We start from the raw sequence: 548,829 nt of genomic DNA, 5'->3' as shown, positions 1-548,829 counted from the left end.
CACTCAATCTTTAATCTGCTGACCAAGCCGATGAGAGCATCAGTTCCTCAGGGCAGGAGGCAGAATGCAGGCACGGCTTAGTGGATTGATCACTTCTGTTTGACTCGGGCAGAGCAGGGTGAGGATCAGCTCTCCCCATCCCCATCCCCTTTCCCCCTGCCCTGTTTGTGTGGGGTTTCCAGCTGCACTGGGAGCTGCAGGGTACCAGGAGGCACCCCCAGCCCAGCTGCACTCCCAGTGGCATTCCCTGGGCGAGGATTTTGTCGTTTAAAAGCCACAGTCGGGAGAGGAAAGCCAAGGAACACTAGAAACACAAGCTGCTAAGCGGCAGCATTACTCTAATGCTCTCTCACCTTGGAGTGTCTCAGCTGTACTTGGGTGCTAAGCTCTTTAAGAGCTGAGCTGGCCAGCAGAAGCCAGAGCAGGGCTCTGGGGAGGGCTGCTCCTGTGTGGAGTTGGGATGCACAGGGTGGCATTGCTTGACACCAAACAGGCCAAAGCATTTAAATCTAAACTTCCTAAACTGGACTGGAGGATTCTGCCTGTCAGGCTGAGCACAAACCAGAACCTGCTCAGCAGGTGAGTCCTTCAGCTGCCCCAGAGCCATGACAAAGCCTCTCTTTCTTACCCTGTCCCACACCAGCTCAGGAGCTGCTGCCACCATTTCTGCAGCCTGGTTCTGGAGGAGCCACAAGGCAGTAATTTTATTTCCTGAGAACCCCAGCTGCTGTCCAGCTGCTCTTTATTGCCTCACAGCAGAGGTTTGCAGCCTTACCCAAAGCCCTGTGCACTGGATAGCCCAGGACTGGAGAGCATCATGCCCAGCTCCAGCAGCTCTGCAGCACACAGGGCTCCCAGCCCACTGAACACCACAGAAACAAGGAGCTAAATCATCCCAGAAATTACTCTGTCCTTCACAGCCACATCTCCGCTTCTTTGGCACTAAACCCCTTTGCAGAGCTGAGCAATTTGGCAGGTAACAGGCAAGTTTCCTCTAAGGTTCCCTCACCAAAATTTCGCCCTGCTGGAGCTCCCTTGGCTGCTCAGAGCATGCAAACCCTCCCCAGCCTGGTGCCACCTGCAGCACCAAAGGGAAATGAAGCCCCACTGCAGCAAACTCACTTCTGTGCATCCTTTTCCCCACTCCTAAACAGATTTCCTCTGCAATGACAAATCAGCCTCTGGTCACTTAAGTTTGTTATTATTATAGACAGAAGTAGCAGCCATTTAATATCCTCTGTTGAGAGACCATGTTTTCAGCTAGTTATGCGATGCCAAACTTTAAATATTGAGGCTGAAACTGTAGGGGTGGTTTGCTTTATGCAGTCTTTTTTCTTTTTTAACTAAAAAAAAAAAAATAGCGCAGCTATTTCTGAGCTGAAGGTCAGATTATAAAATAGGTTTTTTGACCATGTTAAAAATATCTCAGCTGTTTCATTAAGGAGCTGTAACATCTCATAATTTGGGGCAAGTAAGATTTTGTGAGGATGATGGCTTGGATCAGAGTGTGCTTTTGTCAAAGCCTTTTCAGGCTTCCTCGGCTGCGTGTGCCTTTAAGGGAAAAAGGTCCAGTGTGACAGACGAGACATGTGATGGCAATAAAGGAATAAAAGGCAGCTAGCAAGGAAAGGGACATCAAGGAGACAGATGTTCTACAAGCAAATAAAAAGCTCTATAGGAAAAAGAGCTGTTCTGGTGGTGTGTAAAGATGGTGTACCAGAGGAGGAAGCACTAAGCTGGAGAGGACAGTTTATCAATCCAGAGCCCCTCTAAACCCGGGGCACAGGCTGTGCTTTGGCATTGCGGTGGAAATCTGCTCCACAGCAAGGGGTTCTTTGTTTAGGAGTGGGGAACACGATGTACACGAGTGAGTTTGCTGCAGTGGGGCTCTGCTGCCCTTTGGTGCTGCGGCTGCAGAGCAGAGCCAGGTGTGGAGAGGTGGCCCTGAGCTGGGGTTTGCACTGCTCTGAACGGGCAAACCGAGCGTTCCCGGTGCTGGGCGAGGTCCGTGTCCCCTCGGGGGGTTCTGTATCCCCCGGGGGGGTTCTATGTCCCCGTGTCCCCCGGGGGGGTTCTGTGTCCCCGTGTCCCCAGAGCCAACTCAGCCCTGCGGGTTTTTCCTCCCGCCCGAGCGCCGGGCGCCGGGCGCGAGCCGCCGCCAACCACAGAGTCTGCGCGGGGCGGGCGCGGCGGGCGGGGCGCTGTGTGTCGGGCCCGCCGCCGCCGGCGCGGTGCGGTGAGCGGGGCCGGGCCGGGGGCGCAGCCGGGACCGGGGCGGACCGGAGCGGACCGGGAGGGGTCAGCCGGGGCCGGAGGGGTCAGCTCGGGCCGGGGAGGGGTCAGCCGGTCATACCCTGCGGCAGCGCGCACCGGCCGCCCCGCTCCGGCACCGCGTGGGCGGCGGCAATGGAGGGATGCGGGACGGATGGACGGAGGGATGCGGGAAGGATGCGGGATGGAGGGGGTGCGGGATGGACGGAGGGATGCGGGGGTGAACGGGGGATGCTCCCGGCCCCCGGCGAGGGGCAGGCACGGCCACAGGAGCTCGGGACGGCGGAGCGCGGTGCAGCCCCGGGCCCGCCGCTCCCTGCCCGCTCCCGGCCCCGCTGCCCCGCAGCCCGCGGGCTCCGCAGCCCGGCCCGGCCTTCCCGGGCACCGGCCCGGCCTTCCCGGGGCCGGGGAGCTGCAGCGTCCGGTGCGGGGGCGGCGGGCGGGCCCTGCTCGGTATCCGGGAGCTGCGACAGCCGCTGTCACACGGGGCTCATCCCTGTCACCCCTGAGCTCATCCCTGTCACACGGGGCTCAGCCCTGCCACAGGTGGGCTCATGGATGTCACAGGTGGGCTCAGCTTTATCACGGGTGGGCTCATGGATGTCACAGGTGGGCTCAGCTTTATCACGGCTGGGCTCATGGATGTCACCTGTGAGCTCAGCCCTGTCACGGGCCCATCCCTGTCACAGGTGGACTCATGGATGTCACGGGTGGGCTCAGCCCTGCCACCCCTGAGCTCATCCCTGTCACAGGTGGCCCCATCCCTGTCACCCCTGAGCTCATCCCTGTCACCCCTGAGCTCATCCCTGTCACAGGTGGCCCCATCCCTGTCACAGGTGGGCTCAGCCCTGCCACCCCTGAGTTCATCCCCGCGTTCCATGCCTGCCCACGCACCGGGCTGGGTTCCTCACCGTCCCCTGTCCTGCTTTTCCAGGGTTTTGGAAGCGGCTGCTGTCACGATGCTGGGGCTGGAGCACACGGAGTGAGGCTGAGTCAGAGCCAGAAGGGCCAAACACGAATTCCTGCACCTCTCATCCTGCTTTTAATGCGAGTCTCCTCATTAAGCCTTGGCTTCTGCAGCAGCTGATGGTGAGCTCATTGCTGCCCTGGTGTTTGCAGTACAGAACACCAGTGGGGTTTCCCAGTCCTCAGAGAATCCCAGAGCCCTTTCCTTCGTGTGCAGAGCCCTGTGGGAGCCCCAGGCCATGCTGCATTTTCCATGGAATCACAGAATATCCTCAGCTGCAAGGGACTCCCAAGGCCCATCAAAGTCCAGCTCTTTTGGCCGTGCACCTGGTGATTATTTTTCAGTGGGGATACCACAGTAACAAAAATGCCTTGTGCATTTTTTCCTGGAATGAGCTCCTGTGAACGGGAGCTGCAGTGGCTGTGCAGGGGAGGGCCCAGCCTGGCTGCTGGGCCAAGCTCCTTTGTGTTTTATGTGGATCAGGCCCAGGAGGCTTCTCCTGAAGCCTGACTGAGTAACTTTGTTCTGCCTGGCTGGGGGATTTTTGGAGTATTATTTTTTAATGGGAGCAGTGGTGCTTAGCTGATACGAAAGCAGTAAACAAGCACTGCTGGGTTTACTTTATTCTGTGCAGTGTAGCTCAATATTTTGCAATTGGGAGGGTTGTGAAACTGCCTTTGGTTTGGGAACACACGTGACGGTGGCTGAATCTGCCGGGAAGTTCCCTGGCTAATTCCCTTTTTTCTGTGGGTCTGGGGCAGCATGGCCCACCCAGACCCATCCCATTCCTCACTGTGCAGGGCTGCCAGGGTGTCAGTGCCTCTGGTTCCTGGAACAAAGGTTGCTCAGGAAGTGTAAATACCCATTTATTGCACTGAGGGACTTTGGCATCTGGGTTATAACCCCGCAGCAGGGGAGGGGGAAGCAGAGAATCATTTATTCTGCAGGCAGAGCCTCAGCAGTGCCCCTTGGCAGCTGCCAGTGCTGCAGGCTGGGTTCCTTCAGTGGGTCCGGGGAGCTCAGACAGCAGGAGAGGAGGGAGGGAGGGGACACAGCCACGGCAGAGGGCTGGGCAGGGAGGAGTTAAACTTCCAGGCTGCATTTCAGCTCCGTGTAGCTGCCTGGGAGCAGGAATAGCCACCCGTGCCTGTGTTTTACCTGCTCACAAACAGCCAAAGGCTTCGGCACAGCCAGCAGGGCAGGACTGTGAGCAGGGGTGTGCTGGGACATTGCTGGCTCAGGCACTTGTGGTTTTTTCTCTGTTGTAATTGGGTCTTTCCTCCCATTTTCCAGGAAGGGAACAGCCTGCCTTACCTGTGCTGCACACCTGAGCACTGAGCAGAGACACCCAGAGACACAGGATCTGCACTGAGAGAGGCTGGGCAGGAGGAAAATCTCCAGCTGCTTTTGGGGTCTCTAGAGCTCCTGTGTTACAGGTGAGTCTGCTGGAGAGAAACACGAGATTTCTGCAGAGCAGTTCAAGCTGCAGGCAGGGAGAGATATCCAGATGTTCCTTGTGGTTATTTAGTTATCACCATTTATTGACCAGAGCTCAAAGTTTTTAAAGAAGTAAATAGCATTGTGTGCTGTGAAGGCTCTGCTCCTAAACTAAACACAGCTTATAAATGACATTAAGGGAAGGAGATAGCCAGTGAGAGAGCTGCTGAAATAATACATGCTGTAATGAGAGCAGCACAGCGGTTTAGTCACACGTACAGGAGTGACTAAACCTCTCTTCAGTGACATTACATCTCTTGAGATGCAAAGTCATTGCTGTGTTTCTCAGGGTAAGTGCTAAATGTGTCCTTTCTCATAAAAAAACAACTTTATTTTGAATAAATGAGTGTGAACAAAGGGACTTTTTGGCCTGGCTGTGGTGGTTTGAATGGGCACTGAGTGGAGACGGCCAGAACAGGACCTGCTCTTCAACAGTGAAGGTTGCAGGAGGCAGAACACAGAGCCCAGGTTGTCACCTGGCCACAGACACAGCACCATGGGGCAGCACCTGGACTGGCTCACATCAATCTGAGGACTGAGCTTCTTCCCCAGAGCTGTTTTGTCACCCCAGTCTGCCAGCAGCCATCAGACCCAGTTCAGTGGTGGGGCACAGGAGCCACAAGTGGAAGAAGAAGAGCCTGGGGCTGCCAGTGGTCGTGTTTGTCCCTGAGCCGCTGTGACAATATTGACATGAAGCCATGCCAAGGCAGCCAGGCAGTGTTTGAGCACAGTCCCCAGCAGGACTCAGGGTGCAGGCACGTGTGCTCAGGGTGCAGCCCGTGTGCTCCTTTGAGGCCAGCCTGATTTGGGTGGAAGTGGGTTTGTTTCCCTGTGCAGAGGCACTGACACCCCCCAGCTGTGGGAGCAGTGCACATGCTGCCCAAGGACCTGCAGCACACACTGCCTTCACTTCTGGTGTGCAGAGGGAGGCTGCAGGTTTGTCAGGAGCCCAAATTACTGCCTTGATTCAGATCATGGAGGGGAGGAGAGGCTGTTGGGTGGAGGATCCAGGCAGAGGCCCCTGGCTCTCTGGGGAAAGCAGGTACCTTGTGTTGTGTTTCGCAGTGCTACACCATGGATTGATTTGTGTTTTTATTCCTGGCCTCCAGTGTTCCTGGCCCTGCCTCTTCTCCCCACGATGCTGGGAAGGGTCCTGTGCACGGTGCTGTTGGTGGGAGCCCTGCCATCCCCAGCTGGAGCCTCCCAGGGCCACATCTCCGTGATCCTGCTGGGAGCCACGGGGGATTTGGCCAAGAAGTATTTGTGGCAGGGTCTGTTCCAGCTCTACAGGGACCAAGTGAGCAGCGGCCACAGCTTCACGTTCCACGGGGGGGCCCTGGCAGCTCTGGAGCCGGGGCAGAGGCTGATGTTTGACGTGCTGAAGAAGCTGTCCTGTCCCCCCGACGAGCCTCCCGACCGCTGCGCCGTGCTCAAGGACCAGTTCCTGAAGCTCAGCCAGTACCACCAGCTGAAAACCGCCGAGAACTACACGGCTCTGAACAGGGAGATCGAGACCCTGCTCAGCCAGGAGGGGCTGGAGGAGGCTGGCAGGATCTTCTACTTCTCCGTGCCGCCCTTTGCCTACACGGAGATCGCGGGGCACATCAACGGCAGCTGCCGGCCGCGCGCCGGGGCCTGGCTGCGCGTGGTGCTGGAAAAGCCCTTTGGCCACGACCTGCCCTCGGCACAGCAGCTGGCTGCACAGCTGGCAGGCTTCTTCAGGGAGGAGGAGATGTACCGAGTGGACCATTACCTGGGCAAGCAGGTGAGCAGCCCCTGCCGGCCCCAGGGGCTCCTCATGGTCGGTTCTGCGTCTGGGGAGAGCGTTGTTGTTCCCCTCCCAAATCCATGCAGGGCCTCCGCGTGCTCCTGCAATCCTGTTTCTCTGTCCTGGGGAGCAGGGGAAGTGTGCAGAGCAAAGCAGGGTTCCTCCTGTTGGGGTAGTGAGGGTCCCTTCTGCAGAGCAGGGCTGGGCTCTGTGCCTGGAGCAGAGATGCAGAGCTCCTCTGGCCTCCTCGCCAAGGTCAGGGTTTGGTTTCGCTGAGTGAGCAGCACCTGTCCTCTCCCAGCTCCACATCTCATTCCACGCAGGCCTCTCTGCTTAGCCATGGCTTCTGGGAGCGCTCCTCCATTTGATATGATAAGGAGCTGATGGGATGTTACTTCTGGGGGATGCTTAGGGAAGGTTTCTCCCTGCCCTGCAGGGCTGTCTGCTGCAGGTACAGCTCAGGATGTGGAGCTGCACTGTCCCAGAGGGAGGGTGCTCAAGGACATGCCATCCTTGCTTCTCAGGGATGTGATGCCACACTTTAAAGCAGCCTGTTCCAGCCATGGAAAGGTGGCCAGGTTTTACTCGGAAGCTGCATGTCCAGCTGTGGAGAGCATCTCCACTGAGAGGGGGCAATTCTTCTGTTTTATTTTGGGGGCTTATTTTATTTTATTTTAAATGTTTATTTTTATTTTATTTTATTTTTTAAATTTGATTAAAAGAGCAGATGGCTTTAGTGGTGTAAGCATCTGAAGTGATGTATTTCAGCACTTTGGAACCTTACATTAGTCCCAGGATGATCTGACTCAGCCCTTTGTCCTCTGACAGATATAAACTGAGTGCTCTGCAGTTTGTAGTTCAGCCTTTTCACACGAAACCTCAAAATGCCTCAGAAGGACCTTTAATGTCTGCTCTAGACATCCACTGGTGACTCTGCTGTGCATCACTGCAGCCTCTCCTGCTGCTTTTCTCTTCTCTGACCTGCTCTGTTGCCTGTCTGCTGCGTGGGGCAGGGAGGCAGAGGCGCTCTGGGAGCCTGCTGAGTTTTTGTTGGGTCTTTGGATTTTGCCCTCACAGGCTGTGGCCCATATCCTGCCTTTTCGGGATCAGAACCGACAGTTTCTGGACCCCATTTGGAACCGGCACCATGTGGAAAGAGTGGAGGTTGTCTTGAAGGAGACTGTGGATGCTAAAGGTTGGTGAGGCGGCGTGCAGGGTGTGCAGGGTGAGTGAGTGAGAGCTGGCAGGCTCCTCAGTAGTGGGGAGGGGGCCCTTGAGGTGGTGCTGGTACAGAAATACAAAAGGAGCAGGCGAATGGTGTGGGGAAACAGAGAGGGACTGTCCCACCCTTCCTGTGCTGGAGACTGACTCACTTCCAGGTAGAGTTGCTGCCTCTGAGGAAAAAATCCATTTGTAATTCATCTGGGAGCAGGGGCAGAACCCCCCAGCTTTTTCTGCTGCAGAGCTCTGGGGGCATTGCTGACCTTTCTGTCCCAGTTCTGGGTAAACAGCCCCAGATTGGGAATTGGTGCAGTCTAAGGCCACTGCAGCTGTCCTGCTGTCCTGCCAGCCCCCAGGCTCACCCCCAGTGTGCCTTTGTGCTGCTCTTTGGGAGGTGCTCGTGCATCTCCTGCCTGGGTGTGTCTGTCCCTGGGCCGGTCTGGGTTTGTGTGCCTGTGTCTGTGCCCTCCTCTCTGTGGCAGGAGGAGCACTGCAGAGGGACGGTCCCAGACAGAGAGGCAGCTCCTGCTGAAGGGCACGGCTGCACTGCTGCAATGCTGCAGCATCCCCTCTGCAGTGCTCAGCACAAAGCTCCCGGGCTGGGCTCTGCCTGCAGCACTCCTGGCCAGGCAGGTGCCCAGGCTGCTGCACCAGCAGGGCTGCTTCCCCACTCCCTTCAGCTCTGCCTCCCTCCCTCAGCCTCCACAGGCTCAGCTAATGCAGTCCTGTCCAACCTGGGCTGGTGATCTTTGGTTTGGCAGCCCAGAGCCTGTTTGTGGGAGAGGGGTGCACTGCAGAGAGATTTAGGGAGAGCAGCATTGTCTGTGCACAGCCCCAGCTGCTCCCTGTGCCCCCCTCTCTGAACACCTTTGTCATTTGATGTCACTTGGTGTCATTTGTCACTTGATGTCTGTTTTCCCCTGTGCGGCTTCAGCTGGCAGCCTGGCTCCCAGCAAGTGTGCAGCACTGATTCCATTGCTGAATGTGCCTTTGGATTGGGGAGGAGATGAATGATCAGTCGTGGGGGAAGCCTGTGGTGGTGATGCAGCCTGCTGCTGGTGACACACAGCCTTGAGTCACTGCTGCAGTGCCCTGTCCTTCTCCCACTGTCCCCACCTGCTGGATGGGCCAGGCAGGGAAAGGCAAGCATGGCTCTGTGCACCAAATTTTGTCTCCCAAGGGTATGGCTCAGCCAGAGCCTTCTGAGGACAGGAAAACCTTCTCGTCCTGCTACAGGCAGTGACCACTTGCACTAGGACAGGTTGCCCAAAGCTCTGTCCAACCAGACCCTGCACACATCCAGTGACAGGACACCCATTCCCTGAGCTTGATTGCCTCGGATGGGGAGAGAAGAGCTCGGAGCTTTGCTGTGCCTGGCCCCACAGTGAGATGCAGAAGGGAACCAGGTCCCCTGAGCAGATTTTGCCTTCCCCACATGCCCAGGGCGCACCAGCTTCTACGAGCAGTACGGGGTGATCCGGGACGTGCTGCAGAACCACCTCACCGAGGCCCTCCTGTTCCTCATCATGGAGCTCCCTGCAAACGTCAGCAGCGCCCAGGAGGTGGTGCAGCACAAGCTGCAGGCCTTCCAGGCCCTGTGGGGGCTGCAGAGGAGCAGTGCTGTGCTGGGACAGTACCAGGCCTACGACAGCCAGGTGCAGGAGGAGCTGCCCGGGGCTCGGGGCCACGTCAGCACCACGCCGACCTTTGCAGGTGAGGCTTTGGGCCAGGGGAGCACTGAGAGCTGAGGGAGCAGGAGCTGCGAGCCCTGCAGTGCCAGCCCCGTGGCTCTGGGGCTCGCTGCTCACTCAGGGATGTGCCCAGGCATCCACTGGCATGGGAACTGGAGCTGGACAAGATAATGCTCTTGTTGTGTCAGTTCACCAGTGATCCAGGGAACGGGAAGTGTGACGGTTAAGGCCCATTATTATAAAATCTCTGCATTGTTTTTAGAAGTAGCCTATAAACTCCTTTGCCTTCCCATAAACTTGAGTTGAGGGGTAAAGCTTTGCTCTCTGTGGTGAGTGAACTACAAGGCCATCTCCAGCCATTTGTCTAAATGATGCTGATGCTCACAAACTGGTTTCCTGTGAGATGAAAGGAGGCTGAACAAGTGGGATAGCTGGGAAGGAGCACAGCAAGAAGCTTGAGGGGAGTGAGAATTATGGATGGCCTGGGTGGGAAGGGACCATAAAGATCATGGAGTTCTGGGCAGGCAGTGAGCCATGGAAGGGCTGAACGTGGAGCTAGAGACACAGTGAGTACCGAGGGAGCTGAGGGGGCAATGGTGGGCAGTGATGGAGGTGCCCAGGAGTGCCTGCTCTTGAGGTGTGCTGGGCTGTCTGTCGTTGCAGGGGTGCTGATCCACAGCCACAGCCTGCGCTGGGAAGGGGTCCCGTTCCTGCTCACCTCGGGGAAGGCTCTGGATGAGCGGGTGGGCTACGCCCGCGTGCTCTTCAGGAACAGGGCCTACTGCCCTCAGAGCGGCACGCTGAGGGACGCAGGGCACAGCCAGTGCAAACCCAAGCAGATCATCTTCTACTTCGGGCACGGCGCTCTCAACACCCCCGCGGTGCTGGTGAGCAGGAACCTCTTCCAGCCTGCCATGCCCAAGGACAGCTGGAAGGAGGCAGGAGCTCGCTCAGACCTGCACATCTTCGGGCAGCCGCTGTCTGATTTCTACATGTACAGCCCCGTCAAGGAGAGGGATGCCTATTCCGTCCTCATCTCCCACATCTACCACGGCAGGAAGGATTTCTTCATCACCACGGAGAGCCTGCTGGCTTCCTGGGCCTTCTGGACGCCTCTGCTGGACAGCACGTCCCGGCTGCCCCCGCGCCTCTACCCCGGCGGCGTGGAGAACCAGCAGCTGCTGGACTTTGAGATGGTGGCCGGGGGGGTGGAGTTCAGCCTGGCAGAGCCGGCAGAGCTGCTGCACCCCGGCGGGCAGATGCCAAGCGAGTTCAGGGCCATCCAGTCCCAGTTCCGGCAGAGTCCCCTGGTGTCGGCCTGGCCCGAGGAGCTGATTGCCCGCCTGGCCTCCGACATGGAGGCGGCGGCCGTGCAGAGCGTGGCTCGCTCGGGGCAGTTCCACCTGGCCCTGTCGGGCGGCTCCAGCCCCGTGGGGCTGTTCCAGCGCCTGGCCAGGCACCACCACGGCTTCCCCTGGCAGCACAGCCACGTGTGGCTGGTGGACGAGCGCTGCGTGCCCCTGACCGACGGCGAGTCCAACTTCCAGGGCCTGCAGCGGCACCTCCTGCAGCACGTCAGGGTGCCCTACCTCAACATCCACCCCATGCCCGTGCACCTCAACCGCCGCCTCTGCGTGGAGGAGGACGGCGGCGCCGAGCTCTACGCCCAGGACATCGCGGCCCTGGTGGCCGACGCCAGCTTCGACCTGGTGCTGCTGGGCGTGGGCACGGACGGACACACGGCCTCGCTGTTCCCCCGCTCCGAGCACGGCCTGGAAGGGGCCCCCGCGGTGGTGCTGACCGAGAGCCCCGTGAAGCCCCACCAGAGGATGAGCCTCAGCCTGCCCCTCATCAACAGGGCCCGGCAGGTGTTCGTGCTGGTGCTGGGCAGGGGCAAGCACGACATCACCACGCTGCTCAGCAGGGTGGGCCGCGAGCCCCACAAGTGGCCCATCTCGGGGGTCAGCCCCAGCTCCGGCCAGCTCGTCTGGTACGTGGATTATGAGGCTCTGCTGGGGTGATGCTGCAGTGTCCCTCCTTTGTCTGCGTGGCCTTTACAGCCTGGATTGTCACACACGATGTCCTTGTTCCTGCCGTGCCAGCAGCAGCTCCATCCCTGACACCTCCGGCCTTCAGGGGGATCCATGGCCTGCAGCACCTCTGGTGTTTGGGCCTGGGTGAGCTGGGTTCTGTGTTTGGAGCTCAGCAGGAGCCACGAGCCCAGCGTGCCCTTTCTGGCTCTGCTCTGTGTTCTCTGGCCTGCACACCTCTGGTGTTTGAGCCTAGGCTCTGTGTTTGGAGCTCAGGAGGAGCCATGAGCCCAGCGTGGCGTTTCTGGCTCTGCTCTGGCTTCTCTGGCCTGCACACCTCTGGTGTTTGAGCCTGGGCTCTGTGTTTGGAGCTCAGGAGGAGCCATGAGCCCAGCGTGGCGTTTCTGGCTCTGCTCTGGCTTCTCTGGCCTGCACACCTCTGGTGTTTGAGCCTGGGCTCTGTGTTTGGAGCTCAGGAGGAGCCATGAGCCCAGCGTGGCGTTTCTGGCTCTGCTCTGTGTTCTCTGGCCTGCACACCTCTGGTGTTTGAGCCTGGGCTCTGTGTTTGGAGCTCAGGAGGAGCCATGAGCCCAGCGTGGCGTTTCTGGCTCTGCTCTGGCTTCTCTGGCCTGCACACCTCTGGTGTTTGAGCCTGGGCTCTGTGTTTGGAGCTCAGGAGGAGCCATGAGCCCAGCGTGGCGTTTCTGGCTCTGCTCTGGCTTCTCTGGCCTGTACACCTCTGGTGTTTGAGCCTGGGCTCTGTGTTTGGAGCTCAGGAGGAGCCATGAGCCCAGCGTGGCGTTTCTGGCTCTGCTCTGGCTTCTCTGGCCTGTACACCTCTGGTGTTTGAGCCTGGGCTCTGTATTCAAAGCTCAGCAGGAGCCACGAGCCCACTGTGCCCTTTCTGGCTCTGCTCTGGCTTCTCACTGAGACTTTGGACAAATGACTTCACCTTGAAGTGCCTCAGTTTCCCCGTTTGTGCTTCCTGGCATGTAACTACCTCACAGGCACTTCGGGGCACTTGTTAAATCAACTGCCTGCCAAATTCTGACTAATTTAATGTGATTCTCAGGCTAAACGACAACAGTACCACACTGATCCCTGCCCTGCTCAGCCTGGCTGGGCCAGGCCCTGGTCTCAGGGCAGTGATGGTGGTGTGCACGTGGATGTGTGACCCTGGATGTGTTGGGGCTCTGGAAATGATGGGGCAGGCTGAGAGTATGGCACAGCTCTGCTCTCCAGGTGAATGTAAACCTGAGAGTGCAATAATTACTGAGGGAAAGCTTGGTGCTCTGAGGAATTGCTGGGTTTAGCTAGCAGAGAAATCTTTTATTTTTAAACAAAAATGCCTGCGTTAACTTCATTCCAGTTCTTTTGTATTTGGTGTGAGGGAACAAGTTTTAATGAAAAAGTGACCTATGAGAGAGTAACTGTATTGTTATTAATAACAGAGCTTATTCCTGTCTTACAGGTGACTGTGGCATTAGAGTTTTCTTATTTTTGCACACTTGCTTGGTAATATGTGGCGGGCACCTCTTGAGATGAACACTGAAAGGTTCATTTGCACTTTGAAATAAGCACATGGGCTTTTCCCCAGAGAGCTACTGTTCTTTGCAGGTGAAAATAGGGTTTGTTTGTGAAGTCTCTATCTAGTGGGTCACCCCAAAATTTATCTGAGATTTTATTAAAATCCATTAAAGTTTCCATGTTTTCCTTGGTGAATGGAGCTATCTGGGTTGTTTGGGAGATTTTTCCAAAGTGTATTTTTTTCCACACAGACAATTTCTGTTAAACTCTTTAATTCTTAGTATTTGCTAAATGAAAACCAAATATTTTTGAATATACAACATTTATGACTGGAGAGAGAGAGACTGGATGGGAAGAAGGGTTAAATGAGCAGCAAATCTGATGAGGAGGAATGGTAGCAATCCACTGGGCTGTAGGCCAAGGAAGCAGGGCTATTTTTATTTTGTGAAAGTTATTAATAGAAGGTGTGCACCTTCTTGAGAGCTTGTATTAACCTTTCTTTGCAAAGGCAGCTCCATGGAGTAACTTCTTACAGTCTGTTTCTCCCACAAGTGATTATTGATGCTGATTTTTATTCATTTTTTTAATGTCAAGTGCATTCCAACAATTCAATGGTATGATTACATGTTTTACAGAAAAATAACACTGGAAATTACTCATTTTTCACTTCAGCTTTTATAAATCAAATTGTACAATCTTTTTTTTTTCCCTTATGAGTAAAGTTTTGTGATTCTTTTCATATTGTTTAATGAATAAAGAATTATATTTATAAAAAATAAATCGTTTTTAACAAGAAGTGTCTTTTTAATTTCTTCCAGAGATGGGAAGCACTTCCTGCTGAGTGAAGTTTTAGGGTTTTAGTTGTGCAAAGTGGACACTGTCACTGCAGTATTAAATGTTCACTCTGAAAAAAAATTTTTTTTTTCTCCTTTTTTTTTGGTGTCTCATCCAGACAAGGCCAGGACTGTCCAAAACAAGGAGCAGCCAAAGCCCTTTTAAGGTGAGGAGATGGAATCACGCAGTGCTGTGCAGGGCCCTGCAATGGCCAGGCCTCAGGAAGGCCTCGCTGATCCACATTTACTGCGTGTCGCATTTCCATGGACACTGTCACCACAGCACAGGGCTCACAGAGCCGCGTGTTTGCCTCTGAGCTGTCCTCTGTGAGCTCAGGGGGTGCAGATGAAGTTCCAGCTGAGCTGAGCTGTGGCTCGGCCTGGCAAGGGAATGTGGCAGCATTTAAATCAGGCATTTGCTGCACTCCTGCTGATGCACACGTGCTGGTTTCCCTGCACGCAGCTGGAAGGGCTCTGCCACTCACAGGCCTGGCTGGCAGCAATGCAGGGCTGGCATGGGTGCTGCAGTGATGCAGAGGTGGCACAGGGTGCTGCAGCAATGCAGGGCTGGCATGGGTGATGCAGTGATGCAGAGGTGGCACAGGGTGATGCAGTGATGCAGGGCTGGCACAGGTGCTGCAGTGATGCAGAGGTGGCACAGGGTGCTGCAGCAATGCAGGGCTGGCATGGGTGCTGCAGTGATGAGCTCTGTGCCAGCTGCTGCCCCAGCTCTCGCCATGGTGAGGAGCTGGCCCTGCTCTCTCACACAGAATTCCTCTGAGCACAGGATTTCCTGCAGGAGCCGAGTGTCCGAGTGTCCAGCACACAGAACTGCCCCTGCTCAGTGTCCAGCACACAGAACTGCCCCTGCTCAGTGTCCAGCACCCAGAGCTGACCCTGCTCAGTGTCCAGCACCCAGAGCTGCCCCTGCTCAGTGTCCAGCACACAGAACTGCCCCTGCTCAGTGTCCAGCACCCAGAGCTGCCCCTGCTCAGTGCCCAGCACCCAGAGCTGCCCCGGCTCAGTGCCCAGCACACAGAGCTGCCCCTGCTCAGTGTCCAGCACACACAGAGCTGCCCCTGCTCAGTGTCCGAGCGTCCAGCACACAGGACTGCCCCTGCTCAGTGTCCAGAACACAGAACTGCCCCTGTTCAGTGTCCAGCACACACAGAGCTGCCCCTGCTCAGTGTCCGAGTGTCCAGCACACAGAACTGCCCCTGCTCAGTGCCCAGCACACACAGAGCTGCCCCTGCTCAGTGTCCGAGCGTCCAGCACACAGGACTGCCCCTGCTCAGTGTCCAGAACACAGAACTGCCCCTGTTCAGTGTCCAGCACACACAGAGCTGCCCCTGCTCAGTGTCCGAGCGTCCAGCACACGCAGCAGCCCCTGCTCAGTGTCCAGCACCCAGAGCTGACCCTGCTCAGTGCCCAGCACACAGAGCTGACCCTGCTCAGTGTCCAGCACACACAGAGCTGCCCCTGCTCAGTGCCCAGCACCCAGAGCTGCCCCTGCTCAGTGTCCAGCACCCAGAGCTGCCCCTGCTCAGTGCCCAGCACCCAGAGCTGCCCCTGCTCAGTGTCCAGCACCCAGAGCAGCCCCTGCTCAGTGTCCAGCACCCAGAGCTGACCCTGCTCAGTGTCCAGCACACCCAGAGCTGCCCCTGCTCAGTGTCCAGCACCCAGAGCAGCCCCTGCTCAGTGTCCAGCACCCAGAGCTGCCCCTGCTCAGTGTCCAGCACACGCAGCAGCCCCTGCTCAGTGTCCAGCACCCAGAGCTGCCCCTGCTCAGTGTCCAGCACACAGAACTGCCCCTGCTCAGTGCCCAGCACACAGAGCTGACCCTGCTCAGTGCCCAGCACACAGAGCTGCCCCTGCTCAGTGTCCAGCACCCAGAGCTGACCCTGCTCAGTGTCCAGCACACAGAGCTGCCCCTGCTCAGTGTCCAGCACACAGAACTGCCCCTGCTCAGTGTCCAGCACCCAGAGCTGCCCCTGCTCAGTGTCCAGCACCCAGAGCTGCCCCTGCTCAGTGTCCAGCACACAGAACTGCCCCTGCTCAGTGTCCAGCACACAGAACTGCCCCTGCTCAGTGTCCAGCACCCAGAGCTGCCCCTGCTCAGTGTCCAGCACCCAGAGCTGCCCCTGCTCAGTGCCCAGCACACAGAGCTGACCCTGCTCAGTGCCCAGCACCCAGAGCTGCCCCTGCTCAGTGTCCAGCACCCAGAGCTGACCCTGCTCAGTGTCCAGCACACAGAGCTGCCCCTGCTCAGTGTCCAGCACACACAGAGCTGCCCCTGCTCAGTGTCCAGCACACAGAACTGCCCCTGCTCAGTGTCCAGCACCCAGAGCTGCCCCTGCTCAGTGTCCAGCACACGCAGCAGCCCCTGCTCAGTGTCCAGCACACAGAACTGCCCCTGCTCAGTGTCCAGCACACACAGAGCTGCCCCTGCTCAGTGTCCAAGTGTCCAGCACACGCAGCAGCCCCTGCTCAGTGTCCAGCACCCAGAGCTGCCCCTGCTCAGTGTCCAGCACCCAGAGCTGCCCCTGCTCAGTGTCCAGCACCCAGAGCTGCCCCTGCTCAGTGTCCAGCACCCAGAGCTGACCCTGCTCAGTGCCCAGCACACACAGAGCTGCCCCTGCTCAGTGCCCAGCACACAGAGCTGCCCCTGCTCAGTGTCCAGCACCCAGAGCTGACCCTGCTCAGTGTCCAGCACATACAGAGCTGCCCCTGCTCAGTGTCCAGCACACAGAGCTGCCCCTGCTCAGTGTCCAGCACCCAGAGCTGACCCTGCTCAGTGTCCAGCACACCCAGAGCAGCCCTGGTTCGCAGAGGAATCGCTGCGGGTGCCTTTCCTCAGCCTCTCTCTGCGAGCCCAGAGCCGGCAGTGCCAGCAGCAGAGGGTGCTGCTTGCCCGTGCTGCCGGGAGCCTTTCCCAGCCCTGTCCTGCCGGAGGAGCCGTTCCAGGCCCGGACCAGCACGGCTCTGTGCGACACCAGCGCAGGGATGGCAGGAGTGGTCCCTTTCCCAGTCTGCAGGACTCGTGCTGGCCAGTAAACCACTGGGAATTCAGGGCTGCTCCCCTCAGGAGGAGACAGTCACCTGCAGGTACCTCAGGGGTAACTCAGCACTGAGCTGGGGTTGTAAGTGCTGCTCTAAGTAGGGGAGCACTCTATTTAAAGAGTAATTCTGCATCCTTGTGCTCCATTACATATATTCCATCCTTTGAGGCATCTTCACATCCAGCACCCTGTGCTGAGACAGAAAGGCAAAGGAGTCATGAGAGGAGACATCTCAGCACGACTCGGCTCTCCAGGTGAATGTAAAGCAAAATACCTGGATTCTACTCCATTATCTTTATTTTTTATGAAGGGTTTAATTTCCTTCAGCAGCTGCATTTATTTGTGTTGCAGTGCTGTGCTGGCTGTGCTGATATCTCAGTTCTCAAGAAGGCACTAAAATGAAGATAACCACTTTTTTTCCCTGCAAAGTGCCCCTGGGGACCGCCTCTTTTTCCTCCTCCATCCCACTCCCCTTTACTCCCCTTTCCACCCCATCTTCCAGCTGGGGAGGGTTTGTTGATTGTGCTCTGGGCTTGGCAGCGTTTCTCCCTGGTGAGGCTCTGTTTTCACAGCCCCTCTGTCCTGCAGCACACTGGGCTGCTGTGGCTTTGTGGCCACACTTAGAGGCACTCGTTGTTCCTCTGTGCTGCATTGTGTCCCTCCGAGCCCGCAGGCACAGCCTGCAAGCACCAGGGACGTGTTTGGGGCAGAGTGGCTGCTCCGCTGCTCTCCCTCTGCCCTGGGCACAGAGGGTGCAGCAACAGGATCCCCTCTGCAGCAAGGGCAGCGTCGCTCCAGGGTCTGTCCCAGCCTCACAGTCCATGCTGGGAGACCAAAGGATTTAAATATTCAGCTTCAGGCATTCCAAAGGGACGCGGTTGTCGGAAGGAGGATGCTCATCCCCCTCCAGACCCCAGAGCTAATCTACACTGCTGAGGGCTGACCACAAGAAAGCAGCCACGCCAAGTCATTCCTCCTCCCGCCTTCCTTTTAATAGTCTCAGCATAAATTCACAAGGATTTGAGCTGGAAAAGCCTCTGCTCCATCCCCAGTCAGTCAGAGGGATCCCACTGCAGGCCACAAACACTGGCCCCAGTCTGTCACCCCCTCTGCCTCTGTTTGTGCTGTTGTTTGAGCTGCAGGCTGTGCTCAAGGCAAGTGACTGAACATTAGCAATTCCTGCTTCTTGAGGAAGCAAGAAAGTCAAATATTAAGGAAATAAAAGCAGACAGGATTCCATAGGAGCTGTGATCTCATCTGGCGAGAAGCCACCACAAAGCTGAGAAGTTCTGCTTCAGCACTTGTCACGTCGGTTTCCTCCAGCTTCCCTGCTGCTCCTCTCACTCCTCCAGCCCGCTTCTCCCTGAAATTAGTGGGGCAAAGTAACTTAGATATGAGCAGGACCAGGTCAGAGCAAAGTAGTTTTGAAAAAGCTACCCAATATATATCTGTTTGACATAAACCCTCCTATTTTTATTTTGCAGGGTGTGAAAGAACATATTTGTGCTGTATCTACAATCTCCCCGGTGTTTCCGGTCAGCTAGAGTAATAAATTTATTCTGATGTGAATGTGGTTTTTTTGAAGGACCACAGTGGCTGGCATAGAGCAACTATTCCCTACAGATATCAAAATATGCTCAACAAATTAGTGAATTAATTGTGCTTTCTTTTTTTGCATGTGCCCCATGACCATCAGTGATGAGAAATGTCAAGAGGCATGCTCGTGTCCAATCCCCAAGAACAATAACTGCAGCAGCATGCGGGCCATTGATTCCTCAGTGACTCAGATGGCAGGCTGCCACCTCTGAATCACCCACACCACTTCCTGCAGCAGCTCCTAGGTGGTCCTTGGAGGCATCCCATGCAATATGGCTTGCTGAATTTATGACAATCCACGGCTTTACAGCTTGAGCAGTATTGCTACAAACCAGTCTTTTTGTCTGGAAACACTGAAAAATTCATCATCTCAAAGGGGCACTACCGGGTCAGGTTTGTCCACAGCGTTGTTTTTATAATGAGGACTGAAATGAACAGAATTGTATTTCCCAGGTTTATTTCTGTAAACAAATGAGTAGTTAAAAAGCAAACAGACATTCCCAGGAGTGGCTGAAACAAATCACAGAATCACAGAATGGGTTAGGTTGGCAAAGACCTCGGGATCACCGAGATCACCGAGTCCATCCTGTGACATAACACCATCAACCGGAGCATGGCACAAAGTGCATTCCCCGAACACCTCCGGGCACGGAGACTCCGCCACCTCCCTGGGCAGCCCCTTCCCGTGCCCGATCCCCGTTTTTGAGGAGAAACGCGGATCTCTGTGTGGGTGTGCGGACACCGAGGATGGAGCCGTCACCGAGTGCCCGGGGATGCCCAGCGCCACGCCCGGGGCTGCCCGCTATGCCAGCCGTGCCTGGAGCCAGGGTGGCACAACAGCGCCGAGCAGCGCAGATCTCACACAGAAACGGGATGGAGCAGCAGAACAGCCCCGATTTCACACAGAAACAGAACACCACCGAACAGCCCGATCTCACACAGAAACGGTGCCGCCTGCGGGCCGGGGACGGGCAGAGGGGCCGTCGCTGCGGGGCTGTCGCTGTGCCCCGCGATCGCCACCTCCCTCCGCCGGCGGCAGCGCCCCGGATCCGCTCCGTTCCCGGCCCCGCTCCGTTCCGGGCCCCGCCGCTCCCCCCTAGCCCCGCTCTCTGCTGGCCCCGCTCCGTTCCCGGCCCCGCTCTCTGCTGGCCCCGCTCCGTCCCCGGCCCGGCCCCGCTCCCTAGCCACGCTCTCTGCCCGGCCCCGCTCCGTTCCGGGCCCCGCCGCTCCCCCCTAGCCGCGCTCTCTGCCCGGCCCCGCTCCGTTCCCGGCCCTGCCTCTCCCTAGCCACGCTCTCTGCCCGGCCCCGCTCGGTTCCCGGCCCGGCCCCGCTCGGTTCCCGGCCCCGCCCGCCGCCGGCGCTGCCCGGGCGGAGCGGCCGCGCCCCGGGCCGGGCCGGGGGCGGAGCGGGGCCGCGCCGGGCGCTATTTGGGCCATGTGATGCCGGCCCGGCCCCGCTGGGCGCGCCGGGAGCAGCGGGCGCGGGGCTCGGCCTGCCCGGGCACGGCACGGCACGGAGCGGGGCCATGGTCCGGCGGGCAGCCCGGGCACGGTAGGAGCGGGGGGCGGGCGGTGCGGGGCGGCTGCGCGGCCTCTCCGCGGCCTCTCCGCGCTCGGTGCCCGCCGAGCCGAGCGGGGCCGGGCAGGGCCCGCGGGCGGTGCCAGCTGCGGAGCCGGGGCGAGGCCGAGCGGCGGCCGCAGCCCTGCCGGGCCCGGTGCTGGCAGCGGGGAGCGGCACCGGTGATGGGGCGAGGGGGTCCGGGGGCACCGGTGATGGGCTGGGGAACCTCGGGGCACCGGTGATGGGGCGAGGGGTCCGAGGGGCACCGGTGATAGGATGAGGGGTCCGAGGGGCACGGTGATGGGGCGAGGGGCCCCGGGGACTCTGATGATGTTGTGACGGGCCCCGGTGATGGGGCGAGGGTCTCTGATGGGGTGCTGGCCCCGGTGATGGGCTGAGGGGCCCCGGGGGCCCCGGTGATGGGGTGCTGGCCCCGGGGCTCCGCAGCCGCGCCGGGGATGCCGCGGGAGGGGCGGCTGCCGTGTGCGGGCTCGGAGAGCAAACACCGATAACCGGTGCGGATCGCTCGGTAGGGCAGCGGGGTTTTCCTTCAGGGTCGGTGAATTACCGCGCGGGCTCCGGAGCACACCGTACAAGGTCTGGTTGGTGTGTGTCTTCGCTTGCTACATAAACCTCTGCGAATTCAGCGGGGCCTTACATAATCCTCTATCCGGAGGACCTGGGCTGTTGTTATAAGGTCAGTGTTGCTGTAGCCTCCTGCTGGACTGTGCCGTGTTTTGTCCCTATTCCCTGGCTAAAGTGGGCAGCCCGGGTGCCTGGTGGCCGTGCCCGATTCAGAAACTGTCAATTGTCTCAGCCGTGGCTCGAGATAAGGAAGTTTACAACACGATTGTAAAAATGGGAGTTGCTCCTTGGAGACAGATCACCTCTTTTTTTTTTTCTTTTTTTCTTTTTTTTTTTTTTTTTTTTTTTTCCCCATGATAGCAATGCAGGATGGCTCAATGAACCTTTTGTCCCAGGAGTAATCTGTGCCTTCCCCACCCCTCTAACATCTGATTTCTACACCAGATGCAGCGTTGCGAAGCTCGGTAGCACAGCCAGCTCAGTCTTGCTGGTGTAAGCTGTGCAGAGCCTCCAGGGCCTTGCAGTGAGAGTGGGATGGTCACAGTGGCTCTCCCAGCCTGCAAGGAAGGATATTTCCGTGGTGAGTTAATAAGGGAACAGCCAGGAACGCCACAGAGCCGTGCTGCTGTTTGCAGAAGTGGAGGAGCATCTCCCCTGAGCTGCCCTGTCACCGTGTCACCCTGCTGGCCCTGCCAGGGCTCTCTGTAGTGGTGCTGATGGATGCATCGAGCAGCAGTTTGCTCCTCACCCCGCTCACAGGCAGGGGATGAGCTGCAGCAGTGTCTCGGTGCATTCCTCAGGGGGTGTTGGGCTGTTGCAGCGCAGCAGCCCTTGCAGCCTCTCTCCTCTGCTCGGGAGGTTACTGAAGTGCACTCTGATGCGCTTTGGGGCTTGTTTGTAAACTGCTGCTGGGACGTGGGCCGGTGTTCCAGGAACTGCTACGTGCTGTGTTTGTGTGCAGCCCCTCGCTGCTGCTGGGGAATGGCCTCTGCTTGTTGCTCTCCTGTCTCTGCGTTGCTTTTTTTCCCCTGGACCCTATTTCCCTTCCTGAGAAAAAGTGAAAGCAGTCTGCAAGGTCTGCCTGTCTTGTGAGGGCTAATTAAGAATTCATTAAGTTCCTGGAATTAAAGATCCGTAGCTGATGAGCCAGTGAGGACACTGTGCCAGGGCTTGGGACTGAGTGCAGACAGTGCTGACAGATAATACTCCAAGTCACAATGTGGCTTTTGAAGAACTTAAGATGTGGGATGGAGTATGTTCTGTGGCTCTCTGAGGTTTGTGTCTTGGTCACATTTTGTGGCTGATGCCTCTGCATACACTGGAATTGGCATCTGGTGGGCTCTGAGAGGCCAGGGCGAGTGGTGGCTGTAATTTTGGGCTTTAGCACACTTGTATTTACTGAGCCTGGAGTCACCCAGGGCTGAGGATTAACTGGGGCTGGCAGGGAGCACCGGTGAGATGATTCCAGCTGGGCCGAGCTTCTCTTCATGTCCTGTGGCAGGAGCCTTGCACATGCATTAACTGCAGAGCAGCTCAGCATTTCAGCAGTGAGGAACAGCTGGCAGCCCTGCCCGAGCTCTGAGCTCCCCAAACCTGCTGTGTGTGGAGCTGCTGCCCCTCCTTTGTGTCTCCAGGTGTGTGATGGAGCTCATGCCCGCAGCTGGCCCTGCCGAGTCACGAGTCAGACACCAGTTGCTCTCAGACAAAGCTCTGTGCTGCCTGCAGAGTCAAAGTGAGTAAGTGTCTGGTACCAGACTGCAGCCACTGGGTTCCTCTGCTGGTGGCCTTTGCAGAATGAGCTCATGTCAAGGTGTTGACTCACTTTCAGTTGCTGCACTGCTCTGGAAAACAAAGAAATCTTCCCTTGAGTTACTCCATGTGAGTAATTGCTGTAGCTGCCGCTGTTTCCATGAATAATTGCTGGGGGGAGAGTGCAGCTGTCCTTAACAAAGATGGGATGTGGGCTGCAGGTAATGGCCAAATGCTCTCTGCTGAGTGTGAGAAAATACAGCTAAAAAATAATAGTTTCCAAGCACATGGTGGAGAAAATGTGCCACTGTTAACTGTGTTTTCCCAGGGACTACTAAAACATCCATTCCCTTTTAACTCTGCACTGCTCTGCCCTTAATGGTAATGCTTTGGAAACTCCTGGGATCAAGTAAATTGGTCTGTGGCATTGGTCAGAAAATTCTCTTGCAGACTAAGTGCTTTTTACAGCAAAAGGAAAAATCCTCCTTCTGGGTGTTAATTTGGTGCAGGAACTGCTTTTATCTGTAGCTCTGGGGTGGCACGAGCTGCCTGAACCCTGGAGTGTTTGAGGGAAGGAGATACAAAAGAAATTTCCCTGGTGAGGTTGGTTCTGGTGTGGGCAGTGTGGAGGCGGTGGGGAAGGCACTGACAGGACCCCGAGTGCAGCATGAGCCACGTCCTGTGCCAGTGACACTGAGTCAGCTGTGCCAGCCCTGGGGCTGCAGGCTGCCCTGGCAGAGCCTTCAGGGCTGTAGGAACACTTTGGCTCTTTAGGAAGGAGGAGAGGGAAGGAGGATGTCCTGGACACAGTGAGGAGCGGTGTGAGTGCTGCTGCTGGGGACAGCTGTGCCACATCTGTCCTGCTCTGAGTGTGCAGGGCAGCCGTGCCAAGCTGGCAGGGTGTGTGTGTGCCCCAGGGAGCGTGGTTGGAGGGATGAGGGCTGCAGGCTGCTCCTTCCTCATCCCCTCCGTGTGTGGCCCTGCTGCCACCGCTCCCTGGGCACTCCCAGAGGAACCGGGGAGTGTTTCCCTGCTGGCTGGGCTGGGCTGGATGCCAATGCCAGGCTTTATTTATGGGCTCTGCCATGTGGCTTGTCCTGGCAGTGGGGTGGAAAAGGTGGGAAATGTGTTATCTGTGCACGTGGAGTGGAAAAGGTGGGAAACATGTTATCTGTGCACAGTGAGGGGCTGGGGTTGGCAAGGCATGGGCTTGCAGTGTCCACGTGGAAGATGCCTTGTCATCCTCCCTTCTGGTGTTTTGTGTGTTGTACGTAGCAGCATTGCAGGTCAGATTCAGAGTCTTGGGTTAGCATCTTTTCCTCATTTAGTACAGAAACAGCCACATGGCTTTGCTTTAGCTTTTTTCCTTAAGGCTGGAGGGCCTTGTCCACTGATATTTCCTTGTCTCGTGGCTTTGTTCTAGAACAGAAAAAACTCACATGGGAAGACAGACTTGAAGCTGAAGCAGTGCTGCTGCTGTGTAACAGTAAAACTTCCCCGGGGAGGAGAAAGTGACACATTGCTTTGTTCTCTTACAAAGCTTTCTCTGTGAGGAGAAAGCTTTTTACTTAAACAAACAAACAAAAGGACCCCAACAAGCAGCACCATCTGCCAGATAGCAGGGTGAGAGCCATTGAGAGCTTTGGGGCAGAAGGTGGTGATGTCTGAATGGAGTTACCAAACATGGGCTTTTTCTTTTTGCCTGGAAGGGGAATTTGATGAAGCTCCTAAGTCAGAGCAGCTGTGTGGATGTTAGCTTCAAACTGCTTTCTTTGGAGAGCTGGTATGTTATCAAGGCAGGAATCTGTCCTGAGGAGATCCCAGATGGGGCCTTGACACCATAAATGTACAAAGGCACTCAGTTGCACAAAAACTGCAGAAACAACTTCGTTCTGAAGAACGTGAGCCACGGATGGTGGAGTGCCAAGAAAAGCAAGCAAGGGGTAAGGCCAAGCAGTTCTCTGCATGAGAAGGCTACATTGGTCTCAGATGTTTAGAAATTCTCGGTGCAAGCTTCTCCGTGGATAAATTCTGGTTTGAATGGCCTCTTGTAACTGAAAATCTGCTTTAAGCAGAGATGTGAAAAATGCCTGCATCCTGGCTATAGTGTTTGGAGGTTAGTGGCAGGCCCAAGTGAGGTTCTTGCCCTGATGGCCTAACTCATTGCTGGTGGCACGTCAGGCTCTGTGCTGCAGGGAGAACAGCTTTGCTGCTCAGTGAGAGGAGAACGAGAATGGCTCTTGAAATGCTTCCCCACAGCAGCCTGTGCTGCTTGCTGCTGAGACTGGGATGCTGGGTGTGAGGGGTGGATGAGGGATGCTGTGCTGTGCTGGCAGCAGCTCCACGTGGAGAATCTCCCTTGATATTCAGTCACCCCTTGATTGTCAGTGCTACTTTAAGGCTGAACCATCATGTTTCCATGTGGGCAGTGAGGGAAGGGTTGCTTTGTCCCCCAGGGCAGCCCTGCATCTGGGGTTTGAAGGCTCAGGAGGTGCCCATGTACAGCAACGCTCGGGGCTGTGTGAGCAGCTGGTGAGCTGGGAGGGCTCCTGTCTGCTCCCAGTTCCTGTAAACTCCAGCAGCTGCACAGCAAACCTGCTGACCCTTGTGCTGAGAAGGGCTGTGTGCATCCAGAAAGTACCTGGCTTGGTGCCTGTGGGCAGGAAATGGAGATGCTGGGACTCTCTGTTCCGGGCTCGTGTGACAGGCATGGGCTGCTGCAGGCTGTGCTGTCCCCTCTGTCGGGGCTCCCTGGTGTCTCCACGGTGTCACTGCCAGGTTCTGGGGCTGTGCATGGGGTTCCATGCACCAAACTGTGCTTCTGGGGTTCCAGGCTGTGCGTTTGACTTGCTGGAGGTTGAGATGGGGAGAGGAAAAAGGGCAAGGGGTGTGTGTTATGGTTTTTAATGGTTCAGTGACTGAGCTCCATCGTGGGACTTGGATACTGTCATTTCTTGATAGCTGCCTTAGTTAATTGATCTTCAGGTGATCCAATAAGCTGCTAAATAGTTGGATTTTTAAAGTGTGTCAAGGAGCAGCTTTGGAGGGAATGGAGAGCTGTTTCACTGACACTTGGTGCTCCTGGCCAGCAGGGTGGCTGCAGATGCTGCCTCTGGTGAGATTTGGAAGGGGCAGGTCCTGAGTGCCCACAGTGCCCACGCAGGTCCAAACCTGCACCCGTGGCATGAGTAACAATCAGTTAAATCCCAGCCTTTATCTGGGTAATCTGAGAGAGCCTGGTGTGACACGGAACTGGATCTGCAGGAGGCACAGCAATGTGTGTCAACACCTCCAGAGGGAGGGGACGCCTGGGCAGACTGCCTGGAAGGAGCAGTGCCCACATCAGTTGCAAGTTTTGGTCAGAAATCAGAGTTGAGTGGCTCCTGGAGCTGGTAGAAGAGATTTCTTGGTGCATTTGGGCACTGGAGAGCTCTGTGCTGTGTGTTAGGGCTGAGGACAAACCCCCTGTGTGTTTAAGATGGGAAAATGGGCTTGAAGCTTACAGTCACTCAGTGGAGAGGAAGGTGCCACAACCAGCACTTGTTCAGAGGCATGTGCTCTTATGTTATTTGCATTAGGCTGTCTTCAAACTTGGCAAAAACTCCACCCAATCCTCAGTCTGGACTGGCTCTGAAGGAATCCTTGGCCTCATGGGCATCTCCATTTCAAGGTGCACAGCAGGGATTACATTGGCATAAAACCCTTCTCAACAGGAGAACATTCAATGTGCTCTCAAACCTTGCTTTGGCACACCTGAGAGGGCCAGAGAAGGAGTCTGTGCAGAAATGGGTCTGACCCAGGTGTAACCCTGGGGTCCAGGGGACAGAGCTGATGGCCCAGCGGGTGGCAGGGTGGCAGCAGGGACAGGGTGGCTTTGCAGGGCCCTCCATGGAACCTTGTTTGGCCTGGAGTCTGACAGAAGAGCTGGGCAGCCCAATCATCTGTGCTCAGATGGGTTTCTCCAGGGTGAACGGCTCCACAGCCAGCTCTCCTCTGTGCTCAGATGGGTTTCTCCAGGGTGAACAGCTCCACAGCCAGCTCTCCTCTGTGCTCAGATGGGTTTCTCCAGGGTGAACGGCTCCACAGCCAGCTCTGTCCATCCTGGCTGGTGTCCCCAAGGCATTGGTGTTACCTGGGGAGCTTCAGGTGATGCTTCCATTGAAGGTCAGCAGTAGCAGTGTGATGAGCTGACTGCAGGAATAAAACCTCAAGGTGAGTTTAGTCTGGTGGGAGGTTTCAATGGAGGAAAAGGCTGTTGGATGTGGTGGCTCTGTTTGATGTTCCAGACATTGGCTGTTGCAGACAGTTTACATCTGTGCTGTGTTGGGGAGGTTGTGGTGCACGGGCTGGTGGGTGGCAGTGGCTTTCTCACTGCTTTCAAACTGGTGTTTGCACACAGCAAATCCTGGCCAAGCCATCCAGCCTGCTCCAAAGGAGGAATCAGAGCTTCAGCAGCAGCCGGGGAACAGCTGAACACACTTTGAGAGTGAGCAGCCCAGAAAAGACAGAAGCCTGCACGCTGGAGACAGCACAACTGCCTTATCTCTGCTGCTCTTGATCTCTACACTTTGAAAAAGCAAGGCAGCCTCTCTTCTGCTTGCTCCTGAGCATGTCGAGTGCATCTTGCTTCAGGACAGAGCTCTTGCCTGTTTCTACAATGCTGCTTCATCCCTATTTCTTAACTTCTATTAATCTGTCTCAGCCCTGGTTTTCTGACTGGAAACTTTCCATTGATGTCATGGGAGCTTTCCGTGGCCCACATCAAATAGCTGGGCTCACCAGGAATGAAGTGACTCTCCAAATGTTTATGTTAAACACTTCTTTGGGAGGCATGCTGACTGATGAGGACCTGTGGTGGCTGAGGTATGTGGGGAGGATAGGTTGGCTGTGCGGCTTTTGTCTTGCCTTTGAAGCTGGAAGTGCTGGCAGCTGTGGAGTGCCCAGATAAGGGCTCAGGAGTGTTCCATCACTGTCTCCTGCCCTGCAGAGCTCTCTCTGTGGCTCTCCCCCGTGGAAAGGACGGCCAAGTCTGGATAGTCACAGCAGAAAGCTGTTGGCATAATTACAGGTATGGAATTTTGTTGTTTGAGAGGGGAAAGCCACAGTTTAGTCTGCTGAGGAGCCCCAGGGAGGGAAGGAGGGACATGTGTGTTCTTCAGACCCTGCTTGCTCAGGCTCCTGGTGGTGTCAGAGGGTTTGGAAGGTGGAAACAGAAGGGATTAAAACCACCCTGGCATTCCCTGTCACCACCACAGATGCTGAGCGTGGCTGGCTCCTTCCTCCCCTGCAGGACATGGTGCACGCTGGAGGTGGTGAGGAAACCACTTTAAATATCACTTCATTCACAGAGCTCAAGCTTGTGAAGCTGTTGCTTAGGAGTGAATTTCTGACCGTGTCCCAGTGAGGCTAAGGGGCAAATTTCCCCCCTTGCCACTTGAACCACTATTGCAGTTACTGTGAGCAATGCTGCAGTGCATGTCCTGGCCAATTTTGGCACAAACATTTGTTCTGTATTGCCACAACTGCTATTTCCAGGAAAAAGTTGCTCTGGGATATCTGGCCACCTTACAGTGCAGATGTCCTCTGCAAGCAGCACGTGCATTCCTGCAGCCACAGTTTGTATAATGTGCTTTTATCCTTCTCTTTTTGGTGCACTCTGCGCTTGCAAATCTGATTTGTCTGGTTGAGCTTTTACAGGGATAAAACTTTGAGCAGGAGAGCTAGAAAAGCTTCTCAAAATTGCTGCTTTGTGGAGCCTTTTGGTGGATGATTTAGGAAGGCAGCCAAAGCCTTTGGGTCACCCTGCCTGTCTCAGAGCACCACAGCCTTTCCAGGGACCCTTTCAGGTGATGGGGAAAGCAGAGCATTGCATCACCGAGTCTGTGCTCGCTGCCAGCCCCAGTGAGATGTGCAGTGTCCCCTCCTAATTATGGGATGTCCCAGGTCAATTACAGCTAAACACAGAGCCCAACCGTGTCATTAAACTTTTTTGGCTAATGACAAGTCAGAAATGCAGCCTGGTCCCGACATGCTGTGCTCTGGGGAGCTGCTGAGTGTGTTCCAGTAAAGCTGGCAGTGTGAGCAGCCTCTTGTGCAATCTGTCTGCCAGGAATATCCTCCTGGTTCAGCACTTGGGAGCTTCCTTCTGCTCTGGGAGCCCTCTGGGAAGCTCTGCAGGCCTGGGGAAGGGAGAAGGAGCTGGAGGCTGAAGCAGGGATGTTGTGGGCTTGAGCAAGCCGAGGTCTGGGTGACCTGACCCTGGTATTGCAAGCTTGGATTTGTCTGTGCTCCTCACCTCAGCTGGCTGCTGCAGTGATTGGAGAAGAGAAATTGCATCTTCTGGTGATGCTGATGGATTTGGAAAGGGTTTTTCCACAGCTTTTGTTATGTTTAAGGGTGGTTGTTGTTCCCAGATTAAACTTGAATAGAAAACATGAAGCTGCTGCCAGCTTTCTGTCACAGACACCTTTTATCTTGCATTCATCTCTTCCAAGCAGATGCTGCTTTCATTTCTTCTACTTATTTTTTCTTGCTACAAGACTAAAATTAACAGCCCTTTGATGCAGGGGAAGAAACTGTATTTCAAAGCAAAGTACCCAGTTAACTTTGATAACAAAGCTGCTGGTTTCATCTTGGAGGTAATTCCACGTTCCTTGGAAGCAAATCTGAGGGCCGGGAGCTGCTGAGCCCTGCTTGCTGTGACAGGTGAAGGTGCAGACCCCTCCTCACCTGGGGCACCAGTGGCTCCCTCTGGGCTGGGAGGTGCAGGGGGAGGCTGCAGGTGGGAGAGGAGGTGCCAGACACTGGTTCCATGCCCAGGATGTGTGCAGCATGTTCTCCCCACAGCTGCAGTTTCAGGGGTGCCGACCGCAGCCCGAGGCGAGGAGGGGCTGGGGGAGCACAGACAGGACAGGGCTGTGGCACTGCAGCAATCCGTGTCCAGAACTGTCCCTGCCTCCAAGGACTTGTCCTGAGCAGCAGCTCCGTGTGAGCGTCCAGCTTTTGGCTTTCATCTTTTCCAGTTAAAAAGAGCAGCCCTGTTCCTGCGGTGCTTCCTAGAGGTGCTGTGATGTGAGGGCTGTTTCCAAGGGGGAGGCTGAAAGCTGCCTGTCCTCAGAGGGAGGACAGCAAGACTGTACCAGGAATGGAGAATTTGTAAGCCCAAGCTGTGCCTGGCTTGGCCAGTGGCCATGGCAGGGCAGAGAAAATGCTGCTGTCATCATTCAGCACATTGTCTGATGCAGCTGGGGCACGTCTGCTGGGCCCAGGATCTCATTTCAGAGCAGGGCCAGGGAAATACCTGCTGGAACTCACCTTGGCAGGTGGCTTTGCCTCTGGGTAATTGCTCCTGGAGGGTCTGCCAGGCTCTGGGGCTCTTGCCTTAAAGGAGCTGTGAGGAGCCCCTGCTCCGGGTGCATCGCAGGGTGGTGACTTCTGAAAACATCCTTGTGCTAAGTGAACAGAATGATTTCTCAAACACTATGAAAAAAGTCACTTCCTCAGTGACTCAGCTGTCTCCTCTTGTGAGGTTTTGTCCTCTGTGGTGACAGCCTCAGACTCCACAGACCTCAGGACAGGAAGAGCCTGAATCTGCAGTTCAAAGGGTGAAGGATCCACTGGGGTCTTCACACACAGGGTGCAGCCTCGGTCCTGTTCTTCAGCACTTGGGAAGCCCAGGATGGAGAGATCTGGGTGAATGTTACAGAGGAATGCTGAGATTTTCCATGTGCCAAGGTAAGGCAGTAAGGCACGTGAACTGATCCATGGTTGTGTTGCTTAAGAGTCGTTTGCTGTGGGGTGTGAAGGCACTAACAGCTGGGACAAGGGGTTGAATTCACTTGTTTAGGAGTGATTTGACCTGAGGATGAGCACAAAATTCAACCTGAAACTGGCTGGAATGACTTGGACAGGGAGGAAGATGCTTAACCCCAAGAATGAGAAGTTTTGGAACAAGGTTGCCCAGACTTGGGCAGGCTCTGGTTTTGAAGGTTTACAGAAGTAAACTGATGAGAGAGAAAGCAGGATTGGAGAGCAGCAGGGATGGAGCAGAACTTCAGTTGTGCGCCACGAGGCCCTGGTTTTGCTGAATGTGCTGCTCTGGATCAGAGCAGCATCCAGCTCCTGGTGAGACTCTTGCAATGGGCCAGGATTTGTTTGTTCGCAGTGCCTGGCCCAGATTTCAGCAGTGCTGTCTCTGCAGCGAGGAGCAGTACCAGACACTTGCACAACTTCCCCTCTGGCAGGGATGCGTTTGATGTAAATACATGTGCTGCAGCTTCAGACACAATAAACGTGTTTGGGAGTAACAGGCTGAGTAATCTGGTGCTTGGCAGCTGCTCTGCTCTGGGGATTTTTGCTTTACTGTTAGCAGTGCTTGTGACATCCTTAAATGAAAAAAGGAAGAGACAGTAACTGTACAACTTAATATTAGAATAGCTCCAGCTACAACTGCTGTACCTGACAGGAGGGGTCCTGCTGGGTCTGTGGCTCCTGACACTGATGTTGTGTTGCCTTTAGGAGCAGGGGCTGACTCCTCACACTCCACTGTGAGTGTTTTCAATGCATCTTTCTGGGAAATGCTCTGCCCTGCTGTCACCTGGGAAGGGACACAGGGCTGTTCTGGTAAGTGGCTGCTGAGAACGTGGGTTTCTGTTAAAAAATGAATTCATGAGCTGTTTTAGGGGAGAGCTGTGCTTTGTTATCCGGAGTTTTGTCCTGATGGGTTGGTGGTGGTGTTGGCCACAGCCAAAAATTGCTTTTGATACAGGAGTGGAAACTCTGGGCACAGGCAGAAATATCAAACTTCATTCTTTCTGCTGCTCCCCTCATTATCTGACAAAACTCATGAACCCAGATAGTGAAACAGAGATGAGGGATGGGCAGTGGGCAGTGCAGGCTGCAAATCAAGCAGGGAAATAACAAAAAGCAGGGAGTTGTTGTGCAAGAGGGTGGCTTGTTCCGGATTATGTGGGCTTCTTTAAGGCAAATAGCTCAGAACATAAACATTTACTGTTTAAAATTCACGGTGGCTTAATTGTGCAGGAAATGCCTCTCTAAATGCAGCCTCAAATGGCTCCAGTGCTGCAGGGGAAACCAGCCAGCAAGCAGGGCAGTCTGACCAGGCCTTTCAGTGCTGCTGGGTTATAAAACTGCAGTTGTGTTTGCAATGTGCCAGGCACAGGTTTCAGCCTTGGAGGGTTGGGAGGCTTCCTCTGGAAGCAGGGCTTGTGTGCAAGGTCTCAATAGCACGTGGAAAATCAGCAGGGCTTGTGTGCAAGGTCTCAATAGCACGTGGAAAATCAGCAGGGCTTGTGTGCAAGGTCTCAATAGCACGTGGAAAATCAGCAGGGTTGTGTGCAAGGTCTCCATAACACAGGGAGAATCGGCAGGGTTGTGTGCAAGGCCTCCATTACACGTGGAAAATCAGGTGAAGGTGGACAGGTACAGAGGTGTAAGGAAGGTGAACCTGTGGGTATGAACCTCTGCCTGTGACCTTTCCTCCTGCTGCTTATGGGACTTATTGTGGTGGTTTTTAGTCTGCAGGCAGGTTGTGGACGCATCTCTTGGGCGCAGCTAAGGAAATCGGGAGTGTGGGATGTCTGTGCCTTTCCCACCGTGTTCAGGTGCTGCTCAGGCTGAGCACTTGACATTCATGAGTTACCTTGTGCAGAGCTGGAAGGAGCCTGATGACCTTTGAAACATCCACTGAACTTCCCCTGTGAGGAAAGGCAGCCCGAGTTCCCTTGTTTCATTTAAAGAAATGCATTTTCTCTGCAACCAAAACTGCTGTTTGTGACCTGCCTTCAGTGGGAGAGAAGATCTCTGGCACAAACTTCTGGAACTCCTCCTGAGTCGCTTCCATCCTTACAAATACTTTGCAGTGTGAGCTCTCTCCTGTTGCTTGGAGTTATTTTCTGCCAGATTATGCAGTGTTGCAGTTCACAGGAACTGGCTGGGTAGGTGGACAGTGGAAATTTGTTTGAGTGTCTAGCAAGTGGCTTGGTTGAGGTTGGGTGGTGGTTTTTGCTTCAGCTTTTCATTGACTCAGACGTGCTGCTGTGAGTAACCTCAGAGCTGTGTTCTGGAGAGCCAGACACGGGAGGGATGGGTGAGAGGGCATTGCCAAAACAGCAGAAATGTTCATCAGAACTGCCTGAGTGTGCCAGAACCATCACTGGAGGGATGGGTGACAGGGCATTGCCAAAACAGCAGAAATGTTCATCAGAACTGCCTGAGTGTGCCAGAACCATCACTGGAGGGATGGGTGACAGGGCATTGCCAAAACAGCAGAAATGTTCATCAGAACTGCCTGAGTGTGCCAGAACCATCACTGGAGGGATGGGTGAGAGGGCATTGCTAAAACAGCCAGAAATGTTCAGCAGAACTGCCTGAGTGTGCCAGAACCATCACGGGAGGGATGGGTGAGAGGGCATTGCCAAAACAGCAGAAATGTTCATCAGAACTGCCTGAGTGTGCCAGAACCATCACTGGAGGGATGGGTGAGAGGGCATTGAACTAGCAGCAGGTGAAATGGGGTGTCCTGGCTCTTTGGGGCCGAGTTTGGCGCTGTCAGAGGCTCCTGACCATGTGCAGTATATATATATTATCTCCTTTTCTGCTGAGGTGTGTTCCAGGCTGGAAATCTCTAGGGCAGGGCTCTGATTCATTGTCTGCAGAGCACCCAGAGCCTGTGAGGTGTGTAAAGGTTTGGCCTCTTATCTGTGCAAGTACACCTAATGAGTTTATGGGAAGGAGATAAAGCCACAGTAAACTGACTTGTAGAAATAAAGTAAAAGTGGATCGGGAGTGAAGGAGCTGAGGATCCTTTGTGTGTTCCTGTTGTGGGTGCTGCACACAGGTGTCCTGTGGGTGCAGAGCAAGGAAGGGACAGGCTCTGAGAGGAACCAGAGTTCCTGAGCTGGGCACCAGCTCTGCTCTGCCACAGGCAGTGCCTTGCTTGCAGAGCTGTGTTCTCCTATTTAACAGCAGGATTTTCCTTCCATTTCAATGTCTCTGCTGTCTGCTGCCCTGATCTATTTGTACCATCACTTGTTTTGGAGCCTGGCATTTCCTTCCAGCACGGCAAACTGACAGCCTGCTCTGAGCACCTAAATGGAAGGGAGGGCTGAGTCTCACTGAAAATAGCAGGGAATCCTTTTCTCTGAGGCACCCTTAGGATTTCAGTCCCTGGATTTTTAGCCCATGAGGTTAACAATGGAACTGACAACAGCTGGGAGCAGGAGTGGGGATGAGCTGCTGCTGGCAAAGCAGAGCAGAGTTGCAGCAGCCTGAGCTGTTGGTAAGACAGATAAAAGCACTTTCAGTGTTTACATTTGTACGTAAACCTGCCGCAGCTCATTCCCCAGCCTGTCTGCTCATTTATGGCTGGCTGTGGAGCTGCCCAGGGCATTAATCCATTAATTTCACAGGATGAGCCTTTCTGTCTCCTCCTGCTGCAGGAGAGTGCCTGCATTGTCTTGTGCATGCAGAGGCTTTTCCTTTTAGGAGATGAGGGCATCCCTGTGCTCCTGGCAGAGGGCAGGGTGCCACTCTGCAGTGCCAGGCCTGGTGCCCGGAGCAGCAGAGCCAGCTGTGGGCAGGGATTATTGCCCTGCCCTAACAAGGAGCTGTGTTTCACTTCAATCCTGGCGTGGGCTGGCTGTACCTGCCCTGCTCTCACTCTGACCCACCCTCTGCTTCAATCTTTTCCCTTTCTTCACCCCTTTCTCTTTATTCTGGCCATTGGCTTTCGCCTGCTGTGAGCAGTGCCTGGGACAGGCTCCTGAGCAGTGCAGGGGATGAGTGGTGCCTGTGTTTGGAATCTCCCTGGGGTGATTCCCTTTCCCTTCCTGCTGCAGCAGCCTCAGAGAAATATGATGGAGCTTATGCTGGCAAAAGGCAGAAAGCCGCAGTGAACAAGGCATTGTTTTGCTAATGAAGAGCACAGTTGTGTTCCCTCACTTCTGCTGGGTGTTGTGTGCTTCAAAGAGGTCTGCGCTCCTGCAGCCTGCTTTGTTTTGGTTCTTGTTTCCTATGCTGTGCTCTCACGTGTACTGCACAGGAAATCTCTGCCTCTCCTCCCTCTGCCAGTGTTTTGTTCCCTTATCCTAATCAAAATTCCAGCAGCTGGATTTGCCTGTGGACTCCCACGTGTGCCTTGCCAGTCCCTTGCTGTCAGCTTTTGTCCATGTGCCTCAGGCATGGGATGCCAGGGAGTTCACCTGGTGCTGCTGCCTGGTTTCACCCCAGCTGAGCAAGGAGCCTGCACTGAGCCTTTTCCAAAATCACTGCTTTGGGTCAGCTCTAACGTGCCTGTCCTGGGGAAGCTCAGCTGGTGTCTGCTTTGGTTTGCTCTGGGGCTGCCTTGGTTGGAGATGCTGCTGTTCCTGAGGGGCTGTGAGCCATGGAAACCCTTGGGGCACAGCAGCTCAGCCATGGCCCTGCCATCCCCTGCTGCCCTCCCTCAGCTGGTTCTGCTGTTATTCCTCTTTTCAGCTGGTGACCAGCTGGCTTACACAGGCCAGGATTTGTTTGGATGTTGTGGATGGCATTCATTTCACTTCCAGGATGTGTGGTGGTCATCTCAGCAGCTGATAACATGGTTGGAGCCTATTTAAATGGCATCTTCTGTCTCAGTGCCCAACATCTGAGGTCCCTGAATGGTTTGAAATGTCTGTACTGCAGCTTGTGCATTGGGATGTAACTTTCAAAGAATCTCAGGCATTTTCCTCTCCATTCATGATTTTTTTTAAAAAAGTGGGTAAGGAAAGAAAAAATAGTCATGTCTCTTGTAACTTAAGAATTGGGATTTAGCTCACTGTTCCAATGGCATACCTTGGTGGGGAAAACCTGTTGAATTCACCCCTAACCCAGAACACAGTGAGCCCTCCCTGTTTACCTCCTAGCTGGAGCCTTGCTGATGTCCAGTAATCTTATTTTTAAACCAGATCTGATTCATGCTCTGTTTTCTATGCCAGATGAGGTCCTTGGTTGTGAGTAAGTGTTGTGACTGTAGCTGGCAGGAGCGCTGCATGATTGCCTCACTTCAGGAAATGTTAAAATAACACTTTTTTTTCTTAGAAAGCTCGTTTGCACCCCTCCCACTCCTAATTCTCCTAATAGCTGCCCCCAGTTTGGCAGCTGTGTGACAGAGGGCTGTTTGTGTTGCTGCGTGAGAGCAGAGGCACTGGAGTGGATGCAGTGCTGGAGCAGAGGTGCACGGAGCGAGCGGGGATCTCTGGCCAAGCTGGCTCAAACCTCTCCGAGGTTCCTCTGCAGTCTGGAAGGAAAACTGCTCAACTGTGGGAAGGATCTCGCTCCTCCCCCTGGACTCTGCAACTGGGGATTTCTTTGCCTCTTGGAGAAGAGAAGCTGTTCATTGGGACGAGCCAGGCAAAGGTTTATCTGCCCTTGCTGCAGGGGTTTGGAGGGGCCAGAGCTGCTGGCATGAGGGTCCCCCCGAAGCTTTGGGCTGCTGCTCTGGGCTGGCAGCCAGGCCCCGAGGTACTCAGCACAGCTTTGGCTGCAGAGAGTTGTCTCCTGAGCCCTGCACCCGTGGCCAGCTGGTGGGAAGGGAGCACACCTTGTTGGGACAAGCAGCTGAACGCTGTGCTCTGTCAGTGTGGCACACAGCGCTGAGTGTGCTAATGTTTAACTCGTCTCTTGTTGTTCTTTCCTTGTTGGGATAAACCTTGTTGGGATAAACACCTTGTTGGGACAAGCAGCTGAACGCTGTGCTCTGCGTGTGTGGCACACAGCGCTGTGTGCGCTAATGTTTAACTCGTCTCTTGTTGTTCTTTCCTTGTTGGCATAAACCTTGTTGGGACAAACCTTGTTGGGATAAACACCTTGTTGGGACGAGCAGCTGAACGCTGTGCTCTCAGTGTGGCACGCAGCGCTGAGTGTGCTAATGTTTAACTCGTCTCTTGTTGTTCTTTCCGTCCATTAGGCAATCCTGAGCGGTGCACATCTGGACAGAGCCTCCTGGCAGCCTTTGCTGCGGGGCTGGATGACAGCAGGAGCTGCCAGGTGAATCCATGAGCCTGTGAGGAGGCCAGCCATGGGTCAGAAGGTCACGGGGGGGATCAAGACCGTGGACATGAGGGACTCTGTGTACCGGCCGCTGAAGCAGGAGCTGCAGGGGCTGGACTACAGCAAGCCCACGCGGCTGGAGCTGCTGCTGGACATGCCCCCCGTGTCCTACGAGGTGCAGCTGCTGCACTCGTGGAACAACGACGACCGCTCGCTGAACGTGTTCGTCAAGGAGGACGACAAGCTCATGTTCCACCGGCACCCGGTGGCGCAGAGCACGGACGCCATCCGCGGCAAGGTGGGCTACACGCGGGGGCTGCACGTGTGGCAGATCACCTGGGCCATGCGCCAGCGCGGCACCCACGCCGTCGTGGGGGTGGCCACGGCCGAGGCGCCGCTGCACTCCGTGGGCTACACCACCCTGGTGGGCAACAACCACGAGTCCTGGGGCTGGGACCTGGGCCGCAACAGACTCTACCACGACGGCAAGAACCAGCCCAGCAAGACCTACCCCGCCTTCCTGGAGCCCGACGAGACCTTCATCGTGCCCGACTCCTTCCTGGTGGTGCTGGACATGGACGATGGCACGCTCAGCTTCATCGTGGACGGGCAGTACATGGGGGTGGCCTTCCGGGGGCTCAAGGGCAAGAAGCTGTACCCGGTGGTGAGCGCCGTGTGGGGCCACTGCGAGATCCGCATGTGCTACTTGAACGGACTGGACCGTGAGTATGAGCCCTGTTCTGGCCCTGTTCTAGCCCTGCTGGGCTATCCTGGACCATCCCGGGCCATATCCTGGGCTATCCTGGGCCGGGTTCTCCTCTTCCTGCAGGGGAGAATGTGACCGTGTTCACAGGCTCCGAGGATGAGGGAAGAGATGAGGATCTGACTCCATGTTTCAGAAGGCTTGATTTATTATTTTATGGTATATATTATAGTAAAACTATACTAAAAAAATAGAAAAAAATTTTAAAATGTTTTTATTTTATTTTTAAGAATAAAAAAAACGAATTATGACAAAAGCTTGTGGCTCGGGCAAAGAGTCTGAGCCAGCTGACTGTGATTAGCTATTAATTAGAAACAACTCTATGAGACTAATCACAGATTCGCTTGTTACATTCCACAGCAGCAGGTAACTGTTGTTTACATTTTGTTCTTGAGGCTTCTCAGCTTCTCAAGAGGAAAAATCTTAAAGGAAAGATTTTTCATGGAAGATGTCTGCGACAGGGGAGGATTTGTGTCAGCAGCAGCACTGCTGGGTGCAGCTCTGATTCCCCCATGGACAATGCACAGAGTCTGTCTGTCTGTCTGCACACCTGTGCTGTCACCCCTGCGGGGAGCAGGCAGGGCCTGGGGACGTGGTTTGGTGGCAGGAGGTGATGCCAGTTGTCCAGCTGGAAATGGGAAACCTTGTATTGATACCAGAATTCTTCTGACAGTTGCATTACTGGCACTGCAATCCTCGTGTCTCTTTACAGAAAAAAGTCTCTGAAAAAATCCCCTTCCTTCAAGGGGATGTTTAAAATCCCTTGCAGGCAAGAACAGGGACAGATCCTCCCCTCTGAGAGAAAATGGGAATGTTTTCCATCTCTCAGAAGGTGGCTCACTCCCCTGTCCCTCTCAGGGCAGGGTGTGCTCATTTCTAGCAGGGGCTGGGTGCTGTTGTCAGCCCAGCTCACATGCCAGCCCTTTTACTAACAGGCACATCAGTCTCTAGCTGAGCTTAGTAATAAATTTGGCTGTCCAAATGTGCTAAAGTCTGTTATCTCTCATAGTCAGAAGTTCCCATGGGGCCAGACTGTGACTCAGTCTTCTGGGTAGGGTGGAGGAGAGAGGTGAAGGAAGTGGATTAAAATCTGGATTTATGTCACTAGTGAAATAAATTTGGCAATATTGGTATGGAGAGCAGTTTCCCCTGCATTCCAGAGCAGTGTCTGCTCAAGGGCTCTTGTGTTTGTGCTGGAGGTGTCCAGCACTGGCAAACCCTGAGTGCCACAGAGCTGCCAGCAGAGCACTGGGCTGTCAGAGTGACCAGGAGAGCCTTGCAAAGGGGCAGGAGCAAAACCTGCAGGTGCTTTGGGAAATGCACTTCAGCTCTGCAAGACCAAGCAGAGAGCTCTTGGCAGGGCCCTTTCTCACCCAAAGAAAGCCCAGCTCTTTCTCCACAGCAGCTCCAGGAGCCAGGTTCTGCTGCAGGGCCCTGTCACAGACACATTTTATGGAAAATCCTTTCCTTAGGATTTTTTCCTCCTGAGAAGCTTCAGGGACAAAATGTAACCAATGGTTATCTGCTGCTGTGGGATGCAACAGGTGCATCTGTGACTGGTCTCATGTAGATATTTGTAATTAATGGCCAATCACAGTCAGCTGGCTCAGACTCTCTGTCCGAGCCACAGACCTTTGTTATTCATTCCTTTCTATTCTTACCTTAGCCAGCCTTCTGAGATGAAACCTTTCCTTCTATTCTTTTAGTATAGCTTTAATGTAATGTATATAATAAAATAATAAACCAAACCTTCTGAAATACAGAGTCAGATCCTCGTCTCTTCCCTTCCTGGGACCCCTGTGAGCACCATCGCAGGGTCCAAGCCAAACCCTGCAGCTGCACTGCAGGGCAGGGAGTGGGGAGCTGCTGGCACAGAGCTGCTGGAGCTGTGGTGTGAGCCCTGGGCTGGGTTAGGGCTCCAGGCTGGAGCTGTGTCTGAGCCCTGGGCTGGGTTAGGGCTCCAGGCTGGAGCTGTGGTGTGAGCCCTGGGCTGGGTTAGGGCTCCAGGCTGGAGCTGTGGTGTGAGCCCTGGGCTGGGTTAGGGCTCCAGGCTGGAGCTGTGTGTGAGCCCTGGGCTGGGTTAGGGCTCCAGGCTGGAGCTGTGTGTGAGCCCTGGGCTGAGCATTGAATCGTGGGCAGCAGGCCAGCAGGGATGGATGCTGTTCTGGCACTGACAGAAAGAAGGTGTCTGGCTCTGAGCACTCGTGAGCACTCAATGCAGCCCTGTCCAGGGATTATTGTGGTGCTAGTGAATGGAAGGAGGTCAGCTCTGTGTGTGTGTGTGCTTTCTCTGCTGCTCTGCTCAGTGCAGACCAGGTGAGGACAGACCTGAGTCTCTGTGGAACAGCCTCTCCTTTAGAGGCCCCTGAACTGAAATGTGATTGTCCTGTGAGCACCTAAAGGCTCTGGGGGTCAGGCCCCTTGTGCTGGGGGTGGCAGTGCCTCTGTCCTGCTGTCCCTGTGCAGGGCAGGCAGAACTGGGGCAGGCTCTGAATGCAGACCTGAGTGTGTGCCCCAGTGCTCAGAATGGGCAGTGCCAGGGCGTGCTGCCAGTGCTGGGGCTCTGTGCAGTGCCCAGCCAGGCTCAGAGCAGAGCAGCAGAGTGTGTGTGCCCGGGGAGGGGCAGCAGGGACCCTGGCGTGGCCGAGCAGCACACAGGGCAGGGCTGGGCGCAGGACAGGTGACGCAGAGCAGCAGTGGGGATGCTGGGCTTGGCAAGTCAGGTCCATGTGTTGTGGAGCTGGAGGCATCTGCCAAAGCTGTGGAAGCTGCAGCTTCTGAGCCAAGCTCACCGTCTGTGGGAGCTTTCTGTGAGCAAAGGCAGCTCCCTGGTGGTGCAGCAGAGCCCTCAGGCCATAGAAGGATGGCATTTACCTGCTTTGGGATGTGTCAGCCCTGGCTGGGGCAGGAGGAGCCCCTCAGGCCTGAGCAGGGTCAGGGTGAGCTCTGGCAGGCTCAGCAGTGAATTTTTCCTCCTGTGCAGCTGGGGTGTTTCAGCCTGGCTCTGACCTCAGTCCCCTCTTGCTGTGAGTGACTCCTGAGCAGCCAAGGCCCCGTGTGCCATTCCTGAAAAACTTGTATTATCTTGTTCAGGGGGTTAAGTACAGGATGCAGAAAAAGATAGCCAAGGGCTGGTATCCTTCCTGGGCCTGTGACACGGGAGGGAACTGTCAGGGTGCAGAGCTTTGACAGATGGCTCTGCTTTCCTTGGGAGCTCTGCAGTGTAAAAGGGGGGCTGGCAGCTGTTCCCTCCTGTGTGGGCTAAATCATGCTGCTTTCAGGGTACCCAGACCCCTGGGGCTCTGGCTGCTGTGACTCTACAAAGCCCTCTGGGTACTGCAGCAAGAGGCATGAAGGTGTGTTCTGGCTGGAATTGCAGAGGAGGAACTTGCAGCTGCTGCTGTGGGGTTGTTCCATTCACACACTGTGGCTGGAGTGGCCTGGATACACCTGGTGCCCTGCTGGAGGGCTTGGTGGGCTGGAGATGTGAGTGGCTGAGGGGCTGCACACCTGCCCGGGCTTCAGTGTTCCTGCTCAGAGCTCCAGGGGTTTACAAGCAGCAGGATGAGTATGGACCTCATGCTAGGTGTTCAGTGCTCTTGCTCGGAGTTCCCTTGGAGGGTTTACAAGCAGCAGGGTGAGTGGGTGAGTGTGCACCTTGTACCGGGTGTTCGGTGTTCTCAGGGGGCTTTAGAAGCAGCAGGGTGAGTGCACCTTGTGCCAGGTGTGCAGCGCTCCTGCTCAGTGTCTAAGGGGTTCAGAAGCAGCATGGTGAGTGCCCCTTGTGCCAGGTGTTCAGAGTTCTCTGGGGGTTACAAGCAGCAGGGTGGGTGGGTGACTCTGCACCTTGTGCCAGGCATTCCGTGCTTTTGCTGACGGTTCCAGGGGTTTGCAGGCAGCAGGGTGGGCGGGTGAGGCCGCTCCCCGCGGGCCGGGCTGCTGATGTCTCTGCCCTCTGTCCCCAGCCGAGCCCCTGCCCCTGATGGACCTGTGCCGGCGGGCCGTGCGCCTGGCCCTGGGCAAGGAGCGGCTGGCCGAGATCCCCACCCTGCCCCTGCCCGCCTCCCTCAAGAGTTACCTGCTCTACCAGTGAGCGCCGGGACACCGGTGGATGGAGCTGCCCCGGGCCCTGCCCTGCTGGAGCTGCTGGCCGAGGACGGATCCCTGCATCCCTGCATCCCTGGCACTGCTGCAGCCTCCCGGGCTGAGCGCTCTGCTCCGTGGGAGCCCCTGCCCCAGCGCACTGAGCAGAGGAACATTGCCAGAGCCCTGTGCTCCCCTCTCCTCCTGGGAGAGGCTGTGCTGCCTCCCTGGGCTCAGGGGAATGGCTCTGGGCCAGCCAAAGGGAAGGATGGTGAGAAAAGAATAACGATCCAAGTAAGAATTCAAACGTGATCTGAGGAAGAGGAGGCATTAGGAATGCAACTGTCAAGACCACGTCCTGAGAAGGGAAAGGCTCAGGATGGCCAGCGGAGTTGGAAAGAGCCTGGAGTACCATAAAGAATTAATTGATGAGTTTTTAAAAGCCAAAAAATAGAAAAGTACAACCCCAAGCCCTGAAACGCCAAAACCAAGAGCCCTTCATCCACCAGGACCCTTCTGAGCTTGGAGAAGGTGGTTGTGTTGCTGATGTCTGTGCTGGGATCCTCACCCTGCTCTGTTGCTGTCTCACAGGTGGTGACTCCTGCTGCCTTGCTTAGCACCAGGGCTCATCCTGCTCCCAGGGGTTTCACAGCTGGTTTTGCAGTCAGGCTGTGTCCCCACACTCCTCCTGCCTGCTGAGAGCTGCAGCTTTGCTCTGGGGTCCCTGGCTGGGCTGGGACCGTGTGTCACACATCTGTCACACATCTGTGTGTGTCACACAGCTGTCACACATCTGTCACAGCCGCAGCTCCTGTGCCCTGGGCTCTGCCCCGTGCTCAGCCCTCAGAGACCCCTCCATGTTCTCTGCTGGCACTGCCAGGGAATTCTCTCCCTGATAAGCTGCTGAAATCCACCCAAGCCAGGCTCAGTCTGTCCCAGAGCACCCCAATCCCCCCAAACCCTGCAGCAGAGGGGCTCCCTGCCCTCTGTCCCCCAGGAGGGGCCTCAGGGGCTCCAGCAGCAGCCCCAGGGCTCAGACAGGCACAGCAGAGGACACTGAACCTCTCCAGAGCTGGGGAGCAGGAGAGCTGCAATAAACAGGACGAGCAATTCAGGCAAAATCAGCACATCCCAAATAGATCCTCAGTAGCCAAGCAAAGAGGTGGCACTCCTCTGTTAGCAGGAGCTGCTCTCTTGACCTCTCCGCAGGTTACTATGCTGCCTTTCTGGGGTTATTTTGCACATTTCTTTGTGTGGTTTTTTTTTTTCCTTGAAAAATGTTTGTGTGATTGTTTTGTTTTGTTTTTGCTTTTGAGTTATCCCTTCAGTTTTGTGTAGGTACAAATGAGTTTAGTTGTTGAAAATGTTAATATATATATGTGGGGTGTATGTATAAGAACATGTTTTAAACAGCTGCTGTAGGGTACCTTTTTGAAAATAAACTACTTGCATAGTATATTTTTTAAAGCACAGAGTTGGTGCCAAGACCGGGTGGGGTGTGACGTGCCCCTTTTTTATTCTAATATTATATGAGGTTTTTTTTTTTCAACATAGGGGTTTGTACTAGTTTCTGCTGCAGGGTGGGACACAAAATCCAGTGTGTGGAGCCCTGCTTGGTTGCCTTCAACTCGAACCAGTGTCTTCCAGAGCTGCAGGGAAGAAGCTGTGTTCTCCCTCCTCCTGCTGCCCCTTGTGCTCCCTCATTTCCATCTCTCCTCACCTCACCAGGACATGACTCTGTACAGTTTAAAATCCTTTCTATTTTATGACTGTAGATAGCACTCAGTAACCTAATAAACTTTATTAAATATTGCTTGGTGGTGGGGTTTATTTGCATGAGATGGTCAGGTTTCTTTGTGCTGTGTTTCTGCACGAGCAGTGAGTTTATTCCATAGAGCCTGCCCAGGCAGGCAGGGCAGGGGCTGCCTCTGCCTCATCCCTGCTTGGAGAAATAACAATTTACCCCTGAAATGTGTGTGCAGCTGTGGGACAGGCTGGGGTGGGCAGGCTGAGTGTGTGCAGCCCCTCAGAGATGGAGCTGGGTGTGACCTGGGATGGGACAGCCCTGGGTTCTGGTTTGCAGCTGGATTTGCAGCTGGATTTGCACCGCTTGCTGCTGCTGTGCCTTCTCTCCAGCTGTGGTGATGCTTTTGCCCGTGGTGATGAAGGCTCCAGGTCCTCCTCCTGCCCCCACAATTCTCTGTCCCCCTGCAGCCACCAAGTCGTGTGAGGAAGCCAAATCTTGCAATGAGTCCACACACACAGCCTGAACTAATGCCTAATTAATCAGCTGCCTAACAGGGTGCTGGGGAGGGAGGGCCCAAAAAAAGGCGAGTGCTTTCTTGTCTTGTCTCCAGTCAGGACAAGATTTATTTTTTTGAGTTTTGGGTGTCTCTTACATGCGGAAAACCGCATGATTAAGAGGGTTTGTAGCTCCTGAGCTCCAGCATGCAGCAGATTCAGGGATCAGAGCTGAGGACGCTCTGCCCCTGAGCCTGGTTCTGCCTTTGTGCCAGGTTCTGGTTCTGCCCCTGAGCTGGTTCTGTGCCAGGTTTTGTTCCTGTGCCTGGTTCTGCCCAGCACTCCAGGCTGGGAGTGGCTGAGGGTGCACAGAACTGAGGAATTAGTTCATGCTCAGCTCCAGACACCCAAACAGGCTCGTGTTCCAGCTGCATGGAATATTTGAAGCAAATGACCTGCCCGGGGCTGGGAGCCTGCCCTGTTTATGTACAGTGCCATGGCAACGGGGGAGGAAGTCGTGGCTTGGGGCTTGGCCCTGATGGGATCAACAAATGATATCACAGAGCAGCAGCTCCCAGTAAATCAGCGGAGCTCTGCTGTTCTTGCCTCCGTCCCAGCCCTGGCAGCGTGTGAGGGGCAGGAGAAGCTGCAGGTTCTGCTCGTGTGCCCTGAGAGCCACCCCTGCCGGCATCATCCTCCTCCTCCTCCTCCTCCTCCTCCTCCTCGTTGCTGACTCACCAGGGTCAGCCCTGGGAGCTGCTCCTGGCCCTGGGAGCTGCCAGCCTGTGCTGGAGCCTCTCTCAGAGAGCTTTGGCATCCTGGTGCTCTGCACGAGCACTGCAGGAGCTTTTGGCTCCTCCTGGGAGTTGTGGAAGAGATTTGTGTGCAGGAAAGCTTCGAGGGGAGAAGCGTTCAATGGGGGAGAGGTAAGGGAGTACGGTAAGGAAATGTGGTGAGGAAATGTGGTGAGGAAATGTGTCATCCCTGTTTGGCAGCCTTGTCCCCTTGCTGTGGGCAGGGAGCTTGTCCTGGTGCAGGTCCCACTCCTGCCCAAAGGTAAGGAAAGGTGTCATCCCTCTTTGGCAGTGTTGTCCCCTTGCTGTGGGCAGGCCCCTGTCCTGGTGCAGGCCCCTGTCCTGGTCCCACCCCTGCCCAAAGCTGAGCATCCTCCCAGCTCTGACAATGCCAGGACAGGAGCCTGGAGGGGGAGGCAGCTGCCAATTCTCTGCTTTGTCTGCAGCACTGGGTTTGTTTCTGAGCACAAACACCTCCCCTGCTGGAGCCCAGGACCTGCCAAGCCTCTGCCAGCACCAAGGCAGTTTTCCCTTTCCCCGGGATGTGGGAGCTCAAGGAACGTGCGTCACGCTTTTGGGAACTCGTTTTGGCAGCCACACCTTCTCTCCTGCAGAAGGTGAGACAATTATGGAAAGCAGCTCCCAGCACACTGCCCTCCTCGCTCCCACACGCTTCCTAGTGCTGTTCATCTTATGCCAAAGTTGCGTTTGACTGGAGAAGGAAATACAGTGATTTATTTACTAGAGCTTGTTAAAATTAAGAACCTAACCCAAAGCACAGCCTTTCTTGGCTTACAAAGCAGTGCTGAAAGCAACAAACCCATTCAATGCTTGCGCAGAACAACTGGAGCACCCTCCTGCCTTTGCACATGTTCTCATTCCAAGCTCCTGCAGGCCTGTCTGCCCCTCAGACACAGAACTATTTGAGGCAGCTGCCAGATGTTTTGTCTGCCTGGTGTTTTACAGTTTGCTCTTCCCACAGGGGCTGCCCTGTGCACTCTGTCCCCTGCTGCTGTCCCACCCTGGCACGGGCAGGGACAAACGTGGGCACTTCTGCTCAAGTAAGTTACCCAGTTCCGTGATTTACACAGCTCAGGTGAGTTGCACAGCACAGGTGAGTTACACAGCTCAGGTGAGTTACACAGCTCAGTCATTTACACAGCTCAGGTGAGTTACACAGCTCAGTGAGTTACACAGCTCAGGTGAGTTACACAGCTCAGTGAGTTACACAGCTCAGTCATTTACACAGCTCAGGTGAGTTACACAGCACAGGTGAGTTACACAGCTCAGTGAGTTACACAGCTCAGTCATTTACACAGCTCAGGTGAGTTACACAGCACAGGTGAGTTACACAGCTCAGTGAGTTACACAGCTCAGTCATTTACACAGCTCAGGTGAGTTACACAGCTCAGGTGAGTTACACAGCTCAGTGAGTTACAGCTCAGGTGAGTTACACAGCTCAGTGATTTAAAGCTCAGGTGAGTTACACAGCTCAGTCATTTACACAGCTCAGTGATTTAAAGCTCAGGTGAGGTGCAGCCTCCTGCAGTAAAAGCCCTCAGAGCCAGAGCTGGGCCCTTGGTGAGCAGCCCCATTCCAGGGCAGCCTCCTGGGCAGGAACTCAGCTGGGTTATAAATCTCATTCCTCCCCCCATCAGAGGGATGATAAATTATTAAACACAATAAATCTCATTCCTCCCCATCAGAGGGATGATGAATTCTCAAACACAATGAAATGGGGCACAGAGCTTTGTGTTTTCCCTGAGCTGTGACAAGTTTGACTGCAGCAGAAGAGGGATACCTGCTGGGCAGGGAATGCCTTGGGAATTCCTTGGTGTTTGCCTGGCCCTGGGACATTTTTGGTGTGAAATTGGTTATCTGGGGGCTGTCCCATTTGCCATCCTGTTAGAGGCACCTCCCTGGCTCTCTGTGCTCCTGCCCCACTCACTCTCCTGGAGATCCCCGTCCTGTGCCTGTGGGGCATCCCAGAGGCCTCATCCAATGGGTTAACCTGCAATTTTTCACTGTGCTCCCACTCACTTTTGTTTTCCTTTTATGAAGAAATACTGGGTTTCCCTGTAGGTTTCCCACAATGGAAATGTGTCTGAACTTTTTGTCCTCTCACTTTTCTCAGAACAGGACCTTTGAGAGCACAGAACTTTCTGGCAGCTGCAGGTAGAGTGCCATCCACCAGAGCAATAACTCGATTTCCTGCCCCAGGCTGGGTGTTTTCCTTGGGACAGACCCTCCTGATATTGATAAGATCTGTCTCTACTGAATTTGAGGTCCAGCAGAGAGACTTGAGCAGCAGCAGCTGTTCCTCCTACACATGATCTGCATTTTTCAAGCTGTCTAGACACCTGGGTGGGTTGCACACGTTACCAGCACAGGTATTAATCATGTCAAACGTTCTCTTTCTCCCCAGGTTTGTTTTGTTTCATGAGCTTTGTGGAACCCCAAGGGAACACAGGGATTCAACAGAAAAATGAGGAATTTGATCACTGAGGCTGACATTGGCCATTTTTCATCCTGGCCTGGTGCAGGGATTCCAGGATTTCAGGAATTTTTGGCTGTGGCTGTTGGTGACCCCATGGCACAGAGAGCTGAGGGGTGTCCCACTGTGCTCTTGGTGAAATGGTGCTGAATGAAAACTCACTGAAACTGCTGCACAATGGGAAGTTACAGCAGTGACAGACTTACAGAATGGCAGAAATGAAATTTACCACTGATTGTACAGGGAAACCCAGAGGGATGGGCACTCAAGGTCCTTATGTGCATCCTGCTTGGGTAAATACGAATGTTTTCAATGAATGCTGTCACAGATGCCAGCTGCCTGTTCCAAAGTGAAGTGCTGTGTGACAAATCCTTTTCATTAATTAATTAATCAGTGCTGTGTGATAAATCCTTTTTGTTAGAAAGAAGGGGATTCTCCATATTCAATCTGACTGGTTTATTTGCATTAAAACCCAGGGAAATGCAGATGAAAAGGGTGAGGGAAGGACAGGAGCCCCTGAGAAGCTGCTCCTGCAGCTCAGACCCAGATCCTGGCAGATCCCAGAGCTGGGATGGGATTTGGGGATCCCTGACATTCTCAGCAGGCCCTTGGGCACACAGGGCTGTCCTTCCTTGTGTTTGCCCACTGCGTTGTGAACCTGAGCACGGCCCTTTATCCCTCCCCTGGGATAAACTTGTTTTCCTCCCAGGTTGCCTGGCACTGGCGCTGATCACAAGAACTTTTCGGTGAGCACAAGGGGTGTATCTTTCTCCACAAACAGCAAAGGCAAATAAAACAATATTGTGGTCAAACGGGCGGGGTGTTTGCAACCTAAACAGGCGTGAGAATCCCAGGACAAGCTGTGATTCATTTCCCAGCAGGTTTGCCTTGCAGTTCAGGGGAGCTGAGCAGCAGCATCAAACACCAGCTTTGCAGGAGGGGATGGGCACTGGCAGAGCAGATCCAACCCTGGGTGCAGAAGGATTGTTGGTCAGGAGAAGCCTCTGGCACGTGAGCCCTTTAGCAGGTTTGGCAAAGGTTCAGAATCACAGCTGGCAAGGGGAGAGTGGGCCCTGGGGCTGGTGGGGGCCACAGGCTGGCAGCACCCAGGGCATTCCTGTGGGTGCAAATAGCACCCAGAGCATCCTCTGTGGGTGCATTCTGGGCACAGCAGCACCCAGGGCATTCCTGTGTGTGCAAATAGCACCCAGAGCATCCTCTGTGGGTGCATTCTGGGCACAGGCAGCACCCAGGGCATTCCTGTGTGTGCAGAATGGGCACAGCAGCACCCAGGGCATCTCTGTGTGTGCAGAATGGGCACAGGCAGCACCCAGGGCATTCCTCTGTGTGTGCAGAATGGGCACAGCAGCACCCAGGGCATCCCTGTGTGTGCAGAATGGGCACAGGCAGCACCCAGGGCGTTCCTATGGGTGCAGAATGGGCACAGCAGCACCCAGGGCATCCCTGTGTGTGCAGAATGGGCACAGGCAGCACCCAGGGCATTCCTGTGTGTGCAGAATGGGCACAGCAGCACCCAGGGCATTCCTATGGGTGCATTCTGGGCACAGCAGCACCCAGGGCATCTCTGTGTGTGCAGAATGGGCACAGCAGCACCCAGGGCATCCCTGTGTATGCAGAATGGGCACAGCAGCACCCAGGGCATTCCTGTGTGTGCAGAATGGGCACAGCAGCACCCAGGGCGTTCCTATGGGTGCAGAATGGGCACAGCAGCACCCAGGGCATTCCTGTGTGTGCAGAATGGGCACAGCAGCACCCAGGGCATCCCTGTGTGTGCAGAATGGGCACAGCAGCACCCAGGGCATCCCTGTGTGTGCAGAATGGGCACAGCAGCACCCAGGGCGTTCCTATGGGTGCAGAATGGGCACAGCAGCACCCAGGGCATCTCTGTGTGTGCAGAATGGGCACAGCAGCACCCAGGGCATTCCTATGGGTGCAGAATGGGCACAGCAGCACCCAGGGCATCCCTGTGTGTGCAGAATGGGCACAGCAGCACCCAGGGCATTCCTATGGGTGCAGAATGGGCACAGCAGCACCCAGGGCATTCCTGTGTGTGCAGAATGGGCACAGGCAGCACCCAGGGCATTCCTGTGTGTGCAGAATGGGCACAGCAGCACCCAGGGCATCCCTGTGGGCGCTTTCCCAGTGGCTCCAAAGGCCCTGGAGCTGTGTGAGGGGAGCAGCGCGCTGCAGGCCGTTCCTGAATTCCCTCAGATTTCCCTCCTGCCAAATCCTCTTGGCCAGGGCTTGGGCAATGCAGGCTGCATGTACAAACACTCTTGTGTACGTCCCGGCGTGCCAAAGCGGACAGCCTGTCCTGCCTGGGCCTGCCAGAGATTCATGCTGTGTCCAGCGGAAAGGAAAACATCCTTTTCTCTGTGCTCGCTGGAATTTGAAGCCGAGAGGCCTCAGGAACAAAATGCAAACAATGGTTTTCTGCTGCTGTGGAATGCAACAGGTGCATCTGTGATTAGCCCATGTTAGGTGTTTGTAATTAATGGTCAATCACAGCCCAGCTGGCTCAAATGTGCCCAGGAGTGAAACCGCCAGCAAGGCCCCTGTGTGGAAACCCTGCCTGGAAAAGAGTCACAAAGGTACTGTTCAACTTTCATGGTGACTGAAATCACAGAAAGGGGGCAAGGAAAGGGAAGGGGCCATTCATGTTTTTTTTTCTGCTTTGCTATTTTCGATGATTTTAAAACTTGGCTCTAATTAGGTGATGCGAATTCTTCAGATGAACTCTGGGTCTGAGGGGGAATATAAGGTTTTATAGAGCCTGGTGTGAGCTGTGTGTTTGTGCCTCGTCTCCTAGCAGCACAAACCACATGGATGTGAGAGGCTGTTTTATGATCCGCCAGGGCTGTTGCTGGACGGGCTGCACTGAGCTGAGTTATTCCAACCACGCTGGCTTGCTGCTCCCTCCCTCTTTCTCTCTTTTTTTCCCTTCTTTCCCTTTTATTTTTCCTCTTTTTTTGTCAGTTTTTCTTTCCCCTCCTCACGGGAGGTGTGGGAGGGATGGATGCTCTCACCAGCCCCGTGGCAGAGCTCCCTGCCTGGGCTTGGCACCAGGAGCCCTTCTCTTTCTCATTCTCATTTCTCATCCCTGTTCCCTTTTTTCTCCTGCTGGCTGGGATTCCACCAGGCGTTCCTAAGGAGGCAGTGAACTATGCTGGTTCCCCCTTCAGCTGCTCATCTCTTTAGTGTTTTCAAGGAAAAAAAAAAAAAAAGAAAAGAAAGAAAACCAACCCAAAAGCAGCGGCAGATGCAGTGCAGCAAACACATCAGGAAGGGGATGAGCTGAGGCTGAAGGAGGCAAAAATCCCTTAAATATTCCAGCAGGGATATTTAATACCTTCCTAACCTCACTTGTGAGCATCACAGAGCGGGGAAACTGAGGCACGGCAATGCACTGACTCCCTGAATGGCAGCAAAAGGGCAGAGCAGGGAAACTGAGGCACGGCAATGCACTGACCCCCTGAATGGCAGCAAAAGGCCAGGGCAGGGCTGGGAACGGAGCCACAGCCTCCTGGATCCCTGTCCAGAGCTCTCCCCACAGGACACAGTGCTTCTGGCTTTGGGTGTTGCCTGCTTTCTGTTGCTCTGTCTGCACAGGAAGCAGTTCACTGAGACGTGAATAAACGTGAATAGTGCTCAGAGTTGGTTGGGTTTTTTGGTTTTTTTTTCACCCTGTTTTCTTTTTAAAGGACAGTGTCCCAAAATAAATGTTCCCTTGAGTCAGTTCAATCTCCAGTAGGAAGAGTTTCCACAGAGTAAAGGCCTTTACCATTAGTAGTGGACAAATGGGTGACTCAAAAATTTTTAAAAGCATAGCCCATGATCATATAACTTGCTAAATTAGGAACTGGTGTCATTGAGCGTTCTGCTCGGTAACTTCTGAGAACAGCTCGTGTGGATACTTCAGGGAAAAACAACCCTGCCCTCCCTGTCACCTGCCCTGGGTCTCCATAAGGCACAATTGTGTAACGTTAATTTCTCTGTAATATCTCTTTGGGAACAGCATCATCACCCTTCCAGCCTCTTCGCTGCTACCTGAACATGGCCCGGCCCAATTGTGTCCCCCAGCTGGGATTGCCATGGATCCTGGCACGGGGACACGGGCACAGCACTGCCCTGTCCTGGGTGCATTCCCTGCTGCCTCTGCCAGGCCTTGTCCCCAGCCCTGGGCCCTTTGTCCTGAGCAGCTCAGAGCTGTGACTTTCCATCCCTCACTCCCTTCTCTCTGCTCTGACTCACTGCCAGGACCGGACTGTGGCGTCTTTATTGCTGAAATGACATAAATCCCTGTCACAAGGGCAGCTCTGGCCAGGCACGTCCCCACTGTGCCAGAATGCTCATCCCAAACCTGTCAGGACAGGACCCAGGGGTCAATGTCCCCCAAAGTGAGTGTCTGCACCCCCCTGTCCATGCTGCAGGCAGGGCAGGCAGTGGGAACTGCAGAGGAAAGCACTCCGGACAGAGAGGGGTTAACAGCTCAGACACCTCAGGGAAGGGAGGAGAGAGTGAGGCAGACAAAGGGTGGGAAATGCAGTTTCCTGCTGCAAGAACTTTGGCTGACACGTTTGCTGTGAGCAACGGAGCCCTGTCTGATTGTCTGCTGGTTATTTATAAATAAACTGCCCAGCAATGATCCCTTATCACAGGGCAGTGTCTGCACACCCAGCGGGCAGGAATCAACCCAGAGCTGATGGGGTTTGCAGCAGAACTCAGCACATTGCCCTGAACCCTCTTCTATGGGGAGTCCAGCAGAATTCACAGGTTAAAACCAGAGAAAGGACCCTTGTGCCACCCTTGTGCTGGGCAGGGTTGCTCAGCTTGGCTCCCTGTGCTGCCCAATTCTTTCCCTCTCTCAACCCAAGTGCCTGGGCTGGTGTAATTTTAAACATCCTCCCCAGATGGAGAGGAATTAATTCCAGCTCAGATGGGATGGGCACAGGGAGAGGCTGTGCTCATGGATCCACCAGGAGGTTTCCAGCACCTCTGGGTCCCTGGACTGTGCTGTGTGTCCCTGTCTGTGGGTCCCTGGACTGTGCTGTGTGTCCCTGTCTGTGGGTGCCTGGACTGTGCTGTGTGTCCCTGTCTGTGGGTGCCTGGACTGTGCTGTCTGTCCCCGTCTGTGGGTGCCTGGACTGTTCTGTGTGTCCCTGTCTGTGGCTCCCTGGACTGTGCTGTGTGTCCCTGTCTGTGGGTGCCTGGACTGTGCTGTGTGTCCCTGTCTGTGGCTCCCTGGACTGTGCTGTGTGTCCCTGTCTGTGGGTGCCTGGACTGTTCTGTGTGTCCCTGTCTGTGGGTGCCTGGACTGTGCTGTGTGTCCCTGTCTGTGGGTGCCTGGACTGTGCTGTGTGTCCCTGTCTGTGGCTCCCTGGACTGTGCTGTGTGTCCCTGTCTGTGGCTCCCTGGACTGTGCTGTGTGTCCCTGTCCCTGGACTGTGCTGTCTGTCCCTGTCTGTGGGTGCCTGGACTGTGCTGTGTGTCCCTGTCTGTGGGTCCCTGGACTGTGCTGTGTGTCCCTGTCCCTGGACTGTGCTGCCTGTCCCTGTCTGTGGCTCCCTGGACTGTGCTGCCTGTCCCTGTCTGTGGCTCCCTGGACTGTGCTGTGTGTCCCTGTCTGTGGCTCCCTGGACTGTGCTGCCTGTCCCTGTCCCCCAAGCCTGTTTCACCCCCAGAAAAGGCAGCAGAGCCCTGAGAGCACAGCCTGGCATCCTCACCTCCCCTGCCAGTGCCTGCACTGCAGGACTCAGCCCTCGACCTCTCTCTGACTCCCAGGATGAGCCAATGTTCGGGCAGTGCCTTCCTGCTGGGCTGATCCATCTCTGGGTGACAGCGACGCCTCCGAGGTTTGCAGGTCAGATGTGTGCGTGGGATCCCCAGGAGAAAGTGGAGCGTTTCTGCAGGCTGTCATTACAGCCAATTGTGCCTGTAAAAGCTGCTTTCCGGGTGGAAGGTTGAGGTGTTTGGTGACAAGCAGGTCACACGGGGGACACGGAGGGGCATTGATTGCCACACACGGCTCCCTGTCCCCAGCGTGACCTGCAGAACCGGTTCTCCCTGCCAGAGGCAGAACCCAAACGCTGGGAGGCAAAAGCAGGGAGCAGAGGGAGGGCAGCCTGTCCGGGCTCCGGTGGGGCTCTCCTTGCCCCGAAGGGCTGCAGGCAGAGCTGACATGGAAACTCCTCCAGCCTGGTGTCAGGGACTCCATCCTCCCCGCCAGGCTGTCCCAGGTGTCCTGTCAGAGGTTTGGGACATCAGTGGCCACAGACTGACCCAGCCATGCTGATAGCACCCCAGAGAGACAGAAATACAGGCACCTAAAGCCCCTGCCTGATTGCTGTGCCAGGGCCAAGATGGAAATAAAATCTTCTCTATGGATGGGGTTTCCACAAGGGAGCCAGAGCCAGCTCCCAGGCAAAACCAAAAGTGCTTCCATCCCATTCCAGTCCAAGAGATCAAGGAGATCAGTTTTACCCATGAAAAGGCCAATATTCTGGGACAAATCACTCTGAAATTCTTCTGTTTTCCCAGCTAGATCCCAGGACAATGTCACCCAAACCTTGTTCCATAGTGGACTGCACCTATGTTGCATGAAATTGCATTAATGGCAGGGAGCTGCAGAGATGGACTATGCAGTAATGCCTCACTCCCTCGTGCCTGGGCAGCTGCAGGCTCACTGTGCTCATGTTCCCTCGTGTGCAAGGGGCAGTAGAGCTCCTGATTTGTGTTACTGTCATGAATTAGTCAGTTCTGACCCTTGAGAGAGAGCTGCTGTCGTGTCAGGCTGTCAGCAGAGCTTCATTGTGAATTTTACCTGCTGAATATGGATGTTTCTGCTGTTGTGATAGAATGGAGATTTGCCTACATCTCAGGTAATGGCTGAGCCATTAAGCTGCTCCTCAGTCACTTTAATTCCTTGTGGCAATAGGTAAAATCAGATTTACTCTTGAATACTGAAGATTGCCAGTGAGGTGTGGCCAGTGGAGCTCAGGGGCCGGGTCAGCTCTTGTGTCCCATCCCAAACCCCATTCCCAGTGCTGGTGCAGCTCTCCCTGTGCCCATCCAGCTGTGCTGCTGCCCTGGGGCTGTGCCACCTGCCCCCAGCCCTTTGATGTATAAATAACACTGTGCTCACGGCTGCTGAATGTTGTTTATACCCCACTGGCTGCCAGGGTTATAAATACCCTGCTGTGTCTAGACTGGCTCTAAACTTGGCTTTGGGCACCCAGATTGGCGAGAGGGGTGGTTCCATCTCTCAGCACAAAGGAGCTGCCCCAGAGAGTTTGATCTGGGCTCCAGAGGGGGCTTGGCAAGAGAATCCTGTGCTGCTGCCATGCCAGAGCAGCACTGGCCCCAGAATGAAGGGGGAAATCTCCTGAGGCTTGTTTGTGAGTGTGGCACAGGGCACAGAACTGTTCTGGCTTGCTGTGAGTGTAGAACACGGCACAGAGCTGTCCTGCCTTGCTCTGAGTGTGGCACAGGGCACAGAACTGTTCTGGCTCATTTGTGAGTGTGGAACAGGGCACAGAACTGCTCTGCCTTGCTGTGAGTGTGGAACAGGGCACAGAATTGTTCTGGCTCATTTGTGAGTGTGGAACATGGCACAGAACTGTTCTGGCTCATTTGTGAGTGTGGAACATGGCACAGAACTGTTCTGGCTCGTTTGTGAGTGTGGAACAGGGCACAGAACTGTTCTGGCTCACCTGTGAGTGTGGAACATGGCACAGAACTGCTCTGCCTTGCTCTGAGTGTGGAACAGGGCACAGAATTGTTCTGGCTCATTTGTGAGTGTGGAACAGGGCACAGAACTGCTCTGCCTTGCTGTGAGTGTGGAACAGGGCACAGAATTGTTCTGGCTCATTTGTGAGTGTGGAACATGGCACAGAACTGTTCTGGCTCATTTGTGAGTGTGGAACATGGCACAGAACTGTTCTGGCTCGTTTGTGAGTGTGGAACAGGGCACAGAACTGTTCTGGCTCACCTGTGAGTGTGGAACATGGCACAGAACTGCTCTGCCTTGCTCTGAGTGTGGAACAGGGCACAGAATTGTTCTGGCTCATTTGTGAGTGTGGAACAGGGCACAGAATTGTTCTGGCTCATTTGTGAGTGTGGAACAGGGCACAGAATTGTTCTGGCTCATTTGTGAGTGTGGAACAGGGCACAGAATTGTTCTGGCTTGCTGTGAGTGTGGAACAGGGCACAGAATTGTTCTGCCTTGTTTGTGAGTGTGGAACATGGCACAGAACTGTTCTGGCTCACCTGTGAGTGTGGCACAGGGCACAGAACTGTTCTGGCTCACCTGTGAGTGTGGCACAGGGCACAGAACTGTTCTGGCTCACCTGTGAGTTTGGAACAGGGCACAGAACTGTTCTGGCTCACCTGTGAGTTTGGAACAGGGCACAGAACTGTTCTGGCTCACCTGTGAGTGTAGAACACGGCACAGAGCTGTCCTGCCTTGCTGTGCGTGTGGCACAGGGCACAGGGAGATGCTCAGGGGGCCGTGCCAGCACTCTGGGCTGGATGAGCTGCCTGCCCCGCAATCTGCAGGGCTCTGGGCTGTCCCGGGGAGGCTGCAGAGCTCGTTTCCTCAGGGCTGGCACCAGCTCTGCTCCCCAGCCCCGCGGAGCTGCAGGGAGGTGAGGCGTGTTTGAGCTGTCACCTGGGCAACGGCCAAACACTGGCTTCAGATCCGACTGCGAAACAGCTCAGCACAGGGTGGGGAGGCAGGGCAGGGGGATGGCTGCTGCTCCAGCCCCATGGGAGCCCCATAAAGCCCTCAGCGCAGAGCTGCTGCTGCAAGGCAGGCTGGCCCAGCTCAGTGAGCCAGGCTGAGCTGGTCCTGTCACCTGAGCTGGTCCTGTCACCATCACACCCCTCACCTGGCACCTCCCCTGCCCTCCTGGGCTCTGCTGAGCACACCCGGGGGGAGATTTAGCTCAGGCTGAACACCCCAGAGCCTCTGAGCAGCAGCCTGGGGGTCTGGCACCAGAGGAACTGCTGGAATTATCCGATGGCAGCTTCGTTTTGGGGTTTATCCTTGGAATTAATGCAAAGGACAGAGGGAGCACGGGGCAGGCTGCAGCTCAGGCTGGGGCTGGGGCACCTGTGAGGAACCTGGGGTACCTGTGAGGTACCTGAGGCTGTACCTGGGGTATCTGTGGGGTACCTGGGGTACCTGTGAGATACCTGAGGCTGTACCTGGGGTACCTGTGGGGTACCTGGGGTACCTGTGAGGTACCTGAGGCTGTACCTGGGGTACCTGTGGGGTACCTGGGGTACCTGTGAGATACCTGAGGCACCTGTGAAGTACCTGGGGTACCTCTGAGGTACCTGAGGCAGTGTCTGGGTACCTGTGGGGTACCTGTGAGATACCTGTGAGGTACCTCAGGCTGTACCTGGGGTACCTGTTGGGTACCTGGGGTACCTGTGAGATACCTGTGGGATATCTGAGGCTGTGGCTGGGGTACCTGTGGGGTACCTGTGAGGAACCTGGGGTACCTGTGAGGTACCTGAGGCTGTACCTGTGTGACCCAAGCCCAGCTCTCCAGGCTCAGCAGTGATTCTGAGACGAGTTAAGGGTTTTGCAGAGTTTGTAGAGCATGGCCTAAGCTTGCCGTGATGCCCCGTGTCCCTGGGACAGGGCAGGGCTGGGTTTGCTCTCCCAGATTCGCTGGGCATGGCTGGAGCGGGGCAGTGAGGCACAGAGACACTGCCAGGACAGCTCTGGCGCTGGCCCTGCTCTCTGGGGCTCACCCCAGGCAGAGGGAGCCTGCAGGATTGTCAGACACACGCACAGGGATGGGGCGGTGTCTGTCAGGCAGCATGAGGTCACCCTGTCGGTCCCTCTGGGTGAGATATATCAGCAGGCTGCCCTTTGCCTTGCATGGAGTAATTCATGTTTTAAATCTGCTTGTGCTGCTTCCCCTCCCCTCTTAACCCATTCCCAGCCTTTGCCTTTCCTCGTTGTTTCAGTCAGAGAGGACAAAGTGTGAATTATATCAAATAATGACATTTTCCACCCGTTCCTTTCAGTGGCCAACAAACCCCGAGGTCACACACTGCATCCCCTGCAGCCAGCATCCCCAGAAATCCATAAAACAGAAATAATTCTCATTTATTCTCTCTGCTCATCCCCTCAGACTGAGCCATGTAGGTTTTACAGTGGGATTAAACCTGCAGCGGGATCCCGAGGATCACATTCAAAGGTGGCATTCAGGGCACATTTCAGCACAGCTGCTGAGCCCACAGGGCTGAGGTGCCCGCAGCACAAAGACAGGCCCTGGCTCCAGGTTTTATGTCCCAAAATCCACAATAAATGGCATGCTAACAGAGAGGGTGGGCTGGGCACTGGCCACAGGAATTCCATAGGTAGATTTATTCTGTGGCTGCACAGAGCCTGGAGCTGTCCTGCATGTGGAGAAAGGAAATTAACACAACAGAGAACTTGACATAAAAGTGTTTTATATCATCTCCTATAAAACAACCCATAAATCCCTGCCCTGCTGCTCCACCCCTCCACATGGTTTTCATTTCAGGGGCTGGCTGAGAGGCAGAGTGGAGGGTACAGAGCACAGATTCTTGGTGGGAGAGGTTTCCTTCCCTCTAGGCTTCCTCCTCCCACCTTGTGCAGGCAGCACAGCATTCAGCTCTGGTGAGCAGCCACAGCTGGAGCAAGGCAGCATCTGCCACATCTGCCACATCTGCCACATCTGTCCCAGCCCCAGGACACCCATGGGAGCACTCAGGGCACTGCCTGGGCTGGGGGAGCTCTTGCAGCAGCAGGAAAAGGGGAAAGGGCTGAGCTTTGAGAGATCCTAGTGCTCAGATTCCGTCCCCAAAGAAATCCTGAGATGTTTCAGGGCATTGCAGCTCACTGTGGAGTTTTGGGGAGCTGGCTGAGGAGATTTCTGGAAGGGTCTGGTGGCTGGCAGTGTCAGATCCATGGAAAAAGAGGCAGTGCCCATAAAGCTGTGGCAATAGGGCACACAGCCCTTGAGGGGTTTGTTGCAGGAGCCCTGCTGCTGGCTCATTGCTCCTGTAGCCATTTGTGATGTTACAGAGCACGTTTAAATGAAAATCCTCCTTCGCTGAATAAAAAACAAATCCAGGGGAAAATATGTTCAAATTGTGGCAATTATGGCTTTTGTTGCTATAAAACTTAATCCTCATCTTGGGCTGTAGGAGCAGACTGTTTTAAGGCCGTGCTGGACAGAAGATTTACTGGGACAAACCTGAAGGTCAGGCAGAGCTTTAAGGTTGCAGGGGGAGCCTTGGAGGTTTCAGGGAGTGTGCACAGAGCCAGGGTGTCAGGGATGGGGGAAAGGAAGAGCTCCTGGAGTGACCCAGTGAACCCTGCACTGCAAGGCATGGAAAATGTTGGTTACAGCCTTGTTACAGCAAAGATCAAGACACAGGAAAGGTTGGGAAGGATTGTTTAAAGCTAAGCTAATGACAATAAAAAAGCAGATGTGGGAGGCAATAAAAGTGATGGGATGGGCAGCCATTTTACTGAGCACTTTATGCTGATGTTAGCTAATAAAACAGCAGAGCCTTTGGAAACCGAGCTCCTCTCCTCTGTCCATTCCATCCTCCCTCCAGTTATTTAATCCCTCTTCAAAAATGACCAATCCTTATTTTAAGGGAAAAATTGCATCAAGTGATTATCTGCAAACCCAAGGAGGTGGGAGGTATTGCTGAGATGACAGAGATTTCACCTGGCAGGCATTTTGTGAGTTAAACTGCAGAGAACCAGGGGCAGGGCAGACAGATGTTTGTCACACTGACAATGTTCCCACCACGTTTCTGCTGTGATTACAGCTGGGGGATGGCAGAGCACGGGGGTGCTGCAGCTGTCACTATCATACCAGGGCTCAGATTGGGAGCAGCTCTCACTCTGCTCCATAACAATGTTCTGTTCATCTGTATTATATATAGAAAAAAAATTATATTTATATATTATATATTATATATGCTATATTATATATGCTATATTATGTATTATATATTATATATTATATATGTTATATTATAGATATATAATTATATATAAAAATATAAATATATAAGTGTATATATAGTGTATATATATATATATATATATATACACACGATATATATACATATATATATATATATATAGTATAGCATTGTCCTTAGTCCCCAGCAGGAAGCAATGTCCCCTCTGTGTCCCCTCAGGGGCCCTGGTGACATTTAATGACAATTTAACAATTCAATGACAATTTACCAATTTAAATTTAATGACAATTTACCAATTTAAATTTAACGACAGTTTAACCCGGGCGGGCAGGAAAGACGCAGGCTGCGGTCAGTGACCCCTGGCTGTGCTGGAGCTGGAATGCTCCTCCCAGCCTGGCGTGCTGCCCTGGCAGGGTGGGAAGCTCCACACTGCACCCCCTCAGCCCCCCACCCAGCCCACTCCCCATTCACGGCGTGCCTGGTCCCTGAGCTCACTCCTGAATGGGGTCCAGGTAGCTCCTTGTGCCTCAGCTGCTCGTCCTGAGCCCTGGAGCTCTGACTCTGCTCCATCTGTTTCCCATTAATCCCAGTCCTGCCTGCAGAGGAGCTTGCTGTGGTGATGGAGGGGAGCTGCTTCACATGGGGGGATGCTGCCACTCTGCTCCATTGATCCCCTTTTAATCCTCCAAAAATCAGGATTCTTGCTGCCTATGTCTGACAATGTCCCCTATATCTGAGTATATCCCTTGCTCTGAGGGCAGGTGAGTGCTGTTATCAGGTGTGCATCACCACCAGAGAGATCCCTGTGGGGGCAGGGGTGCACTTTGGAAATAGTGAGAGCCCCACAGACACCACTGACAGCAGGCTCCTGTCACCAGGGGCTTGGGCTGCTCAGAGTTCAGTGTTTCCAGGAAGGAAACAGAATTCCTCGTGCTCCTGCTTGACTGTGTGGCTGGTTTCTATTTGATGCCAGGAAACAGCGGGGTTGCAGAGCCCTGTCTGTTATTTTGGACTATTTCACCAATATTTCACCTAGCTCAGGGCTGGAGACAGATGTGCTACAGGAATGTCAGACCCAGCTCCAGCTGCAGTCAGTGGAAAAAGAGGAACTGCCTTGAGTGGGAGCTGGACTGGGAGCTGAAACAGTGAGTGCAGTGGTGCTGCAATGCCTTTCATCTCAAAGACACTGGGTGAGATCCAGGCTGTGCTGGTAATGCTTGGGAAGCTGCCAGCAGCTAATGATGTGGAACAAGCTGGTGACTCCTTGCTCCAGTTTGTAGGAAGCCACCAGACAAAACAAGGCCCAGGAAGGAATAGCCAGCTCCAGCCTTTCCTGGTTGGGTTCCTGCTGCCCTGGCGCGGCAGTAATTCAGGAACTTCCCCTGATGTGGCTCCTGCGGTGTCTGATCTGCGGAGGCCACAGTGCTCTGTGCACTTTTATCCTGATGAAATTCCCTAGAAATGCTCAGCAGGCTGTACCAGCAGTGTCTGGAGCACGGAGTTTGCCCAGATCTGGCCCATTCTGGTCTGAAAACTCTGATAATTCTCAGCATGACGCAGAACCTGCTCTGGTTTCCCTGCTGCCCCTGCAGCCCCTGCAGCTCCCAGGGGTGAGGGGATGGAGGAGCAGACACACCCCAGGGTGCTGCAGCCCTGCAGCTCAAACCCTGCATGGCTCAGGCAAGGAAGAGATTGATTCTCCAGCAATGTCCCTCTGGCAGGGCAGCATGTGGGGGACTGCACAGTCCATACCCAGCCCAGTTTGGGATCAGGACCAGGAATGGCAATGGGGAAGGGGGCATTCCCTGCACAGCTGTACAGATGTTGAGGCTGGGCAAGCAGCTACGAGCAAGCACAGCTCCTCGTCCCATCTGGCTGAGGAGAAGGTAAATCACGACGATGATGCCCAGGAAGCTGGGAGAACTTTTACTGTCTGGGTCAAACAAAGAGAGCAATGACTTTGTGTGCCAGGGCTTCAGATAAATCTGAGCTTTTTAGAGCTGATCTCTTCATGGAGACGTGTTTGGTGAGGGGGAACAGGAGCCATAAGAGAGCACTTTTGGAGTCATTTAGGCATTTCCAGGAGGTGCAGCCAGGCTGTCCGAGATCAGTCCTGTGCTCAATCCCTGCAGCTCCCGGGCGGTTCTGCTGCCAACGCTGCTCCTGCAGTGCTCTCTGCTGGGGAAGGAGCTGCCGAGCGTCCTGCCGAGGATCCTGCCGAGCATCCTGTCCTGCAGCCCGGTGAGGAGCGCTGGGGAATGTGTGCAGCACCCGGCCCAGCCGTGCTAACCGGGCGGCAGCCGTGCTAACTGGATTGCAGCCGTGCTAGCCGGGCTGCAGCCGCGCGAACCGGGCTGGAGCCGTGCTAACTGGACTGCAGCCGTGCTAACCGGGCTGGAGCCGTGCTAACCGGGCTGGAGCCGTGCTAACTGGACTGCAGCCGTGCTAACCGGGCTGGAGCCGTGCTAACCGGGCTGGAGCCGTGCTAACTGGACTGCAGCCGTGCTAACCGGGCTGGAGCCGTGCTAACCGGGCTGGAGCCGTGCTAACTGGACTGCAGCCGTGCTAACTGGATTGAAGCCGTGCTAACCGGGCTGGAGCCGCGCGAACCGGGCTGGAGCCGTGCTAACTGGACTGCAGCCGTGCTAACCGGGCTGGAGCCGTGCTAACCAAGCAGGGCCATTCTAACCAGCCTGGAGCCACGCTGCAGGAAGGAGCCCGGCCCGTGCAGGGCAGGTGGCACCGGGCTCAGTAACTGTTGCTGCTCTCTGCGACAGCGATGCTCGGGCAGGGAGCAGCTCGGAGCGGCTCGGAGCGGCTCGGAGCACCCCCGGGCCAGCCCCGGTGCGGACCCCGCGTGTCACACTGCTCCATGGCGGGGATTGTCCCTCCTCAGCGGGACAGTCAGATCAGGGTCTGGCACTGTTCCAGCGTGCTGCCGGCCATGGGGCGGGATAGCTGACCCCATCCCAGAGCTCTGCTCTCCGTGGCTCGGGCTCGGTGCCGGAGCGGCGCTGCGGTCACCGGGACACGGCCGGGACAGCGCGGCAGAGGGCGCTGCGGCAGGACCGGGAGGGAACGGGACAGATTGGGGGGAAACGGTACAGTTTGGGTGGAAAAGGGACCGCTTGGGTGGAAAAGGGACAGTTTTGGTAATAAAGGGACCGTTTTGGTACAAATCTCGCTGTGAGTCGCGTGGAGCTGGCCTGGTGTGGCGCCTCCCTGCTGACCGGCGTTCTTTACCTACAGCGCGCCCCACACAAAGCCTGTAGCTGCTCTACCGGCGCTGTAACACCTCCCAATAACCTGCACCTCGTCCCTAAACATTCCCGGCGGGTTTGGGATTAGACGATCCCTAAAATGATTTTATTTTTGTCTTCGGCTGTCCCGTGACATCACGGAGGGGGCGGTGTCTCTCTCTGCAGTGACGTCACGCGCGTCCGCCGGCCACGCCCCCCCGGCGGCGTCACGCGCGCGCGGCCCGTTCGGCGCGCGGCCCGGCGGTGACACCGGGAGCCGGCACCGCCCTGCCCTTCATCTTCCTCATCATCCTCATCCTCATCGTCCTCATCGTCCTCATCACCGCCATGGCGGGCGGCCCGCAGGAGAACACCCTGCTGCACCTCTTCGCCGGGGGGTGAGTGCGGGGCACCGGGGCAGGGCCGGGACCCGCTGTGCCCCCGGGACCGGGGCATGACCGGGACCCGCCGTGCCCGAGGGGCGGACAGACCTCGCTGTGCCCCCGGGACAGACAGACCCCGCAGTGGCCGGGCCGGGGCCGCTGCCCTCAGCCGCAGCTCCGTTCCCCACCTGAGGCGAGCGGGGCCTTTCCTGCCCCCGTTCCCGACCGCCGGGCGCTCCCGGGCCGCGCTGTCGCCACACGCGGCGGTGCTCGGTGACAGAGCCCGGCCCGGGCGGTCAGTGACCCGGTACGTGCGGGCCGGCCCGGGGATGCCGGCCCCAGTGCCCACGGCCGGGGGATGCCGGCTCGGGGGATGCCGGCCCGGTTCCTCACGGCCGGGGGATGCCGGCCCGGTTCCTCACGGCCGGAGGATGCCGGCTCGGGGGATGCCGGCCCGGTTCCTCACGGCCGGGGGATGCCGGCCTGGTTCCCCACGGTCGGCCCGGTTCCCCACAGCCACGGGATGCTGGCCCGGGGGATGCCGGCCCCATTGCCCACAGCCGGTCCGCAGCTCCGTGCTGCAGAGCGGGGCGAGCTCTGCTCAGCCATGCCGGGGTCCCTCCGGCCTGCAGGGGCGCAGGATGGGAACAGGGGTGGGGAAGGTGCTGGCACTCGTGTCTGAACGAGACCTGGTGTGGCAGCCCACTTCTGTTCTTGCTTCAAGGACTTGTATTGGGTTTGTTGTGCTAAAAGCTAAAAGTAACAGCCCTAACCCATAAAGCACCAAACAGAAACCCTTCGAAAATTAAATTATTGCAGTTATTTTAATAGAAGTCTAGGAAGATAATTGTATGGTGTAAATTAGGTTTTAATCATGTGTTGTGCAGATTAATTGCACTTTTGGCCTTGTCAGAAATACTTTATTTCAGTTTTTTAACAGCTTAATTATCTAAGTAATAGACTATTCCTTAGTGCTTGTCAGCTGACAGTAATTAGGAAGCCGACATGAAACCTGTTGTTAATTTAAATCTGTCTGATTTAAGTAGACCATTGGTTTTTCTGTTGCTTAACAGGATACTTCTCTTTCCTCTGACATGTCCCTGGAGCAATAGGTTTATTTAATATAATATTAAACCAAACAAATGTTGAGTTTTTCAGAGACACTGCCCTTCTGCTGGCCTGAATGCTCTGTCCCCTCTGCCTCCCCCACCCGCATCAGAGCAGTACCTGGAGCCTGGGACAGAAGCTGGACCTGGGTGTCCTCGTGGAATTTGTTTGGACAGTAACAGCGCCCATCCAGAGCTCCTGCTGTCCTCATGTAACTCCTCAGACTATAAATAAATAGGAATTTTAAACTCAACAGTGTTTTAATCTAGTTCTGGGAAGCCAGCATCTTCCTTGGTGATTTATTGTACTCCTGCCTTCTGCAGGGATCCCAGTACTTTGTTCAGTTGTAAAGTGGTTTATGCAGAGAAAGTAAAAGAAGCCCATTCACTTGAAATAACTTTGATAGAGGCATTGTTGGGTTTTCTGGGAAGGTGGGGATGGGCTGTGGTGTCACATTAAAAAGTAATTCCTATCTCTGTGTTTGCACAAAGCAGGCAGGCCAGCCTGAGATAGTCTGAGGGGCCAGAATAGAACGTTTGGCACTCCAGGGGCTGGGAGTGATGAAATGCACCTGAGTGTTGCGCAGTGCTCTCCAGCTGTTGAAACAGATGGTTTCCTATTAACCAGGTCATTCAGGCAGACAGACTCCTTGCCCCTTTAGTTTTGTTAGTCCCTTTCCAGGCCTCCAGCAGCAGCAGCAAGCCAAGAGTCCCCGTGGGGCTGTGGTGGGAGCGTGGCTCTGAGGGCTGGGGGCTCCAGGGGCAGCAGGGACTGTGATGCCCCAATTGCACAACAGACACGAGGGTGTTTGCAGCTCAGGGCTCCTCTATCCCTGCTGAAGTCGGTGCAGTTGTTGCTTGTTTTTGTTTGGGAAAAGCTGTTCTCCGTGTTGTTTTCCCAGCTGGAGGAATGCTGGTTCCTCCAGAGATTTCCTAAGAAGTTTTGGTGTTAGGCAGTGTGCTGATGCTGACAAACAGGCTGGGAAATGTTTCCACCTGTGGAGAGAAGCAGCGTTCACCTGAAGATGTTGGTGTCTGCACTGGGAGCTGTGCTGGGATTGGCTGTCCCACCCTGCTCCTGGTTCAGGTTCCTGTGCATTCCCCACCTCAAGGAGCACAGGAAATGCTTACAGGAATAGCTACACCTGGTAACAACGTGATTAGGTGGAAATTGAATGAATGGTTAATAGCATTAAAGCATTAGGAACAGTCTGTATCGCTCTGGAACTCAGTTTCTTTGGCATCTGAGAATGCAGAGGCTTGTTTTGTTCACAGTCTGGGTGATGCAGTAATGAAATATCAAAGGTGGAACCTGCTTTGCTGTTTCAGGTGTGTGTGTCGTGCTAGAGCATGTGGCGTGTTTTAGAAAATCAATACAAAATCAAATCCGAGCCAAATGTGTCAGGCTGGTTCTGAGCTGTGATTGCTGTAACCAGGCAGCTCCATCATTTTGTGACCTTGCTGAAGTCAGTGGTGCTCTGCTGGAAGGACTTTGTTCTGCAGGACTTCCTTTAACATTCAGGTTGGCTTGATGTTTGTATTAAGAATATTGCTCAGTAATTAAATCTAGGACTGATGAAGTAAGCCTTAATTAAGATTCTTGGCTTCTCTGTCAGTTGTGCTAGTGGGTGCTGAGAGTTTGTTTCAAATGCAGGTCACTGATACTTTGGGAGTGGACTGTGTACAGATAGGAACCTGGCAGCAGGAGAAAAACGGGAATTGGATTCTGATGTGTGTGTCCTCCGTGTGTTTTTTAAATGTTCTTCTCTTTATGGAAGTAAATTCTTTTTCTTCAGCTGTTAACAGGGACTACATTCTGTATCTCCATGTTTGACCTGTTGAAAACACTCTGCCGTGGTGTTTTGTTTCCAGGGGGTTTCTGTGCTGTTCACCAAGGACAGATTCAGACTCTGCTTGAGGATTTTTGCAAGAGGCTCGTGCAGTGAGCACTGCATTCACATCTCTGGAGCTGTTGTGCTGCGCTGCTGCACCAAAAACCCTGACTCACAGAGTGAGGGCTTGATTGCAGCTCACGGTTTTCCCAAATCCAATTTATCCTGTTCCATATCCCTGAGTGTTTCAGGGTCTGTGGCTGTTTATGCAGCTGAGGCTGTTTGTAGGCATTTGGGACACCCTAGGAATACAAAGTGTTTCTTCTGTGCACAGTGTGTTGTTTGTCAGGCATCTTCCCAGGGGATGATGTGTGGGATTCCCATGCAAAGGAAAATCATCTCATCTGAAAAAGCTGCCCAATACATCAAAGTCCTTACTTGAACTGTCTGCAGTGTGTTTATATTTGGGACATAATGTGTGCACCCTAGTGACACTCTGAGAATTGCTGTAAGATAACATTTTTTTTTTCTGAAATGTTCCCCTGACAACATAAACTCTGAGCTGTTAAAACTGGTGTTGCAGATACTAACTTGTCATGCTGGGTATCAGGATTATATATGCGTTAGCAGAAGTACTTAAATATTAAAGGCTGCATAGATTAACTGGATTATCAGGCTGAAAGGCAAGGAGTGGGCTAGGAAGGCAAGAAGACAGCTGATGTGGGAGAGAATATGCCAGAGAAGCTAAAAAATTGTGGGGCAAAGAGTCACTAGACTGAGCAGCTGGTAGTTCAGAAATAGAAAATAAAGTTTCAGTGCTCTGAATTTATGAATTGTTACTGTCAAAGTATTGTTTAATGTGAAATAAATGGGGACTGAGGACTGAATACACAGTAGTGGAGCCTTGGTAGATAAAGGAGTTGGGAATTAAGGCAATCCAGTCACCTTGATGAAGTTCCCCAGGCTTGCAGTTGCTCTGGAGCGTGGTGATTAGTCAGGAGTTAATTGCACATATGTGTGTCTGTATTGGACAGACACAGTTGGAAAGGCAGCAGTGGGGGGACCCTGAAAACACCTTCTGTGCAGGTAATGTCTGTGGGAACAGGAAAGGTTTTCCTGGTGGGCCTCTGTCATCTCAGAGAAGAGAGAAGGATGAGCTGAAGCCGTTTCCTCCTGCGCTGTGTGGAGCCACAGAGGGCTCGGCTCCAGGCCCTGCTCCAGTACACACAATAATCACAGGCTGATAAGGTCTGGGTGTTTCAGAGCCAGATGACACAATTCCAGTTTCAGTGGCTTCAGTCAACACTCAGAAGCTTTCAGAGGGATGAAGGCAAAGCTCTTTCTCACAGGGTCTGTCACTGTGCACCTGTGGATTGTCCCTCCTTTAGGTTTCCATCCCTCTCAGCAAGGAAGAGGAACTGAACAATGCTGTTTAATCACGTTACCAGTGTCCATGAAAGCAGTTTCTTCTGGTGGGTGCATTTGCATTTGAAAAGCAGTGTTTGGGCTCCTGCTTGGAAAGAATCTTGCAGGACCTGAAAGCTGTGGGGAGGAAGTTGTGTTTCCTGGGGTGTTCTTTGGAGCCTGCTGAAGAGCCTGGAGCTCTGTGGCTGCCCACGCTGTTAATGCACCTTTGGGGCTTTGGCACAGAATGGTTTCTGTTCAGATAAAACACACTGGTTCGGCAGGCAAAATGAGCTCCATTCATGGGCTGGTGTGCATCCACAGCTGGGAGCTTTCTGCCATTCTTTCATTGCCCTTTCCCTGTGTTTAAAAAAAGATTCTCCTAGTAAGGTGGTTATGTCTGGAAGGGGCTTTAGGAAATACCCACTAATGCCTTTATTAATGGCCTTCTGTGGATCTCTGTTCCCAAATTAGTGCATGCAGTGTTCTTTAGCAAGCAATGTGGGGTTTTGTACACAAGAAAAAGGGTACAGTTATTTTTTAATTCATTTCACTTTCATGGAAAACTACCAAAATTGCAATTTCACATGAACATCAAAGAGATTTAAGTTGTTGACCCCTGGTGGTTTCTAAGGAAAATCATAAACACAGGTTTCTAGAGCAATCACATGCTTTGACACTTGTGCAAACAAAGGAAATATTTCCTACCCAGTTCAGCTGTAGTAAATACCCTTGCAAGAAGCCCAAAATATTTACTGAAGTCTTCCTAAATCCCAGTGTGTTTGAGCAATAAAATGTAGATATATTACCTTTTAGCCAACCTCAGCATTATGTTTAATCATGGAGTTTGCCAGAAGGAACATTCAATTGCCTAAGAGGAACAGCACCAGAGAGAGAAATAGTTTGACCAGTCACTTTCCAGACCATGGATAAAAATTAAAATTAGGACTCACACACTTTATATTCTTGCCCAATGTGCTTTTTTTGAGGCTCAGTCTGATTGTATTAAGATGAATATATGCCTAGTATAGGGTCATGTGTGTATAATATTTCATTTTTGTCCCTCTGTTATCAGAGTATGGGAGTATGTTCTTTAGGAGCCTTTCTGCCCTGTTATTCTGTTTGCAAACCTTCCTTCTCATCCTTGCTGCTCCTTCCCTCCTTTCCCCCTAAAAAAGTTGATATCCATTGTTTTTAGGAGTGCCTAGCTTAGTGTAGTTTTGGTGTTTGCTACTTCTGAAGGCAGTTCTTTAATCACAAGTACTGAAATGGTGAATAATTATGTTATTTTTTTCATTCTGTAGTGTCCTAATCCCCAGTGGCTTGATCTCATCTGGCAGCTTCCTGCTTCCCATAAGAAAAATCCGTGCGAGGCCGTGTGTGTTTTAGGACAGCAGCCCTGAGAGATGGATGCCGTGGAAGCTTTTACAGGCAGAGCTCCCAGGTCCTGGCAGGACATGGGAGCAGTCGCTGGTGCCCTGACCCCGTGGTCAGTCAGGGATGTTTGTTGGTGCTGGAATCACCTCTGTGTTTACCATTCCCATCCCTGCCCACATGGCATGGGCACAGCCTGCCCTGCCTGGTGCCAAACTGCCTGTTTGTCCCGCGTGGAATAACCAGAGCAGCCTTCAGACCTCATTGCTGTGCTGTGCTTCTGCACATCCTGCAACAACCTTTGTCACATTCTGCCTTCTCTTTGTGCTCTGCAGGTGTGGAGGAACAGTTGGAGCCATCTTTACCTGTCCCTTAGAGGTGATAAAGACGAGGCTTCAGTCTTCAAAGCTGGCCTTCACCAGGACTGTGTACTACCCCCAGGTGCAGCTGGGGACCATCAGTGGGGAAGGAATGGTCAGGCCAACGTCTGTGTCCCCTGGGCTCTTCAGTGTTCTCAAGTGAGTGCTGCTCCTCCTCCAGTCACCATTCCCTGTTCCACTTCACTAAAACAAAATATCCTGTGGGGGTCCTGGGGCTGTGACCTTCTCTGCTGTGGCTGCCTTACTGAGCCCTCCTCTGCTGTTAGCTTTGTCTTTGCTGATCATTGTTGTGCATCAGCCCTGGCTACACCTGTCTTGGTCTCTGGTAAAAGCCTTGAGTGGTGCAGACTGCAGTGTTGGATGCTCCAGCTGCTCCCTTTCAGATGTGTGCTCATAAAGGAGAGGAAATGCGAAATTATCAAACAGCTGCTCAGAGTTCCACCAGCATCTCTGACAACCTCAGCTCCTGTATGTTGATAGCAGAGCACCATGGATTTATGGTCAGGCCTCCTGCAGGAGGATTGAGTTTGTTTGGCTGCTTGGGCAGCCCAGGGTGATGCAGAGGTCCTGCTGAGATCAGGTGGCAGCAGTGCCAAGGAAAATACTGCCCAGCAGAGCGAGCTGAATGGTTTTATGTAAGGCCAGCACGCCTGGCAGGCTGCCTGGGGAGAAGCTGCACAGTTATATAACATTGAGTGCTAATTCAAATTCTCTGCAGAGCTCTCTGGCTGGAGTCATTCTGGGACTTGAGTTTCTGTATTGTAAACAGCCTGCTCTCCCCTGCCAAACATTTCTTTGTCTACTCAGAGGTGAGTCTAGAGCAATTCGTGACTGAATGCAGAAGGCAGTGCCAGTTGCTTTGATTTTAATGCCCTTTCCTTTGCTGTCTTTTCACCTTGCAGCACTGGACTTTAGGCAGCTGTAACTAAAGAAAGTGAAAACTTTTGAGGCAGAAAGATCTTAATTAATCCTCTGAGCCCATCGTTTTCTGGAGTTATCTTTTATTTTTAGGGAGAGAAGAAATTATTTAAAATGGGTCAGCCTTTTAATATATTTATTAAGCTCATTAAGTTTGGTGACTGGGACCTTGATTTAATTTCACTTCAGGAATTGCTTAGCTGTGTGTATTGCCAAGCTTTCAACCTGATTACTTTAGATGCTTGAGAAGTGAGAGCAAAGTGTTTCTGCTGTCATTCCCTTGCAGGCAGCATCTGTCAGGAGCAGATAATGCTATTGATAATGACCTGAGAAAATACAAATGCTTGAAGACAGAAGTGAAGTTCAGTCCCTTGCTTTTACCCTTTCATCCCTTTCTCAGTCCTGATCATTGCCAAACTGGACATGACTTGGACACGGTTTGGGAAAATTGTGTGGCTAAGGAAGGAAGGAGCCCTGGCAGTAAAATTGCTCTGTGAGAGTTAAAGGTGTTAAGTATGAAAGGCCTTGACTGCTGTAAATGGAAGGAGAACAGGTACCCAGAGGGCAGGTTCGGGCTGCTGCTGATAGAAAGCACTCCAGAAGGGCAGGCTGGTTTGTCTAATCCATTTAGGATTCTGATGAGTTAGCCCAGCTGGAAGCTGCAGTCGTGACTGTTAAGTGACAAAGAACAAGTAGTTGGTGGATCTGTCTCCTTGGAAACACTCAGCCCTGGAGTTTATACAGAAAGTTCAGCTCTGCTGCAGAAAACAAAAGTGTTCCAGAAGCTGCTGCTGTCAAATGAGGTTGGGCTGAAATCTGTGGGGAGCACTCTGAGCAGTGCCAGTGACCTGGAGAGCAGACTGTGAGAGGCTGGAGAGCAAACTGTGAGAGGCTGGCAGCTCCAGAGGGTGCAGTGCACACCCACAGAGCCACCCAGAATTGGAATTTCTTGCCTGCTTTTCCCAGGGTGAGCTGCTGTGGCAGACTGTGCACTCCCATTGTTTGTGGTGGGATTGCCACATTCAGCTTTCTTGGGGGGAAAAGCACATCCCTAGGTAATTGTGAAAGGAAAAACAGTTTCTTTTTCCATTCCTCTGTACAGGACTGTATGGGAAGCAAACTTCTGAATTGCTTAGATACAGAGAACACTAAAAATATTCTATGTTCATCAGACTCAGCTATCACTGGCTTCTCCATGAAACTTTAATTCAATTCCTAATAGCTTTCAAAGAATGGAAATTATAAACCCATGCCATTTGACACCCATTTGCCTGTAGAGCACTGAATTTTATGGTACAGTGATTTTAACTCAGTGTATAATTCCACTTATTTCGAAGTATATCATGTAGATTAAAATCTAACAGCTCCACAAGTCATAGGTCTTTGCTTTTGTGTAGTTCTTTTGGCTCTCTGCCCAAGAGAACAAGAAACTAACTTTGAACTCAAATACTGTCTTGTCCCTCCCTGTTTGTTTTGTATTTTAAGGTCAATTCTGGAAAAAGAAGGACCAAGGTCACTCTTCCGAGGGCTGGGTCCAAACTTGGTTGGAGTTGCACCATCAAGGTAAATAGTTAAACTATTGCTAAAAGCCATGTTTAAGGTGCCAACACAAATGTTGCAGTGCATTTGTGATTCAAAATAATAGGTCATGAAGTTCTCCCTTCTGTAAACTGAGATTTGTGTCTGCATTCTGCCCAGTGTACACATCAAGAAACACTGATAAAAATCTGGTTTACACTTCTATAACACTGGAAGATGCAGAGTAAATAAGGCACTTAAATGCCAATATACTTGAGTTCCAAGTCATTTCAAGAGCTACTTCTGAGCTTTAAAAAGAAGAGAAAGCAGTGCAGAAAAGTCTGTAGGTTAATAATTGCATTGTTCTAATGTCCTGTTTCCCCTGGACATTCCCAGTGCATGCCAGGGGACAGGAGTCTCATTGGTGCCACACAGCCCCAGGAGGAGTGTGTGTCCTTTCAGCAGCACCAAAGTCTGTCCTGTTCTTGGCAGGGCTGAAGATCTCTCTGTCTAGGAAATTATAAACTCATTGGCACTTTGGATATTGGCAGATGTTCTCTGCCTGAAACTGAACCGGTTAGAGGCAGTTTTCCAGTCAGAAAGGAACCTGAGGAGAGGTGAACTCCCTCTCTGGCCTCTTGCCTGGTAGGTGGGATGTCCCCCACAGAAGCAGGGAATGCTGTTTCTGTACAGGTAACCCCTGCAGCAGGGCTCTGAATCCAGGGCTCTGCTTTTCCATGCAACCCACTCGTGCTGTCTGCAGCACCATGCTGCCTCCCACAGCAAAATATTCCTGCCCTGTGGGTGTCAAGTCAAACTGTGGCTCTGTAGTGTAAGGGAAGAGAGAACAAACCCCCTGTGTCCATGCAGATGGAAGTAGTCATGTGGAGGCCTCCTCAGAGAGTTGTGGTTTTCAGGGGGCTGGGAAAAGAACAGTAATTGTCCAGTTTGACATTGTCTGTTTTACAATGCTTTTTCTTCTTTTTACCCCCACAGAGCTGTCTATTTTGCCTGCTACTCCAAAGCCAAAGAGCAGTTTAACAGCATGTTTGTGCCCAACAGCAACATTGTGCACATCTGTTCTGCAGGTTCTGCAGGTGAGTGTTTGTAATTCCTAGAACAGAGGCCAGTGTGTGGCAGGTGCTGAAAATGTGCCCTGAGTCTGGGTTGGTATATGCCAAAACCCAGGAGTTTGTTAGCTCTAGCTGGCCTTGTCTACAGAGGAAGTGTTTTTCTGTTCAGCACAGAAATATTTCTAGATTGTTGTTTACTAATTTAGGATGTTTTTTCCTACTGCAGTGCTCTGGTCATGTCTCTTAATGCAAGGAAAAAATATTCGTAAACACCATTAAACTTCTGATACTGCTTTTGCCAGATTGTTTCAGGATGTTGTATTTTTCCTACCAGGCTGGGAAAAAATAGTTTGTTCTTGTAGGAAAAATACTGCAGAAGAGCTCCCCTAGTTCAGTCATCAGTCACCAGAGTGGTCACTAAAAATAATCATTCCCTAAGCAAGCTCTTAATTAGGGGTGGGTTCTGTTAATGAGCAGCTCAATGGCACCACCTACAGCCCTGGGGAACACGAGTCCAGTTCAGGTTTGTGTCCCCACGGGTTTGCTTTGAGCTGGAATTCCAAATCCAGCCAGGAAGGCAGGGATCTTGTCTGCAACAGCCCTTAGGAGCATGACACACAAATTCAAATAGGTGCAAAAAGGAAGAATCCATGGGTTGATGCCTCCTGAATTTTAACATGAAATTGGAAGCTGTGCCCCTGTGTGGCTTTTGAAAGTGTCTCTGCACAGGGTGTAAGTTCATGGCAATACAATGGCCTGGCTTCAGCTGCACTTGTGGTCGTGTTTTTTCAGCCTTTATCACAAATTCCCTGATGAACCCTATATGGATGGTGAAAACAAGAATGCAGCTGGAACGGAAGTGAGTGACTGAGGGGGGGAATGGGAGCCTCTGGGTGGCCACAGCAGCCTCTGGAAAACTCAACCATCATGGTTTTACTCATGGCTCTTTGTATTTTGATAGGTCTTGCCCAGTTTTTCCCTGACTCTCAGTTCCACCTTTCAAGCCATGTTTCTGTGTGGTCAGACTAAAGGTTCATGTTCTGTCTTTCCTCAGTTTGGTGCCCAGAAACTATTGAGAAGGATGTGGGAGTTGCCTTGAGTGCTGGGTTAGGTTCAGCCTCTGGTTTCACTGTAAATCTTTAGTTTAGCATAGCATTATTTCTCTGTGTTGCTAACAGAATGCTCTGGGGTTGAAGATGAGGATAAATGTGTTGAGGACAGAAGGCTGTGATGCAGCAGTGGTGGAAGCTGTGGAAGGGCCATGAGAGCTAAGTGGGAGGCTGAGCATGAGGGTGAAGCCTGTGTCCCTTTTGGCAGCATCACCTGCACTGCTCCCAGGTCAGCCAGGTGTGGTCCTCAGGAGGCTGTAACAGAAAGGGTGCTGCCTTCAAATTGGGGTGAACACACAGCAGTTTATTTCATATCATTTCCTACAAGCAATAAGGATCTGCTGCAGTGGTTTAATGTTCTTTTGCATCATGTTACTGTTAACCACACGTCCAGAAGACAGAGGGAATTTGACAGCAATTTCTTTTAGTTGAATGCTTCACAGTCACTGGTAGATATCAAAGCAATAAGGAACTCTGCTAATAACCTGACTGCTTAGAATGGAAATTCCTTCCTGCAAGGACATGCTAGGTCAGATTAAAAGGATCTTATGAGGCACGACAACTTTATAAATAATTTATAAGACTTAATTCCAGCACTTTGCAGGGTGGCACCTCTGAACTGAGTGCTGCCTCTCAAAATGAAGGATCCTGTCTCATGCAGCAGGACTTCTGTCTCTTGGCCTGCTGAAGATGGCTTTAAATGTAATCACCAGTTTGACACAAAGCCATGTGTCTTCAGTGCTTATTGTCTTTTAGTCTTGGTGTGAACTGTGACAGACTAGATTGAACCTGAGCTGAAGGAAATATGACTATATATTAGTGAAGTAGCAAAGCCAAGTGTGCACTCTTAGCATTGTAGTCCTGCTCTGTGCAGCTTTCCTAGGAGAATTTTGGAGTAAAACTTCGAGAACCATTTCCATAGCTATAAAAAATATTGAAAGCCATAAGGGTTTTTTAAATACTAATTATTTTTCTTGACTCATGATATGTTCTGTTCTGTTTGTTTTCTAGAGTGAGGGGCTCCAAACCAATGAATGCTTTGCAGTGTGCTAGATATGTTTACCAGACAGAAGGTGTCCGTGGTTTCTATAGGGGCCTGACTGCCTCCTATGCAGGGATTTCTGAGACCATTATCTGCTTTGCTATTTACGAAAGTTTAAAAAAGCACCTAAAGGAAGTCCAGCTGCCCCCTTCCTCTAATGGGACCGAGAGGACCTCGACGAGCTTCTTTGGACTGATGGTTGCTGCTGCTGTTTCCAAGGGCTGTGCCTCCTGTATTGCTTATCCTCATGGTATGTTGACCCTTCCATTTGTGAGTGCACTACAACAGCTGCTGCCTGGAATCTGAGACAAATGCAGGGTCTAGGGCTGTAAAAGCCTTTGCTGTTTGCAGGGCCAAATTCATAGTACTGTGGCTTCTGCACTGGCATTTTCAGTACTGGTCCCACTGTTCCTAAGTGAGACGTGCTTGGTGATTGGGACTTGCTGGTTCAAAACAACTCAAAAGCCACCAAAAACTGCCTAATGTTTCTGTTCTCACTAGTAGCCTCAGCTGGGTAAGTACCCACAGCCTATGGATTCTGTGATCAGGCTGTGGGAAGCACTTGGGGACTGAACAGTGTTAGTCTTTTTGGATAGATAGAAATGACATGGTTGTGTAGAAGGAGCAGTATTGATTACGTGAGCACCAGTAAAGCATTTAGGTCTGAATTAGCTTCAATGAGCCAATCATTCATTTATTCCACATGAAAGAGAAATCCTCTTTAACTCTCCCTCTTGCCTGTAGGGTGGTGTGTCCCGGGTTCTGGGGTGAACTCCTATTTAACTCTCCCTCTTGCCTGAAGGGTGATGTGTCCAGGGTTCCCTGGCCAACTCCTCTTTAACTCTCCCTCTTGCCTGAAGGGCAGTGCATCCAGGGTTCCCTAGTGAACTCCTCTTTAACTCTCCCTCCTGCCTGGAGGGTGATGTGTCCAGGGTCCCTCCTGCCTGGAGGGCAGTGTGTCCAGGGTCCCTCCTGCCTGGAGGGTGATGTGTCCAGGGTCCCTCCTGCCTGGAGGGCAGTGTGTCCAGGGTCCCTCCTGCCTGAAGGGTGATGTGTCCAGGGTTCCTCCTGCCTGGAGGGCAGTGTGTCCAGGGTCCCTCCTGCCTGGAGGGTGATGTGTCCAGGGTTCCTCCTGCCTGAAGGGTGATGTGTCCAGGGTTCCTCCTGCCTCGAGGGTGATGTGTCCAGGGTCCCTCCTGCCTCGAGGGCAGTGTGTCCAGGGTTCCTCCTGCCTGGAGGGCAGTGTGTCCAGGGTTCCTCCTGCCTGGAGGGCAGTGTGTCCAGGGTCCCTCCTGCCTGGAGGGTGATGTGTCCAGGGTTCCTCCTGCCTGGAGGGCAGTGTGTCCAGGGTCCCTCCTGCCTGGAGGGCAGTGTGTCCAGGGTCCCTCCTGCCTGGAGGGTGATGTGTCCAGGGTTCCTCCTGCCTGAAGGGTGATGTGTCCAGGGTCCCTCCTGCCTGGAGGGCAGTGTGTCCAGGGTTCCTCCTGCCTCGAGGGTGATGTGTCCAGGGTCCCTCCTGCCTGGAGGGCAGTGTGTCCAGGGTCCCTCCTGCCTGGAGGGCAGTGTGTCCAGGGTCCCTCCTGCCTGGAGGGCAGTGTGTCCAGGGTTCCTCCTGCCTGGAGGGCAGTGTGTCCAGGGTCCCTCCTACCTGAAGGGTGATGTGTCCAGGGTTCCTCCTGCCTGGAGGGCAGTGTGTCCAGGGTTCCTGGCTGGCTGTGCCAGCTGGTGCAAGAGGTTTCCCTGTCCCTGGGGTTTGCCCACAGGAGCCCTGCTGGTGCTGGCAGTTTCCCTTGGTGACTGGGCTGTGTTCTGTGTGCAGAGGTGATCCGGACGCGGCTGCGGGAGGAGGGCACCAAGTACAAGGCTTTCCTGCAGACGGCACGGCTGGTGGCACGGGAGGAGGGCTACCTGGCCTTCTACAGAGGACTCTTTGCCCAGCTCATCAGGCAGATCCCAAACACAGCCATTGTCCTGTCCACCTACGAGCTGATCGTGTACCTCTTGGAAGACCACGCAAAGTAGCAGAGCCAAGGCTCCTGTTACAGACTGAAGACCAATTTCTTCACTGAACAAATAGTCCTTTAAGAGACTGTTGCAGGTGGCAGTGCTGGTGGAAACACTACAAGTCTGTGGCCATCTGTGGATATTTCCTTTTGGACTCATGCTTTCTAAAAGGTCTCAAGTCATTAATGTTAATAGTTAATTATAATTTTTTTTTAACTTGATAATTAAACTACTACTAAATTAAATTACAGTATTTAATTTAATTATATGTTTGTCCTTTTCCTTAAGCACAGCCATATGTGGTCAAGGAATGTACCTCATACTATCAAGTGATCTCTTGGACTGATGTTCATTAAAACTGTATTAAAACAGGAGAACTGGCTTGGACATTTGAAACTGTCTTCTTACAACTGGGTTATATTGCTTTTGAGCACTGTAATAGCCTAAGTGCCCAAATAACTTTGAGTAATTCTGTTTTTTTTCAGGGTGCATCATTCACTGCTGTGTGAACACCCTGGGGTGTTTCTCTGTTTGAGGGTATGAACTGTGCACACCAGCATCTCTTAGAAAAGCCACTTGCACTGGCAGTGTGATGGTGGGAGGCTTTTAGCAAGAATGCAATTTGTGCATTTGGGACACATGGTTATGGTAGTGGGGATGGACAGATCTGTCCTGCCTTTCACACCTGGCTTTGGTGCAGGCCTGGGAGCACAAGGACAGTCAGTGACTGTGGCCTGGCTGCTCTGTGGGAGTTCCATGAAAGATTTTCAACAGTTCTCATGATACAATTCTTACCTTTCACTTATAAATCAAATATCCTGCATACTTGAGAGTAGTTCTTTCAAAAACATTGGAATACGCTTTCATTTTAAATCTTCGCCCCCTTGTATTGCAGCAGCACCTTGTGACTAAAGTGTGGCACATGAATTACTGGTGATGGTGCAGGATAACATTTTAGAACTCACATGTAGGCTGCTGTTTTGCTTTGGCCTCGCTCTGCCTGCTGTTCATTAGTGCCATTTGCTTTGGCAGCTGAGACAAACCCTGCAGCATCTGAGCCCAGCTTTGGCCTTCCCTGCAGTGACAACCACGAGCTGCTCATGGTGTGAGCAGCTGCTGATCCTGGAGTGGAACCAGAGCTGTGGGCAGCCCTGAGTGCTCCCAGCAGAGAGGGGAGACAGCCTGGGAGCAGTGGGAGCCTCTGAGCAGCTGGAGTTCAGGTGGGATTTGGTGCAGGAATGGGATGGGCTGATAACCAGATTCCACCCTTCCTATTTGCTCCCAGTAGGGCCCAGCTGATGACTGGGGCTTGAGGTCAGGTTTGACATCAGCGTGATGTAGGAGCTCAGTGCAGAGAGAGTAGAGTGTGTGTGTACCTCATTATGAGGCAAAACTGCAAAAAATAACTGATTTCTATTATGTCCTCCTGGAAATAACTTATCACGTTCCGCCTAAGCTAAAATAGGAAACAGTTGAGTAAAAATTGACATGGCTTTTTTTTTTATGGAGATGATGAGCAGCAGAAGCTTCAGACTCTGTATAGGAGATAAAACTATAAAACAGTGTTTCTATTTTTGAGAACTAGGACACTTGTGCTGCTACTCTCAAACATTTTCTGAGATTTTCTTTCCTAAATTAGCATTCCTCTATACTTCCAGTGCACTAGCTCTCTTCTAAAATGTTAGTCAAATGTGTAGACTGCTTATGTCTTCTGAGAATGAGGGGAGGGAACTCCAGGCCTTTTGAGAAGTCTGGGATTTGGCAAGAGAAAAAGCAAGAGAAAGGGAGCAAATTTTTGTTTTGCCTAAATCTGATGGGAAATCGGGAATTCCGCAGGATTTTTGGTTTTGTCCTTTAAGCTTTGCTACCAATCCAGACAGAGTTAGTCTTAATTTGATCAGGGGTTAATAAGCTATATTGGGAGATAATAGAGTTTCTGAATTAGTATAATTAAATCCTTTTTCCTTCCTCTCTCTAATAGAATTTTTAAAATTCACTGGCCCTTGATTCCTTAAACCCTGTAAAGAGTTACCATTTTTAGGTGATGCTCTGTGAGCAATCCCATTGATGTCACTGAGTATGGAATAAGCCTATTACCAGAGGGAAGAATTTGAAGTAGCTTTTTCCAAAACGATACCTGAATTTAAAAATAACCAACAACCTTCCTCTGCTTGTCAAAGTCAATCTAAAGGAATTTCTCACTGTTCCTTCCTCTTCTCCAGCTTCTACAGAAAGTCATTTCCATGGAAGGTAGGTAAAGGCTTGATTACTAGACCCTTTGTAGCTAAATTATCAGCAAGGTGATGAAATCACTGCTATCTGAGGTGATCACACAGATTCCATTAACTTCACCAGGACTGTGCCTGTTTCCATTCATAAATTACCATTCAATGGAAACGACACACATACTGCAATGTGATGAGCCACTCGTGTTGGTTAATTTCCTTTCGGAAGCATTTCTGAGCCAAGTCCTTACACTGTGGGGCTTTAATACCTCCCTTTAATACCTGTGGCTGCCTCCATAGCCCTCCAAGCACCTGCATTTGCTGGGAATTGTGTTCCCAGCTCTGGGTGTGCCCCTTGCACAGGCTCCTCATTCGCTCCTTTGAGGAGGAAACTCATTTTTAAACAAAGCACCTCTGCTTGGGCGGATGGCACAGACAGAGCTGAGAGGAAGGGAGGGATTTGCGTAGGGAGAACAGCCCAGCCCTGCAGCACAGCCCTGCAGGACACCAGGAGGGCTGGCTGTGCCAAAGGACCGGGTGGGTTGTTCTTCCTGCCTGCCCTAGCATTCTCATAACACAATCCCTAAGTAATTGCACTAAACAATGGGAGAGAGATGGAAAAACTATGTGCCTTTTAAATTCGTTAAGATGAAATATTCACTGTTAATTCCGCAGAATTAATTTCCATGGTTAAATCTCTACAGATGGAAATGCAACAGTGAAGAGCCCAACCATAGTTAGGCTTAAAAGTAGAGTTCACTCCCAGCACAAATATTTGTCTATGAAGAGCTTTTCCATTTATGCCTTTTAAAAAACATGATTGCTGAATCTTAAGCAATTTTATTGTGCTGAGAATGCTAATCACAGAAACAGCTACATAATTCCAGGGATGCCCAGGGCGGGATTTTGGGGTGTCTGTGAGGGCTGGGGCTGGACTGTGTCCCTTCCAGCTCAGTATGTTCCAGGGATGCCCAGGGAGGAATTTCGCTCAGGACATTCCAGGAATGCCCAGAATGGGATTTTTGGGTGTCTGTGAGGGCCGGGGATGAGCTGTGTCCCTCCCAGCCCAGGACACTCCAGGGATGCCCAGGCAGGAATTTTGCCCAGGACACTCCAGGGGTGCCCAGAATGGGATTTTGGGGTGTCTGTGCAGGCCAGGGATGAACTGTGTCCCTTACAGGGATGCCCAGGGTGGGATTTTGGGGTGTTTATGAGGGCCGGGGATGAACTGTGTCCCTCCCAGCCCAGGACACTCCAGTAATGCCCAGGGCGGGATTTTGGGGTGTTTGTGAGGGCCGGGGATGAACTGTGTCCCTTCCAGCTCAGGATAGTCAGGGATGCCCAGGGCGGGATTTTGGGGTGTCTGAGGGCCGGGGATGAACCGTGTCCCTCGCAGCCCAGGACATTCCTCTCAGAGCCGCGCTGCGGCGGCCGCCCTTCACGGGGCCTGTCCCCGCCGTCACACCGACAGCGCCGCGCTATATTTAGGAGAAGCGCTGTCCCCGGTGTGCGCCGGGCGCCGGGCCAGGCACGCCGGGCCAGGCACGACCTCCCCGGGCCGCCCCCGGCCGGCCGGGCCCGGGCCGCCCCCGCCGCCACGATCTCGGCCTTTGCGGCGCTGAGTCACGGCGGCCCCGGCGCACGACTCCGGCCCCGCCGTGAGTCACGCGCCGCCCCCGCGGGCCCAGGGGCGGGCCGGGCGCCGGCCGCGCCCCTACAAAGCGGCTCCGCCGGCGCCGGGGCAGCGCGGCCGCGCCGGCATGGACGGAGCCGGGCTGGGCGTCACCGCCTGCGCCGCGGCCGCGGGGCTGCTGCTCTACCGCATCGCGCGGAGGTACGGCCGGCGGCGCGGGGACGGCGGCCGGGGAGGGAGGGAAGGACGGGCGGACGGAAGGGAGGAGGAGGAGGGAGGCTGGGCACGGCATGGCGGGATGCGGCCCGCGGCGGCGGGAAGGCGCCACGCGGGGCCCGGGCCCGCCCGCTGTGGGAGAGCGGCGGGGCCGCTCCCGGAGAGCCCCGGCAGGGCCCGGCCTGGGCGGCGGCGAGGGCAGGGCCGAGCGGGGAGAGCGGCTGGGAGCACAGACACCCCAAACCCGGGAATGGCTTTGTGTGCTGGGCTGAGCATCCCGGCTCTGCCCCAACCCCGCCGGGGAACGCGGCTGGGAGCGCTCTGTGCCCGGGAATGGCTTTGTGTGCCCCGACACCGCCGGGAACGCGGCTGGGATGGGAGCGCTCTGTGCCCGGGAATGGCTTTGTGTGCCGGGCTGAGCATCCCAGCGCTGCCCATCGCCTCTCCCCCGCTCCTTGTCCCGCGTCTTTGAAAGACAAGATCCTGCTCTTGTGGCTGGTGGGTGTGGGGTGAGGGATGCATTGCTGGGGAACACGCTTGTAAATATCAAAGGTGTTAGCACAGTAATACAACTAGGGGAGATTCTATGCAAGTCAAAATTATTGATTAGCGACCAAAATTCTTTGGTTATTTGTTTCTTAATTGCACAGAACGTTCCTGACCTTAGAACAAATTCAGAGCAATTGAAAGCCAGGTTTGAAAAGCATCAGGAGACATGTCATGATTCAGATCTCATGAAAGGAGAAAAACTTAATTTGACAGGTTCTAATCTGGCATAGCATGAAAGGAATGTAGGGATGTGTGGAATATAAGGATTTCAGGCTCTGTAGCAGCAATAGACCTTGCAGCCTGCTCATCTATTAAGTGCTTCTATTGGAGACAAGCCAGTCCCAAGGGCTCCCTATGCTAAGGTTCACTTCACGTTAGTGCTTTGCAATAGCAGCATATTCCCGCATCCTCAATGTGATGCCTAAGGTTTCCTCTAAAGCATTTGCTGCTTATTTATCCATATCAATGATCAATGGGACATTAGTCCATATATAAGACTTGGCCTTTGTCTGACATATTTAGGGTAGCCAAGAAATCCAGGTGGCCTAAAGGCAATTCCAGTGAAGCAGGCAGGATTTCTTTGACCCAGTTGAGGCTAGCGTGCCTTTAGAGTGAGGAGAGTGGGTTTGTTTTGCCCGAGTTCATCAAAAGGTCTCTGGAATGGAAAGCGTTTCTTCCCAAGTCCTTGAAGACTGCCGGTAAATTCTTTCAGGTGACCTTGATAATTCTTTGAAGCTGCATGTTGTCTTTCTCAGTACTGTTCTGATACGTCCAAATTTCTTATTCTGCCTTGATTTAGTGAATGTTAGTCAATGATAGTCATCAAGGAGGACAGCTTAATAAGGGGCACAGATGTGATATGAGACATAGATATGATGCTGCCTTTGCTTTTTGTTTATCAAGGAGATAACAGATTTGATGTCCAGATAGGAACAGAGCCTGGGGTGTCCCTGGGTTATCACTGGGTGTCCCTGCCTGAGCCCACTGGGCACATTTTTCCTTGCTGAGGGGACTGTTCAGATGTGCTGGCATAGCCATTTGAATAATTGCTTTGTGATCCAGTTGTGCCAGAATGAGACTGCTGCTTTAAATACTTTTAATAGAGAATTGGGTTTTTCTTCTAATCCTTGGTAACCCAGCGAAGAGCTGCACATCCACCAGTGTCACTTTCAAGGCTACAGAAAAGTAAACATTTTCATCTTCTGACTTAAAGAGGGTGGGGAATAGATGTAAATAAAAATATTTACAAATCCAGTTTATTACTGCCAGCATTTACCAAGGTAGACTGTTGTTCTGGCAATCCATTAGAAGCATGGACTTCAGCATGACCTTAAATGTGTGTATAAATGAGAAGTGAAGAGTGCTGGGAAGCAGCCTCAGTTCCTCCTTGTGTTACATGACAGACACAAACTAGTTGCTAGCCAGTGTTTGTCAATGGGACCTGCAGAGCTGCAGCCTGATTTTTGTGAGCAAAATTAAGAATCCAGCAGCTTCTCACAAAGGAACAGGGTGTCATTGTCTGAGCATTGTCAGACATTTAGCTGTTGGTGCCATAACTGAGTTTACTGCAGGTGTTTTCCCCTCAATTTTGGCTTAAGCAAACATTTTCTACCTGCAGAGCAGTTTGTGCAAGCCTTGAATGTGCTGTGAGCCTGGCTGGGTGTGCAGGTTACACAGGGAGTCAGCTGTGAGTGGAGTCTCTCTGTGCCTGGAGTAACTCACTCACTTCTTGCTGCCCAGGTTTTGGTGTGCAGGAGGTTCTCTGGCCAGTGGAGCTGGTTCAGATTAGCACAGTGCTAGATTATGAACTCCTCGGGGATGATTTGCCTTTTGATTTGTGAGGGATTGAGCACATGGTAAAGGCTCCATTTGCGTTGGCACTCTCTGACTTTGGAAGCAGTGTGTGCTTTAACTCACTGCCCTCAGCTGCTGCCTGAATTCAGGCAAGGTAAATATAGCTCCAGAGTAGTTAAACCTGTATTTGAGAGTCTTTCCAAATGCAGAACTTGTTTTTTGGTTTTTTTCAGTCCTGCCCAATTACTAGAAAATTAGTACCCTACCTACATGTTCTTGCCTCAACAACCTTTTCCTCCCCTTGTTATTTTACATTCACCAGATTGAGAATTTGGGATTTTTTGCACCTATTTCTATGGCAACAGATTATAGGTTCACAGAAGGAAGTATTATTGCCTTTTATCCTAAATAATCCAGGATTTAGCCATTTGTTTTGCATACATTGCAAATGAGGTGCTGCTGTTTAATCCTTGGTAGTACTTCCTGAGCCTCCAGAGCAAGAAATGAAATCCTGTTTGGAAAAGGCTGGAAAGGCCTCGAGTACTCTGAGGATTTGGTCTCTGATATTAGCGAGTTCTCAGGCAGGGTTTGGCACTGATGGATTTCCCTTTATGGCATGACTGCTTTATTCATTGCTTCACCTGTGCTTTCCAGTTCTGTCACCCTTGAAATTAGTGCTGCTGCCTCTGTCATGCCATGGAATGCAGAGCCTGGGGTGGGCAGGGGCTGAGGGGTTTCAGTGGTGCCACAGGAGGGGATTGGGGTGGGCACGTGCTTGGCTTTTGGACAGCAGCAGCTCGTGGATAACTCAGACACCAACCTAGATTTGTCTGCTTTAATCTCTGGGCTGGTTTGGGGGGCTTTTTTTGCCTGTTAGCTTTAGCAGTGATATTTTTAACTCAGATCAGTTGAGCCCCCTTGGCAGTGAAGAAAGTTGAGCAGGGAATATTCATTTTAAGGGGGGGTGTGGGTGTTTGCATCTATTTTGAGATGAGAATCTGCCATCCTAGTAGCTCCAGCCATTTTCTTTCAGCATCTGGCAGGGAATCCTCTGTACATTCTGACTTTACAGTGCTTCATTTCAAGCATATCCTCATTGTTAGTGCCTAAACAGGAGGCTCAGGCATTGCTTGAGGGTTTGATGTTTTATGAACCGAGTTTCGAGGCACGGTCCGTGGAAATGTGAGTGGGAAAAATGGTTGCTGTTATTTGCTCCCCTGCTCTGCTGCTGCAGTGGAGCCACACAGATTCATTATTCCCTGGTGGAGCTGGGCTGTGGCAGCTGTGTCCATCTGTCTGCACGGCTGCCATAGCCAGCCCTGGGCAGCTGCCCTGCCTTGGAAATGGGGCTGGTGCTGATGAGCCCAGACAGCTGGGCTGGGGTGCCTGGGCCAGGGAGCTCCTCTTGGGCCTTGCACTGAGCTTTGAGACAAATGCAGAGCTTCTCTAGCAGGCAGGCTCAGGGATTGGGCTGGTGAAGGTGGTCTTTGCTCACACATCTGTCACAGCCTGTTTTGGTGGGGCCTCGTCACAGCTGTTTGTCTGTATTGGCTGTTGTTTTAGCAGGATTGCTTTAGAGAACAAGGGGCTCATGGATCGAGGTCATTAGTCCTTATCCCTTCAGTTCTAGTGCATAAAAGCAGGGGATGCCCATTTCCTGGGTTTCTGGGCACCCTCACAGGCAGCTCCCATGGATCCTGACTTCCTTTCCCTGGAATCCTGTGTCTTAAGCATCAATTCTACTGCACCTTCTCATAGAATGACACTGCTGATTAGGGAGAGGACCCCCAGATATAGCCATGAAAAACAGTGAAGTGGGTAAATCACAAGGTTGTTATTGAAGTTCTGGCATGTCCATGGTACTGGAGCAGAGGGATGATTGTCAGGCAGAATTTATTTCTGCTTTTCATTGCTAAAAGCACTACTCCAAGTCATAGCATTAAGCACACGGAATGGGAAGATTGGCTGTTTTCCTGCATTTCACTGTTGGGAAGCCATTGCTCTCCTCTCCACCAGCTGAGCTGAGGGCTCCTGCCTGAGATGTTTGTTGTCCCCCCAGGAAGAAGCCCACGCACGTGACGGTGAACTGCTGGTTCTGCAACCAGGACACGGTGGTGCCCTACGGGAACCGCAACTGCTGGGACTGCCCCAACTGCGAGCAGTACAACGGCTTCCAGGAGGTACAGGGGCTGGGACAGGGGGTACAGGGGCTGGGACAGGGGCTGGGACAGGGGGTACAGGGGCTGGGACAGGGGGTACAGGGGCTGGGACAGGGGCTGGGACAGGGGGTACAGGGGCTGGGACAGGGGGTACAGGGGCTGGGACAGGAGGTACAGGGGCTGGGACAGGAGGTACAGGGGCTGGGACAGGGGCTGGGACAGGGGGTACAGGGGCTGGGACAGGGGGTACAGGGGCTGGGACAGGAGGTACAGGAGCTGGGACAGGAGGTACAGGGGCTGGGACAGGGGCTGGGACAGGGGGTACAGGGGCTGGGACAGGAGTACAGGGGCTGGGACAGGGGGTACAGGAGGTACAGGGGCTGGGACAGGGGCTGGGACAGGGGCTGGGACAGGGGGTACAGGGGCTGGGACAGGAGGTACAGGGGCTGGGACAGGGGCTGGGACAGGGGGTACAGGGGCTGGGACAGGAGGTACAGGGGCTGGGACAGGGGCTGGGACAGGGGGTACAGGGGCTGGGACAGGAGGTACAGGAGCTGGGAGTGCCTGGGGAGCCTCAGCAGCATGGGGCAGTGAATGCACAGCTGGCTGGCTGTGCCCAGCACCCATGAGCTCAGCACCTCAGCTTGGAAAGAGAATCTTCTGCGCTGGTTGTGCTGACTAAGAGAGATAGAGACAAATGTTCCTGTCTCACTTTAAAGGGTGAAAGTGGCCTTGACGTATCTCGTAAGAATACTTATTTTACTGTATGGAACAATTCTTCTCTGGTTTTGTGTTCTGTTAAATAGCAAAGCCTGTCTTGAGCTGAAATCCAGCACCACTAGCTGCCTGAGATAGGTGTGCAGGACAGTGGAGATGGGGGAAGATTTGAAGCATTTTGCCTCTTTTTTTACTAATTTATTTTGTTACATAGGTGCATGCTAATGAAATGCAGAGCTGCTGACAGAACTTAGGGAATCTTACTGTCAACCCAGCTGTGATTTTATGATTGAATGTTTGCTTTTCCCCCTGTTGTTTGTCAGAATGGAGACTACAACAAGCCCATCCCTGCCCAGTACATGGAACACCTTAACCACGTTGTGTCGGGCAGTCCAACTTTCTGTGACCCTACCAAACCACAGCAGTGGGTGAGCAGCCAGATTCTGCTCTGCAAGAAATGCAACAACCATCAAACCATGAAAATCAAACAGCTGGCTTCATTCTCACCAAGGGAGGAGGTGAGTGTTCATTCGGGACTGCCATCACTGGAGAATGTTTGTCCAAGGCATTCCCATCCATGCATCTGCCGTTCCTGCTCTGTTTATTCCATGCTGCAGCCTAGTAAGCAGGAGAGAGAGCAGTTTTTCAGTAATGATGTTCCAACAGTCTTCACTCTGTGGCACTCCAGTGCAGAGAAGTTCAGTGATTAGTGTTGTAAATTTACCTAATTGTACTTCAAAGCTGGAATGTTCCCCTGTTCTAATGAGCACTGGAAACTGAAGCTTGAGCCCAAGATGTTTCTGAGATCATCTTACACCTCCAGTACTTCCCATGGCTGAGTTTATGGGAGCTGAGAGGCACAACAGCCCAGCAGTTAACATGAAGCCTTAATAGGTTTTGTTTTCCAGAGGCCCTGGCTGTTCTGCTCTGTGTTTACAAGTGAACTGGGAGAGGAATCCTGTGCAGCCACAATTTCCCTGGTTAGGCATCTGTGCTTAGGAGGGCAGAGGGATTTTGCAGCTACAGCAACAGGATTTCCTGCTGAGCAACTTCTTGGCCTTCCCATTACTTAATATGCGTGGAGGAGGGATAATGGGGTTTCTCCTTCACGGTTTTATGGCTCCCTAAAGATCTGTGCGGAGAATTTAGTGCTGCATTCCTTGGCATGATCAAGCCTTAGGGTTAGACTGTGCTGTAGTGTGATGTGTCCATCCTCTGGCTTGCCTAATCTAGTCTGCTTTGTGTAATTATAATGAGTTTAATCAGAGTGATTCCTGGAGAACAGATTGAAATTTGATCGCGCTTAATGAAAATATCTTTGGCTGGTGCCCTTTTCTCAGCTTTATTTCTAGTCCCTGCCTCTTGCCAGACCTATCCAGTTGCTCAAGTACTGCCAGCCTTTGGCCCCTTTTTAAGCATTCAGTGAGCTGCAGTGCCTGTGCCAGCTGAGAAACCTGGGATTGTTATCCAGTGTGCTTGGATAAGGGCTTCAGTGACAGCAGGGCTGGCTGCTCCAGGGAGGGATGAGCCTGGAGCGACAGAGCCACAGGTATTTCGTGTCCCCTCATTTGAGGAGAGGAAGAGCAATTCTAGTTACTTGTCTCAGCTATGTAGTATTCAAAATATCTCAACAAAGACAGCAAAATTGGGCACGGAAATTGAACATCCTGATGTTGGGCCACAGCAGCCTTCTCCAGGGCTCTTCTTTGCCATCCCTTCTGGGACATGGAGGCTGGCTCAGCTCTGTGTGAGGCTGGCTCTATGCCTGGCTGCAGCTTGGTTCAGGGAGCTGTCCCTGTGACACTGGGGTCACGCTTTGCCCTTCTGTCAGTGGCAAACATGACAGCTGGTGAGGCACCTGCACTTCTCACCCGTTTTCCCCTGCTGTTCCCTGCCCAGGGCAAGTACGATGAGGAGATTGAGGTGTACAAGCACCACCTGGAGCAGACCTACAAGCTGTGCCGCCCGTGCCAGGCTGCAGTGGAGTATTACATCAAGCACCAGAACCGGCAGCTGCGGGCGCTGCTGCTCAGCCACCACTTCAGGCGCCGGGAGAGCGACAAGGGCTACAGCCAGGTACATGGGGACAGGGCAGGGACAGGGGCAGGACAGGGACAGCTCTGCCGCTGCACCTGCAGCTGGGAAAGGGAGGAGCAGCCTGGCCTCTCCAGCCCTGGGAGCTTGCTGCGTGCCTGCAGTTTAGGAGAGCACAGGAGAGTTGCCATAGATGCTTCTAATGCTGGTTTGAGGTTTTCCTCTTGCTGGTGTCATTCAGCACAGTTGCCAGAAGGTAAGGCTAATGTAATAATAGAGTGGAAGGAAAATAATGGGACAGGCAGAGAAGGGGAGGTAGGGAAACCAATTTGTGAGTGCAGTGCAGGAAATTACAGAGCACAAGGGGAAAAAAAAAAAAAAAGAACAATGGGAATTGAATTATGACCTTCTCCTTGTTTCACTGCCCTGCCTGACCTTGGCTTCTGTTCATGTCTCTGCCATTGCTCCTTGCTAGTCTACAATAATCCCATGTGGTGTCAGCCCAGTGCAGAGACTTAGAAGGACTTGAGCAGAGCAGTCCAGCAAACCATACAGTCTGGAAGTGTTTAATAGAGCACCATTTCAAAACCTTGCTGCAGTTCATTCAGTCCTGACAAAGCGTTTCTCCCTTGCTCTGCAGAGCCTGTGTTCATCCTCATCCACTTCCATCACCACGCCAGCTCAGGTGATCCTCCTGCGGTTCCTGGCCTTCCTCAGCTGTGCGTTCCTGGTTCTGATGGCCTTGTACGGGTCAGGCGACCCCTTCTCCCTCAGCACAGCTGTCCCTGCTCCTGGCCCCGCTGGCCCCGTGTGGAACAGGACTGGCGCCAGCCCCCGTGCAGGCGGTGGCAGTGCCAGTGGCAGTGGCAGTGACGGTGGCGGCTCGGGGCGCGGCTGGCGGGAGCTGCTCCGCCTGCTCCCGGAGCGCCTGCTGGAGAACCTGAGCGTGGCCTGGGCCTACGGCAAGAATCACCAGATGGCAGTGGCTGTGCTGGGGCTCTTCACCTGCCTGCTGGCCATGTTCCTGGCTGGGCGCATCAGGTGCGTGTGCCGGGCTCCTGTCTCGCTCAAGCTGCTTTGGTGGGAGCTCCCTAGTGCTGGGCTGCCTCGGTGATCCGGGGGTAAACACTTCCAGAATGGCACATGCAGTACTGCATGCGCTGATTCATTCCATTTAAGCTTAATTACTGTGAATGAAAAGCTGGAGCTGATCTGCTCGGCAGCAGGCAGGGCTGCACAGGATGTGCTGTGTCAGAGGCAGTACAGGGTGACCGGGGCGTTCAGCAGTGTTTAAATCCTGTCTGGTTTCTCCTCCCGTGGCAGGCTCCGGCGGATCGACGCCTTTGCCTCGCTGCTGTGGTTCCTGGTGATGAGCCTGCACCTGGCCGAGCGCTACCTGAAGGCAGACACGCCCAGCTGGCTGGACACGGCCAAGTTTGGCACCACGTCCCTGTGCTGCCTGGTGGGCTTCACCGCAGCCGTGGCCACGCGGAAGGCGACGGGCCAGCGGAGACCCCGGCCCCGAAGGTCAGAGCCAGAGCAGTGACGCTGGGGGAAGCAGGAAAAACCCTTGTGAACTCTTTGCGACTGGTGCTTCTCTCTCCTCTTGTTATTTTCCCTTCCTCTGTGTCTCTTTTTTTAAAGTTAGATAAGCAGTGAAGATCTCTTCTTCCTTTTTTTAAAAATATATATATTTATATATGCACATATACACATGTGTATATATATATATATAAATTTTTTTCCCCATCCTTGCTTACCACTGTGCTAGCATTTCCACTACTAGCCATGGAAGCTACTCGTGCTGCCTCCATTCTCCCTTCCTCCTGCATCCTACGTCAGCAGTACAAATATCCAGCTTCCCCAAAGTCAGTTCTTCCAGCAGCTGCCTCACAAACTGCTCCATAAATGCAGCCTCCTTCCCTTTCTGCTCCTCCAGCCAAAGAGATTCTGGCTTCTCCTGTCCTCCTGGTTCTCCTCACTGCCTCTCCATCCTTAGCCACTCACAGAGGAGCCCTGTGCCCTGATCCACCATGGGGCCCGAGCCACCTACACTTTCCTAATGGTGCTGGTCATTTTAATTTGGAACTGATGGGAACTTGCCTCTGGATTTGGAGTCCTTGTTCCACGTGCTGTGGTGCCCAGGCACGCGAGGAGGGACCACACAGAGCCCAAACCTGGTTCTTCTTGCCTTCCACCGTGTAGCATCACTTACCTGCACCCTCTTGCTCTGCCCTTCTCCTGGCTCCTGTTTCAAATGGAGAAGTGTCCTTAAGTGCTTTTGACTGAAACTTCAGTAATTTATTCAAAAAGGTGCTTTAAAAAATCATGTAGCTCAGGGTGTCTTAATACCTGAAAGTGTGCAGCTGAGGTTAAATTTTCAGATCTACTAGTGGTTGTTGCTTTCAATGCCAGTTTACTTTGGGTTATTTTTACCCTCCTGCTCCCCGAGCAACATCTGTGTATAAGCACAACTGGATAAAAATGCCTCTGTTCCTCCACTCCTATAGCCTTAGAAAGAGAAGTGTGGGACTGACAGGCTCACGCTGTGAGTACCATGTCAGCTTTCATTGTACGCCACTGCTCAGTCAGCATTCATTGCTGAGAACGCAGATGGGAAGGGTGGGAGCTCTGCTGTGGGACTGCATGGCAGCAGATATGGATTTGTTGGGTTACCTGCAGAGGTTCTTTTTGCAGTCGTGCTAATACTGAAATAAGGATCTGAAAATTGTGACTTGGAGCTGAGTGCCTGGCACTCCTCTGCTGAAAGCTGGGGTGGCTGGGCATTACTGTGTGGGGAGGAGGGAACTTCCAGCTGTTTGGGTTTTTTAGGATTAACTTGTTGGGACCCCTTAGGATAAGCAGTCTGATTATCCTGCATGATTGTTTGAAAGGCACTCCACTGAGTTTCTCATATGGACTTTGGTTTTTCAAGAGGGAAATAGCACTTTTACAGAACATCTGCTATTTTCTTCTGTTCAGAATAGCACAGTGGAACTCACCACCCTAATAGTCTGATATAAGTTAATTGGTGATCTTGCAGTGTATAAACTATAAAATAATCAGAGTGGAGCTCTCACTGTGAAGTATCTGCAACTCCTGCTGAAAAATGCAGACACTGCTGGGTGCTGCAGATGCTGGTGGAATTAGAGGAGCTTTTTTAAAGGAAACAAAAGCTATTTCCTAGCTGTTCATACTTACTGTTCCTCAAACAGCTGTTCGTTGTGAAAGCATAAAGGTAGCACTGCCGAAACTCTGAAATTCATTAACAATAAGCCAGGCTGCGTCATGGAAGGTGCAGCTCCTGGCTGTGTGCCTGTACCTTAGCAAGGGAGTGGCACACAGACCTGCTGCCCACCTGGGCTCTCCTTTGGAATCTTTTTCTGGTGCCTTCAGATAGCTGCAATATCCAAGCTCACGGAGCCTGGCTCCGTTGTGGTGCTTGTGAATGATGCTGAGGGTTGTTTACTTACTTACTTACCCACAAGAGGAATCCAGCCGCTGCAAAGTCTGGTTCCATCTTCCATGTTCCCATCACTATCAGTCCTGACCCAAAACATTTGTCTTCCAGCTCACAGGCATGGGAAACCTTGAGCTAGTATGGCCATTAAGTGAAATAAGGCATCTGGACTTTTTTTTAATTCTTGCCTTCTTCCTGCTTCAGGACTTCCAAATTTTTCTCATAAAGTACATGTAAGAAAAGACTTCTATCTGCGATTGTCTTCTGCACTTACCTGTACAATTTGGATTGAAAGTTCCTCTTGGTGTTCTCCTCTGAGATGTGTCCAGGGAATGGGAGGAATCTCATATGTGAAGGATTTACTGAGAAGGCTCAAAGGAGGGGTATGGGAAGCTGACAAACTCAGTGGGAATGGTCATGGTGATGTCATGCCTGATTTCTGTCAGCAATGCCCTTTTATTAATAAGAATGAAATGCGTCTGTCCAAATTCTCTTGCCCAGTAGGAAGGAAACTCTCAGTGGCAGCTTCTAAAGATGGCTGGCAGCCTCTCCAGATGTTTTATTCAGCAGCTGAAAGCCAAGGCTGTGTTAAGCGTCACTGTGTCCTGTTTCCCATTGTCTCCTATCTCCTCTAAGTATCTGTTCTCCTCCCTTTTTAGGAACACTTGGGTTTTATCTTTCTATTTAAACTTGACTCCTCCTCAAGCTCCCTGGGGTCAGGCACCTTTTGTGATGTTTTGCTGTAAATGTTATGTTGGTTTACCATGCCTGTTCTTTTCTCTGGTTATCTTTTTCCCTGTGCAGTGCTGGGATGGGATGGGGAGGATGCACACTAAATGTTGGGAACAGGCAGTTGCTAGAACTGTGGGAAGCAGAGGATTTACACTGTGAAGCCTGAATAATCCTGTTAAGGAATGTTTTAGCTCTGTTTGCACAGCAAGTGCAAATCTATACTGAGTTTAAAGTCCTTTAGTGTGGGAGATATGTTAACTGCAAGTGACATCATTTGTCCTCACTTTATGCAGATTAATACAAATGAAGTATGTTTACTAGTTGCACTGATTTATATGTCAGAACATCAGAAAGCTACTTTGTTTTATGGCCAAGCTGTACAACTGATCTCTGGTGCTTTGTTCACAACTTACGATTTGAGAACTTTTGTGCTTGTAATTGGGAAAATTTCAAAGGTGAAACAGAATAATTGAAGTGCGGTTCATTTAATGCCAAAGAAGCTTTTGTTTTTGCTCAGGTGTCAGCCTATTTTCCCCACTTCTCGGTGCCTCAGCATGTCTGTGGTGCTGCTTCTGAAAACAACAACCTCAGAGCCTCAAAACCAACCTTGCAACAGTTGAATTTTTGGTGTTTTAGAGACTCTGATGCTGACAGGCTCCTTTGTTTCTCCTTGTCTCACATGCTTTGGCTGATGTGGAGGATGATGGGTCTTTAGGGGTCAGGGAAGAAAGGAGAAGGGTGGGTTTTGTCCAGAGGTGTTCTGATTTCTAAACTGTAGCATTCAGTCCATCCCAGTTGTGTGTCAGACAAGGAGCCCTGCAGAGAAGTTGTAAGTTAGCAGCATTCTACTGTTGACTGTGGAAAAAGAAATAGTCAAAACCACTACTGCCTTTGCTGAGACTGTCCTTGCCACACCTGATTCCAAAGCCAAACAGGCTGTTCCAGACACTGCCATGCCATAGGTTCTGTATGGAAGGTGCTTTGCATTTTTTACTCAGCAGTTAGATTATGTCATGTAAATGTAGATATCTGAGCACATCATCTAACTGCATGCCTGTTGCCCCACAGAGAGTCCAGCAGGTGAAAATGTGTGTTTTGCTGCACAGTGGTGCTGTCCTGTGCAGCTGAGGTGCTATTTTGTGTCACACATTTCCTTCTGCTGGGTGGGATAAGAGCTAACAAAGGTTTGGTAACTAACGACCACAAATGACACAAAATCATGCTGAACCACTTGGTCACTGCCTTGGGCTTCTTGTTTTCCCTTAGCTGGGCTCCTACTTGAGGCCACAGAGGAACACGTGGTGGTCTCCAGGTGCAGTTTTGTTGCCTGAGCATTCTCTCAGCCATGCAGGCCAGAGCATGTGAATATCTTAACAATATTAGAGGGTTTTAGCCCAAAAGCCCCTAATTCAAGGTGCTGCTTTTTTGCACTAACCATGTGTCTGGACCAGGGGATGGTAGCAGCAGAACAGAGGTGCTGAGGGATTGTTAGTGGGTTTGTGTGTCACTTGGAATCAAATCTGCTCCATCCCCAAGTGCCTGACTGGCCCTCATTGGCCGTGGCTGATGTGCCAGCTCAAAATCTTGTACCCTGCCCAGCAGAGCCAGTTACAAAGGGGCCAGTGTGGGTTCATGAAGTGCCTTTTCCTGGACAAGATTTGGGACAACACTGTGTTGCTTTGCCTGGTGGCACAGGGCTGCAGCAGTGCCCACGTGTCTGCCAGGCCAGCGCTTCTGTCCCTCCCGTGCCACCACCGAGCGTGGCAGGGCACAGGGGGACACCTGGGCTAACATTTCTGAGCAACTCTGCAGGAGAACCCCGGGGCAGCAGCCAGGTCAGCATCTCTGCTGCTGCCTCTGTTCTTCCTGGGGCCCTCAGTGACATCAGTGCACGCAAACTGACACCTTTGTGGCCCTTCACCATTCTAAATACTCTGTGTTTATATCCAGTTCTTTCCTCTCTCTTAACTCCTCTCCTACATCCGTGCTTTGCATGCCCCAGTGAGCTTGGGTGTGTCAAAGGGTGAGGACATGTGGGAATATAAAAATGGTGTAGTGGCTTATTATTTTGGCTTTATGAATATTTTTCAAGTGTGCTGAAATTATGTGAAGCTAATAATCATGCTTAGACGCTATAGGAATTATGTATTGATGTAATGTGAACAAAGTATTTATGCTCTTATAAAAATTAATATAATTAATGGCCAGATAATTGCTCCAGACTGACTGCACTCGTGAAAAGTGAAGGGAGCTGTGCTGTATGGCTTTGCTTTGGTTTTCAGAGATGCTGTTGAAATCGTGTGCTGTCACATACAGCTGCCAGCTCCTTCCAGGTGTGCTGTCACCTGCAAGGACACTTGGCTCTTGGAGCCAGGGCAGTGCTCTCCAGGGAAAGGGACAGTACTCAGTCCTGAAGTCATCCCCTGTAAAGCCTCGTTGGGACCAAAGCTCTTGAGTGCACAGGCAGGAGGAGGTGCCCTGGGCATTTTTGGCATGCCAGCAAGTCTGGGTTTGTGTAGGCATAGGATGTGCATATACACACACATGTACTCCCCACTTTGTGCCCCAGCTGGGGGAAAAAGGCACAATTGATGCCAAGCATCTGTGCTGTAGAAGGTCTTAGTGCAGCTCTAATTCAACCCTCCCTTTTCATCCAAAGCAGGACAACAGGCAGGAGACAAGAATTCTTACTCTTGGCAGTTGAAGTTTGTAGCTCTCTAAGCCACATATCAAAATTGTAATGTGTCTGAGAGCTGTGCCCATTTTAACACTACTCTCCCCTGTCCTTGTGCCTGTTTTTTATTCCTGTACTGCTCTTCCCTCTGGTTCTGTGGGTTTGACAGGAGGCTGTGCCCTGGGTGGGGAGTGCAGCAGAGCAGTGCCAGGGCACAGTGACAGTGCCCTGTTCCTGGGGTGGCAGGGACCTGTTCTGCACCCCGGGGACAGAGATCCCTGCTGTACCTGGGTGCTCAGTTCTGAGGGGAAATGTTTCAGCCCTGGCTGACACTTGGCTCCCCAGCTGCCAGGGCTGGGCGCATCCCCAAGCTGCCTGCCTGGGACTGCATCTCCCCTTCTTCTTCATGGGCTGAATTATCTGACGGAGGAGTGGGTCCATCTGCAGCCTGGCCTGCCCCTGCTCTCCCATGTCTGTGTCTGTCCCAGGGCTGGTGCAGCATCTCTGTAAAATGTGAATTTAAGAGGCACACACCTATGGTGGCTGTGGCTGACAGGGAGCTGTTGGGACAGAGCAGGGGAGGTGTTCCTTCAGGACCGTGTACAGTCCCCTACCATGTAATACCCTTCTTTAACCTTCTATTTATTTATTTTTGAAGTATCTGTGTAGCAGAGTTGTGCCCGACTGTCTAGTAACATTGTGATCATTGTAAACACTAATTAAGATACCCAGCTTTTGATGTTCACAATATCAAGTTCTGAAATAAACGGCTTCCGGGCCTTGACTATTTCCACAAACTATCTGACTCCAGAGCCTTTTTTTCCCCTTCTTTTTTTTTTATGTTCCATTTTTTACTGTTTCCAGAGCCACTATTAGCACGAGACAAATGGCTTGGAGCAGAGGCACAGCTGCAGTGCTCCATCCCAGGGCTGTGATGGGGCTGCTTCCTGCCTCTTGATCCTCTTGATCTCCTCACCTTTTTTATATCTGCTTCTGGGAGAAGTTTTAGTTCAGCTGCCCATTCTCAGGCGTGAAGCACATTGCCATGAGAGCTTTTAGCAGCATTGAGCCCTCTTGACATGGCAGTGGCAAACACTAAAGAGTGCAGAGAACAGGAACAGGATTTTGCACACTTAGCAGGAATTTGTTCAGAACAGATTAATGTTTAGGACACATTTTGGTCAGAATTCAGTCCTAAGGCATTAATAAGCTATACTTAAAATCCTGCAGCTCCTCTTTGCTAATTCCTTTTCTGGATGGTTTAAGACAAATGATTCTTCACTGCCCTGAGGATCTGGCTGCACTGGCTGGGTGAGGTTGAGCACTGGGGCTTTGAGCAGCAGAGCCATTGGAAGCCTGATCCAAAACAGTCCCAGTCCCAGGACTGTGGTTATGAGTGATAAATTACTAGAATAGCTTCCAGCCCGTTAAATGAAAGACTTACAAAAGCCAATAAACCAGTTAAGCTGTTTTCTGCTGCACCAAGGAGCTGTGAAAAGTTGGATCCTTTGGCCCAAAGACACAGAAGGTGCAAAGTTAGGACAGAAGAGCCATGTGGCTCACAGGTGATGCTCTGGTTTGGCCCTCCACAGCCATGGCACAGTGAGGGGTAGGTATCACTCTTTCTCCTATGACTCATATCAGTCCTGAGCTGCACTTCTAATTCCCTTTCCCACTCATTTCCTTTTACAAATCCGAGCTGGGCACGCCCATCTGTGTGTGTGGTGGGGTGGATGTGTGTGGGGGTGCAGAGCAGGACCCCCTTTGAGGTCCTCTGGATCCTGGAGAGGTTGGGCATTGGGGCTGCCACACCTGCACATCCCTGGCTGCTGTTGGAGTCATTCCTGCCCCAGCACCCTGCTTGGCTCACGTGTTCAGCCTCATTAAGCTGGTCAGGATTGGCGATGGCTGCTTCCTGCTAGCAGATAAGTAGTTTATAAGATGCTTTAAATTGTAATCTTCACTCTAGAGTTAGCACGGCATAATATTGCTGCACCACCTCTTTCATCTCCAGGGCAGAATGACACGTGCATAAATCACCCCACAGTGCAAGGCTGAGATTTTCTTCACCCTTTGATTTCCTCCTGGCTTTCCTCTGACAGAAGAAAAGCCATGTAACCATGTTACTGCTCTCATCTGTCTCTGTTTCCATCAGAAGTGAGATTAAGCCTCCAAATATTGTATCTGCAAAGTCAGATATCTCCATTTAAAAATGTGCACTTCATACTCAGTTCTTCATCATGATTTATTTGACAGTTCTATTATGTGTTTCTAACTAAAAAGTCTTTCAGGGGAACAGAGATTCTGGTTCCTATTCTAAACTTCCTTTCATGTATTTTCATTCAATTGTTAAAAATAATACAAAATTTCTGTATTTTAACATCTGGACTTCTTAAAGTATTCTCTGGGTAATTTCGTCATCCAGGGTATTTTCACTGGCATTCCTAAACTGTTCCACCCTGTATTGTGGGACAGGTTGGTGCACAATAATTTAAGTAAGGTTGGGCCATTCTTCTTTTCCCGAAGTGTAGGAACATTCCCATAAACTTCAGCACTCCTGCACTGAAAAGTTAGTCCAAACCTGGCAACAAAACAAATGTTCTGCAAGCACGAGAGAGGCAGTTGCTGGTGTTTCTCATTGCTGAGTGTCTGTCATGCGTGTCCTTTGCAGGTACCTCTCTGGGGACTCCATCGCTGTCTTTCCCAGCAGCCCTGGCCCAGCCTTCCCTTCACCTGCCACGTCTCTGTTTGTGCCAACTCCGCCCAGCATCCTGCACCTGACAAACCAGCAGCTCTTCAGGTCCCCGCGCAGAACGGGCTCGTCCTCCCTGCCCGGCCGCCTCCACAGGGCGCTGTCGCTGGGCACCATCCCCTCGCTGGCACGGGCAGGTGAGGGCAGGGCTGGCACGGGGACAGGGGCTGCAGGGCCTGGGGGAGATGGGCTGGGGGGATCCAGGGAGAGGGGCTGCAATTCATGGAGGAATTGGGCTGGGGGGGATCCAGGTGAGGGCAGGGCTGGCACGGGGACAGGGGCTGCAAATCCTATGAGAGATGGGCTGGGAGGGATCCAGGGAGTGTGCAGGGGCTGTCCAACAGGGAGTGGGGCTGCAGTTCCAGGAGGAATTGGGCTGGGGGGGATCCAGGTGAGGGCAGGGGCTGTCCTAGAGGGAATGGGGCTGCAATGGTGCAGTGCTTCAGGAGGAAATGGAATCGGAGGGATCCAGGTGAGTGTGCAGGGGCTGGCCCAGAGGGAATGGCACTGGATCCACACGTTATAGTCCTGTCCTGGGTTCAAATTGTTTCATTTTTGCTTTTAGATTCTGGGTATTTGTTCAGTGGAAGCCGGCCGGCCTCGCAGTCATCTTGCTCCAAGGAGTCCCCTACATCAGGTACTGCTCCAGGCCTTCCAGAGCCACAGTCTGTGCAGGATTTGCACTGAGTGGGTTGAAACACGTGGTCTGGTTGAATTCTTTCCTCCCTGCTCGCATTCCAGTGAAAATGTCCGTTTTGCTGCTGGAAATGCTGCAGGCAGAGCCCCAGCTAGAGGTGGGATGGCGTTAAAGTCAGGTGCTGTGTGTGCTGGATGTTCTCGCTGGGAGAGCTCACGGTGGCATCAGTGAGACAAAACAAGGAGCCCTTTGCTGATTCGAGCAGCGTTGAGCCTGCTTGGAGAGGAGAATTCAGCTACTTCAGGGCAGCTCTTTTGTAGCTTTCCCAGCAGAGAGCAGCAGTTGCTGGTTTGGCTGCTCCGTGACCTCTCTGCGGCCCTTGTGGCCCAGACAGATCCCTGGGCTGTTTGTGCTGCTGTCCCACCCCGGGCCATGCAAACCTCCTGCTCCCCGTGCACCTCCTCTGCAGTTCATTCACCTGCAGAATGGATTGTGCACGCTCTCCTGGATGGACAGAGCTGAGCTAAGACAAAGCTCACCAGGCTCCTGATAACCTGAGTCACTCCTGAGTGTACCAAAGTACTGGTGGGATTTCTCTGTGCTTTGCAGTGTGGGGACTCAAATAAATAACGAATTTTAGTACAGGACATATTGGTGGACATTTGCAACTCCCATTCCTTTTCCTTGTTGTGCTGTTAAAGAGAACTGTGCCTGTTGCAGTGGGATGATAACCCGGTGGTTTTATCTGTGGGGTGTTATTACCAAAGGGGTACTGGGGGCAGCTAAAGGTGATACAGAGACTCTATCATTAGAAGGTTTTAAAAAGACACTTTATCATTAAAATTTTTATAGAAACAATGGTGGACTTAAGACTTGATTGGCTTTTAGGAACGTTTTCTCACACTGTTGGTGAACTATGAATAGCAGACTCTGGAGAACCATATCTCTAAACAATGGTTATAGAGAGATAATAATTTTGAGTTCTTTTAAGTTTCTCACAGCTTTTACATTTCTGGGAGAAGGGTGTGTCTCCGTTCAGGGTATCTCTAAGTGCTGTGGGTGTTTGTGTTTCAGACCCACTGTCCCTGCTGGGCAGCCGCGCCCCGTCCCGCCTGCCGTCCCCTGCCCCGTCCGTGGCCGGCTCGGTCACCTCGAGCTCGGGCTCGCTGCGCCTGCGCCGCCCGCTCATCAGCCCGGCCCGCCTCAACCTGCAGGGGCAGAAGCTGCTGCTGTTCCCCAGCGGCCCCGAGGAGCCCCCCCAGCCCGACAGCAACGCCTTCAGCCCCGAGCTGCACGGCTGCACCCCGAGGAGCCTCGCCGAGCGCGGCGTGCCCGGTACGGAGCGGGAGGGAGCGGCTGGCAGGCACGGCCCTGCAGAGAACAGAGCCCTGCAGAGGCACAGAGACACAGCCCTGCAGAGAACAGAGCCCTGCAGGGGCACAGAGACACAGCCCTGCAGAGGCACAGCCCTGCAGGGGCACAGAGACACAGCCCTGCAGAGGCACAGCCCTGCAGAGAACACAGCCCTGAGAGAACACAGCCCTGCAGGGGCACAGAGACACAGCCCTGAGAGAACACAGCCCTGCAGGGGCACAGGCACAGCCCTGCAGAGGCACAGAGACACAGCCCTGCAGAGGCACAGCCCTGCAGGGGCACAGAGACACAGCCCTGCAGAGAACACAGCCCTGCAGGGGCACAGAGACACAGCCCTGCAGAGGCACAGCCCTGCACAGGAACAGAGACACAGCCCTGCAGAGAACACAGCCCTGCAGGGGCACAGGCACAGCCCTGCAGAGGCACAGCCCTGCAGCATCCAGGCCACCACCTGGGGAACCTGCAGGAGAAACCCAGGTGGTGAATTCTCCTGTCTTTCTCTCCTTGCAGATATGAGATCGGCCGTGGAAGGGGGGAGTATTTGCAGTGATAATTCCATCAAAAAGGAGGATCACTCGTCACACTCATCTACCTGCGTGGTGGACACGACTACCAAAGGGGAAGATTTGGCAGGCTGGAGAGGTGAGTGCAAGTCTGGTGACTGCTTCATGCACGTGTGAGCGTTTCTGTGAGGGTAGCTGAGATCTTTCCTGGAAATCAAATTAATAAGTAGTTGCAAAGTGGACCTTCTGCCTGCCATTCTAAGATGTTAATAAAGCTGTTCCTGTTCTTTGGACTGTCTGAAGAACACTGACAAAGTGCTAAACCAAGACAGAAAAACAGGAGTGGGGATGCAGGTGTCAGGAGCATGAGATGAGATGAAAATAGAGCTAAAAGAGAGCAGTGGAGTCTTTCCTGACAGGAAAAGTGCTTCAGCAATTTCTGCTTGTGCTGAAACACTGGCCAGAGAGAAACAGTACATGGCAGCAACATGTACAACACATGTTAACTTTTACTTATCAGTTCTTTAACATCTCTTTTTACTCTTCCCTTTTTTCTCTGTGTTCTCCCCTTTGCCAGGTCGCTTTGGGACCTCTGCCCTGCGGGGCCTGCTGGCCGTGAGCCTGACCCTCAATGCTGTTTTCACATCAGCCTATGTCTACAGGAGCCTGCGCTGACTGCTGCCAGCCCTCCCTGTCCCTCTGGTTCCACCTGGTCCTGAGGAGATGAGAGCAACCCAACCACGGCTTCATGGCCAAGGCCGTGCCACCGGTGCATGCTGTTCATCAAAAAACTGCTGTACACTCAGCTGGCATGAAAAGCAACCTGGGCAGCTGCTGCCATCCCTTCCAGGTAGATCATATCCAGAGCGTCCCTGGAGATGGCAGGCAGCATTCCCAGCTCAAAGCAGGAGGCCACTCCAATGGCCCACACACTTCCTTTCAAGAGAACTGACCCGAGACACAAGCCTGACAATGCGTGAGCTGCGTTTTTAGGGACCTACCCCAGCTCTTCTTTCTGACATATTGACCTCGTGCTGATGGTGCTGGTAAAACGGGGAGAATTAGAGCAAATGAGCTGAAGAAGAGGGATGGCTTAGTAGCTGGTGCTGGGCTTTGGCTACTGCAGCAGCATCCCCAGGCTCTGCTCAGTGGTTCCTCTTCTCTCTTCTCTCTGGCATTCTCTAAATTGTCAGTGAACTTTCTTTAGTTGCCTTAAGCTTGCCTAAGCACATGGGTGACCTTGGCTGCTCTGTCATGTTCTTGCATCTTATATGTCCTTGTGCTTCCAGCTGGACCTGGCCCTGAGGCCACTTTCACCAGTTCCTTGTGGCCACGCTGGCCCTCAGCCCTGTGTGTGCCTGTGGCTGCACAGCCCAGACAGACCCTGTGCTGGCTGCAGAGCCCCAGCAGGCATCACCTGTGTTACTCTCAAGTGGCAAAAAGAAAGGATCCCTGTGTGATTTGCACCACAAAGGGCTTCAGCTCTCAGCTCTGCTGGAGCTTTCACTGGAGCCGGGAGTGGCAGAGCCTGTTCTTGCTGTAAATCACACAAATCTGTTCTGTTAGGGGTAGGTGAGAAGCTGATTGTATACATCTATCCAGAGACCTGACACCTCACTCTCATGTTGGGGTTTGCTAAGTAACTGTTTGAGATATTTCTTACTTAGTAAAATGCCCAGGTGCTCTCAGTGAGAAATGCCAAACCTGCTTCTGGACAATTCAGCCTTCTGGAGAGATTCTTCTTTTCTAGCCCAAGGAAAGTTAGTAGATTATCAAAAGCAGTTTGTAATTTGGGTATTTCTGCTTTTGGGTAAGCCTTCAGCATTGCTTAGAATTCAGGGGCCATTTAGAATATTGTGCTGAACACTCAGAATCATTTAGTGCATCTTAGGGAAAAAAAAAAGAAATCCTGATCTTGCTGTTTTGGTTCCCAAAAACCAAGTGCAGAGGGATTTACCATGGTATGAAAAACACCTGGCATTAGCTGTGTATTTCCTGAAGCAGGACTCTGATCTATAAAGACTTTTTCTGTTGTCTCTTCCTTTGGGCTCCTTTACCTCAAATTTCCCTGCCCCACCCCACTGCCCTGTGTTTGCACCCTGAATTGGTGAATTCTGTGTTTCCCTCCTTTCCAGTTCGCTGCTGTTCCTCTCTTGTGTTCCTGCATGTGCACAGAGCAAGGTGTATCTGCTGCTGACCATTCTCTGCTCTGAACCTGAGCCCCACCTGGCAGTGATGATCACCCTTCCTTTTCACTCTGCTTTTTATTTTGCTGCATGTTTTAGTTGAGTTCCTCCCCAGCCTCACTCGGTAGCCCATGGGAGCCCCAGCCAGCCTGATCAGCGTGCATGCGACAGCATAAATGGGGCTTTGCTGCTGCTGATTCAAGCCCTGAAAAACTGAGTGTCTCTGTGATTCCCAAGTCTCCCTGCATGGTCTGAGCTGCCCACTTCCAGCTGCTGCTCCTGCCCTCCCTGTGGGTCAGACTGGTCCCTGCTGTGCCTGCAGGGGAGGCCAGGCCTGCACACTCACGCTGATCCGAGGGCTGAGGATGGATCACTGCTGAGGCTGCATCTCCCTTGGCCTCTCAGAGAGCTGTGCAGCCCTGCACAGCCAGCACCTCCTGCACACAGCCCAGAGCCAGGAGAGCCTGCAGCCCAAAGCTGAGCTGCAGATGGACGATGAGTTCTGTCGTAACTTGCATGAATTGTTCCTTGTAGCCAAACCGGACACATAACCTTGTTGTAAAGAGATTTTTGTCCCTTTTATAGACTTTGCACGCTCGCCCGAGCATGTGTACAGGCAGGATGATGGCAGAGCAGCTGCCAGGCTCCTCTTTCAGCCTCTGCTCTCTGGGTTTCCTGATGTTCTGGTGCAGTGTGTGCTCCTTGTCCTACACAGAGACAAGCTGCTGTGGCTGTGCTTGTCCTTACCACCCAGCAAAGTGCACTGTGACCTTGTGTATGCAAACCTCCCCCTTCCACCTCCCAGCCTGCGCTCAGTTTCACCACCACGCTGGACCAGACTGCAATACCAACCTCCTCCTCCTCCTCCTCCTCACAGCCCAGGAGCTGCAGCATCTCCACAGCCCTCTTCTTCCCATCTGCGTTCGGAGCAGGAGCACCGAAACTGTCCCTGCCCCTCTGAGCTGCTCACTCAAACTGCTCCGGAGAGGGGGCTCGGTGACCTTGTCCACAGCAATAGAGACTTTGGGGTTCATTACTGCAGAGGGAAGTTTTTCATTCTGGTGCTACAACTCTCTCCCGTGGTGCTCTCACGGTTGTGAAGCCTTTGCTTGAGGAACATATGAGCGTGTGAGTGGTGTGAGTGTGAGTGTGTGTGTGTGTGCGTGCAGATGTACAAAAACGTTTGCAAGGTTTCTTCATTTCAGAAGATCTGAGCCCATGTTTGTCTTTATATTGTTGGCCTTAATCTAGCTCGTAGATACTGTGTCTATCTTGCTGCTCTTTTCTGTACAAAGCTGGTTTGGAGGAAGCAGAAGTTTTATCTGGTCCCCTGTAAAAATATCTGTGACTGATGATGTTGATCTTCATACAGTGTTGTTCAGGGGGGAGATTTTATTTTTCTAATACTTTTCCTACTGTAAAAACTGTTGGAGTGTATGGAGTGGGAAAGATCTTTACAAAATGGCCTGATAAAGATCTGAACGTGGCTTAATAATACCAACAATTAATGATGAAGTCAAGTAGAAATGAGATTTATTTACAGACCTTTTCCATTTCCTACTTTCCATTGAAAATGTCCAGGTACTTCTTCTTTGGCTATGGGCTTGTTAGGCATGTTCTGAGACTTTGCAGATACTTTAGATGATTTTGCTGTTCTGAATTAGAAAGAATTTGTATTTTGGAGTCTGGTTCCAGTTCCACAGTCTGGGGAGTTTGGCAGATGTGAAATTTTATGCACATATCTATTTGATGGGATAGAGGGAGTGGGTAGAACAAGTTGCTGGTTTCTGAAGTTTATCATACCTTTTAACATAAAATCTTAGACATTGAATTGGTCACTGGGGAAGGGGATAAAACCTCAAACCTCATCGCTGGCATATGTAGGCCAGATTCACTGAATTTTAGGCTATTTGTTCAAGCAACAGATGAGGCCTGTGAATGTTTGATTCCCACTCCCTGTTCCTGGGTGCTGGGAACATCTGCAGATCCCTGCTGAACTGGCTGGGCCCTTGGAGCAGGGCAGCTGGACTCAAAGGCTTCTGTTGCCTGTGGATGCTGCTATATTTTTCTTCCAAGCACCATTCCTGGAAATAACAATGGTCTTAACCTCTCTCACAGACATTTGTTAAAAGGCTAGAATGGGCCGATTTGGCCCACACTTTTTTTTTTTTTTTTTTTTTTTTTGATATATGTTGCATCCAGAAATTATCATCACTGTGTTCTGGGGCAGGAGTAAGGTACAGAGTATTTTTGGATTGAATGGGTGTCTAGAAAGGGTGAGGAGGACAATTTCAAGTCCTAAACCTTATTTCCTGTGAAAGAAAGACTGTATGTTATATGTGTGTGTTCTTTGGGGAGCTCTGTCACTGTACAGTTTAGTTAAACATGCTCCAAGGAAGGAGAAGCTGTTCCTCGGAGGTTTTTAGTTCATGCTTTGTGTTTAAAGAGGAATATTTTTCTTTAAAAAATAAAACCGGATAAGTTTTCGCCTTAGTGTGAGTGGTCCAGTTCTGTGCACACCCTAATTCTGTGTTCATTAGGCATTTAAGTGGTTTCTTTTCTCATGAAATCTTGACTGAGGGTGTTTATGTATTATTGTACGGTCTTTACATTACGGTTTTATTTTGTAATGTAAATTAGGGGGCAGGTGGCACGAGCTGATCAATCAACATTTTTTAAAGGAGGATGTATTTTAACTAAATGACTGCCAACAGCTCGCTACTAATTCTGCACACACAGGTGTATTGTGAAGGATTGCATGACTCGCAGTGCTCGCACAGGTGTCACACCGGTAGAATCCACGTTGCTGCAGCGGAGCAGCTTCTCCATCACCCTCCGGGGCCGGGGCCGGGTCCCGGCGGGGTCAGGGCTGTGTTTGCCCCTGGGCGTGGCGGGTGTGCAGCCGATCCCCCGGGGGTAGGAAACGATGGGAATTCCGCCGGCTTCGGGGGCACGGACCGGCTCCCAGCGCCGAGCTCTGACCGAGCCGTGCCCGGCCTGACCCGGCGGCGACCCCGAACTGACCAGACTGGGCTGGGCCGGGGGTGGGAGGTGGCGGGAGAGGCTTTAGAAGGGCCCGCGGGGCTGGGGCGAGCGGAGCGCGGGGCCATGGCCGAGAGCGACCCCGGCGAGCGGCGGGCGGCGGGCACCGGCCCGGGCACCAAGAGGGGCACCGAGCGCATCACCGGCCCGGGCACCAAGAGGGGCACCGAGCGCATCACCGGCCCGGGCACCAAGAAGGGCACCGAGCGCATCACAGACATCACCGAGCGGGGCACTGAGCAGGACACCAACCCCATCACCGAGCCGGGCACCGAGCGCATCACAGACATCACAGAGCCGGGCACCGAGCGCATAACCGGGCGGGGCACCGGGCCGGACACGGATCCCATCACCGAGCCGGGCACCGGGCCGGGCACCGACGCAAGCACGGCGGGGTGGCCGCGGCGCCCTCCCTACTCGTTCGTGGCGCTGATCACCATGGCCATCCGGGCCAGCCCCGGGCAGCGGCTGCCTCTGAGCGGCATCTACGCCTACATCGCGGAGCGCTTCCCCTTCTACCGCGGCCCCGGGCGCCAGTGGCGGAACAGCGTCCGCCACAACCTCAGCCTCAACCCCTGCTTCCGACGGCTGCCCTGCCGCCACGGCCGCGCCGGCGAGTGGGCGCTGGACCCCGCTTTCCAGGACATGTACCCGGGGGGCAATTACCAGCTCCGCCGCCGCCGCCGCCTCTGCCGCCGCCCGCCCGCATCGCCGCCGCCCCCGGGGATGGCCCCGGGCCCCGCCGAGCCCCCGCAGCTCCCCGAGCTCCGCCCGGGCCCCGCCGCTCTCCGGGACCCGCCGCCCTCGGGGATCGCCCCGGGTCCCGCCGCTCTCCGACCCCCGCTGCTCTCGGGGATGGCCTCGCTCCCCGCCGCTCTCTGGGTCCCGCCGCCCTCCAGGATCCCCCCGGGCCCCGCTGAGCCCCCGCAGCTCTCCGAGCTCCGCCCGGGCCCCGCCGCTCTCCGGCCGCCGCCGCCCTGCCCGGTGTCCCCGGGCTGGCCGCAGGGCCCCTGGGCAGCGCTGCTGCTGCCCCGCCGGTACCCGCAGCTGCCGGCCCGCAGCCCGGCCGTGCCCCCGGCGCTGCCGCTGCCCGCCTGGGCGCTGCGCCCCGCCGAGCCCGGCACGGCGGGCACCTGCGAGCTGGGGACGCGGCTGTCCCCCGCCCTCCGCTGAGAGCCCGGCTCCGGGCAAGGCTCCGGGCAGGATCCATCCCCGCTGGATCCCCGAGAGCCGCCGGACCCGCCCGGAGGGGAGCGCCGTGCGGTGCTCGGGATGCGCCCCTGGTCCCCGAGGGGACCGGACCCGGCTGCTCCTCTGCCCCCGCGGGTTGGGTCTGGGGGAAATTGTGATTTTGTTGTTTGAGCCTCCAGGCAGCCCGAGAGGGAGCTGCAGCGAACGGTGCCGCGCGTCCTCTGGGTCTGAAGGGAGTCCTGCACAGGCCAGACCTTGCCTCATGCACGGCGCTTATTCTTCCAAGGGTCCTTAATTTATTTTGGAGCTTTTCTTTCAAGGTCTGTGGAAAAAAAAGCAATATAGGTCTGGTTTTGGTGGAAAATACCTTAAACGAAAAACACCAAAGATACTTGGATTAATACTGGAAATCTTGTGGGTTTGTACTTCAAGTGAATTTATATGGGATTTTTCATACAGGTTATTTTATATTGATATAAATATATCAATATATAATTGATATGGTTATGTATGTTTGCATACGTTCATTGTTAATGTGTTTCTTATAAACCATGTTGTAATTACTGTGTAAGGATCTCTTCCCTTCTGATTTCAGGAGGGTAGTTTTTATGCTTTTCTCTCAAAATAAGGGTTCAGAGACAAGATATGCTTCCAATAAGAACCATGTTTTAAGTTTATGAGAGAGAAGAGCTCAAATACTGTTATGTGAGGAACAACACTTGTTGTATGTTATGTTAATAAAGAGTATTTCCTAACAGTTGTGCTTTCACAATTTAAATTATGTTGATGCTTTTCTTGAAAGAATATACAACTGAAATTCAGTTTTATAGTTTCTATTTTGTGCCTTTTATACTTAAAAAGCGATTCTAAGCATCATATTTAAATTCCACCAACACGATGAAAACAGAGCTGGAAATACCTTTATATATTCCATTGCTCAGGTCCAGTTCATGGGAACTCCTCAGGACTCCCCTGTGTGGGCCCAGTGGAGACTGAAACTGGCCCCAAGAGGGGATTTTTAAGAGGGCTTTGCTGGGGTTTTTGGTGGTGGATTTGGGATTTTATGTACATATACTTTTATTTTATTTTATTTTATTTTTTTATTTTAAAGAATAAACCCCTCTCCCGTAGATGAGTAGCAGCTGTGCCCAGTTCCGAAGGGCCGGGCAGTGATTGCGCCCAGGTGAGCCGAGGGGCGGGGCCTGTGAGGGCGGTGCCCGTCGCCCTCCTCACCCTCACACCTGCGGCTCGGTGCTGATGGGCGGGGCCTGTGAGGGCGGGGCCTGTGAGGGCGGTGCCCCTCGCCCTCCTCACCCTCACACCTGCGGCTCGGTGCTGATGGGCGGGGCCTGTGAGGGCGGGGCCTGTGAGGGCGGTGCCCCTCGCCCTCCTCACCCTCACACCTGCGTCTCGGTGCTGATGGGCGGGGCCTGTGAGGGCGGTGCCCCTCGCCCTCCTCACCCTCACACCTGCGGCTCGGTGCTGACGGGATCCGGGCGCGCCCCCCGGGGGGCTCGGGAGGGTCCCCGCAGCCCGGGGGTCCCCCCAAACTCCCGTGCCCGACCCGGGCTTGTTCCTGGAGCAGCCCAGCATCCACCTGGCCGGGAAGGACGCGGCTGAGCGGTGACCATTCCTTCCACGAGGTCAGTTCCATGGGCCGAGCTCCTTTCCTGAGGTTGGGGACCCGCTGCCCTCAGCTTTGGGGCTGTCTGGGGTGAGCTCCCAGCAAAGGCACGGGCAGAGCTGCTCTAACGTGCCTTGAGCAAAGATTGCTCCTGCCGGGATTGTTCCTCTTAAAAACGAGAGACTATAAGAGTGTGTAAAGTGAATTGCGTAGTTCGGGGTGTTTTCTGAGAGGCTGCCAGGCGCTCGGGCAGTTTTGGCTGTTGCGGGCTCAGAGTGAGGATTTTTCCCTCAGCGCTTTGTGTTGCGGTAGCGGCGATGGGCTGCAGTGCCCGGGCCAGGCAGGGGGGACACACAAATAAAGCGCTTTTTTACGGATATTTGCGGCCCTTTACAGCATCTTGCCGCTAGACGAGCGCTGTGCTGAGCGCTGTCCGGGCTCCGGAGCTCTCCCGGTGCGGCTGCCGCTAGATGGGGCGGCGGTGCCGCATGGCCGGGGATGGGCTGTGAAATACCGGGGCTCCCCGTGAGATAAATATCGGGACCCCTCTGGAAAACGGAGCCGTAAATTCGCGTTGGTGCTGTGCCAAAGAGCGGTTCTGGAAGGCAGCCCGCATCTGCGGGCTCCTCCTGCCCACACCTCCAGCAGCATCCCCATCGTGCTGGGCTGGGGAATCCTCCCTGAGGTGAGGAGGAGTTCATGGATTCCCAATCAGAACAGTAGGGATGGCCATGGCTGAATTATCTGTGGGTTTGGATTGCAGGCTGCGTGTTCTGCCTCCTCCAGCTGCACCAGCCTTGGCTTTTTGAGGAGCAGGTTTGGATAGTGAGCAGAGCAAACAGCTCAGTCTCTTACATGGGTGTTCTGAGGTACCACACAAGAGTTAATCAGCACTGCTGTCTGCCCTCTCCAGAGGCCGCTTCGCTTGTCAGCAGGGATGGTCTCTTACAAAGAATGATTCAGAGCATTCAGATAAAGGCCCTGCTCTGAATCACCACTTGTAGGAGCATCTCTCTTCATCAGTGATTTAAAAAGACAAAACAATCCAAGAGCCTGGGAAGGCTGGCGACCTCTGATAGCAAAAAGAGGTGCTGGGAATCCCCCCCCAGGCTCTCTCAAGCTCCCTGCAGCCCCTGCCTGAATTCTGTGGCTGGAACAGAGAGCTGCAGCATGGGCTGCACATAACCCAGGGCATGGCTCATGGTTTGCAGTTTCCTTGGCAGATCACAAGTGCTGGGGCCTCTCCTGAGTTCTGAAAGCTGAGGGTCCTTGCTGGTAAGATTCTCCCTGGGGTTTGTGGCTGCATTTAGAAAACCTGACCTCTGCTTATTTTCCTCCAAGTTACAGCCTTGAGTCAACATTCTTATAGGTTTTATAAATAAACTCCAGCCCAGCACATCCCCTCGTGAGCAGCAGAGAGGCTTTGGGCCGGACTAAGGAAATAGAGCAATCCCCTTTCCCACCAGTAGATATCCGACTGTCTAATTCTTTGTGTGGCCTCATGCCTGTCCTTCCTCCTTGGTTTTGGTGTTCAATAATGGTTTTATGCGTTATGTAGAAAAGCAGGACAAATTATCTGCATGGGGCTGGGTTAGTACAGATGTAAAAGACTTTTGATTGACCAAAGGTGCAGTGCTGATGTCTCAGTGTGTTAATGCCTTGATCTGATGCTGGGCTGTCACTGGCTCTGATCTGGTCATTTGTGCCTTCCTCTGTGCACTGGCCCAGGCTGTGCAGGCTCATCCCACCCGAATTCTCCTGGATTTTGGAGCACTGCCCAAGCTGTGTGTAGTGGTTGGCTTTGTCCTGTTGCTTTCAGCATCACCAGCATTCCCAAGAGATTTCCTCCTTTCCTCTTTTATCCAGACATAGCACAGCCATGGTTATGTGCTGGGCAAAGCTGGGATTATTTTCTCTGCCTTGGAAGATGAGGTGCTGGTGTGTTTTTGGTGCTGGCGTGTTCTTGGCTTGACTTTTCTGTCCCCTACCAGTGTTTGTGCCCCAACTTCTTGATTTTTCTTCATCTCCACCCTTTTAATCTCTCAGCCTTGTGTGGGAGACTGAAGAGATAAAGTTGTGAGTAATGAAGAGTCCTGCAAAACATAAAATTTGTGTCACAATTTGCCAGCGTGGGGTGAGTTGGGAGAGCTGTGAATAGAGGTTCTGGTGGCTCTCTTCAATAGAGAGATGTGACTCAGAGTCCTCATTCCTTAAACAATTACATGGGCATAGAGTGGTGCAAACACCTGTTTGGACTGCAGCGAACCACAGATGGAGCTCAGCCAGCAGAATGGTCCTCGGGGATCTTTGAAGCAGCAAATCTGAACTTTTGAGGATAAGGGAGTTATGAGCTTTTTCCTTGAAGGCTCGGATGGAGGCAGCTGCGGAGCAGAGTCTGATGTGAGCCCGTTCCTGGTACCCTGTGGCCAGCAGAGCCCGGAGCTGCGCTGCTGCTGGGTTTCCCCTCCCTCCTCTCCGGCCGCCAGCTCCGTACCCGGTTTCCCGTCAAGGGCTGAGCGTTTCTCATCGAGAATGTGGCCTGTGGTGAGGGGGTGGGAAGGGAAGAGGGGGTGGGGTGAGTGCAGGGGAAGCTGGGGCTACTGCGCTTTCATGCCTCAATCTGTATTCTCTCTCTCCTCTGCATGGCTTCCTGTTTTTTCACACCACTGCTCTTAGAAACAACAAGCTGCAAGAGAGCGGGACAGGGCTGGCGGTTGGAAGGAGCCCCTGGGAACACCTGCAGGAGGTCTGGGTGCAGGCTCTGGAAAAGGCAGGGCGTGTTTGTGGGCTCCCCAGGTGTGGTGCTGTCCCACAGAGGTGGCTCTGAGGAGGGGATGCTGTCCCTGTGCTCCCCATGAATGCCCTGCTCGGTGCTGTGCAGCAGCAGAACTGTCCATTCGTTCTCCTCTCTGAGTTGTTTTCCTCTGCTGCTCTTGAATGGACAAATCTAGAATTTGTCCTGTTCTAGGAGTCTTGTGATAATCAGTCAGGGGTACTCAGTGTCAGGGTGATGCTGAATGTTGAATCACTGGTGCTGCTTCCTGCAGAATCTGGGATCTGATGCTTGGAAAGCCACCGTGCAGTCCAGGTTTGTCAAGTGTGGGAAATGAGGAAGGATCTGGTCTGGAGAGCACCAGTGAGGAGCTGCCCTCCCTTTCCATGACCCTGGGCAGCTTGCACAGCTGGACAAGAGTGAACTCTCAGGGAAGTGGTTCCCAAACTGAGAGCCAGGGTCAGTTTTATCTGAAAATTCACAAAGAACTGAAAATTCTCAAGAGCTGTGACTTCTGTTTTTAGGGGCCTGACAGCATTCTTAAAACACCAAGAAGTTGCATTAGGAACTGTGCTGTCAGTGTGATTTCTGTATTTACTGCCATGTTTCCTCCCCACTGTTTTGAGAGGGGGGAAATGGCTTGTTTGACCATAAGTAAATGACAAAATTTGGAGAAAGGTGTCTAAAATCTGTAATTCATCTTCATAGGTGAATAACTGGGTTGAGGGAGCTGCTGTACCACCTAGGCTGTGTCTGAGCTGTGCTCTTGTTCAATGCTGCACGTTAGAGGGGCAGCAGGAGCCCTGAGCTCTAACCAGCGTGATCACTGAAGGATGAGGGATTATTTTTAATCAGAAATCACTCTGCTGCTGCCTCATCTGCCAGTGAACCAAAGATCAATCCTCCAGAAGCAGCAATTTTTGAGGGATGGAGCTCCATGGCCCCGGATGCTTTGGCTCAGGGCATGAGACAATTGGGAGTTTCTGAGATGCAATTTCTCCCGGTGACATCAGGGCTTTGCTTTGTTGCTAAGTGACCCCCAAAGCTGCTCCTCTGGCTAAAGACCACCGAGGGAAAGGTAAATAGAGGGCTGGGTTGCACAGCCTTGCTCTGGCACCCTGCTCTCAGCAGGAGGAGGGTGGGCAGCCAGGGAGCACAGCTGCTGCAGGAAGGAGATGAAAAATGGGCAAGATTGCAGCAATTATTGAGCCTTGTAAAAATAATTAGCCAGACAACAGCAGGCAAATGGGGCGGGAGGAGAAGGAAAAACAGCTGCCAAAGCAGAGAGAGAGGGAGGACACTGCTGGGGATGGGAGAGGATGGGGAATTGGGTGAGATGCCCCTTTAATCAGTGCCTGGGGAGAGATGAAAAATAATGAATGAGCTTTGCATGCACAATGTACATGACAGCAGGACAGGAGGGAGGGGACATCCCCTCACTGAAGCTGCTGCCACCAGAGGCTCCTGCGGGTTGAATGCCATTTTTGGGGCTTTTCAGCAGTTACCAGTGGTGCCAGGTATGGCCAGTGACACAGAGAGGGGAGCACAGCTTCTGCAATGTTTGCCTGACTTATCCGTGTAGGAATTGGTGCCAGGGCTGTAAGGGAACTGGACAGACTATTGGTTAGATTTCTAAATGATGGGAACAAATTTCCATTAGGATTCCTTTTTCTCCTTCATTCTCTGGTTCCTTGCAGAGCCAGCAGCAGGCTCATGAATGATTTTTGCACTGTAATGCTGTGGTCTCTGATCTGTGGGCAGAGCTGTCTGCTGTGCCACAAGGATGCATTTATAAGATTTGACAGCGAGTCTCTACCATGTGCTAAATGTCACTTGGTGGTTGGTGATTTCATGGTGACACTCATTCATGTCTTCCAGGTTAATTCCAAGCGTTCTTGTCCTCCTGGTTCTGTTTCCCATGATGAATCTTCCCAGCACCTCTGTTTAGAATTTAGCAGGAATCCCTTCCTTGCTCTCTAAGCTCTTGCAGAGAGATTTTTCTGCATTACCTGAGCAAATAAAAAGGATTTGGCTTTTGTAAACCTGTGGAGCACACAGACAGCACAGAAGCTACAACTGCCTTGTGTGTTAGAGGACACAGCCTGTCACTTGGATGTTCTTAGTCCTCCCACCAGAAATTTTTCTTCAGTCAAGGCAACCAGCCAAAGAGGGGAGGGAAATGGGAGATGCAGTGCGGGGAGAAGCCCCTGTGCAGGGAGAAATCTGCAGAGCTGCTGCTGCTGCTGTGCTCCTCTCCTGGGGAGAGCCAGCTGCACTTGGGGAGCACAGAGTGATTCACTCACCCCTAAGATCTAAAAGATAATCTTCACGAGGTAAACAAACAAGTGCCAGCCTCAATTACTACTAGAGTTCAGTTGTTGTCTCTCTGTAATGGAAGGTTTCAGGGGGATTTTGGGGGAATTTGTGCTCATGCAATCAGAGCTGCTGACTTTTCATTCAGAGCCGAGAAAAACGTTGCGTTCAGAATCAGTTATGCTGCTGACTGGGTTTTTATGGCCTCTTCCTCTATGTTTTGTGACACAAGAGAAGCAGTGTGACTGGATTTAATTTTCTGCTGTAAGACGGATCCCAAGGCAACGAGTGGGGAGCACTGCTGGACAACTCAGAGTCTCCTGCCAGTGGAAGGAGGCCACTTTTCCCTGGACCAGTTTGCTGGGCTCCCTCTGTCTTTGCTAATTCACATGAGGGCAGGACATGTGCTTACCAACAGCAGCTTGCACCTGCGAGGTCTCCAAAGCACAGCCAAGGTAACAGGCACAACCATCTGGTGATGAGCTGGAAACACCGAGCGTCAAGGAGGTGATAAAAAATTAATCAAGGTTTGATTGTGCTGAGGCTGGTCACTGCTGCCCAAAGTGGCTCAAGGGCACTGGGGGGACCTTGCTCTGTCAGCTCTCTCCTGTGCAAGTTTGTTGGGTGTTGTCATCTTGATTTTTTTTGCAGCTTTTAGCAGGATTTCATGTGCTATTTTTTGTCATTTGTAAGTTGAGTAGATGCTTGGCTGCCTTTCCTCCTGTGGTCAGCTGGAACCCCACAAAAGAGTTTCAGGAGGAGGAGAAGGGGAAAATGCTCTGGTGCTGTGGACTGAACGATTCTCAGCGCCTGTGATAAATCTGTTACCACCAAACATCCTGCCGTGCCCATTGCCAGAGATAAAGGAAGACTAAGATTGGGTAAAGATGAGAGCCCTGGGGGACAAGAGCTCAAATGAGATCAGATGCCTGTATTTGTATTTTGCCAAGAGGAGGGGGGGCACATTTCAAATCCCTGTGGGCCTCTGCTGGTTCTGGTTCAGCAGTGAAAACAAGAAGTGTGGGTTTGGAGGGGTTTGTGATTTGGTAATCCGAGGGGTCTGTGCAAATCTCCAGGTTTACTCTGTGCATCCAGACACAGAACTGAGTCTGGGGAGCAGCCAGTGCTGCTGGTGTCTGTCCTCACTGTGTGACTCCCCAGGCACAGCGTGAGCAGCAATCAATGAAGCTTTGAAGGAAGGGGAGAGTGGTAAATAAATAATGCGCAGGGAGGAGCAGGCAGGGCATGACCCGTCAGCAGGGAATGGCTGTAAGCGGGTGCTGGCAGTGAAAGCCCTTCTGGCCCATGGGAGCTCTGTGCTTTGAATTTGTCTGGCTGCAGGGTGGGAGCCAAGAGACGAGGGTGGCAGACTGGGAAATGGCACAGGGAGAGGAATCTTTCTGGTAAAGGAGAAGTCCGAGCAGGGGAAGAATGTATTTTTAGTGTCAAAGGGCTTCTGAAATGTTTCTGTTTCTGCCACCGAAGGAATCACATGTGTAGCCGGTAGTTGTGTTTTGGTTGGGGGCTGCTGAGGGTGGGAGGAATGTTTTTCAAGGCAAACTCTTCTCTGGGGGTTGAGTGGGTACCTTGGCTCCCCAGAGCACCCCAAAGCACAGGGCTGTGTGCTCATTCCATTCCCAAAGCCCCAAAGTGTGGCTTGGCAGCATTGCTGTGCTGTCCAGAGCAGCACACACCTGTGCAGCTGGTGCTCGTGGAAAGAAGGAGGATGCAAAGATTCCATTACATTTTCCCATCAAATCTCCAAGGCTAATTCAGAAAGCCAAAGCCGTGCTCAGTGCTCTCCTTTTTGGCAGGGCTGTGCACTTGGTTCTGCTCTGTTGGCATCCCAGCATCCTCCCCCTCGTGCCTGTGAGCTCTGGGCTGTCACTGTCCCCTCCTCACCCTGCCGTTCTGTCCCTTTAGCCAGCAGACTCTGCTCTGTGTCTCTGCCCATGGCCTTTAAAGAAGAGCAAGCTGAAAATCTGGCTCCTGACTGCAGCTAGTTTGCAGCAGCCGCTCAAAACACCAAACAGAAAGTGGCTTGGGAGGAAGGAAATGAGAGGTTGAGTTTTTTCCTGTAGCAGGTAGCAAGGAAATAAAATAGGAAATTTAATGCAAAGTTACCATCTTGCTGAGCCCCCAGCACCGCAGGCCGCAGGTGCTTTATGGCTGCTTTTGTCTGATGGTTTGTTCCTCTCTGTGCCAGGGTAAATTCTGGATTTCAGGTCCATGTGGTGCTGCAGAGCAGCTCCCAGCAGAGACCCTTTGGAAAAGGGACATCCAGGAGGGGGGATAATACTGAGTTAGAACACAAGGGCAGTCGCTTGGAGCTGGCCATTCTACTACAGACCCAGGCTATTGGGGCCTGGTGAAAATGGACCTGTATCAAATTCAATCCAAGATCCTGACAGTTTTCCAGTGAAGGAGTGGTTGCATGAGCAAAGGTGCCCGAGCTCTGTAATTTGTGTTACCTTGCTGCCATTCTGGGAAAATGGAAAAATCACCTGGGTGCTCAGGAGCCTCCTGCTGCTGAGGGGAGACCCACCCTCACTCAGACCTGGCTGCTGCCATGGTTTTAATGATTATTCTCCCATAACAAACAATGGAGCTTTTTTACTTTATTTTTTGAGCCACACTTGCCTTTGTAGCACATAATCCAAGTGTTTAACACGGTCAGGACTTGTCCTGCCGTTTCCCAGTCCTGGTTCTGTTTAGGCTGGCTGGACTCTTCCCTTCTGTGAAATACATCTTCTCTTCTTTGTCAATGTTTTTAAAGACTTAATGAAAACAAACATTGTCTATTTCTAGACCAAAATTTGAGGACAAAAATTTTGCGCTTTCCCGCTACTGAAAAGAATTTGTTTTTCCTTCATCACTGTTCCCATGGTAAAAGTTGTTACCTCCAGCTATGTAAATGAGTCTTCATCAATATGTCTCAGGTGGAAATTCCCCTTTTTGCAAATGGAAATTTTCCTGTGGTAACAGTAAAAATAATTTTCTTTCAGCTAGAGCCATCTCTCATTTTAGAAAAAAAGAAGAAAAATTCCATTCACATTCCTTTTCTCCTTGTTGTCACTGGTGACTCATGCAATGGCCTTTGCTACTTATTTCTGACTCTTAAGTGATTTTTCAGGTGGCTGCTAAAAAATTCTTAAAGCATTTGTCACTGGCATCTGCCTCGCTTGGTAACACAATACATATGTTCTGATTTTCATGCAGAGAGTGTATTCATTTGGGTTCTGAATGTTGCTTAGTTTGGAATACACATTTTAGATGTCAAAGCTAAACAAACAAAAACCACCGAAATGCAACAAACTCTTGAGTCTGTGCAAAATATTTAGCAGAGGCAGGCACCTGCATCTGCCTTCAGGGTGCAGCCACCCACACACAAAGCTGCAAGATCCGGTCTTACTGGAAACAATTAATAAAGACCCCCAAAATTCCCAAACGGGATGAAGGGCTTTCCTTTTAGCACTGTGACTTTGTCACTGAAGTCTGGTTTTTGTGAACTCGAGCTGTGCTTCTGAGTGTGGGAAGACTGTGTGCTGCTTTCCTTCTGGTAGCAAAGAAAAGGATCCAGAATCCCCTAACAGTAATTTCAAGAATAAATAGCGTGGTTTAGTTAAATAGGCACTTGCAATTCATAATGGAAATGTGTGGTTTTAAAGATCACTCATTTGTGTTGCAAAGAAAGAAAACAACAAGAGAAAGGAAAGTTGTTTGTCCCTCCTGCAGAACAGATAGTCAGAAAAGGGATGGAGATTCTGGCATCTGTGTTTGGCATTTTTTAGTTTTGTACCAAAACTCATTTTCAACAGAAGTCAGCTCTTGAGTGGCATTTCCTGAGAGAGGGAAATGCTGTGTTTGTGCTGCAGCCATGCTCTAAGTGATGAAATCGTGGTGTGTTGTGACACTGCTGCTCTGAGCTGTGCAGCTCCACCAGCTGAAGACCTCGGCTGGGCTGTACAAACAGCAAAGCTCCCCAGAATGCCCAGTGGAACGTGAAGGAGCATTCCCAGTGCTCTGCATGCAGGGAAACACAGCGCAGCAGAAACTGTGCCATTGGCACCGTGTGAGGAGCAGAACAAAACCCCTTACCTGCCCTCAAAGCCTTGGGTTTGCCCAGCAGCCTGTGCAGCTTTGCTGGGCATTTTTCTTTATTTGTGGGGTGTTTTGCCCAAACAACCTCCTGTATTTTTGCAGTCACTAACTCCCAGTATCCCTGACAGAGCTGTAGCCTCACGTCCCTGGCAGGGCTGGGCCAGCAGCATCTCCTGCTTCAGTTTGGTTCTACCTTCTCTCTGTTCTGGGGATGATGTGCAGCTCACAGCACCCACCATCCACAGAACCTGTCCTTTGCCTCAGCACTGACTCTGGCATGGGCAGAGGTGATAACTCAGAAATTCTGATGAGGAAACAACGAGGAGGTACCAAACAAGCCCTCATTTTGGTAACTCTGAGGCAGAGCTGCCTCCCGGGATTGCTCTCCTGTGGTGCTGCTGCTGGCCAGGAGGGAACCTCGGCTGCCACCGCAGTGACTCAGGCCGTGCCTTGTTACAGTTCTGCTCTGCCAACGTTTATGGGAGAACCCGAGAGGAACACGTTGTTCCCAAGTCTGCAGTATCCTTCATTTAAATACATAGTCACACAAATCAACCAGTATTTTTATCTGGGCAAGGACACCAAATCAGGCCACTTTGGCCTTCAGCAAGAGGGCTGAGTGTCTTTGTCGTCATTTTGGGGTCACAAGACTTGACAGCATTTCAGAAGCTTTTCAAACAAACAGACTGCTCAGGTCCTTGAATCCCACAGCCTAATACTTCACCATCAGCTCCTCACACCTTGTGAAAAGGTTTTTTTAATGACATTTTTGTTTGAATGCACGGTCATCAAAGAGAAAACCGTGCTGGTGCTTTGTTGTGGTTATAGTCTCTCAAATCTCTCTTGTGGCAACATCAACAAGTAAACTGCGGCCTTGTTCCTGAAAGAAAAACAACTCACGTTATAACCACGGTGTCCTCAGCTGTCCCAAAGGCTGAGCTGTGTCACGTTTTTCTTCAGGGCAACGTCCTCCTGAGCAGGTTGTTGCAGTGTAGATGGAGAGGAGAGGGAGCAGCGCTGTTTGGGGGTGGGTGAAGGATGTCCGTGTGCCAGGATGTGACAGACTAGGGGTGTATGGAGTGATGAGTCCAGGGAGCAGAGCTGGGGGCTCGGGGGGGATACCCTTGAGCCTGTTCCTGTGCTCTGTGAGGTGCAGCTACAATACTTAGTGCAGTTTATCCTAACTCTCCTCATGTTCCTTGACATGCATGGTGCTCGCTTGCAAGAAGACCTGGGTATCCCAAATATACATACATACATATATATATATATATGTATATGTATATATATGTCTCTGTGTATGTGTGCTTAAATAAATCTTCAAAGCGTGTGTGTACGTATATATATATGTGTGTGTGTATATGTATGTGTATTTAAAAAATCTCCAAAGCGTGTAGCAGAGCAGCTCCCAGCAGACACCCTTTAGAAAGGCAGTGGGGATAACGTGTAGCAGTGTAGTATTATCCTATAGCACTGAGAGCTTTTGTGTAACATGCAAAACCAAACAGCGGCCTTCAAATGCTGGAGCAATTTGGCTTGGCCAGAGGATTTGGTGTGGCCCGTGGCTGTGCTCAGGCAGGTGAGCCCCACGGCTCAGCACTGACAGCCAGCGTGGATCAGGGCTGCACTTTGGGTGGCTGTGATCCTATTTCAGATGTTATTGCAAAAAGAGCAAACAAAACCCCCATCCTTTGAGTTTTAAACGCGAGCGGCTCCCAGCCGTGTCTGCAGCCCGGCGCGGTTTCCCCGCCGAGCAGCGTGAACCTTGAGCAGCGCTAACCACATGGAGCAGAGCCTCTACTCTCCCCAGGCTGCTCGGGCTTCCTGTTTGCCTCCTGGTGCAATGAAATGCAGCCACCTGTGTCTGTTTGTTTGTTTGTTTGTCTGTCTGTCTGTCCCATGCTGGTGAAGGATGAGGGAGACTCTTCTGTCCCTGTCTGGAAGCAGGGAATACACCCCCAGAAGTGTCACTGTTCACCACATCTGCCAACATCCCTGTGGCTTGGGACCCAGGAGGGCAGCCAGGGTGTTTGTGTCTCTGGGTGGAAGCATTCTTGCTGGGTGATCCTGGGAACACCAAGCTGTGGAGGTTCTGTGTCTCATTGTCATCCTCCCTCCTGCTGTTTCTCTGTAAAAGCTGACCATGTCTCATCACTGGGTAAATTTCCTGAGAGTGGGACAGTGGAGACTGCTAGGCTGGGGTCTGCATCGTTCCCCAAGCAGGATAAGCACCCCCAGACTCAGCAGCAGCATGGAATTGTGTGATTCTGCAGATTGACCAGATTCAGTGGCACAGAACACATGCCCACAGGCAGAGGGAGAGCTTGAGAGCTGAGAACACAAAATTAACCTTTCAGAGTTCTATGAACAATCTGGGTGAATGCAAAGCAGGCTGGCATGGAGTGGAAATGGACATTGTGATCTGGTATGCCTTGCATGTCCCTCATGTCGGGTGCATTTGAAATAATTCCACTTGCCCTTCTTAGCAGTGTTCTCTTCCAATGCATTAGCCCTGTTTGGCTCTCGATAACGCAGAAGAAAACTGAGTAACCCTCCCTTCTGTTCTTCCTGGAGGTCTCAGATCTTAACCTTAGCAGGTTGCAGTTATTTTTTCTGACTGAGTTCCTTTTTCCCTTCCCTTCGGCTTCTGATGTCCAATTTCTCACAGGACATGTGGGCAAATGCCCTGTTGGTGTTCAGTACAGCTGTACATGTGAAACTTGGAGATGATGAATAGAAAAGCTGTTGAAAAGGAAAAAAAATACAGAACAGAAACCAGAATTCCTGTAAACAGTCTGTTAAAAATATCTTCAACACATGTCAGGGCTGATGATTTAAAATAGACAATTTCTGAGCGTTATAAGGTCACATGGAGACACGATAGTAGATTCAAACGGAGTTGAACAATGAATGTTTCAACAGTCACATCTTGTACTGTTGGCAAGATATCTGTGTTGCCAGCTAGTAATGTTCAGGGGAAAAAAATGAGTCAGATTGAAAGAATAATGAGCTTTTCTTGGACGATAATATAGAGGGGAAAAAAAAAGAATTTATACCTTAACCATATGTCTCAGCAAAAGCTTTAGGAAAATGGTGATTCTGGGAGTCATAAAACTGCAGGACCAGTCAAGGTGACGCAGTAGCACAAACCATGCAATGTACCAGGGCTTTTTGTTTCCATGTGTGGCAGTGAAATAATTAAAATCACAAATCCACATTTGCAATATTTTCTCATTTGTGACCTAAAATACGGTGGGCATTTCAGAGGAGATGTGTGAAAAGAGAGAGACTTTTCAGATGAGCACATGGTCTTGGAGTATCTAATTGCTGCTGAAAATTTAATGAGACAGGGTCTTTGAACACTGGAAACATTTCTTGTCCCCATCTGCTGCTGCTTTGGAGCCACTGATTTCCCGTGGCAGTTGGGAGAGCTGCACTGAGCAAAGGGTGGTGGCAGCCCCAGGGGTGTGAGAAGTGGGGAACTGGTGGGACGAGACCCTGCACGGGGCTTTAGTGCCTGGGTGGGCTTCCCCTGCAGTCCATGGACCTGTACAACAGGTTGGGGAGAGAAAAAACCGAGTGGATAACCCTGTGTGTCATTGGTATCCAGCATTTAAAGGAGGGCTTGGTGAAAGTGGAGTGCCAGGCGTGTCAGAACCTACCCTGCTCCTACTTTGGGCCCACGGGCACCTTGCCTGCATTGAAGGGGTTTCTTCTCATCCCCCAAATCCACTAGACTCTGCTTTGGGATTTGGGGTATCCCCCACCCTTATTGCACTGTTACCCACTGCCAGTGCTCAGCAAGTACCACCAGGGTGTCGCCCCTTCTCTTTGGGGCTCTCCCCTTGTCTCCTACACTCCATGTCTTTTCCCTCTAAATGCCCTTCTCCCTCTTTTTCTCGGTGTCAGCCAGTTTCTAGGGTTCCCACAGTTTTCCAGATGAAGAAAAGGCAGTTGTAGGACTGAGGCAGTCAAAGGAACGCTTTCCAGGAAAGGAGTGAATCCCAAGCCGTTTTACATCTCCTGTGCGGGCAGTTCCACGCACAGATGTGCTCGCAGGACCTGCCCTCGCTGCTGTGCTGCTGTGCGGCCCCGGAGCGAGCCGCGGGTGCCTCCGGTTCGCCGCCAGTGCGGTACAGGGGGGCGGCCACGTCATGCTCCGGACACTCGGTGCGCTCGGCTGCCGGTACCGACCGCAGCCATCACCGAGTGCTGCCGGTACCGTGTGGGCTGCCGGTACCGACCGCAGCCATCACCGAGCGCTGCCGGTACCGACCGCAGCCATCACCGAGCGCTGCCCGCACCGACTGCTGCCAGTACCGAGTGCTGCTGGTACCGACCGCAGCCGGTACCGAGTGCTGCCATCACCGAGCGCTGCCCGCACCGGCTGCTGCCGCGGCCGCGCCTTCCCCGCCGGCATCTCGGGTGCGTGCGGAGCGGGGCCGCGCTGCCGGCCGGGGGCACCGGGACGGCACAGAACGGCCCCGGAACAGCACCGGGGTGGGGCGGGACTCGGCGGGCGCGGCCCCTCCGCCGCCCCTCGGCAGGCGGGGCCGGGGCGGCGCCGGAGCGGGGCCGGGAGCGCGGGAGCCCCGCAGCCCCCGGGACCCCCCGGCCGCCAGCGCAGGTGAGCGCCGGGACGGGGCCGGGCCGGGGCTGGGGAGCGGGGCCGGGCGGGCCGGGGGCTCCGGGGTGCGCGGCCGGCGCTGCGGGGCCGCCTGCGGCAAACGCCGGCTCCGCTCGGGCGCCGTCAGCCAGCAGCGCTGCTGCTGCGCTCGGGAAAGGCGCTCCAGCCTCACAGAGAGCGGGCTCGGCACAGCCGCTGAGCGGCCCGGGCTGCACGGGGGCCGCCCTTGGCGCTGGTGGCAGCGCTGGGATGGATGGATGGATGGATGGATGGATGGATGGATGGCTGGATGGCTGTTTTGGCCAGTAACCACTCATCACCTGCCGGCCCATTCCGCAGGGTGCTGCTGGTGTCTGCCTGGCCTTTAGGTGGCTTTGGCACATGGCGCGTTGTCGCCACGATTGTCCCTCCCGGGTAACACCTGGTCATCAGGACCTGCCCTGGTGTAGGGCTTGTGCTGCCTGGCTCAGCTGTTCATGTGTGTCTCTGCTGTGGGTTAGCTTTGGATCGTGTTTTTGGCAGGGCACGAGAGTCTTTTAAGAGCTCCAGAAGAGAGTCTGGAGCATAGCACGCTGTATGTGCCTGAGGTGGGAACCTGGAAGGTGAATGTCATGATGGAAGTCATTAGAAACGCGTGACTTGTGATTTGTTTCCATCAACAAGATGGACTCTGGTTTCTGGTGTTGTGGAGCCGTTGGGAACAGTTGAAAAAGCCTAATTTCAGCAACTTCTTCAGCTGGAAGCTTTCGTTTATCACAACTTCCTCCAACTCCCAGGCTCTGCCTGTGTTAGCAGTAATAGCAAGGGTGCAAGGATCTCATATCCCTTTGCCAGCATTTAAGAGTTACAACACCCCTCGTGAGTTACAGGCTGTACTTGTGCATGTGAGAAGGCTGAAACACGGAGGAGTTTGTTGGTTGATGTTGTGCAGCAAACAGTTGTCAGGTTTGGGAACAGAGCTGTGCACAGTGCTGGTTTTCAAGCTTTTGCTTTAACCACTGAATATACATTTTCCCACTAGGTAGTTCCTCAGGCAATACTGTGAACTTGCCCAAAAGCTGATTGGAAGTTTCCACCAAGGTTCTCAAGTCTCCCATCAGATGCTTTTCTAGCTCTGTGATGTCTCTCTGTGGTGATAGTGTTTTACTCCCAGAATGAGGAATGGCTTTACATTTATTTTTCTCTTAAGTTTCTTTGCCTGAACTCCTCCTTCCCTCCCTCTGGCTATTGCTCCTGGTTGGATCTGAGGTTCTGCTGAGCCTGAATGATGGCACATTGCTCTGATCCTCTTCTGCAGCTGGGAGCCCCAAAAGTGCAGCCTGTTTTTATCAGCACATGTGCATTCTGCTTTCCTATCTCTTCTCTTGCTGACAACCCCTTTCATCATCAGCCCTGCACACAAACAAGGTTATCCCCGGTTCAGATCACATTAGTGTAGTTCTGCTTCCATTACTTTTCCCTGTGAGTCTGTTTTGTGGGAGTGTGTGTGTGTGAGGTGGGCATTGAACAGTTTAAAAGCTCAAAGGAGTCTTTATTTCATTAAGGGCAGGACCCAAGCCAGGGGAGTCTTCCCCAGTGGTTGTTTACAGCTTGATCCTTGTAGTTTCCACATAACCAGAACAAATCCATGGAAGGCAGGAAAATCCATGGTTCTCCAGTGACACCTGGATGCACAGAAGATGCTGATTTTTGTTAATTAAGCGCTGGTTTTTATCAGCACCTCTGGTAGGGAAGGGGATGCTCTGTAGTGTCTCAGAGGCCTGAAGAGTAAGGTGTGGGCATTTTCATCCCTTGCCAGGGACAGTTCATGGTACAGCTACATCCATCTAATGGTTTGTGTAAGTAAAAGTCAGGTTAATCAGGGGCTCAGAAATATCTAAGAAAAGGCATTGTCAAAGCAGCATAACTGTGTCTGGTATGTAGAGTTGGATGAACAATGGACTGCTGTTGAAAGAATGAGTGAATCAGTGTAGGCAACTGTGTGGCAGGATAGGAGAGATCAATGTACAAAATGGAAGCTGATATTATGAAAAAAAAACGTATTTGATTTTTATATTTGGTGGAGGTAGAAGTCATAGGATGGTAAACCAAGTAAAGGGAATTAAATATTCTAAACTAGGGTTTGAGGAAGACAAAAAGCCAGACTCTTGATTTTAAGGGTTGTTCAGTGCTTGAATGGTTTTCCACACTTTTCTAAGGAGTCCCCAGTGTTTTCCTACCTGGTTCATGACCTGAGTTTGACACTTGTGGGTGTGTGGAAGGAGGAACCAGAGACAGAGCTGTGGTGCAGCCTGGGTCTGTACTGAGGGTGCAGCCCTGTCCCAGGAGCTGAAGGAGAGCAGAGATGGCCCCGTGGCACAGCTGAGACTCAGATCCTGTGTTACAGGAGGCTGCTGGAAGCTGTGATAGAAATATCTGGGGCACAGGAGCAGATCTGACCTGCGACACCAAAGGGAAGCAGCTCCAGCCTGGGTCTGTGTGTGCACACTGGCACTGGGTGTGCGTCCCCAGCTAACCCTGCCAGGGTTTGGTTTGCTCTCCCATGTGCAGGCACAGTTTGACACACTCACCTGCTGCAGGATTCTTCCCCATCTGTCTTGAAGGAGAATTTGGGAGTTACTTTTACTGTCAGTCAGTGCTGAAATGACCTGTCTGCAGTGTGGGCTTGTTTTAACCTGTGACCCCAACCAAAAACTCAAGACCCAGCTGAAAACACTGTCAGAGCACACTGAAGTGCTGTGAGAGCTCAGAGCTGGCTCAGCTCTGCCCAGGGTACTGGCTGTGTGTTGAAGCCATGTCAGACACCTGTGTACCCCAAAATTCCGTGGTCTCCTCCCCCAGCCAAAGCCATGCCTGCAATGAAAGTGGCTTCCTGCAGTCTCCCACGCAGCACATCACCTGTGAGCTCTGCACTGCTCATTTCCTATAAGCTAAGAGGTATTTTGGTAGTCCTGGGGTTTTGTAATTTTGCAATTTGTTTGTGGGTGTTGGAGCTTCCGTGTCTGTCTGATGCTGCAGCCTCGCAGGGGAACGCTGCTCCATGTCTGATCTTTTTGCTTTCTTTTTTGTTTTTTGTTTTTTTGCCTTTTCTTCTCCAAAGCAGTTGCATGTTGTAAACACCAGAGCTGTGGTTGATAAACTTGACAAGAGGAAATTGAAATTTGTGTTAGTAGGTTTTATGTTGGCCGGTGGCTTGTTAAATAGTGGCTGGGTGGTTTCAGATGTGTGTCTCGGACCCTGACACTCTGCACAAATTTACCTTTCTTCAGATTCCTCAGCTGTGTTCTCTCCTGTAGCTGATGCTGTGCTTCTATTCCCTACATGGCATTCAGTAAAATTGAGGGTTTATTTCTCTCCTAGTGCATGGACTTATCCCATGTGGGAATCACCTCCCCTCTTTGCTGAGGATACATATTTATTACCTGCACACTAAATAAATACTACAGGGGGAGAGCAGCCTGTAGCTTTCCTGCAGAGTGAAGAATAATGAACTGAGGCAGAGGGCACAGGGGAAGTTGTGGAGTTGCCTTCATCTAAAAAGTGAAATTTTGTCTCATGGTTATTTTCCTCCACCACTTTTACTGCCCAGTGATGAAGAGGTCTGGGCTTTAAAAATTGACAATTATATTGGAGAATTATTTTTTTTTTTCGGAAGACTGCTGCAGTGAAAGACAGGGAGTATATCTCAAATTACTCCAGTAGTGTAAACCCTGCCAAAAAGGAGTGATGCTGCACTTGGTTGTTCACAAATGGCAGAACAACCCCGAGAAAAGGGAATTGTAATTTCTTGTACACACGAGGTCAAGATAGCGCAGACAAGGTTGGAGAGGTCTGTTCAGTTTCCCAAGGCAAAGGGGAAGAGGGAAGTCAGGCAGTGCAGGAGCACCCATCTAGGCAGAGCTGGCCTCATGAAAGAACTGTCTCATCAGATCTGAGCTCCAACAAGGAGAACATTCTGAATTTAGCAATGGGAAGGGGAGAGACTTGCTAAACGATGTATTAGAAACTATGGAAGTCCAGAGTTTATTCTTCCTTTGGTATATTCACACCAGGAAAAAATCCTGCATCCTCTGAATCAGGGAGTTTGGCAAGACAAGGTGCTGAGCTTGAACTGACACCGTAGTGCTCGTGGCTCAGGCAGGCACTTCATATTCTCTGGGATGTGGTGCCAGATAGAAACCCTCAGCAGGAGGAAGCAGCTCAGCCTTGGCTGTGTCTCTGTCTCTGCTGGTCAGCCGAGTTGTGCTAGTTTGCTGATTCAGGCTGAGGTAGCAGATACACCAGAAACCTGGTGTTTTTAGTGTTGATGGGCGCAGAACAAGGCCAGCTTGTTCTGCTTTATTCAAACTGGTAAGCCTTGCCTCCTCCCCCCTTGCTGCCCTCCCTGCAGGCCCGGGGTGGTTTGTGGTGATGCAGGCTCTGTGCTGAGGAAGCAGGACAGATAAAACTCAGCTCGTGTTTCTGGGAATCCTGACCTCACTGCTGACAGGGAAGTGGTGTGCTCCCAGGAGCTGGCAGATAAGCTGCTGGGCTCCTTGTGCTTGCTGGGGCTCCTGAGGAGCTGCCAGCAGGACCTTGTGGTTTGGGAATCAGCTGCACTTTGCTCAGCTCCTTTCCAAGTCCCCACAGCCACGGCTGCAGAGCTGTGCTTTAAGTTGTGAATGGGGAAATGCTGTGCTGGTTCCATGGGCTGAGGAGAAGGAACACAGGCTTGCTCAGGGCTGAGCACCTTCCAGGCTCTACCACTGGGCTGTTCCTCTGCTGACCTGGCAGGAAAACGGTGAGAGGGAATTGGGGTGAGCTGGTTTCTCTGCTGGGGTGCTTGCAGAGAATTGGTTGGAGCCACTTCCCTGCCAGTGCCAGCAGTTCCAGAGTCTCCAGCACGTGGGGACAGCACTCTGCCACTGGTCACATGTGCAGGAAACCAGAGGTTTTATTGCTGTAGCATTTTGCTTGTGGGCAAATGGATGGAGACTTTGTTACAGGCCTTTGAGAAAGGAAATGTCTGACAGGCTGCTGGTGAATGCCTTTTGTGTCATCCTGTGTTTGGAAACAGCAGCTTGTACCTGATAGCGTTCAGATTCTTGTTCTCTTTGCATTCCTTGGATGTGCTGGAAATAAATTGTAGCATCCTGCCAAGGGACAGGCTGCAGATGGAATTAACAAACTTATTCTGACTGCCTCATCCTTCAACTTCATTTTTCTATACTTGTAGAGAGGAGATGTACAGCAGAGTATTATTTGTTTGTGTGTATAAATTGCATGCATACTTGGAACCAGCAACAACCCTTTCTCCCTCTTGCAGACTGGAAGTGAGCTCTGGAAAAACAAAGTGGAGCTTGGAGCATGTGGCCTGAGGATTGCCTTACACAGCCAGGGGTAGGAAATTGCTGTTTCTCTTGGCTGCTTGGTCATAGATGAGCTATTGGGACAATGCCTTTGTTCTCCAGAGAAGATAATTCTCTTATTTCTGTGTCAAATGCAGGTGTAGATGTTAATCCTGGCCTAGAAGGGATTAAGAGAGGGTTGCATTGAAATAGAAGCAAATGCTATAGTTATATGTGGCTCAAAGGCACTGAAGTGGAATTTTTACTAATTTACTAACTTTTCATGCGCTTTAAGGCTGTGCTGACCTTCCTTTCTTTGGGTTCTTTTGCACATTAGTTTTCTACAGCGCCCAGCCCAGAACTGAGCAGATAACATGTAGTCAACAGCACCAGATTGTTTTGCCTTTTCTTGCAGGTGGTAGCTGAGCAGTGAGCAGGATGCCCCCAGGCATTTACTGCCCTACGGAATTCTGGTCCAAGGGGGAAAACCAAAGCATCCAGGTGGACTTTTTGCTGCCCACAGGAATATACCTAAACCTCTCAGTGCCCTGCAATGCCAGCCTGGGCACCATCAAGCAGGTAACAGCCTCCCACCAGCTTTGGGTGACAGTCTGTGTTACAGCCAGGGTCATCCACTGCAGAGCTCTGCCTCCAGCAGCAGGCACTTAGGATGAGTCAAAAAAGGGATGTGAAGTCATGTGAGAGTGCTATCCACAGGAAGAGAAGCATCCTTGGGAACTGGATAGTGTTGACAAGACTTGAGAAGCTCTTGGCTCCTGTCCTTGGCATCCTGACAGATTTCATGTTACTGGGGGCAAGTTACTTAACCCAGTTTTGTTTCCAGTGTGAGTAATTGCTGTGTTGCACAGGACCAGGGTCAGCAGGTGCTTACTGTGAGATGTTCAGGTGGGGGTTATTTAAATGCTCAGACTGAGGGATTGACATTGCCCGAAACAAAAGGCAGGCATGAGGAAAGGAAGTCAGTTAAAGGCACCTACAAATAAACCTGCCCAGCAGTTCAGCACCAGCTGGAGCCACCAGACCTGGCTGAGGAGCAGCCTGGCAGTGCCAGGGGGCTGTGGGGAGCTTGGGCTGTGCTCTGCCTCAGCTGTGTGCTGGGGGACAGGTGGTGGGTGATAGTGGCAGGGTGAGGGCTGGACAGGCCCTGGGGGCAGCTGGGTGACAGTATGGAGGGTGGCAGTGTGTGCTGAGGTACAGGAGCAGGGTGACAACAGCAGGGTGACAGTATGGTGACAGCATGGTGACAGCAGTGCAGTGACAGCAGCATGTCCCCGCAGGTGCTCTGGAAGCACGCGCAGTATGAGCCGCTGTTCCACATGCTCAGCGACCCCGAGGCCTACGTGTTCACCTGCATCAACCAGACGGCCGAGCAGCAGGAGCTGGAGGACGAGCAGCGCCGCCTGTGCGACATCCAGCCCTTCCTGCCCGTGCTGCGCCTCGTGGCGCGCGAGGGAGACCGGGCCAAGAAGCTCATCAACTCCCAGATCAGCCTGCTCATCGGGAAAGGTCAGCCCGCCCTCATGGGCACAAAATGGCGGCTGGCTCTGGGGGCACACAGCCCTCGTGGGCCCTACATGGCTCTGGGGGCACACTGCCCTCGTGGGCCCTACATGGCTCTGGGGGCACACAGCCTTCATGGACCCAGCACGGCTGCTGGCTCTGGGGGGCACACAGCCCTCACCCTCATGGGCCCAACATGGCTCTGGGGGCACACAGCCCTCGTGGGCCCAGCGCGGCTGCTGGCTCTGGGGGCACAGATATTTCTGTTGGACACAGTGATATTTCTCACTTTCCGTCCTGGACAGCTTGGCTGCAGGGTGGGATGCTGGGACAGCAGCAGGATCCTGCAGGGCATGCAGGGGACACTGCCTGTGCAGGGCCAGGGAAGGTGGTGGCAGAGCACTGGGCTCTGGGGACAGTGCCACTGCACATCGTCCATCAGGGGCTGCTGGCAGCTCGGCTGACTCTGCTTTTGGCCACGTGCTAAACACGTGTTCACGTGAGGAAAGGGCTCATTTCCCCCACTGGCTGCAGATGCTTATTTTGCCCTCCTCTCCTGCTCTGCACCCAGGTTTGCACGAGTTTGACTCGGTGCAGGACCCGGAGGTGAGCGAGTTCCGCGCCAAGATGTGCCAGTTCTGCGAGGAGAAGGCGGCCCAGCGGCAGCAGCTGGGCTGGGCAGCGTGGATGGAGTACAACTTCCCCCTGCAGCTGGAGCCCGCCGCCAAGGGCCTCTCCTCTCTGCAAATCCCCAACAAGAACATTTTTGTCAACATCAGGTTCCAGTCTGGCGGGGTAAAGCACAAAACTTTCCTGTCACGGTGTTTGGTGGTTTGTGCTTTTCCTTTGGAAACCTCTGTGTGAGTGTGCAGACAGAATAATGTGTGCCTGGACAGTGATTGCATGTGTTCAGTGTTCATTCTCCAGATTGCTTTGCCTGTGGAGAGGGTTGGGAGGGAGCTGCTCTCCCTCCTGAACGTGCACTGGGTGTACTGGTTAGCTGGAAGCTGAGGTTGCTGCATGTATGAGGGCTGGAAACCTTTGTGGGTTTGGGTGGGAATCCAGCACAGAATGGATTGGAAGCTCAGGAGCCTGCTCAGCAGACACTGCTTGCAGGCACTGCTCTGTGCTGCCCATGGGCCCCTGTTCCTGCTCCTGCCTGGGCTTATGTTCTGCCTGTTGTGCCTGGGCATGAAGCAAGGTCACCCTGGCAGGAGAACAGCCTTCAGAGCAGTGTATTTGAGCATGGGGACCCTTCCAGTCCCTGCCCTGCTGCTGCAATGACTGTGGGAAGGTTTTTAATGACTGGCAGCCACATAAACTGGTGATTCTGCTGAAAATTGAAGTTCCTGTTTCACAGCCTTGTGCTTACATTGCTGAAACTTGCTCCTGCCCAGTTTGGCAGGAGGAATATCTCTGCTTACCATAGGCTGATGTGTGTGATTGTACCTTCCCTGCTGCTCCTCATTGCCAGCAGCAGCAATGCTGCTCCCTGTCTGTGCCACGCCAGCCCCGTGCTGGTGTCTGACACTTTGCTGTGCTGTTGGGATTGCAGGAGAGCTTCATGTTCCAGATCTCCCCCTGGGAGTTCCCCATCACCCTCATGACCTGTGCCATTAAGAAACAGGCCACTGTGCTCCGCCCCGAGACCGTGCAGCAGCCAGAGGACTACACCCTGCAGGTGAATGGGAAATGTGAATATCTCTATGGGAACTACCCCCTGTACCAGTTCCAGGTGAGCCTCGTGTCTTGCTTTGTCAGTGGCTGTTCCCACGTGGCCTTCTCTTGCTGGGGTTGGGACATATTGAGAAGGAGACAGTGCTATTTGCAGGTGTGCAGCACATCAGTGACAGCACCTGGATGCTATTTAGGGTGAAAGGTACTTCCAGCAACCTAAGCAATCTTTATTTTTGGGGGGGCTAATAGTCTAAGCCTGTCCCTGGGTGCCAAGTGCTGTGTAAATACATTTACAGGCTGTAGTTCTGGAAATATCTGCATGCTTGTATGGTGGGATGAGGGTTCTCCCATTGAAAGTTGGGCAAGTAATCCTGAATCATGTGCTCCTCTGGCAGGGCAGACTGCTGCTGGGAGTGCTGAATCCTCCTCAGTGTTTTCCCTTAATGCAGCCATTTGAGTCCGTTGATGAAATGCCAGCTATAAAAGGCACTTCATATTCTCAGCTCTGGCAGCATGAGGCCAGCGAGCTGCAGGTTTCTAAAGCAAGAGGAGATAATTGAGAGCTGGGATTGGATTGTTGCTGTGTCCTTCCCGAGTCCCTGCAGGGCTCCTGCCCGGGCTGGTGGCTCTGGCTGACCCTGTCCCCTCTCAGTACATCCGCAGCTGCCTGCAGCGGGGCCTGACCCCCCACCTGACCATGGTGCACTCCTCTGCCATCATTGCCATGAGGGACGAGCAGACCAACTGCATCACCAGCCCCCCAAAGGCGGCCTCCAAGCCCCCTCCGCTCCCCAAGAAAAAGGTAAGAGGGGACAGGGACCCCTGGGCTCACCCTGGGCTCCTCTGTTGGGGACACACTGGGCTGGGCTGGGAACAGCAGTGCGTGCTCCCTGCCCTTCTCAGGGCAGGTTCCCAACTGGGGAATAGGGTGGCAATTTCCAGCCAGCCTTCCAGCCCCCTCCACAGCTTCTCTGGCTGTTCCAGGCTTCTTGCTCTTTTCTGGGGACCCAAAAGCATGAAATGGGAGATGAGTTCTGGTGGGGGCCTTGAGAGGCCTTTGTTGCATCTGTTTCTGATCAGAACCCTTTCTGTTTGCAGCCATACTATGGCTCTCTCTGGTCCTTGGAGCAGCCTTTCTACATCGAGCTGGTGCAAGGCAGCAAGGTCAATGCAGATGAGAGAATGAAGGTGGGGACTGGCTCACTCTGGGGTTTGTACCTGTGCTTACCCCTCTGGTCTGTGTGGGGAGGACAGGGGTGGCTGGCAGTGTGACCTCACCTGCTCCTGTGGGGCTCCATTCAGCCCTTGGGCAGTCTCTGAGCTGCAGCACAACAGGGGTGGGGAGGGAAGTGGGCAGACAGCAGCCCAGCATTGGAAAGAGCCGCTGCCCTGAGGTAATGACCTTGTACAGGGCAGGGGACACCCAGCTCTGAGAGAAGCGATGGGAGAGGCGGTAGCTGGCAAAGGGAAGGCAGGAGGCAGCAGAGGCCTGGGATGTGTGGGGTGTTTGCCATGAGAGGGGAAATGAGGAGAAGGGGAACAGCTGCCCTTGGGGAAAGGAAGGAAACTGGGCAAGAACATGTTGCATTAATCAATATGCAAGTCTGCATGAAGTGAGAAGATACCAATGCCCTCACTGAAGCTGAGCAAAGAGAGAGAGTTCAGAACTGAGTGTCTGAGTGACCTGGGAATGAGACAGGAGAGGGACACCGTGTTCAGTGACCTGGGAATGAGACAGGAGAGGGACACCCTGGTCAGGGAGAGCTGCCCTGTCTAAAGAGAGAGTTCAGAGCTGAGTGTCTGAGTGAACTGGGAAAGAGACAGGAGAGGGACACCCTGTCCAGGGGGAGCTGCCCTGTCCCCTTCCCCTGCAGCACACAGGCAGTCCCACGTGCTCACGGCGCTGTCCTTGCTGTCCCTCAGCTGGTGGTGCAGGCAGGGCTGTTCCACGGCACCGAGATGCTGTGCAAGACCGTGTCGAGCTCGGAGGTGAGCGTGTGCTCGGAGCCCGTGTGGCGGCAGCGCCTGGAGTTCGACATCAGCGTGCGCGACCTGCCGCGCATGGCCCGGCTCTGCCTTGCGCTCTACGCCGTCGTCGAGAAGGCCAGGAAGGCTCGCTCCACCAAGAAGAAGTCCAAGAAAGCTGTAAGTGAGGCCAGCCTGGGGCTGCAGATCACATCTTGTGCTCCTGAACCTTTTTGCTTTCAGAAAGCTTCGTGTTAATAAAGCAGCGTACAGAGCAATGGCCAGTAACTGCTCCAGCAGGAGCAGGAAGCTGAGAAGTGGCTGCCTGTAAGAAAGGCTGTTTATGTGCAATTTCTTCTCTAGAAAGACCATTGAGAAACATACCCAGCATCTGACTGGACCTAAAGAGGAATCACTTATCTTGGTGTCCCTGTTTCGCTCTTCTGCAACTTCCTTGTTCTGTAGTTGAGGTTAAACCATCATCTCTGTTGCATTTTCTTTCTAACAAGGTCTTTCCTGCAAATCCCCAGTGGAGCAAATTGCCAGCTAGGGAGGGAGAATGAACTGAGGAATGTAAACAGGTAAAATTAAAGTGCAGGTTCTTCAAGGTCACTGTTCAGGTGTTGCAAACTGACCAAAGTGTTAAATCACCTTGGAAGCTCTTGATCTGAGCAGCTTAATCAGAGGTAGTGATATTTCTCACTTTCCAAAACTTCTATGCCATTAATAATTTAGTAACTAAAACAGATCCAATTGCAGCCTGTGATTTAATTGCTGATTTCCCAGAGTTGTAACATAAGCCTCAAGCTCTGTTCTTTATGAGCAGCAAAGGCATTTGTGCCTCTGCAAATTATTGTTTCTGTGACCACAAAGACTGTTCCCGTGCCTTAAGGAGAGGGTTACTCATGCCATCTGTGCTAGAGTGCAGAGCAATGAGGCACTGGTGAGTGTGATGGGAAGATTTCAGTTCTGCTCACTCCTCCTCACTGCTGGGAGGTTCACTGAGCCTCCTTGTTGTGCTGACATCAGTGGGGTTCTCAGGGTTGCTGTGCAGTCATGTCTGGGAGCAGCAGCCAGCTCACAAATCCTGATTGTGGAGACCAATTTCTGGGTTGAAGACTTCAGAGTGGAAACATTTTGAGGCCAGGACAAGGATTAACAGTTTTATTGTTGGGTTTCTTTTCTATTTAAGAATAGCAGAACCCCAGCTCTTGTTGGAGGCTTTTGTTGGACAGAAGATCTGATTCATCCACAGGCTGCATGATTGTGGTCACACTGGAATAATTTTCAGTTTTGAAGCAGCCAGAAGGAAATCTTGCTGTTCTGATTGGCAAAACAGAGCCAGTCTGTTTAGCTGAGTTGTTAAGGGGATCTTATTCATGCGTGTTCTGGTGCTGGGGAAAGGTGGGTGCATTCTGATGAGCTTTTAGTATAAAATCACAACATTCACCACAGCTGAGCAGTGAAAAAAAGGAATTTTTCCCCATGGTGAGCTACAGCTCTGAGTGAAGTGCCCAGAAATAATTTCAAATGATTGTTAAGGGCGGGTTAGCTGATTTTTTTTTGTTTGTTTGCTTTGATTGTTATTTTTTTCCTTACTCAGAGGTTAATTCCATACATGTTGTTTATATGCAGCCTGTCCAGAGCAGATAGGTGGGACTAAATCATTTACTACCACAAAAGCAGGCATGTTTGCAGGCTGGCTGGATGAGTCAGAGGGTTAATGTCACCCAGAGGGTTGGCTTTCAGTGTTTCTCTAAATCATGCAGGAGATGGCTGTCTTTAGAGTGCTGGATCCTTGTTTTGCTGGACCTTATCCACCAGAAATCCTGCCTTGTGTTTTGGCAGGCTCTGAGCTGTGGTTAGATGTCATTTACTCTGTTAGAAAAGGTTATTGCTGCTGCTGGTGTTTTATTTGGCTTTTCCCTGTTGTCTGGAAGCTGATGTCTCAAATGTGATTTCACTGAAGATATTTGGAGTAATCAAATCAGCTCCAAGCTTTGTGAGAGGCCGCTTGAAGTGACTCATTTTGTCACGTTAGAGGGAAATGGGGGCTCTGTAACCTCCCCCAGTGCTGGGCTGTCCTGTGGGGTGAGGCTGCACTGCCTAGAATGTGCCCCAGTGGAGCCAGATGTGTCTCTGTTTGTGGGTGCCTCAGTGCAGGATTTCTGCCTTGTAACCCCTTTTCCAGCTGTTTTCTGTGCTGTGCTCTGAGCTCTGAGTGCTGCTGCATGAGGTCAAGTGTTCCATTGGGGAACCTGACTGCAGGAAAGCTGAGCTCACTCGTGGAATGTGTGTCTGCTCTGCGGCTGGGAGCTGGGTGAGGGCAGGGGATGGGTTCTTTGTCTTGGCCATGTCCCAGGCACTTTGCTTGCTGGAGTCTCCCTCCTCTAAAATGAGGCTGGGTTGGATTTGTGGGGTTTATTTTGGGGGTGTGGTGAGGGATTGGCAGCATAAAGTTTGATTTCTATAGATAGTGTTTATTATTGTACAATGAAGCCAAGCCTTTTTTTCCTATTATGAGCTATTTCTAGCATCCTTTGCCTCGTTTCCCAAAATCGTGCCTGCTCTGTGTTCCCTGTTTCAAAATTAAAGTTCTTCTCCCTCCCCTCCAAATGGTAAAATGTATGAAATGTGTAATAGTTTCCTCAAATATTGACTGTAGAGTAGCAAGGCCTTATTGGAAAACTAGATTCTTTAGCTTTGCCAAATCTCGAGTGGTGAAGTTTCAGACAGATTTGTGGGGAGCGTTTGGTGCCATTTGGCACCACACGAAAGACCCCAGGTTTTGGCAGGTGCCCGATGCCATCTTGCACTGTTAATTTAGGGCAATTCAGGAGGGGAGCAGGCAGGGGGTCCCTGTGCAGGGGGTGTCTCAGTGGCCTCGGGGCAGGGCAGCCCCCCACGAGCGCTGTCTCCGCAGGACTGCCCCATCGCCTGGGCCAACGTGATGCTCTTCGACTACAGGGACCAGCTGAAGACGGGGGAGTGCTGCCTGCACATGTGGTCCTCCTTCCCAGGTACGGCAGGACAGGGAGCTGCTCAGTGGCACCCTCAGTGTCCCCAGCAAGTGGAGTGGCCTCTGCTCTGAGCTGGAGCCCTGCCAAGGCAAGGCTTTGTTGAGCTTGGCTTTGCAGGTGTGACCTGACGGGTGGCTGCTCACCTGAGGGTGCCACGTGCCCCTCGCTGGGGAAGGCTCAGGAGGGTGAAGTGCTCGTGGCCAGGCAGTGCCAGGGCAGTGCCCAGGGACAGCCTCTGCTCTGCTTTCTGCACCAAAGCTTCGCAAGATTTGGGCTCATGGGTTTTGTGTACTTTGTTTTTCAGATGAGAAAGGGGAACTTCTGAACCCCATGGGCACAGTGCAGTGCAACCCCAACACTGAGAGTGCAGCAGCCTTGGTCATCTGCTTCCCCAGCGTGGCAGCACATCCTGTGTACTACCCATCCTTCGAGCAGGTGGGGCACAGGGACACTTGTAGGAATTCCTTCACTGTCCCTTCCGGTGGGGAACCTCTGGGGCAGCCATCCACAGGGACTGGGTGCAAGCAAACTTGATTAATAGATATTGTTAACTGAAAATTTCACTTTCTCATCTCACCTAATGGACCTTTGAGTGAATACTTTTCTGAGCTATGAATTACTGAGGTAAAGCTGCTCTCATAGATGAGCATTTGTTTAAAAAAATGAGTTTAACTGAGCTGCCTTCAGACTGCATTAGGCTCTGTAGGAAGGAAGAGGAATAAAGGGGAAATGAGTGAAAGTAGGCAGCTCCCTCCCTTTCAGCAGAGTGATAACATGCCATGTGTGAGGTGGAGATTTTCCATCTGTCACTGCAACTGGCCAGACAAGTGGAGGAAGAGATGTGCCTGTTTCAGGGGAGGAAGGAGCTCTGTGCTCCCCAAGAGGCAGGGTCTGGCTCAGAGCCCGTGCCAGGCACAAAGGGCAGCCCAGACAGGGGGCAAGGGACTGCCCTCCAATGCAGCACGAGGTGATGGTGCCCACAGTTACAGAGGAACTGGGAGCCTTTCTCACCCTCTTTATTTGTGTCCCAGCTGCTGGAGTTGGGGAGGAATGGAGAACAGCCCCGAGCTGCCCCAGAAGATTCTGAGGAGGTGAGTCTGCTGGCATCAGTGTTCAGCTGCTGCCAGCCTGGTTTCATGGGCTGGTTTTCCCCCTTACCCCTGTCCCAGCACTTTCACCCAGCCCTGCAGGGCCCCTGTGGGCTGGCTGAGCCCAGGGTGTGCTCCTGCCATGCAGAAGCTGCAGCTGAAGGAGATCCTGGAGCGGAGGAGCCACACGGAGCTGTACGAGCACGAGAAGGACCTGGTGTGGAAGATGCGCTACGACATCCGCGACCAGTACCCGCAGGCGCTGGCCAAGCTGCTCGTCATCACCAAGTGGAACAGGCACGAGGATGTTGCCCAGGTGAGGCTGCTGGGGCTGGCAGCCAGGGCTCCTGTTTTGGTCCCTCTTCCAGTGTCTGCATTCCTGTGCTGTTTTTGGGAGCCTGGCTGAGCAGGGGTCTCACAGTTTTCTCAGGATGTTCCCAGCTGAGGTCTGGCTCTTCTGGGCTCTGTGTGGTTCTGGGAGCTGTCCCAGATTCATTACTGGCCAACAAGGCCTTGTTTATCCCTTCAAGAAACTGGAGGCAAGAAAAAACCTGTATAATTCTTGGGAAAAAAAGATATCTGGATTGAATATTCTTAAATGGTAGTAAGAGATCTGCACAAGCCACCTCAATGGATCAGTTTTTGACCTGGTATCTGCAAACGTGCTGTGAGGCATCTATAAATAGTGGTGCCCTGTAAGGAGCTGTTCTTTCACCAATATAATTTCAGATTTATATCCATTGTCATAAAAGCCTTGTTCCTTTTTGAACTATTTTCTCTTTGGTCATTACAGATGATTTCCCTGCTTCAGACCTGGCCAGAGCTGCCTGTCCTGAATGCCTTGGAGCTGCTGGATTTCAGCTTTCCTGACCGCTATGTTGGCTCCTTTGCCATCAACTCCCTGAAGAAGCTGACGTAAGTGCTGGCCCCAGGGGAGAGGCAGAGCCCTTTCTATTTCTGCTCAGGGCTGCTGAGGGGCTGTGAACAGCAGTGACAGCCTTGCCTTTGCAGCTTTTACAAGAACATTCATGGCAGTGAAGACAAGGTTGTGTTTCATGTTTCCTTTCTGTCCACAGGGATGATGATGTGTTCCAATACCTGCTGCAGCTTGTCCAGGTGCTCAAGTATGAATCCTACCTAGACTGTGAATTGACCAAGTTCCTGCTGGAAAGAGCATTGTCCAACCGCAAGATCGGCCACTTCCTCTTCTGGCATCTGAGGTGAAGAGCAAATCTTGGAGGCTTTTTTCTCAAAACTCAAGGGAAACCAGCATTTAGTGAGTCCTTCATTGCTCTGTGAAGTGGGAACTGCCACTTTTTACCTCGGGTGCCTCAATAAGAATCATTCCAGGAGGACACAGTATTGGTTTTTTATTAATTTCTTTTTGTCTCTTGTGGCTCTGCTCTAACTGCTCTGTCTGCTCCCTGCCCAGGTCAGAGATGCACGTGCCTGCTGTTTCCCTGAGGTTTGGGCTGATCCTGGAAGCCTACTGCCGGGGCAGCACCCACCACATGAAGGTGCTGATGAAGCAGGTACTGATTGCTTTGGGCCCTCCCTCTGCCTTGGGGCTGGTTCTCAGCTCTTGGCTTGCCCAAATTATCATTATCATAGTACAGAAAAGCCTTGTGAGGGCTGCTGGCTTTGGGGTCCCCTGTGGCTCTGAGGGTCTCACCCACACAGCTGCAGTGTGTGTCTAGAGTGGTCTGAAATGTGCAGACCACTGCTGTTACAGATCAGCTGTTCAGTGGGAGCTGATCACAACCAGATCTCCCCAAAAGCAACCAAGGGCAGGCTGGGCTCTGAGTCTCATCCTCTGCACTTTTCCAGCCAGGGCACCTCACTTCTTCCTTTGGAGTGTGGCAATGTGCTTTATTCCTGCTGCAGCCATTATCCTGCAATGCATTTGTGCCCAGCAGAGTATCCACAATTAATTATGGATTTTCCTCAAGCAGATACTGCTGAATTTGTTTTGCTGCAGTGTGTGAAATTGCTACAAATTGAAGAGGAAGTAAGAGATGGAACCAAGGTTTACATTTCACAGGAGATTTTAATGTATATTAACCTTTCTCCAGGAATTTCCTATTTGTTAACCCTGTTTCATCCCTCCCATTTTCAGGGAGAAGCACTGAACAAGATGAAAGCTCTGAATGACTTTGTGAAAGTGAGTTCTCAGAAGGCCACCAAGCCTCAAACCAAGGAGATGATGCACATGTGCATGAAGCAGGAAACCTACAGGGAAGCCCTTTCCCACCTCCAGTCCCCCCTGAACCCCAACATCATCCTCGCTGAAGTTTGGTAAGGGACAGGTCTGCACCTCTGAATTTGTGTGAATTTTGTGCTTTGTTCCACACTGGAGCCAGGCTTTGGGTTATCCCAAGGTTCTTTCCTCATGGGAGTCCCAGGTCCAGCAGTGGGTGGAGTTGCTGTAGGACTGGCAGCTTGGATGGTTGATATTTTAATAGATGGAAACTGAGGGTAATATTTTTATTTCCTCTAGTGTGGATCAGTGCACCTTCATGGACTCCAAAATGAAACCTTTGTGGATTGTATTTAATAGTGAAGAGACAGGTGGAGGTGGAGTGGGTATAATTTTTAAAAATGGAGATGGTAAGTGTTTATTATGCTTGTGAAAATATGTCTTTTAGTGTCAAGTATTTACTGGGTGAGTGGGCCTAAATCTGGACCATTAAGATGTTGTGTAAATTAGGAACTTTAATGGTTTTGGGTGAGTTTTTTGGTAGTAATCTGAAAATTAATATTAATTCCCCTCTATATTTCACCTGCTTCCCCCTTTAATTAAGATTTTAGTGCAGTAATTGGATACCTTTGAACAGTAAAATGATATTTTCCTGTGCAATGCTGCCCAGATCTGCGCCAGGACATGCTGACTCTGCAGATGATCCAGCTGATGGACATCCTGTGGAAGCAGGAGGGCCTGGACCTGAGGTGAGCAGTGTGCCCACAGCTGTCCTGCACTGACAGGGTGCAGGGGCTGCTTTCTCTGCAGCTCTGTCTGCTGTTCTGGGCAGCTTCTGTGGGCTGGGGAAAGAACTGCAGAGCAGAAAGGGAGGAGACAGGGCAGGCAAGGGAAAGGTTAAACATCACCACCGTGCATTTGTGGGCAGGATTTCAGTGGAAGGGTTTCTTTCATCTCTGCAGGATGACCCCTTATGGCTGCCTCTCCACAGGAGACAAGACGGGGCTCATCGAGGTGGTCATGCACTCGGACACCATCGCCAACATCCAGCTCAACAAGAGCAACATGGTGGCCACGGCTGCCTTCAACAAGGACGCTCTGCTGAACTGGCTCAAGTCCAAGAACCCGGGGTGAGGGCTCACCTTCCCTCCCTGCTCCTTTCCTTCAGCTCTGCACAGCTCCAGGCTGTCCCACAGGGGCTGTGGCTGCTCCCCTGCCTGGCACACCTGGAGGCTTTGTGTGGGTCTCATTTCCATTGAGATTGTGGACACCCCCGTATTGAGACCCCTTCAGTTACAGACAGATCTTGGAGCTCATTTTTGTGCAGCAGGGGTGGGAGTCCTGCCTCCAGAGAGCACTGTGGGAATCCAAACGAGCTCCCCTCCCTTCTGCAGCTGAAAACAGCTCTCCCCATGGGGCAGTACTGGAGTCCAAAGTCAAATTATCTTTCACGCTTTCCTCCCTCTCCAGAGATGCCTTGGACCAAGCCATCGAGGAGTTCACCCTGTCCTGTGCTGGCTACTGCGTGGCCACCTACGTGCTGGGCATTGGGGACCGGCACAGCGACAACATCATGGTCAGGGAGACGGGGCAGGTAATGGAGAGGCACCTGGGCATGGGAGTGGTGGGCACCTGGGCATGGGGGTGGTGGGCGCCTGGGCACCGGGATGGTGGGCACCTGGGCATGGGCTCTGCCCAAAGCAGGACACCTGGGCATGGGGGTGGTGGGCACCTGGGTACGGGCCTCTGCCCAAACCAGGGCCACTCTTCCCTCTCCCAAAACCCTATGGCCAGGATCTGCTCAATGCAGTAACTGAAGAGAGCTCAGCTCTGATCAGCTAAAACTGGTAATATTCTGAAAATATATTTTTTTTATTTGCAGCTGTTCCATATTGATTTTGGTCACTTTTTGGGGAACTTCAAGACTAAATTTGGTATTAATAGAGAACGAGTCCCTTTCATCTTAACCTACGACTTTGTGCATGTCATCCAGCAAGGAAAAACTAACAACAATGAGAAGTTTGAAAGGTAAGTGCTGGGAGTTAAACTTGACTTCAGCTTTTAAAGCTCTAAATTTTTAGTATTTATTTCCCACCATTAGTATTATAAGTATTTAGTATTTATTTATTATTTCCACCAACGTGCAGCTTATAGCTGCCTGTACAGATGAAAGCAAATAAATTATTAGCTGGAGAGAGCAGGGTTCAGACTGCTTAAGTGCTTTACAGAATGGTGGAGCTGGCAGTCCTCACTCCTTTGGCTGGTCTTTGCTCAGGTTCAGGGGTTACTGTGAAAGGGCCTACATGATCCTGCGGCGCCACGGGCTCCTCTTCCTGCACCTCTTTGCACTCATGAAGGCTGCTGGGCTGCCAGAGCTCAGCTGCTCCAAAGACATCCAGTACCTAAAGGTAAGAGGCAGAGCCCACACAAGGGGCTAAAGCTGAGCACCTGATTTTGTGGCTGGGGGAGGAGGAGGAGGTCAGTGTGCAAGGCCAGATTCTTAGAAGCAGATGAGCTCCAGAACAGTGAGTGGATGCCCAATTCCCTGTGCAGGACATCAGAAATGCCAGGTCCTGGTGCTCAGAAACCTCTTCAGGTTCTGCACCTGGAGGCAGCAGGAGGAGGCAAAGCCCTTGGCTCTCATTTCCTGGTTTGCCTCCTGAGTCATAACCACCCATCCCTGGCAGCTGCAGAACACTTTGTCCAAGAGCAATACACAATGTGCTCTTTCCTGCACCAACAGAAGCAGAGGGTGCAAGTGTTTATCAGAGAAAAAGCCTCCTGCAATTGTTTGAACAATTAAAAATAATTGATGGCCACTCCATTGCTCCTTTCAATTGAGTAATTTCTTATGAATAAACGTCTTACTGGGTGAGCAGTTCAGTTGTGCACTGATTTGTGCCTCCTGCCTCCAGGACTCCCTGGCCCTTGGGAAAACCGATGAGGAGGCACTGAAGCACTTCAGAGTGAAGTTTAACGAAGCCCTGAGGGAGAGCTGGAAAACCAAAGTGAACTGGCTGGCACACAACGTCTCCAAGGACAACAGGCAGTAGAGCAGGAGCTGCCCCTGCCCAGGAGAACAGAGCAGAACAGCACTGACAGCCAGGTGCCTAAGGACTGAACAGGGGTGCAGAGTGCAAGATCCCCCACCTCGTTCCCAGAGATCAGACATTGCTGCATGACTGAAAAACTGTTGGCCTGTCCTCAGCCACCCCACCCTGGCTGCTGAACATCCCTGGGGGACAAGGGAGAGACGTGAGGCAATAAAACTACTGCCTACAGTGAAGGCAGGTGCAGGTACTGTACCCTTGAGAACTCCTTCAGCTTCAAATGCACATTTGAATGAAGTCAAGACAGTTGTAACATCCCTCCAGTGTGCTAATGTCTGTGTTTCTATTTTCTGGAAAATTTAGCTGAGCAGAGATCCCCCTATGCCTGTAGCCTATCTATGTCACCACTATTACAGCTTAGAGGCATTAACTTCAGCATGTGGTCACTCCTGCCCTGTGTCAGTGTCCACTGAGGTGGGTCAGCTCAAAGCACACCAAAGCTGACTTGGATAAATGGTTTTATTCTGCCTTGAGACACGATAAAAACATCCAGGCTGTCATAATGCTTTCTGTTTGCTCCAGAGGCCAAAGTGTTCTGAAACTGAGCTGGAACTCAGCTACTGCTGTCTAGAACTGATGGCACAAAAGCAGCTTTGAGGTGGCCACTGGATCAGGTACTTTGCTTTCCAAAGTTAGGCTTCAGTTGAGCCTCAAGTAATTCCTGCATTTCTGCATTTATTTTGGTTTCAAACCTGAAAACGCTAAGATTGCATTTTCAAATTAAAGTACTTACTGTTTTTCATAGAAGATGTTAAGCTGTGAGGTCTATTCATACAAACCCTGTTGCCTCTCAAGCACCTGTTGGTAGAAGCAGCAGTTCTGGCATAGAAGACACCTCATTTTAATTTAATCTAACCCTGGGAGAGCCCCTTTTCCTACACCTTCAGATGATACTGTGACTGAAGCACTCAGGCTCTAACAGCTACTTTGGTACTAGAGGGAAATACTGCAGGATTTAGAGCTCTGTGCAGGCTGATCAGTGAGAAACAGTCCTGTGCCTCTGCTCCATTTCAGAGAGTAAATATTGCTATTTCCTTGCTTATTAAACTGATTTACAGAGCAAAAAGTATGCAAAAAAAGTCTTGGGCCCTGTGCAAGGCGAGATGCACTGAAAGCACAGCCCCAGTCAGGTTCTTGTGGAAGGGAAGACACTACAATTCCAGAGCTGCAAAAGCAATTCTCTTGCAGTGCCAGAGCCTGGTGTTCAGGGTGCTGCAGCACTGGCCCCTGCTCTGCTTACCCCTCTCACAAAGGCCAGGCCCTCACAGATTTCAGAGCAGTGGCTCCTGTCCTGTCCCTCACTTTGAGAAGTGCAATAACACAAAGGTGTATCAGTATCAGCTGCAAGAACTGAGCACAGTTTTACAGAGCTTACTTAGTCTGGAAAACTTGACTTACCTACGAGCAGTAAAAATTCAGTGAGTCATCGTGTGGACCTTCTTTTTTTTGTACACCCTGGGAGGACATCTTGGATAAATCTCTGAGAGCTCTGTTGGGTCAGCAAAGAGCCTTTGACTCCAAATTCACAAAGCAGCAGCTCACCTGATGGTTTTCAGCAAGCTGAACTGTACTAAAGATTGAAACTTAGAGAATTTTCAAAAATGTTCCATTTCATTACAAGTGGCTTCTCATTTTTATAAATATGCTAAGAATGATAGACTTATTTCTATTTATTTAGAGATGTTTCTGTCATTATTTTTTTTTAAACTCTGTACAAACTGATTGTGCTTATTCTGTTGCCTTTTAAAAAGAAGTATTTTTTTAAGCCAAACCGTGGTTCTGCAAGAAGAGAATGTTTACATGTTTAGCTCTTCAGTTGCGGTAGGTACATGTTTTGTAAATAAGAAATAAAGGATATTGACGAATTGTACACAAATGCTGCCAAGTCCTTCTGTGTTTGAGAGCAATGACCACAAAACTCTCCTACTCCCCCAGCAGAAGCAAATTAATGCAGTTTATATAACTGGATTCTATTTTGTTTCACTCAGGAAAATAAAAAATGCAAACCACCTTTAGAACCAGAAATTTATTGTAGCTCATAGACTTTCCAAACTGACCTGTTACCAATATACACATCTGAAAAGTTATACCCACAGTGGCTACAAACTGCATCAGGACATTACAACCCCTCAGTATTACCATTAAGTGATGATCAGTTTTGGTCTAAAATACAGCAGCTACAGCAACAGTATATGGAAGGATAAGTCTTCTACACATTAACACAGGACAACTGTCAGACATAAGTTAAAAGTTTCCCAGTTTACTTAAAACTAGCAGTTAATTACCACATAAGTAGTCAAAACCAATTTCCCATTTTAGAAATCTAAAATTTTACATTAAAAAAAAAACCAAAACAACCCCCAAAAACAGTAAGCTCTGGTGTGGGTTCTTTCCCTGCTGCCAGGTCCATCTCTATTGTAAAGGCACTCCTCAGTCAGGCTCCCCCAGAGCCAACCCCATCAATCCTGGGGCTGCTCTGGGGATCCAGCTGCACAAACACGTGCTCAACCCTGATCTTCCACCCCCCTGTGCCCCTCTCTGGCCCTGCCCTGCCCTGGCTGGGGCACGCTGGGCTCTGCAGCCACGGCCAGGAGCAGTGGCTGGAGCTTGGCTTACCGTGCTCAGGAGGGAATGCAGTCCCAGGCTCCTGCTACAGGCAGAGCAAGTTACTCTGTAATCCACCTCCACACAGATCAAGCAGAAATTCATTATTCACGACTCTGCATCAGACCAAATAAAGTTAAACAACCCTGCCTGACAGAAAAAACAGTCCCCCCATGTTTGTACCTTCCAGCTACTGCCCTCTGCAATCCCAAAGTGGAACTGGGATCAGAAATAACCCAAATCACATGAATTAACATGATTCCCAAGGTTTTCTGGTTGGATAATTTATGCTACAGTTTTTCACCAGCAGGAAAACACAATTACTAAGTGTAAACAAAGGCTTAAAACACCGACAATCTGTACAAGGGGCTGCAGGGGAGGAGCAGGAGTGTTCAGTGGTATCAGCTACACCCCAAACCCTCCCACTTCCAAATTAGAAAAAAAATTAACAAAACCCCCCCAAATCCCTATCCATGTAGACTGGTAGCCCAGGTGCTCAGACTCCCCTAGACCCAAACCTGTCTGCAGTGTGCACAGCCCACACTGGGCTCCAGGCACTCCCCCAGAACTACCAGGAGCTGTGGCCACAGCAGCACACAGATCTGCCCACCATGCATGTAGTGTTATTTCCCCAATAACTTAAAAGCATTTATGGCAAGCCTCAATTGGAGAAAAAAATAAAATTAAAACCAAACTGTAGTGCACAGGGGAGCTGAACCTCTGCAGAGGCTCCTAAAGCCTTTACAACTTCTCACAAGCTTGTCTGTTCCCTCTGCAAAACAAAAAGGAGATGAAAGAAGAGGAAGGAGTTCAAGGAGAGCGGGGCATGAGCACACATCGCAGTCAAGGCCAAGACAGAGTTACTGAACATCTACACTAAGAACTGTGCCCGTGCTCCTGCTGCAGTAGGATGAGACTTGGAATAGTTCATGCTGCATGATTTTTCACTTTAGCATGTTTTAAACCCCAATCCCTGTTTTCACTACCACAAATGACATAATTACATAATTCCAATATATTTACAAAATATTAAAAAGTCTTGTTAATCTTCTACATATTAACCTCATTCTGCCACTTTACACATGCACTAATTCGGGGGAAAAAAATTAAAAGAAATCAACAGGCTGAAATGAGCAGCTTTACCCTTTGTCAACAAGCAATCTTTGCATCTTTTAGAAAGAGAAAAAGGAACAAAGCCAAGTTTGTTTCACTGAGCAAAAAAAGACAGTTCAGAAATTCATGTGCAATGGCTACAGAGCTGTAGAGTCACTTAGCTGAGATGACATGAAGAAAAAAGTGCAAGGTGGTTCCTCACAGAGCGTAAAAAAAATCCAGTCACTGAGGCATGGCTGAAGGAAGGAGGTGCTAACTACAACCCTACACATCAGGAACTAGCTGACAGAACACAAACACGGCTGTGTGGGGGTTCAATCTACTGGCCAGAATGAATTTTTTTGTTTCAAACACCATGAATCCTTGGTACCAATGGAGTGTGTTACAGTGGAGTCTTCTAGAGCGGGAACATGAAGACAAAGGGAGCAGCTAGAATCAATAACTGAGGGTAGAGTCATCCCATTCCAGCTGCTGCTGTCTGTTAACATTCTGTTGGTCCTCCTCCTGCTCTCCCTCTTCCTCCTCACTGCTTTCAGACTCTGCACTAGTGATGTCATCTTCTTCTCCATCTTCACTTTCTTCTTCCTCCTCTTCCTCCTCCTCTTCACTGCTGTGTTGATCCTCGTACGTCTGTTCAGACAAAAATTAGCTGTCATTACCATACTGGCTAAAATTATTTTTGTTCTTTATTCAAGGCATTATATTGAGGAGGAGCCATTGCAGATTCCTTGCTGGATTTAGCAGCTCAGTAGGAATTAGGCAGAAACCAGAAAAGACAAAGGAAGCAGCACATTGTAAAAGAGTTCTGTGACAATCCTGGCACATCCTGGCACTCTACACAAATTGGCTCTGAAGGGTGATCCAGTACTGCAAATTCTACTGGAAAATGATCTTACAATAGGACACAGAGCATGAAGGTCACACATCTTTCTTGCTCCCAATTTTCTAAAAATTCAGATGTCAGCCACAGGAGAAGGAAACATCACAAACACAGATGTTCTGACAATAAATTCCTGCAAACACAGGCTGTGTTTAAGGCTCTGAGCACATGATGAACACTAGTGCTGGACATTGGCCTGTAAAATCCCATCCTCCAGCATGAAACACTAACTCCTGCGAGATCCTTGGCATTTGGCACATTTGTTCTAAATTCCCAGCTAATGTCTCAGGCCTGTGCTCTCCCCCCCGTGCCCAGGGGCAGTAATGCCAGCAGGTGCCCAGGGTTACCTCCATGGGGTTGACAGTGATGGTGAGGGCAGAGTCGTCCCAGTCCATCTCGTTCTCCTTGCCCGTGTCCTGGTCCCGCATGGTTCTCTGGTGCGCGGCGCGGATCCGGAACACGCCCAGGATGATCATGAACACCAGGAAGCTCACACACACCACGATCACCACCGTGGCTGTGCTGGGCACAACTGCAGCCAGAAACACAACACTGCTAACAGCACTCTCACACTGTGCTGACAACCCCTCCCCTCCCATCACCTGCCAGGGGAAATGGCTTTACACAAGTATTTCATGTGTATTATTATTTTTCATATATTTTACACAAAGGCAGTTTGTCTACAGCCACTTAAAAGGTCAGTAGGAAAGTAAGAACGAGGCTTCATTTCCTTAAATATAATTATATCAATTTGAAAGATAAAAAACCAGCTCAACTTCAATGGCTGAGAATCCTGACCTGAGAAGGGATGAGGGTTTGCCAAGTTGTGACCAGAGAGATCAACAAAGGAATGATGCACTGGGTGAATGAACTGTGGCTGTGCAGCAATGTGATTGGCATGTTCCACTGGGCTGGCTGTGTGGATAACATTCACCTGGAGATAAACAGAAAATGTTAAACTCCAGAAACCCAATAGTATCATTCTGTAAAGATACAAATAAAGAGAAAAAAATTAAATTTTAGTGCCTTTAATGCCATTTTCTGCTGTACTTCCATCTACTTGATGTAAGCATACTAAATAATAATTAACCTGTAGCCTGCTGCAGAGAAAATGCAATTTTAGCCTCTCTGTGCTTTAACATAATCCCTTAGTATCAGAAATTTACACATCACAAGCAAAACAGTGAAGGGCCCAGCACGTCCCTCTGTGGCATCCCTGAAGTGACACATAAAGGCCACTCAGCTCTCTGGGTAGCACCACTCTCACTCCATTTGCTAAATTAATAATCTGTGTTCTCAGAGCAACCTCTCCACCTTCACACCTCCATTAGCCACACTACTTTTTCTACAAACAACAATTTTATTTCAAGCTGAACCACAGGACTAAAATCACCATATATAAAAAACACTGCCTGAAATGCTCACATTTCCCAATACCGATTTACAGGACAAAACCTAAATCAATAACTGGTGGACTGTCTCTCGGCTGAGGGACACATCTGCAGGCTGCAGGCCCCAGGCCCGGGCAGGGACCCACCTCCACCTGGAACTCGTTGCTGACGTAGCGCCCGTTGAGCTCCGAGCAGAGCAGCTTGAACTTCCTGTCGAACAGGGACGCCGTGCGCCAGTTCCTGTAGCGGAGCAGGTGCAGAACCTCCTCGTAGTTGGCCATGGTGTCCACCCCTGGGGACAGACAGACACTGCTACAGCTCTGCCACGGCACCGCCTCAGAGCCCAGACAAATAGGACTCCATGGCTTCACCTGAGGCCGCTTGGCCAACAGATGTTTAAGGATACAGAAAGGGTAACAGAAGTGACACACACGTGTGGCTCCACTGAAATCCTGTGGGTTGGTTTTGTGGTAAAAATCCTAAACCCAGAGAGTCTTGGAAGGGATTCTGGGAGCTTTTCTATGGAATATTTTAACCTAACAGAAAAGAATGATGCGTGCTCCTAGACACTGGAGTACCCATGGAAGGAACAAGCCTTTTCTGGGGCAAAATCTAACTGCAGTTCCACAGCCCAGAGGTGACAGGCTATTTGGAACAGAGTAAAGAACAGAAGGATAGTTCTAGAAGGCTGTATTTTCTAGAATCACAGCTTTCCACAGAATTGCTGTGCTTGGAACTCTAAAAGAAATGAAGTATTTGGAGTAAGGTGTTACAAACCACCTCTCTAGAACTGCTCCCTGTGTCAGTCCCCTCATTCCCTCCCAAGAGCAGCAGCAGGAACCCCCACCTGTGATTATCATGCCCAGGTTGGAACTGCTCATCTCAATGCCTTTCTGCTGCAATCGTGTCATGTCAATCTCCAGGCTCTCTTGCTCCTGATTCAGTTCCTCTCCCAGCACCGTCACCTCACACATATCCAGGTTGTGCATGATCTCTTCAGATACCAAAGACTCTTGAACTAAACATCAGAGAAAAAGTCAAAGATTTAAGCAGAAACACCGGAAAAAATATTAAAATCTAGGCCCGAGGAGAACAAGTATTCACAAAATAATGATTTAAAAAATAAAACACAAAATATAAACAAGGGATATTTACATGAGGATAATGGCCTGGACTTATTATCATTTCCAGGTAAGTTTTTGTTAGCCCAGACCAGAGGATCTACACCTTTTTCCCCTTATGGATTGTGTATTAAAGCCATAGCTCTCTGCAGGAGGAAGATCCTGCCCGAGGCGAGGGTGGGACAGTCACCTGTAGGATCCTCATCGCCGTCCCCCTCGGGCTCCACCTCCCGGGTGATGGTGCTGATGATGCGCAGCTCCGGGAACAGGGACACGCCCTCGGAGCTCTCGAACTCGGAGGCAGAGCGGGCAAAGTGGTTGATGCCACTCAGGCTGATTTTTGGCTCCTCTGGCTGCAGGACCATGACATAGCCCTCCACAGAGGGAATGGACACACAGGCCTCTTCGTTGAAACACCTGAGAGACAGAAGCAGTTCTGCAGTCAAGGTGATTGGTTCCGAGGCAAGCACAATTACACAGAGTAATTGCTTTATAAATTTTTGAAAAGCTGTCTCAGACCCAGGAGTCTTAGATAAATTCATCACTGCCCTGGAAAGTAGCCACCAAGGGAGCAATCTCACAATTAATTTTTACTTACAGTTACCATTTGGCCTCATTTCTGTGCTTTGACTAGAGCCACAGGTAACCCCTTTAATGAAGCTGTGAGACTGGAGACACTCCCAGCACTCTGGCAGTACTTTCCTCCCCACCTTACACACTCCCTACTCCATTCTCAGGCAGAGAGCAGAGCACTGTGGATAACATTTGCTGTACTGCAGTGTGGGATGGTCACACAGCCCAGGACTCCTTTGTTTCTCCCAAGAGAAGCCCATGAACAGCAGCCCCACACAGGGATGCTCCAGCTCAGCACCAGGACACACCTGACAGTGCTGGTGATCTTCAGCCTGCGGATGCCAGGGGTTGGGAACTGGCGGGAGTTCAGGTAGGAAATGTGCTGCATGGCCTTGTCCACTCTGTCAATGTCATCCCCTTCTATGGTCAGCGTTGACTGGCTCGGGTTCATGTGGATCTGAAAACAAGGAGGAAAACCATAAGAGAACACCCAGCTGAGTGACATGATCTGCAATTCAAACTGGAGCTCAGCACTGCTAAATGCAGGAGAATTGCATCCATATTCAAAACAACAGGGTCATTATTTCCCAGCCTTGTGGCACACAGTCTCAGCTCCCTACTCACTGCCTTACCCCAGTGTCATGTATTTGTGTTTCACTCTTTAAGAAAAAATCTAAGCACATATCATAGTTCTGGCTCTAGTAATACAGAAGAGAGACAGCTAAAAAATAAGATAAATTTAGCTCTGTTCACACAACCTTGCTACTGAAAAAGCCACGTAATCTTATTTTATGAAGTTGCTTGTTAAAGATCTCTTATTAGACAATCTGCACAGCTGGTAAAACAGAGGCTTACAAATATGGAGTTTCTCTTCAAGACTTAAAAGACAGCAGAGAACTTACATTTTTAAGACCAGGTTTATAAAAGAAAAATTTCCTACTTTTATGTAATATTAATGCAGAATGCTACAAGAGATGAGCTTGTTATATCTGGGGCACCCTGTTAACTCTGCCAGTAAAACTTGTAACTCTGATCAGGGAAGGAATATACATGCTCCCCTTTGTTTATATGCAAATTTACCTTCACACCTTTGCCAACACCATCAGCCATCTGCAAATCCAGCCCCTCCTTGCAGGTGTAGAGGCAATCAATCACCTTCTTGTTCTCCAGTTTACCAGAACGGATCATCAACCCTGCCAGGTTGCCTCGGAAAAACTGAGCCATGCGCAGTTCGCCACCTTCAAAACACGAGGGAGGAAAAACCTTCACTTGTCATCATTCTTTCTGCTTTTCTTTTGTAAAACAACAGGTATGCCAGCTGATACACACAGCATCATACACATGCAGGTTAGTTTCCATCCATTCTGGGGGTTAACCTTGTGATTATGTCAGGCACAAAGAAAGAATTGAACAGTTCACCATGCACGTGGCCTTCAGAGAGCTGTGGCCACCTTGAACTGCCTGCTCCATGACAAACACCTCACAAGAAGCCCCAAACAGCGAGGTGGTGCTCAGAAATCAAACACAATGGGATGAGCCATGAAACCTGAACCTTCCTGCTGGGTAACACCTCCTACTACTCGGGACACAGGAGAGCATCCCTCCAGCTTGAGGGATCTCCACCTAAGCCAGCCCTGCAGGCTCTCCCTGCACTCCAAGGCTAGAAAGGAGCTTTCTAAAGTCATTCAGCTCATTCTGAGAGGTGTCCAAGAGTCACCTGCCCCCTCTAAAGCTGCCATCTTCTCTCTGCAGATTCAAGAGAGCAGTTTAAACCCAGGTAACTCAACTAAGTCTGATAAGGCCAACCTAACAAGGCCTTTATTCCTCAGTGGTTTTGAAGATGATGTCACCATGATCAGCTAGTCCATCTTGCTAAATGCTGGGGCCACAAAACACCACCTGCAAATGTGCATTTTCAAGCCCATTACTTATTAAGCAACCTGATTTTAGAAAGATGTCTAAGCTTGATTTAGTAGTTCTAAGTGATAAAAGATCTTTGGTACAACTCTAAAATTCAGTGGTGAAATGTCCTGTTACAAATTACACCATTTTCATACAGCTTCAGCTTCTGGAGCCCCTGGATGCTGCTCCCTTCTTGCCAAATTAAAATGTGATGCACAGCTAGAAACCTCTTGCCAGTTACATCCAGACTATTCCAGCAATTCTTAAACTTTACAGGAGGGTACCCATCTTGAATTCACTTTTAAAAATACACACTAATTTTAGGTATCCCAACTCAAGACACAAAACCCACTGAACTATCACTAAAATCTGTTATGAGGAAATAACCCTGTAGGAAATCTGAAATACCTGGTAGCCAAAGCTTTTCTGCCCATTCACAATTGCAATTTTATATAAGTATCTGTGAGTATCCCCTGTAAATTACAGGTCTGTGGTTGTGAGCAGCCTGACCTAAATATGAGATCAGTCTTGTTCTGAAGAGGAGCACAGGTACCTGAGTTCCAGAGGTGCTGCCCAATGTACTGAGTAAATTCTATAATAAAGACACATTCTACATGCATAAATACATACATTTATATAGGATGATGTGTGTTTATGCTTTAACAAAACTGGATGAAAGAGATTATAGCTGATAATTTACAGCAACTTTTTTCACCACTTCACTGCAATCACAATTGTTGCAGATTTGTACATGGAAGTACATGTGGATGAAACCAAAAAAATACCCAAAACAAACAAAAAAACCCCAAAACTAAGCAGAAATCAGCTGATGATGCTCTGCAAATAGAAGCACAATGAAGACACAAGCCTAGAGAGGATTATGTGAAGGTCAATGGCCCGAATGCAATGCCTGCATTTCATGCTGTGTGCGAGATGAAGCAATGTCTTGGCTTAAAAATGAAATAAAACAGTAGGGAAAAAAACTCCAGCAACCTGCAGAGGTCTCGGGCACAGTTTCATTGTCATTTTCACTTCCTGTATATTCTGTAGAAAAGCAAGACAAAGAATGGGACAATAGGGAAAGGACCAAGTAGTTACAATTTGGCAAACTCTCAAATCCCAGAAAATACAAAGCAGCACATCCCCCAAAGCTTGCTTGTATTGAACCCAGCTCCTCAAGGATTATGAGTTCTTGGAAACAAAGAGCTGCAGTGCAGGGGAAGACATCACTGTGCTGGTACAAGAACAGTCATGGCACCACAGCCCAAAGAGCCCCACACACAAGCAGCAGCAAGAGCTGCAGAACCAGGAGAGGAAACCTCACACAAACCTTTGTCTTTAGTAAGACAACACAACTCTAACAACTGGCTCCATATGAGGGGAAATTAATGCAAGATCCAGACTAATACCGTGAATCACCAAAAGGTATTGAAAGGTAATCAAAAGAAGCCATTATCAACACAGATTTCTTAATCAATAATAGAATCACATGCATCGAGCAGTCAATTTATCAAATGGAAGCACCAAAAAATGAAAATCGGCATTTAATTTTTTAAAAGAAATGTTCCAAGAACTTCTTTAGAAGGATAAAATCTTCTGCTCCTTGGAGACAAGCTGCATACACAACTTAGTGCAGCCTAAATAGAGCAGACAATAAAGCGGATGTCTATTTTTGTAAGCAGAAATGGTAAAATACTCAAGAGACAGCACTGTTGTGTTGCTCTGCAGAGCTGTCTGCTGGACAGGCCTCCATTGATGAGAAGACTTTTCCTACAAGATGCTTTTCAACCTACTTGAAATGAAGTGATCTGCTTGGTAATCTGAAGTACATGAGGCATTGTTACAACTACTATTAAAAATAAGCTAACAGTATTCCCCACGGCCACCACAAAAATCATGTTGATGGAATACAGGCTGGTGAGCAGCCTTGTATTTCACACCTGTGGCCAACGAGAAAACAAACAAACACTCATGGAAAAAATTACTCAGAGGAAATATGTGATACCAGCTTGGAGCAAAATCCATCTGCAAGAGGCAAAACATGTTACATTTCATGCACTAAAAAGACCTGATGGGTACCTCTAGATAACCACAGAGATTTCATTAGAAAAAGTTAATTAGAAGTATTAACAATTGTCAGTATTTACCTTGCCAGCATGCTCCAACCACCAGCTGTGTTTCTATCTTGGAAGGGTGGAGTGGGTAATCCTCAGTGACTGGGAAGGGATCATAGGAAACCCCATCCACGTACAGAGACACTGCAGGAAATTCAACGTTGACCACGTAGTGGTGCCACTCTTTGTCACACACCTGAACAGAGAGTTTTAAAAATTCTGTCATTTTTTCCCCATTGCAGTTCAGTAACTGAGCTGGTCCCATGTTTTACATAAACATACATGCAGATGTACCAACGACCTACAACACAAGCCTGTACAGACACAGTTGATCTTTCACACACATGGCACACATCTGAAAAGCAAACTGACTGCCAAACATTAATAAGAAGTTTCTTTATTCTGCTGCCAATACAGGAAGCTGCATATACTTCCTTTCCTTTAATTTTTATATTAAATAACAGCCTATTCCAATCAAAAAATACATTTCTACATGCATGCACATCCTGAAACGCTGTTATAAGGCAACCTTACTTGACAAAGGACAGGTATTTGCTGAGAGGAACTGTTAAAAAGACAGGACTATTTATCACAGATCCAGGGGGCTGAGAAAATGTCACATGCTCAGAAGTGCTTGAATGCTATGATCAACCTGGAATAAATACCTCCTGTTTTCTCATGCACTCCACCTAAGAGTGCATCTAGTGAAGACAAGCTCTAAGTCACATCTAGTGTCACAGCTCTAAGACTGACACTACACATTCCACTTTATATTCAAGATGAAAAGCTGAAGCTGAGCCTGCCACTCAATCACAAGTGAAACAAGCACTGCTGGGTTCTGCAGAACAGGAGTTTGGAGGGGCAGGAAGCATTTATCACTAAGGACACTGCCAGGGCTGTTAGCGGCTGCTGGCTTTCACCCTGGCACTGTACCCACGAGCTCCCAGGCTCACCTGATTGAGCTTCCAGTGGAACTCAGCAGGCTGGTAGGACTTTCCCTGGGAGGGGTCCTGGCGGAACAGGAACACCAGGCGGCAGTTGTGCACGTACAGGGCGTAGTGGTGCCGGTTCATATCTGCAGGCAGTTCAGTCAACAGCGTTATTTCCTGCACTAAAACCTCACCAACAAAATGCACCTGCTCTGCAACCTCACACTCCAATACCAAAGGCACTGGCAGGCAGTAATCGATGCAGAAGTAAATCAGGCAGGGTAAGAGGAATGTAAAACATCTGCAGCAGTAGTGAGGGCAAACACTCTTGAAGAACCCATGAGGCTGCAGGACAGACAGAGAAGTCTCTATCCCAACCCATCCTAAAGCAAGGCACAGCACTGAAGAGCCAGAGATAAACCTGTCAGCAGCAGAAAAAGAGCTCTACTTGCAAACAGAAGAGCTTTTTTTTGATACAAATAGCAATTATGGAAGCAGGGTTATCACATTTCCTTCCTCTTAATGGCATTTTCCAAACTATTGTTTCTGTGTCATAAGCAGAGTGAAATTATGCACAGAGTAAAAAAAAAAACCTTAATCTCTGGAGAAAGAGAAATTATATCCTCCTAAGGAAAATAAAGATATAGCAGCAAATGCTGTCACTAGACCTGATATGTGTGTCTTAATGTTTTTAGGCAGCATCAAGAACAAGGCTATCTTTGGAGATGCAAACTCCAGGCTGCAGTGCCAGAATAAGTAATCTACCACAGTAAAAGAAGTGCATGATGTAAACTGAAATAGAATTAGAAAAACAAGTCTGCCCAATCTGAAGCTACATAATCGAAGGCCGAGCCTAAACATAAGCACAACAGTGATTTTTAAAGTCAACCTCATATAAATTCCAAGAAAACCTTAAGGTAGAGAAAACACTGTCACATGTGCTGCCAGAGCACATAAAAACCAACCAACCACAAAGACTGTTTATAATTGAAGTATTGACAAACCTGTCTTGTCTGCATTGCACAGAATTGTCTCTTTCTCCTTGGTTCCGGGCCCGTGCCTCATCCACACTGAAATCATGAAGGGCTCTTTGAGATTGACTGTGACAACACCATCTGGAATCTTCACAGCCTGGGTGCCATTAAACTCGAAGACCTGGTCGCTGTCATGGCCATTATCCGTGGGCAGCCCCACAGTCCAGTTAGCAGCACTGCTGGGAGGGGGCAGCAGCTCAGCTGTGCCAGAGGCAGCACCTACAACACAAATGATCAAATCAAAACAGAAATTTAAAAGACCACCACCGGTTTCAAATTCAACTGTTGATCTCAGCACTAATTTCTCAGCACCAACTGTCAGGATTATGCACTGCCATCACCCAATTCTCCTTCTAAATAGTGTGGCACTAATTAAAGGCATCTAATATCATGGTAACTTCCACAAATTTCACTTCTGGGTGGACAACTAATCTCATAATAAGCAAATTCAACCTCCACAGCTATAGAATCTGATTTTGCCTCTATCTCAGGAAGCCTTTCATTAATGCCACTTGTCCCTGAGCCCCAGGAGCACGATGCCTTTCTCTGGACACTGTGAGAGCAGAAGTGATCCAGCTGAAGAGCGTGCACAAGCACCCCCTCCCAGCCCCCAGCACAGTCAGCAGCAGGTACCCTTAACGTCACACTGACCTCAATCAGGGAACAGCTCAGCAATTGCCTGGGTCTCTGGTACATGCTACTCAGACTTTCAATTACTTTCAACTGCAGCCGAAGGCATAAATCATGAGTGATAATTTATCCTGTAATCTCAATTCTTCCATATGGCTACAAAGGACTCCACTGACTTTTTGTAAGACCTTTAACTGCAGTGTAAGTGGATGCCAAGGGCATTTATTCCTAGGGCAAGCACGGTACAAATTTAACTGATCCAAGTTAAATGTTTTTTTCTTGGTTTTCTCTAGTTTTTCATCATGTATTTCTCAGATTGCAGCCATTACATCCATCATGCTGAGAAAAGTAGAGGTTTTAACAGCTATACCCTTCCACACAAATTCCTCCAGCTCTTCAATATGAATCTCATGCAAGGGACATTATTAGTCTACGTAAGACAGCAGAGAGGCAAAAGAAAGAGATTCTTTACCACATTTGAGAATTATTGTAGAAGTCACCTTCAGGCAATTTCATGCCTTTTGCTGCCAGTGAGGAAATGAGTTGAAGGAAACTATGTGCAAATGAAGACAAGATCTACTCACTGATTTCTGGTCTAACATAAAATTCAAAGTAAAACTAGTAAGCACTTTTATTTTAACAAAAGCCTTCTTACCACAAAGCCTGTGGATGGATTTCTCAGAGTAGGTGTCTCTATCACAGCCTTTACCAATATGGTTGGTTTCTAGTTCCACCGTTGCTTCCACTGAGGTTATTGGCTCATCACATGTCTCCAAATGCATCCCAGGGAACAGAGCCAAAGAACCAGTGCCAGGCTCGTATTCTATTCTTTTGCTCCAACCTGAATATTTATTCAAAGAAACAATATTAAAGATCTCTGGTGTTTACTGAAGGTACCAGTAAATGCTACAAGCAGAGAGGAAAGACAGCAAACTAACCTTGCCAGCCAGGCTTGCACGTAGGCTTAACACTAATTTTAACCAACACATCTTCAGCAGCTCTCTTCTTCCCACAGTCATAGGCTGTTACTGTCAGTTTATACTGGTGTTCTTTACCATAGCTCAACTTTTCTGTGTTTTTTATATAACCTGACACAGAAAAAAGACAATTGTCAGACATTCAAGACAATTCTTCAGGGTCTGCATACAATGCATCCAGGTACCATCTATGTACTTCATACAGACTTGAATAAACTCATCTGTAAGTGCATTGCCCTGCACCGTTTGACTTTTCAGTGCCAGGCTCCAGGCCCAGGTGCCCCTGTTGTGTGGGTGCCCAGTGCCAGCCCACCCCAGCTCCGTGTCTCACCGTCCTTGTCGATGGCAAAGGGCACATCTGGAGTCACAATCTCGTAGCTGCAGATCTGGCTGAACTGGGGGGAGCAATCTGCATCCACGGCCTCCACCTTGAGCACGTTGTCATACCTCTTGCCCTCGATGACCGTGGCCTTGTAGGACTTCTCCTTGAACACCGGGGCGTACTCGTTCACGTCGTTCACCTGGATGTGAACTGTGGCCCTGCAATGACACACACAGGGCTCCCAGGGCCTGCACACCCTGCTCCTGGCACTGCATCCAGCAGCTCCCTCTGGATCACCTGGATGGGAACTGAGGCCCTGCAATGACACACACAGGGCTCCCAGGGCCTGCACACCCTGCTCCTGGCACTGCATCCAGCAGCTCCCTCTGGATCACCTGGATGGGAACTGTGGCCCTGCAATGGCACACACAGGGCCTGCACACCCTGCTCCTCCAGCACTGCATCCAGCAGCTCCCTCTGGATCACCTGGATGGGAACTGAGGCCCTGCAATGGCACACACAGGGACTGCACATCCTGCTCCTGTTGCAAGAATTACACAGCTAGGTCAAACCAAGGAATAAGAAAGGAAAACCTGTGTTGAAGGTCTGTTTCCTGGGTACTTTAAACAAGGAAAAATCTGCATTTTACATTTGTCTTTTTTCCCCTCCAGTCCGCTTACTTCCATGAACGTGAAGGTTTGGGTTTTGATTAATACGAATATTTGCACCTGGTTCTGAATGACTGTTACTTTTCTCCTGTTCAAAGAAATGCTTTTGGGGTATTACAGATTCTCCCAAATCAGCTTCTTTTTCACATGAAGCCATCCTTCAGCATTCCAGCTCTCAGAAACAAGCAACCACTGACTAATACACCCAGCAAACTCAACTGCCCTAACTAGGAAAGCAGTGGATGTTTCTCCAATGTATTGCTATATAATTCAGTGGAGTTCTAGGTTTTGTTTACTATCACTGGTCATTTGCAAATAAAACTCAAACCCTTGCATAGTTATAGAATAGCAAGGTTTTGTTTGTCACCAAGATGACCTCTGCTACTCTATTCCTCATCTTATTTATGCCTCTCTCTTTGCTTCACACAACTGCTCATCTCCCACATGCTCTGCAGATGCTTACACCAGAGTGTCAAACAGTTATTCTCAAGTGGGTTTTCTAGGGACTATTTTATATTGTGGTTTTTCCTTAGATAAAGATAAGCTAAAGACTGCTTTGTTCCCATCCTTTAATGCAGGCAGAGATGAGCCCCATGCTATTGATCTTGGGTTCTCTGGTGGGGCTGTCTGGAAATGATAGAAACATGAATGCTTTGGCTTCTTGTTAAGCTTAACAGACTGACTTCTTGAACCAGTTTTTTGGATTTAGAAACTGAATTCCAAAATAATGTCAAGGCCTGTTACCCCATTGCAAACTCTATCAACTCAAGACAGATTTTAAGTGTATCGGCAGTTTCCCTGCTTCTATCCCCACCTGGTTCTCTAATGTAAACCCAGAGACATCAAGGGATAAAGCAGTATCACCTAAGATACAAAAGAAGGGATGTCCAAGCAGTACATGTCCATTCTGCTGCTCTTTTTATCACTATTATTGCCCTGCTTGAGCAGGGAGCTTGGACCAGATGAGCCAGTGTGCTCCCTTCCAAGCTGGCCCTGTCTGTGGTTCCATGAGAAGCCTTCCAGGATGAACACTTGGTTCACATTTACTCTCAATACACAGACCATAAATCACCACAACAGGAGACCCCTTGGAGCCAAACTCCCCCTCAGCCCACCCCAGGCTGACTTACTTGTGGGATTTTTTGGCATTTGCTCCATCTGGTCCCTTCCCACAGTCGTAGGCCTGGATGGTGAAGGTGTAGTCCTTCTGCAGCTCACAGTCCAGCTTCTCCTTAGAGCGTATGATTCCCTCACCAGTGGATTTATCCACCACCACTGCTTCAAAGGGAACATTCTGCCCGTGGATTTTAAATCCACAAATCTCACCTACAGAGTTAAAGTAAAGATAGGTTAGAACTGGTCAACATGATGATGCATTTTTTAAAATAAATGACCAAATATTTTGCAGCCAGGGGTTTGTGAGGGTCTGTGGACAAAGCAAGAGCACTGTGCTTTAAAATGGGTGAATTCTGGGAACTTTAGTAAAAAGAAGCAAACGTCTGCCTTCCAAGCAACTTGTTTACTTTGCATCCATTCATGCAGGAGTACAAAAGAGAAAAAGAGAAATGTAGACAGGCATTTCACAGGAGTACTTGAGACAGCTCTAGGGCAAGAGTAGATCTTATGTGAGCATACAGCCAAGGCCACTGGTAATACCTTCTATGCCAAGCTACTGGCAATAGCTGGGCAGCTGGTTTACTTTGACCAGAGCAAGAGGTTAAAATGCACAGTTACAAGTCAAGGGATGAAAAGGCTTCAAGTACAGATTCAGCACCATAATTACAGAAATTCTGTCAACAGATCAAAGGACAAAGTCTTCCTGTGCAATGTACCTGGCTAAAATCAGGGAATCAAAATAAACTACTGAATGAGAAAGGTAGAAATACCAACTTCTCAGGCATCCATTTCAACAGCTATCTACTAACACAGGCCAAATGTTAGTCAAGGAAGCTCTCAGCAAATGTTTTAGAAGGCTTTCCTTCTGGTCAAACTCTTCACCCTACAAACTTGGAAGAGAAGTCCCCAGCACATCATTTTTAAACACACCACAGCTCTGTCTGGCACAGCTGGGTGAGCCCAGCACACAACAAAAGCCACTCAAACTCTTTGACCACCTACACTGTGTTTTTACCTCTGCAACTTGTTGTATTTTGCTGGGAATTTTCTTACACCAACAAACCCCACTGTTTTGCTGTTATAGTTGCAGTGGTTTCTTAGTACCAACAACACACTCCTGATGAAAACATGTCTAGAGGTATTCAAAAAATGGGGGTGATTCATATTTTAAACCACTGAAGTCAGTCCTGAAGGGTGTGTACTGCAGGAAGGTGCTGCAATGCTTCAGCACTTCACAAAGCATGTGGAACTTTGGCTGTCCCAAAGAAGCGATCTACAAGGGAAAATACCAGAAAATGCCGATTTTCCCCAAACAACTTCTTCAATGTCCCCACAACGTAGAATAACCCCAAATGGTTCAAATGGATGTCTGATTTACAGATATTTCTAACCAAGGGTTTGGTTACATAACACTTTTTATCAATATATTTTAAAATAGAAAAAAACTGGGAGAATAAATGGGACAAAAGAGCATGACAGGATCTTCTGTTTCAGTGCTGATTCCCCATTTCATAACCAAAGTTAGTAGGTTAATATTTATAAAAGGGATAGAAAGAACCCTTTATCACCTTCTTTGGTGACTGTCACCTCAAAACTCTCTAAAGGGAAAAAAGACAAACCCATGTCAGTAACAGGAAAGGTTGAATGGGAGCAAATAAGGAAAAGGCAAAGATGCACACATTACACAGAAAAGCTTTGGAAAAACTGTATTTTAAAATTCCAGCAGTGATTTGCTGTAACTGTTACAATTTTAGAGTTTTAGTTATGGTAAATATGATTTAATCTTTTAACTCCAGGTTTTCATTTGGAGAATTTTGCAACATTTCATATGATCAAGGCTTTGTTTTCTCCTTTTCTTATTTTAATAATACCAACTGCTAAATGAGATATTTTCAAAACTGCATGTTGATGAATAACTGTCCACAAAGTAGAATTCATCTGAATTTATTTACATTATTCTGTATAAAGTATTGCCATAATTAGTGACTAAAAATAGACACATTAAAATGTAATCCTGATGAACACAAGTTTTAATTTAAGGAATGTGGAGAGGGAGCTATACGTTTTCCTAGCAGCATAGCATCAAATCTGACACAAAAATGGATGAAACACTATTGCAACAAAATTTCCTCTTAGGTTTGCTACCGGTTATGCAAGTGAGCCACGGATGGGACAAGAGCAAAATCTGTTTGCTTACAGTGCCATCTCCTCTACAGGACATTTCTTTCCTAAAAATCCCCCTCCCAGCCTTGCCCACGGCAGCAGAGCTCCCTTCCCAAGCAAACTGGGGCTGGTGGCATCAGCACTGTCCCACCCCAGCATGGGAAGTGCCTCCAGGGAGAGGGACCCCAAGGCCTTGATGGATTTTGGGGTTTTTTTTTAAAGAATCTATAGAGATTCTGCAAGATCCTTTTCAAAGCTCTCCACAGAGTCATGCTTTAAATTAAAAATTCCTAACCCCCACAAAATGCTGCTTGCATCCCAGAATAGCAAGGGGGAAACAAAGGACTGTGGCTGGGAAGTGGTTTTCCCCAGGGGTGGGGAAAGAGGGGCTGAAGCCCTGGTACAGGCACATCAAAAAGCCAAGGGAAACACTTCAAACATCTGGCTCCGAGACCCTGCGCTGCACATTCAGCTGTGTGAAGGCATCCAGATACAGTAGTGCTGTTTCAAATGTAACAGAAATTCAGTTCCTTTATGCACAGTAAAGGGGAAATCCCTGCTTGACAGCTTCAGCCATCAGATTGGTTTTAGGCACAAACAATAAACATATAATAAAAAAATGTAACCGTCCTTTATTTTATTTTTATTTTATTTTTTTTCAGCAAAACCACTTAGGATCAAATTCCAACATGATTCAATTTGTAACGTAGAAAAGAGTCACTGAGGAACAAGAATGGTCACTGTCTTCTCAAGCAGATCTGTAACAGTGATGGTGCAGAAGACTGATTCCTTCCTGTCCCTATGTGCCAGGCAGCTTGACAAGGCAAGCTAGCATGACTATATTCACCCTGTTTCCAAAAGTGTATAATTTCACATTTAAAACCATACAATTAACCTGAGAAATAAAAATCTACATAATCCCACTTATTTTTGCACACCTGAATTTTAGGGTCCTACCCAGAGCACAGAGTGAGCACAGCAATAAATGTTACTTTTGCTTGCCCCACAGTTCATGTACTACAAAGCATCTAAATGAACTCGTTTCGAGATGTTTCGACACGCTCGAAATTGAAATAAAGCAAAAAGCTCTACTTAAAGTGTTTTAAATCTGCAGACAGTTCAGAAGTTTCACAGCTCAGCTAGAGGGCACAATTAATTAAAATATCCAGCCTTTTGAAGCATGAATAAATTTGATTTCTAAGCAGGAGCACAGCAGCAAGGGCTGAAGCAGGCAGTTAATCCTGAGCAGTGCTTTGTTTGCTGTGAAAGCACATCAGGCCCGTGGGCTGCTCCCACTGAAGCCCCAGAGCTGGGCACCAGCAGGGTGTGTGCAGGACAGCTGTGAGCACAGCTGGGACAGGCAGCACTCACCCACCCAGGCTGCAGGACTGCTCCATTTCATGGCCCACAAACACTTCCACAGAGCCCTTCAACATTTGTACAATTCAAACCCAACGTTCTCGTAACCAAGAATTTCTTTACAATGTTCATGTGCCATACTCTAAACTTAATTTCTTCAAATCCATTGCTCTGCTCCTGCTGTTTAAGAAATGTCCATTTCTGAAAGCCAAAATATATTGTTTATATAAATATATTCTGTTTATATGATTTCCCGTTGACAGAAATGTTCATTTAATGAAAGCGGGTTTATACAATTTAGATCAACCCAATGGGAAAAGTCTCATTTAAGAAATGCTCTGACACTGGATTTTCCTCTGCAAACACAACAAAATATTTGAAGATACTCTGACAGTACTTTCTTGAAAACATTCCTATCCAAGAGGTATAAAACTGCCATTTTCAGAATCTGTTCAATGCTGCTGAACTACCAGCACCTACATTTAAAGCATTTAAGAACTGCAAGAGGTGATTCCTGTTCTCCTCATCCCTGAGAACACAAGTCAGGCTTCCCATTCCTCTTCTTAATTAACAGATTTTGTGTATCCCAACACAATGTTCTTCCTTTGGCAATGAAAGTTTTGTCCACAGACAGCAGTTTTATTTCCAGTTAAGATAGTAGAAGACTCTCTGCCATATGTACCCAATGCATGAAGAAGTTTGGATTTCAGAGGTTTAGCATTATCTCTCAACTTCTGAATAGCAAATTTACCATTATCTTCAACTTCATTGGAGATAATCACAGCCTTATGATAATGAACAAAACTGTTACTTTAAGCAGTACCTCAAGAAAATTGTGACCAAACTGCCATAAAACTGCAGCATTCAATGCAGTCAGCTGCTGAACCTTTCAAATGGCTCTTAATTTAATTTAATCACTCTCCTATCTCTTCCTCCATGAAGTCAGGCTAAGCAATGCTCCCAAAAATGGCTCATGTCACATCTTTTAGGTACTTCACTGGGATTCATAACTCTCAAATTTTGCTTAACCAAATAAGCTTCTCCAAATATCCAATTTAAGCTTGTGTTATCCACTACAAGTAATTTAAATGCCTACAGATGCCCAATGGTATTTTTCAAACACATCTTTCTAACACTGTCAAATTCAAAAAAGGACTTTCCTTAATACTGCATCCAATTCATGAATATAGTATGCCTAAACAAAAGTTTTCAGAAAAAAATCTACTGCAGAAGTTTATAAGAAAATTGTCAGTCCTATGTTCAAAGAGAAGAATCAACCCACACTTGGCAAATATCTTGTGTATCATTCTCTATATTCTTTACTGGAGGAGAAAAAGCCTTTTCTTCAGCCAGAGGAAGTTGTTCAGTTTTCAAAATTTCAAACTTATCACAGACATGCAATCCTAATTCTACTAATTAGTATTTTCACTTTATTAAGACACAAATAAAAATCGCTAAGGAAACCAAAAACCAAAACACTCTTCAGAATGGTAAGCAAATCTTTGTTTCAGAACTCCCACGCTGAATGCTGTGAAATGTGGAATCTGGAGGATTGAGGAACAGGATAGACACTATGAAAACAAAAATAAACCACCAGAAAAATTACCATGTACACATGAAATTGAAAGAAGCAAGGTACCTTCTGGTTTGGATACTTGGATACAGCTGCAAACCTGAAATAAAACACTGGTCCATGTACACACATTTCCTAGGATCTAAAAGCTTTGAAATGTTATGCTACTGTTAGGGAAAACACACTAACACAGAGCATTTGCCCCCAGGAAAGCATTTGCACATCTTCAAACAGAAATGCAGATGAATTCCTTACCTGCAAATCGCAGAGGTGCATCTTTGTCCAGGGCTATTAGAGGGGGGTCCAGGAGCACCGTGTTATCATTTTCTGTAACTATGCCATGATAGGTTGTTTCAATCCATGGCTTATGCTTGTTCACTGAAGGGGAAACAAAGTACAAAGTCAAAACATTTGGAACTGACAATATCTTTTAAAAATGTTTTATAATACTAATTTCTGTATTTTCCTCTTTTGCAATTCTGAATCAAGGTTTCAATAAACTAAAAAATTCGAGACAAAATCCTGGCTAAGTATGTTCAGAAAATTTGAGTGTCCCTGTAGGCTTTCCAAAAGTAACTCAGAGAATTTAAATTAGTTTCTAACTATGCTGGGATTTAAGATGCCCCTGAAGTGCAGTTCAAAAACCTGCTAACAGTGATGGGGAGCTGCTGCCATCAGTGCCAAGTGTGACACCAGCAAAATCTCAGTCAGAAACGAACCAGAGAACACAAAACACCAGGGTTTGTTTACACCGTGCTTCCCCCCACCATGCAAAACCTGGGATACAGCTGCTGCAATATTCTTCAGAACATGAAGATTTGTTCTCAGGTCAGCTTTTTGTCCTGCACAGGGGGTCTCACTATCATTAAGAAAACAGGTGGAAAAGAGAACAAGCTTCATTTCTTTAGTGGTTGTTTCAAGATACTGGGAAACCACTAGGAAATCTCACACGAGAGAATCCTTCACCTCTGCACACAAGAGCCTCAGACTGATCCCCTGAGCCTGTCTCAGGATGACTGGTCTGCCTCTGCTGCAAAGAAACGCAGTCTCTTTCCCTGTCAGCCTCAAAAAGAGTTTTTTCTACTACATCACTAAAGATGCAAGATCAAATCATGTTATCTACTAGGCTGTCATCTACGGCGTGACAATCCAGCAGGAGAGTCCCTTAATTATTAAACATTTAGCTTTATTTTATGATCCCCAGCTCAGGTGCTGGAGTGTGACTGCCTGAGTTGCTCCTGGATGGTTACGTTTCCTTAGTAGCACAATTTTCCCACATGCAATTCTGGAAAATTTCATGTATACAGCTGCTTAGAGCCTACTGAAAAACATCCTAAAGGGCCTGAAAGCTGCTCCTTACCAGACAAAACCAAGTAATCTTCAGCAAATGATGCATATAAGAAATGCTTTGCTAGAGGTTACAATAAACCCACCAAAGAGCATTCCATTGGCAACATCACCCAGGTTCAGGTCTGCAGGAGGATCAAGAACTTAAAACTTATGAAATATAAGTAAAATATACACTACAGCTTGAACACTAGCACACAGCTGAGTCCTGCTATTTCACCTCTCAAGAATTATATAAGCAGATTGTCATAAGGCAGGCAGAGATGGAAGGCTAACCCAGACTCTTGAATCCTGTCTCTTCAACCAACCAAAATGGATTCATGTCTTGTGCCATATGCTTACCTAGGGGAATTAAAAACAGTGATAAAAGGACACTTCAATAAATGATTAAACCTAGAGAACTCATACAGGAAACCATAATACTCCCAGAAACCTAGAGAATACAGGAAACCATAATACTCCCAATAGGCTTCCATCTGCAATCTTTTACTAGTTAGTAGCAACAGCAGACAGGATATATCATCTTCACCCGTAACAATGCAGCAAGAAAGATCTCACAAGGAACTGCTTTAATGCAAACCCTGTTTAATTACTCCATGTGGTTTTACTTAATATGGCAACACTCTCTTTACTGCCTCAGCAGGCTCACACAGGCACACTTCCAGCATGCAGCACAGCACAGAGGCAGCAAATGCCAAGCACACTGCTCCATTTCCCCAGAGCAGCTCCCAGAACACGGCGTTTCAGAACAAACCTGCTCCTCTCAGGGGCACAACACACACTCCTCCCTGCCAGGGGAGGTGCCAGCACCTGCCAGCTCTGAGGCTCCTGTGCAACACACCCACAGCTCAAACCTGGTCTCAAGAAAACCATCTCACCAGCACAGCTGTGGCTTCAGGAGCACAAGGAGGAAACAATTGTGTATTTTTATGTTGGTTCATCCAGGACTGTTAGACCCCAATTGAAAATCTGAGTCCTTTCATCTGTTCATCTTCATTCTTGCAAGGATATGGTATAAAATACCAAAACAGATCTCTGCCAGAAAAAACCTCCATCTCCATTCTAATGCTTCTGAATGTGGATTACAAAAATACTTAGGTTTTTTTTAATGTTCTGAGAAATCTTCTCCTAATTTAGCAACCTCCTAAATCCCACTACTGCTGGGTAGGGAGTTCTATAAAACCTTGAAGTACTGTAAGCACATATGAACACAATTTTGAGTATGCTGAGCATCTGCAGAGTCTAGTGAACCTTCAAACAACAGGCCCAGTTGAAAGCAAAGTCATGTCTTTTTATTGTGCTGCAGACAATAAAATCATAAAGCTTAAACCCCTTTGTGTTTTGGAAGGCTAAAGCATCACCAGATTTTTAAACATAAAGCTTAAATCCCTTTGTGTGTATGAAGGCTAAACATCACTGGATTTTAAAACACAAACTTACTGCTGAATACCGAGGAAAGGCCTGTTATCCATATTTGTGATCTACTGACTTCAGCATAACCACACACTGGAAGGAATTCTCAAGCTAGCATTTGAAATATGAAGTACAACTTACATCACTGCTTCCCTTCAATCAAACTGAACCAAGTATTATCCTGATCTCAGCTGCTTAAATAGCATTAAATGCTGGACTGTGAAGGGGTGGTTTAATTGTCACGGAACTCCTGCAAGCTACAGAGGCTGTTCAAAGACAGACTGGTAATTTCAAACCAGAACAGCAGCCTATCCCAAGCTAGACACTAACCAAGGGCCCTGAGCTGTTAATCTCTTGCCATTTAACTGGGATAAACTACACCAGTTTCCTTGAAATACAATATTCACACTATTTGTAAGTGCCTCAGCTGGAATCTGCTGTAAATCCCAACGAGCATTAATCTAGTCAGGCGGGGGGAGCCGTGCTGGCACAGACTGGCAGACTTTGGGCACAGGAATGCCAAGGCCAGCTCAGCAGAGACATCTCCCCGTTTCCCGGGTGTCACCCTGAAGAGGGACGCTCCTGCCAGCCCTCCCTGCTGCCCAGCCTGACAGAGCACAGCCACCTCCCAGCCCTGCTCCCCGCAGGTAATTGCTGCTGCTGCTGCAGGGGAGGCACTGCACGTGTGCCTCCAAGCCCAGCTTTGAAAATACCATCTGCTCATTGTCTCCTGGAGGAGAACAGACCATTCTGACCGTGCCACAGCAAGGGGAACGCTCCTCGAAGCAAGGATGGATGGCTCATGCTGCAGAACACAATCCAGCAGATAACCAGCAGCAACCTTTTCCTGCTGCCTAAAAGAATTAATGAATGTAAACGAACAGGTAGGCAGGGCAGCTGGGTTTAGGGCTAGTATGGAAACTTTAATCACAAGCTATTAAGACAATCAGATTAATTCAGCCCTGTAATTTTAAAGCAAATACTAAAATTAAATGTACTTATCAAAGTCCTTTCTGAGGACTTTTGTTTTCTTCTTACAAGTGGTCGGAAGTTTATTTGACTCAAATGGGATCTGGCACCTACACGACCAAAGATTTAAACACACCTCACCCAGAAAGGACTGCAGCTGGAACCCTTTTTCTAGATAACTACTTCTAATATACAGTGCTGTATAGCCATGTTGCATATTGTTAGAACTGAACCAAGATGATTCATGTCAAAAAAATTCTTAAGAATTAACTGGTTAAACATACTAAACTCAGTAACAAGTACCAAAGTTTGAAAGCTATTTTGTTCAATCTAGTGACAGAAATAACAAAATCCTCATTCTGAAAATGTACCTTTGAGACCTCATGAAAAATGCATAGAAAAAATCACAAAAAGAGAACTATAGTCTCTGTTAATACAGATGAACCAGTAAAGAGTCCTTTACTTGTCCTGAAGGTCTGACAAAAACTGATTACTGTGTATCTTTTCTTTATTGTCTTGCTCTGGATGCAAGAGATCACAAGGAAGCCTTTCAGTGAGACAATAAAAACTCCAACATGTCTTACCTTGAACAACTGTAATTTAGTACTGTTCTGATGAAATTTGAAGCTGTATCATTAAAAGAACAAATCTGTGTAGTACCTATCCACAGAAAATACAGTCCAGCCAAGGAGTGAAGAGCTACACAATAAAATATGCCTTCTCCACCCTGAAAGCAAAGCTGAATAAGAGAAGGCGTAGCCTGGCCTGATTACAATGTGTGTTCTGTCCTGCCCAGCCTGCCACTCACAGCTCCTGCCCCCAGTCTCCAAGAGAAAAGACCCAGGATTAACTTTGGGTATAAGAACTTGAAATAAACCAGTGGTAATGAAAAGATGTATTGTGTTTGTTTATTTAACCGGGTCTTCTCAAACCTGCAATTTTATCACGAGTCATTGTCCTACAGCCAGGTCCAAACAATGGGGTAAAACTGAACACAAGTTCTGCTCGAATCCTGACTTCCCTGATAGTGCGGAACTCACCCACAGTACGAGGCTCCAAGACAAAGCACCATTCCCACTGCTGGGAACTGGAGGCAGCAGCAAAGCATGAGGAGTGAAGCCAGGAGACTCACCTGGAACAGCCAGGACATGGATTGAGTGAGGGCATGGATATCCACCACTGCCCTCTGTGGTCCTGGCGGAAATTCATCCCACACTTTCAGATCTCTGTCTTGGACTCTGCCACAGTCAAGGAGCACTTCTAACTCCTGCTCTGGAAGCTCACCAGCCATACACTGGAGCACAAGATAAATTATAATCTATCAGTTGCCCACACTATCAGCCTGTACAATTAACACTATCTCTTCAAACACCACATTCAAACCAATAGCTGTAGGGATTCAACAGGGTTTTATTACATTGGATTTTGCCTAGAGAAAAATCACTTGTTTATCACCACTTACAGAAAGTTTCCTGTTCTCCACTGAACCAGTCAACTCTATCTGATTTTATTTGTACAAAGGTACATGGAAGTTTTGCTATAAGCCTGATGAAACTAAGAGACATGCAAATGACTGATTAGAAACTATTTGCAATTTTTACTATCCACAACTGCAACAGAAGAAACATTCAGAGCACCAAAGATCTCAGATAGACAATATACTGACCAAATTTGAATTTGGATAAAAGCCTGTCAGAGAAAACAAAGATTCCACCACAAAACAGTTTAAATAGGATTAAGACAACAAAGCCTTAATTTCAAGTGAAATTTTAAATGTTTTACACTAAACAGAAGACTGAACTAGAAAACATAAGCTTTTAACTACAAACACTAATTTAATAAATGTTATCTTAAATGTTGCTAATTATAGTGCAAGACTGGAAACCCCTTTCCTTTTAACTGCTGTCATATATATAAACTTTGCTCCTTGAAAGGAAGCAGTATTTAGAAATACAGCAAACATCACCCCAGTATAGCTGGCACTTCTGGCTCTACTTGTTGACTCCATTTAAAACCAGGGAAACCCACTGGGAGCAGTAGCTGCAACTTGTTTTCAATCAGACACAAAGCAAGTGAGATGAGACCTAATACTATAAACAAAGGACAGACAGACACTTCTTCAAAGGCACTGAGGTTTCCAATAATCCCTTCTAAAGACTCCTAAGGAGGTTTAGTCCCTGCAGAAGCCAATGCGAGTCAATCAGTACAAAACAAATAAATTAGAGTGCAAAACAAGATTTATTTAAGACCAAGGCTTCCGCCTCACTGAACTCTCCCAGGCTGAGGTATCATTTCTGTCTTTGACAACAATGATAATGCTACAAGATATGTGGCCCTTAACACCACAAACCACGTTTCAGAGAGACTTCCCCCAATGGAACTAAAGAGAATCAGATAAGGCTCAGAAAAATGGTAGAAGAGCTTTTCTTCAGAAAACTCTAATGACTGTAGATGTTTTTTGCTCTCTGCATAACAGTTTCAGAGGCACAAGCCACTCAGCTACCACGTACCTGGGCTTCAGGCAGGAAACACTGCTTTACCCAGAATAGCAGAATTCTAACTGTGGGATGTTCACATTATGCAGAGCTGTGGCCTGACCTGGGTTTAACTTCAACCCTTCTAACTTCCGTGACACACTGAGGCCCATGAGCCCAGCTTCTTCCCTTCTCCTTAGAAAAATCTTTGCAATTGTCTGCAAGCGGTGATTTTGTGTCTGCAGAAACATTACAACCTCAAACCAAAGATACATAAATTTATTAAGTCTAGAGAAGTTTCTGTTGACAAATTTTCCAGCTACCTCAGCACAGACAGCACAACCTGCAGCCTGGTAACAAGGGAGAAGACAACCAGCACAGGAATATTCCAAACACAATGGACATCACGCTTGCCCAGACCATCTCTCCTCCATTTCAGTTTCCACAGCAGTGCATTATTTTAAGTAACACATACAGAAAAAGAGATTGAAATTGTTTACATGAACAGATGGCTGTATATAATGCCTTCCCAAGCACCATACATTGTAGAGAGGTCTAGTACTGGTTAATTCTCTCTCTTCCCAGTGGTTTCTTACTTTCATAAATACTTGAAGAGCAAAAAAGAACAGGCCACATAAATAGCCAAATTGTCTCTACATAATGCTTTAGGGTAGTGTTACATTTCCTTGCCTCTGGAAAGGAGAGAGAAACCTACCTAATCTCCAGCCCTGTATTTAAAAGGCTGTTCCCGTGTCAAAGAAACATCTGCAGCAAGACTGTGGTAGTGACAAAGTGGTTTGTGGTCTGGATTTAAGACATCCACAGCACCACAGAACTTCCTGAAATAATCACAGATCAGCAAAGTTTCTTCAAGATAGTATTACTTCCATCAGTACCCTTTCTAAATGACAGTGAGTTGGAAGGGCCCCAAGATGACAGAGGTCTACCACTCAGCCTGGTCAGGCCCATGGAAGCAGCAGCTGGGAACTGCTCCACTCCCCATCCTGCTCTGGTCAGAGACACCCAACTGCTTTAGCCACAAACACAGCCAGAATGCACTGCTAGGTACTGCTCTTCCACTGCAACAAGCCTGGAAATATTTGGGTCAACTTGATCAATTACAAAACAAATTCGATTAGATTTAAGAGTTTTGCATCAGCTGGACAGGAAAATGCCTCCTTAGAACCCAAAATCACTCTCTGCGTCCCTTAAAATAACTACAGGGAAGATGGTAGGTCAGCTAGCTCACACCTGCCTTTTGGGCAAGATCACATCCCCCAAACGCTATTTCCCTTTCTTTCCAACATCAAAAGAGAAACCACTTTTCACTCCCCTGTTCCAACAACAGGAATGGCAGAACTGGCAAGTTCAACTGTACTTGGAAAAAAAAAAAAGGAACTGGCAATACAGCACAAAATGGAAAGCTTACCATAAATGCTTCTGAACAAATGCCTTTCCTAACAACAGGGAAATAAAAACGAGCAGCCTTTGCAGCTTTCCAGGTGTCCTCCAGAGCTTACTTCTCACTAAGTGCATCTCCACATAATATTATTAACAGGCCTACCTACAGCAGCCAAAACGCTGCAAGGACTAAGGCAGCTGCACACACTAAGCCGAAGCAGCCCTCATTCTGTAACTCAGTTATGTGTGATGAAGTTAAACAGATCAGGACCTGCAGTCCAGCAGCTCTGTAGGTCTGCCTGAAAACAGGTACTGCCTCCAACAAGATGCAGAAAATCTGCCTACCAGCGCTATCCTGGGTAATGCTGCCTAAATTTGCCATTTGTTTCCAACCAGCTTTCTTGAAAATTGGTTTTTTGATCTTAATCTTATTCCTGATTTCAAACGATGGAATTCAAAGACACTATGCTTGTGTACTGGTGTAAATATTACATTTAATGATTCCAAGAACGCTGGTGAACAGATTGTACTTGAGGGATCTTACACAGGTAAATGATGGCCACTGTCAGAACAGCTGGCAGAAGACTTCCTAGACATACTACAGCATCAGCTTCTTCATCCCACATAGGGAAATTGCATCAAGATGGGTCCATAACGAGCTGGTTTTTAGATCAAGAACTTCCCTTCAACGTATTTATAAGCCATTTTACAGCCGCACTTCTAACGTACGCTGCAATTCAACGCTCTTAAATCTCATCATGCGATCAGCTGAATCTTGCAGAAGCAGCATTCCCCATGCCAGGAGTAACCTTCAGGTGAGGAAGCGTCTCCGAGCCTCTCACTGAAGCCTGCTGGGGAGCAGCCCCGCAATGCGTATGATGCTGCTGCTCCTCGGGATCAATCAATAGCCACCAGGCCCGCGCTCGCATCGCCTGCCCGCCCGCTCCGGCCCAGGCAGGCGCTGCCCCGGCTCATCCCGCACGGAGCTTTGCCTCGCCAGCCCGGCCAGGCCCGGCTGCCCAGGGGTTTTATCCCCGCTGCCGCCCCGGCTCTGCCCGGCCCCGCTCCGGCCGGGTCTGCCGCTGGAACCTCCCGGCAACAAGTGCCGCCCCTCGGCCGCCCCGGGCCCCGTTATGTAACCGGCGGGCGGACACAGAGAGCGCCGCCGCCGCCGCCGCGCATCCCCCGCCGGGCCGGGCCGGGCTGTGCCCTCCGCGGTTGGGAGGGCTCGGGGCCGCTGGGCGCAGGTGAGCCGGGAGGACGAGCCGCCATCCCCTCATCCCCTCTGCAGGTGCAATGGCCGCGGCGGAGTCATCCCGGCCCCAGCTCCATCCTCCCCCCTTCCCCTACCCCCGATGTCCGCCCGCCTCCGCGCTCCCTCCCCTGCGCAGGGCGCCAAGGACACCGTCCCCTCGCCCGCCCGCGGCGCAGCTCGCCAGGCGACCCGCACCGTCGCCCTCGCCGTCGCCAAGGCGCCGAGCAGCCTCCCCCGCCCGCCCCAGCCGCGTTACCTCGAGCGGCCGCGGCCGCTCCGCAGAGCAGCGCGGCGAGCAGCAGGCGGGCGGCGGGGGCCGGCATGGCAGCGCGGAGCGGGGACGGCAGCGCGCAGCCCCGGCTGGCGCCCCCGCTGGTCCGGGCTCCGCTGTGCGGCGGGCGGAGGGCTCGGCTCGGCCCCGCGGAGGAGGAGGAGGAAGAAGAGGAGGAGGGAGGAGAAGCGCTGCGCGGCCCCGCTCCGCTGGCCGTCCCTCCCCTCCCTCCCCCGCCCACCCCGCCGGCGGCTCCTAAAATGGCGGCCGGGCCCGCGCCGGGCACCAGGCGGGGGAGGGAGCGAACCAACGGCGCGGGGCGGGGGGCGCCGGGAGAACCCATTGCGGACCCCCGCGGGCTGCGGCGCGCCCCGCCCCCGGCGCTGAGGGCACTGCGGCACCGCCGCCATGGTGCTCCCTCAGGGGCATAGCCATGATGCCTCCATCACGGGCATCGTTGCTCCCTCACGGGCATCGCCGTGGTTGCTCCCTCACGGGCTCAGCCGTGGTGCCTCCCTCGGGGCATCGCCGCTCCCTCACGGGCACAGCCATGGTGCTCCCTCACGGGCACCTCCGGCCCGCCGGGCCCGGAGCGCCGCCGCTGCTTCGGGCGCTCTGGGCTGCGTTTGGCTTGTTTCTTCCCGCGGGCTAAACCGGGCTGCGGGCGGGGAGCAGAGGGGCCTCCCCGGCGCATCACACGGCTGAGGGAACCTGGTATCCCTCCAGAGCCTCACACAGCTGAGTTAAATTGGTGCCCCTCCAGAGCCTCACACAGCTGATTTAAATTGGTGCCCCTCCAGAGCCTCACACAGCTGATTTAAATTGGTGCCCCTCCAAAGCCTCACACAGCTGATTTAATAAATGCTGATTAAGCCCCCAAGTCGTTAGAAAGAGTTAAACCCCGTATGAAGCTCTTTAAGAAATAATTAGCCCCATATAAAGCTACTTGAATGCTTTCGCCCTAACATTCACTCGTATTTTCAGAAAAAAAGAGGAAACCGCTGGCTTTTACCCAACCATAAGCTGATGCCACATTGGGAATGGGACGCACAAACCCAGTCAGCAGCTGGGATGGAATAAACTGCCAGCACCTGGTGCTACAGCATCGGGTACGAACAATCACAGCATCATTTAGGTTGGAAAAGACCCTTAATATCATCAAATCCAACCATTAACCCAGCACCCCCGTCTTGCTGTTTTGCCAACTCTAGAAGTGCAATCCTGCAGGAATGTGCCCAAACACAAACACACCTTGGTGCTTCACCAAGTCTGCCCTGCAGAGTAACAAACCCTTTTAGTGTAGGGACTTCTGTCAAGGCAAAAGATTACTTCTGTTTAGAAAAATTTCAAGTGGTATCAAAATCAAGAATATTCATTAAGTTGCACAGAGCTTGTCCTATAATAGAAAAGTTCTTTGCTCTACTATCCGAAATTTCAATGAGAAAATATTTCAACAAAGGAAAAAATAATCAATACCATGATCTGAGTTTTGACAATTAAAATGCAACCAACGTATTTTATAATTAGATCTGACTACTCATGGTTTGTACCTATTAGCCATTTCACTCCCACAGTGAAATAAAAATAAAGCCCAGAATGTTCAGGATCCTAGAGATGTGGCATTTCCTTATTTTCTGGGCAATTTAAGTACCAAGATTGATCTGTGGTGGAAAAGCCTCCTCCTCCCTCCTGAGGCAAGCCCAGGGCTCTCTACCTGGTCACCCCACACTTGAGATGGAGGAGGAACCAAAGGTGAGGAACCAAAGGTGAGGAACCAACCTATTCCCTGCCCTGGAGCAGCCACTCGGGTCTCAGGAGGTGACAGAACCTGGTCTGTCCAAGCCAGTGCATTTGGGTGTCCAAAGGAAAATGTTCTTCCTCTTCCATACTCCAAACCAACCACTTTTACTCGCAGCTCACTCTGTCTGCAGAGCAGAGCAGGACCCTGAAGAGCCATAGAAGAGCCATACCCTGAGGGAACATCCCCAGTTCCATCCTGTGCTCTGCAGCTCTCCCTTAGCCGAGGGGCTCCACATTTATTCCATGGACTGTAGGGCAGCTGCTCTATCAAGAGCTAAGACATCTTTCTTTTTTAAATAAAGCTAAAGCCTCAGTCTAAACCTCCTTGATTTCTCAGCCTGGCTAACATATGCTGGATGGCAGATCATGTCAGAAGAAGCCTGGAGCCCATCTGTTGCCAGAGAGCTGAGTCTTTACATTCTGCCAACGCAGCTTCAGCTGACAGGGTGCTACAAGATGTGTTTTTCTTTTGTATGGAGAGTAGGACTGTCCAGCACACTGTGACTCTCCAACTGGGCTTACTAACACACTGAGTAAGAACCACCCCATTAGCAAAGATTTCCTAGGCAAGATCTCATCAGTTGAAAGATGATTGCCCATTGATGAATACACGGTGTAACACATACCCAGTACTCACCCAAATACTGGATTTTGATTAGGAATCTAACTGTGGACAGAGCTTTAATGTCAATATAAAGGTACCTGAAGAGGGCTGAATGTCTAGCCAGACAGCATTCACATACACATTCTCTATTAAAACATTTTTTTGCAAAATAAATTATCATTAGGTGTGGCAAAAACACATTTTAAAAGAGCTCTGCATTTCCCTTGGGCTGTATCATACATTTTAACAGGAGAAAGCAGAGCACCATGGAGCACAGTGAGAAGGGGACTTCAGTGTTACCATCAGGACTCATTTAAATTGTTCTGATTCTGCAGAATTAGGAAGAAGAGACACTTTTAAGAGAAGAAATGCTATGTCTGGGAAAACCTTATTTATTACACAATGACACTACCAGCTCAGATGAATTAATCAGCTGAATCAGTCATGCTGAAACTGGGAAATTTCCAAGGAAGGAGAAGGCATTGATGGCATTTCATTTTCTAAGCAAAACTCCTCCGAGTCAGTTGTGACTAAGGCACTGATTCAGTAAAGCAAACAATTCTTCAGGCTGTATTTTAGGATCAATTCGATGGCTTTGTTTCCTTGGGTGACAGAGGTTTGAACAGGCAGTTGAGAGGTTGGTACAGACAGGAAGGGCCCTGCACACGAGGTGAGGCAGCCACATGAAATCCTGATCCCTGTCACCACGGATGTGCCACTGGCACTTACTCTGGGAGTGCAGCAAATACAACATCCTCTCATTTTGTGTCACAAAACTCAATTTGATTGCAATCACCCGGTGTGGCACCTGCTGTGCACCAGTCCTGATTGCTGTTGGGCAGGAGCTGTCCTGTTCCTCCTGTCTGCCAGAGAAAACTGCATTTCCCACGCTGACAGAGATCCTCACTCTATCCCAAATGCCACATGCCATTATTTCAGAGAAATTCAGGGAACTAACTGCAGCAACTTCATTTTACCACTTATCTCCCTCCTACTCTCTGACCTGCTTCTCTGGTTCCAAAAAGCCATTGATCTTTATTTTATTGGTAAGCAACAAAACTGGAACAAATGGCTCCTGGCAGAACATGTTTTCTGTTTCAGCTGAAAACCTATCGGCCTGATGTCCTTGAAATGCACAGTGTGACTAATGCCTGGCTTGCAAGGACCCAGGAGGACACATTTATTGTGCTTGTCAGAGTGGAGCTGAGCAGCCAGAACAGGAAAGATTGGGTGATAGGGAAAAATGAATGCATTTGCCTGCTCCTGAAAGGCAGGCAGGGCACACTGAATACAGGGAGCAGCAGGACATGCTCGGGTGCATCAACATCAAATCTGGATCTGCCTGTTGGAGCTCAGCATCATAAATTATTCTGAATACATGCAGAATATTAGACTTGACTCTTGTTTAAAGGGGGATGAAAGGAAAAGGGCCCAAACTTCAAATAGTCTAGAACTGCATTGAGAAAATGGTTATCTTTAAATAAGGAGTCTGGAACCAAGTGTGGGCTTGCTTTTCATCTCAGTGCAATTAATGTCTGCATAGTAGTGTGTTTGCAGATGATGATTTCTTTTAATGGGAAGTTAAAACCCAGCTTTATCTCCTCCACCAGTTTATCACAGCTGCCCTGAAACCACTTCTGAGAAGGGATCAATTGCCACAGAGACCATGCAGTAATTAAGCTCATGAGAGAGCTGCATGCACACCCAAGCTAAATATTAGATGAGGGAACCAGAGAGCAGCCCATGAGAAGCTGTAACAGCATCACTCTAGCTGCTCCCATCCCCACTGGAAAAGGAAATAGGACAATCCTGAAATATCTGGGGAATTTGAATTTTGGTGTTTTCTGGTTCTGACATGGCTGAAGAACAAACAATTATGAGGCTAAGATAATTTGAGGTGAATAGAAAGGATTCATTCTGCACAACAAGGTCTATGAAACCCCAGAATACTCTCATAAGGCAACAGGCAGTAGTGGCATCTTTTGGGTCATTCAAAAGAAAACTCCACAACCCAATGCCAGAGCAATGCCCCTGCCAGCTGGAAGACAAAGCACACACAGGTAACCAGTTAGATAATTTCTAGTCTTGCTGTCCCCAATACACACCCTCTGAACACAGGCATAAAACTTGAGTGGTTTTAGATTCAGTAGATTAGGACTTTATTATTATTATTTTTTAATGCTTTGGAACCTGACTGTATATTTTAGAGGAGAAAAAATTCCAGGACTGGTTTTCCCCACACTTGAAAATTTCCAGAACTGCTTTGATCATGTATGAGAATTGATTTAGGGGATGCAAATGAAGGCCTTGGCAATGTGAAGAAGAAAATCTTCTCCCCTGACATTTCTGAACGTTCAGAGAATTCTCAACAAGCCATTGAAGTAGGGGTTCATCAGAGACACAAAAAGAAAATTCAATAAGCAAAGAAGTACATGAAACCAACCAGCTCCCTCACAAGAAAACCAGCAGCATTAGCAATCTTTCTACCTTGTTCAATTCTTCTTCCTGCTCAGACTTACCTTCTGTAGCAAAATATGCATCCAGAAACATGAAAGCAATGAAGGGGAGATGCAAGTCCTTCCTTACAAAGAGAGACTGAATTTTCTGCATCATCATTATAATATTTTACAACTCATTAGCACCTTCTATCCCAGGATCTCCGAGCACTTGCAAGCGTTAATTAATGCACTCTCACAATACCTCTGTGCAGCAAAAGGCAGGTGTCTGGATACTGTGGTGACAGGTGCATTACAATTGAATAAGACAGAATTTCTAGGCTTTCCATTTACATACTTAGGAAAGAAGGGAACAAAGAGGGGAGGGAAAATTAACAAGTGCTGCAATAGCTTGAAATACCTCGAATCAAGATATACTGTAAATATCCTGAAATACCTTGAAGACACTGGCCTGCAAGTCTTTACCTGAAAAGCAATACTTGTTAAGGACCTCGATAATATTTGGCTTTATTAACATGAGTATTTGCTGAATGAAGAACTCAGTTTTTTCCCCAGTTCTATCAGAGATGTCCCTCAGTGTCTTGTCCCTACCCCATTTCTCTGTCTGACAACGCAGTCCAGTAACACACCTGGTATAAAAGGGTGTGTGGATAAACCAACTCGTGTATTTGCACCAGGTACTGGTGACAGTGTTTCAGTTCTCAGCTTACAGATGTTTTGTATTCGTGAGGCTCGTGGTATTCTGCAAACATCTGGTCACACAATGAGGTTTTCCTCTCTGCCTTCCCCCTGCAAGGGAGAAGAGCCATGTGCATGAGTATTCCCCTCCCCAAGAGCCATATGGGAATGTAAAGGCATCCTCTGAATTCATTACCCAGCCCCACAATATGATTCTGCCTTTGTACGGGCAAGAAAATGGATGTTAATTTATTCCTTATTGCTAATTTGAAAAGGAGCACAAACACAACAGTTCCATTGCAGAGACTTCTACCAAGGGTGCAGTTTAAGTCCAATTATATGCTATTAGTACATTTGCTCTTTATTCCTGTGGCATATTAATTACATGTCTGGTGTTCTGATAATTAACACAATTACACTCTTTATTTTCTCCTTTTGTAGCCAATATTCTTGCATTTTATTCTGAAAAGTGATTTTCTGTAGGTAAAAGGAGCCAAATCACCACATATTAATAAAATCAAGCAACAGGTTTTCTAATGAGAGAAGTTCCAGCAGTGTTCTTCAGCAAAAAGAAAGGCAGATGCTCTCCTGTTGGGCTGCAGCCTATCTCAGATATTCCAAAATGAACCAAATTACTGTCCCCTAGTTGTGTTTCCAGCATGGCAATCAGCCTGAAGCAGCAGGGCCATAAGGACTGTACTGGCACTGCCACACAAAGCTCTTCCAATGCCACCACACGTTCAAAGCCTCCCTGGTACCAGAACCTCTGATCTCCCACTGGTATCTGTGAAACTCAAAGCCATTTAGCAAAAACAAGTTACCAAGATGATTTACAACTGCACAGGTCATCCACAAATCAACACTTGGCAGGTATTGCAAAGGAATATTAAGGAACAAAACAAAACAAGCACTCTTAGCGCTGTAAAACATCAAGGTGGGTAGATTTTACTTAGTTAAGTACATACAGACACCTCAAACATTTGGGGGTTTGCCTTCAGGACAAATGATTGTTCCTTGAAAAACAAGTTACTGTTTCTGTGAGGTTTTCTCTAAAAGCAGATCTTGAACCTCCCATCGGTCTCATATGCTATGGCTATGAGCCCCACAAAAGCCCCACAATGGAAAGAAAGATTGCAGCAGTTTTCTTCTCTGTTTTTTTGGAAAGGAGGAGAAGAAGGAGCAAAATGTTACATCATTCTGCAGTGGTAGAGAACCTGGTGGAAGGTTGCTCCTCCAAATCCCGTGCCCAGGTGTGCAGCAGGTCTGGCTGCAGTACAGCTGTGTGTGTAGAAATTGGGGTGTCACCCACAGAATCCATGTCCCTGCTCCTTCCCACAGGCAGCAGCGGGCACTTCTCACTCCCTGCCCTCTGGTACCCATTTCACCACATTTCACCACATTTCCCCAATGAGGAAACCCAAGGCTGCAGCCACAACCCCAAGAACAAGTCCCTCTGCACAAACCCCATTACGCTGCTTGGTATCAGTGAATCAGTTTCCAGGATCTGCACTGTGAATAATTTTCCCAGATTCCCCTGAGGCAATGTTTTACCTACATAACTTACCTCTTAGAAAGTTTTTTAAAGTCCCTTTTGAAATTATCTGGTCAGGAGGAAAACCCAATTTTGGTTTTCTTTTTTTTCCTCTCCTTTTCCCCCACCTATGTCTAAAGTTCCTGTGCTCCCATTTTCATCCTGGCAGTGCCCTGGCTATTTAAGTTACAGCCTCCCCAGACACGAGTGCAGCTAAATCCTTTGTCATCTCCCATATTTATTTCTGTTCTGACAGACAGCAGTGCTGACCCTTGCTGCAGTAAGCCACTGCCCTCCCGGCTCCTCTCTAATTGCAGCTTTGCTAATCACGTTCTGATCAGCAGCAGGGCACGCAGAGCCCGCGGGGCGGCTCGGCCACAGCTCAGGCTCCCGTGTCGGGCAGAACAAACCTCACAAAGCTCGGCACTCAGCAGGTCCCTCCCCAAACAATCCAACATATGCAAATGAATCGGAGGGATTTAGAGTAATTACCCCATCCCAACGTGTGCTGCTTTAATGCATCCATTGGATTTTTAACTCCACGGTTTCCTCGGCTCAGTGAGGGAAGGCAAAACATTTCCAGTGATTAAGCTTTTGGAAAATTATATGCCCACCTCTTGCATGGGATCTACGTCTGCTGGACCCCACAGGATCTCAAGGACCATCCCACTACCCACACAAACATTCAACAGCCATGAATTTCCACTTCACCTGGACCTTTTAACGTTCCAGACTTTCTCTTATTTTCAATCTGGACAAAGAGCCTCTGAACTGAGACTTTTTACTTTTTCTCCTTCTGCTTTATCCACTGCTGTCTGTCAGAAGTGGATCAGCTGAAGAAGCGCAATGACACACTGTCTTCTGCAAAAGGAAGCGGGGAGGGCTTTAAATCCCATGTAGTGTTAAATGAGTGAAGTACAGAGCTTTGGAGTGCGTGCTAACAACACACACTGCCCCTGTTTGCTGCTGCTTCAATGAGGCATTGTCCATTGAGTGGAAGTAAAAAGCTTATGAGATGAGACAGGCATATCATCCTGTCTGAAGCCCAGCTTACACAGGCAGCTTGGTGTGGGAGTGAGGAAGAGCCTCTGGCAATGACAGGCGCCTGTGGAACACTGAAATACAGCCCAGCACAGGTCAGGTATTTATTGAGCTGATCTAAAACTCAGCCTGATGCCCAGCTTTCACTGAATTGAATGAGGGGTACGTGATGACAGCTGAAACTCCAGAGGCTCTGCAGTGACTGAGGAGCCCTCAAACTGAGCAAGATGCAGAGGAGTGAGTCTGCCTGCACCAGAGTAAACAGGATAAACCTTTCCCATTTGTTAAAGCCATGATTTATGTACAAGATTATCATACACCATTCTGTGGTCCTAATCCTGGACCTTGAAGCAGCAGCAGAGATTAGAGCCTTTGACCATTTCCTAAAGCAATGTCACTGGTAACCAGTGACACATCTCAGGCAGAAAAAATGCTAAAGCAACGAAAGGGAAAAACACCCTAATTGTCTGTAGAATATCCCTTTTTTTCCTCCACTGAAAGGCACACAAAGCCACATATCACACAGTAGATATGCACAAGAGAATTCAGCACTAGAACATCTTAGCATCCTTTTCCCTCAAGCATCTCTGCTCCCTTTGCTGCCCAGCTCTCATTCTGCCTAACAGCTCCTTAATCACAGTATCTGTCACACACATAAAATATTATTTAACCTCCAGCACAGAGGAAAATGCATTTATAACCTACTGGGGTTTCCCCTTTAATCTCTCTCTTTCTTCCCTTACTGCTTCCCCTCTCTTTTTAGTAGCTCTGAGCAAGAATGGTGCTAACAACCTTCACAAAGACTTATTCAGGCCCAGACAGAAACCAGCTCTGCACTCTTGTCAAGACAGGAGACTAAAAAAACAACACACACGACCTGACCTCTTCTTTCTACCCAGGTGTCAAACACATCACAAAAGCAGTGTGGCCTCTCCTGCAAAGATGCCAGTAAGAATTACAGAACCAATTTAATTGTGACTGTGGCTCAACTCAGCCACAACCCAATCCAGCAGATAAAATGTTATGATCCCTCAGTGATATTTAATAGCACTTGTGTTTCAAAAGTATTTTTGAGTCTTTGCTCTGCAGCAGCCTGACACAGCTGAATTTAATGTTCCTTCTGTTTGGGCACAATTTGAGGTGTTGACTTTGAGCTTTAAGCATGACCAAGTCTAGGGTCTGACTATGCCAAAGATCTCGTTCTCTGGGATCCATCTCACCAGTACTTAAGTCAAGGTGCTGTTCCTGACAAATTCTCTATTGAAACCCCAAGGACCTTCTCTGCAGAAGGATATGAGCCAGCAGTCTTTGCACAGGCAGTGGTACCAGGCCAGTCTACAACTTACTAGAGCAGGTACACTCTGAGCTCTGCTGCTTTTGGTCTCTGCAAAACCCTCATTGTTACTGGGATGTAGTTATCTAAACACTTCTCAGTTATCCAAGTCTCCCCTCCTCCTTTTGACAATGGCACTGAAGTGAAAAGATTGAATTTAATTCCTTGCACTGCTCCAATCCTCTGACATCTAGAATTTGCTACATTTAGAGAGCAGAAAAAAATCAGGTAAAAATGATGATGTAGCTACAACAGCCAGGGTAAGTCCACATGTCCCATATAGTTTCAGAAGCCTGTGAGCTCAAGGTCAAGGTCAGACTAAAACAAAGGCACTGCTGGACACCCATATGGTGTGAGAGCAGCTAAGCATGCACAGAACCAGCACAAGGCACAGCTCCTTTCAGAGGGAGACTCTGAAGTGCTGCTGGCAAGGCAAGGCAAAAGCTTAAGATTCTGTCTAGCTTAATTATCATCTTTCTGCAGGCTCAAAGAAGCTTATGAGAACACAACAGCGAGGCAGAATTCTCCTCCTGTGCTTCCACCTACAGAAACTCATCCCTTCCTGCCCTGCCCCTACTTCCCTCCCAGCACACCCCAGAGATTCTGCAGAACTGAGCCATTAAAAAATAAATCCACCACAGAGGAGAGACCGTGCTGTGAGCTGTTCTCCTGGCAGGAGGCAGGGCCGTGCCTCCCTGTGCTCAGGGAGCAGCACTCACCCACTGCAGCAGGGCAGCACTGCAGGAATGGCAGCAGGGCTGCAGGAATGGCAGCAGCACTCACTGCAGGCAGGGCAGCACTGCAGGAATGGCAGCAACACTGCAGGCAGGGCAGCACTGCAGGAATGGCAGCAACACTGCAGGCAGGGCAGCAGGGCTGCAGGAATGGCAGCAGCACTGCAGGAATGGCAGCAGCACTCACTGCAGGCAGGGCAGCACTGCAGGAATGGCAGCAACACTGCAGGTAGGGCAGCAGGGCTGCAAGAATGGCAGCAGCACTGCAGGAATGGCAGCAGCACTGCAGGAATGGCAGCAGCACTGCAGGAATGGCAGCTGCAGGAATGGCAGCAGTGCTCACTCACTGCAGGAACTGCAGCCCAGGCCCCGGCTGCACACAGGAGCAGGCACACACAGGAGCAGGCACACACAGGAGCAGGCACACACGGGAGCAGGCACACACAGGAGCAGGCACACACGGTGCAGGCACACACAGGAGCAGGCACACACAGGAGCAGGCACACACGGTGCAGGCACACACGGGAGCAGGCACACACGGTGCAGGCACACACGGTGCAGGCACACACAGGAGCAGGCACACACGGTGCAGGCACACACAGGAGCAGGCACACACAGGAGCAGGCACACACAGGAGCAGGCACACACGGAGCAGGCACACACAGGAGCAGGCACACACGGAGCAGGCACACACAGGAGCAGGCACACACAGGAGCAGGCACACACGGCCCAGGCATACACACGGCCCAGGCACACACGGTGCAGGCACACACAGGAGCAGGCACACACAGGAGCAGGCACACACGGCCCAGGCACACACGGGAGCAGGCACACACAGGAGCAGGCACACACGGCCCAGGCACACACGGTGCAGGCACACACAGGAGCAGGCACACACAGGAGCAGGCACACACGGTGCAGGCACACACGGGAGCAGGCACACACGGTGCAGGCACACACAGGAGCAGGCACACACAGGAGCAGGCACACACGGTGCAGGCACACACGGGAGCAGGCACACACGGTGCAGGCACACACAGGAGCAGGCACACACGGTGCAGGCACACACAGGAGCAGGCACACACGGAGCAGGCACACACGGTGCAGGCACACACAGGAGCAGGCACACACGGTGCAGGCACACACGGTGCAGGCACACACAGGAGCAGGCACACACAGGAGCAGGCACACACGGCCCAGGCACACACAGGAGCAGGCACACACAGGAGCAGGCACACACGGAGCAGGCACACACGGCGCAGGCACACACAGGAGCAGGCACACACAGGAGCAGGCACACACGGTGCAGGCACACACAGGAGCAGGCACACACAGGAGCAGGCACACACGGCCCAGGCACACACAGGAGCAGGCACACACAGGAGCAGGCACACACGGAGCAGGCACACACAGGAGCAGGCACACACGGTGCAGGCACACACAGGAGCAGGCACACACGGTGCAGGCACACACAGGAGCAGGCACACACGGTGCAGGCACACACGGCGCAGGCACACACAGGAGCAGGCACACACAGGAGCAGGCACACACGGCCCAGGCACACACAGGAGCAGGCACACACAGGAGCAGGCACACACGGCCCAGGCACACACAGGAGCAGGCACACACAGGAGCAGGCACACACGGAGCAGGCACACACAGGAGCAGGCACACACGGCCCAGGCACACACGGCCCAGGCACACACAGGAGCAGGCACACACAGGAGCAGGCACACACGGCCCAGGCACACACGGCGCAGGCACACACAGGAGCAGGCACACACAGGAGCAGGCACACACGGCCCAGGCACACACAGGAGCAGGCACACACAGGAGCAGGCACACACGGCCCAGGCACACACAGGAGCAGGCACACACAGGAGCAGGCACACACGGCCCAGGCACACACAGGAGCAGGCACACACAGGAGCAGGCACACACGGAGCAGGCACACACAGGAGCAGGCACACACGGCCCAGGCACACACGGCCCAGGCACACACAGGAGCAGGCACACACAGGAGCAGGCACACACGGAGCAGGCACACACAGGAGCAGGCACACACAGGAGCAGGCACACACGGCCCAGGCACACACAGGAGCAGGCACACACAGGAGCAGGCACACACGGTGCAGGCACACACAGGAGCAGGCACACACAGGAGCAGGCACACACAGGAGCAGGCACACACGGAGCAGGCACACACAGGAGCAGGCACACACGGAGCAGGCACACACAGGAGCAGGCACACACAGGAGCAGGCACACACGGCCCAGGCATACACACGGCCCAGGCACACACGGTGCAGGCACACACAGGAGCAGGCACACACAGGAGCAGGCACACACGGCCCAGGCACACACGGGAGCAGGCACACACGGTGCAGGCACACACAGGAGCAGGCACACACAGGAGCAGGCACACACGGTGCAGGCACACACGGGAGCAGGCACACACGGTGCAGGCACACACAGGAGCAGGCACACACAGGAGCAGGCACACACGGTGCAGGCACACACGGGAGCAGGCACACACGGTGCAGGCACACACAGGAGCAGGCACACACGGTGCAGGCACACACAGGAGCAGGCACACACGGTGCAGGCACACACAGGAGCAGGCACACACGGAGCAGGCACACACGGTGCAGGCACACACAGGAGCAGGCACACACGGTGCAGGCACACACGGTGCAGGCACACACAGGAGCAGGCACACACGGAGCAGGCACACACGGCGCAGGCACACACAGGAGCAGGCACACACAGGAGCAGGCACACACGGTGCAGGCACACACAGGAGCAGGCACACACAGGAGCAGGCACACACGGCCCAGGCACACACAGGAGCAGGCACACACAGGAGCAGGCACACACGGAGCAGGCACACACGGCGCAGGCACACACAGGAGCAGGCACACACAGGAGCAGGCACACACGGTGCAGGCACACACAGGAGCAGGCACACACAGGAGCAGGCACACACGGCCCAGGCACACACAGGAGCAGGCACACACAGGAGCAGGCACACACGGAGCAGGCACACACAGGAGCAGGCACACACGGTGCAGGCACACACAGGAGCAGGCACACACGGTGCAGGCACACACAGGAGCAGGCACACACGGTGCAGGCACACACGGCGCAGGCACACACAGGAGCAGGCACACACAGGAGCAGGCACACACGGCCCAGGCACACACAGGAGCAGGCACACACAGGAGCAGGCACACACGGCCCAGGCACACACAGGAGCAGGCACACACAGGAGCAGGCACACACGGAGCAGGCACACACAGGAGCAGGCACACACGGCCCAGGCACACACGGCCCAGGCACACACAGGAGCAGGCACACACAGGAGCAGGCACACACGGCCCAGGCACACACGGCGCAGGCACACACAGGAGCAGGCACACACAGGAGCAGGCACACACGGCCCAGGCACACACAGGAGCAGGCACACACAGGAGCAGGCACACACAGGAGCAGGCACACACAGGAGCAGGCACACACAGGAGCAGGCACACACGGTGCAGGCACACACAGGAGCAGGCACACACAGTGCAGGCACACACAGGAGCAGGCACACACAGGAGCAGGCACACACAGGAGCAGGCACACACGGCGCAGGCACACACGGTGCAGGCACACACAGGAGCAGGCACACACAGGAGCAGGCACACACGGAGCAGGCACACACGGCCCAGGCACACACAGGAGCAGGCACACACAGGAGCAGGCACACACAGGAGCAGGCACACACAGGAGCAGGCACACACGGTGCAGGCACACACAGGAGCAGGCACACACGGAGCAGGCACACACGGCGCTGTCTGGCTGCCCCAGGTACAGCACAAAGGGCTGAAGGCAAATGCTCACTGTCCATTCCAATCAGGTCAGGGCAATCGACACTGTGCCCTCCCTGATTAGGAGGTCACAGGCAAAGCTGAACACGGATTACAGAGCTCCCGTGCCCTCCTCGATGGAGTCACTCCCTGCACTCCACTCCATGGCACACACAGGATCCTCTCCTGCCCTGTGGGGATTGCTGCACTTGTACCTGCAGCAGCAGAGAGCAGCAGGAACCGGAGATGGTGGAAAACTGAAGTAGAGAGGCACCAGTCCACATGTGGGTTGGAGTCAGTCTTACAGCTGTAAAACAAGGGCTGGAAGTGTATTTCCTGAGTTTCACATGCCTCTGGAGCACCATTTAGTACCAAGGAGAGCCAACCTGGAAAATGTCAAGGCAGCATAAAGCTCTGTGCATAGAATCATTTCATGCTGATACACGAGGCAGCTTGTGAGCAGGCCAGCTTATAAAGCTTCAGATTTTTTTTCTCTTTTCCAAAATAAACAATCCCCAAATTGAAGTTCTTCAGGCTACAAAGGAAACCAGCCAGGTTGTTTACAACATCCAGCAGGAATCCTGCTTAGGGCAAATCAGCTGCAGAGCAAATGAAAGCAGAGCTCAGGAGGCAGGAGATGATTTCTGTCCTTGCATGGGAACCTACCTCGGTGTGGCAGGGAACAGATCCAACCTCCTACCTTGGTAAGCAGCAACAGTGCTCCTCCCTGCTAACAGCACTCTGATATCTGTAAAACTCTAACTCAGAATTGCTCTGCAGCTTCAATGGAGCTTCCTAAACGCCCTTTTTTAGCCTCCAAGCTTTGGAACACTTTGTTTGTGATGGTAACAGTGAGGAAAAGATGCTACTCACTAGGGACTTCCTTTGTGCAGACTGAATAGACCTCGAGATTCCTTAAACTTCCAGAAACTGTTCTTCCTGCACTCTTGGCTTGTGCTGGTGCCAGTGCCCTGCAGCCTTTTTGCTGTCAGCTCTGCCACAGTTCTTGAGGAGGCAAGAGACTAAAAAGAAAGCTGAAGGACTGATCTTAAATGGCTCCAAATCATTTATTCCTCTCTACCAGTGCACTCAGTGTATTTCATAAATAATTTCTAACATATTTTATACATTTAATTCAAAGCTTTTAACTTCTAGCCTTTATTTTTCCCTTTTGCAGTGCAGAACACTGGTAACCTCAGGCATGGCACTGTTTTATTCTTGTAAGGGATTCTCAATAGCCACAGGAATTTATCCCACATATGATCCCCATGTCTCATTTAGACAATCTCTGCTATAGGTGATGGGTCTCTCCACTTCATGGGTCATTAAATCTTCAGCCTTTAACAGAACTAATGAGGCTGCTGGTGAATTAGAAAACAGACTTTGTGGAACTGAAACAGATGTAATGGTCAAGCATTAGAAACTCTCACACAGGCCATGGAGGATACAACTGCTAGTAATTGCTTACCTTAGGTAGGAACAAAAAATCTCAAGAGATTTTAAAATTTAATTAGTGATCCAAGCTTCTTTCAGGCAGTATCTCCTTCCAAAGTGTTGCTGTGCCTCCAGCTCCCAGGTTCTGCTACTCCAGGGTTTATTTAGGACCTGGGAGAATCAGACTCAAGGCCTGTGTGAATGGTGGAGCCCCATTTTCATTCACAACAGGCCATGCCAGACACAATGAGCTTCCAACAACTGCAGCACCTGCTGCCCACCTGGGCAGAGGAGGGGTGGGACTCAGCTCTGAATCTTCTCAAGCTCTGCAAAACACAGTGTGTTGTGAGAGGCAGATGAGCAGCCTGGCAGTGAAAGTACAACAGCACGTTTGGAATCTCTAAAGGAACATTTCTCCCCAAAAGACCACCCAAAGAGCGTGTGCTTTTCTTGGAAGATGCCTCCAAAGCTTTTACACTCCCTTTCTGAATGCCTTAAGCACTATATGGTTGATAATTGGACTACAAAGCCTTTTCTAGTTACAAACATATTTCAAATCAGATCTGTGCTCAACTCTGGCCTCTAAAACATTTGATTTCCTGGTTTTATTGGTAATGGTTTACTTGAGAAGGCAAGAGCACAACAGCAAAGCTAGAGAAATCTGTACAAACAATAAACAAGTCCCCCATGCTGATGCCCTGTCTCTTCCTCAAAGGTGAAGCCAGGTGTTTTTCATTTGGCAGCTGAGCAGTGTAATAAATCAATATGAAACAAGAGTAGATATTAAAAACTGTATTTTCCCCCCTGCCCAAGAGTTACATTTTCAGTGAGAAGATCAAACCACACAAAAGATCAAACCACTTTGCTTATTGAAAAGCCTGAGCTGCTGAGGAGTGCCCTGGATGGCCAGGGAGGGTCAGTGCCAGCCCAGAGCAGCCAGAGTCACAGGAGCCCCTCAGTTACACTGGGAGAGCTCCCCCTCTGCACCAAATTCACATCAAATGCTTCTCAGGCAACCCAGTCAAAATCTAGAGAATCCTATGGGCTCATTCCTGGTTTATTTTAATAAAGAAATTTCTTATCTGGCCCCAACAAAAAGGGGTAAAAGATTTACTTTCACATAGAATTTTACAAAGCTGCAACTGAATCAAAAGGAGCGTTTTCATAAATAGATGTACAGTTGCTCTCATTACACAGTATTTATTTGCTCAAGATAATTTCTTCCTTGTGCTCACAAGTCTGTTCTTCCTTTTGCAGACAGTCCATGGTTTCTCTCCAGCTTTTCCCCCATTTTGAGACACAACAGCATCCTGTCAGCAGAATTTCTGGCCATGAAAATGGTCATGTTGTCACAGTTAGATTCTAGAATTGTCACTGTAAATAATTAACAACCATAGGAAAAGAACCAGAAACAGGTAAATTGAGTTCAGGTTTAATAGATTCTGAAACATCTCGAAGTCAGTGCAACCCACAGCAAAATCCAGAAGTTTTGTAAGAACCACCTGCACACATGAGAGAGAATGAAGCGCTTGGTTTTAGGCAGCAGTGCTGGAGACTGTGTGCAGACTCCTGAACAGTCAGTGCACCTCAGGAATTCCACTGCAGCTTTTCCAGCCTGTCAAGGTCTGTGTGTGTTTCAAGGCCCCGCAGCTGCAGAGAGAAGCTGAGAGTGTCCCTGTACGCTCAGCGCTGGGCAGCAGCACTGCTGCCTCCTGAGCAGTGCCCCAGGAGCCTGCTGCTATCCTGGCATCCAGAGAATTCCCCTCTCACCAAACAGCTGCAAGGAGGGAAACCATGTACAACTTTTCAAGTGACTAGAAACTTCAGTCTGTTAAAGCCCAGTGCAAGCTGGATTTAAGTTAATTAACTGTTCCTAACGTGAGAGCTACTCTTGTGCAGCAGTCAAAGGGGTAAAGTGGAACTCTGCAGTACTTTAAACAAGTTCACATATTCTCTATGTGTACAAATTTGGCAAATTCATGTCACAGCCTCAGATCTCATTCTTGCAGTTCCTGCAGAACTCCTCCAGGGAAGCAGAGAGAAGCCCTGGGCAGGCAGGGGTGCCAGGGCTGGGGCACAGCCCCCGTGCCCACCAGGGCTGGGCATCTCGGCCTCCAGCCTGGCCAGGTGGACTTCCTGAGCCAAATCTGCTTTGACACACGCTCCCAAAAGAGCTCCAGGCCATGGAGCAGCTGAGTATGGAAAAACTGATTGCATCAGAAACACTGCGGCCAAAAGGAAATCAAACTATGACTTCAAAGCCAATCAAAAAACCAAAACAACCCCCCAAAAGCAAGCGTTTATATGTGTGTAGAGGTAATAAATATTGCAAAGCACATTTGTCTTTTCCCCCCAAGTCAATAAGTATAAAGAAATAACCAATGCACCAAAACATCAGCTTCCTGCAATGAAAACTTTGGAGTCAGCAAATACCTGCAAGCCAACTGAAGGGAAAGATTTTGCATTGTCACCCAATCACAAGTTGCTTCCAGTTCTATGCAGCCAAATCAAACCCTCTTCAAATTCACAAGTTTGACCTAAATAAGCACCACAGCATGAAAAGCTTCTTTAGAAGTAGGATGTCAAGAGACTTTGTTTAAAATACAAAATAAAACGTGAGATAAAAGGTTTCCATTGGTCAAGTTTGAAAAATTGCCTTCCTTTATCCAACCACAGCCTGTCCCTTTGAGCCAACCAAAAGCACACCTTTGGGTTTGTCCTTAATGAACACAGCCCGGCCGAGTTGCAAAATCTGACAGGAACAGATGGCTGTGAGATGCATTCTGAGGGTTGGGCAAAGGGAAACAACATTACAAAGGAGAAGGAATACCAAGGAACAATTAGGGTGGGCAGAGGAACTTATTAACGCTCAGCCATCCTCCTCTATCTTCAGGAATCTCACTGTCCTCTCCAGTTCTGTGTTGTTCAGGTGTCCTGTAGTTACTGTCTTCTGTCTTCTGTCTCTGACCTGGAAAATGCCATCACAACATCCTCAGCACCTGCAACAACAATGGATACAGGAAATCTGTGCCATAATTACTTCCTTTAAAGAGCAGCACCCCAAGTGTCATTCTAAACATGCACACGACCAACAGGAAAGGAAATGACAAACCAGGGAATGCCAAACCACCACCACTGCCTGTCCCAGCAGGTAACTGCTCAGCTCCACAGAATCCTCTTCCAGGGCTTTACAAAGCTCAAATTCAACTCAGATGGAGCACCAGCATGCAAAATTCCTCCAGATTTCACCTGAAGCACATCAACAAGCAAATCTCAGTTCTGTGCCCCAAGCAACTTCTGCCCATACACCTGCACACAAGGTAAAGAGGACTAATAAAAATGCCTCATCTGATCTCATTATATGAATTCCATTTCTCAGTTATCTAATCTGCTCTTCAGTTGCAATATAGCAGGAAAAGTGGTCAAATGGTAAATTTAAATTCCTCTTGCTAATGTCCTTAAAAGCTAAATCAATGCTCCTGAAATGCAACTGCATTTACTTTTATACAGTTCACAATTTATTTGTTATATGTACTTGAAGGAAGAAATATTAAGGACCAAGCAGTAGTAGTTTGTTTTTCATATGTAGGGCCCTTATCTTATATAAAACTACATCAAAAACTGCTCTGATGCACCCTCTTGCCAGCATTCAGAAGCCCTGCAGTCATCTCCCTTTTCATCTCCTGCACAAAGTGTTTCTTCCTTGATCAAAACATAAATGATATATAGCACCAGGATCCAGCTCAGAATTAACAAGCTGCCTTGTTGGTTTTAAAACACGCAGGAACTACCAGCCCCTGAAGAAAAACAAGGATTTCACTTGCAAGGATGGTGAAAAAGCCTTGGATGCTGGGGGGGCTGCAGCAGGAGGAGGCCAGGGCAGCTGCAGCAGCACCTCTGGCACGAGGGCTCCAGCAGCAATTGAAGGGGCAGGAGCAGCTGGAAACACCTGGCAAGCACAGAGCCTCACCCACACAGCATCAGCTCCACTCCTTCACAGACCTGATGTTCTCCTGGGCTCTCCCCTTCCCAGGGTCTCAATGGAACAGAATTCCTGCAGGTTTCCTTGCCGTCCCAGGCAGGAAAGGAGGCTGCATCCCAGATAACCCCAGAGCCCTGTGCTCCTGCCTGCCCCAGCAGGAACCTCCCAGAGGCCACTGAGGGCACCTGGCCACATCTGGAGGTGTCCCCCAGCAAGAGAACCTGGGTGACATTTGTCCAGAAAAAGCTCATCCACGTTTCTCAGCATAAAAGCAGGTTTTGTTCCAGCCCTGCCCTATAACCCAAACCACCCAGAGCCAAAGGAAACCAAGCTGCTCGTGAAGCAGCTCTCCATGCCTGTGCACAGACACAAACACTGCCAGAGAACAGAGCTGGCCCTTCTGTGTCTCAGGGAAAGCAGGGACCCACCAACCTGAGCTGCTCCTGCAGCCCCACTTGGCTCCCACAACGGATGTTTTCCTGCTAATCAAGTAAAGTAATGTAAAAAGCAGAGCACAGGTTATGAAGTTAAGCTGCACGTGGCCAAGAGGCTGTGACTGAGACAATGGGATGTGAACCACGTCTGCTTGGAGCACATCCTTCTCTGAGCTCTGCACTTCCAGCAATTAATGTACAGAACAATGACAAAGGCACACTTTTACCTGACCTGCATCTGTACACACAGCTGTCCCTTTTCTGGGCACACATTTCTAACCTGAAATAGAGACTCACAACATCCCCAGTGAAATATTCCTTATCTTTTATGAGCAAAGCATTAACTACCACAAACCTTTTGACATTCAGATACTTCTCTCACTGAATCTGCCTCACGCTTTCTCACCCTCGTTCTTCCTACAAATTAACAATAATTAACAGGTGGGCTTATGTCCTATCTTAGAAAGTAATAGTGATAATCTTACCCCACTAACTTCCAAAAAAATGCCACTGAGATGATGTTCCAGTTGCAGCTGGTTGAATTGCTGAATTTAGAGTTCTTTTACACCTCTTGTTCCTCAGTCTTAGCAAGCCAGGATGAGCTGAAGGTCAAATGCCTTTACTGCAGGGCACTGCAGCCCGAGCTCAGTGTGCCCAGCTGCTCCCTGCCCACCCCCATGGCAGAAAGCTTCCCCAGGGGGGCTGATGCCAGAGCCAGGACCGGGCACAGAGCATGAACCCAGCAGGGTAAGGCTGCACTGAAACCTCACCACCTCAACACCAGAGGAGATGCTGACACCTCCAACAGCTGCTGTTCCCAAGTGCTCTGTGAATGAGAAATAGATACATACACCTGATTTGCTTGTAGTCACCCGCAGAATTAATTAAACCCCAAAAGCATTTAGAGATCAGAAGGTTTAGCCTGTTGGGAATTTCTAAAGGCTGCCAAAATTAAAAAAAAGAAATTCTTCACTTCACACAAGATCTTTGCATACATACATTTCTTCAACCACCTTCCAGTAACAATCTTCTAAACATTAACCCTTCCCTGGAATTCCCAGCGTTAGCATCCTAGGCTGGCATTCTAAAAATACCCCATGCACTGCTGAGAGCAGCAGCACACTGAAACAAGCCTTGTGCTCAACAGAATAAAAGGGCACTGAGCAGAGCTCGGTCTCCATTCTCCAGCAGCACCTGCCAGGCCATGGGAGGGTCCCCTGAGCCCCACAAGCAGCCTGGGGGGTTCTGGTGCCCCACACCAGGGAACAGCCTCACCCAGGCAGGCAGAGTCTGCATCTCAGCGCTGCCCTCCCCACGGGAGCAGCACCACACTCCTGTTGCTATAGGAACAGCAGAGCTGCAGTCACCAAGGTCTCAGCACAATTCCCATCCCGCGCTTCCTCCCTGCACTGCTGCCATTGCCAGAGCTGCCACAGCAGAGCCTGCAGCCAGCCCAGCCTTGGAAATGCAGGGAACATGGGGCTGATGCAGGAGATGCTTCTGTGCACAGAACTGCCCGAGAGGCATTTTGCTTGTACTCAAAAATATGTGAGAAAGCCTGGATTTCATCAGGTGTGAGCTGTGTTAGCTCTTGCTGCAATGCAGGCAATATCAGTGTGTGAACATCCCAAAACAGCTCAGGATTACATCCCAAAACAGCTCAGGATTACATCCCCTCTCCAGCACACACACTGGTTGAACTGAGATGCCTCAGGGTTCCTCAGTTATTCTTGGAGCCGTAAAAACAAACAACAAACACTCCACAGATGTCAGCTAAAGAGCTCCCAGAGTAAAGAAAAACACCCTGGATTTTGTACTTTAGTATAGGTGAATGATTGAAAAATAAAATGACATTAATATTAGACTCAATTACCATATCTCCTCTTCCAATAAAAATAAGGATAAACTGAAGGGGAGCCTTAGCCTTCAGGCTTGATTAAAAATTACCGAGATATTCCAAGATGCTTCTTGATCCAAATTATCTTCCATTGCTGGATCCTTAGACAACAAACAGAGTCTCAAGGAGGAGCTTTAAATGTCAGAGATTTTGGCATTAGCAGTGGCTCATGGAGGGTTTATGGCACAATTCAGCAGGGAGAGCAAAAACTCCTTCCTTAGTGCTCTGCCACATCCTGACACCATGGACACACAGGGTCCCTGTGGGCAACCAAAGGGGCTCAGAGAGAGCCACAGAGCCTGCCCAGGAACCACAGCAGGGACAAGCTCAGAACTCTACCCCATCCATCCTCTGCACTCCTACCAAGGAGACCCCACAAACCAAAACAAGCTCCTGGAAGCGGAGCCAGGCTGCAGCCCTTGAAGGGACACACAGAAAGCTGCAGGTCCACGACAAAGCTCTCAGAGTGCTCAGGCCAAGGATGATGTCATTCTGGTTTTTGGGACAAAATGGGGATGTGAAGTTACCTTTGTGTCTTTTGTGCCTGCTGGAGGAAAATGGCTCTAAAGATACACCAGGGACACGTCAGGCTCAGAGCAACCTGTCCTGCTGTGGAACAAAAGGCTCTGAAATCCACTGAAGTGCTAAGTTGGTGTAAGTTACTCCCTAAATAACACCTCTTTTTGTTGTTGTGTAAGACAAGCTGCACAAAGGAAAAAAGAAATCCTCCAGAGGAGATTCAATGAAAACAGAAAAGCAGGGAAGAAAATTCCTTCAAGCAATCTTGGAGCAACAGAACTGGGAGTGTGTGGACTTGCAGGGCTGTTCCAGCGCCAGGCAATGCCATCTAGTGGAGATGGGATCTCCTCCCTTAGGGTGGCACATCCCACACCCATGCCATGGTATTCCAGCTCCCAGGAATTCCATACCCAGCCCTTCCTCTTTCTCTGACCCAGGATATGGCAGAGGACACAGGCAGCAGCAAGCAAGGAGCATTATCATTACTGACTGCGAGAAACTGGAGAGATTTCCAAGCAAATCAAAGTCCTGAGCAATAAATTATTGTTGCTTCTGTCTGTGGAGCACACTACAGCTTCAGCACCACTGTAGGAAGTATCTGTGTCCCCTGGCTGGGCTTCTGATTTTATCACCTTTTCTTTGCCAAAGTGCAGGTAATTCAGCATTGGTTTCACTGGGAAAAATGTAACTTTGAAGGACAATGCTGAAAAATGCTAACTGCAGCTAAGTCTCTCTTACCTTAATGTGTCTACCTCAGTTCTTGACAAGAAACAAGAAAATTCTCACTTCAGACTGGCAGAAAAGTTGTGCATTTTGGCTCAGAATTCCTCAAGCATATCCACCTCCACCAGCCCCCAGCTATGCAAGGCATGAGCACAGCAGCAAGTTTGTGCAGGTTGTGTTGGTAATGGATTTCTGGATGTCTCAGATCTACACTCAATTTCTGCTCAGATCTTTCTGGCACGAGTCTTACAATGCTCCTTCCATTCCAAACTGCACCTTAGGAACGTGACCTGGCACGGGGGCTGTGCAGGGGAGGGAGAGCAATCCAGTGACAAACATTCAGGTCCACAAGAGATGAGTGAACCCAGAGCAACTGTTTACCAACACTTCTGTAAGGAATTAACACAGCCAGCACATCCCAGCCTGCAGGGTGGGCTTCAGCAGGTGGCAAACGATGCTGGAAGTCCAGGAGGCTGCAGGGGGGGTTTGCTGAGGCTGCTGCCCAGGGGAAGCAGCTCCGGGGCACAGGGAGGGCACTGGGGGCACTGGGCAGCACTGGGGGGGCACTGGGGGCACCCACCCTGGTCAATGGAGTGCTGGGGCAGCTGGGGGGCACTGGGCAGTACTGGGGGCACTCACCCTGGTCAATGGAGTGCTGGGGCAGCTGGGGGGCACTGGGCAGTACTGGGGGCACTGAGGGGGCACTGGGCAGCACTGGGGGCACTGGGCAGCACTGGGGGGGCACAGGAGAGTCACTGGGCAGTACTGGGGGCACTCACCCTGGTCTGGGGGCACTCACCCTGGTCGATGGAGTGCTGGGGCAGCTGGCTCAGCTGGGGGCACTGGGGGGGCACTGAGCAGCACTGGGGGGCACAGGAGAGTCACTGGGCAGTACTGGGGGCACTCACCCTGGTCTGGGGGCACTCACCCTGGTCGATGGAGTGCTGGGGCAGCTGGGGGACACTGGGCAGCACTGGGGGGGCACAGGGCAGCACTGGGGGCACTCACCCTGGTCGATGGAGTGCTGGGGCAGCTGGCTCAGCTGGCTGTTCACCACCCCCGCGTACGTGCGCAGGAACTCCTCCTCGCTGGCCGTCAGCTGCGGGCACGGAGGGGACACAGGTGACACCTGAGCCCCCAGCACAGCACAACCCACCCCAGCAGGGACAGAGACCACAGCACCTCTGCTCTGCTCCTCACCACCTGCACCACCCCTCACCCGTGCACAGCAGCCAAATCATGAACCCATGGGCAGGCTCAGTGCCACCTTAAAACAGCTGCTTCGCTTGGCTCCTTCTCCAATAATGAAGAACTTGAAATCATTTATCTACATATGGTAATTCCAGGCATCACAAGCCTTATAATATTTAAGCAAAAATCAATTGTGTTTAAGTGATAACGGTTAAATCCAGGATAGCTCAAACAATTCAGCATTAAAGCAGACCATCACCTGCCCATCTCAACAAGCACTACCCCAGTTAGTCCAAAGTGGTCTGAAAACCCTGTGAGGAGAATCTTACGTTTGATCCCATCTTCCTGAGCATGAGCAGCACTCTCACTTTCTGCTGAATGTACATCTCCTCCGGACTCTTCCCGGGGACGCCCTCACGGTTCATTCCCCTCCTGCCAGCTCCTGGATTTCCTGCAGATACAAAATCAGAAAACTAGAATAGGTAATGGGGTATAATAGGAAATAGAGGAAAAGTTTAATTTCCAAAATACCTGTTTTCCACCAGTGGAATATCCTGTGAGAGCAAGGAATCACATCCTTCCCCAGAGAAACCCTTAAAAATGTCAGCAGCTAAACTGGGCCTTACACTTCCAACTGAAACATTCACAGAGGCTCATGCTCACATCCCCACAGCTCATTACCTGTGGTTATGTTACTGCTTGAGCAGAAAAGGAATTGCAAGAACTAGATGAAAGAACCACCCTGACAGAGCAGTCCGTGGTTTGGGGTTTTTTCCATAAATAAGCACAAGCAGAATGAAAACAGGATGCAGAATGCACAGCCATCAAGCCCACAATGGCTAAACAAAAGCTGTGTGAAATCTAAACTCTTAAGTCTTCCTCCTCTTTTTCTTTTTTCCTTTATATATCATAGAAAAAGGCCATTGTGTTACTGTAAAAATTACTAACATTTATTTGGAAATGGTTTTGGATAGAAAGCAGAACTAAGAGGAGCAGGGAAAGAGAATAATTTAAAAGCTGAGTTTTTGCTTCTTATTTTAATAAAAATAATTATGTTCTGGAATAAACAGACTGTGCTATCCAAATTCTATAGCACAAAGCATGATTATTATATGAGTATCTGGTAATTATTTAAGTTCCACAACAGGGTGTTTACTATGACAAAAAAACCCCAACTTTTCACTCCCAGAACTGGGTCTGGTCCCGCTCCAGCCTATGAATGTGATTTCCTGACCTCCATAATGAAGGGAACACACGACACAAGGCTTGCACAGGAAAGGCTGATCCCAGCAGGTTCAAACAGTTTTCCCAGTAATGTTCTCCTGCAGTCATTACCAACCTCTCCTCTCACTTCATTTCCATTATTACTTTTAAGGGAAAGTAATCTGGGCGTGGAAACCGTTTAAAATTACACAGAGGCCCTCCTGAGTGAGTCAGAAGTAATGCAAACTTGAGCAGCAGCTGCTGGGACAGGCTTTGCCACCCACACTACTGAGCATGGAGATAACAGCAGGAACAAGTGAGAAAGATCCATCACCAGCCCTCCCTGAATGTGTTTCAGTGGGAAGAGCTGCATGGAGCTGATTTGCTGTGGATGGAAACCTGCAGCCTGTACATGTGCAAGGTGGTGACTGTTGGGGCTTTTTATACAGCCAGCAAACTGCTCTCTGAAGGGGGAATTAAACAAACTTATCATTTTGCCTAGTGTCAACTCAAGTACGTAAATTGGATTATGCTACTGGGTTTATACTCCACAGTGTAACTTACTGAGTGCTAACAAGTGATGCCAATAGTAAGGCAACGAACAAAATAAGATAGTGGGCAAGAGACATTAAGTTATCCAGAGACTGATAAAACAATAAACATTGATCAAGATATCCAGCCAGTCTGAAAGTTTGGGACTGGTTCCTAACATTGTAAATACTTCTCAAAAAGCATTGTACTTGAAAAGGGAAGCTGCTGTACTAGTAACCAATCAACCTAGGAAAGAAAAATCACAAGAAAAACTGAAATGCAGGAAGACATCTATTGCTTAAAAACGAAACAGAACGGATGGGATATCAGTAGGTGGCACCATCCACAAGCACCAAGAATGTGCCACAGTTGCCCCCATGCAAACGAGGAGGACCCCACTTCAGCACTGCCCTGCGCATCAGGCATTACCAGACCTGGTTTGGTCACTGTTCATTGATTTCCACCAGAACTATCTTCCAGTTGTTTGTTAATTTTCCAGCTTTAAAAAGCAGTGATGGGAATTCCTATCCAAGCCTGGCTCTTCTGAAGTAACCTTCAGCCAAGATGGGTTTGTCACAAAGCCACCTATTTAACAGGAAGGATAAAATCCTAAAGACTGCCCATTCAGTGAATGCTTCACACAATTAGGAAGCAGCATGGGGGGCAAAAAAGCACCCAATATGGCTCAAAAATATGCACAGAGAGGAAAACTAAGCTTTCAGAGCACCAGCACTTTGCTCTCCCCACACCACACAACCCCCCTGCCAGCACAGCTCTCCCTACTCAATGACATTGAAGTGGAAAGACAAAGGTCTTAAAACAGCACTCAGACCCCAGCATGAGAAATGGGAACATATCTCTGTTTTCTTGTTACATAAAGCTTTCAGAAGACACAGTTTAGGATGACAACATTACCCAGCATATGCTACATGAGAAAATTTCCAAACCCACATAGAAAGCTGGTCCATGCCCAGATGACAGCTTGATCCACATTTGCAAATGAAGGACTGAAAAATCTTTTCAAAACACTTATCAGCTTAGTTCTCTCCAGAAAGATGCATTAATATGCTACACATTATGAAATGCTCCTTAAGCAGCATTTCCCTGCCACCACAAATCTCTCTGGCTCATGGATGAGTGGCCACTGCCCCATCCCCAACCAACAAAACACATACCTGCTTCTAAAAACCACAGGAGATCAGATAATCCACGTGTGCTGTCCTGACCAGTGACTGGAGCTGGGAAAAATGTACAAGGGAACTGCCCTGTGAAAACAAATGAGCAAAGAATTACAGAACATACTCAGCTGAAGCCCAGAAAGATCCTTCATTCAATACACCTTCACTCCCAGCCTGCTTTAGATTCAAAATTCAAAAACTGCACCATTGTCTGGAGCTGTTAAACATAAGAACCTTTTTATGTGTAAAGTTTTTTACAATCAAGCCACTCTTCAGCTGCAAGATTTCCACCCTGGCCATGCCAATGGCATTCCGAATCACTTGAGAATGAATTGCACTCAAGCTTTGCATTCTTTAGGCAGCTTTCAGCACAAAACCCAGCTGATAGAAGCAATGGGATCTCAGCTGAATCTCTGGAATTGTGTGCCTGGCACTGCAGGAAGAGGGGCCAAAGGCTGGTGAAGCCATTGAGAATGCACTTTCTCTATCAGATCTGGAACTGGTCTCTCCAGGTGAGGGTGAGGCAGATGTGCAGAGCCAACAGGGAAGTTTGGGCTCCTGTGCTCACCTCTGGCAGCAGAATGTGGATCTACTCCCCAGTGCCACTTTTCCATTCCTTTCTCACAAAGAAGAGTGACCCCTGCATTTCGAGAGCTGCGGTGTCAGTCAGGAATGACTGAATTCTTCACTAAACTCTGTTAAAAGAATAAATGCTTCAAGCCTGTCCTGCTGCATCCAACACACTGCAAATGGACATAATTGGGTCACCTAATTCTCCCCTGTTTGCCAGGCACAGACAACGAAATTTAGTTCTCATTACTTTCAAGATGATTCACATGACGGAATAATAAACAACAAAGATCTATATATTAGAGCCAACCCTGCCAGCCCAGCTTTGCCAAGGAATAATGTGAGTCTGAGAACACCCCTCCCCTTGCCCAGCAGGACAGAAATGTGTCCTGCAGGCCAGCACTTCCCTCCCCACTGCCTGCAGAGGGCTGGGTGAGGATCCCAGGCATTCCATGTGGATGGGCAGAGCCAGGAACGCCTGCCATGCCCATCTGTGTCCCTCCAGAGCCCCTCCTGGGCTGGGCACAGGCTGGGCAGCACCTTCACACTCAGCACCCTGTGGATTGGAGCTGCAGGTCTGGCAGGGCAGGAAGTCAGAGAGCAGAGGAAAGCAGACCTGGGTTTGGAACGGGCAGGTGGAGCAGGGACTTTGCACCTAAAAACACCTGGGCTGCTTCGCAAGGATGTCACCCAAGGAATGTAACAGCTAAGTGCTTCCAATTTTCCCACTTCCAATTTCCTCACCTCTCCTCATTGCTCCTTGTTCTGAAAACTCTCTAATGAAAACAAAATATATTTCTTCCCATAGTGAATTAAAAGACCACAGTGGCTTTCTCTTCAACCACTGACCCCAGACACAACAGTACATAATGGAAAAATACTGTAACTGCAGTTAGTCTTCCCTTTTATTCTTCTTTCCTAACTAGGTTTAGAACATCAGCTATTGGGGTTTCACTTCAAAAAAATGCAGACAGGAGAAATCTGTACTCAGTTTAACTTGTCTGTTTTACCAACAGATGGAAACAGCTCCTCAGGAAACTCAAGCCTCACCAGTAAGAGCTGTTTTGACTGAACGCCCTCAGAAGAAGATTCCAACAACACACAGCAACTGAAAATTACAGATTTGTAACTGCATTTCCTTCACTTCCACCTACACTGGTACGAAATCCAAACCTGGAAGGGACTTTCTGCTGGACAATGTCACAGGTAAGTTCATAATTAAGAACTCCCAAATTCTTCTGACTCCCCTCCTGTCACCTTTTTAAATAAACAAACAAAAATTTCACATCTCAACAGAAAAAGAGACATGCTAAAAAAAAAAATGCATCTTTATAAATTTTGCATAAAGGAAGTTATTTAAGCATCCCATTCAGTTTTAAAGCCGTGCTTATTTAATGACACGAGAAAGCAACATGAGCTGTAGTCCTCTGTAATGCTGAAATTCCTAATGGCCACATTTTACTGGAATGGGAAAACACAAAGTGCAACTGAGGAATCTGCACGGCCTAAATTAAGGGGGACAAAAACAAAAAGGCAGTAAGCTGTTGGAAAATGTAGTATTTTACATATTCAGTCTTAATAATTTAGGGTACTTAGAGCAGCCATCTGCAAGTTCTTTAAAGCCTAAGTCACAGCTGAGTACCTCTTTAATATCTTGCAGCATTTCCAGTTATAGCCAAAAGAAACCCAACAGGAGTTAGTTCAGCTACAATTTATTTTTTTGTTGAATCTGACTGGTTCTGTTGAAGGCAGTGAAAACCCTCAATTAATGGGAAAGGATTATAAAGCTCAGCTAAGGAGTTATGGTGAATAAACCCGAGCCCTGCAGGTTCCCTTTGCTCCACACAAGCGGAGTTCAGAGCAGCAGGAAGGGTCCCTTTGACTCTCTGATATCATTATCAAGGTTAAGCCATTCCCTCCACAGTGCCACCACCAAGCACTTCAGTGCTTCAGCACGGTCCTACTGGGAAGCTTGGAAGTGCAAGGGGATCCTGCCCCTAATTTAAGCCTTGTTAATTTTCAAATGACATTTTTCAGAGAATAGTTAAGAGCCCAAAGAACCTTCCAAGCTGGAGCCTGAAACCTGAAGTCAGGAACCAGAGCCTGCAAAAACCCTGCTACAAATTTTCCTCTAATTCACTCTGACTCGTGACCTTCAGTCACAGGCAGCTGGAGACTGGATTAATTCCCATCTCCAGAGGGATACAATGAAGAATTCATAACAGCTACCTATTTATAGGTGAACAGTATGAACTGAAATATTTAATACGGGGTTTTTTTGTCTTCCTTTCTATGCTCAGTGCTACCTTTTAGCTGACTTCAGAATCTGAACCCAGTGTCAGATTTAGGTCAATTTACTGCTGGAACTCCCAGACGTGGTAGGTTCACATCTCTTAAATGTTAGATTTAAATTTTTAACGAGACACTACAGTACTCCTTCTTGAAGGAGGACAGGAAACAGCCCCAAACACGGCCACTTATTCATGAAACATTTATGAACACAAGCAGGGGGTTTTCTCCCCAGTGCTGGAACACCTTTCAGAGCTTCAAAAGTACCAGTGAAGTGCATTCCACAGAGCTTCCCAATACACCAAAACAGTTCTTACATCAATGCTCAAGCTGACTTAGAAAATAAATTTAAAAAATCCTACCATCATGATCACCACTTTAATGAAATGAAATTTGCCTCCTGACCTTCAGGCACACACAAACCAGACAATTTCCCCCCCTTGTCTCAAGGACAAGACACTCTCACATCTCACACAGTTAAAAGAGGCAGCACAGGGTTTTAGGTAGTTCACGTCAGTCAACTTGAAGCCTCTGAAATTAAACGTAGTAACAGCAACAAAACCTGAAAGAAAGCCTTTCATTTCACAGAGGTATTCACACTTCAAAGATGAATGTGTCAAAAATTCTTTAAAAAGTGACAGCACTTTATAAAGAGCAGTTTATACACAAGTTGCACCCCAGTCCAAGAGACAATTCCAATACTTTACTCACAATGGTCCCCAACAGCTGCAAGGACAGTGCTGCTCCTGTCCCAACCATGGGCTCTTCTCCTATTTAAAACAAAGCTACAAATCTTCTAGGCAGGAAATTAGGCACTAATGATAGATAGCCAATGATTTAATTACCAGGTACCCCACTGAAGAATTACAGCTAAAAAGTGTTCAGCATCCATCATTAAAATAGAACATCAGAGCCAAGCTTTGTATGGATTTATCTGTAAATCTTTTATTTCAGAAACAGAAAATTTCTGGAGAAGATTTCAGTGCCATTTCTGGAGTGACCAACTTCTCCCACCCCACACAGACAGTGCTGGGTGCATTTAACCTGAAATGGCAGAGAGCACACGTGGTGGCACAGAAAGGCTCTCTCCCCTGTGTGTGTACATATATTTACATATTTTTTATATATGTATTTATAGGCATTTCTCTGGTACTCATCTATACAGGATCTACAGACAGCCAGGTATTAGTGAGAGCCCTCAATGTGCTGCCCTGTAATTTTTACTGACATCTGAACATCATTATTGCCAGGTCACAGCCATTCCACACTGCAAATGCCTATAAATCTGTTATTGTAAAAAGATTATGGCCAACAAGATTTTTTAAAAGCAATTAAAATGTGAGCTGTTATTAAGTTGGTGACTAGTTAGCATTTTAGTATTTTGCAATAGTGTATCAAAGTACATTGTTAGGACCAGAGACTCTCAGATTAATAGTTCTTTACTACCAAAATTGTGTAACCATTGGACAGCAAAATTAAACAGTGTTCTGGCCTCCTACATCAATAAAATCTGCTGTAAAATGTGGCAAGCACAGCCCCTTATGTCTCCTAGTTATCTTGCCTCTTTAGGAAAAAAACCCCTAAACTTCTGTGCTGCTTTCCCCATGGATGCTCTGAATAACAAAAAAGAGCAAAGAAGAGGTTTCAGTTCTGAATCAAGGTTTAATTTTCAAAACCATTTAAAGAGATCTATTATTAATAGCTCTTGCTGTGAGCTGAACTAAGAATTAATGGCTCTTTGTCTAACATGACCACATGCCTTGGTCATGTCTGCGGTACCAAGCAGAACACAAACTCTGCCTCCTCAGTGCCCCCTGAGCAGCAGCAGAGCTCCTGGAGAATACGGGACTTTTGCTCCTAAGACCTTCATCAAACAATAATAATAATAATGCACAAGGCTTTTCCTGGATAGTGTTCCATAGGCTGGTCTCAGTAGAGTCTGCCAAGTATGCCAGCTTCTCTCTTCTCTGAAGGACTTACTAGAAACAAAAAGCACAAGAGGAGGATTTTTGCTCCTTCCTTAGGTCACCAAACAAGGCTGTGCTGCCAAGATATCTGATGGACAGAGGAGGGAGGAAGGAAAAAAGTCCTTGTCAGTTTTAAGAGAGGACTTTTAACATTCACTATTGAAAACAAATTCCTGATTGCGCACCAATTTTACCACGGACATCTTCCTTTCCCTATGTTTTGGCCAAGTGGGACTGCAAGGAAGGAAATCTTGCCTTCAGGGGACTTCGTATTTCTCAGGAAAATGGATGCAATTTCCTTCCTGCCTAGCCACCATTCTGAATGTCACCTTAACTCCACGGGCTGTGGCACAAAGCTGCAGGAGGTGAGTGGTGTGAGAGCTGCAGAGTCCCCTCAGCACTGAACAGACCCAGGGACTGCAGGGCCCGGGGCTCCAGCGAGCCCCCATCGGTTCTGGCACTGAGCAACTCCTGAGCACAGGGGAAGGACACAACACACGTGCCAAAGGCAACCACATGTGAAAACACTAATTTGGATTAATCAAACTGCAGTGCATAATGATAGTAACAACAGGAGTTAGCCCAGACACCATTCACAACAAAGCTCGAGAGCGGCTGATCCTTACACAAGTTAAAAGCACTGCAAGACCCCAGGAGCAGGACTGCACCCAGCCACCACCAATTTAAGGCAGAATGGGCCAAGAGAATGACTGGAAGAGCAGGCAGATTTCTGCCAAATCATAAGCACAGTTAGGTACACCTCTGTTATGGTTAGCTGCCCAACAAAAGGCAGGAGCTGATAGCAATTACATCTGAAACTGCAGCTACCAAGAGCAATGAAATGAACCCACAGAAAACAAAGGGCCAAACTGCAGTGCCTCACATGTGCTGTTTCACACACAGTGCTTCATTTTAAGATTAAAACATAGATTATAAAAGTTACTGAGCTAAGAATCTGGACAGTGAAACAGAATGGTTGCAGCTCGATGTGAACTGTGAAAGGCTTATTTTACCAAGTTCATTGTAGCTGCTGACCAAGACTTCAGCAATAAAAGTTCTGTTTAGCAAAACCTGATGTTTCTGACCTCTGAAGTTAAGCAAAACCTTCCACGAATTCCACATAAACCTACGAGTATTATTTGGCATCTGCAGACATTCCTGAAAAAAGGCAGCTAAGAAGACATGAATGCTCCTATTTTTCTCAATTTGGCATCAACTCTTAAAGTTAATTATATTGTAAGTGTTATTGCTGATTGGTTTTGCATAAACATTCAGTTAACTGTGTTTATCTTGAAGTCTGATATTGCCTCCCCCGACCAACTGAGCAAGCTGCCAAGGCACAAAGAAATTTCCAGTTTCCCACATAAGATCCAACACACTCAAAGTTAGGAAACTCCATTAAAATTACATTAAAATGGCAACAGGCACCAGAGATCCCTGCAGCTGCACTATTCCCTCTTCAGTTTTACAAAAAGCCTTCCTTCAGTAGTTTACCTGAAGTTGTTTCAGGATTTATATTCCTCCTTTACAGCAATTCTGCTGTAAAAATTTAGGTCACATTTCCTTTAAGGATGCACGTCCAGGTGTACTTATTTAAAGCTCAAGGAAATTAATTAAAAGCTCCTCACTGACTTCACTGTGCATTGAATCAGGACCTGGATGAGTTCAGAGGCAAAACAATTACACTTTAATTAAACATCTCCACCTTCATGTGAAGTAGTCAACTAATTTTATGGAAGGATAAACTGAGTCAGAAGGTTTCTGAGCTTGGTCATGGTCATAAACAGAGTTGATTACCTAAGTTGTTTCCATATTTTTTAGCTACCCTTATAACACAGAGAAAATGGACTTGGTGAAAATCAAATAAATTCCTGTTCTGTGTATTTGCATAGAATAAAACAGAATGTCCTGAGACAAGTGGAATGGTTGTACAAATTTACTGACTCCACCTCTGTTCCCCAATCAGTAGCTCATTTAGTCAGTCACAGGAATTCCAATAATGCAAGAAGCTGAAATTATTAGAGGGATTTTTTGAGATTTTTAGGCTGCCTTGTTTGTTTTTAAATATCATGACTAATTATATCTATATTATTTTTGAAAACAGAAATAGGCTTGGCAGATTTGATACTTGTAAAACCTTGGGTGTATTTACTGAAAAGCAAGAAGTATGACTCCACTTTCTGAATTCAGACTGACATTTAAACCCTACAGAAGCTCTGCAGGGTTCTGTCAGATCACCAGCAGTGAGCAGAAACAAGAATGAGCTTTCCTCACTTTTTTGAGCATTTGTTATATAATGCTTCCTCAACACTAAGGCTGAAAATAAATCTGAGAGTCAGGAGAGTGTTCTCCTCATTCTAGTAATAACTAATGGGTTTTGGTTAATTTGCTGATCTTTGATGTCTCCTCACCTCTAGTTCTGCTCCCTGTGCTCCATCTGCACTCTCGTGGCAATGGAAGCTCATGGACAGGGCACAGCTCTTCAAAGGGAAAAAGAACTCTAAGAGTTCTCCATTCTCAGAGATATAACACTGAACAAAGTGGTTTGGGGGTTTTTCCTAAATGAAGTTACTTGGTAAAAAGTTTTCAGCACATTTCAAACCCATTTACTTATAATTTCTCCCTCATACGTAGAAGTAAGACCATTGAATTACCAACACTGGATGTGGAATAGGTGACAATGCTTTCATTCCAATAATTTATATCTTTGGTGCACATCACCATCAAAACTGGGACCAGTCACACAATAGCTTTAGCCCAGAACATAAACATTTGGCACATTTGGCAGGACTGCAATTTTCCCAATCACTTCTGCACTACACACCCCATGGTGTGGTGCAGCTGTAGCTGCTGCCTCTGTCCTTGCTGCATTTCAGCAGGAAACCCAATCTGATCACAGCCTGCACAGTTTTGCCTGTGCATGTATAGGAATATTTCTGATACCAAATCCTTTTATTTTGGAAAAAATTCTCCTGGAAGTTTCTCCCAGCATCTCCAACAGCAGCCCCCCAAAGCCTATTGCCTTTCTGTGCACAGCACTTGGGTGGATGTTTGATGCTTCAAACTAGGTCAGATGCTCAGGAGGGTGCTTTGTAGTCAACAACCAACTGAAATACTTGGTAAAAAACATAAATGTTTGTGTTGGTTACAGATGACAAATATTTTGGAGAGGAAAATCTTCTATTAAACACATATAAATAGATCTAATTCTGACAAGCAGTTTCCTAGGCAAAGCACCAACCTTGAACAGCTTAACCACATCAGGCACTTTTAGGTGTTATCTCTGTTTGCCCATATGCAACTGCAGGATGATTTTTAATTTTTGGCAGCAGATATGTATCACAGTCATTGTTAGCAGTTACAAAATCCAGGTTTTGTTTCCGTTCGCTTCTGGTTTTGTTTAGAAAACAACACAAATTGTTTTGGAAACGTCTCCCTCCTCTTGCAAAGTGAAGCACTCTCAAACCCTGGATGGGGACAAGGATGGAGCGGAGCAGAAAGGGAAACAGCGACAGATTTCCCATAAATGTGGGATTCAGAACTGGCTTTCCCAAACACTGCACAGGATGTTCTGTCAGTGACAGAGCAATAACTGATTTGTTCAGACAGGGCCAGGGGCTCCTGCTCACCGTGAGCCACAGCCCTGCTGATGGCACAGGGACTGGCACAGGGACGGGCACAGGGACCCCTGCCAGCCCAGGGATGCTTTCCCTGCTCAAGATTTCACTGCACCTCAAGAGGAATCCTGAAAGCACTCTTCTGCCCTGTGTAACTTTTCCATAACTTGTTGCAAGGCTTACAATGAACTAAAAGAGAAAATTGCTTTAAAACAGATTTGGATCCAACCCACTACCAATTGAGCTTTTCATAAACGGCCTTTGCTCCTAAATTTGTTCAGTCCTTCTTCAGAGATTTATTATTTCTGTGTACCACATCAACTAAGACAGCACACAGATCCCCAACAACTCTAAATTACACTGAGGGAGCTGCCAGTTTCTCCCACGATGCCAAAGATACAATAACTGATGATGCTTTTTCAGCTGAGGACAAAGTGAAGCAACAGAAATGCATCTGAATTACACCTGTCACCATTTTCCAAATTAATCTGTCAAGGCAAAAGTGGCTTGTAGCTTGGTAAGAAAACCAGCCTGTATTTTCTGTATGTTCTCTCACCTTGAATACCCGTACTTTCAGAATAAACCCCACTGAAGTACATGTTTAGCCTCATTTTTTCACCATTTACATAGAGGTTCTCCTTCAGCAGGCTATTTCACATCACACATGAGCTCCAAAAATAAGCAAGGCCAAAAGAAATTGAAAGGCTGTGCGTTCAGCAGCCAAAAAAAAAAAATATAGTAGGATTTTGTAAATGTATTTAAAAATACGTTCTTAAATACTCTCTAATCACGCCTCTCACCATACTGGAGCCAGCTTAGACCAGGACTGTGAACCAGCACACCTAACTTGCCTCCAATGGTGTTTTGATTCTTTTTTTAAATCCTCACATCTGCAGAATGTCTCATGCTCATCTCACAGAGCATCAAAGCTCATCCCGTTCAACATGCCAGGATGAGGAATGGACAAATAAAAGATGATATACAACAGAGCAAAATATTCTCTTCTTCAAGAGAAAGCAAACCCGAGCCTGTGAGGCAAACATGCCCTGATGAAGCACATCTGGATGTTGAGCAGAAACGAGGATCACGTCCCATCTGTCTCTGACACATTCTGATCCGGAGGGTGATGCTGTCCCTCTCTCACGTATCTTCCCAACAGGTAAAAGCTAACATGTGCCAACAAACACCGCCCATGTACACTGAAAGTTACCGAGCGCTGCCTCAGAGGCTCTGGAAATCCAGTTTTTAGCCGAGGCAGGATTACCCCGAGGGAAGCCCTTCAGTAACCACTGTCCGAGAGGCGTTCGTGCAGCGAGGGCCGGGATGCGCGGGGGCTGCCCGGCGCTGGGTGGCACCTGCCGTCCGTCCCCCCGGTACACTCCGGGCACCGCTCCGGCTGCCACCGCAGCGCAGCCGTGCCCGGGTGGGACCCCGGAACGGGCGCCTGGTGACGCAAGGGGTGATGGCAGAAACGAGAACGGCACCTCCCGTACCTGTGCCGCGGGGCCAGGGCCTGCCGGCGGAGCGGGGAGGCCCGGCCGGCGGAGCGGAGCCGGCCCGCAGCGGAGCGGAGGGAGCCGGCCCGGGCCAGCGCCTTTGTTCGCGGCCGCGCACAAAGGGCACCGCGCTCACCTGGTGCGGGGCCCGCGGCCCCGGCGCTCCGGCGGCTCGGGCGGCGGCGGGGCGCGCTCGGCACGGGCGGGCGAGAGCAGCGGAGCGGAGCCGAGCGGAGCCGCCTCCTCCTCCTCCGTCGTGACTCACCGCGGCGGCCCGAGGGAGGTGCCTGGGCGGCTCCGGGGGAGGGACCCGCCGCGTCCCGGCGCCCAGGGCAGCGGCGGCGCCGCAGGCAGCACCCGAGAGCCGGCCGGGAGGAAGGGGCGGGGACGCGGGGCAGGGCCGGGGAAGGGGCGGGCAGGCCGGGCAAGGGGCAGCGCCGGGGCAGGGCTGGGGAAGGGGCGGGCAGGCCGGGCAAGGGGCAGCGCCGGGCAGGCCGGGCAAGGGGCAGGGCCGGGGCAGGGCCGGGGAAGGGGCGGGCAGGCCGGGCAAGGGGCAGCGCCGGGCAGGCCGGGCAAGGGGCAGCGCCGGGGCAGGGCCGGGGAAGGGGCGGGCAGGCCGGGCAAGGGGCAGCGCCGGGGCAGGGCCGGGGAAGGGGCGGGCAGGCCGGGCAAGGGGCAGCGCCGGGGCAGGGCCGGGGAAGGGGCGGGCAGGCCGGGCAAGGGGCAGCGCCGGGCAGGCCGGGCAAGGGGCAGCGCCGGGGCAGGGCCGGGGAAGGGGCGGGCAGGCCGGGCAAGGGGCAGCGCCGGGGCAGGGCCGGGGAAGGGGCGGGCAGGCCGGGCAAGGGGCAGCGCCGGGGCAGGGCCGGGGAAGGGGCGGGCAGGCCGGGCAAGGGGCAGCGCCGGGCAGGCCGGGCCCCGCCGCGGGACTGCTCCGCCGGGACAGCCCGGCACGCACTCACCTGAGCAGCATCCCCTGGAGGAACGCGGTGCCGAGGTCCCGGCGCTCCTGCTGTCCCTCCCGGTCCGGGGCTGCCGCGCTCGGGCCGCCCAGATCCATCCCAGCGGGGCGCGGGGCTCAGTAACGCTGCGCTAAGAAAGTTAAAGACACTGCAACATCCAGTATAGCTTGAGCTAATTCAGCCAATACAGAAAATGCCAGCCTCCAACTAGAATAAGTGGTCATTTGGTCATTGAAGCACTCAAAAATAAAGTAATGCTTCACCTACATTGACTGAAGAAGAGTAAAACCCCAGTGAACACAGAGAGGAATTAATTAAGACTAAAAACCAAAGAAGACAGAAGCCACCAAAGGCTCTTCACCCTGCTCCACCACTCATCTGCATTATGGTTTCCCACTAGGTTAACAGTAACCCTGCCTCCTTACAGGGTGCATTGGTGAGGCCAGCAAGGTAAGTACAAAATTCCTGGAGATGAAAATGCTTTGTGAACCAAGTGTTATTTAGTAAAATGCATCTGTTCTCCACTCGGTATTTAACTTAATTGCATAAAGATAGTCACAGTAATGAAATAGGTGGCACTTCCTTTAACAGCTTGATACTTAATGACATCAAAGCCCGATGCCACTGAAATCCAAACCCCACTGCCAGCTAATGAAGGGCTTAACATGAAAGCCTCTGCAAAGAGCAAACCCAAGCCTCTGACAGGAACAGGAATGGTGCAAATGTGCTGGGATCTGAGATCACTGGCACATACCCACAGCACAGCAGGCAGTAATGATTATTAATTATTTAAGAAAAGAACATAAGAGCTCCAGCATAAGCTGAAAAAAATATGCAGAAGCATTGCACTGGGATCCTCCAGTTGGATTACTGTTAATTAGCACAGTACATGAGTCTGAGGGAAAGATCTAAAAGCATCTTATGCTAGTGGGAGCATATAATTAAGCCATCATTTGCATCCTTGCAATAGTATGAATTTCCTTACTGATAACATCATGGGCACAACACCATTTTATGACTAAGTACTGTCTAGCTCTCCTAATTCAGCTGGCTGACTGTACAGCAGTGCAATGCAATCTTACACATCAATTTAACATCCTGCATTTATTTAGGAAGAGTTTTAGCAGGGAGAGATACCACAAGGCTTCCTCTAGCCTAGGAGAATTTTAGATTTATTTTCCTAAATCTGAGCTCCTGCCCTACCTTAGTTTATTCTCTTTGAGCTTACCAAGATGTTTAGCTATCAAGCAAGGTGACATCTTGCCCTTAGTCACTTGTATCATCATAAGACATGATGGATGCTCAAGAGGCCTCTCAACTATGCTAGGTCTGCAAGAGATGGAGTAAAATATTGTTCATGTCTCATGGGAATGCACAGAGCCTCCCAAAGCAAACAGAATGTAGAACTGCACGTGATCAAATCTGTTACCTCCCAATCATCACGCTGCCTGAGCTAACCCTCAGCAAGGGAATGTCAGAAGTTTAATTATCTAAAGGTTAAGTCTAACATTTTTACAAGTATTGTATAAAGACTTGATATTATTTTACCAAAATCTATCAGATTAAATGGATTTTTCTTTTCAACAGCTTCTAATCTCTTGTTTAATGAGGCTGCTGTTTATTCTAGTAAGCCAAAACTTCATGAAACCTTTTCCTCCGAATCCCTGCTTGACTTAGAAAAATTCTCTCAATTCACCCTGTCCTTCCTGATCTGCATTTGTTTCTTAATCAGCTGGGAAATTCATTTAGGATTCCTTCACAGCACAGCTGCTTCCACCCTCCATGTCCCTCTGTACTCGTTGGCATCCCCCTCTCATTAAGGGCTTCCAGCAGCATCTGCACACACAATCCCTGCTTTCATGATCCTGATTCAACCACACACAACAATAATGAAAACTCTTTCTCTCCAAGATGTGTGGGGTACCCAATGAAGGACTTGTTTTTAGTTTGGAATCTCTTTTGTTAATATTTTATATGTCAGACTTAGTCTGATAATTCAAATCCATCAAAATCGTGCATTGATCCCACTTCAGCCAGCAGTGATGGAGCCTGAACTGCCTGGCCATGGGGTGTCATTTACACAGAGCTCTCTATCAAAATGAATTTGACTTTTACAGGCAAAGTAGCATGAGAAACTAAGGGATCTCTTAAGAAATCTTGTATTTTTTCTTCAGCACAAAGGTAACTTGCTACTTTTCCATTCAAGATCAAAGAAAGGAAATAACTCAAGGAGACAAAGATAGAAGAAAGAGAGGCAGAATATTTGAAGCTTCAATTTTCTAACACTTTTTCCTTCAGATCAGTACAATCACTGAATTCACTCTATAGAGAAAGAAGATTAAAAAAAGGAGGTTACATACGGCCAAAAAAGGACTCTGGGAACTTTGCTGATGTGTTTAAAGCTACTGTACTTTACAGTTCTTATTTCAGAAGTAAAATGATAAACAAAAAACAAAGCACTTTTAATCTTCAAAGCAATGTATGATCAATAACAACTTCACAGCACTCGATATTTAAGGATCATAATCTGTATTTTACTCCAGGAAAGAAAGATGTGTACAGAATGAGTGATCTGCCCAGGTCCAACACGCAGCTGGGGATGGGACTCACACATCACAAGCTTGTTTGTTAAACACAAACCCATGCTTTCACTTAGCAGCTGTTCTTTTGTTACCAGTTTTTATTTGTGGAAATCATTATTATAATAAATAGATTTTTTTTACAGCCCCTGCAGAAACATTTGAGATGGTGGTGGAGGTACATCCCAGGATTATTTAGCAAAGTATTTAGCACAACACACCAATTAACTTACTATGCCTTAAATCAATCTAACTATTTCAAGAAGTTACTTAACTCTCTGTAAGGGTCAACACATGAATAGCTTCACATCAGCAGCAGCTTCCTTGTTAAATCACATTTATGGCCAGGGCATTCTGCAGGACACAGCCAGACTCTGGGTAGAGCTCTGATTTCTGACCCTTCACAGCTTCTGAGAAGAGAAGTCTGACCCAACACACTGAATCTTGCAATACTGGTACTGATCTCAGTCTCATCTCTGTCCATCTAAACCACCAGAGATCCTTCCAAGAGCAGAAGCAGCAGAGGTTGGAAAGATGTTCAGGCAAGGATCAATTTAATTGGAATGTTACAACTGCCCGCAGTACAGGTATTTGCAAAAATCCTGAAATATTTACAAACCAATTTAAAAAAGTTTCTCCTGGAAACGTACACCTGTCAAACTACAAGGAAAAAGATTTCCATGTCATTGTACTGTAAACTTTTTGTGAGTGCTGAGAGATTTAATTTACATAATAATGCTGCAAGCAGGCTGGGAGTGTATGGGGAGAGAGTTCCTTAGCACCAGTAATGAGCAGAAAGGAAAAGAAGGCAGCTCCAGTCCTCACAGACTGTTTTGCTTCCCATAATTTCAGAGTCTAATAACGCCTTTTAATAAGCTGCTCTCAGCTATGAAGCTGCAATCAGCCTTTGTCAGAGAACACAATGCTGTCCCAGACAGAAAATAGTTCTGCTGGAATGGACAAAAGACCCCTCCTCAATAAAGGCTTTCTAATAACAGAGAGAAAGAAGTTCTACCAGTGAGAAAAAATCATGCTATCTCTATCCTGTATCCTTTCATTTCTTAAATGCTAGATGTCAAAAGTATATCTGTTAAAGCAAAATACAGTCTAGAAACACATTTTCTAGTCTACTCCAGTCCCAGTTTACAATTAGACAAATTTGCTAATTTATAGGGTATTTATGCCCTGTAAGTGCACTCTAAATGACGACTGACCACGTTAATTTTCTGTTTATAGTCAATGCTACCCACTTAGTCTCTGAGCTAAAAATTCAACTATGAGATTTCAAATCCTCCTAAGCTTAGTTAATTCAGGATCCAGTGGAGACACAGACCCTCCCCTCTCCATAGCACCACCACTGAGACTGAACAACACTTGCACTGATGTCATAACGGGAGCTTTTTTTGTTTCTACTTGCAAGCTATTTCATGCCCCCTCTGAAATAACAGCAGTGTGCATTTACACACCAGAGCTGAAGGAAGAGCATCTCACTGCCATGTCCTATCAATTCCTGTCCTTTCAATACACAAGGTTAAATGACTCCAGAAGCCTCCCCACAGGGCTGCCATTGTCCTCAGCCAGGGCTGGGACACAAAGTGCTCATTCATGTGCACGGCAAACAAGCAGCCAAGGGCCAGTGATCAGCATCCAGGCTCATTTTGGGTCTTCTGCAAACAGTTTGTAGAAAGATGGCATTTCAATAAACTACATCCATTTTCCAAAGCTTCAATGCCTTCCTAGCACAAACTACTTAGTGGGGAGTCCAGACAAAAATTAAGACAATGTGAAGAATCACCCAAAAAAACCATCGGGACCACTTCACAAAAAGATCTGCTTGCTACAACCACATGCAAAAAGATTAAGTTTTAATACTTAGAGAAATACACATTCAGAAAAGTTCAAAACAACTGACTCTTTCGAAAGACAGTCACACCATGCTTTTGTTTTAGAGTTCCTCTTAGTGTTCAGCCTCAGAGCTTGTATTACTGAAAGGGTACAGATACCAAGGTCCCAAAGTGCACTTAAGGCTGTTTACTTCATATCTTCTGCTTAAGGACCCAAGAGATTTAGGGCTTGGGTTTTTTGTTTTGCTTTGCTTTTTTTTCCAACATGTAAAAAATAGAAAAACCAAGCGCAGTATGACCAAAATCCAATGCTGCTGATAACTGGAGACACAAGCCTCACGAACCTCTTCATTGTTTTGCCTTTTCTACTTCAACACTTGCAAGAGCAAAGACCTTGTCTCCTGATCCTGAGGGGGAAAAAGCATTTTCAGTAAGTATTAGTGGAAATTGTGAATTACCTTATATACAATTTAAATCAAGCAAAACATTTGAGATCCAAAGAAATCAAACCTACATTGTGAAAACTTGAACACTTGAGCAAATTAAAAAAACCCCACACAGGCTTGCCAGGTCTAGAGCAGCCATGTCCTACTGTGCCTGGCTGGGATGGAGCTCCCTTTCCCCAGATTCCCCTGTAGAGCTGTGCTTTGTGTTTGTAGCTGGAATGGTGCTGGTAACACCCCCACACACAGAGCTACTGCCCAAGTCCCCTCTGGAAGAGAGGGTTCTCACCTGGCTTACACTTCCAGGGAGGGCAGAGCTGAAAGGTGGGGCACCCAGACAGTTTATCTGTACCCTGAGCTAGTCTGGCACGTTCCTGCCATTCATAGCTCTTTCATCCCAGTTTTAACTACTACTACAATGAACTGTGTGCTTATTTAATGCCTTTTGTAACTCAACTCTTGATCCTGTCAACACAATCAGAGGTATGACAATCATGGCAGGAAGAGTGCTTTAAAGCTGTATTTTGACAATGTGCCAGTAACTGCCAAATTCTCTGCATCAAGCAGAGGACACAGCTCTCCTGAAGAGAGTCTTTAATGCAAAAAAGATCTGTGTTTAACTCTAAGAGCAGCATCTCTGCCCAAGACAGACTACTCAAGCCTTCAGCATGATGGGCACCCTTGGTATTTCATGGATGTTTGGCATTGGATTTATTTGTTGTGTTACTTTTTCCTCATAATAATGTATCAGAATTTCACTGTTAATAAAACATATATTAACATTTAATGGCATGAATCTCTTGTTCATATATTCTCTTTCATAGAGGAACCAGACATACTTCTATTAATCAGTGTTCAATGAGGCAAAGCAATCAGAAGTGATGAGAATGAAAACTTACCCAGGTCAGTGGAAACTCTCTCAAATTGGCTCAGGGCTGTACCAGCATTTGTTGACAAGAACATCTCATCATCACCAGTGAGCTAAATCAAAAGAAGCCACAACTGTGAAGCTGATACCTGTGCATGTCCCACCATCTACTTGTGCATCTACATGAGCTAGACAGGTTACAGCAATTGTCCATTTGCACCTTTTGAGTGGCAGTGTTATCTGCCCTACTGAAACCTAAAACAAAACCAGAAGCTACTTCCCCTAGCACCGAATTTTCCCTCCCAGGCTCTGCCAGCCCAGGCAGTGCAGTTCCAGCATGTGCAGTGTCAGACAGGCCTGCACATGCAAGTTTCAAGTTGATTTGTAGTGATCATTTTTTATTAAAAGGTTACACTGTACCTGTGTACCTGAACTATGCCAAGGTGTCAATAACTTTTTTGTCACAAGGTCAGTATGGTAATGAACTAAGATCTAAGCTTACTTCCCATCATCTACTGAGGAAAGGAAAAAAAAAAGCAGTCACTGCCAGCTTTGACCATGTTAAGAGCCAATGACCTAGAAATGGTTCTCTTCCTTTAAAGCGACATTTCCCCATGTATATTTTACTTTTATGTACGTGCTGTGATGCCTTGTGACAGATGCCCATAAAATATTTACAATAATGAAGCAGTAACCTACATTTGGAAGGTTCAGATATGCTAAGTTAAAAGTCATTTAATTAGCCTCAGATACACATCTTTATTACAGCAAAGCATGTGTGTCAAACTCTTCACAGTGTCTGCATCAGTTTATTTATTAGAACTATAAAAATCAGGCACAGATATTCAGGATGATGTTGGAATGAAGGAAAACATATTACTTACCTGCCTTTGCTGGCTTTGTTTGCAAGCATACAGCCACTTAATACTTTGCAATGTTGTGCAGACAAACATGCAGCATTTGCTGTCACTGTTCACATCCAGAACAGATGTGAGACTCCTGTCCTAGCAAGCCCTCTGTGCAGCAGGCTACTGATCATTTCTAAAGGTTAAGAGGATAGGTCAGAGTGTGGGGAAGCGGCTTGATGTTGTGGTCCAAGGAACTCATTCCAAGAGGATTAGACAGCTTCCTGCATTCAGTTCACAACCTTAACTAGCTTTTACATATTTGCAAAACATTTTTTTTCTCTGACACTCAAGCAATAAAATATTGAGAAAGCCTTTGCTTGGGAAACTACTTGGATTGCAGCTCCTTTAAGTACTGCATTTGATCTTCTCCATGACATTCCTTAATTTCCTAAAAAAGCTACACTACAGAGATACACAGCAACCCATTTTCTTCATATACCATCCACAAAGAGAAGTAACTTCTCTTCCTCCCTCTGGTGGCAAACCCAGGGCTTTTTCTGTCACTGATGGATCACTGGGGCAACAATGAATTTATCACTCATCTCTCCAATTTCCTTTTCTCATACCCAGGAGTGGGCACAATTGACACTATAAAAGTGAAGCTGGATGCATGTCAGAGGTCTTGAAAAGTTCCTGATGAATTGGTGGTAGATGGCCAGTAAAAGATTTGTTTTGTAGCTTTTATAAATACCATCACCTTGTACCAGCTGGTGTGTGATTCATGCATACAGCCCACCAAAGGAAGTATTTAAAAGTAGAAACAGCCATGCAGAAAGGTACCAAACTATCTGATACATGTTCAGCTTCAGAAAGTTTGGCATTAAAATGGAAGGACATTTATGTAATGTCACAGCAAGTTGCATTTTATCATTTGCTTATAAAATTGTAATTTCTTATTTTAATTATTTCTAATTCCTCCTAAATAGGCAGAAAACTCTACTCACCTGACTATCATACCAACCCCTTACCTTCTCACCCAGCTTTCTGAGGGCAGTCAGGATTTCCAGTTTCTGTTGGGTGTACAGGTCTCGTGGCAACTTCCCAACCATTAAGTCTCTGTCCATCTGCACACCAGGGGAGAAAAAGTCAAAATATATAAGCTTCCATTATTTCACCCAACACAACAGCATGAGAAATGCAACAGCCTAAAAATATCATCAGTAGCAATGGACCCACATCATCTGGATCTTCAATTTAGATCTCTGAAACATCGAGTGCACTCTCCAGCCCTCAGTACAAGCACAGACTTTCTATTTGCAGCTTCCTCAGTTCACTCTGTTAACCCCATTTTTGCTTTGAAGCAGGAAGATAGGAGATAACTCAAGAAATACACATGGTTGCCCCCATTACCTCAATAAACATTTAAGACTGAACAAATATTGAAAGAGAACTTCTCCATCTTTTTTGGACTTTATGACCAAGTTTTCCAGTACACTCAGTGCTTTCTTTGCAATCCTTACACTGACTGCCTCAAATAAACAGCTTTTGCAGGAAAACAGAAGCCTTCACCTCTGCCAGTCTTGTCCTCAATTGCCTCGGCTGCTTCTTTGCAAACATCCTAATCACTTCTGGAGTTTTAAATGCTTGGCTGATGGCTGCTTGTATTGCCTGCAAGGAGAAGAGCAAGAATGTGATTCCTGTTAGTCCTGGTCAAACTGCAGCAGCAGGACAAGATTAATGAGGGCTGGAAAGCATCATGAATATCCTCTACATCATATGATATACGGAACTCATCTTTTTTTTCATAACCATGGAAGTGAAATTTAAAAAAAAATACCTTTATGGAGGGCTTAAAGAATCCTCTAATTAATGTAACTAGACTGAGAAAGAGCTGTGAAACTTTTCATTACTTAAAGTCCAGGTCCTAATCTCCTATAATGTTAAGGTTGTAATTCATCAATGGGTTTTTTTCCCTTTTCAAATGAAGACACCTATCCAAGTTTTTTACATATACAAGTGTAAAAAATTAGGAAATACATTAGTTACATAGATCTATATTTCACATAAAAATTCTAGTGAATCACTTGTATCTATTTGCTATTTCATCAACTCCAAGCAGAACAAGAAGTTTTTTAGCAATACATCGTCCTTACCAGTTGCATGCCACTGAGCTCATCCACCAAAGTCATATCTCCAGACATAATCTTCTTCAGGGAGTCATTGAACTCACTCAGCTGCTCAAGAGTTTCTTTTTTGGTCTCTTCATACTCATCTGCATCCAGCTCCTCTCTAGGGAGGACCCAAGAAGACACACTGAATCACAGGATCCAGCCTGGGACACCCATGGGGCACAGAGCACTGGGCCATGGCATGGAGCTTGGTTCTCCAGGCTGCACTGAGGAGTTCCCACCCCTGCAGCCTGCTCTGCTCTGCTCCCATCCCTGCAGCCTGCTCTGCTCCCATCCCTGCAGCCTGCCCTGCTCCCATCCCTGCAGCCTGCTCTGCTCTGCTCCCATCCCTGCAGCCTGCTCTGCTCCCATCCCTGCAGCCTGCTCTGCTCCCATCCCTGCAGCCTGCTCTGCTCCCATCCCTGCAGCCTGCTCTGCTCTGCTCCCACCCCTGCAGCCTGCTCTGCTCCCATCCCTGCAGCCTGCCCTGCTCCCATCCCTGCAGCCTGCCCTGCTCCCATCCCTGCAGCCTGCCCTGCTCCCATCCCTGCAGCCTGCCCTGCTCCCATCCCTGCAGCCTGCTCTGCTCTGCTCCCATCCCTGCAGCCTGCCCTGCTCCCATCCCTGCAGCCTGCCCTGCTCTGCTCCCATCCCTGCAGCCTGCCCTGCTCTGCTCCCATCCCTGCAGCCTGCTCTGCTCTGCTCCCATCCCTGCAGCCTGCTCTGCTCCCATCCCTGCACCCTGCTCTGCTCCCATCCAGCTCATACACCGCTTGCATTTGCACCCCTCCCAGCCACCTGCATGGCTCTACACTCACTGATGATAAAAAAGCCCTAGTAATAAACAAGATACCCCACACCTGGAGCAGTATTTAGAAGTATTTTTGGATCTCAACACAATTATGTGGTGAGATTGTCTTGCCCAAAGCTGCAGTGAATGAGATTATCTGAGAAGCCTATCTCACACCCAAAGCCATCCACTTAGGAATAACTGATCCTGCTGTCTAAACCTTGCCCAATTCCCAGAACAGCACCACCACCCCTCAGCAGTTCTAACTGCTCTTGGAAAAGATATGTACTGCTAGGACAAGCTGGAACTAGAGTCAGAAACCATCTAAACACAGGGTGCCTAAATGCAACTACTAAAACAGATAAAAGCCCAACCTTCTTGATAATTCACTGTCTCAAATTGTATCCACACACATAAGACTAATGCAAAATCACATGAAGAGTTAGACAAACAAAAAAGTAAAAATGCAACCCCCCCCAGGGATCTATAATTATAAGAAAAACCAAAAGAGCCCCAAAAGCTATTTGTTCTCTCCTATTAAAAATCCCATAGAAAAACTGTGATTTTTGTGAACAGCTGTTTAAAGTTTAAAAGTCACACTGAAATATAACATTTCAAAGAAAATACAGAGTATTTCTGCTAGCATTTTTCCTAGACATATAAAGCAATCATAATAAAGGTTTTTAAAAATAACTTTTACTGACACCAATATCCTACTTAATTTAAAAACAGAAAGCCACAGCAAAACACAAAAATAAATAAGCTTCCTCCTAAGATTTTTGAAAGGTACCACTTTCTTCTGCCAACCACTTAAGAAAAATACTACCATATAAGAGGAAAGCAACTATTTATATTACCTGCACTCTTCCAGATCTTGAAGTTGTTGCATTAATCTGTCCAACTGCTCCTCCAAGTTTTGTTTTAGTTTACTGGTCTCTGTTGTTCCTCTTGAAGCCATTTTCTGTTTTCACATGAAAATGTTGCTTTTACATGACACTCCTAAGAGAAAGTAGATTTTATTGTTTGCATCAACAACTTAAAACGTTTTTAAAACACTCTAAATATTAAAATTATGCAATATCTTCCTGACGGAATGTTTAATCACAACACCCGGAGATCCTTGCAGTGGAAATACAGAAATGCCAGGCTGCGTGCACAGAATTATCTCCACAGCAAGAGGCGGTTCAGAGGGCACTCCAACAGCCACAGCACACACAATCAAGCAGCAATTACTGAAATACAGAGGCCCCGCTATGTGACACAATAGGTTCGACTCCTCAACAGCCCCTTGGACCGCTGTTCAGCAGACAGCCCGGGTGCAGGTGTGCGGGGCAGCAGGAGAACCGGCGCTCCCGGGGATGGTGCCGGGCGGACACGGCGGCCAGCGGCCATCCCGGCCCCACAGCCCCCTGAGGGAGCGCGGCCCTCGCTCCGGGCCGGCCGCGCGGCCTGCGGGAGGAGCGGCCGGAACGCGGGCGATACCCGGGGCCCGCTGCCCGTTCCCCGGCCACGCTCCGACCCCACTCTTCCCCCTCCGCCCGCCCGGCCCCGCGCCCCCTCACCCCTCAGCCGGGCAGGCCGCGTCAGGGCGGGCTCATCCCGCTCCGGCGGCGCCGCTTCCGCCGCGCCCGGGCCAATGAGCGCGAGCGGCCCCGGGCCCGGCCGAGGGCACGGCGCGGGGTGAGCGGGCACGGGGAACGGGGACAGCGGGGACAGGGAGCGGGGCTGAGCGGGGACAGGGAGCGGGGGTGAGCGGGCACGGACAGCGGGCACAGCGCGGGGCTGAGCGGGGCTCACCGGGGACAGGCGGGACGGCGGGGGTTGCTCGCTGGGCGAGGACCGGACCCCCGTGCGGGCCCGCGGGGGCGGAGAGCTGCGGAGGGTGTTAGTGAAGCGCCCAGCGACGCCCACATCGTGCTAGTATTCTATGTATATACCCATATATAAACATATTTGACAGATATTTGCCTCTGAAACATAAATGAGGTTGAGCAAAGCATCCTTACCTGCTTATCCCCTGAAGGTGACTGGCAGGGTGGGCTCCAGAACCATCCCAAGACCTGCTTTAGGCATATTTTGGTGTATTTTAGTGCAAGGTGAGTTTATGAGGCAATGATTGCCTGTTTCTGTAAACTGTAAAATTAGCAGCATGAAAAGGGACATTTGACTAACTCCCGAAAAGGCACTCTATATTTCCATCTTAAAATTTTCTACTTTTTTTGCACTTTTTTTTTTTAAGGAAAAAATCAATCTTTTCCAGTTTTGCAGCATGTGTCACTCTGTTGAAAGTAGGATTTGTGCATTACAAAGGCAGTCTAATTCCTCTCCTCCTTGTTCCCATAGTAACTCTCCTAGCCGTGCCCCTGTGAAGGCTGCATTTCAAGTACCACCAGCCGTTCCACTGCTGAGCTACTCTGCAGTAATGAAGAATATTTTAAAAGTTGGTGAAACTATTGAAAGCACAGAAAAGTACTAGCACTTACAAAACGTGAAGCTTTGCAAGCGTTCCTTTTATCCGCGGGCTGTTTGATGTTAGGACACAGTCGCTGTTACCAGGTTTGGCTGTGATGGTGTCTCAGTGCTGTGGCTGCTGTGAACATCACTCAGCCCCTCTGTCAGGGAGACACAGTGTGCGGGTGACCTCGTGGGATTTTTCCAGGTGGTGATGTTGCTGTAGAAACAATGGCAGACAATTCTGTGCTCCTCAGGATGTCCCAGACACCTCGCAAACAGCAACAGCCCATTGCAGTTCTCCTTTGTTAGGCCAGATGTGGGAAAACATCTTGGCAAGCCAGAATATTCTCAGGAAAAAATACAGAAGCAAAAATGTGTGTGAGGTGTGAGAAGAAATTGAATGATAATTAGTGAAATTTCCTTATTTTCAGCAATTGTTAAGCAGCTTTCTGAAACTGAAGCTCAGAAGCGGAACAGAATTGTGGTATTTTAGAAAAGGGGAAAACCCCCAGTATTTAATTGCAGCTTTTACTAAACTTCTGTAATTTACTATTCTTCTCTCACCTTTTCCATTGGTACACCTAACACTTGCTGCAACACAAAGCAGACTGACTTTTCTCATGTTTAGTCCATAGCACTCTCTTCCCACATATCACACTGAATTATATAAATTACCCCCTTTAGATTTTATATTTCAAAAAATGTAAATAAATCCCAAAGAAATGTTGACACTGTTCTCCTCCAGAGAATTATAAAATATCCTATATAATATCCTATTAATAAAATATAATATGTGACACAGTCTTGGTTTTATAGATCTTGCTGGAAAGGGTCACTGCAGTTGAGTAGCAAGACTAGGAATGGTCACAGATGTTCTATTTCTCCCTGTGAGCACTAGAAAGAAGTTACTTAACAAGGAAGTTCCCTGCCCACATGTCCCTTGGCAGTTGATTGGCACTGCCATCTTAAAATGGTGCAAAGTTCTGATGAAGTTTGTCCTGCAATCAGGACAGATAATCTCTCCACATGAAGTTTAAAAGCATGAGCTGCTTTTCCACAGAGTGGGCAGTACGCCATCCTCTCTGGGCAAACAGCCTCTTTGCAGTGATTTCATATTTTAATCACTTAGAAATTGGACAAAGAAGTGTCACATGGACAGTCACAGGCCAGGTTGGTGGAAGAAAAATAATAGCATTCAATTTGATCTTGAAATTTTATCTTCTGCTTGTTGGCAGCACCAGTAAGTAACAATAACTCTTTCTTGTCCCATTTCTTGTAGTGGCTGGCACCAGCATTGTCCACTGGGCCCCGTGGCTGTGAGCAGTGGCCATGGAAGATCCTGACAGGAAGATTGAAGTGGTGCTGCTGGCCTGTGGGTCCTTCAATCCCATCACCAACATGCACCTGAGGCTGTTTGAGCTGGCTAAAGACTACTTCCATGAAACAGGTAGCTTAGTTATTTATATCATTCAGAATAGCTTTGATAACCAGACACTTCAATGTTAATGTGAATATTTTGTGGCTGTGAATGCTTGACAGTGACAAATATTTAGCAAATGCTAATTTGTTTTATATGTTTATGTCTTATACAAAGGCCATTATGAGAGAACTCATTTATGTGTTGCTTCAATGAGCTGAAGCACAGGGTTTAGTTTACAGAAATATATATCTTTCTAATACATCTTACCAACTCCTTCACTGGCTGCCCTGACAGTGCAGGAGTGTCCTGTATTTTTCCACAGGACTGGCTATCAGCTGCCTTTGCACTGCATAATGGTTATGTCACAGGTTAAATGCAATGCAGGGGAAGTAACATCTGCTCAACCACTTCTCATGTTCTTGTGTGATGTGTTTTTTTCCACAGGAAAATACAAAGTAATCAAAGGCATCATTTCACCAGTGGGTGATGCATATAAGAAGAAAGGTCTGATCGGTGCGAATCACCGAGTGACTATGGCAAAACTGGCTACAAAAAACTCAGATTGGGTGGAAGTTGATGATTGGGAAAGCTGCCAGAGCGAGTGGTTGGAAACACTCAAGGTTTTAAGGTATTCTTCAGCCAACCTCTAAAGTCTCACGAACCTATAGAAGGATTAAGAATGGTGTTAACTCTAACAAGTTGGGATAATTGCAGAGAGAGGTTCTTTGGTAGGCCATACTATCCCAATTTTTTCCTACATCCTTAAAATACCTAAAATACATCTGTTTTGCAGGTATCATCATCGAAAGCTTTTATCTGCTGATGTCACTAATAGTCTGCAGGATGATGTACCCATAACAAAGCTGGGACGGAAGAGAAAACAGGAACCAAACAGGCATGAGCCCATTAAAAAGAAAAATCAGAGTCCAGTTGTAAAAAGTTAAGTCTGTTTGCAAATTAGATGGTTAATGATCCTTGTTATTTCAAGAGAATTGCACCAATGAGTAACTTTTATGGTGGCTCCTGGTTCTGGTGTCACTCAGTAACTTCATTCCCTTAGATTCCACAGCATAAAGCATTAGAACCCTTTAATGAAGGGACTCCCATAACCTTTATTCAGAAAAATCTTGTGTTATGGCTACTAATTATAAATTATATACTCTGAATCTGTTTTTTAAATTTCATTCCATTGTCTCATCTCAACCAAAGATACAGAGAGAAAGGGAACCAAGAAATTAAATGTCCCTGTGAAGTTTGCTAAAATCTGCCAAGCCCCAAACCAAGCCCTATTTCTCATTTAATTTTCTCTTTAAGGTGTCCCAGAGGTTAAACTGCTTTGTGGAAGTGACATGCTGGAATCTTTTGGAGTCCCCAATCTGTGGAAGTTGGAGGACATCACTGAAATTGTGGAAAACCACGGCCTCGTGTGTATCAGTAGGGCCGGAAGCAACGTTCAGAAATTCATCTACGAATCGGATATTTTGTGGAGGCATAAGAATAACATTCACCTTGTGGAAGAATGGATCACAAATGATATTTCCTCCACCAAGATCCGGAGAGCCCTGCGGAGGGGCCAGAGCATCCGTTACCTGGTGCCGGACGCGGTGCGGGCGTACATCGAGAGGCACGGGCTGTACAGCGCCGAGAGCGAGGCCAGGAACGCGGGGCTGCTCCTGGCCCCACTGCAGAAACACGCCAGCGACCCCAGGAGCTCACAGGCACTGAACAACTGACCCGCTGGCTGCTCTGGAAAACCACATTTCATAAGGAAAGTGTGTTTTCTAGGGGCTGGTTGGGGCTTTTCCTTAGGTAAATAGGGGGCTGATTCCGTACATCTGTAGTTAGCAGTGAGGTTTGGTGCACGCTGTGATTGGATCTACACAACCTTTGTCAAGTCCAGTAATAAGATTTTCACATTTTAATGTTTTGTCCCAGTGCACTGAAGGGAGTATGAGAATTCACATCGGTACATGAAAATTGCAAATGTACAAGCAAAACAAATGAAAATGTTCTGAATAGATTTAACTCAAACTGCTCTGCTATTTATAAAACAATAATACAAATATTTTTAATAACTTACAGTGTCTTTAAAAAGTTATCTGGTTTCAAGATGTATCATTTACTTACAGTAAAGCTATGTAATTTTTTTTTTAATTGTCAACACGTGGTTCACCTCAAAAAAATTATTTAGCTCTATCCTGGAAGGGAAGAATTTCCTCCTGGCTGAAGTGGTGCTAGGTATAGCATGCTTTGAGCTGCTTGCCTTTGAGATATGCAGCTGCTTGTTTGCTGTCATGCAATTTGCTTCCAGAAATGTCTTCTACTTTACTTTTCTATTCATGTTTCCAGAGCTGTAATGTTAAGCTCAGTTTTGTTTCTGATGGAAGGACAAACCTACCTCAGGAACTGGTTTAAAGCCATTGATTTAATAGATAGAAATTAATAATAGTGTCACTGCACAGATTCTGAGACACTTGTCCCTTTATTACAAATAATACAATGATTTCAAATAATCAAGTTTCTTTTACTTTTGAGCCATAAGTAGAATATAATTATATTTAGCCAGAATTGTTTTCTGTTAGTAGAGAGAAAATGGTACTATATCAATACTGATCATAAGTAAAATGTTTTTCTCTTGTAGAAATTTGGTTTTGAATCTAACAGTATTGTCTGTATTATGTGAACATAAGCTAGAGAGGCACTGTGACTGTTGTGGTGATAGAATTCTACCTCCTTTTATTTGCTGCTATCTCATTTCTGTTTGTATTATGTGCCTTATTAAGAATGCCAAGGTTTGCAAGCCACTTCTCATGAATCAACAACTCTTTAGAGGTCTTTGTGTGAGGTTTAAGTACTGATTTACAGAAAGAAGAACCACACCCCAGACTATCTGCATAATTTAAATTAAAATGTTATATCTGGACTTTGGCACAGGATTTACCAAGTACTGACCTCTCTTTGCTGGCAAGAGTCAGTAGTATTGCAACAGTGCTTTTCTACCATAACCTCAGAACACCAAATTGTGGGTGAAATGTTACTATTTGAGTCAAGAGGAAACAGTAATTTTCATTTCTCAGTGCCATTCCTATTTTAGTGTAGGTTAGAGAACAATATCCAGCTGCAAACAGGAAAGAAGCTTTGACGTCCTGAGTTCCTTCTCGCGTGATTCTGTGAGTCATAGCGATCACACTGCCAGCTCCAAAAATGGAGCTAAAATTTGGGGAAACTGCTCTGCAAAATACTGTCCTTCTTATTCAGCCCAACACAAGTCAGTAAATAAATACATGTAGTAGGTATAAGTGTGTTTCCTCACCTCTAAATCCCTTATTTCCTCACTTCAGATTCTCTAAGTCCTTTCTCTTCAAAGTCAAGCATTTTTTATTCACTTTTTAAAACACATTGCTGGGTCATCAGGGATTTCTGTCACTTCTTTGCTGAAGGTGAAGTCCAACACTGAAGCTTATCTGCTGTGTCATGCACTCTGCTGCCTGTGTTCTGCCACAACGTGTAGCATCTAATAAAGCATCAGTGGGAACAGCTCCTGGATCAGCTCTCCTTTATGTGTCAAGAACAGAAAGCAAAGGCAGGAGCTACATCTCCTATATACACAAGACTACTCTTTGAATTCTGTTTACTACTCACTCCAGACATAAACCAACATGATATAATTCTTATCTCTGTGCCATAGGTGTCGCTTTAAAATTTGTTGGTATAACACAATCCACAGTTTAACAGTCAGTCCGTGTCTGTTCAAGTACAGCCTGTCTTTACAGAGGCACATCACCTTTTCAACAGATAGCTGGATTTCAGATCATAAAGCCCAGATTTAATAAACTTACAGGAAATCTTAGTAATGACAAAATCAGTCCCTTTAAAGTATACAAGATGGACAAAATGGTTTAAGCCAGTTTTTGGCGTGCATTGTGGCTCTTGGGCTATTAACATTTGCTAACACAAAGATTTCAGACACAATGAACTTTTCCCTGCAGCACAGCTGAAGCCATTCTACAAATACCCTCTCACCCACTGGCTCAGCACCCTTCCTCTCCAGCAGAAAGGTCCTGGGATGGAATCCCACCCACAGGCTGCCCTATAAAAGGCCTAGCTAGAAAACTACATTTGTATTTCTGACTGCTTCTTCCTCCTTCTGTGTGGCAATGCCTGTGGATTTCAGCGGAACCTGGAACCTTGTCAGCAATGACAACTTCGAAGGTTACATGGTGGCCTTAGGTAGGTGAAAATACCTGCTTCTGTCCTTCCTCCCTTCTCCCTTAAGGGTCTTCTTGAATTTTAAGGACTGCCCTTCATGTCACCCTGTTTAAGGTGTAGAATGCCTTAAAGAGAGTCTTGTTAATTCTTTCATTGCCTTTCCTCCAACAAAGGATGAGAACAGGCATTCACCTCTTATGGGTGAGTGGGGGTAAAGTCTGAAACCAAGTTTGGGTGTCTCTGTGGGGGAAGCCAACTGTCTCCAGGAGTCTTCTGGCTGAAAGTCCTGGAAATACTGCATAGGAATTGTACAACATCTGAATAAACTGGTTTTCAAAGAGTAAAAAGTACAAGAGGACATCTTACTTTTTGTAACACACAGCTTTAAACAAAACAAAAGGTTCCAATAAAACAACAAAATGCTGCGTAGCAGTAAGGTCAAACTACCGTAAGAAATGCTTCTGGTAGTAATAAAGGTTAATTCCTGGCTGCCAAATTGCTGGTGATAAATACAACTCTGATGTTTTTGCCTTCTGTCCAAGGTATTGACTTTGCAACGCGCAAAATAGCAAAAATGCTGAAGCCTCAGAAAGTGATCAAACAAGATGGTGATTCATTCTATATCCATACCACTAGCTCATTCAGAGATTATTTGCTTGAATTCAAAGTTGGAGAAGAGTTTGAGGAAGATAATAAAGGCTTGGATAACAGAAAATGCAAGGTAAGAGGGAATATATGAGGCTGTGGCAAAATTAAGATGCTATGATCAATCCAGACACTTGAACTGAAATTGTTTCAAGAATAATATTTGTAGTGCAAGACAGCAGTGGGAGCCTGAGTTACAGACAAGGAGTGTCACTTTCACTCAGGGGTAATATCTAGGTCCTCTTTTATCCAGGAAAATGCACATTTTCTGTAAGTATCTTGCAGAACTGAGACAGACATGCAGAAACACCTTTTTGTTCCCTGTTCTATAGAGCCTCGTTACCTGGGAAAATGACAAACTTGTCTGTGTCCAGACTGGTGAGAAGAAGAACAGGGGCTGGACTCACTGGCTTGAAGGGGATGACCTCCACCTGGTATTGACTTCAGATTTCTACTAATTATATCTCTGTATGGTGAAAATTAGATTTATAATGTGATCATGGTGTGCATATGTCTTCTAGCTCTGTAGGATGTGTAATGGATGGTACATTGTGAGCATTCTGCTTTGAGACAGCTTCATTGTTTCACTGTCAATGTAGTTAAATTTGAATGTTAAGTGTAAGCTATTAGCGTGGCCAGGGTGGTGGTAAAGGATCTATGTTCAATTTGGGAACTGTTCCTTTGATTACTATAGATATCTATACTCTTGGGTTTTCTGTTTGTTTGTTTTTGGTTTTTTTGGTAGGAGCTTCGTTGTGAGAATCAAGTCTGCAGGCAGGTCTTCAAGAGAGCTTGAGTGTGTGTGGGGTCCTGCCTGCAGGGCCAGCTCTGCTCAGGAGCCGTGTCCAGGGAGGGCTCTATGGACAAGAACTGGCTCCTGTACCCATTAACCTGAATGGTCTGAAGTTTCTGGCTCAGGAAATAAGTCTGCTGTTGCCAGTGTTAAAGGTCTGATTTTTGCTAATAAATGCCTCAAACCAATCTTAAGTATCTTGTTTTTGAATATGTTTTTGGAGGGGAAAAAAAAAAAGCAACCCAAAATATAAATTATGAGGCCTGGGTCTCTAGGTTATCAAAAGTCAATTAAAAGGAGAAAACCTACCAATTCTAAGAGGAATTCAAAGAGGCAAACAAAACAGGGGGAATGAGATGCTGACAGAGAAGGGAAGATAACAAATAATGAAGCCAGCAACAAAAGGTATGGATTTATTTTTCAAAATGCTTCTCTTTAAGGTGCGGACTACTACTTTACCTGCTTGTGTCTTTCACACTGTTGTGTGAGGTGCCATATTGTGTCAGAGCTGCTTTGTTCTCAAAAATAATTAAGTTGAGCTTACCAGAAGAAACAAGGCTGTGGTCAAATCCCAGAACCATGAAGATGGCTCTGAGTGATCCACGAAGATTCCAGTCTGCAAAATAATTGAACTCTGTAAGCACATATACAGAGGGAAAACAATGCTGCTTTAGTTCAGCTTTGTTTGCATACAACTGTTAATTAAATACTTTTCTTTATCACCGTGTGCAGTATTGCATAGAAAAGTTTTTCTTGCATGAACATGTAAGTTGTCAGATAAACTAGGTAGCTACAAATTGAATTAATTGCTGCATATTTTTCGTTGCATATTCTTGAAGAACTGTAGCTTAAGCTTAGTAACTGAATTACTTAATATGAAATAAATAGTCCGTGACATTTTGAAACAAGTAGCGCCACCTTTCTGATACTTCTTATCCATTCAAAATGCTTTCGTACGCCATCAGAGTCAGACAAAAATCTCTTTAAGCATGGAGGGCTTTTGGTTAGATTGACGCTCTCCCCTAATTACCAGACTTGTATAAATTTAAGCTGGTTTCCAAAATAAAAAGAAAAGGACTAATACAGTTAGGGAAATGTGGGGCCCAGCAGTAAAATGCCTGGTGTTTATGCTGTGGATTCTGACAGCGTTCTTCCTTCTGGGACTGAGTGGTTTTATTTGCTTGAAAACAGAATTGCTGTTAGTAGGAATCACAATCCGGGGCAGCAGCTGCTAACAAATTGCAGCACAGCAGCGGGCAGAGCTTTCTGCGCCGCCGGATGGCGCCTGTGCAGCGCGCTGCTCCTCACGGCACGGGCAGGGTTCGGCGCCAGGTCCAGGGGTTAAACACGCACATATCCTCCAGCTGCTTCCAAGCTGCGCTCTCCAGCAAAACCGCTGGGAGACGCAATACAGAAAGGCAGTAATGACCTTGAAGGACGAGATCAGAACTCCCCAGAGAAGCACTTGAAGCGTTTTATTCAAAGGTGTTTCAGACCACTTCAATTATCTTAAAAAAAAAATCCTAAGGAGATAAACACAAAATGAAGTGTAATGTAAAAATCAAAGGTAACAATGTACATCTATTCTATAAAAAGACTGGCAGTATATATTATGATCCAAGTATTGGTTTCCTTTCTGAGCACCCTGGTTAAGTCATCAAAATATTTTGTTCAAAATAATTTAGATCAATAAAGTACATTAAAGATGTATATGAAAACATAAGACCATGTAGCCTAACTGCCTCATCTCTGCATTTAAAAAATGGATCAATTCTACTGCTATATAATTATTTGCAGCGTGTATGAAAATATCTCCTAATAGCTCGTATGGATCAGTTTAGTTCCATCTTGAGAACACCCAGCTTTTCGGGATCCTTTCCCTTGCTGACTCAAATCATACTGCGAGGCTTGCTATTCTGGTCATATTATTAGTGACTGTTCATCCTGAGCTAGAAACTGCAGCTGCAACCCTCAATTCATTTATCCTTTGCTAAAAGAACAACTTTAAAATATCCTTTTCTCTTTCATCTACATGTATTATGACTCCAACAAGATGAGCTAGGGATGAACCTCCTATGTACTTACATGCAACCTGCGTGTTTTATCTGTGGCTGAGTTACATTTCGAGTGTGAGGGAAAAGATTAATATCTTCCAGAAATATAGTATTTTGTGGTATAATGAGGGAATTAGGTGCAGAAAAGTTTGTAATACGGAAATAAAAACCTCATGTCCAAACTGCACTTATAAAAGGCCAGGACCAAGCACTCAGTGGGGTCTTGGCATCTTGTTTTTCCCTTGCTGTGTTACTCAGCTAGCAATAATTAGATGTACGAATTCTCAATCACCCGTCACTGAGAAGAGGTTAATATTTACGGGCCCATTGGAGAGGGAGGGCTTCAGCAGCTTGACCCTCTCTGGGGTCGGGGCGTTCCTGAGGGGCAGCTGCCTCGTTCCGGGCCGTGTTCCGGGCCGTGTTCCGGGCCGTGTTCCCGTTCCCGCCTCCCCGGGCCCCTCACAAGCCCCGGGCCCGCCTTTCCCAGGCCCCGCCCCGGCCCCGCCTCTCCCGCCCCTCGGGCCGCTGTCATTGGCCGGCGCGGCGCGCGCGCGGCCCCGGCGTGCCCCGCCCCCGCGGGGGTCACGTGATCCCCAAGATGGCCGCCGCCGCCCTGTTGTTTTGATGAATAATCTCTGCGCGGGGCAGCGGCCGCGGGCGGGCGGGGGTCGGTGCCGGGAGCTCTGAGGGGCGCGGGGGCACCGGGAGGGCGGCTTCCCCTCGGCCGCGGCGGCAGCTTAGGCGCGGGTGGGCGGCGGGGAGCGGGCCGGGGGCGGCGGTGCTGCCGGCGGGCGAGGCGCGGCGCGGTCGCCCCGGAGATGCCCTTGTGAGGCGGCCCGGGGGGCAGCGGCGGCAGGAGAGCGCTGCCTCGGAGCGGCCCCGCGGCGGGGCGGAGGAACGCGCCCCTCCTCCGGGCACCATTAAGAGGAAGGCGATGGAGGAGCTGAGCGCGGACGAGGTGGGTGCGCGGGGCCGGGGCCTGAGGGGCGGGCGGGCCCGCGGGGAGGGGGCGCGGGGCTGTGCCGGGCCCGGCTCGGGCCCGAGGGTGGGCACGGAGCCATCCCCCCGAGCTCTGCCCTCGCCCCCTGGCTGTGCTCCGTGGATTTTTGTCCCCTCCTGTCCCCGGCTGGCCCTGACCCGCGACCCCCGGCTCGGCCGCGGGCTTGGGTTGCTGCTCTCCTGGTTAATTGTTTATTCTCTGCTTCCGTCTGCTAGGTAGCCTTTGTCTGCAGCGTGTGCCCTCTCTGTCAGTACTAGGCGTTTATGTGTTCTTTGTGTGTGATTCGAAACACCCAGCCTTTTAACACACTAAAACACTTGAAATTTTGCTTCCTTGGACTCATTGCTGAGAAGCAAGATGGGTGTGTTCGTGGGCTTATATGTCAGTTTTCCACTGTTTCCTTTGATTTTCTTTATTTATTTAAGCTCTTTCACTGAAGAATTCTGGTGTTATGCTGTAATTGGCAAACATCTGTAATGTATATGTTCTATTCACATAGAATAAGGTGAACTATTCCTTGTTTCTTTCTTTTAAAGGATGCTGCTTCCCTTGTTTTTTAATATATAATTAAGGTCTTAAGTTTTGCCCATATATTAGAGGGTTTTCAAATTAATTATTTGGGTTACTACAGCAGGATCCAGGGAGTTTCCCAGTGATCCTGTGTAATCCTGAAATCAAAATGTATTGTACTGGACCTGCTGCAATACAGGCTCACTGCTGTACTTCTAATCCGGGGAGGATCAAAAGAAGTTATTTTTATTCTGTCCTTATCTTATAGTGGGATTGTAGGGCAGGGTGGCTGCTGTTGCCACTCAGATTTATATTCCAAGAAGTTGGGATGTTTTTGATGGTGGTGTCTGTCACGATTTAGCAATCCTGCTGTGTTGCATCATGACCTAGGAGAAAACACTTTGTGCTGTTTACTTGGTGGAGGTCCTCGTGCTCTGTGGAAGCACTGAGAGAAGGAGAGCAGTTCCATGTTGGGAGGAGTGGGATGGGACACTGGCAGTGTCAGTCTGCTGGCAAAAAGGATCTCCAGTGTTACAGGTGGATTTCATGAGTGCTGTGTTTACCTGCAGCTCTTCTCCTTGTTAAACTGCCCTGATCCTGAGGTGTTTTATGATTAATTTCAGAATTATTTAACCTATGTAGGCTTATTTGTGTCACTGCCTCAGCACATTACTGACCTCATCAAAACCACTGCATCATGGATCTGAGGCTGCAGGAAAGCAGTTCTCCACTGAGGACTCATCCACCTTTTTTGGCCAAACGTTTGTCTCCAGTGACTTTCCACGTCCTTCTTGTCCAGTTCAGCAGGGACCAAACCAAATGGTTTTTAGGTGATTGCTTGTGACAATCTTGTATCATTTTAACAGAGTCACTTCTTGTTATTAATGGATCTCTCACTGAAAAGTCAGAGCCAAGTTGATTTTAATTTTCCTCCACATCTCCACTTTGCTGTTACTTGGCACAGTGGGCCTGGATGAGATTATATTGAAAAATAACCTGAAATTTACTTTATGTGACTTCTTCAGATTCAGCCTTTTTTTCAGGCAATGACTGAAGGTGAAAAAATACCTAACGGAGGTTTAATTGCAAGGCTCTGACAGATAAGGTTATCTTCTGTTATCAGACCATAATTAAATATAACACTAATGTGTTGCAGCTTAAAAAGAGGAGATACACAATTGATCATACCTATATTTTAGTTTCAAGAAGATATTTTTCCCTCCTATTAGCAGTGTCTCTCACTGACAGTTTCTCAATGTTCACTTTAATGCACTAAAAGTTGTAATTCATTACAGACCATAGTAAAATTTTTAGGAGAGGGGAGAAAGAAATTTCCTTCTTAGTATGTGAGTTTTAGCACAGTAGATAGCACAAGATGAGAACAGGGACTTCACAGGAAAAAAGCAGAATTCAGCTAAATGTGGCATAAAGTGGGAAAGAATGATGTGAGTTTGTCACCTCCCAACATGTACATGAATTTTGAGTAGCATTTTCTGAGAACATGACCGTTATGACCAGAAAAATGAAGCATTTCTTAAACCAATTTAACATGCTCTAATGAATACAAGAAAAATAAAGCTATCAATTCAAATTACCCTTTATTGTACAGATTTGGGACTCTTCTACTTTATGTTTGAATAGGAGATTTATTTACAGTCTCACTAAGCAGTTGCCACTCTAGCAGATATGGATGCATAATTTTTTTTAACTGGGAGTGTGTGAGCCTGAGGGACTAGTCTTCCTGTTGTATCTTTATTACCTGGTGCCAAATTAAATTATCAGTTAACCATCTTTAGCAGGGTGCTCTTTTTACATTTTTTGTTGTGGTGCATGCAGCTAACATGCTAGCTTTCAAGAAGTCCATTTATATCAGAAATGTATTTCTGAAAACTGTTGTTTATAGATCTAGTTCAGATGTGTCCAGCAAAAACTGTACTATACTGTGATAGTTAAAAAGCAATGTGCTTGTCCCATTCCGCCAATCAGTTTTTTTTTTTTAATTAAGCTTTTAAACTGTGTGTTCTGGAGCTGTGCTGTGCAGGGAAGATGGGCTGTGGAGCAAGCAATGCCCATGTAATAGGAGTGAAAACCTTGTCACTGTTAGGTAACAGAATGACACATAACAGCTTTGTCATATGTCACTGGCTCAGGACTGAAATGAAGGGTTGGGGATCATTCAAATGCCTTAAACTTCCCTAAAACATTATTTGAGACCCCAGCTTTGTGCTGCTGGGTGGTAATTTGGGGAATCATTCAGTCTGGAATGGGAACAGGTTATTGGAGGGAACTCCCACACTTCTGAGGAGGGATTTGTGTGCAGGTTGGGGTCTGGATTGTCCCTTGTGTTGTGCAAACAAACTGTGTCTCCTGAGTCCCCAGCTGTGCCCATCTTCCCTTCTCTCCCTGCTGTTCAGCCTGAGGATACAGGGAATTAACTGGATAGAATGTGCCCACCAATTTAATGCCATCTTTTCAAACTTGGCCTGTACTTGGCCTTTTTAGCATAGTATTTCTCCTCTTTTATCTCTTACTTAAAACTTCCTAGTCTTCAGATCAAATTTCAGGTTCCTGTAGTCATTTAATATAAACCTGGAGGAATATGACAGCTTGAGGTATCCAAGAACCAGATCTGGTCCTTCAACATGTGCTACATGTACCCTCAGTTGTGAAAGCTGTAGTTGTCAGTGGTAAAAATATTCACAGTTTGTTTATATTTTAACATTACTTTGTTCAGCAGTAAGGAAGGTGATTGTAATTTGCCCATCCTCCTTAAAGGGGCAGGGGAAAATATTGTATTAGTTTTATTAGGCTATATTTGTGAATTAATTAATTATTGTATTGGTTATCATCTCTGCCTTCTTCTCCTCACATATCTCCTTCCTTACATCTGATTTCAAACTAGCTAGCAAGCATTAATGGGAACAGTTGTGGAAGAGCTCCATATCACATTAATGATATAAAAAGCAAGAAAAAGAAATAATCTTTCTCCTTCAGACACTGGTCCATATATGGAGTGCTTGTGTGTGTATTTGTTGTATTTGTGAGCTGTAAACACTTAATTTGGATTCAGATATGGGGACATGTAGATGGCATTTTCTCAGTTATACCTTTGAGGGCTGAGGTAGTTTTGGAGTTTTTTCAGATAAGCACTTGGATGAAAAACTGAAAAATTGAAATATGAGGTACAAGTGAAGAAGGGGGAGACCCTAATATGTATTTCTTTTGCCTAAAGGCAAAGCTGAACAATTTATTTCAGCATTAAGCTCCCCTATTTTGCTTGACAAGGAGGAAGGATTAGTGATTCTATTCATAGATATTTTTTTGAGTCTTAAAAAAAATGTAACTGCCTTCCATGTTCATGTGGTGACACCTGTCGTGGAGGGAGATGTAGTTCCAGACACTGTTTTCCCACAGTTTTTGAAGTCTGATTTAATTTGATCTGTTCTTCTTCCTGTTGGAGTAGGTTTCACAGGCCATTAAATGATACAGCAATGTCGTGTAGACATTGACTTGACACAAATCTTTTGTTCACTCTTTCAGTTGCCTGGCAGTTCTTTAGGACTATGAGCAGAAATGAAAACTTTTAAGTTGTGTGCAATGCCTGGGTGTCATAATACAAAGAGAATAACAGGAATTGCTGATTTTTCCAGGGAGCTGACATCCTCAAATATAATTTTACTTTGGGCCTATTTCAAGCCAAAGATGTAAGATTTGGGCACAGATCCTGTAAGGCAGCCTGTGATAATAAATAATTTATTTTCTGCTTTTTGTTTGTGTGAAGCTTAAAGCATTATAAATCTGGTTTCATAAGTTTTATTTTGTCTCTTTCTCATGTATAATATTAGTGCTATGTGATCACATACCAGTTTTAATAAGTAGATTTGTAACAGTTTTCTGTAGTTGGATTTTGAAGGCAGATGCTTCTCTTAAAAGGCAGATGCTTCTATCTTAAAAGGAACATGCAAAAACTGGTTTTAAAATTCTTTGTGATGGATTGTCTCTAGGTGATAAGAGGATGTTTTTTACTCTCTCTTTACTTGTCAAGATGCTTCTGTCCATCACACAGGATGCAGTTTTGGTGTTGCAGTTCTGTTTTGGATTATTTGGACAGTGGTGGTCTTGACTAACTTTCAGCTGGATGTTCTTTAGCACGGGTGTGTTGGTGTCATGTGGTGTGAAGTTAAAGCAAAGGTCACGTTCACGTTGTCCCTTTTATCACATAACGTGGCTTGTCAAATGCCAAAGTAAATGGGGATGAGTATTGCACGTTTTGAAACTGCTGAGCAGTAAACGTTAAACTGGTCTTGCACAACCCCTCAAGGGACAAACACAGCATTCCCAGTGCACATGGTTCTCCAAGGCAGCAAACACATACTTTACATTTGAGCACGGAGGGTACTGTGTGCTGTGACACAGAACAGAGGAAGGGCAGCCAGCCCAGCTCTGCTGAGCAGGCTTCAGGTAAGGCTGCAGTGTTGTGTTTGCCTTTGCAGGAGACAGAGGGGTTCACTGGGCTCCCCTCCTGGCAGGGCGGCTCACTGGGCTCCTCTTCTGACAGGGGGGCTCACTGGGCTCCTTTCTGTGACAGGGGGGCTCACTGGGCTCCTTTCTGTGACAGGGGGGCTCACTGGGCTCCTCTCACTGACAGAGGGGTTCACTGGGCTCTTCTCCCTGGCAGGGGGTTCACTCACTCCTCTCCTGACAGGGGGATTCACTGGGCTCCTTTCACTGGGCTCCTCTCCCTGCCAGAGGGGTTCACTGGGCTCCTTCCTCTCCCTGCCAGAGGGGTTCACTCTCTCCTCTCCCTGCCAGAGGGGTTCACTGGGCTCCTTTCACTCTCTCCTCTGCCCGCAGATCCGGCGGCGGCGCCTGGCGCGGCTGGCGGGAGGCTCCTCGTCCCAGCCCTCCACCCCGCTGACGTCCCCGCAGAGAGAGACCCCGCCAGGGCCGCCGGGAGCAGCCCCAGCGCCGGGGCCCTCGCACAGCCTGGGCCTCAGTGTGCACAGCATGACCCCAGCTACCTCTCCCATCGGGGCATCAGGTAGGCCGGCAGCTCCTGGGGCTCGTGGTGCGTCCGTGCGCGTTCCTTGCTCGGCTCCTCGCTGTGCAGCCTGCGCTGCTGCCGCTCCTGCTCTTACTGAAAGTCATTTTCAGAAACAAATGGTGCAAAATGGTGAAAGAAGGTACCTTTTGTTTGAATTTTCCAGGTAATAATGGTTTTCCATTTATTCCATTTACACTTGTTTTCCAGGTGTGCGTAAACTCACGACATTTGCGATATGGGTTACCAAAGCTTAAAAACAGTTAATTATTACACAATATTATGGAAAAGATGTGTCAAGGAGACAGGAAAATCCCTTTCAAGTTTTGCAACACAGTCTCTATTGATTGGTTTCTGGGTACATTCTAGCAATTGGTCTCAAGTTAATTTTTGATCTTTAGTTGCAAGCAATCAGCAGAATTAAAAATAGCAAGCCGTGACTGGACATTGTCAGTGTAAGAATAAAGTATTTGCTTTCTGCTTTGTATTACTTTGCCAGTTTCACTATTTACTGGAGGGAATACAAGCAGGATATTTACCAAATTGTATTTATTTCAGAAGACGCAACAAATAACTGATCTGTTAAAATCATACAAATGCAGCAAGCAGGGGAAGTTGGGAGGGTTACTCTATAGAGAGGAGAAGACAAAATTAATGTATTTATACCACAGTTGACCTGACAGAAATTAATTTTGATTTCAAATTATCGGACTTGGGAAACAGGACGTGTTTTCCAGTATTGTGATCTTTATCTGAAAACTGAAATTGTTTTGCATGTTGTGTTACTAAGCTTAGAGGTTCTCAAAACCATCCCAAAACAAATTCAAGATGGCTCTAACAAGGTTTCCAATATGATTTCTAACAGTTTAATAAAAATAACATTTTTCCAATGGTCTTTGAGCTTGCAGAATTCATTAACATTTACCTATTTGCTTCTTGAATTTTCTGGTTTTCCTTGTGGCAATTAGAGTATTTTACAAGCGTCAATCTTGTAGTTTAATTACAGTGCTGTTCAGAAATACCTAGAAGTGACTCCTTCCTGCTTGTTTTGTTTCCTTACATCCAAAGCAGGACAGAGAAAAGCTATCAAAAGCATTTCCTGAGATAAACTCATTGCAGATGGAATTTAACACTCTGTATTGTTCTCATGACTAAAGGCAGCAACCCAGAGGTGGAGGTGACTTCTTTTTCTTAACAACGGTGCAGAGTTCACTCTCTGTGTTCCCTCAGCCTGTGGGTTCATGACTGTTTTAATCCATCTGAGGTCTGACTCTTGCTGAAAGGAGCATTTGTTCCTCTGCTGTCTGTGGCAGCTGTGTGATGAGGGGGATTGTGGGTTTGATACAAATGAAAACTAACTCATGAAAAGTAAATGTTTAATTTCCAAACAGAAGAGGCCCTGATCCATCCTAGGGCACAACTGGATAAACAATACTGGCAGCAGAGCAGGAGGTGTGGAAATGTGTTCCTGGAGGTAGAAATGCTCAGGTATTGGCAGCATTATTGAGGTTTATTGAGGTTTGAAGTGCTCAGACAGTGAGGACCATGGAGATTTCTGTTTTGAGAATTCCCCAGGACAGTGCCTGACCCTGATGACCCAAAGCAGGAGTTTCTAGTGTTTACTTCCTGCAGTGCCATTCGTGCAGCTGTTTAATAATGTGTTACTTTTTCACATCAGGGTAAGAGCTTTGGTTAAATTGAGGAATGGATCAGGAAAAAAATATTCATAACAGTTTATCTTGTGTGTTTTTGTGGCATAAATGAAGACTCAGCTAATGCTGTGTGGTTTGCAGCAGTTCCTTTCAGCAGCAGACTGAAGTGACTGCAGAGGATTTTAATTCATTTGGACACACAGAGAGCAGCTCCAGCAGAATAGTGTCCTTGTAAGCATCCATTGTTCTAAGGAGTTGCCTGTCATGGTGAGATCAGACATAGGAATCAATTTCATGGAAAGTATCATTATTTTGTATGTATTTTGAAAATACCTTAGAAAACCTAAACCCAGTGTTATCAGTGACAACTGGAACTTCAGGTGTCAGGTATTTTATTGGATACCTGATGTAGCAAAGTAGAGATGCAAGTAAATTCTGGAAGATCTGTATGAAGAGATGGCAGGTTGAGGAGGGCTGTTAATGAGTGCTGCAGCATCACTGTTAAAGTACATTTTCCTGGCTATAAGGGTAAGACCCCAAGGGAATGCAGAACAATGCAGTCCTTTGCCCTGGTGGGCCCTGTTTGCTCTGGTCTCTTTTGTCCACTGACTTAGCTAGATTTTGTTTGGGAGGAGGAGAGATGAAGAACTCAAGGAATATTTGTTGCCCCTTTATAAGTGATGATGTAACTCCATTGTAATGGCCCAGTGTTAAGTCCTGTTCTGATAGGACAGTCTTTAGAGGGGCTCTGACAATGTCTGAAGGCAGTAGACACAGCAACCTTGTAATAGATCAGTTTTTATAGGAGTGGATCTCTGAGCACCTCGTGGATGCAAGTTTATCTTTGTTCTTTGTTTAATGCAGGTAAGCATTCCTACATTGCTGCTTCAAGGGAAGGTAGAAAATGTGATTGTCTGCAGTCAAATGTGGTTATTAACTTTTATTTGGTGATGCAGTGCTAAGAATGGTTAAGAGCTGGATTGAAAAACAATATTTCCTCTCCTTTTCCATCCGAATAGTGCAGTGCCTTCTCACTGCTGTAGCAGTAATCTTGGTGGTGCCTTTTCTTTAGGAGTAGCCCACCGAAGCCAGAGCAGCGAAGGAGTGAGTTCCCTCAGCAGTTCTCCATCCAACAGCCTTGAAACCCAATCTCAGTCCCTTTCTCGGTCTCAGAGCATGGACATTGATAGTGTCTCCTGTGAGAAAAGGTAAAAAATGCTGCTTGTAAAGGTGGCAGAAATGGCACAATGCTGGTGTTCAAAGCTCTTACAGGACAAGGCTCTGCCCTGCCCCCCTCCCAGCTGTGTTAATGCAGTAGGGTTAATGCATAAAAATCAAACACTAGTTAGACCACTGTAATGCTTTTTCTAGCCTGGTTTTAATGGGGATTCCTGACCTAAAGTGATAAAAGACAAAACATTATCTTAGACATTAACAGATAAGCATGTCTGGTGGGGATAATTCAGCTACTCTATTTAAAAGAAGAAGGTTGTGGGATGTGATAGCTGTGTAGTTTGTATTGCCTGCTGAAGAAATTTAGAGCTCTACTGTAATATGAGAAACATTTATCAGCCAATGATTTTAATTGCTGTTTGTGCAGTGCTTTCTCTGCTGCATCTACTTAAGGGGACATTTTTTCAGTCAGCATCTTACAGAGGACTGTCTGCAGCTTTCTGCAATTTAATGGGCTTTTTTCCTTATTTCCACGTGCAGTATGTCCCAGGTAGATGTGGATTCAGGAATTGAGAACATGGAGGTTGATGAGAACGATCGCAGAGAGAAGCGGAGTCTGACGGACAAGGTGAGCCTTGGCATTTTCTGCCCTGTCAGCAGTAAGGTCACTTGGTAAAGCCTGGCCTGCATGGGGACACTCCTCCACTCAGGGCTGGGGGCAGCAGGGAAGGGAGATCAAACCTTATGAGTTAAGCTGAAGCCTCTTAAGGAAGATCTGTACCTAATTGTACATTGATTAACACGTGCAAATCAGGTGTTGATTGTTTTGTTCCCCCCAGGAACCTCTGTCAGGGTCAGAAGTGTCGGAGGAACAAGCTCTACAGCTGGTCTGTAAGATCTTCAGAGTCTCTTGGAAGGACAGAGACAGAGATGTTATTTTCCTGAATTCACTCTCTGCCCAGTTCAAGCAGAACCCAAAGGAAGGTGAGTTCCTGAGCAGGAGGCACTGGCTGCTTCAGTTTATTTTTTCAGAAATGTTTTAGTGAATTAAAGTATTGTTCTTGCATCATAGTAGACATCTAACATTTAATTTGATAAGCCAAAATTTCCTGATTATTTTATATAATAGACTATATATTCTATGTTAGCTGTAAGATACACCAAAACAATTGTTATTTTGTGTGTGTGGGGTATGTGCATGTTTTGTTTTCCTTTCTTTGACGCAACTTGCCCAGCTCAACAGCAGGGTGGGAAAATATGAGTGGAACACACAAGACAAGTTTAATAAATGACTATAGGAGCGTTAGGTCATCTGTGATCTTCTGTGTTTTCCATAAAGGCTGTACTTTTTGTGTAGCTGTAATTCCAGAACTTAGGTTAATATAGACAGTGATAATTACAGATGTGTCTGTGCGTTGTTTTTGCCAAAAACAGTGCTCAATTCACAGAAGTCTGTTTCTGTCCTTTTTTTCTCTGCTAATATTTACACCTGACTCTTGGGTAGATGAAGACTGAGGTGAGGATACTGATTCTTTTCTTCTTAACAGTGTTTTCAGATTTTAAGGACTTGATTGGGCAGATTTTGATGGAAGTGCTGATGATGTCCACCCAGGCAAGGGATGAGAACCCCTTTGCCAGCCTGACAGCCACCTCCCAGCCCATTGCTGCAGCTGCCCGCTCTCCTGACAGAAGCCTGATGTTAAATATGGGCTCCAACCCTGGAAGCAGCCCCATGTTCTGTAATGTGGGCTCCTTTGGTTCCAGCTCGTTGTCCAGGTGACTTCTGATTGTAACTGAATGCTGATTTCACTTGAATACTGATTGGTAGACTAGAAGAGAGAAAAGGGCATAGAAGTGTCCCAAGAACAATAAATAGAATGGATTTTTAAAGCTTTTCGGTCTTTTTCATGTGAGTGTCCCTCCATTTCACCCTTTTTGATTACACTGCCATGGCTAGGAATGTATTTGATAGACTCAAGCCCTGTAACTGTTTTCTGCTGAGAAGTGTCCCTAACTTGCATCACGAAGGCCATGATTTTTAAAAGTGTGTAGATTGTGACGTAGTTTTATTGAACAACAGTAGAAAAGAATAATGTGTGTGAGCTGCAAAAATATTGCTGAAGAGTCATCAGAAGGGCAAGAACTTCTCTTGCTCATTTTATCTTTTTCACCCTTTTCCTGCATATCCTAAATTGTTGCTTTTTTTTTTTTCTTTTTCCCCCCTGTAACTGGTTTAGTCTCTATGGGACTAGTCCAGCTCCTCCTACCAATTTCACAAGCTATGTACCAATGACTGGTTCATCTCTTACCCCACCAGCCAGTTCAGTTGCCACCCCAGCAGTGGCTCCCATTTCTGCCAGCTCTCAGGTGGCAGCAGCCAGCCCCTCGTGGACACAGCCGTGCTCCCCGCGGTACCGCCCCTACCCCGTGGCGCATCCCGGAGCCTCCGCTGCCGCTGCCCCGCGCTCCCCGAGCGTTTCCATCCCATCTAGCTCTCCAAGTCCTCCAGCCGTGGCTGCTGGCCCTGCAGCCGTGCCAGTCATCACTTCCAGACACAGGCCCACAGCCACGGGCCCACCTTTGTTTACTGCTTCGCCCGGTGCCTTGCGCAGGCGTCCTTCCTTACAGAGCAGGATTCCTCCTAGGTATTGCTCAAGAGCAGAGTGTGTTTGCTGTGTGCCCTGCAGGGTGTGGCATCGGCCTGCAGGATGGAAGAACTCGTGTTTGTGCTGAGCTCACCCTACTCACCCCGAGTTGATTTTGCGTTTGGCTTTGTGCTAATACCTTGACTTGCTAACCGGGTGTCTTTGACCTGCTTGTGTGCATTTGAGGTGTGATGTAATTACTTTAAAGGTAGCAGTATGGTTTTAATTTCTTCCTCTTGGTAGATCCATTTCAGTTAAACTATAAGCTTTCTTATAGTTCAGTTGCTGCTGTTGGATGGTAAACCACATAAAACTCCTGCTCCAAAATCAGTTTTCTCAGTAGGGCCTTAGTTAATTTGTTGAATGCTGCTACTTGCTGGACTGGGTTGGATTTGATTCCCTGGTACATAGATTAAAATTAGAGATCAGCATATTTCAGAATGCCAGGCTAAGTACCACTGCTTTTCCTCTCTTGGCTGTTCCTGGAATCCCTTGTTCCTGCAGGAGGGAGAAGCAAAGACACATGGTTTTGAGACCACAGCTTTAAAGTCATTAGCTTTGAAATGTAGTATTTATTATTCAGTCATGTCTAAACATTCCAGTTTAGACATAATTTTTATTTGGTCTCAAAAGTTCTTTTTCAATTTTCAGGTTGTAAATGTGTGGTGTTTATGATACCAGAACAACTTGTAGTAGTGTAACAAAGCATGTTAGTATGGTCCTGGTTTTACTAACGTGGAGTTACCTGTTGTCTGCACGTTTAGAGAAGGTGATTTTTGACAGACCTAAAAAGAAAAGCTACCATTTACTTTTTCTTCTGGCTTAAATGATCTGATGGCCTTTTCCATTTTTGTTGTGGTAGTTTATACGACAACCCTTTCTCCCTCCTCCTTCTTGCTGTTTCTGATGTGTCTGAGGACAGTAGTGATGAAGAAAATGAAGACGATGATTTTTCTTGTGTCCAGTTTGGGTCCAGGTATTGAAGAAAGAGAATGTAACCCGCATGTTTGGTTGTTTAGGAACTAACAGCCTGTGTAGTGTCAAGTGATCTTCAAAGTAATTTGGGGAACAACTGAAGCTGAGGATGTGACTTGGCTGGCTCGTTAGGTTGGTGTGTAAACACGGGTAATGAGTGCAGTCAGCTCTCCTTTGGAGACATGACTAAGGGAAATGCTCATCACACAGTCTTGTAGGCCTAATGGACGTGGTTCTGAGGTGTTTGAGTGGAGCTTCTCTTGGGCTGTATGAGTAGAAGGAACAGTATTTGCCCATGGCTGTAATTTTAAAGCCCTGTGCATGTTCTCCTATGAAAAAACTGGAAAATGAGGGCAAGGGTTAACATGCACCTTCCAAGTAGCATCTCCTCTTTTCTACTTCAGTCTGATTTCAAGAGAATGAACTTGATAACACAGCTGTGGGAGGGCTTTGTGTATGTGGAATTTAGGATTATTTTCCCCACTGTTTTGTTTAGTTTTTATCCTGTTGTTGACTCAATCCAAATGTTGGATTGAGTTGCCAAGCTTTGGGCAGGATTTCTGCTGTGCTTCTGAGGTTTAGTGTGTTTATTGTGTCCTGGCATTTTGCAGACAGCAGTAAGTTGTTAGAACATAAACACAGTGGCTGTACAACTATGCACAACTGGCACCCTGAAAACACCAAGGCATTCAATGTGTGTGCAGCATGGATGAGCTTTGTGTCAGAACAGTTGGAGTTATTGCTGCAGCGAAACCTTTAGCAGAATGACTGTAGAACTAGCAGGTTTTCATAGAAATTTCTGTTCTTAAAAGAGTATTTTTTAAGCTGGATGTGAGAATTCAAGAGGTTTAAAAAAGAGACTATTAAAAAAACCCCATGTGCATGGTTTTGTGGTTACTGAGCACTATTTCAATAGAGCTGTGTTCTACATGGGTTAGTTTTAATTGAATAACTGAAAACATCTCTCTGCAAACAGACATTGCTGCTATTAGAATGTTGTGTTTCTTAGCATCTGGTAGCTCAGCATGTGAACGGCAATAATCTTTCCTGGATTTATTGGTTGGACTGTAAAGTTTGCACAATAGATTTGTATGGCTCAATTATAGTAATGTAAATTATTTTACAGTTTAAAGGAAATTCCAGTTCTGACAGTTTGTAGTTTAAAATATATTTTTTTAAAGCTGCATTTAAGGAAACCAGTACTCTTATTTTCCAGTTTAAGATCTGGGGCTTATAAATTGGTCTTCATTCAAATCTATCCTGACTGTACACAGACTTTTCTTTGAGAATTGCAGCAGACCGTCCAAGTAATTGCTGGTTTTTAGATTTCATTTGCATAAAGTGAATATATCATGTCTCTAGTTTCTTCTGTAAAATGAGGATGTTATTTTTAATTAGCTTTGTCAAGCTGTTATGTAGAGAAGAATTTTGTAGAGATAACAAGTCTGAGATGGAGAATTGTGAGTCTGTTCTCACTTTTGTATTCAATTCCTCTCATCTCAAGGATGGTTTTGGTTTTGTGGGTTTAGTTTTTGTGTTTACAATATCAGTGTTTTCTTTTCCCCACTGAGGCTGTGCTACTTAATGAAATGATGTATTTTACTGAACTGCAATGAACTGAGTTGAAATGAAATGATCTTGAATTATCACAGAAATTACCCAAACCTCTGAGCCCTGTGTGTGATGGGATGGAGTGTTCAGAGCACTGGCAGAGGAGTGTTCATGAATTGTTTGACTGTGCACAAGTGAAGAACTCTACTGAATGCTTTGTTTCTGCTTTTTGTGTGTTTTAAAGTGTGGGAGGCTCTGGCAGCTCGAGTGTTTCCGATTCCTGCAGTGACCACTTCACCATTGAAAACTGTAAGGAGACAGAGATGCTGAACTACCTCATTGAGTGTTTTGACAGGGTTGGAATAGAGGAGAGAAAAGCACCAAAGGTATGTTTCACATGAGTGAGATTGTGTCAGTGCTGTCACAAACACACCTCTGACTCATTAGTGGGGAAAGTTGGTGGCGATAATATTCTTGATGGCTTTGTTGTAGAAATAGATTTATTGAGTTTATTGGGGCCCTTTGACTCTTGTTAATTCATCAAATTCGAGTAATGCATATGTTTTATATCTCTTAAATAAGCACTCTTAGGGATCATCCTTCCCCTTTTGATCTACTACGTTTTATCCAAGTTTATTTCATGTTAAAATGTTTTTGTGACAGCGGCTCCCTGTCAGTGTTCTGTATTCTACTCCAAAATTTTGCTTCTGGGGAAAAAACAACCAGCCAACACTTTTTATGTATAATCTGGAAGATTTTAACTGGAGTAGTTTTAATCTTAGCGTGCATATTACATTTATACTGCACAAATGTATTTATGCTCTTTCCTGTGTGTTCTGTATTTAATTTCTGATTTGTACTAAAATAAAGTTATTTTTATCAGATGTGTAGCCAGCCAACAGTTAGCCAGTTACTGAGCAACATCAGATCCCAGTGCATTTCACACGCTGCTTTGGTGCTACAGGGATCCTTAACTCAGCCAAGGTAAATCCAGCTGCTCTTAATCATGAGAGTTGCTGTCCCAGGGTCCTTTTCTCCTTCTGAGGATTAGATAAGAGAATGAAGATCAGTTGTTGCAGCAGGAGAATTCTGTGCCAGAGGAATAGTTTGTTGCTTTACAAGTGATGAGTTGCTGGGGAGCAGTTTGAGTGCTTTCTAACTGCATTTGGGTGAAACCAGCCAGGGTGATGTGGACAGTTTAAATGGGGGATCAGGGACTGAGAAGAAAAGAGACCCTTCTTTCAGAATGCTAGGAAGCAGTTAAAGGTGGTGTTAAAAGTAATGACTACATTAATTCAGAAAACAGTGATGTTAGGTTTTTTTTAATCTGGAAAAACCCATGTAAAAAAATGTTGTTCCTTCACCAATTGAGCTTAACAAAGAGGTTTTTTTATTAGAAGGGGTAGAAGGAGCAACCAATTAGTACAGAGAAGCTGTTGTTTCCTTCCAGCCTCGTTAACTGAGGTGTGATGTTGGCAGCAGCACCTTTCCCCAAGTAACTTGAGCAGACAAGATGAGTTACTTCTGAAAGGAATAGGTGTACCCAGACATTGCTGATGTGCTTGCAGACACATCCTTGCATGTGACTGCTCTGACGTTTTTGTGAATACTACTGCAGATAATCAGCAGATTTTATTTTTTTTTAATACAAATTAAGGTCATTGCAGCAGCAGTCTCTGCTGGTACCATATATGCTGTGTAGGAATCTCCCATTTGGCTTCATTCAAGAATTGGTGAGAACAACTTACCAGGATGAAGAGGTGTTCAAACAGGTAAGGCATCGGTGAAACATAGCTCTAGCACATGGTTTTGTAATTTGCAGTATCCAAGAGAGTGGATTTCCAGACATCTAGTCAGTGTCTTGTAGTCCTCTACCCATTACCTCTAGGACTACTGGCTTGTTAAAGCAACTGGAGTTTGGTTTTGGTTTTTTTTAACTCATTTAGCATTTTGTGAAAAAGACTGACTTTCAGTATTTGCTGGTTCTAAGTATTAAAAGTGTATTTGCTAATAAGCAGCAACACTAATGTAGGAGTGGACTACTTGGAATGTGCAAGCATATATTACAAGATTGATCTTGGTTTTCATTCTCTTGTATGAAATTTCTAGAAATGTAGGTGTTAAGACAGCAATCTTCAGTAATCTTACTCAGACTCATGGTGTTTGCCATCTTGCAATCTTTACCCTTCTTTGCATCTTTAATAATTTGTGTGAAAGGTGCTAAGAGCACTTTACAAATCCTAGTCCAGTAATTCTTCATATTTGCAGAGAAAGTGACTGAGAAACATGAGATGGTCTGTTCTGTGTGTCAGAGTAGCTCACTGAGATGAAAAGTAATTGCTAGTTTTGTATCTTAAACTTCTAGCCTGTATAGTGTAAAGCAGATCTGTAAGGGTGTCGTTGTCTCTAATTAGCACTCCCATAGTAAGATTTGATTTAGCACTGAAGGGGCCTCTGAAATGGCATTTGACCCTTCCGGTTTTGCAAAGAATGACATTAGATAATTTTTATGTGTAGTGCAAGTAACTATTGATAATTTATGTTTCTGTCTGGACTCCTGTTAGTAGAGGTTCATGTAGAGAACAAAAAGCAGATGTAAAAGTGTTAGAGGTCCTGTCCTGGAGAAGAGAAGCATTCCTGGGGTTGAAGCACGTAGCCATCTGTACAGTGCTTTCCTGGAATGTTTTAATAACATTTTTTGTCTCTTCACAGGAGCAACACAATATACTTTAAATTCAGTGGGACTCCTGTTGTTGTTGTTGCAAAATTACTATGGGTTTATTTTGTGAGGGTGTAGTTGTCAGAACAGTGTGATTGGGACTTACTAAATGGGTATAATTACTTCTGATTAATAAGTTCCTGTCAAGTCACTTCCTCTTTCCTAACAACCCTTGACTGCTGCTTATTATCTTTACCCACTTACACATCATGCAGAATTAGAGCTGTATTATTGCCCCAAGTGTACAGACAAATAAATTATTCCCCATTTGGGCAGTAGGTTGTGGGACACCTGTACAGAACCCGTGCTCTCATTTGTGTCTACAGCACACAGGGAATTTGCTTGCAGAGATGATGCAGGGAACTCAATGGAGCAACAGCCCATTGCTTAGACTACAGCAAACAAGTTGGGTTTTAGCTTTGAATACTCTCTGGAGCCTTTGGGCTTAACTGATACAAATGAAAAAATAACCAAACAGTTTTTGTTTTGTGTAAGTTGCACTATTTGAAGAATGAGCAGACATTTCATGCTTTGTATGGCAGTAGAGTAATTTGATTGTTTCCTGTTCTTGAGTAAAGTAATTTACTTGTGTTTTTACAGATCTTTATTCCCATCTTACAAGGCCTGGCTGTGGCTTCCAAAGAGTGCTCCCTCGATAGTGACAATTTTAAATATCCCCTTATGGTAAGGACTGTCCATTTCTAGAAGCAGTTTCTTTATGTTCACTGATAACACGCAGATTCTAAGCAAGATAACACTTCAACATTTTGGGGATTCTTTTTGGTTAGTGGATTGCTATTAAACTCTGTCAGAAGATTAATGGGGCATGAGATGTGTAAGGAACATGAAAAATTCAGTAGAGTGTGAGGCCAATAATGTCTTAAGCTTAATGAAGACTGCTTGTATAGTGGACTACTCAAATGTTTGTGTGTATTGCTTTATATAAAATTATCAAATATATGGATGTCATCGTGCACAATACTGTGGAGGGTTATAAAATCCCAATAAACTTCTCTCGGTTTAACTCTGGAGAATAACACCCAATATCCATACTACTCTATGTTTAGACTCAACTTTTATATGTGAGGAAATTCAAATAGGTTGCATTAAACCCCAAATTATTTGAATTGGAATCTGTCTACTGAGAAAAATATCTTAATATTCCCTGGCTGAAATGCTGAGGGGGTTATTTTTAGTCTTTTTAAAATTCCTACTTTAGTCCTAGGTCTGCTTCCCTCCTACTGTTTTTATTGACAAAACAAACCAGTCTTTTGCAAAATGTGTTTGGCCACCAAGGAGCAAGCTGGATTCTTGGTAAATTGAGCTTTGTCAACTTAACACCTTCGGATCCTTTTAGGATCTTCAGTGTATGACACCAAAATGGCTGTTAAATCTCAGGTTTAATTTGTACTTATGGTAATCAGCTGGACTAGGGTGCTGCAAATCAAACTGATTGAGTAACTCTGTTACTTGGCAAAAAACATTAATTTTTCTTTTTTCTGGCTTTGTGTTTTCCTGCTTTTTTGTTTGTTGGCTGGAAAGAAGGACTACTTGAAAATGAGTCTGTGTTTTCCTTATCTCTAGTTGGCACAGTGTGCAACAAAAGGATGGAATAGCAGTCACTCACTGTAGTGCAGTTGAGGACTGAGAACGTGTAACCCAGGACAAGTGGGACCCAGCAGGATCTTTGTGTTTCCAGAAATCTCTGTTGTGGCTGCTTGCTTCTTTCTGTGCTGCAGTTGAAAGTGAGCTGGAGATCTTGGATAGGATTCTTTGTTCCTGGGTTCTGTGTTCATTTGACGTTTTTCCACTCTGATTCAGAAGACAAAGGCCTTGGTGTATGGATTAAACAATTGCTCTATTTATTATTGTCACTGGTTTTAATGGGGCAGGTCAGGAGTCCAGCACAGGCATTGTCATGTTCTGAGCAAACAACAATTTGCACAGCTAATCTTTGAAATAAGTGCAATAATTTGTTATCCTGTGAGACATGTTGGCTCTTTTAAAATGACTTGGAGCAGATGTAAAAGCTAAAATGGGAGCAGGATGTGCTTTAGCTCTCTTTGGACATCTTCACTGTGATTGTGAAGCTTTTCCACTGATCAAGTGAGAAAGCTTCTGCTCTTTCAGCAGTCTGTCATAGTAAGCTTGTTTGTTGCAGACAGGTTACTTAAGAATTACTCAAAAAAGTAATTTTTACTGGGATTTCTTTATAGGCACTATGCGAACTTTGTGAAATCAAGTTTGGGAAAACACACCCCATGTGCAGTTTGGTGAGTGTCTCCAGTTTGAGTTTTTTCTAGTTAAAAGAACCATTTAGCTTATTTTGGTGATGTTGTACAGTCCCTGTTGATAATGCTCTCCAGAACTCTAATCAAGAGCTACTGGAGCCTCTCATGACAAACAATAGTTTAAATTAAGCTGGTAGAGGGAGTCCTTTACCCTGAGAATTTATTAAAACTGGGACAAACACGAGTTGCTTGGGCTGCTGGAATACTGAGGAGATGGTTCCATTTTGCCATCAGCATCACTGAGTGTTGGAGGTTGGAGGCTGTGTGGCAGATACTGGAAGGGGACAAAGCAGGATGGCTGACACAGCAGCTTTGAAGAACTTGCTGTTTCTCCTATTTTTAGGTTGTCTCTTTGCCCTTGTGGTTGCCTAAATCTTTAAGCCCAGGTGCAGGAAGAGAACTGCAAAGACTTTCCTACCTTGGAGCCTTCTTCAGTCTGTCTGTCTTTGCTGAAGATGATGTAAGTGTCACAGAAGGATGCTGATGTGGTGGGGTTCTTTTGTTGTGAGGGGTTTTTTACTTACCCAGAACATTTCAATATGTTTCCCAATATTCATCTTACTTTCAGAACAAAGTAGTTGAAAAGTACTTCTCAGGGCCTGCCATTACTCTTGAGAACACCCGGGTTGTTAGCCAGTCTTTGCAACATTACCTGGAATTAGCAAGGGTAAGTATTCTTATTCTTAAAAAAAAAAAAGCATAATATGTGGGTTTTTTTGGTCTTGACATAGATGAAGAATATAATCTAAAAAAATTAGCTTCTGTCTTAAACCACGAACCTTTCAGGACATGGCTGAAATGAATTGGGGAAAAAATTAGAGTGCTAGGACTATTTCTCTAAGGCTGTATGCCAATTCAGAAAATATCAGCTCAGTTAGTCATGAGTTACAGATCATGTTAAAGGTTGAGTAAGTACATACTGTGTTAGTAGTGTGTTGCACTACTCTTGTATTTACATCTTTGGTTTAACTAATGTCATGACTAACATATGCATATAAAGGTGGTGATAAGACTGTAGCAGAAGTTTTACTGAATTTTGTACAACATAAAAATCCAGACAGGCAGCAGGCAGGACTGTGGTGCTGAGAGGTGTTTGTTTGCAATTGCAGCAAGAGCTGTTCAAGATCCTGCACAGTGTCCTGCTGAACGGGGACACCCGGGAGGCAGCTCTCAGCTACATGGCAGCTGTGGTCAATGCCAACATGAAAAAGGCCCAAATGCAGGTAAATAAAGGGAAATGCTCTTCTTGTGATTCATCCAGCCACAAATAGCACTACATGGCTCATGCAGTGGTGGTCTGGAATGGAGGACAAAAGAATTTTGAGTGCCTGCTACCACAGGCAAGAAGCCCTGTCTTCTTTGTTGCAATACATTTTCTATTTCTGAAATTCATCTGTTTTACCTATTCTAACAGTTGATTTCCTCTCTTAGAGCTGAGATGTCACTTCATTAACAGGGCTTCTGTAGTACATGTTCAAAGCTTTGTGCTTGCCCTGCCCCATTTCTGAGGGCATCGTTCCAATTGACTGTGTTTAGCACTCTGCTTTCCCAGCTGGTGAAGCGCTGGGCTTTGTGTGGTGTCTGTAAGAGGAGCAGCACAGATACAGCACAGCCTGGCTCCAGTGATACCACAGGGGTGGGATTTTGGCATTGTACATCCCCCTGTGCTTCTCAGCTCACGTCCTCAGCCCTTTGCTTTCTCACCCCACAGACAGACGATCGTTTGGTGTCCACAGATGGCTTCATGCTCAACTTCCTCTGGGTACTGCAGCAGCTGAGTACGAAGATAAAGCTGGAAACGGTTGATCCCATGTACATATTCCATCCCAGGTGTCGAATCGAGCTTCCCACAGATGAGACAAGAGTGAAAGCAACAATGGAGGAGGTTGCAGCCTGGATTGCTGAACTTTGTTAGTACTCTTACTGAGATATGTTAAGCATTACTGTGCCTTCTGATATGGGGGTACATGGAAGTACTTGATTCCAGCAAAGAATTCCCTTTTCCTAAATCCCTTTTCTTGATGCTGTCTGCTTTTCCTCATTTTAAGGAAAGTTGAATCTGAGGTCTCACCCTAGACAAGGCAGTTAATTTTTGAATTTGTTCTCTTGTACTGCTTTTGTTTTTCAGACAGGGACCCGTCTCTGTTTTCTGAGCCGAAATTCCCAACGGAATGTTTCTTCCTCACCCTGCACGCCCACCACCTGTCCATCCTGCCCAGCTGCCGCCGCTACATCCGCAGGCTGCGCGCCATCAGGGAGCTCAACAGGTGGGCACTGGGCTGGGGGTGCTGCCAGCAGGGCAGGAATTGGATAATCTGCAGGAAATTACAGTAACAATCCAGGTGAAACTGGTGCTGGGTGCAGACCCCCTCGGCTTTCTGTTCTCTGCTGCTTTTGGCCCTTGGGCATTTTGGGGTATTGAGGGATTGTGGCTTGAATCAGGAATTCAGATAACAGTGAGATGGAGGGTGTTGGTTACACGAGGCAGCTCAAGTTGGTGAGAAGACCATGCTATTTAAAAGATAACTCTCTTCAGAACATTTTAGGATTCATGACACTCTTACCACTGTTCATTATAACTAATCTGTGGTGTGGTTGGCAGGGTGTGGGCATCAGTGCCTCGGGCTCTCTGGCAGAGCTGGAGGAGTGTGTGTCAGGTTCTGGGGCTGATAACCAGGTCACTGTGCAGGTGACTTGTGATTTCAGAAACCAGACACTGTGAGTTGTGCCTGAGCTGTTTTGAACATCCCAGAAGATATTTAGCTTTTTCCCCTCAACTTCTGAGACAGGAGAATTTGTCATACTCTCAGGACAGGGGGAAAGAAGCCTTCAGCAGTGAACTCCTAATATTGTTATCTACATGTAATTCAGCATATGGTTTACTGTTTTAAAAATGATAAATACATTATGGTGTTAACATGAAGATACTCCTGTTTTCCATTTCTCTTGGCATAAGCTCAAATACACTTTTACAGTTGCTAAACCTTGAAGAATACTCTGTTAAAATTAGAACAGATTTTGTATCATCAGTATTTTCCATTGTTTATAATTGCACTCACTGCAATTTGGTAAATGTTCCTTGGCAGTAATGCCATGAGTTCATTACAGGATTTTTGGACTGCATTTGAAATGGTTTCATTTTTAAAGCATATGCAGGCCAAGAACCTGGGAAGCAGCAGAGAGCAGAGCAGGAAGAGTCAGTATATGTTAAAGGAAAAAGTATTTTCCTATAAACAGCCTGTGGATTACTTGTAAAAAGCCATATGTTGGCTCGAAAAAGGAATTGCTGCTTTTTCCTTATTTAGAATTGTTTCACAGGAGTTGCTGATGCAGCAGTCCCTGGTGCAGAGGGAAGAGCTCTTGGCTTTCCTGACAGCAGTAGGAGCTCAGGCTTCAGCCTTTTCCATGAATTGCATTGCTGCTTGCAACACTGGAAACATCTTTAGATCTTGTTAGTAAAGAAATTACACATACAAATTGGATATTTGTCGGCTGTAGGCAGAGATTGATGTGGAAGAGAATTTGTGTTTAGAGGAGGGATGAAAAGGGACTGAATTCCTGCAGTTCAGTGTATGAGTTTTGTTCTAATCAGCTGCACTTCCTGAAAAGGATTAAGATATGTGAATACATAGATTTTTTTTTTTTTTAATGCAAATGGTGTGTGAAATGTACATTTAAGTTCTCTTTTCTGTGGAGCAGCATAAAAAATGGGTAAGGAAGGGGAGGAATATCAACCCCCTTGGCCTTCTGGTCCTTACACCAACAGGGAGAATATGGACTGTTCACATACTGAATTCCCCTTCAAGCCTGGGTTTTCTTGGGAGTGGAGCATGAGAAGTGTAGAACAAAACTCAAAAGAAATCATTTGCAATAGTAGAAAGGGAGAAGATACACAGGATATAGACCTGCAACTTTCTTATTTCTAACAAGACTTTCTGCTGGGCACCTCTTTCTTCCTTAGCTGATTTTGTCTTCCAGTTTCCTTTTTGGTACCAGAAGATGAATGAACTCTCTGTCTCATTAATGGAACCATCTTTTCCTTGTGTTAAGGTTTAATTTCTATAGGTGTTGGAGATAGTGTATGTGGTGCCTCTGAGTTCTGGCTGTGCAGATGTTCAGTCTGCATTTACAAAAGCAACTTATTTCTCTTGCTATGATGATAGATAATTTCTTTGAAAATTATCAGCTTTTTTTCCCCATTTCTCTGCATTTCATTGGTTTTTAGCAGATAAGTCAGTGAAATGCCTTGTGCTGGCAGCACATTTCCCCTCTCTCATGATAACCAGTTCCTGCATCTGGTTTTCAGGACTGTTGAAGATTTGAAAAACAATGAAAGTCAGTGGAAGGATTCTCCTCTGGCCACCAGGCATCGAGAGATGCTGAAAAGGTGCAAGACACAGCTCAAGGTCTGTAAGTGATTCAGTTCTCAGCCAAACCCTTCTGTGGCCCGTGTGTGTTGACTTTGTGTCCCAGTGTTTATGTACAGCTTCTCTCTTATGCTGCTTGAGAATAGTGGGTTTGAACCTCTGACCCCTGGGAGGGCTGCACTGGAATGTGGTCATGACAGAATATAACATCAGGGGTGAATTTGAGATTCAAAGTAACACCAATAAGAAAATGCTGTGTATTTTAATTGGAAAGAGACCAAGCAAAGGGACTGGGCTTTGTCCAGGAGTAGCTGTGGGTGCACAGTCCATGCACAAGTAGGAACTCTCAAGTCACTGATCTCACACAGAATTCCTGCAAAGATGAGTAAGTTGGGTTGCTCTGTTTTTTGTAGGCCTGTTCTATTTAGATCTTCCTCAAAGAAATTGGCTCAAATTTTTTGAGCTGTAGCACCAAAATGCTTTAATCACACATTTTCCCATTTGGATACATTTGTTACTTCTTTCATTGTTCTGATAAAGTTTGTGAAAGGCACATCTGTCCCTGCAACTCTAAATTGTATTTTACTTGCTGTGTTGGGGCCCTATTTTCTTGAAATAAGAGTGTATTGTAAGAAGAGACCACTGTTTAATTGTTGTGATTCACAGATATATTGATTATCTTGAAGAGGCTTCACATTCCTTTATGCTGTCTTGCCCTGGATTAATTTTTGTGCGCATGTTCTGCAGAAACTGGTGAGGTGTAAGGCTTGTGCAGATGCTGGTTTGCTGGATGAAAACTTCCTCAGGAGATGCCTGAATTTCTATGGCATGGTGATTCAGCTGATGCTTCGCATTCTTGACCCTGCCTATCCCAAGTGAGTGTCAGGTTTATCTGGGTAAGTTGGATCAAAGATATGTCAGATCCTGCTGGATTGCTCACTGAATTGAGCAGCTCTAGAATTAGTTTTACTTACAGTGTCTGCATTGTTATGGGTTGGTGACATGCATCCTTGCATGGAATATTTCTGTTATTCAGAGTTTAATGTTCACTTGGGTTTGGGGGCCCCCTCAGGTATGTTCGGTACCCTTAAGTACTAACATGGAGCTCTGAAAAGTCAGGCTCTGATTCTTATAAAGGGCTCCCATGGAAGGATTCCATAAGTGAGCACGTGACACTTTCTGCTTAACCCTGCTGGTTTACTGTCCTGTTTGTTGTCTCTTCTGTTTTACAGCATAAAATTGCCTTTAACTCCTGAGGTTCCGAAAGTATTTGCATCATTGCCAGAGTTTTATGTGGAAGATGTTGCTGAATTTTTATTTTTTATTGTACAGTAAGTAAAGTTATCTTTGAAGGAAACTTGTAAGGCCACTTGTCCCTTTAGCAGGTGGCACATGCATAAATGGAGGGGGCAAAAGTAGTTTTCTGACTATCTGCAGTTAATGTTCTGGTTGTTAATGCAGCCATGAGGTTATGGCATGGCAGCGTTGCTGCAGCTGTAATCCATAGATGGCTCCACAGTCCCTTCTAAACTAGATTTGTCTTGGAAGAAAGTTGAAAATTTTTTTGTTCTCTCCCCAGGAATTTTCTTTATGGTTTTCAGTGAGACCTTTTGATCTTGTGATATGTTAAATCATCACTAGAATAATACTTTTTAAAGCCATATCTTGAAGTAGAACATGAGGGTTGGGGTTTTTAATTTAGGTTTCCTGTTTCCAGATATGCTCCTCAGGTGCTGTATGAGCCCTGTACTCAGGACATAGTGATGTTCCTCGTTGTGATGCTGTGCAACCAGAACTACATCCGAAATCCTTACTTAGTAGCCAAGCTGGTGGAAGTGATGTTCATGACAAATCCAGCTGTGCAGCCCCGCACACAGAAGTTCTTTGAAATGATTGAGAATCACCCTCTCTCCACTAAATTGTTAGTCCCCTCCTTGATGAAGTTTTACACGGGTAAGTGCTTTGTCTGTAGCTCACTGAGTGCACAATAGTATTCTAAGCCCAAAGGTTCTGTTGGCTGTTGTAACTGTTTGAAAAAACCCAAACAAACCAAAACAAAAAAAAACCCAATAGATCTTGAGTCCTGTGAAGATGAGGCTGTATGCTCAGGAACTGGGGGAACTAGCACTAGATGGAACCCTGAGAATTCCAGTCCTGTCACAAGCTGTTGTGCACTGACAAGTCCAGCAGTGTGAATTGATGTGACAATTGCTATTCTGGTCTTCAGATTCCAAAATTAAAGCTTTTTCTTTGCTTTGCTTCTGAAAGAATATTAGGATTTTAAAACTCCTCGCTGTAGTTTTGCTAGTCCTGTAGATTTGGATGTTTCAGAAGAGTTTTTGCACCCATAACAAAAACAAGTATTTTTGTAGGGTACCCAGAATTTTCTTAGTGAGATTTTAGACTCTGGGATGAAGTGCAGAGTTGAATAGAGCAGAATGTTTTGGTTTCTGGGGGTTTTTCTTCCGAAATGAGGTTGGGTCTAGATTAGAAAATGGATAGTGCTGCTTCTTCTAAAGATGGAGACTTCTGAACAGGAATTTAATTTCATCCCTTAATGTTTCCCTGGGTGCTTGAAGCTCATCACATTGGAGGCAGTAGGGAGAGGTGTGTTGCCAGTGAATCCCGGTGGGAAGGTTTTGGGATCTGTCCTCTTTTCCAGATGTGGAACACACCGGAGCCACTAGCGAGTTCTATGACAAGTTTACAATCCGCTACCACATCAGCACCATTTTCAAAAGCCTCTGGCAGAACATAGCTCACCATGGTACATTTATGGAAGAGTTCAAGTGAGTAAGAGGTGGTGTGAGGCAGCTTCAGCCGTGCAGGCTGCTCAGGCAGGGCCTGAGGAGTCACTGCCATTGGGTGATGCTGCTTTCCCTTGTATTTTACATGGCAGCCCCTTCCAGTGCAACTGGAGTGTCTCTAAACTGAGCTCTGGACTCCACAGTCAGCTTGGCTTGGGGAATGGGCTCCTTGTTGGAAATGTGCAGTGCAGCAGTGCTGCTGGGCTTGCAGCTGTGCACACCCACCTGCTCTGCTGTGATACCTGTGTTTCCATGTTTTCAGCTCTGGGAAGCAGTTTGTTCGCTACATCAACATGCTGATAAATGACACAACTTTCTTGCTGGATGAGAGTCTGGAGTCCCTCAAACGTATCCATGAAGTGCAAGAGGAGATGAAGAATAAAGAGCAATGGGACCTGCTGCCCAGGGTGAACAGAGCTGTTTTTCAAAGTGCCCTTTACTTATTTTTAATTCTTCAATACAAGACCATTAAAAAAGCTTTTTTATAAGGGGCAGCACCAAAGAGCTGCTTGTGAGGAGCAGTTCTCAATCCTTTTTCTGGCTACCAGTATGGCCATGGTCACTCAGGATGACATTCTGCAAAAAACCCATCATTCTGCCTAGTTATGTTGTGGCTGGCAAAGAGAGTGGTGTGAAGTAGAAATAGTATGAAGTTTCAAATTACTGTGCACTTAATTCTAAGTGGAGAAACTGAGACTTTAACCTTCCTGAAGGAGTTTTGGGAAGATGCTCGCCAGTTGAATTGACTTCAAGGAATAGAAGCTTTTACTCTGTTAATGCCTTGGTCCTTGGTAGATTTGATGCAGACAGTTATAGTCCTGTACCTCAGAGTTTGACCTGATTAAACAGTAATTGTGTGTGTTCACCCACCAATGTCAGGTATTTCTATTTTAAGGTTATTGATTTAAAAAAAGAAAAGGTACAAAAGGAAAAGCTATAAAAATCTTGTTTGTTAAACATATTCTGGTGTGCTCTTCGGAAGCCTTTCTTCCTGTCTGTGCCTACCAGCAAGGTAAAGCCATTACTGTAGTTACAAAATGAGCTGGTACATCATCTACAGATTGTTCCACTGGGGAGTGTTTATTATTTATAATGGTGCATAAATTAGAGGGAATTAGAGAGAGCTTCATTTGACTCTCAGATCCCAAGCTGGTTTTGAAGTATTGGCATTTGGATGGAAGGGAAGCATAACCCAGTTCTGCAGCTGTGAGGAGCAGTTAGAGGATGTAAACAAACTCAATAACCAGAGGGGCTTGTTATGCTGTTTGCATTCATTCTCTAGTGTTGCAGAATTCTGGAAAATTGATGCAGACATTAGTACTAGGTAATAAAAGTGAGCAGCTGTACCTTAGACTAAAGGATGTCCCACATCTCTATTGGAATTACTGTCTGGCACTGTGCTGGAAGGCTTTGGTGGGTGCAGGAGGTTCCATGGCCGTGTAGCATGCTGTGTTTGTGTTGCAGGATCAGCAGCAGGCCCGGCAGTCGCAGCTGGCCCAGGATGAGCGTGTGTCCCGTTCATATCTCGCCCTGGCAACTGAAACTGTTGATATGTTCCATATCCTTACCAAGCAGGTCCAAAAGCCTTTTCTCAGACCTGTAAGTCCTGCTCAGATTTAAGCTGGTTCCCTGCTTCTCTAACATCTCTGGATAATAACCTGGGAATGTTTGGTAGCACTTAGTCTCCATTCTCCTCCCCTTTCTTTAGCTCATTAAAATCTAATTGCTGTTGATGTTATTTGATGTTGAGAGCATTACCTGAGTCACTGAGATGGTGTGATCCTTCCAGACAGAAACTGTTTGCATGACATTTTTTAATGGCAAGCATGCATAAAGAACAGGCACTTCCTGCAAGCCTACCAAATGAAAATTTTATTAGTTAATAATTCCTGATCTTGCTGTGTGCAACTCTAGAGATAACCTTCTTTATCACTGCCCTCACACTGTGATCTGTGTTTTACTTCACTTTCCCAGGAACTTGGACCACGACTGGCTGCTATGTTGAACTTTAACTTACAGCAACTGTGTGGCCCCAAGTGCCGTGACCTGAAAGTTGAAAACCCAGAGAAATACGGGTTTGAACCAAAGAAGCTGTTGGACCAACTGACTGACATTTATCTGCAGCTGGATTGTGCTCGCTTTGCTAAGGCAATTGCTGATGATCAGGTGAGCTCCAGGACGATGAAGGAGAAGGGCAAAAGCTCTATGGACAAACAGGACTTTGCAGAACATTCTAGAAGCGTTTCATCTTGCTTGTGTGCTGCCAGACAGTTTGTCTTACATCCCTGCAGTTTGTTTTCTTTCAGCAGATCATCTCTGTTCATATTCTGTCTGCTCTTTGTAGATGGGTGTTCCCAGTGCTTTGCAAACCTGTAAACATACACAAATATCCATGGCACTTCACATGCATAGGAAATTTCCTGAGTGTGATGTGCTTATTGCCTATAGCCTCGTTGTAAATTAGCAGAAATATTTTGTCCCTTTGCAAGTGGGAGAACTGAGGCAGAGTTTTGACTCCCTCCCCTTTCCTCATCAAAACAGGCAGAGCTGGGACCAGGTGCCTCCCTCAACAAATGAAAGTTCATTCACTAGTTAACAGTTTCCAAATTGTATTCCCTCTGAAATCACTTCATTAAATGGCTCTGTAATAAACTGACAAAGCACAGCATGTATGAGACAATTAACAGCACCTTTGAACTCATGGTAATACTGGGAGCAAGATAAACTATTGCAGCTCTCTGTCCTTGTAAAGTTGTCAAACTGCTGAGTCACATCTGTCCATGCCCGTGTCTTACAATACAAACTTTTCAAATATAGAGGGCAAGAAATGTTTTTGAGACAGCAGCTACTCGAGATTCTAGAGGAAGCTGGCTTACAGCATGTGAAGATGTTTGCATGTCTGTGAAACAGCAGTATTGGGGTAGCTCAGGATTGTTTTTCTGTAGTTATTTAAGTTCTGATCATTCCAGATAATACCAGTAACACATCCGAAACAGACCTTATGTGTTTGTATGTGTATAATGAATATTTTTATGCTGTTCAGTGTATATGAGACTGTTTTCCATCATGCATCCATGCCAGCCACAGCAAATGCACAGACTGATGTAGGGATTCAAAAGAAAGAAGCCTGCGGGTGTGAGAACTGGAAAAAAGCTTAATTAACAAAGTGGCCCTTCATCAGAAAGGAGTGGGGGGAGTGACCAGTCTCTTGGAAACTGTCAGTGACAGGAAAGAAACACCAAGGAAATGTGCGGTTGGTTAATGGCTACTGGTATTGGGAGAGAAAACAAAACAAACAAAAAGTTGCTTGATCATGGTGGCATCTCTCTAAAGCATTTTGAGAGATGTCCCATTTGCAAATCCCAGCACGCAGGAGAGGGAATCTGCAAACATTTATGGAGCCTGGGCACGTTGCCATCGCTCTGAGCACAGGAAGGCGTTTGGGTGGGCACTGTGTGTCCTGCCTGCTGAGTGGCACTGCTTGCTGCAGGCTGCTGCAGATGAAAGCAGTGGGGCTGTGTTGAACGCTTTAAAAATCCCAAGGGAAATAGAAATCTGTGAGACTCAGTGTGTTTTGTTTTGTCATATAATTCAACCTTGCACTGGAAAGTGCATAACACTTTGTATTAAAAGGATTATGTCAAAACATGACATTGTGAACTTGAAAGAAAATGGTGTCTCTGTAGAACACAGGCAGCTACAAAAGTTCTTCTCTAACTTTCTTTTTCACGTGAAAGTAATGCTTGCTTCAGTTGCATTTGGTCTCTCTGGAGAGTCCTGCTGCCCTGGGTGGCAGATTTCCAGCATTCACTCTCTCTGAGCTGTCTTACTATTTTTGCAACCTCGTGGGGTCGGTTTTTTGTTAGTTCTTGTTTGGATTAGGAGAAAGAATCACTCCTTTCCCAGTACTGCCTTGCATATTATCAGAGAAGGTAAGAAGTTCATTTTATGCTATATTTTCAGCCAAGACTTGTGAGAACAAGAATACAGACAGGAGAATGGCAAGACAGATGTTTTGTCTCAAAACAGTTCTAATAGTTATAGTCAGCCTCTCTGAGCATCTTCCTCATTTTCTTTAGGTGATGTTGCCCTTTTTGTTTTTTGGCCTTAATAGTTCTACAGTGGTGATGACTGGTAAAAAAAATTGTAAGTCTACCCCAATGTTGACATTTTGGTGCTAGATGAATGCTACCTACATACTATTTGCTTTGATGTAAGGTTGAGGTTTCATTGATCCTTTCTTCTACCATTTTAAAAATGCATTAAATATCTTTACTATTTTTATGGCATGTAAGGACACTACGACTCAGCAAAGTTGTCTTTTTATGCTTTGCCTGTAGAGGTCCTACAGTAAAGAGCTCTTTGAGGAGGTTATCTCCAAGATGAGGAAGGCTGGCATCAAGTCTACCATAGCAATAGAGAAATTCAAACTGCTGGCAGAGAAAGTGGAGGAAATTGTTGCCAAGAACGCCCGTGCAGAGATTGATTACAGCGATGCTCCGGATGAATTCAGAGGCAAGTGGAGTCCTCTAAACTCTGCCTGTCTAGGATAGAGGGATTTTGTTTGTTGCATTGATTCATATGTTAATAGAAACTGTATATTGTTTATGAAGCCTTGCATCTGTCTGTATTTCAATGATGTAGTTAAATAAATACAGAGCTAAGAGTTTTTTTAGATTTCCCTGGGATTGTACTGTCCAGTCCTTGCCATGCTTTGCTAACATGTACTTGAAAAGAGCACCCCCCCAGCTGAAAATAGGGTGACAGTAGGGAAAGCTTAGGTCAGAAAGGGGAAAGTGCTATGAAGATTTATGTCCATTTAACCATTTTCTATAACTTAGCACTGTCCTGGGGACCCTGAGCACTGGTTTTGCACTGTGGGTTGATGGGCAGATAACGTTTGTGGCTGTTTGCTGACTTTGATGAGGAGACCCTTGTGCCCTCAGATCCCCTGATGGACACTCTGATGACCGACCCCGTGAGGCTGCCCTCGGGAACCATCATGGACAGGTCAATCATCCTGAGGCACCTGCTCAACTCCTCCACCGACCCCTTCAACCGTCAGACGCTGACGGAGAACATGCTGGAACCAGGTACAGGGGACAGCTGGCCCTGCTGGGGCTGGGGCAGCCACCTGTGGGCAGGTCTGCACTTTGATAGCACACTGCTCAGGCCTCAGCAGAGGTAACAGTTCTTTCATGTCAGCTTGCACAGAAAAGATCATTCCCTCTGCTTTCCCTTTTTCTGGGGGGAAATAACCCTCACACCCTTGCTTTCTTAACTGCTGGGCTGAAAAACACTACGGTGTATAAATGGGAAATGGCTATTGGTCATGAGGGACTTTCTTACAATACTATTACCAAGTAATTTAATCATTCTTTTTTCTCTTTTCTTTTTTTTTTTTTTTTACCTTACTAGTGCCAGAACTTAAAGAGCAAATCCAAGCCTGGATGAGAGACAAGCAGAATGACCATTGAAATTCCCTTGCAGTGCACGCCACCACCAGTGGGCAGAGCAGGGTGTGGGCTGTTCTGGCAGGAGAGCAGCAGCCACACCTGGAGCTGTTGATGGATTGGCACGCCCACGGCACTGATTCATAGTGACCACAGGAGCATGTGGATGAGGAGAAAAGCAGCTTCATTCTTGTACATATATTTAAATGATAACGATGGTCAATAACACGGAGGACAAGCTAGGAAGTTACTTATGTTACAAAACTGTCCTCCAATATGTCACATTTTGGAGTTTTTACAGCTGAATTATTTTAGCAAAGACGAATGGATCAGGGCAGCATCCCTTCAACCTTGTTTTTTACCGCCAGATATCCGTTAATTTGATTGTGGTTAGAACCTTGGACATTTTGCTGCTAAAGTAACTTTTTTCTCTTTCCCTTCCTTTCTTTCTGTTCCACCCATCAACCTGCACTGCTGTCTTTTTCTTCTGTAATGCAAAAAAAATACAAACCCTGTGAAAATCAAAATCATTCCCCTGCCCTTAAAAGAACATATTTTGTGCGATAACTGTGCCTGCAACAAAGTGTTCATCTTGGGATCGTATTTTTATATTACACATATTTGCCTATTTGGTTTTTAATTGGTGTTAGACACAAGGATAATTTCAAAAAAGTGAAGACTTCACACGTGGATTTTAATTTCCTTTCCTTGAGATGTCCCTTTCCTTTATGTTGATCAAGATGCTCTGGTACTTGTGAAAAGCCTTGAGATAGAAATGTGTTAAAACAGCTGCCATGAATGAGATGCTTGGGAATACCAGGATTTCAGTGACTTTAAAAAAAATAAAATACATTCTTTCAATGCTGCAGATCAATGCTAACTGACAGTTCTGAGCCATTGGGGCTTGTCCGCAGAGAGCAGATACTTTTATCCTTGGAGGCTGCAGTTTGGGGCAGGGGTCATTTTTTATGTTGCTTACCAATTTGTATCCATGGCTTGGCCTTACCAAAGCAGAAAGGGTGCAGGAAATGTAGAATTACGTTTTTAAATAAAAAAAAAATTCACAAACATTTTTATATTACTGCCCCCTGCATATGATACTTGAATTTCCTTTTTAAAAAGGATTTGAAACCACAGTGTTTTAAAATTAAGTTGGAAAAAAAAAGGTTGTTTTTCTTTTTTTTGTTTTTCGCCATGTCTTCTGTTCAATTCCTGACTCTCTTGAACTACAATAAATGATACACACTCGCACAGAATGTTTCCTTGGTCCTTCTTGTGTCAGTGAAAATATAAAAATTACAAATGATTGGGTGTCTTTGTTCAGGTTTGCTGACAGTCATTTAGGATCTGTAGAGAACTTAGTAAATTATGTGGAAAATTTCTGTGCACACAGATATCAGTAATCCTTTAAACTCAGGAACGTTCCCAAGCAGGTGCCACTGAGCACCTATTCATAGCTGGTGACAGCTGGTGACAGCTCCAAGGGGAGTTTTGGTGAGTTTGTACAGAATCCAGCATTGACCTTTTAGGTGTGCAAATAACTCCAAATTACAAAATGGGAAGGTGCAGTTGGGGCTGTATTTTTTGTTCGTTTGTGGGTTTTTAGTGGTGCTTCCTCTTAGAGCATGAACTTGTATTTCTTCTCTGCAAGGATGGGAGAAGACTGCAAAGCTTCTGTCTGCTTTGAGAAGCTTTTTGTTGGTTTCATAGTTATAACCTTCACTGCTTCCCCAAATTCAAATTCCCCTCTTCAGTAAGTCCCAGATCAGAGCCTGCTCTGCTTTCACCTGCAGGCCCCAGCCAGGCAGCCAGACCCAGCACAGATTCTGGTGTGTTACAGGTTGTGCTGAGCTGTGTGTTTGCTTCTTTCTTTCTATATACAGAAAACTCTTACATGTTCAGCTGTCCCCTTATTACTGAGGATTTTTGCATGAATCTCGGACCATCCCTGAGTTTATACTTTTTTTTGATGAAGGACAACTGTTCAGTAGTGAATATGTGTTTTTACTGGAGGATGATTATCTATGGCTTCACATTATGGTTCTTCTCTGCAAGTCAGTACCATATATTGCCTCTATTGATAGATGATAAAATGAAGATTTTATAGTTTTGGGTTTTGCCATGAGGAAATAGAAATATTTACGTTTGGTGTGGGATGTTTTAATCAACACAATGCCCTTCAGAATCTGAATTTATATTTATTCTGCCATTGTGTCAGACTGTGACCTGAGGAATATAAATAGCAAAGTGCATTACTGAAATGTTTTGTCTAATTATGGCATACATCTATCATTTGAAAACATGTCAATGCAGATATTGCACAAGACACACAGGCTTGACATAAGTGGCCAAAACAATTTTATCTGGGCAACAAGTATCACGTGTTTCAAAGGTGTGAGCTCAGACAAGTGTTCTCACAAATTCTGCAGTTGTGAGCTGAATAATGAAATGTATTTTAATACAAGCTGTTGCAGTGCCATTCTATTGTGTCTGGCCACAAAAGTGAATCAAACCCCTGTCTTTCAGTGGGTAGAGGACATTTGAGTGACTGAAAAGCAAAGCTGAAGCTGGATTAAAAATCAGTTTCCCACAAAAGCATATGGGTTGTGGGACAATTCTTAGTTTAGTTAATTAAATGCCACCTGCAGGTTTTGGTGATTTCTCTTCCCCTCACTAATGTCATTTACCTTTTTCAATCCAACTGTAACCTCACTGCAATAGAGTTTATAAACTGTCAGTGGAGGGATTTACATTTGACACGTCCCTGTGTGTGCAGAATGTAAACATCTCTGAACTGGAATGGTTTACCCCAGCAATGGCTAACTCATGCTGCTGTTACAGAGTGAGCTTTCCTTGGAATTTATCGAGAATCACTGCTCCCTCCCTGTCCTCCAGATCTACACCGGAGACTGGAGAAGTTCCTGGGGCAAGCGCTGATGCTGTAGCAACACAATTCAGGACAATTGATTCTATTGTATCACAATTTATACTTATGTAATGGCCCAATTTACATCTCTGTCAGCTCTGCCCTGCTGACAGCGAGGGCAGCTGAGCTGTGAATAGCACAGTGGCAGTGAGGAGCGCTGCAGCAGTGTCACCGTGTGCCCCTGTGCCCTGCTCCCCGCTTCATGGTGTGCCTCAGTCCCTGGAGTCATTTCCTCTGCACCAATAAATGCAAGAAATGGCTGCATTCATGCCCCGTTTTCCATCTTGGCATGCTCTGGCTGTTTGTAGCCGACTGTTTCAGGGCTCTGTGACCAAGGGAAGCGTTCAGGCTCCGGGTGAGCACTCCCCAAACTTGGGCATGGGGCTGGGGCAGGAGCTGCTGTTCCCAGGGACACTGCACAAACTGTGCTCGAGTCAAATTAATCACAGTGTCTATTGCCGTGGGGGTTACAGCACGCACACAGTGTCTGGGCAGTTTGCAGATTTTGAAACTGGTTTGAGTTTTTTTTTGAGGTGTTCTTGCCCTTTTCTTTTCAGAGAATGGCTGACCTAATTCTCCAAAGAGCTAGGTAGGAGTTAGCACAGTTACCCCACCCTAAAACCACCATTAAATTATGTGCCCCATCAATAGGAAGTATTCCAAGTTCAAATAATGGTATTTTCTAGGACACAGGAAAGCCACCTATTTTTGATTTGTTGTTTCTGTGGCAATATTTCCCTAAGCCTCCTGTATTGTTGGGCTTCTGCATCTGTTGCCATAACTGCAGATGAGACTGGCGAGGGGAAACAGTCACTTTTCACAAAAGTAAAAAAATAACTTCTGCCAAAGATCCGATCCTTAAGGGGAACAGAAGGGACAGAGCTGAGGTTAACATAGCTAATAGCCAGGAGGCTGTGAACAGAAACAAACCTTGTTCTGAAACTAGAAATCTCAGGTCCTGAATGTTCTCCTGAACATCTTAAATCCAATTTGTATATGATGGTGTATGAAACATATGTAATTAAGGCATTTCATGTAAAGTGATTTCCTTTAAGGTGCTTATAAGCTTAAACATGAGCCAGTTTCTAACAGCAGGAATTCCCAAATTACTAACGATAGGGAGGAACTTAAAGCTGAACTATTGCCACAAAAATAACATTTTCCTATGAGAATATGCATGAAATTATTAAAAGCATGAGAGTTAATACAGCATCATTGACTAAATTTAATCGTTTGCCTAAAAATACATTATGAGGTCTAAAAATAAGACTCGGGCTGCCCAAGAAACGTTTTGAAGGGAGGGACGGAGGATTACTAATCCCTCCCCTCTGAGCATCGCCTTTAGGCCCAGTTTAGGATGCAAATCCCACTGAATCACAGGGAGTCGGGAGATGGGGAATTCGCTACCTCAGACCGCGTTCCCAGAGCGAGATTTTATCCCGTTTTCCCGCACACCCGCAGTGTCCCAGCCGGTTTTATCCCGTTTTCCCGCACACCCGCGGTGTCCCAGCCGGTTTTATCTCGCTTGCCCACACAGCCCGCAGGCCCCGCGCTCCGGGCCCACCGCCCCTCACGGCCCGCGGCGCGCACGGACACAGCGCGGCGGGCGGTGCTGCGGCCCCGCTCCCGATAGGCTCCGAGGGCGCAGACGTGATTTGCATCGCGGGTTCTGATTGGCTGGAGCGGGCGAGGGGCCGCCTCCCCGCGCCCCCGCTGCGCGGCGGATGGCTCGGTTCGGAGGGCGGTGCCGCTGCGGCCAGGCACGGACAGGCGGCGCTGGCGGCTGTGATTGACAGGGCGGGGGCGGGCGCTCGCGGGCTCTGCGGAGCGCCATTGGCGGGCCGGCCGAGGGGGCGGGGCGGCGGCCGGTGATTGGCGGAGCGGGGCGCTCCCCCCGCGCTCCGGCAGTGCGGGAGCGGCGCTGGGGCGAGCGCGGCGCCCGTTCCTCCCGGCCGGCCTCGCTCTCCTCCCTCCCTTTCTCCCCTCCCTCCGTTCCCTCCCTCGCCCTTCCCGCTCCGTTCTCGGCAGCGGGGAGGTCTCCAGGCCTCGGTGGAGGCGGCGATGGGGATGGCCGGGTTTTTGTCGCTGCGCTGCCCCGCCGGCTGCTGACGCCGCACCGCCCGCGTCCCGCGGACACCCCGCGCCAGGTGAGGGGGCCGCGCTGAGGGGGCGCTGAGGAGGCACTGAGGGGGCCGCGCTGGCGGGGCCGGAGCGGGGCGGGGGTGGGGGGCTGATGCCGTAATGCGGAGGGGGAGGCGGCGATGCTGCCGTGCGCATCTGAGGGGCCCCGCGTAGGGCTGAGGCCGGGAGCGGGGGGGGGATGGACGGATAGATGGGTGGGTGGGTGGATGGATGGATGCATAGCACTGGATACCTTGGAGCTGTCAGGGCAGCGGCGCAAGGGCGTGGGGCCCCGCTCGGCCTTGCCATCTGCCCGATGCCATCTCCTCGTCCCCCGGGACGCTTCCCTCCCTCCCTTCCCTTTCTTCCTTCCCTTCCTCTCCCTCCTTCCTTTTTCCTCGGGCGGCCGCTCCCCCGCTTTCCCATGGGCTGGATGCCGCCCGCCGTGCCGCGTTCCGCCGCCCCGCTCCCCTCTGCGGCTCGGATGGGGCGGAGGCGGCAGCGCCGGCCCGGGAGGCGGTGCGGGGTGCGGGGTGCGGCAGCGGCTCCCGGCCCGGCCCGGCTCGGCTCGGCTCGGCTCGGCGCGGCCCAGGCAGCCATGTTGGCACGATGAGCCGGCAGTGCCCGTGCCCGGGCGGGGGGCGGCGGAGCGGGCCCGGCGCTGGGGCCGCCGCCGCAATGGGGGCAGCGCCCGCGCTGGAGAACCCGCCAGCAGCAGATGATGAATTTATGTCTGCCTTCCGGAATGTAAATACGTTCATACCAAATTCTAAATTCAAAACGATATTTCTGTTTGCTTCCAGCTCCTTCTGAGCTCAGTTCTTTTTGCTGTTGCACAATCCGGTGTTGGTAAATAGCCATGTGTGCATGTGATCGGGTTTCAGTGCCTCGCCAAGTTCTGCAGCACTGTTCGATCTGGCATCTCCACCTGGTCCAGATATAGCAGAGCGTGTGTGTGAGTTCAGCTGAGGGATCACGCTGTCAGCACTGCCCGAGCTTCATGCGGCACCTAAAATTGGCTCTGCTGGGGCCCCTTGTTCAGATACGCCTGCTGCCCCAAGCAGCTGTTTTGCCAACTTTCCGTGTGCTAATCTCTGTCCTTGTTTTATTTCTTCAGAGCTCTTGCACTGATTAAGTTACAAGCCATTTTTTTGTTTCAAAGTTAGCACATTCTGTGATATGCAGCTATGACACAGTTATCTGGTGTATGACTGGTTCTCTTAAATAAAAAGTGATTCTTCTTTGTTTGTGATATGTGGTGGGTTTGGGTGGATTTTTTTGTTGAATGCAGAGATATAGATTTTGGACATTGTTTTGTAACCACTTCGAGCTTGCTGCAGACTTCTCTGCATGTGTAAATAATAATTTGAATCTAAATCCCTGTTCTGCTTGGAACTTTACTTAAATAAACAGCAATGTGTTTGTATTTTGACATTGCATGAAAACTGGTTTGCCAAAACTTTCAGATACATCCAAGTATTCAAGTCTTAATGTTTATTCGGATATTTTTGGGAAAGCCCAGATCTAGTTGAGCCTGTGAAGGGTGATTCATCAACACAGTTGGGTTTGTCAGCTTGAATACCAGTAAACAGACAAGATATTTAGATGATTTCTTTTAATGACACCTTTTAATATTAAAATCTCACTGTAGGACTTACAGAGTGAGTATCTTTAGTTTCAAATAGGTGTAAAACTAGGATGTAGGGTTTGCTTTTTGCTGGTGAAGATCACTAAACAACTCAAATGTCATGTGCCACCTGTTTTGGAGCCAGTGGTAGATCACCTCAGAGACACACACGCAGTTCCCTCCTTGGTTCATGACTGGATTCGTGCAGGCTGAACATTAAAAGAGACACAGCTAGTAGATTCCTTCCAAAACATCAGGGAGATGATTCATTCTAGCATGGATGGCAGCCTCCAAGCCTATAATGAACATTAAAAAAAAGTCGTCTTGTAAGAATATTGTTCTTCTAAATCTGTACCACAAACTGGATTGCATATTTTGGTTTTCTCTTTTCAAGTTATGTTTCCACTCTGTAGTCAGCATTTTGTAGTAGTAGGAAGTGGTACTACTGGTAAATGTGAGCCCTGAAAAACCAGTTGCAGTCTATTATCTGTGATGCTGTGTAACTTGGGGCTCATTTTGCTTTATTTTACCATTCTATGTGATGAGGGCAATGCTACTTTTATAAATTGCTGTGACCAGTTAAGATAACTGGTAAGTGGAAAAGCCCCTCAAAACCCCAACAGCTTAAATGTATGGAAAGCTTGGCAAATTATATTGGTTTTGGTCAATTTTCTTACTAATGAAAATTAAATCTTGCATAGTGAATTGATATTCAAAACATCTGAAATCCATGTGCAAATATGAGTAGGTGTTTTGCTTACTTCAGCTATGAAAAATAGCAGAGTTGAGAACAAAAGAGATTTAAAATTATACCACATTTAATTTTCCGTCAGCACAGAAGTTAGGGTTGGGAAAAATTGGTAACTGCAGAAGTCCAGCAGGTAAATTTTCATGTTGCAGGTGATTTTGTGATCTGCTCTTTGAGAATCTCTTCACAGTTGTGTTTCAGACAAGTCTGTCATTTACCTAGTGCATATGGAGTCTCTGGAAATGTGATTTTCTTGCTTTCTTATTGTGCATATGATGCTAAGAGGTACTTGAGAACACATATATATACATATATATATATATATATATATATATAAGTGGATGATTCTTTCATCCCACCCTCTGTTTGTCAGCTTCCCAGATATATCTGCAGAAATTAATGCAGTGTTCTGAGAGGTGTTTTTATGAAAACATCAGTAAAAAATTCTTTGTAGTACTCCACAGTAAGAAGGGAAGATAAGCCCCCTACATTTCATAAACAGTGTTATAAGAACACACTGGACAAAGTAAATTGTGTCACTGTGAACTTGACAAAAAATGGCCGTTTTGCACCTGCCAGATTGTTAAATAGTGTTTCATAAACAGGCTGCTGCGTGGCCGTGCACAGTGACATTGCTGTTCCTAGCAGCAGTGTCAGGGTCAGTTGAATAATAGCTGAGGGTTGTGTTGGGATTAGCCTTGTCCCTTGGCTGTGCTGGGAGGGCTCAGGGAATGGTGCAAGGGCCGCTTAGGGAGGGAGAGCCGAAGCCACGGGCTGGATTCTGGGGGCAGAAGTTGGTAACAAAGCTCTGTGTTTGATACTTTGTTCCACACAAAAGTAGGCGCCTCTGTGCAAGAGGGAGAGGAGCAGTCTGTAGAACACCCCAGAACATCGTGTGAATTCATTCCCAGTACTTTTCTGCTCTATTCTACGTTCAGGAGTTTAGTGAAGCTTTTTAAAATTCCATTCTGACCCCGAGCTGGTGGTGTGGCTGTGTCATTAATCATTGTTCAACCAGTTTGCTGTACCAATGACATTGAGATTCAGCTGGCCTGCTCCTAAAGACATTCTTCTAGTCTGATGAGATACCTCAGGTACCTTTGAAAATAAGGAATACTTTAAATTGCTTCTACTTGGGGGAGTAATTTAATTTCTGCCTTCACCATGTGATGGCATTAATGAAGTTTTGCAGTTTTATTAAAGACTTCTTGTACTGTGGGAAAATGTGTCACAACTTGAATTAAGCATGTATAAGTACTTTTACCAGGTGTGGGACTTACTTTAGAGCTGAAATGCTTCTGCTTTAGACCTGCTAGTAATTTTTGTACTTCTGTGATCACAACCCTGAAATGAGCGCTTCACCAGATCCGTGCTGTGTTAATAACCAGAGAGGATGTCAGGAATCCTGGGTGCATGGCTGAGCAGAGTTGAGTTCTGCCCAGGGTAAGTCAGGTTCCAGATAGAAATGCCTGCATTGAGTCAGACCAAGGATCAGTCCAGCTCTGAATCCTCTCTTCAGCAGTGGCCATAGCAGATATTTAGCATATAAGGTTAAATCAAACATAAATAATGTTTTCTCACTATAGTCATCCATGTTCTGTATGTCTGCCATGGAACCTTTCCTAGCCAAGGGTAGGGGCTTTTTAGTGGGATTTATTCTTTGAATCTCCTTGCTTTTTGGGGCTGTTGGACTCAGTACTGACCGTGTCCTGTGGCAGGAAGCTGGACTGCTCAGTAGTGGGCTGACTGAAAACCTTTGTCTAATGGAAAAGGCTGGTTGACACCAATACAAACAAACCAATCTTCTGTAAACCTGCATTCCAGCACTGTCTCAGACATGCCTTGAAGTTTGGATAGTGGGTGTCAGGGATAGTTCCTTGCAACAAAAGTGCTCCATCATTTAGGTGTGGTAGGATTTGAGCAAGTATTTTGATAGTGGAGATGAATTTAATGGTGGACATTTGCCTGAACATAGATAGTAATATTTACCCTGAAGGTAACAATTCTTGATTCCTCCTCTTCCTTACAGTGTGTCCTTTAATCAGCAGATACACAAGTAGTTGATGAGTTGTTATTTCCTTCCAGAAGAGGACTTTCCCAGGACTGCAAGGGCTTCTTTAAGGGTACACCCTTTTCTCTGGAGTCATATCTATTGAAAGTCAGTGTGCTGTGGCCCATGACACTTGAGTTAGTTTTAATATTATTGCTAAAGCATTGTGGCAGCAAGGATTGGCAGTGTGAGAGCCTGGGTATGGGGTACATGGGCATTGCCTCATGATGAAATTTAAGTAGCTGTGTCTTTACTGCTAAAATTATCTTTGTTAGGTTAAGCCTAACACATGTTGTAACCAGATATTTATTTTGGTATTGGCATCCTTACTTTCTGGAAGAAAACCAAGTATTGGTTTTCTTCCAGAAAAGAAATGTATGAAATTGTATGAAAACCAAATATTTGTACACTTCGAAAGAACTGCTTCAGGTGACAGAAACTTTTGACTAGGGAGACAGTGAACAGGTGCTGATAAATGTATTTCCAGTTCTGGCTTTGAAGTGACACCTTTTGGGGGTAAGGGAGGGTGATCTGCAAAGCAGAAATTGCATTTGTGAAGTAACTTTGAACCTTGCTCATTTTATCAACATCTTGAACACAATAGCTGTAAATAACTAAATGATATTTTTCTCCTTAGAAAACACCAACAGGAAGGATAACTTGCAAGGCTCTTGATCACTTTCAATTCCTTGAGGGTGCTGCCAGCAGCCAGGATGTCGGGGGCTTCGGTGAAGGTGGCTGTTCGTGTCCGGCCCTTCAACTCCCGAGAAACCAGCAAGGAGTCCAAATGTATCATCCAGATGCAAGGCAATTCCACCAGTAAGTGTAATTTAGTCTTGTAAGGGAGTCTTTCTCTGTTCCCAAACTAAAATATTTGACTTAAATATTTTCTTCTGTCAGACTGAGAACTGTATCATTGTGTCATCTAGAATTAATCTTTTAGTTATTCTGCTTTTCTGAGGCTGTCGTTACAAACTAGATTATCTCTGAATGTGACTAGAAAGTCTAAATCACAAATATCTTGATTTTTATGGAGTTGTTCACGGTGTTTGCTTCTGCTGATTTGAAAATTCTACAGAAGGATTGGAGTACCAAAGTGAAAACCTTTTTGTGACTTCAATGTTTGGGAACATCATGTGGCTAGACAGATAGAGGGATACATTGCACACCACCACTTGATAACTGTGGGGGTATAAGTCCTGCTTGGATCTGGTGCTTTAGTTTTTGGTGTGCTTATTCTGCACTGTGTGCTTTTGGTTAAGAACATCATTTGGGTGAGAAAGCTGAGATGAAAAGGGTATCAAGTTTTATGTTTCCAGAGCAGATGTCTAAACAACAACAAAATAACAGACTACGTAGAATCATCTTCTTTTCTAACCAATTAGAAGTGTTAAGCTTCCTATATAATTGTTGTGAGTGTAATTTGGAGAACACTGTTCTGTGGGAAACTGTGTGTGGGCACACCTTTTTTGGTTGTTGGGTTGTTTTTCATACTTGAGGTCAGGGCAGTATTGACAGCACTTGAGGGAGTGTCACTCCTCACCTGCAGACCAACAGCTCTGCCCATAAACTGCTCCTCATGGGGCACTTTTTCATTTTTAGGTAATCAAGTAGAGCCATCTTGTCTGCAGCTGAAGAAAGCAGCACTCCAAGAGCACTGAGTTATTTCGCTGTCTGATTACTTGAGTGTTTACTCATGCCTGTTAACACAAAGGAGGTTTCATACAGGCCTCTCCCTTTTTTTTTAGCCAAGGTTGTACGTCAGCCTGCTTGTGCTTCTGCAATGGAATTTAAATCCTGGTTGTGTTCACTGAAATTATATAGTGTTTATGGTTTCATTGGAAGAGAGGTGTCATAGAGAAGAGAGCTTGTTTTTAGTGCAGAAAGTTCTTATCTTTAGACCTTACGTGCAATGCTACCCAAAGGAGCTTTTTTGTGATTGGATTTCAAAACTTCCATTTAAGGTAGGGGTGGGAGGGGTTTGAAGTCATCTCATGTAGAACAGGTGCATGTATCCCATCATTGAATGCAGTGTAGAGTGCAAGAACTGTAAACTTCATTAGAGGACATTTGTTATGGAAATGCCACCAAGCTCTGGGCTCCAGCAGCACCACTGGGAACCTCTGTAACAGCTTTTTTTCCTGCAGTCATCACAGCAGTAATTTTAGGTGTTTAAGGTGTTTGAATTGCAGGAGCCTGTGGAAGCACCTTGTTTGTGGCACAGCAGCAGGGGTGAGCAGTCAGTGTCTGGCAGATTGTTTGGCTGAGCTGCAGCTGTGGCCTGGGCCAGACACTGGTTCTGTTTCTGAACACTGGAGCTGCACTACAATGAGTTTCCAACAAGCTGCATCAGCCTTCCAGAGGAGAAAAATACTTCAGATATATCTAATTGGAAATATCTTTACAGAAATGACTTCTTTTGCTGTGTTTTATACTCTGAAGTGCTCTAATGTGCAGCCTTGTATTTGGATGCTGTGGCTCTGGTCAGGCTGGTGATGTGACAGATGGTCGGGTTTAAGTCATGGAGACATTACAGACTGTGGAAAGGAATCATCAGTTGTGATAGTTAAACATTGTTACAGTCTGTGGGATATTTTTTCCCTGTATTTCCCTCTTAGAGCAGAAATACAAGAAAGCAGTGGACAGAGGAGTAGTTTGAACAGAAGAGGATTGTATAATAAAGGATATGAATAAGGCATTGTTTGGTGGGGGAAAAAACCAGCAGAAATCTTCTCTCCAAAGAATCTTCCTAACCAAGTTGTCCAGCACACAACTTCCATCTGAAATTCCTCAGCTGGTGTGCTTTTAGGTTATGTGTTAGATTTGGGGGGGGCATAACTGCTGTCCTGCCAAAGATTCTTTCATTTTCATGATGCTCAGATTTTTGCAGCCCCACAGTTTCATTATTGAACTCCTCATTATTAAGGTCTGAACTTGCTGACTAAAAGCTGAGCACATGAAGTGAAATTAGTGTATCTGAGACTCATATCTGATGCAGCAATTTGAAAAGAAAGGGAATTTAGTAGTAATTCTAGACTAAGGAGTTCCTGCTTCACACTTTCAGACGTGCCAGTGAAGTGATCAAGGTCTAGATATCTTGCCTCTGAGAAGGTTATTTTTTCACTTGTGCACTGATCAAGTTGACAGGAGGCAAACCTGAGAGGATGGTGATACACTGAGTAGTGACTATTTTAAGCCTCCAAGGCATTTAAAGTTCCCTTATCTTGGAATTAAAGCCTAATGGACTGTCGTGACACCGGATTGATGAGACTGTGTGAAGTCTGATAGCTAAGAAGGGATTTTGACAGTTACTTGAACTTTAATTCTGTATGTATTGATTGACCAAGCTATTCTGCAAATCCTGCATTTAAACTTTGTCCAAGTCTGAGTTTTGTAAATGTACTGGCAGAGACTACTGCATTACAGTGAAACTGAGGCAAAGTGCTCAGGATTGCGTTAAGGAAAACTGTGCAAAAATGCAGATAATAAAGAGTATGACAGGTGTACTTTATAAATAAATAATTTTAGATGAATGTGTGAAAAAGGAGTGTTTTTTAACATACATAATGAAGTAGTTTCTTGAAGGCAGAATGCCACCAGGATTGTTGCCTGTCATGCTGTTTTGTTGGACAGTTTTTGTGTGAATTTGGCTGTTTATGGCTTTGGGGATTGCCTGTCATTCACGGGGTGCTTGCCAGCAAAGCAAAATATCCCTCTGGGTTAGAAAGCTTATGCTCAATTTTGTTACACAGTTCTTTGCCTTAGAAGCAAAACAACATGATTTGCTTGTGCACTCCTGCAGAATTTACTTGTTACCCTATCTGGCTTTAATGTCATTTCCTCTTAGGAGATCAAGACCTTTAATCCAGATCCACAGTAGGTCTGTTTCTATCATTTTTCACTGTTTAAAAATGACAATGCAGCTGAATACAGTTCTAGGTATGTCCTAATCTCAGAAAAAGAGAATTTGTACGAAGATCTTTAACCCATAATGTTAAGGACACTTACTGTGAGTAATTGGGAGTAATTTTGTTTTTCTTCTGGAAGGATGCAAAATATGGAAATTTTGAAATCAGTATTTGAACATATTTTTTGTTTGGTTTTTTTTCTGTTCTGCTATTGTGAATTTTGCACTTAAATTGTCAGTCTTTGTCTTAAATATGCGTTTCAAAACTGAGGTTGTGCAGTTGAGCTGCAGTCACGTGTGCCGAGTGCATGAAGGGGCTGCAATCTGGCACAAGGCCAGTGCTGCTCAGATCATACCTATTTGCAGATGGGATCCATTTGAATGATACTGCCAGGAGTTTTCAGTGGACAGGGGAGAAGGGGGGTAAGGGAAGGGAAGGTAATGGAGGAATCTTAGAGACAGGACACGGCAGGAGCTGTAAAATTCTTCTATTTATGTTAACTTGGGAATGCAAAATACTTTCCAAAGAAGAGGTAATGCCACCATGAAATTAGGGATTAAAAAACTGCATCAAAACAGTAACTGAGTGAGATTAATTTCAGAAAAGGCCTTCTTTATAAATAATTATAACTTAGAAATCACCGTAAGAAACATAAACTTTGTTTTCAAAAGCACCTGCTAAGCAAGTGAATTCAGTTGGCTGAAAGGATGCTTTCATTTGGAGTTCTTATCTGAAGAGTATATTCTTTAAATTACTGAATAGGTGGCTTGTCATGTCCAAACTCAAAGTGGCTTTTTGAAATTTATAATTAAAGTATAGATCATGGTTTTCTGCATATCTTGATTGAATAAGTTTTCTCTTTAATTCCTGCTTTTTCCAGTTTTTTTTCAGAAAGGTTCACACCAATGCATCTTGCCCACAATGTATTAATTACTTATTCCTGTCCAGTTAATTTATGACAGTTTTTGCAGTGAGTGGGAAAAAGCTTCTGCAGTGTAATACATGAAAGCTGAGCTATAGATCTGAGAGTGTTTTGTGTGTCAGTAGTTCTTGTGCTCATTCTTGTACGGACTTTTCAAACATAACAAATATAAACAACGTTGGCAGCTGCTGCCTTGGGTTATTGAGCTGAAAAAAGAAGCTGTTCTGTGCCTAAAGACTCCCTGAGCATTGTGCTTTTTCTGGTTTAGCTTTTGTTTGTTTGAGGGATTTTTTGTTTTGTTTTGGTTTTTTGGTTGGTTGGTTTGTTTGTTTTGCATCTTTTTTGGTGGAAGTGATTTGATAATCTGGCCTGTAAATGCTTGTAAATAATGCATAAATAAAAATGAATGAAATTGAAGCAGAGATTCAAGCCACAAGACAGCATTGAGATACTAATCACTAGCAAGGAGCCCAGCAGGCTTTTTCTTTTAAAAATCTAAATATGTGTGTAAAACATGAAACAAATAAAACAAGGAAGTAAGGAAGTACCCTACTTGGAATATGTGTTGCAATTAATTGTGCACTAGATGAATGAAAATAGGGTTTAGCATCTTGTATGTGCAAGTGACAGAGCAAACCAAAGTTCTCAAAGTACAGCTCATCTGTGATTCTTGTGTGTTGTGGTTTGTCCTAAAGGACCCCAGTGCAAAGGTGCCCCTGCACAGCCCAGGGTAGCTTGGAAGGGCTGAGTGCACCTGAATCCTCCCACAGCACTGGCAATTACCTGTGGGGATTTTAGCTCAGCAATAGTTCTGTGTTTCAGTAATGCTGGCAGGTTCCTCTGTGGCTGCTGAAGGTATTGGATGTTTAATAAAAATAGGCCTAGTGGAGTGGTCCCATCTGCCAGTGACAATAATCCCATCTGCTGCTGTGGACATATGGCTGTCAGCTTCTCATCCAGGCATCCTTGGCATCACAAAACCTTGGTAAGACATTCTGGAGTTAATTTGTAGAGGTTGTAGGGAAAAAAAAAAGTGTATTTCTTCTAATATTGTTTTGTTCTTTGGGTTTTTTTTTCTCCCTAAGGTGTATAAACTTCTGACCTAGACTTAGGTGTTTAAATTAAAAACAAAAAACAACCCAAAAAACCTAATACAGAAACATCTAATTTTAATTTCTCCTTTGTTTTGGCTTTTTCTTTCCTTTTCTTCTTTTCTTTTAAGATATGTGCTGCTTTATGCAGTTGTTCTGGGGCAAATTAGAAATGGGTGGGAAAGCAGGACTGCACTTTAAAGGCTTTTGATTTATTGCATGTTTGCCTACATTAGTAGTACTTGAAATGTAATACAAAAGTCAAAACTATTGAAAGGTTCATGGAATAAGGTAACCTCATCAATAATTCAGCTGTCTCTTTTATTGATATACTTTTGACTTGCAATCTGTCTTATGAAAACAATAATTTTAGATATCTCAAAAAATAAGCATATTGCCTTTCTGATGCCTTGTGCCTGCCAAAAAGCATTGGTTCTTAAAGCATACAGCCTGGTGTTCTTGGTTTGCTTGTTTGGTTTATTTTTCTCCTAAGTGTTTCTAGTGTTTTCTACTGGTGTCTTGCACGATGAGGCTGTCTTGGGCAAATAAACAGCATTGCAGGAATGTCACTTCACCCCTTCCCTGGTTTTTCTGGTCTGTAAATCCCTGTTAGTGGTGCAAGCTAAATGAATGCTTGTCAATATGAAAATACTGCCCTGCATTCATGGTGGGGGTGTTATCAAACCAGGCTGTTTGTGGGGAGATAGATGGTGTCACATGGAGGGCACCTGAATGCTCTTGTGGTCGAGGTTTGAAAGACAAGTCCAAGAGGTCACAACAGCAGAGGTTACCCAAACTCTTCTGATGACTGTCCTCTTACCAATATGAGCATTAGAGTTCTCTGTGTTTTGGGGCATTAGGGATTTCTGTGTCCACAAGTCTGTCTTAGTCACTGTCTCTGAATGCCCTGCAGTATTGACAGCTCATATGTTTTGTACATGCCTGGAATATTTCTTTGGAGAAGAAATAAAAATGTGGATTTTTTTTGGTGCTTGATTTTCCTTCTAAAGCCTTTCTCATGATTGAATAAAAATAGCTTGAAGTGTTAATTCTGCACTGTTAAAAAAAATTAGAGGATGACTTTGGGGAGCTAGGGGAAGATGAACATTTAATCATCCTTAAATGCTAGAGATGCAAATGCTGGTTCTGGAGTGAGACTGTGGGATGATGACTAGGGTGTTCCAGCTGATGTTAAATGCAGTTAGACTACATTATGTTATGAAGGTGGTATGGAACCATAGCAGAGGGGTATTACTAATAAACCCTGAGTAGTGTCTGTCAGTGGTGATTCTCCATGTAGAATGCTTCCCCTTCAGAATTAGTGCTCACTGACACAGAACTAGGCCTCCAGAGGGGATTCTTTTTATCCAGTGCTTAAATAAACTGCCACATTTTAGTATGCAAGTAGAAGTAAAGAGAATGTAAATTGTAAATAGGAAATACTTTAAGAATTGGATATTTTCATTCACTACACAAATTCTTCCAGAGACATCCACTGTTAAGAACTGACCAAACTGACTTAAGTAGTGAACTGAAAAAGACCTGGCTCCCCAAGATTCCAGTGCTCCGTGGTGTTCTCTCAGTGTGTTGCTGGCATGTGTCTGAAGGTTAAAATGGTCTTAGGAGAGGCCCAGTTTGGCTCTTTGCGATGTCAAGTCAGAGAAGTGAAGGGAGATACTGTTTTACCTGGCCTGAGGCAGAAACCATGAGCCCAGAACTGAGCTGGAGCCTGCCCCAGCCCCACACACAGCCCTGACACGCTGCCTGTGCTCTGGGACATTGCCAGGTCATCCATTGGCAGTGCAGGTTTGGGGATGGCCCAGCCCCACACACAGCCCTGACACGCTGCCTGTGCTCTGGGACATTGCCAGGTCATCCATTGGCAGTGCAGGTTTGGGGATGGCCCAGCCCCACACACAGCCCTGACACGCTGCCTGTGCTCTGGGACATTGCCAGGTCATCCATTGGCAGTGCAGGTTTGGGGATGGCCCAGCCCCACACACAGCCCTGACACGCTGCCTGTGCTCTGGGACATTCCCAGGTCATCCATTGGCAGTGCAGCTTTGGGGATGGCCCAGCCCCACACACAGCCCTGACACGCTGCCTGTGCTCTGGGACATTGCCAGGTCATCCATTGGCAGTGCAGGTTTGGGGATGGCCCAGCCCCACACACAGCCCTGACACGCTGCCTGTGCTCTGGGACATTGCCAGGTCATCCATTGGCAGTGCAGGTTTGGGGATGGCCCAGCCCCACACACAGCCCTGACACGCTGCCCGTGCTCTGGGACATTCCCAGGTCATCCATTGGCAGTGCAGGTTTGGGGATGGCCCAGCCCCACACACAGCCCTGACACGCTGCCCGTGCTCTGGGACATTGCCAGGTCATCCATTGGCAGTGCAGGTTTGGGGATGGCCCAGCCCCACACACAGCCCTGACACGCTGCCCGTGCTCTGGGACATTCCCAGGTCATCCATTGGCAGTGCAGGTTTGGGGATGGCCCAGCCCCACACACAGCCCTGACACGCTGCCTGTGCTCTGGGACATTGCCAGGTCATCCATTGGCAGTGCAGGTTTGGGGATGGCCCAGCCCCACACACAGCCCTGACACGCTGCCTGTGCTCTGGGACATTGCCAGGTCATCCATTGGCAGTGCAGGTTTGGGGATGGCTGTGGGTGAGCTCTTCAGCCAGGGAGAGCAGTCTGCTTCGGCTGCCTCCTGCCTGCTGCAGAGCCTGCTGGCGTGCTGTTCTCCAAGAACACCAGCTGGAGAGCTGTATTTATAGCTCCTGGATCTGCGAGAGCAGCTGAGGATGAGAGCGGCTTTCCAGCAGCTTCTGTGAGGAGCGGGGCCTTGCCCTGGTGCTGCCCTCCCCCAGCCAACCTTTCTCCCAGTGCACGGCTGAAATTCCTCAGCGGGGAGAGAATCCGCTTGAATTCCAAATGAGCTGTTCTTAGCTTCTGCTTGGTTTCCTTCCCTTTTAATGATTTGAAAAATGCAAACAATGCTTTGAAAAGCAAGCACTGCTTCATGAGCTGGAAGTGTCCATTTCCCTTCATTTATCTCTTATAATAACAGCCCTGAAAGTCTGTCTTATAAAAGCACTATGGCCATAGATCTGATTGCAGCGTTTGCCTAGGAAAGAAGGCTGTATTAAACGTGTCTTTGTGGTGTTATTCACGTTCCAGCAAATAAAGAATGCCTGCTCCACCCTGCTCTCTGTGAGGAACATGTTCCCATTGTTGTCATTCTAGTCTACAGATGGTGCAGATATATTTTCCAGACCCATGTTTTTTAAGAGACTCTGTATTTAATGTTAGTTTGGTCTTGTGGAATCAATTCCGAAAGCCCCAGATGTTTTTCATTGGATAAATTGTTTATTCAAACATAATAAAACTACTGCTTATATTGATCCAAATAGAGTTTGAAGAAGGAATAGAAATTATTTTGTATTTTTCTTCCATAAGCTGCCCCTTCCGAAGTTCTGTTGAGACCAGAATGATTTTTGAAAATGTCTGCCTATCCTTTACTAATGATTAAGGAGAACAAAAGTGAAGACACTGCTTTTCTTGCTAGCTGTTATCTCTGAGTGGTGGCATTTGGTTGGAATGTGTGCTTGAGCTAGAATAATGCTGCCACAGGGAGAATTGTTGAGGCTGGTGTGAAGCCTCTGTTGGTGAGAAGAAACCTAATTTTATTTCATATGTAGAAATGCAAGAGGTTTTGTGCCCTCAGCATTGCCTGTTATGGTAGCAATATGGGCATGGCAGATGTTACTGACAAAGCAGGCTGTGTTGCACAGATCTGGGAAGGTCGGTTTTTCCAGTTCCATACTCGACTTTCGTCATAATTGGGTTTCATTTCTGATGAGGAATTGTTTGTTTTTAAAACCCCTCAGTGTGTCTGTCCCTTCACCCCCCTTGCCAGCACAGCCTGTGTCCCAGCTAATCCCAGGATGAAGCACAGGTTAATTCTGGCTGCTGGTGTTTATCTGAAGGGCAGCTGCAGGCAGGCGGCTCTGTGGAGCACCCACGGTGGGTGACTAATGCCAGGCATGGCATGGAGCCCTGCAGAGTGGCTCTGGCTCTGGGCTCTGGCACAGGCGGGGCAACCCTCTGACGTGACTTTAAATGCAGGGAGGGCAAGAGAATAATTTCAGCTCTTGCCTCTCGAGTGCTCTGCACTCTGTCTCGCTGTTCCAAGAGCTCATTAGAAGGAGCTGTGTGTGCTGGGCATCCCCACAGACTGAACTGCAGATCATTTCTGATCTGATGAATCTGTGACATGCTGAGGAGCAGCACTGACTGGGACGAGAGCAGAGCAGGCTTGGATTGCAAATTCAGTGTCATAATCTGATACCAGTTTGGAGAGGTTAAGAAGCACTTCTAGTCATTCTTTGTGCCTGCAAAAATATTTATGTGACTGAGTAGATGGGAATGGAATGAGGGGGCTGATCTTGGCTAAGTTTCCTTGCTTTTGTGGATTTTTTTTCTCCCCTTTGTAGGCTTCCCACTGTCTGTTTACTTGGTTAGTTTTAAGGGAGACTGGAAGTGTAAGTCCAGAAATGAAGGCTCGAAGTGGGAATGTGTTTGTGTGTGTTCAGAAAGGAGTGAGAAGACAGAATGCTGCTTCCAGCTGAAAATACCCCAGAAGATTTTAACTTTGCATAAGCTCTCAGCTGTGCTCCACACTCTGGTTATAACTGTAAAACAAAGTGCTATTTGACCTGAGCTTTTTGAATTTCAGCTTCAGAAATGAAAACTGGATTATAAGGCAAAAGATTTGGATGTCCAAAATGACAATAGGAATGCAATATAATACATACTATGAAATATATGGGTACTATTTCAATAGTGGTCTTTCAAGTATTGCTACAGTGTTTGCTAAAAAACTAGGGATGAATTTGAGCTCATAGATTTGAAAGGTTGAAAGTAGATGTTATTTTTGTGCTGGCTGATAAAGCAGATGGTGGATGGTATATAAAATGTTAATTAAGGAACAAGTGGGATGGACTGTGGAAATAAAAATGCCAAAAGATGAAGTTGCCTGTTTAAGTAAGGGTATGTTAAAATCCAAATGTTTTGTGGAGATTGGTCTGTTACTGTTGGCAGAGCATATCTGAAAGTATAATTCTTTCATTTATTGTGTTCCTGCTTTCTCCTTTTGTTCCTCTGTACTGCTCCTACCATGTACTTGTCCTGTACAAGGCCAAATCAGTCTTTGGGTCTTATATAATACTCAAAAAAAAGAGATTATTTGGTGTGAAGAAATTTCTTTTAAAACCACGTGTTTCTTTCCCTTTTGGTCAGTGAGATAGGAAATGTTTGTGGTTACAGGTATCAAAAAGTCCACCACACTTAAACAGCTAAGCAGCTACAAAGAATTGTTTAAATTGCTTGAGCTCCAGAGAATATGTGAATTACTCCTGCTTAGAGGAACTTTGGATGGTGTGAAGCAGCTCAGCTTGGCTCACTGTACAGCTGTAAGGGGAAACTAAGCCTTTAAAATGCAGGCTGTGTCTCTGGGTGGGCATGGTGCTGGGTACCAAATCAGCTGCTTCACATGGGTACTGCTGCACAGGGTTCACACAGATTTATTTATCTCAATTTATGATGTGTAATTACTTTATTTGTGTACAAAGGTAGAAAACAGATCTATTAAGGAGAAGCTTATTATTCAAAATTTCCAGAAATTCATTATTCAAATAAAGAAAAGTAATAATATGGGCATTTATCTCTCTCAACCAAACCAATGATTTGTAGAAAATATTTTAATCCCATGAACATTCTCTTGCCTTTTTTTTGGCCTTCCATTCCAAAGGTCAGTGATGGGCATTAACCCCCACTGTGGTTGCTGCTTTGATCCCAGAAGGTTTCAGGCGCTGCAGCAGAGAAATGTTATCCTCAGCTTGTTCCATCCTTCTCACCTGGGGGTTCCAGGTGTGACCTGTTTCAGTAGCAGTGGTGTGGCAGACAGTGGCTCTGTGAATTATCCCTTCCAGTGTCTCTCTGGTGCAGAAAGCTGAGCTTGTGGAAAGCTAGAAGATACCTCATGAGCTAATAAATAAATTGGCTCTTGGTGAAGCAAGGGGCCTGAAAGAGGGATTTGCTCAGAAACTGGCTAACTCCAGCGTTCAGAGCTGCTCCGGTGCCATGCTGCTGGTAATTATAGCTGCAGCACAAAGCAGCAGTGTCAGTTTGCAAACAGAAGAGTTAATTGCCACATTGGACCTTTGAAATAGCAGATAAACAAATTTCTTCTGTAAGATAAAAAGACTATTAATGCGTTCCTGCTGTGATCGTCTGCCTTATTGCCTTTCTCATTTCCTGAGGCTCTGTAATTAAACCATTAGTGTGTGGACCGTGTGGTGAGGCTGCTGTGGGGAGAGGAGATAGATGACGACCTATTTCATGATTCACTAAGATAATTCATCTTGGCCTTGCATGGTTTCAAAAACCAAACAAAGTAACTGAAAAGCTGTTAGTATTCTTGTGGATGTTGGAGACACTGAGAACAGTCCTCTTTCTGTTTTAATTGTATTTGTTTCCGTGGTCAGCAGAAAATACAGCAGGTTGAGAAACATGGTACATAAAGTCAGTGTTGCCAACTCAGTCTAATTTATGCATCCCCATTTCTTTTTTCCCAATTTGGCACATGAACTTTTAGAATAAAGCTTACCTGTACTAGATGAAGGCTTTTAATTTCTTCAGAAATATCCATTAACTTTCATTAAAAGTAGCTAGATTTCTTGGGTTTTCTTGTACCTCTGAGGATGATGCCTGGTGCAATAGCTAACTTCAAGTGAAGTCATTATTTCTGTTTGAATTCTTGGTTTCTTAGCTGTCTCACCATCTTCCAGGTGTTTTAATCACATCATTGCCTGCCTGATCACTGGTTTTAAACCTAGACTACATCAGGCATCATTAATGCTGGCAGCACCCACCTGCTGATCCGTGCCCCAAGTGAAGAGGTTTCAGTCCAGCTGAAATCCATTGAGATTGTAATCTTCGATTTTCTCATCCAGTCAGCTCTGCTGGATTCATTTGTAGACTGAGAATTGTGAAAATGGAGGATGCAGCCTGTGTGCAAGAAACAGAAATAGGGATGAACTGACTTCAGGCTGAGAGCAAAGGCTGTGTCTGGATCCCAGTGGCAAGGGGCAGCCTGCAGAGTTCCTGGCAGCTGGGAGGCTTGCTCTGACCCTTTCCTGCTGCAGTGGAAGGTTTTGGCCAGGCAGCTGCATTCCCAACCTCTGACAGAGCTGCTCTCTTGCACATTAAACTCCTTTTCCTGGTACACTTCTCCAGATATGCTTTGCAAAAGCATCCATCCTAAAAAGTGATTTTCAAAGTAGTGAGCTGGACATGGAAGTTAGTGTGAAGGGCTGAGGAAAGCCTGTCTAAGAAAACAACAATAATAATAACAACAGTGGTTTAAAAAGAGAAAAAAATGGAGCTGAATGGAATGACTTGCATAAATCACAGAGCCTGAACTTTACTGTTCTCCAATGTGGTGGATCAAATTTAGGCTGGAGCAAGAAAGGGGAACTAATGGCAAGTTTGTGGTGCCTTTTCAGACACTAAAGTGGAGATTCTATTATTTGTACTGCTTTTTTGGGTAGGGACTTTCAGATCCAAGGCATTACATCTCCCTTACCTTTTGGAGCTTTGATATTAAATTTTTAAATGAGAAATTGTTGAGTTGTAGCAGTGTGGAATGCCCTGCAAGGAGAGAACTAATTTCAGTTTGGGGCAGGGAGTTGTCTTTGGGGTTTGTTTTTGTTCTCCTTAGGACTGGTGGAATAGTGATAGTGGAGCTGTTCAGGCAAAGCTGGTAAGGGGAGGCTAAAGCCGTGGATGATTGCTTAGGTTACAGTTTGTTCTGTGTTGATGCCTGTGTTGCTATCCAAAGCCACAAGCATTTTTGGCAATTTGATACTGTGCTGGTGCATATAATTCATTGGCTTTGCATGTCTGTCGGGTTTTTTAAGGCAAGAATGTCAGCACAAGGTGCATCCAAGTGAAACGGAGTTGGCCAGGAGAAGTAGAGTAGCAACTGTTGCTATTTGCAATCCAGCCAGTGATCTTTTCTCCACACTGTCGTTTTGGACAACAGCCCTGCTCAGGAGCACAGCATCTGGTAGAGGAATGATTTGATTTTAATGGGGATTCTGTAACCACATTTTCAGAGATTTCAGTGAAACAAGATGCTAAGTTCATGTTTGAAATGGTAAGAGCTGTGGCTGATATAATTTTTATTCATCACAGAAGGAAAGGGAGAAGCCCCAATCTCCCAAAGCATAAACTAACTGGAAGAATATGTGAGAAAAAAGCATCTTCTTTCTAGGATGTCTGGTATCAGGATGTAAATCATCCCCAGGAAGACTGCTGACACCTTTATATGGCTTATTTCCTTGTGGACTTTATTTGCACACATCACAGTTAGTGTCTCGCTCCCAGGGGCAAATTGCTGCTTTAGGTGCAGGGGCAGATGTGTAAATCCAGGGTGGTTTACCTAATTCCCTCAGGACTGTGCTTTTATGCAGTCCTACTTACAGAGATTACAGAGATGTTGAGAACAGCTGCTGGAAATAATATATTGAAGCATTTCCACCACTGTAGTATCGAAAAGAAGGAAGCAGTAGAGTCACTTCTGCAGCAAGGACTGTGCTTATAAATTACCTTCCTTGGAATACAGAAACTACAGGCATTGTGTGTGCCACTGCAGTGAGAGCTGCATCCATTGTGTATTGCTCCCCTGCAGGCAAAGGTTATACCAAGCAGTTTTGTTGCTGGGAAGGAAAAAACCCTCAAGTACTAAACCCACCAACCTAAAGGTATCTGGAAAAGCCTTTGTTGATTGTGTGGAATGCACAGAATTCTGTTAAGCAACAGCATATTTCTCCTAGGAATTTTTTTCTTGTCTTATTTAAAATGAGTCCTACAGAAATAGTAGTATTAGGAAGCAGTGAGTCTGTTACTACAGTCTTCCTACTCGTATGCCATGTGGCAGCTTTGAATACTCAGATTCACAGTGTGGGTCAGTCAGTTTATTAATTATGCTCCTAAGTGTCAAGTTAGCTAAGAGTTTGAATTTTATTCCTGTAGGTATTATCAACCCAAAGAATCCTAAGGAAGCACCAAAGTCCTTCAGCTTTGACTACTCTTACTGGTCCCACACATCGGTAAGTGCTTTTACAAGACAGCCTGGTTGTGTTGTTGTTTGGTTTGATTTAACATTCTCTTCTGATCATGAACCCCTGTCAGATGTTTCTGCAGTCTTTCTCACCCACATTCAGGTTAAAAGCTTGTCACTGTATGTTGTGTTTCCCTGTTTGGGTGAGAGCAGAAAGCTAAAACAACTTGTACATATTTGGAAGATTACTGAAAATATTCTCCAGCAATGTTCTGTTCTAAATATTTTAAGGATACACGTGTGCCACGGTAATTCATTTTTCCTCTTGGACAAATGACAGTTGCTCGAGTCCTTACAGTTCAAGGGGATACATGGTCTGGGTTTTGTTGGCATATGTGGAAAAGGCAGCACAGTGACCCACGTTTCCAATAGCTGCAAAAGCAATAAATTCTCATCCAGCTCCTGTGCCCCACCCTTCTGTGAGTCGGTGCTAAGCTCTCAGTAACTTCCAGTAATTGTTCTCCAGCAGAACTGTGTTGTTCTGCCACCTCCTCCTCCCCTGCCTTGTTTTCTGAAAGATGTACAAAGAAGGGATAATGCATATCTCTAAGATTAATTCTAGTAACTTAGGTGGTGAAATAAGATTTAATATTTCTGAGGAAATTTGTGGTCAATGAGACTGTTTTCACAATAAAATACTCGCCTCTCTTACTGAGTTTTCCAGAGCAGCCGTGAAAGTTGATTATAGCCCAGTCACAGGAACATTATGAACAGAATGCATGAAAACTAGCAGATAAGCAGCATCAAGGAACAGAAGAGCTCTGATAAAATCTTGACCCCGACGTTAGAATGTTAGCACAGCTAAATTTGTCCTGATTTCAGGAGCAGGTAATGTTAAAATGCAATGTTTCAGGAAGCAAGAGAATGCTAGATTAAGAATAAGATACACTCACAAACAATGCAGTGACATTGTCATTGTTGTTCTTCTCCATCTTGTTCTGCCTTGGGAAAAACCTGTGTGTAAAAATGGCCTAATTTACCTCTTCCTGAGGGATTGACCCCCAAGATAAAACCAGTTGCTTTTTGAAATCTTACTCAATTGATAGAGAAGTCTGTATTGATGCTGTTTTGGTGTCTTTCCAGCCTGAAGATCCCTGCTTTGCATCTCAGAGCCGTGTGTACAATGATATTGGGAAGGAGATGCTCCAGCATGCCTTTGAGGGCTACAACGTGTGCATCTTTGCCTATGGCCAGACTGGAGCTGGCAAATCCTACACCATGATGGGCAAGCAGGAGGAGAGCCAAGCAGGCATCATTCCCCAGGTAGGAGTGAGCCCAGAAAGGGAATCTGGTTTTTATGGCACCTTCAGACACACACTTGTGTTTTGTATTGCAGTAAGAGTTAACAGAAATGAAGCTTACTGCTGATGTTACAGTACAGAATAATGATACTGCTGAAACCTAGAGCACTTGTTGAGATACTGGACAAAGTAAAGTTGATAGTGATGTAGGACTGAGATGAATTATCTTCCAGTGATGCTGTGTGTGCTGGATGCATTAGGGTGATTTTCTTTCACTGCCCTCATTCTAAAGCTGTTTCCATGACATGTCCTGATAGTTACTTGTTACTTCTCAGTAAAGACTCATTTCTGACTTGGGCTTAATTTCTTTCCAGCTATGTGAAGAGCTGTTTGAGAAAATCAATGACAACAGCAATGAGGAAATGTCATATTCTGTAGAGGTGAGTGTGGTGAGGTATCAAAGAATGTCTGTATGCTGGACATCAAACTGAGCTTAGGTGCTGGGTTATTGATGATGCACTAAGATGCTTATTTCTGATTAGTTCGGGGGTTTTAATTTTATTTTTTTAAGGCTTTTTGTCTTTTCTCTTTTGAGACAAATGTAAAAACCTTTGTGTGACTCCTTTTTTACCCTCAACAGAAAACCAGTGTTCCTTTACCTGTGTAGTAATCCTGAAAAAAAAGATGGGCTGAAAAATTTAAAGATGCATTTACAGATGGTTTTATTTTACTAATAGCTGGAAGACTGCATGTTTGTTGTCAAATACTATAGCCGTGATTTTTAAAATCAAAAGTTGCTTCTTCAGACAAGAAAGAAACTTTTTTTTTTCTTTCCTACGTTTGCTTTGGTGGTTCATGAGACATTCCTTGGAAGCAGACTCCTTTTACCATCTGTCTTGTTTGATGCCTGTGCTGTGTCATATTAAAGCTGTTAAGGTGATTGTGGACTCCAGTGTATAATTTTTCATTACACACCAGCATTTTCTGAAATGGTTGAAGGATCTATACATGGATGCAGGGCCAGCAGCTTATGTTAGAGGTGTGATGTAGGAGAATTTTGACTCTTGCCTTTGCCAGTGTTTAGGCTGTTAAATGACCCGAGACACCCTTCGCTTTCCTGTGGTAGGCTGGGGGAATTTCTGCTGCTGGCACTCTGAAATGCTGTGGAGGAGACCTTCAGAAATACTGAATTGTCTGTGAATATTCTGTTTTCAGGTGAGTTACATGGAGATTTACTGTGAGAGAGTCAGAGACTTGTTGAACCCGAAGAACAAAGGGAATTTGCGGGTGCGAGAACATCCTCTCCTTGGACCCTACGTGGAGGATCTGTCCAAGTTAGCAGTCACATCTTACACAGATATTGCAGACCTCATGGATGCTGGGAACAAAGCCAGGTTAGTGATGGGAGTGTGTTATATATTCTTAGCAGTGTTATGCATTAGCACTTTAAAAAACCTCTTGTAAGTGAGGAGTATTACTGAAATATGCACTGATCAATGCTGTTAAAAGCTGAAATTGCTTTGTGTGCTGAACTAGTCCTGCAAATCGATGTGTAGACATTTAAAGATTGCAAGGACTTGAGATAAAGTCTAAATAATTATCTGGCATTTACTTCTGCCTTTGCTATGTACTCTGTCACTATCCTAGTTTAAAAGCTTATGTGAATAGTCTCCTGTTTCCTCAATTCAGGTGGTCAGGACCAAAGCTGGCATTCCAGCTTCAGTTTCTGCTTCATTATTAGTTGTTTCCATGCAAGCTCTTGGCTTCATTCAACAATGAGTGAGAATGGACTCATTGGACTCATAAATGCTGCTCAGGTGTTCTTGGGTGTTTGCATGTAAGATGGACTACGGAGTACACAAACTGAGAAAGCTCTGTCTGAACTGTGATGAAGATGGGAATAATTCAGGAGTGAAAAAATGAAAGGGCTTGGGAATGATGCTAGGTGTGGCTGGGTCTTGGTTACAGGGCAGCACATCACCTGTGCAGCCTCTTGCTCTCATTCCTCTGCAGCTGCATTCAGCCCTGCAGGTAATTGTCCTTTTTTAAACATGCTCTGTTCATATTTCAGGACTGTGGCAGCCACCAACATGAATGAAACCAGCAGCCGCTCTCATGCTGTGTTTACAATTGTCTTTACTCAGAAGAAACATGACACAGAAACTGATCTTTCCACAGAGAAGGTGTGTTACAGATGAGTGGCTTTCTGACTGTTTTTCACCCATCTTCCGTGCAGTGACTTTGTAGTTCTGTCCTTGCTCTGGTTCACCAAGAACTCATTCTCCTGTTCATGTGCTTTCTGTGTTCAGGTCAGCAAGATCAGCCTGGTGGATCTGGCTGGGAGTGAGCGAGCTGACTCCACCGGTGCCAAGGGAACCCGGTTAAAGGTGCGGGGCTGGGGAGGCATCACAGGAGTCCTTGCTGGACAAATAATAAGTTACAACTGTGGGAGAAATAGTTGCAAACCTGAAGATCTGAAGAGATTCATGGTTGAAGAGTTTTAATTACTATATAACACTGGTTTCTCTTTTCTCAGGAAGGAGCAAATATCAACAAGTCTCTCACAACTCTGGGCAAAGTTATTTCAGCATTGGCTGAAGTGGTAAGTAGAGCCTTTCCTTCCCTGCAACAACCTTTGCATAGCTGGTCAAATGGAAACTGTAAAATCCGTGGAGCACAGCAGAATCATTTGCTGTTCTTGGCCTTGCATTCTCAGCCCTATTAGCTGTGTGTATTTTGATAGATGAATAGAGTTGATACTATTCTGTGGGTGTCACACAGGCTGTCAACAGATGGAAGCATTGGTTTGTTTAACTGTGAAGAAGCCTTGCAGAAGAAGCCTGTGAAGACCTGTTCACATAGCAAGATTTTAGACTTTCAGTGCAGTGCAGTAATTTTATTTTTATTTGAAAGAATAATTGTAGAAAACTTAACTGCAGCTTTGTTGTTAAAATTTGTAGAAATGTAAGTGCAATAACTTGATTCACTGGCTTTCTTTGCAATGGCAAGACTTAATAATGTCTTAAGTGAGCATATATTGATCCAAGCAAAATGTGGTGGGTTTAGAAAAGTACTTTGTCTTTTATTTTTGTATTCAGCTGCTATAAAAAAAAAACCCAAAGAAACAAAACAAATAAATGATTGTTGTTCCTTTTAAAAGTGAGTCAACACCTTGGACAGGTTGAATATGCTTAAGTATTTTTTAGATTTTTTTTCAATTGAAGTGTTTAATTCCATTAATTTGGCTTTTTAAGAAAAGGAAGTACTGTCTGACATGGAAACAATGTGTAAATCTCTGTTAAGAAGCTCATCCTTCTTCTTTTTCCTTTTTCCTTAATGCTTTCAATTTAGGATAACTGCACCAGCAAGGTAGGATGGTCTGTGTAGGAGTAGATGTTGGTTTCTTTGCCTAGTGTAAGGTTTGCTGCTCGGAATTGTGTTATAACACAGAATTTAAACGTCAGGAAGATGTTCACATCTTTCTTACACAGAAAATCCTTCCTATTTTCCATATTGTGTTGTTTCTTTGTAGAGCAAAAAGAAGAAGAAGACAGACTTTATACCCTACAGGGATTCTGTACTAACGTGGCTTCTTCGAGAAAATCTAGGTATGGCTGATTTGTCTGTGCCAGTATGAAAAGAAAGTATCACTGAATTGCCTGACTGCTTTTACTCACTTAAATTTGTATTGAGCATGAGGCTAAATATCTTTAGCATGCAAATCAGAGTCATCATAGTTCCACCTTACATTAATGCTATAACTCTCTCCTGTAGTTTTTGTATGTTTCTTAATACTGCAGAATTTAGTTGAATTCTATAATTTATTGAAAACATTGATATTTGGTAGATAGGTAGTGCCTAAAGTGTGTGCTGCAGTTCATCTAAAATCTTGCCATTCACTACAGGTGGTAACTCCAGAACTGCAATGGTCGCTGCTCTCAGTCCAGCAGACATAAACTATGATGAAACTTTGAGCACTCTAAGGTACTTTCTCTTCCTGTGGGATAGATATGGGTAACTGTTTGCTCTAAAGACCCAACTTTGTCCTTTAAACCTTTGGCTTATTGTGAGCTGAGCTTATCTGTGGGGAAGAGGACTCTACTGGCAAGAACTCAATTACCCTACAGAGGAAGCAGGGATTTATTGCCTCCTCTGCTGACATCCAAGTGAAATTACTTCTGTGCTGCTGCATCCCCGTGTTGAATAAAAGTTATATCTATTTAGTTCCATGTTTGTGGTAAGGTTTCATTGTTCTGTGTGCTTGCAGATATGCTGATCGTGCAAAGCAGATTAAATGCAATGCTGTTATCAACGAGGATCCCAACGCCAAGCTGGTGCGGGAGCTGAAGGAGGAGGTGACAAGGCTCAAGGATCTCCTGCGTGCTCAAGGCCTGGGAGATATTATTGACAGTAAGTGGATTAAACACACCTCACTGTCCTGGGCATGGCCTCTAGCAGAGGAGGGAGACCTGAGCCAGTGAGACAAAAGGATTTAAAACACAGACTTTAAATATAGGTGCTGATATTTAAGTTTTGAACATGGTTTTAGAAATGGCAGCCCTTTCTGTCTTCAAATGACCATCTTAGGTTTGTGTGTGGAATTCACAAGCCACCTTCAAACTCAAGGAAAAATACGGAGTTTGAATTTTCCTACTATTGTAGAAATGCTTTTGTGTAGTAGAACTTGCACATTCAGGAGTTGCTCTGCTGAGTTACGGAGAGCTTTTTGTCTGGCTGCCAATAAAAGAGCTGAGACACAGAAACTTAGTTCCATACTGAGGAAAAAAGGCCTCTTTTCTTCCTCCTCAGAGAGTCAAGGTTATTAGTTGATACCTGGCTTCAATGCCATCCTCACTCACAAAAGAAAACAATGGCCAATGTTAGACAGTGCCCTGAGTGACAAATCATTTGTCATCTTGAAGTAACTATGCAACAGCTGCTTGTGAATAACTAATGAATCCTTTTGGGAGATTTTGAGTTAGGTTGGCAGAGCTGTGTTGTACTGATTTGCTTTGCCAGCAACCTTTTAAAGCACTAGAACACACTTGTGCCCAATTTCCTTGTCCTCATTCCAAACAAGACAAATGAACTGAAATTTTAGCTGCTACATTCTTCTATAATATGAACAGTGATTTAATTCCTAGTGAAGGAAATGCCCATAAAAGCACAGAATGTATTCCAGTGGATTAAAAGCTTCTTTGACTAAAAGAATAATAAAGTGTTACTCCAGTTTCTGATTTTTCAGACCTTTTTGTTGGTGAAGCAGAAGTCCTGACTAAGTCACAGACTACTAAAGACATGCAACATGTATCTACCTCTTTGTTTGCTTGTTTTCAAGAGAATGAGGCCAGAAGACAATGAAATACAAGTGTTTTTCATGCTTGTTAGAGTCTGTGGGTTTTGGTTATTAATCCAAACTGAAAAAAAACAGTGTTACTGAGAACTGTGTTTTGTTTCTTTAAACATCAAGTAGTATTCTCTTCCCTTCCTATGGCACTAGTGAACCTTCAGTTTTGATCCTTCTTGTATTTTCCCTCCTGCTTCCTTTCAGTTGATCCAATGGGAGATGAATACTCTGGAAGTGGAGTCAAATGTGTGTATTGTGTGGTTCTCTTTTTAACCTGCTTTCTCTGGGTCAGCTTTTAACAGAGCTTTGCATGCCAGCATTTCTCATAGGGAAATCCCAGACAGAACACTCACTGGAATGCAGTGCAGGTTCATGAAAACCAGCCTCACCAACACTTCTTAGACTGAGTCCACAACAAAAAAAAATGCAGAGTTTAAAGTGCAACGTATGTTCATTGTTACTTTCTGGCAGAATACAGAAGGGAGAGTGGTAGTTCCCCAGTGTGTTCTCATGACAGCGCACAGTTTAGATTTGAACCAGAAAATCTTTCTCTCAAATCTTTCCCCAGTTACTCAGTTCCTGCTCACGTGGCTTCCTGGCATTTTAGCAGCTCTTTTCCACTTTGAAGTATTTGCTTTAAATGTTTCAGTTGATGAACTCAAGATGAAGTATTACCAGTTCCTCCTGGACACTGCAATGTATTTTGTATAATCCTTTAAAACAAAAAAAGAAAGAAGCCAGACATCTTATAATGATGAAGGTCTCTTTTTTTGAGGTTAAGTATAGTTGGTTGTAGTTGATTAACTTAACAGGGCTAAAACAAGTTAGCAAGGAGCATTTTATTTCCCTTGGTGTTTGCTTCTAAGGAAGGGGCATATATGTAGTCTATTGCGAGGGAAATGTACTCCATGTAAGTTTTGGGTTGGTAGGCTTTTTAAACTCTTTCAGTCAGTCTTTTTGACCCTCACTCAATATCAGCTGAAAGAGATCTGTCTGAAATTTCCTGAAGTTGAAGCTACTGGTGGTGTAAAGACTCATGCTGGCCTGTGTGACGTTCTGATGCTGCTGGCAGCGTGTGCACGTCGCGGTGTGAGAGCTGCGGCTGCAGGAGCAGCGTGCATGGTCCTGAGGGTTCTGCTTCTCACAGCCACTGTGGAGCTGCTGCAAGTGCCACTTCCTTTCTCTTCAGGAGTGCATGGCCTTTTGAGACTTCATCCCTGCTCTGTCATGCCTGCTTTCCTCATCCTGGCAGCATTCCCTTCCCTTAACCTGCTTCTCTGCTGTGAAACTCCCAGCCCTGCCTCCTGTATTTGCAGATGGTGGTTTTCAAACTGACTGGGGGCAGTCATCAGTTCCAGGAGGCTGAAACAGCAGGTTGAGCGTGGAGTGAACTAGGGCATAAGGCTGACAATGGCAGGATTGTTCAGGGGAAGAGTACAGGAGATGTAGGAGGACAGGGAAATTTATGCAATGTCTGGGGGAGCATCTCACTTTGTAAGTGTGATGCCCCTGTTTATAACATGCAGGGTCTGATTTGACCTGTTTCTCTCCTGAAGTGACTTATTTTAAAGAATTTTCTTTGGAATTTAATTTTAAAATATTAAAACTGAGCTATTCAGTTATCTGATATTTTCATGTTAGAAGATTTTTCTTTTGGTGTGTGATTATTCTGAGGAAATGGCTTACAGATGTATCCAAGAAGACAAATTAAATTTATATTAATTTTCCTTGTATATTTGTTCTTAAATCATTCAGGCAGCTTTTCTTATTCTCTGGCTTTTTTTCAAGGCAGCATTTTCAGGCCTGCAGGTTTTCAGACTACAAAAGCCACCTTGTTAAATTGTGGAGGTTTTTTAAAGACCTTTCTTGTTTAAACTAACAGCCAAAAAGCTTTGAAGCACCTTCTGAAATGTAAGACCCTTATCAGATATTTTGCTGATCATATATGTTAGATTTCCATTTTTCTTCAGGTGAGGAAGGTCAAGAAGCACCATAATGATGTTGTTGTGAGTTTATGTTCTCGTGTCCCTGTCGTGCACTGACAGGTGATTCTGTGGTGAGGATTTAAGGAGAGGAAGTTCATTGTCCGTGTGGTCTGGGTGCTTCAGCAGCAGAACCACTGCTGTGATAAAGATTTACTTAATCATCATTTCACATGAAAGGACTCTGGAAGAGAATGTTTTCCTGAGCTTAGGGGTTGATGTCTCAGACTTCAACCCAAAATGTCAGTAATCTCGTGAGGACCTCAATTTGGTCCTGCTCTAAGCTTCAGGGTGCTCAGGTTAATTAGTGTTCAGTGAGGAGTAGGATGGCTGCTTTTGGCCAAGGTGTAATTTATTTTTTCGATCTTTTTTGTTTAGAAAGGTTTATGATGCAGTCTTTCCTAGTGAACCTCAGGGTCTGAGTTGAGTATTGCTAGTATTAAAAGATTTGTTTCAGAACTGCCATCTAAAAATTACAAAACTTGCCTTGTTGCTGCTTAAATGCTTTCCTCTTACACTGGTATTTCCTTCCTTCCTTTCTTCCCTTTTTCCTCTTCCTTCCCCCTTCCTGTTTTCCCTTCTTCCTGCCTTCCCTCTGTCTGTGTGTCTCTCTCTCAGATCTGAAAGATTTTCAGAACAATAAGCATAGATACTTGCTAGCCTCCGAGAATCAACGTCCTGGCAATTTTTCCACAGCCTCCATGGGGTCCCTCACTGCATCTCCATCCTCCTGCTCTCTCAGTAGTCAGGTGGGCTTAACATCTGTGTCCAGTATACAGGAAAGAATCATGTCAACACCAGGAGGAGAAGAGGCCATTGAACGTTTGAAGGTGGGTATTAAGGAGGCTAAAGAATCAAGGACCTGGCAGGACTAATTTCATAAATGTCTCCTGTGTCTGTAGAAATTGTGTGAAACCCACTTGCACTGTAAAGAGGGCACTTAACTGCAGTGGGCTAGAAACTGGGTTCATGCACAACCTTTCTTGTTAAGATTATTTAGGTTTAATTGTAGCCTGGAGCTACAATTAAATTATAAATTAAGTTCTTGATTCTTATTTACGGGTCATCTGATGCACTTGTAGTTATGGAAAATTTGATCATAAGTGTAGACTTAGAGGCCTGGTCAGCACTAGTGAGAGCCAAGTCTGACTTGCAAATGCACTCAGCTGTCAGAAAACCAAATTACCCCAAAGTTGAAAAAAAGGAGGAAGAATAATCCTGCCACTGTTGTCTTCGCCCAGCCCCCACAGATTAAAATGTGAAGCACAGAGTAGCATGTTTGGGCCAGACAAAGGCAGCCTTGTCCCAGTGCTGCACAGAATTAAACCACAGCAAAGTGCATCACAGTGAAGCATTTCTTGATTTTTATGAAAGCCCCCCCAATGTCCATGGGTGGAGGAGTGGGGAGAGTTGGCTGTGTTGAGTCTCTGCAACATTGTAGTGTTTGCCCATCAGACACTGCCACAGGGCTGAGCACACTCTGCATTTCCCTTTCCTATTGGAAACCCTCTGTTGCCATGGCAGTAACAGTGTGGTCTCTGCATTTCCTTGGCATTCAGTTACTGAATCATGTCTGTAAATCAGATTTTTTACAAAAAAAGGGAAATGAGTTTAGGTGGTTCAAAATAAAGTGACTGTGGTTAGATATGAAGTCATCTTTTCTCAGCTTGCCTTCAGGACTTCCTACCCTTTTAAAATTTAAGGGAAATAAGTAAGAGTTTTAAAGTGCTAAGAATGCTTTTTATATGTGAAATTAATTTGAGGCCTAAACAGAGCACAGACTTCAATTGCTTTGTGAATGTGAAGAACTTGGGAAAGAATTGTAAAACATCTTTTGGTGTTTTCACACAGGAGTCTGAGAAGATCATTGCAGAGCTGAATGAAACATGGGAAGAGAAACTGAGGAAAACAGAGGCCATTAGGATGGAAAGGTCAGGAATGGAAAGTGCTGTAGTGTGGATGGTCTCTGGAAAGTGGAAAATGGAGAAGGTTACTCTGTTCCAAAGCAGTGGAGAATGGTGTCAGGGATGGTTCTGCTGGCCCTTGTGTTAGATGTAGAAGAGCAGGGCAGTGCTGGAAGTCCTGCTCTTTCCTGGGTTTGTCACAGTTGAAGTTGCTGTTCCTTAGGCCACTCTCAGACTAAAAGTTTGCCAGCTTGCCCTGGTGTGCTCTGAAGTGGTTACAGTCCTGGGTAGGCTGGTTCAAAGTCTGATCCAGTAATTACCTGGCTTTTATTGGACCTTAGTTGTCTCAGAAGCCTAAAATGGGGGGCAATATCCTGTTTTTCTCCATCAGGGAGGCATTGTTGGCAGAAATGGGCGTTGCCATTCGGGAAGATGGAGGAACACTGGGAGTCTTCTCACCCAAAAAGGTAAAGAAAATTGTTAACTCTTGCATGTTTCCAAAAAGCTAATTGACCTGGCAGGAGGGTGATAAGAGTTGAACTGTTTTGGATTTGTCTTTAGAAGATGCTGTGCTGCAAGGAGAAGCAGCTCCTTTTGTATCTTGATTCAGTAGCAAATCAGAAGGTGCTGTGTCTTAATTCTGTTGCCATTGTCTGCAGTAACTCTGTGTGACCTTTGTGTGCTTTACCTGTTCTTCTTTGACAAGATTTAAGGCTTGTTTAGGTGCTCTTCCTTGAATTTTTTGTTAATCCTTCTTCCCCTTGGAAAAAAGGATAGTGATCTAATGAACCAGTGAACACAGGGGATGCAAGGGAATATTTAATTCAATACTTGCCATTAGTTCTATTTTCTGAAATTAGAAAGAAGCAGAACTGTGCAGGAAAAGGGCATAAATCAGTGCTGTAAGTGTAAAATAATTAGGTTAGCAAAGAACCTGTCTCTGCAGGTAAAGCAGAATTATAAAAGAAATACAGGGTAAAAATCCTGCTTTGAACAAGCAGCATGGGTAATATTTTAGTGTGCAAGTGTGTAGTAAATTTGATCTAGGGTTAAGCAGGAACCTATTCAGAGGCACTGCACGGAAATGCAGAACCCCAGAATTGTTTAAAATGTTTAATCCTTCACTTAGAATAGTGTTAGTCTGCAATGCTTGGTGTTGGTAGAACTCCAGTTTGCTTCTAGTAGCTACTCCAGGAGTGCCCAAGGTTTGTAAAGAGGCAAGATTCATTGAGTATTCTTTACATTTCTTCCTCTTATGTTATGGATCCTCATCTCCTTTTAGATTTTTCCTGAGAGGCCATCAGCTCTTTTTGATGATTCTTTTGGTGCATTTTCAGCTGATCAGGTTTGTGTATAAATGCCACCTGGATAAAGTAGATGCTTGGGTAATAGATAGTATTTATTTTTACCTGTATAGGATTTTTTAGGAGAAGTGAAACTCCCAACCCAGTCCTGTCTGCTTCTGTTCCTTGCTATCCTTGCAGTTCCTTAGCTGTCCCTCTAGTAACTGTGGTGGTTGTGAAAATGTAGGAGACGAGAGCTTAGCTAGAAAATGTGAAGTGTTCTGTGTAAGGACTCTGCACTTCTGAGGTACCAGGATGTGTCTCATCATACACAAAGAGTGAACAGCTGGGTGTGCCAGCATCTTCTCTCAAGCTGGGGAGCTTTATTTCTTACAAACTATTCAAGTGGCGCAACTTGTAGTGGTGTTACAGCAGATCACTGTGTCTGGGATTTGGTTTCTCTCCATTTTTCTCTTGATTGAAGAGCTTTAAAGAGCTCCAAGTGCTGATTCGTGCAGTGAACAGCAATGGCAGCGTGGAACATCTTCAGCTGCAGCTTTGGGTCACCCCTGGATTTTTAGGGGTGAAAAAGCTGTATTTTTTCTCCCCCTTTCTGTCCTTATAATTAAATCTTCCATTGGGCAATTGACAATCAGAGACCTTCATTCAAAACCAAATTCATCATGACCATATAGTAATTTTTAAGCTTCTGTAAATGTCATGCTGGTAAAAGCTCTCATAAGTAAACTTTTTTGCATTTAAGAGAAGTTGATGGAAATAGTGTTAATAAGGAATCTGAGCCAAATTTATTCATTCTTCCTAAATTTGTTCAGTTTGAGGGTAACAAAGGGACAAGTGGCTTATTAACAGTTTTGTTTCTCTTTTATCGTCCTTCTGCTTTACTTATGTTTAACCATTTTTGCCTTTTTTTTTTGTGCTTGTGCTTACTGCCATCTCACTGGCTAGATTTTCACACCAAGGCCTTGTGACTTGTTTGCTGATTCCAATGGGGTTTTTTCACCAAAGAAGGTTGGTTTAGTAACTGTAGTGGATTTAAATTTAGAAGAAGTTTAGATGAAGAGTTTCTTAGCTGTTGGTATCAGAGAATACTGGTAGTTTTAGATTTTGTTTTGATTTTAACAGACTTTGCCAAATAAACACCCGACCTGTGCCCAAGGAAAGTCAAAGTTGATTCCATATCAGTTTCAAAATTTCACTGAAGCAACATTTTCTGCTCTTGGACTTCCCTTATCAAAGTTTACAGAGACTTTATAAGGACTTCTTGTTCTCCAGCTGAAGCCTTTCTTCCTTTCATGGACTGATATTTTGGATAACTAAGCAATCTGAGCTGTATTTCACTGGTACTTTGTGATGCTTTGCAGTACTTTAGGAGGTTGTGTTTGAAAAAATCCATTCTGGAATAATCTCGATACACGTGGCAAAACTGCTGGATTAAAGCTCACCCTCCACAGCTGCAGGAAGGAGCCTGAAAGCAGAACCTCAGTTCTTAATTAACTTTTTCTTTTTGTTCTTTCAGACTCCTCATCTTGTAAACCTTAATGAAGATCCACTCATGTCTGAATGTCTGCTGTACTACATCAAAGATGGCATTACAAGGTGAGGGTTGGTGCTGACACACTCTGGAGTTGCCTTCTCTGCTTGCTTAAATCCCCAAGCTGGAGACACCGTCAGTTTAAATAATACTGGTGCCTTGAGCTGTGCAAGTTGCAGGTACAAATGAAACATGAGAGTGCTGGAGGTGGAAAAAAGAGCAGAAATGCAATTTCTTTTGAGTTGACTTGGTGTTTAAAGTAAAAACACCAACTAACAAAAAGTTACATGTGCAGTCACTCAGCTTTAAGAAATTGTTATTACACCTGGGCAGTAAAAGAAAGCATGACATCCTCTCTTAAGTTTGTAGTAAAACTTACTGGAAGTGCATGAGAGATTTTGATGAGTGCAGGATTGAAAACCATAGCAATGAAATATGGCTGAATGTTAGCTTTATTGTTTAAATAAATTGTTATTCGTGCCAGTACACATTTAATGGGTTCTGCATTCACAGATATGAGATAAAATTGAATTGCCAGACTTCAGATTAAAAATTGATTGTATTCCAAAATTTATTTTCAAAACAGCTGGAAGGAGAGAGGTGATTTTTTTTTTTATTTTTGGAGCACCAGGCTGTGTTTGGTTGCTTAATTTGTATATTCCTGGGGAACAAATGGAAGAGAGTGCACTGACAGGGGCTGGCATATGGTGCTACTCTAAGGTGCATTAAGCCCACTGAAAGGAGTATCAAAGTGCAGAGAATTCAGCAGAGAATGATGACTACAATAGCTTGGGGCTTAAGAAGTCATTATAAGTATTGAGCCTAGCTCATTGGCATCAGAAATGAGTAAATTAATAAGCAGAGCAAGTTATAAACATTAGGATTGGAAATTAAGTTGTCTGTACCTAGAATTGCTCAAACACCTTGGTTTGAAATGGACATCTCTTCGTGCTCCAGGGGTACAGCCAGCCTCTCTGTCTAGATGCTGGATGAAACTGCTTGTGGCATCAAATTATTCAGCAGGAGCCTCCTGGGCCATTTGTGCTCCTTTGTTCAAGTGCAGAAGGCGATGAGTGGGAGGGATGATCCCTGTCTGCCTGAAACACACCACTGGAAGTTCTTGTTGGGCTCCCCCCACCTTGCATCCCTTTCTAAAAGGGAAGGAATTGCATTAAACCCAGAGATATTTAACAGTTTTCCAAGTGACATGTTTTAAGGGAGAGAAAGCTTTCCTTTTGCAAAGCTGTCACCCTCCAGTTCCTGGCAGAGCAGGTTCTCTGCAGTGCAGAATTCAGCGCTGGTCCAAACCTTTACATCTGAAGGGCAGCCTTAACAGTTCAGATTTTCCTGGTGTGTGTGGGCAGTGTGTCCAGAGCAGGGCTGCAGCAGGTGTCTGGTTTGCTGCTGACCCCTCTCTGTTGCTGCAGGGTGGGCCAGGCTGACGCAGAGCGGCGCCAGGACATTGTGCTGAGCGGGGCTCACATCAAGGAGGAGCACTGCGTGTTCCGCAGCGAGAGGAACAACAACGGCGAAGGTAAAGGTGTGAAGCTCTGCTTCTCCTGCAGCTTTCACTGCCATGGCTGCCCAGGGAACCCCCTGATCTGCAAGTTTTCTGACCTCAAGAAAAGGATCAGCTTTGACTTGATTTCTTGAGTGTTAGGGAAAGAAAATAAAATTTGTTTAGGTGATACTAGCTTCAAATTGTAGGCTGCAGCCAGTATAACAGTTAAATTCTGACCTGGTTAACTATAAACATGAAAAAAAGTAGTTTCCAGTTGCAGTAGGTAGAGAGGTCAGTACTATTGATTTCCTCTTGGGTCTTTATTTTTAAGTAGTGTGGCATCCAGGGGTGATTGACTTTGGTGTTAGTATGAACATGGGCAGCAAATGAGAGGCCTCTGGGGCTTGCACACTTCTGTTCCTCTACAGGACTCTCTAAAGTCTCACTCATCAATGTTTTCTTTGTAGTTATTGTTACTTTGGAGCCTTGTGAACGATCAGAAACCTACGTGAATGGCAAGAGGGTTGTGCAGCCTGTGCAGTTGCGCTCAGGTAAGAAATGCTACCACAGATTTTTTTTAGACTCTCTGTATGTGACATTGACATCATACATGGGGAATTAGGTGCTGTTCAGGGGCAGTGTCACCTTTATCTTTTAAATAGAACTTGGTACAATTCTTCTGTCAGCTGCAGTTTTCTGTTCCTATTTCTAGGAAATCGAATCATCATGGGTAAAAATCATGTCTTCAGATTCAACCACCCAGAGCAAGCACGAGCAGAAAGAGAGAAAACACCATCAGCTGAGACTCCCTCAGAGCCAGTTGACTGGACATTTGCTCAGAGGGAGCTTCTGGAGAAGCAGGGCATTGACATGAAGCAAGAGATGGAGAAAAGGTAATAAAATAACTTAAAATTTTGACCTGAAAGAAGGAAGAGTCAGCAGTAGGTTACTGGGGTCACAGCATCTGTGCTACCTCTTGTGGAAGTTCAGAAAGCTTCCTCTTATTTTACTGTAGTGTTTCAGTGCTCCAGCTCCTTTGAAAATCACAGGTAAGCACTGGCCACTAATGCTGCAGAGCTTTTGGTAAAGGCTGAAAAGCAGCTTGCAGGGTTTCACCTCAGAAACCCCGAGTAGCTAGAGAACAGTTCCTTTTAAGGACAATGCCTTTTACTCATAAAAGTAACTGTAATTCAGGAGACTGTGCCTGTAGAGTAACACCAACAGGAAACTAATGACCTCTGACTACTTCTGTTCTTCTGTTCATCTTCAGATTACAAGAAATGGAGATCTTATATAAGAAAGAAAAGGAGGAAGCTGATCTCTTGTTGGAGCAGCAAAGACTGGTATGTGTCCTTACTCCTGATTAACTATGCCTTTGGCAAACAGTAATTCCTGTCCTTGCTTATCTGAAAGTTTAGGAAACCTGCTTGGGTTGTCTGCACAATGCAGTTCTCCCTTTGCTTTCAAATTCTTTGTGTCTACAGTGAATTATTAGCAGTGTGAGTGAGCTCCTTCAGGTTAATTCGGAAATTGTGATTGACAGTAAAGAGGCTTTAATCAATTCTTGTTGGGATAGATTGGATTTCTTGCAAGTTAACCTGAAAGAAGGGCATTTTTGTGCTCTGTGTTTTTTGAAGTTCCTTTTCAGTAGTCTAAACAGCTACTCCTTGGGATGTTTGCCTTTATTTTTGTCTTGGATCACCAGAACATACTAATTTTGTGCTGCCAAAGAGATGTCTAGAACATTGATACACTAGGTCTAGTTTTTGAATGACGTCTGAAAATGTTGCTGCATTGTGCATGTTTTAACCCTTCTCCCTCCCCTGCATGGAGTTCCTCATGAGGGTCTTGGTGGTACACAAGCCAGTGGTGGGGATCTGAGTAGGGAGCAGTGTGTTAACTCATTCAGAGCACTGGGAATTCCAGCACTCCACGTATTTGTCAAATAGGAAGTCTGATAAATGAAGTCTGATACAGGAAGACTTCAGTCTTCTCACAACAAATACCTCTGAAGTGCTTTACAAATAGAAATCCATGCAGTCTTCAAGCACCCTGTGAATTTGGAAAACAAGACCAAACCCAGGAATGAAGTCTAGATTTCCCTGAGAAACCTGAGTGTCCTGATTCTGCTTTAGCTGGTTGTCTTTAGCCAGAACACAAATGTAGTTGTGTCAGAATTCTGATCAAAATTGCAAACTCATGATTCATGTCTGTAGTACGAGATGGAGACTGTGGGTTAAATGCATGCTGGGCTTTGCACTGTAAAGTTCTTGCCCTTCTTCCCAAACCAGAATGGAGCAAAGTACTGTGGCTTCCATAGGAAGCAGCTACATTTCTTTTTTTAAATTCCTATTACACACTTAGAGACTTCTGCATCTCTAATTATTTCATCACAAGGGGCTAATTTCTTGGATGGTGTGGCTGTAGACTTTGACCAAGGCAACTGTTAGTTCAGAAAAAAAGCTTAAATGTGACTAATGTCATGTTTTATCTCTGGAATTTTATAGTTAAAATTTGGGTAGCAAAAAAAAAAATAGTACAGTAAAGATGTGAAAATAAAAATAGTTTGAGTATTGAGTAACTTTTGGCAATGTGTCAAATGAGATGCAAGTAATGGAATTCCCTCCCCTAAATTTTAGCTGACTGGCACAAGCTAAGCTATTGTATGAATTAAAGATGTGAAATTGGCCGTCTGGGAAGTTCATTCCAATAAGGCTGCATTTATAAAGTGCTGTGAAGGGAATTTATTTCCCCAAATACTTCAGATTAAGGGAAAATTCTTTAGAGAGTGGAGTGGTTAATATAATAAAGATGCTGGTTTCTTCAAGTTTGTTTTGTTCTTGCTGGTTTTGGTTAGTGGACACAGGTGGAATGCTACCCTACATCCCTCAGCAGCTCCTGAAGGACACCTGTCCTAGTTGTCAGGGATCATATCAGATGTGATCCTTGGCCAGGGAGCAGTGCCCTGCTTATCACAGTGCTCCATAGGAATATTTCAGGTGACAGCAGAGCTTGCTGACACAGCTCATGATTTCTGTGTTGCTGTGTGCAGAGCCTGGGGTGGACAGGATTAGTGCATCCATGCAGCCATAGCTGAATAATGAGTGGGAAATCTGGGAGTGCATTTCAGCTTGTGTACCTTGAAATTCATGTTTACATGGCTGCCATAGCCAGCTGCAGTAGCAGGTTCTCTAACTTACTGCTGTGTAAGACTGATATTGGGATATAAATATTCTTGGTCTAAACTGGAGTATAATCTCAGATGTAAGAAGCTAGTTAATCCTGTTTACCAGGTTGTTTTATATTTATGCTGAGATTCCAACCAGTCTGGATGTTTATTTGTTAGATGTGCTGTACAAAAAAATAAACAATAGCTCTTGTCCCTCAAAATTGCCAACTAAAATACCTTTGCCTTGCTAGTATTAATAGGGAATAGAAGTAGTTGTTCTCCATTTTACAAATTGATTGTGAAAATGTGTGTAATAGAGCTAAAATGGTCACACTGCCTCTGCAGTGGCCAGTTGATATTGGAATTTTGATCATAGCTGCACTAATTGGTCTGGGTAACCTCTGAGTGCACACAGGGCCATGACTCAGTGTCTCTTCATCATCTTTTGATACGAAGACATGCTTTACCCATAAGTAGTTCTATGGTAGTTTTGTCACTGTCAGAGTCCTGTGGAACTTGTGACTTAATGTTGGAGTAGTTCATGTTTTGCTTTCCTGGTTGTATCCCCGAGTGGCCCAGCTACACTGGGGCTTCCTCCAGGGAACCCTTGGTTTCCACTGCAGTGTGCAGTCTGCTAGATGCTGTTTCCTTAGGCCACAACTTTGTCAGCTATAAACTCACAAAGAGTTTCTAAACCAGTGTTTTGCTTACATTTTGACCTAAACTAGAAGTTGGTTCTCTAGTACTCTAGTACTGTTCTTAAAACTACATTAAGTCACAAGAAGCTCAATAATGTGAATCTGGTGCTGGCTCAATGACCTGGGTTTCCTTTGGTTTTAGAGTAAGTGGCTGTTACTGTTCCTGGTTTCTCGTCTGTTACAAATCTCCATGTGGAAAACAGGGATGTTAGTTAGAGCTGCATTAGACACTGAGAGCTGTGTTGAAGGTGTTTGGATCACAGTAATACACAGGACTTCTTGCTTCTTAAAGAGATGTCTTAATCGGCCTTTAAAGAAAAGTGGTCTATTTTAATTCCTGGTTGCAGTAAGCAAAGGATATCCTTAACTGGGGGTGGCAGTTTATCTGAACAGACATTCCTAGCATATGGAAACCCGAGGCACTGCTCATTAAAAATCACTTAGCAAAAGGTGGAAAACTTGTAATGAAGAAGCAAAGTGCATAATGGTTAGCAAGTGTGTGGAAGCTCCAGGCTCTAGGTTTTGAAAAGAAGACAAATCAAGGATATCAAATAGAAAATTTGTATTAAAACAATTAAAACCAGAAAGTCATTACTCTGCATTCTGCTGAAACTCATTCTTCGGACAGACAAGACTGATAATGGTTTTTTTTTCTTTAAACTAAGCAACAAGGTGCCAAATGGAAAAAAAAAAGTCAAACAAACAAACCACAACCCACCTCTGAAACTCTGATTCTGGATATCCTTCTAGCTTGTAGCAAGTCTTGGAGTATGAACCACTGTCTTCGTCTGTCATAGTGGCACTTACAGTCCTTTTAACATTGAACCTTTCGGCTGCTTCTGTTTCAATTTTTCTTATCGTCTAACACTTCTCTGGCTGCTATTGTAGTGAAATGGATTCTAAACTTGAGCATCCCTGCAACCACGTGCAACGTTACTAACCAGTGTTAACCTGACTTACTCTGGCTGCTCATGACATCTTCTATGGCTGTTGTGCTCACCTTCCTGGGGAGGATTTGCTGAAAGAAGCAACAGCAGTCACCGAGGCAAACGTGTGTGGTGGGGATTTGCATGTCTTTGTAGCATGTGTGAAGTGCAGTTTACACTTGGTCCTAAGATTTAAAACCAGGAACTTGGTTTTAGTCAGTCTATTTAAAGACTTTGGAAGGGTTTGGGAGGGAAGAGTTCAGATAATCAGCTATTATGAGATGACAAGATTTAAATATAATGTTAATCTTTATTTAGTGAAGAGCTCCAATTTTGACAGTCCATGACTCTTGAAGATGCATTTTAATGCCCTAACGCTCAGTCTTCAGGGACCTCCTTATCACTTGTTCTATTTTGATTTTTGATTTAGTTTTCTTTGCCTGCTACTTCTTGTTTAGCTTTTCCATTTTCTTACAATTTTAATTTTGGTTATTTTGGGGCCACTTCTTGATTTTTGTTTTTCCAAAGGATGCAGACTCTGATAGTGGGGATGATTCGGACAAGAGATCGTGTGAGGAGAGTTGGAGACTGATCACTTCCCTGAGAGAGAAGCTGCCCCCCAGCAAGCTCCAAACCATTGTAAAAAAGTGTGGCCTCCCCAGCAGTGGGAAGAAACGAGAACCTATTAAAATGTACCAGATACCCCAGCGGCGACGCCTTAGCAAAGACTCCAAATGGGTCACCATCTCAGACCTAAAGATTCAGGCTGTGAAGGAGATATGCTATGAGGTAGCGCTCAATGACTTCAGGCACAGTAGGCAGGAGATTGAGGCTCTGGCCATTGTTAAAATGAAAGAGCTTTGTGCCATGTATGGGAAAAAAGACCCAAACGAGCGCGAATCGTGGCGAGCTGTCGCTCGGGATGTCTGGGATACAGTGGGAGTTGGAGATGAAAAGATTGAAGATGTAATGGCCAATGGTAAAGGAATAACTGATGTGGATGACCTAAAGGTGCACATAGACAAATTGGAAGATATTCTGCAAGAAGTGAAGAAGCAGAACAACATGAAGGATGAAGAGATCAAAGTTCTCAGAAATAAAATGCTAAAAATGGAGAAGGTTTTACCCCTGATAGGGTCTCCAGACAAAGCTCAGTCAACTGTAGCTAATGCTAAGTCTCCGAACTCTGCCAGTGCAGCGGACGTGGATAAGAAGCCCACAGATGAGGCAAAGAGAAGCGAGAATGATGATCTTGCTAAGGAGGAGCGTGTGTCTCAGTTAATGGCAGGTGATCCAGCTTTCAGACGTGGGCGTTTACGTTGGATGAGGCAAGAGCAGATTCGGTTTAAAAATCTGCAGCAGCAGGAAATAGCTAAACAGCTTCGTCGACAGAATATGCCTCACCGGTTTATTCCACCTGAAAATCGCAAACCCCGGTTTCCTTTCAAAAGCAATCCCAAACACAGGAACTCGTGGAGTCCAGGCACCCACATCATTATCACCGAGGATGAAGTTATTGAGGTTAGAATTCCGAAAGAAGACGATAAGAACAAAGACGAAGGCAAAGAGAAAGAAAGCAAAGCCGCTTCTAAAGATCCGCAGCAGCTGTGGAATCTTTACGGGCCGCAGAGGAGCCAGGATAACATCCAGGTGAACCGGCAGCAGCTGGGCCCGCCGCCGCAGCCCGGCAGCCAGCAGCAGCCGCAGCCGCGCTGGAGGAGCAACTCCCTCAACAGCGGCTCGCACAAGGGGCTGCGGCGCCAGGCCTCGGGCTCCTCCGAGGCGCTGCTCGGCGCGGAGCCGCCGCACGGCGCGGAGCCGCAGGGCTTCCAGCACAAGCGCCACCTGCACCAGCACCGCCAGCCCTACGGCGGCCCCGGGGCCGAGGGCAGCGCCCCGAAACACACGGACCGGCCCGGCCAGCACGGCCCGTTCGTGACGCCCCCGCGCATGAGGCGCCAGTTCTCGGCCCCCAACCTGAAAGCGGGCAGGGAAACCGCGGTATGAGCAGGGCCCGGGCAGGCCGGGCCCGCCTGCCCCGGCTCGGGCCCGCGGCTCGGCTCCGGCCCTCGGCTCGGCTCGGGCCCATGGCTCGGCTCGGTTCGGCCCGCGGCTCGGCTCGGTTCGGCCCGCGGCTCGGCTCGGGCCGGGCACTGCCCGAGAGGCCCCGCACAAGCGCCAGGCTCCGGCCCTGCGGCCCGGGCACTTTGCATGTGACTTTCCTTGCAGTTTTAACAGTATCCCTTGGAAGAATATTCTGAAAAATTCTAAGAACTTTTTTCATAGACTAGAAGACTCAGAGGGAGGGAGGTGGAGGGGAGAACTTCCCACTAGCTCATTTACCAGTTTTTTTTTTTGTGTGTGTGTGTCTTGAAGTATTTTTCTAATGCTGAAAATATTGTCTGGAACTTACCAAGTGCTACCTTCCTCCTGTGTTTTATGTAGACAATCAAAAGAGGAGTTTAGTTTCTAGCATTGAATGTTTCTTGTGACCTTTTTCTTAGCAATAAGGAAACTGACCATCTGTTTATAAATGGATCTGGTTCTTCAGAACAATATTTTCCACTCTTAACTCAATTTTTAATAGTAATAATAATCTATAAACCAAAAGTTGTTGGCTTTTTTATAAAGAAATTAAGAAGAGATATTGGGTCACGCTTCCTGAGTAGATGTCTCTTCTCCTTCTGCTTAAGTTCATAAATATTGGTATGAAATTGCTGTGACAGTTAAACCAGCCTGAATGGAATTTTATGTCAGAATATATATATAATGCTGAAGCAATTATTTGGAAACAAGCTTTTTCTAATTCCCATTGTATCTCTAAATATAATAGGTTTTAATTATTATACTGAGACTGTGGAAAGGAACTAGGATTTTTCAACACTCTGGTGCACTCAAAAAGCTAATTCTTTTATTTTATGTTTTCAGCTTTCTCAGGCATGAGTCTGGGAGATGTTCTTGAAATAGTTATTCTTAGGAAGATTTATAAATCACTACTTTTGGCTGAATTCTCCTGTGAGATGGGAGAATTGAACTGTTTCATCTTAATGTGATACCTCATGTTAGTGCCTCTGGTCTTGGATTAAACTAGAATTCAAGACTCATTTAATAAAGGAGAAGGTTGCTTTGAGGAGAAAATAAGATTAGTTTTCCTTCTCCCCACACTCAAAATGCGAGTTAAAATCTTTCATGTCTGTTTTGCTCTGAAGGGGTTTGCGCTTGCAGGTGATTTGCCATAACACAAAGGCTTGCCATGCCTGCTTCAGATTGTTCCAAGCAAATTACTGAAAAGCTAGTGACTGAGGAATAGGCTTTGAGGTTTTGTTGCAATTGGAGAGTCCCAACCTGAATGATGCTGGGTTATTTTCTGAGTTTCCAAAAGTGCAAGACAAGGTTGCTCTTACTTTGGAAAATCCGTGGCCTTAACTGTAGGCCAATAGAAATATTTGGGGACTTATTTTGCTTTTAAATTTAACTTGAATAAAATTTTAAAAACAAAATTGGACACTCTACCACATTTGGTAAGGTAGGTCCTCTTTGCAGTGTATTTGTGCTGTTTTGCACAAGTATCCTGAATTTACTTGAGGTTGCTTATTTTTTTATAAAATATAAGCCCTACTGGTAATTGTTACTTGTGTGTGGCTCAGCATAGCTGTAGGTGAGTGGCAAGTGTCTTAAGCTTATTTTCCATATTTTTTGTCCTATCCTACTTCTCCCCTGCCTCAGCTGGGCATGCTGTAGGTGCTGTTGCAACACACGTGCTATTTACATATCAAGTAATCAAGTGCCAGCTCTTAATTCTCAGCACATGTATCACTGACGGGATGGTGGCCTCTGCTGAAGGAGATGCAAAGTCAGTCCTCCAACTCCTAAAAGAACAAACTGGGAGTTTTCCTTTATGGCAGGTTTAGTTCTGTGCCCAGATCTGGCTTTGTAACTTGCATTTGTCTCATGCTTTGGCCTACTTGAACAAAGGAAATAAAGCATTGCTTCCAAAAATGCCTTGATTCTTAAAGAACAGAAGGCTTGTAGATGAGCAGTACTTGCTTTGAGCTTGAGTCCAAATTGCAGAATGAGGTTTGGGCTGAAAGTAATGTTTTGCTGTTGTTTTTAATTTAGAATCCTGTTTTAGTAGTGCATTGCACTTTAGTTTTGTGCATGTCAAGCATAATGAGTTCCTATATATCCTCAGAAAGGCTTGGACTCTGTTGAACATGCATGCCTGGGAAAAGGCTCTCAGTTCCCTAGGAGTACGTGGGGCAGTCACAGCCAGCCTGTTCAGGGTGGGTGGCAGAGACCAGAGCAATCCCATCTCCTGTCTGTGCTCCGGGGGATTGTGCTGCCTCTGTGGGATTGAGCACAGAGTCCTTCTGAGCCCATGCAACTACTGACACAGACTAAAACTGCTGCTTGATCCCTAATGCTGAACACTAAAATGTTTGTGCCAACCTATTTCACTTCAAACTCAGAAAAGAACTCTGGAAATGCCTGGGTGGTGCTGGTGAGCAGTAGGTTGCCGTCAGTCTGTCCTACCCCACTGTTGTGCAGCACTGCAAGAACAGCCCTGCCTGTGCTGCTGTACGATTTGACAAAGCAGGAAAAGGACAGTCAGTGTCAGAATGGAGCCCAGTCTGCTTCAGGGAAGCAGCTTTTTCCCTGGCTTTTAGGAGGATATTTAGGAATTTGATATGAATTGCAGTGCAGTGCTTCATCTGATAAGGGAAGCAGTGTGAGAACTGTGGATCTCCTTGCACTATTCAGAAATGCACACAACTCTCACTCCAAATCCTGTGTTAATGGAGTTAATGAACAGTGAGACAGCTGCTTCCATTGATGTCTGTGTGAAAAGGCTTTCAGGGTAATGGAAATGTGGCATCCATGGTGGAAGTGCTCTTTGACTAAGTTCAGTTGCCTTTGCCAAGTGCTGCTGTGCCTTGACAGCTGGCTTGGATCCACCTGTGCCTTGGGGATGGCTTCTCTAGGACTCCCTGGGACTCTGGGCTGGGGGTGGGATTAAATGCACTGCACTAATGCTCCTCACTCAGATTGACTCCAACATCCTTCCTCAAGCAATCTGAATTTAGGGATCTGTCAAATTAGAGGATGCTATTTTTATCAGTACATTCAGCATAGTTTCAGTATCTTCCTCACTGTGTCCTTTACATGTTGAAACTTGTATTTTGTTGAAATTTTTCTTGGATACTTCCCATTAAATCTCTTCAGGAGCTGCCACATGAGAAATCTATGCTGTGTAACTATTTGTACTGTAAAGAAAGCAGTGAGCTGCCTTTAAACTAAATGGGATTTTCAGATCTGTCTGTTGTTTTGGATTGTCTTAAGAGCAGGTATCTGCCTTGTGAAAAGCAGAACTGGTTTGTATTGTAACAAGTGCTCTTTCAATAAACTATGAAATACTCTTGTAAGTGTCAGACTTGTGTCAGTGAAATGGAGGTGAAACTTGACTGCAGGCTTGTCCTGCTTTTATTTATCTTGGGGTTGGGCTTGTTCCAGCAGAGTTATGAAGGTTTCTTTAATTGTTCCTCAGTCTGATTCTTGTACGTTCATCCACTCTGGTGTTTCTGCTGTTATGTTGAAAGCAGCAAAGCAGGCTTGTGTCCATCTCAGACAGCTTATTTAAATTCAATATAAAAGAAAAGGAGGGGTTTTTTTAGCACAAGGAACTATAAACCATTCCCATCTTCAGTGCTGTCCCATTGTACCACCCTGTGTGCTGTCTGTCTAAATTCTGGAAGAAAACACAGAGTTGGCTGTTGTCCCTTTATTTGCTCATTGAAGGCAAAAGAAATGAACTTTTCTGTGCCCCTCAAATCCAGGGGAGACTCACACACGGCAGTACCTGGGCAGACACCACATCTCAGTGTTGTGGTGCAGTGTTCTGCTTTAACTGCTCCAGGCTGGTCTTAAAAAGCTTTGTGTACTTTGGATGTGTAGGGTGTGGGTTTGTTGGTGGGTTTGGGTCTGTTTTGTTTCCCCCAACCCCCCATTCCCTCTCCAGCTTTTCAGTTTCTCCAAAAGAATCTGGAAAGATTCTACTAAAATGCTACTTGAAGAGCTTTCCATTTCTACAATTTAGCTGCTCAAAATGACATTATTGACTTCAGACTACAGGAAAACAAAATATTTTGCCTTTCCTTGCGAGCGAGAGAAGCTGATTTGTGTCACTTTGCATCTCATCAGTTTTATCTCTGTTTCAAATATAACAGCATTATCTGCATGGAATGGGGGAAATAGATCAAAGAAAGTGCCTTTATGTTAAAAACATAATTCAGGATTATGCTGGGCATTTCAGAAGAGTAGATAAGTCTGATACTTCATGAGAAGTTTCATGGAGTCTAGAGTGGATTTTTGGTGAATCTAAGAATTTCAGGAGGAATATCAAAAGAAAGGATATGTATTTGTTTTGTTTGCAGTGCTTAGGCTGCTGGGCTGAGGTTACTTCCTGTGTAAGTAGCCAACCTAGGCTGAATGGAGCAGAAACAAATTAAGAAGGAGCATTTTAGCCAAATTAAATATTCAAGAAGAAATTAGACTCTATTTGGAAAGGAGATACACCTCCAGATTCTTTCCGGTTCATAAGTAATATTTTCTGAAAATTGCATTAACAAATGGTAGCTGTGCCCTTAGAAAGTGCAGGATTTTGAATACCACAAATTCAATATCCCTGAGAGCAAAAATTGAACTTCTTGTGGCCTTCATATGATGGCTGAGTTTTAATTTTCTAAAGCCTTCCTGGCTGAAGCTGACACCATCATTTTGTGGATAAGTGATGCAGCTCTTTAGGTGAGATGCTTAAGTGGGATGGGAGGAAAATGTAAAGTTTTTATTCTGTAGCTCTTGAACTTAAGAACCTATTATTACAAACTGGGCATTAGAGAAGAATTTTAGGATTTGGAACTGTGAAAGAGAGAAGGTTGGAATACAAGATGAGTGCCTTCAAGAATTCTTAAGAACTCAACAGCACCCTTAGTGAATTGTTGTAACTCTTGTATAAAAATCTTGAGAAACCAGTTTAATTTGTGTAATAATATGCCAAAGGTTTATCTTAAAAAAATAAAATACCCTAGTGGGATAGGCTTTGAGACCAAGAACACAGTGACAGAGTCTGTTCTAATTTGTATTTGTTTTGCCAGCAAATAATAAAAGACTCATTAGGTTTAAGTAGCATTTGTTTCAAGGCACGATAAGGTCTGAACAGGAAGAAAATGCTGTTGTACCAGAAGCTATTGCTGAAGTGTTCCTCGTGGGGAAGCCACTGCACAGACTTCTCTGCCAGGGCCGTGCTGGTATTTTATCTTCTGATGCCTTAAATACACGTGAGGGAGTGGTACTTGCATGCTGTGGGGAAAATCTAATTGAAAACAAAGTGCTTCCCTCACTAATATTTGAAATTAATTTTTTTTGTATAAAAAGGCAAATCAGTGGTGCTGTTAATCCTTCTGTTTGAGAAATTGAAGGTGAATAATCCTCCCCTTTCAAATTTATTTTTGCATTTTTCTCTATTTCTGCTTCTTTTCTACCTCTCTGAAAGCAGCAGCCAGCCTCCAAATAAAATGCCCTTCTTCCTGTCTTTAGCAAAAACCCCACAAATGAACATCCTAAAGCTTTCCCTCTTCTAGACACTGTGTACATGTAAATGTGGTGATTTTAGAGACCAGCTCTTCTGTCCTGTGCTGGCCTCTGTGTTGTTTGCAGGGAGATTGCAGCAGTGCAGAGCTGGTGTGACCTGTGAGCCCTTGAGGTGTCTGTGTGGTGTGATCTGTGTCTGTCACTGAGCTCTCTGTGTCTCTCAGCCTCCTCCTGCTCCTGTCTGTCCTCCTACACAGCGTCTCCTCTCTCCCCACAGGACTATGAGAGCAAGCTGCAGGCCCTCCAGAAGCAGGTGGAGACACGGTCCTTGGCAGCTGAAACAACAGAGGAGGAGGAGGAGGAGGAGGAGGAAGGTGAGTTTGAAGCTAAAAATAATTTGGGTATAACCAAGTCTAAAGGAACAGCTGCTGTGTCATTTCTTGTAATAGATAGAAAACTTGCTTTGGAAAGCTGCAAAACATTGCAAGTTCTTGGTCTGTAATCCTCTCAGCATCAAGATTTCAAATACCCATTTATAGAATTCATTCCACATGAACTGTAGACATACATCTTCTAATACAACTGGTGCACAAACTAGATTAGTTTTACCCCAAGCTTTGATTTGGTGCTCCTGAAGGAATCTCTTCCTGGCACTAACAGAGCTCAGATGTCTTAAAACAAAATAACACAGTTGCCTTTGTTTCCTTGTTTTGATCCCGAAGTTTCTCTTTTCCTCCTTGCTAGGAATTCTTAGAATGCTGTGACATGTCTGTATAACTCCATTTCTGGACAGTAGATAATTTATTACTCTCATTATACTTGCTCTCATTCCACTCTTTCAGCATTTGACTTTAATAGTTGCCAAATAAAATAATAGGAGCAGAAAAAAATTTGTTTCCTCTGTTCCAAATCTCATTTACATGATCATTAATCTCCACTGCTAATGTTGAGGAAGTTTGAGTCCAGTTTTTCCATGATGAATAATGAAAACGTAGAGTTTTGTTTTCTGCTCTTCCAGAAAATGTGTTGAGAGCTTGATGGCACAGTCAGCAGGAGTATTGGATAGTGCATGTGATGGTTTTGAGAGGAAGCCACATTGTTTTATTTCTCTGTTTCTTTGCCCTTCCCAGTACCCTGGACACGCCATGAATACGAACTCGCCCAGTGGGCTTTCAGGAAGTGGAAATTCCACCAGTTCACTTCGCTGAGGGACCAGCTCTGGGGAAATGCAGTGTATCTGAAGGAAGCCAATGCAATCAGTGTAGAGTTAAAGAAAAAGGTAGGGACATGCAGAGCCAGTTTTTGAGTTTCCTGACCCATCAGTTTTGATTGTATAATCCTGCTGTAAATGTATTACAGCAACTGGAGTGGGTCGCTGGAGGTGAGAGAGAGACGAGAATCTTGTTTCTTGATCAGAAGGCTGGATTTATTGATATATGATATATAATACATTATAACTATACTAATAGGAATAAAGAGAGAAGTTGTAGATGCTGCTAAGCTACAAATAGAAAGAAAGAATCTATAACAAAGTTGTGTCTAGGGACTCTGTCCCCAGCTTGCTCCTGTGAGTGGCCCTTAATTATAAACATGGGAACACGAACCAATCACAGGTGCATCCTATTGCATTTCACAGCAGCTGATAACAATTGTTTACATTCTCTTTCTGGGGCCCTCAGCTTCCCAGAAAATGGACAAATCTGAAAGAAAGTATTTCTGTGAAAAAATGTCTGCGACATAAATGCTCTAAGTTTCTTGTAATTGTTTGTCTCTTGCTGATTAATTTGGGCTGTAAAAGGGTTCAGAAAACGGTGAGTCCTTGATTTGGGTCCTGTGTGAGTGAACGTGCCACGGCAGCACGTGGCTGCTGAGGACCCAGGTGTGTGTGTGTTTGTGCCGTGCAGGTGCAGTTCCAGTTCGTGCTGCTCACAGACACGCTGTACTCGCCGCTGCCCCCGGAGCTGCTGCCCCCCGAGCCGGACAAGGGCCGCGAGCGCCGCCCGTTCCCCCGCACCGTGGTGGCCGTGGAGGTGCAGGACCTGAAGAACGGAGCCACGCATTACTGGTCCTTGGAAAAACTCAAGTATGTCAGTAGTGTTAGAGAACAGAATTCCCTGTGTCCAAGGAACTTCACTCAAAAATTTCTCCTCTTCCTGTTCTTTATCCGTTTCTGGTTTTTCTCTGTGTCCTCCCAAACTTTCTAGACAGTGTGGGAATTTCTAAATACCAGCTTTTCAGATTGTTTGAGCAAGTGCACTTTTCTCCAACTTCTAACCTTAGCTTCACATCTAATTTTTGTAATTTGAGGTTAGACTTTATCTTTTGAATGTAATAAGACTCATCACAGCTCATCTCTGTGCATTACTTTTTTCAGTCCTTCCACTGTAATAATTTCCTTGCCACCTGCTTTATATAACTTGGCAGTATATGACATAATTTATGATAAAAATCTTAAATAAAGAAGATTTTATTTCTATGGAAGCTACACAAATTCTGTCACAAATTCTGACTGCAATCTGAATTATTTTCATCACGTGTAAATGACATTTCTTTTCCCCATTCTCTAAATATTTACTGAAGGACTTTTTTCCTACTAATAACTTCTAGACAAAGGATCTTGCAGTGTGAAACACTTGTTTTCTTCAATAAAAGAAATGGATAATTAGAGTCTATAATGGAATTGGTTCACTTTTGAATCAAAATGCCAACATTTCTGGAGTGGAGTGCAAAGAACTGCCAAAGTTACTCAGTAACATGGTCTGATAAAAAAATTGAAGCAAAAAATATGCCAGAATTAGATGTGAAAGAGGAATATTTAGAAGTGTATTGAAATCCAAGATTTATGTAAGCTTCTGCAGTGACCTTGCCTTGTGCTTAGAGGGCTTAGCTGCCAACCAGACTCTCTAAGATTTTTGGGAATTAGTGAAGCACCAAACTTAGGGCATGGTGAACACCTCACCTTGTGTTCTCTTCCTGCTTATCCCCCCTCTCTGAGCCCTTTGCTGCTGCTGTGTCTGCAGGCAGAGGCTGGAGCTGATGCGGGAGATGTACGACCGGGCGGGGGAAGTGGCCTCCGGCAGCCAGGAGGAGCCCGAGGGCTCCATGACGGGCAGCGACCCCTTCTACGACCGCTTCCACTGGTTCAAGCTCGTGGGCAGGTACGGAATGGACAGCGCCTCCTGCAGCTGCACCGCCTGCAGGGCTGCATTAACCGTGTGGCCTCTGGGCCAGCTGCGTCTTGTCTTTCAGGGATTTGGAATAGACTTTAAATACAGTTAAGAGTAGAAAATGCCAGTTCATGTGTCTAGTAGTAGAATGTGCTTTGAGTGAGCATTTAGTAAGTTACAAATTTATTTTAAGATAATATAACGATCTAAGTTCCATCTAAAGTCACTGGAGCAGAGCTGTGAGAATACGAAGAACACTGGAGAAGTGGTCCAGAGTCTCTCATATGTGTGATTCAAGTAGTTTGGTCATACCTTAGGGAAGTGTCTGATGGGATTCTTTAGTATTTCCTGCTGTCGGCCGCACCTTTACGATATTTTTATTTGCAGAACTGCTGTGTTGGAAATAAGAAATGTAGCTCTGTTACATGGATGTCCTCTCAAGTTCTGTATGCTCAGTTCTATATGCTCAGCCATGTTTCTATTCCTTTTTCATTTGCTTCCTGCTCCGTTCAAGGACGCTCTTTTCCCTGACGTTGTTGGCAGCCCCCTCGCTCCCGTTTCGTTGCAGTGCAGGTGGTTTGAAGGCGTTGCTCGTTGTTGAGGGGTCTCTGTGCTGGTGGCAGCAAGGGCTGTTGGTGAGGTTCTGTGTGCTGACCCTTTTAATCGGTGTCCGTTCGCTGATGTGCAGCTCCCCCATATTCCACGGCTGCGTCAACGAGCGCCTGGCCGATCGCACGCCCTCCCCCACTTTCTCCACGGCCGACTCCGACATCACTGAGCTGGCAGATGAGCAGCAGGATGAGATGGAGGACTTTGATGATGAGGCCTTTGTGGATGACACTGGCTCCGACGTTGGCACTGAGGAGGGATCAGACCTCTTCAATGATGGGCGCGACCCGTTTTACGACCGATCCCCTTGGTTCATTTTAGTGGGAAGGTTGGTGAGGTTACTCTGAGAATGGCCAAAAGGGACCAGCTCTTGCTGCAGACTGCAATGGCTTTGCCTTGTGCTACACAGATGGTCATCTAGCCAAAATATCCATGTCCATAAATTGGAATTGCCAGAGAATGAGTGTAGTTTAACGTTAAGTTTTAAATTCCTGTGTCTGGAATGAAGACCTAAGTAGCAATTGAGAAAATAACCCTTAGATGCCACAGTGTGAGTAAATGTAGGTAACTGTTGCAGCTTGGAATGAATGGGGGTTTATATACAGAATTTAAACCTCTATAGAATTCCCTATTTAGCCGTTGCAGGGTCACTAAGACAGAATTGTAGTATGTTATTTTCTTCCATGGAAGAGCATCTGACTGTGGTGGGAAGTCTTTCAGTCCAAACCCAGAAATCTGTTGGTTTTGAAAACAGGTTTAACATCCGCTGCATACAAAAAGATGGCATGTGGAGAAAGAAGAATGGTCCTTTCTGGATGAGGAAAAGAGTATTCTTTGAGATGATTTGGCTGCTCAGATTATGCTTGACTCTCTGTAGCCAGTATTACACGGTGGAAGGTCATCAGCATTGAAATTCACTGTCTGTGTTTATCAGCACTTTCCCCAGGCACTATGCTTGAATTCCTGAACAGGTTTGCTTGGTGGATTTTAGAATATTATTGAGCTTTCCAGAACAGAGGGAATTAGGGCATTACCAGACCTCAGTCTGTGATGCAGACCCTTAAGGACAGCAAGTTACCATACAGAAATGTAGTTCTTCACACTGTTTTTTCAGTAATAGTCTCACTGGCACATTTCTCATTACAAGAAACAGAAACATTTTATTTAGTGGCTTGGCTCCTCTCTCTGCTGCTTCCCTCTCCCCTGATGGTGCTTTTGTGCTTCCTTGCTTACCCTGTAAGCCAGCATCCTCATTAAGGTGCTTGCCACAGGCGTGGTACAAAAAGGGCTCCGTGGCCAGCAGAAGGGAGGAACAAAGAAACAGGGACCAGAGCTTGGCTTTATCCTTCTCTGTGAGTGTGAGCAGGAGAGACTTCAGGGTCAAGACGGTGGGATCTTTATGCAGTTTCCTCAAATGCAGGACACTTGTTCGCATAATTTATGAAAAAGAGAGATTGAGTTTGCTGGTCTTTATCAAGCTTTGAGTTCAGTGTAGTGTGTTTGTCTAACATCAGGCATTGTCAGTAGTGAAACTTGGAACTTCCTTGATCCTGTTTTTTAAACAAAAATTACTAAAGTTGCAAGAAATTGTGTTAGTCCTCTGTAGTCTCTAAATCTGTGCCCTTACATGCAATGGTACTACGTTTTACAAACTCTGATTGTGTGGCTGAGGTGGGAGCAGTTTGGGAAAGCCATGTGTGCTGCTCTGGGCTGGCTGGCAGCTCCTTTGAGCCCAGGGTGCCCCGTGTGCCCCTGGAGCCTGGGAAAGAGCTGAGCTGTTCCTGCTCCCTGCGAGGGCTCAGGAAGCACAGCGCGAGCTGAGCAGATGCAGTGTGCAATGCAAACACTGCTGCTTCCTGGCAGGCACACAGAGCAGAGCCCCTGCTTTGTGCAGAGCTCTGAGCTGTGGAGCTGCAGCACTCTGCATGGTGTCAGCTGCATGTACAGAGCTGTGAATGTGTCAAGGGATCAAACTTAGTTCCTGTTATGAGGCTAGAGAGTGACTTTTGCTCAGTTGTTGGTTTCTATTGTTTCTATTCCTGTTGTTCTGTTGTGCCCATTCTGTTGGCAGAGGCTGTTAGACTGTCCAGCACTACGGAGTAGGAGCTATTGTGAGTCCTCTGTGTCTCCAGTGTGAGAATTCTGCTTTTGAGCAGTGGCTTGCAAGCATCAGGGGTGTCCATGTGCATAGGTATTGTCTGGAGCACAAGGCAGTGTTCAGTTTGTATCAAAACCAGAATTCCTTATCACTTCCAAGTGTGTACTGGTTGATACGTTATAGAATGTGAAGGACAAATAAAACAATTTTTAGTATTTTTGGGGAGTTGTCAGCAATAACAAGTGCAGGTCATGAAGGAGAGGAGGAGGAGAAATGGAGCATGTAGTTATCTAACTCCCTGGCCATCACAGTTATTTTCTTTTCTCTCTCTGTGCTATGACTGTCTTTTATTTGTAACTCTTAAAGAAAACAAAAAAGAGCTGGTCCCTTTAGCCATTTCTCCTGGCATGCTGGGTTTCTTCAAGATTGACACTATTTAATGGTGTGACATATCAAGCATTTGCTTTTTTTTCAAGGGAGGTGGGAGAGGACTATGGGATGTTTTATTTAAATCCTGATGTGTTTATTTTAAAAATATCTGCCATCATTTTGAGTTCTGTTGGTTTTTTTTTTGGTTTTTTTAAAAATTGTGTTTGTTAAATTTAATTTCTAGTTTTGTTGTGAGTATGCCATTTTACCTCACCAATCTTTCTGCTAATCCAGCGCCCCTCTTTCAGTCTGCTGGGCTAAGTGCAGGGGGACTCTTAGGGGCTCTTTGGGGAGTGGGAATCCTCACGGATGTGGGAAGAGGAGGAGGAAAACCTTAAGATATCATCCACTCCTAACCTGGCACTGTCTCATGATGGAGCAGCTGTAGTGCTGCAGAACCCAGCTCTGTTCTGGTGCAGCACATGTGCAGTTGCTCTCCACTCTACACAAGGGATGCAGCATTTCCATCAGCAAACAGGACACTTTAAACTTTTTTGCATTATGTGATTTTTTTTCTCTACGTTAAAATTATTCCAGTGAACAAGGTGACTGGATGGAAGCAAACTGGGGGAGAAGAGAAATATATTTTTTTCCTTGGGATGGTCACAGAGTAGGGGTTAATCCAGCTGAATGCTTTGCTGGCACATGTTGAGCAGCACCTTCAGAACTTTTGCCCTGCAAATGAAGATGTAGTTTTTATTTTTCATGCAGGTGATGCTTTCACTTTCCATTAGTTTGGCTTTGAAGGGAGAAGGCTTCTGCAATGCCTGACTCTTTTTAGTTAGTGAGACTCCTACTGTGCACATCAGTGCAAGACTCCTTGGCTTCTGTTGTGCTGGGAAATGTCTGTTCTCCCTGGCTTGAAATGTGCTTTTCAAACTGGGTGTGTTCCTCATGTTGAGCACAGAACCACATTCCTTTTGGAACTCCATCCCTGATCCACTCCAAGTGAACCATTCCAGTTTCAGGGACTGTTTTCTTATGTGGTTGGGTGCTAGTTCCTCAGATGTGCATCACCTGAAATTCCAAAGCTAAAAATGAAAATGTTAGAGGGAAAAAATAAAATTTAACTTCTCATTTTGTTGCTTGAAATTTAGTCTCTTTTCCCTTCCCCTGCTTTATGAGTGCTTACCTCACTTTGAAGCAGACTGAAAAGGAATTAAATCCTAATCTTAGTGAAGTGTTATGTTGAGTTGGTTTTTGTTGTTGTTGTTGTATGGTTTTCTTCATTTTTTGTTTTGCTACTTTGCAGCCATATTAATCATCCTCTTCTCTATTGCATTTTGTCACCACTTTTTTTTTAGTAGCATTATTTTTGTGTCCTTGGTTCATGACTGACACCTGTTTGGCTTCCTTGTCATTTCAAAAAGAGTTCATTCATCCTTGGAAGGAGCATGTGAACCCAAGGAGCAACACTTCCCTTTTGTCATGCAGGACTTTCTGTAGGAATGTTAAACAATAACAGTTATAAATTACAGGAATTAGTTATTCGTAATACTAAAGACTAATAAAAAACTGTAAGGATGGAGTTAGGAAAACAGATTACTGTTGTTTAATATTATTTAATGTGCATAAATTCATTAAAATTGCATAATTAGTCACTTTAAATTTACTAAGTGGTAAAAGTATTGGTTAAAGTTCTGTGTGTCTCAGTACTGTTCTGAACTCTGAAACAGCTCATTTAATAAGCAAAACCTTCCATATTTTCCCTTGTTGAGAGCTGTTCTTTAGCTGACTTGTTGAGCATATCAACATTTAATGTCTTGCTCAAGCTAATCCCACTGAAGTGTGATGCTTTAAACACTAGTGCAATTCATTGCAGAAACATAAAATAACTTAATAACTTTAGTCTGACTTTTAATTAAAATCTATACAATTAAATTGGTTACCTTACTGCTCCGAATCAGACCCTGCTTGTATATAACTTAAAGTTAGTGCAGGGCAGGATCATCCCCTCTGGGGCCTAAATGCTGTTTTTCCTTTTGGAAACTGTAATTTCTAAGTGGTTGCTCTAGAGTAGTGCTGTCATGTCTTATTTATTATGTTCTGTTTTTTCAAAGAAATAAATCAAATGATCCTAAAGAGATTTACCTGTGAAGACTTTCAGTCTTCCACTATCTGTTCAATCAGTGAATCTTCCAAGAAACCTAAGTGATGACTTATGGTTTATTGTGGGTTTCTGGTTATTCTGCACACAGTGTTATCAAAGGAATATAGAAGAGAGAAAACATTCAGTCAGTCTGTTTTTAAAAGAGTGGGTTTATATGTTCAGTAAAAAATGGAGGCTGTGTGAGCACAGTAGATCAATTCCTTTTAAATTTATCATTTCCAACTACCTCATTCTTTATCATCAGTAGTTCCCTGATGGATTCTGTCAGCCTGCTAACAGCTCCATTCACAACTTCAGTGCATCTCTGGTTACCTTCCATACAGCCATCCTCTCTCCCTGTGTCTGTAACTCATTCCTGTGAGCCCTGGGTCCCTCTGAGCTCTGACTGAGAGCCTTTGGTGGCTGCACTGGGCTTGGCCAGAGCTCTGTGTGGGCAGGGTGGACCCAGGAGCTCCTGTGTGGGCAGGATGGACCCAGGACCTCCTGTGTGGGCAGGGTGGATCCCAGGAGCTCCTGTGTGGGCAGGGTGGACCCGGGACCTCCTGCAGATCTGGGAGATGCAGTGTCTGAGGTCTGACTGTTCCAGAGCCAAGCAAAGCTGCAGTGGGGTTTGGCACACCGTTGCTAATGCTGACTGTGTTTCTCTCCTCCTGTCACCAGAGCCTTCGTGTACCTGAGCAACCTGCTGTACCCAGTGCCCCTGATCCACAGGGTGGCCGTGGTCAGCGAGAAGGGCGAGGTGCGCGGCTTCCTGCGCGTGGCTGTGCAGGCCATAGCAGGTGAGACCCTGCTGCCCTCAGAGCCAGGCTGGCAAACCAAACCATTCTGCTGATGCTCAAACCTGAGTCACCTTCATGTTGCAAAGAACACTTGCTCTCTGTTGGTGTTGAAATTATTTCATTTGTTGTTTCACCGTATGGGTTGAGCATGAGTAAGTCTTGAAATAATGCTACTGAACAAAAGATTTTAAAATTATGATGATGTTGTCCACTGAATTTTGTACCTGGCAACTAATGCAACACTGCTTTTTAGGACAGTGGAAGATCTAGCTACTTTCAGAAAACTAGAACTAAAGGAAAGCTTTTTTTTCTGGCACCCAGTATAAACAGTGCAGAAGGGTACCTGGTTCGATCGTTTTGGTGACCTGCATTAAAGTACAATGTACCAAGTTTTAGCTGTGCTCAAACTATCCCTTTAAATAATGCTCAGAAATGTGCTCCTCTGGGGCCTGGGGACAGCAATGAAGAAGTTCCCGAACTGATGGTTTTCAGCATGGTGGGAACAGAAATCAGCAGCAGTTTCCCCATTCATTGCCTCACTAAAAACGTGGAGACGTGGAGCTGCTTTAACACAGTGTTTAATCACCAGGAATTCTTTTCAGAAGAGAGGAGCAGATATCCGGGGTGTACCGGCCTCAGCAGTGCTGAGCTGCCATTGTGAGCGTGCCAGAGTTCACTGCAGGTCACTGCTCAGTCCCTGATGGTTCACAATGCTCAGTGTGAGGTGGGCTCTTGGCAGGGCCATGCCTCAGCCATGCTGCTGGGAGCACAGATCCTTCCCATGATTTGCCCTTTCCAGCAGTGGCCAAATGCCAGCAGCTCTTGCTTCTTTAGGTAGGGTAACCCTGGAAGCTTCACTCTCCATGGGAACATATAATGAAACTGAGACTCTGTAGATGTGTAAGAATCACCCTGGCAGGGATTAAAACAAGTGAATTAAAATCCATTTTAATGTGTACAAAAGTCTAGTTTGGTTTGGTCTCCTTAGCATTGACTGAATATTTCCAAATAAATATTTATCTATGTTCTTTTTTCCCTGTGTTTTTTTAGCTGATGAAGAAGCCCCAGATTATGGATCAGGTATTCGACAGTCTGGCACAGCTAAAATTTCATTTGACAATGAATATTTTGATAAGGTAAGAATTCTTAAAATTAATCTAGGTATCTTTGAGTGTAGTAGCTTGTGCTTCTAAATAAAGAACACATGTTGTGGGGAAATAAGGGGATGGCAAACTCAGAAAGTGCAGAAGTCTGTTACAAGCCACTGTTATATTTAATTTTCAGAGTGACTTTTCTTCAGTTGCCATGACTCGGTCTGGACTGTCACTGGAGGAGTTAAGGATTGTGGAAGGGCAAGGACAGAATTCAGAGGTTACCACTCCTCCAGAGGAGATCAACAGAATGAATGAGCTGGGTAAGCAGGAAATACTTGGTGTTTGGAGAACTTCTGGGAAATTTGTGGCACTTTCAGTCACTCACAGAAAGGAGTTCTGAGTGTCCTTCAGGAGTGTCATGGTTAGAGAGAGGTGTCACCAGCGGGTTGAATGTGAGAGATCCTGGTTGAACATGAGAGATTCATTTGAAGAACAGTGCTGATAAGCTTCCCAGATATTTGGATCTTTTGGTTATCAGCAAATTATTTGGGTTTAAAAGGGAAAAAAATGTGATGGGACTAAACTGTCTCCTGAAGAATTATTTCCAGAAAAGAAAGGAGAAAAAAAATTATTTCATGTGGGATGTTTTTTTTCTCCCTAAGACTTGAAGTCAGCCACTTTGGATGGAAAGATGACTATGGAAGGATTCACTGAGGAAATTGGTGATCACCTGAAGCTGGGCAGTGTGTTCACCTTCCGTGTGACAGTGCTTCAGGCCAGTGGCATCCTGCCTGAATATGCAGATATTTTCTGCCAGTTCAAGTAAGAATTTGTCTTCACTTGCATTAAGCAATTAATGGTATAGAGATATGATGAGATTATGATAGAGAGGGCAAAGAACAGTGGACAGTAGAACTCTGAGAACTTTACAGATGGGTGGAGGTGCTGTACAGCAGAGGAAAACACCTTGTCCTTACTGGAGTTCTTGGTCCTCACTTTCTCTTAAGCAGATGTCAAGGATTAAAGTTTTGCAGAAAGGAATTAGGAATCAAAGGGGACTCATAAGTTACTAGTTTATAGATATCTTGGGGTTTTAAGCTTTTAATGTGAAAAATTCAATACTAGATTTTACATACATCCATTTGAATGAAAGCTGCATGACCCTGGAGGAAATCAGTACTTCTCAAGTGGAAGTGCTCTTAGGCTTGGGTTCTTAAGGAGGGGAATAAAAAGGAGTAATAAAGACATAAAACAAGTTCCACAGTTGTGATCCCACAAGACTATGGTATGCCCAGCTTTGGGCCATCACTCAACTGCTTCTAAAGTTCCAGCAAAATACATTTCTTTTAGGGTTTTAGGATTTCCTTTCAGGGTTGGATTCAGAGCACAGCAATCTTCTTTAAACCATTCTGTGGTGGCTGATTTTTGGTTTATTTTTTTAAAGCTTTTTACATCGACATGATGAAGCTTTCTCAACAGAACCTCTCAAAAACAATGGCAGAGGGACTCCCCTTGGGTTTTACCATGTTCAGAATGTAAGTAAAGCTTCCTGTGAGCAGTAACTTCCTCTGTCAGCACTGGCAGTTGTGTGTGTCCTTCAAGGCAAGCAGAATTATTAGGAATAGACAGTACTAGGAGTGATCAGGTGAATGATGTAATCCCCATCACAAAACAAAACCCAGAATGATTCTTTGTGGCAAATTTAACTCTTCCTTCACCTCTACTTCCTGCCATTGAATTCTGTGTTTCCTTTCCAGGATGAAAACAGTCTAGAGTTCAGGAAATAAAATATACATGTGAATAGCAGTGCTCATGATCTCAGATGAGCTGGATATATCTATTTTTATGAACTGTGTAATGCTTTGGTTACATACAGCCGCCTCTTCTTCTTCCTGAAATGCCTGATACTGAGGCTTTAATTTTCTCCTTTCTTGGAGAGTAGAATTAATGCCTAAACCAGAAGAGAATGCAGTTTCTTTTCCTGTGAGTGACACTAAGTGATATGAAAAACACAGACTCCTAAAAGAGATTTCCTTTTTTGAATGTCTCATTTTCTTTCCTTACCCTTGAAATAGATTGCTGTGGAAGTGACAGAATCATTTGTGGAGTACATCAAAACAAAGCCTATTGTCTTTGAAGTCTTTGGGCATTATCAGCAGCATCCTCTCCACCTGCAGGGACAGGATCTCAACAGGTATTGGTCACTAGCCTGGCATAAAGGCACTTGGGGATCATGCTCAGGTTATGCAGCTTGTGTACTCCTGAAATTGTGCACCACAGCCTCAGAGGCAGAATCCCTGATGGAGGTGATTCTGACAGATGCCTGTTTACCCAGTGTAGTGACTGATGGAATTGTTCTGCCCTGTCAAACATGGGAAGCTGTTCTGCCAGTGCACCCTGAAAACCCCCTGGTGATTGGAGCACTGCACTGGGAATACTGGGAGCTTCAGCAGGGATCTGTGAGCTCTGGGAAAATCTCAGCAGTGCTCCTAGGGTTGGTTAACCTAGAATAGAAAAAGAGAGCACAGGTTAGTCTGAGAAATGTGCTGAGCCCCCTTGTTTTCCTGACAGGGGAGATTTACCTGTCTTCATAGAATTGTGAGGATATTTTTAGAGATAATAATAGGTGTTTGTATACAAAGATGCATGTATGTGTATTTGTGTATATTTCTTATGTTTAACTGCCTCTGTATTGATAGCTCTTCATTTCTCTGTAGCCCTCCACAGCCTTCTCGAAGATTCTTCCCTCCTCCTATGCCACTGTCAAAGCCAGGTGAGAGCAGCTCTCTAATTCTGTACATCACAGGTCTGCTGCTGCAGGTGGAGGTTGTAGTTTATTCCTGAGCTTTCAAGGACACCAAGAAATGTAAATGGAGTGAGTGCTACAGGGGGCACTGAATGGCTTTGCTGGCTCTCTGCCCTCTTTAGGTTTTATTTTTATTTCTTCTCAACCTCCTATGCAAGAAGTGCTGCTTAGTTCATTAGGGGGTAGAATTCCATTCCTGAGGTATTGACCATATTCCATGAGATCTGGCTATGGCTCTTCCCCTGCTTACTGAGCACTTACTGACTGGAAATTTGCCTATTCATTAATTACTTCATCTTTTTGCTCTCTCATGTTCTCGTTTAGTGAGTGAGTTTGTTGAAATGATTCTTGGTTTTCTTTGCTTAATTGGAATAATGCATGCTGAACTCTTTTGTGATTTTTTTTTTCCATTTCACCTTTAATTTCCTCCTTCTCCCTCTTTCTCTCACCTGCATATTTCTACCATCCTTTCTCTGTGTGTGTTGCATTCCCTCTGCAGACCATGAAAGGAAAATTGAGTTGATTAGGTACCTTATGTCTGGCTATGTAAACGTGCATGTGCTGAACACGCTGTCCGAGCACGCCACCGTGCTGGCCTCCTCTGCCGTGGCTGCTTTCCAGGATGGAGCTGAGCAGCTGCCACCTTTCCTCTTTCTGCCTGTTCCCAGTTGTCAGAGTGAGCGGGCTCCTAAACGAGATGGTTAGTAGCCACACTTGGTCTGTGGTAGATGTAGAAGTAGTTCCAGAATGTGCTTCCAAATTCCTTTTTCCTTCATCATGTGGTAGTGTTAGGAGTAGAAGCAGCCATGGTTGTGCTCATGGAAGGATGCTGTGCTTGAATTCAGGGCTCTTTTAGAGAGAACCATAGGGACAGTCTGTGGACTCCAGTGTGCTGGGAGTCACAGGTTTTTTTGTGTCACTGCATCTGTTCCCTGAAACTTCCAGGACCTCTGATTTTTCTGTGCTCTGCTAGAGTTTTGTGATACTGGGATGAGAGATGCATATGAAAACACAGGCAGGTATAGAGGAAACATTCTGCTGTGTTCTGTTTAGGTTTCCTTTTCACTCATCTTCCTTTCCTGCAACTAACAGTGCTGTTCCTCACTTCCATTTGTATTCTGTTTTATTTAACTCAAAAAAAAAGTCATGCTGATTATTAATTGTACCAGAGCAAGTCTGTGAGAACACCTAGAATCAAGCTTTTATGTTTGGTTAGATGTATCTTTCTGTTGTTTTTCTCTTCTGATGCTTTTGAATCGCTCTGCTTGGCAATAACCTGGAGTGCCTTGTGTGTTTGGTGTTCCTCTGGCTGGAGTGAGTTCATGTGCAGCTGCATGAGAGGATTGGGTGTAAGAGAGTTACTACCCTGAGTAATGTATGGGAAGGTAAATGATGAGCCTCAAGCTGGCTGCCTCCCAGGGTGGAGCTGTGCTGTGAACGACTGATTCCTGCAAAATCTGTCCCTCTGAGGCAGCTGCTGTTTTACCCAGAAAGGAAACAGATCTCAGAAGAGAGCACCTAGGCACTCCTGTAGGGACCTGTTTTATCTGGGGCTGTGATGTCCTTCCAGTGCACAGGAGATTCAGTCACTGTAGAAGCCAAAGGATACAGAGATGTAAAGGTGGGAGAACCTAAAGAATGCCTGAGCAAGGGGGGATTGGGTCTTGAGAGGTGGAAGGGAGAATAATTATGTGGCTTAATGAAAGCAGTGAGGTTAGTATGTGAAAGAAGAAAAAATGGAAGATCAGAGTGACAAAAATCCCAGTCAGAGTGTAAGGAATGAAGCTTTTAAAATGTTCCCATTTATAAAAATGTAATGAGTGAAGAGATACGAGAAAGCATGTAATGGTAAGTAAAAGGTTTGACGTGTGAGGGAGTATTAGGTTATTTCTAGAATTTAAGCTGTCTCATTTTTTTTAAACATGGTTTATCCCTGCATTTGAATGAAAGGAATTAGAGGGGATCTGGCTGGTTATACTCACTAATACCAAGAGATAAGGAGGCCAGAAAAATACTTAGGCAGGATTAGGGCTCTGGAATAAGTCTTGTTCTGCCTTTTTACATATAAAATATCTTAACCAAGTGATGCAGGGGTCTGGCAGTTTGTAACATGAAGAAGTGAAGACTGAAGTTTTAAGTTCTTTTCCTATTTTATGGGGAAGGTGAAATGGGTACTTTATGGGTGAGTAATGCTGCAGATGGACAGACCTCAGGAATTCTAAATCACCAACTGTCAAGCCATAACGCAACTGATGCACATTTGAGGAAACTTCTCTGTGGATCTAGAGGAGCTGTGTATTTTTCTAGGCTCTTTGGATGCACTTTTGTTCCATTATTTAACTTCAAAATTTTTTTCTATTCTTGTAACCTAGATTTAAAAAACACTTAGAGAAATAATGATTGCTGTAAGCAACATAATTTTCATGGTAAAAGCTGTGGTCTGCCTACATACACAGAATATGTAGGACCTCTGAAATGGCACATTTCTGTGAGTCCTGAATAAGCTTTACTTGTTCAGCCTTTGTAAACCACTCTTTTTTTCTTCTTCTTTCTTTCTTTTTTTTTTTTTCTTTTAAGTGCCAGCTACAAAGCTGAATACTATGAGCAAGCCCAGCTTGGGCCAGAGTGTGAGCAAATACGACCTGCTGGTGTGGTTTGAGATCAGTGAACTGGAGCCAACAGGGGAGTAAGTCCTATATTAATCTTGTGATTAATATTGTGTTTCAAGAATGTGGTTTATGAGGTTTCTGGGTTTTTCCCCTTTGTTCTGTTCAGACCAGGCTGATGTTTAGCAGTCACCATGGAAAGGGCTTGGCTGGTTTGTAGTGATGGGTGTCCAATCTGCTGGCAGTGGTTGTCCCCATCAGAAGGGACTAAAGTGATAGAATGACTTTCTTTTCTTTCACACTTGGAGGGGTCTCTCCCTGGTGAAGTTCCAGGCACAGGCAGCAGGAAAACTCCCCTGTGTAGGCCATGGGTTTGGGTTCTTTGGGACACTGGAGGCTTTACTCCAGTCACATAGCAGCCTCTGCTCAGTGTTCATCTCTGGACAAAGCTTTTCCCCTGACAGCTCTTCAGGGGTTCTATTGAGAAGTGAGTTGCAGTTTTCCATTGGCACTGGAGGTACAGTGCGTGATACTTCCATGATTCACTGATGTCTAATGCCAGAAGGAGCCTCTTTGGGGAGTGGGTAGAAAGACACTGGTGCCTTCAGCTGCTGCGAGGAGAGGAAGCTGCTGTGCAGGTACATGTCTGGTTCCTGTCTCACACAGGTACATCCCTGCTATTGTGGATCACACCGGGGGCCTGCCCTGCCAGGGGACCTTCCTGCTGCACCAGGTACTGAGGGAGGCTGTGGGACAGCAAGGTCATCTCTGCAGGAGGGAGGGAGGGGGTGCTGCTGCCTGGCTGTGCCCTCCTGTCCCACACAGTGACAGCAGGATGTCCCAGGCTGGGCTTGGGCTGTGCTCTCTTGGCTTTGGGCTGGGAGGAGACTGTGTGGCCCCAGGATGTTGCTGCTCCTGTGCTTGTCAGTGGGCATCCCACTCAGGAAAGAGGAAAGCCTTTTAAACAGCAGGAACCTCTGGGACCAGATTTGTGCCTTCAGTGTTCTCCAGCATCTCTAAGGACACAGAAGGATGATGTGGACTCAAATTCCATTTGCTCTCTCTCACTGCTTGTGGTTATGACACATAATCTATGAAGTGACTGTATCTCAGTCATCTTAAATTCCTCTTATAATCCTTAGTAATATTTTGTCTCTAGCTAAATCATAAAGATAACCCCAGTTAAATATGGTTTATAGGTTTAAAGTTATATTTTTCCTACTCTTGTCTTTGTGGAGTGAGGAAGAGGAAGCATTTAATTTCTTTTACATATGAGAATATAACATCCCCTTGAAGTGAATTTTAGGGCCCTGGCCCTGAAACAAAGAGTTGCTTGTTCAGTTACAGATGATATGTAATGACATTTAAATCACTTCAATGATATTAAATTATATTAATGATATTATTTAAATGATATTATTTACTCCACTTTTGCAGTACAAGTGCAGAATAGATGGGGTGTGTGTGTGAACACTTGAGCAGTGTTTTGTTTCTGAACCCCACAGGGAATCCAGAGGAGGATCACAGTCACCATTATCCATGAGAAGGGCAGTGAGCTGCACTGGAAGGATGTGCGAGAGCTGGTGGTTGGTGAGTGAATGCTTTTGTGTCCTGCTCTGTAAGGAAGAAAAACTATTGCTGGTAATTCCTCTTTGTATCAGATTCTGTCATTTTTATGAGCACTGCCTGTAGGAGGAGAATTTTGAAAAACATCCAGAGGAATAACTCGAGTTTTGCAACTTCCATTTACAGCTGCTTGTTATTCATGTAGTGTGAAATTGTATTTGGGAAAACAAATTCCTTTTGTGTTGCAGTTTGAATTTTAATTGATTCCTCCTCCTTCCCTTTCTAGGCCGTATAAGAAATAAAGCTGAGGTAGATGAAGCTGCTGTGGATGCCATTCTGTCTTTGAATATTATCTCTGCAAAATACCTGAAATCCTCTCACAGCTCCAACAGGTAGGTGAATGAAGTGAGCCCTGCAGCAGGAATCTGACATTTATTTGACCTCTGATGTATTGGCAGGATGTTTGGAAAGCTGGGAATGTGGCTAATTATTAAATGTAGAATTCCATGAGCACAGAACACACAGGTAGAGAACGAACATCAGTGTCAAATCTTGATCCATGGGAAGGTTTGCTGACAATGCATCTGAATTGCTTTCCATGTGTATGGACCATAAAGGGCTCGTGGAAAGGAACAGCTTAAGAGGACCTTAACCTAAAACTTCTAAACTGACGTCAAGGTTTGGTGCTAGAATACAGCATTGAGGTCTCCACATTGTTCTGCTTCAGTGTCTGCAACCAAGTTGTAGCAAGGCAGAGGGGAGCATTGGGCACAGCCTCTCCCTGCTCTGACAGCAGAGTCACTTGGCTTCTCCCTGGCTCTGTTCAGCTGGTGCAAAGGAGGAATATCCCTGGAATGGGGCTCTGAGTGGCTTTTTCCAGAGGGGAGGAAAGTTTGAGTCTGTCTTTGCTGCACCTGCTGAATGCTGGAGGTGGGATCCTTCCAAGCACTGGAATTCTTCCTTCCCTCTTAGAGGCCTGGACTTTGAATCACCTGTGGCATTAAAGTGGATTTGGGATGCTGCTCCTGCCTATGGGCTCTCTGCCACCTGGTGTCTGTAAAGGCAGGCAGGGACTGGGGGAGTGGCAGTTACTGCCTTCCACTGAGAAATGTGTATTTTAGTGTGTTTGAGTTAATGGATCAATGTAACTGGGAAACAGGGAGACTGCTGCTGGTTCCCTGTCTGATACTATTGGATTTGCAGTTGGAAAGCCCTGTGCTTTGTTTCAATAAATTCCTAAGTTCCTGCAGAACTGTAGCTCTGTGGTTTGCTGTAAGGTGGCAGCTTGGGTGAAGGATGAGTGGGATGAAGCTTTTGGCCATCTCATCCCGAAATGCCAAGGTCTCAGTTGTGGGATGAGTGCATGGCAGCATGGTGGAAGGGAATTGAGGCCCTGGTAAGGGAAATGTCTTAATGTTTGCTCATTGTCTGCAGACGTGTTTGCTGCTTTCTGTGGGGTTTTTTCACTTTGTTTTGTTTCTTAGTCCACTTGTTCTGTTCCTCTCAGCTCTTGCTTTTCTGTTCTGCTTTTGGCTGCACTAACCAAAGCACTTTCTATGTTTTTACAGGCTCTTTCTTGATAAGGATATGCCTAGGTATTTTCTGTTTGCTTCCTTTATACATAAAGGTTCTTGAAAATAGAATGCTTTATGTCCCATTTGTATTGCTGGCACTTCCCTCAGCTTTTACCGAATTCTTTTAGCACAGCTCTTCCAGAAGTAGTCTTCCCCTTCCTCTTCCCTTTCCTCTTCCCTTTCCTCTTCCCTTACCTCTTCCTCTTCCTTCCCCTTCCTCTTCCTCCTGCTCCTCCTCCTCTGTGTCAGAGGCTTATTCAGGTACAGTTCACTGGGGACTTGTGAAGGTGAACTTTCCTTCACATGTGAGAGTAGGAGAATTTCCTTTGTCAGTCTTTCTGATTTTCTTGGTGCGCCATCAAATATGGACCCTTTTTGTAGTCCTTGCTATTTTCTTCCCTTGTTCTGTTTCAAAGAACTAAATTTGGAATTTCTCACTGTCTCTGACTCTGCTTGTTTGAAGGATCAAGCCAAGGACTGAGTTATGGGGTTACTTGAATTGCTCTGATCAAATAGCAGTGGCTGCCATGTGACTGCTCTTCAGCCTCTGGATTTGCATATGAAATTTAACCCTGTGGTTGCCACTCCTTAGTTGAGCAGCTGGCAGAGGGGCCAGACATGCAGTGGCTGCCCAGGCTGGGTTCCTGTTTCACCTTCCCAGTGGGATCCCAGCCTGGATGGCCCCTGCACAGTCTGGGGCACTTTGCACTCTGCTTTCTGTGCTCTGCCTCTGCAAAAGAGAAGAAGAGCCTTCAGTGCTCCCAGTTCCCCACCTTTCACTAATGCTAGGATCCACTTCAGAAGCAGTTTTAACCTGTAACATTTAACCTGTAACATTTAACCTGTCTCCCATGCTTTGTGTGTTCCGTGCTCCCTTTTCCTCCTTGTGCTGTTGGCTGTGCTGAAAGGAGTTTGCTCACTTCTGGTTTTTGTCTCACTCTGTAGCTGTTGTAGCAAATTCTGTTTTGGGCAGGCAAAGCTGTGTGTATTTACCTTCCTGGCTAGAAAAGATCCACTAAAATCCACAGCCTCAAAGCTGTGCTTGACTTTGTCTTGGTGTTTGTCTGAACATCATTTTGCTCCAGAGGGTGTTAGTGTTTCTGCACTGAGGAGCATTTACACCTGCGTGCTCTCTCCATGAGGAGAAATCTTGTTTGGCAAATGGTGCAGAACTGATGCCAGGGCTACATACAGTGCTTTTTTTCTTGTTTCTTCTACCTCCACCCTGCTGTTTGTCCTTTGTCTTTAATTTCATCTTCTATTTTTCTGAGTTGGGAATTAGTACAGAAACTCTTTGGACATATAACTTATTTAAAAAAAATAATATACATGAAGCACTTTCCTGCTTTTAGTACTACATCATTTGGATTCAAAATGAGATAAAATTGCAAGAGGATTTGGGAGGGAAATTATATAGAGGTGATGAAGAATGAACACCTTCTGTTTCTGTCACCAGTGTGGAAAGATGTGCTGAGTTCCTCAATAGGGGCATAGCTCTTCTTTCCAAAGGGACCTTCCTGGAATCAGTTGCTGCCTGTGAGAAAGGAGAAAGCTCATTTCCCCAAGCCCCTGCTGGAGAGGGGAGAGTGCAATGATGCCTTTGGATGTGGTGATTGAGCTGTGCTGTGTGTGATGCTGTCTCTCACTTTTTGCTTGAACCTTCTGGATTGCTGGGGTAAACTATGAGAGCTTTCATCTCCTCTCTTTCCTTGTGCCAGACTGAAGATACCTCTTACAGAAGTCCTAAAATATGGTGTAGAAAGAATCTTCCCATGTACTTTTAAGATCCAGCTAGGCTGAATTTCAGCAGTAGAAATTAATTTTCTCTCTTTAGAAACAACTGTTCAGTTCTGACTTCCCTGTAGAGTTATGACAGCTTTTGTTTTCTGCATTCCCTCTTTTCTCTTTTAGATGAGTGCTCTCCATAACAGGCAGTGGTCTTTACACCACACTCTTTGGGGTAGAACTAAATTATCTTGGAAATAAAGAGAAGGTTTTTTCTTCAAGTATTTGTTATCCACATGACTGGAGGATGATATCAGAAAGAGATGTTTTACACTGAGTGATGAGGAACTCTTCCTAGTGACCTTTTGCTGCACTTCTTTCCAGGACTTTCTACCGGTTTGAGGCAGTTTGGGACAGTTCCTTGCACAACTCCCTGCTCCTCAATCGAGTGACACCGTATGGAGAGAAGATCTACATGACCCTTTCTGCCTACCTGGAGGTGAGACACCAGGGCCTTCCTGCTGGCTATAAACTGTTTAAAACAGGACACAGGGTGTACCCAAGAGAAATGGATTCAAAAGTGATTTGAATGCTGAAGCCAGTAAGAGTATTTATTCATTTCCTGAGGACAGGGTGGAAAAAATGTAGTGATAGTTAACATCTTGATGTCAAGGTATTACCGCCTTGCAACACAAGAGATACTGGTGGTCTTGCCTTTTTGTGCCTTGTTTTATCTATCTTTGTATCTGAAAATCCACTGGAATCAGTGAATATTGCTGTGTAAGTACTGGTGTTACAAACAGCAGCTTAGCTCTTGGCTTGTGTGCGAGACCCCGTTGTTTTGTGTAGTAAAATCATTTCAAGGGATGCATCAAGAAATTTGGCAGCTCTCTTTCACAGACACACATGAAAACCCTTCACCAAGACCCAAACAAGAACAGATTTCAAAAGCTGGCCCAAGAGCTAAGGGCAGCAGCGTAACTCGGCACAGTTGGCTGCAGCCATTCATGCCTTGCTGGTGTTCCCTCAGCTCGACCACTGCATCCAGCCCGCTGTGATCACCAAGGACGTGTGCATGGTGTTCTACTCGCGGGACGCCAAGATCTCCCCGCCGCGCTCCCTGCGCAGCCTCTTCGGCAGCGGCTACTCCAAATCCCCCGACGCGTAAGTGCGGCTGCGCTTCTGCTCTTGGCCTTCCTTGGCAGTATTTGTTTCCTCTTAGAGGATTTAGTTTTGTTTTCCTAATTTTTTTCCTTGAACCTTTACCTACTCATAGGTTCTCCAGTCTGGTTTTCAATGTTCTTTCATTTATTTCAGTGGAACTCTGATGGCTTTTCTCTTTACTGGCCTCTTTTCCATATAAATGGAGCTGGGCAGAGGGATCCATTTTTCAATTTGCATCCTGACCTGGAATTTGCTGCATCATGTGCTCTTCAAGTCCAGTGCAGGGTGGGGTGGGAACACGGGGGAAATGCCTTTTTTTAGGATCTTGCAGTTCTGGCTATTTTGTGCAAAAGAAGTATTGACATCTAGTTCTAACTAACAACTAAACTTTAAATTCTGCTTTGGGAACCACTGAGTTAAAGCTGAAGCACTTTATTTCTGAAGATAATAAATAGTGTGTTTTTGCTTCTTCTGCTTTCCTGTGAACAGCAACCGAGTAACTGGGATCTATGAACTGAGTTTATGCAAAATGTCAGACACAGGAAGTCCAGGTAAGCAGCAGCCAGGTGATAAATATGATGATAAATATGAAATATTGCAGAAAATTGCTGAGGGAGAATGGAGTGAACATTTCTGTCCTGATCAGAAGCAGTTCCTGTGTTTCACAGGAGCAATGGAACGTTGCTATTCCATAAAATACTTACTCAGGCTTTTACTTTAGACTCAGGTCTGTGTTTACCATTGGTAAAGGAGGATTCACTGGAAACTTGATGTTTTCTGACATGGGTAACTCAGGACACTGAGTGCCTGTATCACATCATGCCCCTGAGTCTTAGGGCCATAACCCATGGCTCATAACCAACAGGTGAGACTGGGTTTTGCAGCAGGAGAGCTTTTTCTTGTCTTTTGAAGATGCTGCTGATTTCTGATGCCAACTTCACCACTTGGAAGGAATATAGTTCATGGGGTATCTGTGTGGTTTTCTTCTAAGATGTAGAAACTGAAGTCCTTGTGTTGAATTAGACTGAACAGGAGTTTACATTGTATCTTGGTCAATAGAAAATATCTAAAAAAGTAAGAAAGCTGGATTAAATAAATTATCTTTGGTTGTGTATTTGCAGGTAATGAAATCCTTATGTTGTATATTTCCAGCCAAACAGCAGAAGTGCTGGTTCTTTGCAGATTGCTGATTATTTCTCTGTGACACCTCTCTGGCTATGGTTTTAACACGTCTCCTGTTGTTTTTCACTGCTCAGGAATGCAGAGGAGGAGGAGGAAAGTCCTGGATACTTCTGTGGCATATGTGAGGGGCGAAGAGAACCTGGCAGGTTGGAGGCCCAGGGGGGACAGCCTCATTCTAGAGCATCAGTGGGAACTGGAGAAACTGGAGCTGCTGCATGAGGTGAGTAAAGAGATGGAAGTCAAGATTTAAATAAATTCTCCTGGCAGAGAAGATACAAAGTGTGTGGCTGGCTGCTGAGTAGAGTTGTCAACTCAGAATCTCAGTGTTTTCAAAATAACAAATTTGATTTCTAGTGCCACTGTAAACTTCCTTCTCTGGGGAGAGTTACTGGTATGAATAGTAAAGGATTCCTAAGATTTCAGTGTCTGTAAAATTGGCACCTTCCTGGAGGGGACGGCACCGATTTCTTTTCTCACTAGGTGGAAAAAACCCGACATTTTCTTCTGCTTCGTGAGAAGCTTGGTGACAGCATCCCCAAGTCCCTGAGTGACTCGCTGTCTCCCAGCCTGAGCAGTGGAACCCTCAGCACCTCCACCAGCATTTCCTCTCAGATTTCCACCACGACCTTCGAGAGCGCGGTGACGCCCAGCGAGAGCAGCGGCTACGACTCGGCCGACATCGAGAGCCTGGTGGACAGGGAGAAGGAGCTGGCCACCAAGGTATGGCCCAGGGCAGCCATCCTGCTGGCAGCCACAGGGGACTGCAGGGCAGCCACGAGCTTCTCAACAGCTTGGGGAATATCCAATAGTGTGAGAGTTTCATTTTAACATCTTGGTTAGTGAAATAAGGCACTTTCACTGGCCGGTGCTGCTGGGGAGGTTTGGGCTGTGGCTGTGTCTCATTCCCCTGTGTTAGTGGTTCTATAAAAACTTCCTAATTTTATCAAGTGAAGTGATTATTATCCTCTTCTGTGATTTTTCATTGCAGTTTAGGATTTGTTTTTTCTTTCATGACCTGCCAAGTGTGTCTTGGCAAATCACCTGTTCAAATTTCTCTGAAAATCTAAATATCAAGGTCTTCTCTGTGTCTCATTTGTTTCCCCCTTTAGTGTCTGCAGCTTCTTACTCACACCTTCAATCGGGAATTCAACCAGGTGTACAACAGTATCAGCGATTGTAAGGTAAATATTTAATGTAATATTTAATTGTAGTACACTCTGTTTGTGGTACAATAGCAGCATGTTTGTGAGTCATGGAATCTGCTGATACTATCAAAAGATAAACCACTTTATATTAATTTATTATTTTTTATTTTCAGTCCTTTGGAAGCATTTGGCTATTCAGCATCAGGTTCCAAGGGCTGTGGCAGGAATTGGCAATGGTGTGGACTTGCAGTGTAGTACAGTACCCAGTTTATTAGCAGACTCTCACTGTCTTTCCCTACGTACACTTCCCTATGTAAAAGGATAAATCTACTCTTAAAAATTTTGCCAGTAGGCAAAGAGAATACCAGGTTTCAAAGTGGATGATGTTTTATCCCTGAAGAAGTCACAGTGTGAATAATCAGAAGTGCAGGACGTTGATAATAACAAGCTGTGGCTGCATAAACGCTGCTGTATTTCTGCCCCCGGATGGGCTTGTGGTGGTTTGTGTGAAAATTTGCCTGCTGACTAGGGGAATGGCTGATGAAAAAGCCTTTGTGCTCTCTGAGCCATCCCTGCTGAAAGGCATTCTCAGCCAGAAGCAGCCCCAGCTGCAGCCCAGCTGCTGAGATGTGTTTGTGCTTGCAGCTCTCGGACATTTCTCCCATTGGGCGGGACCCGTCCGTGTCCAGTTTCAGCAGTGCCACCCTCACCCCTTCATCCACCTGCCCTTCTCTGGTGGACTCCAGGTGCAATTCAGTTGACCAGAAGTAAGTGTAATGTGTTAAAAGGAAATATCACTTTTCAGTGCTTCACACATCTCTGCTGTTCTCTGATTTGTTTTTCCTCTTTTCTTCCTTTTCCCTGCTTTCAGATATTTCTCTGTACAGCCCCCTTGCCTTACTTCTCCAGTCACTCTGCACAATTGTTTTTCCTCATTTTGTTCTTTTGAAGTGCTGTTTTTTCTGCTTGTGTTGGGGCAACAGTCAGATGCTTGGCATTCCAGTGACCAGTGCATCTACAGTGTGCAGAGTCCACAAGTTTTTTCAGAGGTCTTTTGAAAAGCTCTACTAATAACGACCCAGAATAAACCAGTTTGGCCATTAATCTCTGTTTATCTTTCTCAGCTGTATCTATACAAGATATTTTTGATGAAATTGGTAATAACTATGTAGTAAAAGGCATAATTTGTACCTTCTCAGTTCAGCATCCCTGAGGGTGGAGTGCTGAGGAAGTAGAACATTTTACATCAGACAGTAGTAGGAAGTGTGTCTGTGTTGTGACTATGTTTAGCAGGAGAAAAATGGTAGAAGTAGTGGGGAAGCAACTTAGTAGTGGTTATTATATTTTTATTCCACAGATATCAATGGAAAATGCTATTCAATATTGTACAAAAGGATCCCAAAGTCATACAATAAATCTGGGCTGGAGGATGGAACTTCAGCTGGCCTGAAGATGCAGTTTAAATTCCATTGTCACATTCAGTTGCTTTGTTGTGATTTACTTTTTTTTCTCTACTTTTTTTAAAGGACACCAGAAGCAAATTCGCGTGCCTCCAGTCCCTGTCATGAGGTGGAGCAGTTCCAGATAATTCCTGCAGTAGAAACTTCCTACCTTGCCAGAGCTGGAAAGAATGAGTTCCTAAACCTTGTTCCTGATATTGAGGAAATCAGACCAGGGTAAGTTTTTTATTGTTGTGTGATCGTGGCTTCCCGAGAACTCTCACAGGGGCTTTCTGAGATTCTGAGGTTCTGTGCCCCATTTGAAGAGGGAAATTCAACAGGTGATAGCAGAGCTGCAGAGTCCTCTGTGATGGATGGAGGAAGACTGTCAGACTTTTGCATAGATGTTGAAAACACCGTTCAGCTTGTTTTAGAAGAACTTTTTCAGAATACTGTTGCAGACAAAACAGGACCAATTGTTAAGGACCAAGTGTCTTACACAGTGTTTTGCAGTTCATAGGGATACTCAGGGGAAAATCTATTTCTCTATTGACGTGGGTTTATTTTTTCCAGCTCTGTGGTGTCAAAGAAAGGATACCTCCACTTCAAGGAGCCACTCTCCAGCTCCTGGGCCAAGCACTTTGTGGTGGTTCGCCGTCCCTATGTTTTTATTTACAACAGTGACAAAGATCCTGTAGAAAGAGGAATCATAAACTTATCCACAGCTCAGGTGGAATACAGTGAGGATCAACAGGCAATGGTGAAGGTCAGTGTGAGAGCTGTTGTTTATTTATCCATAAAGCAAGCACATTACAAGTAGCAGTGCATCTGTACCATCAGGTGTGTCATCTCTGTTCTGAGGAAAAGGGATCTGAGTTGTGGAGACACTGAGGATCCTGCCCACAAAGTTCCCAGTTAGTTCAGGGTTTCTGATGGTTTTGGACACAGTTGTACCAGAGAGTGACCCTGACTGCTGTCACACATCAGGTTAGCTTTTAGGAGGATGTGTTGGTACCACCACCCTGCATGTTGGGTTTTTGCAGCTTCCTTTGTATGGGTTTTTGGGCTTGTGTGTTTTGTTTGTTTAAAAACAAAAGCCCACAAAACAACGCATACAAGCACCCTGCAAGGAATCAAGTGAACTCTACTGGTCCATCTCTTAAAGCCCACACTCAGCAGTTAACACTCTGTTTTGTAGAAGGGAATGAGTAATTATACCCTGGCAATCACCAGTGAGACATGAATGAAAGGGGGATGTGCCGGAGCAGATTCTCTCAGAGGGGAAATGTGCATCAGCCTCTGTGCTTGCAGACTTTGTGTTTACATTGTTTAAATTGTCCTTGATGTTGCAGACCCCCAACACGTTTGGAGTGTGCACAAAGCACCGTGGAGTCCTGCTGCAGGCCATCAATGACAAGGACATGAATGACTGGCTGTACGCCTTCAATCCTCTCCTGGCTGGCACCATTCGGTGAGAGGCAGCTGGGGCTGCACAGGGCCGTGCTCAGACCAGCAGGCAATGCCTGGTCACAGATTTTAGCTTTGACAAGATGTGGGAACTGGAGGAGGGAGGAGAGTAGGTAGAAAAATGCCCAGAACAATCAGAAAACAATCCAGCCCTGTGTTTCAGGAACTGCAGGGGCTGTTGTTTTGGCTTGTGACGTTCTGAACAGCCATGTCCAGTTTGAACATGTGTGGGATGCTACATTTGGAGACCACAAGATGGTTTCCTTGTATTGCCATTTTACAAATTTTAAAAGTTTCTTACTTCCTCTGTGCTGGACTGCCTTTTTAGGTTTTTGATTATGAGCTAAAGCAGAAATTACGTTCCCCTTTATAACTTCTCTGGCAGTCTTTCCATTACCACAGACAGCCCCTGCTTGCTGGACACATCTTACTCCACTGCAGTAGCTCTTCCTTTCAGCAAAAAACCCCAAAACCTAAAAAACAGCTGTTACCATACAGCATCAAATAATTTCTGAGCAATGAAGCCCTTAAATGATCCCTCCTCCCATTAAAGAAGTGGAACAGAGAATTCTTTTTCATTACAGCCGTGGATACATTTTACTTTCTTAACATATAGAGTAAACTAGGACTGTACCAAAGAATTTAAAAAAAAAAAGAAAGGTGGATAAACTTTGGGGAGGGAGGAAAAATGAACTTTCATAATTCACCAACTACTTTTTCCCTTTTTTTTGGTGCAGGTCAAAGCTGGCTCGAAGACGCACGGGCCAGATGAAGTACTGAGTCCATGTAATGTTCTCATCTGTTCTCACCTTCCCATAGATAGTGTTACCTCTCATTTTCTCTTTGTGATTCTTGACAGTTTCTCTTGTATGTAATCCTGTGGCTTAACATCCCCCACCTTCCCCACTCCTTCAGCACATTTTCTAGGTATTCTAACCCTACCTTGTTTCTTTTCACCTGTACCTGAATTGTACTAGTAGCATGTGGCCAAACAAAAAGAGAAAGAAAAAAAAAACCAAAAAAAATCGAGTGATTATGCACGACTCTGAAAAGAAAAAAAAAAAATTCCTATAACAATTGTTTATCCATTTCAACTGACCTTTTGGTGTCTGTCCCACTGTCCACTGTCTGTCTAGACTGCTACAGGGTTTTCATTCAATTTGTGACTTGGCAGTGGTCATTGGTTCCCTCAGGGCAAAGTTCCAATGCCAGGGAAAGATAAATTGTTTAATGGAGACATTACCCAGCCAGGAACTGCAATAGCTCCTCAGGCTTTCTGGATCCAGCCTCGAAGTTAAACTCTGTTGAAAGCTGATATTGGACAAATCTATCTGGACAGACTGGATTTGGGACTTTGTTTCTGAGTTTCCAGGGCCCAGCAGGCTAAGGCACGAGCTAGGAAAATTAGGGAATAAACCAGGAGGGGATGGCTACAACAATCTGCTTGAAACTCTTGCTGTGGGGGTTGCAGGTGAACAGTGCTTGGGTTTAACTCTTTCCCTGAAGAGTTTCCATCAGCACACACTCCTCAGCCTCTGAACTGAGGAGTTTCCATCAGCACACACTCCTCAGCCTCTGAACTGAGCTGAGCAGACTGTGCTGATATGAGGGGAAATAGACCACAGACTGAAATATGAGATAAAATCCCCAAAATTTCAGATGCTCAAGCCATGTGTTGGACAGATGGGGAGTGTTAAATAGAAATGAAAGTTCCTGGTCCCTGGATCACCATGGAGGGCAGATCCCCTCTCCTGTTGCTGACTGTTCTGCAGGAACAGTTCTCACCTCTCTGGGAAAGGGCTGGGGCTCCCATGGCTGTGTCGGGGCTGTTCCCAAGGGCCTGTTTGTGCATCCCTCACCTGTCATGCTCCTGTGTCACCGCCCCTGTCCATGGGAGCACCCAGGGTCTGTGCAACACTTCCTAGGCATTGTTCACACCTGCAGTGTTCTCAGGGAGCCGCAGGACACTCTCAGTTCCTTTGGAAATAACTGCTGAGTGTCTCCTAATTTCCCTGCTGCAATTTTCATCAGCTAAACCCCCCTGTATTCAGAGTTAACCCCTCTGGGGAACAGGGCGAGTGGATTCTGCTCCTGGTCAGTGGCATGTCATAATTGGCTCCTTGGGCATCAGCTGGGTGGTGTGAGTTGTTGGCCTGCAGTCGAAGTCCTTGTGGCCAAAGCTTTGCTCCTTGCCCCGAGAAAGAAGAGCAGAATGAATTTCCTTTTGGGGAGGTGAGCTCCCCTCTCTCAGTCAGGTGTTGGGGAGGTTGGGGATGCTGTGTGCTCTTTCCTGCTGTGTTACCCTTTCCTGCTGCACCCAGGGCGCTGCTGGGGCTGGCTGTGGTCCTGGGATTTCAGTGTGAAGGGATTTCATCAGGGGAGAGCTCAGAGGGTTTGTCTCTCTGTCAGGAGGCACAGCAGGCCCAGTGCAGCCCAGGAGGCTCAGTGGGGCTCAGGCCACGCGTGTGTGGCACTGGGATGTGCTGGGGAAGGCTTTGCTGTGTGGGGCCTCGTGTCCAGGGCAGCTCAGGGCACACTGGGAGGCAGAGGAGCAGGGACACGGAGCTCACACTTGCTACCTTTACATATCTCCAGGTAGTTCTCAAGCTAACTCATGCTCGTGCTGTCTCTGTGGTCCTCAGATTTATTTCAGAACTGGCAGCCAGAGTGAGGGAGCATCCTGGGCACCCAGGAACATGACAGGGATAGGGTTTTGGTTTTGTTTTTTTTTTCCCTTTTGTTTTTGTCTTGTTTAACTGTGTGTGACTCTTAATACAGTGATGATATTCCTTTGTTATGCAATGATGATAAAGCACTTCCAGTGTGTGGATAAAACTGCTTGTCCTGCAGGAGGGCTCCTCACACTGCAGCTAAGCTGATCTCAAGAATTAGGTTAATTCTAAGCATTAAGTTATTGCTGCCATCACCACTGTTTATAATGACAGTGGAACCTGTTTGAGGAGGCAGAGTGATTGAGGTGGGGGTCGGTTGTGACACACTGAGAGCATTTTAACTTTTATCTGTTTCTTTTTTTTAACTAGAAGAAAACTAGTTTTCTAAGTCTTTGCTTTGGATAAGCCAGAGAATGAACCATGTGGTTATAGGCATTGCACAAAATCATGATAAAGGGATCCTCATTTAAAAGCAGGAAGAGACAGATACTTATCTTACAGAGAGCTTGAAGTGTTACAGTTGTTGCATAAATGTCACTCTTCTGTCTTAAAACTCCAAGCAAATTCTGGTGACTTGAGGTCTGAGTGGATAATGGATCATCAGAAGACCAAAAGTCTGGTTTTAAGCATCAGCACCTCTTAAAGCTGCATAATCTGTAACAAACTAGGTCCTTGTGTGGAGTTCAAATGGGCATTACTGTTCTCAGGTCTGACATAAAGGCAGACAAAGTTTTTCTGCAATTACTGAAGCCTGCTTTGAGACATTTGGGTTTTCCTACTTAAAACTGGACTGAAACCAGTCCAAGTTTTCTTTAAAGAGATAACAAACCAAACAAATAAACAAAAAAAGTGAATTTTCATTCACTTCAAAGCTTAGCCCAACATGTTAGAAATTTCCTTTTGGAAGCAGAATGAGGAGGGTAAAATGTGCTAAGTTGCCTTCTCCTGACACTCCAAAGGCCATTGTTGGTGTCCTGCTGTGTGTGTGGAGTCCCAGGGTCAGACAGCTCTGGGGGCTCAGCCTCTGCTGCTGTGGGCCTGCCAGCCCGTGAGGACACGCACCAGCAGGGCCTTGGGGGCATTGCCTGGGAGGAACGAGTGTCAAGCTGTGCTGCATTTGGGTTTTTATGTTCCTCCCCAAAAGGAAGGAGAAAACTGTCCTTTTTGTCCTTGGAAAATTATGTTGGATCTTCCTGGGTATTGTAAAATGAAGCTAAAACTCCTATACTGTGTTTTAGAAATGCACTTTAAGTACCTTTTTAAAGAAGATTCCTGTATTTTGGGAATACAGAAGAGAAGGGAGCACTATTTCCAGAGAGCATGATTTCCAGACTGCCAAGAAAAGGTTTTTTGTGTCAATGTCTAACAGTCCTTATTACTGATTAGCATGGTATTTCAAAGCAAAGACTTTACTTTTTGCTGCTTGTTATCTAATTTACAGGGATTTAATTTTATGTAATGTATTGTATATTTATACATCTGTAATTAATTGCACATTAGATAAGAAAGAGGATTAGCTTCGGTCTAACACCCACTGGTACTAAACAGCCCATGCACGTGGATCTGCCTGTACCTGCACACCGAGCTGCTGCAGCTGGTGCTGTGCTGGGTGCTGTGCTGAGGGTGAGCTGTGACTGCTCTGGAGGAGAAAAGGGAGCTGGTGCTGTGCTGGGTGCTGTGCTCAAGGTGAGCTGTCACTGCTCTGGAGGAGGAAGGGGAGCTGGTGCTGTGCTGGGTGCTGTGCTCAAGGTGAGCTGTGGCTGCTCTGCAGGAGGAAGGGGAGCTGGTGCTGTGCTGGGTGTTGAGCTGGAGGTGAGCTGTGGCTGCTCTGGAGCAGGAAGGGCAGCTGGTGCTGTGCTCAAGCTGAGCTGTGCCTGCTCTGCAGGAGGAAGGGGAGCTGGTGCTGTGCTGGGTGCTGTGCTGAGGGTGAGCTGTCACTGCTCTGGAGGAGGAATGCCCTGCTGTGCTCGGAGGGCTGTGCTGCCTGGCCCTGCACGTTGCATCTCTCCGTGGTGGTCACCAACCCAGTCTGTGCTCTGGCTGTAGTGTCTGTAGCAGGATGTATTAACTTCGTGCTTCCTTGTTTCAAAACATCAGCTGCTCAAGAGCAGGACTGACTTTTGTTCAGAAGGCCATTTATGTGTTCAATGTATTTGAAATCAAAACTAGTCCAACACTAACCAGATGATTGTGTCCAATGTCATTGGGAACAGGATTGAAATTGCTGGGATCAGCTGTGTATTCAGAAAACTGCTGTGGAGCTCCTAAGTCTTCAGTTCTTAACGTGTCCAAGTGAATGGGCTGTCCCTGAGCAGTGCTGAGTTTTCCTCCTGCTTGCCTGGAAACCAGGGCCTGTCAGCACAGGGAGTCTGGAACGGTCAGCACTTCCCAGGGTCGGGTCTGAATTTTCCACTTTGCTTGTTCACATTTCACGTGTGGTTGGTTGTGGCTCCCGGATTTGGACATCAGACGTGCTGTTCACAGAATCCATCCCCTGGAATTGCGGTCCCCATGTCCCTGTAACCTCTGTACACAAGGTATACAAGGTAAATGCTGTATAAGTGGCCTTCTTGAACAAATCTCTTTGCAAACTGATTTCATCCCAGCGAAGGAGTGTATCAGCAACACTGTACATTAATTTCAGGTTTTCATTTTCTTATTTTATTTTGTAAATATATCCGATATTTGGAGCTTGAGTATACAAAATGTAAATATAGTTCATGTATTTGTACTAATTCTGATCCATTTGCTGTATAGCCTTAGGTGTGCAATGCAGATATCTAACTTGTGTATGGTAACCTTGCACCACTGAATTGTTAGTGAACGAGGTGAAACAATAAAGGTACAACCAGTGCATTAGCAGACAGAATGTGTGCTCCTGTCATTATGATTTAATTACTTGTATCTTACGTCAATTACTTGCTTTTAAAACCTGTGCTGAAGAAGCTGATACTTTAATGAAGTTTATCTCGACTGCTCTTGAAGAAGGGGTGCCCAAAATGAACCAAAAACTTGATGGGCCAGATTGTTGCGGGTCATCTTGTTTAGGAAATAACTTATACGGAATTTAATGGAAACTATGGTCTCGAGGTGTGTGTGTGTCCGATACATCGAAAGTGGGGCAGCTTTGTCCTCCTGGGATCGGCTCGGTGCTGACGGAAGGACGGGTTTGTCAAGTTTGGCCAGGCTGCACAAAGACAAACGGGTAGCGGTGATCGCTGAGGGGCTCACTGCCGCTGGGACTGTTCAGCGCCAGAATCGAAGCCAGTTAATAATAATTACTAATGACAAACTGCGCGGTTCCCGGCGGGATCGGGGGGTGCGTGTCGCTGGGAACAGAGGCACAGCCGACGGCACGGGGCAGCTGCGCGGCTCCTCCGCGGGCGGGCGCGGCTCCCGGGGCTCCTCGGGGCTCGCAGGCGGCGGGGAAGCGTCAGAGCCCGGCGGGGACAGAGCGGGGACGGGACAGAGCGGGGACGGGACAGAGCGGCGCCCGGCCCGCACCCGCGCCGCTGCCGCTTTAAGGGGGCGTGGCCTCGGGACATCGGGCCATGGGCGGGGGGCGGAGTCTCGCCAAGAGCCAATGGGCGCGCGCGGCCCCGCCCCGCCCCGCCCGCGGCTGAGAAGAGGAAGCGGCGCGCGCCGCCGGCCGGGCCTGCAGAGCCCCGAGAGACGCGGAGGGAGCGGAGACACCCGGGAGCAACGGGGAGGAACGGAGAGCCCCGAGCGCCGCCGCCATGGCCGAGTGAGAGCGGGCGGGAGGGGAGCGGGGCGGGGGCGGGAGCGGGAGCGGGCCCGGCGTGGCCGCGGTGCGGGGCGGCTGCAGCCGGCTCGGGAGGCCCCGGTGCGCCGTTTGCGCGGGGGCTCTGCCCGGTGGCTCCGCTCGGCCTCGGTCTGTGATCGCTGCAGTAGCAGCTGAGAGAATGAACTCAGATCTCCGTGGTCGTTAGGAAGGGATGGGCTGGGCTGGGCTGGGCTGCCCTGGCAGCTGGCATGGCCAGAACAGCGGGCAGGGATGGATGCTGCTGCTGGATCACTGCTGGTGACCTCCCTGGCATTTTTGTTCTTTCGCGTTCCAGAGCTGACATTGCTTTGATTGGACTGGCCGTGATGGGTCAGAACCTGATTTTGAACATGAATGACCACGGCTTCGTGGTAAGTGAGGAAACAAATTGTTTAGGAAGGCTGACTAGTAGCACTTGGGATTGGAGCTGAGCATTTTGTGGGTGCTTTCCCCTGCAATCGTGATGATCTAATGGGTGTTATTTCCTCCTTTTAGTTATACCCTGCCTGGCCTTTGTCCTGCTTCCAGAGAAGAGCAGCGGTGCACGCCTGTACTCAGCTGGCACCTGATATGTTAATTATGCGTGACTTTTCCCTGAAGTTGGCCTTGGCCTTGCCATTAACCACAGGTTCCCGAGGCACTTGCTAAGACACGCTCAGGTTCATCCCTGCCCTGTGCCTGGCACGGAGGGAAGTGGGAGAGCGCAGGATGTTGAACCGTGCTTGTATAATTTGTAGCCTGAGCTGGAGTTACTGTTCCATTGGCAGCTTTTATTAACGTGTTTCCTTGCCCCCCCCAGGTCTGTGCTTTTAACAGGACAGTTTCCAAGGTGGATGATTTCCTGGCTAACGAGGCCAAGGGAACCAAGGTGATCGGTGCTCACAGCCTGGAGGAGATGGTCTCCACGCTGAAGAAGCCCCGTCGCATTATCTTGCTGGTGAAGGCTGGAAGTGCAGTGGATGACTTCATCAATAAACTGGTGAGGCAGACATTCATCCTGCCTGAGACTTCTTGCTGTCTTTTGGAGCAGTTTCCTCTGGAAGTTCTCAGCCATTCATCATTAGTGAGGTTTTGAATGTATGGAGGAAATCTAAATGCTGATTTCTTTTTGACAGGTGCCATTGCTGGAGACTGGAGACATCATAATTGATGGTGGGAATTCTGAGTATAGAGATACCACGGTAAGCCTGGTTCCTGCCTAAAGTGAATGAATAAAATACACACAACTTTTCCACTTCTGATCATCAGAACAGTCGCTCAATAATATGCTGTCAGCCCTGTGCTCTGGAAAAGCCAAACTGATTTCTGCAAAATTAAATCATGCAGTCTATTAAAAAGCAATTAAGGACTGTGCTATAAGAATGTTTTTATAGAAGTTATCCAGACCACATGAAAATATTTTTTTCAACATGTTTTAAAGAGTGAAGGCCTTTAGAAAATTTTATTTTACAATCTTAGGGAGTTTTCAGGGGGATTTATAAGTCTAAGGATATTTATAGATTTGTTGGTATTTCCTAATCCTTGTGATTGCAGGACAGTCCAGTAGAACAGAACTGCTGGTTTGGCTGTTTGGGTAGTGGAAGCAGCAGAGTAATTATCTGCTTGTGGACAGGCTGTAACTGTAGAAGTTACAGAAGCTACATTCGCCTCTCTGGGGTGTTCATGTGAAAATATTGCATTCAGACTGGTGTTTCTGAATCTTAGAAGAGGTGCTCGTGTTCGTCTTCCTGCTCTGACATCCTGGTCTTGGATGAGTGAGCTGGCCATGCCAGGGTGGGAGGCTCAGTGAGGGTCAGTCCTGTCAGCTGTCCTGGGGGATCTCTGGCTCTTTCTGGCCCTTAGAGATTTCTGTGCCTGCACCTTCCCTCTGCAGTGAACTCAGCAACTCCACCTTGGCCTAATCTGCCTCCCCCACATCTTCACACAGAGCATGTGTCACCTCACACCCAGTTCCAGGCCTCTTCTGCCCTCACTCCTGCTCATGTCTGTCTGGTGCTTATAAGAACTTGTTTTTTCACCATGTCACTTTTGCAAGGATCCAGAGCAACAGGAAGTTTCCTAATGCTCACTTTGGTGTATGAACAAGCTTTCTTAAGGGTAGCTTCTAGCACATCCAAAGCAGAACTGAAAAACCTCATTTTACATCCCAATTGCTAGCCTTTGTGTGTCAGGCTATGGCATGAAATGAAATTAAATAGTGCTGCTCTGCTCTTTGTTCCAGAGGCGTTGCAAGGAGCTCCAGGCAAAGGGCATCTTGTTTGTGGGCAGTGGAGTTAGTGGTGGGGAGGAGGGTGCCCGATACGGACCTTCCCTCATGCCAGGAGGAGCCAAGGAAGCCTGGTAAGCATGAACTGCTGTGTTCTCTTGTTCAGAATGGTTGGCAGCAATTCACACTGTGCACTGAGGGAGGGAAGGAGGAGGGTGTGGGTGTGGAGAGAACAAGATATGTTGCCATCTCACTTCCTCAAGGCTCCAGATTTCTCAACCTGGCTGGGGTCATGGGGCAGTGCTCAGCCTTCATGTAAGGCAGAACAAAGGCAGGCTTTTCTTCCAGGAATCCACAGGCAAAAGTAGGACCTACAGCCATCTGCAGGGAGAAGAGAATTTTGCTTACATTTTAAACAAGTTTGTTTTTTTTTTTTTTTTTTATTTTGAGGCTGTACACACTTGGGAAGCTGCTAGCCATGAATCAGGCAGCAGCAAATGGCCCTGTAGTGGCACATTATAAAAGGAGCTTCAGTGCATGTTTGTGCTACCGTTGAATGCATCAGTTTATTTGCAAGTTTCTGCATGCTGCTGTGCTGTTTTGTACTCATGCCTCAGTAAAGGACTGCCCATCAATGCTCATATTTACCCCTGGTTGCCTATTCTCTGTATAGATATGGAGAGAAAAGGTGTGTCCAGGCTTTAAGTGAGCTTTAGTATCTCTTGAGCCCCTGTCCATTTGCATTAGTGTTTCATACCTGTATCAGCCTGTTCAAATTGGATGGCACAAAGCCATCAACAACAGGAAGTTTCTGCCCAGTCATCTTTTGCCATGGTAGCTAAGTTGGGACAGTTTCTGTGTTCAAATGGAGAGGATATTTGGGCTCCTTAAAGGGCATTACACTTGTCTGTACAGTGTTGGAAGCATGACTTGATTGTTCCAATGTCTTGCAAACTTTAGTTGGGAAGAACAGATTTCATTGACATGGCTGTGTGGATGGGTATCACCCTGCCCAGTGCCCTCAGCCCAGGTTGGCAGCTTACAGAAGGCATCATAGCAGTAGATTTTATTTGTTTTCTCTTGTGGTGTTTGTGTCCCCTGCCTGGCTGCTAAGGTGTATTCTTTCTCCCCACAGGCCCCACATCAAGACCATATTTCAAAGCATTGCTGCTAAAGTGGGATCTGGGGAACCTTGTTGTGACTGGGTAAATAGTCATTTGATACCGACCCAACTTGGGGTTAGAGCCATGCTTAGGCAGTTTGCTTGCTGAAGCTCATGGATGTTTGTCCATCCACAATACACACAGCACCCTCAGTGGCTGATTTTCTGGCTGTGTTCATTTCCAATCTGCCATCTCTGAAACTCATACTTGCAATGGAAAGACAAAGTTTTGTGGCTGGGTCATGTGCTGGGGGAGCTAAATGGACCTGTGAGCCACTGGTTTCTGTCAGCACTGTCTTTGAGTCCTTCCTTTAGGCAGAAGGAAGCCATGGGCAGGTATTAAACTCTGGAAGTGATGACAGTGCCGTTGCTGAGGGGGTTTTTGGATGTTTCTGAACAGGTGGGAGAGGAAGGAGCTGGACATTTCGTGAAGATGGTGCACAATGGGATTGAGTATGGAGACATGCAGCTGATCTGTGAGGCCTATCACCTGATGAAAGATGTGCTGGGCATGGAGCACGATGAGATGGCAAAGGTGATTTGTGTTTTTAATGTCTTTCCTTTTTCTGTGCCATGGTGTCTGTGATAGGAGAGAGCACAGACAGCTGAATGCTTACAGAAGTTGTCTAAAGCTCTTCCCATGCTAGAGTTGATTTCTCTCCAGGAAGCACCTTCACGTATAGAGATGTGAACTGCCTTGCCTGAAGAGAACTAGTGAAACACTGAGCATTATAATCAAGCAGGCAAAACATATACATTAATAAATTAAAAGATATAGTAGAGACATAGCAAATTGTGGTGTGTATGAATATGTATATACTTGTTCTCCTTTTTCAGGTATTTCAGGAATGGAATAAGACAGAGTTGGACTCTTTCCTGATTGAAATCACAGCCAATATTCTCAAATTCAAAGACAGCGATGGCAAATACCTCCTCCCAAAGATCAGGGACAGTGCAGGGCAGAAAGGCACGGGGAAGTGGACGGCCATTTCTGCCCTGGAATACGGAGTCCCTGTCACCCTCATCGGTAACTGGTGCTCTCATCTTTCCCACCTCCATGTACCACATCTCAGCAATGACAGGGGAATACAGTCTGAGCAGTGAGCCCACAGCAGGGCTGGGCTGCCAGGAGATGCTCTTGTAGGTGCAGCTGTTCCAGCTTTTCTGCCCTGACAGCTCCTGGGTTTTTTGCTGGGCTTGTTTTTACCCTGTTCCTTCGGTCCTGCTGTCACCTGTGTCCCTGGTGCCTGCAGTGCTGTCAGGACTCTGTGATGTTCAGGGGAACATTGAGTGTTGGGCTCAGTGTTGTGATGCAGAGGAGCTGGAACACATCTGCAACACATCTAGAGTGCCCTGATACCACAGGTCCAGAGCAAGCTTCCCACTGAGTAAATGAGATGAATCAAAAGCAATCTTTGCTCTCAGATTTGCTTTCATTTTCATGCTTTCTCTACCTCTTTTCCTTTTGCATTGGCTGGTCAAGTCCTGATACATTCAGTAGCTAAAAAGAAAGCAACTGCAATGTAGCTGTCAAAGAAACATGGCTGCATTCCAGCAGCAAAACAAGTTCTCTAAATGGCTTTAATGTTCTACCATAGTCCTTCAGTTCTAGGCTTGAAACAGTGTTTCCTGCTTGTACTGGTAATTTTCTCCTCTTTGGGTGCTTGCAGAGATCAAGGGTGGAGCAGACACTCCCTGATGAGTGCTCTGCAGTGCCAGGAGCATTGTTAGGTAATGGCTGATAGGGAAGTGTGTGCCACAGTCCTTGTGCAAACATGGCTGCTCTCAGGGCAGTTGCTGTGTGGTTTTACTGCATGAGCATGACTTGCAAACTTCTGCTTGGAAAAGCAGAGTCATGCTACTCCTGCTTTTTCCTGATTTTCCTACCTGCTGCTCCTCCCTTCTGGAGAAGGAAGTTTTTGCAGAAATGGAAATTAGCAGGTTCTGATTTAGGTGTAATATGTCCTCCTGCTGTAGGGAGGATCCAGAGTCTTGTGAAAACATTACTCACTCTTCTTTTTAAATTGCTGCTTATTCTGCAGTGTTGGTTTGTTGTTTTTTTTTTTTTTTTTTATATATCTCAACTCAAAGGGTGGAACAAAATGACAGTATGAAGACTTGCTTTTCTTTCTATCAGACCCTGAAAAGCAAACTTTTTTCTCCCTCATTTTACAATACTGTCTTCAATTGAAACCAATTACAGCTTAAACCAGCTTGATTAGGAACTTTCTGAGCCAGCCTGACAGATGATATTTGGTAACCTGTTTAGTGATGTTAGAAAACATTCTTAAGGACTTCTGAGAACTAGTGCTAGGGGCCTACCAGATTTATGAATCTTATGTCATCCTGTAAGTTAACCTGCTGTTTTATTTTTGATTTTAATTGCCCTTATTTTGTGTATGTGCATTTTAAAGCAAATCCAGTTAATGCATGCTGGCATTTAAGAAACAGCTTTTTATCTTAAAAGCATGATACAATACTTGGTGAAGTCTTCAGCCTCGCTGTTCCCTAGATTGCAGTGCAACACTGTCTCTGATAGATAGGAGAAGATTTTAAAGTAAATTCTCAAAATTGAGAGCTGGTAAATGTTCCTGAGATAAATTTTCATGTGGATGACTTGTGGCTTTTTTCATTATCATTTGAAAGCTGTATCAGTCAAGACTTACCCAGTGGTTGTACTGAGAGGCAGTGTAGCTGTTGGAATAATTCATTTGTGCAGCAGTTATTTATGTTATTGCTTGTGTGCGTGGCTCATCACCCAGTGCCACTCTGGTGCTCGGGTGTCTCAGACACGGCCAGGGGTGCCCGGGTTTCTGATGATCTCCTCTTGCCTGCCCTCCCCAAAGGTGAAGCTGTGTTTGCACGCTGCCTGTCGTCCCTCAAGGAGGAGAGAGTGCAGGCCAGCAAGCTGCTGGGAGGGCCCAAAGGGACTCAGTTCAGTGGGAACAAGGAGGCTTTCCTGGAGGACATCCGCAAGGTGAGTCCTGGTGAGGGGTCACTGCGGGTTTGGGGTGCTGTGAGCCCTGGGGAGGAGCTCTTGTGTTTGCATCTCATGAGAACTGGTTCCTGCTGTCAGCACTGTGCACTGTCTCACAAAGCACAGTGTGACCCATTGCTAACCAAAGGAAGGTTAGGAAGGATCCAGAAGGAATTTAACTCTAAGCTACAGTGGGCAGAGACAACTGCATGGGGCACAGAGCTCATAATTCATGCACAGGAGCTTGTCCACCCCTCAGCACTCCTGCCTTGCCTGGGTATTGATTGCTCTCTTGATCTCTCTCTGTTGAAACCAAACTTTCCAACGGGAAAGGATATTCTGTTTCTCAAATGACTGGGATGTTGCTGCTGTAGTCATCCCTGTTGAGATGTGGGCTGAACAGAGTGCTGATCCCGTGAAGTTAGTTTGTTGTTCAACTTTGTGACACTTCTCTTGGAATGTGATTTTGATTTTTTTTTTTTTTTTTTTAAGGCCCTGTATGCTTCCAAGATTATCTCATATGCTCAAGGCTTCATGCTGCTGAGACAAGCAGCCAAGGAATTTGGCTGGACACTGAATTATGGTGGTATTGCACTGATGTGGAGGGGAGGCTGCATCATCAGGAGGTAATTGAGATGAGGAGGTAACCTGGCTGCTGAGGGGAGAGAGAAGAGCAGGCAGTTGAGTTTGTGAGGTGCTTGGCTGACAAGCCTAGAGATTGCCTTGGAAAATCCATGGAGTTACTCTGCTGCTAAGATTCTGAGAGGCTGTAGACAACACCAAGGGTTACTAGATGAACCCCCTGTTCTGGTGGCTGAACTGCTGAAAATGTTTTATTGTCTTTGCCATGTTTGGAATCTTAGTCTGGCTGAGTCAAGTTTTAGCACTGTAAGTTTTGAATTCTAAGCCTTTGTTGGAAGCTGTGACATTTATTCCTGGTTAACTTTTGCCTAGTGTGTTCCTGGGAAAAATCAAAGATGCTTTTGATCGAAACCCTGAGCTCCAGAATTTGCTGTTGGATGATTTCTTTAAGAAAGCTGTAGAAAACTGTCAGGTAAGTTCCAAAACAGTAATTTACAGCCAGGACTGTCATGGTTTTTCTCTTTGAAACTGACCAAGCTATGATTGGAAACTGAAGGTTCCCTTTTACTGGTGCAGAAGAGCCTTAGGCAGAAATCCAGCAATTCAGAAGGACCATAATATGAGGAAAAAAGGCCTGGCCTGTGTGAACATTCTCCTCACTGCCCAGTGTCTTGTGCCTGCTGTGCAGTTGGATTTCAGCTGAGCTCTGTTCCAGTGCCATTGTTTGCAGTGGCCCCAGAACAACAGTTCCAGACCCACCCATTCTTTAGGCCTGTGTCTGTGAACACTGTCCTGATTTGGATGGAATTAAAACCACATTATCTGGCCAAAAAAGAAGTCTCATCATTAGTAGTTCTTGTAACTGAATCTGAATATTGCATGCAAATTCCTAGACCAGATGAACAGTTGAACTGAGGATTATCCACGTCTGTCTGAAGTGTCAGTGCTGTCCTCTGGGGCCCTTGGGCGAGCTTTGTTCTGTGCTTGGTGAGAGGTCCTGGAACATTCCCCTCAGAACATCCCCACTGAGTTCGTGCTTTTGAGATGCTCTGACCATGTTTATGTGAAAGAACATCATCCTTGCTTGAGGCTGTGGTTTGTCTGCTGTTAACTCTGTCTTACTTGCCATTATTTTAGATCAACCTTGTTTATGCAAAATCGAGAATCTGCTGCTGTATTTGCTCAGACTTGGCTATTAGATTTCACAGACTGAAATAGCACACACAGTTGTACTGGAGCAGTTCATGTGCCCGTGTCCCCCTGAGCCAGCATCAAACTCATCAGTTTCCTTTCCCCCTTTCCCCTCTGCCAGGAGTCGTGGCGCCGTGTGATCAGTACTGGTGTGCAGATTGGAATCCCCATGCCCTGCTTCACTACAGCACTTTCTTTTTATGATGGATACAGGCATGAGATCTTGCCTGCTAACCTGATTCAGGTAGGCACTGAAATCTATTCCTCATTAGGTAACAGTAGGTGCAACTTTCAGGACTCATGATACTGACATTTGTGTGTCTGGTTTGTCTGTGTGTTCTTATTCCAGGCTCAGCGTGATTACTTTGGTGCACATACATATGAATTATTATCAAAGCCAGGGGTTTTTATCCACACTAACTGGACAGGCCATGGAGGAAATGTGTCCTCTTCTGCTTACAATGTCTAATGGAAATCCTTCCACTTGGAGAGCCCAGATACTGTAGATCTCCAACACTTCTTCTAGAATATCACTTTTTACTGTACTCCACTAGAACTTGTGTTTGGACACTTTTGTAATAACTTGGGGGTGTGTTTCATATCTATATGTATATCTCTCTATATGTATCATATAAGAAAACTAAATAAATTTAGTTATAAATGTATTGAGGTGTTTTCTTTCCACGGGTGCTGGCCAAAACTAGGTAAAATGTTTTTGTGCAGTCTTTAGTAGAATTTATAGTCATGTTAGGTTTATAATATTGTAGTGCATAAATTCCTAGGGGTCAAGGCAGAGATGACTGCAGTTCAGGAATTGCTGAGATGGAGAGTGGCAGACAGCACAGGAACTTACACAAGGTTCCAGGCAGGTAAAGGCCTTTCTCCTGATGCTGTGGTTTATTCCTAGCAGGCAGTAGCTTGGCTCTTACAGATTTAATTCCTGGGCATTCAGCTGCTCAGTCTGACACACTGAGCTCTGTGTGCTTTTGGTGGAAGGAGAAATGAAACTCATACTCCTGTCACCATTCTCCCTCCAGTTGTTGTTCTCAGTTTTAAGCTCTGGCATAAACATTTTGCATTACTGTGTGCTTGCACTTTCCCCCCCAAATCTCCCTGATTCTTCGCCTCTTATTCCACAGGGACAATTAAAAATACCCACAGCAACATGCAAAGTTGGCTCTATTTTATATCCTCTCCCTGCAATGCTACTGCCAGTCATCTTCAGGACATCTGAAAATTCACCTGGGTGTCTGAACCTTTTTATTTCTAAAAACCTGTTATATTTTGTGCTGTGCACACTGATTTTTACATTAATTTTTTTACCGTATTTATTTCTACTAAGACAGCTACTTCGTCACTAGTTGAATATCTGTATGAGGTAAAATGTAACTCTCAACTGAAGGTACCTTTTCTGCAGATCACGCAGTACGATTTGGGAGTTCTGTGGAACAAACGCGGGTGCCAGCGACGCTGCCTCGCAGGGCGGCCGCGCCTCCCCTCACGGGGCCCGGGGCGGGCCCGACATGGCGGCGGCCCCGCCCCGCCCCGCGCGCCGGGGGCGGGAGATCGTGAGGGCGGCGATGGCGGCGGCCCCGCCCCGCGCGCAGGGCGGGAAGCGCTGTGGCGGCAGATCTGAGGGCAGCGATGGCGGCGGCCGGCGGCGAGCAGCAGCAGATGCTCACACAGGTACCGAGCGGCACACCGGGCCGAGGCCGTGAGCGTGGTGCGGGGCGAGGCCGGTGTGTCACTGCCTGCCCCTGCCTTGGTCCCCGCAGAGGCTGAAGGCGGCGGTTCACTACACGGTCGGGTGCCTGTGCCAGGAGGTGGAGGAGGACATGGACGTGCAGTTCAGCAAGCAGAGCATCGCGGCCATCTCGGAGATCACCTTCCGGCAGTGCGGTACGGCTGGGTTACCTCGACTTGCCTCGTGTTACCCGGGTTACTGCAGCGTTCCGTGTCCGTTCAGGAGCCAGCGCTGGAGGCACGGGGCTTCAAAAACAATAGCACTCAACTCGGTGTTACCGGGGCATTCTCTTGTATTATTTCTTATTTTAAGTACAAGAAATACTAGTTCGACTTTTCAGACCTGAAAAAAGCATTTAGATGTATTGTGTGGCTACCTGCTTGTGTACGAGTGCTGCCTAACAGCCCGCTCTGGTCACTTTTCATAACTGACTTGGATAACTTGTGTATCTCTGCCCACTCAGTGTTTTAAAATATATGACCTCTTTGTGTTTTCTCTAGAAATCTTCGCAAAAGACCTAGAAATGTTTGCAAGGTATGCACTGATTGTTACAAAGGCTTTCCTTTTTTTTGTGTTATCTTTAAAGCGCATCTTATAATTCAAGATTTAAAAGGGCTTTTTAAATAGTGTATTAAGTTATGAAATAGAAATCCCCTTTACTTTTTGATCTTGGCCTCTTATGGCACGTGTTGGCAAAAATGTTAAGCAGTGTTTTTTGATGTTATGCAGGCATGCAAAACGAACCACAGTCACTACAGAAGATGTGAAGCTTTTGGCTAGAAGAAGCAATTCTTTGGTGAGATGCACTGTATTTACTGTCTTCCAACATTCTTAAAGCAGTTAATTCCTAAAATGAACTTAATTCCTTAATTTTCCTTAATTCATTTGAATGAAGGTTATACATGGTGAAGCAACTGTTGCATAAGCAATTTCACTGTCTTCTGAGATAGATAGGCACAATCCAGGATTTTTAAATTTTTGTCTTACTTTGCTTCACTCTGCCTCACTGTGGTGAGATGTAACACAGCTCTGATTGCAGTTCAAGAGCAGCGCTCTCGTTGCACAGGGCTGCTGAAGTTCCAAGTTCAGATGTGCAATGAGCAGACACAGCATTGTGAATCACTTTGCTTTTTCCTGATGTTGTTTCTTTGTTGTAGCCTAAGGTCAGGAATAGCTTGCCCAAGGTGCTGAGTCTCCCAACATCAATACAGGGATCACAGAATCACTGTATTCCCTCCTGTGCTCATCTATGTGATGTTCCATGGATAAAACTCACTAATCTATTAAGACATGCCGATACACTGATCCATGAAAAATGCTTCCAATACTAATTTTACTTTTATGTCAGGAGATTTTTTTTCCTTCCATATATGATTTGAAATACACAACATGAACTTGCCTGAGAAGGCAAAGCAAATGTTTTTGGAGTCTCTCATTTTTCTTTTAATAATAATAATTTTTCCTGTAAATTTCTCTTCAGTATTTTTTACTAATGTCTTGTGAGTGAATGAAGTTCCTCAGTAGAGGACTGATTGTTTAGCTTATTGTTCCCAGCTAAAATATATCACTCAGAAGAGTGAAGAGCTTGCATCAAGTAACATGGAGCAGAAGGAGAAGAAGAAAAAGAAGTCCAGAGCAGCTAAGGGAGAGAGAACTCCTGGGGAACAAGAAGCAGCTGTGACTGAAAATGAAGATTCCAACATGGCATGATTTGTCTTTCCAGTAATGTTTCAGGTCATTTTCTCTTACTGTCCTAGAGAAACCAGAGTTAGCCTATTTATCTTGCAGGCTAGCTTCAGTAATGAATCTTCAGCTTTAGTGGATGCGATTGGACTTTTATTGTTCCAAAAATGAAAACTCTGTCAGAATTCAGTAAGCTTACAGCCAAAGTACCTTAATTGCTCACAAAAGGTCTCTGTTCTTAAAATACTTTAAATAAAGATTTTGGAATAGATCATTCTCACTGAACCATAACTCAGTATGTGCAATACCCTTCATTCTGCTACTTTCTCTAGTAAAAATTTCTCTTCTTTGACTTTTTCCTTGCTTCCAGTATTGCTATTTTTGCTCAGACATTTTGAATATTTTGTTTTTACTAAGCCATCTCTCGTTGTCTTGGCAGTTAAAGGTGTTTTGTGTCGTTTCCCAGCTGTGGCACTGCAGGGAATTCCCATTTTCTGTCACTGTCAGAAATTCCCATTTTCAGGTGGCACCGTGGCTGCAGAGCGCTGCAGGCAGGGATCCCACTGCCCTCTGCTGGGCTGGCACAGCCTTACCCAGTGCAAATAAACTTGCAAAGAATGAAAATAATTACTCAAAGGAAGATTTCCAGGGGTAGCACAGCCATCCATGTGATTGCAGAAAGACTGGACATAAAAAGCTGGCAGTAAGTACCTGTTCCAAACACCAGGAAACCTTTTTACCTGCCATGGCCTATAACATTACAATCTAAATATGGTCAGAAGCAAAACAGACAAAAAGTTGCCTGCAAGCTTCTCCTCTAAGTCCAGTCAATTCCCATCTGGGTAGCTTCACCTGAAGGTAGCCTGAGTAGTTTTGTTTAATTACTAAACTGTTTAGAATATTTATTAGTTGCACTGTCTAACTCTGACTGTGCCATAATTTAGCTGGACTGTTGCATGCAACAGGTTCACCTGAATGCCTGCTGTAGGAATACTCACCCTGGGCCATTTAAAGCTGTGATAGATGAGAGGATTTAGCATGCTGCTACAAAATACATCTGTACCTACTAAAACTTCCTCAGAAGTTTCATCTCACTTGTCAGATGTTTTTCATATACATCTGCTGTTCTCACACAAGAAGAGCAGATTGTTCCAGGTGAGGGTTCATGGCAGTCACCATGATGGACACACATTTTGTCTAAACACTTTGTATAAGTTAAAGACAGTACTTCTGTGTTCAATTTCTTCATCCTCTTTCCTTAAGGTAATACTATATTTATCAGCCCATTCTTTTAATTAGAGCAGCTGGTAGAAATACCAAAACTAGTCCAACAGTAAGATAAAAAGGTTTTATTGATGTTAGAAAAAAAGACTTTAACAAATTTAAAAATAAGCCAGTTAATATAAAAGCATCATGATGCTACACTAATGATTAGGAGAATAACACAGCAGGCCAAATGCAAGTCTTCTGTCACACAGCCTTACAAAGCAATTATTTCTACCTTTGCTGTGTTTTACATGATAGTTCTTAGACAGCATCCAAGAGGCAGGAGTTCCTTACAGAAAAAGCACTGAAGTTGAAGGACTTTGAATTTACTTTAACTGATTAAATCAGCATGAGAATTCAGGTTCCTAGTTCCCAGGCTGGAGCTTAAAGCCAGGCAGCAGCTGGGTATCCCCTCTGCCCTGATCACTGACTGTGCCTCAAAGTGTCTTCCAGAGATCCTCCATCCTTTTTACACTGTAAATGGTGGGAGAACAAAGTAAGCAAACTGCCTGGGGCTGCAGGAGCTGTACCCACCATTATCAGATGGAAGCTGCTGGCTACCAACCAGGTATTGAAAGCTGAACACTTACATGCTGTGCTTAGCAATACCATTGTTCTAGCATTCTGCAAAAAGTCAAAATCCCTTTGCTTACACAATTCAAATCACCAGAGGAGTTTAAGCCTCGGGACAATGTCCAGATTTTAGCTGTTCTATAGCCAGCCCACAGTATGACCAGCAAACTATGGTTCCAGGATGTGTCTTTGCTTGTACTGATTCTAATGCAAAAGCAAAACCCCAACTGCAGACAGCAATGCAGTGTTATTTCCTGCGTTTTGCACTGGGCCAGTCCCCCCAGGGCAGCGTTTTCTTGCCCTTGGACGTGCTCCTTAGAGAGTGCAGGGTCTGCACTTGCTGGAGGCGCTTGGAGAGCTCCTGGTCACAGGCTGACTGCAGAGCTCCAGCTTTCTGCTTGTCCCATCCCAGAGCCGAGGCCAGGGCTGCTGTGTCTGCCTTCAACACCAGCTGGAGCAAGACAGATTGTTAGCAGCCTTTTCTGCTGACTGCCCGGCCCCTAACCCTCTGCTGAATTAGCAACAGCAGGAACTGCAGATGTTCCCAGCTCTCATCACCTATCCTGTGGGCTAGTGGATTTCCAGAAATTTGCCAACACTCAATGCTTGAAACTCTGTTCAGGTGTGCAAAGGAAGAGAAAGCAGTTACTTACTTTCTACAGCAGGGAAAAGTAAGAGTAGCAAGTTCACAGCTGGAAAGAACACCTTCCTCAATGGTTACAGTTTATCTTGACTTTCCAATCTATATTTAGAGTTTTTTCCAAAGTAAGGAGGTTTTTATTTTGATTTGGGATGGATAAAAGAAACATACCTGGATGCATAAGCCTATAAAAAACCCCAAAGAACCTTGCTGGTAAGACAGCTGACTGATTTGTCAGAGACCAAACCCAAAATTATTTTGTGGCTTTTCAGAGGACAGAGCAGAGTGTGTGGACCAGTGTCTGTTACAGAGGAGCTCCAGCCTCTCTTTTGGAGGGAGAGCTTTGCCAGAACATGGTTTGTGTCATTGTCACCCACCTCTAGATCCTGACTGTCCAAGCAGAGCTCTGGAGCAGGTTTCTCTTTCAGAGCAGTGAGGACCTGGTCGCTGAGTGCTGTTGTGGCTGAAGTGTCTGTGCTGCTGGTACCTGTGTCAACCACATCCATCTCCTTCCTCGCTGCAGCCTCAGGTTCTGAAAAGGAGCAGACTCCTTTTCAGTACAGCTCCTGATGAGCACAGGACAGGAAAAGTGGCCTGGACTGCTCTGATGGTTGTGAGATTAATAAAATATACATCCAATCTAGGTGCATCCTGGAACTTAAGAAATCCATAATTTTTCATTTTTTTAAGGAGGACTCCAGGACCTAAGCTCTTCTCCCAGTATTCTGCTTTCAGGCTTTGTGAGAAATGTGACACAGCAGCAAGAGGGCTCTCTGGTCAGAGAATTCTTACACTATATACACTATAACTGCTCTTGTATCAACCCCATTTAACAGCAGCTGATCAAATTACTCACTCTACTTTATTTATTCCACTCAGCAGGAGTTGAAAACCTCCTTCTCTAGCACACATGCTCCCTACCTGCAACTTTGCTCAAGATGCTGTCTTCAGTTTTCAAGGCCTCCAGGTAGAGCTGCAGGAGCTGCCGTGACTGACGCTCCTCCTCTCGCCTGTCCAGCACCTGCTGCAGGGTGTCCTGCAGCACCTGCACTTTGCTTTCACTCTGGGCAAGCTCTTCTGCCAGCTCTGAGCGTGGCACATCAATCAGCACCTTAAAACATGGAGAGGGCTCCTGAGTAACTCATTTCATGGCACTTATTGCAGTACAAACAGAACCCTCCTGAAACCAAGCGTGTTCCACAAGGTTTCTGGTCACAGCAAGGCCCCCGAGTTCTGAGAGGCTGTAGTGGCACTACACCTGGCAGCATTTTTTACTAAAAGCCAAAAGGCACCCAAGAAAGTATGGAATCATGTGCAATTTTAGCAGAAAGCTTGAAAACTAATGGCAAAGCACAACTTCTTCACAGTGCATGGAAATATTCAAAGGAAAGGCAGCAGCCTGGCACCTGGGAAGCTGCACACTGGGGAGAACAAGAGGGGGCAGTTACTGCTGTGTCTCACCACAGACAAGGTGTTAAGCAGTCAGAAACTTGAATCAATCAGCTCTGGGAAGTGACAGCAGTTCTTCAAAGCCCTCTGGAGCAGACAGACCTGGCCTTCTGCTCAGCCTCCCCTCTGGCCATGTTACACAGGGGTGCTGGTTTTGCATGGGAGGCACCACCACAATACATGGCTGGCTATAAGGAATGAGCTGATCTCAGTTGCTATTTGGCCAAATCTCAATTTTTTGCCAGAACTGGAATGGTTCTGTGATAGTTGGGGATTAAGAGCATCTTTGGACACTTGAATGTTTCCCTTCCAGGAGAAGTTTGACTCCAGCACCAAGAGCCAAAAGCAGCATCTGAGTTAAGCCTGAGCTCTGTTTATGGAGTCTCTACTGAGATAAATGGATGATGGGCAGATGCAAGGACAGGGACTGGGGGTTTCCCCACTGTACCTGCAGGTCCTCTTCAGACATCAGGATGATGTTGGACAGGTCATCCTTCAGCTGCCTGGCCAGCTGCTTCCACTTCTCGGCAGCACTGTCCACTTCATCCACAGATTCCGAGAGCCAGGATGTTCCACTGTCTGACACAAGAGCCACCCGTTTCATGGGTCATTCCTCATCACCTGACCCTGCCTACTGTCACTAGGTGTGCTCCAAACACCTCCCCTTCCATGCTTCCTCACTCACAGCATACCTAAGCTTTTGCTGGACCATTTCTCGTCCTTGGCCAGTGCCACAAACTTGGTGTTAGGTGGCAAGCACAAGAAGTAATCTTCATCATCCACAATGGTCCCATCTTCTGCCAGTACCAAGGTGATGGGTTTGTCAATAGCCAGAACACCACAAGCTGCAGAACAGAAAAAATACTTAACAACGATAAAAGTAACATAGCACTGCCTGTTTATTGACCCCAGCACAAAGGACAGGCAACTCTCAGTGACTGAGGCTGGAGACCAGGACCTGTCTCCTCACAGTGCTGCACATCAGCCGGGACCCATAGCGGGGGTCTCAGCGGGTACCACAGTGGGTCCCAGCGGGTCTCACAGGGGGTTCCATCAGGTCCCACAGCGGGTCTCACACCGGGCCCCACCGGGTCTCACAGGGGGTCCCACAGCGGGTCCCACAGCAGGTCCCAGCGGGTCCCCCCTCACCTTTGTCGCGCAGCTCCCGCAGGCAGGACGCGGCCACGCCGTGCTGCTCCGGCCCGTCCCGCCGCCGCACCACGCACTGCTTCAGCCGCGCCGCCATCAGCTGCCGCTCGGCAGTGCCCCGAGGGCTCTTCCAGGCGGGGAAGGCGCTGCTGCGGCGGGATCGCCCCGGCCCGGCTGGGTTCAGGCCGGGCCCTCACGGCACCGGCGGCGCCCCGCGGGACGCATCGCTGCGCCGGCGATCGACTCGGCGTGCCTGCGGCGCGGCGCGGCTGCGGGGGCGGCGCATCGGGCGGCCGGGGATGTATTAGCCGCGCCTGGGAAGATGGCGGCCGCGGAGCGAGCGGAGCAGCCGGGGCAGGTGAGGCGGCCGGGCCGGGCCGGGCCGGGCCGGGGCTCCGGGACCCCGGGACCCCCCGGGACCCCCCGGAACCGCGGGCTCGGGGCTGCGCCCGGGCCCCGCGCCCTGGGCGAGCAGGGGCTGTGCGGGGCTGGCTGAAGGGTGTGCAGGCCGGGCCCGGGGCACAGGCGTGCTGGCATCGAGGGTTTGTGTATGAAACTCGTCAAGCACTCGGATAGGAGAAGAATAAATCCAAACACGGCCAGAGAGAAAGGAGACAGCGTGCAGCTGGGCTCTAAAACTCTGTGCAGCCCTGTGCAGGGTAAGGGTTGGACTCGATGATCCTTGTGGGTCCCAGCTCAGACTGTTGTGTGATTCTGTGACTGGTTAGAGGAGAATATTGTCTGTGCCTTGCAAATGCGAGGGATGGAAGCAGATCCTTGAGCCAAGAGCATGAAAGGACAAACCTGAATGGGGAGAGCAAAAGAGAAATGTAAGTTCACTGGTTTCAGTGCTCAAGAAACACCAAAAGCTTGAGATATTTTTGAACTGGGACATGAAATGAATGGGGTAGCCAGAGGGAAAAACAGAAGCGTGATGGAGTTGTATATAGTGTATATTCTTATTTTCTTGAAGGCCTCTTCCAAGCTGGGTTGTGTGATTCTGTAGCATAGGTGTGATGTATGTGTATAGAGTGTAGGCTTCCTCTCTCTCACACTCTGTTCATGATCTAGAATCACTTGTATTTCACTGCAAGCTCAACCCACCTCAAATTCCGTGCCCTCCTGACGCTCTGGCATCATCCCAGACAGGTTCCTGAGTGTGTGCTGCCAGTGGGATTTGGGAAAGGCCTTTCAGTGCCCACAGGGCCCCACGGCAGCCGGTCTGGCTGTGTGGGCAGCTGGGAAGAGCACAGAGCAGCCTGCCAGTGACACACTGCTATGGGCAGTCACTCAAATCTGTCCCCGTTTGGCAAAATCTCCACGAACCTCTCTGTTGGTCCCCTTATTTTGGACTGAGGAGGCTGAGTTTGTAGGGAAGGCTGTTGAACTAAAGTGAACTAGAAATAAGTTACATAAAATCAGTACTCTTGGCCAACCAGCCCAGATCTGGGTTGTGAAAGGCCGAGTTACCAAACTCGCAGGAGGCAGGGCAGCTTTGCATCACCCAGGTGTTTTTGTCAGCCCCAGTCTGAGGTGCAGGCATTGCAGCCCATCCCTCACACTTCAGGTGAGTGCTTCCAGAATGAGCAAACCTGAAACAGTCTGTGACTGGTCCATAGGGCCCCTGGGCAGTCTGCGGGGCTGGCAGTTTCTGAGAAAGAAATCTGGTTAATTGGCAAATGTGATTGCCTAAAAACATTCAGGTCCTTTGAGTTTGGATTTTGTATTTTCCCACTGCACACTTAAACCCCCCCCATTTATTTATGTTGCTTTACCTCAAAATAAGGTTCCATGTTTGGAAGTGGGAGAGCCTTGCTTTTTAACCTTATAAATGTAGCCAAAAACACTCTTGAGTATTGAAGGTGAAGAGGAAGAGTCAGGTTCTGTCCTATCACGTGCAGCAGTGCTGGATCCTCAGGCCAGAACGAGTTACTCACACCCCTTCTGGTGTCTGTCCTGCATCTGGTGTGTGAGGAGCCCCTGGTGTGGGCACGGGTCAGGAACCTCCAGCCCAGCTGCTGGGCAGGGCAAGGTCAGGAGGCTCTGGGCAGGGCACTGGGCAGGAGCCTCTGGGCAGGGCAATGGGCAGGAGCCTCTGGTCAGGAGCCCCATGTCCAGCTGCCAGGCAGGCACTGCCCCTCAGCCCTGGCCACCCCTGAGCCCTGGCACGCCCCAGGAGCTGCTCTCACCTCCTCCTCTCCCTCCTGTGCCACTCAGGGAGCTGCTCCTGCTGCTCCAGCCTGGCCCTGCCTGCTGGGGACAGGTGTCCCCATCCTGTACAAGGTGTCCCAGCCCGGGGCAGGGCCTTGGAATGAGATGTTCTTTAAGGTCCCTTCAACCCCAACTGATTCTGTGACTCTTTGCCATCTCCTGTGGGTCTCACACTGGTGCTCATTCCTCAGCCAGAACTCTGAGAAGTGTTCAGTGCTCACAGATTCTGGGGGCTTGGAGGGAATTTGAGTCTTACAGCTTTGCCTGGAAAAAGGGGATGTGATTGAAGGACACGTGGGACAGTGGGTGACTGTTCAAGGGGGCAGTTTTGGAATGAAACAGACCAATGAAAATATCTTTGCAAGTCTCACAGAATGTAAACACCGCTCCTCCTACACAGCCACTGCAGGTTTGACAGTTACCAATGCTTGCAGAAAGTTGTCCCCATTGCACTCTAAACGTTTAGAGGATTTGATAAAATATTTGCTTTCTGCCCCTGGTGATGTTTGCTTATTTATTGCCAAGCTTTCAACATGAGACAGTGAGTAGTGGCACTGCCTCACTTAACATGTTTATGTTTGGGCCCCATCATGTTTCCTATTACAAATCAGGTTAATTTAGATGCTGAAAAGGGAGTGTCAGATGTCTTATGGCTTATTATCTGTTTTTCTTAGTTTAATTTTCTCATTCTCATGAATTAATATATTGCCTCAAGCAGTGTGGGGAGAGGGGAGTGCTGCAGCTCAAATGAAATCGTTTACGTAGATAGAATTATGTTCTAAAGGCAATAAATATTTCTACCAGAGATTTAAAATACTTTGTTTTGTTTAGAAATCATGTTCCTTGGGCCTTTAGCAATGTCTTTGCTAAAAATAAACAAAAGAAAAGATCCTGTCTCTCTTTTAGTGTTTTTTTAATAGTAAAAGAAAGAGAAAAGCGAGATGATGGTGTAGCCTGTGAACAGGATAAGCAATTTCAGATTTGTCTTGGTTATCAGTGTTTCTCCAGTGCCAAATACTTTGCTGTGGGAATTTCTTGAGGATGTGAATTCAGTGGTGGGTCCTTCCTTCCTCCTTCCCTCCCACCCAGAGGTTATGGCAAGTGATCCAGGAGAGTCCCTGCCCACCTGTGAGGTCTGGCTGGGTCCTGGTGATGGTCCTTGTCTGGATGCAGAGGAGTTGCAGTACATTTGAGTTTCTGGCACCCTCTTGTGGTAAATACTTATTTTATCTATATTGTTTTTGTGTATTTTGCAAATGGGAAAAATAAATGTTGTGATACGTGGAAGGCGAGGTGTATGCATAAAAATGAGGAATAGAATTGGAGGACAAAACTTCTTCTCTTAATTATGTGTGGGAAGCAAGGCTGGTCCTGGTACTGCTGGCAGTTTGTGGGGTTTAGGTGAATCATGGTTATTTAGAAATCTTTAGAAGAATGGTTCAGAAAACGAAGGATGCATTACCGGACCCTGGAAATGGGAGAGGTATTTACAGATTTGTGTTTTGTGCCCATTACTCTCATGCCATCTCTCCGGAGCCTTGCCAGCTCTCGCTGCTGACTCTCTAAAATCAGTTCTGCAGATTCTGCTCGTTCCCTTGTTTTAAAAGGGCAGTGAATACATTTTGCTGTGGTTCTGACCTGTTTGTGTTCAGTCCTCACAGACCCGCTGCTGGTAGCACAGACCGATGTGCGTGCCCAGGTGCTGCTGGCAGGGTGAGCGTTTCTGGCGGTGCCCATGGGGTGGCAATGTGAGCTCACTGTGTTTCTGCTCCACAGGCTGGCTCCTGCCCTGCGACCGAGAGCGCCGCGTCTCGGGAGCCGCTGGTGAGTTCCTCCAAAGCACCTGAGAATTCCTTGTTGATGTAACGCCAGTTGTTCTCTTTGCTGCATCGTTTTCCAGCTTTTATTTTGCTTTTCTGAGGAGCTGGTGCTTTGTGGAAACGGTGTGAACTGCCTGGGGTGGCCATGGTGTTCACACCTCTGAATTCTGATCTGTGGCCACCACTGGTGAGCCTGGGTTAGACATGGGTCACCTGGGTTAGACATGGCTCACCTGGGCCATGGAGAGCCTGGGTTAGACATGGGTCACCTGGGTTAGACATGGCTCACCTGGGCCATGGAGAGCCTGGGTTAGATATGGGTCACCTGGGTTAGACAGGGGTCACCTGGGCCATGGAGAGCCTGGGTTAGATGTGGGTCACCTGGGCCATGGAGAGCCTGGGTTAGGTGTGGGTCACCTGGGCCATGGCCTGTCCTAGGATGTGCTCCTGTCCAGAGCTTCTTTAGGAAAGAGTCTGAGGAATGCTCTGTGCAGCAGATTCATGTGCCGTACCCTTACAAAAATCCCTCATTCAAGCTGTCTTTATATTCAGAGGCACTCAGAGTGAGTTTAGAAATGTTTGTCAGCTGGCAGTGCGTGTAATCCAATGTTTCTACTCTAGAAGCATTTTGGAAAGGGCCCTGGGATTTTTTGTGTATGAGGATAACTCAGAGAACCCTGTTTTGTTTGCTCTTTTATGGTGCTGCAGAGTGGGAAGTGAGCCACTACTCCTGGAGCTGCAGTATGTGGATTTTACAACCTTGGGTCCCTTCCCTTCCCTTCCCTTCCCTTCCCTTCCCTTCCCTTCCCTTCCCTTCCCTTCCCTTCCCTTCCCTTCCCTTCCCTTCCCTTCCCTTCCCTTCCCTACCCTTCCCTTCCCTGTCAGCCAAAACCTTGACAAAATTCTTAGCCAATACTTTCCTCCTAAATACATAGATTTCTAAATTTCTTCTGCTGCTTTCATTTGTTGATCATAGCTATTTGCAGGGAGAAGACTCAAGTACTTGTGACACTGGCCACATCAAAGTATTTTTACCAAGTTACTCTGACCTAGAGAACCCAGGAGATGATTTTTTAAAAGAGAGAGATGTGAGTAAAGACTGTGAACCAAGAAAAGTCAGTATAAGGCATCTCATGAGAGGTCTGTTTGTGAATTCTGTTGCAGTGGCAGTCTCTCTAATGACATTGTGCCATCCCTTAATTGCATGGACATCTGTACATGAGATTACCTGAAGTTGTTATTGACACCAAGTGCTTTGTGGTGGATTTGGTGGTTTGCTTTTGGAGGAGTTGGTTGTCCCTGCCTTAGAAAGGTCAGGGCAGGCAGCAGATCATCTCAGCTTGTGCTGTTCAACAGCTTGTTCTTTCTCAAGGCTGAGTCTAACATTACCTTAGATATAATTAATTTCTTACTGTATATATGACTGCAGAATTGCTCAGAGGAAGTGTATACAGTTGAGTATCTTTCTGTTTGGGTGGATATTCTTACAACATAAAATTATTTATACACTTAAAGAACTCCAACATAAACTTTATTCTTACAATGGTGAGTCTGGCATGTGAGCTAATTAGAGCCCTCCGAAAGGTGGAGGTTTCCTTCTTATTTTTTTCATTAACTTTTTTAAAATAATAAACTCTTACAGTCTTTGTCACGTTTGTTTAGGAGTCAGTATTGCTTCCATCTGCTCCTGTGTAGATGCCTCATTAAATGAGCAGTTGAGGTCTGTGAGCCAGATGACCTGAGTGCCACCATCCTGCTGTGGCTTCCCTGTGGCCAGGATCGTGCAGGCTCCCTTCCACACAGCCAGGAGATCCTGGCCCATAAACCAGGCTCACACGGTGCAGTGTCATAAAAGTGTTAATGGAATCACCAGAGAGCCCTGGCACAGATCCAGCAGTGCCACGGGGGGCTGTGTGCTGGGGGATCATCCTGGACTCCACCTTTGGTGGGGAGCACTTGGAGAGCCCCGAGGAGGGAGGAAAGAGTCTCATGACCAACTTCTGCTCTGCGCCCCCTCACCCTTTTGGACTTTATTGGTGAGTGGAAGGATTCAGTGCTTCACAGGACTAACCTGTTTGGATCACACAAGAATGAGAAAGCAATAGAATTGAAACACTTTGCATTGTAACAGCAGACAGACTGTTGTTACAGTCTCAAGCTGGTTTTGTACTGGATTTGTGATTCTACTGGACACTATGCTGCAAGGTGCTAAATGCAGCATCTTGTCCTGTGCACAGGGACACTGTCCCTGCCTACCCTGTACCCCTGCCTGCAGCCTGCTGCTTTCAGCAGGATCCCAGGAGAAGCCAGGATTGCTGGTTCTTTGCACAAGGACTTCAGCATTCTCCAAGGTGCTGTAGCAGTCTGGCACATCACATTGTGTCCTGCATTTGGGTCCTCCAGGGCACCTTGCAATGGTTTATGGCCCTGCTGAGGGCTTCAGAATGCAGCCCTGCAAACTCATGTCACGATCCAAACTGCTCTTTCTCCCAGTCACTTTTGATATTGTGAGCCACCAAAGTGGGGATAGCAGACTCCACACTGAGTTACCCCGTGTCCTTGCAGTAAGCAGTGCCTCCCCAGCAGCAGGTCAGTGTGTCACAGCAGTGACAGTGGCAGTGGCAGGGTGGCACAGCCATAATTCCTGCAGCACACAGGACGCTCATTTCCCTGGCTGTCGGTCGTGGCCCATTAAAATCTGCTCCTGGTGGGAAGTGTAACCTTGTGTTCCCAGGGTGTCAGCACCTCGCTCTGCTGCTGTTTACAGCCACGTTTGTCATCGCCAGCGTGGGATCAGCTTCTCCTTGAGCCCGGCTTATCAGGGAGCACTGCTGCATCCCTGCTGCTGGGAGCAGCACCTCTGATAAGCCTCTGAACACTTGTGGAATTGGAATAGGTTTGTCTTTTTACAGCCGCTCAAAGTCCTGGGATGTGCAGAGGATGTAACTACATAGGACAAGCTCTCTTTCTGTGAGGTTAAACCAGTGAAAATGCCCTTTACATCAGGAATCTGTATCCTTGGTCTAATGTCTCTCCAGAATGTATTTAAATCATCTGTTTAGCTTGTTCTGTTTCATTGCTAGCAGAGTCTTGTAGCTTTTTAACCATCCTGTGCTGCTTTTGAGGTGTTTTCAAGACCTGTTGGCCTTTGCTTTCTGCCCAACCTGCTGCAGCCTAAATTACAGCTCTGAAGGTTGTGCCTGGAAGAACCTCCAACAGGAACCTGGGCTGGAGGGAGAACCTAAGGAAGGAGAGTTGTCAGTGAGGCCTTTTGACATGCTGTTTATTTGTTTGAGGTTTTTTTTCTGTCACAAAACACATTCATTCCCTAGCTGCTGCTTGGTATCTGGAAGAAGTACTAGTTGTAAATATGAAAGTACTGGTTATAAATGTAAAACACTCTTGGTTGCTCACTAAATTACAAAATCCCTGGGTCAGGATTCTTTTGCAGATTAATTAATTTTTCTTCTTTTATTTTTAGCATGTTCTGTTTCTTTCTGTTTCTTGCTGCAGAGGAGAGCAGTTAACACTGAAATGTGGACATTTTATTCCTTTTTTTACAGGCTGTCGAAAGGTACAAGTTAACAAGAATTACTGCTGCCTCTGTAGCAATTAGTGTAGAGTTTGTTGGAATGTGCTGGAGCCCTCGTGGCTTTTCCCCACCCTTTGTTGAATTGATTTTCAAATATTTAAGGGTCAGGATAATGGCCAGAGCACTTTTAACTCCCCTTTTTGTGCAAACATCACAGGGTACATTGCAGTGAGTGACAGTAGAATTATTAAATCCTTTCTGGTTTGTTGTCTCATTTTACACCTTATGTGTTCTGTTAAGCAGAGTGTGAGTACAGAAAATTTCATTTAGGTTTCTGAGAAAGGAGCTTTGCAACTGAGATTTTACTTTTAGCTCCAACTGTTGTCACTGGAAGTTACTGGAGACTGATTCTAACAAATACTGTTGTCTTTACCATTTGAACATGAGTGGATGGAATGAGGGGAGGCTACAGATTTGTGTAACAAGATTTGAGAGAGCTTGTTGGGGTTCATGTTAGTTAGTGTTACTCCCCACCACACTTTATTTTCCACTTCCCCACCCTTTGTTGTTTAAGACAAGATTTATACCTGTTTACTGTACAAATTTTCCGTCTGCCCCAATGGGTTTGTTCCTAGTGGTGGCGTGCACGGAATGATTCTCTGAAGGTAAATCTATCCAGAGGGGATTTCCAGACAGCCAGAGTCAGTAGGCAGCGAACCCCCAGCCCCCAGGGAAACATTAGTCAGGGTAATTTACACTGTCAGAGGAGAGGGAGAGCGACCTCAGCTCCAGGACCTTGTGTGGGGATGCTGCAGATGGCGTGGGAGCCCCTGCAGGTGCTGGCCAGCAGTCCCACAGGCTGTGCAGGGCAGTTCTGTGCAGGTTTTGGGTTTATTGGGCCACGAACAGGGAGTCAGGGGTGTGTGACTGCCGTGCACAATAACCTTTGGTTTGCTGCAAAGAGAGCTCTGTGGTTTACTAAGCAGAGCTCTCTTGTGTTTGACCTTCTGATAAGTTCAAGATTATTGGGTTTTGTCTGTTTTTTCTCTCTTTCTTCTGGGTGTTTATTGACTTCTTTTGTCGTTCATGCAAAGTGCACTTGCTTAATCTGTCGATTCCTTTTACTCTGTTGATTTAGACAAATATATTAATGTGCTCCAAGCACACAGATGCAATTTGACTCACTGAGCACAGTTAAAGAAACACTGTCATACCAGGTTAAACTGCCCATTTGAGCTCAGTGGAAAAGTTTAAATGACACTTCAGAGTGGTGGATGAGGCAGCACACCCAGGACAGGGACAATCTGTCACTGACAGGGGCATGAGTTAGCTCATAATCCTTTTTGTGCACTTGTGCAGGAAAGCTCTGAAAGCAATTTCTACTTGCTTTTCAGACAAACCAACATCACTGGCCAGAAGACTTTTAAAATGGTTTTAAAATAGTTGTAATACACTAAGCTGTTCTTTATGAACACACAAGGAAAATAAAGTTCAGGGAGTTAGGTTAGAGTCTTCTATAATGTTAGGTATGATTTGACTTCCAGAGATCCCAGGTCTCTCACTGAAGGTAAAATGGAAGTTACACTGGAAAAATACCCTGGCACACAGTTAGGAAATACTTAACACTTGGTATTTTCCCCTTGAAAAAAACAAATTTTTATGTTTGTGTGATGTTTTCAGGGTCTGAATGTGCTACCCCTACAAACAGTATGTCCTGCTCTGCTCAGCTGGCAGGATTGGGAGCACTTTGCTGTGTGCCCCCAGCTGGTGGCACAGCAGAGAGGTCCCTGCCCTGGGCATGCCGTGGGATCAAGGTGGGATGCAGGCATCATTCCTGCTCCGATGTGGAGCTTTGCTATGTGCAGAGCAGCTTGTAGAGGGCAGCAATTGCCCACAGTTGTGTGAGCTTGAGGAGAGCAGGGACCAGCTGAAGAACCTCACCGGAGTGGCTGTCTGTGTTTTTAGCTGCTTGACATAACTTTGTGGAGGAGCTTGTTCTTTGGAGTGCCTCTTGACTCACAGAATTAAATTCCTACTCTGAAAAATGTTGCTAGAGATTGTTAATTCCTCTCCTGCTTCTAACACCACCAGAGAGTTGGACTCCATTTGCTCAGGCTCTGCCTGTGTCGTTGTTACTGCGGTCAAAACCAGTCTGGAGACAGCCTGAGATCCATGAGATTATAGCTGCCTATGTGGGATAACTTCCCTCACTTCTTGCCTTCCTCCTTCCTTCTTGGTCTTCATCTCCTGCTTTTACCTGGGAGATCATGCTGTTTGAGAACATTTGCCATATCTGTGGCATCTTTGTTGTGCCTCAGATACGTTCATCACATTAAAAGTGAGGCAGCAGGGCAACAAAAGGCAGAATATTCAAGAACCTGAAAGAACTTTCTCTACAGCACACAGGAGTACATTCTTCAGATTCTTTTGATGCCAGCACCTTCAGAACCAAGGTTTGCCAAACTAGGAAGTTGAGAGTTGGACTTGGAGTCCCTAACCATCATACTTTGGAAGGAATTTTCACTGCTTTTTGTATTTCTTGTGTTTCTCCATATGTCACTTACATTGCAAATCTTTGCAAACAGCCTAACAACATTTTGGTTTGTTTATTTGTGTTTGTTTTGTGTGCACATTTACATAGCACCTCTCTCTGTTACACTGTACAAACTGTGTCCTCTTCCCAGCTGTCACCCTGTAACACCCTTCAACAAGTGTCAGTCTGGAAAAATAACAAAGAAAATATGCATGGCTTTTTAGTAAAAAGATTTTACAGCTGGAGAGAAGCAAGAGAGGGCTCTCACAGTAAGTGCCACTTCTTTGCATTACTTGTTTCATCTTCTGGTTATAGCAGAATTCTCCTCTGCTGTCAGTGTTGTGGTGTTTTGTCAGGCACCTGAATGGCCTGAGAGATGGTGTTCCTTGGGATTCAGCTCAACAGTAGAGGACATCTTGCTGCAATGGAGATTCCAGCTATTCAGTGAGAATTTCCTGTGTCTTCCAGCTTGCTTCTGTTTGTTTTGTGTGAGATCCTAAGTGTTTCCTTTCCTCCTTAAGCATCAGCACCCTTCAGATGTTTGCAGACAGTTATCACATCATTTCTCCTTCCCCCCACCCCCATCCTGGTCTCTTAGCCAAGCTCTACATATTTAGCTCATTTAATCTTTCCTCATAAGTCAAGCCCATAATTGACAGCTCTGACACAGGGAGTCGCATTGGTTGCACATGCTGCCAACAGGATATAAATACTTTCTGTGCAGTGATTGAGAATTACAGACAAGGCTGAGATGAGCTGCCCCCAGCCCCCCCAACACTGCCTTTTTGAAAACCCCTTTTGTGACTCAGGTTGCCACATAAAGATGGACTTAGCTTCCAGTGTAATGGTCAGCTGCCAAACACCCAGCAGGCCTCAGAGCAGTGCAGTCAGGTCCCTTGGGGAGCTCAGTACTGGTGCCCCATTTCAGTGGGACTGCAGTGAAGTTCTTCTGGGTGGTGCTGAGTTCCCCTCCAGGCATGCAGGTGCCTCAGGCTGCTGAAGCCATTCCTGCTGGGAGGCAGGGCTGAGCTCCCTGAAGGGAATGGCTCCTTCCCCTGTGTGCCAGGAGGGAGCTCAGGTGGCACCTTCCCAGGCAGGGCTGTGGGTAGCTTTGGGGTCCTGGCTCTCCTTGCAGGAGCGGGAACCTGGGAATGTTCCCCCAGGAGGAGGAGGCAGCTGCCTGTCCATGCATTGGCACACACACATCTGTTTCCAGCCAAACATGTTTGGGGTTGCTTTATATGAGCTGTCTCCTCAGGTTTGTTGCCTTCTCCTGAAGATGATGGGTGAGCAAAGGAAGGTTGTGGAACTGGTAAATGAACTGATGTGTGCTGTGTGAGGCTTCATGTGCTGCAGCCTCCCCAGCGGGCTGGCTCGCAATCGTTACATGTATTATTGCCAAGCATGCAGCATAAAGAGAACATTTATGAAAGGGAATATCAGAGGAAACATTATAGCAGGGACCTTATAGCCTTTCCATTATTATGGTTTAAATCTTGACGTGGTCTTTATTTGCAGTGACACTGGGACCAGTAAAAAGTGGTTTTTTTCTCTTCCCCTCCCCTCCCCTCCCCTCCCCTTTCTCCCTCCTTTTCATTCTTTTCTTCCACATCCTGTTCTGAAGCTGTGGTGCAGAGATACAAATCGTTAGACATGCGAGTCCTCGGAGAGCCAGGTTTCAGTTTGTGTGGAATCAGCCCCTTTTGACTCAGAAGTTGGAAACCAGATGACTCACAGTGATGCATGTTTGTTGTTTTTAATAACTGTCATTTTGCAAAATATGGTCAAAGCTTCAAACCATGACTTCTGGAGTAGGGGTGGTGTGTATTTATTTTTAATTTGGGAGGCTATAAGCTGGAATGAGTTTGTTGCTGCTGTCTTCCATTCAAATCTGAGGTAGAATTACAGCATTGAAAATGTGAAAGATTTTAGACACAGTTTTTTCCTGTTACCTGAAAAAAAAAATTACTTTATTAATCAATTACTTGAAAAGGCTCCAGGTGCCAAACATCTGGTGGGATTGTAGGCCCCTGGTTTATGTTTATGTTTTTTAATATATACCCAAAGGGACAAGTTTCTTAAAAAGGAAGCAGTCAGATGTTTTGAATTTGCGGAGTTTTAAAAAAATAAATGCAATTCCTGCTTTATCATTTCTATTTCTAACAAAATTGTCATCTATCTCCTTTCATTTAAAGTAAGGTAGCAAGTATAGTATTTTAGTTCCAAAATTCTCTATTGGTAAAATCTTGTAGCAGTATGAAAAATATGAAAATAGCTACACATTTAATTTTCTAGAGATTTATTACTGCTTGTACAGCAGTTTGTAAACTCTAAGCTCAGTATTAAGTGCTTTATGACTTTTTTTTGCATTTTACTTCTTAATTTGCCTCAAGAAGTATTGTAATCTGTTGAAGTCCTGCAGGTTTGTTTTGCAGGTCACTTAATTTGAAGTTGTGTGGATTTACCAGTAGAGGGGTACCAGGATAAAGATTTGACTGTAAGTGTGAAGTGGCCTTGTGACAGAATTTGTCATGGCCATGGGTTTTCCTCAGTTCAGTTCTCAGATTTGGGTGCTTTGTAACCATGGCTGTCATGATTTATATTACGGTCTGTTGCAATTGCTGTTGCACAATGAAGGGCTGTGCTCCAGTCCAAGGGAGGCAGACTCTCAGCCTACCTCAGCCTGTTGCTTCTTGTTAGAGAGTGAAAAAGCAGCTGCTGATTTAAAGCAGAGAGCTTTGGCTTCTGCTTGTAGGCTGAGATGGGCTATCTCTCCAGTGGTGCTAGGGAAAGCACATTGCCTTTACTCTGAGGAAACACACATCTGTGTGCTGGCTACTGCTGGCCAGCTGTGGTCTGATCCCTCATTCCTGCCAGGAAAGAAATGGCTCTTGGTCTTTATTGCTTTAAAGTGAATGCCCTTGCTTGTGAAAGACAGTGAGGCAGTGGCCTTGGAGGCTCAAATTGTCCTCTCAGTGAAGCTGTGACAGCAGCAGAGCAGCATTCCCCACCAGGACGCCCCTGGGTCCCAGGAGACCCAAGGAGAGCTCAGTCTCTCACCCCCTCTGTGCCTGCCTTCCCTCTGAAGCTGCCAAGAAGGATGCCAATTTTTCCATTTAGCTGACTATTGTATAGACCTTAAAAGGGAAGGTTTTAATGCAGTTGGCTGTGATATGGACTGTTAAAGGGAAATTATTTATTTTAACTGGCTGCTGTATGGATTATTACGAGGGCATTCTTTCAGCTGCAGCTGTATATTGACTGGGGGGTGTGCTGGGCTGTATTGGTAGTAGCTGTCATATTGACTGTTACAGAAAAGATCTGTATTTAAGCCATAACACTGCGCTGGGATCTCCCAGGCAGGATATTAATGCTAATTCATCTGCTCACCCCCTGCTGTGAGTGTTATTTGTTTAAATCTGTAGAATCCCACAGCGCATTTATATCCTCACTAGAGTGAGCTCCGCTCCCTGTAATTATTTAACATTATATGCTGATATAAATTGTAACAGTTAAAGAATGGTAATGAGTAGCAAAAAAACACAAACTTAACCTTAGAAATGGCAGAGTCAGCTCTTAAAACAACAGCCAGCAACTTTCACTGTTGCCTGTCTTTTCCCAAGTCCATATGCACAATATTGTGCATACATTATGTGTGTGCGTGTGTGTTCATGCTCGCGCTGGCAGCGGTGCCAGGCAGGGCTGTAATTATGCAGAATGTACTGTGAAACTTATGCACACTCTTAATTACATGCAGTGCCTACGTACAGCAAGTTTTATCTCTCTGCAGCTCGGCTCCTTGATGAGTTGCTCTGATAGGTGATTGGAGTCGGGGCCACCACGTCGGCAGAGGGAATGGAGCCCCTGGATTCTCCTCCCAGGGAATTGTGTCCCAAGGTTAAGCTGGAAGCCATCGGGTGTCACTGTTGCTCTGTGTAGGCTCGGCTGGCAGTGGGTTTGTGTGGCAGTAAAAACTGCACTTTGGAAGTAGTATTTTTGGCTATAAACATCCAAGGCATTTACACATAATTTATATATAAAGTGCATGTCCATACACAGCATTTAAGTGTGGGTGGAGTGAGCGGAGGTGGCTCTGTTGTGTGTTAGCTGACTTTTTTCTTTGCAGTTTCTGTTGCCTGCTATGGCATTCGTGTCCCAAAATGCCACACAGGATGGGCAGCCACTGCTGAATAGCTCTGCATTCTGCTCTGGAAGTGACTGTGGTTCAGCAGTGGTGATGACCTGATTTCTGTATGCAATTTGCCTGTGAATATTAACCTGTGAGCAAATTTTTGGATTTATGATGTGACAACTGTGGTGTAGAAACAAAATTATATTCGGTTTAGATTTCTTAAGAGCTTGGGAACTACAGGGATTAAAAGGTACTGTAGACATTTTTAAGCTGTAGTACGTGTGTCGAAACTCATTGAAAATTCAGGTTTGCATTCAAATGGTTCATCAATAACATCCAAAAAATAAAAATCCACCAACTCAAAATGGAGATGGCAGAGAAAAGCCATGTAAATAGCAAAGAAAATGTGTTTTAAAAAGACTTTATAGTCTGTGTCCCTTCTGATTTCAGGTGGGGAGTAGGAGCTGGAGTAAGAGGAGCTGAGCTTGTGCTTGATTTGCAGAGTAGTGTGATGGTCGGTTGGGCTGCGTTGGCAGCATGGACCTGTGCCAGACTTCACCACAATTCATACTGTGTCAGTTTAATAAATGCACTACTTAAATTATGAAATTACAAAAGAAAAAAGAGAATGCACTTATTCAGACTCTTAATACATTAAAAATAAGGCATTAAAACACTGCCTTTTTTTTTTTTTTCTTCCAGAATCAATAATGAACAGGAAGGGTTGTAGACATTAACAGTCATGGACATTCAAGCTCTTATACATAAATTATCTTAGAAAAATGCACATACGACTTGAATAATGTAAATACATTAATGCATTTAATAATTTAAACATTAAAGCGCATTCAGGAATTCGTGGCAGAAGCTGCTCTGAGATAAGAAACGGTCCTGGAAGTTGTGTGTCCCGAGATCGATGGCTGGCTTCTCCTTGAGAAAACTCTCTGGGGAAGTCAGGCTGTGCAGCTGCAGTGGCCGCCTGTCCCAAGAAATCCCAGGGCATTGCCACCTCTCCTGCCTTCCACCTGCTCTTCTCTCCCTACCCCTTGCATTAGCCCTTGGTACAGAGCATCTCAGGGTCCCCAAAAGGACAGGGTGCACTTTGACATTTTGGTTTCTTCTGTGAAAAAAATCAGAAAGAGCTGTAGGTGAAACAGCTTCAGAGAATGAAAGTTGGTAAGGCTGTCAGTTGGGAGTGAGGCTTGGGGAAGCAGTGCACTCCAGGAATGCTTGGCTCTTTCTTGAAGCCCTGAAAATCAGAAGGTTGGCTCCAGTGTAATGACAAGGGGATTTATTCTGTTCCTGCTCCTCTGCTCTGTGGATTGAACCACCTTCAGCACTGCAGAAGCACCTAACAGAAACACCGAGGTCCCCTCATACAGTGCATTTTCCTGAAGATTTTGAGCTGTGTTGTTTTTGCTGATGTACTTAAAATTTGGAAGGTGTTGTATCCACCCCTCATGCCACTTTTCCTGGGTTCATAGCCTTGCTTTTCTTGCCTCTCCTGCAGGCAGGTGCTTTGGAGGTCATTTGCACCCTACAGCCCCACTCGTGGAGTGGTATAAGGTATCGTGTTCAGGCCTAGATACTGATGGAGCTAATGATGGATCTAATAAAAAAGAGCTTAGTCTGATCCCAAAGGGAGAAGAGTTGGGTTGGTTAATTAAAGGAGCCTGGCACAGAGCACCTAGTAATTATAGGTGCAAGAAGTCTGAATTTGAAGAGGATGGTGCAGCTGGAGAGGGAGGTACCCAGAGCTCTTCAGGCTGTGGGCAAGAATGCAGCAAAACCAGATCTGGAAGTCAGACCTGGGCAGAATTCCTCAGTGAATTCTTATTTATTCCATTTTTTAATGAGGACCTGAATGTCTCGTTATGTATTTATGTTTTTGCATGCACATGTGTATGTACAATTCCAGTTACACCCTATGGCTGGGAGGGTGATTTTATTAAAGACCAGAAGATTGGGAGAGAGATGTTTTAAGAGACACAGGCCTTGCCCTATAGTAGTTTGGGATAATTAATGCTGAGTGCTGCATTGGTTGTATTATCAATGCTGCTGGGTTGTTATCTGCAGCATCACCCAGGAGCCTGTATCACTGTGGGCCAGAGGGGCTGGTGCCACCAGGACCTGCTGGGAAATTGCTCCTGAGCTCTTATGTAGGTGTAGGGTGGGGAGCAGTGCTGTGTCATCACACTGTCATCACCAGTGCTGTGTCTCTTTATTGTCAAGTTCCTTAAAGCAGAATTTCTCAAACTTAGGTTAGAACTCCAAAGGGATGCAAAGGCTTCAAAGGAAATCACAAAGTCACTCTCCAGTAAACAGCTTTCTACTTGTAATTACTGTTTGGGGCTCTGTTCCTCCTAGTTTGAAGAGGTAGCATTTACTTCAGTAACTCTTATTTTCCTGAAGGAACTTGATGCCATCTCAGCTGAGGAATGTGGGATGAGCCACCACAATAAATGAGTGAAAAAGGGAGTCAAGCTTGCATAAATTTTGAGAAGCAGTGCTTTAGCAAATTTTATTTTCTGGGGTTAAGTTCTGAAAATATTGCCTGAAATGGATCTACTAACTTCACCTGATGAAACAGAGACAGCTATTTTGTCCCCAGTGGATTTCTCAATAGACCCCACCTGGGGAAGGTAGGACTGTCTGCAATATGTATCATTATTTTTAGTGCTCAGGACTAAATAATCAAGGAAGTTGTAGATTTTCTTCTGTCCTTTCAGCTGGTGTGCTGTTTAGTGATGGGTGGACCGGACTAGAAAATGATCAAAAGATGAAAAGCACCAGTTTTTCCAACTATAGGAGATAGTGCACAGAAGAAAGCTGTTCTGAGAATTTGACTTGTGTGCTGACCCTATGTATGTGCTCCTTGACTGTCCTAAGTGTAAAATGCACAAATGTTAACTTAACACCTTTTTTGAGCTGTTGAAATGAGGAATGTTCGTGGTGGTTTTGTCCAGTTCTGGTGAGTTGTAGCTCTGCTCACCTGTACCAAGGCAGACCTGAACAGCTGGAGCAGGCAGTGCCCCTGTGGAAGGGAACAAAGCTCAGCCTCCCACACCTGAAGGGCGCAGCGTCGCTGGTGGTAGGAAGGGGTGTGCCTCGTGCGTGTGGGAAGCTCCTGCAGGGGATTTTTCATAATCCTGCTGAGGAAAGGACTCGAGTGATGGGATGCTCTGGACGTGGCCTGCAGGGAAAGCAGGGGAGTGGGTGGGGATCTCCCTGGGCTCTCATGGCTTAACAGCCATGTTCAGCTGGATTTAGGAGGTATAAGCATTTATGGTAAATTCTGCTGCTGTATCACAGCCTGCTTTCTGCTTTACTAGCTTTGTCTCCATGGGGGTATTCCATACATTATCCCATTTCACAGCCTGAACTTTTCCCCCTACTTAGAGGATTACATGGGGCAGAGATGTAAGAAGAAAGGGAATCTTGACACTACTCCACCTTTTTATCTCTGTAACTCCATGTATATCTATCTGTCTGCTCTCACAGGGGCCAGGCCTTCTGCCTTCCAAAACCCTGCTTGGAAATTGCTGATTCAAGCAGGTAGCAATTTTAGGGCTCCTTACGAAATAAATGCCTCCTGTGTGCTCCCCTGGCGCTGGGATTTCCTCTCTGATTTATCCTGCTCAGGTCTGCTAATGTCCCTTGACTAAACAGGGCACGGTGTGATGGTGTGAAGGTCATTTTCTATATGCAATATACATTTCTGCAGTCATGGTGGGAGGCTAGGACATCTGAAGCAGCATATCCTGCTGGGAAAAGGAGGAAGAAAAGGATAGTCTGGCTCTTCTTTTCACAGCGTCTTGTGGTGGGATGAAGGTTTTGACAGCCTAATTCAGCATTTAGAGAAAGAACCAAGCAGAAAGATTCCCCCTCACCCACTCCTTGCAGCCCAGCTGTGACAAATTGACAGATAATTAACAAATCAAGACCTCCTATTAGCCTTGTCCCTGATGCATTAAAGCAGCTCCTATGCTGCATGTGTCCTTTAGCTAATGCCTGTGCTTTCTGGCTGCAGAGTGAGGTAGGAGCATCTCTTCAGAAAGGGAGAGGGGCCTCAAAGGTGTCAGTGCACAAATATATCCAGGAGTAGAAGTTGTGTCTCTGAAAGGAAGCAGTGGACAGCAGTGCCATGACTGCATGGAAGTCACTCTGATGGTGCAGTGTGTCTGTGGAGTATCTTTTGGAATATGGGACTGAAAGGGATGTATGGAATTATTATTGAATCCCTCTTGTTTTTACAGAAAAGGACAGGAGTTGAAGCAGCAATTGACAGGGCAGGTTTTTGACTGGGACTAACCAAGCCTGTAAATATGACGTGCCAGGAAATGTGGTTTTTGGTAGAAACAGACCTAATGTTAAGATCTTAATATTACATTATGATGAGCAGTGAAATGGTGCCTGTTCCTCTCTGTCCTCAAGTTGCTGGAACTCTGGGTAAACTCCAAATAAGATTCTTCTCTTCACTTCAGCTCCTCTCTTTTGGAGAAGAATGACGAGGAGGGTCAATATCCCTCTAGTTCAAGACATTAAATAGACACAAGCCATTGGTTCAGCTTAACACATGTTAAAGGGGAGAGAGATACCTAATTGCATCAAAGCCACTCTTAAGTTCATGTATGTGGAGCCCATCAAGCTGAAAGCATCCAGACAGCATCTGCTGTTATCAAATCACTCTTGAGTCGAGCTAATTAAAATAGAGCTTCATTTTTCTGAACCATTGTTTGGCAGGAATTTGAAACAGGTCTAACCCAATTTCTGTGTGTTTATGAGCCTTTATTATATCAAAAGTACTTTTCTGTAAATGTACAGGGCAGTGTTAAATGAATTGATCCGCACTGTATCGCTGTAGATGCACTATGGGCTTCCTAATGATTTCTCTTTTAGCTTTTTCCAGATATACCCCAGAAAAGCTTGCTTTGTCCCTTATCATGTCATCTTCCTCCTCTCTTTTCCTTTCTATCTCACTCTCAAGAAGGTAAATGTCCTTGTATTTCTTTCTTTCATATCCTCCTCCTCCACTCTATTGGGATTTTTGTATTATTAAAACATTTACACATTTGCTGCCACATGCAAATGCAGAATAATAAACCAGGACTCTTTATACTCCAGACAAGAGCAGGAGGTCTCTCACCTCTGATTTTCACCCTGTTGGTTACAGAGGATGGAGAGGAGGAGAATCTAAATGTTGCTGTGTTGGATCTGTTTGATACAGGATTATTTTCTTCAATTTTTTATGTTAAACATTTTATAAGCATTTATATTTCACCATTCAAATTCTGGGTATCATATTCCTCTTTGTAATTTGCTACAAGCACAAAAGTTAAAGAGATGTAGAAATGTCTCCCTAAAGACAAGTTGCACTCTGTGGCATATGAAAGCTAATTCATGAATATTCTCTGCAGAAAGGCAATACCACAAATATGGCCAGGCTGTTCAGAACATTTGAGCTGGAGTGGCAGCCCAGGGAAACAGTAAAGTCAGGAAATAACTATTTTTCTGGTACCCAGTACAGCTCAAGTTGTTCATATGATATTCTTGAGTCTTACATTTATTTCTGAGCAGTGGATTCATATTACAAAGAAAGTAAGTGAAGGATTAGCATTAAGTAAAAATCTGGACAGTGATGTGTCTTGAAATATCCCTGTGAAGGTGATAAAGACTTTGGACTTTATGAATAGATGGAAAAATATAAAATAAAACCTATTTTTCTGTATAAAGTATAAGGAAGTTTGCTCCTTTTAATGCAGTTAATTCACCTTGGAATGGAATTTCAGTGCATTTTATTTTGTATTTAATGCAGTTAGTTCTGGATGTGTACATTCAGCTCCTCTGTACAGCCTAAGAGCCATGCACAGAAATCTGTACTGGGGGCAAGTGCAACGTTCTGCCATAAGCTAACCTGCGGGGAAGGTTCTATTAGATGTTCCCAAAAATGTGAAATATCATTGACTCCAGTTCTGTGCTTTTAGAGAGCTTCTTACTCAGAAGTTTGCTCTTCTGTTCATTGACAGTGACTCTCTCCTGATTCCTCTTTTAATAAATTTAAGTGACTTTAATGCTGGCAGAAAGCAGCAGAGTCTCAGCATTCAGAGGGCACAGCAGGGATGTTGTGCTGTGTGCTTTTTCTGTAAGTCTTGTAATCAGACCTAATCTGAGGGCCCTGCTGCTGGGGGCTTGCCTGAGCTATTTATTCCGTTCCCATCTCCTTTTCTGAGCCCGTGGGTACTTTCCTTTCCAGCAGCCATCTCATCAGTGTGGCCCCTTTCTCAGCCAGGGGACAGGGCCATGGCTTGGAGGGAAGAGTTTCTGCTAGAGCACAACTGGACGGGTAAATTCAGATATTCTCACACGCAGAAATAATTCAGAGAACAGCAACAACATCTCTGCTCACATCATGGTGAGTACAGGATGAGTGTCTCAGATCAAAGGATATCCTCATAGGCTTTCCAGCATTTCCTGGATGTGCAGTTGTTGCTGTAGTTTCTACTGCAAAAGAAGTTTGCTGTTCTTGCAAGAAACGCTCTCTGTGTTTTACAACACCAACAACAAAGTCAAGCGTTTGATCTAAGGATCCAAAAGCCCAGGAAATGCATCTCTGGGGTTCCTCGTCAATTTGGGACCTAATGAAATATAGAAAATACTCAATAAAAGCACCCTTATTACTTTAAATGTTTAAATGTGGAGTTTTTAGCCATCAGGTTAATGTTTTTGTATCTTTTTTTGATTCGATTGTGAGCACTTTTCCAGGTATCTCTGCCACTTGAGCACTAATTGGATTTCCACAGATAAACGGTGCTAGCTGCAGCCCTTACATCACAGTGTTTTTACTTCATCATCATTTTATTTGTTTTTACTGTAAAGGTTAATAAATCTTGGTGTGTTTAGAGTATGAAACAAGGCAGGCAGGCAAAGAACTGCAGCGTGAAGGGGTGAAGTTTTATATGCTGTTTTCTCAAGTGGAGGGGTGGGAGGAGGAGCAGCTGCCCTTTGTGGTGGTTCTAATGGGCTGCTGGGTGTGTTAGTCACCCAGGGAGTGATCCATAATCCTGAAGATAAAAAGCGTTGATCTCTCCACTAGTTCTCAGACAGAGCTCTAAGGCATTTGAATTGGGTTACCATTGATTTAAGGTGGGGAGAAGAGTGTAGTGTGGGCCTACTTAAAAAGGGGTATACGGGATTTATTTAGCTTATTTAATTTTTAAAAGAATATTGGAGGCCTTTCAGTGCAAGTGTGCCACGTTCCCTATGGATTCTCAAGGAAGTTAATACAGTACTTGCCAGTATTTTAGTGAAGAACTTACTGAATGGCAGATTTTAGTCAAAATTTAGGCTGTAAATAAATTTCTGTGAGAATTTATCAAGGTCCCAGATGTTTGCTGTCTCATTCATTTGTTCAGGAAAGTGTTTATTTTTTTTATCTTTCTCATGGTTTCCTGGGAAGGTGAGCTTGACTTCCTACCACAGCAGAGGTTTTCCAGCCACGAAGGCAGTGTAGAAGCCCTTTTTGGCCTAGAGGGATTGAAATTATTTGAAATTAGTGCATTCCAAACACAGAATTTTGGACTCTGTGGCTTGATAGAAATTGATTGATTGGTCTGTACTTGAGCCAAAGCAGCATTAAAGACTGAATGTCCTTTTTTTTCCTGTTGCAAAGATATAAAAATGCTTTGTAGCTCCTTTGGATCAGGTGCAGACTCCGGAAAACTGCATTACAGCCCCGGGTTTCCAGTTGCTCCAGTCTGTAGCAGCAGTGGCCGTTCCTCCCTTGGTGTTAATTCCCTGCTGTGGACCCAGATTTCAGAGAGATTGTTGATGCTTTCTGCAGCATTTGTCAAGGAAATGGCTGCTTTCTTTTTTTTTCCTGAAGTGAGTAATTGTTTATTAATTTTTCAGCACATAAAGAGCATAATTATAATAGTCCCTGACATGTGCTGGCTGTGCCAAGGTTTAAGAAAAATAAAACCCAGTAGAAGTGCTGTTTTGAACTGTCTCTGATTTTTCAGGCCTTCCTGCTTTGGACCCAAATTTCTGTGTAGGAATTTGGGACAAGCACACAGATGTCAGTTTAATTCTCCATAGAATTAATTCTCTTGCATGTTTTAACTCAGTTTAGGATGGTGGGATCCTACTCAGGTGTTGTGAAAAAGAAGAGTAGGTGATCAGTACGCTGGACTTTTTGGTACACAAAATTTTTTTGTTATGCACAGTGCTGGATAGGTTGAGCAGCATCCTGGATGTGTCCTGACACTTCTGTGCTTTGTTTCTTTAAGCAGTGAATGTAACATCCATGAACAATGCCAGATTAACCCCAGGGGAAAATGAAGTGGGCCCATTGTTTGCAGAATATTTATGGTCTGGACAGCTACCATGGAAATGGTCCTTATGTTTGCTATTTTACTGTGTTTCACCCCTGTTACAGAGGAAGCAACCTAAGAATTGACAAGGAAGCTCAGTTGCTTTTGGGGCTGGTCATGCAAGGTGCTGGATTTGCAGGAGGAATTGTGTGAGATTGTGTGAGATGGGAGCTCCCTTCTGCTGAGAACTGGACAAAGACAAGGGACGCAGCTGCTTTTGAATCTGTAAAATTATTCCACTTGCAGTCCCCACAGACGGGGCAGCTCTGGCCAATCAGGCTTCTTGCCCCTTACTTCGTTTCTCCCTTAATGGGGCAATTAACAGCAGGAACAAAGTGCATGGTCTGCTCAGTGTTTATTATTATTTGTGTTGTAATAAATGTTAAGGAGGCCACTTGCAGACCAGCACCAGGCACTGTGCAAATGCAGAGGAAATAGGCCATTTTTGTCCCAAAGAGCTCTAAGTAAAGAAATAAATTTACAAAAAGGTCTTACAGTATTTTAAGTCCTTCTCCTTTGCTGTTTCTTCCCAACTGCTGTGGTTTGCATGATTTATTGTGCACCTGTCACAATTTCCAGCTTCTTTAATGTTTTCAGCATGAAACCTTTTGTGTGTTAGATTCTGATGATCCAGATAGTTCCCTCCAGTATCTCCTGTATTTATTCTCTCATTCATATCTTCCTTGTCCTAATGTCATCACAGCCCCCTGACTTCAGCCCTAATTGTTTGGGGCTTTATTGCCAAAAGGAAAACATTCATTCTCTATTCTACATTTCCTATGATTTAAAAATTCTGTGAAATGGGGTTCTTGAAATAGGAGGTTTGAGGAATAGTAACTTGCTGGTTTTTCTTGTCATTTGAGTCTCTTCAATCTAAAACATCTTTATAGCTTCTTCTGCAGATGGGTTCTACTTTCAATCCTCTTGGACTAAATCTAAACCAATGTATTACTGGCTTTGTCCAGTCCCTTGACTGTGGAATTAGAAGGATCTGAGTAAGTGTGAACAGTGCTGCCGTTCTGGTGCATCTCTGCTTGATTCACCTTTCTGGAGTCTCCCATTCAATAGTGATTTTAAGTACTGGGGCACAATTGTTAGGTGTGACACAGACTTCTGTCCTCACATCATCTCCAGCTCCCTACCATGTGAATGAATGTCCTGCAGTCCTTGTCTGCCCTGCAGTTAAAAGAATGAAAACGTAATAAATTACAGCTTCATTGGTTTTTACATTCTACACATGTGAAGGGAGCAGGGTGAAAGGGGTTTCTTTTGAAAGCTGCTGTGTTTGAGCTCTGCAGTAATGACAAGAGGAATAGAGAGAGGAGTGAGGAAGGTGAGAGTTGGAGGTGCTGTCATCTGCTCCCCTGGAACCTAGGTCACACATTTTTCTCGGTTGTGGAGCCAGGGACTGGTCCTGGTTCTGCTGTAGTGAGCATCTTGGGCACTGGGTTGCCGCATTCCTTTGGAGAGCCTGAGCTCAAACAGCATTAATGTTACAGCATTAATGTTACAGCACAGCCCCAGCGATCCCTGAGCTTCCTCCTGCAAGAGGGAGCAGCAGGTTGTGGAAATTGGGTACTGCCATGGAAAGTGATAAAAAGCTGATTGTCTTTCCCGAGCTTTGGGCGCCTGCCTGGCGTCTCTGGCGGGTCCCGTGGGGTCGGTTTGGTGACCTTGTCGTGGCTCTGCGTTTCTGTCACCTGTGCTGTGGGACACAGCTGGGCTCTCGGCCCCTGTCCCACCCCGGCTGGGCGGCTCTGCCCTCCCGGTGCAAACACAACTGGAGATGGTCGCTGCCAGTTGGGCTGCAGGCGGTACCCCCACCCCGCGCTGCTCATCCCGCTGCAATTCCTTCTTTGGTGGCACTGCCGATGCAGGCAGCCTGCAGCTCCAGCTCGGGCAGAAGCACAAAAAGGGACTTTGAAAGTTTATTTTCCCTCTGAAAGTGAGACGATTTCTCTTCAATAAAAAGTTAGAACTCCAGAAAAAAGGTTCATGTTAAATTTGAACTGCTCACTGGTTAAATTTATTATGGCTGCATTATCAGTTTAATACATTTAGTTTGCTCTTCTTCTTATATTTCTTATGTTTTTCCAGCATTTATCACTTCCCCGTAACAGTTTTTATTGTGTCAACCCTGATGTTATGAAGTCTCATTTGGAGGTGTATTTCTGAAGTAAAAAAATACCTATCTAGCACATTTTCTCTGCAAATTAAAATAGTTATTTTATGTTTCTTTTAATGTATTTGTAAAACTTTCTGATTCTTTTTAGATTTATGCATGTAAGTTTAGCTTGAAGATTATTCCTCTTAAAAAGACAGGAATTTTGTCAAGATGTCCACTGTGTTCTCAATTGAATTATAAAAAACTGAAGATGACAGATATTTCACTTTGAAAGGTGACTACTACACAGATGAAGTTGCTACTTTTCATAAGGGTTTTTACTCCATATATCAATGTGTTTTAAGAGAGACTTGGGTCAATAATACCATGCTTTAGAATTCCCTAAATACATATTTACACAATAGACCTTAAAATATATTAGTCTATCATGTCAGCTCCTGTACACTTCTATCCGGGATGTTTTATGTCCTTAACATATGATACAATAAAACTTTATTTTATATAGCATTTTTCATACAAATTTTATCCTAAAATGCGTTGTATGGGGTTAAACGAGACTTTCACAAGGTTAAAATTAAAGGAAAAGCTGAAGGGTGCAGGAAAATGAAGGGCTTTGCATGGGATAGATGTATTTAATTGAACAAAGGGAACCTGAGCGGAGAATGCACCGAGCTGAGAGCGTGTAAGCGTGATTGGAGCTGCAGAGCAGGATCCCTGGAAGCGGTGAGGTTATGTGAGGAAAGGCTTACTCTGTGTGAATGAAGGAGGTGGAAAGGTCACGCCTTCAGGAGCAGCTGGAGGAAGTGTGGAGTAGCTCCTGGAACAAAGAAGTTGAAAGCAGGGACTGTGTGGAGTCACTTCTTTGTAGTGGGAGTAGCAGAGATGAGGGGAGAGTGTGCTGAAGGCAGCAGAGAGCGGTGTGCCAGCTGAGCTGCAGGGTGGGATGGATGGCAGCGGGGTGGCGGAACACCGGGGATCTCAGCTGCTCCATCGCTGCTCGCTCCAGCCTGGCCCCGGCACTCCGCAGGCACAACACACTGACAGCTCACATGCCTTTTTTTCTGGCTTTTACAATTTTTTTTAAATTTTTTTTTTGGTCACCCTATTCATGTAAATTAAGTAAGGCTTTTTTGTATGTGATAATTATAGATAAATGTATTTAAAGTAGATCTGGATTTTGTAGTCCTCAGGAAAAAGAGGAAGAGCAATTTTTCCCCCCGTCCCTGTCATGTGTTCGTTTTAATGAGCAATTTTAAAAAATTGAAAATAAAAGAGGAAAATGAATAGGTGTTGAACCAGCCTGTGATATGTAAATGCCAACTAGTAATTACCTAAAACCTCAATTTTCTTTCTGTTTCATCTTGCAAAACATTTCATTTCCACTGAGTGAAAACACTTAATTTGGGGCTCTGACGGCGGGAGCGCGGCGGCGGCTGCGCCGCCAGGGGGCGCGCGGGGTCCGCGCGCGCGGCCGGGGAGCCGTGAGGGAGCCCCGGGGCCGCGGCGGCCGTGAGGGAGCCCCGGGGCCGCGGGGCCTCGCCCTCACGGGGTCGGCTTGGAAAGACCTCCGGGACCGTGCAGTGCGGCCTGTGACCCAGCACTGCCCTGTCAGCTACACCAGCGCACTGAGAGCCGCGTCCGGGCTTTCCCTGAGCGCCTGCCCGGGCCGCCCCTTCCAATGTCCAATCACCCGTGAATAAATTCTTCCTGGTGTCCAACCTGAACCTCCCCAGATGCAGATTAAGACTATGTTTTGTCCTGTCGCTTGTTTTCTGAGAGAAGAGCCCAAATGCCACCTGGCTACAACCTCCTCACTGAGAGTTGTAGAGAGCAAAAAGGTTCCCCCTGAACCTCGTTTTCTCCAGCTGAGCGGGACCCATGGCAGGGACACGGCCAGGGCCAGTTTCCTCACCCTTCATGTGGGTGCCGCTGAGTTAGCTGTCACTCATAGTCCAAGTTCTGAGCACCTAGAATTTCCGCGCCTTTTGGTTTTTGTTTTTTTTCCCCTTGGTTTGGTTTTTTATTTTCTTTTTTTTTTTTTTTTTTTTTTTGGTTGGGTTTTTTTGTGGCTATTTTTGGTCTTTTTTTTTTTTTTTTTTGTGTGTGTGTGTCTGTGTGTGTTTATTTGTTTAGTGTTTAGGTTTTTTTCTTTTTTTTGGCTGCTGCTCTGTATTCTCTTACTTCCAGGTTCTTCATCTCAGATATGGCTCAAAGTGTGTTTCTTCCTCGCCTTTGTTCCCATGAATCTTGCTTTTCTGCCTCCCATGAATCTTGCTTTCAACTGTATTTTTTTCCCCCTCACTGTTTTACGTGAGGGCTTTGCCATTGTTGTTACAGCATTTTTAAACTTTTCTCCATCCAACTTTGAGATCTGCCCAACTTTGTAGGTTTCTATGTTATATCTCAACCGAAATAATTCCTGGGGTTGTGTATGTTTTCGTTTAAAATCACAGGAGGAGCTTTGAGGCGTTCCCGCTCCCCGGGCCGGCCCGCAGTTCGTTCCCTCACGAGCACAAGTGCAGCTCGGCGGCAGTGCCGGGGCGCAGAGCGCGGCGGCCGCGGCTCGTCCCGGGCCCGCCGGGCGGCAGCGGTGCCTCCTTACCGAGATATATGGCTTCATAATTAGCCCCTTGCATTTTCCCCGAGTGCTGGCATCAGCGTTCTATGATGTGTTTCCCTGATTAACAGCTGCTTTGCAACTATTTCCGTGTGCCACCGATAACCATATTTGTCAAGTTAGTCCTGGCAGGGCACTGATTTCTTACTAAAACACAGCATTTCTGTTGCAAGGGGCTTTCTTGTTCACTGTTGTGCCAGGCTTTTAAGTCAGCCCTTGTTAAAACGTAAGTTGGCTTCAGCCTGATGCTTGTTAACAGGATTCTGGGTATCTCCTTTAGAGTAGGAGTGCAGAAACCTTTCACAGACAATTTAATCTTCCGAGCCTTGCAAACATACAGCCGTACGCTGAGGGGGTGTTGCTGTAGGCTAATATATTGATCAATTCCATTTGCCCTATAGCTGTGGCCTTCTGCTCTGGCTGAAATAGGTTGAGTGTTTGTTGATACTGCCATATTATTATTTTTTAATACACTGGAAAAAAATTAATTCCAACTTCTTTTACATACGTCATGTATATTGCCAGTGTTGATTGCTTCCGCACATGTAATGTAAACTGTCTGTGCATAGTTCATGGCCTGGGCCGCCTCTGTTTAATGAAAAGAAGTGTTGCTTTTAAACAGATACAGATCCACTCAGAAAGACAAAATACCATCCCTTGCAACGTATAATTCAGACCCAACCTTTACATCACAGGTCATCTCAAAGTCTCAGTCTATCAACAAATGCTGTTTAGTAATAACCTACAGAGGGTTCCCAGTATTAGGAAATCTATTAGAGCTCTTACAGGCTGCACTCCCAGTGGCTTTTGAGTCTGTTTTCCATGTGGAACTCTCTTACCAAATCCTTTGTAACTTTTATTGGTAAAGATCTACTACATTTCTGTTATTTTGCTTTTTATTTCTGAGTTGGTAGAGAATAGGCATTTGCCACAGTACCTTAAATTTTGTGGTTTATTTTTTTAATGTAACCAACTGATAAAGTAGCTTAGATTGCTTTCTTGGAAACCCCACAGCTTTGAGCACAGTAAGAAATAAGGCTGCCTTTATCTTCCCCATTAGAACAAAAGGGAGGGAAATTAGGAATGAAGGGCCTTGGCTGCTAAGTTAACGTCCAAGTGCTGTGCTTTGCCCCAGAATTTTGCCAGCTCTGTGCTCTTCCATAGCATCTGCAACAAAGTTCCTGTCTTTATTTTATATTTCTGACATTGAAGCAGAATATTTGGCCTGAATTTATGTAATTTGTCCGGTTGCAAATATAATCTATGAATAGTGACATTGATCTTTTAATTGAAAAATCAAACTGTAGGACATGACCTGCTGCAGGATTTCACCCATCTCTTCCCAGTCAGAAAGATGTCTTTGTGAATCCTGTTGCTGCAGGAGAGACGGTGGCGGGAAAGCAAGTTTATGGGATTGCCTGGCTTTTTAAAAACCAAATACACTCTGTTTAATACAAGTACCTGATCCATTAGATAAAGGCACTCTGCTCGACAGTGTGTGCTGGCAATCTAAGAATCAACGCAGTGATACAGTGCTCATTATTTGGCAGTGTCCTAATACCATAAAAATTTGGAGAAGTGTTACAAATGCTACAGAAATAGTATGGAACAATGTTAGCAGCTGAGTCAGAGTGCTATTTGCCACATGATTTTTTTGGCTGTACATAGGACTGCAAGTCTTCTCATCTTCCTCCTCCTTTTTCTGTTGTTTAAATTATGGAGTGCAGTTGCTCTTGTTTGTGCAAGGAAAATGATCCATAGAAGGTAGGGAAATTCTTGTGTATGTTTGTTGAAAATATTGGCATTTTGACATGGCCAAAATTGCTTTGTAAGTTACTCGTGTATACGAGATTAATTATAAAAATGAAGACATTTCATCTCAGCCTATAGGAACGAATGTTCAGAGGTGAATGCAAACACAGGATGAGAAACATGGGATTACCGGAGGGAGGAATACATGTCCAGGATTCTTTCTATGGAGTTGTTGTTGCTTGTAATTTCATTTTGTTTTAAGATTAAAAAGGCTGTGAATAATGGAGGAAGTAATGCAGGGGAGAGATAAAATAGAAGTTTATTTTGGACTGAAATTTACTACCGAAATGTTTACATCTTTATAAGGCAAAAATAAGCTTTAATAAAGGGTTAGAATCAATGAAATGTTCACATGGTTGCGATTGAATTAGCACAATGAAAAATACTGCTTATTTCTCACAGGTTTTGTAATACTTAAAAATTGATAATTAAATATAAGAGCTTGCAGAGCTGCAGGTCTGCAGGCCGTTCGTGTCTATCTCACTAAATGTGGGAGGGAGTGTTAAGGAGTGTCTGAAGACACAAACAAGTAATTATTGTTAGAAGGAGAGTGGCTTTGATATGTTCACGTGTCTGTCGGTCTGCTCATTTGGGCATCTTTCTTATTCAGCATATTATCTTAAGGTTATTAGTTTGGGTGCTTTATATTTCTGCATCTGGCACAGCAATATCAGCACAGTTTAAATCTGCGATTTACCTGTCGCCTGCATTTCAGCTGGAGACAGATCAAGTGCACATAAATGAAGCCAAAGTATACTTTATGTGGGGTGGTTTTTACTCTGCTGTTTTGTGGTTCAAAATTACTGAATGGAACTTAAGGAAAAAATGCAGGAAAACAAGAAAATGAAAAGAATTAAAAATACCCCATTCATTTTATCCTCCCAACTTTGAAGTGTGCTGGGACTTTGTCAAATTCCCGTTAAAATAAATATGTCAATTTCATCTCTCTTCCAAATTCATTTATCATGCTTTTTTAAAAGGTGTTTTCTGCTTTACCTGATGTTTAAATTGGATTCACTCGTTTATGCTGTTCTTTGCTGTATCCCCCATGTTTTTCTTAAATGAATTAGTAATGACAGCGTACTCCATCATACCCTCTCTACAGCCACTTTAAGGGAAGCCTGGTGATCTAAACCTTTTAACCTATTAAAGATGATTTTCCCCAATTGAATCAGACCCACCACAGGTGTAATAACTAATCATTTAAACTACACCTGCTATTATGTATTTTTAAGCCATTATGCATGTTGGATAGATGATAATTCATGTTTATTGCATTGTCCAATGGATCCGTTTTGCCTACACTAGCCTGATTAATGTATTTAAAGAAATAAGAGATGCAATTTAAAAGAAAAAAACATTGATGGAATGCACTGAGGAGTACATTGAAAGTGCCATTAAACCCATCAGAACTTTGCTCTCTGACCAGAAATGCATATTCCAAGTGTTTGATTCAAACACAAAGTGAAACTTAGTGATTTCAGGAGTGATGCTGTATTTTCCCTTCTTTTTCTGCTGTCAAAGTTTTGGAAACCTTTTTGGAACTGAATTCCAGAAACTGTATTTTCAGATAAACTCTTAAAGACCTGAATAACATGGGTCTGGCACATTAGGATGGTTAATTTTAGCGCTAGAGAAGGGAAGTAATCTCTTCCACTAGTTCACATGGATGTGCTGTTAGCACATTATTCCTCATGATGCCACAATCAGAACAGATGTTTTTGTATAAAAGTGGAGGGAATCACTGGTGCAGTAACATGTAATAACGTGTATAGCAATATAGGGAAGTATGTGGGAAATGGAACTACCATATGAAGAAAAAAATCAAATACCTTTCACTGGCACTAAATGGAAATGTAAACATCTAGTGCTGTTGTTGTTGATGCCATTGAGTATTATCCCAGATTTTACCCTTTGCTTGTAGAAGTGCTCTGTTTTAGGTGCTCTGTCACCTTAAAGAAGGATGTAGAAGTCAGTTTGTAGACAAAAGTCATCTGTGGCTTTTGCTGGTGTGCAATATAAATTTAACTACTTGCCTACCCATTTGTGTCATTCCAAGTGACTTTTTTGATTGTTGTTATGTGATCCAAAACATGTGAAGTCGCTTCTTCTCTAGTCATGAGAAGCTGAGGTTTATTTATTGCTTTCAATAAATTAGAATGATGGCAGAAAAGGCCTTAATCTCTTAGAATCTGCAGGGAGCTTTAAGTCAGATAGAAAGGAAGCATTCTTACAATAAGCCAACTGTTGTAGATGACATGCATTGACTCAAGGCTGACTTTAACTGTAGGAGCCAACTTAGGTAAGAAGATCACAATGTAAATACCAGAAACACGTAATAATCTTAAAGGAGTTTTTTGTACAGGTAGAGCTGCTCCCAAAGTAATTAAACAAGAAACTTCTAAGCTAAACACCGTAATTGTGCTGTCTGTTTAGAGTTAAACCACAAACTCTGATACTTGCTGAACCATTTCTGAAGGTTGGTGTTGTCTCCAGACAATCTCCATGTGATGGGTGTGTTGTTGTCTTACCTTGCAGTCCACAGTGCCTAATGTAAAATAGGGATTTGACCATGCCTAACTTGGATCTTTTCTCTCTTTTTTTCTCTCCAATCCTCCTGCCCTCCTCAGATTGTGACAGCAGTGAAATTTTTACAGAATCCACGAGTCCGCCAAAGTCCTGTCGCAACCAGAAGAGCATTCCTGAAGAAGAAAGGTATGAACTCTTTAGGTTGTGATCTCAATGATAATGAGGGACCTTGAATTAATGTAAAGTCAAAAGGTATTGCTGTGGAATATTGGATGTTACGGACAAAGCAATTAGTCTGCCCCTAAAGAAGATCTGAGGTTTATAAGAAATATCAGTCTCTTTTCTTCCCAACTGACTAGTGCAATATTTGCACCAGATGTGGAATTGTAGAATACAAAAGACACATGGGAAATAACTGTTATCAGATCTTTTCTACAATGAGGGCAGTTCATGCTTGTGGACTAGCTGGTCAGTTCAAACCTTATTGACACTGGCATTAGAATGGCCAATCTCTGGGTGAAAAGGTCAAATGTTTCCAAAGAGAGCCAGAGAGAGGCAAAGAACCTGGTAAAAGTCAACAAGGTCAGGTTAAGGTCAAGCTTGGGGTCAACCTGACTTTCAGGCTGAAATGGTAAACTACTGACTGAGTTTAGCCCTTTTCTATAGCAGGGATAGAACAGATCCTGACAAATCCTATATCATCTTAGTGAGGTGCAGCATAGTTTGGTCATTGCCTACAGAAAATTTATTTTGCTTTCTGACTCATAGTGGAACTATCTTTTGTTCCTATTTTATTTCTAAAGTTTTTGTTCCACAACTTGCAGTGCATTCCAGGTGATGTTCACTCTATATTTTGCTACAGTCCCGGGACCATATTGCTTACCAGAAGACATAAATAACAGCAGCTTTAACTTGAAGTTAATTACGTGTGTTGTAGAGTACTGTAAGGTGTTGAAATGATGCTGAAAACACAAATTCCAAACTTCAGAGGGGGGTGACCCACATACACATTGAAGTCACAAGTACTTCAAGGTACATCTAATTCTAGAGCTAAAGATCTTGAGCTTTGAAAAGTAGGGAAGCCTATGAAATCCGTATTTTTCTGTTTGGAGTTATGAAGTGCCTATTGAGATGCCTGAGACCTGAAGTCACGAGATGGAGAGTTCAAATACATGCGCCAGTTTGCTCATCCTGAATAGCAGGGAACCTAGAAGGGAATGGCAGCCTTGTGTTTTGGCAATGATGTCATGACAAGTAGCTCAGGGGCACATCATTTGGAGTGAGATCCTCTCTGCTTGTCCTAGTGCCAGTTCAGAGGACATTCCAATCACGTAGGGACGTTGCTTGCCCTGCCCTGCCATCAGGATGACATTAAAATTTGGAGCCTGTTGGTCGCTGTGCACCATGAGTTTTTCCTTGAAATATGTGGACCTACGGGGAGTAATTAATCATAAAAGCTTGGGGATTTCAACTCTATCATCGAAGCAATGAAGCAAGGGAAAGCTGAGCCTAAAAGCTGTGCTGATTACCCGGGGTAACCTGATACAAAATCTATTGTTGCCGAGAGATCCTTAGCCCCCAGTATATCGTGCAATATTATAACTGCCTGATCTTCTTCTGTGCTGACAATGACCAGTTAGTCCTCATTTTCTCTCTCAACACAGCTGGGTTAGAATTTCATTTGCAGAAGGTATTTAGAGCAATTTAGAGACAAATGTCTCTGGTGTTTGCTCTGCACTTCCCCACCGCAGGCTTCGCTGAACAGTTTTTCGTATCAGGAGCTCCATCTAATCTGTTTAATTTTAATAAATCCCTGACTGGGAGAAGAGGAAGGGTGGGGAGATGGAGGCGCAGAGAAACTGTGGCCGGACTAATACTTCTTATGAATTACTTGGCTAATAATTACTAAAGAGCAGAAATGGTTTGGTAGAACTGTTTGTTTGTTCCTGTGTGTTAATTAGCCCTCCTTCCCTCTGTGCTAATTGTTTTTTTTCCTAAACTCAACCATAGGAGATGGGAAGGAGTAGGGTCCAGTAGCGCCTGTAGCCAGCAGTCACTGGAAATGTGTGCACATGGAATGTGGCCTGTGTTCCGTGCTGGCGTGGTGCCTATGTGGTCTAGCAGATGGAGTCAGTTCTTGAAACTGTTGTGGCTGGTTTAGGCCTGAGCAGATGAGGGACTACAGGGTTTGGTGGGCTGTTCCCCCTGTTCTCTGATGTACAGTCCCTGTCATCCCAGTGATAATGTTTATCCCCAGCTGAGGCTGTCTGGTAGAGAGTCCCCACTGCCAGTTGAAAAAGGTCCTGCAAGGCTGACTTGGCTTAAGAAATTTCACTTCTGAGACTCACAGAGGTGATTCTGCCAAGAATTACAGTATTTTCTTCTTTTTCTACAAGCATCTCCTTCCTTATAAAGGCCAATCAAATTTTATTTCCTTTTAGTATAGGAGCTGGATTTGGTTTAGTGCATTTCAGTGAGATGAGAAATGAAGGTTTCTGCGGGATTATCAGCTGGACTGGGTTTGGTGAAACAGTAGTTGTAGAGGCTGAAATCAGGTGTTCCTGGTTCTGTGCAGTTCAGGTGTGCTGAACTGCTCCCTCTGGCACATGGGGTGATAGAGTGTTGATGACAGTTGGGAGAGTGAGGGTATCCTGGATTTGTAAAAGGGCTTTCAAAAGTCAGATGAGATTTCTCTGTTGTCTTAAGCACTTTTAAACTCCCATATACAGAGGCATTAATGAGAAACATGAAGTTATTAGAATCATTTATCATTTTCTTTGAAGCTTACACTGGCATTTTGTGTAATTTATGACATTTCCTCCTTTTTATCATGAACTTCTTCAGATGAAGGGAAAAACAGCTGTTTCCCCTCAGAGTATCTGAAAGAAAAGAAAGAAAAAAAAGATGCTGTTTGTTTTTTGTCCAACTCGCTGATTCTGCTGATGACATGCCACAGAATCAGCGGCGCCTTGGGAGTAATTAGACAGCATGTGGGGCTTAAACCCTTGTGGAAATGTGTCTGTCATTTAACTGTTGTGCCTCAGATGTCCTGCACTGCTCAGCTACCCATCCGGTAACTCGTGTGCCTTGTTAATTTTGTGTGCTCTGAATCTCTTAAGGTCTGGCAAGACAGAGAAAGGGGGTGGAAATGCACTGTACATGGCAAGCTCTGTTTTCAGGGTGCTGGGTTTTTGGGGCAGAGAAGGGGAAAACTGCGAGGTGACAGACTTGTTGTGTCATCTTGGATGAAGAACTGTTTTCTTAGTTGCTTGTTCTCTTCATCTGTAAAATGACTACAGTAATGCCTTTCCAGAGTGGGGTTGTGGGAACTGATGAAAGCATATGAGGAGCTCAGAAATAATAGTGATGGAAGAACAGAGGTGCATTAAAGCAAGTTAATGTACAATTGTTGAGTTATGTTGGGAAAATGTCCACTCAGAAGGTTTTCTGCAGTGCATCAATGTTCCAGAAAATTTTTCCAGTGTCAAGATGCCAGACTATGATGATTTCTGAAGAGATGAAAAAATTATTTAATTCTACATGCCCTTCCCAGTCAGAGCTCAAAGGCACTTGATCCCCTGGAAACAAATGCTGTCAGCCCCAAAATCTCCAGCCAAAACCTGACTTGATTTTCTTCCTCTTTCTTTAGTCTGCATTCTTGGAAGTTGAACCTGCCTTTTCCCCTTTGTCAAAGAAACCCAAGTAATCACCTTCAGGACCTGAAGGATGGGGGCACAGCCCACTGCTGGAGGGCTTAAAAAAAGCAAATTCTTCAGCAGATTTCAATTTAACCCTCTTTTATTACTCCCTTTTTTTTTTTTTTTATAATTTAAGTCCATTTCATGAGGCAGTTTGCATGTCCTTGAATGGAATCTCGTTACCATGAAAGCTTTTTTAGCATTGATTTCATAACAGTCTTAATTTAATAGTGCCGTCATTACTGAGAAGCTCTGAGAGTGAGGCCCCAGCTTTCCAGGTCAGTGACCTTTTAATTACAAACCTTGTTCTGATGGCCAGGTTATCGACTGGACAGCTCCCAGCTCCTGCCCCCAGCATGAAGATGAAAATAACTGCCTTTCCTCCCCCACTTCCAGAAAAGGGAGGAAAAGAAAAGTAACCTCTTGTGTTTCCAAAATTAATTTTCTCCTTCAGCTTTACTTTGTAATTAATTCTTTAACATGTCTCAGTGAAGCTCAAACAGTTTTTGTAAAGGCTTTTCTTGAGAATAAAATACAGTGCAAGCCAATGGAGTCCAGTGCCAGCTCAGCTGGAAAAATAAGAGTTAGTAACCTATGATGTCAAAATACCTATTTAGGCCAAACTGCTCTGGCTCTCCAAACCTTATTCTTTTCTAGAAAGTACCATGTTTGATACATAAATGTGGGATTAGACCATAAGTGTTGACTGTTCAAGGAATGCTAGGTGACTTGTCATTCTCTTGAAACTTCCTGTCAGGACATGGATTGAGAGATGGTGCAGAAAAGGAGTAAGGGCTTTATTTCAGTGTTGTGCTGGTGTTGGCTTCTCCACAGCGTAGTGTGGGTGGTGCTGTGGTGGATCTGTGCTGAGGACAGTGTTGGTAGTACAGTGTTGGTAGTACAGAGGTGTTTCAGCTATAGGTAGTACTGAGGTGTTTCAGCTATAGGAAGTACTGAGGTGTTTTAGCTGTAGGTAGTACTGAGGTGTTTCAGCTATAGGAAGTACTGAGGTGTTTCAGCTATAGGTAGTACTGAGGTGTTTCAGCTATAGGAAGTACTGAGGTGTTTTAGCTGTAGGTAGTACTGAGGTGTTTTAGCTATAGGTAGTACTGAGGTGTTTCAGCTATAGGAAGTACTGAGGTGTTTCAGCTATAGGAAGTACTGAGGTGTTTTAGCTGTAGGTAGTACTGAGGTGTTTCAGCTATAGGAAGTACTGAGGTGTTTCAGCTATAGGTAGTACTGAGGTGTTTCAGCTATAGGTAGTACTGAGGTGTTTCAGCTATAGGAAGTACTGAGGTGTTTCAGCTATAGGTAGTACTGAGGTGTTTCAGCTATATCTGAGCAGTGCTTGCACACAGAGCCAAGGCCTTTTCCACTTCCCACCCCAACAGTGAAGAGGCTGGAAGTGCACGAGAGGGTGGCTCAGCTGAGCCCAGCTGATCAGGGGACACAGGTATAATCTGTTCACTGTTTCAGCACAAATCCAGAACATAGCCCCATACTAGCTACTGTAAAAACAGTGCACTATCCCAACCAGACAATGCACAACTGATTGTGTGAGTGAGGCTTGTCCTGTGTTGTCCTTGCAGCTCAGGTACCTTGTTCTCTAGCTGCTCACACCAATGCCAGCAAAGACCTCATCACTTGAACTTGCAAAGCTACAAGCAGGGCCTGGAGTTCAGATACTGATAGCAAAAATTTATTGCAAGAGCATGCTTCGTGTTTTAAGTTTCTAGTACAAATCAGCATACAGCAAGAGAAAGTTCACTAGCATGGGTAGAAGCAGGGAGGTGCTTTCTGATTGTTTAAGATGTTTGCAGCAGGTGTTCAAGTAGCATAAAGTAACTCTAACATCTTGTGTAGACTTACAGAAATGACTGTGGAGGTGGCATGGAAGCCAGCACATTCTGCATTTTCATGCTGCTTTTCATTTCAGGATTTTGGAGCACATTGTACCCATTAACTATGGAAACTTTGCAGCTAGTTGCATGGAGCATGTTGGATGGTGTTTATAGGGTTATCTATCATTATCAGAATCATGGTTTGATCTGGATCTCACTTGATTCCCACTAAAAAGCATCCACCTCTGAGGTAGACAACAGCAGCTGTTCAACATCACTTTGTGATTTTTAGGAGAGGAAATGAAGAATACTTTATCTAAGTGATCTTGCAGAGGGAGCTTTAGGGATAGAGAATGTAATTACTGAGTAAAAAATTTACTAAGATTCTTGAAAAGCACCATGGGATATTTAATTACTAAAGATGGTTGGGCCTCTGTTTATGACTGTGCAAGACAGCTAATGTGCCTTGTAATATTTTGCCAGGATAAAGAAAAAACATGTCCTACACCTGTCATGCAACCAGTTTGTTCTTTAGGTGCCTCCCATCCAAGCTTTGGCTCTACACAACCCTGCATAAATGGGGAAATGTGATTGTCTCCCAAAGAGCTTATTAGGGAACTTAAGAATGAAGAGTGAGAGAATGAAAGCTGTCATTGCTAACAAACTCACACCAGTTCCTATCTAAATCAGCATTAGGGGTAATCACATCCATTTGTGGCACTCTGCTGTGTTTGCCCAGTGCTGATAATGTTCAACGTACACATTCCACTCCTGGAGTATCATAATGCAGAGGAATAGATGTGCTTGTGATCCAGAAATTAGTTCCACCTTCCTGTGTTTTGTATTAGTTGCCTTCTTTTTTCTTCCTGAAAATGATTGAGAATCACTATCCATCTGCTGAGAAGGAGATGTCTTCCTGTCCTGCCACTCTTCTGCATGCGGATCTGTCACCTGCTGTTCAGTACCAGCCTATTCATCATGCTGACTCCTTTCCCCATCAATTTTACCACTGTTTGTCATGTCTGAACTTGTCATGAACTGCACGGATTTTCTTGGCTTCTTTGGTGGCAAGGAATGTACAGTAGTGCTAACAGAATGTGGTAAACTGCTCAACCTGAGGGCATCCTGGGAATCAGATATGGTGCTTCTTTGGAGGCTTTTGGGAAGAATATAGTTGAAGAAACCCTTCACTGTCATTCCTCAAGGTTTGAAGGGAAGTTTGGAGAAACTAGTCTGTTTAGTCCCTATAAACATGGAGAAATCAGTTTATTGCTCATCTCTGACTCTTGTCCCAGTCACTAGTCATTTATGAGAGGGCAGAAAACCACCTGACATCAGGTTAGACATAACTGCTTGTGTGATGCAGTGTAGAAAGGAAGCCAATCCTTTCTTGGCTTGAAAATTATTGATAAATTGGAACAGACCGGTTTGATGCTTAGGAAGTTGTGCATGCTGCAAAATGCTGTTTGTAAGCTTAATTTTAAGAAATAATTGGAATGTCATGGGTTTAATGATGTCTCTCCACTTGGCTATCTGACAGTGACTATTTAATGTAAAAGAGCCGTTAAAAATGGCTTTGCAAAATTAACTCCTGTTGCTCATGGAGTGTATTTTGAGTCATATCTGCCTTGTTTACTGACAAAGTAATGTTTCCATTCCTGGTAGTACTGAAAAAACAATATGATTACAGCAGAGTGAATTGAAGTCTACCTAGAAGATAATGCTAAAACAGTCAATTATATTCCAAGGCCTGAAATCATTAGCCTTAGTGATGGGCAAAAAAGACCCAGCCCCTAAGTCTGACTTATAAATTTAAATATTTATTTATCATGCTTTTGAGTGAAAGTAAATGCCAAGTCCAAGAGAAAGTCACTTCTGTAGTTACAATCTAAAATCAGGCATGGGAGATCTGAGACATGACTGCTTCCTTGGCTTTGGGTAAACTTCTTGTTTGCAGCTTGCCCATCTGTAAAATGGGGTTAATTACCACTTTTGCCTTATTGACTCAGTAAGATTTATGTTAGCTATGTTCATAAACTGCTCTGATATGCTTGTTTCAGAGCTCTTGGTGCTGCAGTGTGTGATTTTTGAAGGTGCTGCAGTAAAAGCCACACTTTCAGAGAGATTAGGAGTTTACTCTCATCAGCTGTGTATGGGAGGGGAAAGCTGCAAACTTTAGAATGTCAGAATGTCAAGGCTCAGGCAGATTGCGTGCAATCCTAATCCAGCCCTGCAGCTTTGACCTTTGAAGGAAGATTCACCTTGAGATGGTTGAAGAAATCTATGTATGTTTGTATAAAAATATTTCTGTGACAGAAGGAATTTGTTTTTCATGGTCATCCAGCTCAGGGTTTCCCCACAGTCTTCCCAGAACAAGTAAATGAATTCAGCTTCTGACCTGCTCTGAGAATGGACCTCGTATTCTAAGTCTAAGGAGACAGCCTTCCCTCTTGAGGCTAAAACAAGGAGTGTAGTTAGGAAAAGCTGTGGTGTTCTGCTGAAATCCATTTCAGACCTAATGATACTTTCCTGCTAGGAAAGGTAAAATAAGTTCCTGTATGAGATAATTCTCTAGGATCTCTTAGAAAACATTTTTGTTCTGCTTAAAATTATGTCTTGGGTTCCCTTGAACATGAAATCCTACAGTTTGCTTTTCTGCCGCAAACTCTTAATTTTAGTCTGGAGTGCAATCATTCTTAACTAAGAGGTTAATTTAGTTTTTGGTTCATTCCTTGCTATTCTTTCTCCTGGAGCCTGGTCCAGGTGACTCCACTTCTCCTGGAGCAGAGCAGAGAATTCATTCTCATGAAACCTGAGGCGCTCTGAAGTAAAAGCTGTTGACTTTGTCATACCGTGCAAATGTGCATTGCTTTTAGCAAGACAATAAAGGGTAAATGGGGTGATCTCTGCTCCTGCAGAGAGGTCAGGTGGTTACATTACACAATCTTCTAGAGCATCTTGCAGCAAATACATGGGTTATATTAAAAGTTGCAATCATATCATTTTTTAAAAGTAAATTGCTGACCTTATGCAGTGGAATCAGCTTTATTGAATTTCGCCAAAAATGCGTTTATAATCCCCCCACCCCTGCATACACATGATATTCATGTCCTTGCTGCCCATGTGGAAATGTCCCTTTTTACGGTGATAAAATTAAATTTGTCTTTGTCTCTGCCTTGCCTCACCTTTTAAGATTCCATCCTTTAGAGACACCAGTGGATATCCATACCAGAGAATGAAGATGGGCAATATCCCTGCATGGCTGGCTGGCTGATTGTGAGCCAACTACCACGGAACAAATAAATAAGCATTTCACATTTAGAGGACAAATCAAGCTGAGGACAGATACAATATGGGTATTTTTCTAGGAGTGTTGTGGCCTTAGCATAGGTAAGAATTTATTTTGACTTGGAAGTACCTACACTTTGCTTCTGGATTTTTTCTAATTGCTACGCAATATGAAATGTAAAATCCACTAACAGTTGTTGGGTTACTCATAGTACTGTGTTACCTGCCCTTCTTTAATAATAACTAACCATAAACTATCTGGGCTTTGGCCACCTACTGCCTCCTTCCTGAATTCACTTGGGAAAAAGGGGTTACGCAGCATGCTCAAGAATTTAACACACCTATTTCCCATATTTCTGTGCCACTTTGCATCTTCAAAGTGCTCTACAAATATTAGCTGACTAGCCTTGTGACACCCTTTATGAAATGGCAAGATTATAAGATTAATTTAAAACATTTCAAATTACATTTTTTCATCTTCATTAGACCTTTATATTCTTGAAAGAGTTTGCAAACTCCACATTTTAGTGGGAAACTGAGGAATTTTAGGTGGGGACACAGAGGCAGATGTATTAACAGTTAGATCTGGGATAATTCTGACTGCCAGTGATAGATCTGTAAATACAGCCATACTGTGCTATATTGTCAGTGTGATGTACTGTATAGAATTTTCAGTAAAATCACTTAAAGCATTTTCATGTTTATCCACCATTCTGACCCCAGCTGCTTTGAGGGTTGGTGGAAGAGGTTAAGCTGGTTTTATTGAATAAAATCAACACAAACCATCTAAGTAAATGAAGGGGCAGATTGGCCTTTGCAGTGCTAGCCTGCATCCCTTCTTACAGCATCCCCCAGCTCGTGTTTTTTATTTAGTGTTTAAAAGGCTGTTGCTCAGAGGTACTGGAAAGAATATCAGAATATCATTACTCCTGCTCTTCAAGTAACCAGGAGAATGCAGCTGTTAAACTCAGGATATAAAATACATGTTTAAAAGATGACTCTGTATGTGTTTAAAAAAGAGAGCGAGAGAGGATTCAAGGGAACCAAAAAATAGCAGGTTCCATTACTGTAATTAAATGGCAGCATTTAACCTATCAGGCCGTTGCGTGTATGTGAGAGACGAGCAGGGAGCTGCATTTGAAATGATCTCTGTCTTCCTTGGGGGATAGAGTAGTTAAATAATTTGTTTGCGAGGTGTGAGTTTAGTGTCGGGTAGAGCGAGTGCTGGTGTGTGTGTGTCTCGTGAAGCTGGCTAGCTGAGGATGCATTCAGCACCCCGTGCCCTGTCAGGGCTGGCTAGCTGAGGATGCATTCAGCACCCCGTGCACTGTCAGGGCTGGCTAGCTGAGGATGCATTCAGCACCCCGTGCACTGTCAGGAGGAACACAAGCTGCTCTTGCCCATTTGTTGGCTTCTCTGCACCCAGGGCCTCACCTGGTCCCACATATTTCATCATGAAAGGAGAGCCTTTTCCATGCCAGGCCACCTGAGACAGACAGCAGCAGCAGTGAAAGAAAACCAGGGAGGAAATAGAGGAAGGAAAGAATCAGAGTCAGTTTTGTGAGCTTTTTCCCCGTGGTTGCTGTAAGGGCTGAGTTGTTGTGTGTGGCTGTTGGCACTCAGGAGTCTGGGGGCTGTGGCATCCCTGGGGACCAAGGACGAAGCTGCTGCTCAGGGTTCTGCCCCTTTAGCAGCACATCAAACAGTGCTGTCCCTGTACCTGGCGTGGTTCCTGAGCTTTGAGACTGGTGTGCAGAGCCACGTGGAGAGAGAGGGATCTGCTGAGGGCAGCCTTGGCCCTGCATCATTGGCCTGGACCCTGAAAACCCCTTGGGCACACCTGGACACTGATCTTGGTCCATTTTTGGAGGAGACACAGTCTTACATAGTGCTCAGAAGGGGATATCTTCCCATTTTTATTAACTGCCTTTTTATTTGTACAGTGATTCCTTTGTTTAGGAATCTTTCCTAGCCCAGGAACTCCAAGAGCTGTCCTCACACTTTGAACTGCTTCAGCTGCCTCCCCTACTGATCCGACCTGTGTTATATTGCAGGAACATGGCTCTGAGTGTCTCTTAATGTTCACTCCAGTGTCTCTGTGAATTTTGTATGGCCACTCCCATTTTAATTCCTGGGCTGGAACTTTTGTGATGCATTAGAAGGCAACAGACAGTGTTAAAATTACAGATATTTCTGTATTTCCTTATTGAATATTCAAGTCCAGTGACTGGATTTTGAGGGGAGAACTGGACTAAAAGGAGACCAGAGACATGCCCTGTATTTTAGCACCCAATCAAAGCAATGCATGAATTTGAGTCCTTGATGAGATTTAGAAATCTGAAACTATTTCCACAGACGATCTACCAAAAAAAAAGGTACAAATATGTTATTTGAATTAATTATTTGTTATGTGCACTCAAGTGCATATAAGGCATGTATAGATTCTCAAACCTGTCAGTCTTTGCACATGATGATTGTGCCAGTCTGAAATGTTTTAGAAAAGATACAGTGTAATATTATTTCTCTTTCACAGACGTAGAAACTGAGGCAGATGGAGGTTAAATGGCCTACACAAGGTCAATAGCAAGGCTGGGAATAGAACACAAATGTGTAGAGGCTTTTTATTATACTAATAAGGAAACTCTGGAGGTGTGTTTGGCATGGTAATCGGAACCCCAGAGAACTAGGAGCAGTTACTGTGTTCTGTGCATGTCCCCAGGGAGCAATGATGAAACTCCTTTTCTACCTTACCACTCCAGTTCTCCGTGTGTGGCCACCATAGTTTTTACACCACTTAACCTCGTTATTTTTAGTATTGTTAGCATTAGTCGTCCTTTGGGCGTTTAATCCAGGCTCTTTAATTTTCTCTGGAGCCCTGAAGAGGCCCTGTGGAAGCCACAAGGGGAGAAAAAAAAGCAATAAACAAACCAAAAGATGAAAAATGATCTTTTGAAACTTCTTCTATTTTGTTGACTTGTCCCCTAATGTTTTTTGTCTTTGTTGTTCTTTCATCGTGAAGGACCCTGCTTAAATGTCTAATCTTGGTTTCTTAAAAGTTAATTTACTATTGTTTCTTTCTTCCCCACCCAAGATTAACATCCTGTGTGATGACATAGATGGTTGTTGTCTAAATGGATGTGATGTAACCAACAAAATTGTGTGGGGTGGGTGGAGAAATATTTATATACTTGTGTTAAAAATTACAAAGTAGGGTTGTCTTTTAAACAGAAGGTATTTCAACACTGTTACTGGCAGCATCAGCCTTTAATTTTACAGGTGGCTACCTTTCTAGTAACATTCAGCAAATATTTTAATGGCATGTAAAAAATTTCTCAAAAACAGAATAATGAGGAACGAGGGTGATTTATAATCTGTAATGAATTCTTGCTGACGTTGTCTTTTTATAATAGTGTAGCAGCATCTCTGTCTTTCTGGGGGAAGTGCAAACCAAATTTACCTGAAACATTTGTACCATAATAATCAAATATGTATCACTTAGATGTAATTTTCTTAATTCAACTTATCTTCTTAGTGTGATGTTACCTGACTCACAGGTGTCTAGCACTAATTCCACTTTATAGAAATTGAGTTAGAGGAGCCAAGATGCTCTGTAAGGCTGTGAGAAAATGCCTGTCAGAAAAAAGCCATGTGCTCATGGCTCCACACCCACTGTTGGTTTCTTTACATTTCCATATCTTTTTCCATGCACAGTTCATGTATTTTTACATGTTCTCAAAATGTGCAGCTGTAGCTACGAGTTCTCCGTGCTCCCCATAGCAGCTCCCTGCAGAGGGGGTGTCCAGTGTGCCCTTCACCCTGTGTGTTCTTCAAGCACTCCAGCTTCATTTATAGACACTTCATATGATTTTTCCTGTCATGAGTCTGTACAAATGTGTTTGTTTTGTTCCTTTCTAAAGTCTAAAGTAAAAGAAGAAATAAATAACATTGAGGGAAGGTGCTCTTCACACTGCAGTTCGTCTTGGTCTGCAGAGGCTGCTCTGGGACTGGTTTTGCCCAAGGTAGAAAATAGCCAGGTGCTCTTGTTAGCGTGTTTGGGGCAATCAGTAATTCCAGAGTAATGCAAGGAAACAGAAATGGTGCATCAGGACAGATTTCCCCATTCTTATATATAAAACAAAGGCATCCTTCAGATAGTCTGAAAAACCTGGTTAAAAATTTCATAGAATGGCTTGAAATTGTTGTTCTATTACATGATTCTTTTCTTTTGAATGCTGATTTTGGCAGAAAGAGTGGCAGGTTCTAGAATTGCAAGGCAGCCCAGTCCAGTAATCCCAGATCAGCAGTGACTGATCCAGAGTTCCACGTTCCTGATGGAGTCTGTGCTCACCCCCATCCCACAGCAGGGCCTGGGGATTCTTCCCTGCTGTAACCAAGAAATTGGAGTTACAAATGTCTGGTTGACTGCAAATCCCCCCTGGCCAGCTCCTTCTGGATCAGCATTGGAATTCTTGTGACATGCTGGTTCAAGTTGTTGGAAATACAATTTAAAATTGGTGTTCCGAAGGTAGATCAAAACCAAACCTCCTGTATTGCTGGTGTTTTACCTTACTTGAATTTAAGACCACCTCTGGCTTTCTATGTAGAAGCTCCTAAAGATAATATCACAGATCAAAGAGTAGCCAAAGGCTAATCATTTTGTTATTATTGCTCAACAAGCTGCTTAACAAAATATATTTTGTTCACACAAAATAAATGGATCTGAAGCACAAATGTTTTCTGTCACTACTGCTATTAAAATATGTGGTAAGCTTTATAAGCTATGGTAGTGCATGGGTTTCTTAAGGGCCATGTATCAAACTGGGCTGCTTTTGGAAATGAAAATGTAGAAGAAATTAATATTCTTTCACCCTTACAGAATGTTTCATGTTGTAGTTCCCAATTTAATAGGAAATTGCATAGGCCTGATGTGTACTCTGGGCAAATTACTTCATTTTTGAGTGCAGGGTTTTTCTTTGCAGCCTGTCTTTCCTTCACACTGCTTGTTGGACACTTTGGGTCTGCCTGCCTTCGATGAGCTGCACAGTTCCTGGCACCACACCTGCCCAGTGAATGCCTTTTGGGATCTCTGGGGAGAATTATGATACAAATAATGAGGAGCTCATTGTTTCTCTGCAGGAATAGCAGCAGGAATTTACAGGTCACAGGTTGGATGTGCTTGGAGACGTACCTGTTTAGTGTACCTAGTACTTGTTTTCTCTGAATGCCTGGTCTTATTTCTGGGGAGTTCTCAGTTGTGGTAACGAGTCATGACAGCACTATGGTTACTGGAGTAGTGCCTCTTCCATTAGCTGCAGTTTTTGATCTCTAAGGACTCCTTTTAAACAGATGTCACAGCCCTGGTTATGTACTATTCGTGGTAAGCTACCTTGGAACTGGTATCCTGGCATAGTCTCCAAAGCCTTCAAACCCCAAGTAGATACTAATTTGAAATAATTTCAAATATGCAGAGGTTTTAGTTGTTATGTAGTGTTGTCACATCCTGAACTGGCTACTTGCATATACTTGTTTGTGTAGGAATGCAAATGGGTTTTGTACCAAAACTTCTGGTTCTGTAGTTCAGGTTGGTGAGGACTTCTGGACCTGTCTTGCTTGATTTAGAGTCGTGTTGCTATCTCCTTTTTTTTTTCTCTATTTTGAACTGTTTGTGGAGCAAAAATTTACCTGTTGAATTATGCTGTCTGCTGCCTGAAGATTTGTTGTAGATTAATTCAAGAGAGTGTGTCCAAATCCTGTTGAGGCTGTGATAGCACTCCATCTGCTGGGACTTTGGCATTGCAGAATCCCAAGCATGAGTCCAATTTTCGTCCTGCATTTTGTTCCTTGAATTCTGCTTTTAGTGCCTTGACCCCTAAAATGTACAGCTCAGTATTGGGAGCTTTTACTAAAGGTATCTCCTTCTTTCTTTTCCTTCCTTCCTTCCTTCCTTCCTTCCTTCCTTCCTTCCTTCCTTCCTTCCTCCCTCCCTCCCTCCCTCCCTCCCTCCCTCCCTTCCCTTCCTTCCCTTTCTTCCCTTTCTTCCTTCCTTCTCTTTCTTCCTTCCTTCCTTCCTTTCCTCTCTCTTTCTATGGAACAGAGATAACATCATATAGGCAAGGAGCTTACTTTACATTAGGAGAGGAAGACCTGACCTCTCTTGCTGCAAGTGAAACTGTATTTTCCCTGCCTTGAAACTACCAGTGAAATGCATTTTGGACTGACTTATAATGCTGTGATTTATGCTGTGGTATGCTTTGTGATATTACAATGTCCTTTTGCCTTTGTGTTTGATTTTCTCCCCTCTGATAAATTTTACTGGGTATTTACCCAAAATGCCCCTAGGAGAGTGAGGCGCTCTCCCTGCTGTTTGCTGCCTCAGAGAAGGAATCCCATGTTTTTTCCCCCTCCAATTAACCTCACAGCAATTTCTTTCCCTCCCCCCTGCCTTATTCTGAAATAGTATTAACATGGGAGATATTTTAAAATAGAAAACTGGAAGAAAACAAATTTCTTATTCTTATGTATACATGTTACACACAAATGTGAATGAGTGACCAGAAGCACCTTCTTCATTTTCCATTTTGAACTTCTCATATATGTAAAACTGAGAAGAAAAGTTGTAGTACTTTTCTGTTTCTTCCATTCCAAGACGTGCTAAGCAAGTCACTTGCCCTTCTTTATTCAGAGTGAAAATACTTTGATCCAGTTTTCTGAAGACAATACTCATTTCATAAGAATATTTAATCAGTAGAAAATAGAGAGGATTTAGTTTGTTTGTTTAGTATTTAACCAAGTGAATAAGGCAGATTAGGGGAAGGGGGGACACTGGACCCATAAACAAGGTGATATATAATATTTTTTTTCGTTCTCCTTTTAAATAAATACCGATCAGCTTTATGTTCAGAGACAATAGGAGCCGTTGGCTTAAATTTGCAGTTTACTGTATTTATGGCTGTAATATCAAGGTGCTGCCGTCGTAATTTCATGCCCCAATGAGAAGAGCAAGGTCGAAGCAAATGCTTCCATCGGCATCTGCTAACACACTAACTCATAAACAAGGCCCGGCTGGATCAGGTGGCACGGAATAATACAGGCTAATGAAATACAGCACAGCTTTCCATTACTGTTAGTTTTTACAGTGTCGTCATTACGTGTAATTTATGTTTAAAAAATTCAATTTTATACAAGGCTCTGGGAAATAGGGGTCTGCAGGTCACCCGACGACTTTTAACGGCTCTGAGAGTCCTTATTGCACTCTACTGTTCCAACAAAATGTTAATAATAAATAATAAAAAAAAAATCCTCTTTTACTTTTTCTCTGGTTTGCATATCTTGCTCTGTCTTTTTAATTACAAGTGGCTAAGGAGAGTTTGGGGCTGTGTGTGATGTCAGGAGTTGTCCCCTTTGCTGGTGCTCCCAGAGGGGGGTTACTATCTGCTTGCTTTTCTTTTGTCTGTCTATCAATCACCCGGGATCCTGTAAATGGAGTAAACACAGCTGAGGAGAGGGAGATACTTAACAACCTCTCTCCCAAACCCTCACCCTCTGACATTGCCCTCCTCTCCTCCATTACACTTCATTTTATTATAGACTCCAAAAAGCTTAGCTAGGAAGAGAAACTGCTGCTGCATTTATTTATTTATTTATTTATTTATACTTGTTATGCCAAAATACTTTTTATTTTAACCTTTTCAGTCCTGGCTGACTCGCTGTGTAATTCCTAGCATTGTTCTGTTAGTCTGATTTTCCTTCCTTATTTTAGTGCTGTGCAGCTGAGGTCAGAGCACCCTTATCAGTTCTGATTGCTGCTTAGTCACCCTGATGGGTTAAAGTGTATCATGTTTCTGAAAGATTGCACTTGCATAATTAACAGTCTTGTAGATGAATAGAGCTGTAAGAATTCAAAGCCCTTTCAGCAACTTTTCGAATTACTTTTATTTCTGCATTTCTCAGCCTGACTGTTGAGACCAGTCCATGTTCCTTTGATGTGTGGGTTCCTTTACTAAAGTTTGAGCTGGAAGTGCAGTAGGAGGATGTTTACATTCAAATGCAATGTCTCAGTGTAAATTAAGGGGAAAAAAATCATAGTGATATTTCTGAAACCTTATATTTTATTCAAATATTGGGTTGGGCTCAGCCTCGTGAATGACCATGTGTGAAAGAAAATAGATCAGGAGACTTTGCCTTTTTGACCTTTCTGAACATTCAGCTCAGCACAGAGTAGGATGTAGGAGACAGATTTGGTAACAGTCACCCAGCACTGCACGTAACTGACTGAACAGGTGGAATCATTAGTCTGGATCAGATCCCAGAAGGATTTTATGATGATTCTTTTAAAATGTGGCCATGTTCTTTCTGAGCAGAGTTGACTCAGTGGCTTCCAGGAACAGAAGTGTAATGTCATTTCAGGGTGCAGATCTTCCTTTTAGTCATGTGGTACCAGGCACTAACTTCAGGTGGTCACGGAGTTTGTTGTAGATAAACAACTTGTCCTGTCCTACTTTGTTTTTGCCTTAATAGAAAGTGTGTGGGGAAAAGCCAGCAGCTGCCACCCCCTGCCCCACAGCCTCTCCTGCCTTTTGTCCCTGCTTCAGGGTGGTCTCCTAGACTGGTAATAAAGCTGGCTTTGGAAACCCACAAAGAAACTGATTTTTGCCTACCACCTTTCTTTATTATGGCAGAATTCTTAATTTCACCTAAACAGAAACGTCTCCCCAAAACTGATGTAGCCTTCAGGTTGTGAAAATCTTGTGTCAATTACTGGACTGAGCAATGTAAGGAGGAATATAATGAAGAAAAATATATTTTCAGTGCATAGGATGGGAAAAGGGTTGTCACTAATATGCCAGAGACTGCATCAGAAGAAGAAAAAGCAGTGGCTCATCTGGTTAAGTTCATGGAAGGATTTTACATTGCAATTATTGCTACTGTGCTTTGACAGAAAATAGGTAAAACATCTCCTGAGTTTTATTTTCTGTCTGCCGGAGGTTCAGTTCTGACCTTGGAGCACTTCTCGTGTCTGTATGTGTCACCTCTTCCTCATCTGTGAAATAAGGGTAACAGTCCTGTAAGTTCTCCTCTGCTGCAGAGTGGTCATAAGAGGAACAGTATTTTGATGTACATAAGGTCCTTAAATAGCAAAAGATATTATAAAAGGACATAAACAGACAGTGAAATCTTAAAAGTTCTTGTACAAAAGAACTCTTTAATACAGCACCCAAGGTGCAGGCACCAAGAGATGCTTGTGACAACCCATTTCATTCTCTGACTTGCTCTGCTTCTGTGTTTGACTACAATTTGCAGAGGCTGAGTGATGCCTGCAAATTGAGTGGCAGCAGTGGCAATCAAAAAAGAGGGTCAAAACCATCATGGGTGCTGGATTATTCAAATCAACACCTTCAAGCCTGAAAAGGAATTTCAAAAACTTTGTGAAAATTATGACTAATTCCTTGCAGTGCCTGTGGTGCTGTAGAGGATGAGGCTGGGGGAAGGGAGCAGGTTTGCATTCTGTGGGGCTCTGAAGACAGTTTCCGTGCATCCTTCTCCTCAGCTCAGTCCTTGCTCAGTACCCTCTGCGGTTAGATTATTCCTTGCAGATAGCAATCAACTGGAAGGAAGTGTGTGTCTAATTTGCATGAGATTATTTAAAACAAAAAAAAGGTCTGCATTAGTCAGGGTGATGGTAAACAACGCAAAGAGATGCCTTTTATAATATAGCCGTGGCTCGGCTTTCAAAGCCAAATATAATTCACTTACAATTGGCAGTTTCCTTTATTGTTCCTTTTAACCTTTTGCATTCTGCATGGACTTGATCTTACTGCAGCCGCAGAACAACAGAAATGTTTGTTTTCCAAAGTGTTGGAAAGTGGATTTAGAGCAGTTCCACTGTTAGCTGAGGTGTTTTTCTTGAGATACCTGTTTGGGAGCTGTACTAGACACAAAGCCCCAGTTTTTGTGACACTGCTTTTGCATCCAAGGGCAGTGCTATTATTTTTGGGTTGCCAATTTCCTGCTGGATTAGAACAATGAATGAACATGGATACTTTTTCATGTAGTGCAGTGATAGGACAGTGATAAAATAAAGCAAGATGAGATATTGGAACAGATGACACTTAGATCTGGCTTTGAAATTCACACTTTTGTATGTAATTAATATATCCAAGTTGAATAATTTGGGCATGGAAAATTCATACTGTGTGTGTATATAGGTGGTGAATTTGAAAAAAAAATCATTCCAAAGGGAAATGTGGTAAAGTTAGCTATAATTGCCTGAGGAGACCCTTAGAATATCTTGTCCATTTTTGTTACCGTGTGTGAGAAATGACCAGCATGAAGGCAGGTGTATTTCTGAGTGCAGAGATGGCTTGGCATTACTGAGTGTCCACTGTGCAGACTTACTCCATATATATGCTTAAGGAATCAGCTCCAGGACTCCCTTGATCTTGAGGCCAAGATCACAATGCCTTAAAAGCATCTTGTCCAGATGAAAGAGGTTTTCCAGGTAATCCCAGTCTTCTCCTCTGATATTTAAGAAGGGATGTAGCTGTGATGTTCATCTCTCTGTAATATTAAAAAGCTAGGTTTTTAAAAGTATTAACTTCAGGAATTTCATCTACCAGCAGTGCTTTATGGATCTCAAGCAGGGGTGATTGAGAGAAAGTATTCCCCTATTTTTTTCCCAGTGCTGTTCTGTTCATTCCATTTTCCTCACTGTGCTCAGTCCCTTCAAGAAACATGTGAGAATGAAGTGGTCTGCCTCTTATCTTATAAATCTCTTTCCTTAAATCCATATTCTCACTTCCCTCTTTCTGAGTGTTTTTGCATGCCCTGGTGGATGGTGAAAGGTCCCGAATCCCCTCACATGTTCCTCGTGGCAGGGACACTGGGTTTTTATGTGCTTCTGTGCAGGAGAGTAAATGCTACACAGCTGTCCAGCTCCCACTTCATGACTGCCATCTGAGTACTAAATTCTTTTTCTAGAGGATGTTTTCTCTTGTTGGAAAAAATAATCCAGCTGTGCTTCCTTCTTCAGAGATGCTGGTCATTGTGAATCCTTTAGCTGCTTTTCTTTTCCCCCTTGTTGGCCAAATAGTTTCCATATGTTGTGGCCAATTACAGATGGTCATCGTGGCATTTCCTGATGGCAGGAGTCACTGCAACAACACGTACCATGTGTGCAGTGTTACTCCAGCTCTGTGTGAAATGAAAGCCAGGCTGCCCTGGGGCAATCCAATCATGCACCAATGGGCCGGGGCAATGCTCAGCTGAAAGTTGGGCTTGGCCTTGTTTTGATCTGTTTTGTTATAGTTTTATTTCCTCCTTACATTCTGTGTCCCATTCATACTAATCACAGTCAGTCCTGATTTTTTTTCTTTTTATTTCTGCATTTGTCATAAAATAAAGCAAATTATTCCCGTCTTCGGAAACGATCTAGACTAATTAGTCGTCTAACCCAATAATTAGTTTTTTGTTTCCCTGTCTGTTTTCATGCATTATTGTTAGTTTTTTCCCCTGTTTTTTTTTTTACACCATTACAGATTAAAATGAGCCACATTTGCAGTTGATGGTATCTTTTTTTCGGGGGAAGAATGGAGAATTGCAATAGAAAGCTACTTCAAAAGCAGCAATAAACTCAAGGATAAATTAAGGAAATTGAATGAGCCACATTTGGAAGCAGCGTTGAGGCTAATATTCTGTCGCTTAAGGTTAAATTGCAACAGAGAAAGAGAGAGGGAGACATTCCAGTGAATCCAAAATTGGGGAGGCATTACTGCTCAAGTCAGTGCCAAAATTCTTTGCAGCTTGAAAGGGTTCTGCCTGGCTTGAGAATTTAATTATGTGTGCATAAAGTGGGTAAAGGTGCTAAACTGATTTCATTTCCTCTGCTCCCCCAGGCCTGACAGATGAAGAAATCGACCTGGCTTTCCAGCAGTCGGGCACGAGCGCGGATGAGCCGCAGTCCCCAGGTCCTTCCACACACCCGGTGCCAGCTCAGCCTCCTCACCCCGTGGTGTATAGTGAGTGCCACTTGGAAAATACCTGCTCCCCGTTCCTTTCTGCTGTGATTCCTGCAGCAATTCACAGATTCGTGTGCTGCATCCCGAATTTCAGTTCCACTGATGCCATACTTTTTGTCAGAATCAGACACCAAATGTTATTTGAATGCACTTGGTGGTTGCTGATGCCTGTGACAAGATCGTGTTACACAAGGAAAATGAGATACAAATGATCACTGTCTACAAACAAATGTCATCCATACCAGCCTGTGACACCTCTTGACCTGAAGGTGGAAAGTCAATGCAAATTAGATTCTGACACACTGTAAGGACATCAGAAAAGCACTTTGTCAACACGGGACTCAGGCTCCCCTTCTCAAACTTGGAAAACTTTTCTCCCTGATCTTAAATAATCTGAGGTGACAGCAGAAATTCTGTGTAGACTATGTGGATATGACTGTATGATTTTTGTGTACAAAATACACTCTCAAAGAAATTGTAGCATCCCAACGTAATCTGTGTAGACTCAAAATTTACATATATATTTGCATTTTAAAACAAACCTCGCAAAAAAGTATCTAAGCTCCAAACAATAAAAACCAAAGTACACACCATTAAAAATCCATCAAAAGAAGCTGTTCAGCTCACATGTGTGTCTGGTAGTTTGAAAATCACTTCACTTACCTGCCAAGTATAAAGAATAGGATTTTGTTGCTGCTCTTAAACAGCTCTGTGGCAGATATTGACTGATGTAACACTCCACTTAGAGCTGTGTATTAGTTTATGGCACAGGTTTGCTATTGCTGGAGACAATACTAGACTTACTTTTGGAGATTTTAGCCGCTCTGATTTGGCACAGTTTGAGATGAAAAACTTTTGTGATAATAGTGGGCTCAGAACTGGAATATTTCTGGCTGTTGTATTGTTTGTGCTCGTGAACTCTAGGGCTGAATTCTGCCTCCTGGGCTAATTCCTGTCTGCTGCAGTCCACAGAAAATGCCAGGAAAGCAAAATCTGCTGTCTGGCTGTAGAAGCAGGGCCAGATCCCTCTTGGTGCCGTCCATTGCTCATTCAGATAACTCTTACTACAACCTACAACCTGGTACTGGAAGAGTTAATTTTCCCTTATTTCAGTGTTCCCCTAGTATGAGTAGAGCAGGGAAGAGGCATGCAGTGCAGTTCAGCCTGGGAAACACCGTCATCACTGTTAACCCTGGCAGCTTTATCACTCTTTGGTTGTTTTCCTTTTGCTATTTTGGGTTTCCTCAAAGCAGCAGCTCCCATTTTCTTCTTGCTAGGTAAGAATCTTAACTAAAATTTCAACATCAGAATGTTCCCAGTAACAGCTTGAAAGAGAATTTTGAAAGAATGATTCTGTAATGCTTGGAAATCAAAGGTGACTAAAAATACCACCAAATAAAATCCTTCACAGAGACTCTGATTGTAAACTTGTGCTCTAGCTTTGTGATCTGGTTGGTGCTTTTTAAATAATTTGAACCCAAAGCTTTTCCCTGGGAGGCAGTCCTTTTCAGCAGCCCCCAGAATTGGGGAAGGGGTGACAATTCATTCATTAGGTATTGTTCCTTCCCACTCTAGCCATTGGTAGTAGACCTTTGATTTAAGCTTAACCTCTAAATGGATCCATAAAATGAATAAAAAGCTGGACATACATGGTATTTGTTTCACCAAAATACTTGTTTTGATTAGCTCTCATCTGTGCCCTATTCTAGTTCTTGACTGGTGTAGTCTTGGTGGGTGTTAATGATGGATCCATCTTTGTTGTCTTCCTATTAAGTGCTTTCCATGGTGTCAGAACTGCAAAAGGAATATGTGTATTTTCCTAGGCCTGATGGGTAAGGCTGTGCAGTGGCTCAGTGCTCCTTCAAGGTGTGTTGTTTTATCAGTTGGATGCTAATCCTGTCATGAATTCTCCTGAATTGTCCAAATCTGCTTCAGGACAGTTTTTCTGTGATGGTTTACTAAGGCAGTTTATCTTTCACAGTCCTGGCAGGGGCTGCCATGTACAGAGGAAGATAGATGCTACTTTTTCTGTCTATCTGTTATGCTTATCATCCCACAGAGTGTTTGACACTGAGCTGGAATGCTGCTAGAGTAGAAGTTTGAAAGAATATCTGAATGGCCAGGGAGACAGAGAGGCTGCTCAGTCTCTACATTGACTTGGTGATGGGAACAGCTCACGTTGAAGAGCTCATATTGAAAAAGACTGCAAGCTATATTTGCCTTCCCCAAAGAAGACACTGAGTTTCTTGTGAAGCAACATCTGATCTGCTAGAGTTTAGGTCTTCAAGACCTGAACCACTTTGTGTTTGACATCCTTGCTTCTTTTTAAGGTTTGTTTTTTTTTTTTGAGTAGTTCTGACACCTCTACACAAAACGCAAAGTGAGGAGGGTTTTGTGCTGAAAACAGAGGCTTGTGTTTTAAGAAATCTGATTTCTCTCTGCACCCTCTTCCCACAAGGTATTGCTGCTTCATGTTTAAAAATTACATTGGAACTGTGGGTTACAAGTACAGGAGTTCAGGATGGTTCAGAACCTTCTCAGGCATTTCTTCAGCAGGAATGAAGCAAGAGCCAAGCTGGTGATGTTGCCAGTAATGCAGGTGTGAGATGCCCACTCCTGTGAGTCACAGCAATAAATCCTGGGTACCCCTTTTGAATTTGCTTCCTTGATCTCCTGCTGTTGCCACCACAGTTTGTCCTATTTCTTAAATTCATACCACTTAAATACTTCCTTTTGTACAATTGAACTTAATGTTCTAATGTTTTATTGGAAGTATCTGTAATTTTTATACATATTTCCTAATTCTTGAAGAGTTAACAAGAAAAAAACCACACTTGTAAGCCATCAGGGTAGCACAGGTTTTGTATGCTGAACCCCTTCTGGTTGAAGAGAAAGTATAAAAACTTCTTTGGGGAAGAGACAATAATTAAATTTCTAGTATTTTAGGTCAATACCATCTCTATCACTTCTCCTCTTGTTCTGGAGGAGTAATTCCTTCTCTCCAGTTTGTACTTTTGCCAAGAGGTGTCAAAACTGCTTTAAAAAAAAAGCTTAAAGAAAGCTCGAATTTGATTAATATAGAGAAACAAGACTTTGCCTGACTGATAATAAAACTGATAAATGACATTTGAATTACTTGTAGCAGTAATTTATTACATAAAATATCTTTTATTTGACATGCGATTAGTTGCTGGAAGCATCACTCAATCTGACTAGTTTAAACATGCTCTAAAATGAACCCCCAGTAAAAAAACAGGGCTGTCTGCTATTGGTGTTATGAAATACACTAATCCAGCAGTGGGGACAAAAATCTGACTTTAAATATTTAAATGATTAATTTGTTGTTTGTGTTTTTGGTTTTTTTTACCTTTCTAACCCATATAATTACAAGCAAACTCAGGGGAGTTTCTGAGCAAGGTGTGCAAAGCTGCATGTTTATCATCCAGGTATTGTCTGTGTTGTTCCCCATGGTATTTATGGGCTCCATTTATGGGGGTTTGTGCAGATTTTACACCTGCTTAAAAATCAGCTCCAGTGACTTTTTTCTTGACATTTGGATCTTCTTTTCCCATCCTTGTGTCTTCATTATGTGGCAGTCTGTGGAATACAGACTGTTTCCTTGTACAGTTAAACTAGAATCCAAACTCTTCTTTTTATTTCCCCAACACCTTTCCATCGATTCACGGTTTTCTTTTGGAGAATCACTTCTTCCAGCATCAGTTTCTACAGTTTTAAATCTGGATACTAGTGAAGCTGACCTTAAGTTGGATGCACATGGCCTAATTAGTTGCTGTTAGGAAAGTTAATTCTTAGGTGAATGGAGATCTTGAAAATAGTGTTTATTCTGGAAATGCAATTTACAGTGACTGCTGGGGAAATTAAATATACTTAGCAAAACCACAGATTTATATCTGGAGAAAACATCTGTGTCGCTTGCATTTGACTTTTGAAGGTCTCTTAGTAGAATGGTTTGTTACTTCTGCAGTGCCTAAAGTAACTGGGCTGTCAGTGCTTTTTCACTTTATCTGATTTTTATTTGTTTTACAAGTGGAGAAATTGAGGATATGCAAACAGTCAGTGTGAGCATGGAGCTTAAAATGAAGAAACTCCTAAGTCTCTCTTCATGCTTTAGATTAGAGAATTGCAGAGAAAAATTAAGGTTGAGCGTGGAATTTAGGCAGAGCTGTGACATTCTTTGTAACATTGTGAGGTTGCTGTGGTCAGTGCAGAGCCTTTACTGCTTCCCTCCCTTGCTCACTTCTTCTCTCCACCCCCTGCACTTTTTTTTTTTTTTTTGTGTCACAAGACAGATTTCACACATCTCTAAAATGAGTAAAATGGCATTTCAGCTTCTTGTCTTTATAGACTCTCTGAACTTTAGGAAAGATCATTCTGGTCCCTTTTCATTAATAATGAAAACCAGGGGGCAATAAAATGTTCTTAGCTCAAGCATTACAGGAATGGAGGGAGAGATGAGTGAGGTGAAAGGGCAAAGCAGATGGATTCCTACAGGTGTGTCTCCTTCCTGCTCGGAGGTCAGTGGAGCTGGGAGGGACTTTGGGACAGCCCATCAAGGACAGCCATGGGCAGGATCACAGACCCCTGAGATAATCAACCCTGGACAAGCCTGGAACAAATTGTCATAAAAGGGTATTTTTAGTCAGAAGTTCAGGGGAGAGAACTGGACAACCAAGAGACTTCAGATGCCAGAGTGACAGTGGGGGCACAGCACAGAGGGGAAAGTGGGAGAGATGGCTGGGGTTCACAGCAAGATTAGCAAGAGATCATTTTAAATCCTGACATGTACACAGCCAGTTACTGCAGCTTAGCTGACGTGTGTTAACTCATTAAGTTAAAAAGTTATGATAATTTGATCATGTGCCTAAGCTCCAAAACTGCAACTGCAGCAACCCAAAATACTCCTGGTGACACTATTCACCAGTTCTGACAGAGATGCCTTAATTTGTTCAGATTTCTAGCCAGAGGATAATTTCAGCTCAAATGTAGCAAGAAGCTCTGAGAGCCAGTGTTTGGGAGTTAGACCCAGGTACTCTAGACCCTGAGTGCTGGGATTGGGGGTAACTTTTGGAATGGAGTGCCTGTAGAAGAATTCAGCAGCAAGCAAAATGGCAATAGGTGAGCAAAGCAGAAAGGAGACCAGAGGCACCCATTTCAGCCAGTTAAGCCTCCTGAATTGAGATTTGAAGAACATAATGCATTTATGAGACATTGTAGTCACACGTAGATTTGGAGACCACACCGGTCTCCCATCTCATCAGTTCTGCCCACATCCTGCCATTGCACTCAGGCAGATCATTCTGCATCCTCTTTATTGTTAAAGAAAACTGGGGGCAGTACAGGGTTTGTTCAGGGAACTGCGAGGGAGGTGACAGGATCAGTCTGCTGGAAAGCTGCAGGTATCTTCTGATCCTGCTGAAGGAGCAGGGCACACCATGTCTTTGCTTTCCTCTGTGGAGCCTCTAAGCTTCTCTGTACAATTGTGTGTTAAATATCTCAAGCTTTTATCTACTTCTGTACCTCTCTGTAGATACTTAATTGCATATTTTCTCTCTGCTCTTTATGTGTGCTTTGGTCCCTATTTGTAATTTAAGCTCGAAAGACACTGGATCCTTCCTCATTGAAATGGTCCATAATTGCTGACACAGTTTTCATAAACCCATTTATTGCCCTGATAGATTTCTCTTCTTTCTTGAAACATTCCCTTACTTCCTTTCTCCTGCACTCTTTTGGGTCTCTGGTTCTGTCCCCTTTTTCAAAAATTATGATACTGGGTAACAATATCCAGGTAAGGAGTATTCAGGTAAGGAGTTAACCTTAGCTATTACCAGCCCCAGGGACAGTTACCTGGGTTCAGAGTGCCTTCTGCAAGGAAAGAGTAGGGCAAAACAGCTTGATGGACCCTCTTTAATTGCTGCTGTGATTTTCCTCCCTGTGGCACTGCAAGGCCAGAGTCAATAGCAGAGATCTGTTTAACTGTCCTCAGCCACAGGCCTGCACACTGTGTTAATTGCTACTCTTTTCTCTGATAAAATGAATGTACAAAAATGTTGTCACCTGCAGTTCTGACTGTTGATTATTTCTTGATTCTGAACTTTAGGTCCCCCTGGCTCCAGATGGCGAGATTATGGGGCTTTGGCTATCATCATGGCAGGAATTGCCTTTGGATTCCACCAGCTCTACAAGGTAACAGGTCCCTTGCTACTCCCACACTGTACTCTGAGAGAAACACATTATGCTGCTTGTGTCCAAAACTGGTGAAGCATCTCTGTCCTCACTGGCACTGCCATTGGTATATTTGAGAAATGTAGAACTTAACATGAAAATGCAGAGTCAAAATGTGGCAAGCAAACAAAACTAGTTTTTAGCTGTGGATCTCAAACTACTAGCAATAAGGTAATTTCCCTCGCTTATGCTCTTGTTGAAGCATATTCTGTTCCTAGGATGCAGCTGCAGAAGGTTCCATGGTAGCTAGAGGAGAGTTGGGACCTGTTATGTCCAGTCCACCCTCTTCAGGGGCAGAATGAGGCAGATTTCATGGCTGTGTCCAGACTTAGGAATTGGTTTTCAATACCCTGACAAATGTAACCAAAAAACTCTTCTTCTGCAACTTCTTTTAGCACTTGCTGTAGAGGGAATTTCTTTTCTCAGCCAGATGTGAAGATAAATGATTGCTGTGATAAAGGCTGAGATTTGAGGGGTGGGATTCGAGGACGTTTCAGGTAGATTAGAAATAGTGCTCTGCACATCGCTGTTTCCTGAAAAAGTTTTTGTACTCCATGCAGAAATACCTGGTCCCTCTCATCATGGGCGGCAAAGAAGACAGGAAACAACTTCAGAGGATTGAGTCGAACATTGCTGAGATGAGTGGCAGTGTGACACAGACAGGTAAAGATTAATGACTCCATCAATTCACCCCTCAAAGCTTTTCTCCCTGGATCCTCCATTCTGCCAAGACCCCCACCCCTTTCTTTCCCTCCATCTCCACTTTATGTGGTGACTTCATTTATCTGCTCTGAGAATCTGTTCACATTTGCAAATGAAGCCGCCGTCATTTCGGTTTAATTTGAAATTGCTTGTTTACTGTCGGCACGGCCTCAATTAATTATGTTTTTACGGAAAGGCTCCCAACCTCAGAATATTAATAAGGGGAATAAAATGACAGCCTTTCGGAGGGCTGTAAAGTTCATTTTTAATTTCTGCTTCTCTGATGTTTTCAGGGGCTTTTTTTTTTGGTGGTTTCTCCCCACCTTCCATCTGAAAATCCGAGGAAGGGTCAGGAGAGTCTGTAATTACTGTGCCTCTCTGACCTTAGCCACCTTCTATGTTATTGACTCTATAGGGTGTCTGTTCATTACCTGAGGCCCTAATGATGGTCTGGATTAGCTGTTACCTGTCACACCAATAGAGTTTTCAATTTTATTTATTTTATCAGCTTGTTTACTCCCTGTAAGCTTTGGATAAAGTGCCAAAGTAGAAAAAGTTCTACAGCTGGCGTCCAGCAGAAGTTCTTCAGTGTTTGTTGGGGTGTAGGAGTACAGGGTGCTCTCTTGAAATAAAAGGGGAAAAAGTGCAAAGTATATTCAATTGGGATGAAAAAACTGTGATTTTCAGCAGTAAGTTTATAAAAATATTGGGGTTGAAGGAACTAGTAGGTTAAGAATGGGAGGATGCTAATTACACTTTTCATTGAAGGGTGAGAAGAAAAGCATCTTTCATTTCTCATGATACCCTCAGGTCAGCCCTGAGAGCAGCCTCTTCCCAGACTGGAGTTAGCCCCAGTGTTTGCCTGCAAGAGCCCCGAGATAGATAAATGATACAAACATTGTGTAAGTTCAGGGAGATGTACAAATCATAAACCAATATAATTAAAAGGGAGAGGTTTTAGACGGATATACTGTGGGCTATAGACATCTATACAATGGAAAGATAAACTAGAAATACTGGAGGTTAGATGCAGTGCAGGTAGATTACCCGTAGTGCAGATAAATCATATGGATTAAAGTGAGCAGGCGGGCATAGATAAATTAAATATAGGAGGAATAGAGGCATCTTTGTAGCTAGACAGCAGGAAAGGCGTGGGTGAGTGTGTGTATGTGGATGTATCTCAGTTTAACTCTTCTGCTTTTTCCCTTGCAGTGACTCAGTTACAAACAACCTTAGCAGCTGTCCAGGAGCTGCTGATCCAGCAGCAACAGAAAATCCAAGAGCTCACCCAAGAACTGGCTGCTTCTAAGGTACCAACTTCTGACTCTTCACCTTTAGAGCATTTTGGAGCATGCATGGTTTCTTTTGTGGGCACATGGAAAGCTCTCATTGGGGTCACAACCCAGCCATCACCTTTGTATTCACTTGAAAGACTGTATTTAAGGCACTTGTTCAGATCCAGGTAATGGCCAAACATTCTCACTCTTTGGGTTCTTGTTTCAATGATTTTGGTCAGCTGAGTGTAACAGGTGGCCCCATTACAACTCTGTTAATGACACACAGTGACCCATTCTCCTTGACTCTTGACTTGACCTTGGCAATAAAACCATCAATTCTGACTAGTTTGTGTTGTTACATGTGTAAATAAAATAACCACTTTTAACCAAAATTGATTTTCTTTCTGGCAATGAGAATTAGTGCTTTACTCCTTGGCCCAAGCACTCTATCAGACAGAAAGCGTTGATGTGTGAGGCAGGGTGGATGTGAAGCAGTCACATGGAGATGAAGTCTTCCTTTGACTCACAAACTTGGATTGTTCAGGGCCAGGATTGCTCACAGTTATCTTGTGGTGTTCTCTGTACAGGGAGAGTTTTCTGTCACATCCTTTAGGCAGCGTTCAGCCCTTTACCTGTGGCAGGAACAGTTGTCTTCTCCCCTTAGCAGACTTTAATCTGATGCAGATCCTTTGATGGTGTGTGACTGGTGGGCCACAGCTGACTCTGTGCTGTGCACACTGTACAGGAGGAATCCCTCAGTGGCACAGCTGTAAATGCAACCATGAAAGCCAGTTTATGGTCACAACACTCTGCTTCAATTTTCCTTGGGAACTGTGGCCTGACAGTGGCCTGGAGCCAGTCCGGAAATTGGAAAACTGTTTTCAGGTCTTAAGTGTTAAGATTAAGAACACATGTTGAGCTTTAAGAAGGAAAAAGGCCATAAGTCTTGGTGGTTTAGAGAGTCTTGAAGAAGTTTTCCTTCCCCCCTCTCTACCCCCTGCACTGAAATGGTAGCACACATTGTTATGATATCTAAACCTCATGTGTACAAAGAAAAACTTGGGCAACCCCACAAACCAAAGAATAAAAGCTGTGTTTTCTCAGCTGTAATGTAAGTTTTTATATCTGCTTTTCAAACTCCTACTGGCATGCTGTAAAAAATTAAAAAGAGGGACTTTAAGTAATTAAAAAACGTACATAAAAATTCAAGGCTTGAATTTTCTACAACTGTTTTTAAAGAGACTGGCTAAAAAGCCCCAGATGTCAGATTTTATTTCTAAATCCTAGGCATCTGGCACCATATGTGTTTTGGAAATTTGAGTCCTTTGCAGGCCAGTGAGTGGAAATCACTCCCTTGTTAATGTGCTGCTGTAGCTTTCAAGGTCTTAGAAAGCCAGAACAGTGGCTCCTGGATTCTTGCTGTCTGAGGGCTGGGAGTGTGAATCCTGAGGGAACACATCTGTGTAAAACACAGCTACTAGAGCCTGAGCCTCTCCCAGCCCTTTGGGTTTGAAGCCCAGAAGTCACTGTGAGCAGTGCTGGCTGCAGGGTTACTCTGCAGTAGCTCAAGTCTGTTTAAGAGTAAGAACAAGCAGTTCTGGCTACATCTAGTGGGAACTGCTGAGGGAAAGTTTTTAGTTGTTCCAATTCTGGCTTCCTTTGGTGGGGAATTCATTAGAACTATCTCTGCAGTGATACTCACCAATATGTTTGTTCCTAATGGCTTTTAGCAGAAATTACTGTGGGGTGTGCCAGGCATGAGTATTCTGTGGTCTCATGGCTACAGGAATCACTGGAGCAAAAGGATGGGTAACCATAGACCACGATCTGTGCTTAGAAAACTCCCATTTCTCAAGTTCCCAAAAGGGTTAACAGAAAGAGTGCCAAAAGTATTGTCTGCAGCATGTTATCCTCAGTTACTTACTGTAATTTCTGCCTGATATCCTGTGGCAATTCTGATGCAATTCTGACAGCAGCTGTACCAGGCTTCCATGAGTTACTTATCCCCACAAAACTGCACCCATTGCCTTGAAATATCCAAGAGACAGTGCCTAGTCCAGCTGCTTCTGGAGACATGACCTGGTAACTCAAGCATAGACCTAATTCTTCAGATCAAGTAGGGAAAATGTTTGCAACTTTCAAGTACGTATTTATCAGTCCACCTCTAAATGCCAGAGTGCAGATAATGGATTCTTTCTTTCATGGTTTAGGAGAAATGAGCAAATGGTTTTAAAACAGTTGTTAATATACAATATTCAAATCTGTTGCTTCAGCTAAGTTCAGTCACATGAAGGAGTAAAGGACCTGACTCAGTGCAACTCCCACTGCTGTTCAGGATCCTAGTTCTAGTTCTTCTCTAGAAATCATTCAGTAGGTCAGTGCCAAATGATTTGGTTTGTCTCTCTGTGTATTGTTACGCTGGTGGAAGACCTCCAGTGTTGGCCCAGCTGTGCCTGAATTCTCACAAGTGCTGGCCTCCTGAAAAAAGAAATGTCCCCCTGAGATGCTTTAGCAATGGTTGTGCATGGGAGGCAGGACTGGAGACAAGATGAATTACTCTCCCAAACACAAAGCAAATGTTGAATAGTCTAGGCACCTTGAGACAATTATTTCTGGTCATCCTGGGGATCTGTTCGAATACTTCTTAGTGTGGAAGTTGTTTTGCTCAGATCTGAGAGGTGAGAGGTTTGAAGTGATGGAGCTTATGTGTTATCCACTGGACTGGGAATTCCCACATGGGAGCAGAAGAACAGCATAGGAAAAAGTGACATTGGTGAGCTATCTTGCAGTTCAGATATTGATCTTTACGTCTTGCTTTTCATGTTCTAGGCCACAACTTCCACCAACTGGATTCTGGAGTCGCAGAATATTAATGAGTTGAAATCTGAGATCTACTCTTTAAAAGGACTTCTCCTGAACCGGTATGGATGCAGTGTGTGAGCAGACGTTGTGCTGCTTTCTGGGATTCCCTCAGTCATGGAGAGGAAAGGCATTTCCAACAGGAACTGCCTCTATATCCTGTTACTGCTATTTTAATAACACCATTTTGCACTCCACTATCACTTTCTGTTTGCAGGTCTCAAAATGCTTTTCAAACTGGCCTTAAATCACAGAGTCCTTAGGGTATTGATAAGATTTTTCCTTTTTGTTTGCACTTCCCCCACAGTCAGGATGCCTCTCATCTAGTTTGAGGAATTGACTGCATCTGCACCTGTATTCTGTTTTAGATAGTCACTTCTGGGTGCAGTTCAGCTGCCTTGCTCATGGTTAGGGCATGCTAGTATCATATCCTTAAAATCCACCTGGAAAGGATTCAGGGCCAGCTTTCCAGCTGGTGCAAGCTGGTATGACTCCATGCAAGTCAGAGGAGCTGAACCAGTTTGTGGCAGCCAGGGCCTGGCCCAAACATGTAAAGTGCCTGCTGGGACTGGGAGAAAGGCTCTGGATTGCAATGAGCCAGAATGCAACAGTGGTGTAGCACAGTGAGGTGAGAGCCAGGTGGTGAAATTCCCTGGCTCAGGCACCTGGCGTGTCTGACTTCTTCCTCCAGTGGGAATTTTTCTGTACCAATTAATTAGTGATTGTCTTAAAAAGGGACACCCATGTCTTTTCACAGGCAGCATTCCTGAGTGCTGGCTTACTTTGTGAAATTGGCCAAATCAGATCATTTTAGTGCTTCAGACTGCCCAGCTGGGATATTTTCCTTGTGTACAGGCTCGATTGCTGAGTGCTTGTAAAGCACTTTAAGAATCTCTCTGGAGAAGTGAAGTGGCCTTGCTTTTGCTCATTTATGGCAAAGAGACTTGCAGCTTGAGTCTTGCTGAAACCCCTCAGTATTATAACAAAAGCCCCTCTCTTTCCTTTTCCTTCCCTCGTGCCCTCCCCCAGGAGGCAGTTCCCTCCCTCCCCTTCAGCTCCCAAGATCCCGTCGTGGCAGATCCCGGTGAAGCCGAGCTCACCCTCCAACCCTGTCGTTGCCAACCACAACAGCAGCAGTGACATCTCCCCCGTCAGCAACGAGTCCACCACGTCCTCCCCCGTGAAGGAGAGCCACAGCCCCGAGGGCTCCAAGGTCAGCTGCCACCTGCTCGGCCCCGAGGAGGCCACCAAGGCCATCGACGTCACCAGCCAGGTGCGCATGGAGGTGCAGGGGGAGGAGGAGAAGCGGGAAACCAAAGGGAACGACGAGGAGGAAGAGGACGATGAGGATGATGATGTTAGCCATGTGGATGAGGAGGAATGTCTGGGTGTGCAGACTGAGGACCGGCGAGGAGGGGATGGGCAGATTAACGAGCAGGTGGAAAAGCTACGGAGACCTGAGGGGGCCAGCAACGAGAACGAGATTGACTAAGGCATCCCGGCTGCTGCTGCTGCTGCTGCTGCACATCTCCCCCAGCCTGCTGCACTGTCCCAGTGCCTCTCCCATTTCGTGGAGAGAGCAGCTACCATTCCCTGCAGTGATCCCCCCTTGATTGACCTTGAGCAGGGTCGTGATTGCTCGCTGAACAGCTGATTGCCCTGTTTCAGCACAGGGCTTTGCAGCCTTGCAGCGGCTCCTTCTCCCCGCCCAGCCCTTCCTCCCTGAGCTGGGGTCACTGCAGGGCTGCAGACCGATGGCCTTACCATGCACCACACTGCAGAGTACGCCCTCTTACAGAAGCAGTTGGCCTCTTGCTGCATCCTAGAGCCCTTCTATCCAATTTCAGAAACCAGTCTGTCCTGAGCTCCTTGATTTCGCAAGCCTTTAATCCCACATAAGGCCCAACCAGTTCTCTGTTTCCCAAAATAGCCCTGTTTTATTTCTCAAACTACTTGATACTCTGTTGCAAAAAAAAACAAAAACAAACCCAACCAACCAAAAAAACCCCACCAGAACATTTTAACCTCAAATTCCTCACCAGATCTCAGTCTTCTCAGTCTTGGCTCTTCCAAGCTTTATGCCAAGCCTCAAATTGCTGAAACTACCTAGCATGTAAAAACACTAAATTTCTGTGGGGTCCAAAGAATGCTATTTCCACTCCACATGCTTACATTCATCAGAGTGGCGTGTTGGTAGGGACCAAGGCCAGGTGAAGTCCATGAGAACAGGTGGCTTTGGTGATGATTGCTCAACAGTAAAAGGCTTTAGAAGAAGCTGACTCCACTCATCCCAATTATTACCCTTCCTCCTCCAAAGACAGGGAGCTCACATCAGTTTTTGACATCTTCTATTTTATTTGTAGCTGCCCTGAATGAATTAATGAATGAACAAACGAATGGGGTGAAATCAGATGCTGAAATAGTTGGTTAATTCTGAATATTTGCAATGGTTTTTAGCCTTTTTTTCTCCCCTAAATGAGAAGAAAAATGATCATAAATGATACCTCTCCAGTGACAGGCACCTGCTTCAGCAAAGCAGTCTCTCTAGCAGAGAGAACAGCTCCAGTTCTGAGGTTTAACCACTGGCCCTTCTTGCCCAGTCCAGCCTTTTTCTTTTTTGCCCTGTTGGGCCATACACAAACCAGTGAATTTTAAACCTCTGGCAGTTTGCAGCATTGTGTTTGCAGCTGGTGAAGTGGTGGTGTCCAATGATCCTATTCACTGCATCAGAGCATCCTAGCAGAGCAATTCTTGTACCAACTGAGTCTCACTGTCCTCACCAAGCAAGTGTGCTCGTCTGTGTGATCATGTATAGATTTCAAATATAAAATATGATTGTATATAATTGTAATAAATATGAGTTACCACTATTTAACACCAGGTTATTGCTGGATTACTGTGGCTCTTATTTTTGGGAGAAATATGCATGTAGGGTGGTCAAGGGAGGGGAAAGGGAGGGTGACAGACATCTGGTCCTTCTCAAATGTTTTCCACGGGACATTTGTGGTTGTTTTTGTGCCTGCTCCTGGGCAGGTCAGCAGGAGGCAGTGGTGTGAGTGCGAGGCACAGTGCACAGAGCTGCAGGAGCTGCTGCAGGGGCTGGGCTGGATGTGCCCCCGGGTGCAGGGCAGCTCCTCTGTGCCTCTGCCCCCAGCAGGAGGCTCTGCAGGGTGGGGAATGCAGCTCCCCCTGCTCCTTCCCCCGGCAGCAGGAGGTGCTGAAGGGAGCTGTGAGATATGCCATGGCCCCCCGTGTTATCTGCAGGAGGGAATGCTGTGCTGCATCCCATGACTGCTCTGACCCTGCCATCCCAGCCCAGAAGCCACCGAGGGACAGAGATGGGGTGCAGCCAGTAAATTGGAGCTACTACAGTCCCATCATTGTTCAGCAGCAGGATTTGGCTCCCTTCTGAAAAATGAGGGATTTACTTGATTCCCAAGTATTTGGGTGTCTGGTACACAGTGACATTTTCCTGCTCGGGGGAGTGAAAGGGACCTTCATATTACTGTATTTAGACCTGCTGCTGAATGTGATGATTTCTCATGCCTTAAATGGACGAATATCTTCCCCAGGAGTGGGTGAGTGTGTGTGTGTCTCTCTCTCCCTCTCAGCCTCTCTCTCCACTGTTTAACGTTCACAAAGAACGTCACGTTTAGCTAAAACAGGGCAAATTTGAAAGTGTTTAAAAAGAAAGGCTTTTCTTAAGAGATGACACTTTTCATTTCTCCAAGCCAGGAATCCTTGTGAAGAGAAAACACAACAACACAGGGATGTGATGAAAAAGTATTGTCCTGCTATACATTTTATATACATAGAAGGTTTTGAAAATAGAAGGTGCCTGGACAACAGCAGTTGGTGAAATGTGGAAAATATGTTGCTGAGGTATGTGCCTTGCAGAGTGACTTACAGGGTTTATAGTACAAGCATCCCTGTGGGTTCATTTTTCCCCCCTTTTCCTCCATGTTGCCAGTGTTCAGTTCATTTACCTCAGGAGTAAAAGGCAGTTTTCTTTAACTGCTCTCTTCTGTCCTTTAGTTTTCCTTTCTTAGTACCTTACCAGTTCTGTAGGTGTTCTGTATGTTGTGCCAGTTCTAAAGTTTTTCTATTCTCCAACCTGATGAGTCCCAGAAAACCCCATCAAGGCCACTGTTGCTCAAAATATGTAGCTCTGTGCCTCTGGCTGTTGATGGGGTGCTTTTGTGTTTGTTGAAGAGATCCAACCAACCAGCAGAGAATTTGTAAGAAGCCAGACCTTCTAACCTGCTGGTACAGTCATGAATCACAAGTTTTGTTCCTCTGTGTTGTGTTCCTCCTCTTTCCAGCATAGCAGCAGCTGCAGGAAGAGGATTTTGGTCCTTGTAGCCTGACTACTCATTTTTTTCTTCTTTTTTTATTAGAAACAAGCTTCTTAGCTCAGCTGCCCTGTGAAATGCTTACCCCACTGTTGGCACTGGAAGTGGCATCCTGTTAACTGAAAGATGACCAGGTAGAGAACCTTTTATCTGCAGAATGAGACAGCAGCAGCTCCCCACCACCTGGCTTATTCAAGTGCTGTTTTGCTGTGTACTCTGTTTTACACAGGAATAAGAATAACACAGCAGAGAGTTGGGTTCAGTGGGTCCCTAACATGGTTTCTGTAGGTCTTTATTAACATATAAAAAAGCAGGTGAAGGGAGCTTCCTCTGGACAGTGTCATCTGCTACATCCCAGTGACTGCCTGGCACCCTGTGCTTTCTCCTGGAGGAAACAATATCAGACTGGTCCTTCCCAGTAATTTGGAAGGTGAAACAAGGGAAATTATTTACCTAAAGGTACAGGAGAGAGCTTCCAGCTTTCTTCATTTTCCCTTTTACTGTCAAATCCCCAGACTGTGCTGCTCCTCAGCCTGGATGGGCACCTTTGCAGCTGTGTCCACCTGTTATTCTGGTGAAAGGGTGGCTCTCACCACTTCTCACACTCTTATGAAGAATATATAAAAAATGGAAATGTTCTTAGGGTGAGTTTTGGGGTATCAGGGAGAGGGAAGATGGAGATCAGGGCCTGACTTCTCCACTTGCTGTGCAGTACAAGCTGCATGCTTTTAGATTGAGGGGCTGGCATGGTCTGTCCCAGATCAGGGAAAAAAACAATCCCATCCCCAAAAGGGAGCAAGCACTAACCTAATAAAGGCACCAGCTGGACGAAGGGAAAACCATCTCTTTGGAGAGAAAAAAAAAACAAAACCCAACCTCCTTTCTTTAGAAAAATAATATATTTCATCCAAATAAGGTAAAAATATTTGAAATGGGGCAGAAGTGAGCACTAGGCAGCATCTGTCAGGCCCTTTCTGAAAAGGGGAAGATTATTAAAACTCAATTACAATTTATTTCTGTAAAGTCTTTCAGGCTAAAAACCTCCCCAAATGCTTTGCAAGGACTGCTCAGGGATTACTTACAGTATGGAGCCTCCTAGAACAACACCCTGCTTTTTTTACCAAGCCCCCTCTTTTCTGCATCTGCTGAAGGAACTCATCCTTCAGGGTTCTCTTTTGTTTCTTCTATGTTTGTGCAAATAATGAGAGATGTTTTATGATGCTGGCTGCAAGAATAGCCTGAAGAGGAATAGGAGAGTGACACTGTATTTTTTATTGGTTTAGGTGAAATACTTGCTTTTCTTTGGGACTGTGTCTCCTGTGGGAGAAGGTGATTGGCTGGGTAGGGCTGATTCAGAGGATGGAGAAGTACAACTGCCTTGTTTGTTGCCTGTTTCTCTTTCTCTGGCTGTCACTGTGCCAGGCTGCTTGCCTGTATCTTTGCTTGGCAAGGCTGTTGTGTGCAGCGTCCTGCTCGTGTCTGCCTTTCACCTCCCCTCCTGTCTATCTCCTCATGCTCCTTCCTTTCCAACACCTCACAGACTGCTGCCAACTTTGTCCCTCTGCTTCTGGAGCTGCCACTGAGGTTTGTGTGTGCACAGCTACAGTAACACCTGTCTAAATTAATTTCTTTAACTGATTTAGTTAAACCAGAGCAAATTCTGGGGTGGACATTCTTCCATCTCTTTGAGCAGATTTGCTTTCCTTAAGCAGTTTCCACTTTGTGAATGCCCTAAGGACTGGGTGCTAAATGCTGCAGCTTTCCTGGACAGATGAATTATTCCTGGACTGTTAACAGCAGGTTCCATGTGAGCCTGTTTGCTTACCTGCCTGCTTTTTGCAGCAATATCAACACTTCCATGGCAGCAGCAGCAGATTTTGGGTGTGAGATGGAGCTTGGGAGTCCCTCTTGCTACACAGGCTCTTCTGTTTGCTGGAACAAGCCTGGTTCAGCCTCCAACTGGAAAATCCCACTATTGCATCTCTTTCTTACCTTCTTTTTCCCCCCAGTTCTAAAACCTGCAGGCAGAACCTGCTAATCTGTGTGGGAAAATGGGGAATGTGGGGACACCCCTGGCAGGGGGATATGGAGGGGACAAGGAGGGGCTGCAGCTGTGCCAGCCCTGGGCTGGGTGGGCACAGCAGGGGCATCGGTGCCTCAGGGCACAGCTGGAGCCCTGGTGGGTGCCTTGTGGGCACAGCTGGCTCCTCCCCAGGTGTGCCCTGCAGCAGGGATGGCACCTGGCCACTGGATGAAGGCACTGCTTCCCTCCCAGGGCTGTCTCACTGCTCTGGCCACGGACCAGGGGGCTCAGCTGTGCCCAGTTCAGCTGCCAGCTGCAGAGCTCTGGGGTTCAGGCACAGCCTGGCCCTGCCCTGGCGTCCTGGGCAGGGGCTGTGGGGCTCAGGGCAGGGGCTGTGGCTGCCACGGCCCTGTGGGGAGGGAGGGAAGGGGCAGGAACAGCTCTGCCTGCCTGTCAGATAAATCTTCAGCTGTTTACTTAAATCCTCAGTGTTTCTTCATTTGTTTGTTTAAGAGTTTTCCTGCCAAAAAAGAGCAAAAGGAAGCAGGGAAGCTGCCTCTGTTGGCCACCCTTCCTCAGCTAGGATGGGCAAGAGCAGGACTGGGGCAAGGACACCCTGCCTTGCTCTGGGAAGGTGAAGGGGTCTGCTTCAGGATGGACCATGTTCCCATCTCCTGAGCAACGCCTGACCCTTGTGAGGGAAGTGTCTGAGGGACTCAGTGAGCCCACTTCTTCCCCCAGGGCTGATGTGAAGGACTTGTCATCCCTTCCAGCACCTCCTTCACCTACAAATAAATCCCCAGTGCCTTTTTCCCCTCTTTGCCCTCGCCCATTTGGTAGGGTTTCCATGTGACAGTGTCTGCCACAGAGGACTCAAAGGCTATTAGAGGTGCAATAGCAGCAGCAACTGCCCCATTTTTGTCTTGGCATTAGAACAAGTGACCTTGCCTGGTGTCTGCTGCTTCCCAGGGCTCACCAGGGGCAGGGCAGTGGTTGCAGGGCTGTGGGTGCAGGGCAGTGGCTGCAGGGCTGTGGCTGCAGGGCAGTGGCTGCAGGGCAGTGGTTGCAGGGCAGTGGTTGCAGGGCTGTGGTTGCAGGGCAGTGGCTGCAGGGCAGTGGTTGCAGGGCTGTGGGTGCAGGGCTGTGGTTGCAGGGCAGTGGCTGCAGGGCTGTGGGTGCAGGGCTGTGGGTGCAGGGCAGTGGCTGCAGGGCAGTGGTTGCAGGGCAGTGGCTGCAGGGCAGTGGCTGCAGGGCTGTGGCTGCAGGGCAGTGGCTGCAGGGCAGTGGTTGCAGGGCTGTGGGTGCAGGGCAGTGGCTGCAGGGCTGTGGGTGCAGGGCTGTGGCTGCAGGGCTGTGGCTGCAGGGCAGTGGCTGCAGGGCAGTGGCTGCAGGGCTGTGGCTGCAGGGCAGTGGTTGCAGGGCTGTGGGTGCAGGGCTGTGGGTGCAGGGCTGTGGCTGCAGGGCTGTGGCTGCAGGGCAGTGGTTGCAGGGCTGTGGGTGCAGGGCTGTGGGTGCAGGGCAGTGGCTGCAGGGCTGTGGGTGCAGGGCTGTGGCTGCAGGGCAGTGGCTGCAGGGCTGTGGGTGCAGGGCTGTGGCTGCAGGGCTGTGGCTGCAGGGCAGTGGCTGCAGGGCTGTGGCTGCAGGGCAGTGGCTGCAGGGCTGTGGGTGCAGGGCAGTGGTTGCAGGGCAGTGGTTGCAGGGCAGTGGCTGCAGGGCAGTGGTTGCAGGGCTGTGGTTGCAGGGCTGTGGGTGCAGGGCTGTGGGTGCAGGGCAGTGGCTGCAGGGCTGTGGGTGCAGGGCAGTGGCTGCAGGGCAGTGGCTGCAGGGCAGTGGTTGCAGGGCTGTGGCTGCAGGGCAGTGGCTGCAGGGCTGTGGGTGCAGGGCAGTGGTTGCAGGGCTGTGGGTGCAGGGCTGTGGTTGCAGGGCAGTGGTTGCAGGGCAGTGGCTGCAGGGCTGTGGGTGCAGGGCTGTGGGTGCAGGGCTGTGGGTGCAGGACTGCACTATCACCACCTGCAAGGGCTTGGAACAAATGCAGTAGTGCGACTTTGATTTGTTCAGCTTGCAGCTTCTCCCACAGCTCAGCCATTCCTTTATGAAGTCCAGTCAGTCCCACTGAGGAAAGACAGGTTCCAGCAAAAGCTTTCCAGCAATGAATTGTGTTGTTCCTGTCCCCTGTCCCCACCTGGAAACGAGGCCATTTAAATATTCCATGTGCTGCGGGCAGAGCTCCAGTGAGAACAAACCTCTGGGCTCCAGGGTTGGCTTAGGAGCATGTTCAGATAATATCTGAAAACAGGATGGCTGGGAGCTGCAGCAGAGCAGCGAGGGGGCTTTGAAAGGGAGAGGACTCTAATCCTCCCTGCTAATAAGGAGGAGCTGCTGCCAGGGCACCAGGCTTGGCAGGCACTGCTCTGCTGCTCCAGCTCCTCTGATGGTGGCAGAGGCACAAAGCCCCAGCTGCTCCATGGGGCTGGGCAAGAGCCACACGGGCAGGGGAAACAAGAATTTCCACATGCAGGGGCTGCCTGGTGCCTGTCCTGCTTCGTCACTCCACCACCTCCTCAAGCAAGAAGACAACTCGATCACTTACAACTTTGGGGTTTTTTTTTTCCAGTTTTTATTGAGTGAAAATGTCAAACCTTGCATCAGTCATGCAAAAAAAAAAAAAAAAAATCAAATAAATAAAACACATATATTAAATTTCTAATAGCACTAAATTCAAGTGGAAAAATATTCAGTTCTTAATAACGCAGGTGCTGAAGAGACCAGATTCAAGTAAATCAGAGCACACCATCCTGTTTAGGGTGTTTTTTTTCACTTTCTGCATTTTTGTCTCAAAACCTATATATATATCTATATATCTATATATATGTATATACATATAGATATATACACACACACATATATATGTGCATACATATTATTTTTATATTTATATATATACACATACATATTTATAAAACATTAAAAAGAGCATTGGTGGTTCAAGCATTTATTTTCCCCCCTCCCCCATGGAAAGAAAAAAACAACAACAAAACAAAATAAAATTACACATTTAAAATTCAAAATGAGCTAGCAATGGCTTATAGTCCTAGTGTGCAATATGGATATTACAAAAGGCTAGAATCCTCCCTCATTGTCTTTTTTTTTAATTTTTGTTTTTTAAAGTTGTTTTATTTTTTTTGCTACATTGGAAAATTTTTTTTAAAGTTTTTTTTTCTTTATAAAATTCCTTCCACGCAGACTTTAATCCAGTTGAGTTTGTGGCTAGAATGAACAATCTAGTCAATAGTTTTTATTTAATTTTTTTGCTCTTCAGCAGTGAATGGTAGCAGAATCAGGAGGGTCCATCTCAAGGTTTATTATTGTTTGGTTTTTATCTCGTTTTGGACAAAACAGTTCCATTTCCTCTCTCCTCTTTCCTCTTCTTATAGAGCCAGTTGAATCTCCCTCTCCTTCTCTGGTCATTCTTTAGACAGTCCCATTGGTATGAGAGCTTGGAATGACAAACCACCTGCTCTGATGGGGCGTTGGGCTGTTGTTCAGAAAAGCACTTAAGCTCGGGCTTAAACCTGGGCCCACTCAGACTCTTCTGCTTAAGGGTTTTGCTGAATTAAAGCCTGAACATGGCAGAATAAAAAGTTGGGTTCAACTTTCTTTTGTTGTTGTTGCAAACAGAGACAGTGTAGAGTCCCAGGAACAGGGCTGGGCCGGGGCCACCTTCAGCAGGGACAGAGCCCTCAGTGCCTGCCCAGCTCCTGGGGTGACACAGAGGGGACAGAGCCTGGGACAGGGCTGAGATGTCAGGGAGAAGGAGGGGGCCTGGGGGGAGAAAATGGTGTGCATAGATAAACACGGGCCCTTGTGGCACACTCAGCCCCACGGGGAGCCTGCCCAGCGCGGCCGGAGCCACTGCACATCCCTCACATCCATCCCTCACATCCATCCCTCACATCCCTCACCTCTCCCAGCCCTTCCTCCTCACGCTGCCGTGCAGGGCTCAGCCCGGGGGCTGGGACAGGCGGGACCCCGTGTCCCAGGGCAGGGACGGTGCCCAGGGCTGCCCTGGCTCCCTGTGCCCTCCAGGAGGGCTCAGCCCTGCTCCCACCGTCACTGACAGAGATCCTGGTGCTTTTGGCGGTACAAAATCATCACATCTGCTTTGCAAGATGTGGCTTGTGTTAATCTAAGGATTCCTCCTGGAGCCCATCACCATACTATCTAAGTAGCTGAACACAGGGAAAATGTACAAGTACAGAACCTGCAGCAAATGCTAGTAAAGTAAAATCTTTTTTGCCCCATCCCATTTTGAGAAATTCCAGGGCATCATTCCATCACTCTGCCCCAGGAACATGAGCTTCATTCTATTCAAGAATGGGGTTGTGCTAGGAAACACACAGCTGAGGGTAGGGGATATACCAAACAAAACAAAAACAAACAAACAACAAAAAAACCCCCTATAAAAATAAAAGCCACACAAATAGCTGATAGAGGAAAAGAACTCCAAAGAATTAAATAAACTACAAACTAGTGATAATATTTCATTTGTTTTCATTTGTTTCATCTCTACAAAATTCAAGTTCGAGTTCGGAATCGTGCAGGTCCGGTCAGTGCTGGGAGTGTGAAGTCAGCCTCAAACCACAGCATTAAGGCCCCCCCTCCCCTGCCACCCCTACAAACATACACTACATTGAAAGAGAGAAAAAAAAAAGGAAAAAAAAAAAGAGAAAAAAAAAAAGGAGAAAAAAAATTGCACACAATTAACCATATGTAAGGGCTATCCAGAAGGCAGGTGACACCTCCCCCTCCACCCCTTGGCATTGGTGGTTTCTCTTTTGTTCTATATATAGTAATAACCTTTACAGGAAAAATACTGTACAACTTTTTTTTTTTCCTTTCCTTTTGAAACATTAGCTGAACATTCTGTCCCCACATTTACACAGCTGAGCTGCTTGTTTATAAATCAGACCTGATCTGCACCAGTTCCTTAGGGAAATAACCAAAAAAAAAAAAAAAAAAAAAAAAAAAGCAACCTAAATTTCTTGAGGCCTTTATCTGTTCAGAGAGAAAACAAATCCTGGGGATCCCTTCGAGCTGAAGTGCTCATGGAGCTGAGGAGGGGAGAGGGTGCCTGCATGGTATAAAAAAAATGCTTTTTTTTTTTTTTTTTAAAAAAGGACAAAGCTCAGACTAATCTGGTATACTTTAAAACTGGCACCAAAATAACGATCAGAATTAATTCATACTAGTCCTTCTGGTGCCCTGGTGTGTGCAGACAAGCCCTTTGAGGCTCAGGCAAGGATTTGGGGTCAGACAGCTCCTGTGGCACCTGCCAGCGCCCGGGACAGTGTCCTGTAGTGTGTGCCCAGGCCAGGAGGGGACAGCCGGGCAGAGCCAGGGCAGAGCCCAGGCTGCTGGAGGGGCAGCGAGTGCCCAGGCCTCACCCTGCAGCAGCTGCCCAGGGCTCCAGCCGGGTCTGACACTGCAAAGGCAGCGCCAGGTGTGGGACAGCAGGGACAGCAGGGACAGCAGGGAGAGCAGGGACAGCAGGGAGAGCAGGGACAGCAGGGAGAGCAGGGACAGCAGGGCTCTGCTGCAGGGCACGGCTGGCACGCTGGCAGGGCAGGGCTGTCCCCTCCCCAGCCCTGCCACAGTCACCTGAGATCCGCATCTGTCACACACCGGGGCAGCGCTGCCCGCAGCAGGGCTGGCAGGGCACTGTCCTGCTCCCTGTCCCTGCAGCAGGGCTGGCAGGCACTGTCCTGCTCCCTGTCCCCGCAGCAGGGCTGGCAGGGCACTGTCCTGCTCCTGTCCCCGCAGCAGGGCTGGCAGGGCACTGTCCTGCTCCCTGTCCCCGCAGCAGGGCTGGCAGGGCACTGTCCTGCTCCCTGTCCCCGCAGCAGGGCTGGCAGGGCACTGTCCTGCTCCTGTCCCCGCAGCAGGGCTGGCAGGGCACTGTCCTGCTCCTGTCCCCGCAGCAGGGCTGGCAGGCACTGTCCTGCTCCCTGTCCCTGCAGCAGGGCTGGCAGGGCACTGTCCTGCTCCCTGTCCCCTGCAGCAGGGCTGGCAGGCACTGTCCTGCTCCCTGTCCCTGCAGCAGGGCTGGCAGGCACTGTCCTGCTCCCTGTCCCCGCAGCAGGGCTGGCAGGCACTGTCCTGCTCCTGTCCCCGCAGCAGGGCTGGCAGGCACTGTCCTGCTCCTGTCCCGGGGCTGTGCAGTGACCAGGACGCTCCTGTGCCAGCCTGGTGCTCCCTGTGCTGCTCACGGGGCACGGGCAGCTCGCGGCCTCCTGAGATGGGGATACTGAAGCACCACAAAAACGCCTCACCTCCGCAGAGAGGAAGCACCTAGGGGTTGGGGTGAGATGGAACTGGATGGCAGAGTAACCCCAGTCCTCCAGTGAGACAGACCCTTTAAACTGCCTGCTGTGTTCTTCCCAGGTTACTTCAGCTAAATCCCTACAGTCAGAACAGCAGGGATGAGGAGAGGTGTCCTACAGAGAAAGTGTAGACTGAGAAAGTTTTACAATATAAATAGCATTCAAAATTATTATCATTAACAGTAAAAAGGATCTGGAAGAACAGAGGAGTGTCCCATTCCCACCCCTACTCATTCATTAATGCATCCTCATTTATGTGACAATAAATACCCACTCCCACCCTGGCTGTCTGATGCCATTTAATGCTGGAGAAAGAAGGGGGAAGGGTGGAGAGAGAGAGAGAGAGAGCACACTCCTCACCCCCTCCTTCCCACTGGCAAAAGCTGAGCTACTTGTCTTTGTGACACCAATTCCTTTAATTTTATATATGTGTGTGTGTGTGTACATTATATAGAGAGACACACACACAAATATATATTTCTAAAATTCATTACCTCTTGTTCCCACCCACCCCCCTCCAAGAAGTGGAGATTATTATTATTATCGTACAACTGAAAACATGGAAAAATAAAACCCAGAAAGAAAATTGGGGGGATAGAGCCCCACCCATAAAAAAGGGTCCCCAGATGGGCACAGGCCCCACGCACCGTGCAGGGAGCAAGGAAAGTAGTGGGTACCCTCAGGGTTCGTGTCCATATAAAGGGTATTTTTTTTGCTGCATCCTGCCCCCTTGTTCCAGGATCTGTAGAATGGAGTGATGCAGCACCAGTCCTGCTGCCAACTGATCTCTTCTGGGGCCTGGGGAGGAGCAGGGGTTTCCTTCCTTCCTCTCTCTCATCTGTGGCACGGAGTTCGTTTTTCATTTGCCATCCCCATCTTTGTTCTTGCCTTATACGGGGTCCTCTTAGTAAAATCTGTGTAAGGGAAAAACCAAACCACTGCCGCTGCTGTCTCTAGGATTAGGGAGAAGCTGCTGGAGCAACGGTGGAGGCTGGGGCAGCAGCCGGAGCTGGAGCAGGGGCAGGAGCTGGGGCTGGAGTGAGGGCTGGCTCGCCCTGAGGCCTGGAAGCATCGCCATGGTCTGTGGAAGAAGCACCCTCCTCTGGCTCTCCGTCTTCTTTAGCGGCCAGGCCCTCAGGGTCCGGCAGCGATTCTTCAGAATCCGTGTTCAGGTCTTCCTCCTCCTCATCCTCCTCATCGTCATCATCGTCATCCTCCTCTTCATCATCCTCCTCCTCTTCATTCATCTCCTCCTCATCGTCCTCCTCATCCTCTTGGGAGGAGTCGTCCTCGTCCTCCCCGTCCCCGGCGCCCGGAGCCGCCGCGCTCCTCTCGGGGGCCGCGGCCCCGGCCCTGCTGGGGGACGGGCCCTCGCTGGGCTCTGCCTGCTTCTTGCTGAGGTCCAGCGAGTCGTTGAGGCCCACGCCGGCCGCGTTCTGCAGGAAGAACAGCGAGCTGTTGTTGTCAGTGCTGAGGTTGAGCGAACTGTCCAGGTTGATGGAAGAGTTCTGGATATCGTACTCGAGAGTGGAGTGGGCGAGGCCCTCGGGGCCGGGAGAGATGGCAGGCAGCTCCCCTCGCTCCTGCTTCTCGTGTTTGCGCTTGTGAGAGTCCATCTGAGACATGCCCACCACCGTGTGCTTGCAGCCGGGGTAGGTGCAGTGGAAGTGGGAGCATTTGAGTTTGTACTTGCAGTCAGGCACCTCGCAGTCCACGCTGGAGCTGAACTGGCAGAAGCCGGCGGCGCTGATCACGTCCTGCTTGCCGTGGTGCTTGCGGTGCGCCGTCACCTTGGTGCTGTCGGTGCAGCGGAAGCCGCAGCGCAGACAGTGGAAGTGTGTGCTATTGCCAGAGAACTGACAGTCTGGGAAGTTACAGCTCAGTGAAGACTTGAAGCGTTTGAAATCATCCAATACTAGGTTGTCAACACGGTCGTGGTGCTGGGCGTGCTTGTACATGTGGGTACGGCCGCAGAACTTGTAGCCACAGTTCTCCCGTGTGCAGTGGTAGTGGGTAACCTTGAGAGAGAACTGGCAGCTCGAGTCCTTGCAGTCCTCGTAGAGGTCATAGCGCCGAAAGCCCTCCAGCATCATCCCTTCGTCCAGCATCTTGCGCGAGGACGCGGTCTTGCGGCGCTTGCCAAACGGGGACATGTCCTCAATGATCCAGAAACGCTTCTTGGCCCCCGAGGCAGTTGGCATAGTGATGGTGTTCCCTGAGGAGAGAAAGCGCAGGGCGGTGTTGCTGACAGCCACGTCTCTGCATCTCCCAGCTGTCCTGGCAAGCTCTGTGTTTGCCAAGACACAATGCTGCAAACGTTCCCACCCCAGCTCGTCCCTCGAGCTCCCAGCGAGCCTCAGCTCAGGACTGTGGGCTAGCTGATGCCTGCTGGACATCACTTCCTCAGTTTTCAGCACATCCTGCCCTGTCTCTGATTGCTGCTCTGGCAAACCTGATCTTGTACACATCTTAACTGCTGCTTCTCTGGTTTGCTACTTTCACTGTTTCTCTTGCTGCTTGACCTTATCTCTAGTCCCGTTTTCCTCAAATCAGAACAGGGAGGAGCTAGCTTGTTCCAGTCCAAGGACTGAGGTGTGTCACTGTAGTTCACTGGGGTGGTAAAAAGAGCTGCAGTGCTAAAAGCTTGTACGTGTGCACTGTTTTCCCCTACCCAGACTCTTGTGATGCTCTACAATTGCCAAGGACAGGCAGGAAGTGAAGGAAGATCCCATGCGTGATGAAAAGTGCAGCGGGGGGGGTGTGGAAATTTATAGAAACAGGATGGACTTTGGCCAGGAGACTGCAACATCCCTCACTGTAATGAGCCCACATATTACAATGAGTGCACTTAGAAAGACAGATGGACAGATGTTCAATGGGGCTAATTCTCATCATCACTAGCCACTGGACTCTGAGAGAAAATACCAGCTCTGCAACATTCCCTCGGGTCTCAAAAATTCCACTATGTCCCTAGTATAAATAAAGATCCCTCATCTATCTTCCCCTTTGATTCACAGGGCCAGCATAACTGGCTAGTGCTCACGTCCCCCAGGATCACACTGACATCAAAGACACGACCTCAATCTATCTATTAACTTTTTTCTTCCCTGCTTGCTGTTTCCAGAATCAACCCACAACCTCCAGTATCAACATGCAGCACAGACAAGGTTGGAGGCAAGAATTTCTCACCAGGTGCAGAACTGTGAGTGTAATTAGAAATTATAGCTTGCAACCAACACATACTTTTTTTTTTTTTTTACTCTCTCCCTGCTGAAACTGCCATCTTTTTAAATGAAGCCCAATTTGTGACACACAGGGCAGGGGGCCTGAGAACCCAGAGCAGTTTCCATCCTGGTCTGGGAGGCTGAAGGGACAGTCAATTGTATGGCATTGCTTCCTTTCTGGCAGGTACACAGGAATTACAGGTGACAACTCCTCAGTGACCCCCTGCAAGAGAGGGGGGTGACACTGAAGGAAAGCTCCCACACTCCCAATGGAGGGGTGCCAGGAACCTCCTCTCCCACGTGGCTGGGCCCTACAGTTTGTGGGATAAGCAAAGAACAAAAGGTTTTTCCACACCATTTGTGACTGGCTCTCGTGCTCAGACTCAGGACAGCAGCTCAGGGTGTCCATGGTGAGACCGCCTGAGTGACACGGTGCAAACTGCACGCTGAGGCTGATTTCACCAGCTACCACTGAAAGAATCACTTTCTGTCACTGGAGATTTGAAATTGGCAGGCTCTTAACTACAGAATCTGTGACCAATTTGCTCTCTGCTCCCCCCTAAACATCTGGCATTGAAAATCCAGTTCTCCATTTCCAGCCAACTCATGTAAGTGCAGTGGTGCCTAGACAAGTCGCTGCTGTCCAGATTAACTCTGTTTAATAAAATTACAGCCAAACCACCAAGTTCCTTGCAATAATTAATTAATTCTCATATTGTCTGTCTTTGGATGGGAATATGGGATAACCCATCTTAAAGAAAAGACTCTGGATGGGAAATAAATAGAATTTAAATGTTACCTGTTTAAAACTCTGTATCTACACAGTTTTTAAAATAGTTCAAACGGATGTGCTTAAAACTTTAGCTGAAAACCAATTCTGTTTTCTCATCCAGGTAAAGTTTTGGAGTAAGGGCATAACGAAGAGAGATGACACCTTGGTGCACTCTCCTCTTTTGCCAAAGTTCAGTCCCTGCACCCTGTGAAAGGTTACAAGCCTCAATGGATGTGATCCCCACCAAATCTCAATGGTAAATGTTTTCCATAAGGTTATTTCTTTAACCACTAATAATGTCAGCATTCACCAAACTATACCAAGGTAAAAACAAAAGACACTTAAAAATGTTTGATTAGAGGAAGCACAGCACAAGGTTAAAACTGTTTCAGGCTGCATGCAGTTCAGTTAAAAAAGAAGCAAAGATAGAGTTTCTTGTGAATTTTGTTAATTTGCACACACTCATCTGGACAAGGCAGGGATCCCTCTCCTGCCAAGTCTCTTGAGAAAAACCTATGGAGTTGGAAACCTGTGAAGTTGGTCCTCCAGCCACACTCCCAACCTTTGACCTTGGATTTACACATAAGTGAAAGTGGGAGGAAGAATGACTGGGACATTTGAAGGCTGCCAGAAGCCTCATAAGTGTGAATTTAAGGCACAAAGATGTCCTTAATTAACTAGAAAAGAGCTAGGAGTTGAGAAAAGAAGCCAAAAATGAGACACACCCTAAAAGCCATTCCCAGATGGAATAAGAATCCCTAGCCTGAGAAATCTCTGATCTTAGTCACACATGGGAATCATGGCAGCCTAAATCTGAAATCTATCTGTATTTTCTGCAGCTGATTAGAGCCTTGATAAATAACGAGTGTGAGAAACAGCTCAACCTGTCTGATGCTGTCACTATGTGACACTGCCTGTACTTCACTCCTCATCCTGGCAAGGCACCCCTGAACTTGGTGGCTTCATATGAAGTTTGCAAGATCAGCTGAAGCACAGGACCTGAATCAGACATTCACCTGTGCAGCACACCAGGGCAGGCACTGGCTTGGGTGGCCTGGAAGATCTGACCAGGAAGTCCAAATCCCATTAATGCCACACGAGCAGAAGTTTGCTCTGTGGCCACTCTGAGGTTACCAAGACACTGACAATGCACGTTAACTGTGGGTTTTGTTAGGTTTTTCTCATAGTTAGGAATTGGTGGCAATTGCTCTCAGTCATTCATCCAAATGCCCGTGAATGGTTTGCTGTGGTTTGTTCCCCTTGGTTACTGTGTCAGCAAGGAAAAGGAGCAGGCACGGACGGGCCCTGGGGTAACACCTGCCAAGGCACAGAGCGGCCTGTGCTGCTCTGCCCACCCAAAGGCGCAGAGCAAAACCGTGGGCAGGGCGAGAGGGGACAGAGCTGGGCACGGGACACGGAGAGAAAGCAAACAAGTGTTACCTGCTGCATCCTGCACTAAGGGAACGTCACTTTTTACTGGAGTTGGAGTGGCAACGATGGGCGAGAACCCAGCGGTGCTGGCGGCAGGCACGACAATGCCTCTGCTGGCTCCCAGCGTGGCACTGAGCAGGGAGTACGAGAGACACGAGGGAGAGAACAGGTAGGGCAGGGAGGGCAGGGGAGACCTAAGCAGGGCTTGTGAGAAAGATGGAGGCAGAGATGGTGGTGGAGGCTGTGCTGCAGTGTGGGTGGCATCATCGGCAGCGGCAGGCGCGGTAGAAGGAGCCAGGCAGCCTGGAGAATGTGGAGAGAGAAAAAAAAAGCAGGGAAAAAAAAAGAAAAAAAAAGGAAAAGAAAAGAAAAAACGATAAAACAGAACCAAACAAAAAAACCCAAAAAAACCAAGAAACAAAAGAACTGAAATGAGAACCCAAGAGCAGAAGCAATACGATGAAAATGGAAAAATACATTCACAAATGTATGAAACAGAACTGCAACAGAGAAGAAACAGAAGGTGAGGAATTGACAGCACCAGGAAGAGGAGAGTTGTCTCTGCAGGAGGTAAGGTGCCTTTATGGCATGGGGGAAGAGACACAGGCTTTCAGGCAGGAATTCTGGATTCATTTGGTCATTCTGCTCCTTGCTCATCTGTAGGGCTGCTGCCTGCTGCAGTTCCCAGCTGTAAGGGTGCTCTGGCACCTGGGGCAGGTGGAGCTGCTCCCTGCCTGGAGAGCAGTGGGGGCATTTCCTACACCTGGGCCACAACTGGCACAGAAGAGTGTGCCAGGAACCAGTGCCCCACAGAACCCTCTGGAGGTGCCAAAATGTCGAGGGGCCAGTGCCACGACCCAGCAGCGCAACAACCTGACTGCTGTGATGGCCTTTACCTGGAGGGGGAAGAAAACTAGGAAAATGTGTATGGAATTAAAGCAAACTGAGGCAGCCTATGCAGAATATCCCACTAAACCCTGGGAAGGTACAGCAGAGAGACCCCTGTCATCACTCTATGATGGCAGAATTCCTGCCAGGTATCTGACTCCTGGTGAGTTGAGCCTGTAATGCAGGGCAGGGGGAGATGGCTCTGCATGGTCCTGGCAAACAGGGCAGGAACTTGCTTTCCAAAAGAGGGGATGAAGGGGGACTGCTCTGTGCAACTGCACAAAGTGGAACAAGAGTTCTTGGGTGAGGAAGGGAGCTCAGGGAGCTGCTTTTAGATGTTGCTTTCTGAAGATGTGATAGGTTTTATCCCCTGTGTATGTCAATCTGCTGTTGTACTTCACCAGTACAATAAAGTGCCTGACTTTGGATGCTGCTTGAGGAAATACAAAGAGGTACCTGAAAAAATTCCAAGTACAGAAGGGGCCCACAGCTCTTTTTTTCTATTATTTTTTTTTCTTTTTTTTTTTTTAAGTCAACTATTAAAATATACCCAACTCCAAGACCCAGGATAAAAACCTCTCTTAATGAGAGGACAACGGTATGCTGCTATGTTCCTGGATACTTGAGGTGTATATTTTGATGGACCTCTTCTCTCAGGTGCTGGAGAGAGCTGGGTTAGTGTGAGGCACTACTCAAGTTGGCACAGTGTGTACTTTAAGGTGCAACTGTCCCTTGGCCTCTTTTGATGAGTTTATCTGCCAGGAGAGCAGGCAGCTGGGGATCCATTTCACACACAGCCTCTCCCTTACCTGCTGATGTGCTCTCATTGCCCACGGGAGTGCTGGAGCAGCTGCGGTCCATGTTGGAGGACTCGGAGGAGATGCCCCCAGGGCTGCAGCCAGTGTAATCCATGTACTCTTCTGTTTCAGTGTCCATCATGCCTGGGGGTCCCTGAAAGGAAGCTGGGGTTCCTGATGAGGCTGGGCTGGGTGCCATGCTGCCAACCTGGGGGAGATTTTCATTTCTTGGAGTGTGGCCAATAACCTGCAGCAGGAAAACAGGAGGGGGACTTTCACACCAAAAGCAAGACACCAGGACCAAACCCATCTGTCTGCAACGTTTATCTCCCTCTGCCACAGCTCGTGGGGCATGGCTGGCACGTGCTTGTGATGGAACCCGTGGCACTGGGGCAGGAGCAGGACTCCTGCTGGAGCTCAGAGCATTGCAGCTGGCACAGGCACCCTGGCATGTGAATTGTGCTGCACTGGGGAGCTGGCAGTGTTAATCTTGGCACCAGCATCCTGGTGTGTGGCTTCTGATGTGTTCCCAAAGAGGAGGTGTTAATGTTGGCATTGCCCCCTCACCCTGGGGGTCCTGCTGCAGTCAGATGCTGGAACCATGCCTGAGTTCAGTGCTGAGCCCCTGAAAGATGCAGGTTAAACACAGCATTTTCTGCCCAGTGTGCACTACAATTCTTAGGGTTAGACTCAGCATGTGCTACAAGAGTAGTGAAGACAAATTTTTTGTTAAATCTTCCTAAGTCTGATTCTTGTACCTAAAGTTTTTATTAGAGACCAAAAGCTGCCACAACAGCAACACCAGTTCCTCAGCATCTGTGAACTCCTTAAATCCAACAGCACTAGACTCGAACAGTTCACTTACTGGCAGTAGTTAATAACTAACAGGGACCTCTTATTCCCATGTTGTGGAATGAAAGAGGGTTCTCATCTTGCTTCTACAGATGGTCTCTTTTGATTTCCATATACCAGATGATGTTCTTAGGGTCAGATCAGCCACAGGCATTTAAATAAAGACAGCTTGTTTCATCCACCAAGTCAATGGCAGATGAAACAACTAAAGGATAAGAACAAGTGAGAGGTGGCGGGGATGCTGTCCTTTGGAAGGAAGAGGAAACTCTTCCATTCCAGACCTAATCTGCCAGCTGCTCTCTGTCCTAGTAAAGCAGCAATTGCATCACTCTGCTACTTCCTGAGAGAGGAGAGGGAATGCCCCAACTAAATCCACATCAATAAGGGAAGAGAAATGTCAAGATTGGTATTTCTTCCATCCTAGGTAAATTCTTTAAATGTAACAGGAAATATCTGCTTTAACCAGCACAATTCCTCCACATCCTAAGCATGTTAATTTTAATAAGCCAACTGTATATATTGAAAGAGCTGGGAGAGAGTGCAAGTTGTAAATATGAGTATTTGAGTGTTATCCTTCTCAATATTTTTCTATAAAATTCACAAGGAAAAACTGTTTGCACTAAGCAATGCTTTGCAATCAATGCTTCATCATCTTTACTCATCCACAGCCTCAACAACAAGGCGTTACCTGAGTAGGAACACGATCAAAGTTCTTCCCCAGCATCCTTCTCATGTGCTTCCTGGCATGGGATGTCATTTGGTGCTTGAGCAGGAAGGAGAACTGGCAGCCCTCTCGGATGCAGTGGAAGTGGCTGTTCACCTGGTTGTATTTGCAGCCTGCAGACACAAAACCCACATTTATATTGCACATGAAGGTTCTGAGAGGGAGCAGGACCAGCAGGAAGATGATTGGAAAGAACATTATCAGTGGCCATGGGTTATTCAGGAACAGTCTTGAATGAAAAAAACCAAACTCACAATCTACTGCCTGCTGAGCAACTGCAAGAGGGGATTACAGTGTACAGAGATCGAAGGCCTCAGCCTAGTCCCATCCCTCTTTGTGCCATTATAAAGGAAGGAACATTGCCATTACATCTGGCAGTGCCTAATACTCTTCAGTCTTAGCTAGTGCCTTTTCTTTTACAACAAGAACAAAACCAGGACATTTAGCTGTATCACAGAAACTGCAATCAAACTACATGCTCATAATTAGATTAGAAAGGAAAAGTTCTTTTTTTCCCCCCTCTAACTGTGCTCTCAGAAAAGCAGTCTCATATCAACTCTAGCTCTGGACAGTGTGTGTGTTCTGGTTAGACAGGAATGAGCCAGAAGTGTTTATTGCCACTCCAAAGCTGTTGTGCAATAGGGGCAGCTACTGAACAACAGCAATTCCTCTGGGTTCTGGCACAGAGCACTCCACACATTCTGCTCCTCGTGGCCACAGCCACGCGTGCCAGGCGAGCACAAACCATGAAGGGACAACCCCAAACCCACACTGCAGAGCTCAGAAACAGTGGCTTGTAATAGCTCAAACACAGCTACATCAGTGCTCAGAATCTGCTGCTCCCCATCCTCCCTTGCCACATGCACATAGGTAGAGACCTACAGACAGGCTCACTTTTTTACTCATCTATCTACAGCCATCCACCTTTATTTATATATGTATGTTTCACCTCTCTCTCCCCAGTCATACACACTTACACAATTCTACACACAGAAACATAATTGAAAATATCTATCATGTGTGCTTCTTCAGAAACATTCACAGCCCTTAAAACAGGCCAGTGCTTTCTGCACCTGCTGTCTATAAATGCACAACATAAACCCCAGGGATGTACACACGCAGAAATGAGTCCACATGTTGGTAAAACCATACACACCTACACCATCCCACCAAGCCACCTCTATCTATGCAGGCAAATGCAGGGTGCTGGCTAAATGTGTGTCCACTGCACAGCAGGGCCAGCCCACAAATGCACATGGTGCTGGATGCAGGTACCCCATGCACCCCATCCCTCCCAAACCAAACGCTGCTGACACGTGCAGAGTGCCAAACAGCAAACACACACACACAAAGGATTTGACAATTAGATAAAAAGAAGAAAAAAGAGGAAGCTTTATGTCCAGACAAATTCGTATATACAATTCTGTATAGTACAGTCCCTATTAATTTAGCTTGAGTCTATTTGTGAAAACATCCTTCAACCAGACAGACCAGGAACTGCTTTATGTTTTGTTGCCTTTCTTGTTTAGTGATTTAATGACCAAATACCTCTTAAGCATAACGTGCAGGTTCTAACCTACGGCATCCTTGGCCTGGACGTGGGACACACCACACGAGAAACGGAGCAAAACTCACCTAGTCTGCCACATTCTTCCCGCTTGGTGAAATACTTGAAGCCGTTGGCTGCCCTCCTCTCTGCCTTCTCGTGCTTTTTCACGTGCCAGGGCAGCTTGGTGGTGATGTTGGTGACGAAGAAGCAGCCGGGGCGCAGGCAGTGGTAATGGCCTCGCATGCGGAACTCACAGTGCTGCAGGGGAGCACACAGGGATGGGCTTTAGGCAGCTCTAAACAAACGCACTCCCAACTGCCTGCTGCTAATGCTGTCCCTTCTGATGTGGCACAGGGGCCTGCACCGATACTCCAGATCCCATCTTATCTTCCTGCCCTGCACATTGTTCTCTTTCGAGTCTTTTTACATTGCTGTCGTGTACTCTGTAATACACTATTCTCTGTTGAGATATCTCAAAGCTTACTCATGGCTTTCCCTGGATTCATCACAGATCTTTATTCTATTTCATCTTGTGTCTCTCAGATTATTCTCATTCCCTTGTCCACTTCACCCAATTCAAAAATACACAAAAGCATCATAATTTCCCACTTGATAAAACCCAAATGGTTTTCCAGACCACGTAATTATGACTTCCATGGTTCTGTAGTAACGCCAAGAAAGCCACACACAGCCTCACTTCCTGCTGGAGAGTCAGTCTGCCTGATCCTTCATCTCCTGCTCCCCAGCCCTGCCAGAACACTGCTCTGGAATGGCTCTTACCTGGTTTGGACAGAGACACTGCAGGGAGTAGTAAGCAAACTGGTCTCGCACATTCACCAGATTATTGTTGGGGTTGATGTGGTCCAGGCAGTGGGATTCTGCTTTGCCAGAGGTTTTGCACACATACTTGCAGTTCCCAAAGAGACAGTGGAAGTGGAATTTGTTGGCGTACTTGCAGTCTGTTGCCAAGCAGGGATCACTGGAACACATCCAAAACCCAATCATCACCTTCACTCATTTCACACATTTGTTTCTTTGCCAAGATTTAATTCAAGGGGAGCCCAGCTGAAGCCTCTGTTCCAAACATGGCCCACAGATTTCCCATAGCCACCTTCCTCTTCAGGGAAATTGAGGCTGGCAACACTACTACAATTCCTACAATTCCACTTTTCCAATTTAAAGTCCAAAGGAAGCACAACTCGAGTGTGGCCACTGCAGGATGCCAGGGCTTCCCCTGATCTGACAAGACCAGCACTGCCCCTCTCTCAGCTAATGGGTTTGGTACCTTCCACCCCCAGTCAGTGCATGAAATTCTGGTCCAATAACCCTTTATTGTCAAACATACTGCAAAGATACCTCTAATTCTGCACAGCTCTCACAAGGGATAAAACAGGCATCAGTGATAAATAGATCACCAGCTTCATTTATCTTCTAAACTCATGCCTAAAATTGTTCTCAGATGCACCCAAAAACCTTAAAGTATTTCCTAGACTTCACAAAAATAATTTTTCTGTGAAATCAAGCCCAGAGTACTTTCTGGGCAGGTTTCTCAGTGGGCGAGCAGAAGTGTGGTATTGCAGCTCTGAGGAAAGGCTGGCTGGGGAGGATAGAAGGAGGCAAATGGTAGCTCAAACTTACTTCTCCTGGAACTGAAGAAATCCAGGTTTGACCTGAGGCTTGGCATTCTCCAGGGAAGTCGTTGCCAAGGGTGAGGCTGCCAGGTTAGGCACTGATGCTGGGATCTGAGGCATCTGGGGTATGGTTGAAGCCAGCTGTTTCCAAGCAAGTAGTGTGGGAGCAGAGGGCATAGCAGCTGGATTGGGAGTGGGCACCTCAAGGGCAGGAGCACTGGCCATGGTGGCAGAAGCAGCAGATGGTGATGAAGGGGCCAGTGAAGCCTTATTCTCAGTAGCAGTTGAGAAGGGAGACTCAGAGTTGCTTTTCACAGTTCCACCTTCAGTTCGGAAGTGAAAACTGCAAAACACGACACCAATTCAGACATAAAGCCTTGGCCATTTCATGTAATTTGATTAAACACCAACAAGAATGTGGCAGGAGCCTGTAAACAAATTGGTGTGGATAAATCCTAAAAGGGGCTCTGCAGACTTTGAAGAAAGATTTAGGGCCATCCTAAAATCATCTATGAAGAGAAGGGGAATCATTAGGATGGGTGGAGACAGGTGCCAAACCTTAAAATTAGAGAAATTCCAGAATCACTGCAGCCACTGAGAATATCTGTGGGGCAGCTTCAGTCTGGCAGCTCAGACATTTCCTGCTCACAGGGAAGCATCCAACAGGAGAGACCAACCATGCTAGCAGATCTGTGTTTAAATTTGCAATAACCCCTGCAGACTCAGGCAAGTGAATGGCCACTGGAAGCTTTACTCATTCTTTACTGGGACATTCCATTGCCTCAAAAGGAACCTGGGGTGCTCCTGAAGTGCAGAGCCTTCCCTGGCCCCTGCTCTCCCACTCACTTGGCGTGCTTGATGGCTCCATCCAGGGTGCTGAAGAGGGCTCCACATTCCTCCACCACGCAGTGGAAATGCACCTTGTGCAGGAAGTCACACTGGGCATCACAGAAATCCTTGGTGCCAAACCTGGCCAAAACAGACAAGCCCATCTCAGGGAAGGCCCCAGGAGAGAAGTGGAGTTGGAACAGACATTATTTCTGTATTTACAACTCTATTAGCATTCCCACAAACAACAGTAATTCTAGATCCAGAATCCACCCCTGGATAGGAGAGCATCTCTCAGATGGGAGAGATGAAGCATCCCCTAAGCAGCAATTACAGAAATACTGCACAGCACTATCCCTGATGTACAGAACAACAACTCTGCCATGCAAACCCCAGAGCAAAACCCACCACGTTATCCAAGATATGTCTTGGAGCAAATGGCCAAGAGGGCAAAACCAGCTCAGCGTGGTGTCGCTGCTCACCCATTGCTGAGATTCCCTGGACTTTGTAAGTGCAGCACAAATACCTGTGATTTCAGGAAACTCCAGAATCACAGGGAATCAAGAAAACAACTAAGAAACACTGGCAGGAAGGATTTGAAACTTAACAAGGGAATCTTGCATAATTAAGGTACAACAAACTACAGTTGCTCTGATGAGCAGGAAAGCAAGAAGCAAACAGCAGCCTGCATGGTCCCAGGAGGGACCTCTCACCAAAGGGAGGGTAAAGGAAAGAGAAAAAACTTGTACTGGAGAAGGAAGGTCTGTGGATGTACAACATGTGCTGTCAGTTATGGCTTGCAGGGAGAAGAGGAAGGAAAGTAATTGTGGGGTAAGAGGGAAGAAACCACGTTATTGCAGACTAAAGGGGCTGTTTCATCAGAGACAAGAAGTGCTGAGCCTGGAAAGAAGGCCTCCCACAAAAAGAGAGGTGATGAATCAAAAATGGCTGCATTATAAAATTTGCTTTGGATGAGAAAACTAAAGCAAAGAATTTGGGATGTAGTGAAGACCTTCTAGAAGAGCAGATAAAGGGACTCATTCGAAAAATACAAATCAGTCAGTCTGGATGATGTATGTCCTGAAGTGCAATGGAAATTAACTCCCAAACTGATTACATTACCATTTGCTGGTTTTTAAGCCATAGAGAAGTGGGAGGTACTACATAAGTAGAAAAAAAAAAGAAATTAAACAGTCAAGGTACTGGCTCTTTGAGGGGAAAAAGAAAAGACAAGTCATCTTTGGCAATTATCATACCTCTGGCCTTAACTTCTCCTTCCAGTAAAGTAATGGAACAAATATTAAGAGGGAGGAGAAAATCATTAAACATCTAGAGGATAAAGGAACCATGAGCAATAAACAGCATCAGGATTATAAAGAATAAATCTTGCCAGACAAATTTAATTGCTTTTTTTGATAGAATTACAAAATTAGTGGATGAAGGGATGCAATATATTTGGATTTTAGTAAAGCATTTGATTCAGTCTTGCATATGCTTAGAATTAATTCCAATTGGCCTGGATGTAATGCCACCTCATGGCTTGAAACTGGCTGAGGGACCATAAACAAAGGCTGATGACAACCAGCACCACACTGAGCTGGGAGGAGGAGGCATTGTGTGAGTGCTGAGAGGAGGACTTGGGTTAGTCTGAGTTTATTTAACATCTTAATTAGTAATCTAGGAGTAAACAGCGTGTTTATGAAATTCACAAAGATAGTAAGCTGGGAGGAGGTGGCAATAACAGTGCAAGAGGAGGAAAAGAGCACAGAGAGGTTTAGCAAGACAAGGGGGAGCATTCAGAACAGGAGAATCGTGTTTGGAAACACACAACAAACACACCTGGGTGTGGGGATGTTTTATACACTGGGGACTCACTAAACAACTTTAAAAGCAATTCTGTGTCACAGAGGATGATAAACGTGGTACTAGACATTATTCTGTGTAGATACAAACAAATTCTGAGCTGCCTGTTGGGGTCAGGAGGTTTGTTCTGTCGGGAGGGGGCCAATTCTGCCCCATCCAGGGAACAACAGCAAAGCAACAGGACCTGCAGGCACAAGGGACTGATCCAGAGTCAGATTAAAGGAGGCAAGGAGGCCTGGTTAAATGGAATGCTGAAAAGTTTGGGACTGTCTGAACTCCAGCTGCAGAGAGGGATGATCTGCTGTGGTTCAAGGGGATACAAACAGCTGCAACCAAACTGCAAGAAGTGGAGTTCAGGCAGCATACCATGGAAAAGTTGTGACATTGAAACTTACTAGGGGGTAAGAGACAAGCAAATAGCCCCACTGCCTGGCACTATTACAACCAGACCAGACAAAATGCAAATGCACTGCCAGGAGGGACCTCACACCAGCCAGGGGATGATGGACCAGAAGATTTTCTAGTGCTCCCCATTAAAGCCTTTGATTTACAAAGTGTGCACTGGCATTTGTAGGTGACTCTCTGTGTCAGAGCACAAACCTCTGTGTCTGCCTGGGTGTATCTGTGTGCCCTCAGAGCACGTGTCTGTCTGGGCGTGGATGTGCATGTGTCTGTGTGTGGGTGAGCTTTGGATCTGCTCCATTTTCTTTCTGAATCTCCTTTCCTACTCATTCCAAGTCCCATACTCTTTTCCTTATTCCCATGCCTCTACATCCCCAAACTTGTTTAGTTTCAGGTGAAATGCCCCAGAAGCATGTCAAGGCACCACTGGCCTGTGTCAGTAAGTGGCCATGGTCTCACACAGGTGCAGTGCCAAGGGCACAGCTGCACTGGGCTTGAACTGCAGGGTCATAAGGAGGAGCCTAAGGTGAAGTCCAGGACAGCAGAACTACATGAAGATCTGTGCTTGTATCTGGTTCTCAACAACCCTTTGCAAAATAATTCTATGTGGACAGATGTTTCTTATCAGACATTAGCATCCGGTGCAGGTAGGTACCACCAAGGGCTAAGTGTGCTCTGGGTGACCAGTGTCTGACAGAATCAGGCCCTTAAACTCAACAGAACTCTGTTCAGGGTGAGCCAGTGAATCAGACACAGCAAAGGAAGCATTTCCCCTTTTCCACGCTCTCTTACCGGCGCAGGTACATCTTCCATGGCTCAGAGAGCTTCTCCTGGACAAGAGCCTTCACTGCCTTGCCCAGGTACTGGCTTGGCTCCCCAGCCCCAGCCTGGCTGCCTTCGCCTTCTGTCTTAATGTTCAGCAGGTTGCCAAGGCTGGCACTGGTCTTGGACATCTGGAACAAGAGCACAGACACGGCATCAAGCCCAGCACACAGACACAGCCACCCTCAGGGCTGTCCCACAGACAGCAGTGTCTTCAAAGATTGAAAAAGATGGCAAAAAGTCAGTGCAGGCTGCTTCAACTGCATCAGCAAAAGTCAGTAACACCTCACACTTTTGCCCCTTCCACCCACCCATCATGAAGCACTCAGGTGCCTGTTCAATATTTATTTATGGATCTCTTAAAGTAATGAAGCATCATGTCTATTTTATCCACCAGGAAACTGAGGTGAAGAGAGACATCCCCTAGCTGACTATGGAAAAGGTGTGTGAGCTTCAACAGTAACAGCCCTGTGTAGCTCCTACAAATCGCTGATGGTAGAACTGGCAAACTCTAGTTTGTTCAGTCATCTTATCCCAGCCACAAGGATGTCTCCTTTAAAGTGATGTATGTGTGAGGGGTACAGGATGAAAATCTCATTCGACTGGGGAAAAATTCTGTCTCAAGTTCTTGGAAAATTCTTACTAACTTCAATAATAAAATCGTGTCACTCTTCTGTGCTAAATGGACACATCCTCCATGAAGCAGGACTTGGTCTCACAATCTGCATTGTGTGAAAGGCTTCAAATGGAATCTACACAGAGAAGGTTTAGAGGTTCTGGTGTAAAATGTGCAGGATAGAAAAATGAAGTTATTCAAGCCTGCCTAGAGGGAAAATTTTCTTTCAGAATAAATGCATGATTTTCCAGACTCTTTCTTTCTCTGTTGTGCTCTCAATTACCCTCAGTAACAACAGCGAATTTCACAGCCTGAATAAAATGCAGGATTGGGCCCAATACTTGCACTGGAAACTCCACCCACTTGAGGGTCTCGAAGCCCTTTAAAAATATCAGTTAATTAAGCCTGACAACCCCCTAAATAAACTGCAATAGGCTTCAGGAATCCTGGTTATTTGAGGCTCTCTTAATGCCCCCTGAAGGTAAAGCCCCTGCTGCTGTGTGGAGACTGCAACTCTCTATGGCTGGAATCAGAAATTCAGGTCGTGTGTTCCCACTGGTAATTCCATTTCTGTAAAGTTTTTTTCCTGTTCTTTTTTCCTGGAGAAACAATGAAGGATTCCCCCATGGACAGAAATTGTGTGCAGCCGGAGGAAGAAGCAAGTGTGATGTCTTCCTGAGCAAACTAAGCTTGGTTCTGCAATCTTCAGTCTTGGAATTGGTTCCATCAGTCACACACACAGTGGGTTCTACTCTTTGCTGGTTTATCTCACTGGTTAATCCCAGTCCTTTAACCTGACTCCTAGTTTGCACCTGTACTACGTTTGCTTTGCACAACTTTAAGAACTTTATGTCAGACTGCACACAAAGAAATGCTTTTTTGTAAACATATACTTTTATCACATATAATCCTGGAGATTTTCAAGTGAAGTCTCCATTGAAAGAGAATTTTTCTGATCTGGGACCTTCAGAATGACTCGTGACCCCAGAGAGCAGAGCTACTAAACACATTTGCTCACTAAAGAAAGACCTGCATATCTGGAAACACTAAAGGGACAATACAAAGAAACCAATAAGAAATTAAGTTTAAAAGGGAAAATCGAAACCCCAGTGTAACAGAAAGCCAATGGAGGAGAAAAGTGACATAAGGATAAATGCAGAAATTAAACAACACAGAGACAAACAGTGATAAGAAAGAAAGGAGGTGGGAGATTACCAGGCAAAGTCACTTTGCCCTCTCTTGAGGGTTATATGGCCTTGATGCATGTAAGACCCAGAGCCAAGGGGATGGCAACAGTAATGCCTATAAAACCTATCACATAGCAGAATATTAAAGTGTGGCTCAAAGGGTGCCCTGATCTCTACAGCAGTTGTATACAGCCACAAAATTAATCTTGGTACAGTAGAATTTATCATGTGAAAGAGAAATATACATTTGAGATGATGTATAATTTAACAAAAAAGTAAGGAAAAAGAAACTGTGCATCATCTAAAATAAATATTCTAGGACACAGTAAAGGGGACTCTGTTAGACACCATTACTCACACCAGAAAGACAGAAATTGATGATTTTGGTTCAAAACTTCTAATTTTTTCTTCTCTTTCATAAAAATAGATTATTCTCTCCCTCCCCAAATGAAGGAGGGAGAGCAAATAAACAAAATTATTTTAAGTAAATAAACAAAATTAATAACTATAAAAGGGAAGTGAGATAGAAGTTGCCAGGTTCTGAAAACAAAAACAAACAAAAAACCAAACCCAACCCAAACCAAAAAAGTAAACCCTCCCTCACAAGAAAAGAAAAGAAAAGAAAAGAAAAGAAAAGAAAAGAAAAGAAAAGAAAAAAGAAAGAAAAGCTTTTGGAGCTCTCCTCTGTCTAGAAAGGATGGGAAAAAAAAAGGTGTCAGAGGCGGCAATATATTTCTTCAGCCAGTTCATTAAATTAATTCGTAAGCAGTGGCTCTGAAATTATACCCGATGAAAAATGGTCTCAAAATTTAAATGGTACAAACTCATCTTATTAGAGGCAAAACATTAAAAAACAAACGCATCTCTCCCCCCCCCTTCCCCGCTATCGCAGCTTTAATTTCTCTTGGTGGGGGGAATGAAAGGCGTTTGATGGATGGCTCTTACCTTATTCATAAGCGAGGATAAAAGAGATGAATTTGCTGAGACTGTGTGGCCATTTGATTCATTACTGAAACACACAAACCAACAGGGTTTAGTTAAGATGTGCGCAGGGACTGGGAGCGCTGAGATTAATCCTTCTCCCTTCAGGCTGCCTCACTCCTCACCTGCTACATCCAGGGGGAAGGAATGATGCCAGCCCTCCCCTGGGCAGGCCAAACTCGCCTGCTTGTGACAGCCAAGAGGGACAGAAAGAGGCCCTCAGGTCTGCAGAATTTAGATCTTTCAACTACTAAATGGCCCGGACCTCTTCCCCTGGTGTCCACTCCATCACACTTCGTTTGTTACCTCATTACCTCCCCCAGGTTTTACTCCTTATACCATTAGAATTTTCAGAACTATCACAAAAATGCCACAAAAGCAGGGGGGATGCTGACAAAGGCTCATGCTGCCAGGGACAGGGATCCCCTGGGCCATAAGGAAGGCAAGGCACAATGCTGTTGGAATGGCAGCCTCAGGATCTCTGCAGTTGGCTCCAAGTGCTGGACTGCCAAAGGGAGGCTTGTTTAAATAAGGTATGGGCAGGAATGGATACAAAGGTCAAAGTGGAGCTCACTTATCCCCAGGATCAGTTCCTCTGCTCTTTTTCCACACGGCACAATCCCCAAACACTCCTGTTCTCAGCAGAGATGCTGGGCAAGTGGGACACATGCTTTGAGACAGGTGTGTTCACACCTGCACAACCATCACCACAACTGTAGAGCAGAGTGAGCCTGACACCCAGCTGTTTAGTGAGCCCAGATTCTCTGGAATGTGCTTCCCTTAGCCCTGATTCAACAGACTACAGCAGTGCAAGTGCTGCTGCTAAGAGTGCTGAGGTGTGGCAGTGGTGCAGTTTCAGTCAGCAATTGACAAGAGGACTAAGTGAAAACAGCTCTGCCAGTGGCTCGATTTTCAGAAGGGAGCAGAAGAAGTGCAGCTCTTGTTGAAGAGTCAGGAGGTGCTTGTGAGCCCAAAAAACCACCTGGAGAATGGGGAGCAGAGCCAGCCTCCAGTTTTGGGGTGTTCAACCCAACCACTGTGAAGCTGCCTTTCACCAACACGCTGCGCTCTCTCAATTTACAGGTAAGGAAACTTCCCAAAGCCTGGTGTGGGAAGTGCTGAGTGCTCCTGCCTGCCCACTTCTCTCACCCGTGGTCCTTGACACTCAGGTCCAAGCTGTGCTCCTGCAAGGGGTCCTGACTGGTGGCAGGTGTGGGTCCCATGGCCTCCGCAGGCTCCTGCTTCACCTGGACTGGATTGAACCGCCCGGGAGGTGCTGGTTGTCCATTACCTGCTCAAGAAATACAGTGAAAGTAAGTGCAAAAAAATAAATTAAAAGCATAGGTCTAAAATGAGGTTACAACAGCAAATAATTTAAGTTAAATCATTGGCATCAGTGCCTAAGTGGAAAAAGCAAAGAAAAAGTGTTGGGGGGGGAGGGAAGTACTGGGATTGCTGGTCAGCGTTTATTGCCAAGTTGACATGATGGGTTCTGACGTCCACTCCAGCGTGGAAATTCTTCAAGTGATAATTATTGCAAAATTATGTCAAAGTTGTCCAGGCTACGGGCCCTTTAAAGGAGAAGGGCGGAAGGAGCGTGGGGGAGACCTGATTCTCTGCACAAACTGTCATAACTAATTTGCGGGGCTGCCTCTTAAGCGTTTATTAAAGACTCTGTTAATGCTGAGGCAATGTGGCAGCTTTCGACTGCTAGTCAAGCCCCCTTGCTCGTCCCCAGCCCCAGCGTTGCCGTAGCGACAGCGCCGGCCCGGCAGTGCGCCTGCCCACAGGAGCATCTGCCCCGCCGGGACGATCCAAGGTGACAGCACCGGCTCCGGCCCCGCCAAAACGGGGACCGCTCCTGCTGCGGGAGGAGGCGCAGTGCCGAGCCCGTGAGAGAAGAAGTCAAATTAAAGGAGGAGAGGAAAAAAGGAGGGAGGGTGGGGAGGGGGAATGGACGAAAGAGAACAAATTGGAGCGAAAAAATTAGGAGAAACGGCAAAGAAAAAAGGAGGGAGAAAAAGTTGCTGACAGAAACATGTCTGCAGAGGTTTTTTTCCACAATCCCCAAGTGACTAAAATATTAATTTACCCTCCGGCAGTACAGCTGACGGCGAGCTGCTTCTCAGACAGCAAGTGGCATTTTATTAAAAAATAAAGGAAAATAGTTCCCTCAATGACCTTTCTCTGCTTTAGGAAACAATTTTTCAAACAATAATTTTAAAAGTATGTGAAGGTTCTCCTCCCTCTTTAATCAGATCACTTCCTTGTACTCCCCCGTTCCTCCTGGGAAGCCGGGGCCATCGGCAGCACTGCCAGGGCCGGGCTGGCTCAGCCCAGAACAGCCCCCAGATCAGCAAACAACTGGCCAGGGGCTACAGGACCATCGATACTGGGCCTAGCTAAAGCTTGACACAGTCTCAGCAGAGCCTGCAAGTACTGGCTGAGGTATTTTTTCTTAATTTCTATTTTCCATGGAGTGCCCCTCTCTTTTCAGCCTGTAGCCAAATACACATGGCAACACTATTCAGCTCTGGTAAGAGCTTACTCCTTTCATGGGCAGAAATGTTTCTTGCCTCTCTTCTGGCCACGTGGGCATAGCCAAGCTCCGCAGGAAACCTTGGCAAGACTGCCTTCCTCAAGGGTTAATTAGACACAGCCAAATTCATTCTCCCTTTTATTTTCCTTTTCTACCCCCTTCCCAACTGCAGTCCCATGGACAACTGGGTGGCTTCTCATTCACTCTCCTCCAAGTCACCAGGCACTGCTCTGCCTCCACCACTGTCACAAATGATCAGGTAACTCACCTGCTTCAAGTGCCACAGAGGGCTTGAGTGCAGCTGCTGCCAGCCTGGCCATCATAGGAGAGATTAATCCCTTACTAGCAGAGATCCTTTCCATTATAGAGGCTGCTGGAGCAGGCGAAGAAGTAGCCACTGGCTCACCAGATGCTGAAACTGCCTGGGATGAGGAATCTGTAGGAGCAGATGATGCTGGGTTGGTGCCAGAAGAACCAGCAGTCATCAGATTAGCCGAGCTGGCAGGAAGCGGTGTGGAGACCCGACTGGGGATGATGGGGAAGAAGGATCCAGCTGTTCCAGGAAGTGCCGAGTTGGAGAGCGCCAGGGCCAAGGGAATATTGCTAGGAAGAGCCTGGGAAAGCAGGCCAGAGATCTTTGTGGCTGGTGTCATGCTGTTGGCAGACTTGGCGGCCTGTGAGGAAGCAAGCTCAGCCGCAGAGGAGGGCGCAGCTGGGACGATGAGAGAAACGGAAGACTGCTGACTGGTCGGGGAGGCACTCAGGCTGGAGTTCTTGGAGCTCATGGCGGAGAAGTCAATGAGGTCATCGTTGCTGGACTCCTCTTGCTCGTTGTCCTTGGAGCCCAGGAGCGAGGCAGGCAGGCCCAGCACTCCTGAGCTGCGGATGTGCCGGCGCTCGTGTTTGCGCTTATGGGAAGTCATCTGGCTGGTGGAGGTGAAGGTGAAACCACAGCCTGCCCTTATGCAGTGGAAGTGGTTGGTGGCCTTGCTGTAGACACAGCCCTCATACTTGCATTCCTCGTACTTGTAGAACTTCTTGAAGCCATCCTTGGCGTAGGCATCATCTTTGATGTGGTAGCTCTTGTGCTTCTCAATGTCACACTTGTTCTTGAAGGTGAATGTACACCCAGGTCTCCTGCAAGGGCATCGAGGAGAGGGTGGTTGGCAGTGATGGCAGAGCTGCTGCCTCCCACCTCCCTCTAGGACAAGGACTGAGCACAGGGGCTGAGGGGCGGTCTGTGGCTTAACCTGGGACACCCAGGCCAGCAGATCTGCTGCCATGTGGGACAGCTGGGAAGCTCACTCCACTCTGCAGAACTGCCACAGGAACATGGGAATACAGGCACTCTCCACTAAAAGTTCCAACAAAACAGCACGTAAAAGGGACTAAGGTACAAACTATGCTTTCCTACTCTTCCTGAATACCTAAAAAATCAGTAGAAGAGCAGTTGTGTACAGAAGGCTAAGTCTGGCCCCAAAAGGGATGAGCTGGCTGGAGAGAATCCTACCATGGAAGTGCCATTAGCAGTGTATTAATGGCCCACGGTTGCACTCTGAAGAGCACTGTGGTCTCTTTCCCTAATTATTCTAGGCTCTGTTTCCTAGTGGGTATCCTCTCCTCAGATCATACTCCTGCCTTCAGAGTGGTCTGTGGCACAATCCTGGAATTCACATCTACTCTGGTATATGAGTTCTCCCAGAAGCAATACTGAGAAGGTCACAGCGGGGCAAATCAAGTCCCTGTGCATACTTGGGGAATTATGACTTGGCAGAGGGAGGCAAACAGACCACAGGGCTGTGAGGCAGGACTCCTGCCCTCCCTGCTGTCTCACCTGCAGTGGAAGTGAGTGGTTTTCTGCCCGTAGAACTGGCATTCCACGGTGCCGCAGTCCTCGGTGGCACGGAACCGCTGGAAGCCGTCGTTGATGAGCTGCGTGTTCTTCTTGTGGAAGTTCTCGTGGGTCATCACGTCAGAGGTGCTTGTATAGACCTTGTTACAACCCACCTAGCCCGGGCCCAAAGAGGAGTCATCAGCACACCGGTTTAACAGCCTGACATTATTACCAGCAGCAATAAATACATGGGTAGCACACGCACATTTAATAGTTCCATTTGTGTGCTTCTCCTAGGGGTATTAAGTCATCACTTTAATTCCCAATCTAAAGACTGATAGAGCATAGAGCAGTTGTGAAAAAAAAAAAAACCAAACACAAACCAACTCTCTGGGCATGAACCAGTAAGAAAAAAAAAAGGGAGGACTGGAGGGATAAAATACCAGCTCCAGATAAGCATGCCTGCTTGGGGAAGCAGTTCGTAGGGTTCTGCTCTTAAAGAGAACAGAACACTAACAGATGCTGTTGCTTTTTCTTATCTTGGAGTGACACAGAACAAAGTAGGATTTCATCTATTTGGGGAATACAAAATTGAGTGGGAAAAAGTTATTTACTTCTTTAGTCCTTCTGGGAGGTAAGGCATGCTGGTGCAACATGAGGCCAACCAGTCTTTTGATCTTGTAATAAACGGTTTCATTCTAGCAAATCTTAAACCCCATGTTCAGCTGATTTTAGCAAACTGGTGACTTTTTTTCCCTGTCACTGTTCAGGACTCCCACCTCAATAATTTTAAACTTGTGCAGTGAATGAGAATGCTGTGATGAGGACGGAATGCTGAAAACCTGCTTTCCTCTGGGTAAAGCGGGGCAACTTTGCCATATTGAGTAAAAACCCACTGGAATCTGAAAACGTCCTCAGCCCTGCTGAGGGAGGATTTTTTTCCTTTTCTTCTAGCACAACATGTGCCAATGCCTGCACCATCTCAGAAATGAAGAGAAGGAAAACACCACCCCTTAGTTCAGCCCAGGTTGATTCAAACAGGCAATAACAAAACCCATGACAAATACCCGGAGAAAAAAATAAAAAGGATCTCCAGCTATTTCCAATATAAAAGAGCCTCTCTCTCTCCACACTGACACCTTGAAAAAAGACAGGCCCTGCATGGCATTAAAAAAAAGAATTAAACAAAAGCGTCCTTAGGAATAATTTGCAATGCAGCTCTTGGTGCGAAAGCCTAAAAAAATGTCAGTTTATATAAACAACTAACTGAATTTTATCCACACCAATTATGGACATAAAGAAAAAAACCCCATGTGATGGATGGCACAAATTCTGCCATTTAAGCAGTATTTTCTTTAATTGGGAGTTTATATTCTGACACCTTTCCTGTAAGGCACTGCTTACATGGGCATGACTTTACTGGAAGACAGTGGGCACAGGATGGAATTAGCCATATATAGCTGTGTAAGCGAGGGTCTCTATTTGAACTCGGAGTGCCTCAAGGCTGTGAAACACTCCTTGTGCTCTAAAAAAAGGAAATCAAGCAAATCCCACCCTGCTCAACTGAAGGAATTAAATAATCAATATTATGGAAGTGCTAACAGAAAAAGTCCTCAGGAGAAAGACACATGAAATTCCCAATTTATCAAATGCTGCAAGCACATGCTTCAACCAGTCCCTATTCAGGACAGAACTTGAGTGCATGCCTAACATTTGAGTATGTGCTTAAGCCCCATTGACTTCAGAAAGCTTCAAGTTAAACATATGCTGAAGTCTATCCCAGCAAAGCATTTAAGCATGTGATTAAGGCCTTGTGACTTTAACTGGGGTCTTAAACTGCTGGGACAGGTCAGGAATGAGCCTGACTTTTCAGATCAGAAAATCTGTCACCAAGGGTTGGCTGATCACTCTGCTTGTAAAACTGCACTTTTTCAGGGCAAGACCCAAACAATGTGGTGTGTTCATGTCTAAAGCAGTGAAAGCATCACAGCTACATCTGTGCAGCAGCTCCAGCTCTGGCTCCACTGCTGCTGAACCCTGGAACACAGCTCTCAGCCTACACCACACATGAATGCCACTGGCAAAGGACATGGAGAACCAGGGGTGTTAAGTGCAGATATGTGACATTAAGGTTTAATTACTTTAGAAATTGATTATGGAGGAAATTAACCCAGTGCTAAAGGGCAGATGTGCCACAAGAAAGTCTGGTTTCAAGGGAGGGACAGATCAGATTTGAGTAGAGACAGCGCAGTGGCATTAAAGAAGTTCCTGAGTCTCAGAGAATGGGACTTGCTTCAATAAATCCAATACTTTGAGAAAACCTTGAGACCTGCTTTGGACAAGGCTTTTAAAAACTGAGAATGGGGCTTCCCTTTGCCACTCCCAGCGCTCGTCACGAGTGCAGTGAGGACAGGGCATGGACTTGCCAGCGAGGCTCCTGAGTCAGACGGGCTCTGAATGTCCCCCCTGTGCCTCAGCACAGCCCCACGCTGTCTGACAGAGAGCACTGGAGCTCCCAGGAGCCCCAGGAGCCCAGGAGCCTGCGGGGGCTCTCACCTGCATGCAGTGGTAGTGAGTGCTCTTGCCGTTGAGGTGGCAGCCGTGGTAGTACACGCTGCAGTCGTCCAGGGGGCTGAAGCGCATGAAGCCGTGCTGCAGGGAGTTATCCCGCTTCTTGTGCATGTTGTAATGCCGAATCACGTCCTGCTTACTGGTGAATCTCTGCAGAGATACAGACACAGATGTGAGACACGCGTGGTGCCAGTGGGTGAGCGATCCCGGGGCAGGGTGGGTGCCTTTTGCTGTTGGTAATAAACTTATGGGAGTTCAACCAGGAGTTGAAAGCTCGGCAGTAACCACCCCAAGAGAATCAGATTAAAGAGGAGCTGTGTGCGTGCATCTTCTTGGTAAAGGGAAAGTAAATACACAAGTTCTAGAGTAAACATGGCACTGGGGTGATGCCCAGAATCTGCTCCCTGCAGCTTTAAGATTGCAGGTCTTCTAACATAATTTTATCTGCTACTATCTCAAGAAGTGCTATAGTTAGAAAGCAAACCAGTGAACTGAACAGCCTACAAGCAACTAAGCCAAGCTTCCAAGTCACTCACTGTAGTGGTTAGCAAGACACTGGCTGCCACATTCATGTTGGACTAGAAATCAGGATAAACCCTTTGTTCTTTTACACTGTCCTCCCATTATAAGTCTCTTGTGTCCCCTAGAATGTAGGATAGCTTTATCAGGAAAACAGGGACAAAAGACTTTCTTCAAGTCACAGAAAAAGATGCTTTTCTACAGAAAAACAGCTCAGAGCTAAATCTGTATGACCAGAATATCCTTTTCAATCTCTATCTTCTTGAAGCAATGAGGGGGTACCCCATTGTCAGAGCAGGCTAAGTGCCTTTAAAATGAAGCTTTTTATTTCTATTTCCCACAGACATCAATATTTACCACTGAAGGTGAGAAAGTAAATCTGATTTTTTTAAAAGAAATCAATATCCATTTATTTTGAGCAGTAATTGAAAAGGCCTGTATTCTAATGTTTAACAACTTTTCTAGTCTGCCTCATAGGAAACAAATGATTATCACTTCCACTCTTTCCTCCTATAATATCAATCCTGATCAATCTCATTGGTATTGGCACGGGAATATATGGATATAGATTTCAACAGAAATCCCTTGGAGGCTGGAGCCATGATTTCCCAGGGCGTACATACAGGATTGCTATTGCCAATCATTGTTAATTTGTGCCCACTTATTACAAAGCGTTACTTATTCTAAAATATATCTCAGCCATAAAATAATTTGCATTTTAAAAAGCAGCCTAAATCCTTATTCCCTGCGAGACCAGACAGCTCCTTTGCAAGCAGCTTCCAGACTCCTTAGGAAATAATCATGAGGCCAATCATAATAATAGGTTTTTCTGTTTTTCCATCCTTTGTGTTTCTCTCTTTCTGGAGCAGGGATATCTGTGTCACAGTTGGGATAGACTCATCTTGATTACTTGATGCTGGGCTGGAAGGACCAGTACGTGCATCCCGGAGAGAAACTCTCCTTTGATCAATAGAAACCCACAGCAAAGCGCAGCAGCTCCAGATCAACTTCCTCTGCTGTGGTCAGGCTCAGCCCCGCGAGACCCAAAGGTCTCCCAGGGCAGGGCTGGAGTTGTGTCTGGTGCACGGCAGAGGCAAACTCTGGGCTTGCTGCTCACGCATCAGCCTGACCACAGAAATGCCAGTGTCAAACTCTGGACCTGGGATCAGGGTAAACAAACACAGCACGTGACCTGCTGGCTTGACGTGCATACCCTGGCAATTCTCCCAGCAATTACAGCATCGCTCCTACCCCCGCGCCTTCCCCACAAATCCCACACTGCTGCTGGTCTTACTGCGTGTTTTGTTGCAGATACTGCTGCTAGAAAGTCACTCGGGCAGCAGGAGGGAAAGAGACAGACTAACAGATCAGCATTCCCTAGTTTCGGGCACAGTTTGTAACACAGCACATTTTATGCTCTTGGTGTTTCACTGATATAAATGTGGAGTAGTTCCCACTGACTTGAGCTGATCTATATTTGGCTCCTCATTGTAGCGGTCTGAGTTTGGTTAAACGGTATTAGATTGAGTTAAACGGGAGCAAAACAAAGTTCTGTTAAATTCAGAACATATCCTGTCCTCTTCCAGAGCAGCACAGTGAAAGGGCATGTGCATGCAGGGGAGAGGGGAGCCCAGGAGGACGCACACTGCTCGCAGCGTTGCTGTACCTGGTAGTTGCACTCGGGGTCGAGGCAGTGGTAGTGCTCTCGGTACTGGTAGGCGCAGTGTATGTGTCCACAGTGCTGGCTGCCAGAGAACCTGCAAACGGGAGGGAGGGAGACACAGTAAACCACTGTCCTGGCAGCAATGCCTGTAAGCAAGGTACAAACAAACTGAGTCCTGTTCCTGCTTTTATCTCGCATGTTTATGGCATTAAACCCCACCTCCTTTATCCCCTCCAAGGATGGTGACCCTTGCGCCTTCCCTTGCTTATTTGTCACTATTTAAAGGTGCTTCTTGAGCCGGATCACTCGGGTCCTGTACATCCCTAATCTGTCTTTCCCCTTGGAATTCATCTCCGTTATCTAAGTTGTTTACTTGGGGAAGCATAAGGAAGGAGGGTTCCTAGAACTAAACACCACACAATTCTAGAATAGAGTTTACATACCGCACCAGCAAATTTCAGAAACCTCTCATGACAGAAGGAGACAAATAAATGTTGGGCAAATACGGATTCTAAATTTTAAGTATTAGCCCACCTAGTAGGATATCAGAAAAGCTGCATACAGCAAAGTTGAAAACTCCTGACATACAGGGTGGCAAAAAAGACCAGAAAGACAGAATTGTTGTGTAATACCTACATACAAACAGTCAGTATGCAGAATTTATTGACTGACAGACACACCAGGAACTGGCACAAAGGGATGATCCAGTAATGGGGTAATCAGTGCAATGAACTCCCTTGTGTATATTCTAGAGGACCCTAGAAGAGCTTGAAAGGGAAAAGCAGTGGAGAGAAGGGGACTCAGAGGAGAAACATTCAAAGATAAAGTACCATCTGCTCAAAGGTTCCTCAAAGGTTCCTCGCGTCACTTAAGTGCTAAACACAGCAGGAGTGCATATGATAAAGGGCATGGGAAAGAAATGAGGAAGGGCAACAGATAAAAAAGGAAAATGAGAGGAGTGAGGGTGTCCTGGGGCAGCTGAGGAATGGGGCAGGAGCAGGGAAGATTACAGATCATAGTAAGGTGAGGTAACGCGAGGCTATGGGATAGAAAAAGTCTAGATGAAAAGCAATACTAAATAAGCCATTTCTGAAGCACAGCAAGGAAGAGGAGGTCAACTGTGGAGACAGCAGGGCCTCTAGGAGATGGAAAGGGGACTTAATTGACAGAAAAGATAGACATTGCTAAAAAATTAAATGACTTCTTTGCCTCAGCATTCACAAAGGGAGACAGGGACAGATGCCAGGAGCAGACATGCCTTTCCCTGGGGAAGGAGAAGAAATACTGCAGGAAATCAGGATCACGTCAGAACAGGTGATTGAGAAACTGGAACAAACCTCAGCAGCAGAGAAGAAACAAACCACAAGGCAAACAGCAGGGCTGGCTGCACAAACAAAGGTGTGGAGCTGAGAGCAGAGGAGGAGATTCCTGCTCAACGCCTGGGTGCCTGCTCAGCCTGTCCAGGGCAGCCACCAGAGCCACCGTGGCACTGACCAGGGACATGTGGCTCCACAGCATAACCAGCTGGTCCTGCCAGTCCAGGGCTTTATGTCAGCAGCACCATCAGCAGCTCTTCAAGGAAAGAGAGTGCCCTGTGGGAAGCTTCCTCTCTATTCTACTGATGTGATGGGGAAAAAAGAGAAAAGGGCTGGGGACCTGTGCGGTGCAGGCCAGGCAGGGAGGAGGATGATACAGACCTTGCTGACAAATACAAAGCAGTTCAAATTATTATCAGAAAGGACGATGCAAAGGGACCAGAGATGCCAGCTGGAGTAAAAGAAGGGCCAGACACCAACAAGATCTGACTCTAGCAGATGAGTTATTTGAGGCACCCTAGCAGGAATGACACACGGGCTCAGTTTTAAAAACAGCAACAGCTAAACAAGCACTCCAGCACTCCCAACTCCTATCCTCCTTACCCTGTGCCACAGAAAGGTGTGTGTGGTGTCTACAGCACTGGAAGGGAGAAACAAGTGTTCCACCAAGTGTGGTGGGGGAAGGAGGGAAGTGGCAAACCCAGCACAAGGGGGAAATTCTGCTCCTTCAGTGTGCAAGGTTGGGCTCCTAAAGGGTTATATTATCCTGTGTTTCTTCTGACACTTGAAACAGTTCAAAGCTATTAATTTTTAAAGCGCAGCATCTGTTTAGGTTTTTCATAACAGGAAAGCTTACACACACCACACACTTACATGCACACACACACACACACACACATTTACATGCACAGACTCTACAGTACATCCACACCCCCTGAACTTACTTAAACATAAATTTCCATGCACATGAACAGACACAAACACACACACCTGAAACAAGAAACTCACAGACCAGCTCATCACACTGATATACAAACCCAAACTCCCAAGTTGTCAATACAGACACATAGATGCAATTGCACAAGAACAACCCACTCCCTCTTCCTTCACATTAATCGGTTCACCTTTTTTTTTTCTTTTGCCAGAAAGTCTTGATCTGGCAAGAGTTGATAAATAAATAATAATAAAAATAATAAATAAAGAAGTCAGCATGCTTAGAGAGTGTTTACAGACTCATTACTCTGTAACGATGATGTGAAAGAAGAAAAAAAAAACCCACCCCAATTACAAGGGGGGAGGAAACCCACACAGAAATAAATATTTAAGCAAGTGCTGCCAGAAGCACCATCTGCTGAGGCACTAATAATAATAATAATAATTTTTTCTGTGGTCTTTTTTTTTTTAATTATAAATATACAGGGAGGAGGAGGGGGAAAAACAACCCAACCCAAACTAGCTAAGTAAGAGGTTTTGTTTTGTTGTGTGAGAGAATGGATTATCCCTGGGCAGCTTTTGGCAGTGGCTTTGGCAAACTCATTAAGCTAATTATGCAGTACAGACATAAGAGTGCTGTGTCTCTTCTCCCCCCACCCCTTGATTTTAAGGCTTTAAACTGTTTTTTTTAAATGTGTGTAAATTGAAGGGAAGTGGCTGTGCTGGCAGCGGGTGGCCTGCGGAGCCTTTTAAGCAGGATGTGGTGTCCCTGAGGTGGCTCACAATCCTCTCTCAGCTACCTGCCTGACCCAGGGAAAGGGGCTTGCACAGCTCCAGAAGCAGTGCATGTGGCTGAAGTGTTTACAGTTCTCTGCTTGAGAGGGGAATGGGGGACAGAAAGGTGCCACCTCCTCTCCCCCTGCAATTCCTGCAATTCCTGCAATCTCAGAAATAAAAGGATGCTGCTCCTTCTGGACCTGGGGTAAGGGTAAACAAACACGGCACGTGAGTTTAAACCCCTGCTTTCCTTCCTATATTCTATATATTCCACTACTGTACTGTCCCTTGAGGCAGCCAATTCCCACATGAGGGAACTGCTGCTTGAGGAGCTGCCTGTGGTGGCACAATGCCCTCTCTTCCCATGGGGTTTTCTGCCCCCTTCTCCTACATTTGGGCAAAAGGGAGGAAATTAAGTCACTTGTCATTCCATTCTTGAGCTAGGAGAGTGCTGTTCCCACTCTTTTTCCCTGCTAAAATGTTCCTTTTACTTTCCCAGGAGACTCTCTGTGGGCTCTGCTAAGGTGGGAAAGCACAGTACACACTCCCTTCCCCTTTCATTAATAAGTGCCCAAGTGCTGGTGGGAGCAAACCCTCCAGTTTTTCCCTGGAGAGAAGCATTTGCTTGCTGCCCTCGTGTCTGTCTGGATAGAGGGGGCTTTTCTTGGGAGGCTTCTCACATTACTGATGGAGCCTAGTGGACCCTTTATGCCATGAGCTCTAAACCAGGCAGGTGTTATGCAATCATCTCCTCTGTCCCTCTGGCTCTTGGGGCATTATTCACTTTGTCCCACCACAACAACCTTGGGCTTCCTCTCAGCATCACTGTCCTGACCTAAGCATGCCCACAGCTGTGATAAGGTGCCCTACTCTGCACCTGATTCAGTGAGGATTTATCAGAAAAATGAGCCGCAAAAATGTTCTAGGATAAACATCCCATGTTGATGCCAAGAGCTCCCTAAACTCAAGTCACTTGTGAATCTCTCTGGCCGAGATTCTCAGAGCTGAGATGCTCTCTGCTTGCCTCCTGCAGACATGGTAGGGGAAAAAGGCAGTGGACAGAAAGAACGACAGCCAAGAGGCAGAACTCCCATTTAAATCCTGGGCTTCTTCAGTGAAGCAGTTTTCCACTATTTGTCACCAAGTCCAACAGCTCCAGGGAGCTGAGCATGCTCTTGGCATGACTGTGTCCCTCTCACAGCTGTGCTCTCCCGGCCAGGGGGACAGGGCAAGCACAGATGACACGGGAAATGGAAGTGCCAATGTCTGGTTTAAACACCTGATCCAGACAAGACCTTGTCTCTCCCACCACCACTCCATCTTCTGACTGCCAGCCCTCTCCCCATCAGAGTCACAAGTTTTGCCTACCTGGCAATATACTTCTGGTAAATATTTACGTCTTCGCTGACGGCTGGTTTGTCAGTGGGTAATCCATTCCTAAAGGGAGACACACAGGGCAGAGCTGGTTAGCAGGAACAGGGCACAGCTTAAACTCCTTGTTTCTCTCACACACCGCTGACAGATCAGGAGAGAGGACCCAGGGAAGGGTACCAGCAAAGACACCCATAAGTTTAATTTCCCTCCCCTTTGCTCTTCAAATCCTGTACCTTCTTCTCCCAGGGAAACACACAGGCTGTGTACCACCCTTCCTGCATGTTCCTTCTTTGCAGGACTCTGAGCAGTTTGTTGGAGAAAGTGAGAAGATCAACCACAAAAACCTGTTTCTACAGAAAAAATGCCTATACAAAAAAGTGATGGCCACATGCAAACACCTCTCTGAGGCACCTGGCAGTTCTGCCCTTGTGTGCACAGAAGCTTTGCCCCTGGCTCAGCTGCAAAGGAGTCTCTCAGCCAGCCACTGTGAGCTATTGCCCATTTTTCTCTGGGAACAGTGGCTCCAGCCCCTGAATGGGGCTTAAAATGCCTCTTTGGTTCATAGATACCCCAAAATTCTAACAGACAGATAATGTATTTTAATCAATGAGAAAACCACCCCAACTGTCACATAAGCCTGGATTATTTTACATGGTTAGGAAGCAGATAAAAATGACATCCTTAGTGAGGAAAATTAGATGCAGGGCCAGACTCCAGCCTACCCAAGAGACAGGGCCACCCCAGTGCACCTCCAGACAGGCTGCACACCATCCCCTCTATGTGCTTTGCCCGTGCCCAGCCTCCACTGGGAGTTCACTCGAAGGTAGACGAGTTCAGGGCAGGTTAATGGCATTGGATCTAAGAGAGTTTAAACCCATGTATGTGCAAGGGTGTATGTGCAGATGTGTGAGAGAGTAAAGGGTAATTCCTGCCTGGTTATTGAACCCAGTGGGGACTGGGAATGGGAAGCCACGGCCCAGATACCCCAGTCAGCACTTCCTTCACCAGCACAGGTAATGGGCTGCTGCCTTTTATCATGGGAACCTCTATCTAGAGAGCAGCCTGAAGGAGAAGGGTCCAGAGCCCATTCTGTACTGCAATGTGTGATCAGGACACACGAAGGGCCAGGTTGAAGGCCATGGTCACCTCCATTACAGCTGCAGCCACACCATGATGCCCTGGTTGAGGAAGCCCTGTGGGCAGATGAAGGCTCACCATGGTGCTGGCAAACCCACATCTGGCAAGAGGCAGGAAAACAAGCAAGAGAAAGGAAAGCAAACTGGGATCCCAGTGCTACATCACAGCAGATAAGAGGCTTGCTTATCTTGCTTGTGCCTTTAGGCACAGCTCTAGGATGGCAACTGAGCCCCAGGCAGCTAATGTTCTCAAGACACTTCAGGCACAGAGTCTTGGACCAAGTCACCCATCAAACAGGGCGCTGAGTCTGCAGGAATACTTACACCACTGTGCTTTTAACTAATAGGAGTCCCTGCCTGTCATCTGTAGCACACACAGGTCCATCCTGAGCAGGACCTTGAGCAGATGCAGATGTTAATAATCCTCTGTCCTTTCCCATACACCTTTACCATGGAGCTCCCCATCTGTCTGCAGGCAGCTGATAAACAACCATTTCACATGGAACACAGGTATCATTACATGGCTCTGCCTTCCACATGGGGAAACAGGGAAAGTGGGTGATGCAGACTTTGCTGGGACTGCAAAGAACATTCAAGCAAGCTCAAGGCCTTCTACGACCACATGCCAAACACAAAAAAGCCTTTTCCTCATCAGAGGACCAAGGTGTGTGTGATGGCACAGAGGGCAGGACAGAAGGCCCTGGACTTACTACAAATGACCTCATGGGATTCACAGCTCACAACAGCCCAGATTCACAGTGAGAAACAAGTAAACCCAAACCATGGCAAGAAGGCAGAGAAGTCTCTGCCTTCCTCCCTGCTGCAGCCTGACATATATGTGTATCTCTTCTACAGCTCCCACCTCTGGAAGGCACATTAAAAAGTAATCCAAGATTTGGCAAGACCTTCAGATACCTCCATTCAGTCAATGGCATCACTGCAGAGACTGCTGGCAACGTATGTGCAGGAGGTTATTAGTGGTAATTGGGCTAATGAGTTTGCCCAGTCTGAGGGGTAATTGAATCACCTCTGTTTGTGTAAGCAAATTGAGAAGACACAGGCCTGGCCCCACAGAAGCAGGTATATGCCTAACTCCTATGGAAATTGATGGGAATTAGGCACCAAAATGTCTTATGAGTTCTGGGACAAACAAAAAGCCCCATCTTGCTAACAGTAAAGTCAGCAGAGTCATGCCTTTTAGTTAAACAGAAACAAGAATCAGGTTCTCCTGCAGACACATCCAGATGCCTGGGAAACCAGAGAGAGAAGAAAATAAAGTAGTTCCAACCTTGACCCTAAGAGTGCTGACAGTACCATGTTCCCTCCTCTTTCATTTTAACATATGAACTCAGGAGCTATTGGACTCCACATTCATGGCCATAGCTGCTGATGGCAGGTCACAGCCTTAGTGCAGACCAGATAAATAGAGATGTAAGGTAAAAGAGGAGCAGACACTTTGACAGAGAGCAAAGAGAACCATCCCGTGAACAGTGCAGTATTTAACAGGGTAAGAATTTGGAATTGCCCACTGAACCACACACAGACTGATGGTATGATCCCCCACTAGTACTCAGACAAGAAAAGTGGGAGTACACTTACTTTACTGTAGAGACTGTTCCAGTTGTGATGGAGTCTGTCTTGGAGAAAGTTGATTTCAGGTACTCAGGAGTGTTGAATGGCAATGAGATGGACTGCTCTGGCCCGGCCACCGGAGTGCTGCTGGGGGTACTGGTGAGGGAAGCAGGGGCCAGGCTGGGGACTGGAGCTTTGACTGGAGCGAGCTTCTGAATGTTCCTCACATCATACTTGGAAGGCCGGCCTACCTTGCCTGTCTTGAAGGCGATGGCTCCTCCCATATCTGGGCTTCCTTCCCCAGGCTTGAAAAGGTGCAAGTACTTGACGTTTTCTAGGTCATACTTGGAGGCCTTCTTGTAAGTGTTGCCATTTTGTGGCCTGATGCTCTCACCCGTCTTCAGCTTTTGAATGAAGAAGTCGTATTTGGAGGCCCGCGACATCAGGCCCTGCATCTGGGAGCTGCTGGCCGAGGGCAGTGGCAGGATGGTGGCTTTGGTCTCCGTCAGCATGGAGGCGTCAGCGCCCGGCACGCGGATGGGCTGTGCCAGCACCGGGGACGGCTCCTTGCCCAGCTTGGAGCCCAGCTCCTCCGACTTGGCCAAGTGCATGGGCCACGAGAGCTGCTCTCCGGCCTTCAGCTTGCGGATGTACTCCTCGTACTTGGAGAAGCGGGCGCGTTTGCTCATGGCGTCCTCGCCGGGGAGGGAGGCGGCGGCGGCGGCCTCTGAGGTAGCAGCATTCAGCTTGTCGAAGCTGATCTTGCGCGCCAGCTCATCCCGCATGTTCTGGTCGTCGTAGCCGAACATGCCCAGGAACTCGTTCATGGTGGTGGCGGCGTAATCCCGCAGTGATGAAGCTTCCCCTGCGGTGAAACCAGAGGGGAGAGTCACACCAGGCACTGATTTTTCTTCTTCTCCTCCCATACCAGCGCTAGTAGTGGGGAGGGGGAGGAAGGGGAGAGGGGAACATGATCTACTGACGTTTGGCTCACTTGTTAGGTTTTATGACTCTTAAATTAATTTGTTTAAAAAAAAAAGTAATTAATACTGGGGTAAAATAAAAAGAGTTCATCAATGCCAGGAAAATCAATTTCCTAAATGTTCTAGCCGATGGCTTTTCAGTACATTAAACAAAGTTTCATAAATGTCTCTGCACTCTTGCCTTGGCCTAATATGAAGAAAAAGTAATTTTACTGGAAGTGAGACCAATGCCAATATGCCAAGGTTTGTACAGATCTGTCCTTGTGTATATTTGTGTATGGAAGGAGGTGCTCAGAGGATAGATGGCAGCATGTGTAAGGGGGAAAACCCATGTGAAAACGCTGTGTATGTTGGTGAAGAGAAAGCAGGGCTGGCTGAGAGCAGGCAGGACACAATGGTGTGAAATGGGTTATGGAGATGGGCAAGGCAATGTATGGGGTGGAGCAGGAGGAGGGCAGAATAGAACAGTGCAGAGAGGAGGAAAGAGCAGAGATAGAGATGAATCAAGGCAGTGGAAGAGCAGCAAAGGCTGTGTGCACGAGAAACCTGGCAATGGGGAGTGCAGGAAGGAGAGAAGAAGGCAAGGCAAAGACAGGACAGTTCCCCATCACTGTTGCAGTCCTTCCCTTCCCTTCCTTGTCAATTTTGTAAGGATTCACTCAGCTTGCTCTCCTCCATCTCAATTCCTGTAAATGGACAGCTACCACTTGCCATGTGGAAAAGGGCCACAGTCCAGCGAATGCTATGGAAACCTACAGGCAGCCTCTCAAGCAGCCAGGAACAGCTTCCAGTAACACCAGGAAAAGGGAAAGTCCATGCAGGTGAAAAACAGGTAAGGAACAGCCTTCTCTCCATCAGGATTTAGACTGAGGAGAGAAAGCTGCTGTCCTGATGTGGGCTCCAGGGAGGGGGAGAAAGCCAGTGCTCCGGAGCATGGGCTGGGGAAGGGGCAGGAAGGGGTTAGTTTCACGGAGCTTGGTTAAAGGGAGGAAGAATGAGCAAAAGCTGTCCTTCCTTGGGTCTCTCCCTCCCTTCTTCCGTCCCCTACTCCCTCAGGCAGTTTCACAGCCCACCATGATGGGGAGAACACACATCTGGAGGTCACCCAATATCAGTGTAAAGGAGGAAATAAAGACTGCTCTGATGCGCCGGCTTGGCCTCGTTTAGGCTTCAGTGTGACACAGCGCTCCTCCTCCTCCTCTCCCTCCTGCTTTCTACTGCAGAGTAAAGATTTACTGTGTGCAGGAGTCCTTCAAACCTCCCTCATCATCTTTACTCAACACTTGCTCTGGCTCTGATGGGCAGGCACATTCCTCCCCAGGCAGCTGGCACGGGGAGGGACACTGGCAGCAGAAGGGAAGTTCTGGGCATGGGGTCCCACTCAAAACAAAGCAACACTGCCTTGAAGCACATTGGAAAAGGAAGGCACCAAGATGCTGCCACAGAGCAGGTCAGTAGATCCAAAAGATTCCTAAGAAGTGGGGAATCTTAGAGCCAGTGATGCCACTTGCCCAGGCAGGCACGTACACGAGAGCATTTCCGTGCACCAAGAGCCTGTCAATGAGCACAGCCCAAGTTCAATAGCCATCAGCTCCCACAAATCAGTTTTCACAGGACTCTGTGGAGGAAAAGACCGCCTGTGACGGGCACTAAATGGGCAAGACCATGAAGGTCACATTCCTGCTCCAGGACTGCCTGGAATAGCTGTTTCACTGCAGCAGAAGTGCTGCTACGCTGGCTCCTGTGTGCGTGGTTCTGGGGGAAGGCGATGCGAGAACACGCCCAGAGCCTGCAAGGCAAGGGACAAAGCCACACCTGCTGGGAGCTGCTTTAGCCCAAAATGACCTTCCAGTTGCAGGCACTTAAGCCCAGCATTCTGCATGGGATTTGGGATGCCTGACTCCAGAATAAACACCCTGTTAGTCACAGAATGGGTGGCAATGCCCCTGCGGTGTCAGGCCCAGGGCATAGCACAACCTCATGGGTTGGTATTAACCTTACAGGATGTTAAATGTAGAACCATTCCTCACTGGGTCCAGCAACAAGACTTGCCTGAAGGATAACTTTATCTTTCACACACAGCATATAAAAATTTTCATTCTGCTTTAAAGCAGTTCTCCTCTTCACCTCTTATTTTTCTTTTCCCCACTTCCACTTCAGTGTAGCCCTATGACCCAACAGAAGAGAATGAACCCATGAAATCCCTACTGGGTCTAACAATTTCCTGTTTCTGTTAAACCTGCTTTCCCTGTTCTGCTTTTCCTTTCTTTTTGGACCAGTAAAACAAATCCCAGCTTTGCTCATAATGCCCTGATTTCCAAGCACTGCACAGAAAAACTCTAGCCAGCTTGTGTCAAGCTGCAAGGGGAAAAAGAAGACCACACTAAGGATCTGATACAAAACGAAACTATTAAATGTGATTTCTGCTAGCTTCAGCCACTGCCCTGAAAGCCAGTGTGCCCCATCTTTGGTACCATGTGGCTGTACCTCAGCTGGGTAAACAGGTGCAAAATCCAAGCCTATGGGAAAGGGGAAGGGGGGTGGTCCAGAACTACTTCTGAGCTTTGTGAAGTCTGAGCTCAGCTTTCACTGTCATGGATTTAATCCCCAAACCCACCTTGAATTCTGCTCTTCCTTTGCTCAGATTTGGTTCCAGATGATCACAACACCCTCCCTGCTTTGTTGGTGCTGCTCGGTCTTTCCTCACCCACATTTCTCAAATGCTGTGGCCAATTCCCACTGCTCACTGCCAGCAACTGCAGCTCTACTAATCCACCATGAGCCCAACAAGCCCAACACATCCCATAAAGTCAAGACAACCTGCATTTAATTGCTCAGGCACCTAACATGAAGGACAGAGGCTCCTCCAGTGGAGGCACCCTGCTACAGAAGGGAGCTGGCTCACCAGAAGACTTATAGGAGTTTCAGCCACCTCACTTCACATACACTTTCAGACAATGGTGAAGACGTAATTGATATGACCTAACTGACAGAAAACCCCCTCATTTCCACAAACAGACAAAAATGAAGCAGGACAATCGTTGGGAAACACTCCCTGTGAGGACTCCTGGAAGCCACAGGAAGCATTATCCCAGTGTCTTCCTCCCCCTTCCCTGCACTGCATTTTCCTCTCCTTTCCTGTGTGATAATAAAGGGCTCCCTCTCCCCCAGTCGCTGCTCTCCATTTGTGGGCATTGCCAAAGAGCAGAGATCTGTGTGTCTCAGACCAGCTATCATATCACAAAGGATCCGAAGCTAGCAAAAAAGGCGCTAAAAATAGCCTGCAGCAGCACACTATATATGGAAGGAAAAGCAAAACAGCCCAAATGGAGTGCAAGGTCTGGATACTGGGGGATGGGACATCCCAGCCAGGGCTTTGTCCTTTATTCTGCTTGGGAGGGAAAATACATAGACCTGGGGGATACAGGATGATGAGCAAGAAACTGGCACTTGGCGTGTACGCTCTCCTAAGTGAAGTCTCCCCAGGAAATTAGGAAGAGAAAACTCTCCTGGTTGAAAACGGGGCCAATGAATATTCCAAGAGACGTAGCCAAGAAGCTAAGAAAAGAAAGGCAGATCCAAAAGCTTGTACAGGGGGAAGCTCCTACTCCGACTGCTTTAGCCCACTATGTAACAGCCAAAGTGAAGAACATGTGTAGGAAAATCTGCCTGGGTGTGTGTGCGTCAGTGAGCGACTGCGGAACGGGATCTGTGTCAGAGACCGCACCGAGAAATCTCATTGCTATATATAAATGTCCACAGAGAAGCATGGGCCGGTCAGTGGGCAACAGAGGGTGCCTGAACGAATGAACAAACACATCTGCACATCCAGATCAGCTCCTGACACCCATCTCCTGACAGACACCAGCTTTGTGACTCCTCACGCGTAGCAGGGCACAGGGCAAGACTGAGCACCAACTCCTTAGTCTTGTTTTTCCCAGGGGGGGCTGGAAAAGAAACTTCATCTTGTTTCAAAGCACAAGGCTTGAATACAATTGAGTGAGTATCTGTGAACTTCTGCCTAATGCACACCAAGCCTTCCTGTCAGCCTGGAAGGACACAAAAGTGGCCAGGATTTGGCAACAGACCATGAGAGGCACTGGTGGAAGACATGGGCACGAGCTGAATCCCCAGAAAGTGGACAAGATGTGTACACACCAGGAACCCTTCTCATCCCCATATAATTAGGATCACTTTTCCCACTGACCAAGAAAGCCTGTTAGATGCAGGATTTGGTTTTCTGTGTGGCTCCTGCTTTTCACACAAGTTTGGGCTCAGCTTTAAACACTGCTCAGCACTGTCAGCCCTGCACCCTCTGTTCTCAAGGGGAGCAAGTGGTGCTCAGATTCTTCAAATCAAGGTTTCTGTGATGACTCCCCCAAAGCCACTTTGACTGGGAGGGCAGAGCTGTATTCCTCTCCTTTCATCCCACCAAAAAATTCCTCCTTTTCGACAGAGGAAATTCCAAATCTCACTGGAATAAGTTCAGTTCACACTCAGTAACATTAGGTGTTGAGAGGACTTGGTGATGAACAGCTGAAAATTCATTTCCTGAACACTGACAGAAAAAGTAAAGGAAAATAACTTTGTCCTTTCCAAGGCAAGGGATGTTTCTTGTGCTTTCAGGGAAATGTTGCAAATGACATTTATAACAAGGTTCTTGAAGCAGACGCTCAAGACACAGCAGCACGTCTGTTTGCAAGTCAAATCCCACGTGGTTCTATATGTAAACTGGACGCCTCATGTGCCATTACCTGCCTTAGACATAAATGAAGCTTCAGCTACCCCCCCTTCCCAAACAGTTACCCATTTTTGCATAATCCTTTGACAATAAAGCCCTGCAAAAGTATTTTACTTAAATCTCTTCACCCAGTGAGAAACCTCAGCTTCTTTCCATTTTCTCTAGTTTGGGAACATTTTTGTTTTTACATTTAAGTTCCCCTCCTTTTAGTTTTTATAGCAAATAAAAGCTGCAAATGGTGAGGTGGGGTGGAGTGGTGTGAATTAAAACAAACTAAACCAGAGTCCAGGCACAATCACCTTGTGTCTGGGAACGACAAGGGCTTTCCTATCAAAGGAAACTGAAGGTCACACTTTCCCTCATTGATCTTGCAATGTTTGTTAATTACTCTGTCACTGATGTGGCGAAGGATAATTAAACAGCTCTGTTTATATCTTATATGCATAATTATGTGCGCTGCCACTGAACTCGTGAAGACTGGAGAATGTGCCTCTCCAGAAGGGGAACGGACAGACGGAGATGAGTTTCAGCTGCATTATTAACAGGAGGAGGAAAACATGCGCACACACAAAAGGAGGAAAGTTTGATGGATTCACAAAGTGCTGAGATCAGGGGAGGGGTGCGTGCAGGTGGAGCAGATTAGGGGAAGATCTTTCAATTATAGATCCAGCCCGGCTGAGTGACAAATGGGGAGGGAGCTGCTCTGCCCTAACCGAGAGAATTCAATTCACCCAAAGCTTTCATCGAGGCTTGGCACTCATACACCCCCTCAAATCGATCTGGGGGAAACCTGGGTATCAGAAAGGGAGCAAGAAAGTCATCTGAGGCTCTCCCCAACATCTCTTGTTGACCTCAGCTTTTGAATGAACCACAAAAATGAAGCAGAAGCAATCTGAAAATAGGAAACACGGCCAGAGGAAGAACACAGGAGACGGTAGGGGAAACTTTGCTTTGAGAGTGGCATTTTCACCAGCTCAATGCTGAGCTCAGGGTGGGCAAAGCTCGAGGACTGAGACCCTCGTGAGGGGAGGCAGCACCACGACACGAGCATCACCTCAGCCCCTCTGCCTGGCCAAGGCACCACAGAGCAGCAGGAAGGGATTGTGACATTCACTGTCAGGTGGCTCTGTAGGGACCGTCCCAGCCTTGCCCTGGCTCAGTTCAGCCTCCCGCAGGCTCCCCCTAATCCGGTCCAGTCCCTGGAGGAACGCCTCGACGGCCATTCCTTCCAGAACCTTCATCCCGGCCACTGCTCCCGTCCCGCCCGGTCCGGTCCCTGCCCAGGGATTTGTGGTCTGGAAAGAACTATCCAGCCACGTCCACCCTCACACCACCCTTCTTGGGAAGGGGAGGCCAAGCCAGAGGCAAACTCCCTGTGGTCCCAAGAGCAAAATGACAGGCCTCTGCTGGGGGCTCAGGGCTCTCACTCCTCCCCTTGGCTGCCAGGTGCTGCAGGACCTGCCATGGACACAGAAAATGTAACTCTGAGGCTGCCCTGTGTCAGGAAACGGAGGGCACAGAGGGCTTACCTGAGGTGGCTCCTGCCCCCAGCTTGGAGCCTGGTTCGCCACTGGAGGACCGGTAGGCATCGTCCTTTGCTGGCCCATCTGAATCCCTGTCATCCAAGAAGTTGCCGTCCTGGGAGCCCCTCAGAGCGTCTGCCTCGTCCCCGTTATCTTCCTCGTCGCTGCAGCCCTTGGGCTGCACCATGTAAACCCCTTCAGGGGGCACCTCTGTGCTCTCGGTGCTCTTGCATTCCTTGCCCTCCGCTCGCCCCAGCAAGGGCTCCTCATTGTACTCCCCGTTCACCCACTTCTCGATCACCTCCCTCCTTTTGTCCTCCTCGATCTTCTGCACGCAGCTGAGTCCATCTGAAAACTCTGTCCCCAGCTCCTTGGTGCCGGGCTGGGGCAGGTCCTTGTTGCTGCTCTCCTGCTGTGGCCCCTTGTCCGCACGTGCCTGCTCAGCTCCCCCGTGGTCAAAGACGACTTGGCGGCTCAGCTTGGCACAGATGGCATTTAGCTTCAGGCCGCCTTTGCGCTTGGCAGCCATCGCGGGTTTTCCTGAGGCTGCGTCAGTGCATATAGTTCTTTCAGCTGGGAAGAGAGAGGAGAAAGAAGCAAGGAAGGGCATTAGTGGGATCAGACAACTTGAGCCCAAACAGCAAAAGGATGGTGCCAACCCGCTGGGCTTTCAGGCACGGCCAGCCTCATCCTTGGAAAGGTGGAGCTGCTATGTGCTTCCTAAGCTTGGAGTGGAAGCCCAGCCAGAAGAGCTTGGTGAGAAGCATCCTCTGAATCTGCTGGGACCAAAATGGCCACAACAAATTTGTGCTGGGACAGAACCAGCTTTGAAAGACCCCAAACATCCCGGGCAGGTGAGCGTGGCACCAACCTTTGCTCCTGGCCGAGGCAGGGTACCAGTTTGTTAAAAGCCTGGACTGCTCCTCCTGCAGACTGCAGCACCACCTGCTTTAGGTCTCTAGCTCTATCCCACATGTAGTGGGTGCCAGAACCACGCCAGCCAGCAACTGCACCCAAGCACCTCTAGCAAGGACAACAGCTTCCCAAGCCTAACCCTATGGACAGTGAGGAAATCACCTAAAAGGGTTTGTGCATAGTCTCAAGAAGAGAACCAGTATGCACCTAAAAGAACCAGCATGGAGGACAGGAGCCCTGGCAAAGTGTGTGTGCTGGAGCATCACAACTAGACTGGTGTGTCACAGCAGTATGGAGAAAATCACTGTGGGCTGGTACTGGCTGATCAGGCCCCTTTGCCTGCTCAGTCTCGCACACAGGAAATTCTGCTCTCATACTTCCCAGCACAATCAGCTAATTAGTGTGAGTTTGTTATTTTAATGTAGTTTATTCATATGTGACAGCTAGTAAAGGAGGGGTGAAGAAGGTGGGGGGAGAGAGGAAGAAGGTAAGGTCTTAACTTCAAGGTCATGGAGAATCTTGAACTAAACGGTCTCTATCAGAGTCACTTGCATAATTATTGCACCAACAATTAACAAGGTTCAATCCCAAGTAAAAGCAAAATAATTATTCTAAAGCAGTTGCATTGTCTCATTTCTCTCCTTATTTCTGAGACCTCTGAGAGATGCCCGGACTAAGCAGGGTTAAAGGACTGCAATGGACACACAGCCTGGCTCTTCCCCCAGAGGAGAGCCAAGGCAGACCCTGCCCTGCAATCCAGGGCTCAGGAAGAGCGCTCAATAAAACACATGCCACAAGAGTTACTGTGGGGATATGGTTGGAGGTGGAGGCCCCTCCAAAATGGGGTCTTGGATTTTACATTGTGCTGAAAGAGGAGCCAGTCACATGTAGAGCGAACAGAACATGTCTCCAGACCTCAAATGATGAGAACGGGCTCCTCCACTGCACAGGACTCCCTCGTGCAGCTCAGCTCACACCTCCCTGTCACCAGCACAGAGGTGCTGCTCCACAGAAGCACACTGAGATTAATCAGACCCCGTACAATGCACCCAGAAGCCACTGTGACAGCCCCTAATCCCGTAACATGACAGCCCAATACAAACAGACTGAAACTTTAGACCTGCTGTCCAACAGCCAGAGAGTGGCTGCTTAGCGTAAACTCCTGACAGCTTCAGACACGCTTCCCTGTCAAGGACTGCGAGAAAAATAACCCCCCGACAAATATATCAGCCCCCCACACAAAGGGAGGCAAAATGTACTCCTCCACTTTCCAAAGGCACCCCCCGGCACTAACACCTACGTGCAATCATGCTTTCAGCAAGGGAAAGCACACGGTGCTCCCAAACACGTACCTCCCCATCTAGAAATTACAGCTGTTCAAAGAGCTGTGTGTATGCGCTGGCACACTCCGTAAACACAGTCCTACATGTACAGGTTAAGAAGTCCCATCTCCCCAAAATACATTCCTGCGCCTTCCCCCACGCATTCCTTTTTTCACGCATTCCCCAACACAAGCCTGCAGCCCTCGCACATACAGATGGGCACAGGCAGATGCCCATAAAGCTGCGAGTCTTGATTTGCTGGCACCCTCCCTTCCAATTGCATTCCCACTATTTAGGGCACAAAGTGGAGGCTGATCCTGTGTCCAGCTGGTACCACAGAGGGAAGGAACCTCAGGAGGCTGCTGTGAGCTCCGAGTGGAGCCTGGCCAGGACACCTACAGCTCAGGGCCGTGGGCTCGGGCCAAGGGCAGGAGAGCCCCGCTGGCTGCAGGCGGCTGGGACGGAGCCTCCACGCGGCGCCTGCCCGGGGCCAGGGCACTGGGTCAGCACGGAATCACCGGCCTCTACTCCCAAGCACGGCCTGGTGATTCCCCGTCCACGCTCTCACGATAGCCAGCCCTACTTAACGGGTGAGATCAGCACCGCTCGCAGCTGGAGAGAACCGGGAGGCACACGTTCGGCAGCCCGAACCCTCACTGCCCTACCCCTTTCTGCCAGGAAGGCAGATCCCATTATTCTGGTCTGGAGGTGAGCAGCCAAGTGTGTGCACCAGCTGGCAAATGAATATATAAATATTTATTCAAAGGAAAAGAGGAACAGACGTTCCTGAGGCTGCACTTGCCGCGTATGCAGCAATTCCAGGGAGCCTGCAACTTGTCTTCCATTCTTGCTCTGCCTCCTTCCATCTCACACACCCTGGCTTTGCCCCTCTACCTCTCCAGCTTCTGCCCCCTCAGCTCCTGCCCTGCCCCTTGGCATCCTTCCTTTCCCTTCTTCTGTTTGGGATTTTTCCTCTTCAACATTTTGAGAATCTTTTCCTAAAGTTTAAGCTAAAAATAAAGCGAGTTCTGAAAACACGCCACTTCCGTGATCTATAGAACTAACCCTCCCAGAGACCTTCCTGGAATGGCATTTGCTCTGAAATACCAGGGCTCTATATCTCACCTATTCCAATATAGGTGGAAATCAAAACCTCTAGCTTCTCCGGCCAACCTTGCAACCACCTCTCTCCAAGTCTGGACACATTTTATCATTTCATTCCCTTACTTCCTTCTCTATGGAATGCGAGGCAGATTCCTGTTCCCTTCTTTTGGGCTGTCAAGTCCAGGAGCAGAAGGGAAACCCTTACAGAGAATTGCTGAACATGAGTCTCAGGTTGGAGGAGACCAGAGCACCTGTGTTTCCTTCTCTCGGGCAGAGGGAGGGAAGCTGAGCTGTTGGATGAGGGATCATTCTATCTGCCCAAGGTCGGCACTGCCAGATCCCAGGAGCCAGGCAGAGGCACCCTCCCCCCAGGCCGAGCTCCCCACCCCAAATCACTGTTTAAAGATTCCAGGCTAAGTAAACATCCCCCTTCATTTTCTTCGTCTAAATAGAAATGTTTTGATTTCACATCAATCTAAGGAAGCCATTTATAACCTGATCCTGTCACACGGACTTTTCATCTCTGCCCGGGACAAACTCTCCCACAAGCTCTATTTACACTGAGCACTTCCTCTGAAAACAATGCCACCGGGAGTTTACTCCTCTTTGCCCCTCTCCACACCCTTGGAGGAGACACGGGCTCTTCCCGCCTCTGTACCCATCGCTGTGGCATCCTGATGGCAATCCTCCCTTTGAAGGACAGGTAGATCTTGCTGCAGCCAGGGCTGGCAGAGAGGTGGGCAGAGCTCACCAGGCCATTTTACTGCCCTGCTGCCCCTGCTTCACCCCATGTGCTGCCAGCAGCTCCCATGCAGAGCCTGGCTCTGTCCCTGCATGCAGCCCTGCAGCAGCTCACCCAACTGCACAGCGCAGCGCTGCAAGCTGGGCACGGCTCAGCCCTGCCTCCCCCGAGGCACAAAACGGGCTGTGGGGGACACACGGTGTGCAGGAACAAAAGGATCTGCAGCCCGGGCAGAAACGGGCCATCCCAGCCAAGGGGCACACTGCTACACTGATAATAAACCTAGCTTTGCAGGGAGAGGAGGAGAGAGCCCAAGCCTGGCTTTAGCGTGGGGTTAATGAAAACACACCCTGACAGAGGGGAGGAAGGGTCCCAGCTGGAAAAAGGGCGTGTGGGAGCTGGGTGAACCAGCTGGCATGGGTGGAGGGCAGCAGCAGGAGCTCTCTGCTGGGCAGAGCCGGGGTGCAGGGCAGAGCCCTGGGGCAGGACACAGTTCTGGGGGGACAGGGTGCTGGCTGGGGAGGGACAGCCTTGTCACTTCACAAGGCCGGCTACGTCGAACAGATGGAGCTTTCATATTCCTATTGAAGAGTTTTAAGCCCAGCTGAGCAGCTCCGTTCAGGAGGGAGGTCCCACTGCCAGCTTTCCAGGAGCTGCAAGCTCTCATTTGATTAATTATTAACAGCATTATTTGGGGCGGGGAGGGGGAAGAAAGGAGGGCTGACATGCATGCACAGTCCTTTTCTTTTTTAACCACTGTGGTGCAAACTTGACTGGAGACACTCCAGTCTGCCCAGCAGTCCCAAGCAGGGAGGGCAGCACGGCTCGCTGGGGTGGGAGGTGAGGATGCTGCACACTGGAGCCTCTTCACACTTGAGCTGCAGTCCCTAAAATGGAGCCAAACATTGGGAACATGCTTCTAAGGAGCAATGCCCTGGCACTGCCCAGCCGCATGCTGGGAGGAGGCAGGGAAGGCAGCCAAGTGCTCAGCCCCTACCAGAAAATATTCTCCCTCCAGCATGAAGACGTGTCTATTGCCCTAGGCAGGGCCAGGGCAAAGGCAGAACATCCCAGGCATGGCCCACAATGTCTGAGAGTGGATTTAGTGCGTATTCTCCCCTCTTCAGTTTATCAATAAAACATTTTATTGCTTTTAGCCCAGGAAATGACCTTGGATTAGTGGATGCTGTCTGTTCTGGCTGACCTTGGGGAGTTCACAAAGGCTCTTTAACAACGTCCTCTGCCCTGGAAGCATGGATCCCGCCCGTGCGTGCCTGCGAGGAGCTGGGGAAAGCCCTCGGTGTAGAGTCAGACGTGACAGGCTCCAGCTCAGCACTGGGCAGCCAGGAGAAGGAGAATGAGAGACGTGGGAGGGGAAACGGAGTGAGCAGCCAGGGCGTCCTTACCCGAGAGCTGCCAGCTTCACTCCCTGCTTTCCCACAGCCACGAGGGCTCTCCCCACACACCCCATCTACAAACCGGGCAGGAAAGGCTGGGCACGCTGCTCTGGTCCCCACAGACTGCCAGAGCACAGTCTGCCTGCAGTCCTCACTGCTTGATTTCTCCTGCGCCCTACACTGGCATTTATAGACCCACAAGGGTCTGCTTTCCTCCCTATCTGCAGCTCCCAGAGAGCTGAACCCTGGTCCAGCCCTGGCCCAAAGGGGCAGAGAGCAGTGCCAGCTCCCTTCAGCAAGCCCAAATGCTTCCCCTTGCTCAGCCTTCTCAGCTGTGATTTCCTGATCCCCCAGCCCCAGTGCAGGGCAGGCACTGGGCAGGGATGACAGGATGCCCTGAGAGCAGGGGAAGCCACGGGCTCCAGAGATGCTGGTGCCCTGCTCTGGGGCTGCCAGCCTGTTTCTCATCACCCGGCCATTGGGCTGCTGATGGGGCTTCTCTGGGAGAAGAGCTTGTGAACACAGGGAGCCCCTCCTTTACCCAAACAGAAAACAGCCACAGCATCCCTGAGCAGTGTGCGTTTTCTGTGAGGGAGTGTAATTCTGAAAGGAGAGAACGAGACAGGAGAAACCAAGAGGAATTTTCCTCTCAGGGGAGCAGACACTACAAGTAAAGAGCAGTGAGTGCAGAGCTGTAAGTCAGGGCCAGGTCCCTGCATGCCACAGGGCACAAGCAGCCCACCCCCTTACAACATACAAGCCTCCCTTTTCAGCCATGTCCTCTCCCAGTGTCCCCATCCTGGACACAGAAGGTTCCCCATCCTCTCCTGCAAACATCTCAACCCTTCCAGGGCTGCCCACAGAGAGACCCAACCCCTCCCAGGCAGGCAGGACCCCCTCCCCAGCGCCTGCCCCCCGCCCCAGGTGCCGTCTCCTCCCGTCGCATCCTCCTCAAGAGCAAGCCCTAAAGTGTTAACGGCGATTGGTGAAATGGCACAGCAGATTGCTACAATAAATAATTTACTGATATTTATAAATATTCAAATCAGCAAGCTTCAGAAATTGAAAGGGGGGGACTCAGTTGACGGGGAGGAGGGATGTTTAGGGAGGGGAGGGGGGTCTGACATTAATTCCCAGGCTCTCCAAATTCACTCGAGAACTGTTTCTCATTTCAAACAAATATTAAATCTTTTGGTGTCAAGCCTCCAAAAATAAAATATCAAAGAGAAAGCCACCACCCCCTTGGTGGCCAATGCCTTGTCTGCCGTGACTCTGGGAGCCCTGGGTGGCCCTGTCCTCTCCAACAGCCACTCACTGGGGGAATGGTGGCAGCCTGCACCTCTAATGCAGCTCACCACAGCACCAACCACCAGCCAGGACAGGAATTCCCATTCCTATTTTCTACAAGCCCCTGCCTTCATCTTCCAGGAGGTTTTGTAAACCCCACTGGGAAGAAAGGGCTGCACATTGGTGCAATGAAGATGGAGTCAAGACTGTCAGCTCCACTTGGGAACACGGCTTTGTGACAGAAACAGAACAGGAGGTCAGTCCTTCACTCCTTGCCTCTGGAATACAATCTGGTTTTGGTGATTCAAGCTGGGGATTATGAACCAGAAATGCTGGCTTCCAGCCTGGTTTCCAACCACAGCGTAGCCATCAGTCTCCCCAGCTTTCTGTGCCTAAAGTTTCCCCATGCAGGGGCGGGGAATGAGGACAATTACCCACCAGTGACCCTTACCCAGTGCTTTGGGGTCTCTGTATCAGCACTCTACATCACTGTGCCGGATGGTTACAGAGTCTTTTCCACCTCTGAGCATCCTACTGACCCCTCAGATGGCCACGGGAGATGATCCCATGTTTTCCCCTAGACCACCCCACTGGTAACACAAGGCTCCAGCATGGGGTGAACTTCCCCCAGATGAGTAATGGCTTTTCTAATGCACGGGCAGGCTGTCAGCTTCCCTACTCCCAGTGTTTTATGGGTTTAACTGAACGGCTCTGAACTCCCTAGTAAGAAATAAAGTTATCCCTCAGCGTCCCTTCTAAACATTTCACTCAGTGCAAACGGTGTTTAAGAAAAATGAGGACATATTTCTTCTTAAGGATGCAGTATCCCCCTTCAGAGGCCTAATTTATGCCATATATCACTGGCCAGGGAGAGAAAGGCAGTGCAGACCTCACACTAGGAGCGAGCTGGCCCTAGCACAGCCGCTCCTGCTGCAATGGTGCAATGGGCTGCAACTCAAAAAGTCCTCCAGAGCCCGCAGAGTCCCTGCTGAAGGGCTGAGCTGGCTGGCAGGCAGCAGAGCAGGATGGACACCTTCAATGCTCAGCACTGTGCTGCTGCAGGCTCCTCACCTGCCCCACTGCAGCCCAGCCCAGGGTTGGCAGCGTCCCTGTCCCCTTGGGGGCTGAATGGGGACAGTCCCGGCCCCTCTGCCTCACCTGGGCTCCTCTGACCCTCTCACCCACCCTGACCTGCCCCACCAGCTCTGCACAGGCACTTGGCACAGCTGGCAGGGAAAGTGGTTCAACTTCGAGCAAGGACAGGACTAATCCTTCCTTGCAGCTCTTTAGTAACGCACGTCTGAACCTTTTCCCAGGCAGATCTCAAAAATTACTCTGAATGTGCTTTGATCTTGTCTGCCCCCAGCTTCCTCGCTCAGAGCGCCACTCAGGGTCTGCTTCTCGCCCGAGTGCCAAGGCAAAGCTCCTCATCTCTGCCCTTGCCTTTGCCTTGCTCTGCACTCGTGTGCCCTGGAGCATCCAAAGGACAAGAAAAGAACACCTTTCTGCATACAAGTTACACAGTGCTGAGTGTAAAGAAGAGGGGAAAAAAGTGGGGAACAACGTCAGGAATTCTGATTCTGCCACCTGCTCTGCTACTGTTCTTTCTCTTTGGGCAAAGGACATCGTGCAGGCTCCCCTTCTGCCGGGCTCCCCTTCATGGATCACCCACTGGGAAATGATTTCTTGCCCAGCTTAGCGGGCCCACTGCCTTTGCAATTTAGGTACTATTGCAAATCGAGTAACAGCAGAGAAAAAATACTGATAGAGGAGAGATTGAAGCTCAAAAGTCCCTTGTGTCCTGCAGCAAACTTCCTAGTTCATTTGTCAATGCAGGATCTTTGATAAGACATTTCAGCAGTTTCCTTCCTAAGCAAACCTGCTCTCAGTGCTCCAACCCAACGCAGTGAGCAGGGTCTTGGCTCCCCAGGCTGAGCAGCAGCTCCCTGGGAGCCTTCTGTCCTCGCCATCTTTCTTTCAGATAACATAAAGCCAAGAGGATCAGCTTTTCTGATCTAGTTTCTCTTCCTTGTCTTATTTATTTGTTATTAATTTTTTAGTCTGGTTAAAAGGTTTACCATCCAGAGGAGCATAAGTAGCCTCACTCAGCCTAAGTAACTCTATAAATCAAGCACAACTGCTAACATCTACATCACAATCCTGCCATCAATCTCCCCACAGGTTGTGAAGAAAACCAAGGGGGAAAAGACATGAAAGGGAGAGTGAAGAGTAATAGCTCATCACCCTCAGGTCCCTGCAGGCTCCCTGCGGCCCTTAGAAAACTCCCAGTGAAGCCAGATGCGTTGTCGGGGAAACTGAATGCAAACACAGTGCCTAACTTCACCTCTCCACAGCCCAGAGTGCTCAGGAGCGCTCGCAGGAGGACGCGGAGGGTGCAGAGAGGGAGGGGAGGGTGGTGGGAGCAGAGGGCTGGGAAAGCCTCTGGAGCAAAGCCTGCTACCTCACTGGGAGCCAGCCCCCAGGGAGTGAAGATGAGGCCAAGGCCTGAGCCTCTGCATAGACCCCTCTCTGGAGACCGAAGGGGTCAAGGCCAGGGGTGCAGGGGAACACAGAGGTGTGATCAACAGGACACCAGATTTGACACAGGGGAAACAAAAAGGACCAGGGAGAGACAAGAGATCTCTTAAAGGACAGATTCAGAAGGGAATTGCTCAAAGTTTCATCACTTCCTCTTGCTGACTGTCTTCAATGAGTGATTTTACAGAGAACCCAAAACCACCAGGACCCAAGTCAGGGGACACCAGCTCCCTGGCGTCAGGCTGGGCTCATCCCTAACCGAGGGCAGGGGTTAAGTGAGCCAGCTCCTAAAATAGGGTCCCTCTGACCCTTTGGTACTTGGTCGGCAGTTTAGGAGCAATTTGCAATCCCTTTCAGCACTATCAAGCTCAGACCTAACAAAGAATGCAGGCTGCTAATTAACTGCAGTGGGAAGTCGGGAGCTAAATAGGAGTTGGGAGCGTGAATGCTTGTTGCACCACTAAGAAATGCAGGGCCAGAGAAAGTTCATTACTGTGGTCTTCCAAGGTCCTGCAAAGTAAATCAGTGTGTCAGCCTGCAGGAGGTGAGTGAAACCTCAACAAGGGCTGCATACAAAGAGCAAACCAGAGCATCTCAGCCTCCCAGCTCATGCTATGTCCTCTCCACAGCGCCTGGCTGCTGCCTGAGCTGCGTGTGAGTGGGTAACTGCTCTGGGCTGGCTGTGCAAAGGGGGCACTCAGTGCCCTGAGAGGTTTCTGTGACCCCCAAGTGGGGCTGAACTCTTGTGAATCCAGAGCAGGTGCCCATTACACACCATATTGGGAGCTCAAGGGCTCTTTGAATCCCTGCAGATGTCTGCGACCTGCAAACATTGTGCAGTGTGGTTAGGAGAAATGCTTCCATCCTGTTGGAAGGAATGATCAGGCCAGAGGAGAAAGAGCTCTGGTGTGAAAGCAGAGGGTCATGCCTGAGTTGTTAACTCGGCAATCCTGTCAGAACAGCATGGGAGAGCAACCCCATGGCCGGGCCATGTGGGCACTCACTCCATGCTTCCCAGCGCTCACACCACTCTAATTCCATGTCTTGCTTTTTGTCGCTCTTCCTTCTGGTCATTAGAGCTCATCTTCTTATCTCCTATGTCCTTGTGAGCCTGTCCATGTGCCTGTGCTATCACTGACTGCAAACACCCCTCCGTGGGAACACACACGTGTACAGAAACGTGGCCGTGCAAGGCACCCTATCACATGCAGACGCACACGCGACCCTGCACACAAACACACACAACTGTATGCACAGGCTCATGCACACCAGCCCGTGTAGCTGTGACTGCACAGGTGTCACACCTGCACGTACATACATGTCCATACAGACACAGCACCTGCACCCTGCACGCACCTGGCTCCGCTCAGCCCCGCACACGCAGCCAGCACCCCACGGAGCCCAGAGCAGGCAGGCAGAGCCCACAGCACCCAGGCAGAGCCCAGAGCAGCCCCACGTGCAGCCAGCCAGCACAGGCAGCCGCGGGTGTGAGCAGGGCACCCGCGTGCACTCACACTGCGCACACGCTCCGCATGAGCCCCACGCCAGATGCAGTTTGTGCTGCAGCCTGGAGTGACAACACAGTGGACTCCCAGCTGGAGCCTGCAGCCAGGGACAGACACACTCCCCATCCCACCAAAGAGCCCCTCTGTACCCCCAGCCCATGTGCACCTCACACCTTAAGGCAAACAGAGCACCGGGGAATGTCTCATGGAGCTGACGTCCCAGCAGAGTGAGTGTGCCGGGCAGGGGATCTCTCCCTCTCCCTCTCTCTCTCTTCCACTCGCATCTTTTCATGAACTCTATTTCTCTTTCCTTTCTGAAAACAACTGAGCTGTAAATACTGTTTAACCTTCTTCCCCCCTTCCCCCTCCCCTCTGCACTATAAAAACACAAATATGCCATAACTCAGCTGGCTCAGCCGCCGCGCCTCCAACATGCCCTGCTCCAGGCCTCTCAGGAAGGTCATAACAAACGACTTTCCGATTCAGTGCTCCTGAAATAATTTTGTGTATTAAAACCTGAATCTGCACTTTCTGGACCGAAAGCCTCTCTTAATTATGGCAAGCGTCCTTGGGATGGACAGTGATCCTTCACTACAGCACTGCTAACCAACCGGAGAGGCAGTGGCTCCGGCTCCCCACCACCACCTCCTCCCGCTGCCCCCTCCCACCACCACCCAACCCACAGCCCCCCTTGCTCCCTCGCCCCCCCGCCTTCCCTTTGCCCAATCTGTTTTCAAAGTGTGTCTGTCCTTTATTAAATTGTTTTCTTTTCCACATTATCAGTTGCCATGGAGACCTCATCTCTCGGATTATTTGAATTTCATTATATCTATTGATTTGGGAGCATTTCATCTTTTTTATTGTTTTTCTGTCAATTTTCAAAACGAATAACCATCTAATTTGCGTCAGTGCTGATTATGTTTGTCCCTCAATAGAGGTCGGCAGCTGCGTCGGGGAAACAAATCAATGGGAAACCATCATAAACCTCCCCAGTACAATCTCCAGGATATGTGGGTGACATTCCACGCCTGCGAGAAACACTCATCATATCCAAACTTCTTTCTTTCTTTTCTTTTTTCTTCTCCCCTTCTTTTTTTTTTTTCTTTTCCCCCTCACAGATAGCTCTGCTGGTCAGTTGCAGGTACCGTTTAAAATCGTATTTATCTTACCCACGGACATGTACAATTTTGGGCACATCACATTTTCAGACAGGGAGGGGACAAGGGTAAGAGAAGTGCAAAGGAATATTTTCTTTTTGTAGGAAAAAATGGAAGAAAAGAATGATGAGGGAAAGAAAAAGAGGAAAAGTAGATGGGGATTGCAAATTGCTTACTATGTTTTTTTTTTAAATAATTTATGCAATTTTAAGCATTTATGTATAAATTTTTTAATAAGCCACCCTGGAGCAAAATAGCCATTAACATCCCAACGTCCTTCTGTCCAATGGGCTCTTGTGCAGGATCAATTTCCGAGAGTACTTTCCTTTTTTTTTATGACATGATAAAATGCTTTTAAAGCAACTTACACAAATATGGAAATTTTTTTCCCCTCCTCTTTTTTTGCCTCTCTCCCTCTCTCTCTTTTTTTCTTTTTTTTTTTATAACAGCCTCTACTTATTCACCAGGGAGAGCAAGTGAGTGAGAGTGTGTGTGTGTGTATGTGTGCTGGGGAGGGCAGTTGGCAGAAGGATAGACCCAGCCCTAACTGGAATGGACCTGCCTGTCCTTCTAACAAGGGCATAAACTTTCATTAGCGATGCACACAGTCAAAGGCAATTTAGGGAAACGCGCTGTACAGAAAAGGAAAACCTCAGCGTTTTTACTCGGTGGCTCCTTGGCTCCGTCCAGGGGGCTCTATCCTTGAGCTCTGCTTGTGCTCTCCAACCAAAGTGACCCCTTGGCCACGGGGGAGGCGGGAGGGAGCCGGCGAGGGGCTGGGGCTGCTCGGGGATCGCGCGCCCCGGGCTGGGCCAGGGCAGCCAGTCAATATTAACGTCCTGCTGCAACACACTGGTCCTGCAAGAGGCTCAGAGGGATCTGTTGCTCTGCCCGCTGCAGAGCTTCACCCTCCAAGGGGCCAGTCCTCCCCAGAGGTCTCTATTTTGGGCTTCTGCGCACTGACAAGGAGCTTGCAGCCGCTTGATGCCCCTTTGGGGCATTAGTTACAAGCCAGCTCTGCCCAGACCAGACAGATGTGTCGCTGCTGCTCCTGTTTCCACAGGATATACAGTCTAGTTATTTTTGCAGCTGGGACATGTTTGGCCTCACACAGGAACCTGGAAAATACCATTCCTAAAGGGACAACTCCTGCCACTGGCCCCACGAGCAGGCACAGCTCTGCAGAGGACGGACAACAAGCGCACGGCTGGAGGGAGAACAGCCCCACATGAGGGGCTTGGTGGGTCTGAAACTCATGGCCACGTGTTGGAAATTAAACACAACTATCTCTGCAGCTAGCATTCCCTTGGCCCTTTGGCTTTGAGGTTGAAGTTTGTGCACCCTAAACCAGCTATACGTTATACACGCCCAAGCATGGGAATCCCTGAGCACATCCCCATTATTTGCTCCAACACAAAGCCCTGACAGTACTTTCCATACAAGAGCAGATTTCTTTACCTTTGTGCACGACATACATCCAGAGATAATACACACCTATGAATTTAATCCTGCTAACAGCAGGTCTGCACATTACTGGTACCTTCCACACATCCCTGCACTCTCCCAGCCCTGTGCAGCCCCAGTGCAGGCTCAGCCCCTGCAGGCTCAGCCCCTGGCACAGAGCTGGGCACACACTTGCCCCATCTGCCATGTTTGTGCGTATCTGAACTAAAGCAGAGGTTAAAAAAAAAAATAAAATTCCAGGGGCAGCCAATGCTCAGCTGGAAAAACACAAAGTGCCGAGAACAGCAAACCCAATCAATAACAATCACAACCCCAGCAGTGGGTGAGGAAAGCATGAACTGTTTTGGCCTGCTCCCTGCATGCTCACCCACTTGGGAAAACACACACTCCCCAGAGGCCCGTGATTTCATCCCCTCCCACTCCACCCTACACTCATCCTCACCAAAAGCTTTATGGAGAGCAAGTCCCCCAGGCTCCTGTTCTAGCCAGGAACTGAGCAAAGAGGAGAGAGGGGCCCTGCACAGAGAAACTGGATCCCTGGCAATGAGGTGGCACCTGAGGAAGGGTCTTTCTGCCAGCAAAGTGCTCCTCACACCCCACACCCTCCTAACCTCTCCTCCCCTCCAAAGTTTTGCCCTTTGTTCCCCCCTTTCCATCCCAGTTGCTGGCCTTGCCCTTAGGGCACTCTTCTTCTCCTGCCTTCTTTCCTCAAGCTCCCAGCACCATTCCACCTTTCTCCTTCCCAGCAACTTCGGCCAAAGCTCTTGTGGCCCCACTCTGCACCCCCACACCCTCTGTACACCTCTCTACTCTCATTCCCTGTGGGCCCAGCAGAAAATGCTGAGCTTCCCAGAGGATAGCCCTGGTGACCAGCCTGGGGAGGGGGGAACATGGAATTCTGTCAAGGGAGACATGGGAGCTCTCCCTTCTTCTGGTCTCACGTCACTTCTCACTCAGACTGCACAGATTTGGGGGATTTCACTGCCGCAGCCGAGGTCAGCAGGAGTTGAAGGTTTTCAGATCATATATATCACTCTATATGGTCTTGTCTATAGTGAGTGCTAAATATAGCCAAGCCAAACCTGGAGGTGACTTCAGAGCTGTGGTGCGGGGACAGCAGCCACTGCACAGTCACTCTCCACCTCAAAGCAACGCACATGTCACAAGTCACAGTCCAAAATCAAGGATGCCTGTGAATCCTCTCTTCTCCCACTGCCAAGAGTGTGAGCCAGGCTCGCTCCCTCTCTCACGTCTGCACGATTCCTCATTTTGAGGAGTCAAAATGAAACATCTTCTTGCTTCCAGGTCCATTTTATCCATGGGATGTTGGACCCTCCTATGCATGACATGCCAGCATCTGTGTCAGCACAGCTACTTAAAAACTTAACCAGTGGAAGAAGCTCTGAATAGAAGGGGAAAGTCTCTTGTGTGGGTCAGAATAATTAGACTGAGCTCAAATTGGCTTTAGGCATCTGCTGCTGTGTCTGAGCAAAATCAAGCCATGCTGCTTCCATCAGCATCTCTCCGCTGCTGGCCTCGCCCTGCAGAACTGAGGGGATCACATACTGCCTGGTATAGGGCATCTCTGGGAACAAGACTTGCCTCAACTGAAGCCATAAAGCCTCCTTATCCAGATATCATTAAAGCCAAGAGAAAAGAGGCCAGACAGAGAGATTGAGATGAGCCATTTCCCCAACAAACTTGCTTCCCTTTTTCATTCGCTCCTTTCTTTTTTTTTCCCCTTTAACTGTCATTAAAATAACAAGTTTCTGTTACAGTCTAAACATTCCCACATTGTATAAAGGGTTATGTTACACTAGAGTCACTGCCGGGCCCAGTGTTTGCACAGAAACCTCACTGCAGGTCCCCCCTCCTGACGAAGTGACTTATTAAAGTTTAAACAGTAATTAACAGAACAATAAAAATAAAGGGATGTTTGGGGAGTCGTAGTGCACACAGGGTTTTTGGCAGTGCCAGCACTTTTCAGTGCCCTGCGCTGGCAGAAAACACGGCTGCAGAGCCGGTGGGAGAGATGGTGAGCTGGAAGGGGCTGCAGCAGGGCCAAGGCACAGCCCCAGCCCCAGCACGAGGGGCAGAGAGCAGCAGGGTGAAGGAAAGGCTGTGGGGCACTGGGGAGAGGATGCCCAAGGGTCCCCTGGCAGGAGGCTGATCACATTCAGCATCACCACCAGCCCTGCCCTCCGTGTGCACGTCAGACAGCACCAAGAACCTCCCCTGCCTCTTCTCCCATTCTGCTGACACGGCCCCCAAAAATCTGCCCTTGGGGAATCACGTCTCAGGAGCCAGAGCTGGCTTTTGGGGAAGTGGCTCCTTTATTTCAAAAGAGTAGTAGAGAGGGAAGAGCAATCACAGAGCAAACCCCTGAGAAAAATCTTGCAATAGGGAGACTCTTTACGGGAGACTCCAAGACCAAGCCCCTTGCCTGGGAAGTTTAAAAACAGACAGATGATGCCTTGTAGGGACTGATCCTGCCCTGTGCAGGTGTGAGCTGCAGATCCAACAGCATGGGGTGAGTTCTGGGGTCAGTCATTCCGTCCTGAAAGGCAGCCGGAGCCAGGATCACAGAGGCAATCCCTAGAGCCCTGCCAGAGCCAGAACCTTCCCAACCCATGTGAAGTTGGCTAATCAGAGCTCCCTTTACACGAGAAAACCTGCTTTTTCTCTGTTTTGTTCCCATTTCCAGTAGCTTGGCTTGCCCAGGATGAGCTCTAGAGCATGTGGGTAGAGTTTAAGCTTAGGTTGTCAGCCCTCCCTGTTACCCAATGTGCAGCAACTCAGAAAGATCTCATCTGAAGATATTTTTGGTGCCTATTGTAGCTGTTCTCAAATGTTTGCCTCAGTAGCTCACAGTGCTAGCTGGCTCCAGCCCTGATGTGTGACTCAGTACACACAGCATTGTGCAGTCCCATGTTTGCTAAACCTCTTCCAGTACAACTGCTCAGTTTGCAAATAAAAAGACAGCTCCATGAGGCTGTATCTTCTGTGCAGAGGGAACTCGGGGAGTGCTGCCTTGAGCCTCTCCCAAACCCAGGGCTTGGCTCCTGGTCTGTCTGGGAAGCAGCGGATCCGACCTGACCTGGGCCCTGCCCTGCTGCCACGAGGACACACATGGAGACATCCATCACCAGCTGTCCCGCCAGCCCAGAGCCTCCCTCGCTCTGCTGGGACGAGGAAACCCCAGGAATGTCCCCAGAAATCCCAGTATGGCACCAGTACCATACGTGAGGGCACTGGGACCCCGCTCACCCCTCTTGGAGGGTAACTGTGAGGTGGGCTGGGCAGTGCCAGGTTAATGGCTGGATCCGATGACCTTAAAGGTCTTTTCCGACCTAAACCATTCTATGATGTTGTGAATTCAGCCCAGGCTTCCAAGGTGCTGGTTTGTTAAGCCATGAGGAAGCCTGCATCAGCCATGACTGCCCTGCAAACACGTGCCAGGGTGGAGGGCTGGCATGTTAAGGTCCAGATTTAATGAAACCAAAACCCTGTCAGCCTTGGTGATTCTCCTGCATTTGGGTGTAAATTGATAAAGCTGCCTGGAGCTCCAGGGAGAACATGAGGTGGAAGCAAGGGGGAAAGGAGAGGCTGAGCTGAAGGCACACTGATGCACTTTTACTTTACACCTGTGTTTTAACTGGGCCCCAGGAGCTGAGCTGCGTGACACACAGCTCTCCACGTCTCCCTTGCTGCCTTGTCCCATTCAGCACCTCCTTCCCTGCTCAGGATGCCTTCACAGAAGCCTTCCTGAATCCTCCTGAGGTCCTTAGGTCCCACTGCCAGGGAGGTAAATGGGATGGGGCAGACACATCCTCATTCACAGCCTTGTTTGGCCAGCAACACTATTGTCCTCTTATCCCCAAACTTCTATTGCAACATCTTTTTTTTTTCTCTGTGGCTTTTCTGTCTCCCTGGGAAATTGGGTGCCACTGGCTTGTTCAGACTCGCCCTAGAGACAGTTTTCCAAAGTAAGCCCCTGAATCCACTGCAAATCAGGCAGGGCAGCTATTGACTGAACCCCCTGATCAGCTGGCTCTGTTTCTTTCTTCTTTTTGCTGCCCCAAGCCAGCTGGACACACACAAACAGCAGCCAGGATTGAGCACTGGAGCAGGGTGTTGTGTGAGGGTCAGCAGCTCACAGGAAAGGCAGGTACAGGTGTCTGTCCTCCTGACTCACTCCTGAGGCTCTCTGCACATTCCCACTCTCTGAATTAATGTTAGCTGAGCTGCCAGGCCCTTTCTGGGGGACTCCCCTCCCCAGCCACGGAGCATGGGCAGCTCATCTCCAGACAGCCCAGTGCCTCAGCTCTTCCCAACTCGCTGGGCTTCATCCTTCCCTGACTGATCTTATGCTCATGTCACTCTGCTTGGCTCAGGAGAATCATTTCCCAGCTGACACCACAGCAGTGACAGAAGGGAACTTATGCCTTTCCACTGCCGCTTACACTAAACTGAGAGAAAAAGAAACGCCACCCAAATCTGAACTTTTCACCCCATTCACCCAACTATGGGATGTTCCTCAACTCCTGGCTGTGCTGGAGTCAGGGTCTCCAGACTCACTTGCAGTGAGAGTGGCAGTGCCTGGGAGGGGAGAGGTGTTGAACAAGTACAAGCAGGTGCAAACAGAACAACAGAAGGTGCCCCCAGGTCAGCACTCACGTGCATTTTCCTCGGCCATGTCTGAGGAGACTTGGAGTCAGAACAGAGCACAGCTTTGCATGGGGGTCTCAAACATGTTCACAATGCAGAAAGACTGTCCTGTGCACTTCCTTTTCCAACACGTCGTTCAGGATGTCTCTACAGCAATGCCAGTAACTGCCTGTAGGGAATGTTATGTTAGAAGATTATCTAATGCACTCTTAATCATCTGGTCTTGCAATCTACAGTGGGAAATCAGAGCAGCCAGCATGGTATGACCCTTCCTCCAGACACCACTGAATTCAGATACCATTATCAGTGGTAGCCCTGGTCCATGTCCCAGAACTTAAGCTCTCTTTTGGTTAACAGGCCATGAAATTATTTAGACTATTCTTCATGTTACATTCTGTTATATTTGTAATTAACACAGAAGATCAGCAGTGCCACATTCTGCATTTTGCTGAATACAGAGGGGACAGTACTTAGAAGCACTTAGTCTTAACCTAACTCAGTCCTGTTAGGTTTAGGGGAAGCCAACTCTTCAGAGCAGACCTGTCCCACAAGGAAAGGGTTGGGTACTGTCAGAGACCTTAACCCACATATATCTGCAATATGGTATGGGAACCAGCATCCTAAAATCTGGTCTTACCTCCTTTTTCTTGGAAGGGACTTTTAAACAAAAGCAAACAGTCTGCCAGCACACTCAGTGTTCAGCGCCATCGTCAATCAGGGAAGCCTAATTATACCCATTATACTGATGAGGAAGCACTGGCACAAAGCTATGCATTCACATGGCTACAGACACAAAGCAAATCAGTGGCAAAGCTGGAATTAAACCCAAGAATCATGGTGATGAGCTCATCACCCACCTCAGCACAGCCCCGTGCAGCTGGCCATCACCAGTCCTACCCACGTCCTGCAGGTTACAGAGCTGGTGTGGAGCCCTCCACACACCTGCTTAACAACCACAAGTTTCAATTCCCATGCTGACGTGGTTTGGGGTGCTCTGGGATGCTCAGGGACTGGTCACATCAGCTGGCCCACAAGGACCAGTCAACTCAGCTCCCTGTATGAGAGAGACTGGTGGGTGCAGGCACCCAACAGCCAGAACATCAGCTCTGAGCTACTGAGAGACCCTGTGGCCACAGGCACCGGGCAGGGATGAATCATCTGCTCCTTCTGAAGCAGCTTAATCAACTCCCCTGCATGTGGATCCTCACAGCAGGTCCAGCCTGAGCCCTCTACATATTAATGATTCCCTGGGACGTAAAGCCCAGAGATTTTCCTTGGCACCAGGGTCCAGCACTTGCCCTGCACTCTCCCTGCCAGGTGCTGGGTGCTCTGGCCTAAGGAAGGCTGCAGAATCCCTCGGGACTGAGAGTCATTACATAAACAATACAGCAGGATCACGGGCAGTAATTGTAAAAGTGCCAGAGGTCTTGGCACTGGAGTCTGCCTCAGCAAAGGCCTCTATATGGAGACCCAAACAAAACAAACAAAAGCCCAAACTCTCTCGGTGCTTGATGAATAATAATAAATAGTAAATAATAACCCTAAGAGCCAACCTAGCTAGACAGATGTGAGGCACCAGGGCAGCTGTGGGGAAACACCAGTCCTGCAGTAGTCGCCCTCCTTCCTCAGGTTCAGTACAGTGAGCTCAGGTCACCGGGTTCCTGCAGGGTTAGGTCCAGGGGGAAGCCTGGGTTTCTGTCAGGAATGTGCACACTCCCAGACAGATGGGCAGGAATTGCAGCCTCTGTACGTCCCTGGACTGGCATGTTCACCTGCCAAATGAGCACACACCAACTCAAGCCCAGCGCCTCCTCGTTGCAGAGCTCTCTTTAAGAGCTAAAGGCAAAAAAGAAGCAGATGGAGCTGAGCAAGGGAATCCAGGTAGGTGTGAGTCCAGAGAAGCCTCTCCCCAGCATCATCATTACAGTCCGGACTCAGAGTCCCCCACCTGCTCTGTGCAAGCTGAGCTCCCTGCAGGACACCGGGATAGCTGCTTGGCAGGGACAGGGGCTGAAACAAAGGGCCTAATTTAAGTATTTTTATAACTCGGTGCTTGTGACAGTGGGTTTAGCAGTTGCCAGCCATCTGGAATAAAGAATTACAGCCACCTCCCCTAATCCTATATTGCCTAAACCCTAAAGCTGGTTATGGTGCAAGGATGAGGCAGCAGGTTGGGAGGAGATAGTGATGGGAAGGTGGGGGTGGAGAAGGGACCGCAGGAAAATTGTCCAACTTACTTCTTTTTCCTGCAAGGGGCTGGGTGGCCCCAGATATGTCAGAAGTATTTTTTGCTAAGAATCAAGAGAAGATAGAATGAACAAAAACAGGGGAGAGGGGAGACAAGGAGTCCTCCATGACCACACAGTCGCATGCACCACACACACACACACGCACACAGAGGCTTACTGGTCTGCGCAGGGCTGTCAGGTAAATTAGATCTGAAAGCTGACAATTTCTGACCATATTTCCTTGATTATTTCAAACAAATGCACACCAGCCGCTGTAAGGAGATTAAAGTGACATAAACGTCCCGAGTGGGAGGAGGGAGGGCAGAGAATTCAGGTCACCCCCATCCGTCCCCCATTTGACAGCCGCTATATCGCTATCCAATCCAATAAAAAAATCCCCCCCTTTTGCTTTAATTAATTTTACAGCTAGCTTGCTTAATTACTTTCAATCAAAATCCTCCTGCCATCGCAAAATTAGAGATGGTTGAGCTCCATTAGCCTAAATTCTTCATTTCCATATAGAAAGAGGCTCCCTGGGCAAAGCCAACAGGGCTCCCTCCTATTCTGGCTGCCATCGGACAGACGCCTGTCCCTCTGTCTGTCTTCAGCTCCTTGGGAGAGGGAAGGGGGGAAGCATACAGCCTTGCTCCCACCTTCCCCTTACACAGAGCATCTCCTCGAGAGCCCTGCTCGCAGGAGGCCTCTCTCTCACAGCAAAGCCCACAAGAGGTGAGGGCAGCCTGCCCTGCTGGCCCTTGCGTGGCCGTGTGGAAGGAGCTTTTCCACGGCTGCACGAGGGAGATGGGTGGGCAGTGCCTCTGCTGTGCTCCCAGCGCTGGGGACAGGACCTGCAAGGGATCCTACAGCTGGTTTGAGCCTGGCCACTGTCACCCCACATACGTGCAGGCATCAGTGACCGTGCACACGTGGAAAGCACTTTGAGGGGACACGGGGGCAGATCATCTTACACCCAGCTGCTGTGGGGTTGGTACCTTCCTTCGGAGTATCTGGCACTGTGGGCCACAGACCTGTGACATTCCTGCAGCTGCCACAGGCATCAGCAGCACCTCTTTCCTCAGAACAAATCCTCAACTGTCCCATTTTGGGGACAATGGGACCTCCTCTGAAGCACAGGGAGTGGCAGCAATAACCCACATGGCACTGTAGAGGAGACTGTGTGGAGAGGATGGATGCAGGAGGAAACCCTGGAGGCAGCAGAGGAGAACCAGCTTCCTCTCAAAAGGAACTGGAATTATCCAGGCCATTCCATGCTTTCCTCACACTTTCTCCCATCTCCTATGGTCCTCTCCTTTTCCACACACCCAAGCTATCTGCAGAGCAATGGTTCGACTGGAATTTTACCCACACTCTGCGCAGGTTCTGAGCCCTGGGGAGCAGCCAGTGGAGCCCAACCTGTCCAGGCCACTGTCCCTGTGCCCTGGGGCTGCAGGGAGGCCACCCCAGCACACCCCAGCCTCTGCACTCTCCCACCCTTCACAAAACCCACAGGGATCCACAGGCACCAGAAGCTCAACTCCCCCCCAGCTCCAGGGAGGACAGGTCAAACCCTTCTTCTTTAAAACAAAATGAAGAAGAGACAAACACAGACCTATTTTGTTTATAAGCTTAAAACTGAATCCAATGGCGCATCTACCTGGGGATTTTAGATTAAATGGTTTAAGAAACTCAAATAGGCTTTTTAATCCGGTCAAATAAAAAGAGCCCCAAAGAAGCAAAGAATTCACCCTGCTGAGCCTCACACCTATGCAGACAGCCAGGCTTGAATGGCTTTCTTGCTCTCTGCCACTCCTCCCCATCCTGGCATGGGACAGAATGTATTTGCCAAAATCTGGAAGCTTAGGGTACACCCTGTTCAGCACTGTTAAAGACATCACTTTCTCATGGACAATCCACTTCTATCACACTGTGTAACACCTTTCTTCAGCTTTTCTGTGCCATTCTGTGCTTATGCTGTTCAGCTGGGGCCTTCCCCCAACACCTGGCAATGCGAGCGCAGTGCCCAGCCCTGGTTACATCACCAGTGCCAGCAATAAGCAATCCAAGAGATGACACCAAAACCCCTAATCCCCACTGAACACACACACATAGGCACTGTTTTTCATATGAACTACATTCCTGAATGCTTCACAAGGGAAGACAAGGAGCCATGTGCCCCTGAGATGCAGTGGGGACCAGCAGGGACAGCCAGCCCAGCTGTGATGGACGGAGACCAACCCCACACAGGCTTGGGGAGTGTGATGAACATCTGGAGCTGAATCCTGACAGAAACCAGGATGCAAAGGGGCATTATTCTCTGCTGGATAACCACCTCTCCAGGACTTACAGCCTCTGCTATCACATCTCCCCAACTTTCCAACAGAAACGTTCCCCTCTCCCCCAGTGCTGCCGTTCACTCCGGAAGCGCTCAGAACCAGCCTTCCCCTGAACACGCTCTGCAATAAAATTCCCGACTTGTGTCTCGCCTGCTCCAATGCTCAGAGCAGCCAGGACAATAGAACAGAGAGGCCCTAAATCCACCAGACTCACCCTAAATAGCAATGGCCCATAATTTTGCCTGACATTCAGGAGCTTGTTATTCTTTCCCCTCGTCGCCTGGCTGGAGCTGTTCAGACCCATCAGTGTTATTCTATGCATTAAATGGGAAAAAAACCAACTCAACAACAACCCGGAGAGTTTCCAAGCCTGCCCAACGAGGGCTGAAGGGGCAGTGTCCAGAGCTGAGCTGGCAGTGGGAGAACAGGAGCAGCCCATGTCTCAAACCCAGACCCATCCACTGTTCAGGGGAACAGCCTGAGTGGGTCCAGCAGTGACCCCCAGCAGGAACAAACACCCTTTTCTCTGCTTCCATCCCTACCAAGGAGACTGTCATCTCTCCCAACCCTTCCCGTGCCCCACCTGGTGCCTGGGAAGGCTGCTGCCCACCCCTCCCCACCACCTGGCCGTGGGGAGCTTTAACCACAGCAGTTTGGGGTTTGGGGTTTGGGGTTTTTTTTCCAGGCTGCCTCCAGCTGATTAAGGACCTGCAACAGGATGTAGGGATTACAGCGAAACCTGGCTGCAGATCAGCTGGGGCACGGAGCCAGGGCACAGAGCGAGGGTTGCCCCCGGCCTGGCTGCCAAAGCGGCACTCGTCCTGCAGGGAGGCTCGGCTGGAACGGGGCCCCTGCCCTCGCTGCCTCTGCAGCCCACACTGGCAATCGTGCCCGCAGGAAGGGCAGGGCCGCGAGGACACGGCATCCACGGCTCTCTGCAGAGAGGAAAATCCCCACAGCCCTGCTCTTTGTGCCCTCACCTCGGCCAAACAGCAGTGCCAGGGGCAGGGGCACCCCCTCCTCCTGATCTGAGCAGCCTCATGATTCCCTGGCATCTCTGCCAGAGCCTGCACCATGTTGAGCTTCTAGGGGGTATCCTGGAACAACACGCCGCAAAATACGCTGTGCTGAGGTTTTAATCCAGGAAGAAGTCATCAGGGGAAGCAATAATCTCAGTTGGCACACAGAGCACAGCAGGATCTTGCTTCTGGGGAAGCATCAAGAGCAGAATTAGCTTCAAGGAAACTCTGGGGCTTTTTTTTTATTCTGCTAACACTGATCCCTGCCTGGACCAGCAGCAGCAGCAGCAGCTCCCAGCATCTTTCTAAAGTGCCTGTCACTGCAATATCCAACTGCTGATATCCCCTAGGGGACATCCCCCCGAGCTTGGGTTTTCCACAGCCCTCTTAGACTGGAGCAAGAGGGACAGCAGCAGTGGGAGCAGCCCTCCTGCTCTGACCTGGAGCTGTTAGCCTCGAGTCCCTTTTTAATCAGGTCTGGCAGAGCTGCTGCCTCGCTTCCCAGGCAGGGATAATTTGCCAGTGCCTTCTCAGAGAGCTCTGTGGAAATGCTTTGCAGAGCCGGAGTGTGCCTCTTCTTCATGGCCAAACCCTCTGAGCTTCATGCTGGCACATCTCCCTCTCCTAGTGACCCCCAGGCTCTGTCTGTATAAAGGAAATCATGAAGATGCCAGGACTTGGTCCTCTTTTCCAAGCGCTGCTTGGCAAGACCTGGCTGTGAGAGGGGGAAGCTGCGTGCAGCAGCAGGAGGAGGTGGAAATCTGTCTGGCAGCAGCAGCACAGAGACTTCTTAGTGCTGCCCACCAGACTCATTGTAGCAGAGAAACTCTGGAGTCAGCTCCTGCTGAGCTGGGGCTGCGGGGGAAAGCAGGAGTTGATATTGCAGGCAGAGACCACTGGGATACCACTGAAAGCTGCTAAATATGACCAGGTTAGCACTTTAGTCTTTAATGGCAGGTCACCATTAATAAACCCAGGGCCCCAGGGTGCAGTAGAGAGCCTCCCTGCCCCCCTCCCCAAAATACTCATTTCATTAACTTCTCTGTGCGCGGCGCTCAGCACCTGCCAGAGGCTGGGCAGCCACGAGGGCTGGCAAGGGTTAAGGACATCTTATGGCAGAGCTAACTGCTCTTCGGAGAGGATGGAGAAAGACAGGTCTGCACAGCATCCCTCTCCTGCCCAGTGCTCCCCTCTGTGTCTCATTCCCCAGCTGATGCCCACAGCTCTGGGTCCCACACGGCCAGGGCAGCCTGGCAGGGATCTGGGTGGGGAAGCACTGCACCAGGCCCATGGCCATGGGGCTGGGTGCTGCTAAAGGACAGCCAGAAACAGGGCCCTGAACCCCAGCTCCAGCACCAAGCCCCTCTGGCCTTCAGGGAGTCACTTCCCATCAGCGTGCCTTGCTCTCCCCATCTCTGGGAAGATGACAACAGCACTGACAACGACAGGGAGGGGCACAGGGAAATTACTCTGGATCCAGGCAGGAAGAAACACTAGTTGAATAGAGACTGGGAAAACAATAAAGGCCAAATATTGCTTTTGGGGAGTCTGGACTCACCCACAGCATTGCCCCAGTACACAAAAGAGTGAACTTGGCCATTGTAAAAGGCAAGCAGCAGAGAGGGGCCAGGTGAGCCAGCACAGGGTGGGACTGCTCTGTCTCCACACGTGCCCCCCATTCTCTGCAGCCCCACAGATGCTCCTGCAGAGGCCTCTGGTGCCAGGGCAGCAGCACAGAGGACAGATGACAAGGTGAGCGGCAAGCGGGAGGACGGAGCTTTGCTCCACCTGCTTCCACTGTGACACCAGCCATTTCCCAGAGGGATGGTGGGACGGAAGGAGGAACAAATATCTGCTCCAGCTGCCAAAAATCCCATCCTATCGAGTCTCTATCGATCTGCCCTACTTGGCAACTGAAGCTGCAGCCACCGTCTGTGGTGCTTGATCAATAAGACCTGGGCAGGCAGGGAGGGAGAGGCCCTTTTATGGGAAAGCGGTTCTTTATGGGGAAGTATTTTGATTTTTAGAATGAGTGCAGAGTCAAGGAAGAGGAAATACTGGGACTGAAACTGCAGTTCAGTTTGAACTCATTTCAAATACCTGCTAAGCCACTTACACTGGGGACCTGGGAACCTCCTGCCACAGGAGCTGCCCCAGCCTCTGTCCTCTCTGTCCACCCAGGGGAGCCTCTCGCCCACCCTGGCGCTCTCAGTGCAGAGGTGCCAGCTGTAGAGATGGGCCAGCACATTCCTAATGCACAGCTCAGACCCTGTGCCTGGTAATTCTCCAGGACCTCCCTGTGGACCTTCCCCAGGGACCTGGGGAGAGGCAGAGACTCTGCAACCGTGTCAGAAGGAATGGCTGTGCTGCTCAAAGAGCCTCTGGAGGTGCCTCGAGCCCCCGGGCTCCGGCAGGCCGGCCCACACCATCTCCAGCCAGGGAAGCACCATGCCCTGCCTTCATGCCCTGCCTCAGCCTGTGCATCACAGGGATCACAGCCTGGTGAGACACAGTGAGCAGGGCCAGGGAGCCGCTGACCCTTCCATCCTTCTGTGCCTGGGGACCCCTTTCTCATGGCCAGGTCACGGAGCTGGGCCATACCTGCTGAGCTCTGCAGACCAGGTGGCCTGCTGGAGGACAGCCCTGTGCTCGACTGCTCTGGGCACTCTGGCATTCCGCTAACTTTGCGCCCATAGCACCAGGAGAAGGCAGAAGAGGAGGAAATGTTTTTTGTAACAGAGAGGGCTGCGTAGGGCCACCTCCAGTGGCAGAAGTGCCCCATTTCCAAAGCCAAGAACGAGTGGCAGCTCGTCAGCTCCAATTAGAGCTGGCTGCACGGGGGACTGTGCACTGGGTGTCACCTCCAAATGCCCTTTGGATAGATGGGCAGGGGGGGGAAAGAGAATCTGCAGTTGTTCCAACGTTTCTTGCTCAGCAGAACAACTGTTGCAGTCCTTTTAGTACAAACCCAGCAACTGTTCCCAAAAGCTCAGCCTCCTCAGCTCCTGTCCTTAAAAAAAACCCACCAACCAATCTCCAAAATGACGGCTTCTGAGTCAGGGCAAAAATGTTATTAACAAAAACATCACTCAGGGGTGGGACACCTGCTCCCTGACAAGCAACTGGCCTGGCTGCCCATGGTTAGAGTATTACATCAGACCCCAAAAAGAGAAAGGAAAGGGAGGGAGAAGGGGAGAGAGTGGAAAAGAACAGACAGAGGGAGGATGACAGCAGAAGGGAGTAACAAAGACAAAGAAGAGCAGGAGAGGGGAAGCACAGAAAGAAAAGAGCAAGTGCGAGCGAATGTGAGAGACGGAGCAGGAGAGAGCGGGAGCGTGGGGGGAGCAGGGAAGTGTGCGGGAAGTGCCAGTGTGTGTGTGCAATAAATGTGGGAGTGCATCTGTGTGAGAGACTGAGAGCGCGTGCAGATGGCACAGACCGCAGCGAGCAGGAGGAAGACAAGAGTAAGGAAGGGTGAACGATGCCATGAAAAGCAAAAAAATCTTGGAAAAGTGTAACAAGAAAATAGGGAGGAAGAGAGAAACAAAAGCTAAAGTGAAGGACATTGAACAAATGAGTCTGGTGAAGCAAGAGAGCAAAGATAAGAGCGGGGAGGGAGGGATGGGAAATGGAGATGGGGGCACTTGGGATGGGACAGAGCCAGGGTGAGGATCAGGAAGACAGAGGAAAGGGAGAAGAGGACAGAAGAGAATAGAGGAATAAAAGAAACAAACAGGGGTGAGGGAGAGAAAGATGTCTATTAAAAACCTCAGTGCATAACACAAAATGTCAGGGTTTATAGCTTCATTCTTGGCATTGCTGGTACTGAGAACCCCACACAGAAATGTCACTGCTTGTCATGTTTAATCACCTGCTATTTGTTAACACCTTCGCTGCAAGGAGTCTGCCCCTCACCCCTTGCAGGCTCTCCTTTTGGAGAATGAGCTGTGAAAATGTGCCTCTGCCTTGCAGCTCTCACAGGGCAGCTTCAGCTGCAGCCCGGGCCGGGCAGGGCCAGCACTCGGGGCATGGCTGTCTGAGCTCCAGGTGGGGCTTTTGGCACAGGGCAGGGCCTCTGCAGGGGCAGTGAACACATCAGGGAGCAGAACAGGACAGAGGATGCTCCGGGGAGCGTGGGAGGATGCTGGGACCAGAGGGAGCAGGTGAGTGAGGTGGGTTTGGAGGTACAGTGACTTCAGGGAAGGGTGAGAGACAGGAGTGAGAGGGGAAGGCTCAGCTCATAAAATCAAGGTGCTCAGGGGCACAGAGCAGCAGGGTACAGGGCCCTTCTCCTGTTGGAAAAACCCCTATGCTCCCTTCCCACTCACGTCCTGTGCTGAACACATACAAATAAAATCCCTGAAATCCGTGCAAGTCTAGAATTCTCCAATCTGAGTGCTTGAGCAGCAACTGTCACATAAAAGCAAACATCCAAAGCTATTAAATGCACAGTTACAGCTCCTTGCTCTGGCATCTGCGCTGGTGACTTTGCTCCAGTTCCTCCCAAAGCTGTGCACTGATGGTTTTCCCCTGTGTCAGGCACTCGTGCCCATGCTGTCTGTGCCTCCCACCCAGCCACATACTGTCTGTCTGACATCACACTGCACTGCTAGAGAAGATATTTTGAGGTCATCACTCGACAAGACTTTTCCCTACTGGAAAAAGTTTGATTTCTTTCCTTTCCAACTGGAAAAAATCAAAAAATGCTCCCCTCCATACAGCAGAGCTCTCCCATAGCAGCAGAGACGAAAATCTTACTATACAATTTTCAGGCTTATGGAAAGAAATTGACCCCCCACCTAAATGAACTAAAATTTAAATATGTGTATATGAGGGCCACTAGTGCAGATATTCAGGTGTAACCAAAGAATGGTGATCAGCCTTGTTTCAACACAAATGAGGACTCTGTTTTCAGCACAGTCCTTGCCCCACACTCTGAACTGCTAATGTCAGTGTGCAGTGGTTTGGAAGTGCTGATGCCACTGAAGTCACACTTCCCCCCTTGAAAATGAAGAGAATTTGGGGAGTCAAAGAAATGACAACAGAAAGAGCAGTAAGGGGAGCCTAAGTGCATTAACACTTTTTTCATGCATTCAGACAATACACAATTTTAAAGTCCACTTTAGGTCCTCCAGGACTAGATGTAGGACTGAAGTAAAACCATCAAGCCCAAACCAGGCAGCTCTGGAAAGCCAAGCTCCAGAGCACGCTTGGACCTCACACCTTGGTCTCTGATAGGGACAGCAGGGTGTTTCCACTCTAAGTTTCTTCCTTGCAACAGTGTGTTGTTGGTCTTTTCTGACTGACATCCTCATTAGTTTTCTAAAGCAAGTGTCTCCATCTCAGTCTCACATTCCTGAGGAGCCTCCTGCACTGCTGCTACTGCCGGGTCCTGCACTGAGGACAGAGAGGTTGCTCCATCCAGATCCTTCTCCAGACACCCACAGCTCCCCAAAAATTCCACAAATAAATCCAAGCCCAGTTTCTGTGCCCACAGACAACTGGACGGACACATGAGCCCAGCCAGCAACCACTGCCTTCTGCACAGGGAGGGCTCAGCCCCAAACAGAGCAGAGTGGGCTCTGCCCCTGCCCCAAAGGGCTGGCACAAGCCCCAGGAGCCACCCCAAGTCCTATTCTGGGAACGGGAACAGAACACACAAGGGCCTCCCACTGGCCTTTCGCCAAGGATAAAATTCACCCTTCTGAACACAGGCCAAGATGATCTAAAGTGACTACTGACTTTTGTTGCCCAACTCGAGTCACCTTAAATGGGCCTATTTGCAAAGTGTCAGTGCTGAGCACAACTTAGAATTGGGCTCTTTAAGATGCCTAATGCGACAGGTCCAGTCACTGCTCTAACAAGAAAGGCCATTATTCCCCTCTTGTGTGACTTCTTCCAGTCTGGCCAGGCCTTTTATCTTTTTTCCTCTCCCCTCCCTTCTCCTTGTTCTTTTCTTTTTCAGCTTTTTATGAATTTCTGTCAGCTTTCCTCCCTCTCCCCTCCTCAAGGTCATGCAGCTCATTTCCACGTTGAACATTTACTCAGCAAGCCAGGTCCTTTCACAGGCTCTCACCACAAATATGCTTTCTGATAAAGTCTGCAGAAAAGAAACTGTAAAACCCAAAACAATGTCAGAAATAAATAATAAAAAAAAAATCCCACCAGGGCAAAAATGGGGCTGTGACAGGGCAGACTCTTTAAACAGAGAGAGCTAGCAGGTAAAGCAGTGGTACTGCAGTTCTGGGACTGCTCTCTTGCTCTCCTTTATACTTTGCTTTTCTGAACATTTCTGTTTTGCTGTCAGTGCTGTGCCACCTATATGAGTGGGATAGGGTTATTTTTAACCTCTTTTCATCCACAGCAAAACTCACCCTTATTCACAGGTCAGAATCCTCTCAGCCCATGGGCACCTGCTCCTTCATGGCAGCGACCTCCCACCTCAAACCCAACATCTCATCCTCTAAGCTCCAGTGCTGTTTGGCCTCCATGGCCACTGAGAAATTACAGGGGAAAGTAACTTTGCTGATTTTTCCCAGTCAGGTCATGGTTTCACACCCAAGAGTTCATCTGGCCCAAAATTTCCCAAAGGAAGAGAGGCCACCGTCTCATTGCTGGCCAAATCAGTTTTGGGATGACAAGCACATGGTAACAAAAGGCTCCCACCTTCCAAGAGCCCTGAGGGGTTCCCTGAGGACCACTGCCTGGTGGGAAGTGAGCTGAAAACAGTTCTCTTCCTTCTCTTGAAGGCTCTGCCTTCTGCTCACTCCAGAGTTGCTGCTTTAGGTTTCTTTATTTTGCTACTTTCCTTTTAGGAGCCCACAATGAAAAGCCAGAAATCTGGGGATTCCTCCTAGCAGGAGAGACCCAATTCCCAGCAGTGCTGCCCACAGCTCTCCCTGATTTCTACCAATGGCCTAAAGGCATCCCCACTGTCCCAGGTGAGAGCTCCCATCCACTCCCCAGCCCACAGCCACTGCTGGCAGCGCCTGCTGGGCACCTGGCCATCCTGCCTCCATGGCATCTGACCTTCTCCTGCAGGCTGCAGAAATATGGCCCTCCATAAACAGGTATTTCCACCTAGGAAGCCTCAAACCAGAGCCACAGTACTCTAGGTGGTGCTGGTTCAGGTAGCTGGCTGTGAATACCTTGGGATTGTCAGTCCTGCTTTAGGAACTGTGCAGAGCCCACACCAGCAATAGCAGGTACCTCAGCAAGGGCCATGTTCCTGTTACAGGAACAAGAATTTAGGTCCACCAGCATCACCAAAACTAAACAGAAACAGGAAGTTACAAATTTTCAGACAGTCAGAGCCCTGAAAGAAAACACAGAGAAAGTACACTCTTATTTCGAGTGGTTTTGTCCACTTGCAGCTCTGCCTTACGGCACAGCAACGGGGAGAGCAGCGCACTGGTGGCAGTGGCACTGTCCTGAGTGTCAGCACACGCCAACACAGCAGGGCACAGTGCTGTGGGGTGCTGCAGGAGAGGCTGGGCACTGAGCTGGTGTCACCACAGGGCTCCTGTGACCCTTCTGTCTCCCTGGCACGGCCCGTCTCGTCTCACTGAGTGCTGCTCGCCCTCCTCCCTCCCAGCGCGCACATGGCTTTAATGTTTTTATTACCTGTTTGACTCGCTGCCTTATTGCTTCTCCTCTTAATGGGGCTGTAACCGTGGAAACGAGGAATAAACGGCCACCAGAAAATGAGATGATTAAACAGGTCACCCTGGCAAAACAAACTCTGTGTTCACACAGCCCGGGCTGTGTGTGCAGTTTCTGTCCAGGGAAATGCAGGTGGGAGAGGGTGGAAGGGCTGGAGCAGCTCCTGGAACGAGCACACCAGTGAGAGGTGCCTCCTCAGAGAAGGGTGGTCTCTGCCCACGAGGAATGGAGCTGTGAGCTTCCCAGCAAAGACACGCAGAAAATGGAAAGGTTTGATGAGGGAAGATGGAAGACAGCGAGGACAAGACACATTCGTGTAACTGGGGAAAAAATAGCAACTAAGAAGAGTATAAATAGGCTGGACCGAAAACAAAACCTAAGTCTGAGACAAGCTGGTGTCCTCTGTTGTCCCTGTCTCTGGCATTACCCATGACTGCCTCATGGCAGCTCCCAAGGGAGCTCAGATCCAGGTCCCTGGGGCACAGCTGCACCGCCCTCCTGTCCCTGCTGAGCCACCAAGCTGCTCTGGTGCTGCCCTGGCAGAGGCACGGCACCGTCCAGTCAAGCACGGCCACGACCACAAGGAATGCAGGATCTCCTGCAGCACAAACCTGGCTCTCCCAGAGCCAGCTGTGCCCACTGTGCTCAGAGGTCCTTTCCTGAAGCTGTGGCTGGGAGGAGAGGGACAGGACCACGAGAGGCTGGGCTGGTGGCCAGGCCTGAGCAGGTCCAGGGAGCGATGGCTGCTCCACAGCAGCAGCACAAGGACGAGGGCAGGGGGTCCTTGTGTTTCCATGCCCCACTAACACCTGAAGGAGATCCCTCAGTCACGCTGAGAGGTTCAGACCAAATGAGTTTCACACCAGAAATGTTATTTGTCGAAAACAAAAATAAAACCCCAAAATATACACACGGCAATCAAAAAAGCACAATCACAAACCAACATTTAAAGTAGTGAGGATCCTGCCAGAATCCCCATCCTGTCCCAACCTGTCCAAACCCAGACTTATTGGGTGCTGGCAGTCTGGGAAGAGCAGACTCACTCCACCAAGAGCAACAAATTCAGCAGAAGAAATTGGAACAGCAAAGCTTGGCGAGGTAGAGATGTGAGACAACTGCTTGGAGCATACAGGCGAGTGGTTGTGCTTTCTTTCAAAAAAAACCCAGCAGGTGGTTTATGAAAAGGGCCCTATTCTTTAGAGTAATTTGAGCCATATTTCATTGTTTGATAGAAAAATCCTAATATTCATGACCTCCTTTAACTGGAAGAAGTTTGCTCATCTGAATATCAGCCCACAGAAAAATGGGAAAATGAAAAATAGAGTAAGACAATGGAAGGGAGGGGGGAAGGAAAGGGAAAGCAAGACAGAATCAAAGACAGAATGGAAGTCCAGGAGAGTGACAAAGAGTGACAGGTCTGTGGGAATATGGAAAGGAAGAAGGACATAAAGGAAAGCTATTTAGTAAGAAAAGTTAAATAGTGCAGCATAAAAAAGGCTGAGAAAAGCAGAGTGAGTGACAGAAAACACAGCAAGAGCTAGCAAAGGAGCTTTCCCCTAAAGTTTCCAAGTGCATGGATCAACTTTGCAGAACTGGGATTCTTGTCCTACTGAGTTTCAGTTAAAAACATTCACATGCAATCAAGAGGAAAAATCAGACCCCCTTTCCCCAGCCTCTGCTCCCTCACCCTCTTCCAATGCAGTCCTCCTCTGCTAACATCTGCTGCCTGCCTTCGGGACATGCAGATGGTAATTACTCCAGGAGCAGCTTCCTCTCCTTCCCCTGCTAGCAGAGGGCCACTTGGAAGAGAGCTTGGAGCCATGGCAAGATACCACACACACCTTCACAACACACGGCCAGGAGAAGGGCATGTGGGAGCCAGGGCACGCCCAGAGAACCTGATAGCACAGGGGTGGGAGGTGGGTGGGTGGGTGAAAAGATGAAGATGTTTGTCTACAACACACACCAATAAAACATCCACCTGGTCCAAAGATGGGGAGCCTGGGGAGAAGCTGGCTTGAGATGTGGAGCTGCTCGTGCTGCTCCAGACAGGGGAAGGGGTGCTGGGGAAGCACAGGCAGCAGGAAGAGGAGGAGGAGTGGGAGGAAGGCTGCCATGGGCGAGGCAGCTCAGGGAGTGGATTCATACAGGCATGGAGCTGGCAAACACCAGGCAGAGAGGTGGAGCTGCTTTAATGAGAAGATGCTTCTATGACTCAGGCCTCAAAGGGATTGGTACTTTATTATTTTATTTTTCCATAATAAATTATGCCCTGGGATGCCAGGTCCTGCCGGGTTTTTCTGGAAATACCAGACAAAAGCTGGTGTTGCTACCTGGCTTTTGACAGTTTCCCATGTATGGAAGCTGAAAGCTCCTAATTCTTCCTCTGCTCTGCCCTGGCCCATCCAGTTTTGGGAGCAGGGCTGACACCACCGCACCATTCCAGGAGAGCAGCCCAGCTGGAGCTCCTCCCCTCCCAGCCCGGGTCCTGGGCAGGTCCCCATGCCAAGCCAGCCCGGGCCCAGCGGGGCAGGAGGTGCAGGAGCCCCCAGGCAGCTCCGGGAGCGGGCTCAGCTCTCCCCCAGCCCAGGCACCCACCCCAGGCGCAGGGAGGAGCCCTCCTGCCCGACCCCGCACCCTGCATGGACTGCAGCCAGCCCTCAGCACTTATCTCCATCCCCGAGCGCCCAGCCCTGGCTCTGGGCTGCAACAGGCACCATGATCATGCCCACTTTATAGATTACGAGTTATTCATCCTACACCAAATCCTCAGACTCTGCCATGTCTCACAGACCTGCTCTGGAGCTCTTTGTTAGTTTTAGGCTGAATTCGGCCCTAGTTCAGCTCAGAAACTCGTGTTACACAAAGCCCCTGTACGTCTGTCTGTCTGAGGCTGTGGACCAAGCTGATGCCAAGGCCACCATTCACCCCAGCAGCAGAACTGGGGGCAGCACAGCGACACCCAACACACAGGGCAGACACCACCCTCGTCCTCTCCTGCTGCCAAGGAGGATTCATTCATGGCAACGATGATGCAAGTGCACAGAAGCAGGGTGTTCATCGTGGCAATGCCTTGAGAGAGCAGCCTGGGGAACACGAAGTTCAGCACAGCACCAACACGTGAGTGTCCGGGAGCGTGGAGGTGGGTGAGTGTCTGGGGCAGACCTGCGTGTTCAGGACAGAGTGACAGGGATGTAGGTGTTGGGTGTGGGGAACACCTCCAGAAACGCGCCACCAGAGCTTGGTGTTTTCACCGATTTCACAAGAGAGGCTCTGCTAAAATGTCACCTCTCCAAAGCAAAACAGCAGCACGTTGGTGAATCATCTCCTCACACCCCAAAACCAGGAATGGGTGGCAAAGCTCTCTAGTGAGGCACCAAATCCTCAGGGGATTGTCATAAAATGCACCCAGTGACCTTAGTCTTCCCATCCTTTTCCCTTGTATCTCCTGTTCTCCACCCTTTGCTTTCTCTTGCCAACCTGCAGGGGTTGTTCAGCTTTTATTCCAAGCATGAAACTGCCTTAGGACTGGAAGCTTTAAGCAGTTTCCCAGCCTCCAGAAATTTTCTGGTTTTGTTTCTCCACAGCAGAGCAAACAATTGCTTTGGTACCTAGCCACCACACCTAACTCCTAAATGCAATGAGAACTTGGAATTCTTTGGGAAACTTCTACAAGAACATATTTTATGTGAGTGAAACGCATGTTTTTTGTTTGCTGTAACTATTTCTTCCTGAAGGGACTTGACAAACTTTTATTTTCTGGAATCACCACATGAAGAAAGATGGAAAGTCCCTTGAGGAAGAGATGAAGACTGGTGCCAGGTTAACTCACTGGAAAGAGGTGTTGACAGCTGGAGTCAGCCTGAGATCTCTATGGATGGGCAACAAGGGGCTCCACAGTGTGGGTGAGGGAACAGCATCACCATCCCACTCCAGAACACACCCAGCTCTGCAGGTAAAGCCTGTGCTTACATGGAACAGCAGTCTAGACCCTCACCTGTGACCAGCACTCCTGCCTGTTCCAACCAGCAGCTCCTGCCAGGGACCAGAAGCCCACCCACAAGAGCTGCACAAAGGAGATGAAGCCCCAGGGTAGCAATCCCAGCTGCAGCCCTGCCCTGTGACCATCTGTCAGCCCAAAGATGGGCCCTGTCCAGAGAAGCTTTGCCCATCCAGGGACTGCCCTGCTGCCCTGCCACATCCACCCTCCAGCAGCACCACGGTGACCTGGCCCAGCCCTTCACCCACCTGTGCCCCTCCAGCACCTGACCTCTGTGCACCTTCTACATCCTCAAGCCAGTCCCAGCTGCTGCTCCAGCCTGTGGACCACCGGTCAAGCAGGAATGGGGATTAGAAACCAGCAAGTGTTTCTTTTGTTACCAATTTCTTCCTCCTTCTCCCCTGCAAGCCCTCGGAGACAAAACAGGGAGCAACAAGGTCCTGGTCCAAGGCGCTCTCCATCCTCGGAATGGATTTTACCTGTCTCTGAAAGCTGCCTCCATCTCTCACCCCCCATAGCTTTCTCCCTAGGGAAATCAGCCTAAAAGGGGCTAATGGAACAATGTCCCTCTCTCTCCCCCCTCTCATTTTCTCTCTTTTTTTTTATTAGCATTTGTGGAATTTATTCCCAAACTCTCCTAATCTTTCGTACACAACCATTTGATTTGCATAACCCAGCCCCCTCTCATAAAAACTGGCTGCTAGTTTAATTAAAAAATGTAAATTTGCTGTCATCTCGGGGCCTAGTGAATTAGGACGACATCGGCATTTTTTATTGCTGAAGACGTCCAAATTGATCCAGTCCGCACTGAACCGGAGGGGAGGAGACGGAGCCGCGTGGGACTTTTGGCTGGAGCTTCTGCCCCTCCCCTGCTTCCAGCCAAGCCTCCTCTGCCCCCTCTTTGCTTTGCAAAGTGCAGCTGAGGACGAGGACATTGGTTCTCCCAAACCCCAGCTGGATCGGCGAGCACGGCCTCTGCAGTGTCAGCACTTGTGGGAGCTGAGCCCTGGGTGGCACCTGAGCTCTCCAAACCTTGGGAACGGCTGCATCTTCCTTCAAACCCTGGCAGGGAGGGAGGGAGGGAGCCCAGGTGGAGGTGGGACATGCAGCACAGGCAATAGTTATCCTCACCTACTACAGGACTTTTCATTACTTTCCAGACACTTTCAACCAACTTTTCAGAGGGCGCCTAAACCGTAGGCTGCACAGCAGCCCAGGGGTACGATTTGATGTCAGAGGGAGAGTCAAAGTGGCCACAAAGGCTCTCGCTGGGAGGACAGCCAAGTGCAAAAAGTGGGACAGAAAAGGCTGTGTAGGCAAAGCCCTGAGATCCAATCGCAGGAAAGAGGACTCCAGGTAGAAGCATAAACAATTTAGCAAAACAGAAAGAGAAACTGATGATATGGAAACTACACATCAATGATGTGATCCCCTCCAGTTGAGGCATCTGTACCATTCCCAGCCAGTTTCAGTACAAGTTGCCTCTCGCCCCTGGGACTCTGTGTCTCATGAATTGTGTAGTACCTGCACACATCAGAGTGCACCCCACTCTGCCAGTGGCAGACCTGGTTCGGAAGGACTCATGAGATACAGCAGACAGAGCACAGGTGAGGAAACAGGAGTTCATCTCAGAGATCAACCTTCTGGCCTTTTTGTGAGTTATCTATCTATAGGGCCAAAGCAGTAGAAACACTCCTATGGACTTCAAGCAGCTCTGAAGCATGTTCTCCAAGTAATAGCTGGGTGCTGCTTGTTCCATTTCGGGAAGGTTAATCCCTGCCCTGCTAAACCCTTCTCCCAAGGAACAATCTTCACTTGGTAGGCTTAAGCCCTTGAATGCTTTCCACCCAACAAGTATCTCATAGAATTACTGGAAAGGCACATGAACACACAAACCAACTGCCTGGGAACCTTTTACAGAGCACGAGCTCACGAATGACTGAGCCAATGTCTCCCAAAAAATCTGGTAAAAAAAACCCAAACAAGTTGCCACCAGCCCAAAGAAGGTGTTTCTATCCATGGGGTGTTTCAAACAACAGCAGTGATTTGACAAAGACACCAAATGACCCTTTGAGTGGGAAATTGGCTATTCCTCCGCCCATTTACCATAGGTGTTTTGGTCCTCATTCTGAGGTCAGTTCCTGTAATCTCATAACTAGGATAACTAGGCTGGGGAACAGTGTCCCAAAGGAAGTGACAAGTACCCAGTCAGTCAAGGTATTTAAAACCAGACTCGCAGAAAGTCACATGCAGGGAACATCTTGCCACATTCCTGCGCAGATGGACTCAGTCCACAAATTCTTTTCAGCCCTTAACCATTATGAACACTTCTGGTCTTAGAAGGTCCATGCATGGATTGACTGAGCTGAGAAAGCCCTCAGCAAGAGCAGACTGTCAGACCCCACATACTGAGTCCCTCTGGGAAAGAAACCCCTCTGGACTTGCCTCTGCCAGCTGGCAGCTCGGACGAGCAGCCCTCGGGCACTGCCTCTGGAGAGCCACTGCCTGAGGGCTTGGAGAGAATTCAAGAGGCAGCGACTGAGGGAGATAAGCTGGCCCAAGTAGATAAGGGTTAGAGGTGGTGATTATGGGGCAGGTCTTTGCCCCAAGATCATGACAAGACGGGTTCACCCACACACAGATCATAATGCTGACTTAAAGAGATCTCCCCGATGCTCATTTCCATGGCTTACTGCAGCCCTGGGTTCCCACAGCGGAGACCAAAGCCCACGTGTTACCCGGGCGCAGCCCTGGCAAGGCCGAGCACCCCCAGCTCTCATGGCAAGGCGGAGCAGCTGGGGCAAGGCCAAGCGCCCACAGCGCTCCTGGCAAGGCCAAGCACCCACAGCGCTCCTGGCAAGGCCGAGCGCCCACAGCGCTCCTGGCAAGGCCGAGCACCCACAGCGCTCCTGGCAAGGCCGAGCGCCCACAGCGCCCGTGGCAAGGCCGAGCGCCCACAGCGCTCCTGGCAAGGCCAAGCACCCACAGCGCTCCTGGCAAGGCCGAGCGCCCACAGCGCTCCTGGCAAGGCCGAGCACTCATGGCAAGGCTGAGCACCCCCAGCACTCATGGAAAGGCTGAGCACCCACAGTGCCCGTGGCAAGGCCGAGCGCCCACAGCGCCCGTGAGGCGAGGGAGGGTCCCTTTTGGGGAGGGGACGGCACCGGCGGGGCAGCCCCGGCCGGGGGAGCCCCGGGGCCGCGCTCCGCCGGCAGAGGGCGCTGCAGCGCCGGGGCACGGCCCTGCCCTTCCCAGCCCGGCCCGGCCCGGCGGGCAGTGCCACGGCTCCTCGGGATGGAGAGCGGGGTTCATCACTGCTCATTGCTCTTTGAAGCACGGGCCCTCCTGCAGTTTCACCACATCCTCAACTCCTGAGCTGCCCACGCAGCATCCCAGCTTCTTGATCTAGAAGGGAGGCAGCCGCACGCCCACGGCTGGGCCTGAGCGGAGCTGGCATGTCTTGCTCATAGGTGGAAGTGGCCCCGGAGCCACTCGGTTCCTGATATCAATGGTAGAAATAAGTAAAGAAATGGAATAAACGACAGCAAAATTATCCTCTCACTCACAATATCAGAGTACATAGTTCAGGCCCAGTCAATCATCAACCAGTTTATTACCATCTTACTCCTTATTAAAAAAAAAAACAGCACACACTCTCTGGCAGTAATTACCTGGACCATGGCGCATTGCCAGCACAGGCCTGTTTGGCTCATTGCTGCCATTTGGTTTTTAAATGGCAAAGAATGGTTTACACCATTTTGGAAGAGCAGGTGTAGTTGTGTTAGCCAGTACGGGGCCATGGTGGTGGGACCTGGTCCCAAAGAGAAAGGTAGCATCACCTAAGGGATAGAATCCTACCAAACTCTGAATTTGCACATTTTGTCAAATCTAAATGAGACTCTGATCCAGACGGTCCAAGGATTGGAAAACCCACCAACACTTTGAGCCCCAAAGCTCCTGGCTTCAATCACGCTCCAGCCTGATGGAGTCCTGTCCATCATCACACCCAGCAGGGCCACCAGCCCAGTCCAGCCCAGCCCAGCACCAGGCCGGAATCTACTCCCCATCCTGATACCTGATCAAAAACCAGTGGACAAGCCACAAAAAGCTACAATCAAAAACACACCCAACCCCAGTGCTAGGGCCTGTAATCTAAAACCAAAACATTGCCCCAGCCTGGCCACCTTTCCTCCTCCCTGCATGATGTGAAGGGGTGGGGGAGGTCTCATACACCTCACATGGAAGGACAAAAACAAACCCATCCCAGATATGCCCAGGCTGAATAAAACCAAAAAACAACTCATTAAATGTAATAAGCAGCCTCTTCATCTGACACTGCCTTGTCCCAAATAAATTAAATTCCTTTTCATTTAGGCAGTACAGGAACCTGACAAGCAACCTTTACCACCGACACGCCAGAGCTCAGGAGGGGGGAAAATATGAAAGAGAAAACAACCCACACAACTTACAACAAATACAAAGGCAGAATCATTTCAAAACCCCCATAAACTTCCCCTCCGCATCCTCTGACGGCCAGCCCGCTCCTCGCCCCGCTGTCCCGGCCCGCGGGGGCTGCGCTGCCGGGAAGGACCGACCGAGGGACCGGAGCCCCCGGCTCACCTCGGCGGGGCCGGGAGAGCGGGGCCGAAGCGGCGGCGGGCGCGGGAGCAACTTCCGTAAAACAAGTGAAAGAAGCAAAGTGAAAGAGGCGGCGAGCCCCCCGCGGCACCGCACCGCACCGCGCCGCGCCGCACCTGGTGCGGCCCCGCGCCCCGCTCCGCCCGGCCCGCAGCCCTGCACCGCGCACCCAACAACAAAAGTTTCGGTGCGGCGGCGGCCCCGCGTCCGGAGAGACCGACTGCGCTGCCCGCAGCGCCGGCCCCGCGGCTCGGAGCGGCACGGCTGCGGAGCGGCGGCCGCGGCGGACAGCGCTCCGCTCCGCACCGCCCGGCGCGGGGGCACCGGCACCGGCGGCCGCACCGACCGGGGGCTCCGCCGAGAGGCGGGCGGGGGGCTGGGGGCAGGAAAAGGACAATTGTGCTGTACTTACCATAGTCGGAGAGACGAAAGCCGAATTCACTTAAATAATCAACTTTCATAATACTTAATTAATACCTAATTGCAGCTGATTGCTCCCGAATAACAAGTTGTTTAAAGCACTGATGTCATTGCCGTGCCGGTCCTCCCCGAGTCACTTTGGCAGCGGGGCCGGGGGCGGGCGCGCCGCGCGGGGGGCGGTGACTGGCGGCCGGCGGAGCCGCCCCCTCGCCGGGCCCGCTGCCGGGGGCAGGTGCGGGGCCGGGACGGCTCGGATCGGCTCGGATCGGCTCGGGCCGGGCCGGGCCGGGGGGCAGCGGCAGCGGCGGCGGGGTTACCTCGGGCGGAGCCGGAGCGCGGCCCTCGCGCAGCCCGCGGCGGTGCCGGCCCGGCGGGCGAGGAGCGCGGGGCTGCCCCGCACGCAGGGCCGCCCGCCGGGACCCGCCTGGCCGCGCTGCCCCGCAGCCATCGCCGCCGGCCGCCACCCGCCCCGCGGCCGCCGCGCTGCCTCCTCCGGAAGCCCCGGGGCGGCGGGGACGGAGCCGCCCGCGCGGAGCAGACCGCAAACCGCGAGGGGATGGAGGGCGGCGTGCGGGGCCGAGGAGCGGCAGCCGTGCCCTGGGACCGGGCACGGCAGCAGCCGCGGGCAGGGTTTGCCCCGGCAGCGCCGTCCCACGCGGGTCCGGACTCGGCCGTGCGGAGCGCAGCGCGCACCGAGCAGGACCGGAGCCCTCGGGGCACTGGTGGCCGCCACCTGCGGGTGTCACAACCCCGGACGCATCTTGCCCTCAGGAGGATCACGGCGCTCTCCCCCTGAACGCCGGGCCTACGGGAGGCGGGGGGAAGGGGGCCCTTTCGCAGTGAATTTCCTCATTTTTTTTGGCTTTATTTTTCTAAGTAGCAAAGAATGCGAGGGAGGTTCTGAGAGGCGTGTTGGGTAAACACAGATATAAGCCTCTTTCTTTAAAACAAACGAGCAGATTATTTACCTGATTAAATAGGTATTTTGAGCAGGTTGTAGGCTGTTTTTGTGAACAACCACGTTTGGCTCCAGGATTTTGGCAGAGCTGGGCTCCTCACCGGGGCTCACACAGAGCTGCCCATGGACTTAGCAGCTCTTAAATCCTTTTTATAAGCAGAACTTAATGTGCTTCCCAAAGGAGGCCAGCATCATTACCCCATATGGATGGGGAAACTGAGGCACTAGTGAGGGAAGTGACTCGCCAGAAGTGGCTGGACAGGTTAGTCACAGGGCTGGAAGGAGCCCAGGTGTGTTTGGCTCCATGCACCAGGATGTGCTGCGCCCTGATAGTGTCCCGAGCCCAGAGACGCAACACAAACTGCAGCTCATCACCTCAGCAGTGCTGCATTTGCATGGCCAAAAACGCACAGGCAGCAATGCAGGCCAGAGGGCAGGGAGAGGGAAGAGGAGAGGGGAGTCATTTGTGGAAACCACAAATATTCTGGCTCCTCTCAGAGAAAAATCTAAACAAAGTCTAGTGAAACGGAGCCACGCAGGGACCTTCCAAGCCGGGAAGCAAGTGGGGACAACAGTGTCAGGCAGGAGGCGAGTGTGCCCTGCCTGGGGGCTGCCCAGCCAAGCAGCACTCCTGAACAGAGCCCTGTACGGGACTCTCCTTCCCACCCGGTGCAGCCAAGCTCCTGCTTTATCAGCATTGCCCCCACTTCCCCACTCGCTGGTTTCTAACCCCACCATCAGCTCCGATCAGCTGTCACCCCGTGCTGCCTTTACAATCCTGCCTGTCTGCACTTCAGCCCACATCACCCACAGTCTCAGCAGAGCCTGCCCTGGTCCCTACACCTGAGTCAGGCACTACAGCACCTGCCTAGGAATATCCCACCCTGCCAAGTAATGGACAGAACCAGAACCGTTTGTGCAGGCTCTGTAATAGATCAGTTTGGATTCAACACGCGCAGGTTTGAGTTTGCTGACAGGTCCCATAAGTTCACTGCACTTTATGTCAGATATCTTCATTTTTGCTTCTTCTGTGAACTTAAGATTTAAGGAGTGGGAGTTGTGCTCACCACCACTGTTCCCTGAGAAAGTGGGCCCCTGCTGGATCTCCTTTCCAACGCACTTTCTAACGTGGATATGTCACTACGCACACACAGCCCCACAGACCCTCTGAACATACCTGTTCTTCTACGTGCACCAAGCTGAGCACGTTCACACATCAGTATACAAATGTTCCCCACCCCTCCCATCCCAGCACGCACACGCAACATGCATATGCCCTCCACAAAGAAAATGATACTCTGTGTTCACTGACATTCAAATACATACATATCCATACACCGTGACACACATGAACCCACACACACAACCTAAACACACCTGCAGGATCCCCTCCACAGACTTCCCACTGTCCCTCCCACTCCTCCTTGCAGGAACAACTCGCCAAGGTGTTTTTTCAGGTGAAATCCACGCCCTGCAGCTGATGCAATGGCAAGGCCTGATTTCCTATCTCAGCAATCTCCTGTCACAGGATCAGGTTTTATTTCCCCATACTCCCTCCTTTGCCTCTTACCCAAGGAACGTTGGTTCTTTCCTCTCTCAGGGGCTCTGAAGCTTTCTGCCCCTGTGCCCCCCGTCAGGGTGGCACTCCCCTCCTTCCCTTATCCCTTCAGGGCATGGATCCACTCTGAGGAAAAGCTGCCTCTGACCGTGCCCTGGCATGAGGAGGCTCCCAGACCCCCTGCTCTCCAGGAGCACTCGAGGGAAGGCAGCACCCCTCACCCTGCTCTGAACTTTGCTTCCGTGCCATGGCGAGAGCCGCCCCATCCGCTCCAGCCACATCTGCCCTTCCCTGGCAGGTGAGGAGACCTCTCTGTGTCCCCTTCCACCCTCCCAGGGGCATGAGGAGCTCTTGGTAATTAATGTTTGCCAGGTGCTCAGAGATCCTCAGATGAAAAGTGCAATGGGAGGGGGAAGGATGATTAATTTATTATTATTACAGTTTAATGCTTTCCCCGCAGACAGTGTGCCAGGGCTGAGCAGGGGGTGAGTCACACTGAGATGTGGGACATCCCCCTTTTTGTGTCTCTTCTACCTTTGTTTTTTATGCTTAGCCCATTTTCTTGGCAGTTTCTCCCTCCTTAGCTGGAGCTGGCCTGGGGGCCTGGGACTGTGCTCTGGATTCATGTGGGATCAGGGCGCTGGCTCTCAGATTGCAGGTTGGAGATCTGGCAGTGCTGTGCCCCTCCTCCTGCTCCTGCTTGGGGAGTCTATTAGGCAAATGCTCCTGCCCTATTTCTGTAATTTTGTTTGATTTCTGTTTCGTCAAGGGAGGTGCCCAGAGGCCTCGGGGCCTGGGCGGCAGGAGCAGACAATCCATGCTTTCTTTCCCTTTCCTTCTCTTTCCCTCCTTCCTTCTCAGTTCAGTTTCAATCACATTATTGGCACATGGCTCCCAGAACCCCTTGCCAAAGCAGCTGTGCTAAGTCTCAGCGTGCTGGGGAAGGCTCTGCTGGGAGCAATTCTGCCATTTACTGTTCCTTTGGCCTCAAACAGTTTGACACCAGGTCCCCACCATGTAGCTACTGCTTTTCCAGGCACCCCACAGCTTCCAGCACCTGCTGGAAGCCAATGCTGCTCATCTCTTGACCACTGCCCAGAGGGAATGACTGTGCTGGGAACGGGCCATACGGCACTGAACGTACACGGCATGTGCTCCACAGGGGCCCAGAAGACTTGGGGGGAAGGAGTGGCAGGGGTTTGAATGCACTAACAATTAGTTACAATTTACTGCAGCAATTAAAAGTGCAGCCTGGGGATTTCAGGGTGAGGAGGTAAGGGCATAGTCGTACCCAGGCAGCAGGTCCAATAGGGAACGTACCTGGCACTCAAAAGCAGGTGCAAAACCAGCAAACACCACCCTGAACCATCCTGACCCCCACACAGCCCCGGAGCCCGGGCTTGGCAAAGCACACAGCTGGGATGGGAAACTGCTGCCCAAGGATGGGCCCCAGACTGCGTAAGACCTATTTCTGCAGCGCATGGGGCAAGCGCAAACAGAAATGGTGATTTCTGACTTCTGTCCAGAGGATCTGCAAGCCAGCTTGTGTTCCTGCAGAGACACGCAAATGAAAGCAGGAGCACATGCCATGTGCACACACACCGAGTCATGTAAATGCAACGACACAGGAAGACCTGAGCATGGTCCTGCAGCAGCCAGGACAGGCTGGATTGTCATGGATGTTTTAGAGAGATTGTCCTGCTCTGGACACATGTGGAAGGCCTAATGGCATGCAGGTGTCAAAGGGCACTGGGTAGAGAGGAGTTGCCACCCTACTTACGCTACAGGGCAATGACTTGCTCCCCCAGCAGCTCTATCCTGGGCTGGGCAGATCTGTAAAGGCTCCCAAGTAACAGAGATGGGGCAGGCCAACAGACAGGCTGGATTTTACAGGACTCTGACACTGTGGAGTAGGGCTGCTCTCCATAAATTCACTCTGGATTTAATGTGGCTTGGGCACAGGCAAGAGGAGAAAGGAGGGTAGGCAGAGGGAATCTGGCACATTATCTGCACTGCTCTACCTGCCCCATCACAGGCAGAGCCCACGTCAGCCCTGCTCCCGTGCAGGGCACTGAGGCAGGAACAGGGCACTGCCAGGGACTGTCCCCAAAGGAGCAGTCACTCATTCAATAGAAGTGACAATGAGGGGAGATGATGGAGGAGGTGAGAAATGGGCATCAGACCCAGGACTGCACACAGTGGGGACTGGCAGCTCTTCCTCCTCTGGGATGTGACAGCAGGATCCCCGCCCGAGCACAGCGAGGGAAGGCAAAGCAAGCTGGTGGTGGGCGCACTCCGAGAGCTGCCCGCGCCGCAGTGTGCCCGCGTGGGCTGGCCCGGCTTGTGCGACGGGGCCGCCGGAGCTCCAGCGCTGCTGACACAGGCCGTGTGCCAGCCGGCCTGCCAGGGCTCCGAGCGGGCCGGGGACGCGCCAGCGCCGCGGGGGCACGCAGCCCCGCCGGGGACCCGAGTGCACGGACACCGCCGTGTGACCCCGAGGCACGGGGACACCGCCGAGTGCCCGGCACAGGACCCGAGTGCCCCCGAGGGACGGGACAGCGCCGAGTGCCCCGCACAGCATCCGTGAGCCCCCGAGGGACGGGGACAGCGCCGGGCAGGGGCTGGCTGTACCTGTGTGCGGGGCACACGGCGGTGTGCCTGTACCTGTCCCTGTACCTGTGTGCGGGGCACAAGGACACCTCCGGGCAGGGGCTGGCTGTACAGGGCTGGCTGTGTCCGTGTGCCCCCGAGGGCACAGGGATCTCCTGGCTGTGCCCGTGTGCGGGGCACACGGTGGTTTGTCTGTACCTGTACCTGTGCCCATGTGCCCCGAGGGCTCGGGGACACCGCCGGGCAGGGGCTGGCTGTACAGGGCTGGCTGTACCGGGCTGGCTGTGCCCGTGTGCGGGGCACACGGCGGTGTGCCTGTACCTGTACCTGTGCCCGTGTGCCCCCGAGGGCACGGGGACCCGGCGGGCAGTGGATGGCTGTGCCTGTACCTGTGCCTGTGTGCCCCGAGGGCTCACGGACACGCCGGGCAGCGGCTGGCTGTACAGGGCTGGCTGTACCTGTACCTGTACCTGTACCTGTGCCTGTGTGCCCCGAGGGCTCACGGACACGCCGGGACGCGGCTGCCGAGCCCGGCGGAAGCGCGGCCGCGGCCCCCGGGAGCCCTGGCACGGGGCCGGGGCTGCGGGAGCAGCGGCGGGCGCTAAGTGTGAGGCAGACGCAGCGATTGCATTACTGAAGGAGCCCGGGCTGGCAATGCCGAGCTATCGTCCCTGTAATCCTGTTAGCCAGCAATCTCCATTCCGAAAGAGCTTCATTTCTTTGTGAATATTTGTAAACTAGATATCTAATGGAAAATTATAGGAAAATTATAGTGAAATTCATGACGAAGAAATCCGATTAGCCCTAATTCAATTATGCCATCTTAGCCCACACAGCACATTTCCCATTTTTTTCCCATAAATACCAATGCCAGGGGTCCGGGTAATCAAATAAAATTGAAAATCATCTTCCCATTAAATTCAATTAGCTGCAATTTCTAAAGCCTATCAGAGATTTTAATTACTAAATTATAAAATTCTCCAATGCTAAATTGAAACTAAAAAAATTGCACATCCTTATATTTCAGAAGAAAAAAACCCAGCAGAAACCTTGAAAAATACCCTTCTCCTCCCATCAACATCCACGTGAACACGGGTCTGGGCAGGCTCCACCAGAGAAATGAGTGTAGAGGGACACGAGCCAGGCCTAGGAAAGAAGGTGGCTACCTCTGGGAGAAAGCGTGTGGATATCAGCTGAGATTAAAACCTAAAATCCAGCCCTAGTTCAGCTGAGCTGCGCTGGAAGAGGGAAGGGGAGAGGCCAGCAATCCGAGCAGCGTCTTTGCTCCCTTTTCCCACACGAGCTCCTCGGTTCTGGCAGCCTTTCCCAGCTGCTGTGCCAGGCACCGGTGACAAGCCACCGTGCAGCTCGTGAAACAGCCGAGCCTCTCGAGGAGCTGGAACGAGCTTTGCCTGCAAATGGGCTCGGGGAGGCAATCCCTCGAGCCGCCCTGTGCCAAAGCCAGGGCAGCAGAGCTGGTGATGCCCACAGGGAAGCAGGAGGGCAGATGCTAGCTTTGTGCTTCTGATAAAACTTCTTGAATAATGGCCATGCAAGCCTGGTCCTGACACTGAATTAAGGGAAGCTGGAGCCCTCAGCAAACTGATTTAGCTTGAAGCACTACTTCAGCGAACACGTGGGATGTTCCAGAGGAGGGGGATATGATCACCCTTCCCTGATAGCACAGGGAACTCTCCGAGTTCACAGAGGCACCAGGCAGGCAAGCCCATCCCTAAACTGTTCTTTATTCAACAACTAACCCAAGCAGGCAAACAGGGAAACCAGCAAAGCCTGTGCCTACAGATGCTCTCTTCCAGCCCTGCTTCTCTGGGGACCAGCATGGCACAGTGAGGTGTCGAGGGGCAATTAACTGTGTGAACAAGCAGTAGGAGGAGAAGGGAAGCTCAGCTCTCCAGTTACAATACCTGACCCTCCACGAGGCAGCAAGAGTAAGGATTTTCTGACACTGCTTTTATGCCAGAGAGCACTTTTGCATGGTACCCTAAAGGGTTTATTCACGTGCTAACATAAACGAAGCCAGTTTGTTCTCATAGCTCTAAATAGAAGCTCAGGTTGCCCTGAACCAGGCCGATACTTGGTTTAATTTACTGGGCACCCGAAAGTTGCCAGCAGGGAGTTGCCCGCAAACAGAACAACAACAAAAAAGTTAATGATCTGGGCTTTTTCTTTAATAAATAGGCAAACTGGCTGAGCCGGATTGTTGGCTGGGATTCGTCTCCCCTTTATCACCCTGGAGCTTCTGTGACACATTCTCCAAATCATCAGCATTTTGCAATTTGAGGTCGTTACCAAATAGTATTTTTTTGCCAAGGAAGGGAGAAAAATAAATTAATAATGAAGGAGCCCAAGCAGGGAGAGGCTGTGGGCTGAATGGCGCTGCCACCTCCGCGGGGATTGCTCAGGCACCTGGCAGCCTGCCCAGCGCGCACCTTGGTCGCTGTCTCACCCTGGAATGTGCTGCTGGCACCCAAGTGCTACTTGATTTTACTACGAATTAATCAAAGTCTCTGCTGCAAATGTCTGACACTAAATCACCACTGGCTCAGCTTCAAATGCAATTCCCCTGTTCCAGGGATTTGGTGCGAGGAGATTACCGGCTCCAGGTGAAGAGCTGAAGGGGGTTTCCTCTCTGCACATCTTCTGGTTCTCCAGAGCATCAGCCTCTCCCAGCTGGAAGGACAATAGATTTCCCACAAGTCTCCTCCTGCTCAGAGCAGGTAACCACACAGACATCCAAGATATGCTGGGATAAACCCATCTGTGCTGCCTGACTGGAGTGCAGTTACACCAAAAAGGAATTTGGCACGACTGCGAGCTGACACAGGTGGCAGAGCACTGCACTGGCAGCTTGGGTTTGCCTGTGACCCCGTGTTTATGGAGCTGTGGGAGCATCTCCACACAGGACAATACAGAGAGAGAGATGTGTACCTGCCTGCGTGGGCATGGCTGCCTGCTCATCTGTGCACACGGATGTGCATGGCCTGGTGGCACTGTGTGGGCACTTGGCCACATGTGTACAGGGCTGTGCAGTCAGATCTGGCTGCCCACAGACATTCTCCAGGGGTGTTCTTGCCATGTTAACGTGTGCATGTCTCATTTGTCTCCAAACTTGTAGTACTGAGCACCCTCCCCGTTCTGTGCAGCCCCACAAAAGGCAGTTTGCCATGGCTGATGATCTGGATGGCACCAGCACATGCCCTTGCACTGCTCCAGCAACACACCCCTCCCTGAGCCATGGGCGAGCTGTATTCCCCTCTCCACACTCTGCCTGTCTCAGAGCCCTTTCATATTTTCAGTGCTCACTAGACCGTGAATTCACCTTCATACCAGCTACAGGGTTATTTAGCTTCTCCTGACACTGATAACCACCAAACTTTCACTGGCAGCCTAGCTCTCTCCAGAGACACGCAGCACTCCTCTCTCCCGTGGTGCCCCCACCACGCACACCCACCAGGAGCAGGGGGCACATGCCCCAGCAGGACACAGTGCCCCAGTGCTCACCCACCAGCCCCAGCACACAGCTACACTGCGGGAAAGAGGAACAGAGCAGAAGAGTTAAAAACTGGATGGAAAGAATGAAATAGAGAACGGAAGAGAGAGACAGAAGGGGAAAAGGGAGATAAAGCAAAACCAGTACAAACAGAGGAGGAAAACCCCCTGGGACAACAGAGAAAGGATGCGGGATGGAGGCAGGAAGAGCACAGGAATATACAATGGGGTTTTCCCCCTGCATACCCCACAAAGCAACACTGTCCAGCAGCTGACACCAACATATTCCACAGCTCTCCCCGAAATCCTAGGGATCAACTAGACAGCCCTTGTACAGCAGCTGGACTAGCTGTGCATGGGCTGGGGCACTGCTGAGGAGCAATGAGGATCATCAGCCTGGGTGGGAAACATGGAAAAGACAGAACTGGGGTCACTTCTGGGGCTGTCCGGGGCAAAGCCAAGAGCTGGATCTGATGATCCCATGTGGATCCCTCCCAGCTCAGGATACTCCATCACTCTGGGGTTCTGTGATACTGTGAACTGCCAGAGCCCAAAGGGATGAGAACAGGACGGACCAAAGCAGTAGCCCTGGCACAAGTTTATCACAGCCAAATGCTTTTGGCACAAATTCTTCACATCCAAACACTTTTCCCTGTCCTCCAGCTTCTTCGGGATGGTTCCTACCACTGGAGCCTCTGCTGGCTTTGCACGGCCATCCTGCAAAGGCAGACCTGTGGAAAGACAGCAGAAACACCCCTGCTGCCTCACCTGCCCCAGGAGCACACCCCAGGGCTCCTGCTTTCCCCATCTCACCATGGAAAAAAAAAAGCTCTGTGCAAATAATAGATCAATAGAGCCCCCGCCTCTTCGGAAGGAAAACAAACACCCGGATCACCGCAAATTAGAGAATGTTTCGCTTCACTTCATCCAAACAGGCTGACAATTTTTTTGGGTTGTTGCCACGGTGACAGAGTAACACAGCGTTCAGCCTGTTGCAGAACAATCAATTAAGTTAATGCCTCGGAGTGCCTGTTTACCCTTCCATTTAGGAGGTGCTGCTCTCCCTCACGCTTTCTCTCCAGCTAGTTTCAGATTTCTGATCCTTTGCTTCCTGCTCCTCGTTCTTCTTTATTTAATGTAAAAAAAAAAGTCCCTACCCTAACTACCTTATAAGGAGCCTCACACTTTTTGGAATGATTGCCTGGAATAAAGTTTTCCCCCCTCTGACTCCTGTTATTTCGCGTTCTTCCCTGGAAAAACTGGGGATTTACCTTTACCTTGCACGGCCCAGGCCCTGTCCCCTCCTCCTGGTGTGCTAAAGACCTTGCCAAGTTTCTAAAGGGCAGCTCAACATCCCCTTGGGACAGTGGTACCTTCGGAGTAACTGCTCCTAACAAGATGAAGTAACTTGAACTAAAGATCTTTGAAGTGATCAGAAATCCTTCCACTATTGCTGTTTTTTACACTGTGGGCTGTAACCATAAATGAAGAACCATCCTGTGCTAAATGCTGCCTGAAAAGGAGAACTACAAAAGGGCCTCATAAGAGTCAAAGTCTCATGCTAAGGTATGGAACTCCTAAATATTTGCTTAAATGATCTTGGCTTAAGCAAAACTCAACCTAGTGCTCAAAGCATTGTGCTGAACTGAGCCTATGGCAAGGAAACTTTAAAGTGGGCACCATGGCCAGGAGACTATGGCAGATCCATCATTGCAATCCTGTAAAATAAAGGATGCCCAAACATCTCTTGGCTCTGCCCTGACCACCAGCAGCCTGCCAGGCCTTTCACGGGCTCACATGCTGCTGCTGCTTATCCTGTGGGTTTGTTTCCTCCCTCACAGGCAGTGTGAGCAGGCACACCTGGCTGTGCAGCTTCACTGCCTGTCTGCAGCCACTTTCTCATCCCTTGCCCAGTGAGCAGCAATAACTGCCCTCCTCCTTCCCCAGCCCACCCAAACAACACCTCCAACAGCATGGGTGAAAATGAGGTACCACAGAGTGAAAGGATTTATCCAAGGCCAAGCCTGAGATATAATTCAGGGTTTCTGTCTCCTGATCTCTCTGCAGCTTGGTGCTGTCTTTCTCATCAACACAATATTCCTATGCTTTTCTTTGAAATCTGAGGAAAAGTGTCCATCTCCCTTGTATCCTCATCCTCAAGGAAAAGGCAGAGGCAAGCATGATGTGAAAACAGGAGGATTCCATGATACTGTCTTCTCATCCTGCCACTAGCAACAAGTGCCTAAATGTAAAGTGTACATTAATTTAGTATTGAACAGATGGAAGAAAACTGTAGACCAAGCAGATACAGAAGAATGGTGCTCAAACACTAGGAAAAATCACAGTAATAGGTCAAATATAACATCTCCACTCACCAGCTAACACAAGCCTGCTCAGGGGGGAGCACTGAGGCCAGGTCTGCACGGGCTGCAGGACAGCCATGCCCCAGGTCCCCCTGGCCCACTGCTCTCCCCCTCCCAGAGAAGTTGTCAGCAGAACCTGTTGGAGCAGGGGCTCGTTGACTGCTCCCTGTCCATTACAGCCTGGATTATAAGCATATTGCACAGTGCTCTCTGCACGGTGCTGGGGAAATCCAATACGCTGAAAGGTTAATGCAATCAATTAGGGTGACAAGGAAGTAGAGTAAAGCCTTCTGAGTAGATGAAAGGGAGAGAGAGATGGAGACAGGGAAAAGCCAAGAGAGGCAGGGGGGGAGCAAAGAGTGGGAGGATGAGGAGGAGGAAGATGGCACACAGGACTCGTGCTGCAGACCTCAGGGTGCTGGTGTGGCCAAGGGCACCATCCTGCCCCAGCGTGGATGGGGTGGCACCATTCACAGAAGCAAGGCAGGCCATGGGTCCCCAAGGCACCAACTGGGCCAGGACTCCCTGTTTGAGGCTTTTCCTGCCATCTCCTGAAGAATGTGGAGCCCTGCTCAAACTGCAGCTGCCCAGGTTGGCCTGCCATCAACCTGCTCCCCAAGGGTGATCGCTGGGGCAAAAGTTCCTGTATCTTTCCTGGCCAGGCACCCAGCAGACATGAGAGAAACTGATTAGGTTTGCAAGGCAAAGGATCCCAGCAAGCCATGGGGGAGCATCAAGGGAGGAGAGAGAGGGAACAGGAAGGACAAAGAGAACTTCTGGCAGTTCATACACTCTGCACACAAAGGTAAGGATGAGCACCATCTCTCTGTAGACTTCCTAGTTAGAAACTGGTCATCACCGGCCACTTCCTTGCACCTATCCCCTCATGTCTGTAGGCACCTGTAACTTAGATGCTCTCCTACTTTTCCAGCCTCCTTCCCTGCGTGTCAGCCTGGGCTCTCCTGCAAGGCCAGAGGACAAGCCCCAGGCAGTGCCCAGCTGCAGCAGTTTCTCCCCTGCCTGCAGACAGGGCACTCAAGCCGCCAGCACAGCATGGAGATCCCACCCAGTGCCATAACCTACACCCTGCTGCCCTGTCCAGCACGGCACCGGCCTCCCCCAGGGCATTCAGCCCAGGGAGAGCCCCTCCCTTCCCCTGCAGCCCCCCAGGCGCTGCTGGCTGGCTGCAGTGCTGCTCCCTGACCCCCGAGCAGAGCAGCACTTCATTAACCTGGGCTGACAGGTCAGCGAGCACAGCCCCTTCCTAGCACGGCTCCTGCTCGGGCACAGCTCAGCCAGGGAGAACGTGACACCAGCTCATTAGAACAAATTATTACTCTATAACCCTTGCTGCAATGTCCCTTAATATGCCTATTTAGCAAGAGACAAGTCCTGGTGGGCTCCTCGGCATTAAAACAACCTCACAAATCACCAGAGGCACAAGCACCATGATCTCCGCTTCTGGGGGTGGAGAGAGGGCGGCTGCTCCTTGGATGGGTGCTGGAGGGGCAGAGTCCTGGGCTCTTCCCCTGCAGCAAAATGAAGCTTCAGATATTGCTGGGGGATGTTCTGCAGGCAGGGAGTTTCCATCTGGCTGTGGCTCACTGTGCTGCCAAACATGCCCAAGCTCCAGCACAACCAAGTGTTGTTCCCTCATTGAAATCCGCTGAGGAAATGTTCTGGGATGCCCATTAAACTGTTGGGCCTGCTTTTCTCTGCCTTATCCCTGCCTAACTCTGCCCTCAGCACTACCATCAGTGTCATGTTCCATGCTAGACCTACAAGATTTAAATGTTTCCCTGTGATATATATGAAGTCAGTGCCTGGCTTTCCAAATCCATCTACAACACTGACCCCACACGCTCACTCCTTCAGGTTAACCAGCCAAGCCAAAGAGCAAGTCTGGAAGCTGACATTGATGGTAAGCACTGTGTGCTACCTCCCCATGCAAGGCCAGGCTAAATTTTGGGGGATAAACCCATGCACATGAAAGCAGTGGGCTCACACCTTTGCAAGGAGGGCTGCCAGCTGTCTTGGACTAATCCAGAAATTACAGAACTGTCATAGTTTTGGGCACAGTGAGTGAGATATCACACGCAAAGACAGAAAGGAAGGCTGCTATACAGGAACAGGGAGCATGAGGAAATCAACCTCCAACCTGACCTTTAGAAGAGGGAAAAGGGAGAAATAAAACAGTGATTCATATAACAGAAAGAAGTGGCAGCAGTGCCAGGCAGGAGACAGAGAGAAAGAAAAGTAATGGAAAGAAGAGAAAGAAGTGTGAGAAGTGTGTGATGGTGGGCACAGAGAGGGGCAGGATGAATGGAGAAACGAGGGACCTGGGAGAAACAGGGAGAGGGAGGGCGGGAGGAAAAGGAGGAGAAAAGAGCAAGAATGGCCATGCAGCGAGGAGCACACGGGCGAGGCAGAGTGCTGTAACCAGGGTTGTGAAGCATGAAAAGGGAAGAATCTGCCTGTTCCTTTCAGCACTTGGAGCATGGCGCTCAGTGGTGACCTACACTGTGCCTGGCTGTGATCACGTTTTCAGGGCCACTGCCTGCCGATCCCAAACAATGATGAGGAGCCTTTGAAGTCACAGAAAGAAGCCGCAATGTGAACTGGGGACTTTTTTTTCCCCCCTTTTTTTCCTCTCCATTTTTTTAAGGGCCGGGGAAAGAAGGGAGGAAAAGGAAGGCCTGAAGTGGTGGGGGGAAGGCTGGGGGAGAGCTTGCAAGGACAGAACAGAGAGTTGCTCTCGGTGGGGTGCCCCGAAACGAGAGAGACAAAAAGAAAACAAACAGTTTATGAGTAGGGCACATGCTGCCTGTGTCTGCATGCCCCACACTGCTGGCCCCCCGTGCTCCAAGGGAGGCTTCTGTTCCCCAGCAATGATGGATGGATGCATAGGGCCATTCAGGCCTGCCATGTTACAGCAGCAGTATTTACATAACACTGGCCTTCCACCGGTCACCTCTGACACTGCCCGGCCCAGCCTGGGGCCCCCTCCCACCCCAGCCAGCCTGGGCCCCTCAGATGCTGCTGGGACTCAGCCCATGTGCTCCCCAAACCTGGGCATTGGGGGTCCCCACTGCTGCAGGGATGCTCTGAGCACTGAGTGCTCCTGGCACCGCTGAGTGATGTCTCACAGGGCAGAGCACTTCCCCACGGCTCTCCTGCCCTCAGACCTGTCTTGGTGATGGAGGGGAAGGAAGAAGAGCCAGGGACAGCAGGAACTGCCTCAGCATGGCAGGCGCTTGTCAGGAGCCATCATCTGAGGTGGCATAGGGAGTGTCTTACCCAGCACACGGAGATAAGGCTTTCAAGAGACAATATTATCTTCCATTTCCCTGGGCTCTAGACATCTAACTCTTTCCAGGGATAGACCAAGTCACCTTCCAAGCTCTAGAAGACTGTGAAGCTGGGTTTTTTTTTCTCTAAGACAGACCATGAGGGTCTAGGTAAAGGGAAAACCCAGGAAAGCCCTGATTCTGCTGGACACGTGGAAATGCTTCCACACTACCACCATGGTTCTGCAGTCTGAACAGATAAAAATGTGCCAGAAGAGGAGGAGAACACGCACATCACCATCTGAATTATGTGAACTGAGCTCAGCAAAACTTCACAGTAGATGGAGACTGCATCCTGTTCAGTGGAAGGACCTTATATCCATCTCCTCCAGCACACGTGCATGAAGATAAAGCAGTTCCCTTTCACCAAAATCCTTACACTTTTTTAGCTGTAAAGACAGAGGCAGTAGAGAAGATATTGAGGAAAACCTTCAGTGACAAAACCAGGTGCCCACAACAACTGCTGTACAAAGACAAAGACAGGATTAGGACAAACATATGCCAAGTCTGCACTTGACCTTCTTCTGCTTCCATCTCTCTTCATGAGTGACAACAGTCCAAGCCCAGAAGGTCTAGTGCAGACATGGCCACAGTGAGCAGGCTGTAAGTGTGAGAGACACAGAGGAAAAGAGAACCCAGGAGGGCATAGTGACATACCCATTGCAGTCTGAAGTCTCTCCTACCTTTCGGAGATTTCAAGGCCTCGTTTCTTGCCTCGTTTTTAGCTCTAAATTCACTTCATTCTGGAGTGAGAAAAGAAAGGATCCAGTTAACACGAAGGGCACACCTGAGTAAAAGCCAAGACTCACAAAAGCTGCATAAGAACATGGTCCAGCATGGGACATTCACACTCCACAAGGGAACAAAATGCTTTCCAGCTCCTGGCTGTACCCCACAGCACTTCTCTGTCAAAGAGGTTCCTCATGAGGGTTGGGAATAATTTCACATAGAGAGCAGCCATTGCTGGGCTGGATCCTGCTCCCCAGGTACCAGAGACACACCTTGTGCTGGTCTGCTCTGTACTTTGCCCACACATCTAAGGTTGTGTTCTGCTCCATGTCAGATTTTCCCTTCCCAATCTTCACATTTCCTCTGCTGACCCCTCCTTCCCAGAGGCTCCCCTGTGTGCTAATGGTGAGGCCTCCCTTGCACACCTTGTGGGGCACAAGATGATGGGGTGCAGGACTGGGTTCCATGTCACTGAACCCCCATACCCACTCATCTGTGTATTTTCTGCCCAGGAGAATGCAGAGAGTGAGGACGAAGGAGAAAAGGGACAGGGGAAAAAAGTCACAGCAAAATACACGAAAAGTAAATTGAATTATTTAAAACCATATGTTCCAAAAATGTGACAGAGCATAAAAGCCGTGCCATGAGACTTCTGAAGGGGGTTATTCTGCGCAGGCAGGGTGGGAGGAGAGCTCAGGGCTGGGGGAAGACTGCTCTGCAGCCAGACAGGGTCTTCCCTCTCCCAGAGCTGGGCGGTGGCCAGGAGCTCAGCGTGGCTTCACGCACAGCGGCAGGGGTGCCTGGCCCATTCCTCTGCTCTGCAGCCCTGCCACAGCAGCTCTCACAGCACAAGGACAAAGTGCCCCGAGGCGCTGCCCAGCGTGCCCGTGGCTGAGCCCAGCAGCCCCAGCTCTCCGTGCCACACACTGCTCCCTCACGTTCCCTTCTCCGGGTGCAGCAGAGACTCAGCCCTTCTGAGACCCCCTCGAGCCCCTTGCAGGACAAAAGCGAGAGGGATTCAGGGGGCTCCGTGCTGCTGCCGTGGCTCAGCCCTGTGCTCCAGGGCCCGGGCACTCTGTGCGTGTGGACAGCCTCCTCCTGTCACTTACACTCTGCCACTGCCAAAGATAGATGCCATATGTTGGCTGGGACCCAGGGCAGGAAGGAGCTGGTGAAATATCCCAGATGGATGCACGGACAGGAGGACAGAGCCCCTCGGGTGAGGAAGGTGCATAACTTCCACCTAAAGGAAGGGGCCTGGCTCCTTCCTTTCCCACTCAAATCCTGATGCCAAAAAGGCTGAGGGCATGGCTGGAGTAACAGCTCCCTGATTTGAGGTGCTTTTCCCACCCTGGCACCCTCGGTCCTACTGGCATCCCTTCTTTCACCTTTTCCTTCCCTTTGTTCTCCCTTTTTTCCTTGCTCTTTCCACTGCTTTCTCTGCCACTGTCACACTGTTTTTCCCTTCCCTCTCTTTTGTTCTCTCCCTCCTTCCCAAGCTCTCTGCCTGTAACTCTCTGCCTTCCTGCCTTCACTCCCTAACCCCTGTGCACGATCAATTCTTGGGATTGGGTTTTTAATTGTTTTTTTTTTTTTTTACTCCTCTTCTTTTGGCTGCAGCTTATCAATGATGCAAGAGGAATAACGCCAATTTACTTAGAATGTGTAATCCCCAAATCAGATTGGGGGATTGTATGAGGCAATATGACCTTGCATATGTCTCCATTAAAGCCAGCCAGGCCTCCTCTTGTATTCTGTGTTCCCAGTACATATTTAGACAGATAACGCTAATTGTACTTGACATGTCCTCTTAAGGATGGACTCTTCCCTCCCCCAGCTCTGCTTCCCTGCCTGACAATGTGCCAGAGCCCAGCCCGCGCCCTGGCAGCGTGGCACGGCACGGCACCTGTGGGCACGGCCGGGTGGGCACCCAGCACGGCCCCACGGCCAGCTCTGCTCCCTCCATGTGGGAAGGGGCCCAAGAGGACAAGGGGCAGGGGCAGGGCTGCTGGGACATGGCTAATCTGAGATTACACACTGTCACTGTGCCAATTGCGGCTTCAGACAAAGAGGGGAGACTTGCTCACCATGAACATCTTTGATGTCTCCCTCCCTTCCAGTGATGGGCTTCTACCCCATAGCTCTTAGTTCCCACATCTGCTTGGGCTAAGTATTTGGATGCTGGACCCTAGATGCAGCATCTGGGGAACATCATAGGAAAATCATAAAGTCCTATAAGGGACCTTTAAAGGCCATATAGTCCAGCTCCCCTGCCACACTTTGCACTAGACTGGTTTGCTCCAAGCTCCATCCACCCTGGCCTTGAACACTTCCACGGATGGTGCAGAAACATGCTTCGCTGAGCAACCTGGGCCAGGGTCTCACTACCCTCACCATAACAATTTTCTTCCTTACATCTAGGCTAAATTGTGCCTCTTTTAGTTTAAAATCATCACCCCTTGTCCAATCACTATAGGCCTAAAAAGTTTGTCCCTATCTTTCTCGTAAGCCTCCCTGAAGAAACACTGAAAGGCTGCTTCTTCCCTGTGCCTGTCGTTCATCACTCTCCAGAGCAGACATGCAGGACGCAGGAGGAGGAGGAGGAGGGGAGCTTATTTCAAGGAAACCAATGGATCCAAACTCTTCGCCAAAGTGGACTCAGTTTTTTTTTTCCCCTTGACACAACATCCTAATTCGACTTTTTCAGTATCTTTCCTTCAACAACCTTTTTTCCTTCCTCCCCTTCCTACCCAGCAACTGCGCATTTATTAATTCATGAGGCACTAATTAGTTCTTTGTTTAATTTTGTGTTAAACAGACTGACCGGAATGATAACGACTTGCAGCGTTGCATTACGGTCCCCAACCGCCCCTGTTTTCTGACAACAAGGGAGCGCAGTGAGACTGGCGTGATGAACCCCAATTCCCACTCCAGTTGCACTTCATTAAGTCAAAATGTGACAAGAAGCTTAGAGAGCAACTTTCAGATCGGATCGCACATAACAATTGGGCAGGAAACTTTCCAAGGGGGAAGCGCGAGAGGCACTCGCGGCGAAGGCTGGCACCGCGCAGTCCCCCGGCGTGCCTGCCTTAAAGGAGCCAGCCCAGGCTGCCCAGGCAGCACTCAGGGCATGGGCTGGGAGCAGAGAGGGCCAGGGGAAGGACAGGAAAGGAAGGGCAGCAAGACAAGCCACAGGCACGGCAGGGCAGGAGGCACCGTGTGCTCGCCTTGTTTCCTTTGCAATGATGGGATGAGTTGTGATGAGAACCTTGGAGCACAGGTGGGATAATCCCTCAGCGGGTCACTTCATGAGCTTTGAGGACACCTTCAGACACCTTCAAACCCATGCCTCAGTTTCCCACCTGCAGCTCTACAGTGAAACCCTCAGCTGCTCTTCAACTGTCAAGAACTACACGATTGTCATGGAGCCCATAAGGTGCCAAGGGAGAGGGTGAATCCTGGCACCCACATTGCTAAAATCAGATGGGAGGAGACAGCTCTGACAGTAGGGAGAGGGATGGCCACCCTCCTGGAGAGGAAGCTGTGCAGTGCCTGACACTCCAGTGGCACTCCCAAGTTTTGAAAAGGTCTCGATCAGTACGGCAACAGCAATAAATCTGATAGACTGTAAAGCAAGCAGAGGAGGTGGTTCACTGAAGGGCAGTGAGATGCAAACAGGAAAGTGAAAAGGGTCTTAAAACACCACCTCAGAGGGGGTGAGGTATGAAAAAGAAAAGGAGACTATCCAAGTGCACACAACATGGAAGTTTTGCCACAAATCAAATATACCTTCTGCTATTGCAGAGACATCTGCTGTGAGAATAAACCAAGACCACCTAAAAGTGAAATGGGTGGCAAGGTCTCAATGACTTTTCTAGCAAATATTTTCCCCACACTTCTCCTCATCCCTCTCCCTCCTCCCTCAGGATAGGAACACTCATCCCCTAGCCTTGCTCTGCAGAAACCCAAAGCTCAGCTGAGGTCCAAAACACTGGCAAAGCAACGTGAGGAACTCTGAGAGTGTCGTCAGCACTGGGAAGGGACACGAGAGCTGTGGGGGAGTGCACAGCCAAATGTCCTGGGCAGGGCAGGGGCAGAGGAGGGAGCCCTGCCACCGAAGCCTCTGAGCCCCACAGGAGACCTGCCGGCTCCAGTCCCTACATGCATTATCAGTGTTGTTACCTGAGCGAGCTATAATCATCCCAATCTTTGGGAAAGAGGCCAGGCTGCAGCAAGGTAGCACAGCATGGTGTTTGCCAGTACACTCACAGCTGAACAACACGCAGATCTGAGAGCAGACGTGTTTGCGCTGGCTTCCATCTTTCATGAATCTGGAATGCAGCAGGGACCTCTGTGACTGACAAAAAGGCTGTTCCTCCATGACAGAAATCCCGGGAAGACAGCACATCCCTCTGATTTCACTTATATATGTGCTCTGGATGCCATAAAAAGGCATTTGTAGATATTAACACTCAGTTGGAAGGTTGGAATGGTGTCCAGTAAGGGCAAATCACCCATTTAACACCTGAAGCAAGGACAACTGAGAGAGTCCAGGATTCCTGGAGACAAGAAACACACCCTGCTGTCACCAGCCCAACAAACCTTCCTGGTTTTGCAGAGGGTTGGAATATTCTGGCTGCTCTATAGATCCAGTTGAGCAGCCTCACCCAGCTATTGTCTCCTGCCAATCTTGGACTGCTCGGCTGAAAAGGCCTGGGCTGAAGGAGAGGGAAGCTCACGTTATTTCCCATTTCTCCCTTTTTTGGCTGCTATTACAGGGCAACACCAGCAGCGCAGCACAAACCAACTCCATCCCCAGCTGTAGGGCTACACAGCTGCCAGTGCTCCCAGCAAAGTTTTGTGTTGAAAATTCACAAGCATCCCAAATAGGTCATGGTCTGCCCCTTCTTCATAAAACAGCATGCTGAAATGTCCTAGACTCTATCCCCAATCCTCTTTAACTAGGAAAACTCTCCTCCCAGGATTATGGGCCCACTGCCCCCCTTCTTTTCCCCTCCATCTGGCTGGGAGCAGCCTGGGACCAAGCGCTCTTCCCAGCCCTGGGAGAACCCTGCAGTTTCTCTCTCATAAAAAAGAAAAATGGGAGCTATAAAAAAGGCAAAGAAAAGAAAAGCAAAGCAAAGGGAAATCACTGCAAAGGAGGAAAAGAGCAAAGCCCCCCTCTCTCCACACCCTGTCCCCATTACCTGCCTTTAGCACTGGGTAGAGCAACCTGCTTTGCTGGGCTGGAGAGAACCCTTGGACAGAGATCCTGCCCTGCTCTTACCCCCTGCCCTCTGCTCAAAGCTGCTGAGCAGAGCCCAGCTCCATAAAGGTGGTCATGCAAAAAGGAGGAAAACTGGGCAATAGGAAGGGGACACAGACCATCGCAGAGGTAACGCTGCAGCTCAGTGCCTACACTTTGGGATTGCTGGAGCCAGGCAAGGGACAGAGCACCACGACAGCATCCACTGCCAGCCCCAGCTTCCCAGATGGCACCAAGGACCAGGGAACGCCCTGGACCCCCAGCTCACAGCACAGCCACAGCACAGCCCAGCAGGGCAGGAGGGGAGTGCCAAGGCGGGATCCCAAGGAGTTCATCTCCTGCCACAGCATCTGTAAAGCACAGCAGTCCCCAAACTTGGCATTCGGCAGCCCTGGGCTGGCTCCTGCTAATTTGCTGTCAGGCTGCCTAAGCAAACCAATTAAAGCTAATCATTAATTATAAAAAAGAGAGAAAGCAAAAGACCCTGCACAAATGAAGAACTGGAAAGGGCGTGGGGAAAAGAAGGACAGGAGGGAGAAGAATGAGAGAAGAAGGCTTGAGAAAGGGACTGGGGGCAAAGAAAAGGGTTTTAAAATCCCGGTGCACAGCCTGGGACGAAATCAGCAGAAGGGCAAGTGGTTTCCTAGGGCAGGGTGGGGAGAGGCAAAGGTGAGGGAATCGGGAAGGACCCAAGGAAAAAGCGAGAGTGGCACATGCTGGGCCAAGGTGGGAGCTGGCAGTGACACAGGGGGCAGTGACACGGCACCTGACAGGGCTCGGGCACAGCAGGACCAGGGAGCAGGAGAGCGGAGCGAGCGAGGAGGCGCAGCCCGGGCCGCGCACCGGCACTGGGAAGCGCCAGGCGCTGTCCCTCCATGCCAGCGCTACCGGCTCTCCCTGAGCAAACGTCTTGGACGGCGATGAAAAATGGGGCATTTATGAAAAGGGCCTGATTATGCAGATCGGGCTGGGGCCCTGGCTCCGAGGCCGCCTGGCTCCCCGCGAGCTCCGCAGCGCTGAGGCCGCAGCTGTCGGCGCGGCCCCCGCGCTCCGTTTGTTCCCGGCCCCGCACACACGCCCGCTTCCCAACGCCCCTTTTGAGGAGCCCCAGGCCCACGTCGGGCTGGCGGATGGCGGAGAGGTGGGGGCAGTGCCATGGAAACCGGCTCTTTCCTGGGGAAACGCGCTGCCGCCCCCCTCGCCGGCCCGGGTGCCCCCTTTGAGGAGCTGTCAGGACCCTGAGTGAGTGTCACACGACCCAAGGACCAGGCGTGACCAAGCCTATTTTCTGCCTCAAATTTGATTGATTAAAAAACTTTTTAGGAAAACCATGTTAAAAGAAAAAAAAAAAAAAGAAAAAAAGAAAAAAAGAAAAAAAAAGAAAAAAAATTAAACAGAAAGGGACAAGGGGGTGGGGGAAAAGGGAAAGGCCTCAGTGCTGAGTTTCCCTGGCAATAGCACCAGGGGACAAGTGTCAGAGGCATATAAACAGCATAACCAGGCCAAAAATAAAGGTCAAAGGAAGCATGAAACTTAACACAACACTGATTAAGATAATGATGAAGCAGGGGACCCTAGAAAAAAAATAGGTGTGACACACAGAAACATACACAGAAATGCTCCAAGTGATGGCCCAGAGATCTGGTATGTGGGAATAGCCCCTGATTCCCTCACCTCCAGGGCTTGCCAGGCTCTGGAGGTACCTGGAGAAGAGTGGAAATGGAGGAAAAGCCCAAGTGGAGGATTTGAGAAGCCTGTGCTATCCCCCCAGGCTGGTTGCTATAGGTTGAGCCTGCCAAACGACAACAAGCCCCAGAGCCAAGAGGTCCCTCCCATAACACAGACACTCTGTCCCAGCCAAGCCATGCTTGAATTTGCAACCAAATTCCTCAAAAGAGTTTCCCTGACACTGGGAGGAGAGCCCGAGTGTGTGTGAATCACAGAGGCCCTGCTGACACCAATGCTGGCTCAGGATCTGGCTCTTTGCCCTTAAGCAACTGGTATAAAAAGGCTCAGAGATGCCAAGAGGGGCGGATTCTGGTCAGACCTCCCTGCCCACCTCCTCCCCTTGCCCAGGCCAATTCTGCAGAAAGCCCAGAAAGGCTGAAGGACTCAGAATGCAAGGCCAAGAATGTCGTACCCTTCGGCATTTCCCTGCTCCATCTCCTAACCTCCAGGATGATCTCACATTTTTGGAGCCCAGCTCACAACTCGCAATTTCCTGGGACTGGCTGTGTTACTCTTGCCAAGAGGTAGCAAAGAAACTGCAAATTGTTCCCCAGCTTCTTCCTCTGTGAGTCTGGGACTTTAGAGCTTGCACAATATAAAGTGCAGAAGCACAAAAGGTTTTCCACTTTCCCATTGGGAGTAACTCCCATCCCCTAGAAAATGTCCTTGTTCTGCCTTTTCTGGCATATCAGAGTCCTGGCAGAGTTGTCTCTGGGAATTCAGTGGGACAGGGATATGCATGGGCTTCCTTGCCCCTTGCATTTGGCCTCCAGGGAGACCACTACATCTCACTCATTTCCTTAGATTTGCCCAAGTAAAATTCTGATAGAATTCTGGACAGAAAAGGTTTTTCTCTCTCCTGACAAATATCTTGGGGAAAATAAGATTTTAGTTGAAAATTTTCTTCCATGTAGTCTTTATCGTGAAGAAATGCAAAGAAATGTTTTCACAAGAAGGCTGACAAAGTTCTACGTGGATGTTTACCCCCACAGTCTCTGCATTTCACTTGGTCAGAAGGCTGTTTTCCATCAAATACATTTCAATGCAAAATTTCCAGCATCATATTCATGTGTCTCCACCCTCCTCCATCATTGATATTCACGGTCTTTTGTAAAGAATTATTCAATCAAACCACTGATGTTCCTCACTAGAGGAGTCTGAACAGTAAGAGGAACTACCCAAAAGTAGTGCCAGGCCAGGCTTTGTTCAAATATTCACCAAAGATGTGCAGGTTAGGAGGGGCTGGCCACCACCACCTCACACTTCCAGAAAAAACCTAAAATCACTGCTCTGATCCCTGACATTACTGGCTGAAAAATGGGATTTGAAAAGTAATAATGGAAAACAAGGTCTTTTAATTTCATTTTTGAACCATTATGGTTCATGTTTGCATTCTCTCCTTTTTTTTTTTTTTCCCTTGGTAATCAGAAGAGGGAGAAATGTGATTAAAAACTAAAAAAAAGTCCTCCCAAACAAACAATGAAAGCTGAGATTCTCATGGGTGCAGGAACTGGACCTGTGTCTATGGATTTGAAGGGAAAACACCAAATGCCCTCAGGCACCGGGTAAAAGGAAGAGTTGGCAATTTTATATTTTGGTTAATGTTTTTACAAAATGTACAGAAAGTCAAAGATACTTGAAAAGGTATTCTTTAAAGGTATTTTGTAGAAGTTTGCCCCCTCCACATCTGATAACAATCATTTGACACCTGCTCAGATGTGTGCACAGCCCTGAGATGGGGTGAGAAACTAGTGCTGGGATCACAGTTTGCCAAACTGCATTAAAGGTAAAATCCCCTTACTGACAGACCTGGTTCTTTTCTACTTTTTGCCAGGAAAACCAACCCCATCTCTCCAAACCAA

At 47.7% G+C, this 548,829-nt stretch overlaps 17 protein-coding genes across 32 annotated transcripts; 12 read left to right on the top strand and 5 right to left on the bottom strand.

The window, feature by feature from the left end:
* Positions 1-4,623: 4,623 nt before the first annotated feature.
* Positions 4,624-11,950, top strand: H6PD (hexose-6-phosphate dehydrogenase/glucose 1-dehydrogenase). The gene is made up of 5 exons (XM_054291952.1): positions 4,624-4,674; positions 5,845-6,500; positions 7,581-7,698; positions 9,168-9,437; positions 10,079-11,950. The coding sequence occupies exons 2-5, from the start codon at positions 5,874-5,876 to the stop codon at positions 11,434-11,436; spliced, it is 2,373 nt and encodes a 790-aa protein (XP_054147927.1). The 5' UTR covers positions 4,624-4,674; positions 5,845-5,873; the 3' UTR covers positions 11,437-11,950.
* A 7,985-nt stretch (positions 11,951-19,935) lies between these two features.
* SPSB1 (splA/ryanodine receptor domain and SOCS box containing 1) lies at positions 19,936-41,326 on the top strand. 2 transcript variants are annotated; one of them, XM_054292133.1, is made up of 3 exons: positions 19,936-20,012; positions 36,304-37,108; positions 41,115-41,326. In XM_054292133.1, exons 2-3 carry the CDS (start codon positions 36,415-36,417, stop codon positions 41,240-41,242), a joined length of 822 nt encoding a protein of 273 aa, XP_054148108.1. In that variant the 5' UTR covers positions 19,936-20,012; positions 36,304-36,414; the 3' UTR covers positions 41,243-41,326. The 2 variants fall into 2 exon arrangements, with proteins under 2 accessions (XP_054148108.1, XP_054148109.1); XM_054292134.1 differs by lacking the exon at positions 19,936-20,012 and adding an exon at positions 34,767-35,753.
* A 20,903-nt stretch (positions 41,327-62,229) lies between these two features.
* SLC25A33 (solute carrier family 25 member 33) lies at positions 62,230-76,523 on the top strand. Its single transcript, XM_054292124.1, has 7 exons — positions 62,230-62,401; positions 68,438-68,620; positions 70,886-70,963; positions 71,915-72,015; positions 72,784-72,850; positions 74,112-74,392; positions 75,962-76,523. Exons 1-7 carry the CDS (start codon positions 62,352-62,354, stop codon positions 76,162-76,164), a joined length of 963 nt encoding a protein of 320 aa, XP_054148099.1. The 5' UTR covers positions 62,230-62,351; the 3' UTR covers positions 76,165-76,523.
* A 3,608-nt stretch (positions 76,524-80,131) lies between these two features.
* TMEM201 (transmembrane protein 201) lies at positions 80,132-101,578 on the top strand. The gene is made up of 11 exons (XM_054291936.1): positions 80,132-80,205; positions 84,623-84,743; positions 85,763-85,957; positions 87,339-87,515; positions 88,114-88,514; positions 88,797-89,000; positions 97,011-97,228; positions 97,657-97,728; positions 98,803-99,063; positions 99,613-99,744; positions 100,183-101,578. Exons 1-11 carry the CDS (start codon positions 80,132-80,134, stop codon positions 100,278-100,280), a joined length of 1,953 nt encoding a protein of 650 aa, XP_054147911.1. The 3' UTR covers positions 100,281-101,578.
* Positions 101,579-121,387: 19,809 nt separating this feature from the next.
* PIK3CD (phosphatidylinositol-4,5-bisphosphate 3-kinase catalytic subunit delta) lies at positions 121,388-144,667 on the top strand. 2 transcript variants are annotated; one of them, XM_054292160.1, is made up of 24 exons: positions 121,388-121,462; positions 126,768-126,841; positions 127,205-127,368; positions 128,088-128,316; positions 128,882-129,105; positions 129,866-129,991; positions 130,640-130,789; positions 131,086-131,175; positions 131,911-132,132; positions 134,876-134,972; positions 135,277-135,407; positions 136,004-136,063; positions 136,209-136,376; positions 136,854-136,975; positions 137,137-137,280; positions 137,493-137,592; positions 138,177-138,355; positions 138,558-138,667; positions 138,928-139,006; positions 139,220-139,387; positions 139,728-139,851; positions 140,140-140,285; positions 140,533-140,665; positions 141,173-144,667. In XM_054292160.1, exons 3-24 carry the CDS (start codon positions 127,228-127,230, stop codon positions 141,308-141,310), a joined length of 3,081 nt encoding a protein of 1,026 aa, XP_054148135.1. In that variant the 5' UTR covers positions 121,388-121,462; positions 126,768-126,841; positions 127,205-127,227; the 3' UTR covers positions 141,311-144,667. The 2 variants fall into 2 exon arrangements, with proteins under 2 accessions (XP_054148135.1, XP_054148134.1); XM_054292159.1 differs by having other exon boundaries at positions 129,866-130,045.
* Positions 144,668-145,151: 484 nt separating this feature from the next.
* CLSTN1 (calsyntenin 1) lies at positions 145,152-173,180 on the bottom strand. Of its 4 annotated transcripts, XM_054292161.1 has the most exons (19): positions 172,952-173,058; positions 164,092-164,214; positions 160,310-160,339; positions 158,756-158,951; positions 156,967-157,175; positions 156,597-156,746; positions 156,314-156,499; positions 154,999-155,247; positions 154,019-154,140; positions 153,099-153,261; positions 151,945-151,995; positions 150,130-150,287; positions 149,358-149,506; positions 148,667-148,893; positions 148,203-148,373; positions 147,502-147,647; positions 146,763-146,898; positions 146,312-146,496; positions 145,152-145,714 (listed from the first exon to the last, which is right to left on the bottom strand). In XM_054292161.1, the coding sequence occupies exons 1-19, from the start codon at positions 173,016-173,018 to the stop codon at positions 145,520-145,522; spliced, it is 2,913 nt and encodes a 970-aa protein (XP_054148136.1). In that variant the 5' UTR covers positions 173,019-173,058; the 3' UTR covers positions 145,152-145,519. The 4 variants fall into 4 exon arrangements, with proteins under 4 accessions (XP_054148136.1, XP_054148138.1, XP_054148137.1 ...); XM_054292163.1 differs by lacking the exon at positions 151,945-151,995 and having other exon boundaries at positions 172,952-173,180; XM_054292162.1 differs by lacking the exon at positions 160,310-160,339 and having other exon boundaries at positions 172,952-173,180.
* A 16,942-nt stretch (positions 173,181-190,122) lies between these two features.
* Positions 190,123-210,208, bottom strand: CTNNBIP1 (catenin beta interacting protein 1). The gene is made up of 5 exons (XM_054291839.1): positions 210,158-210,208; positions 200,080-200,169; positions 197,500-197,621; positions 196,988-197,078; positions 190,123-191,423 (listed from the first exon to the last, which is right to left on the bottom strand). Exons 3-5 carry the CDS (start codon positions 197,593-197,595, stop codon positions 191,365-191,367), a joined length of 246 nt encoding a protein of 81 aa, XP_054147814.1. The 5' UTR covers positions 197,596-197,621; positions 200,080-200,169; positions 210,158-210,208; the 3' UTR covers positions 190,123-191,364.
* A 3,163-nt stretch (positions 210,209-213,371) lies between these two features.
* LZIC (leucine zipper and CTNNBIP1 domain containing) lies at positions 213,372-222,593 on the bottom strand. 3 transcript variants are annotated; one of them, XM_054291835.1, is made up of 7 exons: positions 221,378-221,796; positions 219,716-219,851; positions 219,132-219,230; positions 218,591-218,686; positions 216,746-216,827; positions 215,748-215,810; positions 213,372-214,060 (listed from the first exon to the last, which is right to left on the bottom strand). In XM_054291835.1, exons 1-6 carry the CDS (start codon positions 221,476-221,478, stop codon positions 215,752-215,754), a joined length of 573 nt encoding a protein of 190 aa, XP_054147810.1. In that variant the 5' UTR covers positions 221,479-221,796; the 3' UTR covers positions 213,372-214,060; positions 215,748-215,751. The 3 variants fall into 3 exon arrangements, with proteins under 3 accessions (XP_054147810.1, XP_054147809.1, XP_054147808.1); XM_054291834.1 differs by lacking the exon at positions 213,372-214,060 and adding an exon at positions 222,527-222,593 and having other exon boundaries at positions 214,599-215,810; positions 221,378-221,519; XM_054291833.1 differs by lacking the exon at positions 213,372-214,060 and adding an exon at positions 222,083-222,141 and having other exon boundaries at positions 214,599-215,810; positions 221,378-221,519.
* Positions 221,767-226,352, top strand: NMNAT1 (nicotinamide nucleotide adenylyltransferase 1). 2 transcript variants are annotated; one of them, XM_054291831.1, is made up of 5 exons: positions 221,767-221,842; positions 224,254-224,421; positions 224,839-225,022; positions 225,188-225,333; positions 225,709-226,352. In XM_054291831.1, exons 2-5 carry the CDS (start codon positions 224,304-224,306, stop codon positions 226,125-226,127), a joined length of 867 nt encoding a protein of 288 aa, XP_054147806.1. In that variant the 5' UTR covers positions 221,767-221,842; positions 224,254-224,303; the 3' UTR covers positions 226,128-226,352. The 2 variants fall into 2 exon arrangements, with proteins under 2 accessions (XP_054147806.1, XP_054147807.1); XM_054291832.1 differs by lacking the exon at positions 221,767-221,842 and adding an exon at positions 222,119-222,200.
* Positions 226,353-228,240: 1,888 nt separating this feature from the next.
* On the top strand, positions 228,241-230,054 carry RBP7 (retinol binding protein 7). The gene is made up of 4 exons (XM_054291837.1): positions 228,241-228,624; positions 229,146-229,324; positions 229,581-229,682; positions 229,994-230,054. The coding sequence occupies exons 1-4, from the start codon at positions 228,552-228,554 to the stop codon at positions 230,042-230,044; spliced, it is 405 nt and encodes a 134-aa protein (XP_054147812.1). The 5' UTR covers positions 228,241-228,551; the 3' UTR covers positions 230,045-230,054.
* Positions 230,055-232,908: 2,854 nt separating this feature from the next.
* On the top strand, positions 232,909-265,535 carry UBE4B (ubiquitination factor E4B). 2 transcript variants are annotated; one of them, XM_054291829.1, is made up of 29 exons: positions 232,909-233,053; positions 238,460-238,646; positions 241,371-241,506; positions 242,012-242,099; positions 242,311-242,455; positions 243,019-243,247; positions 243,709-244,116; positions 244,979-245,092; positions 246,887-247,028; positions 247,526-247,626; positions 248,300-248,414; positions 249,962-250,045; positions 251,578-251,634; positions 251,996-252,112; positions 252,221-252,319; positions 252,762-252,875; positions 253,364-253,562; positions 253,781-253,919; positions 255,959-256,058; positions 256,767-256,894; positions 257,252-257,350; positions 257,737-257,972; positions 258,682-258,808; positions 259,089-259,233; positions 260,291-260,425; positions 260,801-260,992; positions 263,167-263,341; positions 263,773-263,919; positions 264,245-265,535. In XM_054291829.1, the coding sequence occupies exons 1-29, from the start codon at positions 233,030-233,032 to the stop codon at positions 264,301-264,303; spliced, it is 4,041 nt and encodes a 1,346-aa protein (XP_054147804.1). In that variant the 5' UTR covers positions 232,909-233,029; the 3' UTR covers positions 264,304-265,535. The 2 variants fall into 2 exon arrangements, with proteins under 2 accessions (XP_054147804.1, XP_054147803.1); XM_054291828.1 differs by lacking the exons at positions 243,709-244,116; positions 244,979-245,092.
* Positions 265,536-269,099: 3,564 nt separating this feature from the next.
* KIF1B (kinesin family member 1B) lies at positions 269,100-344,555 on the top strand. 7 transcript variants are annotated; one of them, XM_054291823.1, is made up of 49 exons: positions 269,100-269,352; positions 274,389-274,570; positions 288,779-288,855; positions 289,950-290,129; positions 290,482-290,547; positions 291,323-291,501; positions 292,179-292,290; positions 292,417-292,494; positions 292,644-292,709; positions 293,459-293,476; positions 293,640-293,715; positions 294,013-294,091; positions 294,375-294,517; positions 295,659-295,700; positions 298,133-298,266; positions 299,288-299,367; positions 299,732-299,807; positions 302,161-302,240; positions 303,603-303,709; positions 304,144-304,227; positions 304,389-304,569; positions 304,947-305,019; positions 316,334-316,430; positions 317,187-317,335; positions 317,961-318,139; positions 319,077-319,214; positions 319,912-320,160; positions 325,130-325,248; positions 326,299-326,384; positions 326,533-326,662; positions 327,005-327,164; positions 327,787-327,877; positions 328,418-328,536; positions 329,060-329,115; positions 331,726-331,834; positions 332,421-332,487; positions 333,260-333,344; positions 333,607-333,712; positions 337,004-337,118; positions 337,650-337,783; positions 338,273-338,334; positions 339,040-339,185; positions 339,446-339,685; positions 340,075-340,146; positions 340,756-340,877; positions 341,637-341,786; positions 342,123-342,315; positions 342,902-343,020; positions 343,754-344,555. In XM_054291823.1, exons 2-49 carry the CDS (start codon positions 274,465-274,467, stop codon positions 343,794-343,796), a joined length of 5,373 nt encoding a protein of 1,790 aa, XP_054147798.1. In that variant the 5' UTR covers positions 269,100-269,352; positions 274,389-274,464; the 3' UTR covers positions 343,797-344,555. The 7 variants fall into 7 exon arrangements, with proteins under 7 accessions (XP_054147798.1, XP_054147795.1, XP_054147796.1 ...); XM_054291820.1 differs by having other exon boundaries at positions 298,055-298,266; XM_054291821.1 differs by lacking the exon at positions 293,459-293,476 and having other exon boundaries at positions 298,055-298,266.
* Positions 344,556-349,327: 4,772 nt separating this feature from the next.
* Positions 349,328-358,255, top strand: PGD (phosphogluconate dehydrogenase). Its single transcript, XM_054291830.1, has 13 exons — positions 349,328-349,433; positions 349,768-349,843; positions 350,272-350,451; positions 350,588-350,653; positions 351,694-351,812; positions 352,814-352,883; positions 353,241-353,375; positions 353,678-353,867; positions 355,687-355,817; positions 356,310-356,443; positions 356,772-356,871; positions 357,712-357,834; positions 357,940-358,255. The coding sequence occupies exons 1-13, from the start codon at positions 349,426-349,428 to the stop codon at positions 358,057-358,059; spliced, it is 1,452 nt and encodes a 483-aa protein (XP_054147805.1). The 5' UTR covers positions 349,328-349,425; the 3' UTR covers positions 358,060-358,255.
* A 942-nt stretch (positions 358,256-359,197) lies between these two features.
* Positions 359,198-361,475, top strand: CENPS (centromere protein S). The gene is made up of 5 exons (XM_054291836.1): positions 359,198-359,276; positions 359,366-359,489; positions 359,835-359,868; positions 360,064-360,130; positions 360,889-361,475. Exons 1-5 carry the CDS (start codon positions 359,235-359,237, stop codon positions 361,042-361,044), a joined length of 423 nt encoding a protein of 140 aa, XP_054147811.1. The 5' UTR covers positions 359,198-359,234; the 3' UTR covers positions 361,045-361,475.
* Positions 361,476-362,351: 876 nt separating this feature from the next.
* Positions 362,352-366,295, bottom strand: DFFA (DNA fragmentation factor subunit alpha). The gene is made up of 6 exons (XM_054292068.1): positions 366,095-366,295; positions 365,638-365,790; positions 365,394-365,524; positions 364,418-364,607; positions 363,874-364,028; positions 362,352-363,307 (listed from the first exon to the last, which is right to left on the bottom strand). The coding sequence occupies exons 1-6, from the start codon at positions 366,189-366,191 to the stop codon at positions 363,104-363,106; spliced, it is 930 nt and encodes a 309-aa protein (XP_054148043.1). The 5' UTR covers positions 366,192-366,295; the 3' UTR covers positions 362,352-363,103.
* On the top strand, positions 366,273-431,697 carry PEX14 (peroxisomal biogenesis factor 14; the record flags this gene model as incomplete). The annotated part of the gene is made up of 9 exons (XM_054291862.1): positions 366,273-366,452; positions 370,082-370,129; positions 397,876-397,960; positions 418,493-418,615; positions 424,734-424,819; positions 425,419-425,521; positions 426,773-426,870; positions 429,667-429,758; positions 430,726-431,697. Coding segments are annotated over 9 exons (1,278 nt in total), but the record flags the coding sequence as incomplete, so codon positions are not given.
* Positions 431,698-443,301: 11,604 nt separating this feature from the next.
* CASZ1 (castor zinc finger 1) lies at positions 443,302-546,175 on the bottom strand. Its single transcript, XM_054291861.1, has 20 exons — positions 546,006-546,175; positions 539,928-539,980; positions 484,506-485,072; positions 477,280-478,117; positions 474,539-474,607; positions 470,148-470,238; positions 467,948-468,112; positions 465,392-465,564; positions 463,826-464,694; positions 462,168-462,309; positions 460,983-461,046; positions 458,205-458,365; positions 455,166-455,288; positions 454,327-454,662; positions 453,469-453,667; positions 452,775-452,946; positions 451,104-451,252; positions 449,576-449,810; positions 447,888-448,181; positions 443,302-444,666 (listed from the first exon to the last, which is right to left on the bottom strand). Exons 1-20 carry the CDS (start codon positions 546,173-546,175, stop codon positions 443,411-443,413), a joined length of 6,126 nt encoding a protein of 2,041 aa, XP_054147836.1. The 3' UTR covers positions 443,302-443,410.
* Positions 546,176-548,829: the final 2,654 nt, after the last annotated feature.

The sequence above is a fragment of the Melozone crissalis genome, unplaced genomic scaffold, assembly GCF_028551555.1.
Source record: "Melozone crissalis strain CALT ecotype California unplaced genomic scaffold, PUWL_Pcris_2 ptg000107l_1, whole genome shotgun sequence".
In the NCBI taxonomy this organism is placed as follows: domain Eukaryota; kingdom Metazoa; phylum Chordata; class Aves; order Passeriformes; family Passerellidae; genus Melozone; species Melozone crissalis.
This window is presented reverse-complemented; position numbering and strand designations above follow the sequence as displayed.

What these genes read in the sequence shown, in the direction of transcription:
- PGD (XM_054291830.1), top strand. An exon ending in AGTCCCTGTCACCCTCATCG is followed by an intron (nt 353,868 to 355,686) that starts GTAACTGGTGCT and finishes CCCTCCCCAAAG; the next exon opens with GTGAAGCTGTGTTTGCACGC. An exon ending in GGAGGCTGCATCATCAGGAG is followed by an intron (nt 356,444 to 356,771) that starts GTAATTGAGATG and finishes ACTTTTGCCTAG; the next exon opens with TGTGTTCCTGGGAAAAATCA.
- SLC25A33 (XM_054292124.1), top strand. Translation starts at nt 62,352, where the DNA reads ATGGCGGGCGGCCCGCAGGAGAACACCCTGCTGCACCTCTTCGCCGGG. An exon ending in CTGCACCTCTTCGCCGGGGG is followed by an intron (nt 62,402 to 68,437) that starts GTGAGTGCGGGG and finishes TGTGCTCTGCAG; the next exon opens with GTGTGGAGGAACAGTTGGAG. An exon ending in GTTGGAGTTGCACCATCAAG is followed by an intron (nt 70,964 to 71,914) that starts GTAAATAGTTAA and finishes TTACCCCCACAG; the next exon opens with AGCTGTCTATTTTGCCTGCT.
- TMEM201 (XM_054291936.1), top strand. Translation starts at nt 80,132, where the DNA reads ATGGACGGAGCCGGGCTGGGCGTCACCGCCTGCGCCGCGGCCGCGGGG. An exon ending in CATTCTCACCAAGGGAGGAG is followed by an intron (nt 85,958 to 87,338) that starts GTGAGTGTTCAT and finishes TTCCCTGCCCAG; the next exon opens with GGCAAGTACGATGAGGAGAT. An exon ending in TTCCTGGCTGGGCGCATCAG is followed by an intron (nt 88,515 to 88,796) that starts GTGCGTGTGCCG and finishes CTCCCGTGGCAG; the next exon opens with GCTCCGGCGGATCGACGCCT.
- KIF1B (XM_054291820.1), top strand. Translation starts at nt 274,465, where the DNA reads ATGTCGGGGGCTTCGGTGAAGGTGGCTGTTCGTGTCCGGCCCTTCAAC. An exon ending in GGACCTTCCTGCTGCACCAG is followed by an intron (nt 332,488 to 333,259) that starts GTACTGAGGGAG and finishes TGAACCCCACAG; the next exon opens with GGAATCCAGAGGAGGATCAC. An exon ending in ACAGTATCAGCGATTGTAAG is followed by an intron (nt 340,147 to 340,755) that starts GTAAATATTTAA and finishes TTGTGCTTGCAG; the next exon opens with CTCTCGGACATTTCTCCCAT.
- H6PD (XM_054291952.1), top strand. Translation starts at nt 5,874, where the DNA reads ATGCTGGGAAGGGTCCTGTGCACGGTGCTGTTGGTGGGAGCCCTGCCA. An exon ending in ACCATTACCTGGGCAAGCAG is followed by an intron (nt 6,501 to 7,580) that starts GTGAGCAGCCCC and finishes TTGCCCTCACAG; the next exon opens with GCTGTGGCCCATATCCTGCC. An exon ending in CACCACGCCGACCTTTGCAG is followed by an intron (nt 9,438 to 10,078) that starts GTGAGGCTTTGG and finishes CTGTCGTTGCAG; the next exon opens with GGGTGCTGATCCACAGCCAC.
- CTNNBIP1 (XM_054291839.1), bottom strand. Translation starts at nt 197,595, where the DNA reads ATGAACCGTGAGGGCGTCCCCGGGAAGAGTCCGGAGGAGATGTACATT. An exon ending in TCAGGAAGATGGGATCAAAC is followed by an intron (nt 197,079 to 197,499) that starts GTAAGATTCTCC and finishes CCGTGCCCGCAG; the next exon opens with CTGACGGCCAGCGAGGAGGA. An exon ending in CCAGCACTCCATCGACCAGG is followed by an intron (nt 191,424 to 196,987) that starts GTGAGTGCCCCC and finishes TTGTTGTTGCAG; the next exon opens with GTGCTGAGGATGTTGTGATG.
- CASZ1 (XM_054291861.1), bottom strand. Translation starts at nt 546,175, where the DNA reads ATGCCCCATTTTTCATCGCCGTCCAAGACGTTTGCTCAGGGAGAGCCG. An exon ending in CTGTGCCCGAGCCCTGTCAG is followed by an intron (nt 539,981 to 546,005) that starts GTGCCGTGTCAC and finishes TCCAGAATGAAG; the next exon opens with TGAATTTAGAGCTAAAAACG. An exon ending in TACCAGAAGTATATTGCCAG is followed by an intron (nt 470,239 to 474,538) that starts GTAGGCAAAACT and finishes TCCCGTTTGCAG; the next exon opens with GTTCTCTGGCAGCCAGCACT.
- SPSB1 (XM_054292133.1), top strand. Translation starts at nt 36,415, where the DNA reads ATGGGTCAGAAGGTCACGGGGGGGATCAAGACCGTGGACATGAGGGAC. An exon ending in CTACTTGAACGGACTGGACC is followed by an intron (nt 37,109 to 41,114) that starts GTGAGTATGAGC and finishes CTCTGTCCCCAG; the next exon opens with CCGAGCCCCTGCCCCTGATG.
- CLSTN1 (XM_054292161.1), bottom strand. Translation starts at nt 173,018, where the DNA reads ATGCCGGCCCCCGCCGCCCGCCTGCTGCTCGCCGCGCTGCTCTGCGGA. An exon ending in GGTGACAGTCACCAAAGAAG is followed by an intron (nt 158,952 to 160,309) that starts GTGATAAAGGGT and finishes TTAACTCTGTAG; the next exon opens with GTGAGATTTGTGGATTTAAA. An exon ending in GTGCAATGCAGACAAGACAG is followed by an intron (nt 154,141 to 154,998) that starts GTTTGTCAATAC and finishes AACTGCCTGCAG; the next exon opens with ATATGAACCGGCACCACTAC.
- DFFA (XM_054292068.1), bottom strand. Translation starts at nt 366,191, where the DNA reads ATGGCGGCGCGGCTGAAGCAGTGCGTGGTGCGGCGGCGGGACGGGCCG. An exon ending in GCGGGAGCTGCGCGACAAAG is followed by an intron (nt 365,791 to 366,094) that starts GTGAGGGGGGAC and finishes TCTGTTCTGCAG; the next exon opens with CTTGTGGTGTTCTGGCTATT. An exon ending in CATCTTGAGCAAAGTTGCAG is followed by an intron (nt 364,029 to 364,417) that starts GTAGGGAGCATG and finishes GCTCCTTTTCAG; the next exon opens with AACCTGAGGCTGCAGCGAGG.
- UBE4B (XM_054291829.1), top strand. Translation starts at nt 233,030, where the DNA reads ATGGAGGAGCTGAGCGCGGACGAG. An exon ending in ATTACCTGGAATTAGCAAGG is followed by an intron (nt 252,320 to 252,761) that starts GTAAGTATTCTT and finishes TTGCAATTGCAG; the next exon opens with CAAGAGCTGTTCAAGATCCT. An exon ending in ACATTTATGGAAGAGTTCAA is followed by an intron (nt 258,809 to 259,088) that starts GTGAGTAAGAGG and finishes CCATGTTTTCAG; the next exon opens with CTCTGGGAAGCAGTTTGTTC.
- LZIC (XM_054291834.1), bottom strand. Translation starts at nt 221,478, where the DNA reads ATGGCTTCAAGAGGAACAACAGAGACCAGTAAACTAAAACAAAACTTG. An exon ending in CAAGATCTGGAAGAGTGCAG is followed by an intron (nt 219,852 to 221,377) that starts GTAATATAAATA and finishes GGTCCTCCCTAG; the next exon opens with AGAGGAGCTGGATGCAGATG. An exon ending in TGAGGACAAGACTGGCAGAG is followed by an intron (nt 218,687 to 219,131) that starts GTGAAGGCTTCT and finishes CCTGGTGTGCAG; the next exon opens with ATGGACAGAGACTTAATGGT.
- RBP7 (XM_054291837.1), top strand. Translation starts at nt 228,552, where the DNA reads ATGCCTGTGGATTTCAGCGGAACCTGGAACCTTGTCAGCAATGACAAC. An exon ending in AGGTTACATGGTGGCCTTAG is followed by an intron (nt 228,625 to 229,145) that starts GTAGGTGAAAAT and finishes CTTCTGTCCAAG; the next exon opens with GTATTGACTTTGCAACGCGC. An exon ending in TGGATAACAGAAAATGCAAG is followed by an intron (nt 229,325 to 229,580) that starts GTAAGAGGGAAT and finishes CCTGTTCTATAG; the next exon opens with AGCCTCGTTACCTGGGAAAA.
- PIK3CD (XM_054292159.1), top strand. Translation starts at nt 127,228, where the DNA reads ATGCCCCCAGGCATTTACTGCCCTACGGAATTCTGGTCCAAGGGGGAA. An exon ending in ACCCCCTGTACCAGTTCCAG is followed by an intron (nt 130,046 to 130,639) that starts GTGAGCCTCGTG and finishes GTCCCCTCTCAG; the next exon opens with TACATCCGCAGCTGCCTGCA. An exon ending in ATGCAGATGAGAGAATGAAG is followed by an intron (nt 131,176 to 131,910) that starts GTGGGGACTGGC and finishes GCTGTCCCTCAG; the next exon opens with CTGGTGGTGCAGGCAGGGCT.
- NMNAT1 (XM_054291831.1), top strand. Translation starts at nt 224,304, where the DNA reads ATGGAAGATCCTGACAGGAAGATTGAAGTGGTGCTGCTGGCCTGTGGG. An exon ending in AGACTACTTCCATGAAACAG is followed by an intron (nt 224,422 to 224,838) that starts GTAGCTTAGTTA and finishes TTTTTTCCACAG; the next exon opens with GAAAATACAAAGTAATCAAA. An exon ending in GAAACACTCAAGGTTTTAAG is followed by an intron (nt 225,023 to 225,187) that starts GTATTCTTCAGC and finishes TCTGTTTTGCAG; the next exon opens with GTATCATCATCGAAAGCTTT.
- CENPS (XM_054291836.1), top strand. Translation starts at nt 359,235, where the DNA reads ATGGCGGCGGCCGGCGGCGAGCAGCAGCAGATGCTCACACAG. An exon ending in AGCAGCAGATGCTCACACAG is followed by an intron (nt 359,277 to 359,365) that starts GTACCGAGCGGC and finishes TGGTCCCCGCAG; the next exon opens with AGGCTGAAGGCGGCGGTTCA. An exon ending in GACCTAGAAATGTTTGCAAG is followed by an intron (nt 359,869 to 360,063) that starts GTATGCACTGAT and finishes GATGTTATGCAG; the next exon opens with GCATGCAAAACGAACCACAG.